At 37.6% G+C, this 576,716-nt stretch overlaps 8 protein-coding genes, 4 long non-coding RNA genes, 1 other non-coding gene and 1 pseudogene across 24 annotated transcripts in view; 1 reads left to right on the top strand and 13 right to left on the bottom strand.

Annotated features, from left to right (window-relative positions):
- TLK2 (tousled like kinase 2) overlaps window positions 1-18,373 on the bottom strand; it is a 140,532-nt gene extending 122,159 nt beyond the window's left edge. For 2 of the 11 annotated variants that reach the window (XM_071210725.1, XM_071210726.1), the window contains exons 1-3: window positions 18,302-18,373; window positions 15,144-15,229; window positions 612-786 (exon numbers count right to left, since the gene is read on the bottom strand). In XM_071210725.1, the coding sequence (XP_071066826.1) occupies window positions 612-617 (6 nt within the window). In that variant the 5' untranslated portion in view covers window positions 618-786; window positions 15,144-15,229; window positions 18,302-18,373. Of the gene's footprint in view, window positions 1-611; window positions 787-15,143; window positions 15,230-17,058; window positions 17,466-18,301 lie in introns of those variants that run through there. The other 9 variants (XM_071210728.1, XM_004478538.3, XM_004478537.5 and 6 more) reach the window with 8 other exon arrangements.
- Window positions 18,374-20,938: 2,565 nt separating this feature from the next.
- Window positions 20,939-25,792, top strand: LOC111760566 (uncharacterized). Its single transcript, XR_002794208.3, has 3 exons — window positions 20,939-21,028; window positions 24,402-24,605; window positions 24,909-25,792. It is a non-coding gene; the product is annotated as an uncharacterized lncRNA (long non-coding RNA).
- A 20,579-nt stretch (window positions 25,793-46,371) lies between these two features.
- METTL2A (methyltransferase 2A, tRNA N3-cytidine) lies at window positions 46,372-65,460 on the bottom strand. The gene is made up of 9 exons (XM_004478541.4): window positions 65,309-65,460; window positions 65,010-65,101; window positions 62,979-63,328; window positions 61,618-61,667; window positions 57,643-57,703; window positions 56,206-56,345; window positions 54,327-54,433; window positions 51,903-51,968; window positions 46,372-50,998 (listed from the first exon to the last, which is right to left on the bottom strand). Exons 1-9 carry the CDS (start codon window positions 65,416-65,418, stop codon window positions 50,844-50,846), a joined length of 1,131 nt encoding a protein of 376 aa, XP_004478598.1. The 5' UTR covers window positions 65,419-65,460; the 3' UTR covers window positions 46,372-50,843.
- A 4,929-nt stretch (window positions 65,461-70,389) lies between these two features.
- Window positions 70,390-158,854, bottom strand: EFCAB3 (EF-hand calcium binding domain 3). Of its 2 annotated transcripts, XM_012519679.4 has the most exons (14): window positions 158,807-158,854; window positions 157,372-157,476; window positions 146,522-146,575; window positions 144,965-145,069; window positions 137,148-137,201; window positions 121,431-121,521; window positions 112,539-112,615; window positions 105,064-105,207; window positions 103,938-104,009; window positions 102,765-102,885; window positions 88,042-88,235; window positions 87,548-87,732; window positions 73,350-73,472; window positions 70,390-70,812 (listed from the first exon to the last, which is right to left on the bottom strand). In XM_012519679.4, the coding sequence occupies exons 2-14, from the start codon at window positions 157,439-157,441 to the stop codon at window positions 70,492-70,494; spliced, it is 1,611 nt and encodes a 536-aa protein (XP_012375133.3). In that variant the 5' UTR covers window positions 157,442-157,476; window positions 158,807-158,854; the 3' UTR covers window positions 70,390-70,491. The 2 variants fall into 2 exon arrangements, with proteins under 2 accessions (XP_012375133.3, XP_071067019.1); XM_071210918.1 differs by lacking the exons at window positions 137,148-137,201; window positions 144,965-145,069; window positions 146,522-146,575; window positions 157,372-157,476; window positions 158,807-158,854 and adding an exon at window positions 122,418-122,458.
- On the bottom strand, window positions 133,737-136,014 carry LOC131275071 (histone RNA hairpin-binding protein pseudogene; annotated as a pseudogene).
- LOC131275139 (uncharacterized) lies at window positions 158,799-197,984 on the bottom strand. The gene is given in 27 exon segments (XM_071210911.1): window positions 158,799-158,860; window positions 159,364-159,468; window positions 160,082-160,135; window positions 160,585-160,689; window positions 161,176-161,229; window positions 162,911-163,015; window positions 163,706-163,759; window positions 171,046-171,150; window positions 173,523-173,576; window positions 174,089-174,193; window positions 179,505-179,558; window positions 181,937-182,041; window positions 183,162-183,215; window positions 183,479-183,583; window positions 186,488-186,541; window positions 192,010-192,114; window positions 192,603-192,656; window positions 193,856-193,960; window positions 194,633-194,686; window positions 196,558-196,734; window positions 196,737-196,787; window positions 196,790-196,840; window positions 196,873-197,051; window positions 197,053-197,239; window positions 197,242-197,313; window positions 197,316-197,518; window positions 197,977-197,984. Coding segments are annotated over 27 exon segments (2,421 nt in total).
- Window positions 197,985-198,384: 400 nt separating this feature from the next.
- On the bottom strand, window positions 198,385-199,644 carry LOC131274872 (uncharacterized). Its single transcript, XR_009182192.1, has 3 exons — window positions 199,558-199,644; window positions 198,993-199,046; window positions 198,385-198,483 (listed from the first exon to the last, which is right to left on the bottom strand). It is a non-coding gene; the product is annotated as an uncharacterized lncRNA (long non-coding RNA).
- A 13,951-nt stretch (window positions 199,645-213,595) lies between these two features.
- Window positions 213,596-225,966, bottom strand: LOC131274871 (uncharacterized). The gene is made up of 3 exons (XR_009182191.2): window positions 225,886-225,966; window positions 214,309-214,362; window positions 213,596-213,664 (listed from the first exon to the last, which is right to left on the bottom strand). It is a non-coding gene; the product is annotated as an uncharacterized lncRNA (long non-coding RNA).
- A 23,848-nt stretch (window positions 225,967-249,814) lies between these two features.
- On the bottom strand, window positions 249,815-271,034 carry LOC131275070 (uncharacterized). Its single transcript, XM_058284466.2, has 8 exons — window positions 270,835-271,034; window positions 269,565-269,618; window positions 269,091-269,195; window positions 255,206-255,259; window positions 254,374-254,478; window positions 252,875-252,928; window positions 250,939-251,043; window positions 249,815-250,163 (listed from the first exon to the last, which is right to left on the bottom strand). The coding sequence occupies exons 1-8, from the start codon at window positions 270,893-270,895 to the stop codon at window positions 250,075-250,077; spliced, it is 627 nt and encodes a 208-aa protein (XP_058140449.1). The 5' UTR covers window positions 270,896-271,034; the 3' UTR covers window positions 249,815-250,074.
- On the bottom strand, window positions 268,298-268,488 carry LOC111760567 (U2 spliceosomal RNA). Its single transcript, XR_002794209.1, has one exon. It is a non-coding gene; the product is annotated as a U2 spliceosomal RNA (small nuclear RNA).
- A 10,806-nt stretch (window positions 271,035-281,840) lies between the features above and the next one.
- On the bottom strand, window positions 281,841-317,889 carry LOC131275138 (uncharacterized). The gene is made up of 10 exons (XM_071210910.1): window positions 317,838-317,889; window positions 301,817-301,870; window positions 301,164-301,268; window positions 298,193-298,297; window positions 291,237-291,290; window positions 289,830-289,934; window positions 288,533-288,586; window positions 287,803-287,907; window positions 285,023-285,076; window positions 281,841-282,028 (listed from the first exon to the last, which is right to left on the bottom strand). The coding sequence occupies exons 1-10, from the start codon at window positions 317,887-317,889 to the stop codon at window positions 281,841-281,843; spliced, it is 876 nt and encodes a 291-aa protein (XP_071067011.1).
- A 2,684-nt stretch (window positions 317,890-320,573) lies between these two features.
- Window positions 320,574-359,164, bottom strand: LOC131275137 (calcium-binding mitochondrial carrier protein SCaMC-2-like). Its single transcript, XM_071210909.1, has 11 exons — window positions 359,068-359,164; window positions 356,992-357,045; window positions 355,924-356,028; window positions 355,390-355,443; window positions 353,708-353,761; window positions 351,707-351,811; window positions 346,771-346,875; window positions 345,811-345,864; window positions 330,857-330,910; window positions 327,725-327,805; window positions 320,574-320,746 (listed from the first exon to the last, which is right to left on the bottom strand). Exons 1-11 carry the CDS (start codon window positions 359,162-359,164, stop codon window positions 320,574-320,576), a joined length of 936 nt encoding a protein of 311 aa, XP_071067010.1.
- A 13,683-nt stretch (window positions 359,165-372,847) lies between these two features.
- Window positions 372,848-386,566, bottom strand: LOC131275069 (uncharacterized). Its single transcript, XR_009182510.2, has 3 exons — window positions 386,471-386,566; window positions 384,198-384,251; window positions 372,848-372,902 (listed from the first exon to the last, which is right to left on the bottom strand). It is a non-coding gene; the product is annotated as an uncharacterized lncRNA (long non-coding RNA).
- Window positions 386,567-386,995: 429 nt separating this feature from the next.
- LOC111760565 (uncharacterized) lies at window positions 386,996-574,812 on the bottom strand. Its single transcript, XM_071210908.1, has 36 exons — window positions 574,762-574,812; window positions 573,428-573,481; window positions 572,731-572,835; window positions 549,989-550,093; window positions 540,695-540,748; window positions 533,714-533,818; window positions 529,622-529,675; window positions 527,940-528,044; window positions 527,307-527,360; window positions 506,313-506,417; window positions 487,378-487,431; window positions 486,666-486,770; window positions 486,090-486,143; window positions 484,652-484,756; window positions 483,328-483,381; window positions 481,922-482,026; window positions 481,299-481,352; window positions 467,425-467,529; window positions 465,590-465,643; window positions 464,165-464,269; window positions 463,557-463,610; window positions 458,462-458,566; window positions 443,245-443,298; window positions 442,488-442,592; window positions 441,591-441,644; window positions 440,936-441,040; window positions 437,607-437,660; window positions 436,831-436,935; window positions 436,242-436,295; window positions 434,218-434,322; window positions 420,800-420,853; window positions 400,666-400,770; window positions 389,186-389,239; window positions 387,876-387,980; window positions 387,311-387,364; window positions 386,996-387,147 (listed from the first exon to the last, which is right to left on the bottom strand). Exons 1-36 carry the CDS (start codon window positions 574,784-574,786, stop codon window positions 386,996-386,998), a joined length of 2,880 nt encoding a protein of 959 aa, XP_071067009.1. The 5' UTR covers window positions 574,787-574,812.
- Window positions 574,813-576,716: the final 1,904 nt, after the last annotated feature.

The following is a 576,716-nucleotide window of genomic DNA, read 5'->3' as shown; positions in this document are numbered from 1 at the left end:
GGCAAAAGTCTAGTTTCCCAGTTCTGCCACTTATTTACTATGGCACAACCTTCAGCAAGTCACCTGCTCGGAGTCTCAGTTTCCTATCTATAGACAGCAGCCAGCCATCACCAATACCCCTTTACATTCCATCAAGGGCTAGAGTTTAAGATAGTAACTTTTAAGTTTACATAATCACTATCTCATATGCATACACCTTTGCTCTGTTTCCAGTTTCCACCTATCTGGTTAGGGGAAGACAACTGGGAAATTTTCCTCTACAGAATGGCAATCTCATCTGTTCACCTACCACTTATAAAAATTACATTATTAAGCTAACATTAAGTATAGTGGTACATTTGGTATAACTCATGTACAGACTATTAGCTAGTTTATTTATGCCTCTAAAGCACATATTTTCAATGTACAGGCTCATGAATCAAAGTTAAATTAAACTGGGAATCTAGCTAGTGTGTTAAAAGTTGCTTTCCAATTGGTGTCTTGACATATCAGCTGTGAAGGGTATCAAACTGTCACTGACAGTTGGTTTATAGATTATGAGTGATTTACCATTAAAACAAAATAAAATAAAGAGATTCAAAGTTAGTGCTATAAAAAGTAATCTCACTTACTTGCATTTCCTGAGTGGGAAAGAATTGGATGGCCCAGGGGTGTGACCAATAGAAAAATGATTGAGAACAGCTGGTACCAACAGTTTAAAGTCAGATAGGTGTGGGATTGAATCACTGAACCACTGTATGAAACTGGGCAAATCACTTAAAGCTTTATGAGCTCTGGTCTTCTCATCTGTGATAAAAGAGGAAAAACCACCCACCTTAAGGATATTGTAAAGATTTAAAATGACTAATACTATATTGGGGAGAGAGTAATACAATGCCTGAAATACAGTTGGTGCGCAATGAAGATTAGTTACTTCCTTTCTCCTATATGGAATAGTCAACCAGTCCTAACTGACAACCACATATTATAATAATATAGTTTGCCACGCAGAGAGGCCAGATTACTCAATAAATCACAATGTTTTGGACATAGCAGAAAAGTAAAGACTTTGAACCATTTGTTCAAGCCAAAAATACCATGCCAAAACTGGAAACTCAGCACCCTATTTCTCCTTTCAATCTCTATTAGATTAGAACTCCTTGAAGGCAGGGACCATCTTTCTTTTTCACTGCAGAGAATCTGTTACCTAATAGTAATTAATAAAGGTGCCCCCCCAAAAAAATGAATGTCCTTTAATCTTTTGTACCTCAATGTACAATGAAATGGAAAGACAAGGTACACTAACAAATATTCTCATTGTTCTTCTCTTGAATAATTTTTCATATATTATTAGATGATATTGCTTTTAAGTTTCAATCACCAATTGTTTATTGCTAGTATATAGAAATACAATTGATTTTTGTCTTTGTTTCCTAGCTAAACTTCAACTCTAGCAGCTTTTTAAATAGATTGCTTACAACTTTTTATAGAGCACAAGCATGTCATCAGCAATAAATATAGTCTTAACTTTCACTTTTCAATCTATAACCTTATTTCTTTTTCTTGCCTTATTATACTATCTAGGACCCCTAGAGCATGCTGACTAGAAATTGTGAGAACAGATATTCTTGACTTCCTTTGGCTCTTAGAGGGAAAACATTAGATGCCTCTTATTATAAGAGGAAGTTGCCTTCAATTCCTAATTAGTTGAGCACCTTTACCACACATTGAGTGCTGAACTTTGTGAAATGCTTTTCTGCATGTATTGCAATATCATTTAGCTTTTCTCCTTTATTAATAATGTGAATAACAATTATTCTTAATGTTAATTCAACCTTGTATTCTTAGAATAAAACCCAAATGATCCTGATGCATTATCCGTTTTATATACTGGTAGATTTGATTTGCTAATTTTTGTAAAAAATTTTTGCATGTATATTCATAAGAATTGAGATTTTTTTTTTCCTAATGTTTATGCCTGGTTTGATATCAAGGTAATGCTTGCCTCATAAATGCTTCCTGAAATTTGTAAAAAATTCGTATTATTTCTTCCTTAAATATTTGGTAGACTTCATCAATGAAGCAAGGTGAACCTAGAGTTCTTTATAGCAGGTTTCCGTAACCAGGGGTCCACAAACCCCCAAGGGGTTCATGAGCTTGAAATGAAAAGTCAAAAAAACAATATACTTGTGGGGACATGTTGGTGCAGGCGCAATATATTTATTAAATAATACACAGTATAGTGTGGACTTAGTAAGGGGTCTGTGGTTTTCACCTGACTGGCAAACGTGTCCGTATAACAAAACAAAAACCCCTGCTTTATAGGAAGGCTTTTTTCTTAACAATATATTTTTATTTTTATTTTATTAGAAAAGTTGTAGGCTTACAAAACAATCATGCATAATGTGCAGAATTCCCATACATCACCCCTCCACCTGTCTTGTTGTAGAAATTTGTTACAGATTATGAAAGAACAGCATCAAAATATTACTACTAACTATGGTTCATAGTGTAGGAAGGCTTTTAATTACAAATCCAATAATAAAAGTAAAGTTTTTTGTAGCTAGCATACAGCTGGATTTTGCTTTTTTATTTTTATTTTTGTAGATCTTGCTTTTTGATCTAGTCTGACATGTTGGGAGTACAGGCCACTTATAATTACCAATACAGCTGGGTTTAAATCTACCATATTGCTATTTTTTTCCCTATGCATCACATTTTATTTCCTTTTTCCCCTTTTATTTCCTTTGTTAGGAAAGTATTTGTGTAAGTTTTAAGTATTCCATTTACCTCCATTAATAGATAAGTAGTTATTATCTCTTTTGTTCTGTTTTTGTTTTTTAATGGTATGCATATTTAACTTATCATATTGTGTGGTCAAATAATTTGAATATTATTTGAAATGAATACCATAGATCAGATATTAGAAATTCAACAGATTAAAAGGTTTGAAAGTAAAAGCAGAATTCCATTATAGCAAATGTGGTTATTAAAAGTTCTACAAGGAAAAAAAACAACACAAAAATAAAAAAAAAAGTTCCACAAGGATGGCCCATAATAAAAATTTTGTTCTAAGCTTCTATTTCAGAAAGAAATAAAACTTCAGAGAACTAGTTAAAATAAGTTCTCTAAAACAAATAATTCTGAACAACAACAAAAAAAGTTTTATCTGGTTCTGGTCCAATGAATTTAACAATCATCTTTTAAAATTTTTTCCTTGATACCACACTAATGAAAGAAGTCATTGATGTGGGAGGAATGGGGTATATAGGAACCTCTTATATTTTTTAATGTAACATGTTGTGTAACTTATGTATCTTAAAAAAAAGATAACAATAAAAAAGAAAATAAACAAAAATTTTTCCTTGAGTGCTATTAAGAAATAGACAGCTGATCAACAGCATGTAACATCATATATAGGTTCAGTTAACCTCACTTTCCCTCACATAAAATATCCCAATCATCACTAGAAAAATCTTCTTTCAAAACCAGCCATCAAATAATATGTAATATGTAAAAAGAGAAGGCTTTATATAATATCATCAACTATTTCTAAATAAGTTAAATATTTTAACTTTGTAATTCATTACAGAGAGCTATTTTCTCTCCAAGACCTACAAACTAGGAACTGTGACTTCCAATAACATGTATATTATAAATGAATTCCATTATCTCAACACACGAACGCCCTATGGAGTTTGCTATGGTGAAAATTTTACCTGTAGTAGGTACTTAATGTGGGCCTTTGTTTAAACCTCAGAATATATTTTATTTATACACACACAGAAAATGTGAACTAAAAGAAATTAACCAAAAAGTGCCAGAAGAATTAGAGTTCAAAAGGATCATGGAGGTTATCTGGTATAGAAGTTCATTCCTCAGACCACCAATAAGTCCTAAAGATAATAAGGGGGGGGGGGGACCTCTGAAATATTTTTAACCTACACAGCCTATTTGAAATGCTGAAGTGACTTGACTTTAGCTAACATTTTATCAAGTCCTTTAGAGGTGAAAGGGTTTTAACTCCTTGTAGTAAAACTCACCTTACACTGCTCTAACTCTGATGAATAAAATTGTATTGCTTAATCAATTTAGTTGAACATGGAAAAAAAAAAAGTTTAAAACATGGCCTCCCAAGGGGAGGAAGGAAGAATAAAAGGTTGGGAATTAGATTTAGTCCAGTGTCCTACAGAATTAGTCTCCATACAGTGTCCTTAAGAATTATTTACAGAGCTTTTGCTTCAGTACCTTCTGTAAAAGAAAAATATCTTATAAAACAATATGCTATAATTTGGGGCAACTAACTTCCAGACAGTGCTTTTGTTGTTATTGTTGTTGTTATTGTTTTTAAACCCATTTTGAGTCAGAACTTTTAAAGAATATAATGAAAAATGTAAACCCTTCCTCCAGAAAAACATGCATCTATACATACATACAAATTTTTACCTACCATTTTACAAGGTTCAAAAACTATGAAGTCTGTCCATGGACTCCCTTAACATTTAACATATTTGATTACTTGATTATGAGGAAACAAATGTTCTTATTCATTCAGGGTAGAATAGAAATTGGTACCATCTCTGTTGAGAGGAATATGCCTATATATACCAAAATTACAAACATATATGTCTTTTGGACTCAGCAATTCTACTTTTTGGAATCTATTCGGTAAACATATTTGAACATGTATGAAATGATGAGGTTATTCACTCTAACACTGCTTATATTTAGCCAGCACTGGAAGCATATCAGTGTCCTTCAACAGGAATTTTAAACTATGGTTCAGGCATATCATGGAATACTAAACAGCCTTGAAAAAATAAAAAAGAACAAGGAAGCTCTGTATGTACTAATATAAAACTTTTAAGATGTTTTAATCATAAAAAGCAAACTACACAATAGTGTACATAATATGCTTGTCTTTGATTTTTTAAAAATGGGGGGGGAATATACATATGTATATGTATTTATTCAAATGCATATGCATAGTCTTACAGCAGATAGACTGCTAATAATAGCTGTTTCAAAGGAGGGTAAACAGGAAAAAGGAAAGACAAAGAGATTTCACTAAACAACTGTGAAATCTTTTGAATTTTGTACTATGTGAAAATATTACCCAATCAACATTAAATTAATTCTTTAAAAAAGAACCTTTGGGAAGTGGATGTGACTCAAGTGATTGGGCTCCCATCTACCATATGAAGGGTCCCGGGTTCAGTTTCTGGGGCCTCCTGGTGAAAGAGAGCTGGCCCACAAGGAGAGCTGACCCGTGCAGAAAGCTAGCACAACAAAAAAGAGACAGAGGAGAGACAGTGAGAGACACAACAAACCAGGAAGCTGAGGTGGCTCAAGTGATTGAGTGCCTCTCTCCCATGTCAAAAGGTCCCAGGATCGGTTCCCAGTGCCTCCTAAAGAGAAGACGAGAAGAGAAGACAAGCAGACACTGAAGAATGCAAAGCAAATGGATACAGTAGGCAGACAGTAAGAAGACATCGAGTGCAAATAGCGGGGGCAGGGAGGGATATAAATAAATAAATAAATCTTTTAAAAAAAAATGTTTAAAAGAAACTTTGACTTAGACCCTAAGCTCTTTTGCTAAGCTTCAAAACCAAGCTACCCTGTACTATCATTCTGTGACTTTATTCATCTTAATACTTTACCAGAAAGTATTTTTCCTTGGTTGTTGCCTTTTATTTAGCCAAAATCTATACAATGATCTTAGTTCTGATTTCTGAGCAACACAGAAAATATCTCGTCCTTACATACACACATCTGACTCCAAACAAATTAATTATGCTCTCTTCTTTGGGGCTTAGAATACCTCCACATCTCCATACCCATGTTCATCTGTGTCTAGCTGATTGTAAGTGCCTCAAGAGTTTACATTGCATCTGGTTGTTATTGTTTTTTTAATCCCCCATAACACACAGACACAGTACAGACATAATAAAAGTCCCCCGTAACACAAAGACACAGTACAGACACAATAAAAGTCTGTTGAAATTAACTGCCAAAAATTGTGGGTACTATTATCTCAATAATAGAACTTAAGTCCCTTTTCCTTTATAATCTAGATCACCATACAAGCAAGTCAAATTGCTTTTCAAAAGCAGCTGATGGAATATTTTGGTTCTAGCTCATTGTTAATTTAATGGAGACTGGATAAGTTGATTTAGGTTTGATGTTAGTTGCCTTTACTAAATTTGAATAGTAACACTGACTGCTAAGGTTAATTAGTATAAAGAAGATATCCTGGGAAAGGGATTTGGCTCAACTGACAGAGCATCTGCCTACCACACAGGAGATCCAGGGTTCAAACCCAGGACCTCCTGACCCATGTGGAGCTGGCCCATGCGCAGTGCTGATGCATGCAAGGAGTGTCATGCCACGCAGGGGTGTCCCCCACATAGGGGAGCCCCACGTGCAAGTTGTGCGCCCCTCAAGGAGAGCTGCCCTGCGCAAAAAGAGCGCAGCCCGCCCAGGGGCAGCGCCACACACAAGGAAAGCTGATGCAGCAAGATAACGCAACAAAAAAAGAGATACAGATTCCCAGTGCCACTGGCAAGAATGCAAGAGGACAAAAGAAGAACAAACAGCAAATGAACACAGAAAGCTGACACGGGGGGGGGGGGGGGGGGCGGGGGGCAATAAAAAAAATAAATCTTTAAAAAGAAGATATCCTGAACTAGAAAACCATCTCCTGAGATGAACTAGCCCTTCAGATTGCATTTTAATTTCACAATCAATCCTTAGTATTCCTCTAGAGCAGGGGTTCTTAACAAGGGGTCCATAAGCTTGAATTGAAATTTCAAAAAACAACCAAAACATTATTATTTTGGTGACGTGTTGGTGTGGGTGTAATATATTTATTAATTAATACAGAGTATAGTATGGATTTAGTAACGGGTCCATGGTTTTCACCTGACTGGCAAAGGGAACCGTGGAACAAAAAGGTTAAGAACCCCTGCTCAAAACCAGAACTAAATTAACACCAATTGTGACAGCAGCTTGTGTGATTAAAAAGTCACATATTTACTCTTTGTAGAACAAAATTATCAGTCATATGAGTCACAACCTTTACATCAGGTACCAGCACCTTGTTATCTTTATGTGGACAACATTACCAGTCTTTAAAGGCCTTTCACATATAGTTGAGGCAATATTGGTTAAAATAAAATGCCAGTATGGCAAATTGGATACTCACTAAATATTATTCTAAAATTAACCTATGCTTTGGTTAACATAAAAGGCTAAGAAACCACCAACTAACATAAGATGGCCTTAGTTCTGCAATTTTCTGAAGTGATAATACTATTTTCAAAAAAAAAATTGGAATTAGAATATCACTAAACGTCATGAACAGAATTTCTAAGACTTCTAAGGCTTTTGGAGAATGTGAACTAGAAGAAAAGGAAATGCCATTTCTAGCTGCCTCTTGGGCTGAGTGGAGGTCAAGCTTCAACAAAAGTCACATTTAATAACCAATCTTTCTTTATCCTCCTTCATCTAATTAAGATTCAGAAAGAGCCTTCCTTTGAGAATATTTTTAGAGAAATGCTACACCTCTGTTTTCCTCACTGCTGTCTTCAGGGTACACTTAATGAGCAGAACAAGGTACTTTACTCGCTCCTATGGAATTCTTCCACCATCATTTATTCTGTGCAACCCAAACTTCCCAAAGCCTATCTACGTAATGAAGGGATTGGTAAGAAAAGAATTTTGCCAGGATTTTGTTTTAGTCTTAGTTCCTAAGGATTTTTTATTTTTATACCACTACCCATTCTTTGATAGTATGGATTCGTCTGTAGAATTTTTGGATTTTATTTTCTCCTTTCTCAAATCTGGCTCCCTCTTTTTGTGTAGCTCATGTAAAATAAAAAATTTTAACTGGAAATACCCAGTTGAACTGACTTCTAAGCCAGACAGCTACCTAACTTCTAGATGGTACCAGAACCAAAACTAGATAATTTCTACTCCAGTATATACTATATTATATGCATTCTAAATAAAGAGGGGGGCATATTACAGAATAAATTATTATACTGAAAATTCCATTCTTAGCTCTGTATCCCAAATTACATAGGAAATCACAAATTACATTTCTAACACTTTCAAAATCAATTAACCAAAATTAATTCTTATACTGTGTTAACTTTGTGAGCAGTCCTAAATATGAGGTCCATCTGTGAAGGAAATGACACCTTTTATATCTGATGGCTAATCTAGCATAACTATGTTCTACTGCTAAACTGTAAAGATAAGATTCTAGAAAATGAATGCACTGAGAATGGGAAGAAAAACAAGGAGCCCATCAAAATTAAGAACCTTAGAAAACAGGTTCAGTTTGATTTATTATTTATTTGTTGAAAGGCTTTCGTTCACACTCCTCTCATCTGCAAAGGAGTGTTCCTTGGGTATAAAGCGAACACTCCAAAGTATGAAAAATGACTTCTCATGAAGATTGAGAGACGGCTGCTATAGGATGAGGAGTTTTTTTGGTTTTGTTTCTTTTTTTGAGTAATGAAAATGCTCTAATATTGACTGTGGTGATGAATGCACAACTCTGTGATTATACCAAAAGCCACTGAACGTTTACTTTGGATGGACTGTATGATATGACTATATCAATAAAAACTTTAAAAATCTCTCAAATTACTCTGTATTTAATGTAAACAGAGAATAAGAAATAACAGAATGACTCTACAGGTCATGGGTGATGACAACAACAATGCTAACCACATATAGGAATAAAGGAAGCAGATGAGAAGTAACAACTCCTAAAAGAAAACTAGATAGATTCTCTATCCACTGTGGCACAAGAGGACATGAACACACTACAGAAGTGTTAAATCATTTTATATCAACGACTATAAAAAGGTAAAATAAGTAATTACTGCACCATAATCAAGAAGTCAAGAATCCAGAGGTAAGCCCAGTAATTAAATTAAAAAAAAAAAACTCTAATTCTCTAATATCTCTATTTGAGAGCTGATTTAATTCTGAAGAAAACACTCTGAAACTGAGCTGCAATTTAGGAGGTTTGGGGCAATTGGAAGTGGGAAACAAAGCCCAGAGATGGCTCAATGAAGGGAATCTGGGGAGCCCACCACCCTTTCAGCAGGGCCTCCAAGGGCTACTCTCTCAGGATAGAGCAACCCAGAAACAAACCATCCCTTGTGAGAACTGTATACTTTATGCAGATTAGACACATTTAAAAAGAAAATGAGGGAAGTGGACATGACTCAACTGAGAGAGTGTCCATCTACTATATGGAAGGTCCAGGGTTCAATCCCCAGGGGCTCCTGACCTATGTGGTGAGCTGGCCCATGTGCAGTGCTGCCACACTCAAGGAGTGCCGTGCCATGTAGGGGCATCCCCGCATAGGGGTGCCCCACATGCAAGGAGTGTGCCCCGCAAGGAGAGCCACCCCACGTGAAAAAAGCGCAGTCTGCCCAGGAGTGGCGCCACACACACAGAGAGCTGACACAGCAAGATGACACAACAAAATAGAGACGCAGTTTCCCAGTGCTGCCAGATAATGCAAACAGATGGAGAAGAACACACAGCGAATGGACACAGAGAGCAGACAACGGGGGGGAGGGGGAAGGGGAGAGAATTAAATAAAATAAATCTTTTTTAAAAAAAGAAAATGAAAGAGAGAGAGGGAGGGAGGTACAGTTCAGTGGTTGAGCACCTGCTCGCATGTATGCAGTTCTAGGTTCAAACCCCAGTAAAATAAAAAAAAAAGAAGAAACTACCCAGAAATCAGTCCAGGGAAATAAAAAGCAAGTAACACAGAAGACAGGGTAAGAGGCAGAGAAGATGTAGTCAGAAGGTCTAACCTATGTTAAAATAGAGTGCTAGAAAGAAAATTATCAGGCAAAGAATGAGGCAAAGGCAAATATTTGATGAGATAAAGGCTGAGAATATTCCAGAATTGATAAAGAAAAAGCAATCTACAGATTCAAAAAGTCCCATGAATCCCAAGCAGGATAAATAAAGGCAATGCACACCTCTCCCATTCCCACACTGGTATGTTAAATAAAACCGGTAGCACTGTAGAAAAAGATGAACACAGGGAATGGAGGGGTGACCCTGCCAGCCAAAACATTCCCTTCTTTCCAATCCCCATCTCCTCTTCTAGCCTCTGCCCTTTCCTGGTGGAGGGAGGAAGCAGGGAGCTCTTGCTTGCATCTGTATATAATGTGAGTAGCAAGTAGCCCCTTCCCCTCCTGGTCCCCACCCCTCCTCAATGTAGTGGCCTTGGAGATCCCATTTGTTAATAAAGACAATTCAACCAGCAAAAAAAAAAAAAAAAAAAAAGGAAAAGAAAAAGATGAACAGAGTAGAAGAGGCTGGTTATTATAAATGAGGAAGGCTTGGATTAAGGCAGCAGCAATGAGGCAGACAAATGCTTGAGAAATTTCAGAGAATGAAGTGACATGCGTTAATACTTGACTGCATGTACGGTGAAGGGAAACAAATAATATAAAGTAATGAAAAGGAGAAGACAACATAACAAGCATAATAACAAATTTGTCAACATATTCCTTAAAATTCATTGATATAACTATTATTCAGCACTTATTCTTACTGAATACTGCCTAATCATATAGTAAATGTAAAAAAACTAAACTTTTCTTAAAAATGTGAAAAGCATCCATTTGTACATGAAACAGCGCTAGATATATTCATAACTGAAACCTTCCAACTGATGCAATTAACTACATAACAGGAGAGAAAAGTCAAATTTGATCATTTAAAACAATTATTTCTGACAGAAATTTATAAAAGGTAGAGAAACAGAACATTTTTTAGATGAAATTAAATGTCTACTATGTAGCACTACTATAACATATATGATCTTCCAAGTTGATCATCTTTGCTTCAGGTTCAATAAAGTAAAGATTCTTACCCAAAGAGACAGTCCCACTTTTTGTGTCTTATCATTTTGCTCCTGTTAGTTCAGTGCCATATACTGCATAGTCCTTTTTACTCAATACAATTGAAACCAATGACTGGACCATTAATCAAAAAGAGGTTAGAGTGGGGACTCTAAAAAAATTTTCCCATAAACATTTTTAACTTAGAAAGCACAGAAATGTGTCATTTTCTTTTTTTGCTAGTATTTTGATGTTGGAGTTAAGGCCTTTTGAGTTAGAGTTATAACTGCTGAGTATAGTTCCATGCTGTCTTACAAAACCACACCCATAATGCATCATCTACAATTTCCAGTTTCGGTTACTTTAAAAGTGAAACAAGGACTTAAAAGATACTATTTGCCAAGGATCTAAAATGAAGAATTTGTCCAGATTTTAAAAAGCATAAATTTTTGCAGATGTCTTCTTCTAACTGACTCACCTTATATTTAATCTTTCTAAGGCATTAAACTTAATATTCATAGAAACAATATCTTTCATTTTGAAATTAGATCTTATAGGTTTATGCAATTTTATATTAAATTGTGTAATTACAATAACAAGTACAAGTTGTCATAAACTGATCCTTGGTAAGTCTCTATTCCAACTGGTAGAAAAAGTACAGCAGGCATCAGCTGAATGCCTTATAAAAAAAGAAGGGAGAATGCCTATTAATCTAGTGAGTTGATTAAATAAAAGTGTCTCTGCTATAAAGGATCTACATTCCCTTCTTATTGCTTTCATCATATTAAAGCACATCAAACAGTACATGACACATAAGTAGCACTACATAAATATTTACTACTATATTATTAGTAGTATTCAACTGTACAATTCTTAGTTTCCAGAATCAGAGACTACCTGTACTTAAATTGTCAAAAGGGAGCAGAGTAGGAAATATAAACTGAAAACACATGAATACAAGGTATAGTCAGTTTCACATTACTGGAAGTGGATTATCCAGTCCTTAAAGAAGAGATCTTAAAAAAGGAGGATAGCTCTCACATATCAAGTCAACAAGAATCGAAGAAGCAGGCTCACAAACGAATTTAACCATATCACCTCAATTGCTAAGAGAATGATTACAGGTCCTCCTCTAGCCAGGCTAGAGGAGAAGAGGCTGTTATAGGTACTCAGGGCAGATAAAGCTACCTTCCTTTATCATTAACTCACAAGTGACAGAATACACCCATCTAGTAAACAAAATCCACACAGTGCATCCCAAAGCCCAAAACAGATGATTTCTGGATTACCTGTCATTATGAATTAAATGTGCTGATAGAAGGAAAAACTGAACAGGTATAAACGCAAAATGGAAGAAAATTAGAAATCCGCAAATAAAAAACCTAAATATAAGTAATGAACAACTTAAGTAAGTAATAAACATGGCTTGGCCATTTTGTTTTAGCCTAGGTTTTGTGATATATACAATTTGTAATGTAAAAAACTTGAAGCAACATGACAAAGATCTACAATAACCAGGAAGTTCAAGGACTACAGCTACTTGTCCACTAGGAAAGAATTCACAGTAGTACTTACTTACTTCCTTCTAAGGACATCAAAAAGTGCTAAAAAAAATGGTATGAATAGTTAGGAGAAACTCAACAGACTGCCCACGAGGCTGCACCAGTCCCACTAGATGGCACTATCACAGGAAAGTCACTGCTCTCCTGTTTGGAGTAGCAAAGGCTGAAACCTCTCTTTGTAAAACTGAAATATGTCATCAACAAACTGACATCCTAACTGGGAAATTATAATTCATAATAAGGAATTCAAGGTTAAGCGACATTTTTTCCCAAAAGCATCCTTTCCCCCAAGTACCATGGCTCTCTCTCCACACCCATTTCAAATCAATGGTCTGAGATGTACAAGGTCTCACAGGTAAAAGTCATACAAAATGGAGATTTTCTTCTCCTCTTCCTAATTCTGCAAGCTACAGAATAATGTACTCATTTTTTTTTCAAGTTTCTTTGATATGGATTAAAAATACTCTCCTGGGAGCAGATATGGCTCAAGCTGTTGAGTGCCTGCCTCCCACATGGGAATTGAGTTCCCATTGCCTCCTAAAAACAAAAACAACGGGCAAACAAAAAAAAAAAAAACAACTCAAGGGAGCTGATGTGGCTCAGTGGTTGAGCTACAGCCTCCCACATACAAGGTTCTGGTACCTCAAAAAAAAAAAAAAAAAACTCTCCTGCCAGTCCTTGAGTAATATATTTACTATAATCAATACACTCACCATGACAGGAAACATCAAAATAATAAACAATTAATGGCATAAATAAAACTGGTTACAAATCTATATAATTCTTTTTATTAAAACTGAAACCAATGCCCAGACCATCAATCAAATAAGTAGGTTAGAATGGAGAATCTAAAAAATTTTCATTGAAACTTAGAACACATAAATGACCTTCTTTCTTTCTCTGAACAGATATTAAAGATAGAACGTTCTACTAAATAGGTTACTGCATTAAAGTTTTCTGACACACATGATTTTAAGTAGGGCCTGGGCAGCAAAGTTCAGAATGTCAACTCCATCACTGATACCCCATTCAAAAGTACATTAGAATATAGCCATCAAGAACCTGAAAACAGGACAAAACACCTTAACAACAAAGCCGAATGAGTTTAAACTACATACAATTTGAATATAAACTGACATTTACTCAGCAGGTGACCATTTGGATAGATTTAAATATGAGCCATACGCTGAATTACCAAGTTAAAAAACACATCACGAGTCATTACTAAATTAGCAATTGAACCAGCAATCAATTTAATACTCAAATACACTGCTCATTTCTAGTTGAAGCTGCTTCACCTAGATCAGAAAATTTACATCAGCATATGTAGCTTAATATGTAACACTTAGGTGTATAACCATTCCAAAGTACTACAAAAGTCAGTATTTAAAGAGACCAAAAAATCAAAACTACAAAATAATTACTCTGTTCTCAAAGTACCCTGTAACAGTTCCCATACAGCTTTCATCACAGAATCATCCCTCTCACTCCACACTGGGTATGGAGACACTCTGCTGTTTATCACACCGAGCACCCTGCACAATGCCTAGCATGCAGGAGGCACTAATTACTTGCTGAATGAACAAAAACTTTCAACTTATCCCAGCTCACTAAAACTACGAGACCTACTAAAGAGGTTGCTTTTCCTAACCAAACCTTGACAAACACCTTCTCCTTTAAGAAGCAACTAACCAAAGTTTAAGACTAACATAAAGGTTTTGTTTTCACGAAATAATTCTCACGGTAATGCAAAGGCAAGTTATGTTAATGAAAAGCCCAAAGGCAATGATTCCTATTGCTGACTATGAAAAATAAGATTTCTTGAAAAGCAGAGAAAGAAATATATCACATGACCAAAAACTCACACATCTCTTGTGGTGATGAATGTACAACTCTGTGATTATACCGAAAGTCATTTACTGAATGTATACTTTAGATGGATTGTGTGGTATGTGACTATATCTATAATAAAATTGTTTAAAAAAAAAAATTCAATCATCTCAAGCCCAATTAATACACAATCTTGGACTGATAAAGCTTGTAAATAAAACATCATCAAAGTATATTTTACATCTGTAATAAAGGCATTATGTATTAAATATTCCACAAGCAGAGGTGTAGAAAACCAAATAGAGATACATAGGAAAGTGTACACGAACGTAAAACCTGCTCCTTAGTAGGGTTTGGTCGCATTTCATGTTTCACACAACAAAACACACAGATAAAATGAATGAGAAAGTAAAAGAGGAGAAAAAGAGAAAGCAGTCTGGGGGTACCACCAGAAAGAACCCACTGAACTACCTATTTAGAGAGCTAACAGACTTAACAGGCATATTCTATCATATGACTATCCCAAAAGTCCAGTGTAATGAAGGTAGGCAATGCTGAATTAACAGTTTTTCTGAGTGAGAAGTTTTGAGAAAATATGGCATAGAATCAAGATATACATGTTAGTATCCTTGCAACAAGACTCATGGGAAATTTTTCCTATATTTAGAGGGTGAAAGAAGCATATACTCCCACAAAGAACATCTTCAAATGCACTGTTAAATTATTATTGGAATGACTTGTTGGATTTAAAAGTTCACTGGAACCATGAATCAAATCTTCTGCCCTGGAAACTGAATATCAATATGGTACACGCAAACAACTCTCAATCATTTTTTAAAATGTGTTTAAGTCAACTCCGAACAGTGTTCAATATCATGATTTTACTCACCTTACTAACACCAACCCCTGTAAACCTGGCCTCTAACAATTCCTGCCGTCGTGGGTCCAGGCTATGCAATTCTTCCATCATTTCTACTAAAAAAGAAAAAAGGAGGCTATGAGACCATGGAAACTAAAAATCAAAAACCAATTTTTAGATATGACAAAACAAGGTAATTATTTTGCTGAATGATCACAAGAGTAAAGCTCCTATAAATACAAGAGATAAACTACAATATGCTCCACTAAATATACCAAATAGTACATTTAAAGTTTGAATGAGACTCAGAAGTCCTCTTCCAGAAGGGATACTTATTCTTCCCTGGTTCTGATTTTATCTTAATTGGAAAGAAAAACTCAAATGCTTCATGTGATCTCTGTAAAAGTTGAGCAAAGGGGGAAAACAAAATTAGGACTACCTTGAAAAAAGAAATTCCTCCTATAACCTCTAATTCTAGCTAAGTACTTTCAGATTTTTCTTTCCCAAAAACACAAGAATTAGTTTTCAAACTAAAAATATGAACCTTTAATAATAAACTAAAAAGAATACAGCATGAATCAAAAGCTACATATAACTTCAAATAATATAGAGCTCCCTTCTCTAAAGCGCTCACAGTGGCTCATGAAAAAAAAAAGGTATTTTAAATTTAAACAGAGTACCCATGGTAAAAGCACCAACTTGCTCAGGAAATTAATATAGCTCCATAACCATCTCTTCACAAAATCTTTTTCTGACCACTCCCTGGAGCAAGAGGTTTCTCTAGGCTCCACACATCTGCTTTTAGCACTCCTTCCCAAGCAGGGAGGAGCAGGAGGACACCATTTTTAAACTCCTTTCATAACCAATTAATGCATAGGTTACTTTCAACAAATATGTCCATCCTGTGCAAGAGATCAACTCTTGCAAGACGCAATGGAAACCTCTTTAATATTAAAAGTGGAACAGGAGTATATACCTCTACATAGAACTCTTTCGAACATATTAAATAGTAACTGGAATGACTAGCATGATTTAAAAGTTCACTGAAAACATTAATCAAGCATTTTCTTCTGCCATCTAACAACTCCACAATTTCCAGTAACAACCCCTTCAAATCCTCCAGTTTCACTTCCTTTCCTGGACTGAGAGCCTGGGGCAAAGGGGAATGAAAAGGTGACAAATTAAAGTTTTACCCACATATACGAAAGCAGGCTAGCTAGGGAAGGAATTCTGACATTCTCGGAATGCATTTTTAAAGGAAACCAGAAAAAAGAAGAAAAAGAGATTGAGAAGTGAATTCCCCTAAGTAAACGTCCTTCCTCGCGTCTCACCCTGCCCTAATCGAGGACGGAATGGCAGAAGCTGCAGCCTCTCTCAAACCCTAGGGTCTCTAGAACATTTCCCAAACCTCCATCCACAGACCAGGCCCGGAAAATGACACCCCGGCGGTTATTCCATTTAATGTCAACTCATGTTAAGGAAATATCCTCTTCGTCTCATTCCAGCGGGGCCTCAGACTGGGATCCTCCCTGTAGCCCACAGCAGGGAAACAAAACCGGTGGGGCCTGGTCCCGGCGCCCTGGTCTCCCGCCGGCTCCAAACTTTCCCCAACTCCAGGCCCACCTGTCACGGAGGGAGGGCGGGACAGCTCTCGGGGGGCGCCCGGAAGGCTGCCGGGCCTCCAGCTACCGGGGCGCCCCCGTCTCCCCGCCGGCCGCCGGCCCCACTCTCAGGCCGGGACCGCCTGGGCCTCTCCCATCATCTGCCAGGCCCCTCGGCGCCGCGCAGCCCCCGGGGCGTCCCTCCCGCCTCAGCACTGAGGAGCCGTGGCCCGGAGCCGGTCCCTGGGTGGGCCCCGGCCGCAGTCTCCTCAGGCCGAGGGGTCTCCGGGACGGTTGATGCCCCAGGCCCGCCGCCCTCGCCCGCCCGGGGCTCAGCCTCTCACCTGCCGCTGCCGCCGCCGCTCCACGCTCCTCCCGGGAGGGGCCCCGACCCAACCCAGCTGCGGGCCACTCCGCTCTCCCCCTGGGCAGGCCCGGGGCGGAGCCGGGGCCTCTCCTGAGCGCCGCAACCCCCCGCCCGGGCAGCCGCCGCCGACTCCGGGCTCCACGAGAGGGCGGGCGGGGGAGGGGGAGCGCGCAGGCCGCAGATCCCCGGGCTCGCGTACAGAGCCAGGCGCCGGACGCGGGCCCGGGCCCTGGCGGCCACGGGGGGCGCGGGACCGGCCTCCTGGCGCCGGACAAAGGCCAAGGGAGGCGCAGGAGAGCCCAGGCCGGGCCAGGAGGTGGGGACCCGCTCGGCTGGGGGCCACTCGGGTGCGGCGCGGAGGGCGGGGGGGGGGGGGTCGGTACCGCTGGTGCCCGGGACCCGCCTCCGGCCCCTTAATCCGGATCGGTTCGGTCCGGATTAGTAGTGATCGGTGTAAACACACTAGTGAAACCGCGTGTTTCCTCGCGAGATTTGCACGGCTGGGAGGCAGGGGGGGTCCTGGGGGGTTGGGGGAAGAGCCGACGAGGGGGAGAGGAGGGAGGGGAGGAGGGGAGTAGGAAGGTGGGGGGGTCCCTGCTGCCCCGGCGCCCCGCCTCCTCCAATCAGCGGCCGTACTGACAGGCAGGGGTTAAGCAGGGGACCCCGCGCCTGGCGGAGGCGGCCGCCGCCTCACTGAGCTACTAAGGGCGGGCGGGCTGTGATGCCGGCCGGGCCCGACGCAAGGAGACGTCGGGCCGCCCCGGGGCGCCCCGAGATGGGGCCAGGCCTGTCTGGCCGCCCGAACTCTCCGGCCCGAGTCCCCGAGGCTCCTCAGCCGTCTTTGTGTAACCGGCCCCCGTCCCACGGGATTGGCTTCTGCCGAGGCGGTAGGGCCGGCGCCCGGGGCCGTGGACCGGCGTTGGAGCAGCCTCGGAGCCCGGGCCGGGCCTCTCCCGGATCCTCCTCGCCAATCCCAGCGCCCGCCTAATCTCCACGAGTTTGAGTGAGAAATGGGGCTACTCTGCCTAAGCGGTGGATTTTAGAGGAAGAAAGCCGGTGAGCTGGCGGACCCCTCCCGAAGTTCCCGGAGACGCCCAGTTAATGAGTTCGCTGAGCCCACCCTTGTTTGCGAGCTCCCTTGCCCTGCCGCTCTCCGAAGCTAGCATCCCAAACCGTCCCCTGCCGCCGGAAAGAGCGGACAGCACTTCCCCTCCTCATACCTGTTTGCCTGGGCGTCTCCAGGGACAATAGCTTCCCTGGGATCAAAGCTGAGCCCCCACCTCCACCAGGATGCTGCCCTCCGGAAGGGGAGGGGGGCACTATCCCAAAGGGACTCCTGGGCACCCAGAGAGAGGTTCCATTTCAACCTCTGGTTAAAAACACGGCCCTCTTGGGTACTTAGGAGGGTGTGAGGGGAAGTGCTAGAATGGAAAAAACATAACTGCCCCTCACAGAATTTCTGCTGAGGAATGAGAACTATGAAAAGGTGAGTTCCTGTGCGCAATAATCCCTGCAGCAAGGAAGGCTTCCTATGTAGCAAGGGGCTCCCATCCTGTCGAGAGCCAAAAAAACACAAAAACAAACATCACATTCTCTACCGACTCCCATGAGCCAGAAAAGTGACTTGGTTGCATTCACCCACCTTTTTATTTTCCTCTGATACTTCCTTGATAAGTTGTGTGAAGATGACTTAAGGGTTACAAGTGAATCACAAAGGAAAAATTCAACAGCCTTGAACTTTTCCAGGGGTAGGCAAGTACTTCAAATGGAGTTTCTGCCCTTATTTCAGAACTTCCTTATATTGAGGGAACACAGGAACACAGACCCGCTGAAAGGGCAAAAAATGGCTGTTTACCTTTCCTTAGCTTTCTAGGCTTCCAAACCCTCAGAGCAAATTCAAGCACTAGAAAAACTCCATTAAACAAAGAGTCATCTTCCTCTGGGTCTCAAGCTACTTGGGATGTATGCATACGTATTTCCAAAGATAACTGTTTGAAGGGGAGAGACCAAGTGGGGAGCAGAAAGTCGGAAAAGGGGACAAAATGGAGGGCTATCAAAAGGGAGCAGCCTCTACTGGATGATAGATAGGGCAAGAGAACCAAACAGCTGATAGTGGGCACAGTGACTGGCCTTCCACTCCACCACAGAGTCTTAAAAGGAAATGAGGCAAGTTCTTTCATTATAGTGAATGCTTGAGAGTAACTCTAGATACTGGGGCAAGTCCATGTGGCTCAAGCAATTGGGCTCCTACCTACCACATGGAAAATCTCTGGCTCAGTTCCCTGTGTCTCCTAAAGAAGACAGTGAGCTGGTGCAACAAAATGACACATCAAGAGACACAAGAAGAAAAAAATATGAGAGACACAACAAAGCGGGGTGCAGAGGGGGCTCAAGCAATTAGGTGCTTTCCTCCCAGATGGGACGTCCCAGGTTCCATTCCTGGAGCCTCCTAAAGACAAGGAAGACAGACACAGCAAGTGCAAAACAATGAGAGGGTGGGGAGAAATAAGTAAAATAAATCTTTTTAAAAAATAAAAAAATAAAATGATATTGGGATGTCTTAAATGAGGAAAAGAGTGTAAGAGAAATGGAGAGAGAATCAGAGCTGACTTCAGACCCCAGCTCTTCTACAAGTTGTGTGAACCCGTTATCTATATTTTCCCAACTTCATTCACCTTATCTGTGAAGGACGGCTTTGGACAAAAGGATTTCCAAAGTCCTCTCCAGATCTAAGAGTTCTATTTTTTAAAGTAATCATTGGAACACAAGGGAATTTGAGGCTTTTAGTTTCATTTTTCCAGAGGGGTTTATTCTCTGCGTGTCAAAGAATTTATACTATCATTCACAACTCACCCTAGATTTACCACCCATCCCAATAGGAACTGCGTGTAGGAATTTAATGAATTTGCTTACCACAGAGACTGAGTGCTACTATTTATAAGCGTCATCTAAATGAAAATATCAAATATAAATGGTAGGCAAAAGGATATGAACAATCACTCTCGGAGGAAAACATATTTTCAAAAGAAATTATGTTGCCATCAGATGGTTTTTCTTATAATATGACTTAACTTTGGGTACCTGAATGAACTTAAAGCTGCTCACATGGCAGCTTTGTGAGACTCAACTTTTCATGGAATGGCAAATGGTGACATACCCCTATACAAAGGCCCAATCTCCATCAGCTATGGATGACTCGAATCGGATGGGATTTTCAATTAGAGAACTAGATTTTCACATTAATCATCTGATCCAGCCTTCAGGGGAGGACCAACAAGTCCTTCAGATTCACATCCACAGCCACAGAGAGGACCACAGAGCTGGACATGCCTCTGATTAGTACTGCTATTCCCCAAGGTGTTAATAGGCTTTAAAGGAAATGGAGGTTACATTGGTCAAACAACTTTGGGGAATTCTGGATTAAAGTTAAGTGGAATCTTCTATTGAAGTTCTTAGAACTTATAATATGCTAATGTGCAGATGTCAACCTCCAAGAGGAGAAATTGGGTATTGGGTACTTTCCTAATATTCAAGTTTGGAACCTTGGGTTTTTGTTTTGTTTTCTGTGTTCTTTGCTTCTTTGTCTTCTTTGTCTGTTAGTTGATTTGTTGGTTCAGGGTGCCCCACGGGAAAGGTGTTCTGAGGAAGACAGTGGGGAAAACTAGAGTAATTTAACCCCGTTTCACAAAGGGTTGTCCTCAATCCGAGTTCACCCATTCCACACTTAAGATAGTGTAGAATTTTCTTGACTATTCCACAGTATCCACCATCGTTGTCAAAAAGTTTATAGCATTTGATTCTGAAGAGGTTGAGTGCTCAGAAATCTTAATTTGCCTGATTGCATTGTCATTTTTCTAGTCCTGAAGTGTGGTGGCTAAGAAGACAGACTTCCTAATCAACTGTCCTTCGTAGAAATCTTAACCTCACCTCTTACCGGCTGTGTAGCTGTAAGCATATTTCACTTCTTAAGCATCATTTCTTTATCCATAAAATGGGGTTAACATCTCACTGAACTGTTGGGCTATTAAATGATATAACATGTGTGCCTGACATAGTAATCCTTGAATAAATGGTCCCCAAACAACTTCGCATTCTGCACAAGGATTTATACATCTGTCATTGGATTGACTTGACAGCCCAGTTTAACTTCAGAAACCAGGCTGCCAGGGTACTGAGTCGTCTTAGTGGTACTATTTTCTTCATAACAAAAAAAGAATTTGGTGTCTTTTTAAGGAAAGCATCATGTTTGTTTGTGTGTTTGTTTTTAAGAAAGTGGAGAAAAACATAAAAGTTGCCTAACCTGTTTATTTTCTTTTCCCCCATCCCTGAGAACTTGGGGTTTTCAATATATCCTAAATAAGTGATTTGTGGAAGTGACATTTCTACCATAAATTATTCTAGGCAGGAAGTGTAGGACATGTAGTTTATTTGTAGACAAATAGAACTTGGTTCCAATTTTGTCTCTTCACTTGTCACATCTCTCAACTGAAAACTAGCTAACAATACCTAATTCCAAGAGTGGTCTTATCTTTTAAGTGAAATTACAATGGGAAATGTCTTGTAACCATGCCTGACATATAGCAGGCATTTATTCATTGTTATTTCCTCTCATCTCCATATTCCTAAAAAAATGAAAAGCATCTAGTTGCCGTGAACGTGCACTACAATTTTTTAAAAAATCAGCCTTCATAAGATTCTCTGCCAATCATTCTCCTATTCCTAGCTCTGGTTTTCATATCCTCCTACTGCCCAGCTTGCTTCAAAAGCTCTTCTTAAGCAAGTCTCCTTGACACAGTTTGTTTTATTTATCAAGTCATGCATTCTTCCCCACTGATGTTGGAATAATCCTATCTCTAATTTCCTCTTTGAATTCCCTCCCCAAATGTTACTTCTTCCTTTTAACAATTGTCTTTTCCCTGCATTGTGTGTTCCTTCTTCTCAACAGCTGAAATGTAAATTAGACAAATGTAGGTGCAAAAGAGAATAAGTTCCATTTAAATGTACAAAAATAAGTAAATAGCAACAACAACAACAACAAAAATGTAACAGATCCCCTCCCCATAGCTGTTGAATCCTCCATATTCATTTTTCTCAGGAAGAAAACTTCAAAGATAGGAAACAACAAACACTCTATTTGTGGAAACGGACAAAGTATATTCTTCAAATCTCAGTTTTTCCACTAACTTCACATGAGACTTAAGAATTGGTTTTCAGAAACACTGATACAGGTCATGGGGGCAAAGAGGACTGAACCCCAAAGAGAAGAGCAGTGGTTCTGCTGGTTAGAGGGAGGAGGCTTTGGGATGTTCAGCCCACAACGGTAAGTCAGAGAAGATGGATGTGATTTCAGAGAGGAGTATTAATCATGAGATGTAGATGGGAGCAATTCTAACGTTGTCCTGAAGAAATAATGAGGGCTGTAGGTTTGATAATTTTGAATATTACTGAGCAAGGAATTTGAAAGGAAAAACATAAGATAGAGGAGAGGGGAGTGGATGTGGCTCAAGCAGTTGAGTGCCTGTTTCCCACATGGGAGGCCCCAGGTTCAGTTTCAGTGCCTCCTTAAAAAAAAACAAAAACAGACAACGAGCACAGACAATGAGGAAAAACAATCACCAAACAGACGAGGGAGCTATATGGGGGGGGGGGGATTTAAAAAAAGGGGAAGAGAGAGGGAGGCAACTAACTTACGGATATTATATGCTCATCCCTGGGCGAGGGCCCTGCTCACCGCAGAGTAGTGGGCAGTGAGGGATGTATTCCCATTTCATGAGTGAAGAAACTGAGCATCAGAGAAGTTAAAATTTTATGCAAAGTCACACAACTAGTCCAGTCCAGAGCTGGGGTTGAAATCTGTCGATCTGACCCATTAGAATTCCACAAAGCCAGCTGCCCCTTATTTTGCCACATAGCTGTGGGGAGTTCCATTAAGATCAAATGGGTCAGTGGGGGTGGGGGGGTATCTGAGGAGACACTTTTAAGATGATCAGGAAATCAGAATTTAGACTATGTTATTCACAGGGGGAGGTCTAGTCATGTTGGCAGAATTTGTTTGCCTAATTTTATTAAAAGGGTCCTTTGGGTGGTTGAGATATGGATGCTATAGTCTAGACCAGATGTTCTAGTTTGCTAGGCTGCCAAAATGCTGATACTATAAAATGGGTTGGCTTTTAACAATGGGAATTAATTTACAAGCTTACAGTTTTGAGGCTGAGAAAAATGTCTAAATCAAGGCATCATCAAGGCAATGCTTTTTCCCCAAAGACTGGCTGCCGGCAATCCTGGACTCCTCTGTCACTTGGCAAGCACATGACAGCGTCGGCTGGTCTCTCCCTTCTCTTCCAGATTTCTCTTCCAGGTTTCATGAGCTTTAGTTTTTTTTTTTTTTTTTTTTAAAGATTTATTTACTTATTTAATTTCCCCCCCTCCCCTGGTTGTCTGTTCTTGGTGTCTATTTGCTGCGTCTTGTTTCTTTGTCCGCTTCTGTTGTCGTCAGCGGCACGGGAAGTGTGGGCGGCGCCATTCCTGGGCAGGCTGCTCTTTCTTTCACGCTGGGCGGCTTTCCTCACGGGCGCACTCCTTGCGCGAGGGGCTCCCCCACGCGGGGGACACCCTTGCGTGGCACGGCACTCCTTGCGCGCATCAGCACTGCGCATGGCCAGCTCCACACGGGTCAAGGAGGCCCGGGCTTTGAACAGCGGACCTCCCATGTGGTAGACGGACGCCCTAACCACTGGGCCAAAGTCCGTTTCCCTATGAGCTTTAGTTTTGAAAACTAAGCAAGATACATGTTTCATTGACTGCTATGGGCTCGCTTTGACTTAAAATCTCTTCTTGCTTTCGTGGTTTTCTCTCTCCGCCTGAATTTCATCCTCTTACAGAGGACTCCAGGAAGAGAATTAAGACCCATATCTTTAGCTAAGATCCTATTTACAATAGGTCCACACCCACAATAGATTAGCTATAAGAACATACTTTTCTGGAATACATACAGCTCCAAACCATCACACCAGGAGTCAGCAAACGACAGTTTTTATATATAGCCAACAAGCTAAGAATGATTTTTATGTTTTTAAATGGCTGAAAGAAAAATTAAAAAAATAATACAAGTTGATAAATTACATAAAACTCAAATCTCAGGGTCCATAATTAAAGTTTTATTGTAACACAGACATACCCATTTGTTTCCATATTGTCAATTTGAGCCTTTGGGCCATAAGAACAGAGTTGAGTAGTTGCAACCATATGATCTAGAGCTGCAATGAACTGTAGATCATATGGCCCACAGAACCTAAATATTTACTCTTTGGCCTTTTGTAGAAAAGCTTCTCAACCCCTGCTCTAGACCAGAGAGCTTCTCAAATTTTAATGAGCATACGCCTCACCTGAGGATCTTGCCAGAACGCAGGTTCTGATTCCACAGGTCTGGAGAAGAGCCTGAGATTATACATTTCCAACAAATTCCCAGGCGATTCTGATGCTGCTGGTCTGAGAACCACACTTGGAGTAATAAGGCTCTGAAAGGTATGTCCCTTGCATTAGTAGTACTTTTCATGAATGCTTTCTAAATAAACAAATCCTTAAAAATGGAAAAACCTAGAGTATAATCCATGATAACCTCAAACAGATACTCCATGTTTCTTTCCATGGTCTTGGCAGCATGTGACAGCCTAAATGAATGTGGAAATGGGTTTGCCAGGAACCTTGCTGGGGTGGAAGGGATTGCAGCCCCAACATTCTTAATAGGTAGTACTTCCTTTTATTTGTCCTAAACTCTAAACTACTTAGTCCAACTACTGAAGGGTCTTCTTTGTTCTGTTTTTTCAGAATTTGGGGAAAAAGTCGGAATTCACCTTATGCAAATCATTCCTGATTTTTCCAACTTCAGTCCTCTCTCAGCCCTTCCTGCAGTGACCAGTGCATCTCAGGGTGATGAACCCATGGAGAAGCAGCCTGAGTTCAAATCCCAGCACTTCTATGTACAAGTTCTGAGACCTTAGGTCACAACTTCTTGTGCCTCAATTTCCTTACCTGTGCAATGGAGATAATGTATGCAAAGCACCTAATATACTGCTGGTACTTCCACTCAGATATGTGAAAGCATCTCACAACTTAACATATCCTACACCTGCTCATCCCCAATCTGACTCATTTTAGCACACTCAATTCCATTTTCTCATGATTTAGACCAAAAATGTTGGAATTGTCCTCTCTTCCACTCTCACCCCCGCTCCTCCATTCCAGCCTCACTGACCTGCTCCCACCTCAGGACCGTTGTGCACTTGCTATCCTTATCTAGAACTCTCTCCACCAAATGCTTAACCACATGTTAGTTACATAGCATAGAGTATGTCCTGTGTTCTGTGTACATGTGATAATGATATGGAGCTGATAAGTAGTTGACTCTACGTGACCAGGGGACAACAATGAGTTCAAGGAAGTTGGGAGGGCAGCTTAAAAACAAAGAACAGAGGCCAAAACCAAGTCTTTGCTCTTATGGCATTTACATTCTAGTGGGAGAAAAGGACAATAAGTAAAATTACATGTCAGGAATGATGAATGCCATGGAGAACTAAAAAGTCATGTAAATAGATGGAGTCCTACACCAGGTGATGGTAGGGATGTAACTTTATATAGGAAGGTCAGGGACAGCATCTCTGATAATGTGACATTTGAGCAGTTCCCTAAATAAAATGATGGTGCAAACTCTGTCACTGTCTGAGGAAAGAAACTTCTAGGTGGAGGGGACAGTGAGGGAAAGGCCCTGGGACAGAACTGCCATGGTTCCCAGCAGGCAGACTTGGTTTTTGTCGGTCAAAGCTTCAACCATGTTTCTGGGCTTTGGGTTTGGGAGGGCAGAAGTCCAAAATCAAGGCTTCAGCAAGGGCAAGCTTTCTCCCCGAAGTCTGTGGCAATCTGTTGCTGCCTGGTCACAGTCCTTGGGCTCCCTCAGCTTGCATTTCTGCCACCTGTCATGTGAAGCACTCTCTCCTGACTTCTTCTTGTGGCTTTCTCTGACTTCTGACCTTTTTTTTTTTAAAGCCTCCTGTAATATGGATTAAGGACCACCCTGATTCCATTTGGCCATACCTAACTAGGATTTTAGAAGATCCTAGTCACAAATTAGTCCATACTTTAATTGATAATACATCTTCTAAGGGTCCTATTTACAATGGTTTCACACTCAAAGGAAGGCAGATTAAGATTAAGAACATGTCTTTTGTTGGGGTATATGATTCCCCACAGTGGGGAAGGGTGTGTGGCCAGCAAGCCTTTGGTGTTCATTTTGTGCAAAGGTGGGTATCAGACCTGGCACCAGCTTGGCATTTGTGTGGTAGTCTCACCTGCCCTCAGTCAGGCACATTTGACTCTGACAGTGAGAGTTGGTCCCATAACCTTCTGACCCTACATCTTCTCTTTTCCTCTCGTAGTTCTCCCCATAGGGCCAGAAGCCCTCTAGGGTGTCAGCCCCACTAATGCATCTCCTCCCCTGGAAAAAGTGTGAAAAGTGTGCCTGTTACCTTAACAGATTCCTATGAGGTGCCCAGTTGGATACTGGGGAGTTAGCAACTTACAAATGGGAAAACAGAGTGGTTGATAAGGGGCAAAGAGCAAGGGTGATCCAGGATCCAGGCCAAGCTCTACCCTGATGAGCTCTGTGAACTTGTGCTGGTCACTCCATCTTCCAAGCCTCAAGATCCTCACCTGTAAAATGGGGATATGATATCCATCTTCCAGGGTAGATAGGAGAGTTTGCATTTGGTTACATAAAGGATCAAGCACAATGCTTGGCAGAATAGTCAGTACCAGGAGCTTCCTGGGATAATGACTTCTTCCCTTCCTCATTTGATTTTTTATTTATTTTTTTTAAAGATTTATTTATTTATTTAATTCCCCCACCCTCCCTCGGTTGTCTGTTCTCTGTGTCTATTTGCTGCGTCTTGTTTCTTTGTCCGCTTCTGTGTCATCAGTGGCACGGGAAGTGTGGGCGGCGCCATTCCTGGGCAGGCTGCACTTTCTTTCGCGCTGGGCGGCTCTCCTTACGGGTGTACTCCTTGCGCGTGGGGCTCCCCTACGCGGGGGATACTCCTGTGTGGCAGGGCACTCCTTGCGCGCATCAGCACTGCGCATGGCCAGCTCCACACGGGTCAAGGAAGCCCGGGGTTTGAACTGCGGACCTCCCATGTGGTAGATGGATGCCCTAACCACTGGGCCAAGTCCGTTTCCCCCTCATTTGATTTTTTAAAACCCACCTTCCTAATTGTGTTGGCTGATACGTATTTATCATATGTATATATATTTTATATATATTTATATATAATATATATCTATAATTGACTTTTCTTAGAGTTTTCAAGAAGTTCCCAAACTAGAGTTGAGTTTTAAGTTCTGACCTGAGCATCCAGCACTGAGCTGACAGAGCTGGTCAGCAGAGAGGGGACTCAGGGAGGAACTAGCTTCTCCCCATCCCCACCCCATGAGGTCCTTCTGCAAAGGACCAGATAGTCACTGTTTCAGGCTTTGTGAGCCATATCCTCTCTGTTGCTACTACTCATCTCTGTTGGCGTAGCAGAAAGCATCTGTAGACCATATGTAATTAATAAGCACAGCATGCCCCAATAAAACCTTATTTACAGTTTTATAAATAAAACAGGCCGCTGGTTGCCAACCTCATGTGAGTCTCAAACTTCATTGTGCTTCAGAATCACCTGGTAACCCAAAGTTTTTGATTCAATAGGTCTGGTGTGGGGCCTGAGAATTTGAATTTCTAATAAATTCCCAGGTGGGGCTGCTGCTGCTGGCCTAGGGACTAACTTTAGGAACTAGTGAGCCTTTCCCACTCCCCTTCTTTCTCTGAGAACCTAAAACACTATATTCCTACAACAAATAGAGCATTTATTATGTTGCACAACAGCTAGTAGTTAGTGTGTGGGTCTGTTGGGATCCTTTCTTAATCACTTTCCTATCCTAGTCCCTGACAGTGGCAGCTGATCATCATTCAGTGACAGAACCCAAATGAGAATTTTGAGTCCTGTCCCCCTCGGCAGCCAACGGTTCTGTCTGGAACTTGTGCAACCTGGGCCCAGCCCTGCCATGGGTAAAAGAGACTTTGCCTCCCTGCTTGTCCAGAAATAGACCAGAAGTGGTTGTCACCTGCTGAGATGAGACATTCCCTGCTTCTGTTAGACCTTGAACCTGGACTGTTTCCCAAAGAAATAAAATGAGTGAGGTTTGGGGGATTGGGGTTGTTTAATTTGTTTTGTTTTGTTTTTTGTTTTTTTTTTTTTGCTTCTAAGAGGACTATTTTACTTTGTGATATGGGGAGATCGCTGTTTCCTGGGGAAAACCCACAGTTTCCAAGTTATAGAGACTAAGGGGGCATTTAAAATGCTTTTTCTTTTATCAGGCAGAATCAAGTGTAGTCCTGATACATAAGAGTAAGATTTGAGTCCTTTCCTCATTGTGAGTGGCATGGGCAACAACAGCTCCTTTGGAGTCCATCTCCCTCTTCTGGAACTTTTCGTCCACCTGAATTTTATCACAAGGACATCCTATGATAGAACCAACTGGGTATGTGATCCACACATCCTTCCCCACTTCTCTTTGTTGGTGGGAACAGAGGAGGCACCAGGAGTTTGGGGATGGGCCGGCTGCAAAGTGTGGGTATGACGACGGACTTGCTCTTACAGATTTCCCAGCCTGTCTAAAGGAGGCTTAAACAAGGACTTCCATCCATGATGTTTCAAGACCAGTCCTACCCTTCTGTGCTCACACTCTCCTTTCCAAATTAGTAGACTAAACTGGAAAGACTCCTTCCTCTCCCCATCTTGATGTGCTTAATGAAAGCTGTCAAAGGTCCCGACAACATTTGCTGCTCATCTGGGTTTTAGTGCCCAAGGGAATGAATGACCCAGCAACCTGGAGTTCAGGGAAGTCAGCGCAGCAAAAGAGCAGAACGGAACCCACAGTCTCAGCTTAGGACTCTTTGTGATATTCCCAGCCCCTGCCACCTCGTTACCCTTGCCTGACAATCAGCTTTGCATCAATAAACTTTATGTGCCAGGCTTTGCCAGATGAATGAGAGGAAAGCAGCTACAGCCGGATCTCTGACCTTGGAACATAAACAGTCTTCAGATTAGAGGTGACAGTTAAGAAAGGAAAGGCCCAGCAATTCTCTGATGCTTTTTGACCCCCTTAGTTAGTTCGAGAATTTAAAAGCTAGAGGGGATATCTTCAGTTTGAAAATGAAGACGCGACAAGACAGGAATTCATTCACATTACCACTCATCCATTCACTCAGACTGTCAACCATTCATTCAAACAACCATTGTCAACCAACCGACTGACTTGCTGGCCCTTTTACGTGGGCTCAGTACTGTGCTTTTGGGTAAGGTGGCTGCAACACGTCGGCGCCGTACTCTATTGGGGAGACAGTGTCTAGCTGAGTAGTCAGCAGCACGAGCTTTGGTTCAAACAAGCCTGAGTTTGAACCCCGATTCTGCTGTGTGACCTTTGGCATGTTGTTTAACCTCTAGCCCTCAGTTTCCTCTTGGGGTTAATGATTCCGACCTCCGCAGGCTGTCACCCAGCCTGAAACCACCTGTGTACAGCATTCAGCACCGGGCCTGGCACTCAGCAAGCAGAAATGGGCGCTGCCGGGTGCCTCTCAACGCCGAGGAGCCGCCGCCCGCCCTCCTGCCTGTCCCCTCCCCCCCGCCGGGCGCTCGCCGGTCTCCGGGGATCTGACGGCGACTCACTCAGTCCCTGCCATCAGGAATATTAAAATCTGTTGTTGACAGTGCTCTTAGTTTCTTCGTCTATAAAATGGGACAGCGGCGCTAACCAACCCCCTCCGCCACCCTTGAGGACCCGGTGAAAAGGCTTTAGGAGAGACGCCTGCAGCCCGCCGTGCCTCGGGGAAGGGGAGGCCCGTGCACTCTCCCGTTACAGCAGCAGCCTGTGGCTGTCGTCAGAAGCCGCTGCCGGCCCTGGGGGCCGTCTTTGATAACATTTAAACCTTCCCGAACCCACTTGGTGCTATATTTGCTCACACAGAGGTTTATTCAGTGTTAATCACATTAATGTGCTGCTTCATTTCACGCTGCGTGAAGGCAATCTCAGCGAGGACCCAGAGAGAAAGGCCTTTCCTCAGAAAGGGACCTCACTACTGTCACCCAAAAGCGCGACCACCTCCTGCCTCCCCAGGGGCGCCGCCTTGAGCGGCCTGGGCCTGCCTTTCCAACACCTCAGGCTACCTTAGCTTTAAGGCTCCAGTAGAAAGCCTTTGGGCCGGCGGGTCTCCCTTTCACTGGTTATCGTAAGCTCGCATTTCGTGCCGGCTCCCCCTCTGGTCATAAAGGGCCCCTAGGGCCGGGGTGTTAGAGCCCGGAGGGTCCTTAGAGGCGCTCGGGTTCAGTCCCCTCGGGCCGCCGCGGCTCGGCCGTGGGAGCGCCCAAAGCCCTCGTGCCGGCGCCTTCCCCAGACCGATGCAGAAGGCGCCTGCGATCCTACCCCAGCTTTTCCTTGGCCCTGACTGAGAAATAAATTCCACCAGCCTTTTCTGGGTCCTGACCTCCCGCCTGCCCTCTTCGCTCCCCGTCTACTCCGCGAAGTAAATGGAAGCCCCGCCGCGGGAACGCCCGTCACTGCTGCGCGGCTGACAGGCGGCGGCGCGGCGCCCGCGCAGGGCCGCGGCCGCGCTCCCTCCCGCCCTCCAGAGCCTGCTCAGGGACTTTGCACCTGCGCCTCTCACCTCTTACGTCATCAGTTTCTCCTTTTCCACGGGAACGTGCCTGTCGACATACACACGTGCTCTCATTTAAAAATAAATTCTAACTTGTACTACCTCCTCCCACCCCCCATGACCCCTTATTTACCTCCAGCTTCTAAACCGTTTCTTTCCTGGAAACCCTTGCTCTTTCCACTGCCTCTTCACCTCACATTTATTCTTTTTCTAATTTAAACACTGTCCCCCACCCTTTTTTCCTCCATCCCACCCCCTCCCCCGCCCCTTTCTGGCCTCCGCTGCTTTATGAGAAAACAGTCCTCAGTGCAGTTGTTAGCCCTTGAAAATCATCTCTTCTCAGCAATCTCCTAAGAGTTTTGTCTTTGGCCTTTGGCTGTTTCCTGAAGAGCAGTTTCCTCTTGTAGTTCTAGTTTCCTTTTTCCTTTACTTTCCTGGGGTTTTATGTGTGTCAGAACATCTGTGAGTTTGGGACTCTGGATATCCCTTCTGAAACCTTCTCTCTTTCCTTTCCTTCTATGGACCCAATTCCCCATATGTTAGACTTACTTAATGTATACCTTACTCTTCTGTCATTTCCCCCTCCTGCTCTGTTCTGCAGTGTGAGTCCTAATTCCAGGTAGCTTTTTCTTCAGCTGTGACTTTTCTGTTGTTGTTTTTTTTGTTTTGTGTGTGTGTGTTTTTTTAAGCCAAATTTATTTTTTGATAATCTTTGAGACCCTAAAGGCTATAGCTCATCTCATCATACTTTTTAAAAGTTTCTTTCTTTTGTTTTTTTATCATACTTTTAAAAAAGATGTATTTATTTATTTCTTGCCCCTTCCCACCCCCCACCCCCAGTTGTCTGCTTTCTGTGTCCATTTGCTGTGTGTTCTTCTGTGTCCGCTTCTATTCTTGTCAGTGGCACCCAGAACCCGTGTCTCTTTTTGTTGCATCATCTTGCTGCGTCAGATCTCCGTGTGTGCGGCGCCATTCCTGGGCAGGCTGCACTTTTTTTACACTGGGCCGCTCTCCTTATGGGGCACACTCCTTGCGCGTGGGGCTCCCCTACGCGGGGGACACCCCTGCATGGCAGGGCACTCCTTATGCGCATCAGCACTGCGCGTGGGCCAGCTCCACACGGGTCAAGGAGGCCCTGGGTTTGGACCTTGGACCTCCCATGTGGTAGGCGGACGCCCTATCTGTTGGGCCAAATCTGCTTCCCCTTATCATACTTTTTTAAACCACAGTGCTACACCACTTTAAATTTTATTTTAAACAACATACATTTCATAAAAACCTGATACTTGTTTTCATTTAGATTCGGTTAAAGCTCATGATATTTATGTAACTATTATGTAATAGTCATTAAAATGTCTATATGGCATGAACATTTTATTTGTGTAGCATTTTTTGTTTTATTTAAATTTCTTTTTGTTAGCATATAAATCACATAACATTTCCTATTTTAACCACTTTCAAATATACAATTCAGTAGTATTAATTGCATTTACAGTATTGTGCTGCCATCACCACTATCCATTACCAAATATTCCATCACTCCAAATAGAAACTGAACCCATTAAGCATTAACTCCCCATTTGCCCTCCTGCTGTTCCTGGTAACCTGTATTCTACTTTCTGTACCTATAAGCTTGCATATTCTAGTTATTTAATGTAAGTGAAATCATACAATATCAGTCTTTTTCTGACTAATTTCATTCAACATGATGTCTACAACATGATGTCATCCATGTCACATGTATCAGAACTTCTTCCCTTTTTATGGCTGAATAATATCCCCTTTGTATGTTTATGCCACATTTTGTTTATCCATTCATCTGTTTGGACACTTAGGTTACTTCTGTCTTTTGGCTATTGTGAATAATTCTGTGATGAACATTGGTGTACAGATATTCGTTTGAATCCCTGCTTTCAATTCTTTTGGATATTTACCTAGGGATTGTCAGGCAATATGGTAATTCTAGATTTAACTTGCTGAGGAATCACCAAACTATTTTCCACAGTGGCTGCAACAGTTTATGTTCCAACCACAGTGTAAGAGAGATCCTATTTCTTCACATCCTCTCCAACACTTATTTTCTGCTTTTAAAATAATGGCCATTCTAGTGGGTATGAAGTGGTATCTCATTATGGTTTTGATTTTCATTTCTGTGATGACTAGTGATGTTGAGCATCTTTTCATGTGCTATTATCCATTTGTATATCTTCTTTGGAGAAATGTCTTTTCAAGTCCTTTGCCCATTTCTTAACTGGGTTGTTTGACTTTTTGTTGTTGAGTTGAAGGATTTCTTTATATATTCTGGATATTAAACCCTTATCAGATATATGGTTTTCAAATATTTTCTCTCATCCTGTAGTTTGTCTTTTCACTTTCTTGATAATGTCATCAGATGCACAAAAGTTTTTAATTTTGATGAAGTACAATTATTTTTTGTTGTTGATCATGCTTTTGGTGTAAAGTCTAAGAATCCATTCTTTGATACAAGATCCTGAAAATATTTCCCTGTGTTTTCTTCTAAGAGTTTTAGCTCTTCTAATTAGGTCTTTGGTCATTTTACACCATTTTTTTTGTGTGTGTATGGCAAGAGGTAGGGGTCCAAATTCATTCTTTTGCATGTGGATATCCAGTTTTCCCAGCACATTTTGTTGAAGGGGCTATCCCTTATCCACTGAGTGGACTTGACACCTTGTCAAAGATCAATAGGTGGTAGGTGTAAGGGTGTATTTCTGAAATTTCAGTTCTATTCTATTGGTCTATATATGTGTCCTGGTGCCAGTATCATGCTATTTTGATTACTGTGGCTTTGTATTAAGATTTGAAATTGGGCAATGTGGGTCCTCCAACTTTTTAATTTTTCCCCATGATTTTGGTTATTTAGTGGCTGTTGCCCTTCCATGTGAATTTGATGATCAGGTTTTCTATTTCTGCAAAGAAGGCTTTTGAATGTTTGGTTGGGATTGCAATGAAACTGTAAATAAATTTTTAAAAAGACACTGTAAATCATTTTGGGTAGACTTGATATCTCAATGATATAAAATCTTCCAATCCATGAACATGAGGTATCTTTCCATTTCTTTAGATTTTCTTTAAATTTTTTTCCTGGCAGTGGTTGTAGTTTTCCATGAACAAGTCCTTTACATCCTTGGTTACATTTATTCCTAGCTATTTGATTCTTTTAGTTGCTTTTGTAAATTGAATTATTTTCTTAATTTCATTTTTGGATTGTTCATTGCTGAAATAAAAAAAACATCACTGATTTTTGCATTTTGATTTTGTATGCTGTCTCTTAACTGAAATCATTTATTAACTCTAGCAACTTTGTTGTGAATTTTTCAGGATTTTCCTTCAGTTCTTTGTGGCTCTTTAAGTGTATTTAAGATCGTTTTTCTAAAGTATTTGCATGTTATGTTCATACTCTGGGCTTCCTTCTTGATGGTTTCTGACATAATATTTTGTTCCTTTGAACAAATCATAGTTTCCTATTTCTTTGTGTGCCTTTTAATTTTCTTGTTGCTCACTAGCCATTTTAATATATTAACTCTGGAATTTAGTTACAAAAGTGTCTGTTCTTTAAGTTGCTACCCAGTGAATTCCCTGTTTACACAGCTTTTCCAAATGTCCCATCTCCCTTGGGAAATTCAATCTCTCCTGGTTCTGGGAGTTTTGTTGCTTATCTTAAAACTCGGAATTCTTTGCCCAGACATTTTGGACTTACTTGTTTTCATAGAATACTTCAGCTGTCCTGCAAGCTGCTTCTACTTCCAGAGAATATTCTGGGACCAGTAAGGTACAGGCAAGAATTTCGGATCAGTCCTACTGGCTGCCACCAGATGGACTGCTGTACACATATATGCATGCCTATATGTATATAAGGATTAGTCGGTTCCCTTGGGAACTAGGACTAGGGACACACACAGGAAATGCAGGCTGACACTGCACTGAGCCAGGGAGAGGGGGAGAAAGGGTCAGCAAAAGTACCACAAGTACCACTGCACATGGGCCAGCTCCACACGGGTCAAGGAGGCCCCGGGTTTGAACCACGGACCTCCCATGTGGTAGGCAGACGCCCTATCCGTTGGGCCAAGTCCGCTTCCCTGCTTGTCTTCTTTTTAGGAGGCACTGGGAACTGAACCCTGGACTTCCCATGTGAAAGGGAGGCACCCAATAGCTTGAGCCACCTCCGCTCCCTGCTGGTTGTATCTCTCATTGTATCTCCTCGTTGTGCCATTTCATAGTGTCAGCTCACACACCAGCCCATTGTGTTAGCTCACTGTCTTGTTTCGGAGCCACCAGGAACCAAACCTGGGAACTCCCATGTGGTAGGCAGGTGCCCAACTGCTTGAGTCACATCCGCTTCCCCATTTATTCTTTTTTTCCCACCATTTATTCTTGATTTCATCCTTTTCATCTCCAGCCCCCTCCACCAGAGAAACCTCTCTTTTCTGCCTTCAAAATATATATTGGTGTGGAATGGGTGTAGCTCAGTGGTTGAGCTCCTGCTTTGCACATACGAGGTCCTGGATTCAAAAACAACTCTCTCTCTATATATATAGATAGATATAGATATAGATAGATAGATAGATAGATAGATAGATAGATAGATAGATAGATAGATATGAACCACCTATCTTTTTCCATCTTCACTGCCACCACTGAAGTCCAGTCCACCATCATTACTTAACTGTATTCTGCAGTAGCCTCCAAACTGCTCTTGACTCTTGCCTAAATCTTACAATACATTTTCTTCATTTAAAGAAGGTTTATTGTATGAGGGAGTGGGGTATATGGGAACCTCATATTTTTTAACATAATGTCTTGTGCAATCTTTTTTATTTTTTAAAGACAATAAAAAAGGTTTATTAAGGGCATATTATATAAAATGGGAAATAGAGCAGTGCACCAAATAGACATTAGTTCCTACTCCCAATGAGCTTACATTTGTTTTCTTTTCCATGCAGTTTTTAAAAATTGAAGTATATTATTCATACATGAACATACATAAATGGTAAGTATATAGTAAAAGTTGTGAACTTACAAAATAAACATGCGTAACATCATACAGGGGTTCCATACTTCACCCCACCATCAACACCTTGCATTATGAAACATTTGTTACAAACTATGCAAAAACATCATCAAAATATTACTACTAACTATAGTCCATATCTTATATTTGGTGTATTTTTCCCACAACTCACCCTATTTTAAAAAATGTACTTTTATTACAGAGGTTGTGAAATTACAAAACAATCATGCATGTGTGTAGAATTCCCATACAACACCCCTTCACCAACACACCACACCATAGTGGGGTATTTGTTACAGATATGAGATAATATCAGACTATTACCACCAACAATGGCCCATAGCATACATTCGGCACACTTTCCATACCCCTCCTCATTATCAATACAGTATATCTTTGGCATTGAAGAAAGAATATTACAGTATGGCTGTGAACCACCGTCCATAGGTAGGCCACACCAACTGTATTTTTTACTATGCTTCTCCACATTCCCACTACCCTGCAATAGTGACATACATTCACTCTAGCTTACAGAAGGACACTCTTGCATCTGTACCATCAACCACAATTCTCATCCACCTCTGGCTTCGCTGTGTTATTCAGTCCTAGATTATTCTCTAGCTTTCTTTCATTTGACATTTACGTCCCTAGACTACTCTTTTCAGCCACAATCCCATTTATAAACTAGATGTGTTAGTTCTACTCACTATCATGTGTTACCAACACACAGCAAATGGACACAGAGAGCAGACAACGGGGTGGGGGAGAAAGAAATAAAATAAATCTTAAAAAAAAAAAAAAAAATATATATATATATATATATATATAAAATGTGTTACCATCAACTCTATCCATTTCCACACTTCTACAATTAAGTTTATTAAAACTTCTACATACATTAAGCATCAATAGTCCTTCTTAGCCCTCCTCTTATCTCCTAATAACCTATTCTGTAGGTTTTAACTCCATGCATTTATTCTTTGTATTTAGTTCATATTAATGAGACCATGCAAGTTTTGTCCTTTTGTGTCTGGCTTATTTCATTAGTATAATGTCTTCAAGAGTCATTCATGTTATCATGTGTGCCCCAATTTCACTTCTTCTTATAGCAGCATAGTATTCCATCGTATGTATATACAGCAGTATAATCTTTTAAAACTGTAAATCACATTGGTTCTGGTCTGATTTGCTTAAAAACTCTTGCTTATTCTAATGAGGAAATGTCACAGTTACAAGTGTTCATTGTAGTGAGAAAACATCCCAATTCCTCAGCACTGTCTATAAGGCCCTGGTGGTCTATCCCTGCCCCTTTCTCCAACCAATCTTTCTAGTCACTACTACACTGGCCTCCCTTTAGATCCCTGAAAGCCAAGATTTTTCCTCTTCAGAGCTCTTGTTTGTATTCGCTTTCACCTCTCCCTGCAGTACTTTACCCTGGATCTCAAAAGCTGCCTTCTCCACAGTGTTCAGGGCAGCTCCTGAACTCACACTTTACATATCCAGTCACCCAAAGACCAGTTACTCTCCCAGGTCCAAGTCAAGGGAAGGGACTCTGATTGGCTTAGCTTGTGTCCAGCCTTGTCCAATCATCTGGAAAAGAGGGTAGGTCATGTGACAGAAATATGGCTGCCGGGAACACCCATTCCTTTAGGAATTGAAGAGTCAAGAGGGGAAGCAGGTCCTAGAGGAGGGCTGCATGTGGACCCCAACCTGCAGTCTCTACATTTCTTTTGGGTCTTCAGTGCACTCAGTTTCTTTGCAGCATTTAACCTATTGGAAAGGGTCCCTTTTATTTTTCCAATAAAGGGATTCTTTTAAAACAGAAAAATCAATGTATAGTTACTTATAGAAGAGTAAAAAATATGGACAATAAAGGGAAACCCCCCCCCACAATTCCACCATGACAACCACTGGTAGTCCTTTCAGGACTTTTTGAGACTCTTTCCTTGACTGTGATACCATCTCCACTGGTCCCTATATTCCCTCTGTACTGTCTCCGCCCTTACCTTGAAAGGCTCCTCTCCTGCCATTGCTTCCTTTGAGGTTAGTTCTGGATTCTTTCTCCCCTTTTTTTTTTTTTTTAAGATTTATTAATTTATTTTTTTCTCTCCCCTTCCCCCCACCCTGGTTGTCTGTTCTCTGTGTCTATTTGCTGCATCTTCTTTGTCCGTTTCTGTTGTTGTCAGCGGCGTGGGAATCTGTGTTTTTTTTCGTCATCTTGACGTGTCAGCTCTCCGTGTGGGCGGCACCATTCCTGGGCAGGCTGCACTTTTTCGCGCTGGGCGGCTCTCCTTACGGGGCTCACTCCTTACAGGTAGGGCTCCCCTATATAGGGGACACCCCTGCGTGGCAGGCACTCCTTGCGCGCATCAGCGCTGCGCATGGGCCAGCTCCACACGGGTCAAGGAGGCCTGGGGTTTGAACCGAGGACCTCCCATGTGGTAGACCGATGCCCTAACCACTGGGCCAAGTCCGCGGCCCTCTTTCTCCCCTTTTCAACTCTCATTTAGATCTCGTCCATTACAAAGTCTTCCCGGAGCACTTTCATGCTGGTGAGTCCCTTACTGGAATCTTCTGCTAATTTCTTGGTTTCAAATGTGTATCTCTGGCTGCTGGATGTCTCCCCATGGATGACCTGTGGGTGGCTGGAACTGCGAAGCTCATGAGTTTCCCCCACACCCTCAAATCTCTTCCTCCTCTTGACTGAAGCCCTAATTCTAGCATCAACATCTCCCCCATTGTTAAAGCCAGAAACCTTGAGTTTGATCTCAGTTTCTTTCATGCCATCTCCCTCAGGCCCATCGCCAGTCCTGTCCATTGTAGCTGTTAGATGTGTCACACTCTTCCTACCCTTCTGTTCCCACTTCCTCAACTTTAGTTTATCCTGTTTTGTTAGAACTTGTGGAATCTGCTCCTCACTGACCTCCCTGTTCTGGTTCCCCATTCTTCATCACCTGTAATTATCTCTGCATTGCTATCGGTGGTAACTTTCTTAAAGGTCCGTGTAATTATTCTCTTTTTCTCTATTTTCACATTCTACAGTGGCTCTCTGCTGCCTGCAGGATAATGCCCTAATTCCTCCTCAGCATGGCATCTGAGGCCTCCACGAACTGTCTGGGAGGATCAGACTGATGCCAACATCAGGACCACATTAGGATTTCTGTGGGCCCTAGGCACTTTTGGTTTTGTGGGCCCTTTCCTTTATATAAAAAATAAAAATTTTACAACTGCATGATATAAAGATGAATATAATCCAGGCTGTATTCACTATCATATATTTGTTATTATTATTGAATTAAAATTGAAATATTTTCATAGACTTCTCTTTACCATGATCCTGAGGTGCTATACCTTCGATGCCTACTGGATAAGGTGACCCTGACTAAGGGCAAAAAAATGGCAATTCATTGAAAGCCAGAAGTTCTTACCTCCTCTTCACTGCTCTTTGAGACACTGAAGAAGAAATAAAGGATGGTGCTTTCTGCTGTAAATCTTATTTTAAAAAATCACTCAATAACTCATGCTTATTCTCTCTCAGCAAATGTCGGTGAGGGACTTACCATCAGTGTAACTGCAAAATACACAACATAAGGAAGTGCATCTTAATCAAATGAGTCTTGCAAATACAGAATAGTCCACAGAGGTTGGCGTTTGCTCCTGTCCTCTGCAAGGATTTAGGATTATATTATAGGGGCCAGTGGGGCTGCTGGATTATATATATTAATATATTCTATTGTTTATGCCCAATTTACAGTTAAGGAGACTGAAAATCAGAAAAAGCAACTTGGCCCTGATGAAATAGAGAACAATGGTGATTCTGAGAATTCTGTGCTCTTATGGGTTGTTTTGGGCAGATTGAGTTTGAGGTGCCTGAGGGCTGTCCAGGGGAGAGATACCTAGAATGTATTTGGATAAACTAGTTCGAGGCTCAGGTGAGAGCCTTGTTCATGACATATTTGGGTGGTATTCAAAGGTTTAAAGTGGATCAGTTCCTTCGCTCTTTTGCCGAGTCTCTGCACCATAGGGCCCAGCAGGCATTTCTAGAATTGTTCCTGTACCTTTAAACCATTCTGATCCAGCCTCCTCCCTCAGGCCGCTGGAAGCTCCCTTGCTGGCTCCCAGTTCCTGCTTTCTTCCAATTAAAACTTGCTTTTTTTTTTTTAAAGATTTATTTTTGTTTATTTCTCTCCCCCCACCCATTGTCTGCTCGCTGTGTCCATTCGCTGTGTGTTTTGTGTCCGCTTGGGTTCTTGTCAGCAGCACCGGAAATCTGTGTCTCTTTTTGTTGTGTCGTCTTGCTGTGTCAGCTCTCCGTGTGTGCGGCCCCACACCTGGGCAGGCTGTGCTTTCTTCGCGCAGGGTGGCTCTCCTTACAGGGCACATACTCCCCCTATGCGGGGGACACCCCTGAGTGGCAGAGCACTCCTTGCGCATCAGCACTGCACGTGGACCAGCTCACACACGGGTCAGGAGGCCCTGATTTTGAACCCTGAACCTCCCATGTGGTAGGCGCTCTATCCGCTGAGCCAAATCTGCTTCCCTATAACTGACTTTTGACTAACTTTTATGGAGAACCTTCTATCCTCAGGCCAACGCCACTGGGCTTGGGCTACCTTTTCAGCCCAACTATTACTCACTGAATTAGGTGACAAAACTTGGCTTTCCTCATTTTGAGACATGATGTTCTCTACAGACCCAGCTCCTGGTTGACATCTTCACTCACTCATCCATTAAATATTTGTTGAGCACCTGCTATGTGCCAAGCACCTTTCTAGGTACGGGGGATACCACTGTGAGCAGGGTAGACACAGTCCCTGACTCCAAGAAGCTTATATGCTAGAGGCAGGAGACAGATAATAAACATATAAAACATGAGAATAGTGATATGTATCATGAAGAAGATAGAGCCACCATACTGTGGTTTGACTGAGGGTGTGGAGAGGGCTGGGTGGGGGAGTAATGTGGGTCAGGGAGGTCTCTCAAGGGGTGACATTTGAGCTGACCCTGGATGAGGAGAAAGCACCAGCCATGTGGAGATGGGGTGCAGGACTTTCAAGCAGGATCAGCAAGTCCTGAGGGAGAACTGGGCTTTGGCCTGTCTGAGGGCTGGAAGGGAAGCAAGGAGAGTCAGGGTGAAGGTGGCTGGGACCCCTGCACTAGATGAGAAGGCCCAACCAGAGGATTCCACCCAGGGTGGCCATTGGGCAGCTGATGCTGTGGGAAAGCCGAAAACGAAAGTCTACAGAAGACAGTTCTTGCCTAAGAAAGGAGTAGTGGCAGGACCAGCTACATAATTTATGGGGCCCTAGTGCAAAATGAAAATGTGGAGCCCTGTGATGGGTAAGTTCATGTGTTAATTTGGCTAGGTTGTGCTGTCATTATTTGGTCAAGTAAGCCTGGCCTGACTGTTACTGTGAGCATATTTGGTGGATTTAAATCATTGGTTGATTGCATCTATGGCTGATTACATTTACACTCAACAAAGGAGATTGCCCGTCAGCAATGAGATGCCTCATCCAATCAGCTGGAGGCCTTCAAGGGAGAACTGATGATTTCAGCAGCCAGAAGGATTTTCTATCTCTTTTTCAGCCAGCTGGCCTCTCCTGGGGAATTTCTAAGAACTTTCATTGGGGTTCTCAGCTTGTGGCCTGGACTGCCCTATGGAATTTGGATTTGACAATCCCCATAGTCATGTGAGCCAATTCCTATAATAAATCTCACACTATTTACATACATAGGTATAGCCTCTCAGTTCTTTTTATGTGGAGAAACTTCATTAAGAATTTCAAGATGGCGAGAACAGAGCACTAAGCCAGGCCAGTCTCTCTGAGCCCAGGGCCCCTGGTATCTGTGGCCCTGTGATCCTGTGACGGTGCGCCTGTGACCCTGGCTCACGGTGAAGACCCTGAGGAGAGGAGGTGTCAGGATCCAGGCCTTCCCTTCACCCACAGGCTTGGCCTGCTCCACAGTACCTGCTGTGGCTTTAAATTTTCTCTTTTGATGAAAAACATTGCCATTTTTATTCTGTTGCAAAACAAATGCAATTTATGTAGCTGATTTCACGGACTTTTGATAATTCCATTACATTCTGATAGTTGCAGTGTTTTGTTGTGTTTTTTTTTTTTTTGCCTTGGGAGGTTTGGGGTGGGGATGGGGTGTGGGCAGCACTTTCTCCTCCTCCACTCTGGGGTAACTTCTAGCAGGTATAACATTTTCCCAGGCAGGCACTGTTGGTTGGAGCCAAGAATGTTTAAACTTAAATATCATTTCAGATATTTGTATCAACTACCCTCCCTTAAATCCTAGCCTAATTCTCTTACCAGTAACACTCATCATATGACTTTGATAAACCATTTACCCTCCCTGAACAGCAGATGTCCTCATCTATAAAATGGGTAAAATTGTACTACATGGTGGGGGGCGGGGGAGCTGTGAGGATTAAACATATGAAAGGTTTTGAAAGAGTTATCAGGTCTAACAAAGCCAGTGGGTGTTACCGCAGACGGGCTTGATGCTTGGTGCTGCTTCCTTGGTGTAGATGGAGGTCTTGGGAAGGCCACAGCGTGCTAGAAACCTCTCATGGTGACTTCCAACTCCCTGGACTCTAATGCAATTTTTTTTTTTTTTAAGATTTATTTCTTCTCACCCCCCTTGATGTCTTTCACTTGTTGTGTGTTTGTCTTCCTTTTTTTTTTTTTTTTTAAGATATATTTCTCTCCCTTCTACCCCTCCCCCCAGTTGTCTGTTTCCGTTTGCTGTGTGTTCTTCTTTGTCTGCTGTTGTTGTCAGCCGCATGGGAATGTGTCTCTTTTTGTTGCGTCATCTTGCTGCGTCAGCTCTCCATGTGTGCGGCACCATTCTTAGGCAGGCTGCATTTTCTTTCGCGCCAGGTGGCTCTCCTTACGGGGTGCACTCCTTGTGCGTGGGGCTCCCCTATGCAGGGGACACCCCTGCGTGGCATGGCACTCCTTGCACGCATCAGCACTGCGCATGGGCCAGCTCCACACGGGTCAAGGAGGCCCGGGGTTTCAACTGCGGACCTCCCATGTGGTAGACAGGTGCCCTATCCATTGGGCCAAGTCCGCTTCCCTTCCTTGTTTCTTTAGGAGGCACCAGGAGCTGAACCCGGGACCTCCGGTGTGGGAGGGAGGTGCCTAATTGCTTGAGCCACCTCCACTCCCTCTGATGCAATTCTTAATAATCAACTTCTGAACTTAATTCAGTTTCTCAAGCAGCTTTCCTTCCTGGGGAGATCCCCTCAGCTTCTAAGTTATGTTTCAGATCAGAGATCAATAATCCTGGTCTATAAACCCATCTCTTGTGAGTGGACAGGCTTCACAGTCTCCTGATGACCTAGAATCCAGACCCTCGACTGAGGGTCACCAGAAACAGGTAATTATTCTTACTCGTTTATAGTTACATAGTGCACTTGGGTAATAGTTGTATTATTAAAAATGTGCTAAAGGTAGATACATTCACTGCAAGAGTGAGGAAATGGCACCATAAGTTTATACTGGTGCATGGAATCTACAATGAGCTCATGCCTCATTCCTTTGCACTGGATGTTCCTTCCACCTAGAAGCTCATCCCGCAAACCTCCTCCCATCCCATGTGGAATGTCACCTTCTCCAGGAGGACTTCTCTGACCACCCCATCTCAGAGGACACCTTTCCACTGTTCCCCACCCCCACCCAAACCTCTCTAGCTTTCTTACCCTGCTCAGTTCTTCCTGGAATATTCCCACCCAATACATCATTTATTTATTGCTGGAATCTCCCCATCCAAATGTGAACTTCAAGGAATCTGTGACAATACTTTGTTCACTGCTGTGTCTCCAGGTCTAATGCTCAGAATCCTTGGCAGGCAATGGTATCCAGCTAGAACTTGACTATTGTTTAGTTTTCATTGTATTTATTTAAAAAATTATCTTCTTTGACAAGTGATACTCATTTATGGTAGTAATATAAAGTTTCCTTTAAAAATAAGATTAAAAGTTAAAGCAGTAATACTAAGTAATAGTGTTACTCAGATGCCAATATTTGGAAAGGTGCAATGAACAACTGAAATCTGGGTGCAGCCCTCTGGTGGGTGCTTTTTGGGGAGTTTGCCTGGTTTGTAACAATCTTGTTTTCTCTGATAACTGCCCATCTCCTAATTTACAGTCAAACCTAAGGCACTGGCATCTACTTGCCTCCACAGGTGGACTAAGGGGCAGAGAGAGCTGGTCCCAGAAGCTAGCACCCAGCGTGGATGGTAGGTGAGCTCTTCATGGTTTGCCCAAGACTCTCCTCTGTCTCTGCCCCTTTCTAAGGCACCCCTACATTTCTGCCCTGGGGGAGGGGGCTGTCCATGAGACATCCTGTGTCCTAAGTTTTTTTTTTAAGATTTTTCTCCCCCACCTCCGTTGTTTTTGCTCTTGCTGTCTGCTTTCTGTGTGCATTTGCTGTGTGTTTTCTGTCTGCTTGTCTTCTCTTTTAGGCGGCACCAGGAACTGATCTTGGGACCTTCTGGAGTGGGAGAGAGGTGCTCAACCTCATCCACCACTTCAGCTCCCTGGTCTGTTCCATCTCTTATTGTTTCTCCTGTGTCATTTTGTTGCATCATCTTGCTGCACCAGCTCTCTCCATGGGCCAGCTTGCCTTCACCAGGAGGACCTGGGAATCAAACCCTTGAATTCTTGTATGATAGATGGGAGTCCAATCGCTTGAGCCATATCTGCTTCCTGATCTAAGTTTTGCTTTATGGTGCGAGCTAGCTGGAGCTGCTGATACTTGCAACCATAGCCCTGAACTTAAATGCAAGTTGTATATCAGGATGTGTAGGGTGGGGGCAGAGCAGGGAGAGGCCAGTTAGTCACTCTCCACATTTATGGCCCACTTACCACGGTCAGGGACTTTGCTATTCGGCCAAGTGTGGGGAATACAAAATTCCCCCCAAAACTCACAATTTAATGAGCTCAAATGACTGTCATTAAATCCCTCAATAAGTGGTGTGCCTGTTAGGGGGTGGTGGGAAGCAAGGCTGAAAGGAGTTTGGGGGGCCTGGTGACAGCAGGATACTTCAGGGCTTTCTCCATTTTTGCCTATCCCCTTGGAGATATTTCTCTAATGTACTTTTGCTGATAAATGTTTAAAATATGGTCCCTTCTAAGGATATTTACATTTTGATGGGGAAATTCAATTTCAGAGAAAGGAAGGTAGGGAATGAATGAATGAATGAGCAAAGATGCCATGCTTGAGCCTTTGGCCAAGGCTACTGGGTCCTGTATCCCAGTGTTCCCCATTGAGCATGGAATCAGATTGTGGCTATTTGTTCCCAAACTTGGTCATGCAGTGCATTCTACAAACTACAGCCAAGAAACAATGTCCAACCTTGAATCCAGCGATTGAAAGACAGCGAGGCAGCAGTAATGCATCATTTCAGTATTTTGTTCCTTGGAAAATTCACCATCGGCATTTCTTTTACCTCTCCACTAAGGTACCCAAATCATAATTTGCAGACCAAATTAGGATGCATATAAAAATCTGCAACGCATCGATGCAGCCGGGCTCTCAAAATAGCAGCTGCAGCCACAAACCAAACAACAAGCCTTTGTGAACAGAGTGAAAGAAACTGTTTGTCCCATGTTCATCTTTTATGTCACATAAAGAAGTCCCCGTTATTACTAAAATAAAGTCTTTAAGCAAGGAGAGGAATAAAGTATATGAAAGATGTTCTAGTACATTCAATTTTTCTTTTCCTACTAAGTTTGCAAGGCACTAATTTTTCAGTCAGATCTAACAGAGTGTGAACTTACATAAAGGGATACAGCAGATCCTTTGCAAAGCATAGATTTGACAGCATCGGGAAAGGCTGGGCTCGAGGAACCATGCAAAACTGCAAGGTGCATCTCTTTTGTGCCCGTGGTGTGAGAAACGCATCTCGCTGGTGATCATGTTACCCCCTAATCTGGGCACTGCCATCAGGAACATGGCTTCACTCCAATAGCTGCAGTGCACTTGTCTCAAATTAAACTGTCCCTCATTTTTCAAACACAGAATTTATCTCCTCAGCCAACTTAACACGATTTAGGAAGATGTCAGTTTAAAAACACTTCTATATTAGACTTGCATCTAAACCACACAACTTCCTGAACAATTTCACACCTGGAGCTTAAGGCGGCATCTTTTGTGCATTAAGAATATCAAGAGATACTGTATGTAGTCAGACTAATAGTCCAACTGTTATGTATTTTTCAGAGTGAAACCAAAGTCATGATTTACTATACTCTGAATATGTTTGTCTTCTGCCCCACCATTAGTGATTCCAAGGCTGAAAAATTAAGTACAGTCCCTGATAGAGTTCAACTTGGCCTGACAGAAGTTCAAAAGCAGAGGATGATTGCTAAGCAGATGACAAGTATAAAAGAGGCTTGTCTTTTATACTTAAGCCAGGTGATAGGAAGATGGAGTAAAAACTTGTTGCTTTGAAATTCTTCAGGGCTGCTGTCTCAGGACTGCCGATGTACCAGACACGTGTTGGCTTTCTATAGGTATTTATTTGGGGTAAGGGCTTACAGTTCTGAGGCCATGAAATGTCCAAATCAAGGGATGGAGATCCCTTCTCACCAAAGTCAGTTCTATTTTTTAAATTTAAAAACATTTTTTGAAGTGTATCACTCATACATAAACATAAACAATAAGTGTATAGTAATAGCTTTGAACTTACAAAACAAACGTACGTAACATCGTACAGGGCTCTCATACCTCACCGAACCACCAATACCTTCATTGTTATGAAACATTTTTAACTAATGATGAAAGAGCATCCTTAAAATCTTACTAACCAAAGTATCTTACATTTTGTGTATTTTCCCCCCAAGCCATCCTATTATTTTTTATATCATTTACACATGAATATACATAAACAGTAAGTGTATAGTAAAAGCTGTGAACTTACAAACATGCATAACATCATACTGTGGTCCCATACATCAACTCACCACTATGACCAAAGTCAGCTACTATTGATCCTGGTGTCCTGCCACGTGGCAATCAGGCATATGGCAGGGCTCGTCTGCTCCGGCTTGAGCTGCTCCGTGGGACCAGCCCCGTGGGACCAGCCCCGTGGGAGGCTCTTTTCATGCCTCTGTGCTCTGCTGGTTCCAGACTCCTGGACCTATGTCAGCCTCTCGGGGCTTCTGTGCTTCCCTGCTCTTCTCTCACATGGCAGGATCAATACAGTAGCTTCCTTTCTCTGTGTCTCTTTATGTAAGGCCCAGCAAGAAGGCAGAAACACAACTTCTTGTGCCTCACTGAGGCAGTCCAACTAAAAGCAATCTCATCAAGCAACCTAAAATGAATCTAATGCAATTAAAGGGTACCACACCCACAGGAATAGATTAAGGACATCATCTTCTGGGATACAAAAAAGAACTTCAAACTGTCACAGATGCCAAAGGAAGGTCTTTAGTGGACCATTTAAATTAGTATTATGTACTCTATTTCTAAAGAAAAATATAACACTATTCCAGTGATTCATCTTCTCCAGCTTTAAAATAAATGAATATAATGTAAAAGAAGGAAGCTCCCTTCTTCCTTTCCCTCTCATCCTTCTACCTAAAAGCCACAGGGCAGAACCAAGTAAAGGAGGTAATGTCAGTCTGGGGCAGGGAGCACCAGTGGCCCCATGCCAAGTATTGGAGTTGGGGCAGGTTGAAGAGGGTGTTGACAAAGGTGGTTAGGAATGGGGTGTCAAAGAGTCCAAGAGAAGTGAGGAGGACATCCATGTGTGGGTAGCATCAAAAGATTGCTGGGGGAAGCGGACTTGGCCCAGTGGTTAGGGCGTCTGTCTACCACATGGGAGGTCCGTAGTTCAAACCCAGGCCTCCTTGACCCGTGTGGAGCTGGCCCATGTGCAGTGCTGATGAGTGCAAGGAGTACCCTGCCATGCAGGGCTGTCCCTGCGCAAGGGAGCCCCAAGTGCAAGGAGTGTGCCCTGTAAAGAGAGCTGCCCAGTGTGAAAGTTCAGCCTGCCCAGGAATGGCGTCGCATACACGGAGAGCTGACACAACAAGAATGAGGCAACAAAAAGAAACACAGATTCCCGTGCCGCTGATTAACAACAGAAGCAGACAAAGAAGAACATGCAGCAAAATGGACACAGAGAGCAGACAACCGGAGGGGGGGGGGGAGGAAGGGGAGAGAAATAAATTAAAGAAATAAAAAAGGGAGATTGCTGGTGAGGTGATTGATCCAACAGATAAATATACTGAGAATCATGGGAACCAGGCACCTCACCGTTGGAAGAGGGAGTTACAAATATGGAAAGGGAGAAAACTAGAATAAATCCTGTGATATTTGACTGAAATTAAAGGTATTGTTCTGAGCTCCTGGCTTTCTCTCTGTAGGTGTATAGGTATGTGGATGTATCTCTTTATACATATGTATATTCCCTAGCTGTCTGCTGAGACGACCTGGGGTAGCAACACCCAACAGCACTTAGTGCCCAGTTCTTGATTTCTAAATACCATTTCCCACCAAAAGGAACCTTGGAGAAATGGGCTGATTTGACTGTGCATTTTCAATCTGGAACATCTTGTGCTTAAACGAAGAGCTGAAAGAATAATGGGGACATGTCAAAAGATCACAGAAATCAGTTTGAAGGGGCTCCCAGTGGTGAAATCTGGGGCAATAGGAGCATCACAATGATAGTAATGGATTATAACCATTGGATAAAATAGAAATGAGTCCACATAAAGATAAGTAAATAGAAAAGAGAGAAAGCTTTTTCTTATGCTAGAAAAATTAGTAAGTAGAAGGAATGATGGAATTAGAAAACCACTACTTGGCAGCCACCATAACTCAGTCAAGAAACAGCAATAGATGTTGCAACAGGAGGTACGTTTGATTAAGGAATGTGGTATTTATATAGTCACAAAGATTGCCTCAAAATACTAATTACTTTACAGTAGAGAAACCTGGCAGATACCACTGCAACTAAGTGATCAAGGTTAACAATACCAGTAATGGGGAAATTCAGCCAGGTACTACCTGATATGATGCAATGGGAAGAACACAGCAAAACTTCAGATATTCCCACCAAAAATGTATAACCTGAATGAAATCATGAGGAAACATCAATTTGAGTGAGTCTGCAAGTGTCAAGGTCATGAAAGCAAGGCTTCAGATTGAAGGAGACAACTACTGAACATAGAACAATTTTTTTTTCTTTCCCAGTAGTGAACTGAGAACATAATGGGGACAAGTGGGGGAAATGGAATGGTGTTATATGTTAATTTCTAATTTTCATGGACCTCTTTGGGTGATAAAGAATGTCCTTGGTTACAGAAATTATACATTAAAGTATGCAGAGGTATTAGGTCATCATCTTGCAACTTACTCTTAAATGGTTCAGAAAAAAAATAATTCTTTGACAACTGCATTATTCTTGTACTGTGCTTTTTTTGTACTGTTTATTTTAAAATTTTTTTTAAAAAAAGGTGAGAGTCAGGCATTATTTTGAGGCTATTTTTCTTTTTTCAATATGGAAAATATCCTCAGTTATGGAAATTTTAGGTTATTAAAGAGAAAAATTGCTTGTGTCTTGCTGCATTTTCACAACTATAGGTGAAATAGTAATAAAATGAATATTTGAGTTGAAAATCCAAAATGCAGGAATGCAGAATTAAGAATTTCTTACTTGCAAAAATTAAGAATACCTTACAGGGAAGAAGATGTGGTTCAAGTGATAGGGCTTCCGCCTATCATATGGGAGGACCTGGGATTGATCCCTGGGGCCTCCTGGTGAAAAAGAAGCGCTGCGATGAGTCAGTCCCATGCCTCAAGCCAGTGCCTACATGCTAAGTCAGTGCCTGCTCAAATGAGTCATGCAGCAAGATGATGACGCAACAAAAAGAGAGACAAAGGGGAGAGTCAAGGTGAAGTGCGGCGGAAACCAAGAACTGAGGTGGCGCACCTAACAGTGAACCTCTCTCCATATCAGAGGTCCCTAGGACTGCATCCCAGTGAATCCTAGAGGAGAAAAATGAGAAATCAAAAAGAGAAACAGATACAGAAGACCACACAGTGAATGGATACAGACAGCAAAAACAGCAGGGCAAGGGGAGGGGAGGGGAAAATAAAAAAAAAAACAAAAAAAAAACCCACCTTACAAAAAGGTATGTACTATCAAGAAGAAAACAAGTATAAGTGTTAACGGAAAAAAAAAAAGCAGACAATAAAAAGTACCAAACAAGGACAATCACATAAGAAATGGTATACCTAAAATTAAGAAGTTCTCTCAATTCTTTTTGTGTCAAATATTTAAGAGCACAATAAAAAAAGGAGATGATTTTGCTAAAAATAAAGATCCTTTTAATTTTTTAGACACAGGTTACTTAGAGGGGAAATGCTTAAATGTCCATGGCATTAAGGTCAAGTGGAGACCATAACCAAATCCTTCCCAAGGATACCATGTTTTGATACTCTTTATAGGAATATTTTTGAGTCAGGACAATATCCAAAGACACATGATTCTTCGGTGTGCTTCCCTCACCACTTAGATATTTATCCATTTTGTACTAACAATTGCAATCAACTACCTCAAGTACTTCCAAATAATTTAATGCAATGTTCAGTCAAGTAACACTCTATCATATCTAGTACTTTCACATAGAAATAAATTCTTATGTTTTTAAAATTCAAGATTTTTTTTTTGAGGTACCAGGGCCAGAGATTGAACCTGGGACCTTGTATGTTGGAAGCTGGTGCTCAACCACTAAGCAACATCAGCTCCCTGATTTTCTTTTATGATCATACCCCCTCACCCCCATGGCTCCCTTGTCTGTTTGCTTGTTTGCTTGTTTCTTCTTTAGGAGGCACTGGGAACCAGACCTGGGACCTCCCATGCAGGAGGTGGGCACCAACTGTTGGAGCATATTGGCTCCCTGATTTTTTAAAAAAAGCCAGAAACACAATGAGCTGTCATCATGTCAGGAACTGGTGCCCCCTTAGTTGGTACTGGACAAAAGAGGCTTCCGGTATTTGCACTGAATCCAAACTCGGTACATAGTCAGCTGTTTCCCCCGGTTCACTTGCAATCGATGATCCACCAGGTTCTGAATTTTTTCCAGTCCCGCAGTAGTGAAAAGTGTGTCCAACTCCTCTGGTTTGGAAAAGAGAAGAAATTTCTATATTTTTCCCTGAAGAAAAAGCATTGTCTACCACTTCCCACATTAAATGAGGCTCTCATGAGATTGCTGTCATTATTTATGTATTTTAAGTATTAGCAGAACTGTTTTGTTATAAATGTAGTGTCTGATAACAGCAAGTTCATGTTTAGATAGGAGAAGCCAAATCATTCGGAAAGAGAAACCTGGCACTCCTAGGAAGACATTCTCTAAGTGTCAGCTGATGAGGAAATTTTTAAGAAGGTGAAAAGCTGATGATCGGCTACAAGGAAAGGGTTTTTAAACTTCTGGTTTATCTTTTAGGCCTCCGTGGACACTTTAAAGTTATATATAAAAATCTGCATATGTGTATATCAATCAACTTTTTAAGGGGAGAAGTGCCAGAGCTTTAACCAAAGGCTCCAAGAGCTTTGTGACCTAACGAAGGTGAAGAAGTGAGGGGCCTGGGAGTGGAATATTCATAAGGTACTGGTAGGGAGGCAGCCCATGGGAGGGCACCCATTTCAGGGCAGAGGTAAAAGAGAAAGCAGTCTGATTACCCCTGGAACACAGTGAGAAGTGAGTTCACCTTCAGGCACAACCAAACTTAGAAGGTGAAACAGGCTGGACTGAAGAGGTGTCTTGCAAAACGTTTTGGGCAAGGTGGGAGACAGGGCAGAGGAGAGAGTGGGAGAGCAAAGGCAGAGGACTAAAGGCACATACAAGCCAACGGAGAACAGTTCGGTTGGCCTGAGGGTAGGGGGTGAGGGTGCAGAACTGTACGAAAAAGGCTGCAGAAGGGGGGGGGGGCTAGAAGACTCTATTTCTGAGTGTACACTGAGGACCATTCAATCTGGTATTTTGGGGACCTTAAGCATAAATAAAGATCAGTTTTCATACCTTGTGTGAAGAAATAAACTCTGGTGCCATCACCCCTCACATAGAAATTTTCTGACAGACACTGACCTGCAGAGTGACATGGTAAAGTCCAGAAAAATCATGAATTTCATTGCTAATTACATGTGAATTAAAATATCAAATTCTTACGCAGAGAACACAAGCATTTCTTGGTTATATGTGGTACTCTGGCAGAATGTGCAATTTTCCTCCTACAAAGGAATGGTACTTTGGAGAATAGCAGCTTAAAGGGAATAATAAAACTTAAAAAAAAAAAAAGTCAAGCAATACAGCTAATTTTGAGGAAAAGTTTGAGGAAATAACCACCATTACCACTTTGACCGTCCTTTGACATGGCTCTCCATGCGTTTACAGACACATTTCTAAGTATAACACATGCACCATTTTTATCATGGATACCCTTTCTTTTGCTGCTAATCTTCCAACCTTATCTCAATTTAACAACCTGCTGTGCAATCCTGTTTTTATGAATGCCAATATAATTATATGTATATACCCTCACACACAGTTTGTGTGTGTATGCGTACCATATATATATTTTTTCTTTTCAACAACTGTTAAACAAATAGGGGATCAAGTTTAAAATACTCATCTGCATATTGCCTTTCTCACTTGGTAATATAGAATACAAGCCCAGTGGTGGGATCTACCTCAGGTGACAGGTACAACATTCCCTGACCCAGAACCTTTGTTTCCAGTTTTTGCTTGTACATTTTAGGTACTGATTGTTTTTATCTCTACAGACAATTCCCAAAAGGACTGTTGGGTTAAACAGATAGTGCCAGGGTGCTTATAAAAGGCGATAACTCTACCAGTAATGGAGAAGCAAACCTCTTTCTTTGAATTGGCTAGCAAGAGATGTTCTATCTCATTGTTATTTTGTTAATTTATTTCATTCACTATTAGTGAAGATGAGCAATATTTTGTATATTGGCTGTTTGGATATGTTCCTCTGTGAATCAACTCTAAATATTCTTTGCCTATTGTTTCAGTTGGGTTGTTGATATTTTCCTTATCAATTTGCTGACAGCCTCTTGAACAGGACAGATACTCTATTTATTTTTTTTTAAAAAGATTTATTTATTTAATCCCCCACCCCCAGTTGTCTGTTCTCTGTGTCTATTTGCTGCGTCTTGTTTCTTTGCCCACTTCTGTTGTTGTCAGCGGCACGGGAAGTGTGGGCGGCCCCATTCCTGGGCAGGCTGCACTTTCTTTTGCGCTGGGCGGCTCTCCTTACGGGCGCACTCCTTGTGCGTGGGGCTCCCCTACATGGGGGTCACCCCTGCATGGCAGGGTACTCCTTGTGCACATCAGCACTGCACATGGGCCAGCTCCACACGGGTCAAGGAGGCCCGGGGTTTGAACCGCGGACCTCCCATGTGGTAGACGGACGCCCTAACCACTGGGCCAAGTCCGTTTCCCTCTTTATTTTTTTAATAATTTTTATTCTCTTCCCTTTTTCCTCCACTGGACTGCAAGTCATTCAAATTTGTTTTTTAAAGGTTTATTTATTTATTTACTTATTTACCTATCTCCCCTTCCCCCTCATCCCCCGCCCCGGCTGTCTGCTCTCTGTGTCTACCTGCTGCATCCTCTTCCTTGTCCCCTTCTGCCGCCGTCAGCGGCACAGGAATCTGTGCTTCTTTTTGTTGCGTCATCCTGCTGGGCCAGCCCCCCAAGGAGCCACTCCTAGGCAGGCTGCGCCTTCTTTCGAGCTGGCTGGCTCTCCCCATGGGGCGCACTCCTTGCGCGCAGGGCTCCCCCACGCGGGGGTAGGGGACACCCCCGTGTGGCACGGCACTCCTTGGGCGCATGAGCACCACGCATGGGCAAGCTCCACATGGGTCAAGGTGGCCCAGGGTCCGAATCGCGGACCTCCCACGAGGCAGACGTAGGCCCCAACCACTGGGCCAAGTCCGCTTTCCAATACTAACTCTTTATCTGTTAAATGCACTGAAAATATTTTTTCTCAATTTATCAGGTCTTTTAAACTTTTTTGTTTTTTTAATTAGAGAAGTTGTGGGTGTACAGAAAAATTATGCATCAAATACACAGGGTTCTCAAATACCACTCTATTAACACCTTGCATTCATCATTGGTGTGCACAGTTTTACAATTGTATTATAGATTTAATCCATGATTTAAATTAGGGTTCGCTGTTTGTATTATATAGTTCCATGGATTCTTTTTAAAAATATTTTTATTCTAGGTACATTTTAATGTTATTTTTTGCCCTATCACATTTCAAATTATTTATGTAATGAAATATCTTTTACCAGCCTTCTTGTCACATATTAAACTGCTATAATTATAGAGATCTAAGTCCAGAGTGTTTATTCTGTTCCAGTGATTCGTATGGTCTATTCTCATGGCAAAACCATTGTTTTGATTATAGTGGTGAAATACCTTTTTTAAACCGAAGCTGAGCCATGTCATAGCGGCCATAGTCTCGCAGAAGCATCAACCCTCCGGGCCTCAAAAGCTTGCTCAGTCTGTCAATAGCCTTCTGCATCCTGCGGGGTGGGGAGTGAGCAGCAGGGAGAGAACATCAAGTCTCCTTTAGCATATCCTGAAGAGTAAGTGGACTTTCCCACCCTGACATACCAAGCTCCCTGAAGTCTTAGCATCTCTCCCCTTACGTAGGTTAGAGCCTGATTGCACATCCCAACCTCTGCTGTGCTTTTGCTTCCTGCTCACAACTACGGGCTTCCACCCACTCCTTTCAGTATGAAGAGGCCCAGGGGACAAATTGTCTCTGCCGCAGAGCTCCACCACAGGGGTAACAGTGTGCGTATTCTCTTCCTGGCTCTGTGGGAAGCCATCCTGGCTTTTACCCATGAGGTTCTCTGAGCGGAAATGTGACCACCCACTGCAGGTATTGCTAGTTGACTCATCTGCCTGCTTCATCAGGTGTGACATCTTTGAATGCAGAGATTGCATCTCTTATCTTTTTTTTTTTAAGATTTATTTATTTTTATTTCTCTCCCCCCGCCAGTTGTCTGTTCTCTGTGTCTATTTACTGTGTGTTCTTCTTTGTCTGCTTTTGTTGTTGTCAGTGGCACGAGAATCTGTGTTTCTTTTTGTTGCGTCATCTTGCTGCATCAGCTCTCTGTGTGTTCGGCGTCATTCATGGGCAGGCTGTACTTTCTTTTGTGCTGGGTGGCTCTCCTTACGGGGCGCACTCCTTACATGTGGGGCTCCCCTACAAGGGGACACCCGTGTGGCATGGCACTCCTTGTGCGCATCAGCACTGCACATGGGCCAGCTCCACACGGGTCAAGGAGGCCCGGGGTTTGAACCGCGGACCTCCCATGTGGTAGACGGACACCCTAACCACTGGGCCAAGTCCGCTTCCCATGCATCTCTCACCTTTTTATTCGTAGCACATACAATGCCTGTGAGACGAAGACTTCAAGAATTTAAAATTTACGTGACACCTGGTTACCATACCTGCTTACTGACTGCCTTCACCATCATTTGACTGGCTCTCACGTTCCCTGAGTAAACATTTGAAGCCTCCACCCATTAGGTGACCCCATGGTTTTGGGGATGTGGTTTACCCAGACCACTTGTCCTTGCCAAGCCCCCGGCCTTGGTCCTGACTCAGCGGTGTCTGCAAATTGACCGTGACTTATTTGGTGTTAGTTGATGGTACCTGAACCTCTTTGCCCTCATCTCTCTGACCAGATTTGATTCCTTCAAACAGTATTTTCATCATAATTAGTAGCTGCCTGATGTGTATGAGGTTTTAACCATATCTTTTAGGGTAGAGCAACTGGCTTTCTTTCAGTCTAATCCTGACTTTATGGAATTTTCCTGTACTGCAGTTTCCAAAGAACATAAACATAAGAGAACAGGGTTACCTTAGCTAATCTTCAATGTAAACTTTGAGCTTTGTTAATAAACTTGCTTTCTTTCAAGCATTTAAAAGGCCAATAATGGGTGTCATCTAACAACTGTGGCAACCATTGTTCTGAAACAGGTTATGAGATTATCAACAGTGAGAATTTCTTCATGCACCCCTCCATTCTTTGAGAATGTTAAACAATACAGTGAAAAGAAGAACCAACCATTGTAGTTAACAAGCAGAAGTCTGGAGGCCCAAACAGATGCTGGACTTAAAGACAAATTTAGGAAAATGGTTGAGACACTTATGGTGTGGATGGAGCAGTTTCCTGACTACAGACACAAATAACACCTTTTAATTTAGCATTTGGCTTTGATATCAAAGTTGCTGACCAAACTTTGTTTTGTTACACTAGTGATAAAAGGGCCAAGAACTTACTTGTCTGGAACAATTGATGAAAGAACAAATATGAGAATGATGATATCAAGACTGTCTCTTGGTATTGGGTAACTCTCATCTTCATCACACAGGTCGTGAACAAAGGCAAAACACCGAGAAGGATCGTACTCTGAATGTGTCTGTGGTTAACAGTTGGAAAAGATACAAATAAGTTAGAAAAAGTTACCATGGCCTCAAAAAAAGTTTGTCTTGTTTGAAATATAACTACTGCTACTACTCACTGAGGGATATAGTTCTAATCCTTATAAAATGTGTTTTGGGGAGATCCAAAGGGGACAACCAGAAATAATTGGAAGGAAGATCCTGTGGGCTCTAATTAGGCACTGGTGGCTTTTAAAATGGAACATTTCTGATTTCCCTATTTGTATTCTCTATTCTGATGCACTCCTTTACTGGCAAGTCAGACCTGAGAACTGGAAAGTGATCAGGAAGACAAGTGACCAAGAGAAGAGAAAAATATCACCAGGAAAGCGACAAAGCATATATAAAAAGCATGATTCAAAACAACTCCCACTGCAGAGTATTACATAAACCATAGAGTTATGCAAGAAAATCTAATTCCCCAGATGTGGAAATTTTAACCTGTATTTTGTTATTAAATTCAGTAAAGATAAGCCTTAACATTCTTCTGGTCTAGATAACTAAATCCAGAAAGAGAGAGAGCTATCAATTCCTGAGCTCCCATGCTAGAAGCATTATACGCATGATTTTAATAGACATGTTTCAGGATAGTTGTTCTTTCCAAGTCCCTCTTCTCTGAGAATTTGACTTTATCATTGGCCACAGATGATTCAAACAAGGGAAATGGATTTGTCAACTGAGGCAACCAGACATTCTTTCCAGGCCCTTTGGAATCGGGCCATGCCATTCTAGTGAGGCCCTTCAAACACCTGAACTGGGTGGACCTGTAAGGGGCTGGGAGGGCCCAGCATATCTGGGCCACGTACAATGCCAGGAAAAACCTAAAGAAAGCTGGTTTGCAAAGAGAAAAAAATAATAAAGCAAATGGGCACTGGGCAGCAAGAGATAAGATACCAGGAACTTGAGGCGGCAGCTGAGATGTTAGGAGGGGGAGGCAACATCATCCCTGCCAGCCAGCCTGCCGTGCTATCTGACCAAATTTCAGGGCTGAGTTTCAGTCTGTCCCCATGCCTGGGTACATGTTCAGCCTGAGAGTTGGATTCCTTTTTAGTAGGTGAGTTTGTCTACATGTTACTTTTAACTCAAAGAACCCTAAATGAAACAAATAGCTGCTAAGAGGTACATGCAGGACTCCTGCCTGGCCCTTTCCTTTTTTCCAGTAAATCTTTTATTTTTTAGACCACAGTCTAATAACAAAATAGCTAGAGACCTGAATCCTAAGGATCCCTTTTCCTTTAATTGGTGAAAATTACTGATAGCAGCCATGGCACTTACCTGGACCAGCTCTACAGCTGTGGAAGAAAAATCACAACAGTAAACAAAGAGTCCTGGGTCACTGAAATGGGCAGAACACAACAGAACAATACGTTTACAAACTGGACCAGGTCTATTTCCTTTCCTGTGTAACAAGAGTTAAACATCAAGTAGCAGAGGACCAGTCATCCAGAGAAATACCTATCTGTCACAACATATTTCATTTTGGTTAGATTCTTTTTTGAATAATAACCTCTTTTAGGCCCTGTGGATACGGCTAATATAGTCTCATTAAACAATCAGTGAGTTTCAAAACAATCTCCCCTTCTCTTTTTCCATCTACAGAAACCCACTTTTCATTCAAATCTAGCCTTGCGTGATGGCACCATGAGAAATCTTGTTTGTCTCTTGGAGCTACCTTGGCACTTTCTCCACACCAGCAACATGTGTGTTCCCATCTGCCTGCCCCCACCACACTGTGAATGCCACAACAGCAGAGACCACAGCTTTTATTTACTCACTCACCAAACATTTAGTGAGGGTCCACTATGCATTAGACATTTTCCTAGATGCTGGGGAGACAAAGATGAATAAGACAAAATCCCTGTACTTATGGTTCTCATTATTCCCAATGTCTTGTACAAGTCTTGGCACATAGTAGGAACATAATAAATGTTAAATTAAACCTAATATTAATAATGACCAAGTGTTTTCAACTATGAAATACACTGTATATTTAATATGAAGGGACTGCATAAATCATGTTCAAAACAGAAAGCAATCTTGCATAAATCACGTTCAAAATAGAAAGCAATCTGTAAGCTCAGATTTTGGGGGGTGGGGGTTGGGAATGGGGAAGTAGGTCAGGGAGATAAGGACATATAAACTATCAGATTAACAGTAGTTATCCTTTTTTTAAAAAAAACACTTCTTTTACTAATTCATAAATTATTACTTCTAACCTCCATTGAGGTTATCTTTGGCTGATGGGATAACTGGTAGTGTTTGTTTCTTCTTTGTGTTTTTTTTCTATCTTTTCTAGGTTTTCTACTCTGGGCATATATTATCTTTTCTTTTTTAAAAATATTTATTTATTTATTTTATCCCCTCTCCTTTGCCCCTCCCCCTACCCTGCTGTTTTTGCTGTCTGTATCCATTCCCTGAGTGATCTTCTGTATCTATTTCTCTTTTTGGTTTCCTCTTCTCATTTTTTCTCAGCTAGGATTCACCGGGATTTGATCCTGGGGACCTCTGATGTGGAAAGGTTCCCTGTTAGCTGCATCACCTCAGTTCCTGGTTTCTGCTGCGCTTCACCTTGACTCTTCCCTTCATCTCTCCTTTGTTGTGTCATCATCTTGCTGTGTGACTCACCTACATGGGCACTGGCTTGCTGCACAGGCACACGTTCTCTTCTTCTTTGTCACCTGGAGGCCCCAGGGACTGAACCTGGGTCCTCCCATATGATAGGCAGAAGCCTTATCATTTGAGCCACATCTGGTTCCCTGTCTTTCTGTATTACTTTTGAAATCAGAAAACTATGGTAACGAGTCATGAGGAAAAAAACACATGCAAAGAACTATATAAATTGAGGTCCTTAACTGGGTTTGTGGATAAAATTATATTTAAAAATAAGTAGTTTCCTCTATTTTATTTTATACATTTAAAAAACATTAGGCCAAGAAAATCTGTAGGAAGGTTAGTGGTTGCCTAGGGCTTGGTGGGGGAGGTAGGAAATGGAGAGTGACTGCTAATGACTATGGTATACATTTTTAGAGTAATAAAAATGTTCTAAAATTGACTGTAGTGATGGCTGCACAACTCTGTGAATACACTAAAACCAATGAACTATAAACTTTAAATCATATCTTAACAAAGCTGCTATATATAAAAATTTAAAAAACCCACACCAGCCTTACAAGGGATCCAAAGGTTTAACCAGAAATGGCACAAAATGATGTTAAGAACCTCTGCCATGAATGAAGTGTGCATTAAGGCAACACAAGAAACACTAGAGGGATACAAAGTCTGCATAGCTATATTATATTAATTAGGGAAGTTTTGGGGACATTTCTGACTTAAAATTTGAGGAAGGAAAGATATATTCTAGTAGAAATGAAGGAGGACATTTCAGGAAAGCAAAGAGTTAGGGAAAGACATGAGCATGTCACCATCCAGTGTGAGGGAGAAAGTAAAGGACATTCTTCAAATTTAACTGAAGGATGAATGAAGGCATTATGTTGAAAGGAGTAATTCATGGCTCAAAGAAACACGAAACAACTATTTAAAAATTAGGGCAGAAGCAGGTATAGCTCTGTGACTGAGCATCGGCTTCACATGTATGAGGTCCTGGGTTCAATCCCTGGTACCTCCTAAAACAAAGCAGAACAAACAAACAAAAAAAACAGGGCATACATTGTGGAAAAGTTTACCAATTCCTCAGAAAGTTAAATATAGAATTATCATATGACCCAGCAATCCCAATTCTAGATATATATCCAAAAGAACTGAAAGCAGAGTGTTGAACAGATATATGCACACCAATGTTCACAATAACATTATTCACAATGGCCAAAAGATGGAAGCATCCAAGTGTCCATCAACAGGTGAGTAAATAAACAAAATGTGGCATATATATATAATGGAGTATGATTTAGCTCTCAAAAGGAATGAAGTTCTGATGCATTGCTGCAACATGGATGAACCTTGAAGACAATGCTGAATGAAATAGGCCAGACAGAAAAGGACGATTAGTACATGATTACATTTATTTGAAATAATTAGAATATGGAAATTCATAAAGTCAGAAACTAGAATATAGGTTACCAGGGGCCAGGCGGGAATGGGGAATGCAGAGTTAATCCTTAATTGGTATGGAGTTTCTCTTTGGGGTGATGGAAAAGTTTCGGTAATGGATGATAATGATGTGGGCATAACATTGTGGATGTGATTCACCACTGAACTGTATAACTGAAAGTAGATAAAATGGGAAACTTTAGGTTTATGCTACCAGAATTAAAAACAAAAAATGAATATGGGTTATAGTTAGTAGTAATATAAGAAAGGTGTTGGTGGTGGAGTGATGTATGGGAGCCCTGCACGATGATATGTGTGTTTGTTTTGTAAGTTCACACTTACTGGTTACGTATGTTCATGTATGAATGATACATGTCAATAAAATTATATATATATATATATAAAGCTTTAGAACTGTACAATAGTGAGTCCTAATATAAACTATGATCTAGAGTTAACCACATATTTATAATATTATTGTTTCATCAATTGTAACAAAGTTACCACACTAATGCAAAATGTTAATAATAGGGAAAAGTATGTGTGTGAGGGGCATAGTATAAGGAATTCTGTATTTCCTGTATGATTTTTCTGCAAACTCACTTCTAAAAAAAAAAAAAAGAAAATCTCTGAAAAACAAAACCCAAACCAAACCAACATAGGTCATAAACTCGTATAGGGTTTTGAAAGCCATACTGAACACTGAACAATTTAAATCTGATTCATAAGTAGAGAGCTTGTCAATTCTGAGTAAGTGAATTACATGAACAAGTAGTTTCTAGTAAGACTTGGAACACAGGCAGTGGCAACTAGGCAGTGGCGAAGATGGTGCTGCCAATTTACACTCATCATTGATGACACTGATGATTAATGGCAATAACTCTCTAATATGGGATAATGACAGCCTAGCTACCAACTGTTCTGCAGAGATCACGTGTGGAGAGACTGAACATGTACCTTAGAGAAAGGCACTATAAGTACTCTAAGAAATTTTAAATCTTACTGATTTCCCTGATGACAAAAGTAACATACTTCAAATTAAATTAAAACCCCTTAATGGTTAATATAGAAATCTAAATCCCCTGTAAACCATGCTTCCCAATAACCACTGCTAATAGTTTGAATATAGTGAGAGTTTTGAGAAAAAAACAAACCCCCACTTTTTACCTCTTGTCATATAGTTCAACTTTACAACATACTTACTTGTTAGTTTGTAAAATTGGAAAGACTGTGTTTCCTACACCACAACCAACCTATTGACAGAAAAGAACTATTATTCACAGAACTTTCCAAAGCTTTAATTTTTCTGAAACTGGCTAACCAATAATAAAATAACTGTTTAATTGTTTTAGGGAAGGTGTAGTGACCAGTGCTGGATAATACCCAGTATATTCCCTGCTCTTACAAGGGATTGAAGCGATGGTCATAAAAGACAAAAGTATGGGCTACCATTTGCAAAAGGGAGTTGGTCTAGAAAAAGGCATGGTTCACTTTTTTTTTGTTATTCAAATAATATACTCATTTAATGTGTTATGGATTATCAACCTAACAGTTAAATGTGTTTAATTAATGGGAAACTTTTGTTGTAAAGGACTTCTCTGCTGCCACTAAAATCGTCAGTGAAAAGTGGGCACCACAGATTCTACTAACAGGTAATTTTCCCAAGAGATGGTATGGTAATTATGGGGAAATATCAGAAAGAAAGACAAATCAAGGGCGTGGTTCACTTTACTTTTTGAATTCTACCAAATGGCCCTGTAGATGAAACATTTTCTTACTAAGCTCCACTATATTAGAGGGAAAACATTTCTAAAAGGGCTGAAAATATTCTTGAAAAGGGGCCCACAGTAACCCATTCTAAATATGATACTGTGTGATAATAATAACAACAGTGACCATTTACTAAGGGCTTACCTTGTGCCTGTTCTTAGTCATTTTACATACATTATCTCAATTAATTAATTCTCTTAATCAGCAGTCCCACTGCTCAAAGGGGGGGGTAAGGGACTTGTCTTGAGGTCAGGTCATACAGTAGAGCGTAGAGCCACCATTCGTGAATTTATATTACAGTATCCATCTAGCTACTTTTCCAATTCTGGGCTCACCTTTACAATACCACCCATTCTCAGAAAACAAGAATTCACCCAGTCCTTATAAACAGACACCATCCATCTCTATTCATATAACTATATTAGAAAAATAACAGAAGTTGTCTTATAACCTGGGACTCTTCCAGGAGGACAGCACTGCTATCTTGAGCTCATTTGCCTGTATGAGTGGCAATGTAGCCAATACAGCGTGTCACTACAACTTTTGCATGCAAAATGGGCATATCCAGGTAGTAGTAGTAGGTGGTCCACCTTTGTCTGCCATGACCATCAGACAGCTGTCCTATACTTAGGGTAGTTCATTAACTGAAAAAATGCAGGTGATTCTAGGCCAACCCAAGGGTCAAGTCTAGTCAGCTTCATCAGACAGAGGACTTTTTTATGCAGTTAGCCTCTCTATGAGCCACTCCATATGACAGATTTACTAAATCAAATACAGCAACAAAGGAAGGTTACCTCAAGTATTCGATAGGTGGCTGAGGATCCAGGAAACTCATGAGCACAAATATCAAGTTGACTAAGTTTCTGAGTTATAGTCTCCCCAGGAGGCATCAGAGTTTTATGTCCAAGGCTGTTTGAAGAATGCTTGTGCTGTTCTATTAAGCCAAGGCCATCCTCGCTGCTTCTGCATTCAGGTATTTTATTCTTCCTATTTTCCGAGAGCAAATCCTTCAGGTGATTTTGGTTTTGGCTGGGTGCTAGCTCTGGGAATTCAGTAAAAAGCCAATGTCTATCCTTGAAAAACCCATTTTCATGGATTTTGTAGAAGTCATTCCAGTATTTGTGGGCATTGATCTCATAGTCAACTGTGAATATTTTAAAAAGAATTTTATAAGCCATCTCTCAAATATTTTATTTGTATCTAATGTCAATTATTCTGTTTCACCAAAAGCATCCTGAAGTAGAGCCATGGAATGGCAGGGCTGGAGGCACTTGGGGTAATCTAGTCCTACCATCCATCATTATACTTGAATCACTTTTATAAAATCCTTCTCAGGGAGTCTAACTTCTGCTTGAATCATAAACTTAGAGACCTTACTACCTACCAGTATTCTTCCCACATCTTTGGATAACTATTGGAAAATTCTAACATTAAGCAAAAATTGTCTTATTCTTACAGTCAAAAGGTTCAACTCTTTTGTATTTGAGGACAGTTATTCTCCCTCTGTCTTTCTTTCCTTTTTTTAATAAGCTAAAATGTAAAGGTTCTTGAGTTGTTCCCAGTGTAAACATAGCTGGTACCATCTGGGAAGTTCTTCTTTAAACATGTTCTTCTGTCCATAGTGAAGAGACCAAAATTAGATTCGTTACTACTAACATGGGTTTTGATGAATCAGAAGACAGGAGACTAAAGAAATGTGTTGACTAAAGAAAGCTGTTGTTTAAGGTGATAAAGGCAAAAGATTTCTGTTTTCTGCTCTTTGTTAATCCAGGAACCTGAGTAGTATAGTAGGAAGAATAAAAACCTAAAAAAAAAAAATAATTTTTTTTTCTTATTGAGGTACTGGGGCTGGGGATTGAATCTGGGACCTCTCAAATGGGAAGCAGAAGCCCAACTGCTTGAGGCACATCTGCTCCCCAGAAATTGGGTTTTAGATTTAACTGCTACTGTTAACTAACTTGCTTATCTCTGGGCAAGGCACTTAACACTCTAAGGTCCAGGTTTCTTTAGCTGTAAAAACAGGATATTGGAATATATGATTTTTAAAATCCCTGCCAAATCTAACTTGCTTTGATCTAGTCTCTGTCTCCCAAAGTATGTAGAGAATGTTTTGTAACTGGAATCTTCTATTTGTTGTATACAACTCTTTCTGTGGGTATTACTCTCCAATTTCTAGTCTTACCTTCAACTGCCCCTTAGGACACAGGACTAAGCAGTCTTAGTTTTAGTGTCCAGGGATATTTTGCAGTAGAATTATCCACTTCTCCAGGAGGAGCTGCCTCTTATCTAGCTTGACTTATCCACCTTTCCATGGCTGTGAGGTCCTAAATCCTCATAACCATCACACAAGGAAAAAAACTTAATTCACCAGTCATTAAGCCCCTCTCCCCAGATGTAGAGAATCTGACCACTTCCATCTACCTAGCTTCAGAGGAAACATTTCAAAGTGTGATCATGGAGAAAGCACATTTTCTAGGATGATCATGTAACTACAAGGGTGACAAGGGATAACCACATCATTATGGATCTAGTCAATTTAATTACAATTTAACCACTAGGAAATAAAATCAAGTCACAAAAGACAAAACAAATAAAAACAAGAAAAAAGGCACCCCAAACTTAAAATATCTTCTATTCCCCAGCAAGATTTTGCTAAGGTGTAGCCTTTTCCTTCCTTGTCCCTTCCCTCCCCGTTCCGTTCTACTCCGGAGCTCCAGATTAGGCTAGAAATAAAGGCTCATGGAGGCCTTGGTTCTCTGGCCTTTCCGGGAAGACGCGTTTAGCAGTACACTGTCTTGTCGATGACAGAGACCACCTGGGCGCACCTTGTTTCTCCCGAGGCACCCGCTGGGCACTGTTCTCGAGAACCTTCCTCTCCGCCGCCGCGGCTTGCTCTTCCGACCACTCCACATTGTCCCTGGGCAAATCAAACAGGGAGTTTAGGGGTCTCCCGTCCCAGATGAGGGCAGGACGAGCCGCTGGCCCGGGAGCGCTTCTCCCCTGGGAGAAGAGCGCCTCGGGTAGGGGAGTGGACCTCGTGGCCTGTGGTGACTGCTCTGGGGCTTTTCGGAGCTCTGCAAGGCAGAGAGCGAGCCGCCGACTGGGCAGAGGGGCAGGCGGTTACCAGGCATTGTGGTGGAAGACGCGCGCTGGATCGCTCAGGAACCGGTTTCCAAACTGCTGCCTTTTGGCGCTGGAGTCAGGAAGCACATCCTCAGGATAGGAAGCTGCCATGATACCGGAGCCGGAAATACCCACCTTTCCGTTACGCGAGACCTTCCTGAGGAACCACGCCTTCTTCCGGAAGGCAAGGAGTCTGGGCGGGAAAAGAGGGGGCGGAGGGAGGCGGGGCGGAGGGAGGCGGGGCGGAGGGAGGCGGGGCGGGAGGGCTGCGTAGTCCGGTGATCGGGTCGCCCCGGAGCACTCCCGAGCAAGATACTGAGTAGGGAGGGGTTCTCTGGGGAAAGGGCCTGAGCAGCGAAATTTCGCCCCGAAGTCTTTAGCCCCGAGCTGTGGCTGGCGGAAGTGCAGGCCGGGAAGAAAGTGGGAGACGTTCCACCGAGTTCAATGCTGGGATCTTATAACAGGTTCCCCAGTTTCTTTCACGTTGTAAGGAAAATCTTGAAATCACTTGAATTAAAGTGTACCTTTTCCCACGGTGGAGCTGATGGCCAGAATTAAAGGCAGCAGGTTAAGGAAACAGGAAAATTTTTCAGGTTCTATAGTCAGCTCTTCATGATGTAGTTTCCCTTTTTTTTTTTTTGGTATGAAATGATTTCCCTGAACATAAGGCTTACCAGTAAAATCCAATGGAATATCCAAGGAAAGGTTTAAAATAATTTTTATAACCATTTATCTTTTAGAATTATCCATTCTATATTAGCACAATCAAGATTGTAATACATAGTTTGTATTTACTTTTTAGGTTACTGTATTGATACATTTTTGATTTTCCTAATTACTGCAAATTGATTCTCAAAAGATTTGAGAAGTATGTCTTCAACATCAGATAGGGTTAGTTAAGAAGACTTCCAAGAGAAGACTGATGGCTACTCCTTGGAAGAGAAAGAAGAAAGGGATTTTTAGTTAATTGGTGCAGTACTTGGCATAGCACATTGGTAAACAATGGTCCTTTATTCACACTGCACGTTCTTTCTCTAGGCAAAACTTAGGGAGCGCTGGGAGATTCTATACTTTTCTCACCAAAGAAATGGGTACAGGCACTAAACCCTTTTTAACCATGGAGAAAAATATGCGAGTGAATTAAAAAGATAAGATAGTAAAGAACTTGTACTTTATTTGAAGATAAAATACTTTTACCATACTCAAGATCTTTTGAAACATCTTGAACAAAAACTTTGCCAAAAAGCAAGTACAAGGATTTTTATATTTTCTCAAGGCTGTTTAGATTTGGGTTGATTCATGTTTGTTTTGGCATTGGCTTCTCTCATCTAGCAGCTTTGCCTCTCTGTACTCCAAAAGCTGTTAGTGCTCCCAATCAACTGTCTCAGTATTTTCTTGCAGATAGCTCACTTTTTGTCTTTATTTGAAAAGTTCCAATAATTAGAGCTATTGAAAAGCTCAAAATGTGCCCTTTTGGCGAAATGAGGTAAAGTATCCCAAACTGTATTCTATATAATTATCTTTGGTTGGCCTATACAACTCATTTTTCTTAATCTTTTGCAGTACCAACAATAATTTTTTTGGAAGAAGTTTGGAAGATGTGGCTGTGAGGTCTCTGGGCAAACATGTATCAGACATTTTTTTCATTGAGTTGTAGCCTCAGGAAGCTCTGTTTCTGAGGAGCTAAGAATCCCCCTGCTGGTGAGGGATGAGAATTTATCTAGCTCACTGGGTGGCATTGGTTCAAAGGAACCAAAGGTTAAGCACTCAAATTCCGGATTAGTGTCTTGGGTGTTAGCTGAGAACAGGGATAACCAATTGCTTCGTGCTTTTTCATTTGGTTCTATTCAGTGGACATGTTGGGCTCTGTAGGTTTCTGTTCTGGAACTGAAGGGCCAGGGAAAAGATCCTGGAGTCCTAATTTGCGCTCCTTAAGGTTTTACAAAACCTGGGCAGCCTTTGTCGTAGTTCTAGAAAATTGTACAAACTGGTTTAATAGCTTTACTTTTTTTAAAAAAAATTTATTTCTCTCCCCTTCTCCCCCCCCACCCCCCGTCCAAATTGTTTGCTATCTGTGTCTATTCGTTGTGTGTTCTTCTGTGTCTGCTTCTATTCTTGTCAGCGGCACCCAGAATCTGTGTCTCGTTTTTTGTTATGTCATCTTGCTGCATCAGCTCTCTTTGTTTGTGGTGCCATTCCTGGGCAGGCTGCGCTTTTTTCACACTGGCCAGCTCTCCTTATGGGGCACACTCTTTGTGTGCGGGGCCCCCCCTACGTGGGGGACATCCCTGGATGGCATGGCACTCCTGCACATATCAGCACTGTGTATGGGCCAGCTCATCACAGGGGTCAGGAGGCCTTGGGTTTGAACCTTGGACCACCCATATGGTAGGCAGACACCCTATCCTTTGGGCCAAATCCGCTTCCCTAATAGCTTTACTTTTAAAACTTTATTTTTCTTACTAATATCTATATCTATATATATATATACACACACATATGTTTATTGTATAACATTTAGAAAATGAAAATAAGACAAAAGAAAAAAAGACCCCATGCCTACTGATCATTTAACCCATTAAAATTTTAGTTTATATCCTTCCAGCATTTTTTCTAATTTATTTATATAAATAACTTCTAAATTAAAGAGTTTTAGAACAAACTGCTTTGTACTTTTTTTTACAGCTTCTTTGAGATATATTTACATTTCATCTAATTGTACTTAAACCATTGGATTTAACAATTGTAATTCATCCATTTTAAGCCTACAGTTCTGTGAACTTTTATAAAACTTTATACGTGTACAACCACCACCATAATCAAGTTTTAGAAAAACCCCATCAAGTTCACTCATAGCCTGTTTTTCAACTTAATAATAAAGTGAAATTATTCCCTTGTTTTAAATATTCCTTTACAACATCATTTTAGTGCTTTTGGTATTGTTTTTTATACATGTACCATGATTTGTTGGACATTTAGGCTACTTTAGGTTTCTTACTATTAAAAATTCAACATGATAAGTATCCTATAACTAAATCTTTTTTTTTTTTTTGCATTCACGAATATTTCTTTAGGATTATTTTCTAAAAATGGAATTGCTGGATGAATAATTAGCTTCATTACTAAGCTCTGTGAGGTCGGGACATTTAATCTTTTTTGGTCATTGTTCTATTTCCAGGACCTTGAACAGTGTCTGGCATTATGTATTATGTAACTCAATAAATAATTGGTGAATGAATGGATGAGTACCTGTTGTTATACTGTTCTCCAGCAGAATGATATTGTCATCAACAATATTGATGAGGTATTGTCATCAACAGTCTGTGACAATTTAATAGAAAGACTGTATGTCTGCATTTTAGGTTTTCCAGGTCAGACCTGAAGCATGGCTAGATAGGGAATCAATAGACAGAAAAACTGCCACCATTCCTTAAGTATCCCCAAGATGGCTGCTGGAAGTCCCTCACAAGAAATCCCGTTTGGAATGAGATTTCCTCTGGAAGCCAGGAGAATCCCCAGATATTTTCCAGGGGCCTTTATTATTGGGCCCTCCCAGGAGATTGATGGGTGAGGTAATCAATCAAAACAGCAAACAGCTGGAACTCCTCCCCTGCCATTAGCAATAATTAATGGTTTAAAAGGCAAGTGGGAAAAAGAACTGGCCCTGTCACTGTGCCTGTTTGTACCCTATTCTGGCTGTCTTCACCCCTGCCTGGATCATAGATTCATAATCTATAATGGGGAATTGTATTCTGTAAATCAGCCATCTCTATTACTTTTCAGCCTTTTCCTTTCTACTTGGGATCCATGATCTGTTATTTTCTCCCCTTTCTCTTCCCTCCCTATGTTAATAAATTACTGGTCTAATCAATGTGGCTTGCTCTTGAAATTCATTTCTTGCAGCTTAGTCAAGAACTTAGACAAAATCTGGTAGCATACCTACCTAAAAATATTCATCCTGTTATACCATTGATCCGAGGAAATTTTCCAATTCTAATATTTTGGCATCCAAATTACATCTCCTTTGTCGCCTGTTATACCCACAAGCCATAGGGAAAAATTATCTCTTGTAAAACCATAAATCTTGGTCACTTAACTATAAAGGTTAGTTCTTTTACCCAACATCATAATTTTATGAAGAACAGCAAATCTAGTTAAGACTCTTGAATATTCAAGGTAACCTTCACAAAATCACTTCAAGGCTATTTCAGTGAACGGTTTTGGGGGGTCTTTACTATCTTCACTGACTTTTCCTGGCTCTGTAATTTTACATGATAAGTCACTATCCCCATCAAAAGTGAACAGCTTTTCCTTTTTTTCTGGGGTGTATTTTTCCAGAATAATGACTAAAAAGCATTTGTTCTTTATGTTGACTGTGGTGAACTTTAACCACACACCTACAAATCTATCTCTTGGATAACTATTACAAATAGCTGATCTCATCCATTACATTTTTAGATAAGATTTAGGCACAGGAAGTAAAACATGTTTACCATCCTGACATTAGATCAAAGGTTAATAGAGATCTGGTCCTGGTAGATCTAGATTTCTTGAGTCCGAAAGTGGTCTGTCTCTCTGTGGTCAACCATTGAGAACCACAGTAAAATTTCCTTAAAACTTCAAGGGTTGAACTAGGAAGGAGAAACATGTAATGGGTGAGATTAGCTATTTGTAAGAGTTATGAAGAGATGGGTTTGCAGGTGTGTGGCTAAGGAACGTTGGGAGCACCCACTTTTAATCAAGGTTCCCTGGGGGCTGGTGATATTGTTCCCTGAAACTGAAAGGTCATTGTCAACTACTGCCTCTGGCCTCTTTCATGAACAATCAAAACCCTAATGCCACATGCAGCCACCATAAACTCAGATTCTTACTGCTGGGAGGGTTCTTAGGAGCTCAGAAGGGCAGCCCTGTGTTTAGGTAACTGCCTGCTTTGGCTTTTCTGCTTTCTGCTGAGACCCCTGGCAGTTTTGAGTCAAGTGGGGGCAGCAGAGCACAGCTGGTTGCTAAGGAATTAGAGTCTATTTACTAGAAAAGAATTAGGAAACGGAAACCATTTTATGACTTAACATTTTTACTGCTCAGAATCCTGAAGATGTCAACATTTCAAAAGCAAGAAAGCATAATTTTGATTACTATGAAAAAGTAGTTTACGATGAGCTGTTTAGAAAATGTAGAATTTCATTGTCAAGATCTTTTGGAACCTTTCCGTTTTCTTTTTCTTCCTGTGTCTGTATCATATTCACTGATGTCTGAAGAGGAAGAGAATCTTGTGTTGTGGAAAGAATTTCTGTTCATGCAGGCATCATATAGCCTTAAGTCCTTAGGGGAAAGTAATTCTTGGCAAACATTCCAGGACCATGTATATGTAGAAAAGGTGTCATAAAAGGACACATTTTTAGTGTCTATTCCAATCAAATCCCCTCGGATCTTCCGCCAGAGGTTTAGCATTTCTTTCCTGTGCTCAAGGGCAATTCCTAAATTATAACAATCTGTAGCTCTCTTCACCTGCAGTGAGATAAAAAAGACAGTGAGAGAGAGAGTGAGCAGTTTACTGTAGTCATCTTAAAATGTCATAGATTTGGGGGCCACAATTATAAATATCCCAAGAGTTATATTCTCAGGCTATTTGAAAATCACTGACTTTATACATTTGGAAGTACCTCCTGAGAAAATGTGATCTAGGAGTATATGGACAAATGACAATGTACTGTTTGGGAATAATGAGATAAGAAAATTTACAAGAATATTAAAAAATACAATTGACAAAATAGGAAGGAAGTATGGGATGGAGACAGGCTCTGGATATAATAGGAGTGCCAAGGATGGCACCCAATCCAATTTAGGACAGGGAGGGAGAACTGTCTGGGAGAAGATGCTTAGCTGAATAGGTCCTCAATGATTTGATGAAATTGAAGGTGTGGGTGCTAATGGGAAGGTATTTCAGGTAGAGGGGACAGCATAAACAAAAGCACAAAAACAATAAACATCCTGAAATTGTTGGGGGGTGGTGGTATTGCACTTTGGTATTGCTGGAACATCAGGTTTAAAGTGAGAAGGAAGGAGTCATGATGGAAGAGAGGAAGGCAACTCACTGTCTGCCATAATCAGGTCCTCAGATGTAATCTTGTAAGTTGCTGATCTCAGTGAGAAATGCTTCAGTTGTGTGGAGCAGAAAATATAGTTGAAAAACACTGCCATTGTTGAGAGGGAAGCATTCATTTTTAGGTAGACCAGTCTTATGTTTGAGTCTTCATATTAGATCACTAGCAACTGTGAAGAATAGTTGGGGAGCAGCTACAGAGGAAGGAATTCCAGGCTGGAGGCTGTTGTCCAGGTGAGACCTAATGAGGGCCTCAACTAAAGTGGTTGGAAATAGAGATGGAGTGGAGGGGACAGATCTAAATAATCTTTAGGAGAATGAGAGTTGCTAGATTTGGTGATTGATGGATGTGAGGAGTGAGGAAAAACAATAAGTTAAGGATGGCTCTTGGCCTTCTAGATTCAGTGACTAGGTAGATGGTGGTATACAACCAAGGTACAGAATCCACAAGGAAGAGCCAGTTTGATGCAGAAGATGATGAGTCTGGTTCTGGATATATTGAATTTGCTATGCTATGAGATAACCAGGTAGCAATGTTCTTTAGGTGGTTAGTGAGGTAAGACAAGTTCAGGAAAGAAGTCTAGACTAGGAGACAGTTTTATGAGTAAACATTATATAGGTAGTAGGTGAAATAAAGAGAGTAGATTGAGAGTCCAGAGAATACTCTTTCCCTCACTGTTCCTTCCCCTAATGCAGTGATTCCCAATGTTATACTGCAAATGGTTTATAGAGTCACCAAATTATTGATGCTCTCAAGCTTAACCCTTCAGGTAGCTGGTACCAGGGCTGGAGGCCTCTTGCCATAAGCTGCTTTCATTACTCCAGTGGAATATGTGCCATGATAAGATGGAAATTGAGAGCCCACTCCCCTGTGTTCTTGTGGCTTGCAGCATTTAACATCTGTATTTCCCTTTATCCCAATGTATTACTATAGCCCACTTCCTTCTTACTCATTGAGGGTAGCAACTGTGTCTTTTCTCTGTGGTATCTTTGAATCCCAGAATTTTATTAACATTGGATGAATGTTTACTGAATGGATGAGTGTATGTAACGAGAAGAGCAGTAGGATGAGGTTAAAAACTAGGAAATATCAATTCTTAAGGGATGAATATTCAGGAAACATTAGAATAAGTAAAGGACACAGAGCCACAAGGAGAAGTGAAGATGCAGTTATTATAGAGTCCAGAAAGTAGAAGCCTGATCACTCAGGTCAAAATAGAGCCTGATCAGTCAGGTCAAAGGAGAAGGATGATGGAATAAAATAAATACACCCTAGCTTGTCTCTGTAGGGGTGCAAGAGCTGCTAAGAAGTCAGAGCACGAGAGGAGACAGGCAGAATAGAGCTGTAAAAGTGGGTATTCTGGAGCCAAGCTGCCCGTGTTTATATTCCTGGCTCTAACACTTACTAGCTGTGTACCTCAGGGCAAGGAACTTAGCCTTTCCATACTCATCTGTAAAATGACAAGGAATGATAACAGTGCCTACCTCAAAGGGTTGTTCTGATGATTAACTGAATTAATACCTGTAGAGCACTTATCACAGTGCCTGCCACCTGTGCAGCACACTTAAGCTATTATTCTTTTAGCTGCTGTAATACAGATGCTTTCACTCATTATGATTGCCTGAATACATTAACTCACTGTGATTGTTGGTTTACTACCTTAACTTGTTGCTATTTCCAGCATGAAACAAATGCCCCAAAAGTGATGTGGGTATGGCCACATAGGAGTTTGGCAAAATGAATTGTAACAGTTAACATTTGAATCCATTTGATTTTAGAACAAAAAAATGTTGTCCTTGCAATGGGTAAAAATGAGAACAATCTTGTCCCACTTTAATGACACAGCAGAAAAAAATTCTCTTAGTTTTAGGATGTCGTATTGAAATGGAAAGTAGTTTTTGTCGGTGCTTTCTGGGAAGGCATTCAGCAATGATTACTCACGTGGTGTTTAAGAGCAGCTGCCTCAGTCACTGTCCAATTCTGCTTCTTCTTGAGCATATGGTCAATGGCAAAGATGTCATTTGGATAGCCTGAGACAGGGTCGATAGGCTTTATATTTGCTGCCTTTATGCATATTTAAAAAAGAAGGTGAGTGATAAGTTTTGTTTGAATCATACAGTAAATACCTAATAAACAGAAGTATGTTTTATTATGAAAAATATTGTCTATTATTTATAATGTTATTACTAAGCCATTTATCAGTTGTTCTGGAGCACCTAGCATAATGCCGTGTGTTAGTAAGTAAATTCTCTTTAATAATGAGGAAGACTACCCATAAAAGATGTATAGGCCAGAAGGTGATTCATCTGTGGAATGGATATGGAGGGTATAAAGGAGCCAACTCTATCCTGACAAACTTCCCATGCCATCACAAGCTACTTATAATATGCTCTCCACAGGTTACAACCTATAGTACTTCTTTTTAAATTTTTTTATTTCTTTATCTATAGCACTTCTAAACTCACGAGGAACTAGCCATGTTATCCCTGTTCTTGGCCTGCTGAACAATGCTGTTGGAAATCACATAATGTGCTGATTGCTTTATTTGAAAACGTATTTCACCCGATCTCATCTAAGCCCTCAGTGGTGCTGACATTATTTGTCTTCGTTCCCTGCTAACTCTATTATAGCCCTCACAGTGGCTGCTGGAAAACCAGAACTTCAAACTCCCTCAGCTGATCATCTTGTTTTTTCATGGCTATCTAATAGGAATGCATTTAATTCTTCTTTCCACCTTAAGATTTCTCCATCTTTCAATCCAGGTTTTCCTCCTCCTCCTTTTTTTTTTTTAAGGAGGTACCAGGAATTGAACCTGGGACTTCATATATGGGAAGCAGGTGCTCAGCCAGTTGAGCTACATGCATCTCCCCTCCATATATGTGAGAATTTTTCCAGATTTCCAAGGCTATATTCTTTTTTTTTTTAAGATTTATTTTTCTCCCCTTCTCCCCCCTCCCCACCCCGCCTAGTTATCTGTTCTCTGTGTCCATCTGCTGTGTGTTCTTCTGTGTCTGCTTCTATTCTTGTCAGCAGCACCGGGAACCCGTGTCTCTTTTTGTTGCGTCATCTTGCTGCATCAGCTCTCCGTGTGTGCGGTGCCACTCCTGGGCAGGCTGAACTTTCTTTCGTGCTGGGCAGCTGTCCTTATGGGGTGCACTCCTTGAACATGGGGCTCCCCTATGTGGGGGACACCCCTGCATGGCATGGCACTCCTTGCGTGCATCAGCACTGCGCATGGGCCAGCTCTGCACAGGTCAAGGAAGCCCTGGGTTTGAACCACGGACCTCCCATGTGGTAGGTAGACGCTCTATCCGTTGAGCCAAGCCTGCTTCCCAAGGCTATATTCTTTATTTATTCCTCCCCTGGACCTTATGCCTTCAATTTCTCCCTTTCTCCAGGGCCTCTTTCAAGGGTGTGTTACCTGTGCAGGACCCTGAAGTGAGATGTTTGATTTAATGTTCTGCTTTTGCCATCTTGAAATTCTTTATTTTTGAACAAGGTGCCTTGCATTTTCACTGTGCACTGGGCCCTGCAAACTGTGTGGCCAATCCTGCCCCTTTCCTATATTTCCAATTTCTTTTTTCCTTGAGAAGTGGTTTTCACCTTTGGTCATATGTTGGAACAAATACTGAGGCTTGGTTCTATCAATGGAGATTTGATTTAATTGCATAGGTTTATAGCCTGGTGATGGGGATTTTCAAAAGCTCCTCCAGGTGATTCTTTTGTGTAGCCAAAATTGAGAACAACTGTTCTAAGGGGTCCTTCCTTCTGGCTACAAATGTGCTCAAGTCTCCCATGCCCTGAACCAACTTTTTCTAGACTCTGATTCTTTAACAATCTTTGGTGTAGTGCTACTCCTCACTTCCTTAACAGTTAAATTTCCTTGAAAGAGGAATTGATTTGCCTTTTTTTTCTTCCTGAGTTTTGTTTTATCATTTTACAGATGCATGATAAAATCTTCCACTGTGATTATGGATTTGCCTATTCAAATATCCTTACATTTAAAAAAATATATAATATCTGAAGAAGTCTAAAGCCAATCCTTATAATTCTCTTAATTATCATCTTATCTGTCAATTTGCTGGATAGTTATATCCAGGTACAGGTACTGGATAGATATATCTTCTTGGTGATTTAAAAAAAAATACATCTTTTATTTATTTTAAAAAGATACATAGATCACCCAAAATGTTACATTAAAAAATATAGGAGGTTCCCATTTGCCCCATTCCCCACACCCCCCAGTTTTCCCACATCAACAACTTCTGTCATTAGTGTGGTACATTCATTGCAATTGATGTACACATTTTGGAGCACTGCTACATAGCATGGATTACGCTTTATATCGTAGTTTACACTGTCTCCCAGTCCATTCAGTGGGTTATGGCAGGATATATAATGTCCTGACCTGTCCCTGCAATATCATTCAGGACAACTCCAAGTCCCAAAAATACCCCCATATCACACCTCCTTTTCCCTTTCCCAGCCTTCAGCAACTCCTGTGGCCACTGTCTCCACACCAATGTTATACTTTCATCTATTGCTAGAGTCACAATAATTCTATAGTAGAATACCTGTAAGTCCATTCTAATCCATATTTTATTCCTCCATCCTGAGGACCCTAGGGTGGTGATGCCCACTATACCTCTCAATTGAGAGGGGGCTTCGATCACACATGGCTGGTAGATGGGACTCTCGTGCCTGCAGCTGTAGACTCTCTTGGTTCCTTGGTATGGTGGTTGCCCATCCTCACCTTCCTGTCAGCTGACCTGGTAAGTCCAACAAACTGGAAAGTAGGTGCTGCAACACCACTGAGGCTCAGGGCCCAGCTGGCACATGAACAGCCCAGAGATTCAAGTCTCCTGGGCATACACCAACCATAGCCCCAACCACAGGTTCAATAAAAGGGACAGAAGAGGCATGTGAGAGAAGTCACATCTGAGCCCAACTTCATCACACCCAGGAGCACCAATTCCAAAGTGGGTCCCACTGGCAAAGCTTCTTGGTGATTTTAAAAAATCATTAAAGGGAAGTGATTGTGGCTTAAACGATTGGGCTCCTGTCTACCATATTGGGGGTCCTGGGTTTGGTTCCTGGGGCCTCCTGGTGAAGGCAAGTTGGCCTGTGTGGCAAGCTAGGCCGCACAGAGAGCTAATGCAACAAGATGATGCAAAAACAACAACAACAAAATCATTTAAAAAAGCCTCTTTATCCTTAGTTATGTTCTACTTAAAATGTTCTCTTTCCCTGATATTAATATGTTGATAAATCAGCTTATTTTGATTTGTATTTTCCTGGTATATCTCCCTGTTCCTTTACTTTCAAGATTTCTGTGTCATGGTTTAGATATGTCTCCTTCAAATGACATATCTGAAATTAAAACAAAAATCAATCTCAGAATCCTTTTTTTGTCTTACTTGAAATAAGATCCATTGTCTTTTTTTTGGTATTATTTTTAATCTTTTATTGTGATTATTGATATTTGGATTTTTCTACCTGTCTTGTTTGCCCTTTGTATTTTTTTCTTTTTTCTCTCTTTTTTTCCCCTCCTTCCACTGGTTTGGTAGTTATTCATTTTAGTTTTTAGTGATTATCTTCACTATTTTAACACTCATAATTAATGTGACAAATTATAGATTTAACCAATATCATAAGCCTCAGCCCAAACAATAAAAAGAAATTTGGAAAGCTTTAATTATCTTTCCCCTGTACCTTTCCTACCTCTTGCCATTGTCCATGTTATTGTAATGTAGTGTTTTATTTTTTCTTCTTTTTTTTTTTTGTGTGTGGTGTAGTGTTTTAGTTCCTCTTGTCTAATACTCCCTGAACCAGTAACTATGATATTTTTTGTTTGGTATTTTTGCATAGCTAAAACATGAATATAATTCAAAGTTCAACAACTATGAGGACTATAAACTGTAATCTCCCTGCCACTTATTTTCCCATCCTCCTAGTTTCCCTTTCTAAAGGTATCCAATGTTATTATTTTCTTGGGTTTCTTTCCAGAGATATTTTACAAGAAAAAAAAAACATACAAAGACATTAATTTTTTCCTCCTGTTTACAATAATGGTACTATATATAATGATTTGTATTTGATTTTCTGTTTGGAGATCTTTCCACGTCATCACTCAAAGAGTTTCTTCAGTCATTAAAATGGGTACAGAATATTTCGTTGTATGGATGAAGCATAACTTAATGAACTAGTCCCCTATTAGTGGTTTTTAGTTTTTCCCCCCAATCATTTGCTGGTATAAATAGTCCTTTAATGAATTGTCCTGTATGGGTTACATTTGGAATGTATGCAAGGATATCTGTATAACCTAGATGGTACTTTAGGGGTGGACTTGTTAGGTCACAGAGTGTGAGGTCTGTCATTTTGGTAGATACTGCCAAATTTGCTCTATAGAGATTGAACCAATTTATACTTCTACCTGTGTAGAAGTGTACCCATGTGTTTTTAAGCTTTTTGATATTGGTCAATCTAATATGGAAAGAGTAATATCTGAGGGGAGCTTTGATTTGTATCTCTCTTTTTTTAAAGATTTATTTATTTATTTCTCCTCCCCCGCCCCCCCCCCCAGCGGCACCAGAATCAGTTTCTTTTTGTTGCGTCATTTTGTTGTGTCAGCTCTCAGTGTGTGTGGCACCATTTCTGGGCAGGCTGCACTTTCTTTCGTGCTGGGCGGCTCTCCTTACAGGGTGAGCTCCTTGCGCGTAGGGCTCCCCTACGCGGGGGACACCCCTGCGTGGCAGGGCACTCCTTGTGCGCATCAGCACTGCGCATGGGCCAGCTGCACACAGGTCAAGGAGGCCTGGGGATTGAACCTCGGACCTCCCACGTGGTAGACGGATGCCCTAACCACTGGGCCAAGTCCGCCGCCGATTTGTATCTCTAATGAAGAGTGAGATTGAATATCTTTTCATATGTTTCTGAGAACTGTCCATATCATTTGCCGATTTTTCTATAGGTTGTTAGTCTTCTTCTAATCAATTTGAAACTCTGATGTATTTTGGAAATTAGACCTTGGTGTTATATTCAAATCTGATACTGATTTTGGCCAGGTAGAAATTTTTATTTTTAAGTAATTGAGTTAATATCTTTCTAATTTTAAAAATGGTTTCTGGCTTTTGTGAAATAGTTAGGTAGGCCTTCCCAGAGTTTCTTTCATTATTTTAAGGGTTTCGTTTCTTTTCTTTTCCTCTTACTTCTTTCTCTTTCCCCTTTCTTCCTTTCATGTTTATATCTTTGAGCCATTCAGAATTTGTGTCAGGTATGAGTTATGGATCTCATTTTCCCCCCCAGTACTCTATTTTCGGAACAACCTGTCTTTCCCCCATTGAGTTAAAATGATACATTTTTCATAAATTAAAATTTTATATGTATTTTTATCTATTTTTGGACTTTCTATTTTGTTCCTTTGATCTGTTTATTAATTTGCCAATACTACAGTTTTAATTATTCAGGCTTTTTAGTATGCTTTAACATTTAGTAATGCCGGGAACTGGTTGTGGCTCAACTGATAAAGCAGCTGCCTACCATATAGGAGGTCCAGGGTTTGATACCCAGGGCCTCCTGACCCATGTGATGAGCTGGCCTATGTGCAGTGCTGCTGTGCACAGGCAGTGCTGTGCCACGCAGGGGTGTCCCCTGCATAGCAAGGAGTGTGCCCTGCAAGAAGAGCCGCCCGGCGTGAAAAAAGTGCAGTCCACCCAGGAGTGATGCCGCACACATGGAGAGCTGACACAGCAAGATGATGCAACAACAACAAAAAAGCGACACAGTTTCCCAGTGCTACATGACAAGAATGAAAGTGGACACAGAAGAGTGCACAGTGAATGGACACAGAGAGCAAACAATGGGGGGGAGGGGGAGAGAAATAAATAAAATAAATCTTAAAAAAAAATTTAGTAATGCTAGTCCCTGTCCTCATTACATTTTTCTTCAAGATTATTTTGTCTGTTATTGCTTATTTATTTTTTCTATATGAACCAGATTGTTTCATTATAAAAATACTTTAGGAAATTTTAAAAAATCACATTGAATTTATAGATCAAGCAAGAAAGAACATCTTTATGATGTCAGACATTTTTGAGAATATGGTCTGCCTTGTTCACATTTTTTTCTGGGTCCCACCAACACATCTTGATATTTCCTTTATATATAGATATTTTATACTTTTAAGTAAAGATATAATAGATGTGATATCTTCTACCTGGTTGTTTGTGTCATTATTAATATTTTTACAGTCAATTCTTACTGATCAAATCCACATGCTTTCTATTTTCTTTGTTCACTATGCATTAATTCATTAAAAAAAATATCTTTTGAGTACCTCTTCTGTTCCAGGGACTATTTTAAGTATCTGGGATGAATCACTGAAAAATACAGAGCCCCTGCCCTCATAGTGTTTATATTCCAATGGAGAAATAGACAATAAGCAAATAGATCGCAGTGACTAGTGACACATACTATGCAGAAAAGTGAAGCAGGGAAAGGGGAGAGGAAGTGATGGAGGTAACGAGAAGGCCTTTCTGAGGAGATATCATGAGCAGAGGACTGAAGTGAGGAAGAAAACCATGCAGATATCTGGGGTAAGAACATTTTAGGCAGAGGGAAGAGCAAATGCAAAGGTCCTGGGGTGAGAAGTACTAAGTCTATTCAAGAACAGTAAGGCCAGTGTGCTTAACTCTTCTGCTCACATTTTCCTTTTGAGTTTAGTTTCCTCCTTTCTAAAATATATTATTTATTAGTTATTTTAGCAGCACTTTCTATGAAAGTGTTTTTATTGTGCCTTTATACCTTCACTCTTTTTTTAAAAAGATTTTGTTATTTATTTATTCCCCCCTCACTTGTTGTTTGCATTCGCTGTCTGCTCTCTGTTAATTTTCTTTAAAAAAAATTCTTTTTATGAGGCACTGGGAACTGAATCCAGGACCTCCAATGTGGGAGGGAAGCACCCAATCACTTGAGCCACCTCTGCTCCCTTGCTTGTTGTGTCTCTCATTGTGTTTCCTTGCTGTGTTTCTTTGTTGTGTCATCTCACTGCATCAACTCGCTGTACCAGCCTGTCATGTCAGCTCGCTGTCTTGCTTGTCTCCTTTAGGAGGCACCAGAAACTGAACCAGGGATCTTCCATGTGGTAGGCGGGCACCCAACTGCTTCAGTCACATTCACTTCCCACTCTTTTTTCTTTTAAACAAATCAATTTTATTGGTACATATTAATAAAGCATACAATTCATCCGAAGTATATGATTAATGGTATTTGGTATAATCACACAGTGTCTTCACTCTTGAATGATAGTTTAGCTGGGGATTTTATTCTAAGTTGGGAAGTATTTTTTCTCCACAATTTGGAAATATTTCATTGTCATCTGGCCTGTGTTCTTGTGGACATGACGTCTGTTGTTTGCTTTTTGTTCTTTCATCTCTTTTTTTCACCTCTCTGATTGCATTTAACTTGTTTTGGGTTCTTTAGTTTCAATCAGGTTGCATTTATTTGTATATATACCTTGCTCCAGAGTGTTTTCTTCAATCTAAGAATATCAACTTAGGAAAATTCTCAGTTGTTATCTATTTGCATATTGCCTCACCTCTACTCTCTCTATTCTTTCCTTCCAGAACACTTTTTATATTTTTTGAAACAGTTTATTCTATCATTACATTTAATAACCTTTCCTTTGTTTTTTTTCTCCATGTATTACATTCTAGGTAAGTTCCTAAGCTCTATTTTCCAGTTCGTTATCTTCCCAGCTATGTACAATTTGTTTTTTAACCAAAAATTTTTTAAAAACTTCAATCTATATTTTTCATCTCCAGAAAGTCATTTGCTTCTTTTCAAATCAGCCTTTTCCCCATTTTACATCCTTTCTTCTTATTATGGTTACTATTCCTTTAAAAAAAAATTTTTTTTTGACGTACCAGGGCCAGAGATTAAACCCAGAACCTTGTATGTGGGAAGTCACTGCTCAACCACTGAGCTACACTGGCTCCCCTGAGTTGGTGGTTTCATTTGTCTGCTTTTGTTTTTGTTTTTTTAGGAGGCACTGGGGAGCAAACCAGGGACCTCCCAGGTGGGAAGCAGGTGCTCAGTTACTTGAGTCACATCCACTCCCCTGCTATTCCTTTTTAAAAACATCTTTAATCATTTAAAAAATATTTATTTTATGATCTCTTTTTGTTCTATTACAGCACATTATTGTGGTGATACTCCTCCTGTGTTTTGTTTACTGACTTTTCTTCAGAGTAGATTATTTCCTTGGATGGCTTGTAGTTTTTGTGAACTCTTTTCAAAAGAAATTTTTTAAAATTTTTTATCTGAGTTGTGTGAGCCCTAAAATTTGGATATGTTTGTGTCTGGCAGACCTCCCAAGGTAGCTCTGGTTTGAAATCAGTTTTTAGGGTGATTTCACTACTTGGAGATTTTATCCAACATGGAAATTATAAATTCAGATTCCTTATTCATGCATTCCACAACCTTGCATTTTAAATTTGCCACATGGGAAGTGGATGTGGCTCAAGCAGTTGGACACCTGCCTACCATATGGGAAGTCCTGGGTTTGGTTTCCAGTGCTTCCTAAAGAAGACGAGCAAGACAGCAGGCTGGCCCAGCAAGCTGACACAACCAGATGACACAATGAGGAGACAAAATGAGAGATACAACAAGGATGTGGCTCAAGCAATTGGGTACCTCCCTCTCACATGGGAGGTCCTAGGTTCAGTTCCTGGTGACTCCTAAAATAAGACGAGCAGACACAGAGAGCACACAATGAACAGACACAGAGAGCAGACAGCAAGCATAAACAACGATGGTGGGGAGAAATAAATAAAAAAAATAAGTTTAAAACAAAAAAGAAACTATAAAAAATAAATTTGTAACAGGTTACTTTCTTTTCCATTCAGAACTTTGGGCAGGTCAAACTTGGGTCTGTTGACTTAGTTTTTTATTCCTCCTTTTACTAAGAGGCAGTTCTTCCAGATTCCTTTTTTTTTTTCAGATTTCAATTCCAATTCCTCACCTCCAGAGGTCCTTATCCCCTGATCCTGAATGGTCAAAAAATCGAAGCCTTAGGGTCATTTTATGAGCTTATTCTGGCTTGATGTTCTCCCTTGCTTTCTGAAACATGGGGGATTTCCTTGTCTTTTGAATATGTGTATTGAAAATTTGTCATTGTTTAATTTCATCCAGTGTTTTTATGTGGTCATAGGGAGTCTGTGTGTGGGCGGGACATGGGAAATGGAGAGTGGGTAGATGAGTCGGGTAGGGGTCATGTTAGCTTAGTCACTTTCATTCTGAGATTTGGAAGTTCCATTTCTTGGTTTCTAATTAACATTTATAAATATGTAGACTATTGGATTAGATATTCTAGGAGATTAGATATAATATGCCATGTAGTATATTAAATCTATATTACATATTTGTATATAGATAGTATAATTATTAATATATATGTAATTTAATAAATGTAGCATGTTATACATATTTATAGTGTATTAGATTAGGATATTGTATACACTTATAAATGTACATGTAATAAATGCAGTAGATATAATAGATATACATGTGTATACATATGTAATATTTAAGAATAAATATAAATGTGCAGTATATTAGATATAGTATATTAGTAAATATGTAACATACATGGTAATTTATTAATATTATTAGTGATAATTTAAAATAATTTATTGAAGTGAAATTCACATAACATAAAATAAACCATTTCCATATGAACAACTCAGTGACACTTAGTACATTCACAATATGGGGTTGTAATTTAAAATAGGATGGTCATAGAAAGCCTCCTCAAGTGATATTTGAGTTAAGACCCAAGAGAGATGTGGAAGGGAGTCAGATATCTGGAGGATAGATTCAAGGCAGCTGGAATAGAAAAGCCAAAGGCCATGAAAAGACAGCATGTCTGGTGTGTAAGAGGAATATTAAGGAAGCCATGTAGATGGAGTGGAGTGTACTGGAGAGCGAGCAGTAGAAGATGAGTTTGTTAGGCAACGAGGGTCTGCAATCAGTGATGTTCTAAAAAGCTTTCCATAATGATGGAAATGTTCTCTATTTCTTTGCTATCCACTATGGTAATTAGCTACATATGGCTATTGAGCATTTGAAATGTGGCTGGTGTGACTGAAGAATGAATTTATAATTTTATTTAATTTTAGTTACTTTAAATTTAAATAGTGCCTTGTGGTTACCATCATTGGGAGGCTCAGGTTTAAATTGCGTAGGGCCTTGTAAATTATTGTACAGTTTAGATTTTATTCTGAGTGGTATGAAAAGCCACTGGAAAGATTTAACTGTCACTTTGTTTTGTTGATAATATACTGATGAAGACAAGGGTGGAAGCAGGGGGCCATTTAGGAATCTATTGACGATATCCCTGGTGAGGTGATTAGAGACAATCTAGCTTAAATAGTGGGTTCTCAATAAATAATTTGTATTATAGTTTTCATCCTTCCAAAAAGTATTTATTGAGTCTACTATGTGCCAAGCTCTGTTTAAGGTGAGATCATAGTGTATCTTAGTGAAAGTTCTTGCCTACATGAACCTTATATTCTAATTGGGGAGATTGACAATAAACTGATAAACAGGTGGGTGGCTGAATGTTGGAAAAGAAGTTTAAAGGAAGATAAATGTCCTTATTTCCAGCTTGTCAGTAATATTTGCCTGTGGGTGGAACTTCATTTGGAGAGATTAAGACAAAGTCTGAGTTTGAGTTCATTTGTGACAGTGACACCCTTTGGAACTTTAACTAGACCTGGAGAGGTCTTCCAGGGTTTTCACAGTGATATTAACAACATATGCGTCTCTGAAATCCTACAGGGAAAGTTGGTATCCATCAAATCTTTTTTTTTTTTTACCCCTCATCCCTGATGACTCTCTTGTCTGTCTGCTCATTGTCTGCTCATCTTTAGGAGGCCCTGGGAACCGAATCTGGGACCTCCCATGTGGGAGGTGGGTGCTCAATTGCTTGAGTCACATCTGCTCCCTCCAGTCAGATCTTTTTAAAAAATTTTTTAAATTTTATTTATTTATTTATCTTAAAAAAAAAAGTTATTAATAAATATGAGGTCCCCATATAGCCCCCACCCCCCTCACCCCACTCCTCCCACATCAACAACCTCTTTCATTATTGTGGCACATTCATTGCACTTGGTGAATACATTTTGGAGCACTGCTGCACCACATGGATAATGGTTTACATTGTAGTTTACACTCTCATCCAGTCCACCCAGTAGGCCATGGCAGGACCTACAATGTCCAGCAACTGTCCCTGCAGTACCACCTAGGACAGCTCCAAGTCCTGAAAATGACCCCACATCATATCTCTTCTTACCTCTCCCTACCCTCAGCAGCTACCATGGCCACTTTCTCCACATTAATGCTATATTTTCTTCCATTACTAATCACAATAGTTCCAGAACAGAATATCAGTAAGTCCACTCTAATCCATACTCTATTCGTCCATCCTGTGGACCCTGGGATGGTTATGTCTACTCCACCTCTATATCGAGAGGCAGCTTAGATTCCGCATGGATGATGGATGCAATTCTCCTGCTTGCAGTTGTAGGCACTCTTGGCTTCCTGTGTGGTGGCTGACCTTTTTCACCTCCCTGTTAGCTGGTTAGAGTAAGTTCATTAAACCAGAGGGTAGGAGTTGCAGGTCTGTTGAGGCTCAGGGCCTGCCTATCACATGGACAGTCCAGAGATTCAGGTCCCCTGAGTATACACCAAACCCTAGTGACAACCACAGGTCCAGTAAAAGTAACAGGAGAGGCTTGTGAACAAAGATCACATCTGAATTCAACTCTGTCACACTCAGGAACACAACCTCCAAAGTAGGGCCAACTGACATGGTACTGAACTCCACCTGTCATGACCATAGAACTTGTGGGTCTCTGTAGCCCTCAGAAGAACCAATACCTGGGCTTGTATCTACTTTGGCTCTCTCTGGGACCCTGCTGAGGCATGTGTAAGAGTGACCCCTCTGATGACTTCCCGACTCTTTTTTGGAGACTCATAGCCATATAAACTCATTTGTCCTTTCCATTTCCCCCTTTTGTTCAAGGTCAAAAAGCACTTTTGACACCTGACATTACATGTAGGCTGAGATATTCTGCTGGTCTGAGTTGACCCTTTTATTCAAGGTCATTTTCTAGTTACATCATCAGCTGGTACTTGGTAGTACCAGGGAGGTTCATCCCCAGAAGTCATGTCCCACACTGGGAGGAACATAATGCTGAGTTTGGCTTTGAGACTGGCCATATTTGAGCAACATGGAGGCTCTCAGGAGGTAATTCTTAGGCACCCTGCAGCTCTAGGCCTAGTTCCTATTTCAGGTGCACAGGCTCACAAGCATAGTCATCAGTATCAAGGGCTCATTGTTGGACCATCCTTCTTTATTGGTCTTAGCCATTGCACTTGGGGATTGTTGCTGTTCCATTGGGGAATGTGATAGAACCCCCCTTGGCTAGGAACTCAGCACTCCCTCAGTTGTTGTTTTTAACTGTAACCACTATGAAAATATCCAAACATTTTTATGTACCCTGTATATATGCCCTGGAGACCTCCCTTCCAATCACGTGCCCCCTATCAATAACATCCCACACCAGTATTCCTCCCCTGCCATAGTTGCACCTCTCTGTGATCCAAAACTTCTTCGAAAATGATACCTAATATATACCCAGGTCCCATTAATAGTAAAATGGAATATAGTGATGGGTTTAAAGGTTAGATATAGAATACATACTAATTTAGAAAAATTAAAGTAAAAATAAATTGGGTTATCAAAAATTAAAAAAAAAAGCTTTGTTTTTGATGTTTTTGCCTTTTATCACTGCTATAAGTGTTGCCCTGTATGTACAGTGGCAAGGCAATTTCTTCCATTTCTTCCTCAGCGTCTACATCCTTTCTTTTCTTTTCTTTTTCTCTAATTATTAAGTTTGTCTTCACAAAAGTTTTAGATCACAGTAATTCATATATATATAACATACGGTACTCCCACATATCCAACATCGAACACTTAGGCTAGGAGGTTTGTGACAATCCTGAGTAAAGCTAAAGATTCCTGAAAGAATATCCAGAATCTTGGGCATGCTTGCCTAAGGTCTTAAAAATCATAATGACAAAGGTCTCTTGAGAAGGGCACAAGTAGATTAAAGGCAACTGATCTTGAAGGAGAGCAGGCAGTGCAGCAGGGACCATAAAATGGGGATCTGGTCCAAGGGGAGGATGGCTGCTTCGTCATAGTGCTGCTCCACTGGGTTATGGACCTGGGTCTCTCATCCCGTGGTGGCTGGCCCACCCATGATGCAAAGCTTGAAGGAGTACAAAATGCAGCATATGGTTCCCGAGTAAATGGGAGAGCAACAGAAGCAAGGATCTGGGGGCCTTTTTATTGCTATTATTCTTATATTTTTCACCTCCAACCCCAAGCTTATAACTTATTTTTCAATAAGTCAAACTATTTGTTAAAAATGAATGGAGGGAAGCAGACTTGGCCCAGTGGATAGGGCATCCGTCTACCACATGGGAGGTCTGTGGTTCAAACCCCAGGCCTCCTTCACCCATGTGGAGTTGGCCCACGTGCAGTGCCCATGCGCGCAAGGAGTGCCGTGCCATGCAGGGGTGTCCCCCATGTAGGGGAGCCCCACGTGCAAGGAGTGTGCCCTGTAAGGAGAGCCGCCCAGTGCAAAAGAAATGCCCAGGAATGGCGCCGCACACACAGAGAGCTGATGCAGCAAGATGACGCAACAAAAAGAAACACAGATTCCCATGCCACTGACAACAACAGAAGCGGACAAAGAAGAACATGCAGCAAATGGACACAGAGAATAGACAACTGGGGTGGAGGGGAGGGGAGAGAAATAAAGAAAATAAATCTTTAAAAAAAAATGAATGGAAAAATAACAACAACAACAACAACAATAAAAACCCACCAAAAGCAAAACAACAACAAAATGAATGGAATATTTATGCTTTGAGCTTAAAATATAGACAAATAGCTCTGGAATCAAGTTTGAAATATAATGACTGAAAATATTAATATGTCATTAAAAGCAACTTATTAATTTTGTCAAATCTGAGTACTTAAACTAATTATTGTGACATAATCTAAATCTTACCTGTGTTTTCCAGTCTCTTTTATGGAAAAAATAGTTCTCAAAGAAATTCAGAGGTTCCTTTCTCCTTAGCATCTCTAATTTCTGCATATCTTTGAATGGCTTCCCCATCACTACTCCATCCACATCAGGAAACAATGGAAAGATGGGTATTTTTGAATATGGGCTATCTGAAGGGGGACTGCATCCTAAAAAGGTAAAAACAAAAGTGATGTCACAAACAGTATAAGAAGAAATTCATATGTAAGACATTATATTATGGCTATTTTGTTCTGTTTCTCTTCCCCTTAGTGGCCAGGCCTCTCATCCTCCACCTTCCCTTTCCACTCCCCACCCATCCACAGACTCTGGGCTTTATCCAGGTGTCTGAGGATTTAGGCTAGATGTACATGTGCTTTCAAATGATGTAAGGCACTTGGTCCCTAGGATTTATTTCTGCCTGACCATACACAAATAAATCCTTTTAAAACAGTGAGAAGGGGACAAGAGACTCTTACTCTTGAGTTCTTCAAGAAATTTAAATAAATCCTTTTCTTTCATTATTGCAACCCGAGAAGCATTAGCAAAGGCAGCTGTGCTTGAGCTTGGAGGTGTGCATATGTCTGGTTTGAGTCTCTGTTTTCCATAACCCATGTCATAGGGACTCCACAATATTCCTTTAGCGGTTTCCTGGAATTTTCTTCGGAAATAGCTAAAAAAAACCCAGAAATAGATAAAAAATGCTATAGTCTTTCTGAAAATTCCTTGAGTGTTAGACAAAAAAAAAAGTCAAGTTGCAATTTACTAATATGTGTACTGAATTAATTTATTCTAAATTTAATTTGTATATTGTATATTCATTCAATAATATACATTGTGTGCCTATTTCTGTGACATTTATAGAATATCTAATGAAACTTTCTGTAAGTCATTTGACTACTTTAAATCTGTAGTCTCTGGACTTTGGTTTCCCTCCTCTTCCCAAGACCTTCCAGTCTTGTCTTGAAAGAGTCTATGATCCTGAACAAACCATAAAGGGTACCAGCTTGAATACAAACACTAATCATGGCTATCATCTACTATGATATTATTTTGTGTTGGGTTTAAAATGCAACCCTTAAAAAATTAATAGAAATTCTTATTGCAGAGAATTTGGAAAACAGAAAATATTACCAGTAATCTTACCATCCAGAGTAAATTTTTTTTTTCTTTTAGAGGTACCGGGGATTGAACCTAGGACCTTGTACACGGGAAGCAGGTGCTCAACCACTGAGCTACATCGGCTCCCCATTGAGAGTTTGCTTTTTCACTTGTTTGTTTGGTTTTTAGGAAGTGCCAGGGACTGAAACTGAGACCTCATATGTGGGAAGCAGGTGCTCAACCACTTTAGCTACATCTACTCCCCCAGAGTAAATAATTTTTGATTGCATTTCTTTTCTAAGATTTATTTTATTTTATTTATTTCTCCCCACTGACCCCCCCCCCCTTGTTTTGCATTTTCTGTGTCTGTTTGTTGTGTGCTGGTTTTCTTTTTTTTTCAGGAGGCATCAGGAACTGAACTGGGACTTCACAGGTGGGAGGGAAGCACTCAATTGCTTGAGCCACCTCTACTCCCCACTTTGTTGTGTCTCTCATTATGTTTTCCTCCATGTGTCTCTTGTTGCATCAGCTCACCACTCTAACCTGCCACGCCAGCTTGCCGTCTTGCTTCCTTTTTGCTCCTGGAATGGTGGACTTCTCTTTGCAGCTGTGGTAGGGATCTGTTTGCTCACGGCTGCTGAAGTGGTAGGATTTGTTTCCCACTATTTTGGTAGTGGGGCTTCAGTACCAATGTAGAAGACCTTTCCTCTCAGTATTTTGAGCAGAGGGCCATCATTTCTTGCTGTCTCAGAGGACAAGGTGCAGGATCTTGTTTCCCATGATTACCACAGGCAAGTTTCTATTACAGCAATAAGAGGATTTACCTCTCTCTGGGATTGGTGATATGCAACCTTTCTGGGATTGGTGATATGCAACCTTTCTTTTCCCTTCAGGAAGAGAGAAGGAACCCATGCTAAATGCTGGTGCTAAAGCAGTGGTTAGGTAGGAGATGTGCTTATACTGTTCTGATTGGAGTCTGATTTATGATCAGATACTTCCTCCCTAACCACGAGCCCAACTATGCATAATTTTTTCCATTCTTCTCTGGAAAGAGTAAGATGCTAGTTTCTCTTTTTAATAAAAAAAAAAAAAAAGATTTATCCTATTTATAAACCACCTCCCCTTATTGCTTGAGGTTGTTGTCTGCTCTATGTGTCCATTTGCTGTCTGCTATCTGTGTCTGCTCATCTTCTCTTTAGGAGGCACCAGGAACTGAATCTAGGATCTCCCATGTGGAAGAGAGATGCTTAATTACCTGAGCCACCTCAGCTCCCTGGTTTGTTGTGTCTCTCATCGTCTTTCCTCTTTGTGTCTCTTTTGTTGTGTCATCTCGTTGTGTCAATTCACTCTGCCTGCCTGCTGTGCCAGCTCGCCTTCTCCAGGAGGCACTGGGAACTGAACCTGGGACCTCCCATGTGGTAGGGGGAAGCATGATTGCTTGAGCCACATCCGCTTCCCGCTAGTTTCTCTTAATTTAATTCCTACCAGATCCTTTCCCTCAAAGTATTCTCTAGATACTCTATGTTCTCCAAGTGTGGCCCGCAGAGCAGCAGCAACAGCATCACTGTACACATTAGAAATACAAAATCTTCGGCTTCACCACAGACCTACTGAATCAGAAATCCTGGGGCCTAGAAATGTTTTTTAACAAGCATGCCAGATAATTGTGATGCACACTCAAGTTTGAGAACTGCTTCTCTGTAGTCTCCTATCTCTTAAATTCTCATCTTTTCTTGGTGATTATATATTATATTTCTAGCTAATGGTTTCATGTATGTTTAATACTGGAGCCAATGTCTCAATTTTGTTTGTATATGCTCCAAGTAATTATATAATTTTCCTAGATTTGCATATACTTGTTTTCCAGAACTTCTGGGCATATCTAAATATAGAAAAGATACTTTTTCTTCTTTTTAGGAGGTACAGGGATTGAACCCAGGACCTTGTACTTGGGAAGGAGGTGCCCAATCATTTGAATTGCATCTGGTCCCCAGAAGAGATACTTTTTACTAGAAGATATTAAGAAGTTTAATAAATGAAAATATAATATAACATATAAAAAAATCTAGCCTGCATAGAGGTAGCATGATATCTTGGGAAAGCCTAGTCTTCCATTCATGATCAGTGATTCTCTGTCTTGGGAGTGGGCTTTTTCTTTATTCAGGTTCCACTTCCCTGGCATTCCAGGGAATTCACTAATACCATTCTAGCTGTGTGACTCTGAGCATATTATTCAGATTATCTGTGCCTTATTCACCTTATCTGGAAATGGGGATAATAATAGCATCCACTTAGTGCTGTGAGGATTAAACAAAACACTATATGGAAAGACTTTAGGACAGTGTCTGGAACACAGTAAGCAGTCAAAAAATGTAAGTTTTTGTTTTTTCAGTCCCATGTCATAGCCATGTTCTTGAATAGATCTCTTCTGGAACCCTCCATCCCTCTGCTTTCTTCTGAAATGGTTTCTTAGTGGACAATACACTGCTTTTGGCTTAGATTTTTTCTTTACCACCATCCTGGGGAGAAAGTCCCTTTACTTTTGGATCTTCTGTTTTCTGGATCCTATGTCTTCCTATTTATTATGTGTGTTCCCTCTTCTTGGTATGGCATATCCTCCAGTAGCTCTGAAGAAAGAATGCATGAAATGTAATTTTTTTAATGTGTCATGCTAGCATGAAAATGTGTATTCTATCTTCATAATTGAGCATTTGCCTGGGAAGGTTAGGAGTCAATTTTCCTCAGTCCATTAGTTTCCTGCTTTCAATTCTGCAGTTGTGAAGTTTTTTATAACTCTTTTGTACCCAAACAATTTTTTTTTCTTAATGGAAAATTTTAGGGTCTTTTTTTCCCCCCTAGGATACTGAAATGTCATAATGATGTGCTATGGTGTGGGTACTTAATTATTTATTGTGCTGGACATTCAGCAGATGCTTTAAACCTATGACTCAACTCTGTGAATTCTGGGAAGTTTCTAGTATTTTTCTTTGATAATTGCTTCCTGTTATTTGTTTATCCTGTTCACTGTCTAGAATGCTGATTATGTGGATTTTGGACAGATTTTCTTGTCTTTTCTAATTTCTGTCTTTTTAATTTTTGGAGAGATTTCTTCAATTTAAAATTTCATTTCTGCTATCATATTTTTAATTTCTAAGAGTCTTACTTTTTTTTTGTCATTCTTCTGAATGTTTCTTTTATATAGCTTCCTATTCTCATTTCATGAATGCAAATTCTGATCTCTGGGAGAATGTTATAGTATTTTTCTGTATTATGCACTATATTCTGACTCCTGAATCTCTTCCCTTTCCTTTCTGTTTCAGTTTCCTAGGCTGCTTAAGCAAACACCATGAAATGGTTCATCCTAAACAATGGGTATTTATTTGCTCATAGTTCTGAGGCTGGAAAAATGTCCAAATCAAAGCATCATCAAGGCAATGCTTTCCTCTGAAGACTGGCTGCCAGTAATCTTGGCTCCTCTGTCATCTCCTGGTCTCCCCTTTCTCTTCCAGGGCTCATTGATTTCAGCTCCTTGCATCCATGGCTTTCTCTCTCATATCTGAATTCATTCTGTTTGTAAAGGACTCTAGTAATGGGATTAAGACCATCTTGACTGATATGCATCTCACCTTAACTGAAATAGTCCCATGAAAAGGTCTTACTTACAATGGTTCACACTCATAGGAATGGATTAAATTTAAGAACATGTTTTTCTGGGGTACCTATGGCTTCAAACCTCCCCTCCCCTTCCCCCTCCTCTCTCCTCCCTTCTCTTCCCTTCCCCCCTTCTTTTTTTTCCCCTTTCTTTTTCTTTTTGTTTTAATCTTTCTTTAGTGACATAGGTTTTCTGTAAATGTCTCTTGATGGCTGGATGTCCATGCACACTTAAAAGTGAGGGTAAGAATCCTTAAGGCTAATTGGAAGCTCTTTGGTGTGGTGGATCTTATTTGAGTGACAACTTTACTCTCAGATAATTGGTCAGAACCTTTTGGTTTCATTGAGGAACATTTTAACTGCAAGTACCTGTGGGTTTCTTTTTCTCTTGGGAGAGTCAATTTCCTTGAAGAGGAATCCTCTAATATTTTACAGAGGTATTATAAGTCTAGGTGTCTATACATTGGGAACTGGGAGGAAAAGGGGCTGGGTGGGGGTCTCATCATTCAGTTAGTAGACTTTCATGTAATCTTCTATTTTCAGTGTAATACTCTCATCCTCAGTTGTGTCTGATATCCCTGAGCCCAGAGAACCATTCTGTTTCTTCAGAGGCAGTCATCTGGATTTAAGGGGTTGGGGAGGGGAATCTAAGAGTCAAATAGCTTTCATGCTAATGTTTACTAGTCTTTCTTCTTTGTGGTCTCCCATCCCCCTGCCTTTAGAGGTTCCTGATGCCTTAGCTCCTGAACATTTCAAATATTCTACAGAGAGAACTGGTTTGCTTCTTGACTTTTTCCACTCCAAGTTCTCAAGTGTAGGCTTTCTCTAATTTTATTAGTCAGTAAACAGTTATCCATTTGCTTCCCAGCTTTCAGAACGATATTGATATCTCTTGTCAGCTGTTCTGCTTTTGTGGGAATATCCCTCTAAATATTTTTACTATTATTTCAAAGTAATTTCAGAAGAAAGGAGAGGTAGAAACATGTATTTATTCTAATATGTTTAACTAGATTGCTTTTTTAAAAAAGTAGAGCTGAATTTCAAATTATTTATTATTAGTAGGACTTGATAGAACGATTATTTCTATATAATTTCTTTTTAAATTTTATTTATTTCCACCCCCCCCCACTGCCACCTGTGCTCACTCTCTGCTCTCTGTGTCCATTTGTTGTGCGTTCTTCTGTGTCTGCTTGTCTTCTCATTAGGAGGTACTGGGAACTGACTGATCCTGGGACCTCTGACATGGGAGAAAGGCACCCGATTGCTTGAGCCACCTCAGCTCCGTGGTTTGTTGTATCTCTTACTGTCTTTCCTTTGTGTCTCTTTTTTGTTGCATCATCTTGTTGTGTCAGTTGGTGGTGTGGGCCAGCTCTCTGGCCAGCTTCACCTTCACCAGGAGGCCCTGGAAACTGAACCTGGGACCCCACATATGGTAGACAGGAGCCCAGTTGCTTGAGCCATAACTGCTTCCCATTTGCTTGAGCCACATCTGCTTCCCTATATATACTTTCTTAGTAGAACTGATTTCCAGATTGTTCTTATTATTTGGCTCTGTTTGAAAGAATTTCAGAAGTTAAGAGTTTGAGGTTGTTGGAATGTGCAAATCAAGGCACATCAAAGTGATGCTTTCTTCCCACAGACTGGCTGCTGGCAATCCTTGGCTCCTCTACCACATGGCAAGGCACATGGCATCATCTGATGGTACCTCCCTTCTCTTCCAGGTCCTATTGATTTCAGCTTCTTGCTCCTGTGGCACTGTCTTACCTCTCTCTCTGACTGCTTTTTCTGTTGTTGTTTCTTCTTTTCTTTTTTGTTTTTTGCCTGCTACTTTTTTAACCTTCTAAATCTGACTTTCCCCCATCTTTCCTTCTTTCTTTCCATCTTTCCATAAATAACCAAAGGTCATTTATGATTTCTTTACTGCCAGATCTAATGCTCTCCTCTCAGTCCTCATTTTACTTGGCTTCTCTGTAGCATTTAAGCCTGGTGGGAAATCTGCCTTCTTTTGAATTTCTCTGTGGCCTTGGCTTCTCTGATCCCACACTAACCTGGCTCTTTCCTAGAGTATTAATGTTTCCTTTGCTGACTCTTCTTTTGCCTTCCATTCCATAAATATGGGAATTCCTTATGGGTCCATCCTCAGTCCTCTTTTCTCTCTCTTCCTTTTTCAGATCTTACTCAGTTTTATGACTTAAGTAGTTTCTTCTATAGTAATGGTTTCTAAGTTTATATCTTCACCTGTCTTTTTTTTTTTCTATTGTTTTTAGTTCTTCATTTCAGACTTATCAGGGAACATTTCCACTTAGCTGCCTTAGTATCATTTCAAATACATCTTGACTAAAAACTTCCTTTGCCCCAACAGTTCTCCCAACTCCATTCTACCATCATTTTTCTGTTAGTCCCTAATCATCCAATCTCAAATGCTGCAGTTTGAGCATTTCAGTGTGTTTTTTAAGTCTTTTTTTCACAACATTCTCTTGTTGGACTACTGAATCAGATACTTCGTAGCTGTATGATGTTCAATAAGTATTAAGTGTTGAGTATATTCCATGTTTGTACTAGGTATTGGGAAAACAATGACAAAAAGCCTGACATGGTTTTTGTCTTTCTGGAACTCATAATCTTATGAAAAAGGCTGTCAATTAAACATATAATTTCAATAGGGCAATATGAATATATTCTATGACAGGGAAAGAGAAGCATTTAGGAGGGTAACCTGACCCAGATTTGGGGGTCATAGAAAGCCTCACAGGGAAATGACTTCTAACCGGGACCTAAAGGGTGAGCAGGAGTCAGCTAAGCATAGAGAAGTATAGTGCGTTAATTTGTGTCTCCCCAAAAGGAAGTTCTAACCTTCGGTACCTGCTAAAGTGACCTTATTTGGAAAATGGGTCTTTGTAGATGTAATTAAGGATCTTGTGATGAGATCTCCAGGATTTAGTGTCCCCCCTAATTCCAAGAACTGGTATACTTATAAAAAGAGGAGAGGGAGATTTGAGACACACAGGGAAGAAGGATATGTGAAGATGGAGGCAGAGATTGGAGTTTTGCTGCTACAAGCCAAGAAACATATGGGGCTGTAAAAAGTTGGAAGAGGAAAGGAAAGTTTTTTTTTTTTTTGAGGGAACGTGGCCCTTCCAGCACCTTGATTTCAAACTTCTGGCCTTCAAAACTGAGAGAGAATAACTTTCCATTGTTTTAGGATACCTAGTTTAGCAGCCTAGGGAATGGATATAAATAGACTGAATGTTCCAGACAAAAGCCTGGATTTAAGGGGGCATGGAATATTTTAGGACCTGGAGCAATTTAAAGTGTGATAGGGGAAGTTGCAAGAGATGAGACTAGAGAGCTAAGCAAAGATAGATCCTGAAGGACTTTGAAAATGTCATGCTAGGTCTGAACTTTTTTGGAGGCAATATAAGAAGTCATCATAGGGTTTTTAGTGGGTAAATTGTGTGATTAACTTTGTGCTGGGCATTGTAGGGACTCAATAAATATTTTCCAACTGAATTTAGATAATTCTGGCTGCAGTGTAGAAAATGGGCAGAGAAGGCAAGAATGGAGGTAGAGAGACAAGATAGGAGAATTTTATCAGTTTGAGGTAATTTTTTGAATCACAAAAAGAAAAAGATTATCTTTAAACTATTCCTCTGGGTGTGATACCCTTTGCATTAAATTCAGCTAAGATGTCTTTGATTAGATTACCTGTTAAGATTAGGGCATTTGATTTGACTATGTCAGAGGGTATGATTTAGGTGATTCAGGTTGAGTTCCTGTCCCCTAGCTGGGTCTGATTTAAATGGACACACATACACACATACACACACACACACAAAAAAAAAAAAGGAAAAAAAAAGACACACAGAAGAGCAAGCTTTGTAATTTTTTGATCTTGCCATGTGACAGAAAGGAGAAAGTGCAAATACCTAAAGCCCTGGGAAAAATGAACCATTTTGCCCAAAAGTTTACAGTTGACCTAGGGAAGAGAGCTGAGACTAATATAAAAGGTCTGGGAGGAAACAAGCTCTATGCTAGGAGAGAGAGAGGACTTCACTTAAGCCAGAAGCCTCAAGAGGAAGAGGAAGTCCAGAGGGGAAGGCAGAAACAGCTCAAGATCTGCGACCACCTTGCTTTTACAGGTGGCAACTGACTTTGGTGAGAAAGCAGCCTTGAGTTGGACTTTTTTACGATCTTGTAACTATAAGCTTTTACCCCAAATAAATACCCTTTAAAAAAGCCATCGGATTTCTGGTACTTTGCATCAGCAGCCCTTCGGCAAACAAATACAAGGATATTGCAGTAATCCAGGTGTGGGAAGATAGTGACCTAGTCAATGTGAGGATATAGAAAAGTATGTGGATTTGAGGCATGTTTAGGAAGTAAAATAGATAGGAGTTAGTGATTAGTTAGACATGAGGCATGGGAGAACGGCAGTCCAGGACGGTGCTGGACCTTTGGCTCTGGCAATTGGGTAAACGTAGTGAGATGATAGAGCCATTCACTGAGATTTGGAAGTAGAAGTGGGGAGATGACATGAATTAAGATTTGATATTTAGGGTTTGAGGTGACTGTGGGACTTCCAAATGGAGATGTCCATCTAGATACTACAAGCAGGGCAGACAAGATCAGGAATTCAGCACCCTGTTAGTGGACCTTATTTTGAAAGTTATCTCCCTGGTATAACAGAGTTAGACTCATTTCTAGTTTCCCTACACATGGCTTTTCTGCCCCTTTCATTTGAACTTATAATTAGCACTATACTTGTTAAATATATGTCCCAGATACTTAAATCTTTGGTCTGTTCATGTGCTGGTTGAGCCCAGAATCTCAGCAGAGTTGCAACACCTACTCTCTAGTTCATTGGACTCACCCAGGACAACTAACAAGGAGATGATGATGGACAATGCCCATTCCAAGGAACAGAGAGTGCCTGCAACTGCAAGCAAGATAGTTCCATCCTTCTTCCCCATGGGATCTAAGCCCCTCTGTCACTTAGAAACAGAATGGGCATCACCATCCCCAAATTTTCAAGATTAGGGAATGAACAACGGATTAAAGCAGACTTATTATTATTCTATTATAGACTTATTATTATTCTAGCAGTGGAAGAACTTTTATCATTTATATAAAAGCAGTGACCACTAGAGGTTCTGAGAGGAGGGAGAGGGCAGAATAGGTGTAACATGGGGGTATTTTTTGGGACATTGCCACTGTACTTTTTGTCATAATTTATAAAATTGTGCAGGGCAGAGTGTAAACTATAATGTAAGCTATAGTCCATGATTAGTAGCAGTGCTTCAATATGTGTTCATCAATTGTAACAAATGTACCATACTAAATGAAAGATGTTGCTAATGTGGGAAAGTGTGGGAGAGGGAGGGGATGGGGCATATGGAAATCCTTTACATATTTTATGTAACATTTATGTAATCTAAAGTATCTTTGGGAAACGGACTTGGCCCAGTGGTTAGGGTGTCCGTCTACCACATGGGAGGTCTGCGGTTCAAACCCCGGGCCTCCTTGACCTGTGTGGAGCTGGCCCATGTGCAGTGCTGATGCGCGCAAGGAGTGCCGTGCCACGCAGGGGTGTCCCTGCGTAGGGGAGCCCCACGCGCAAGGAGTGCGCCCCATAAGGAGAGCCGCCCAGAGTGAAAGAAAGTGCAGCCTGCCCAGGAATGGTGCTGCCCACACTTCTCGTGCCGCTGACGACAGCAGAAGCGGACAAAGAAACAAGACACAGCAAAACAGACACAGAGAACAGACAACCGGGGGAGGGGGGGATTTAAATAAATAAATAAATCTTAAAAAAAAAAAAGTATCTTTAAAAATAAAAAAATTTCACAAAAAAGAAAAACTAAAAAACAAATGGAGATGTCCAGTAGGCAGATGGAAACTCTAGAGAGAAATCTAGGCTGGAAATTCAGAATGATTTTCTCTCTACCTCATTCTCCTTGCCCATAAATGTAGATATTGGAGCCTCCCTTACAGGGTTGATTTGGGGATTAAACAAGATCCTTATGCTAATATTTACTGAGTATCTAGTATGTGCCAGGCATTTTTCTAGACATTGGGGATATGGCAGTGAATGAGACAGATCCAACAACAAAAAAATCCCCACTTTCATGGAATTTACATTCTAGAATGAGAAAACCAAAAAGAAAATAAATAAATTACATAGTATATTAGAAGGTGATAAATAGTATGAAGAAAAATACAGCAGAGAAGAGGAGACAGGAAGTGCTAGGAGGGTTGCAATTTTAAATAGGGTGGTTGGAGCAGGCCTTCTTGAAAAGATGGCATTTGAACAAAAACCTGAAGGTGGGGAGAGAGTAAGTCAAGTGAATATCTGGGGTTAGAGCATTCCAGATAGAAGGAATAGCATTCCAGGTAGAGGGAACAGCAAATGCAAGTGCAAGAAAGAAATTTTCTTCTGGAAGAAAATAAGGCTTACCCGATTATGGAGAAGAAAAGAATTTATTCTCAATCTTGCAAAAAGGGGTGCACAAACAGAAAACATGGCTGAACAAAGAAAGATGACACAATTTATACCCCTAAGCCTAGCACGCAAGCCCTTCCTCTATTTCTCCATAGATAGGACATGTCAGAGGTTACAGCCTATTTGAGAAGTCTAAATTTCCTGCACAATTTTTCCAGTTTTTGATTAACCATTTCTCCTATTACATTCCAACCATTTCAGCTTTTACCAAATAAGGAATGGAATTTAGTGCTGAATTGGTAGTGACTTAGTTCTTTCTTGTGCATCCTTTTTACTGGCTATAGGACTGGCTTAGGCTGGTTTTCTTTGTTTCTGCTTAACCTGGGAGTGGGAGATAGAGTGCCAGGTTATATTAATATTTTCTTCCTCTATGTGAAAACTAAACTAATCTCCATTTCTTACACAAGGGCCTTTAGGTAGGACATGTCTAGTATATTTGACGAACAGCAAGTAACATGCCTATAGCAGAGTAACAGGAGATGAAGTCAAAGAGGTCAAAAGGGAATTCGGATCATGAAGGGGACCCAGTAAGTCCTTGTAAGACTTTGCCTTTACTCTGAGGCAAATAGGAGGGTTTTGAGGGTTTTGAGCAGAGGTGTGACATGATCTGACTTAATATTTTAAAAGGATCATTTGGTTCCTAGAAGTCAAGTAGTCAGCTAGGCATAGAGAGTATTGCCAGTGGACCGTGGGGCAGGGAGGGGAAGTAAAATTGAAGCAGGCTAGTTTAGGGAATGAAAAGACAAATCTGGGACCTGGCAGAAAAACATGGCCCAGCATGAAAGAATGTGCAGCCTGCCCAGGAATGGTGCCGCACACACGGAGCGCTGACACAACAAGATGACGCAACAAAAAGAAACACAGATTCCCGGTGCCCCTGATAAGGATAGAAGCGGTCACAGAAGAATACACAGCGAAATGGACACAGAGAGCAGACAACTGGGGGGTGGGGGAGTGGGGGAGGGGAAGGGGAGAGAAATAAATAAAAAAATAAATCTTAAAAAAAAAAGCAAGCACAGAAGTTAAATCGACCCTCTTTTCCCTTTTCTGTGTGGAACAGCCTGCAAGTATAACTGGGAAGCTGTAATCTGTTATTTTCTCCCATTTCTATTCTCTTCTCTCATTTGCTTAATAAACTACTGGCCTAACTAAACTGGCATGTTTTTAAATTCATTTATGTAACATAGCCAAGAACCTAGAGAAAATCCAGCAACAAAACGTGGAAGCAGGGAAACCATTTAGGGTAAGATAATTCAGGCAAAAGCAAATATATGTTAAGTGTTTGATATGGAAGTCACACAGTCCCCTAGTCACCGTCTCCCAGCCCTTGCCTACCCTTCCCCCAACCCCCTCCTTTTCTTTTGTATGCAGATGTTTTAATATCTTTCAATTCTGCAGCCTGAGTGTGCGGTGGGGTAGGGTAGGTGTGTGTGTGGGTGAATGTTAGATCTAATGGAGTGGCCTGATCTTACCTTAAGCCTGGAAACTGGTGACCAGCTGCCCTGGCTACTTATCAGAGCAGGAACTCTCGGTGGCAGGGCCCCCTCCCCCTGGTTATATAAATACCCTGCCCTTGGACAGTACAGATTTACCTCTCCTTTCCCACTCATAACTGCCATCCACCAACCCTGACCCAAGCAGTTGGCCTTCCTGGGAGACCAGCCATAATGGGATCTCTTCCCCAGCTCTTTTGGACCCTTTGCGCTGTGTAAGTAACAAAGCAATCATTTGCTAAAAGTCTTTGTTGTGCCTCAACCCATGATCCCACAATAAACCTTACAGCAACTTGCTCCACAGTGTTTGCTCAGAGCTTTGCACTTAATGGATTCCCAATAAATGGTGTGACTAATGATATTAATATCTATCAAATTCTACCATATCCACTTTCTCAGGAAGTTAAATGAATGATCTCTGCCACTTATTTGACAGTTATGTAATATATTTTTGTTAGAGGTTCCCCCTCACTAGGTTTGCAATAATAAGCTGTAACTCACTTCCGCCTGATATACACTGAGGAAAGACAAGCTCCCTCCCTCATAGTCTAGTGTCTGAAAGTATGGTTCTTCCTCAAAGGTTGAACAAAGAAACCACCTGGAAATGGAAGTAAAGGGAGAAAAAGACCTTTGCTACCTGCATATGAAAGGGAGATGGAAACCTCCACTACCTGCATATGAAAGGGAGATAAAAACTTTTACTCCTCGTAGATCAAAGGAACACCTTCTCCTCCAGCATTCCAAGAAGACCTAATTCCCTAACCCACTACCCTCTAGCCATACAAGGGAAAAATTTCACCTCTAGGGCTTCCTATTGGCCCCTGCACCTCAGACTCTCAACCCCCTCCCACTGACTATCATTTCCCTGCCTAGGAATGTACTATATAAATTCAAATCTCCCCTTTCCAGAAGTGGGCTGAAGTCTATTCTTCAGACCCCCTCCATTGGGAGAGCTTCCCAATAAACTTTCTGCCTGTAATCAGTCTCTGTGTCCCAGTGAGCGCTCTTTTTCTCCAAAAATTTTGTATTATTTCACTTCTGTATATTTATTTAGTTATCTACATTTTCATGGCTTTTCTCCCCATTTAGATTTTAAGCTCCTTAAATGCAAATACCATGTCTTAAACCCTTTTTATCTCCTTAGGAACAAGTTTCTATGATAAATCGCAACTACAACCATAATAACAATAAAAACAACAGTGGCTAACATTTCCTGAGTATTTCCTGGATGTAAAAGGCAATACAGAGCAGTGGATTAGAGCATGGGTTCTAGAATCAGATTGTGCTAAAATCTAGGCACCACAATACTTTAGACAAGTTACTTAACTGACCTTTGCTTCTTTAATTACTTAACTGATCTTTGCTTTCATCTGTAAAATGGTGATAATAATAGTACATACCTATTATGGAGGTGAGGAGTAAATTAGATAATATATAAACTTCATGCTTATTCTAGTTCCTTCTACATAGTAATAACAGCTAACATTTAGTGAGCTCTTAAGATTTGCTAAGCAATTCACATGCATTACTGCAGATAATCCCCATAATTGCCCTATAAGGTTGGAATTCTTCTCCTTTTAATAGATGAGGAAACTGAGGCTAAGAGGTTAAGCAATGTGTCAAATTTGTGGACTGTCAGCAGGTGTTTAATAAATGTCCTTGAATTAGAATGAAGAGTAGAATTGTATCTACTTTCTATTCTACATCTGACAGAGATATAGGATAATATAAAGAGACTGCCTACTGAGGAGCAGAAGGATCTTTTTATATTGTTGGTGGCATTCTGTATTTTTAAGTCTCCCTGAGTAAAGTATCATAAAACTTTTAAAGAGTATGAGCTAAAAAGATTGATAATGGCAACATTTGCTTAACTTATATCATACCATGATAAAAATAGGTGTTTTTTTTGGTATGTTTGAGGAAATGTATCTTTTGTGTTATTTGCTGGAATAAAAAATTTGGGTGTTAGAATGCTTCCTTATCTTCTATTCTCAAGTCTAATTCTGGCTCTGCTCCAGTCCAAAGATTATCTTGGGAGCTCTAGATTTGTTTTACCTCATTCCAGAGTCAGAAGACTTATTGAGAACCCCATGCTGGTATTTCCAGCATGAATGGGTTTCAAATTCTATTCCAAAGTGGATTTCTAAGTCCACCTAAAATCCTCCCTGGAAAAGTCCTGTTCTCCTGGGATTCTCTGGCCTGGGGTAGGAGAGGCAGAACTTCTTTAGCTGTCTTGGGCCAATGGGGCTTTGAGATGATCTTGGAATTTCAGAGCTGGGTAGCACTGTGGGGATGGAGGAATAAGGTCTCAAGTTGGTGGCACGCGAACATGTGCACAGACACCTTCTCTATTTTGGACCAGATCCTGTTGAATAGGATATTAGTGAGAGATGACTGTCTTGTTAATATTCTCATAAGTCCTTCTCAGAAGGTTGTTTTTGTCCTTTTCCTTGCCACTTACCTTACTATTTCCATTATAGCCTTTCTGTGTAAGGCTGAAGTCTCTACAAGCTTTGATAGGATTTCAAACAACAGGATTCCAGGGCTGCCAACTACATCTACACTGGTCTCCTTTTCTGGAGCTAAGGAGGAGATAGAAGATTCAAAATGCCTTCTGAACAAATTATCAGGAAAAAAAAAGAAAATAAAGAGACTTTACTCAGTAATTACAATATTAACAACAAATTAGGGACTAGAAAATTATAGTAAAACATTCAAAATCTGCTCCACTTAGTAGAAAGTTCATTTTGATTTACTGAACAAACAATATAATCATGGATTGTAAATAATAATTTTAGTTCAATAACTTCTAAGGAAATATAGTAATACTTTCAACAGGAACATGAATTATGTATTAAGGACTATTATTCTGCTCTTCTGGGTAAAGGACTTGTTGGTAAACATTATCTCTGGTTTACAGGCAAACCCCCATTACTATAGTGATATTTGCAAGCAGTAACTTTTATTTATCCTAAGCTTATAACTTTATACAGTATTTGGAATTTTGTATGTATTTATTGTAGAACACATGAATAATGGCTGGATTTTTCAAGATAGTTTATTAAACTCATAAACAATTAATAATAATATTTCAGGTATTATTTATAACCTTGTGTGAGAACATGTTCTCTTTAACCTCTAGCAGACTCTTCGGCTCTGGCTTAGAGTAGTTGCTTCATCAGGTTGAGGAAGGCATTTTTCAGGACTAATGAATTATCTATACCTCAAATTTGCATGAGATAGCATCTTTATTCCTAAAAATATATTTTCTTTTGTGAAAGGAATTCCTTCTCAAACTAAACACATGTATTTGGCAATTCAAACACTATAAAAGGAGACAAAATTTTTCTAGGCCAGTCACTCTCTGAACATACTCATTAGAGACCAAAAACAATCTCTTGCAGGAGGCTGCTCCAGTGTCTACTTGATTGTAAGTAAAAATTCAAAAGCTGCCTGAATTGCTTTGCTTAGCAAATATTTTTTTTTTTTTGGAGAAGCAGTAAAAAAAATAAATTACAGCCCAGATTGTGACTTCCTGATTTGTCTCCTGCTTAAAGGTCTAAATGAATAATGTTTTCTGTGCAGTGAATAGCAACTAACCGACTACCATCTATTCAGTAACATGTCTACTCACCCACAGCCTTGAGGAAACGGTTCTTATCTGTTAGTACCTTTATAAAGTCTGAGAAGTTCACCTTCCCATCTCCTGCAACAGAAAACTAAGGCTCAGAACAAGGATAAGATGTATTTTAATTATCAGAATAATAAGTTAAATATAAAAATGAAAATCCTTAGACCATTTAACAAAAACCAGAGGATTTTATTTTTGCGAGGAAATACCCCAGCCTTCCTACTCCATACCAATCCCTATTATTCCTATTATAAACTCCCCAAGTTATACTCCATTTCTTCTAAAATGAAAGGATAGTGAGTTCTAGTAGGTAGAAATGTGTGTTTGTATGTCTGAGAGACAGAGAGAGAGGGAGAGTATAGGAAAATTGGGCCAGGTTAGTGGAAACAAACTCTTAGTTAACTGGTGACATTGAATCACATGTGGAACTGGTGCTGAATAAATGAGGCACCGGTAGTTGGGCTGAAAGAGGCAAGAGGAGATAATGTGCTAAATATATATTCCATACACCTTGGGCTACTAATCACTCGGTCTAAACAGTTAATAAAAACTTCATCTATATGATTAAAATATATGAACAAAAACACTGATATTTAAAATTCAATAAAGGCAGGCCCTAATGATGGAAGGAAGATTTGTACCATTATGATTCATATAGAAACAAAGGGCTTGTATTTTCTTGGTAACATGGTTTTTTTTTTGAAATTATCAATGCCTTTGTATCTGTTATTTCAAGGCATCCTCCAAAATGTACAACATGACAAGTAACCTGAATTTGACATTGAAATGTGACTGTTACTATTAGTTTCACCCAGGATTTTTCAAATAGTCCATTTTTCAGCATTAATTTGATTTCAGAATTTGTACACATAACTCACTGATAACCTTAAAGGGAAACACATCTATATACTTTTGGCAAATAAAAAAGGTTTATTTCTCATGTATTTGCAATCACTAACAGCAAAACACACACACACATTCGCAAAAAAACTTATGAGATGGAGGGGTGGGGAGTGGGTTATATGGGAACCTCTTATGTTTTTTAATGTAATGTTTTTTGTGATCTATTAATTTTAATTTAAAAAAGGGTAAAAAAACTTATGAGAAAAAGAGAAGTCAAAGTACTCACGATCTATATCAGCACATTTTAATTCATTATAGACATCATGCTTGGTTAGATTCATTCCCAACTTGGCTAAAGTGCACATCATTCCATGTAAATCAATACAGCCAGTTTTATCCTTGTTAAAGAAATTGTAGGCATCCTGGAAGGCTGGGAAATGGAATTGTTAGTTATTAGGTCAGTTATTCAAGAAGAAATTCATATGCTAATAGAACTAGGGCAGACAATACAGTTGATTGGAAACTGTGTTCTGAAAACGTGTTGAGGAAAAAATGAGTACTTAAAAGACATATAAAGGAGAGTGTCCTTCCATAGGATTTGAATTAGAATGAAGTAATTGGTGAAAAGTAAATGTAGTAGAGAGAATGGTCCCCAAAAGATGTCTACACCCTAATCCCTGGGACCTGTGAATATATTATGTTACATGGCAAAAGGGGATTTGCAGATGTAATTAAGATGGATTATCCTGGATACTCTGAGTGGATCAGTTTAATCACATGAGCCCTAAAACACCGAGGATTTTCTCTGGCTGGAAATAAGAGAGATGTGGCGAAAGAGGATGTCAGAAAGATTCGAAGCATGAAAAAGACTTGACCCACTATTGCTGGTTTGAAGATGCAGGGGGCAGTATGTCCTGAAATGCAGGTGGCCTTAAGCATAGGGCTGAGAAAGCCTCCTGGCTTAGAACCAGCATGCTATTTACAGTCTTACAGCTCCAAGAAGTGAATTCTGTCAATAATCTGAATGAGTTTAGAAAAAGATTTCCCTCCAGAGCCCCCAGATAAGAGCCAGGCCGGCTGACACCTTGATTTTGGCCTTGTAATAACTGGAGAAAAGGAACCAGCCAAGCCCAACCAGACTTCTGACCTACAGAACTGTGATATCATAAATTTGTGTTTTTAAGCATCTAAGTTTGTGGTAATTAGAAAATAAATCAGACCCAAACTATATGTGTGTATTGACATCCCAGTACAACAAAAAACACCCAGCATCCAGATCATGACACCTAATGCCATTCTCCAATAAAAGAACCAGGGCTTCTTGGATAAATGGCTGATTCTAGGACTGGGGCACAGAATATACAAGATGAGCCTAGAGTATCTTTACTACAAAAAAGCAAATCAGTGCTCAACAAACAAAAGAATGTGGTGGTAGCACAATATTGTAATCGAAAATTTTTTCAAACAAATACTCAAGGCATTAAGTGGAGCCAAAATTAGACGTATGTATTTTCTAAAATTAGCAAATGAGGAAAAAACTCAGAACAAAGCATGTCCCAAGTGACACCTGTATGAAACAATTCATATTATGTTCAAGTGTCAGCATTTCTCGGTATTATAAGAGAGTGATTAATCCTATAGAGATAATGATGCCTACCCTATAATTGTGCAAAAAGTTGTTTCACATCTTTCTCTCTTGATAAAACGTAGGCTTCTCTAAGATTGGATACAGGTTCTCTTGCTTCTATTTTCTTAGTATCTCTAGCATGTTAGTATTATTCATTCATGCAACGTAATCAGTAAATATGTATTGTATGCCTTCTGTGTGCTAGATGCTGCTCTAGGTGCTTAGGATACATCAGTGCACTAAACAAAGATCCCTGCTGTTAGGTAAAGTAATAAAAATGTGGACAATGTGTTAGAAGGTGGGAAGCACTAAAGAGAAGAAAAAACGCAGAGAAGGGGGATTGGGATTTCCATGAGTAGGGGGTTAGCTGCTGAATTAAGTAAGTGAGAGCTGAGCAAATTCTTGAAGGAGGCAAGGAGTGGATACCTGGGAGAAGAGAGGTCCAAACAGGGGAAGAACGAGAGCAAAGGACCTAAGGGCCTGGCAAGTTGGTGGAAAAGCAAGAATGCAGGTGTGGCTGGATCTGAGTGAGCAAGGGCAGAGGAATAGGAGACAAGGTCAGAGAAGTGACATGATGGGGTTGGGGTGTCATCTTTTTAAATTTTATTTTATTTTATTTTAGATTAGAGAAACAGAAAAGTTGCAAAGAATACAGAGAGTTCATGTAAATTTCTTACCAAATTTCCCTTAACGTTAACATCTCATACTACTATGGTAATTAGTCACAATTAAGAAACCAACATTGGTGTAGTACTATCAACTAAACTCCAGGCTAGGCTTTATTCTGATTTCAGTAGTTTTCCCCTCATGCCCTTTTTCTCTTTAGAATCCCATATACATTTATCCATTGTGTCTTCTTAACCTCTTCTGGTCTATAACTTTCCTTGTTTTTGATGACCTTGACAGTTTTGGGGACTATCAAGTATTTTGGAGAAGTCCCTCAATTTGTTTTTTTCTGATATTTTCCTCATAATTAGCCTGAGGTTATGGGTTTTTTTTTTCTTCTTTTTTTCTGAGGTACCCGGGAACCTTGTATGTGGGAAGCTGATGCTCAACCACTGAGCCACATTGGCTTCCCTGAGTTGGTTTTTCCATTTGTTGTTTTTTTTTTTTTCAGGAGGCACCAGGAACCAAACCCAGATCCTCTCATGTGGAAGGTGGGAGCTCAACCTCCTGAACTACATCTGCTCCCTGGGTTATGGGTTTTTTAAAAAAAGATTTATTTTTTTATTTATTTCTCTCTCCCCCCCACCCACCCCAGTTGTCTGCTCTCTGTGTCCATTCGCTGTGCGTTCTTCTGTGACAGCTTCTATCCTTATCAGCAGCACCAGGAATCTGTGTCTCCCCTTGTTGCATCATCTTGTTGTGTCAGCTCTCCATGTGTGCAGCACCATTCTTGCGCAGGCTGCACTTTCTTTTGCGCTGGGCGGCTCTCCTTACAGGGCGCCCTCCTTGCACGTGGGGCTCCCTTACGCGGGGGACACCCCTGCATGGCAGGGCACTCCTTGTGCTCATCAGCACTGCGCATGGGCCAGCTCCACACGGGTCAAGGTGGCCCGGGGTTTGAACCATGGACCTCCCATGTGGTAGGCGGACGCCCTAACCATTGGGCCAAGTCCGCTTCCCAAGTTATAGGTTTTTGAAAGGAAGACTACAGAAGTGAAGTGCTGCTCTCATCATCAAATCAAGGTACATGCTACCCGCATGACTTATCACTGATGGTGTTACTCCTGATTATCTGGCTGAGAGAGTGTTTGTCAGGTTTCTCCACTACAAAGGTTCTTTTCCTTTCCCATACTCTACTCCTTGGAAGCAGGTCACCAAGCATAGTCTGCACTCGAGGGGCAGAGGGTGGGGTGTTTAAGCTCCATCTCCTGGAGGAGAGAATATCTACATACATTAATTGGAATTCTTCTCTAAGAGAGATTTGTTTCTTCTTCATTTTATAAAGTTAGTTATTTATAGCAGTGTGGACTTATGAAAATTTAATTTATACTTTGGGTTGTATTTATTTATTTATTTTTGCTCAAATTGTTTGAGCTTTGGGTGTTGTGAGCTCTTTCAGGCTGGCTTCTGGATTCCTTTACATGCTTCCATTCTTAAAAAAAATCTAATGTCATAGCTTATATAAAACATGAAATTTCTCATTTAGACCACGGTTCAGTGATATTAATTACATTCAGAATATTGTGCTACCATCACCTGCTTTTGTTTGTTGAGCACTGATTTACTTTCTCACAGTACAAGATCTAGGCTCACCTTGCATATTTTCTGCCTCGACCCTAGAATCAGCCATTTATCCAAGAAGCCCTGGTTCTTTTATTGGAGAAAAGCATTAGATGTCAAGATCTGAGTACTGGGCGTTTTTGTTTCTACTGGGATGTCAATGCTTCTAAGCCCTTTCATCAGACAGAGCTAGGAAACATCTGTATGTGTATACTTACTCATGTATATACACATATGTGTAATTATTTCTGTATCTATGCATCTGTATCTATATTAAACTAAACATGAGTTCATATTGGTGTCTCTGACTCTAATCCACTACCACATTGTTCACTCTAGCCTCCCCCCAATTGCCTAATTGTAACTGCCTTCTCAAACAGTGAGAAAGCTGGCTCCCACCACCTACCATCCATTTACTTGTTTGTTCTACTCTAGTGTACACGTACAGCAGTTTCAGAATTGTTAATCCATACCTCTGTGAGAGACAACTTTAAAACCATCAGGGGTTCTTAACCTTTTTTGTTCCATGGACCCTTTTCCAGTCAGGTGAAATGAATACTACTGTAATTTATTTACTGCATACATTCATAAGTGAAGGAAGTGCTAGATTTCAGTTAGAGGTCAGAGAAAATAAAGATAATAAGTTGATTTTTTTCAATTCAAACTCACAGACCCTCCGAAATCTTTCTGTGGACCTCTTGGGGGTCTGTAGATCCCTGGTTAAGAACCCCTGAACTAAGGTATGTTATTTATGTGCAGTTCCTTTTGTCTTTAGGCTTCCAGTTTCAAAAGTTTTTTAGTTACTTAGGTCCGTTCCCTCCCACTTTGTTTCCATACATGACTTTGCTTTAGGAAGATCATTCTGGCAATAATAGAATATTGTGAAGATTTCCACAGATGTAGGGAAGCTATTATCAGTTAGTATGCTACTGCAGTTGAGAGATCCTAGGGCCTCAGACCAAGGCTGTAGCAGAAGAGATAGTAAAAGTGGTTGATTTCTAGATATACTTAGAAAGGGTTGGGCCAAAAAGATTTCCTGGTGGATTTGGAGGTGAGTGAGAGAGAGGAGTTAAGGATGACTTATTGTTGTTCAGAACAATAAGGAGGACGAAATATTATCATCAATGGCAGAACAGGTTTTAAGGGTAGGAAGAACACATCAGGAGCTCCGTTTTGGACATTTTGAGTTTGCAATGCCTATTAGACATCCAGTTAGAGATGTTGAAAAGGCAGTTTGATATATGAGCCTGGTGTTGAGGAGAAACATATACATTTGGGAATTTTTGATATATAGATGATATAGCACCGTATATGAGATCACCGTATTTGTGAATGGGATAAAGAAGAGAAGAGAAGAGGACCAGGACTGAGCTCTGGGGCATTCTAGCATTAAGAAGAATCTGGGAAGCGGATATGGCTCAACTGATAGAGCGTCTGCCTACCATATAGGAGGTCCAGGGTTCAAACCCAGGGCCTCCTGACCCATGTGGTGAGCTGGCCCATGCACAGTGCTGATGTGTGCAAGGAGTGCCCTGCCACACAAGGGCATCCCCCACGTAGGGGAGCCCCATGTGCAAGGAGGGCACCCTGCAAGGAGAGCCACCCTGTATGAAAAAAGCACAGCCTGCCCAGGAGTGGCACCGCACACACGGAGAGCTGACACAGCAAGATGATGCAACAAAAAGAGACACAGGGGAAATGGATGTGGTTCAACCAATTGGGCTCTTGTCTACCATATCAGAGGTCCAGGGTTCGATGCCCAGGGACTTCTGGTGAGGGCAAGCTGGCCTATGCAGAGTGCTGTCCCACGGGGGAATGCCTCCCCTGCGCAGGAGTGACACCCTGCATGGGAATGCCACCCAGCATGGGAAAGCTGCCCTGCACAGGACTGCCAGCTGATGTGGAGAGCTGGTGCAGCAAAATGATGCAACAAGAGACACAGGGGAGAGAAAATAAGAAGACATAGCAGAATAGGGAGTTGGGGTGGCACAAGAGAGTAATCACCTCTCTCCCACTCCGGAAGGTCCCAGGATTGGTTCCCAGAGTTGCTTAATGAAAATACAAGCAGACACAGAAGAACACACAGCAAATGGACACAGAGCAGACAATGGGAGGGGGGAAGGGGAGAGAAATAAATATTAAAAAAAAGAAAAATAGGAATCAGGGGAAGCAGATGTGGCTCAAGAGGTTGAGCACCTGCTTCCCACATACAAGGTCCTAGGTTTGATCCCTGGTACCTCCAAAAACAAAAACAAAACAACAACAAATAAACAAAAAAACCAACTCAGAGGAACTGATATGGCTCACGTGGTTGAGTGCCTGCTTCCCACATACGAAGTCCTGGGTTCATTCCCCAGTACCTCAAATAAAAAAAAAATCAGGAGAAGAGGAGAAACTAGCAAAGAAGCCTAAGGAGTGACCAGCGAGGTAGGAAAAAACAGTGTGAATATTCAGGAGTGGGAGAAGAGGTTTTCAAGATGAGTATAGATCTCTTTTTTGAAACATTTTCCTGCAAAAGGAAGCAAAGAAATGTTGTAGTAGCAGGAAGAGCAAATGGAATCAGGATACTTTTTTTTAACAGAGAAAAATAACAGTGCTTATATGATAACAGGAGTAATATAATGAAGAGTGAAAAAACTGATGTTGGAGAGAGAAGGGATACTAGCTTGGATAATTTCTTTGAATATGTGAGAGGGGATGGGTTCTTATTCACAACAGAGGGAGTATAAAGTTCATTTATGGCACCAGGAGGAAGGCAGAGCATGTAGGTACAGATTTTGGTTGAGGAAGTCTGTGGAAATTTTTCTTATTGCTTCAGTTTTCTCTGAGGGAAGTAGAAAGCAAGGGCAATTCAGAGTAATGATGGGGAGGAGATGCTGGGGATTTTGAAGTGTTCGATAAATATTTGTATAATAAATTAACATCTCATAGGAAAATTGTGAGGGTTAAGCACCAAAGTATATTAAGGCACTTTAAAAACCTAAAAGTTAGAAATCCTAAATGTTTATAAAACCATAAACTATTCTTGTTAAGGCATTTAGCTCAGTTTTACACTTATAAATGCAAATCTGATCTTGACATTCCTTTGTGTTTTCCAAACCAGTTTTCCCAGCAATAAAGGTGATTATTTTGATTCCTGCCCCTTGGGTTGATTTCTCTATTGGTTCCAAATTTGCAGAGGTTTGGCATTAGCCTCCCTAGAACCCAAATACAGTCATGCTTAACTTCTTTTATTTTTTCTCAGGTGTTATTCTTTCCCTTTCCTTTGTAGATTCTGCTGTTTCCTCCCGGCTCCTTTGGCCTGGTTTACTCCTACTCTTCATTCAGCCTTCTCTGGGACTCCTCCTCCCCTCACAAAACCAAGTTAGGAGACTTCTATGCTGTACTTCCCCCATCATAACATGTGTCATATTGTAATTTAAATGATTCATTCACAAATTCATGGTCTATCTGTCTTCCTCGTTAGACTTCTTCTCAGGGCAGGGACTATGTCTGATTTGTTCTGTTTCAATATTTGCTGTTCAGATGAATAAACTATAGCCAGTTTAGCTAATTTTACCATTATAATTTTTTTCATTGGAGAAATCCTGGGATTTCAGATGTGTTTCTACTGTTCCTTTACTTGATTTCTATTTGATCTTGCATTTGTTTTTTTACACACTTACAATTTGTTCTTTGAATAAGAATACTTGGCCAGGACTGTCTAAACTCTAGGGTGATGTCCATTTGAAAAAAGCCCTTTCCCTTTCCACAAATTGGACATTGAATTAAAAAAAATTTTTTTTCCCTCTCAAATAATAGGATAGACAGACACCTTTTGAAATCCCAGATCCCTGTCAGAGAAGAAAATGATCAGATATATCAAGGGGCTTTTGTTATATATGAATTTTGAGAACGATTCTCCTTACCTTTCATTTGTGACATGGTCAACTTCTTTTCTTTGCATTGTAATTGGATTTGGAGAATTCCTGGTAAATCTTTATCTCTGGGGAGAGATATGAAAAGATTCAGTACATATGTGAGAATGTAAATATTAGTCCCATTCATCAGTTTTTGCTGACTGGAATGTCTTTAAGTATTATAACATTCCCATAGTCATACCATCGAAGGAACCTGTCACTGACTTGCCAGTAGCTACAGGGTGGACAGGGCGCCAATCACCCTTACTACATTTTAAAAAAATCTAATTTCACCCATTTTACAAAAGAGGAAACTGAGGCTCGGAGGGATTAAATAACTTGTCTTAAATCAAACATGATAAGTGGTAAACTTTGCATTCAAACCCAGGTTTGTCTGATTTCCAAGCTCAAGGCTATAAGCCTTACACTATTCTTTTTTAAAACTATTTTATTATTTATTTATTTATTGTTATTTTTTAGAAGGTACCGGGGATTGAACCCACGATCTTGTATATGAGAAGCAGGCACTCAACCACGTGAGCTACATTCGCTCCCCTATTTTATTTTAATTAAAAAAATTTAAAGCAAACTTTATTTAAACTTCAAAAAATAAAATAACAGACAAAAGGCAGCTTAACAATTTATGGAAGTATTACTCTAACAAATTCTGTCCAGGCACATTTATCTCATTTAATCCTAAAAACAAACTAAATTTGTTACAAAAATATTATAATATTAACTGTTTTTTTTTAAAGTTTTATTATTTATTTATTTCTCTCCCCTTCCCCCTTGCCCCACATTGTCTGCTCTCTGTGTCCATTTGCTGTGTGTTCTGTGTCTGCTTGTATTCTTGTCAGTGGCACCAGGAATCTGTGTCTTTTTTTGTTGCATCATCTTGCTGCGTCAGCTCTGTGTGTGTGGCACTGCTCCTGGGCAGGCTGCACTTTTTTCACGCTGGGCGGCTCTCCTTATGGGGCACACTCCTTGCACATGGGACTCCTCTGCACGGGGGACACCCCTGCTTGGCATCGCACTCCTTGCGCGCATCAGCACTGCCCATGTGCCAGCTCATCACACGGGTCAGGAAGCCCTGAGTCTGAACCCCGGACCTCCCATGTGGTAGGCGGATGCTCTATCTGTTGATCCAAATCTGCTTCCTAATATTAACTGTTAGCTACAGTCTGTAAGTTACATTAGTTGTATTTTTCCCATGTATCACCATATTTGTAATATCTTGTACTAGAAAAACATTCTTGTATTTATATTAACCATAATCCTCATGTACTACCAAAATCACTGTTATACAGTCCCTAGATTATCCTCTAGCTATCTTTCAATTAAAATTAACCTCCCTAGACTACCCCTTTCAGCCACAATCACATTCATAAATCAGCTGTGTTTGTACTACCATTAACTCCATCACCACATAATTACAATTGACCTTATTAAACATTCTACATACATTCAGTATTAGCTCCCTCTTCTCAACCTATACTCTATAGTTTTCAACCTATACTCTATAGTTTAACTCCATAAATAATCTTACTAGTTCATATCAGTGAGACCATACACTATTCATCTTTTTAAAAAAAGATTTTATTTATTTCTTCTTACCCCACTGTTGTTTTTCACTTGCTTTGTCTGTTCATCTTCCTTGTTTCTTTTTTCCCTTACCCTGCCCCCTCCCCACCCCTCCCCTCCAATAGCATTGGAGACAGTGGGCATCCTTGTCTTGTTCCTGATCTCAGTGGAAAAGCTTTCAGTCTTTCATCATTGACTACAATGTTAACTGTAGTTTTTCCATATATGTACTTTATTATATTGAAAAAGTTTCCTTCTGTTCCTATCTTTTGGAGTTTTGTTTTTTTTCAATCAAGAAAGCAAGTTGTATTTTGTCAAATACCTTTTCTGCATCAATTGATATGATTATGTGAATTTTATCCTCCAATTTATTAATGTGGTGTATTACACTGATTTTCTAGTGTTGAACCACTCTTGCAGATCATGGTATATAAATTTTTAATGTGCTTTTGCATTAGGGTAGCAAGAACTTTGTTGAGAATTTTTGCATTTATATTCTTTAGAGAAGCTGGTCTGTAATTTTCTTTTTTTATAATATCTTTATTTAACTTTAGTATTAGGGTGATGCTGGTGTCATAGAATGAGTTTGGTAGCATTCTTTCCTGTTACAGTTTTTTGGAAGAGATTGAGCAAGATTGTATTAGATCTTCTTTAAATGATTGGTAGAATTCACTGTGAAGCCATCTGGTCCTGGGCTTTTCATTTTTGGGAAGTTTTTCAATTTCTTTGCTTGTGATTGGTTTGTTGAGGTCTTCTCTTTCTTCTAGGGTTGGTGTGGGTTGTTTTGTGTTTCTAGGAATTTGTCCTTTTATGAATCTTGTCTAGTTTGTTGGTGTGAAGTTGTTCATAATATCCTCTTTTTTATATCTGTGGGGTCTATGGTAATGTCTCCCTTCTAATTTCTGATTTCATTTATTTGCATCTTCCCTCTTTTTTTCTTTGTTTTTCTAGCTAAAGATTTGCCTATTTTGTTGATATTCTAAGGAACCAACTTTTAGTTCTGTTGATCCTCTCTTTTTTTAATTCTCCATATCATTTATTTCTGCTCAAATCTTTATTATTTTTCCTTCTGCTTGCGTTGGGATTGGTTTGCTGCTCTTTTTCTAGTTCTTCGAGGTGTGCAGTTAGATCTTTGATTTTTAGCTCTTTCTTCTTTTTTTAATGTAGGCATTTAGGCTATGAATTTCCCTCTCAGCACTGCCGTCATTGCATCTTTTACTTTTTTTTTTTAGGAGGTACTGGGGATTGAACTTGGGACCTTGTACATGGGAAGCAGGCACTCAACCACTGAGCTTCATTTGCTCCCCTGCATCCCATAAGTTTCCCCCCAAACCCCCTGATGACTTCCTCTTCTTTTTGCTCATTGTCTGCTCATTGTTTTTGCTCACTGCTTGTTGTGTTTGTTTCTTCTTTTTTAAAAAAAAATTATTTATTTTTAAATTAAAGTTTTTAAAAAAAATTTTAAAAGCTACTTAGATTACATAAACATTACATAAAAAATGTAGGGGATTCCCATGTGCCCCACCCCACACCTCCCACATTTTTCCACATTAACAACATTCTTCATTAGTGTGGTACATACATTGCAACTGATGAACACATTTTGGAGCTTTGCCAATAAGCATGGATTAAAGTTTGCATTGTAGTTTATACTTTCTCCCACCCAATTCTGTAGTTTATGGCAAGATTTATAATGGCCTGTATCTATTGTTGCAACGTCATTTAAGACATTTCCCAAGTCCTAAAAATGCCCCTGTATTGCACTTGTTTTTTCCTCTCCCTGCCCTCAGAACCTCCAGTGGCCACTACCTCCACATCAATGATATAATTTCTTCCATTGCTAGAATCACAATAAGTCTATATGCATGTCTCAGCAGAATCTCATTGACTGCCAAAGTAGATACTACCCCAAATAGTGGGGCTCCTGAGGGCTCTGGAGACATCCAGACACTATAGTAGGACAGATAGCTCAGGAGTTTAGTGCCTGGCCAGTGGGCCCTACTCTGGAATGTATGCTCCCCAGGGTGACAGAGGTGAACTCAGTTGTGGTGTCCCTACACATGGCTCTTCTGTTCTTCTATTTGAACCTATAATTAGTAGTAGAATTGGTAGTTGTATGTCCAAGAGACTTAAACCTTCGGGTTGCCCATGTGCCAGCTGGGCCCTGAATCTCAACAGAGTTGCAACACCTACTTTCCAGTTCATTGGTCTCACCCAGGACAACTAACAAGTAGGTGATGATGGACAACTACTATACCAGGGAACTGAGAGAATCTATAACTGCAAGCAAGAGAGTCCCATCCATTGGCCCTAAAGGATCACAGCCTCCTCTCAATTAGAGGTGGAGTGGACATTACCATCCCAGAATCCTCAGGATTGGGGAATGAACTATGGACCAAAGTAGACTTACTGGTTTTCTACTATAGACTTACTGTTTGTTTCTTGTTTAGGAGGCACCAGGAACTGAACCTGGGACCTCCCATGAGGGAAGCAGGTGCCCAACTGCTTAAGTCACATATGCTCCCTGCTCATTTTTTTTTTTTTTTTGGCTTGCTGTCTGCTCATTGTTTTGCTCATTGTCTTGCTAGCTGTTTTTCCTCATTGTCTGCTCATTTTTTTCTCATTGTCTGCTCATTGCTTTTGCTCATTGTCTGCTTGTCTTCTTAGGAGGCACTGGGAACCAAACCCATGTGGGAGGTGGGTGCCCAACTGCCTGAGCCACCTCCTTTCCTCTAATCCATAAGTTTTGATATGTTGTGTTTTTATTTTCATTCACCTTGAGATATTTACTGATTTCTCTTGCACTTTCTTCTTTGACCCACTGATTATTTAAAGGTTTATTGTTTAATCTCCTGTATTTGTGAATTTTCCCTTTTCCCACTTATTATTAATTTCCAACTTCATTCCATTAGGATTAGAGAAAATGCTTTGTATAATTTAATCTTTTTAAATTTATTGAGATCTGAGTTATGACCCAACATATGGTCTATCCTGGAGAAAGATCCATGAGTACTTGAGAAGAATGTATATCTTGTTGTTTTGTGGTGTAATGCTCTCTAAATGTCTGTTAGGCCTATTTAACTTACCATTTTATTCAAGCTCTCTTTTTCCTTATTTATACTCTATCCAGATGTGCTATCCTTTGCTGAGAGTGGTGTGTTGAAGTCTCCAACAATTATTGTAGAGATGTCTATTTCTCCTTTCATTTTTGCCGGTGTGTGCCTCATGTATTTTGGGGCACCTAAGTTAGGTGCATAAATATTTGATTTTTACTACTTCTTGGTGAATTGTCGCTTTTATTAATATATAGTGACCTTCTTCATCTTATAACAGTTTTGCACTTAAAATCTATTTTGTCTGATATTAGTACTGCTACTCCAGATATTTTCTGATTAGTATTTGCATGGAATATCTTTTCCAACCTTTCATTTTCTGTGTGATTGTGTCCTTGTGTTTAAGGTGAGTCTCTTGTAGACAAAAAAATAGATGGCTCATATATTTTTTTAATCCATTCTGTCAGTCTGTGTCTTTTTTTTTTTAAGATTATTTCTCTTCCCTTCTCCCCCCCGCCGCCCCCCCCCAGTTGTCTGCTTTCTGTGTCCATTCGTTGTGTGATCTTCTGTGTCCGCTTGTATTCTTGTCAGCGGCAACGGAATCTGTGTCTTGTTTGGTTGCGTCATCCTGCTGCATCAGCTCTCTGTATGTGTGGCGCCATTCCTGGGCAGGCTGCAGTTTTTTCGCGCTGGGCGGCTCTCCTTACGGGGTGCACTCCTTGTGCATGGGGCTCCCCTGCACGAGGGACACCTCTGCGTGGCATGGCACTCCTTGTGCGCATCAGCACTGCGCATGGGCCAGCTCATCACATGGGTCAGGAAGCCCTGGGTTTGAACCTTGGACCTCCCATGTGGTAGTCAGATGCCCTATCCATTGGGCCAAATTCACTTCCCAGTCTGTGTCTTTTGATTGGAGAATTCAATCCATTGACATTCAGTGCTACTACTAAAAGGTATTACTTACTTTGTCCATGTTATCCCTTTGCTTTCTGTTGTCATATTTTACTCTTGTCTATCTTTAAACCCTTTCAGTTACTCTTACTTATAATTTTCATTTCTATACTCTTCTCCAGGCCTCTCACCCTTGTCTTTTCCTTTCAGCCTGTAACACAAACTTTAGTATCTCTTGTAGAACCAATCTCTTTGTGACACTCTTTTAGTTTTTGTTCATCGGTAAAGACTTTAAACTTACCTTCATTTCTGAAGAATAGTTTTGCTAGAATAAGAATTCTTGGCTGGAAGTTTTTCTTCTTCCCCTTACACTATTCTTATTAGAAATATAAAGTTGTTTCATATTTTTAATTACTATAAATAAAGTTTATGGTGAATATTCTTATAGAGAAACCTTTGTATCCATGATTATTTTAAATTTAAAAACATATATTTCCAAATTGTATTTCTGCTAGAGGGGTGTGTGTGTGTGAGGGGGGAGGGCAGAGGAGGTGGGGTAATGAAAAGAGAGGAGAGAAAGAGAATGGTGGAGAATGCACTACTGGAAAGTTTGGTGTTTGGAACACTGGGTGATCTTTCATTTCCTCAGAAAAATAAATTCTGGAAAAGAGGGAAAATACTAATACTTTGTGGATACTTTGTATAGATCTGTAGTAATTTATTAGTTCAGGGACATAAAAATATCTCATAGAAAACTGGGCTTATAATATAGTAATTTGAAAGTACACTTATACAAATAATGGTCATAATTTCATAAACTTATTTTACTTAAAATACCTTCAATTTTGATGCTAGCAAAACTAAAAGTTTTAAGGAATACGACATCTTTCAGTTTTTGTTTTTTTTAAAAAAGCAGTTTAAGAACTGAAACTAAAAGAAATACTAAACATTGTAGTGAAACAAAAAATTATTATGGTTTATGAATTTACTAAACGCTATAGAATGTGTAGGTTCAAATTCTTTTTCAAAGAGGGACTTGGGAAAAAAGGAGGTTCTAAGTTCTCAAAATGCATTGTTCTCTCCTTTTTAACATGGAAATTTTATCTAGTTATTCTTACTTTCTCAGCTTTTACTAACATTGATTTCTTTTTCTAGTGTTTCCTTGTCATCAGCTACTTGAACTTCTGAAAATTCATGTTTGCCCTGACTCAGCTAGGTTATTATATATTTGATGCTTTCTTAAATATAAAGTTTCTCTTGTGTGATGTAAAGGATGGAGTAGATGGAGAAAAATGAAATTTTCAAGAAGCAAGAGGAAAGTGAAGGCCAGGCAGTCTAGTTTTTATTGGCTACATTAAAAGAAGGACAATCCTGGCAGAAGTTAAAACCTTTTCCTGTATTAAACGTTAGAAAAAGCCTTTTTTACAATATTTCAAAGAATCAAAGAATCTGGGACAGAATGAACCCCGTCCAGCCTCTCATTTAATGTAGGAATTGCAAGAATTCTTTATCTAGCAAAACTATCCTTCGGAAATGAAGGTGAGTTTAAAGTCTTATCTAGTGTGTGCTTGACTACTTCCAGTGACAAGGAACTCACTCCTTCAAAAACACATTTTCACATTGAGAATCATTTCTTTTTTTTTTAAAGATTTATTTTTATTTATTTAATTCCCCTCCCCTCCCCTGGTTGTCTGTTTTCTGTGTCTTTTTGCTGCGTCTTGTTTCTTTGTCCGCTTCTGTTGTCGTCAACCGCACGGGAAGTGTGGGCGGCGCCATTCCTCGGCAGGCTGCTCCCTCCTTCGCGCTGGGCGGCTCTCCTTATGGGTGCACTCCTTGTGTGTGGGGCTCCCCTACGCGGGGGACACCCCTGTGTAGCACGGCACTCCTTGCGCGCATCAGCACTGCGCATGGGCCAGCTCCACACGGGTCAAGGAGGCCCGGGGCTTGAACCGCGGACCTCCCATGTGGTAGACGGATGCCCTAACCACTGGGCCAAAGTCCGTTTCCTGAGAATCATTTCTTTATGTATAATAAACTGTAGTATTTGGAACTAAAACAAAATAAAACCAAACAACCCAACAACACAGTATGAAATGCAGAGAAAGGGAACGATGGGATCAATGGAATTAGTTGCTAGAAGGTTATCTTACCCACTTCCCTCTGAAAAAGTCAGTAATATATTCCTTTAGCGCTGGCATAGTAAAGGACACTAGGAAAAATGCTCTCCAAGCGGTAAAGAAAATGGGTAATTGTGGGAGAGAAGAGAGACTTTTCTTCTTATGATGGGATAAAATATAGATTGGGGTCTTGCCTTCAGTCATTAGTAGGTTTTGGGATTGTTATCTGACTGAGAAAATCAATGGTTAATGTCACAGGCAAAGTTTCCTACTGATTTTTCTTTTCTTTTTTTTTGGGGGGGAAGTAGGGCCTCAACCACTTGAACTATAGCTGCTCTCCTCCCTACTGAATTTTCATTTTTTTTAATTTTTAAAATTTATTTCTCTTCCCTCCCCTCAGTTGTCTGCTTTCTGTGTCCATTCGCTGTGTGTTCTTCTGTGACTGCTTCTATCCTTATCAGTGGCACTGGGAATCTGTGTTTCTTTTCGTTGCGTCATCTTGTTGTGTCAGCTCTCCATGTGTGTGGTGCCATTCTTGGGCAGGCTGCACTTTCTTTCGCGCTGGGTGGCTCTCCTTATGGGGCGCACTCCTTGCGCGTGGGGCTCCCCTATGCGGGGGACAACCCTGTGTGGCACGGCACTCCTTGCGCGTGTCAGCACTGCGCATCAGTACTGCACGTGGGCCAGCTCCACACAGGTCAAGGATGCCCGGGGTTTGAACTGCGGACCTCCCATGTGGTAGGCAGACACCCTAACCATTGGGCCAAGTCCGCTTCCTTCCCTATTGAATTTTAATCCAGGGTGAGTCATAGCCAATCTATCCTATTTCATCCTACTAGCCATATTTGAGTTATAGACTCTTTCACTATACTCTGACTGGCTTAGGGTTTTAGGTCATCTTTATGATCTTCTAAATTTATTCTCTTTTAAACTAGCACTCAAAATACCTCACTGTATAACTAACAACTTTTGAGCTGATGAGGGTATTCTGTACCCTAATACATAAGTAACCTCTTATTTGGGAGAATAGGAAGGAAGAACCCTTTAATTTCTCCAATCAGAAAAGATATATAGCTTTTTCTTTTTATAAAAATCTTGATTTGAATTCAGATGTGTTTTATCACTAAACTTACCAGAGAATAGATATTTGAAGAACATTCTAATTTGTTTCATCATAGCCTTTATGGGTATCAACATGTTCATCAGCTTAATATTTTATTAATGTAATACATTTATCACTTAAGTCATCTATTACTTACCTTTTGCCGTGGGAGATGGGTACTTTTGTTAGAGGATTCAGCTTAAGTTTTGATTTAACATCAGTAACTGCCATGTGGCCAGTGACTCTGTCTGGAATTCAGAAGATACAGTTAAGGATCAGTTCACAGATTCATTTATGTTCTTTTGCAACTTTCTCAACCCCAGGCTTTCTGGAATTTGAAGTCCAGGGTCTCCAAGAATGGTAATATATGGAAATTGAAGTTACAGGTATGCACAAATTTGGAAGTCCATGTGGAAGGGCCCCTTTATTGACCCCAAATTGCTAAGCAAAATTTGTTGAAATTGCTCCCTCTTCAAATAGTCTTGTCACTCTGATCCTACATAAAAATAAATCATGTCTAATGACATGGATAAAGCATTCTGGAAATATGTGAAAATAGTTATTTAAAGACAAAATTTATTTATGAAATCAATAGAACATTCTATGTCAAAACTGACAGAATAAAATTTCCAAAACATATTTCCAAAATATTTACCTACTTGTTTATATCTTGGGTACCTGCCAGGGAGGCCCATCTCTGCCTTGTTAGTTTTTATGAAGCCATTGCTCTTCCTTAAACATAGGAATGGGGGTGGCATATAATTGTTTTCTACAACTGGATGCTCTTGAATGGGTTTTTAACCACCATGACCTCTCTATATCTCTCTTTCCACTTCTGCATAGAGTTTGAGAAACTGGACTTCGGGACCAGAAGCTGGGTCTGTAGGACTTCTTCCTTTGTTTATGTTGGTTTTATCTCCAATTATTTTTCCAAAATGTAGAGAGTATTAGGTGGTTCACTGACAAGAAAACTGGGTTCCTGACTAGGAATGGTATACAGTCAAATCCCATTAAACTATGAAGAGAAATGGCTGTGAATGTTTGGTTAGAATTTGATCAAGTTTCCCAGGTCTTAACCTCAGACCATGGAAAGCAGTTGTTTCTAAACAACTCAATTACATTTGCTCAAAATCTGGAAACCTACCACAGAGCTGGGAAGTCCAGAGAGGCTCAACAATTTAGGCACTTGAAAGGTGCAGTTGAATCATCCTCAGAATAATTACTTAAAAAAACAAAAAACGACTTCAATCTCTCATAGAGATGATTTAAAAAAAAAAAAAAAGGACTCAGCACAGAATCCAACAAAATCCTGATATTTACCTACTTTAAGCTGTGTTAGTTACTACTTCTAGGCTTCACTTGGATCAAGAATCCAATAAAGGGTTTGTTCCATCATACAACTGTGACCTCATTCAGTACTCAGGCTCAGGCCCAGGGACAGAATGACCCACAAGCTCCTTCCAGCCTTAGAACAACTGTTTTCAGTGTGGTTCATTCAGAACCCTTGGGGTAGGTGTGGGTGTGAATAACAGAATCAAAACATTTTGACACTGTGGAGATTTCAGAGACGGGAAGTCTTTCTCTTTATTAATTCCGTATTAATATGTTTTCATGTTAAATGTTAGTGAATTGAAAGTTGTTCAAGTAAAACATTTTACCCAGCTTTCTTGCTGAAGGGTTATTAAGAACCATTTTGTTTAAGTCTAGGGAGAGGGACAAAAAATCAAGCTCTCCTAAGCTTGTAGACTTTAGTATTGTTGGCAAATGTTATGAAAAAGAGAAATTAAAGGATATGATTGTTCTAATCAGAAACCATAATATTCAAGGTCTCTATGTCACATGGCATTGTCAATCTTCTAGCACAGGAGCTAGGAACATCTTTAATCTTGTTTGTGGCTAAGCACAGATTCTGCTGGCAGAATCCCAAGGCTTGGCTAATTATCTTGTCAGGCCCCCAAAATTGCTTCAGGTTTCACTTTGTGGCAGCAATTCTAGGGGTTGCCTATTCCTGCTCTGGGGGTTATGATTATAATTTGACTTTACCCTTGTCTTCTCAAATTTGGTACAATGCCACTAATTATGACCAGGGACACAAAGGGAAAGAAAGAGGTTTAATTTACAAATTAATTCAAGAAGTATTTACTAAAGACCAACTATGTTAGGGGCTACCAATATTTAAAAAGGGGCTGATGAGAAGTAGAATTTTAATATGTAGCATGTAACTCTGAGGGAAGGATAGTTCAGAGTGGAAAAAGAACAAAGGAAGCAATTACGGGAGATTAGGAGACAAGGGGACAGTTCAACTACATTAGAGGATTGGTTTGCATGAGATGTGGTATGAGGGCAACAAAGATTAGGTAATTTATACAACAATAAGTGAAAACATGGATACATTTGATTTATCAGTTTATGACTTCTTGTGAAAAATCAAAAAATCAGAAAACATAGTCTGCATTCCTGCTTAGCAATAATTCAGCCATAACAGAACAACTGTTGCTCCCTGCTTTCCTCATAATAATAAACTTTATTTTCAAAGAAGTTTTAGAATTACAGAAAGATTACACCAAAAGTATAGGGAATTCCAATATAACCATCCCACTGACACACATAGTTTTTCCTATTATTATCATCTTACATTAATGTGGTACATCTGTTACAATTGATGAATAAATATTGAAGCATTGCTATCAACCAAAGATTATAGTTTATATTATGGTTTACACTTAGTGATCTAAAATTTTGAAGACTTTTACAAATGTATAATGTCATGTGTCCATCATTACAGCATCAGACAGAACAATTTCACTGTCCTAAATACACTGTGTTCTATCTATTCATCCCTCCCTCTTCCTTTTAAACCCCTGGCAACCACTATCTTTATATCAATGTTACAGATTCTTCCATTAATGCTAGCTAATAACTACAATAACAATAAATCTATTTTCACCTGTGGTTACACTCCCCCCTTATGTTTACTGATTTCTCAGTGTAGAGGGATTTGCGATGATGTCCATGCTAATACCCCTTTCCTTGATTGCCACAGACCCTGCCATTTTTTCTAGTCTCTTATTCCAAGCCAATGTCAGAAATTTATCTTCCTCTGTAGACATGTTTACACCTAGACCATTAGAGCTAGTGAAAGGAGTCTATACATTATTAGCATTGGAGAGCCCCTGAAGATTTTTGAGTAGGTGAATTGTAGGAATACAGCTGTGTTTTATGTGGGAATTAATTAACCATATCAATCTAAGAATCACCTAGACCATTCTGACTTTATAGAGAACAAATAGGAAGTAAAAGCAGATGGGACAGATATCTGGTATCTGGCTTCCTCCTATATAGTAATGTTTGGAAGAGGAGCAAAAGGAGCATTATGGCAAAAGATTGTGTCTCAATATGGTTTATAACTGTGATATATAACTTTGAAAATCTAATATTCTAGGGCATTTGTCTAGTTCATTTTTGAACAGCTGAGGATATATGAGCTTGGAAAGAGAATTTCACAAGTTCTTTCAGTTACAATATTGATGGACACTGGATTTTTCAGAAAGAAAAAAATTGTAGCTACCTTCCTGTGAGAGATCCTGCCCCTGTAAGTACCAGAAGCTGAATATTACTTCTATTTCCCCAATATTGGCTCTTCTCACATGAGGTATACAATGAATGACATAAGCAGAGACACTGTATTTCTATCTCCACTTAGGATTTCCTCAACCTCCACCACCTGGTGTGGCAGCATCAAGGAACTGTTATTATTTCCCATCTCAATTCTCGTAATCTGACATGCAAAATCTTCTGGGATTGGGGCGGCGGACTTAGCCCAGTGGGTAGGGCGTCATCTACCACATGGGAGGTCTGCGGGTCAACCCCTGGGCCTCCTTGACCTGTGTGGAGCTGGCCCATGCTTAGTGCTGATACGCGCAAGGAGTGCCGTGCCACGCAGGGGTGTCCCCCACATAGGGGAGCCCCACGCGCAAGGAGTGCGCCCCGTAAGGAGAGCCATCCAGCGTGAAAGAAAGTGCAGCCTGCCCAGGAATGGTGCCTCACACACGGAGAGCTGACACAACAAGATGACGCAACAAAAAGAAACACAGATTCCCGTGCAGCTAACAACAACAGAAGTGGACAAAGAAGACACAGCAAATAGACACAGAGAACAGACAACGGGGGTGGAGGGGGGGAAGGGGAGAGAAATAAATAAATAACTAAATCTTTGGGGAAAAAAAATCTTCTGGGATAGCCCAATCCCAAGAAGCCACAATTCCTCTCTTGCTCCCTCTTAATTAGTCTAGATTAATGATAGTAGAAATATTTACAGAAATTAAAAGACTCTACTTCACGCAATTTAAATATTTATATTAAATGGTATTTATCAATACTCAAGCAAATAAACTAACTGTATTTGTAAAATTGGGTATATATCAACATGGATGTTCTTTGGAGCAGCAACAGTGAAAATGCACAGCAATGAACCCTTATCCTCTTAACATCCTGATAAATTATGGAGTGCAAGGATGGGAGGGGGATTATAAGAATCAAATATAAAGAAATATGTGACAATTACTCACTCATTCTCATTGATTTACTCTTGATAGTCAATCCAAAATGTCAGAAAAATTTCCTAGCATCAACTTTATAGCAAGCTATTATATTTAGTCCTTTAGCCCACGTTCTGCAAATCAGCTCTTAGCTAAATACTCCATAATAGTTGAATCTATATGGGTTTCAATTAGTTTTTTCACTACCTCAGCAAATATAACATTCATCCAATCACCTATTTAAGATTTATCTATGCATCTCAGGAAATGGCAATTCCATACTTCCAGCCTTCTAGCCTTTATGGTCCATCCTGTTACGCTAAAAACCTTGACATATGCTGTAATCATCTTTTCTTGTATTACTATATCTATTCCAATTAATTCACTCCATAAATATTTTTTGTGCCTATTATATGAGAGATGCATTCTAGGTCCTGGGATATATAGGGGAATACATCAGGAAATCCTGTTGATTGCATCTTCAGTATAGGTATATAAGCCAACCACTCTCACCACTGCCACTTCTACGTCCTGCTCTGAATTACTGCAAAGACCTAACTGATTTTCCTACTTCTGTTCTTGCATATTCCCCTTCATCTCTCCTCCCAGCTCTTCCTTCAGTCTCTCCTACACCCAGAGCCAGAGTGATCCATTAGAAACTGGTGTCATGTCTCTGCTTAAATCATTCAGTGGTTTCTTAGGTCACTTAGGGTAAAAAACCAATCTTTACAATGGCCCTCAAGGCTTACATGATCTGCCACTCTCCGTACCTGCACCACCCCCTCTCCACAACGAAGGATGCCTCATTGCATACACCTGGAATTGTGAATTGTCTATTGTGAATAATACTCCTCTGAACATTCATATGCAAGTATCTGTTTGAGTCTCTGTTTTCATTCCTTTTGGGTATATACCTAGAAATGGAATTGTTGGGTCATATGGTGGTTCTATGTCTAATTTTTTGAGGAACTCCTACACTCTTTTCCACAGAAGTTGCACCATTTTACATTCCCACTAGCAATGTATGAGGGTTCCAATTTTTCCACATATTCACCAACACTTATTATTGTTTATTTTTTTAATTATCACCATCCTAGTGGGAGTGGAGTGGTATCACATTGTGGGTTTTTTCTTTGTTTGTTTGATTGTTTTTTGTTTTTAAGTTTCCAGGGCCGGGAATTGAACCTGGGACCTTGTATGTGGAAAGCTGGCATTCAACCACTGAACCACATTGTTTTCCCTGAGGTAGTTTTGTCATTTGTTTGCTTGATTTTGTTGTTGTTGTTGTTCTTTGTTTTTAAAAGGCACTGGGAACAGAACTCAGGGCCTCCCACGTGGGAAGCAGGTGCATAACCACTTGAGCCACATCCACTCCCCTCATGGTGGTTTTGAGTTGCGTTTCCTTAATGGCTAATGATGCTGAACATCTTTTATAAGCTTATTGGCCATTCACATATCTTCTTTGGAGAAATGTCTATTCAAATCCCTTTCCCATTTGAAAAATTGTGTTATTTGTCTTTTTAATGTTGAGTTGTAGGAGTTCTTTATACATTCTGGATATTAGAACCTAATCAGATTTACAAATATTTTTTTCCCATTCTGTGGGTTTTCTTTTCATTTTCTTGATAGTCTTTTTATCTTAAGATTTATTTTTATTTATTTCTTTCTCTCCCCCCCCCCCACTCCCTCATTGTTTGTACTTGCGCCTGCTCTCTGTTCATCTTTCTTTTTAGGAGGCACTGGGAACCAAACCCGGGACCTCCCATGTGGGAGGGAAGCACCCAATCACTTGAGCCACCTCCACTCCCTGAAACAAATGGAGAGATAACTTTATCAACAAGTAGATATAGACAAAACAATTAGAGAAAATAACTATGGGATTAAAAAAATAAGTCTAAGTATTAAACCCCATCTGGATAATGTCTTCATATTAGGCTTCACACTCATGTTTAATATCATTTACAGTTTCCATCAACTTTTGCAAAGTCATCTTTCCTTTTGACAAGAATAAGAGTCAAAATTGTATAAAATTTTGAAGTTTAGAAAGTAGGCTAGGGGGTATAATTTTATCTTAGTTCCCCCAGATGAATGGGAAACAGAAGAAAATATCAAAGTTATCTGTGATATCAACTTTAATTTATATTGTTCCTTTTGAAGCCTTAATGTATCAAACTAACTTCAAAGGCAAAAATTGAAAAGCCTCATAGAGTCAGTATTGAAAGCAGACAAATCATTGTCATCTTTCAGGGTGTAAAGAAGTGAAGTGACTTTGAAAATCTCTTGACTCAAGAGAGGATGATAATCTGCCACCCATCCTATTTTTATTAGTGTGTGGGTTGTGAACTATTGACTAGTAATACATGTACCATTTTTTTTGGTTTTTGTTTTTTACATGCACCTTTTAATGGTAGAGGTATTTCTGTCTAGGAAATTCTCCTGTGGGTACATTATAGGTCATAATAAATATGAACTATACAACCTCCTCTCCCCAGCCCACCCCATGTCCAGATCAACAACCAAATTCCTCAACAATACTAATTCAACTCTTCCCTTTGTCCCCCGACTCCCCATCTCAAAATGTAGGGTAGTTTCATTTCTTAAACACGAGGAGATTAATTCTCAGGCAATAAGCACTGGATATAATGACTCAACTTCCCATGTTTGGTTTGGTTTGCCCAGATAAAGATAATAATGTATTTTAATATCAAGAAAGATCAGTATCTGGTAGTACCTTTAGGCTGCGAAGGCTATACAGGATAATATGTTATGCAGAAAGCAGGACCCATAAAGTGGATACATCTTTTTTGTGGGGAGCGGTTAATACCAATGCAAAACACCTAATTTCTGGAATAAAGAAAAACTTATGAAACATCTTTTAGTTTCCTTCTTCTGACCTTCCTTCACCTGCCTCCCCTCCCCCTTTCTCTCTCTTTCTCAGTCTTTTCTTCTTTCCTGTTGGTTGGCTCTCTTTCTGTCTAGACATTAGTTTGCTAGGGGTGCCGTGCCCTATGTTTGTATTCTTGGATACTATGTGTGTCAGCACATTGGTTGGAAATGTTTAGAAGATTTCTGTTCCTGACAAGAGGCAGACTTTAATTTCACATAATAGTTTTCTTTCCCTCTAAATGTATTTCAGAGTTTTTTCCTCTATGTCTCTAATAAGTGTGGTTTTAGAAATTCTGACATAGACCCCACAACCCAAGCACCTCTGAAGGCCATATTCACCATTAAATAAAAGAAATATTGGCAGGTCTTGAAGTTGTTCAGATATGAATGTCATTTTCATGTTATTCAGGATTGTGCTTAGGTAACAGAAATACATCTTTATTCATTAGAAAAATAGAAATGGTGGAATGGGAATTGAGGAAAAAAAGCTATTAAATGTGAAAAATACCATTTATACCTGTCTAGTCACCTGAAATTTGAGTGTGAACACTTAAATTACAATAGTAGTTTTAGTTTCCCAGCTGCTAAAACAATTACCATACAATGGGTTGGCCTAAACAACAGGGATTTATTGGCTCATGGTTTTGAGGCTGGAAGTCTATAATGGAAGCTTCAGCAAGGTGATGCGTTCTCCCTGAAGACTGTGGCATTTGGGGGCTGGCTGCCTGTGATTCTTGGTCCTTGGCTTTTCTGTCACATGGCAATGCACAGGGCATCATTTTGTCCTTTCTCTTCTGGGTTTCCTTGACTTCCAACTTCTGGCTGTTCCCATGGCTTCTGTGTCCAATTTCCTTTGCTTTAACGACTCCAGTCATATTGGATTAAGATCTGCCTTCATTTAGTTTGGGCATACCATAACTAATAACGTCTTCAAGGGTGTTGCCCTGAACATGCCTTTTCTGAGGGACATGATTCAATCTACCTAGTCAACGCACTGGACCTCAAAAAGACATGTTCTTACCACATGCAAAATACATTCATTCCATCACAACATCCCAAAAGTCTTAAAGCAGTTTTAGAACAATGCCAAGAACAAAGTCTCATCAAAATCAGTTATGGGTGTGGTTCATACTGGGGCAAAATTCCTCTGACTCCTCTAGAAGGGAGAAATTGGTGGGAAAACAGGGGCCAAGGTCCCAAACAAGTCTGAAACCGAGCAGAGCAACCTCCATTAAATCTCATGGTCTGAAAACCATCTGTGGCTTGATGGAGCCATAGTCCCACCCCTTCCAAGCATTTGTTCAGAAGCCACATTCTCCCCAAACACAGGGGTGTAGGCCTCATCCTCTCCAACTCTCATAATGGTGGCTAGACTAGGGTACAGGCCCTACTATCTCTGAGCTTTGGGGTGGCAGCACTCTCCCTGAACCACGGGGTGCATGCTCCTCCCCCACCCACCCCCATGCTGGGGCAGAACTGCCCCTTCCACACATGGGTGAGCCTGCTCTCTTGGCCCTAGATCTCTTTGGTCCTTTGGCTTCTTCCACGGTTCTACATTTAAAGTCATTCTTCCTGCAATTCTTCCCTTCCCTGTCCCTTTCAGTCCAGGCTGGCAGAGGCACTGCTTGTACAAATTTTGCAAAAAACTTGTCAGCTTTGCATTCAGTCCAAGTAGGTCCAAACTATCAGACAAGAGAACTTTCCACAGATCCTTTCCAGATAACTGTATTTTCAATCCTGACTTCCACTGAAATGGATGACTGGAATCATGTACAGCCACATTCTTTTCAGCAAAGGGTTTTTCAGTTAAACCCTCACATGGGGCCCTGTTCTCTGGGGACTCACTTCCTGAAAGCCCAGGGAGGTCCCTGATAGAGCACTTCTAGGACTAATCTCAGAGCACACTACCTGGATAGGCTCAGAATTTTCTAAACCATCACTTTCTGGTTTCTTTGTGCTTAAGAGTTCAGTTTTCAGCTTATCCCATTCTTCATGCATTTTACTATACGCGTCAAAAAGTCAGGTTGCATCTTCCACGTTTAGCTTGGAAATATCTTAAGCTAAATATCCAAGTTCATTGATTATATGTCCTACTTTCATTCTGACATCAGAACATATTTTTTGCCAAGTTCTCTGCCACATTATAACAAAGATTGTCTTTCTTCCAGTTTCCATTCACTATGTCCTTCTAAGGCCTCATTGGAGTTAACTTTGATGTCCATCTTTCTACCAATATTCTGTTGATGACAAATTATGCCTTCTCTAAGACCATACAAACTTTCTCTACAGCTTCCACTCTTTTTTGAGTCCTCTTCAAAGCAATCTAGGCTTTTTTTATCAAGCACTTCACAATTCTTCCAGCCTTTCCTCATTACCCAATTCCAAAGCTGTTTCCACATCTTTAGGTATCTGTAATAGCAACATTCCACTTTCTGGTACCAGTAATTTATTTTCCTGGCTGCTAAAGCAAATACCATACAATGGGTTAGCTTAAACAAACGGAATTTATAACTGCAAGGTTTTGAGGCTAGAAGTCTAACATTGAGGCATCAGCAAAGTGATACCTTGTCCTTGAAGACTGGAATTCTGGAGCTGGCTGCTCGTGGCCCTCGGTCTGTCACATGGCAATGCACGTAGCAGCATCTTCTCCTTTCTCTTCCATTTTCAAGTTCCTTTGCTTAGATTTTCATCCATATTGTATTAAACCCCATCCTCATTCAGTTTGCGTACACCTTAACTAGTAGCATCTTCAAAGGTCCTATATATATATAAAGGTCCTATTTACAAATGGGTTAACATTAACAGGACCAAGTGCTGGGACCTGAACATGCTTTTTTGGGGGGGACATGATTCAATCCCCAACATACAAGTTTAAATGTCAATAGGTATTCAGAAATAAAATCTGTTCCCTTAATATCTGTCTTTATTTTTAAGATTTATTTATTTCTGCTTGCCCCCCCCCCAGATGTCTGCTCTCTGTGTCCATTCTCTGTGTTCTTCTGTGACCACTTCTATCCTTATTAGAGGCACCGGGAATCTGTGTTTCTTTTTGTTGTGTCATCTTGTTGTGTCAGCTCTGTGTGTGCAGTGCCATTCTACGCTTTCTTTTGCGCCGGGCAGCTCTCCTTATGGGGCACACTCCTTGAGCATGGGGCTCCTCTATGCGGGGGAAACCCCTGTGTGGCAGTGCGCTCCTTGTGCGCATCAGCACTGCACATGGGCCAGCTCCACACAGGTCAAGGAAGTCCTGGGGTTTGAACTGCAGACCTCCCATGTGGTAGGCAGACACCCTATCCATTGGGCCAAGTCCGCTTCCCAGTATCTATGTCTTTAAAGAAACTTTTTACATGGAAGTTGTGTATCTTTTTATTAATATGTGGAATAGATACTAGTGTTTGAAATTTCTAAAATTGTGAAACATACTTTTAAGTGTCTGAATTTTCTTTAATGCACTGTAGATTTCACAGAATAAAATATATTTTGGTGGCATCAAGTGGAATGGGGACGAGGTAGTGAATAAAGCAAGTGGGTGAACAGGGAAACCATGTGAACTGCGTATGCTTGGTAATGTTAGGAAAAGAAAGATATATGAGTGAAAGGTAATACTTTATTATAAAATGGATAATGGAAATATGGAGAAGATAATAAATAAAAGGGGAAAAAGAATAAATAGAAGAGGAGAAAGAAGAGTGATGGAAAAGTGAAGAGGACTGTATAAAGTTGTGCTTTCTTTTATCCCTAAATGGTATTTAACTATTGATTCTAAACTGGGTGACTCATGTTTCCTGCTACAGAACTGTTATTTTCTGAGTGGCTCAGATAGGAGGGTTATCTCAAGAATAACCTTGAGGGAAACGGACTTTGGCCCAGTGGTTAGGGCGTCCGTCTACCATATGGGAGGTCCGCGGTACAAACCCCGGGCCTCCTTGACCCGTGTGGAGCTGGCCATGCGCAGTGCTGATGCGCGCAAGGAGTGCCGTGCCACGCAAGGGTGTCCCCCGCGTGGGGGAGCCCCCACGCACAAGGAGTGCGCCCGTGAGGAAAGCCGCCCAGCGTGAAAAGAAAGTGCAGCCTGCCCAGGAATGGCGCCACCCACACTTCCTGTGCCGCTGACGACAACAGAAGCGGACAAAGAAACAAAAGCAGACAAAGAAACAAGATGCAGCAAATAGACACCAAGAACAGACAACCAGGGGAGGGGGGGAAATTAAATAAATAAATAAATCTTAAAAAAAAAAAAAAAAAGAATAACCTTGATATAGCCGCTAGGGTCGGTGAATCTTAAATTATCTAAAAGCAGATTAGAACCTCTATAAGCCAATGAACAAACATTTGAGAAATATTATGTACTCAAAAAACTAAGCCTCAGTGAGAGCAGAAATCTTGTTTTTTTTAAGATTTATTTTATTTCTCTGCCCTTCCTCCCCCCATTGTCTGCTGTGTCCATTCGCTGTGTGTTCCTCTGCATCAGCTTGCATTATCCCGCAGCACTGGAAAATTGTGTCTCTTTTTTGTTGCGTCATCTTGCTGCATCAGCTCTCCGTGTGTGTGGCACCACTTCTGGGTGGGCTGCGCTTTTTTCACACGGGTGGCTCTCCTTATGGGGTGCACTCCTTGTGCGTGGGGCACCTCTATGTGGCACGGCACTCCTTGTGTGTGGCAGCACTGCATGTGGGCCAGCTTACCACATGAGTCAGGGGGCCCTGGGGATTGGACCCTGGACCCTCCAGATTGGACCCTGGACCCTCCATATGGTAGATGGATGCTCTATCAGTTGAGTCACGTCCTCTTCCCTTGCTTGGCTCTTGTTCATGGATTAACTTTTTAAAAAAATTTTCTTTTAGGTAGTACCGGAGATTGAACCCAGGACCTTGTACATGGGAAGGAGGCACTCAACCACTTGAGCTACATCTGCTCCCCTGAACTTTCTAGAGCAGTGCCTAAGTGCTTAATAAATACTTTCAGATGAACACTGAGCTTTTTATACATCACGGAGAATTGCTTCCAGTAAGTATCTTTAAGTTCAGTGGCATGATTTTAAATTCTGGGGTTAAAAACTACCTAGCAAATAATTCTGAAAGTTTTGAGGCAGCAGGAATAAAAGCAGCAATAGATGGGAAAGAATGGGCCTATTCAAAGAAGTTTTTTTCTCCTTTTATAAATAATAAAATGCAACAGAACTTGGAAATGTGTGTGGGTATGCAGAATTTAAACTTATCTTCTTTTATTAAGATTCATTTTGTGGATATTTGCATAAAGTCAAAAACACTCTTTTTTTCCTAAGATTCCTTTTTTATTTTTGCAATACCATCCACACAGAAGTTTACAACAGAATATTTGAACAGAACATCTGTACACATTATCATTTATAGCAATTTTACATGGAACTGCTTGTAAAAATGGGTTCCTTCTAAATTCTTTCTGTTCCCTGAACTCTGAGTATTATAGGTAGAAGAGCTGACCTAGCCCTACTTACAAGTACCCAATCAAGACTGTACAGCTGACATAAAATTCATTAATGTTAACACTCAACTGAACATCTGACTATTCAGTGCCCTTTTTGAGGAAAAACCAACCTGGATGTCTTAAAAAATGGCCAGGAATTAAGTTTATACAAAAATATTAAGTCATCCAATTCTGAAAGTATATTTGTAAAGAAAAGCTGGCTTTCTATTGGTCCATGAATCCAAACCTACCATCATGACAAATGGCAAATTAAAAGTTAAAATATTGGAGGGAAACCAGTTTAAGTTACTTGTCACATGGCCCTGGTGGAAACCAAGGCTTAAGCAATTATGTTTGTTGCAAGATTGCTACCAATTTGTCTTGGATTTAGTCCTGTTTATAATTTAAAACACGCACAAACACTAAATATAAAATTAATGTTGCTTAAGAAAATAAGGCAAGAATAACAATTTCATTATGAGACAGTGAACTAGTAACAGAGAAGCAGGTGGCTCGAAGTCATCATCACTTGTGGCCAGTGCAAGCAGCTGCTCTAAGCAGCTCCAGTGGACACGGATTAGCTCATGGCAAGAAGGCCTTCAAGGCAAGTGGACCTGGCCCAGTGGATAGGGCGACCGTCTACCACATGGGATGTCCGTGGTTCAAACCCCGGGCCTCCTTGACCCGTGTGGAACAGGCCCATGCGCAGTGCTGATGCGTGCAAGGAGTGCCCTGCCATGCAGGGGTGCCCCCTGCGTAGGGGAGACCCACGCGCAAGGAGTGCACCGGGTAAGGAGAGCCGCCCAGCGCGAAAAAGAGTGCAGCCTGCCCAGGAATGGTGCGGCACACACGGAGAGCTGACGCAGCAAGATGACGCAATAAAAAGAGACACAGATTCCCATGCTGCTGACAACAACAGAAACGGACAAAAAGAAGAACACACAACAAATGAAAACAGAGAACAGACAACTGGGGCATGGGGAAGGGGAGAGAAATAAATGCAAAATAAACCTTAAAAAAAAAAAAAGGAAGTCCTTCAAGTGATCCATTAGACAAGCTTCCAAATCAAACTTGTTCTTCACCTGGTAGTACACGTCTTACTTTGCTGGGTGAGCCAGAGTACACATCAAAGTTATCCTGAGAGCCTGTCTGGGATTCTGAGTTGCTTTCTGCAGACTCGTCTCCATTTCACAAAGATCTGTGGGATGTATTTCTTGCAAGTCACATTCTTTTTCAGCTGGAGGATCCCAAAAATGTAGTGCGACCTTCCAGAGCTGACCGCTGGCTATACTTCTTAAATTTGTTGGGGGTCCTGGGATGAATGCCAGGTTGTCGGAGGTGTCTTGGGACTTCTCTAATGTACCGGTCGCAGGCAGTATGTGCTTCCCATAGTTGATCTGCTTCTGCCTTCTCATCAGCACACTCTCGTCCGTCTCCAGGACTGCCAGCACCGCAGATGTCGACTCTTTCCAAGCAGAACTTCCCAATGACGATTCTTTCTCTTCCGAAGTCATTTATGACAAGTTTTCTTTTATATCTTGCCATTTCTTTTTAAACTCTCGTCCTCATTTCATCTTCCTCAACTGCACTTGCGCAGTCTGAACACCTGGACCAGAGCTTCGGGCCTCCAGCAGTGATAAAGCTTTCCCGCCTGTGGTCTGTCCTCAGCGGCGCGTTTCCATCCCGACTAGCCGGCGTCGTCGGGTCTCGGTCTTCGGGCTTCCGGCGTTTCCCGTCGGCTCTTGTGCTTAACCCCTCGGGGCCACCCTGCCCGGGAGCGCGGGCTGGCGTCGCCATACCTGGGGGTGCTTCGCGGCCGGCAGGCCAAGGAGTGCTGCGGCGGGAGAGCGCGGGCAGGGCGGCGGGCGGCGCGGAGCCGGCACAGCGAGTGGGAGCGGGGTGGGAGCGGGGTGGGAGCGGGGGAGGAGCGGGGGAGGAGCCCGGGAGGAGCCGCGCTTGCAGCGCGGCCACTGACAGCCTTTCTGCGACCGTGGGATCCCAGCCCCGGAGCTCCCGCGCGCGCCGCCGTCGGGCGAGACCATCGCGCCCAGGCGGCGGGGGACGCCGGCTTGCCGCGCGCACCTCGGAGGCTGCCTGCGCGGGCTGAGTTCCCGGGCCCGCGGGGAATCCCGGGGCTACAGCCTCGAGCGCCGCGGTGCGGGCAGGCGGGCCGCCGCGTCCCGGCCCCTGGGGAGGGGCCCGAGGGAAAGGTCGCCTCTTCCCCGGCCTGGAGGCGGCCGGGCTGCCGCTGGCCCCTGGGATGGATTGGCCGCGCCTTCGCTGACGGGGGGAGGGGGGTCTTAAAATTATTCTTAAATCCTTTTTGAAACACACTTGGGTTTGCAGAAACACTTGCTGGGAAACGCAGCTGCAGAGAACAAATCAAAATTATTTAAGGGTGAAATACAGATTGAGAGAGAGAGAGTGTGTGTGTGTGTGTGTGGGAGGAGAGCAGAAGACAAGTTTTACTTTGCTTGTATTAATCAATTTGACAGCGTAGTTTTTAGACCTTTCATTCATTCTTTTCTATAAAGGCACAGAATTTGGAATTTTTGGCAATGGAATACTTATTTTAGATATAATTAAAGATGCAAACAGAAAGTACTGAGAGTACCTATTAAACTTCAGAGGCATCCAGAAAGGAATTTTAGGTCACTAGACATAGGTAAGAGTTTAAATATTAGTAAGGAAATGGAAAAATATATTGGAAGTGCGATTTTAAAACTAAATGCAAAATAAACAAAAACACCTAAATGCATACGCACAAAACTTAAAGCACAAAAGTTGTAAATGCATAAGGAAAAAATTGGGGGTGATAAAATTATGGATTATTATTGGGGAATAGAGTTAAGGATTATTAAAAATATTCCTTTTCCATTCTTTCATTTTTTTTGCATAAATTTTCTACAATGAACATGCATACTTTTTAAACCAAGAGGATATACATGAAAATAAATGCATAGCATTAAATTATCAATCATATTTTATCACAAATTTTTACTTACTTTTAAACTTCTTCAGGCCTTCCATTATTGAATGCACATTAATTTTCCCATTCCCTGTAAAACAAATTTGATTAAGTATGGAGACAGTCACATAAAAACTCATAAAAAACAATAAAAGTTGTAAAATTAAAAAATAACAAAGCAGGCTGGAACTTCTGTTAATTAGGAGAACTAGAGACAATGGTTTGCTTTGGAATTTGGATTTTTTTTCCCTCAGGTGAGTATGATGGAAGAAAGGATGATGCTTTCACTGGGACAAATATCTCTACTTTAATGCAATTCCTCTTTTCTGTATTTCAAGCTATTAAATTTAATAGGTTACGAATATCAACTCTAGTTATATCTTTTCCAGACTTAACTTATTGACATTGCAAATTAAAAAAACATATGAAAAGAAATATATTGACAAATGTTCAGAATTCAAATGGGGAGAGAGACCTTGGTCTGGGCTAAATGTTCCCTTAGCACCCTCTGCATATGTTTATAAATGTTAAGTCAAAATTATTTTATGTGCCTATCCCCTATAGACTATAATTCTTTGAAGACAAGGGTTTGGCTCATTTATTTTTGTGTCCCTAGCTTTGGCCCAGAGCCTCACACATAGGATCCCTTCCTTTAAAAAATTTATAGTCTGTTGGAAAATAGTATTAGTATAAGTTTGACCTGAGGAAGGGGTCAGAGGGGGACCAGTCTGAGTATTAGAGGAAACTGATGAGAATGTAGAGAGGAACAGGACAAAAAAAAAAAAGGAAGAGAGTGGTTGGTACCTGAGAAGTTAGTGTTAAGGTATTAGAAATCCAGAGGTTTAAATACTGTGTCCACGTCAGAATAGCATCTCAAGAGAAATGACTGTAGCGGAAGTTAAAAGAAGAGCAGTTTTGGGACAAGTGGGACAGAATGCTTCTTCCATGATGCCACGAGGTAGGAGAAGGGACACAAAGGGAACCTGGGTGGCACCCTCAAGAATTCTGATAAAGAAGTAATTTTTTACTGCCATAAAACATACACTTTTAAAGAAAGGTTTATTTATTTCCCCCCCTGCATCATGTTTGTGCTTGCTGTCTGCTCTCTGTGTTCATTCGTTGTGTACACCAGGAACCCAACCCAGGACCTCCCATGTGTGTGTGTGTGTGTCGGGGGGAGGTGCCCATTGGTTTGAGCCACCTCCACTTCCCAAAACATACACTTTTGTTTTGAGAATAACAGCATATATCTGTCAGTCCCTCTATGTAGAACCCTAATACACTTTTCTCTAATATTTCTTTTCTGGCAACAAACTGGAAGGTGGGAGTTTAATGAAAAGAATACAAAAACTCCCCTGCAGATTTTAAGAATAAGGATATATAATCTTTATTTTAAGTGGTTTCAGTAAAATCTGCTATCCAGTTAGCCTTGAGTTAGGAAGTGATGGGATTAGGCAGTGTCCAGTGGAGTAACAGTATGTAAAATTACAGCAGCATAGAAGGAAAAACTGCAAAGGAGAGATAGAGAATTCAAAGCAGAAAATCTGAACTGTTAGTGAATAGTATACATTCCCCCCTAACCTACCAAAGGATCTCTATAGAGATAAGAGAGATGCTGGCTTTCCCCCATACATGATATCATCCCAGTATGCTAAAGGGTTTAGGGACCTACTCCAGTGAAGTGGAGAATTTTCTAGACAAGGGGATAGCACAAGCAATTGCTCCAGGGCAAGACATCTGCAGAACTTTCATAAAGTTCTATGTGGCTGATGCTCAGAGTGTGAGCAGAGAAATGGCAAGGAGACTAAAGAGGTACAATGGTAATGTCATGAAAGGCCTTGTAAGCAAAAGGAAAATCACTGAAAGCAGGGAAGTGACTTGATCAGATTTAGGTTTTCGGAAACATCGTGAGTGCTAGAATGGATTGGAAGAAAGCACCACTGCAGCAGGGAGATTAGCTGAGCGGCTACTGCAATCATCCGGGTGAGAGATGACACTGATCAGTATTAGCTACAGGAAGTAAGGGAGAAAGTGGTGGACAGAGTAGAACTCTAAAAGAATAAGAACTAAGTGGGCTTGGTGATTGAATATGGGGTGAGGGGGTAGGAGAGGAAAAATCAAAGATGATACTTCATATTCTGGCTTGAGCAACTGGGTATATGGTGGTCTATTCAGAGAAAAAAAGAAACACAGGAGTTTTACATTTATAACCACTGAAAGAACAGGGAAGCAGCTGCACCTGAAATTTAGGAGATTTTGCTAAGTGTGTTTTTTTGTCCCAACCTGTATCTTGGCCATGTTAGCCTGGACTTCCAACTGTGACATTAAGTGAGAAACATGTGCCATGTGGTAGAAAAACATGCATGTATTTATAACCATATATATGTATGTAAACACATTTGTATGAGCTTAGAGAAAAGCGGAGAGCTATAAATATAGATAGATTAGTATTGGTTACCTCAGGGAGATGAAATTAGAATAGAATGGTAGAGGTAAATTATCAAATTTTGGTTTTTTTTTTTTTAAGATTTATTTATTTATTTATTTATTTATTTATTTCTCTCCCCTTCCACCCCCCACCCCGGTTGTCTGTTCTCTGTGTTTCTTTGCTGCAGTCTTCTTTTTTGTCTGCTTCTGTTGTTGTCAGCGGCACAGGAATCTGTGTTTCTTTTTGTTGCATCATCTTGTTGTGTCAGTTCTCTGTGTGGGTGGCGCCATTCCTGGGCAGGCTGCACTTTCTTTCATGCTGGGCGGCTCTCCTTACAGGGCGCACTCCTTGCGCGTGGGGCTCCCCTACGCGGGGGACACCCCTTCGTGGCACGGCACTCCTTGCACGCATCAGCACTGCGCATGGGTCAGCTCCACACGGGTCAAGGAGGCCCGGGGTTTGAACCGCGGACCTCCCATGTGGTAGACGGATGCCCTAACCTCTGGGCCAAGTCCACCGCCTAAATTTTGTTCTTTATACATTGTTTTTTTGTTATATCTAGATTGTTTTACCTTTGTAATAAAAAAATTTAGTATATTAATAAGTGAAAATTAAAATAAATATAAATAAAAAGAAACATTGGAGGAGTTTTGTGGGGAGGGAAGATACTCCAGAGGTATATAAAACTGGTTTCAGTGTCTTCAAGGAGTTGGAAGCATGTCTAAAACAATCAAAGTATAAGGGCAAATATTCTGAGTCTTGAGTGAGTGATACCAACAAAGTCCAGTAAGAATGGAGATAAGAAAGAGTAAACTCTGATCAGGGAATGGATAGTGGTGGTAGAGACTGAGGAATGCAACAAGGAGCATGCAGCATTTGAGGGGATTTTATGGTTGGACTATTAGAATTTGGATAGACAGAATGGAGGGAGGGTAACATTCTAGGCAGAGGAGACTGTATTAATCAAAGGACAAAAGTAGGAAGGAACAAGATATTTTGAAAGAACGTGGGTAGTTCAGTTGGTTTGGAGCATAACATGTTGGAAATAGTGGAGGAGGAGACAAATACATGAGTTCTATGTTGCAGTGGGTTTTGTTTGGACATTTTCTTTTGAATATCGGAAGGAGCCACAAAAGCTGTATACTACTGCTATGTGACGACTGATCTGAAGCCAGCTTGCAACACAGAATAGAGAAGGAGAGAGTGGAAGCCTAGCTAATGGCTACCGCAATAGTCTGAGTTAAAGAATGTCCATTAGGCTGACAATTAAGGAACAGAAACAGATAAGAAAGTATGAAGAAAGAATGAACAAACTTGGTTTTTGAATGGAAGTGATAGGATAAGTAAGGTATAGAGAAGAGGGCAGGGTCAAAGATGATTGAAGGTTTGAGTCAGAGTGTTGAGAAAAGTATTATTAACAGAAGAAGAAAAGGAAGAAGATCTGCACTGGAGGTGGGTGGGGAGGGAATGATATAGGAGTTTGGTTTGAGATCTTAAGTTTCAGATGCTGAATGCAGAAGATGCTTTTGGAATACATTTTAAAGTGGCATTAAAGGAAATTTAAGAAGAAGCAAATACATGGAGATATATATCATGCTCATGAATGGGATAACAACACTGTAAAGATATATGTTATCTTTAAATAAAACCATAAATCCAAGGTAATTCCAGTGAAATTTATTGTAAGCTTTTAAAAATAACACAGATTATGAAGCTAATGGAAGAAAAATTTTCATGGATAGCTGAGAAATTTTGAAAAAGAGAAGAGGGCAGATTTGCCCTACCAGATGTGAAGAGATATTACAAAATCTTAGTAATTAAAAAGTTGGTACTGGCTCAGAAACAGTATAAAGCAACATTATAGACAGGCCTCCCCCCCCAGTAGATTATGTATATATAGGAACTTGGGACGTATCACAAATAACTGGGGTGTTGGGAAAATTGTTCATTACATGAAGAAAAAGTAATTTGGATCCCCACCTGATGCCATCTACAGAGGTGACCTCCAGGTGAATTAAATACCAATGTGTGGGCGGCGGACTTGGCCCAGTGGTTAGGGCGTCCGTCTACCACATGGGAGGTCCGTGGTTCAAACCCCAGACACCTCCTTGACCTGTGTGGAGCTGGCCCATGCGCAGTGCTGATGCGCACAAGGAGTGCTGTGCCACGCAGGGGTGTCCCCTGCGTAGGGGAGCCCCACCTGCAAGGAGTGCGCCCCGTAAGGAGAGCCGCCCAGTGCTCAAGAAAGTGCAACCTGCCCAGGAATGGCGCCGCCCACACGGAGAGCTGACACAACAAGATGACGCAACAAAAAGAAACACAGATTCCCGTGCTGCTGACAACAACAGAAACAGACAAAGAAGAAGATGCAGCAAATAGACACAGAGAACAGACAACCAGGGTGGGGGAGGGGAGGGGAGAGAGATAAATAAATCTTAAAAAAGAAAAGTACCTATGTGTAAAAGGTAAAACTATATATCTAATAGAAATTGTGGCAGTTTGATATTATTTATGAATCCCAAAAAAGATATTGATTACGTTTGTAAACTGGTCTGTTCCTCTGGATGTGATATCTTTTGATTGCATTAAATTCAAAGGTTTTAAGTTGACTTGATAAAACCAATTTAGGGCTTTTGATTTGACCATGTCAGTAGGGCATGACTCTGGTTGAATCCTGCCCCCTTTGTGGGCTGATATAAATGGAAACTCACTCAAGAAGACACACAGAAGACGACACATGGAAGAGGAGAGAACTTGGTCATTTCAGTCCTGCCATGTCACAGAAAGGAGAAGGCTCAAACAGCTAAAGCCCTGGGAAGAGAGTTGAGCTATTTGCTTGATAGTTTGCAGCCAAAGAGAACAGAGCAGCTGAGCAGCTGTGAAGGTCCGAGACACCAGACAGAGATCACCCGCCATCTTGCTTCAACACTGGCAGCTTACTTTGGTGAGGAAGCAGCCTTGAGTTGGACTCTATAGGGCCTTGTAACTTTAAGCTTTTACCCCAAATAAATACCCTTTATAAAAGCCAACAGATTTCTGATACTTTGCATCAGCACCCCTTTGGCTGACTAATAACAGAAATAGTAGTAGAAGAAAATGGCAAAGATGAAGCAGTAGCAGCACCAGGAGGAGGAGGACAAAAAGGAGAAATAGCTTTATCTTAGGGTGTTGAAAGATTTCTGAGACAAGATACAAAAAGCAGAAAGGGGGAAAATGACAAATTTGACTACATCTAAATTAAAGAGTTCTATTAAATGAAGAACTCATAGCTTGAGAAACTATATTTGCAATATCTCAAAACAACAAGAAATTAATATCTGGAATATTTCCTACGAAGTTTTCCTACAAAGCAGCTTGAAAAAGACAGGGTGCCTAACAGAAAAAAGGGAAGGGCTATGAATAAGAAATTTCCAGGGGCAAATACTGAATGGCTAGTAAATATATGAGAGATGCCTTACATTATAAGTAACCAAAGGAATGCAAACAACGTAAACAACAAAATAAATAAATATATGTTAAAATGAAATATTATTTTGTACCTATAAGAATTGCAAAAAATCAGAAAGTGAGATAACAGTAAGAATGTGGGGAAATGGGAACATTAATGTACTGCTGCTGGGATTAAATGAGTACAGCCATTCTGAGAACAATTTTGCAATTCTTAAACAATTAAGTATATATATACTTTATGATCCAACAATGCCACTTTTTGGTATATATATCCCAGAGAAAATATTGCTGAGTTCCATAAGGAGACATGTACATATAGGTTTGCAGCATTGTTTGTGATAAGTTGCTGACAACTTTGGTATACATCGCTGGGGCTGTGGATAGGTAAATTGTGGTTGTTGTATTGCAGAGAAGATATGGAGCAATGAGAATTAGATTGATTTATAGAAACATGGGTAAATCTCAAAAACACTTGTTGATTCACACCCACTAGGATGGCTAGAATAAAAAAATTAAGATAATAACAAGTATTGGAGAGGATGTAGAGAAATTGGACCTCTCATACATTGTTTGTGGAAATGTAAAATGTTGCAGTCACTTTGGAAAGACAGTCTAAAGTTCCTTAAATGATTAAACAGTTGCCATATGACCCAGCAATTCCACTTTTAAACTTGGGAAGCACTTTTTTTTTTTTTTTTTAAGGAGGTACTGGGGATTGAACCTGGGACCTTGTGCATGGGAAGCAGGCACTCAACCACTGAGCTACACCTTCTCCCCTATGGTTTGTGGATTTTATACTTAGGTCTTTGATCCATTTTGAGTTAAGTTTTGTATGAACTTTTTGCTATGGATATCCAGTTCTCCTAGCACAATAGACTGTTCTGTCCCAGCTGGGTGGGTTTGACAGCCTTATAAAAAATCACTTGACCTCTCTTCAAGTAAGAGTTGGATTTAGAACTTTAAATAGAGCTCTAAAAATGTAGAAACTATAATTTTATATTCCCTAACCTATGTAGCTTACAAAGGGACATATTTTCTTGCCAGAATATGAATATCTCTCAAGCATAAATTAGTTCCTCTTATTATAGAAAGTCTCTTATTTTACTGACCCATTTCAGGAAAGAGGTTTTACTGCCTTTAAGCAGAAGTCTTATTTCTATCCCTTTTATTTGAATGAGAGATTTGAAATTTGAATTATGTAAATATTTCAATGCATCTGCTATTATTTTGTGGAGTTTATTAAACTACCTAAAAAACTGTATAGTCTATTTATTGTATGAATGTACATATAGTCTGATACTTAAAATTTCAAAAGGATTCCATCAAACCTGGCTCAGTCTTGTTTAGACTATTGAATATCATTTTAGCTTTGTGCACTGGGCTCTACCTCTGTATAGGAAAATTTTCTATATTCATTAATTAGTATTGAATCTATATTAATTTGGTTATGTTTCTTGCACTAAGGATTTTTAAAACTCTGCTGTCAGTGTAGATTTTAGTTTTACTTTTACAGTATGGAGCATTTAACACATAGATAGATGCTCTAGGTTTGTTTTCTTTTCTTTTTTTCTACATGATGATGAAAACTTACATTTTGTTCTCTGGTCTGTTCTAAGTTTGCCAAAACAAAAAAAGTATAGTACCTATTGATAAATTGTAGTGACTGTTATTTGTTTCCAAGGTGATTCAATATCCTACAATTAAAGCTGGATTGCTATTCAGGAAAAAAATCGCTTGACCATAGATGTGAGGGTCTGTTTCTGAACCATCAGTTCAGTTCCATTGGTCTATTTGTCTATCTTTATGCCAGTACCAAACTATTTTACCACTGTAGCTAAGTAATATGATTTAAAGTCCAGAAGTGAGAGTCCTCCAATTTTGCTCTTCCTCTTTAAGTTATTTCTGGCTATTTGGGGTCACTTACCCTTCCAAATAAATTTGCTAATTGTGTTTTCCATTTCTTTAAAACAACTCACCATTAAACATCAGTTGAGGCATCAGCTCCTTTATTTCTCTTTCTGTGAGCTCAATGCCCTTGCTTGCCAGAAAGTTGTCTAAGTCCTGGAGATCAATCACCTCTCCTTAGAAAAGATGAGTTGTACAAATATTAGAATTACCAAGTGATAACAAAGCATTAAAAATACTATTTGTGCTTATATATACTATCACCATGTATACCCAGAATTAATGGTTCAGGGAATCAGAAAATGTTTATAAAGAAAAGAGTATACTAAGGAGTTAGGAATTGCCTGGTGGGTTATTGCAAAATCTATAGTGAATCAAGCTGTATGTAGGACTTGATTTTTATTTTCTTTTTTCTTGTTTCCCAACTTAAAAATTTAGTCTTCTACAGACAACTTTTAAAACATTTACTTTTATTTATTTTTAAGATATTTGCTTGTATTTTGCTTCTGTTGACACTATGCATTCCAAGCATTTTATATATCTCAACACAAAGGAGAAGTACTTTTTCTCCGTTGTAAAAATAATATAACAAGATTAATGTAAAGGGGGGAAAATATAATTCTATCATCCAATCACATGCAAAAAATCAAACATTTCTATCCTGATCTTTGACAATAAGATCATACTTTTAGAATGTGACAATCTAATGTACATACAATTCTATATTCTACTTTTCCAATCTAATATCATTGCTTCATAAACATCTTCCCAATTGCCATACAATCTCCCCAGTTAGCATTTCAACACACAATCTTCCATTAAACTTACATAACATGGTTTATATAGTAATCCCCATACTGTTAAATATTTAGGCTGTTTCAAAATTTTCACTATTAAGAGAATAAAAGTCTTTAGAGACTTTTTTCTTTTATTCTGTCAAATTATTTCCACAGGATAAATTTCTAAGAGTGGGATTAGTGGGAGAAAAGGGTATAAATAGTTCTGTTTTTCTTGATATATATTATTCTTCTGGAGAAAATTTCAGAGAATATTATGGGCATTGATCCATTAACAAAGATTAGTTATCGTTTACCCAAGTTCAGCATCATCCATAAAAAATGTAACATATGTTACATGAAAGAATTTTAAATATTTATGAAAGGGAGATATTTTGGGAAACGGACTTTGGCCCAGTGGTTAGGGCGTGGGTCTACCACATGGGAGGTCCACGGTTCAAGCCCCGGGCCTCCTTGACCCATGTGGAGCTGGCCCATGCGCAGTGCTGATGTGCGCAAGGAGTGCCCTGCCACGCAGGGGTGTCCCCCGCGTAGGGGAGTCCCACGCGCAAGGAGTGCACCCATAATGAGAGCCGCCCAGCGCGAAGGAGGGAGCAGCCTGCTGAGGAATGGTGCCGCCCACACTTCCCGTGCCGCTGACGAGAAGCGGACAAAGAAACAAGACGCAGTAAAAAGACACAGAAAACAGACAACCGGGGGAGGGAGGGGAATTAAATAAATAAAAATAAATCTTTAAAAAAAAAAAAAGAAAGGGAGATATTTTTCTTTACCATTAATTATAAAGTATTAGATGTTATTTATAACAGCTTTTCATCATCCCTTGCAACTCACCCTTCATGTAACTGATAGCATCCATCAAATCATTCAAATCTACTGTTCTATCACCTGTGAGGCAAGGAAGTATAATTTAGAGTCAGATAAGGTGATATTACTGGGCTCAAAAAAGCTATGCTGTGTAACTTCTGAAATTATGAATTACCATAAGAATTCAGTACTTTTTCTAATTTTTCTTAGATTTTTAGACTTTTATTCAGAGATGTGTTATCTTAGAAATAAACATAAAAAAGCTTTTAAATTATATAACAAATCATTGTTTTAAAATTTAAAAAAAATTTTTTAAAAGAAACTGAGATTACATAAATGTTATGTTACTAATGTAGGGACTTCCCATATGCCCCATTCTCTACCCTTCCCATGCTTTCCCACATTAACAACATTCTTCATTATAGTGGTACATTTGTTATAATTGATGAACACATATTGGAGCATTGCCACTAAGTGTGGATTAATATTTTAAACTCTCTCCCACACATTTTTGTAAGTTATGACAAGATATATAATGACTTGTATCCATCCCTGCAACATCATTCAGGACAATTCCAATGTCCCCAAAATGCCACCATATTAAACCTATTTTTTAAAAAAGATACTTAGGTTACATAGCTGTTATATAAAAATTATAGGGGATTCCCATATGCCCTGCTCCCACACATCCCACATTTTCCCACATTAACAACATCCTTCATTAGTGTGGTACATTCACTGCAATTGATGAACACATTTTAGAGCATTACCACTATGCATGGATTAAGGTTTACATTGTAGTTTACACTCTCTCCCTCCCAATTCTGTAAGTTATGGCAAGATATATAATGGCCTGTATCTGTTATTGTAATGTCAGTTATGACAATTTCCAAGTCCTGAAAATGCTCCTGTGTTACACCTGTTTTTCCCTTTCCCTGTGCTCAGAAATTCAGTCGCCACTGCCTCCTTATCAATGATATAATTGCTTCCATTGCTAGAATCACAATAAGTCTATAGTAGAATACCAGTAAATCTACTTTAGTCCATAGTTCATTCCCCAATCCTGAGGATTCTGGGATGGTGATGTCCACTCCACCTCTAATTGAGAGGGGGCTGTGATCCTTTAGGGCCAATGGGTAGGACTCTCTTGCCTGCAGTTGTAGATTTTCTCGGTTCCTTGGTATGGTAGTTGTCCATCGTCACCTTGTGAGTTGTCCTGGGTGAGACCAATGAACTGGAGGTTGCAACTCTGTTGAGATTCGGGGTCCAGTTGGCACATGGACAGCCCAAAGGTTTAAGTCTCTTGGACATAACACCTACCAACTCTACTACTAATTATAGGTTCAAATAGAAGAACAGAACAGCCATGTGTCGGGAAACCACAACTGAGTCTACCTCTGTCACCCTGGGGAGTGTACATTCCAAAGTAGAGTCCACTGGCAAGGCACCAAAATCCTGAACTATCCGCCCTGACTATAGTGTCTGGATGTCTCTAGAGCACTCAGGAGCCCCACTATCTGGGGTAGTATCTACTCTGGCAGTCAATGAGATCCTACTGAGATGTACATAAGAGTAACCTCTGGAATGACCTCCTGACTCACTTTGAAGTTTCTTAGCCATGTAAACTCATTTCCCCCTTTTGGTCAAGGTCTTTTTCCAGTTGCATTGCTAAGTTGGTGCTTGGTAGTAGTCCCTTGGTGCCAGGGAGGCTCATCCACAGTGGTCATGTCCCATGCTGGGGGGAAGGTAATATGTTTACATGCTGAGTTCACCTTATAGAGAGGCCACATTTGAGCAACAAACAAGGAGGTTCCCAGGAGGCAACTCTTAGGCACCCTATAATACTAAGCTAAGTTTCCATTTCAAGAATGAAAGTTCATAAGCATAGTCATCAATATCAAGGGCCCATCAATGGACCATCCTCCTTCACTAGTTTTTGCGTCTATACTCAGGAGATTCTTGGTGTTCCATGAGAGAATGTGGCAGAGCTCCCCAGGATGGGAACTCGACATTCCTTCAGTTATTGTGTGAATCTTCACCCACTGTGACAATGCCCCATGAACATCTGCGCACATTTATATACCTTGCATGTATGCCCAGGTGAGTTTTTTCCCATGTATCCACCATCACTGACACCCCACACCAATGATCCTCCCCTGCCACAGTTGTAACCCTTCTGTGATCCAAAACTTCTTAAAAAATGAAGTCAATAAAATAACCACACACAACCAATAAGAAAATGAAATAATGATAGTTTTAGAAATAAGAAATAAAATACAAAATTTTTTAAAAAAATTTCAGATAATAGAAAATGATGAAAAAATAAAATTTTTTTGACATTTTGCCTTTCATCACTGTAAGATATCTTTTTTTAAAAAAATTTATTTATTTCTCTCTCCTTTCCCCCAACCCCGGTTGTCTGTTCTCTATGTCTATTTGCTGCCTCTTCTTCTTTGTCCACTTTTGTTGTTGTCAGCAGCACGGGACTCTGTGTTTCTTTTTGTTGCATCATCGTGTTGTGTCAGCTCTCCGTGTGGGTGGTGCCATTCCTGGGCAGGCTGCACTTTCTTGAGCACTGGGCAGCTCTCCTTACGGGGCACACTCCTTGCGCGTGGGGCTCCTCTACTTGGGGACACCCCTGCGTGGCAGGGCACTCCTTGCACACATCAGCACTGAGCATGGGTCAGCTCCACATGGGTCAAGGAGGCCTGGGGTTTGAACTGTGGACCTCCCATGTGGTAGACAGATGCCCTAACTGCTGGGCCAAGTCCACTTCCCAAGATCTCTTGTCTTATATGTAGAGTGACATTTTCTTCCGTTTATTCCCCCAGTGTCTTTTTTCATTTTGTCTTCAAAGAGGTTTTAGGTTACAGAAAAGTCACATACTGAATACAGGGGACTCCCATATATCCAACATCCTCCCTTTTCCCCCCCTTTCCCTATTAATAACATTTTATATGTGGATGGTATATTTGTTACAACTGATATACAAATATTGAAACATAGCTACTAACCATGGTCAATGGTTTGGATTATGGTTTACATTTTGGACCATACATTTTAATAAATTTTGATGTAATTTAACATGGCTTATATTCATCATAGCAAGATCATGTAGAACATTTCCATTGCCCCCTAAATGCCCCCTATTTCATCTATTCTATTCCTTCCTCCCCCTCCCCTTGGGACCCATGGCAAACACCAAGCTTCACTTCTTGAAGGACAAGATTTATAGTTACTTGCAACAGCACTCAGTGCTTGACACACCAGTCTGTCCTCCCATATTAGGCACCACCTATGTTCTTGAGAGACTCTTGCTCTTCTATTTGAGAACATAGTGGGCCTCGCAGGATGGGAGTCTACTACCTTGCCGCTTATTATGTGGTTCTCCAGTCACCGATAGAACACACTACAGCAAGATGAACATTCGTACACTCCCTAGAAGTCTGCCCCAGGTGCGCCCTGTCCTGAATGCCCCCTACATCCAACACCCTAAACAAGCAACCCTCACTTGCCGTATTGCCAACAGAACATTCCCAACATTGTAGTTTCTGCCATGTACTTGTCAATCCCCGGTGTTCACCTGCTTCCTTACCCAAACCTCCCCCTAGATCCAACTCACCCCCTAGATTCAACTCACCCTCCCCACCCCACCCCACCCCCCTGACAAACCAATATCACCCAACCCAACAGTATATACCACTGTCATACCCCTCCACTGTACAACTACACACTGCCACTTTATGATAGATTTTGCCTGTATGGGTATTGGCTCACAACCTTCTTCTCCCTTTCTACTTCCTGCAAACCTATCTTCCTTCTTAGCTCTGTGAGTCTGCTCAATTTGCTTAATTCATATCAGTGAGGTCATGTAATATTTGTCCTTCAATACCTGGCTTGCTTCACTCAACATAAGGTCCTCAAGATTCATCCATGTTATCCCGTGTATTAATACTGTATTCCTTCTTACAGCTGAGTAATATTCCACTGTATATACATGCCACAGTTTGTTTATCCATTCATCTGTCGAAGGGCATTTGGGTTGATTCCAACTTTTGGCAATAGTGAATAATGCCGCTATGAACATTGGTGTGCATATATCTGTTTGTGTCCTTGCTTTCAGTTCTTTTGGGTATATACCCAGCAGTGAAATTGCTGGATAATATGGTAGTTCTATAGTTTCCTGAGGAATCGCCAAACTCTCCTCCACATGACTGCACCAGTCTACATTCCTACCAGCAGTGGATTCTCATTTCTCCACATCCTCTCCAGCACTTGTAATCTTCTGTTTTTTCAATAGCCACCAGTCTTATGGGAGTAAGATGGTATCTCATTGTAGTTTTTATTTGCATTTCCCTAATAGGTAGTGATGTTGAGCATTTTTCATGTGCTTTTTAGCCATTTGTATTTCTTCTTTGGAGAAGTGTCTATTCAAATCACTTGCCCATTTTTTAAACAGGTTGACAAATCATTCTTGTATCTTCCTTTTTTTTTTGCCTTAGAGACCACCACAGTAAGATTAAGGAACTGGTTTCAGTTAAATGTAGGAAGAGTCAATAAATGAATCTGATTGTAGGTAATTTTATTTAGTCAGTTAATTACCAAATATTTATGGAGTATCTTCTATGTGCCAGGCACTGTGCTCAGTCTTGAGGATACAAAAGTAAACAAGCTGACAGACTTTTTGCCCTGAAGGAGTGTACAATCTAGGGGAGGGAGACAGGTAGTGACTATGTAAACAAACATAAAGGATAATTTAGAATTCTGATCAAATGCTATAAAAAATAAAATAGGGGAATATAATAAAAAGGGATAGAGGGTGGGGTTGCTTTAGTCAGGGAAGTCAGGGAAGGCTTCTCTGAGTAGGTCTATTTGAGTTGAGGCTGACTGATGAGATGGGGATAACCATGTGAAGAACTGGGGGAAGAACATTCCAAGCAGAAGAGTCCTATGTGTGGTAGCCTTAGTGTCAAAATGAATTGACATGATTGAGAGACAGAAGACCTGCATGTAATGGATCAAATCATGCAGGATCTTGTAAACCATGATAAAGTTCAGATTTTATTCTGGTTGCAATGAAATGTCATTGGAGGACTTAAAGAATGAGAGGGATGTGATCTGATTTCACCTTACAAAGATCACTCTGGCTGGTATGTTCAGGGTGGGGAAAATGGAGGAATGGAATCTAGATTGAAGGCTTTTTCAGTAGTCCAGGCACGTGATGATGGTGGCTTGTGCTATGGTTGTAGCAGTGAAGATGGTGACAAGTAGATTGGTCCAGGACATATTTTTTAAGTAAAGCCTAGGTTTAAATGTGAGATGTGAGAGAAAGTAGAAATCAAGGATGGAGTCTAGTTGTGGTTGCTTTTCTTCCTCTTCGTCTTCCTCTTCCCCTTTCCCTTCCTTTTCTTTATCTTCTTCCTCTTCCTCTTTCTCCTTCTCCTCCTCCTCCTTTTATTCTCAGTTTTTCTTCCCTAATCAACAGAGTGGGCAAAATGCCAATATGAGATGGGGAGAGCTTGAGACTATTTAAGAGAATTAATAAGGCCATTAAATTGGTGATGCCTTTTAGATATCCTGGTGGAAATATGAAATAACTAGCTTGATATGCCATTCCCAATTTAGGGAGATTGAACAAGACATATAAATTTACTTCATCAGCACACACAAAAAGATTTTTGCACAATGAGATTGGATGTAATCTCCTAGAAAAAAGTTGTAGATAAAAAAGACATATATAAAAATAAATCTTTAAAAAAAAAAGAAAAAATGCACTGACAGGAATACAAGTGGACACAGAAGAACACACAACAAATGGACACAGAGAGCGGACAACTGGGGGGACCGGGGAAGGGGACAGAAATAAAAAATAAATCTTTAAAAAAAAGGAAAAAGAAAAAAGACAGCCAAGGGTTGAGCCTTAGCAACACTTCATTATTTAGAGATATTGCAGGGGAGAAAGAGTCAGAAGAGGAAATGAAGAAGAATCTGTCAGTGAGGAAAAAAGAAAACCGGGTGGGTATGGGACTTCAAAAGTGTGGAAGAAAAAAATGTTTCAACAAAGGGAGGTGGTCATTTTAAACAAATGCTGCTGAGACATCAAGTAAAACAAGAACAGATACTGACCATGAGCCTTGGCAAGAAGTCACTGATGATATTATTATTATTTTTACAAAACAATCATGTACATGTGTGGAATTCTCACACAACACCCCTCCACCAACACATTTCATTGTTGTGGAACATTTCCTACAGATTATGAGATAATATAACCAGACTATTAGCACTAACTACGGTCTATAGCACACATTTGGTATATTTTCCCTCATACTCCCCTATTATTAGCACAGTACATCTTTGGCATTGATGCAAGAATATTACAGTATTTCTGTTAACTATAGTCCATAGGTTACACTAATTGTATTTTTCCCATGCTTCTCCACATTCTTACCAGCTTGCAGTAGTGATGTACATTTGTTCTAGTTCACAGAAGAACGTTCTTGCATCTGTATCACAATTTTCATCCACCTCTGGGTTTACTATGTTATTCAGTCCCTAGTTTATTCTCTAGCTTTCTTTGAATTGACATTTACATCCCTAGACTACTCTTTTCAGTCACAATCCCATTTATACACCAGCTTCATTAGTTCTATTCACTATTATGTGTTACCATCAACTCTATTTCCACACATTTATAGTCTAGTTAATTAAAACTTCCTTATACATTAAGCATCAGTACACCTTCTTAGCTCACCTCCTATCTCCTAATAAACTGTACTCTAGGTTTTAACTCCATACATTTATTCTTCATATTTATTTCATATTAATGAGGATGATCTTATTAAGAGCAGGTTCAGTACCTGATTTAGAGAGCTGAAGAGAGAATGGAAGGTGAGGAAGGGGAGACAATAAACAATGACAACTTTTGAGAGGTTATGCAGCAAAGAGGAATTAACAGATAAAGTGGTAGCTGGCAGGAGACATGTGATAGAAAATCATATCTGCATATCAATGGAAATATAAAGAGATACAATAGAGAGGGAGAAATTGATGATAGAGGAGAGAAAGGTTTTATTGCAGGAGTTAAGGCTTTGAGAAGGCAAAAGGAAATGGGATTCAGAGCACAAGTGGAAGTGCTAGCTAAAGATAAGAGCAGAAATTCCTTTCCCTTTGCGATAGGAAGGAAGACAGGGCATATGCACATAGATACAGGTAGGTCCATAGGCATGGAGGAAGGAAAATGAAGTCATTCTTGTCTAGTTGTCTCTATTTTCTCCATGAAGTCTGAAATGAGGTCATTATTGAAAGGTGGGGTGAGGAGGTATTGGAAATTTGAAGAGAGAAGGTATGAAATTGTCTTGGAGAGTGAGAAAGTGAATTTACATGGAAAATGTAGTAGGGATTTCTCTGGCAGTATTAAGGGCTGATTTGAAATTTGTGGCCATTGTGGGGAAGTGAGTCCTATTATCACAGTTGTGTAATTTTCTCCAGCAACATTAAGCCCTCTGGGGCAGGCATCGAGTAGGGAGATGACTGGGCTTTTGCCAAGCAAGTCTGATAGGCATTCAAACTTATTGAGAGTCAATAAGGTTATATGTTGTTGAAGTACTGAATCTAATTAAAATAATGAAAGAAATGAGGATATGGGGGTGGGGGTTGAATAGCGAAAGAATGATAGAGTCAAAGGAATGAAGGGCTCCATGTGGGGGCAGAATAGCTAGAGTTATTTCTATACTCTGTTCTGCTACAGCACATTTCAATACCACCAGTTCCTCATATTCAGCTGGAAAATGGCACATTTTTCCTAAGCAAGAGAAGTAGAATCACAAACTTCAGCAAGAAAAGGGAAAAACCCTTGCTTGGTTATAGTAGGAGCCCCCTTTTAAAAGCTTTATTTAATAAAATTATAAGTAAGTGCCTGAGATGGGGGCGGAGGAACCAGTTTCACTGGCTCAGGGCTTTATTTCCATCCGTATTGTCTCAGAGTAGCAACTCAGCTTTATAATTGTTTTTTTGGGGGTGGGGAAGGAGGTTCATTTTTTAAATGAACGTCAAAATGATAACTTATTAGATCTTTGACTAAAACTTTTGAAATGGGTTAACAGTAAGTTCTACTACTAAGTAGTAAGCACTAATAATTTACATTTTAATTTTTTGATAAATTATATTTTAATGTAACTAGTTTCTTTGTAATCCTATGTATTTTATTTTCTGCATTTTAAAACACTATTTTCAGGGAAGCAGACCTGGCCCAGTGGTTAGGGCGTCCGCCTACCACATGGGAGGTCCGCGGTTCAAACCCCGGGCCTCCTTGACCTGTGTGGAGCTGGGCCATGCGCAGTGCTGATGCGCGCAAGGAGTGCCCTGCCACGCAGAGGTGTCCCCGCGTAGGGGGGTCCCATGTGCAAGGAGTGCATCCCGCACAGAGAGCCACCCAGTGCGAAAGAAAGTGCAGCCTGCTCAGGAATGGCGCTGCACACATGGAGAGCTGACACAACAAGATGATGCAACAAAAAGAAACACAGATTCCCATGCTGCTGACAACAACAGAAGCGGACAAAGAAGAACACACAGCAAATAGACACAGAGAACAGACAACTGGGGGGGGAGGGGAAATAAATAAATAAAATAAATCTTAAAAAAAACCCACTATTTTCAGAAGTGATGCATAAGATTCAATAGACTATCAAAGGGATCATGGTATAGTAAAGTCAAAAGCCCCTCATTTATATGGTTGACACTCAAGTTGCTAGGAATAAGGACAGGATTAGTGAAGGAGGAAGACAGTGATCCCAGTCCTATTTCTTATAAAATGCTCTAAGTTGCTTCTTTCCTTATTTATAAAGATCATAATTAGTAAAAAAAATTCTATTCTGTTAGGACATATTTTTATAAAAAAGGCAAAATTGATTCATAGATCATAGTTTCCTTTTCTTTTTCCTTCTTTTCTTCAAAATCTTCTCCTCTTTCCTTCTCCTCACCACCATCACCACCATCAACAGCAGAACCATCATCATCTCTGCTAACGTTTACTGGGTATTCTAGATACTGTATGAAGCATTTTACCTTAATAAAATTAATAGTATCTATATTAATTTTAAAGCAAGAAGTGACCATAGAGAATCATTTAGTTCAACTCACCATTTTATAGATGAAGAAACTAAGATTCAGTACAGTTAAATTATTTGTTAGCAAGTTAGTGGCCCAAGTTAGTGGGACTAGGTGTCAGCAGAAAGAAATACTATGCATTACAGTAGGCTGGAACCACCAGGGAAAAAGGCAGATTTCCCTCCCCCCCCATAGATACTGTTTTCAAGAGGATATATAGCAAAGGCAACTCTCACCTGAAATGTATCAGTGAGTCCTTTCCCCCATACTCTCCCCAGAACTGAACTAGATGTTGTCAATCTTGTTAATTTTTGCCAGTATGAGTGAAAAAATAGTTCTGTATCTTGTTTTATTTTATATTTTATGATGATTGGTGAAGTCAATAACATCTTTTCATATGTTATTGGACTTTTACATTTCTTTTCCTATGAATTACCTGTATATTGTATATTTGACTATTTTGTACTCTCATTATGTTTCTTACTACTGTACACGGTTGTTTTTTTTATAAACTCTCAGTCTTGTAGCCATTCTGTCTTAGTCCACATTTAACTTAACTTTCTTAATTTTCCTCTTCCATTCATTTTTCTTTAGCTCCTTAAGTGTTTGGTATTTTCCAGGTATGGCTGAGTTCTGGAAGTGGCATCCCTGACACATCTTTTATTTTATTTATTTTTCTTTATTATTTATTTATTTAATGTTACATTAAAAAAATGAGTTCCCCATATACCCCCCAACCCCCTCACCCCACTCCTCCCATAACCTCACCCCACTCCTCCCACTCTCCATCATCATGGAACATTCTTTGCCCTTGGTGAATACATGTCTGAGAACTGCTGCACCACACGGTCAATGGTTCACATTATAGTTTACATTCTCCCCCAGTCCACTCAGGGGGCCATGGGAGGACATACAATGTAACTGTCCCTGCAGTACCACCCAGGACAACTCCAAGTCCTGAAAATGCCCCCACATCACATCTCTTCTTCCCACTCCCCGCCCTCAACAGCTACCACGGCCACTTTCTCCATCGCAAGGCTACATTTACTTCCATTACTAATCACGTTAGTTTCAGAATAGAGTATCAGTAAGTCCACTCTAATCCATACTCTATTCCTCCATTCTTTGGACCCTGGGACGGTTATGTCCGCTCCACCTCTGTATCGAAAGGGTGCTTAGATTCCACTTGGATGATGAATGCAATTCTCCTGTTTGTAGTTGTAGGCACTCTTGGCTCCCTGTGTGGTGGTTGACTTTCTTCACCTCCCTGTTAGCTGGCTGGGGTAAATCCAATAAACCAGAGGGTAGGAATTGCAAGTCTGTTGAGACTCAGGACTTGACTATCACATGAACAGTCCAGAGATTCAGGTCCCCTGAGTATACACTAAACCCCATCGCCAACCATAGGTCCGGTAAAAATGACAGGAGAGGCTTGTGAACAAAGATCACACCTGAGTCCAACTCCATCACACTCAGGAACACAAACTCCAAAGTAGGGCCAACTGACATGGCACTGAAGTCCATCTGTCATGACCATAGAACCTGTGGGTCTCTGTAGCCCTCAGAAGAACCAATACCTGGGGTTGTATCTACTTTAGCCCTGACATATCTTTTAAAAAGTAATTTTGGAGGTGGTATTTCTTCATGAGTCAGGATTAAGTCTTTCTTTTACATTTATTTCATCATGATACTAAAAAAGTCTACTTTCAGCAGTTCTGGTAGGAGAGGTCAATGTTTTTCTGAAGGGTACAGTGATGTCTAATACTTACCATCAGGTGATAGTTGGGCTATTATTTCCTCAAGTTCCTCATCCTTAACCATAATCCCCATGTTTTCCATAAGGGCCTCTACTTTGTTTATTCTGACCCTTGGCCCTGAGGAAAGAAGGGCATAGAATAAGAACATGAATATTGATGCCTAAGAGTGAACAATGCTAATTATGGTCACGCACCTTAGACCCCAATTGGAGGGTAAAGTACAAGGGCACAAAGAAGTCATTAACTACTATTAATATGTAGAAACATTAATAGTTATATATTGATATTCTTAGATTTAGATATGTCTGTTAAAAATAGGAAACAATTGAGAAAGATAACCACTGAATTCTTAACAGTATTTACCTTTATCAGAAGGGATTAGATGGGGGAGTATAGCAGTTTGATATAGTTCTGAATTCCAAAAATAGATATTGGATTATGTTGTAAACTGATCTGTGCCTGGGCATGATTAAAATTATGATTAGGGCTTTGATTGATTGGGTCAGTATGGTGTTGAGTCCCCACCCAGATAAAAGACATGGCAAAGGACAGAGTTGGAGTTTTGCTGTTGGAGTTTTTGAGTTGGAGCCCAAGAAGTGAACACAAAGGAGAATACAGAGGAATGGAAACAGCTCCTTAGACACGGCAGAAGCCCTGGAGAGAGAGACAGAACTATTCACCTGACCTTATGGAGAGAAGCAAAGCCTAGAGAGCCTCCTAGTCTACAGCTGACCTTGTGGAGAAAACAGAGGAGCTGATCCCAGAGAGCAATGAACCCCAGGAAGAGAGGAACCCAGGAAGCCTGAATCCTGGCAGACATTGGCAGCCATCTTGCTCCAACACGTGGCAAAAGACTTTGGTGAGGGAAGTAACTTACACTTTATAGCCTGGTAATTATAAGCTCCTACCCCAAATAAAAACCCTTTATAAAAGCCAACAGATTTCTGGTACTTTGCATCAGCATCCCTTTGGCTGACTAATACAGGTAGTCATTTTCTCCTCTTTATATCAATTTAAGTGGTATAATTGGATATTTTTTGAAATAGTATTTCAGTGTTTTCTTTATATTTTTCTAAAATTTAAAAAGAATTATTTACATGTAGTATGGATTGTGGAAATAGAGTATAATATTTCCCTTAATACTGATCCAGGCACTCTGCTTCACCTTTCCATGAGTTGTCAATAAAGAGGAGTAGGCAATTCTGATGACTCATGGTTGAAACATAACCAATCTATACAATTCTAGCAAGAAAACAATGTTTGAGCCTTCCTACGGTAATATGATACTCTAACTTACATTTTCAAAGGTCAGTGCACCCAAATAATGTCAAGTTTTGAGGCATAACACTGGCTCAGTAAATTGGAAGCAAAGTTGGAACATTAAAATAAAATACTAAACATAAAGGTTTTTATTTTTACTTGCTCTTTCACCATGTTTCTCACTCACCATTGAGGCCCTTCACAAATTTTAGCAATCTATTCTTATATACCTTTCCATCACCTGTAAGACAAGACACAATTCAGAATATAGGTTAAATGATGGGAAGATTCACAAAAGGAGCAAAACATCCCACACTTTTAGGAAAAACAAAAAACCTTAAATTTATTGTAAGTTTATTTTATTTTAAACTTAAGAATGAAACCAAAGATGAAAATGAAGAAAACATTCACTGCTATAAATCTACCCATTAGTTGAATTACAAAACCTTTATTTCCTTGTTTCTCTTTTTCTTTCCTTCTTTTATCCTTATGTTTCCCTCTAATCATGATTTAGATTAGGCAGTGCTACCTGGGTGACAGGATAATTTTGTTTTGATGGTGAGAAACTAGTGAAAGAAGTTGTCAACTCCCAGTATTAAAATGTAAATAACAAGAATAGGATTGCTTCTTGTGTAAGAATTGTGTTTTCTAAATGGGTTTTATAGGACATACACATGTGTAATTTTAGAAGTTCTCTTACACAAGCCCAAACATCAAGCTTCAGAGGATGTGCTAATTACTCACTGTTCCTAGGCAGAGTTTTTAGCAGCTCCTTCTGCTCCTCATCAGCCATGATTAGCCCCATTTTCCTGAGCACATTTTTCAAATTACTGACATCAACCTTCTCTCCTTTAGGAACATGGGAAATGTTAAAATATAAGAATTTTAGGAATGGACTAATGATTCCAAATTATGAAAAATATTACCTATGTGGCATCATCCTTAATTAGAATGACACATTTATAGTGAACTTTATTAAACTACATAGATTCAAAGGACATGTGGGTCTGTGGTTTAAGTCAGACTCAGAATAAATATTTTTAATTCTGATTTTTAACTGAAGCAAAAGAAAAGCTCATGTAATTCCAGATACAAGTCAAATACCATCATTTTATGTGAATGATGGGGTCTTTTAAAGAGTGACCATATTTCCTGGGTATACTACAAAAGCTTCACCCAGGGATTGAACAATGTTGATTTATATTTTGGTTGTTTAAACAGTGGTGAAGTGAAAAAATATTACTGGTTAAAACTCCACAAAATACAAGTCTACCAGAAAAATCCCAAAGCAAACAGTAAGATTATGAAATGAACACTTAACCGCTAAATTTATAGGGGAGTCAACTTAACATGCCAGTAACAGCCTGAAGAGAAAAATACTGTTTAAAAAAAGTCTTATTTTTTTTCTATAAAGCATTAAGGGCCTTTAATGAATGCCTTTTCATCATAACTTCTTACTCACCTGTAAAAGTTTTCACATCATCCATCACTACATTTAAATCAACCTTTTCATTCTCTGAAAGAAAAGACAATTCAGGCATGGAAACCAAATCTTAGACTTAGAAAAATAAACTGAATTTTAAGTTGAAAGATAAAGTTGTATAAACCTTAGCCTTGGGCTCATCTCTTAGCAATTTCTTACTAATGAATTATTCCAGCTTTGCCTCTTTAAACTTTTTGTTCAGCTAAATTGGTCTTATTATGTCATTAGTGAAACTTTTTTTCTTATAGTAAAAGGTATGCATGTGAAGAAAGACATGAAGCAAATATGGCAAAATGGGAACATTTGTTAACTCTAGCAGTGGGTACTCAAGTATTTGTTGTATAGTACTATGCTTTTCTGTATGCTTGAAATATTTCATAATAAGATTTTAAAGAAAGACTAAAAACTAGGTTTCCTTTCAGAAGCCCTCGTACAGATGTCTTAAGATTCCATTTAGTTTCAGAGATATCTCAAGTACTTACCATCAACTGGCAGATGGTTCAGTAGGTCCTCATATTCCTTTTTTGCAAGCTCAATATCCATGTTCTTCAGAAGGGTTTGCAAGTTACTGACATTAACTTTTTTCCCTTAAGAATAAAGAGGTGGGTAATAGGAAATACACATAATTCTAAGAAGTGGAAAATGCTACCTTTGCACATATACCCACCCTAGCTGGAGAGTGAAACGTATTGGCCATTTACTTAAATGTACCTAGATCGTCAGTATAGGAGCCAGGAAGAGAAAATACCTCTTCACATTATCCTGTAACTTTTAGATGAAGTCATCATGGACAAAAAAGAAGAATTAGACAAGTCTAAGGAATTGTGATAAAGATAACCAACATTTAAATGAAGGCAGAATTTCAAACTTGCTATAGTGACTTATTACTAAGAATCACTTCCTTAAATGTAGTAATACCCAAAGAAGAATGGTAGGTTATGAGGCATAAATTCAGAATCAATAAACTGTGGAGCAGTGGAATATTAACATCCCAATCAGTGAGAAAGAACAAGGATTTTAAAAAGCAAATGCAAAATACGATCAATTTTAGTTGCTGTTCTCATGATTCTTACCTTTGAGAGACTTCACACTATCTAGTAATCTATTCTTATACACCTTTCCATCTCCTGAAAGATATGGTAAAATCCAAGTCAAAAGAAAAAGAATAAAAACTCTGTAATTTCACAAATAAAGTCGTTTTATACGATTCACCTAGAAATTTATTCTATTTCACCTGCATATAATGAAGGATAATAACTGGTCTCAATGTGGTCAGTCTATCTCCTAGTTCATGGCAGTAGTTGATGGATAAGCATAAATACATATGTGCTTCTTTCTTTTATTTTTGTTCTTCTCTTCTTTTAGTATACTTTGACACCTCTGCCTTTCCCTCTTTTCTCTGTATATGATCTAGGCCCATGAGGTACAAGCTATATATGTTTAGCCCTAATGGATCTTGTAAGGGGATGATGTTAAAAATAGTTACCCCAACTAATAAGATAAAACAGTATTTACTTAATATATATTTTTTTCCTCTAAATAAACATTTTCCATAAATGGAGGTGAAATTCAACAGGGGCAGAAAAGAGGAGACATCCACCAGCCCACTCTATCCCCTTGGGTCCTGTCTGCACCCAGAGGCCTCCATCCTGTGTCAGTAGTGTCTTCAGTGTTGACAGAACCTTCAGCACCTGGCCTGTGCTTGCAGTGTTCCCCGTTGCACTCAATTTGCATATTCTTGCATCTCTACCCTGCTTTCTCAGAGCCAAATTCCTAACAAGGGTGTAGTTCTCATAATTCTGTCTTTGAGAATGATCTGGGGGAAAGTCAGACACAGTGAGTGGCCTAGTCTTAGACGTATGTGGGAAGAAGTCAGATGGAGACTGGGCATTTGCTGCCCAGGGTTTTACTTCTGCTATGAAGGCACTAGATTCCTTTGCATTGTGCAGGCTCACTCTTGCCTAGGGAACATTTGGGGACTGGAACTATGCAGGGAAAGGATGTCTACCTGGGGATCCCTGGGACAGGGCAGGGGGCACAGATGAAACACAGGCTGACTTCTAGGGTCTTTGTGGGTGGCCTATGCAGGTGCCCAGGTGGTGGAACTTTTAGGGGGTTGATTTGTTGGGGTACTGACCAATCAAATGGACATTGACAGTGTCAGTGCAGGGTTCTGGAGCCCTGCTCTCAGGTATTTATCTTTTAGTTGCTGGACTATGGGGAGATGGGAGAACTCTCAGGGCAAGATCACTGAAGAATTTAGCTGTGTAGCTGTTAAAATATTTAGTAGGGGGAAACAGATGTGGCTCAACTGATAGAGTGTCCACCTACCATATGGGAGATCCAGAGTTCAAACTCAGGGCCTCTTGACCCATGTACTGAGCTGGCCCATGTGTGGTGCTGCTGCGTGCAAGGAGTGTTGTGTCACGCAGGGGTGTACCCTGCGTAGGGGAGCCCCACGTGCAAGGAGTGCACCCTGCATTGAGCTGCCAGGAGCAAGAAAAGCGCAGCCCACCCAGGAGTGGCACCACACACACGGGGACCTGATGCAGCAAGATGATGCAACCAAAAAGAGACACAGATTGCTGGTGCCGCTGAGAATACAAATGGGCACAGAAGAACACACAACAATGGGGGGGAAGGGTTTCTCACGTATAAGGGAGACATTTCTCACTTCCAAATTAAAATACAACTGACAAGAACATGGTTTCTTAGGCTGATGTTTTCTCAGGGCACCAGACAGGTCTCACCTAGAAACCTACAATACCATATTTCCCTGAAAACAATAATGGCATGTTAAGTACTCACCACAGATTGGCAGAGTTTTTGACAACATTGACTGTTCTTTTTCAGTGAGCTCAATTCCCATGTTTCCCAACACATTTTTAAAGTCACTTGCATCAACCTTTTCTCCTTTGAATAGATGGAATTGTTTCAGGTGACAATATTAAGAGATATTTAATTATTCCGAATTATGAAAAATATAATTCACTATAGCACTATTTCCAACTGCAGGATGAAGTATATACACACAAGCAGACTTCAATTATGTAGAGTTATTGCTAAATTCAGTATCTGAAAGGATTCGTTAATCCAAATAATAAGATAACACTTCTGTTCTGCACATGGGTTAAGATAGCACAGAGTACAAGGAGGCGCTTTAATTGCCCAGTGACTTATGATGGTATCTACATAGCTGTAGGCTCTACATCATTCCACCTGCATGTAATATCCCTGTTATTACTTCATTACCTAAATTATGAGACTGATTGTTCATAGTGACCATATTTCGTGATGCAAAAACTTCACATTGAGATTCATTGTGTTCACTTGTATTCTGGTTCTTTAAACTCTAGTGAAATGAACAGATTGCTGGCCAAAATATTGGATAAGTTAATACTTCTTTTTTAGAGTATCTACACTTTTCATAACACTCCAATAATCTAGACTATTATCCATAAGACATAATTATCAATCAATAAATAAAAGACTAGAATGAACATATCAATGATGATCAGAGAGGAAATTACCTCTTTAAAAAGATAATTCTCTACAAAGCATCAAGATTTCAATTTTTAATGTCTCATACAAATGCTTACTCACCTGTAAAAGATTTTGCTGCATCCATCAACACATGCAAAGCAACCCTCTCATCTTCTATAAGAAAATTCAGAGTTCAGACTCAAAGATGAAGGTATTGAAACTTAAAAAATTATATAAAATCTTAAATTATATATAAATTCTTAAATTAAGGTATGGTGTATGGAATTCTAATAATTTTTCATGCTGTATTCTAGAATTTTACTATCTTTTCAATCCACAAGAACATATATGATAGAGGAAGAAAAGATCTAAGCAAAGTCAATTATGTCCAGCCTTTCATTTGACCAATATGGCAGTGTAAAATGCTGCAGTGTGCTATTCTTCCACGGAATCTTTGAAAAACTAGCAAAAACTAGCAAAAAAAAAAAAAATATATAGCAGAGCTATATTCCTCAAAACTCCAGAACTGTTAAAGTGTTGCAATAACTGGGCAAGGGCTGAATCAAGAAAATGCAACTTTAAAAATAGTAAGAGAGGGAAGCGGCTGTGGCTCAATCAATTGGGCTCCCGTCTACCATATGGAAGGCCCTAGGTTCATGTCCCAGGGCCTCCTTGTGAAGGCAAGGTGGTCCACGCCCACAGAGAGCTGATGGCCCATGCTCGCAGAGAGATGGCACAGCAAGATGATGCAACAAAGGGAGACAAGCAGACATAGAAAAATGCACAGCAAATGGACACAGAGAGCAGACAGCAAGCAAGTGCAAGGGGGAGAGGGGAGTAAATAAATAAATAATAAAAAAACTTAAAAGAAATAGTAAGAGAAACTCAAGGTGCCCTTGTTGGCCTCTCTCCCACCCCTCTCTGGTGTGGTGTGGAGCTAATCTATGCTCCCTTTGTGGGTCCCTCGCCCTGTTCTGGAGGGAGCAGAGTTAAACCCTATGTGCATACTAGAGTGGCTATATGCTAGTGCCATTCTACCAGATTGAACCAGGAAACTCCACTTGGATTCACCCTCTCAAAACTTGCCCTGCAGGCAGAAACAGCATCAGACAGGTAAACCAGTATAAGAAACAATTAAATCAGAGTGACCTGAGACAAAGGATTACATGCTTTAAATCATACATTGGAATACCTGGGAATGGGAAGTCTACTTCATTGGGAATAAAGAAAGCATTCAAATTCATGTAAACAGGGGAATTCTTAAGGCACAAACAAGCATAAGCCCAGGATAAGACACAGGCTCAGGAAAGATAGGGAGGACCCTGCACTTTACACTTGCCTTGAGTTGTACTTCTTGATAGAAGGGCTAAACTTTGAGGGACAGCACCAGCCAATGGAGAAGCAATTTGCAAAGACTGTGAAAAGTATATTCTGCATTGGTTTTTCAGTTTTTGTTAGCTCCTGGCACTCAAGGAAATGTCTGTCATATTGCTAGCTGGATACAGACTTGAGGAACAGAAAAGTCAGGGACTAAATCCCAAGTTAACACTTTAAAATATCAAAATGTACAATTTACAGCCAAAGATTACAAGACAAACAATGAGACAGGAAATGAAGGCCCATCCAAAGGAACAACATAAATATTCAGAAACCCTCAACAAAGCAGACCAGATTTTGGATGTACCAGACAAAGGCTTTGAAAAGTTGATCCTTAGTATGTTCAAGGAGAAAAAGGAAAACACAGAAGAATAACTAAAGGATATCAGGAAAACAATGAATGAACAATATGAGAATCTCAATAAGAAGAAAGATAAAAAAGGAACCAAACAGAAATACTGGAGTTGAGGACCACAAAAACTGAAAGGAAAAATTCTCAGAGGGTTTCAACAGTCAGTTGGAGTTGTCAGAAGAAAGAATCAGTGAACTAAGAAATAAGACAATTGAAATGATCCAGGCTGAAGAACAGAAAGAAAAAAAAAAGTGAAAATAACCTAATAGACCTGTAGAATACCATCCAGTATACCAGTATACATATTATAGAAGTCCCAGAAGGAGAAGAAATAAAGAGGCAGAAGGAATATTTAAAGAAATAATAGGATAAAACTTCCCAAATTTAATGAAAAACATGAATATGAACATTCAAGTAGCCCAGTGAATCCCAAACAGGATAAACTCAAAGAAAACCACACCCAAACACATAGTAGTCAAACTACCAAATACCAAGGACAAGGAGAGAGCTCTGAAAGGTGTAAGTGAAAAGCAGTATGTTATGTGCAAGGGAGTCTCAATAAGATTAAATGCCAATTTATTAACAGAAATTATGGATACAAGAAGGCAGTGGATGAAATATTTAAAGTGCTAAAAGAAAATATTTGCCTACCAAAAGTTTTGTATCTGGTGAGACTGTTTCAAAAATGAGGGAAAGATTAAGATATGACCAGATAAACAAAAACTGAGGGAGTTCTTTACTACTCGACTTGCCCTACAAGCAATTCTAAAGGGAATTCTTCAGACTGAAAGGAAGACACACCAGACAGTGAATTGAAGTGGTATAAATAAATAAAGACTCCTGGTAACCATATTGGTAATTACAAATGCCAATATTATTGTATTGTATATTTGGTATATAGCTCCACTTTTCACTTCTAGATTCTAAATTACAAATGCATAAAAAGTAATGGTAAATCTATGGTTTTAGACATACAATACATGAAGATATAATTTGTAAGAAGTACAACAAAAGGTAGAGTACTAGAGGGATAAAGGAATAGTATATGAGTATGTCATTGAAGTTGAATTTGTATAAAATCAAACATAATTGTTACAGATTTAGGAGATTAAGTTTTAGGTCCATGGTAACAAAGTATATGAAAATATATGCAGAAAGAAATTAGAAGGAACTCAAAATGGTTCAAATAAAAAACCCCAATAAATATGAAAATAGGCATTATTGGAAGAAATGAGAGACAAAAAAGGTATAAGACTTACACAGACCAATCAAAATGACATAGAAATGCCCACATTATTAGTAGTTACTTTAAATATAAATTGATCAAACTCTCCAGTTAAAAGGCAGAGATCGGCAGAATGGATAAAAAGGTTCACCATAAATTCAAAGATACAAGTATATCGAAATTGTAAGGGTGGAAAAAAAATACCATGCAAATAGAGAGCAAAAGAGAGCTGGAGTAGCTATATTAGTATCAGATAAAATAAACTTTAAGTCAAAAACTGTTACAAGGGACAAAGAAATTCTTTATATACTGTAATAGGGGTCAATTCAACTAGAAGACATAAAAATAATAAATATATATGTACCTAATAGCAGAGCCCCAAAATATATGAAGCAAAAATTGACACATATAAAGGGGAAAAACAGATGGTTCTACATTAACAGTAGGCGACTTTAATACACCACTTTCAATAATGCATAGAACATCTGGACAGAAGATCAGGAAGGAAATAGAAGGCTTAAATGATACTATAAACCAACTAGATCAACCAGATATACATAAAACCCTCCACCCTTCACCCAGCAGAATACACACGGGCCATTCTCCAGGATAGACCATAAATTAGGTCACAAAACAAGTCTCAAATTAAAAAATATTGAAATCATACAATTTATTTTCCCTGACCACTTGGAATGAAGCTAGAAATCAGTAATGGAGGGAGAGTTGGAAAATTAATAAATAAGTGGAAATTAAACAATTCATTCTTAAACAACCAATGGGTCAAAGAAGAAATATCTTGGGGAGAATGAAAATAAAACTACTACATATCAAAATTTATGGTATGCAGAAAAACCACTGCTGAAGGGGAAACTGATAGCTCTAAATGCTTACATTAAAAAAGAAGAAAGATCTCAAATCAGAACCCTAATCTCACAATTGGACAATCTATAAAATGAAAAGCAAATTAAACCCAAAGCAAGGAGAAAGGAAATAACAAAGATTAGCGAGGAGATAAATGGAATAGAAAATTAAAAAACAAAACAAAATGCACGATAATTAATGAAACCAAAAGTTGGTTCTTTGAAATGACCAATGAAATCAACAAAGCTAGTGAGACTGACAAGGAACAAAAGAGGATGTAAATAACAAAAATCAGAAATGAAAGTGGGATATTACTACTGATCCCACAGAAATAAAAAGGATTGTAAGAGGATACTACGAACAACTGTACACCAACAAGTTAGATAACCTAATGAAATGAACAAATTCCTAGAAACACACAAACTACCTACCCTGGCTCAAGAAAAAAATACAAATTAACAGATCAATATAAAGTAAAGAGATTGAATTGGTAATAAAAAAAAAATCTCCCAACAACAACAAAAAAAGGTCAGTACCAGATAGCTCCACTGGCGAATTTTATCAAACATCCCAAGAAAAATTAACACCAATCCTGTTCACACTCTTCCAAAATACTGAAGAGGAGGGATCGCTCCCTAACTCATTCTATGAGGCCAACATCATCCTAATACTAAAGCCAGTAGAGAAACTACAAGAAAAGAAAATTACATATCAACATTCCTTATGAATATAGATGCAAAAATCATAAAAAAATACTAGCAAACCAAATTCAACAGTATATTCAAAGCATTGTACACCATGACCAAGTTGGATTTATCCCAGATATGGAAGGGTGGCTCAATGTAAGAAAATAAATTAACATAATACACCACAGTAATAGAACAAAGGAAAACATGATCATCTAATTTGATGCAGAAAAGGTATTTGACAAAATCCAGCACCCTTCTTGATAAAAACACTTAGAAAACTAGGAATAGAAGGAAAACCCACAGCTAACATCCTACTCAATGTTGAAAAGACTGAACGCTTTCCCTTGAAGATCAGGAACAAGACAAGTATACATACCCACAGTCACCACTGTTATTCAACATTGTACTGGAAGTTTTTGTTAGAGCAATTAGGCAATAAAAAGCAATAAAAGGCATCCAATCTGGAAAGGAAGAAATAAAACTTTCCCTTTTGCAGTCTCATGATCCTACATATGGAAAATCCTGAAAAATCTACAACGAAGCTACCAGAGTTAATAAATGAATTCAGCAAAGTGGAGGGCTTTAAGATCAATGTGCAAAATCAGTAGTGTTTCTATACATTAGTAATGAATAAGCTGAATGGGAAATGAAGAAGAAACTGCATTTACAATAGACTCTAAATACCAAATATCTAGGAGTAAATCTAACCAAGGATGCAAAGGCCTTCTCAGAAAATGAAAAACATTCTTAAAAGAAATAAAAGAATAAGTAAGTAGAAGGACATATTGTATTCATGTATTGGAAGACTAAATATTGTTAAGATGTTCAGTTATATCCAAAGTAATTTATAAATTCAATGCAATCCCAATCAAAATTTCAACTGCCTTCTTTGCAGAAAGGAAAAACCAATAATCACATTTATATGGAAGGGTATGGGGTCCTGAACAGCAAAGATCACCTAAAAAAAGAAGAACAAAGTTGGAAGATTCATACTTCCTGATTTAAAACTTATTACAAAGCTACGTAATCAAAACAGCATGGTACTGGCATACGACCAGTGGAATTGGATTGACAATTCAGAAATAAACCCTCACATTTATGGCCAACTGATTTTCCACAAGAGTGGCAAGTCCACTGAACCGGGAAAGAATGGTCTCTTCAACAAATGGTGCTGGGAAAATTGGATATCATATGCAAAAGAATGAAGATGTGCTCTTACCTTACCCATATACAAAACTTGAACTCACAATGAATCAATGCATGCATAATAAATAAAAAACCTGCATATAGGAACCAAAACTATAAAGGTCCTAGAGGAAAATATAGAGAAACATCTTCAGAATTGTGTATTAAGCAATAGTTTCTTAGACTTTAAACCAAAGGCATGAACTGAGTAAAAAGGAAATATACATAAATGGGACTTCATCAAAATTTAAAAAATGTTTGTTGCATGAAAGTGTTTCATCTTGAAAGTAAAAAGGCAACCTATAGAATGGGAGAAAATATTTGGAAACCACACGTATCCAATGAGGCTTAAAATCCAGAATATGTAAAGAAATATTACAACTCAACAACAAAATATAAACAACCCAATTAAAAAATGGGGAAAAGACTTGAATAGACATTTTGTCAGTGAAGATATACAAATGACCAAGAAGCACATGAAAAAATGCTCAATATCATCAGCCATTAGGGAAATACAAATTGAAACCAAAATGAGATTGTCTACATTTAAAGAAATGGAAAACAACATTGGCAAATGTGGCAAGGATGTAAAGAAATAGGAACACTTGTTCATTGTTGGTGGGAATGTAAATTGGTACAGCTGCTGTGAAAAACTGTTTGGCTATTCCTCAGAAATAAAGTATAGAATTACCTTATGACCCAGCTTCTAGACATTTACTTAAAAGAATTCCAAGTAGGGACTCAGTTATTTTCACACTAATATTCAAAGCAGCATTATTCACAATTGCCAAAAGATGAAAGCAACCCAAGTGACCATCAACAGATGAATGGATAAACCAAATGAGTTATATACACATAATGAAATATTACTTGTCATAAAAAAGGAATGACGTTCTGGTACATAATGCAACATGGATGATTCTTGAAGATACCACATTGAGTGAAATAAGCCAGTCACAAAAGGACAAATATGGTATGATCTCTCTGATATGCAATAATCAGAATAAGCAAAATAAATAGAAACTAGAATACAGATTATCAGGGGCCAGGTTTGGGGTATAGGATTGGGAATTAGTGCTTAATTGTAGAGAGTTTCTGTTTGGGGTGACAGAAAAGTTTTGGTAATTGTTGGTGATGGTGGCACACATAGTGAATATAATTAACTCCACTGAATTATATATCTGAATGTGGTAAAAGGAGAAATTCTAGGTTTCTATGTTACTAGAATAAAAAAATTAAAAAAAAATAGTACTGTACAACACAGTGAACCCTAATGTAAACTATGGACTACGGTTAATAATACAATTATAATAATATTCTGTCAGTTTTAATAAAGGTGATCACCTAATGAAAGTGTTAATTGGGTGAGATATATGGGAACTCTATTATCTCCATAATTTTTCTGTTAACTTACAACTTCTCTAACTAAAAGATATGTTAAGAACATCAATTATGTCCTAAACTCTGCCTCTTTTTTTTTTTTTTTTTTGGTCTTCATTCTGCTCCCTCTGCTGTTTTTCCTTTTTGGCTATTATACAAGCTACAAATCTTTGGGCCACACTTTTAATAATCCCTCTCTTACCTACTACATCAAATTTCTCTCCTTCCATATAGCACCAGTACAGGTCCCTAGATAAGGCAATTTTCAGCTGAAACTTAGCCTTTAAATTGTATCTCTTTCCCCAATTTTTCTTTCTCTAACATGCCTTTCTTCATTGCTTTCAGAGGAGACCAATATTGTCTACAGGGTAAAGGTGCCTGAATTGCTTACCAGTAACTGATAGTTGGGTCTGCAGGTCATGAATTTCTTTCATTTCCAGTTTGAACCCAGTGTTTTGTAGAACGTCTTCCAGGTCACTGACTTTAACGTTCCCTCCTTGACGAAAAAAAGAAAAAGGTAGATAATGATGTCACAAAATGAAAAATGGAGGCTATCAATCCCTACCTAGCAATGAAACTACTAAGAAGCTATTTATAGCAAGTCAACGTGGGAGTCAGGAATAGAACATGCTCTCATAACTAACCTTCTGGGAGAAGTTTATATTGGAGGGAAAAAGGAAAGAAAGAATTTGGTAACTCTGAAAAATTAGGCAAAGACAATAATTAAATCACACTATTCTGGTAAAAAACTAAGATTTGAAACTTGCTACAGTAAAAATAAACTCTTATGCAATTGTACATAAAGGAGAAAACTATCAGTGTAGCAAGATTAATGATCAAATCAGTATTAAATAGGATTTACAAAGAGTCAATGTATACATTTCAGACGAGTTAAGTAATTAAATGTAAAAACTGAAATAAAATAATAATAATAAGGAAAATATATATGATTCTTTATATGCTGTCTAGATGGTAAAGGCTTTTCTAAATACAGAAAGATAAGAAATCACAGAAGAATTGATGATATAATAAATATATTAAAATGAAAACATCTATATATTAAAATACAACCTAAAGGACAGAAAGTAGATTGGTGGTTATCTAGGTCTTGGGGGTTGGGGGAATATTGGAAGTGACAGCTTTATGGGTATGGAGTTTCCTTTTGGGGTGATGAAAATGTTCTAAAATCGATTGTGGTGATGGGTGCACAACTCTGAATATTATAAAAGCCAATGAAATGTACACTTTAAATGGGTGAGTTCTATGGTATGTAAATTATATCTCAATAAAGTTGTTAAAAATGGAACATAGTAAATAGTTAAAATAACCCACTGGGAAAATATTTACTATAGATAGGACAATGTGTTAATATCTTTAATATAAAAAGAAATCATTCAAATGAATAGGAAAAATGTTGAAATGATAATATGATAATGGGCAGAAGAACTGAACAAATAATTCAAAGTTTGAAAGATAATAAAATTTCAATTTCACTGATAACAAAAAAATCAAAACAATAATAAGATTCCATTTTTCACCTATCAAATTAGCAAGGACCAGAAAGTGTGAAAATCTATTGTGACCAGGGCATAATGGTAGGAAGCACTCTCATTCACTATGTATGGAAGTGTAAATTAATATAAGCTTTTCTGAGTGTTAAATTAGGGTATGCATCAAAGCCTTTAACATTACTCTTTGACCAGGTAATTCCACTTGGAGGGATCTATCTGAAGAAAATGACTTTGAAGTTGGATCAAGATTTATGTCTAAATATCACAGTTATATAAGATCAATACATTGAAGACTATCTGAATATTCAATTAGAGAAGAATGATTAATTAAATTATAATGCAACTATATGATGGAATCATTACACCTGATGTTTACAAAGAATTTTTAAATGAGATGGATTAGCAAGGCATACAGGGGTAACTGCTGGGGGTAGGGAGTGGGAGGAAGAGATGAGATGTGGGGGCATTTTCGGGACTTGGAGTTGTCTTGGGTGGTGCTGCAGGGACAGTTACCGGACATTGTATGTCCTCCCATGGCCCACTGGGTGGACTGTGGGAGAGTGTGGGCTATGGTGTGGACCATTGACCATGAGGAGCAGTGGTGCTCAGAGATGTATTCACCAAATGCAATGAATGTCTCATGATGATGGAGGAGATTGTTGTTATGGGGGGAGGAGTGGAGTGAGGGGGGTGGGGGATATATGGGGACCTCATGTGTTTTGAATGTAATATTAAAAAAATAAAGACAAAAAAAAAGGGGAAAAAATAAAAATAAATATTAAACACATAAAAAAAAACAACAGGTATTTGAAAGCCTGTATTGAGATACTGAGGATTACAACAGCTGATGTAGTATGGATTATTTAAAAGGAAACTGTTTTGATGGGCACTAATAAACCAATTGATAAAACTCATAGTTAAAAACTTTACACAATTTCTTTAAAAAAAGTCAAAGAAAATATTTATTCCAATTACCCTCAATATTCATCTCATTTCACCTTGAAAAAGTTTTACATTTTTAATTTTCCATTAATAAAAATACCTTTATTTAAAATTTTAAAAAATTAGAATTAAATGTAGGATACATAAAATATACCATAAATTTAATTAAGAATCACATATACATAGAAAAAGGAACAGAGAGAACTATAATAAAAAAGATAATATTGCTTGGGATTACGGGTAATTCGTTATTTTATTTGTACTACTTAAAAAATTCCAGATTAATCTCAAAAGTCCAGCAAATAGTAGACACTTAAACATTTGCTGAATAGATGTGCATTTTCTGAATATATAATCAGTAAAAAACGGTTAAAACAACCTCAAATTATTATAGTATCCTTATCCTTTTTCTCACCTCTGAACGATTTCACACCATCCAGTAATTTTTTCTTAAAAACCTTTTTATCAGCTGTAGGATAAAACACAATTATGTTTTCAGAGGTTCATAAAAACAAAGTACAGGGGAGTGGGTGTAGCTCCGTGGTTTGAGCACCTGCTTCCCATATATGAGGTCCTAGGTTCTATGCCTGGTACCTCCTTACAAACAAACAAACAAACAAACAAACAAACAAACAAACACAAAACCAAAACAGAAACTTACTCAAATAGACAATTTAGAAATTTATAACAGTTCACCGTCAAAGAAAAATAAGAACAGGACTTTTAAAATTACTAGGACTGGACCTTTAAAAAATTTAATTGACATAAAATGTTTTAAATATTAAATTTTTTCATGAAAAACTCAAAAAGCAAACTTCTCTGAAGTCTTCTTTAAGAGGGCAGGGATCTGGGGAAATAGACATGGTTGCTGCTCTCCCAGAGTTTAGTAAAGTACCATGCATACCGCAGATCTTCAGTAAATGTTTGTTGAATGAATATATTTTTAGATTTCAGTGAAGTAGAACCCAGTTAAATGCTTACCAGAAACTGGCAGAGTTTTCAGCAGCTTTTGTTGTTCCTTACTTGTGATCTCTATTCCTATGTTTTTCAAAACGTTGTTCATGTCCCGAACATGAATCTTCTCTCCTTTACAAAGAGAGAAGTGGTCTCAGGTAAGACTATAAGAATTATGTAATATTTTTGTATTATGATAACATATAATCTCTCTCTCTTGCTCTCTCTCTCTCTCTCTCTATATTCATATGTTTATAGGAAGCACCCTACAGAGGGATGAGCGAGACATAATGGAAGTGTGTTTAGATATTCAGAGTTGAGGAGAAAAGTCAAAATTTTTCTTTTAATCTAAGTAAAACAGAATCTCTCATAATGTTGTGAATAAGACAATATTGTGCATTAAAATAGGAGTTGTATTATTTCTCAGTAATTTAGATGCTACTGATGGCAAATATAAATAATTCAACCACAAGGATAATAATTGTATTCTTCTTTCTCCTCCTCCTCCTTCCTTCCTTCTTCTCCCTCTTCTCCTCTGCTGAGCCTGCCCTGCCCCTTCCTCTTTCTCTTTCCTTCTTCTGCCTGAATTATGGACAGGTGTTTTTGTTTTTTGTTTTTCTTTGTTGTTATTGTTGTGTTGTTCTGGCAGAGATGCAGGCCATTCCTAAAAGCTCGGAAGTGACTTTCTCACTCTTTTTTTAAAAATCATTTTTTAACTTTTTATTTTGAAATGTTAATACTTTCAATCTTACAGGACAGTTACAAAAATAATACAAACCTCATACAGAGAACTCCAACATAACCCTATTGCCACATACCCAGATCTACCAATTTTAACATTTTGCCACATTTGCCATATCATTCTATCTATCTGTTCGTCTACCTATCAATCCATTTATCTAACCATCTATTTATTTGCCTGATAGGACAGGTTTTTATAATGACAATAAAAGCTGACTCCCTGTGAATTTATATAATTACATTCTAAGCTTTTAGAGAACAAGGATCATGTCTTTCTCTCAAAATTTAGCCTAATGTCTGGCACATAGCTAATATCAAATAGATGCTTGTTTATAAGTTAGTTATTTATATATCAGTGAAGCAGAACACATTTTGGATCAAAACTTCAGAGAATTCATTCACTTGATGATTACTGAGTGCTTACCATATGAACAAACAAAATTTTAGAGGGATTAAAAACAGACAGTAAAACTGTCCAATATATAAAAAATACAAAAACATTAATAACCATGATTATGACTTTTTTGCAAATATTATTAATGTTGCAACAGTCACTGAAATTGACCATGCTTTTGAACAAAAATAAAAATCTCAATAAATTCCCCAAAGAAAAAAGTATACTACTTGTATTCTATAATCACAACTTAATAAAATTTGAAATTGACTACAGAAAGTTAAGAAATTCTTTCCACTTGAAAAATTACAAATAAAACACTCTAAATAACTGCTGGTTTGAAGAGGATGTTGAAACAGATTATAAACCAATTAGAACAGATGCTCATTTTCTGCATATATAATCAGAACTTATATAATTTAATGGATACAACTTCTATTGTCACTGTAACAATAGAGTGGGACATCCTGAAATCCTCCTGTTACAAATACCTACAACAGATGTAAAAATAAAAATAGGGGAGCAGATGTGGCTCAAGTGGCTGAATGCCTGCTTCCCATATGGGAGTACCAGATTTGGTTCTGCTGCTTCCTAAAAAACAAATGAACAACAACAACAAACACCAAACAAAAAGCACACAAATGAAAACACCAACTAAAGGGAACTGATCTGGCTCAGTGGCTGAACACCAGCTTCCCACATAGGAGGTCCTGGGCTTCAATCCCCAGCCCTGGTACTTCAGAAAAAATTGTAACTATATGGCTGAGTTTGCAAAGAAGAGAATTTTTTGTTTTGTTCTGTTTCAAGAGGTGGAGAAAGATTTAAGAGCCAGATTGATATATACTCAATTTGGTGTGGAGACAACCCTGGTGAGTTATCTAACCAGATTGTGTAACAGCTTTGGCTTAATACAAAGGAAGAACATGTTATAGGGAGAATGATTTGAAACATTGGGTATTTAAAATCCATTAAAGAGAAAAGAAAGCATAGAAACCCTAAGAATGAGTAATTATGAAAAAGAACAGGCTAATTTGGAAAAATCGTTTAAATACTATCCAGAAATAAAAATACAGTTATTGAAATTAAAATTTTTGTCTACAGCCATAAAGCTGAACTAGAGCAGAAGGGAACAGTGGTAACTATTCCCACTTTAACTGATCATCATGAACCTCAGGTAGGTCCTTAGTGCTAATGGGCAATCACACTGTATTTTGCTAGTCCATTAACTTTCCCATCTTGATGATACTTCATATCTTCTATTTTCAAACCACCACTTCATCCTCTTCCATTTGTTCACTACGTTTATCTCTTTAATTAAAAAAAAAAGCCTTCTCTTAACACCCGCTTTTAGCAATGTATTCACCCCTCTCATTCTACTTCTTTGCTTTCTTTGCAGGAAAACTCCAATAGACACACTGCTTCTAAATCCCATCTTCCCATTCTCTCTTAAACTCACCTCTAGTTGGGCTTTTTTCCACCATCACTATCTGAAACTTCTCTCTCTCTCTCTCTTTTAAAAGATTTATTTATTTATTTATTTCTCTCTCCCCCCGCCCCCCACCCCAGTTGTCTGTTCTCTGTGTCTATTTGCTGCGTCTTCTTTGTCCGCTTCTGTTGTTGTCAGCAGCACAGGAATCTGTGTTTCTTTTTGTTGCGTCATCTTGTTGTGTCAGCTCTCTGTGTGGGTGGCGCCATTCTTAGGCAGGCTGCACTTACTTTCACGCTGGGCGGCTCTCCTTACGGGGCGCACTCCTTGCGTGTGGGACTCTCCTACGTGGGGGACACCCCTGCATGGCAGGGCACTCCTTGCGCGCATCAGCACTGCACATGGGCCACCTCCACACGGGTCAAGGAGGCCCGGGGTTTGAACCGCGGACCTCCCATGTGGTAGACGGATGCCCTAACCGCTGGGCCAAGTCCACTTCCCGCCCTGAAACTTCTCTTTTGATATAACCAAATGGCCCCTATGTTGCCATATCCAATAGTCAATTGTCATTTTTATTTAATCTTACTCAGCCTATCAGCAGCATTTGACTGTTGATTTGTCCTCCTGTCTGATACTAATAGGAGATGCTATATATGACCTGCTCCTATCCCTTTGACCCTTAAGATTTCAGTGTATACTAGTCCAACTTTTAATTGCTAATATCTCTGTCTGAGATATTTCTTGACTTACAGAGTTCACTCTGCTTATGCTTAGCTGGCTGAAAATACCAGGTAATACCTCCTCCCCCTGCCTTGAGCAGTTCTCAAATAATGACTGATAGGATTTGGTATAAAAATAATCCGGCCTGTGTTCTTTATCATTTTCCAGATATTCCCCAATAGGATTAAGTTCCAGTTGCCTTCAGTGGTAACCTGCTTGATAAAAATACATTTTATTGGCTGCCTTCATCCATGTCTTGTTTCTCCACTCCCCTATCTGTGTTTCCTGGGTTTACCTTTCAAGTAAACTACCTGCATATGTAATCCTTGTCTCAGGGTTTGCATCTGGGGGAATCCAACCTAAAATAACCTTTATTTGACTTCCAGGACATACCATATTCTCTTGGTTTTTCACCTCCATCATTGGCCATTCTTTCTTGGTCTTCTTTGTTGAGTCTCCCTTAACACCTCTTAATGTTGAAGTGTTCCAGGATTCATTCCTTAGTCGAATCCTCTCCTCCATCTATGCTCGCTCCTTTGGTGAATTCAACCAGTGGTTTTAAATACCATCTATTTGCCAAGACTTTAAATTTATATTTTTAGCCAACATGTATTTCTTGAATGAGACTGTCTAGTAATTTTGTATTTTACATCTCCATTTGGGAGTCTATTAGATAACTCACTATTTTCAAATCCGAACTCTTAATCTTTTTCTTCAACCCAAACTTGTACTAGCAACCTTCTCCATCTCAGTTAATGGCAAGTCTATTCTTTCATTTGTTCAGGATAACAGTCTTAGAATAATTCTTGACTTCTTTCTTTATTCTAATACTTCATATCTAGTTCACCAGGAATCTTGTTGACTCTATTTAAAATATATACCCAGAATCCAACTGCTTTCCATCATCTCCATTTCTTACTACCTAGTATGAGTCACCATCATATCTAAAAAGGATTACTCCAAAGTAATAGTTTCCCTGTTTCTACCCTTGGTTCACCTCTCTACTTCCCAGTCTATTCTCAACGCAGAATTTTAAAAAGCCATTCAAAACATAAGTCAGATGACATCATGTTTCTCTTCTATACCCTGCGAAGTCTTTTCATTTTTCTCAGGAAAAAAACACCCAAGTTCTTGCAGAACTTTCGTGACCCGATTAATCTTGCCCCCATTACCTTTCGCTCCTCATTTCCCATTACTTTCTTCTTACTCAGTATTATGGGTCAAATTATGCCCATTAAATGATATATTGAAGTTTTAGCCCCCAGTACCTCAGAACGTGAACTTATTTGAAAACAGGGACATTGCAGGTGGAATTAGGTAAGATGATCTCATACTGCAGTAGGGTGGGTGCCTAATCCAATATAACTGGTGTCTTTATAAGAAGAGGAGAACAGACAGACAAGATACAGAGAGAAGATGGCCATGAGAAGATGGAGGCAGAGACTGGAGTTATGCTGCCACAAGCCAAGGAATGTCTGGAGCCACCAGAAGCCACGAGAAGGGCAAGGAACAGACTCTTTCTTAGAGACTTCATAGAGAGCACGATCTTTCTAATACCTCGATTTCAGATGTTTAGCCCCCAGAACTGAGAGAAGATAAATTTCTGCTGTTTTAAGCTACCCACTTTGTAGTACTTCGTTATAGCAGCTTTCTTGATATTGTTTTAATACTCCAGGGATGCTCTCACTTTTGGGTCTTTGTACTTTTCTTCTCTGTCTGCAACACTCTTTTTCCAGAAACTCAACATGGCTCAAACCCTCACCTCCTTCAAGTATTTGCCCAAATGTCTCCTCAATGAGGCCTGACTAGTGATTTAAAATTGTAACTGCCCCTTTCCCCAATACCATGCTCTCCTAACTCCTTTTACTTTATTCAACTTTTCTTTTTTTCATAGCATTTATCACCTTCTAACATTCTATATAATTTTATTTATTATGTTATTATTTACTTATTACTTCCCTTGCTACAATGTAAGCTCCATGGGGACAGGGATCTTTGTTCTGTTCACTGATAGATTCTAAGTGCCTAGAACAATGTCTAGCATGTAGTAAATACTGAATAAATAATTGTTAAATGAATGAATGGAGGAAAAACTATTGTGTTAAAAATATAGGTTCGTTTGAGACCACATAATATAGCCCTCATTATAACATCTTACTCACCTGTAACATTTTTTACTTCATCCATCAACACATTCAAATCAATCTTCCCATGATCTTTAGACAAAAAAATGCATCACAAAGATTTTTAGAAAAATGATATAAAATCTTTAAATTGTGAAATAGAAACCTGAGATTCAATTGCTTAAAAGCATTTCTTTAGAAGTTTATTTTCTTTTCACAAAAGAGATTCATCAATTTAATTAATATTGCTTTTCCTGTCTACTCTACACCATCAAAATCTGCACAGCATAGTGCAAAAGCAAGATTTAAAAGCATCTTCAGGACAATCCTATTATTTATTAGGTTGGTCTTTCTGAAAATTTTTTGAGAATTTAAAATTTTTGTTTAAATACAGTGTTTCCATTTTGTTAGTGCCAATTTTACCTGTGGGCTTATCATCACTTTGGTGTAATGATCATCTAAATGGACAGTGGGTTGGTATGTATTTCTGGCAGTTCTTAGATTGCCAAATGATAACCATGCTGATATATTAGTTAAGTCTCAGTTACGATGGCAAAACTTTTGTTTTGCAGTGACCATTCTCAATTGAAAGATGTTTTCATAAGCCAAGGACTTAGTTTCTTTAGTCAATATTTCTTAAAGTCTGAAGCCACTGAAAGTCCTTGGATATATTTTAAAGAGTTTGTAAAATTCCACTTTGGAGAAACACTAGATTAAGATTTTATGAGAGTAGATAAAAGCTGCTATTTTTCTACCTAATAGGTGAAATTTGGTTTGGAACCTTAAAACTGTCTAGGGATATACTCATCCTCCACTGATAACTTGGTCAATGGTACCAGACCATCACTGTACAAATACAGTCACTCTTGTATTATTTGTAATACTCACTGGACTCCCAAGTTTCCCCCTGAGAGATACCAAGAATCTCTTTGTACTCCCACCATTACCTAGTTCTTAGTTTAATGGCTTGCACAAGATTGATGATCCATAAATGTTTACCAATAATAAAATTCTAGCAAAATACAAGCATAATATAGAGAATGAAGTAGCCTTAAAATCATAGATGCATAATTTATCCTTGCTTGTTCTTTTTTGTACCTTTTTGCTTATGACAACCTTTTACATTTTTACTTTTATAATAGTTTATTATTTTTATTAATAGGATTACTGTTACATTATAACTTTTAAGCATGATAAGGAAACCCTTTATTGCATAAAACTCTATGCCTATAAAGGACAGATGCCATCATGACCTTCATTTTTGTTGTCTCCACTTTGCTCCACTGAGTCCCATTGGGCCCCTGATCAAAATTTCCATTCTCCAAATGCAATGGATGTGACATGATGATGGGAGAGAGTGGTGCTGTGGGGGTAGTGGTGGGGTGGGGGTGGTGGGGTTGAATGGGACCTCATATTTTTTGAATGTAATATTTTAAAAAAATGAATAAAAAAATTAAAAAAAATTCCATTCTATCTGCAGATGATTCCACAGATGTACAAAGTAGTCCACAAGGATTAGATAGATAGCCTCACTTTAAATCACTGTGCCAGTATCGTTTCTCATGTTCTAAGATACTAGGAAATCAGGGCAACCAAAAGTATATACATCTATTGAATTGGTAGATTAAAAGAGCTAGGAAAGGGATTTAAAAAACAGAAAATAGTCATTTTTGGAAAAACTGTTTACCTATTATTAGGGCAATTAGAGTTTATGGAATTAAAGAATGAAAAGTATTTCTGATTTAGAAAAACACGTATTCATTGACTAAGATTCATCTTATATTTTTACTAACTCTTCAAGAGGCAGGCCCACTCCCCCACCAAAATTTCCTGAAGAATGTTTCTAAGTTCTACTAGCATGAGGCCAGTCTAGTATATACCAGGTTTAATTAATTCCATTTGTAACATTATTATACACTTTAAATTTGTAAATTCTGCTGGTCCATGGCAGTATAGTATGATGGTTAAGAGACAGTTCCTGGAGCCAAGAACCTGGAGCCAGTTTCTTTTCCTGGCTGCACCATTTACTAGCTCTCTGACTTTGGGCGATTACTTGACTTTTCTTATTTTCCTTTTATGTAAAATGGAGATAAAAATAGAACCTATTTTATGAGGTTTTTTTTTTTAAGATTAAATAAGTTGATTTGTTTAAAGTGCTTAGAACAGTACCTTGCATATGTAAGGGCTACATAAGTGTTTGCCATTGATATTTAATACTAGATTAGCAGGAGGGACTCAAAGATTACCATCCCAAGTATTCTCGCTAAATGGAGAGTGACATTTTCCATTTATATTGGGCAGCATTCTTGGTGGTTCTTCCCAGGAAGTATTAAATGGGCTCAGTTTGGCAGCTACAGTGAAGGCCTTACTCTTTCCTTTTTTTCTTTTTTGTATACAGCCTATCTTCAGTTATTCCAGACTTTATATTAGCCTAAAGCTCAAAGTTTTCCTATAGTATTCAAAACTCTTACCATCAATTGGTAGGTAGTCCTTCAGTTCCTGGATTTCATTCTCCTTGAGATCAATTCCCATGCTTTTCAAGAAGTTTCTCACCTTATCTGAAGATACCTTCATTCCTTAGAAAAGAAGGGGATGGATATGAGAAATATTTGTAATGAAGTAAAGATTGGATCATTCTAGCTCATGTCTAGGAATCAATACTATATATTAATACTGTAATACTTGAATCAATACTATTCAAGTAAACATGATTTTGGTGTCTGTTGGGAATTTGTAAACCCTGATCTTTGGGATTCTGTATGGCTTTTAGGAGAACTTTCAAGAGAAAAAAGTGAGGAGTTTTAAGTCATGGCAAAGACAAAAAGCAACCTTTATACATAGTGTGTCTAGACAGTAGGATTTGAAACTTGCTAAATTAATGGAAAAGTATAAATCAGTGTTTTCCAAATGCCAGTCCATGGATTTATTCCATCATGTCCAATGGGAAACTTTTGAATAACATATTTTTAGGCACTTTGATGGTTTAACAATGTGTCACTTTGGCCAGGTCACGGTGACCAGTTGTTTGGGCAAGCAAGCACTGGACTAATTGTTCTGCAAGGACTTTTTATGGACTTAAGTCATCATGGGTTGATTGCATCTATGGCTGACTACATCTGTAATCAACTAAAGAGATTGCCATCAGCAATGAGAGACATCTCATCTAATCAATTGAAGACCTTAAAAGCATTCAAAAAGAGAATTCCCATCTCTACTTCAGACAGACAGCTTATTCTTGAGAATTCATTGAGGACCTTCATTGGTGTTCTGGCTTGTAGCCTGCCCTACAGAATTTGGACTTGTGTATCCCCACAATCACGGGAGACAATTTTATAAAATCTCATAATCTTTATTGGTATCTCCTGTTCTGTTTCCCTAGAGAATCTTGACTAAATACAGGTACTATTTCTGGAAATTCAAGATCAGTATGATTAGAAAGGGGCTTAGTGATCAGAACTCTAAAAAATTTTTTTCTGATAATTGTGATACACAAGTTTATTTGGGAACCACCATAGTAAACTATCTTGGTGACTGTGGTGTGCCTAAAACATATGAAGAATATATACTGAATTAATAAACAGGTGGGATAGCAGGATTAATAATTTAAAAACTATAAAGTAGGAAAAGTTTTTGAAAACAAAAGCAGTGCTTGAGGACCTCAGTTGTATCTGTCTTTTTATCATGCTTCTCACTTACCTTTGAGGGAACTCACTTCTTTCATCAATCTGTTCTGATACACCTTTCCTTTGGCTGTAAAGTAGGGCAAATTTCAAGTCTCAGGGGACAATGCATATATATATATATATATATAAATAATATAAAACATTCATAATTTTAGAAACAGACTTTTAACTGTTGTATCCTAGAAATTATTATTTCACTTTCAAGAATAAAACTCAGGAATGGAAACTGCTCTCAGTTTGTTAGGGGATAAGGAATGTAAAGAAGTATAAGTCACAAAATTTATATGTTCAACCCTCTTTGAAGGATAATTTGATATTTTTAAGGCTCACCATTAATTGGTAGATTGTTCAGTAATTTCATGCCTTCATCTTCTGTGAGTTCTATTCCTATATTTTCCAGAAGTTTTCCCAGGATACTAGTATCAACCTTCTCACCTTTAAAAAGTAGATATTAGTAGTGATTGAAAATTTGAAGAATGGTGATCCCATATGAAAAACATTACCTATGCCTATATAGCATCATTCTCAATCCAAAGATGTAAATAAAACTCCATCGGTCAAACAGAATCAATCTTAGATTCAATAAAAAATTTGTTCATTTAATTTAAATATAAGGAAAGTTTTAAAAGTAATCAGTCAGTTCAAAATAGCACATAGCAGATGGGGGTGGTGGTGGCTTGTAATTGTCTACTACTTATAACTAGTGCGCTTAGCTGAATGCATAATTGTGAGTAGAATGCCCTTGTCACTAAAATTTGGAGTTGTTCATATAAAATAACCATAATGTGTGAGTACCTGCAAAAGCTTTACCTTAAGATTTACTATACTGAGTTATATTATCTGTTTCTTCCATTATAATGTAAACTCCAGGGGGGCATCCCAATACCTAGTCCAGTGCCAGACACATGATAAGTGTTCAATAAACTTGAGTTTATTGTATTAATAGTTGATTAATCATTAATGAAGTAAATCTGACAAGAATGCTAGCTATTGCTAAGACATAATCCTAGGGTTTCTAGCTAAAACAACAATGATCAAAGTTAGGCTGCTAGTCATTAGATGCAAATATGTATGGATGAGGGAAATACTGCTGTTAAGTTATAATTTTGGACAAACATTAGGAACTTCATTTTGCAGAGTCTCCTTAATCACATGTCATGAAATTATACAGGACCTTTCCTAACCATGCCTGGCTCTCTAACATACCTCAGGGATTTGGTGAGCTTGCTTTCTTTTCTCTTGGCAGCTACTAACACCTAGCATACCTCTTTGGTTTCCCTAATGGTGGCTAGGAAGTTAGATATAATCTTTCAAGCTTGCCTGTTTTTTTGTGTTCCAGGAAAATTAGAGATATTTTACTCTTAGGGACTTAATGTAAAGTGCTAGAGGGAAAGAGATTGGGGATCACCAAACTATCATAAGCACGGGTAAGATACAAAGCTAATGAGTTGGTTTGGTAATGGACCCTGGTTTTAGTTCCTGGTTATGAGGATGGACATCACCACTTTCCTCGCTCCCTGCAGCCTTCTTCCTTGTAGGATGGCTATGTGAAATTTTCATTCACGATGACTCCTCTCTAGCTTGAAGATGCAGTTTAGGCAGACTATTTGAATGTCCTAATCATTTCTAATTCCGGTACAAAAAACTCTTGTTTTTAGTCCTCTGGAACCTCAGTGTGGTGCCTCCATTGAGGGGAACATCTGGGCAGTTAGCCCATCTTCTGCACAAGTGCCTGGGAGGAAATGTGCGTAAGGGTTGCTGTTTTCCCCAAGCTGTTTCAGACTTGTGAAGCCTTAGAAAACTGGAGCTTCTACTATTCCCCTGTAACCAGCCAAGGAAATGACTCCTCAGACAACAGAAAAACATTCCAGTTTGCTAACTTCATCAGGCTTTTGATAGACATGAACCTCCTGCCTCAAGGACATAATCCTAACTATATCTTTTATCTCTATCATTCCCATACTCTGAAACATAAGACCTTCAAAATTTTCTATCTTCACTAGTTTATTCTGGTTCATCACTCTGATTTTTTTCTTTCCATTGCTTGCTTCCTTTTAAACTCTTCTTATAGTGCCCTCTAGGACTCTCGTTTCATTAAATATGAATTCCCCCATAACTTCAGTCCCTTTATAGACTCTTCTTTTAACTTCTTTCCTAACTAAACTTTTACTCTTTTGAGTAGAATTTTCTTCTTAATTCCCATTTATACCTAGATTACATCTGCTTGTCTAAGAAAATGAGATCCAGATTCAGATTCATATATTCAACTGCTTAGTGTTTGATTTCCCTTAGCTGCTCTTAGGAACCCCAAACTCAACTTGACCAAAGTGGAAACTATAACTTTCCTTCTAAATCTATTTTTTTACTGAGTCCCTTGTTTTGGTGCATGTCACCATAACCCACTCACCTACCCAACTAAGAAGTAACAAGTCATCCTTCACTCCTTCCTTTCTTTCAATCCCACACCCTGATCAGTAATCAAATCCTAAAGATTTCTATATTTTGAACATCTCTTATATATGCCTATCCTCTCAATTCTCATAGATAATTATTTAGTTCTGCTTTTTATTTTTTTATTGTCTTTGGCCTAACTGGTCTCTCTGACTACTCTTGTGTGTGCGTGCGCGCGCGCGCGCACACACACACACACACACACCACACCCTCCCTACTGCTGAAAGAGTAATCTTTCTGATTTTCAAATCTAATCAGAAAAACATTCCAGTTCACCAACTTGATCAGGTTATTCTCCTGTCTCACTCTACACAGAATAAAATTTGTAATCATAGTCCTAGAAAATCCCCTATCAAAACATTTAACTTAATCACACCTCCAAAATCCCTTTTGCCATGAAGCTAATACTCACAGGTTCCAGGCATTTGGATGCATGTATTTTTGGTGTTATTATTTCCCTTCCTTGCTCCTTAAGTTTATTTTTTGCCAAACTCCCAATTGCACTTTACATTCTAACTACGCCAAATTAGCTGTAGTTCCTTAAAGCTCCATACTGTGTCTCATCTTCGTGATTTTTTTCCTCCCCCAGGGATATCTATCCTACCCTGTCTGTCTAGCAAACACTGACTCACCTACCTTTCAAAGATCAGCTCATGTGTTGTCCCCTCTATTAAAGCCTTTTCCAATCTCTTTACTTAGAAGGTATTGACCATTCTGCCTCTTCTTTACTTTGTATAGGCTTCCACCATAGCACCTCTAATATTTTATTGCATTTATATGTTTGTCTCCTGTCCCTAATTCATAAGCCCCTGGAATGCTGACTTTTATAGATCCATATTTGGGCCATAGTTGATGTTCAACAATCAGCGAATAAAAATCTAACCCACCTGTAAAAGGATTTCCTTCATCCATTACTATACTCATGTCAACATTCCCCTCATCTGTTAAGGCAAGACAGAATTTTATGACTAAAGACAATAAGAGAGAAATAGAAGAAAGATAAGAGTCAATGCATTGAAGAAAAACACAAATTTTTATGATTTGTTCTTGAATTTGTTCCATGTTCACTCCAAATGGAAAATATGGAAAAACAAAGCTCTGATTATAAAAAAGGATATTAAATCACCCTTCTAATATCTATTTTTTAAAAAAATTCTGTTAACATATTAAACTTCACATAGTAAAGAGCTGGGCTTTAAAAACTAGCTCTCTCTATATTGCCCACTGTCTTACTTTCAGATCTGGGGGAACTCTGTTTTATTGATTAAAAGGCTGGCAAAATAACTTAAAAGGGGTGAATTCTTCAATAGGAAAGGTCTGACTTGGAATATTAACAATGCCTATTTTTGTACTCAATTCAAAAGTAATACTTAGCTAAGGCTGTGTCCCACTATCCACAATGAATATTTTTTTCAAAAAGAACTTTAGTTGACCTAATTACTCTTGCAATTTTTTTAAATTAAAAAAATCTTTATTTTGTATTTTTCTTTTAAATGGAAGTATTTAGAGGGGACAGCCTGAGAGACAGTTGGTGCCTCACAGGAAAATGTCTTATCCATTCCCGTGTATTCCATTTAGTCCCACAGAAGACTTATAAATAGCCTGAAACATGCTTCTAATGCCACTTTCTATGGGTTCATTGATCTGAAAAGTAGTACTTGAAGTGGTTGACACTTCTTCAACCAAAATCATTATTCTGGCATTCTAGTCAAGTTTCAAGATATCTGGGAAGAGGGATTACAAAGAGCATGTACATCTTTTTTGTAAATAGATCAAAAGTACTGGGGGGAGTGGATGTGGCTCAAGCAGTTGAGAGCCTGCTTCCCACATGGGAAGGTCCTGGATTTGGTTCCCCATGCCTCCTAAAAACGAACAAACAAAAAAACAAACAACAAGCAAGCAAACAAACGAAAAACCAACGCAGGGAAGCTGATGTGGCTCAGTGGTTAAGCACCAGTTTCCCATATATGAGGTCCCAGTACCTCAAAAAAAAAACAACAAAACTTTCTTCTGATGAGAGCAAATGCTTAACAAAGTGGCACTGTGCTGGGATGATTGCATATTGGTTGCTGTTATTACTAGTAATAAAAGTTACTATTAAACACTCTATGTTAAGAATTTACACTAACTATGAAAGGTAGTTATTCTTTTCATTTTAATAGAAGGCAACTAAGAGTTAGAGAGGTTAATTTGACCATGCTTGCACAGCCAAGAACTTTTAGAGCTGAGATTAGAATCCAGGTCTGGCTGATTCTAAATTCCAAATTCTTTCTGCATTGCTATATTGGAACCAGTGAGATGAATCGCAGGCTTTTGTGATTTTTCCTAAGAGGCCCATTATCTTAGAAAACTTTCCTAGTGGAGGTCTGTTGGTCCCACTTTTTTTTTTTTTTTTTTTTTTTTTTTTAATTTTTTTATTTTTTATTGACTTTGTAATAATATTACATTAAAAATATATATGTGAGGTCCCATTCAACCCCACCCCCCCACCCCCCCTCTCCCCCCCCCCCCCCCAACAACACTCGTTCCCATCATCATGACACATCCATTGGATTTGGTAAGTACATCTTTGGGCACCTCTGCACCTCATATACATTGGTTCACATCATGGCCCATACTCTCCTCTATTCCATCATGTAGGCCCTGTGAGGATTTACAATGTCCGGTGATTACCTCTGAAGCACCATCCAGGGCAGCTCCATGTCCCTAAGACGCCTCCACCTCTCATCTCTTCCTGCCTTTCCCCATACCCTTTGTCCATTATGTCCACTTTTCCCAATCCAATGCCACCTCTTCTATGTGGACACTGGATTGGTTGTGTCCATTGCACCTTTATGTCAAGAGGAGGCTCAGATTCCACCTGGATGCTGGATGCGATCCTCCCATTTTCAGTTGTAATCACTCTAGGCTCCATGGTGTGGTGGTTGTCCTTCTTCACCTCCATCTTAGCTGAGTGTGGTAAGTCCAATAAATCAGATTGTAGGTGCTGGAGTCTGTTGAGGCTCAGGATCTGGCTATCACATTGTCAGTCCAGAGATTCAAATCCCCTAAATATATCTTAAACCTGTTGGTCCCACTTTTATGAAGTCATACTAACATGTTAGGTGTGATTGATATAAAGGTAAATTACCTTGGGAACTATTGATAAATTTGTTGTTTCTGGTAGTTCAGAATTTACTCTAGGTTAGCAAGTAGAACTCCAAGCCCACAACCCTGATTTTTTAAATCAAAAATTCCTAGAAAAAAGGTATTTTTGCCAAAATTTGCCATTCTATGTTGGTGTGGTCCCTAGTGACTGGACTGTAATTAGTAATTACTGGGCTCAGTCAGTGAGCCAAACGAAGGGAGAGTAAATTTATTTTTTCTTACAAAGTGCAGTCTTTAAAGCCTAGTTTTGATTGTCATCTCACATTTGCTATTTAAAATATGGACTTATACACATATATATATTAATGTTATCTTTGTCAATTCCAACCGTATGGTTTCTTTATTCTCATTTTCTCGTCTTTCACTTTTTTTCTATTTCTTATAATACTGTTTTCCTCCTTATTCTTTTTGCTTATTTTCTAACTTTTCTTAGCAAATATTCCTTCATTTTATTTATTTGCTTCTAATATTCTCACAGGTGCTTTGGGCCATTGCTAAGTTTTGTCAAATCTGTCCACTGATAACTTGCTAGTTAAAGAAGACAATTCATTAGTGTATTCATTTCCAAATGTCTTCATACATTTTTCTATCTGAATGTTCTATAGGCATCTCAGACTTCTAAATCTGAAACCACTATCTTGACACTGTAACCAAAACCTTTTCCTGAATTCTTTAGTTGGTTTATGATATGATTGATGACTTGTTCACCACCAAGAGGTCTCTCTCTTCTTAAAATTTTTCTTCTTTTTCATTATTCATTTTGCGGTGGCTTGGAGTTAAGTACCAAGGAAAAACATGTTATTAATCTTAACCCATTCCTGTGGGTGTGAACCCATTGCTAATAGGACCTGTTCATGAGGTTACTGCAGCTAAAGTGTGGCCGAACCTGGATGGGTCTTAATCATAATTCTGGAGGCCTTATATAGAAGGCCAGAGAGAGAGAAGCCATGGGAAACAGCCAGCAACTGGAAGTCAATGAAACCCAGAAGAGAAAGGAAGACACTATCATGTGCATTGCCATGTAACAGTAAAGCCAAAGAACCCAAAGATTGTTGGCCAGCCAGAAGATATTACCCTGGGATGAAGCAAGTTTCCTAGCTTCTGAAACCATGAACCAATAAATTTCTGTAGTTAAAAAATTATAAGACATTTCTTTTAGCAGCTGAGAAACTAATATATACATGCAATCAGCTGCCAACACCTGTTAATTTTAATTTTAAAATCTTCCCTAAATCAGTGTCCTATCCATCTTCAAGTTCATTTCCATTGTCTAGGACTTCATCATCTCTTCCAAAACAAAAATATTCTTGATAGAACACTGTCTACAAAATGAAGGCTAAAATAAAACGGAGATATAGGCAATTCAACTATAATAGTGGGAGACTTCAATACTCCATTCTCAATAATGGAGAGAACTAAACAGAAAATCAGCAAGGATAAAGAAGAATATTTTCAAGTTGGTTGGCCATCTGTAGAACTTGAAGTATCAAACAACATCAGAATACATATTCTTTTCAAGTTCTCATGGATTTTATCCAGGACAGATCATATGCTAGGCCATAAAACAAGTCTACTTCCATTTAAAAGTACTGAAATCATACAAAGTATGTTCTATGAACACAATGGTATTAAATTCAAAGTCAAGAGAAGAAGGAAATTTGGGAAGTCCATAAATATTTGTAAATTAGCATATTCGGTTGTTAACACAATGGATCAAGGAAGAAACCACACAGGAAATTAGGAAGTACTTAGAACTGAATGGAAATGAAAACACATATATCAAAATTTATGTGATGCAGCTAAAGTAGTGCTTAGAGGAAAATTTATAGCTGTAAACTCCTATACCAAAAAAGAAGAAAGTTCAAGTCAATAATCTAAGCTTTTACTAATCTAAGCTTAAGAATGTAGAAAAAGTAGAGCAAACTAAATCCAAAGAATGCTGAAGGAAGGAAATAACAGAGATTAGAGATAAAATTAATAATAGAAAACAGAAAAACAATAGAGCAAATTGATGTTAGTTCTTAAGTGGATTAAGAACACTGACAGATCTTTATCTAGATTGACCAAGTAAAAAGGTCACCAAAATCAGGAGTGACTGAGGGGTATCACCACCGATGACAAAAGATTTATAAGGGAACACTATGAACAACTTTATGACAAAAATTAGACAACTTAGATGAAATGGACAAATTCCTAGAAAGGCACAAATTACCAAAAGTGACTCAAGAGGATGACGGCTAAACTCCATAGTTTGGTTGTATTTAAGGTAATTCCAGTCTTGGTAATCTAGCTTTCCAGCCTTGTTTCCTGCCACTTTATAACAAAAAGAGTCCATTCTAGCATTCCATGCTCTCCTAACATTCTAGGGTTTTAAAAATATACTCTTTTAAAAAAAAATATTCCTCCCCCCTTGTTTTTTGTGCTCACTGTCTGCTCTCTCTGTCTATTCACTGTGTGTTCTTCTGTATCTGCTTGTCTTGTCTTCTCGTCCTTCTGTTTAGGTGGCACTGGGAACCGATCCTAGGACCTTCTGGAGTGGGAGAGAGGTACTCAATCACTTGTGCCACCTCAGCTCCCTGGTCTGCCACATCTCTTATGGTCTTTCCTCTGTGTCTCTTTTTGTTGCATCATCTTGCTGCACCAGGTCTCTATGTGGGCCAGCACTCCTGTGTGGGCCAGATCATCACACAGGCCAGCTTTGCTGTGCAGGCCAGCTTGCCTTCACCAGGAGGCCCCAGGAATTGAACCCTGGACCTCCCATATGGTAGACAGGAGCCTAATCACTTGAGCCACATCAGATTCCCCATTCCATGGTTCTGAATGCATTTATGTTTTATATGCATTATTTTTCTCATCTGGAAAATAATGTCTTTTTTACTGAAGAATTTCTACATATTTCTGACAAGTCTTTCCCTGCTCCCTTTCTTGGCAAACTTAGTTCTTTCATCCTTTAGAATCTTACTGAATACATTTTATATGTTATAGCATTACCATATAGTATTATGATGAGCTGTCAGCATGTAAGCCTTCCTTACTAAGACTGAACTCTTAGAGGACAGAAAACCTGCCATCTTCATTTTTATATTCCTAATGTATACTAGGCACTTAATAGAGTCTACTTAATGAACTGATAATTCTTGAGGACTGGGCCTTGCTCTTTCTATTTTTTAATGTTTTTACATAACTCTAAATGTACTTTCAGAAATTCTTATAAGTGAATCTAGAGTTTAATTCAAGAAATATCAGTATCTCCAGGGCTCACCATCAACAGGCAGGTTGGATATCAGGTCTTGGTACTCCTCTTCCTCAAGTTCAAAGCCCATACTTTTCATGAAGGGTTTTAGCTTATCAATTCTAAGCTTCACTCCTTAGGAAAAAGGGGATAGGGATGAGAAAAGCAAACAATATTGACAAAGTGAAAAATGCTGGGTATGTCTGCACATTAATTAGAGGGTGAACAATCAAAGGGACAATAAAGTCATTTAAATAAGAACTATCACAGGAAGTCTGAACAGAACCTTCTCTCTCACTTTTTTTTTTTGGTCTAAGGGATCTGACTATAGCTTTCATGAGACATTAATCAGGAAGAAACTAAAGAATTAAGCAAGTCTGGGTGAATTCTGGCAAGAAACTGCCTTTATTCTATTAAAAAAATAGGAATTGAAATGCAGTGATAGAATAAGAAAAATAATTTCTTCAAAGGTACTTATGTATACAGAAGGATGATGAGATACAGATACTAAATAAATAAACAGGTTAGACTGACAAATTTGTTATCACTTGTAAAATAAGGGTGGTTTTAAAAAAAGTAAATGCAAAACATAGCGTCTCAATTTTACCTGATTCTTAACTCACCTTTGAGAGACTTTATGCTATCCAGTAACTTACGCTTATATACATGTCCAGCAGCTGTAAGATAAGATACAATACAGGGAAGTGATTAGGAGACCAGCTGAAATAATTTTAAAGAATCAGCAATTTAAGAAAGAGCAATTCTTATATTTTCCTCAAAAATAGATTTTTTTCTATGTATATCTCAAGTAAACAGACCAAGCATTGGAGAAAGCTCTTAAGACGGTAAATCTATCCCTCCTTTTTTGAAAATGGAATACAATCATTGCATCATAGTATTTAAGTTTCAGGATATCAAGGGGGAGAATGAACATGGTCCAAAGGCTTGCATCTTCTTCTGGAGAAAGGGTTATTGTGTTTTCAGTTGGACAACGTGATAGTTATACCATGTTAGGTTTTGTTTTTGTCTCTACTTGGAAATTAAGTATGGTTTAAGAAGATGTATATAGGTGCCAAGTTGATAGGGGTGGAAGGTGGTGGTTAATTTTATGTGTCAAGTTGGTTTGGTTATGGTGTCCAGTTGTTTGGTTAAATATTGGCCTACATGTTTTTGTGGAGGTATTTTGTAGATGTGATTAGTATCTACAATCAGTTGATTTTAGGTCAAGGAAATTATCTTCAATAATGTGGATGAGCCTCACCTAATATTTAAGAGCCAAGAACTAAGGATTCTAAGAAGAAGTAATGTGGCTTCATGACTTCAACTACTCTTACTGGAATTTCCAGCCTGCTGGTTTCCCTTACGAAATTTGGACCTAAGACTTAAACATCACTCTTACCTCAATTTCTGGCTTGCCAGCCTGCTCTACAGAATTCGGACTTGCTAGCCCATTGCATGAGCCAATTCCTCCTTATAAATCTCTTTATATGTATATACACAAATATTCTGTTGGTTTTCTTTCTCTGGAGAACCTTGACTAATCAGTTGGTAATCCTGAGCTTTTTTTTTTTTTAACGCTTTTCTTTGTAATTCTTGCGATCTCCCACAGTCATATGGCAGGTTCATTTGAAATAATAGCCACTCTATGAAGTTTCAGAGTCTCTAGGCATAGTTAGTTTCCTTTGCACTTTCATAACAGTAAACATTTATTATCATTATAGCACTGGCTACAGTACATAGTGTTTTTTTTTAAAATGTACTCTTGTTCTTGACACTGAGTTCTTTCAGGACCTGGACTTTAAGGTCTTGTACCTAATGGCAATCAATAAACTTTAATTGAATGGATGAATATCTCATTAGTAAATTAAAAGCTCACCATCAAGTGGCAAACTTTTCATGCACACAGAGTTTTCCTTCAGTTGGAGTCTTAACCCTATGTTTTCCAGAACATTTTCTAGGTCTTCATAGTCAATTTGATTTCCTTAAAAAAGAAAATAATGTTAAAAGGAAAATTTCAAACTTTAAATAATAAAAAGAATCAACTATGCCTGTGTAGTATCATCCTCAGATATTCAGATATGGGATACAAAGCAACAAAAACATTGTGCATTATCTAATTATGCAGAATTAGAAGGGGATTCAGAAACAGAACTTCTTTCTGGTAAAAGGGAGTTCTTTAATGTTGGAAACAAGGAACAAACACAGCACAGAGAAAGTTGGGGGTTCCATAACAGTGCACTATATTTGCTGGTATAAATAATTTTGCCAGCATATAATACTTGTGCTGCCATTTTATTTTTACCTGAATTATGAGCCTGTCCACAATCATGTGTAATTTACCTTGCCATTTTGCTATTAAAACCACAGAATAAGAAATTATGTTATTGAAAAGTTCCAGAGACTATACAGTTTGCTATTTAGACATTATACTGTAGCCTTTAAAATAAGATGTAGGTAACAACAGATTATAATAATGAATAACATTTGGTTCATATAGCATATCTTTTTAGTCATGTATAGGTTACCAATAAAAAAGTATAATGGCAGGATTACTATCATGGACAGGATAATAGGAAATACTTAAAAAATATATTTTTGTTAAACATTAGAAGCCCATTTTTATTGTGTTTTCTTGTCATTTACTCTCACTCACCCAGAAGTTCATCTACTTCATCCAGAAGTAAACTCAGTTTAACTCTTCTGTCATCTATAAGACAAGGCACAATTCAGATGTAGTTCCAATTACATAATATTCTTTTTTAAAAAAGATTTATTTAAATTTTTTTTTTGTTTTTATGATGACAAATAATTTTCAAGTTTCTTTCCTTTGTTTTTGTCTGTTTTAAATAGAAAGCTAAGCCAAAATAGGTACAGCCAAAACATTTCATCTCCCATCTACATTCCTTCCAGATCCTGGGATTCGCTGACCACTGAGCAGGCAAGTGCGGGATGGGAGGGGAAGGCTTTCTAGATAGCTTAGAGGCTTGGGGTGGGGGAATCAAGGATGAGGACAGGCTCTCATACCTGTCTCCAATCACATTTACCTAGGACCAGGGGTAAGGGTCACCTGGGGGTGACTGTTATGGAGCCCTGGAACCCTGGACTGAAGGTAAAGAGGGAGAAACAGTTCCCCTTGGGGAGGGAGGAAGAAGCCACCTACTCCTCCTGCCATCATAGTTGAGGTGAAAGCTTTTTAGCCTTATCCTTGATCCCTGGACCCTGAGCCCTGCTCACCTGCCCTGCACACCTAGGTACCCTTCTGAGACTGGTCATCGCAGCTAGGGGGAAGGGTCCCACATTTCAGGCCTTGCAGGCTCACACTTCAGTTTGTTGGAAGCACACCATGGAGGGTGAGAATCAAAGAGCCTTGACAGCAGGTCTCCAACTTCCAACCAGCAGAATCAGGGTGGGTGGTGGGTGGGATGGGAGGTAGTGGGTAGGTAATTTCTGGTCCCACTACAAAACTTAATTTGTGATTAGAATAGAGTACCATCTCAAATATCTTCTACAAAAGAAAAGGTGGGGGGGGGAGGGCGGGAAGCGCAGCAACTTCATTTGCGTTGTTTTTTTGTAGGTTTATTTTTTAATTTTAAATTTTATTTTGTAAAATAAATTCAGTGTTCACATTTCCATAAAGAATTAACCCAAGTTTCAGGAAACCCTGTGGGGGAGGGGCAGGGGTAGGTAAATGATTCTTTTCCCTGCCCACATCTAGTTTGATTACTCCCACTGATGCTTTGAGGTGCCAAGAAGAGCAGCAGCCTTGTGGAGTGTACTCCTGGCCCACGTTCACGGAGTAAGCTTTCAAAAAAGCAAAGGGGAAGACTAGCTTATGTGCTGGGGAGTGTGGAGGAAGGAAATCCCAGCTCTTCAGTTCCAGGCAGGAGAATCGCCCAGCTTTCTAGTTCATGTGTGAGTCTTTCCTCTAAAACCTGTACTGAGTCTTTGCATGCACAGAAGCACAATTTTTTGACTTGTATGCAAAAAAGGTACAAAAACAACTAGAGTATATAAATTTGGTAATATAAGGCTATCTATTCAAGCCCACCGTGGACACCTGTAGCCTATTTAAATACTATGGTGAAAAGGCTTCTTAATATACTTTTTTTTAATCTCCCCACCCCCTTTTGTGACTTGCTTGCTGTCTGCTCTCTGTGTCCATTCACTGTACGTTCTTCTGTGTGTCTGTATATTTATTTTTATTTATTCCACCCCCCCCCTTGCAGCTTGCTTCTTGTCTGCTCTCTGTGTCCTTTTGCTGTGTGCTCTTCTGTGTTTTTACATGTCTCCCTTTTTTTTTGTGCATCACCTTGCTGAGTCAGCTTTCCGGGGCGCTGCGGGCAGGGTGGCACTCCACAGTGTGCAGGCTAGCCTGCCCTCACAAGGAGGCCCCTGTTGCCAACCCAGAGCCTCCCACAGCTAGACAGGAGCCCAACTGATTGAGCCACAGCCATTTCCCTTAACATACTTTTTAAAAACATCTGAATTAATCCACAAATCTTAAGTGTGTAAGAAAAAATCAAATCGATTCCCTTGGAGGGTACTTTGCCCAGTGAAGGGGGGTGCGGGGCAAGGTGCAGAGCGCCGGGTGGGTGAATGCTTCAGCCACGGGGAGGCTTCCCTGGAAGCCTTGCTGCCGTCCCAGAGTCGCGTACAGGAGGGCCTCTGCGGCCTCGGTGTCCACGTCGCGGGAGGCGAGGAGGATGAGGTGAGGAGGTCGTTTGGTCTGGCAGCTCCCACATTTGCTCCGGTTGCTGTCTCTCTAGTTGAGTCCACGCAGGAGGTTGTGCTCAGGTACTCCCACTCCCCCCGGAGGGAGGGTCCTGTGCTCTCACAGCCTCCTGCTCTGGGCATGGCGCATCTCGACCGGCGCCCGTGGGTGCCAGCACCCACACCCGGGAGAACTGCTGGTGCAGGCGCTCGGGCCTTTGCCTTTGCCGTCGACGAGGTCAAGCTTCATTCCTTCCTCCTTCCCACTATCGATCAGTTCGTTCATTTTTTCCTTTCTCCAGACTGCAGCTCAGCTTTGCTCTTCCCTGGAGTTCCTTCGCACAGGGTAGAAATCCCTGAGTGCGATTCTGCTGCGTTTTCCCGTGAGCTTTTCTCCCCCAGGGGTCTGTGCCCTGGACGCGCTTTTTCAGAGTTTGGTTGGTGACAGCTGCTTTGGTAGAATCACCAGACGAGGTGGGAGTTTTGGGAGTTTCTGCTGCTTCAGGCTTTTGGTTCGGAGAAGGTGCCAGGGGCGCTCTCTGGGCGTCTTGATCCTCTGTTCCTCGGACACCACGGCGCTCGGGGTTGCGTTCCCGGCGTTTCTTTTCTCTTCTCGCCTCCGGTGATTCCGGCGTTGAGTTTCCCTCGGCCTCTGACTTCTTCCCGAGCCCGCAGCGCCGCCCCCCGCGCCCGCGCCGCGCCCCTGTCCCCGCCGCCTGCGAGCAGCGCGGGCAGCCCGCGCCGCGCCCCTGTCCCCGCCGCCTGCGAGCAGCGCGGGCAGCCCGCGCCGGGCCAGCCCCGGGCCGGCGGGTGCGAGGGTCGCAGGCCTCTGGCAATATTTTATTTTGAGACGTTCAACTGGGCAGCCCTCTAGGTAATTTAGGGTGGGGCCATGTTCTGATTCCAACAGTAGCTTTACATAGTCCTGCTTAGCTCAGGTGCTACACAGAGGTGTGAAAGATAATTAGAGACTGAGCCAGAATTTAAAAAAATAAGTTTTTAAAAAAGAGAAAAGCTTACGACTTCAAGCACGACCACATTGTATGAGATAAGTTTAGGCAAACCGGCACTTCTGGGATGCTTATCAAACTATTACCAATCTACAGCATCAGATCAAGGCACAGTCACATAGAGAGCTTTGACCAGGTTCTGTTGCTAAAGATCATGCAAGAAGCTACTCATCCCAAATACATATATAATATATATATTTCTCCATATGATGAAGGTTAGCTATTTCAGCAAAATTAAGTTAGGAGGGGTTGTTTATTTAAATAGATCCAGACCTACTTGATCATAATCTTGAGGGATGGGTGATTTCTACACAACCTAAATTTTAAGACCTCCAATTTAATATATGTAATTGTTGTCAGAATTATCAATTTCCACCCCTTTCTTTTTTCTTCCTCCTTCCTGTTTGTTGCTCTTGAATTCTTTCATAATTTTCTTTTCCCCTCTCTCAAACAGGCGTTTTTCTTCTTACTTATCTACTTAATCCCAGCACTGTGATCTCACTGGCACTTTCTGGTATAGGAACTGTTAGCAGCACTCTAGAAGGTTATTCTTTTGTATTGGGGCTCTATACAGTTGTAGATTTTTTTTTGTGCATGAAATTAACAAGTGTATTTGAGATATTCCCACAGAGAAACAAAATATTTCCTTGCAGGGCACTGCTGTATTTAAAATGCTCACCATCAGCTGGCAGGGTCTCACACAATTCCTCAATTTCTTCCTCTTCAAGAGGGAGTCCCATGTTTTCAGCAACATCAAATATTTTATCGAGATTAACCTTTCCTCCTTAAGAAAGAAGGGGAAAAGAATTTAAAACATTGTATTTATGTCAAAGGGAGAAAAATGTTAGTTCATGTCAGTCAACTCAAATAGAAGTAAAAAGCAGTGGCACAATAAAGCACTGAAGTGATCAAAAGAATCATTTGGGGGTCAGGAATACAAAAATTCTCCCTTATCCCTGTTCCAGGAAACACTGTTACAATATTTTCTAGGATGAGTTTATCCAGAAGAGAGAAGAGTGGGCAAGTCTGATGAATTATGATAAAGACAACCGGCACACAAAGTTCTTACTATTAAGCAAGATTTGAAATTTGCTACAGTGACAAAATAGTGTAGACCTGTGTCCCCAAATGTGATTGTAAGCAAGGAAGAATGCTGGTCCACAATTATACAAATAAAACACAACAAAAATAAACACAGTAAACACAATTAGCAATCTAATGTTGAGAAATGGGAGAAATTTTAGAAGAGTAAATGCAAAAGCTTGAAGATCTGATTTTATCTTTCTCACTCACCTCTGTAAGTCTTCAGCCCCTCCATCAATCTATTCTTATACACCCTTTTATTATCTGTAAGATAAGGAAAATTCAGTTCACAAAGAAGTGAAAATTCAGAGACAGTGATGTTTATTTCATTTGTACAGTTTTCCTATTTATAATCAAATGAAGGAAGCAAAGAAATGAATACAATTCTCAAGGTTAACTATTGTCAGGCATCTAATCAGTAGAACTCTAACTTGTTGAGATATAAACAGATTTTTTTTTCTACTTTTTTCTCAGTTGTAACTTAGTTTCTACATCTCTTCTGTTTATCACCTTTTACTATCTTTAGCTTTAATATGTGCCAGATCCAGCCTTTGAAACTGTTTATTCAAATCAGCAGGACCCCAAAGATTTAATCCCAAGATTAAAATGGTAAAGTCAGATTAAAAAAAAAAAAACCTCAGAATTGCCTATTTCTACACTTTTTTCCTCTTAAATTTTAATGGAACTTTAAATAGTTATAATTCTTGAATTTTATGCATATAAACTCAAAAGCCCAAGATCTTCTGAAATTTGCTGCAATGTCTTTAATGCTTACCATCATATGGCAGCAAATCCAGTAGCTTCTGATTTTCTTCATTTGTAAGTTCTATACCTAAACTTTCCAGATAAGATTTTGTATCATTGGCATTAATCTTGTCACCTTTAAAAAGACAGGAGAAGATATGTGAACATTTTCATATATAACTGTTCTAAATTAAGAAAATTATAATGAAACAGCAATATCTTGACTTGTAAAAGATGTAGTTGCAAAAGACAAGGGCACGATGAGATTTATCCAACTGCAGGGGATCCTAATAAAGAGCCAAAAATAAAATATTTTCCTTTAACCCTGGTCAAAAGAATGCTTTTTGCAATGCTCTAAAAACAATGGGAATCTCTTATGTTTTTTTAGTGTAACATTTTGTGTGATTTATTTATCTTTAAAAGAAAAGACAATTAAAAAAATGCAACCATAAAAAATAAAAATAAAAAACAATGGGGACAAGTCAACCAACCTGTAATAAAATAGACTTCTTTTATAAAAAATGGTATTTCTAAAAAGGTAGGTTTTTAAAAAAAATCTGTATTCTCAAAAATAAACATATCATCAATGCATTGCTGAAATAAGGACTGTGTGTCATTTATGGGATCCTGGGATATACAATTAAAATATTATATATACTTATTTCTATGTTGTTATATCAAAAGATCTTGATTTTGTCTTTTTATCATTATCTCTTACTCACCAGAAAAAGTATTTGTTGCATTCATCAAGGAACTCAGCGGAATCTTTCCAGTATCTGAAATAAAAAGCATAAATGAGATATAGACAAAATTTTTACTGATGTTGGAAATGGAATTTTTTTCCCATTAAATTTTCTAAGTTGTCATTGCTGATATTGAGGAAATTTATTGATTTTTGAATATTTTTCTTGTATCCAGCTATCTTATAGAATTCTAATGAGGTTGTTCTAACATGCTAAATTAGATTTTAAATTCTTTTTCTAAATGGTTCTTTTGACCTAAAAGATATTTCTCTGGTACCAGATTAATATTCTCAAGTAAGGAATCACTGACTTTGCCTTTGAACCCTACCTTAGCATTCATCTCATGTTTGCTAAATGAAATCATGATCATCTCTATTTATACATTACTTGTCAAACAATTCCAAACCCTTTTTACCTTCTCACTTGTTTTTGTCAGTCTCTGACCTTTTTCCAGCATCTATTTCAATAAGTTATTTTATTTTTTTCAGTTTTTAAAAAAATTTATTTTTATTATTGTCTTTTTAAAAAAAGATAAATATATCACACAAAACATGATGTTAAAAAACATAAGAGTTTCCCATATACCCCACTCACCCACACCCCCACTCCTGCTCCTCCCACTTCAACATCCCCTTTCATCAGTAAGGCACATTCACTGCATTTGGTGAATACACCTTGGCGCACCGCCACGCTGCATGGACCATAGTTTACATTGTAGTTCACACTCTACCCCAGTCCATCCAGTGCGTTATGGCAGGATATATAATGTCCTGCATCGGTCCCTGCAATATCATTCAGGGCAACTCCAAGTCCCGAAAATGCCCCATATCACACCTCTTTCTCCCTTTCCCTGCCCTCAGCAACTCCTGCACTCACTGTCTCCACATCAATGATACAATAACTTCCATTGCAAGAGTCACAACAGTTCTATAGTAGAATACCAGCAAGTCCACTCCAATCTAGCCTATGGACCCTGGGATGGCAATGTCCACTCCACCTTTAAATTGAGAGGGGGCTTAGATTCCACATGGCTGATGAATGTGATTCTCCTGCTTGCACTTGCAGACAGTCTCAGTTCCCTGGTGTGGTGGTTGACCATTCTCACCTCCCCATCAGCTGAACTGCGTAAGTCCAACAAACCCAAGAGTAGGTGTTGTAACTCTGCTGAGGCTCAGGGCCTCATGGACACATGGGACAGTCCAGAGATTCAAGTCTTCTGAGCATACATAAACCCCAGTGCAAACCACAGGTTCAGTAAAAGTGACAGAAGAGGCATGTGTAGAGAGGTCACATCTGAGTCCATCTCCATCACACTCAGGAGCACAAATTCCAAAGTAAGGCCCACTGGCAAGGCGCTGAACTCTAGAGCCATCTGTCATGACTGTAGAACCTGTGTGTTTCCGTAGTCCTTAAGAGCACCAGTACCTGGGATTGTATCTACTTTGGCTGTCTCTGGGGTCCTGCTGAGATGTGTGTAAGCATGACCCCTTTGATGACCTCCTGACTCATTTTGAAGTCTCTTAGCCATAAAAACTCATTTTTCTTTACTATTTCCCCCTTTTATTTAAGGTCTTTTCCTAGTCTTCAGCGGGTGATTGGGAATAATCCCTCGGTGCCAGGGAGGCTCATCCCTGGGAGTCAAGTCCTACACTGGGGGGAAGGTAATACATTTACATGCTGAGTTTGGCTTAGAGAATGGCCACATTTGAGCAACATAGAGGTTCTCAGTAGGTAACTCTTAGGTACCCTGCAGCTCTAGGCCTAGTTGAAAATTCAAGCACACAGGCTCATAAGCATCGTTATCAGCATGAAGGGCCCATCATTGGACCATCCTTTTTCACTGGTCTTTGTCCTTCCACTTGGGGGATTGTTGCTCTTCCATTGGGGAATGTGACAGAGCTTCCCAGGATGAACTTAGTACTCCCTTAGTGTCATGTATAACTCTTTCCACTATTTCCACTATGACCCAGTGAACATCTGAACATATCTATATACCCTATATGCCTGCCTGGAGAACTCCCTCCCACCAATGCATCTCCCATCAATGACACCCCAAACCAGTGCTCCTTCCCTGCCATAGTTGAACCCCTCTGTGATCTAAAACTTCTTCAAAAATGAAGCCTAATATATTGTTAAATTCAATTAGTAGGAAAATGAAATAGTATTGACAGGTTTAAAGATTAGAAATAGAATACATAATAATTTAGAAAAACTAAAATAAAGTAAAAAATAAATTGGGGTATTGAAAAATGAAAACTATCATAAAACTTTGTTTTTTATGTTTTGCCTTTCATCACAGTAATAGGTGTTGGCCTGCATGTACAGTGGCAAGGCAATCTCCCCCATTCCTTCCTCAGTGTCTACATCCTTTTTTTTTTTTTAATTTTGTCTCCTAAAAAGTTTTAGATCACAGTAATGTCACATATACAAAACAGGGAACTCTCATGTACCCAACATCAAACCTTTTCCCACTTCCTCAGCAATGATCTTTTTACATGTGGATGATATATTTGCTATAGCTGATGTACAGATATTGAAACATAGCTACCAACCATGGTTCCATTATGGCTTACATTATGGTTTATATTTTAGACTGTACACTGTTCTGAATTTTTGGTTACATTATGGTTTACATTTTAGACTATACACTTACAAATTTTTGGTGAAATTTAACATGGCTTATATCGATCGTTACACAATCTTGTGGAACACTTCCATTGCCCCAAAGTTACCCCTATTTCCATGTATTCTATTCCTCTCTCCTCCTCCCCTCAGGGCCCACAGTGACAACCAAGCTTCACTGCTTGAAGGACAAGATTCATTGATACTTGCAACAATGCTGATGGCTTGACATTCTAGTCTGTCCTCCCCCATTGGGCTCCCCCACTGGAGCCACCCATGCTCTTGAAGGACACCCTCCCCTCTCTGGTGTTTGTTTTTGCTAGCAGCTCAGACTGTGTTCTACCAGTGCTCTTATTGGCCCTCTGCCAAGATTAAGATTAATTATCAGAAGTTATAATTTTCATCCTTGAAGATTGTAACTCTACATGTATTTCTTTCTAAATGAACTGAACAGGAATATGCTCTGAGATTCTATAAGAAGACTTCAAATATTCTCCTGAAAGGCAATGGTAAGAGGTAAAAATAAATACCATCAATTTTCAAATGCCTTCGCAGATCTTCCATTTCTTCTTCTTCAAGATCAAAGTTCAAATTTTCCAGAAGTGTTTCAAGTTTATTTTCATAAACCTTCCCTCCTTAAGAAAGACATGAAATAAGAAAAGTGTGAAATTATGCCTAAAGATTAAAAATTATAGCTCTGTCTATGTACCAAACTCCAGTGGGAGAGTCAAAATGTAGATATTTAAGCAAAGCATAAAATCAAGGTGGTAGGGGATATTGTTGGTGATGTGAGGGGAAAAGAATCTCCATTACACATGTTCCAAGGCACCTGTTAAAATTTGTAGTAGAAATCTAAAGTAAAGAAAATGAATAATGCTTATTATTCATTATTCATTTTTTACTCAAAATGGAGAAAAAGGTCAGAAACAACAGCCATAATTCTGGCTAGCAAGCAGAGTTTGCAACCTGTTATTTAAACAATATATGAACTTAGTGGTATCTGAACATGAGCTACAAATCATAAAGGTGGATAAAAATTTTAATGTAGCAGAGTGGTTAAGAATGTGGCTACAGGGAAGCAGACTTGGCCCAGTGGATAGGGTGTCTGTCTACCACGTGAGAGGTTCAGGGTTCAAACCCCCGGCCTCCTTGACCCGTGTGGAGCTGGCCATGTGCAGTGCTGATGCGTGCAAGGAGTGCCCTGCCACGCCGGGGGTGTCCCCCGCGTAGGGGAGCCCCACGCGCAGGGAGTGCGCCCCGTAAGGAGAGCCACCCAGCATGAAAGAAAGTGTAGCCTGCCCAGGAATGGCGCCACACACAAGGAGAGCTGACACAACAAGATGACACAACAAAAAGAGACAGATTCCTGTGCCGCTGACAACAGAAGCGGACAAAGAAACAAGACGCAGCAAAGAGACACAGAGAACAGACAACTGGGGTGGGGAGAGGGGTGAGAAATAAATAAATAAATAAATATTAAAAAAAAAAAAAAAGAATGTGGCTTCAAATCCTGGCTGTTTTCAAGTTCAAACTGTGTGATATTGGTCATGTTAATCAACATCTCTCATTTGTAAAATAGTGATAATAAAAGTACCTGCTTCATAGGATTTTTTGTGAGAATTAAATGTTATATGTAAAGTGCTTATAACAGTGCCTGGTACTACACTTAATACTGACAATGTTTTACCCAAGCCCTGTGTTTCTGGAAAACAGTGATGTTTAAGAAATACACCCTACCCTTTGTGTTCCCGAAAATGACTTACACATATGACTTAGAGAAGACTCACGCATGCCTCCTTGTTTACTTATGACATAGCCAGACACAGACCCTCCAAATTCCCATTCTTTGCCTCATAAATGATTAGCTGAACTGCTTGTCCCTACTGATCATTCGGAACAAAATGCTTGTTAACCTAACTGTAGTTAAGCTTCTCTTCTTTCTCTAGACCCCAGCACTTAAACTGCGCCTCCCAGAAAATGGGCTTCAAACTAAAATATTCTCAGATCCACTATCTTATCACGTCAAACTTCCATCCCACTTCTCTACACCCGGTTTTTTCTCTCTATAAAAGAAAACCTTTTTGCCTAACTCTTGAGATGCTTGCTGATCTTATGGCCAGAGCATTCTCCCTAATGCAATTGTCCTCTTTCTCTAATGTAATAGCCCCTTTCTCTCTTTGTAATAATGCTTTTGAATATTCTTTCCTCACAGAGTTCAGATGCGTTTTTTAAAAAAAATTTGGCAGTAGAAATTAACTATTGTTATCCCTAAGTAATTAAATGGACTTTCAAAAGCAAATGAAAAGCTTAAAGATTTCAGTTTTACTTTCTATTTTGTTATGCTTGTCACTCACCTCGGAAAGTCTTTAAACTGTCTAGCAACCGATTTTTATACACTTTTCCATCATCTGTAAGAGAAGACATAATTTATGTCATAGAGAAAGTGATGCAGCAATTCACAAGAGTACCAAGACTATTCTTCATAAAGACAAAATTTGTCCTATAGATTTACTCAGTTTCTCATTCACACATCCTTCTCTTCTGTGGCTTTAAGAATAAAATGAAGGGTAGAGAAAGTTCTAAATTTATTCATTTTACTATGCTGAAACTTTCTCTCCCTCCAACTTGGTCCTTTTTTCCTGTTATTACTTGACTTCTTTTTACCCTTTCTTTCTCCTTATGCATTAGGGCTGTCAGACATTCCAAGGTTAACATCCTAAATTAAAATTTTTATCAATTTTAGTATCTTTATTAATTTATAAAGTTTGTATACTCAAGCCCCACCCCCTACAATAGGTTCCATGAAGGCAAAGACTTTTATCTTTAATTCTGTCACTTAAGAAGCATATATGTCAAAAAAATGTTTGATTCCCATCTCCCCCACCTATACATGCACTCAAACTAAGCTCCCTTAAAGGTCCAAATAGTGTCAGAAATGCTCACAAGTAATTGGCAGAGTTTTCAGCAATTCCCAGCATTCCTTAGGTGTGAGTACTAGCCCCATGTTTTCCAAAACATCTCTTACTTCATTAGCATTAACCTTGTTTCCTTTGAAAAGATGAAGATGAGGACTGATGAAAATTTAAGAATGAGGAATGAGTCTAAATTATCAATAATGTCATCTAAATTTAATTGCAGGATTAAGAGAAGGATTAGTCAAAATGTTGAGTCAAGATTCTAAAAGGATGTTAGAAATAGAACTCATGCTCAGAATTCTAGAGAGAAAAATACTTTTTGAATGCTCTAATAACAATGGGATAAATAAACACTCTGAAATGCAGGTTGTATATAGTCCTAGAAGGACTATTGTGTAAATGATCATAAAATTTTCAGAAGATAGTATCCATATATACATATATTTTTGCTGCAAAATGCTTCATTATTTACACTTGGTTCAAGGCCATATTACTTTTTATTTGCCTGTGTGATGGATTATCCATAAGGAGATTTATGCCAATATTCTTCTCACTGGTTTTTCTGGTAATACAGATTTTTGACTGTTTAATGGAAAAGTGATAGGCATTACTGAAAAAACAACCCAGATAATATAGGGTATTTTACCAAGACATAATCATTTAGTGTTTTTGATCAAACAGTATATAATCCAAAACTAATCTGAATCACTGTATAAAAGATACCATCAAAATATTGAAAGGACTAACAAGCCAAAGTCACTGTATTTAAGAGCATAAGAGAAAAAGCATTAGAATATTGCTATTTATAATTATTTTTCCCTGTAGCCTTTTACTTACCTGTAAATGGCTTTAGAAATTTCATAAGTGTATTTATCTTAACTTTCCTGCCATCTGTAAGAAAGGTACAAATGAGAACAGCCTTAATGGCCCACACTCAGAAAATATTATAGCGACCTTAAATTGTGGGACAAAACACTGAAATTTGGAAGTTTACCCTGATTTGTTTTATAAATGTATCCATTTTTCTCCCCTCATGGACATGGAATTGAAGAATGAAGTCCTAGATATGATAAATATATAGCACGGAAGAATAAATTACAGCATAATATATCAAATTCCTTGAACTTTTCCACTTGACCAGCTCCAATTGAATAGTCAAAGTATCTTTATATTTGACCAACTTACTATTGTAGGATTTAAAAGTAATGTATACTGTAATATCAATGTCTTCACTAACCTAAAATATTGTAGCTGGCTATTTCTACATACAACCTTTACTTAGTACTTTCTCTATGCTTCCAACTCCATAGCCACCAACAGGTCCAATCTTTGTTGATTCCTTCATTTTATTTGTATATTTACTGGTTGAAAATCCTCATATCCGGGGCCACATTACATAGACCCCTAAGGGTACCATCCACATCATTCTCCATGTTGCCCTGCTTACCTCTCTCTTATGCAAGGCAGTATTATTTGGTGCAAAGGGCAAACCTTTGAATTTATGTAGAGAGGTGAGCTTCAATTTCCACATTAGAGAAAGGAGAATAACAAATGTTATTTGTTAATTTTAAATGTTATATTTGTGTTAAATTATAATGTTAAATTTTAAATGTTAAATGTTATAATGGTTAATTTTGTGTGTCAACTTGATTAGGTTATGGTGTCCATTTAGTTTGATCAAGCAAATACAGAGCTGATTTTTTAGTTCATGTTAATTAAATTTTTTTGCAGATGGATTTGCATCTGCAATCATTGATTACATCCATGGCTGATTGCATCTACAGTCAACAAAGGAGATTGCCATCAGCAATGTGGGGAGTGTCCTCATCCAATCATTTGAATGTCTTAAAAGCCAGAACTGAAGATTTCAGAGATGGGAAAGAAAAATTTCTATTTCAAGTTCAGCCAACCAGCTTCTCCTGGGGAACTTGAATTCCACTTCAGAATCACATTTATCAGAGTTTTTCAGCTTAAGGCCTGTGCTATGGAATTGGACTTGCTAGTCTTTAGAATCATAGTTATTGAAGTTTCCAGTTTGTGGCCTGCCCTATGGATTTGGTTCTATTCCTCTGGAGAATCCTGACTAATATAACAACCTACTTTGCAGTGTTGTTTTGAGAACTATTGATAACATGTGTCAAGTGACAATTATTGTTCTTGGCATATAGCATTTAATACTTAATAATTGTTATCTCTAGAGGTGATTAGCTTATATGGCCAGGCGTGTGGCAGCATGAGAATAGGAGAAAGAAAGATTTGCTAGTTGCCTAGGTTAGCTATTTAATTAGTAGACAATTTTGAGTTCATGTTAATTAAACTTTCTTAATATTATTCTGTGCCAATAGTCTTGCAAAATGTATGTTTAAATGGGTAAGACAGATCTGATTTATATTAATAAGCATTTCCAGTGATAAGATATAATAAATAAAGTAAGACTATTCATAAAATTCTGAATCTGTGCGCTTTGGGTCAGAAAGAAGAGGGTAGGTGTGATATATTTTTACAGTGTAGTGAGAATATTAGAGAATTGACTTTTAAATCAATATGTATCATTAACAATCTTAGACTCACACAATACATTGTAATATCCGGGAAAGTGACTATGTGGTACAGGAGAGAAGGATATGTTCTCTATTTATTTTTCATAGTGTTTTGTTTTGAAAACAAACCTGAATTTTTATATAATCAGAACAACATGCTTTAAAATATTAACTCCAGAGTATAGTCTCCTAGCTGAGAGCTGGGGATGACAATTAGAAAGCATTTTTTTTAGTTGGCTAACTAGCATCTATTCCTGCTTTGCTTAAGTAACAGCACTTCCCTTTTTGGGGAGGTATAACCTCTCACCCTCTGTGAGCAATCTTTGGGGAATGAATATCAAACTGCCTGCCTTACCCTGGCCATTTGGGCGTGTGGCTCACCAGGCTTGACTGCCTCTCTTGTGATTCTGAATCTTGATGAGTGTGATGTAAGGATGATTCATTCCAGCATTATTGTCTTGATGAAACTGTTAATTAGTTTTTGTTACCTGGACCTTTGATGTTGCCTTTGTTTTGTCCTTTCCAATCCTAGTTTTCCAGCAGTTTCTTTGGCACTGTGAACCATTCCATGGCCCTGCAAAGATCTTCCTTTGTGCTTAAGTTGGCCAGAGTTAGTTTCTTTTGCCTGCATCCAAAGAACCGTGACTGATACAGACACTAGTCCTGCTGACCAGGATGAACCTTTGATATTCTCTTTTTGTTAGGCCTTTGGTAGGCCAAGTGAGAAAAACACTATTTTTCTTAATGTCTGAGCTAATTACAGGTTAAGGTATCATGGAAATATGTATGCTAATACATGTGGACTATCTTTACTATAACAGCCAGTCTCACCAATCTATAGAGTATAGGAACCACGAAATGAGAGACAGTTTTTTATTTGCCTGCAGTGGTTATTATTATTTTTTAGATTTATTTTTATTTATTTATTTGTTTCTCCCCACCCCCTTGCTGTCTTTCACTTGCTGTGTCTATTCTCGTCTTCCTTGTTTCTTTTAGGAGGCACCAGGAGCAGAACCTGGGACCTCTGATATGGGAGGGAGGTACCTAATCGCAAAAAAAACTCCCTGTTTTTTTGTTGCCTCTCATCATGTTTTTCCTCCCCGCATCTCTTGTTGTGTGATCTTGTTGCATCATCTTGTTGCATCAACTTGCCATGTCTTCCTGTCAGGTCAGCTCTCTGTCTTCTTTAGGAGGCACTGGGAAACTCTGCTCCCTGCTTTGTATCTCTCATTATGCTTTTTTTTCTTCTCCTTACGTCTCTTCTTGTGTCAGCTTGCTGCACCTGCCCATTGTGTCAGCTTGCTGTCTTTAGGAGGCACTGGGATCTGAACCACCAACCACCAACCTCTCATGTGGTCACCTGAACCACATCTGCTTCCCTGCAGTGGCTTATTCTTAGTGCTGACAATTTAGCTCCCTCCCCATCAGGTATGAAATGGAGAAGATTCTGATTTAAAGTATAACTCCAGGGAAGCAGATGTGGCTCAAGTGATTGAGCTCCTGCCTACCACACGGGAGGTCCCGGGTTCAGGTCCTGTTGCCTCCTGGGGAGGACAGGCAGATGCCCACACCTGCCACAACGAGAGCGAGAGGCTTGCACCCTGCAGCAACAAGCAGACGCCTATACATGCAGATGTCACAAAGCAAGCAGATGCCTTAGTCCCCAGGGAGTGGATGTGGCTCAGGCTCTTCAGCATTTGCCTCCCATGTGAGAGGTCCCAGGTTTGGTTCCCGGTATCTCCTGGAGAAAGGTGAGCAGACATACAAGGGAACCATCTGGGGGAGGGGTGGAATATAAATTAAAATAAATAAAAAGGAAAAAAAGAAATCTTAAAAAAAAGTATAACTCCAAGGACTCTCTCCTTGGGTCAGACTCAGTAAAGCCTGAATGTGATCCAGTTCCTAAGGAAGCAGTTCAACTCTTTCTCTATTGCTTGTGATAGGAAGCAGCTTTAAATAGTTTCAACCAGAGAAAGAATTTTTCTCAGCCCTTTATAAAGCAATCTCTATTATCTTTTAATTTAATTTTATTACTTTACTGTACTAACTTTCATTTATTTTCTTTTTTTTAAAAAGATTTATTTATTTATTTATTTTTATTTAATTCCCCTCCCCCCGTTGTCTGTTTTCTGTGTCTTTTTGCTGCGTCTTGTTTCTCTGTCCGCTTCTGTTGTCGTCAGCGGCACGGGAAGTGTGGGCGGCGCCATTCCTGGGCAGGCTGCTCCCTCCTTCGCACTGGGCGGCTCTCCTTATGGGTGCACTCCTTGCGCGTGGGGCTCCCCTACGCAGGGGACACCCCTGTGTGGCACGGCACTCCTTGCGCGCCTCAGCACTGCGCATGGGCCAGCTCCACACGGGTCAAGGAGGCCCCGGGCTTGAACCGCGGACCTCCCATGTGGTAGACGGACGCCCTAACCACTGGGCCAAAGTCCGTTTCCCTATTTTCTTTTAAAATTCATTTTCTCCGCTTCAAAATTTATTTTACAGCTTTAAAATGTATCAATTTAAGGGAGACATCCTCATGGATGGTCAAAAGGCTAGCGTTTTCTTCCTTCAATTCACCCTTCCTCTATTAGCTCCTTAGAGCTAAGAAAACCTAATCCAAAGATATATTTTCCTTCTTGCTGTTGGTGTTCAGTCCTTCTCCATAACAGTAGAATATATCAGCCATGCTGGCCTGGATTCCCAATAACCTTCACTTTTGCCCTTCTGGCCTCAATTAGGGCACTGTGGTAAATGAAGAAACATCTATTCCTTTCCTTTATTCCCACTAACTCAGTCTGTCTTCAGTTTCTTTTAACCCTAACACTCTTCATCTACCTACCTACCTACCTACCTACTTATCTAATGTAGTTATTATATAGTGGAGCTTCTTGTTATATTTAATTTATAAGCTGACTTTAGGATCTAATCTTAAAGTCAAACTCCATTATCTCATTTAATCTGTACGACTATAAACAAGTCTATTATTTATTTTGGCTATTGAGCCTTAACATCAAAATAGAATGGAGTAAACCCTGTAGGCAAACAGGAATACTTGAAATCTCTGCCTGCCCCTGTTTTCTATTAGGGTTTTGTTAGAATCTGCATATTGTCTTTCCTCTATGTTCCTTCCTTTAGGCTGGTAAAACTTAATGGTGATTTAAGTGATTCCCTGACCCCTGACTCTGATTTTTAAATTTCTTCTTTAATTTACTTTTTCTTTGAAATGTTCCTTCATTTCATTTCTCTGCCTGGTTTAAAGGTCTATTAATTTCCCCAATGGCATACTTTTTTTTTTGTTTAAGATTCATTTATTTATTTATCCCCTTCCTCCCCCCCATTGTCTGCTCTCTGTGTCCATTTGCTGTTTGTTCTTTTCTGTGTTTGCTTGTGTTCTCATTAGGCGGCTCCAGGAACTAATCCTGGGACCTTCCAGAGTGGGAGAGAGTGATGATTCTCTTACACCACCTCAGTTCTCTGTTCTGCTATGTCTTCTTATTGTCTCTCCTCTGTGTCTTTTGTTGCATCATCTTGCTGCACCAGCTCTCTGCACTGGCCAGCACTCCTGCACAGGGTGACATTCCTGCACAGAGCAGCACTCCCGTGCGGGGCAGCACTCCCACATGAGCTGGCACTCTGCGTGGGCCAGCTTACTGCATGGGTCAGCTTACCATCACCAGAAGGCCCTGGGCATCAAACCCTGGACCTCCTATATGGTAAATGGGAGCCCATTTGTTTGAGCCACATCCGTTTCCCCTTAATGGCATCTTGAAGAGTTTAGCCCTGTAGGTGGGAGTCACTGGTTAAGAGAATACTGATTTAAACATTAAAAATCTGAAATAATAGATTTTTACATATGAATACATTTGCAAGTTTTAGTAGAGGAGCTCAGAGTTGCCTGAACACACAATAACATGCTTACCATCAGTTGGCAGGTGGTTCTGCAGGTCCTCAATTTCCTCATCCTCCAGCTCATAACCAGTGTTTTCGAGGATTGTATCCATTTTAGAGATACTACACTTCCCACCTTAGGAGAGAAGGAAGTGATAAAAATAGGAAGTGGTATCTAAGACTGAAAAATATTGGTTGTATATATGTACCAATTACTGAGTTGGAAAAAAATCCACTGACTAAAAATAATAGCAAACTAAAATGTTCAGGGTTATATAGAGTTATATAGAGACTTATTGTGAAAGCCATGAATATATGTTCTGCCAATCTTGTTTCATGGCATCCTTTCTATCATTTCTAGGAAAGGTATATTTAGAAGAAACATAATTATATATTACATAAATTATATAATTTTATTGATATATTAAAACACAAATGTAAATTATATATAATTTTATTTACAGATATTATATATTGTTTTACTGTATATTATAAATTACATATATATATTTTTAGATGAACCTGATGCATTATGTTAGACAATAACTAGAGTTCTGAATAGTAAATAGAATTTGAAACATTTTTGTTGTCAGAACTATAAATGATCACATCAGAAAGCTATAGTTGCATCTTAAGTAGTATTATGTAGGCTAATGGGATAAAAAGATCAATAATCTGTTATATAATGATAAGATCTTTTAAAAGTTAAGATAAAGCCCACATATATTTGTTTTACTTGCTTTCTTATTTGGAGTCTCACTTACAAGGAAAAGATTTTATACAGTCAAGCAATATATTTTTCTCCACCTTTCCATCACCTGCAAAATAAAGCACATTTGGATCAAAGAAAAAGTTACATGGAAATTCAAATGAGTATAGGAAGAGCATAATTTCATAAATGTATACTTCTAAAAATTTGCCTTTTTGATTTGTAGTCCTAGATTTTCCATTCCTACATATGTCTTCATGTTTTTGTCTTAACCTGGTGGTCTATCCATTCTTCTACACTGAAAGAGATATCCCTTTCTTACCACTCTGAGTTCTCCCTTTCCATCTCTCTACTGCTTGTTAAGTCAGCCTCCTTTTCCTCTTTGCCTTGCTGAAACTTTATTTACCACAGGGTAATGATACTCCTAACAGCAGGGCTCAGGTTTGACGATAATCTTATCCTCTCAAACTATAAACCCAAGTGTCAAAGGCATAATTTCTTTAAAATTATAGGTTGATCTTTTTCCTTCTAAATTTTTATGAAATCGGATGGGTTCATTTTTATGATGTAATCACATTCAAGTCCATACTAGCATAGAGATATATTACATAGTAGTGTAGAAAATACCTACTGGTAATTGGCAACAATTTCAGCAGCTCCCAGAGTTCCCTACTTGTGAGCTCTATCCCCATGCTTCCCAGAACTTTTTGTAGGTCCTTGGCTTCAACTTTTTCTCCTTGAAAAAATGGGAATAGTGGCAGGTGAGAATTGCCTACTGACTCCAGATGATGAAAAATATATAAACTTGTACAGAATTATCTAGTTTTCAAATGAAGAGCCCAGGAAATGTACATATTTCTTTAATGCTAAATATAGTACCTAGTTAGTGCTCTTAATGACTACAGAGAGTTAACCTAGATAGGAGGTCCAATGATGTAAATTTTGACAGGGAGCTAACTAATTTAAATCATATTATGATCAGATAAAACCTTTGATACTCTTTGGCTTTGTCTGAATTATGGTATTGATCTCATTAACCACATTATTTGGATCCCTGTCAAAGTTTTATCTTAACATTTAATTGGATGCTGCACATGCTAAATAACTATTTTGCATGAATGTACAGATGTGTTGCCTATTTAAAGTGAAATGAATCTTAAAATAAAACAGATTTAAGAGAATAAGAACTTATACAGATAAAGCAACATTTCTGCTAAAACAAATAATTCAGTATAATCGTTATATCGTTAGATTGAAATGATCATTTAAAAAGTAGAGGTTAATAAGTCAATGATAGAATAAGAAAACATAGTCTTAAATATGTGAGTGTGAAGTTTTTGCATTTTAATTATACTCCTTCTCATAAAACATCTTGCTCACCTGTGAATTTCTTTACTTCTTCTAGCAGTTTATGAAAATCAGTCATCCCAGAAGCTGAAAAATAAGCCACAGTTCAGACAGACACCATTGTGCATTGATTTGGAAAGGTTGCTAAGTAGAACAAAGGAATTACTTTCTCTTTATTATTTGTTGTTGAATTATATCTTAATGACATATACAGATGAGCATGAAACAGAAAAGGACTCCTTAATAATGTTAACTATTAATTTTATTATTCACTTTATTTCTTTTCTTAACTTTTTAAATTGCAGTTTATCATTTGTACAAGAACTTAAATAAACAATAAGTGTATAGTAAAATTGTGAACTTACAAAACAGACATGCATATCATCATACAGGGCTCCCATATATCACCTCACCACTAATGTTGTGAAACAATTGTTAAAAATTATGAAAGAGCATTGACAAAATATTACTACTACCTATAGTCAATATCTTACATTTAGTGGGTTTTTTCCCCAACCCACCTGTTTATTAATAACCTGTATTAGTATTAATGCTTGTTACAGTTCATGAGAGAACAATCTTATATTTATTCTGTTAACCACAGTCCATCTTCTACCACAGGAGTCACTGCGTTATACAGTCCCATGCTTTGTACAATCCATTCAGAGTATACACTCAGTGGCTCTTATTTTCTTCACAGAGTTGTGCTGTAATGAAAACTTTCTAAAACTGACTCTCTCATTTCTTTTAAGATCTCTGTCTCTATACATCATAGTTCATCTCCCTCTCAGACTTGTTCTCTTTACACTATCTTAACAATACCAGTTCCTGGAACAAGATTAAAAAACTTTAGTTTGTAAGCTTATGCTTAACTATTACCCCATTTAACACTTTACCATATTGATATACTCCTGTTAGCCTAATCTATTGTATTTTTTGTAGCAGATATGCTCATTATATTCTCAAATATTGTGAATGCCTTTAAATGAAAAGAACATGTTTATTTATTCTGTAGCCCATTCAGACATTTTAACCTAGCAACTAGCATCAGGCTTTTGCAAATAGCAGGATTAAGCACTTTTAAAATTAAATGGTGGGGGAGTTCCAGGAAGATGGTGTTGGAGTAGTTCAGGCAGGTGTATCTCTCTTACAAAACAGGGAAGAAAGGACAGAAGTTGTTTGAGGGAACTGCTTTGGGAATCTGCAGACAAGGAGAGTGCTGCATGCATTGTCTAGGAGGGACTGGGGACAGAGAGAGGAAAACCATGAGTTACTAGCCCCTGAGGCTGGGAATGCCATCCATCCCCCACCCTTGAGGAGAACATCCTTGGTAAAACCTGTGGCTTGAGTGCCCAACAGAGAGGGGAAAGGACATATTCCTTCCTGGGAAGAGGGAGGATGCAGTGGAGGGCTGAGTGTGGGTTCTCAGCGAGTTTAAACAGCATAGCCTGGCTTTGAATCACAGGCTCAGAAAATCCAGTGGAAATCAGTGGAAAAATCAGTGGAAACTGAATGAGCCATCTCCTTGGAAAGTTTTGCTGAAGAGCTCCATCTGTTGACAGCCAGGAAAGTGAAGGAAGACAGGCTTGTCTGTCGTTCCTTTTCCAGGTCTTGCTGGTCTGATCTGTGCCCCATTAGTGGGTCCTTGGCCCTGTTTTGATAACTTAAAAAGGGCAATCTTAAAGTTTTAGGAAAAAGTGAACCAAAAAAAAAAAATGAAAGAACTGTGAAACAAAACCACTAGGGTAGAGAGAGAAATTGACCAACATAGCAAAATCACCAATGTAATCATATTCTTAGATATCAGCAAAAAATTACAAACCATACTAAAGAACAGGAAGATATGGCCCAGCCAGAGGAACAAACCAAGAATCCTGATGAGACACAGAATTTAAGACAACTAATCAATGATGTTCACACAAATATCCCAAATCAATTCAAGTAGTTGAAAGAAAATATGAACTAATGAGACAAAGGATACATAGACACTGTGTGAGCATAAAGAACAATTTGAAAGCACGCAAAGAAAAGCAGCAGAACCTATGGGAATGAAATACACAATGGATGAGATTAAAAATACATTTGGATTGCCTGAGGACAGACTAAATGAATTGGAGGACAGAACATCTGAACTTGGAAAGACAGAAGAATTGAAGGAGAAAGGAATGAAAAAAATTTGAATAGGGTCTCAGGGAATTGAATGACAGCATGAAATGTACAAATGAATGAATTAAAGATGTCCCAGAGGGAGAAGAGAATGGAAAAGGGGCAGAAAGAATATTTGAGAAAATAATGACCTAAAACTCCCCAAACCTTATGGAAGACATGACTATCAATATTCAAGAAGGACAATGCACCCCAAACAGAATAAATTCAAGTAGACCTACTTAGAGATACCTACTATTCAGAATGTCAAATGCTAGAGGTAAAGAGAGGCTTCTGAAAGCAGAAAGAGCAAAGCAATATATCACTTACAAGGGAACTCAATAAGAGTAAGTGCTACACTCTCAACAGAAACCATGGAGGTGAGAAGGCAGTGGTATGATATATTTAAGGTACTGAAGGAGAAAAACTGTCAGCCAAGAATTCTTTATCTAGTAAAACTGTCCTTCAAAAGTGAGGGTGAGGGAAGCTGACTTGGTCCAGTGGACAGGGTGTCCGTCTACCACATGGGAGGTCCAGGGTTCAAACTCCAGGCCTCCTTGACCCATGTGGAGCTGGCCCACATGCAGTGCTGATGTGTGCAAGGAGTGCCCTGCCATGCAGGGGTGTCCCCCACGTAGGGGAGTCCCACGCGCAAGGAGTGCGCCCCATAAGGAGAGCTGCCCAGCGCGAAAGAAAGTTTAGCCTGCCCAAGAATGGCGCCGCACACATGGAGAGCTGACACAACAAGATGATGCCACAAAAAGATTCCCATGCTGCTGACAACAACAGAAGTGGACAAAGAAGAACATGCAGCAAATGGACACAGAGAACAGACAACTGGGTGGGGGGGGAGGGTAGAGAAATAAAAAAAAAGCGAGGGTGAGTTTAATGCTTACAGACAAATAAGAACTGAGAGTTTGTCACCAAGAGACTGGATTCAAACACATGCTAAAGGGTGTACTGCAGCCTGAAAGGAAAATACAAAGGTGAGAGGCTTGGAGAGGAGTGTAGAAATAAAGATTGTTAGAAAGGGCACCTAAAAGTGTTAAAAGACAGACAATAGTAAGATATGACAATGGAAAGCCAAGGGATAAAACAGACAAAGTAAGTAAGAGCAACTAGAAAAAATACAGTAGTAACATTGTATGATAATGGATTGAACTCCCCAATCAAGAAACACAGACTGACAGAATGGGTAAAAAAATATATGAGCTATCTATTTGTCTACTAGAGACTGATCTTAGATGCAAGACACAATCAGGCTGAAAATGTCAGTTTGGAAAAGATACTCCATACAAATAATAATTAAAATGACCTGCAGTTGTGATACTAATATTGGACAAAATATATTTTAAATACAAAACTGTTACATATTAATGAAAAGGACAATTTACCAAGAAGAAATAACAATCATAAATATTTATGCACCTAACTTAGGTGCCCCAAAATACATGAGGCACAGACTGGCAAAACTGAAGGGAGAAATAGACATCCCAATAATAATAGTTGGAGACTTTAATATACCACTCTCAGCATTGGATAGAATATCTGGACAGAGGATAAATAAAGAAACAGAGAGCTTGAATAATATGGTGAATGAACTAAACTTAAGAAATATTTTTAGAAATTTTCCTTGAAAACAACAGGATATATATTCTCCTCAAGCACTCATGGATCTTTCTCCAAAACAGATCATATGTTGGGTCATAACTCAGATCTCAATAAATTGAAATTATAAAAAGCATTTTCTCTGATTATAATGGAATGAAGCTGGAAATGAGTAATAGGGAGAAAAAGGGAAAGTTCACAAATATATGGAGATTAAAGATACAATCTTAAACAATCAGTAGGCCAAAGAATAAATTGCAAGGGAGTTCGTTAAATATCTTGAGAGGAATGAAAGCAAAAACACAACATATCAAAACTTATAGGATACAGCAAAGGCAGTGATGAGAAGAAAATTTATAGCCCTCAATACTTACATTAAGAAAGAGCCAAAATAAAAAACTAAACTGAACACTTGGAGGAGCTAGAAAATGAACAGCAAACCAATCCCAAAGCAAGCAGAAGGAAAGAGTAAGCAGAGTAGAGCAGAAATAAGTGAAATGGAGAAAAAAAATAGAGAGAATCAGAAACTAAATCAGAAAAAAAATAGAGAGAACAGAACTAAAAGTTGGTTCTTCAAGAGCAACAAAATAGAAAACCCTTAGCTAGACTTACAAAGAAAAAAAGAGAGATGATGGAAATAAATAAAATCAGAGATGAGAAAGGGAATATTACCACTGACCCAGCAGAAATATAAGATCATAAGAGATTTCTATGAACAACTGTATGCCAATAATCTAGGCAATGATGATGAAATGGACAAATTCCTAGAAATAAATGAACAATCCACACAGACCCTAGGGAAATAAAAGACCTCAACAAACCGATCACAAGCAAAGAAATTGAAACATTCAACAAAAACCTCCCCAAAATGAATAACCCAGGACCAGATAGCTTCATTGGTGAATTCTACCAATCACTTAAAGCAGATCTAATACCAATCTTGCTCAAACTCTTCCAAAATTTCAACAGGAAGGGAACTCTACCAAACTCATGCTATGAAGCCAATATCACCCTAATACCGAAGCCAAATAAAGATATTATAAAAAAAGAAAATACAGACCAATTTCTCTTATGAATATAGATGCAAAAATCCTCAACAAAATACTTGCAAATTGAATCCAACAGCACATTAAAAGAATTAAACACCATGGTCAAGTGGGTTTTATACAGGGTATGTAAGGGTGGTTCAACACCAGAAAATCAATCAGTGTAATACACTACATTGAGAAATTGAAAAAAATCACATAATCATCTTAATTGATGCAGAAAAAGTATTTGACAAAAATAAATTTTTTTCTTGAAAAAAGCATTCCAAAAGATAGGAATAGAAGGAAACTTTCTCAATATGATAAATTATTGATGTGAAAAACTAACAGCTAACATTGTACTCAATGGTGAAAGACTGAAAGTTTCCCCACTGAAATTGGAACAAGACAAGGATGCCCACTGTCTCCAATTTTGTTCAATATTATGCTGGAAGTTCTCGCTAGAGCAATTAGGCAAGAAAAAGAAATAAAAAACACCCAAATAGGAAAGGAAGAAGTAAAACTTTTGCTATTCACTGATGATATGATCCTATACCTAGAAAATCCTGAGAAATTTACAAGAAAGATACTAGAATTTGGTGACTTCAGCAAAATGGCAGGCTACAAGATTAATATGCAACAATAATAGCATTTCTATAGACTACTAATGAACAAATGGAGGAGGAAGTCAGAAAAAATTCCATTTACAATAACAACTAAAAGAATCAAATATTTATGAATAAACTTAACCAAGAATATAAAGGACCTCTACTCAGAAAACTACAGAACATTGCTAAAAGAAACTTAAGAAGACCTTAATAAATGGAAGGACATTCCGTGTCCATGGACTGGAAGACAAAATATCCTTAAGATGTCAATTTTATCTAAACTTATTTACAGATTCAATGCAATCCCAATAAACATTTCAATAGCCTTTTTTTACAGAATTGGAAAAGCCAATTATTATATTTATCTGGAAGGGTAAGGGCCTTTGAATAGCCAAAAATACCTTTAAAAAGATGAACAAAGTTGGAGAACTCTCACTTTCAGATTTTGAAGCATATTACTGAGCTACAGTGGAAAAACAGCATGATACTGGCATAAAGACACACAGATTAACCAATGGAGTTGAATTGCATTCAGAAATGGGCTTTCACAGCTATGCTAAAGTGATTTTTAACAAGGCTGTCAAACCTACCCTGCTGGGTCAGAACAGTCTCTTCAACAAATGGTGCTGCGAGAATTGTATATCCATAGCTATAAGAAAGAAAGATGACCCCTATATCACACCTTACACAAAAATTAACTCAAAGTGCATCAAGGGCTTAAATATAAAAACTAGAACCATAAAACTCCTAGAAGAAAATGTAAGGAAACATCTTCAAGATCTTGTGGTAGGTGGTAGTTTTTTTTTTCTTTAATTTTTTAATTTTTAGGAACGGGGCTTGGGGAATTAACTGGGAACCTCTTACGCAGGAAGCCTCCACTCAACCACTGAGCCATGTCGACTTTACTGAGTTAGTGTTATCATTAGTTTTGCTTGTTGTTTGTTTGTTTCTTCAGGAGGCACCAGGAACTGAACCCAGGACCTCCCATGTGGGAGGCAGGCACTCAACCGCTTGAGCCACATCCACTCCCTTCTGGTGGTGGTTTCTTTTTTGATTGATTGATTTATTTTTATTTATTTCTCTCCCCTTCCCTCCCCCCCAGTTGTATGCTCTCCGTGTCCATTTGCTGTGCTCTTCTGTGACCACTTCCATCCTTACAAGCGGCACTGGGAATTTGTGTTTCTTTTTGTTGCATCATCTTGTTGTGTCAGCTCTCCGTGTGTATGGCACCATTCTTGGGCAGGCTGCACTTTCTTTCGCGCTGGGCGGCTCTCCTTACAGAGTGCACTCCTTGCGCGTGGGGCTCCCCTACTCAGGGGACACCCCTGCGTGGCAGGGCACTCCTTGCATGCATCAGCACTGTGCATGGGCCAGCTCCACACAGGCCAAGGAGGCCCTGGGTTTGAACCTTGGACCTCCCATGTGGTAGGCAGATGCCCTATCCATTGGGCCAAGTCCGCTTCCCTGGTGGTGGTTCCTTAAACCTTACACCCAAAGCACTAGCAATGAAAAAAAAAAAATAAATGGGACCTCCTCAAAATTGAATATTTTTGTGCTTTAAATGATTGTTAAAAAGGTGAAAAGACAGTTAACTCAATGGAAGAAAATTTTCAGAAACCACATATCTGATTTCCATGTTATATAAAGAGATTTCACAACTCAGCAATAAAAAGACAAACAACCCAATTAAAAAATGGGCAAAAGACTTGAATAGACATTTTTTTCCAAAGAGGAAATACAAATAGCCAAAAAGTACATGAAAACATGTTCAACATCACTAGCTAGTAGGGAAATGCAGAACAAAACTTCAATGAGATACCATTTCATACCATACAGAATGGCCATTTTTAAACAAAAGCAATCCTAGAAGTGCTGGAGAGCATGTGGAGAGATAGGAGCACTCCTTCACTGTTGGTGGGAATGTAAAATGGTGCAGGTTCTGTGGAAGATAGTTTGGAGGTTCCTCAGGAAGTTAAATGTAGAACTGCCATATGATTGGCAATCCCACGACTAGGAAAGTATTTAGAAGAGCCGAAAGCAAGGACACAAACAGATATTTGCACACCGATGTTCATAGTGCCTTTATTCACAATTGCCAAAAGATGGAAGCATACCAAGTGTCCATCAACTGATGAATGGATAAACAAAATTGGTATTTGCATACAATGGAATATTATTCAGCCATATGAAGGAATGAAGTTTTCATACAAAATACAACATGGATGAAACTTGAAGACATCATGTTAAGTGAAATTAGCCAGACAGAAAAGGACAAATATTGTATGATTTCATTGATATGAAATAATTAGAATAAGCAAACTCATAGTCAGAATCTAGAAAATAGGTTATGAGGGGACAGGATGGGCATAGAGAATAGAAAGTTCAGGCTTAAAATGTATAATGGAAATGTTTTGATAATTGATGGTGGTGATGGTAGCACAACATTGTGGATGTAACCAACAGCACTAAAATATATATCTGAATATGGTTAAAAGTGGAAATTTTAGGTTGTATATATGGTAACAGAATAAAAATTTTTAAAAATCCATGGAACTGCACTACACAAATAGGCAACCCTAAGGTAAACCATGGATTATAGTTAATAGTATAATTATAAATCTGTGCTTTCATCAATTGTAATAAATGTTACACAGCAATTCATGTTGTTAATAATAGAGTGGTATATTGGAATTCTATATTTTATGTATGATTGTTCTGTGAACCCACAACTTCTCTGATAAAGGAAAATAACATCTGAACACACATTATTGTAGGAAGAGGGAAAATACAGTTAAAATGTTCTTAGTTTCTTATATCATCCAAGAGGAGGGTAAAGGTATTGATTAATTTAGGCTTTTGACAAATTAAGTTGTAAGCAAATTGTAATTACTAAGGCAAACAGTTAAAAACCAGAAGCAGTGTATATTATGGCTTAATTAATAGAGAGGAAAAATGGAAGGATAAAAAGTTGACACAAAAGAAGTTAAGAAAGCAGAGAAAAAAGAAACATCAAGCAGGTAGGACAAATAGAATGTACAAAATAATAGATTTATTCCCAAGTATATTGGCAATTACATTAAATGTAAAGGGACTGAGGGTTCCAGTTCAAGATAGATACTTGACCTAGATTTAAAAAAAATCTAACTTCATTCTATTTAGAAAGTATATATAAAATCATAGGAATAGAAAGCTTGAAAGTAAAAGAATAGAAAAGGATATGCTAAACAAACATTAGCCAAAAGAAAGCTGGTATAATGATTTCAATTAAGAAAAATTGACTTTAAGGCAAAACACATTATTAGATATAAACAAGTTACTTGACAAAAATTAGATTCACCAGAAAGATAAAAAATGAAAAAAAATTAAGGACTTATGTAACCTTATATAACCTCAAAATATATAAAGCAAACTATGACTCAATTATTAGGAGAATTAGACAAAACTACAAGAGTTTTTAACACACCCCTCTTGAAAATTGAAGGAATAAGCAGACAAAAATAACCAGTAAGGGTTATTTGAACAAGACAAATAGCAAACTTGACTTAATGGATATAAAAAGAACACCAAACTCAACAACTGCAGAAAACACATATTTTTAAAGTACAGAGAATATTAAAAAACCAAAAACTTTCTGACCATACACTAAATTACAAGCAAGTCTCAATAAATTTTAAAATACGTCATGTTTTCTGAAGATGCTACAAATAAAGCAAGAAATTAGTTAAAATAAATAATTGAAAATATAAATTAAAATAGATTTTTAGGAAAACCTTCTATGTTTTGAAATTAATAAATACCTTTCAAAATAAAAAAGGAATCATAATGGAGATTATAAAATATTTCGAATTGAATGATAATAGAATATATCATATTGTGGGATATAAAAAGCAGAATTTAGAAGCATATTTTAAAATGTGTGTATTAGAAAAGAATATTAAGTCCAAAAATTAGTGAGCAAAATCTTCATCTCAATAAGCAGGACAAGAACAGAAAAAAGATAGAGGCAGGAAATAATAAAAATAAGAAAAGAAAAAAAATAAACTTTCAATTGAAAGCATCTGTTAAGCCAAATTAGTTCGTTGAAAAAACTAATAAAATTCATAACCAGCTGGTAAGATTGATAAAAAAGGAGAGAAGGCATAAATAACCAGTATCAAATGAAAAAGAGAATATCACAATTGATCTTTAAGACATTAATTCAATAATAAATCATGAAAAATTTTATACCAATACTTTTGAAAATTTGTATAAAAGAAAAATTCTGGGACAATATAATTTTCTAAAATTGGCATCAGAAAAAAGAGAAAACCTGAATAATCCTGTAGCTATTAAAGAACTTAAATTTGTAGTAAAATATTTTCTCTCAAAGAAGTTTAAGCCTAGATAGCTTCACTAATGAATTACACTAAATATTCAAGAAAGATATAATTCCAATTTTTAACAAACTCTTCCAGAGAATTGAGAGAACACTCTTCAATCTGCTTTTTGAGGCTAGCATAACCTTAATAACAAAGTCCAACAAGGAACATACAGGAAAGGAAAATTACAGGCTAATCATACTCATGAATGCAAATGCAAAAGATCTAGACAAAATATTAGCAAATCAAATCCAGCAATTAATAAACCTCAAATTAGGTTTATTTTAGAACATAAGGTGGATTTAACATTGGAAAATCAATACAACCCCTGCATTAACAGATTAAAGGAGAAAAAATAACATGATCATCTCAATGTATGTAATAAAATAATTTTTAAAAATTTGATTTCCATTCATAATAAAAGTTCTTAGCAAACTACTTGCAGAAACTTCTTCAGACTCATAAAGGGTATGTATAAAGACATATGGCAATACAATAATAGTGAAATATTATAAGTTGTTCCTTTGAAAATGAATAGATCAAGGATTTCCATTATCCCACTATTTCTATTTGATGTTCTAGTCAGTGTAGTAAAGAAGAAAAAAGAAATACAAGGCATAAGAATTTAAAGGGAAGAAACAAAGCATTTACTATTTGAGGTGATATGATTACTTAAGGAGAAAATCCAAAAGAAACTACAAATTAATTTTGAGAATTAATATGAGAGGTTAACAAGATAGCTATATATGTACCTGCAAGAAATAGAAAATGAATCAGGAGGCAAGGTCATCTAGTAAGCATGTGTGAAAGGTACAGGGAAGTAAGTAAGCTAGGGGCCTCCAGGAGAGGTGGAAGTTTGGACTAAGCATTGAAGGAAACTAAAAGGGAGGTGTCTAAAAGATTTCTGGAAAGGTAGCCCAGTAGCAAAAAGCTTCCCGCTGAAAATAAGGAGCATGAATTTGGAGGGCACTTCTCTGAAAGTTTACATGGCTTTCTTCAGCAAGGCTCAGCAACAGAAGAGGAGATTTAAATGGCTGGTTTGAGCAAAGTTTCTACAGAGCAGAGAAGTAAAGACAGAGAAGTAAAGTTAGAAGAGAGTTAAGATATTGGGAAAAAATGGAGAGATAAGGGATTAGTATTTGTGATGAATATAAGGGGCATATTTTTGGGAATGAGAATAAGAGAACTGTGGGGCAGATGTAGCTCAAGTGGTTGAGCACCTGCTTCACACATATGAGGTCTTGGGTTCCATCCCTGGTATCTCCTGAAAACAAAACAGACATATAAGAAAACCAACTCTCATTGGGGAGCAGATGTAGCTCAGTGGTTGAGCACCTGCTTCTGAGGTTCTGGGTTCAATCTCTGTTACCTCCTTAAAAATATATATCTATATATATCTATATATACCTATATATCTCTCTATATATTGGTGCTTAAAGTCTCTAATGTAGAGAAGGGATGAGAACAGGAAGGAATGATATTAATACAAGCCAGTAACAAAACATAGGGGGAAGGAAACAGGGAGTTTGTGAATCACAGAGGTACTGAAGGACAGGTGACATGAGCTTTAAAAGATATTTAAAAGATGTCGTCAATCTGAAATTAGCAACCTCTTCTCTGTGGATAATAAACTGCTCCCTTCAATGACTTTCAAGAAAAGATAATACCTATTAATTCACCCTAGCATATATATTTTGTATCCTGAGATTAACGAAAATGTAATAAATCAAAATATGCACTTATTTTAGCACTGTTTTTCCCTAAGATTTAAAAAGTAATGTTAGATCTAGCTCCAGTAATTCTCATACATAAGCCTATATAAGTCTGAATTTCCCTAAAGAATCTAAAAATATCTGTGATGCTCACCATCAACTGGTAGGTTTTGTGACAAATCTTTACGTTTCTTATCTGGAAATTTGATTTCCATGTTTTTCAGAATATTTCCCAAGCTACTAACATCAATCTTCCCACCTAAGGAAACAATCAGAAACACAAGGAAAATTTATATGGCCTCTGTGAATGAGAAAATCTTAATTAATCCCCATGTACCATGATTATCAGCAAAAAATATCAATGAACCAGCATGTTCCAAAGTGCAAAAAAAAAGAGGACAAAATTGAATTAGAATTGTAACCTCTTCCTTTAAGCTTGGTCTTGAAGACAATCCTGCAAAGCACAAACACATTCTCCAGTGAATTACAGTGGTGGAGACAACAAATTGAAAACTTCTCTCTTGTAGGTAGGGCCTAAATGCTTACTTTAATTCTTTCAGTTACTGAATGACTGTCAATTCTTTACTTCACTTTTTCTATGTAGACCAAAGTTAAAATCTACTTTCAACTAAATTTGGCAAAATTCAAACTTACTGGAGCAAAATGGAAGACTATGTGGAAAACATAGTTATATTTAAAAACAACAAAATAAATATAGAATCAATAAATATGAGAGGCGGTAAGATTCTCAAAAGAATAACTAGATAATACAAATGTGAGGCAGGAGAATCTTATTTATCTGCCTTCTCATCATGCTTTTTACTCACCTTTGAAAGACTTCACACCATCTAGTAATCTACTTTGATATATATTTTCATCATCTGTAAGAAAAGTACAAAGTCATATAACGGATAAAATGATAGAAAAATTTAGAGACAGTACAAAGGTATCATTTCCCAAAGATAGTTTTAAATTATTTGCCTTAGAAATAACTTCGATTTTGTTCTCCAAGAGAACTATGCAACGGAATGTTGTATCTAATTGAATGCAAGGCCAATAATTAGTGGCAAATAACTATAATGAAACATGAACATGTTTCACTTTTCTCCTCCGACCTCCCCTACTCTCCTATTTCTCTGACTCTCACATTTTTTCTTATGTCTCTCAGATTAACTTTTAGTTTTGAGGGTGGAACCAAACATAATAATAGAAACTTTATATCCAATGGAACGATTCAAGAAAATAGAGTTGCTGACTCCCAAAGAAAGAACCTAATTATATTTCCCCAAGGAAGAACAAGGTCATGTGAAAATTTCTTACAGTTGTTCCTTTTTAAAAATTAGGGTATCTAATAGATATAATTTTTCAAAATTGTTTTAAATACACAGGGCAAACTTTCCTCAAAAGCTCTGCTAGTATTTGAAATGCTTACCATCAACATGCAGAGTTTTTGCAAGTTCCAAGCATTCTTTGGATGTGAATTCTACCCCAGTGTTGTCCAGAACATTTTTCAGATCTTTGATATTAACTTTTTCTCCTTTGAGACACAGAAATAACAAGTATAGTTGACAGTATTAAGGACTATCTAAGTATTAAAAATATGAAGGAAAATTGTCCATGTTTGTACATTACTATCCCCAACTGGTAGATATAAAACAAAGGCAAAGTAAGTCTTGCCCAGTGGAGGAAAGAATTAGAATTTGTTCTCCTGGCTTTGGAAAAGGGGTACTTTGATAATGCTTGGGATAAAACAGCATATTCTCAGTGAATTGGGGATTTAGGTAATTGACTAATAAATTAGAATATTGTAAAAGTTGACCTAATAGCACTCTCTCTTCCCCCCAAATTATTAGATTATTGGACCATTATCATAACCTTTACTATGAATATTATCATGGTGATCTAGATCAGGGGTTGGCAAACTTTTTCTGTAAGGGGCCAGGTAGTAAAAAGTTTAATGTATGAAAACTGTACATTCTTCGATGCAGCTACTCAATTCTGCTGTTGCAGTGCTAGAGCATGCATTAACAATACATAGGGAAACGGACTTGGCCCAGTGGTTAGGGCGTCAGTCTACCATATGGGAGGTCCGTGGTTCAAACCACGGGCCTCCTTGACCCGTGTGGAGCTGGCCCATGTGCAGTGATGATGCGCGCAAGGAGTGCCGCGCCACGCAGGGGTGTACCCCGTGCAGGGGAGCCCCACGCACAAGGAGTGCGCCCCGTAAGGAGAGCCGCCCAGCAGGAAAGAAAGCGCAGCCTGTCCAGGAATGGCGCCGCCCACACTTCCCGTGCCGCTGACAACAGAAGCAGACAAAGAAACAAGACGCAGCAAATAGACGCAAAGAACAGACAACGGGGGGGGGGGGGGCGGAATTAAATAAATAAATCTTAAAAAAAACCAAAACATAAATGAACATGGCTGTGTTCCAATTAAACTGTATTTATAAAAACAGGCAGTGGGCTGGATTTGGCCTATGGGCAGTAATTTACTGATCTCTGACACAGACTTTGACTTTTCCAGTGAGGAAGGTCTAAAGTATATCACTATTGGCAAATACTATAGAAAACATAGGATATGCTACTAAGAAATGAAAAAAAAATTAATCCAGGTAATCCAAAATCTGACTTTGGCCACTTTAGACACAAACACTTGTAACAATGCTCTTGTAACCATCATCTGGGTGAAGAAATACAACACTGACCCCACTCAAGAGGTCTTATTCATGCTCCATCCCAATCTTTATCCACTCCATTCTCCTAGAGGTAACTACTATCCTGACTTTTTGGACATCACTTCTTACTTTTCTTTATACATTTACTACCCAAATCAGTATGCTTAATCACTACAATTTAGTTTTGGACTTTTTCAAAACTTATATTCATGAAATTGTATACTATGTGTTATTTTCAGTGGTATACTGGGAGGGTGGTGGTTGTGGGAGTGGTCCACCCTGGATGCAGGCAATAGGGGGCATATTATTTTTAGAGAATTTAAAACACAGCAATAAAACCAACTAAAAGTAGTTTTGCCTTTTTTTATTACCACATGCTGGCAATTCCAAATAATGTCAGTGATAACTGCATTGCCACTCTTGGTATGCCACTTAGGTATCTTGCTTTTTTTAAAAAAACGGAAGTAAAATTCACATTACATAAAATTAACCATTTAAAAATTTGCAATTCAGTGGCATTTAGTACATTCAAAATGTTGTGAAACTATCCCTTCTATCTAGTTCCATAGTATTTTCAACTCAAAAGGAAACTCCATACCCATTAAGCAGTCACTCCCCAACGTTCCCATCCACACCCCCTGGCAACCACTAGTCTTTTCCTATTTGGATGCCTTTTCTTTTTTTTTCTTGCCTAATTGCTCTAGCTAGAACTTCCAGTACAATGTTGAATAACTGTGGAAACAGTGACACCCTTGTCTAGTTCCTGATCTTAGGAGAAAAGCTTTCAGTCTTTCACTATTGAGTCTAATGTTAGCTATGGGTTTGTCATAAATTCTCCTTACCATGTTGATGAAATTTCCTTCTATTTCTGTTTTTCTAAGTTTTTGTCTTTTAATCATCAAAGGATGTTGGATTTTGTCAAATGTATTATTATTATTATTTTTTTAAAGATTTATTTATTTCTCTCTCCCTCCCCGCACCCAACCCCCCCGCCCCCCGCCCTGGTTGTCTGTTCTCTGTGTCTATTTGCTGCATCTTCTTCATCTGCTTCTGTTGTTGTCAGCTCCACGGGAATCGGTGTTTCTTTTTTTTGTTGCGTCATCTTGTTGTGTCAGCTCTCCGTGTGGGCGACACCATTCTTAGGCAGGCTGCACTTTCTTTTGCGCTGGGCGGCTTTCCTTATGGGGTGCACTCCTTGCGTGTGGGGACACTTCTGCGTGGCACGGCACTCCTTGCGCACGTCAGCACTGCGCATGGGTCAGCTCCGCATGGGTCAAGGAGGCCTGGGGTTTGAACTGTGGACCTCCCATGTGGTAGACGGACACACTAACCACTGGGCCAAGTCTGCTTCCCTCAAATGTATTTTTAGTATCAGTTGAGATGATGATGTATTTTTCCTTCAATATATTAATCTGTTTTGTTATAGTAATTGATTTTAATATGTTGAGCCATCCTTTTATTTTTGGGATAAATATACCTTGGTCTTGATATGTAATCCTCTTAATATGCTGTTGAATTTGGTTTGGTAGTATTTTATTGAGGATTTTTGCATCCATATTCATAAGGGATAAAGTCTATACTTTTCTTTTGTATGTCTGTGAAGGTTAGGCTAACATGTCAACTCAGCTAGGTAATTGTGCCTAGTTGTTTGGTCAAGCAAGCACTGGGCTAACTGTAATACAAGGGCATTTATGGACTTTAGTCACCATTGACTTTACTGCAGTGGTAAATGATAGATAGCTGATTACGGTTACACCATCAGGGAGATTGCCATAAGCAATGAGTGTAGCTTTATCCAATCAGTTGAATGCCTTAAAAGGGGAAGTGATTCCAGCATTGAGAGAATTTCCCAGCTCGTCTTTGGATAGCCAATGTCTCCCAGAACTCATCAAGAACTTTCACTGGACTTTCATCAGAGCCCCTGGTTGCAGCCTGCCTGCGGAACCTGGACTTGTGCATCCCCACGGTCACGTGAGAGACTCATAAAACTGCATAGTATTGACAGATATCTCTTGTTGATTCTGTTTTCCTAGAGAGCCCTGATTAATACAATGTCTTTATTTGGTTTTGGTGTCAGGGTCTTGCTGACTTCATACAATGAGTTCAGGAGTGTTCCCTCCTCAATCTACTTTTTTGAAGTTTGAGAAGAGTAGGAGTTAATTTTTCTTTAAATGTTGGGTGGAATTCAACAGTAAAGCCATCTGGCCCTGGGCTTTGCCTTGCTGGAGGCTTTTTCTTAGATTTGTTTTTAAAAATTATTTTAGGAGCCATGCCAATCTTCTCTGTATCGTTTCAATTTTAGTATATGTGTTGTCAAAGCCAGCGCTGTTGGGAAGTTTTTGCTTACTGACCCTGTCGTTTTACTTGTTAAATGTCTGTTGTGATTTTCTGTTTCTTTATGAGTTGGTTTGGGGGTAGTTTGTGTGTTTATAATAATTTGTCCATCTCTTCTAATTTGATAGCTGATGTAAATAGAATGAAACAGAATATATATGTGTATATGTATATATTGATATTTATCTACCTATCTATATCATATATGTGTGTGTATATATACACACACACACACACATATGAGATTTATTTTAAGGAATTGGCTCATGTGATTGTGGGGACTGGCAAGTCTGAATTATGTAGGGCAAGCTGGAAATTCCATCAAGTCATTCTGAAGTCTTGAGGCAGGATTGCTTCCTCTTTATGGAATCCTCAGTTCTTTGCTTTTAAAGCCTCCCACTGATGGGATGAGGTCCACCCACTCTATTGAGGTTTATCTCCTTTACTTAAATTCAACTGCTTCTATAGATGCTAATCACGTCTATGAAATATCTCTACAGCAACATATCTAAGGCAGTGTTTGACCAAACAACTGTAATCATAGCCTAGCCAAGTTGACACATAAAATTAATCACTGTAATGTACATAGTTTTTTCTTATAATTTTTAAAAAATTTCTGTAAGGTTGATGTGGGCTATGGGTGGGAGGCTGTTCATCTCTTCGTAGATAACCTAAGCTGTATGTGTCCTGCCCTGTGGGTGTGGGACAGTGAGAGGCTACAGCCCTGCCCTTGGTGACCATGGCAATGACTCCAGTCCCGGAGAAACAGTTTAGCAATGCAAACTCTATAAACTTTAAATATTCAGGGAAAATGCAAACCAAATTTGCTAAAAGCTTATCTAGAATGTATGAAGTCCATGCTAAAAGCTTACCTAGGATGTGGAAGATATATGCTAATTCAAGCCTCTTGAACACTGAAACAAAGAACCATTTGGCCCTTCCTCTGTATAAAAGGAACTCAAAAATCTTGTTCGGGGCTCGGATTTTGGAATGAGAAGCTCCAAGCCCGGCCAGTCATAAATAAATCATTTTTCCTTCCCAAAAATTATTCCTGAGTCCTGGCCTTTCTATATGCAAATAATTGAACCTCTTAACTTCTACAACAAGGTCTGTAGTATGTTCCTCTTTCATTTTTTAAAAAAAGTCTAGCTTAAGATGTGACAATTTTTTGGATCTTTTTAAAAAACAAAATTTGGTTTCATTGATTGTCTCTATTGCTTGTTTTTTTCATTTAGTCAAGTCTTATTTCAATGCCTGGAAACATTTAGACTAATCAAAATGGTATGATGGTAATTTCTTAAAATACCTCACATAAAACTTTTGAAAAGGTTGATATTATAACCTAACCTCTAAACAACACTTTACTATCAGATTTTCAAAAGCAATGGCTATTTAAAAAACACAAAGCAATAATAAAATAACAAAGAACTTTCATATACTTATGAAGACATAATTAGCAGCAAGCTATTCAAACAAAAACACAAATCTGTTTTTACACTTTGCATGTTTGTTTAACTCTGCTTCATATTTGACACATCTTTTGTTCAAGTATTTTATAACTAACATTAAATTACATTTTCTAAATATTTTTATAAAGAAATGAAAAATGCCAAACGCTTTGTCATATACCATAAAGTAAAGTACAATCAACTGAATGTATCCATGTTCCCTCTAATACAATGTGACTTTTAGATGTTTTTTAATATGCTTTATTCTAATTCATTTATGCAGATTAGGGAAAACTGATTTACAATGAGTTATTTTCACCTTTAAAATTACCTTCTATATATTGTTCCTCCTTTCCTGCAAATCTGGTACTAAAGTAAACAATGATGCAATGTACTATTTCAGGGGCCCAAAGCAACCTGTAACCTTAATTTCCCAAATATCAACTTCAAATTTCTGCCAATATAAACAAAAAGTCTCAAATGGCCAAAAAGCCCAAAAAATCTTAGTTAGCAGAAAGGAAAACACATGAGATCAAGATTATTTAACTAGAACTTTATTTATGATATTATGCTTTCCCTCCATGCTATAGGCACTCTTTTTTAAAATACTTTTTTTAATTTTAAATTTTAAAAGATACCCAGATTACATAAATGTTACATAAAAAATGTAGGGGGTTCCCATATGCCCCACTCACTACCCCTCCCACACTTTTCCCACATTAACAACATCCTTCATTAATGTGGTACATTTGTTTCAATTGACGCACATATATTGGAGCATTGCCACCAAGTGTGGATTATAGTTTACAATATAGTTTAAACTCTCTCCCACACAATTTTGTAAGTTATGACAAGATATATAATGGCCTGTATCTGTCATTGCAATTCATTCAGGACAATTCCAGTGTCCTGAAAATGACCCCATATTACACCTATTTCCCCCCTCTCCCACACCTCAGAATATCTGGTGGCCACTGCCTCCACATTAATGATAAAAGTTCTTCCACTGCTAGAATAACAATAAGTCTATAGTAGAATAACAGTAAGTCCACTCTAGTCCATTGTTCATTCCCCAATCCTGAGGATTCTGGGATGGCGATGCCCACTCTGCCTCTAACTGAGAGGGGGCTTAGATCCTGTATTAGTCAGGGTTCTCTAGGGAAACAGAATCAACAAGGGATATCTGTCAATAGTAAGAGATTTATCAGAGTCTCTCGCGCAGCCGTGGTAATGCACAAGTCCAGGTTTTGCAGGCAGGCTGCAACCAGGAAGTCCGATGAAAGTCCAATGAAGGTTCTTGACTAGTTCTGGGAGATGTTGGCTGTCCAAAGACAAGCTGGGAAATTCTCTCTCAATGCTGGAATAACTTCCCCTTTTAAGGCATTCAACTGATTGGGTTAAGTGTCACTCATTGGCAAGCTCCCTGATTGATGTAATTATAACCAGCTATCTATGATTTACCACTGCAGTAAAGTCAATGGCGACTAAAGTCCATAAATGCCCTGTATTACAGTTAGCCCAGTGCTTGCTTGACCAAACAACAGGGCATAATTACCTGGCTGAGTTGACACAATAGCTTAACCATCACAGATCCCATGGGACTGATGGATGGACTATCTTGCTTGCAGTTGCAGACTCTCTCTGTTCCTTGGGATGGTTGTTCACCATTATTTCCTTGTTAGTTGTCCTGGGTGAGTCCAATGAACTGAACAGCAGGTGTTACAACTCAATTGAGATTCAGGGCCCGACTGGCACATGGAAAGCCCAAAGATTTAAGTCTCTTGGAACTATACCTGTCAACTCTAGTACTAACTATAGGTTCAAATAGAAGGTGCAGAAGAGCAATGTGTAGGGAAATCACAACTGGGTCCAACTCTGTCTCACTGGGGAGCATGAGTTCCAAAGTAGGTCCCGTGGCAAGGTGCCAAACTCCTGAGCTGTCAGTCCTGCCTGTAGTGACTGGATATCTCGAGAGTCCTCAGGAGCCCTGCTGTTTGAGGCAATACTTACTGTGGCAGTCAATGAGATCCTTTGGCACTCTTTGGACTTGCATTAAACACACACAACTACAGAGTTCAGATTTTCTTAGGAACATAATGAAAAATAATTTTCTAGCTCATTCATAGTTTAATTGGCTCTTAAATATTTTCAGGGGAGGGGAATCCCAATCATTTTGTGTTTAAGTAACAGGTATATATAAATACATTGCTATGTGCTGAATTAAACCTTGAAGAAACCCAGAGAAGTTTTTTTTCCCACTTAAAAATGCACTGCAGTTATGCACGACAATCGCTGTTCATATAGTGAAAGGATGGAATGGTAAAGACAGATTCAATCTCCTGTAAGTGTACTGTTGTAAGCTATTCTAAATGGAAAAAAGCAAAAAACAAAAACAAAAAAACTTGACACTGACAATCAGTTAAAGAAAAATGTTGAACAAGAATATCTCCTCTTTAAAAGGAGGAAAATGTTATCTAACACAAAAATGAGAACTGCAGATTTGAAAAACACTCACTTTTCTTGGTCTTCAAATACAAACAAAAAAATGGAAGGAGGGAGTAAAGACCATTTATAATTGAGACAAGGCTATACAAAAATAGAATACAGACACTGATTTCACATGACTGAAATTTCACAAATCTTCATGTCTATAAAATACAATAATGCAAAAATTAATGCACAACTATAAAAAATAAAAAGTGTAGATTTTTCCTCTTAGGTTTATAATAAACTACCAAACTTCTGTTTAATGTGTGTACTTCTACAAGCCTTCTCCTTCTAGCAGCAAATACTATACAAATACACTCATACTGGTATTTTACCATAAGAATCATGTTTTATCTTAAACTAGTGATGTGCCTTTTATTTATTTTATTTCTATTATAAGCTTAAGACTTTTCTAGTGGTATATTTTAGAAAGCTTTGAAAGAGTTTTAAACCAAAATTCTACATAAAAAGGAATCTTGATTTTTAAATGAATCTCTTTAGTACTGTGGCATGATGGGTTTAATTTAACAGTTGAAGCATAATATAGTAATTACATTGTATTGTTTAAACTAATTCACAGCTTTAGGAAAAAGATTGATTTTTAAAAATATAGCCAACATGAGACTGTAAGAGCAGTGAAATACTAGAAAATAGCAGATGAATAAATAAGATGATTTTTCAGCAGTGGCCATTTATTATTTTGCTTTTAGGAACCTGAAAGAAATTGTCTTCTTTGAGCTTCAAATGTTCTGGTAATTCTAGTTGTCTTTTAGCTTCTTCAATATCACCTTGAATTGCTGAAATAAGTGACTCTACAGAATTAAAGTTCTTTTCTGGTCTGAGGTAGCCAGTGATGGCGACACTGGGAATTTCCCCATAGAAGTAGTTTTGAAGGTATGTATGAATTTCCGTGGGCATGTTAGTATTCTTGCAGTATGGGTTCATCCTATGCTGACCTCCATCTCATGGACATCTTCACCTGCAACACTGGCCCAGCCATAATAAATGTCAGTGGATATTTCTGCTGGAAGATTATCTACTACTTGTTCAGAAAGTTAGCTCATGACACTGCCCGCTTGCGGCGCGGGCCTGGTGTTGTCCGTGCGTTTGGCGGGTTGTGGCCGAGGCGGTGCCCAAACCCTTTTGGACCAGCCTGGGGACACGGGTGAGAGCTCGGCCCGTCACCTGGTAGCTCAAGGTGCCGGGGGGCTCTGATAACAGGCCGGGGTGGGTTGCTCATGCGGCTGACCCAACAGAAGCTACCCGGCGACTAGGAGGTAGCATGTCAGCCCTCTGGAACCTCAGTGGCAGCGGGGGCGGGGGGGGCGGGGCGGGGAAGTAAGCCTCTATTGTTTTTCAATACTCTATTTATCTCCACTCTAATTTTTTTATTATTTCCTTCCTTCTGCAAGTTTGTTCAGTTTGCTGTTCTTTTTTCTAATTTCTTAGAGACTAATGTTAGGTGTTTGATTTGGGATCTTTCTTTTTTTAAATGTGTTTATAAATTTCTCCGAGCACTGCCTTTGATGCATCGCATAGGTTTGGGTATGTTGTGCTTTTGGTTTAATAGGTTTGGTTTAATCTGAGTATTTTCTAATTTCATTCGTAATTTCTGCTTTCGCCCATTTGGTTGTTAAAATGTGCTGTTTAATTTCCTTATATTTATGAAATTTTCAGTTTTCCATCTGTTACTGACTTCCTACTTCATTTATTGTGGCATTGTGGCTGGAGAAGATATTTAGTATTATTTCAGATTTTTTTTTTAAGATTTATTTTATTTCCCCCCCCCCCCACTTGTCTGCTCTCTTGTGTCCATTTGCTGTGTGTTCTTCTGTGTCTGCTTGCATTCTCAGCGGCACCATGAATCTGTGTCTCTTTTTGCTGCATCATCTTGCTGCATCAGCTGTGTGTGCAGTGCCACTCCTGCGCAGGCTGCGCTTTTTGTGTGAGGCGGCTCTCCTTGTGGGGTGCACTCCTTGCACGTGGGGCATCCCTGTGTGGCACAGCACTCCTTGCACATGGCAGCACTTCACGTGGGCCAGCTCACCACACGGGCCATGAGGTCCTGGGTTTGAACCCTGGACCTCCTATATGGTAGGCAGATGCTCTATCAGTTGAGCCACATCCACTTCCCTTATTTCAATATTTTAAAATTTATTGAGATTTATTTGTGACCTAACATATGGTCTATCATGGAGCAGTATCCATTTGCACTTGAGAAGAATGTATGTTCTGCTGTTGTTGGGTGGAGTGTTCTCTATGTTTCTTTTTAAATTGATTTTATATTTTCTGTCTATGCCCTGCTGTTTTTGCCGTCTGTGTCCATTCACTGTATGATTGTCTGTATCTATTTCTCTTTTTGTCTTCTCGTCTTTTTCCTCTATGATTCACCGGGATTTGATCCTGGGGACCTCAGATGTAGAGAGAAGTTCTCTGTCAATTGCGCCACCTCAGTTCCTGGTCTCTGCTGTGCTTCACCTTGACTCTCCCCTTGTCTCTCTTTTGTTGCATCACCATCTTGCTGCGTGGCTCACTGTATGGGCACTGGCTCACTGCATGGGCACTTGGCTCCCCATGTGGCACTTGGTCCCCATACGGGCACTGGGTCACCATGCAGGCAGTCATGCGGGCACTTGGCTCACCATGTGGGCACTTGACTCACTGTGTGGGCACTGGCTCCCCACACAGGCACTGGCTCACCATGCAGGTACTCACATGGGCACTCGGCTTGCCATGTGGGCACTTGGCTTGCCATGTGGGCACCTGCATGTGCACTTGGCTCACCATGTGGGCACTCTACTCGCCACACAGGCACCCACATGGTCACTCGGCTTGCTGCGTGGGCACCCACATAGGCACTCGGCTCACCGTGTGGGCACTTGGCTCGCCATGTGGGCACTCGTGGGTCACTCAACTCACTGTGTGGGCACTGGCTTGCCACGAAGGCACTGGCTCGCCATGTGGGTACTCACAAAGGCACTAGGCTTGCCACATGGACACTTAGCTTGCCATGTAGGCACTTATGTGGGCACTTGGCTCACCACACGGGCACCTACATTGGCACTTGGCTTGCCACACAGGCACTGACTTGCCACGCAGGCACGCTTTCTCTTCTTTTACACCAGGAGGCTCCATGGATCAAACCTGGGTCCTCCCATATGGTAGGTGGAGGCCTTATCATTTGAGCCACATCCGCTTCCCTCTCTATGTTTCTTAGGTCCAGTTGGTTTATAGTATTTTTCAAGTCTTCTTTTTCCTTAATGATCTGTCTAGATGTCCCGTCCACTACTGACAGTGTGGTATTGAAGTCTCAATTATTATTGTGGAACTGTCTGTTTCTCCCTTCAATTCTGTCAGTTTTTGCTTTGTATATGTTGGGGCACTGTTGTTAGGTGTGTATATGTTTATAATTGTCACTTTTTCTGAATATATTGAAACTTTTATCAATATATCATGTACTTCTTTGTGTCTTGTAACAATTTTTGACTTAAAGTCTATTTTGTCTGATATTAGTATTACTATTCCAGCTCTCTTTTGGTTACTGTTAGCCTGGAATATCTTTTTTCGTCCTTTCACTTTCATCCTATTTGTGTCTTTATATCTAAAATGAGTTTCTTGTAGAAAACATATAGTAGGGTCATGCTTTTTTAAAATTATTTATTTATTTATTGTTTCAATATAGATCACTGGAATCAGTCTATCTTTATTTTTTTTGGTATTAATATATTTATTTATTTATTTATTTATTTCAATTAAAAGGTTTTTATTTTTATTTATTTATTTTTTAATTATTTATTATTTTTTAAATTACATTATGAAAAATATGAGGTCCCATTCAACCCCACCGCCCCCACCCCCTCTCCCCCCACAGCAACACTCTCTCCCATCATCATGACACATCCATTGCACCTGGTAAGTTCATCTCTGAGCATCACTGCTCCCCATAGTCAATGGTCCACATCATAGCCCAGACTCTCTCACGTTCCATCCAGTGGGCCCTGGGGGGATCTATAATGTCCCGTAATTGTCCGTGAAGCACTATCCAGGACAACTCCACGTCCCAAAAACGCCTCCACATCTCATCTCTTCCTCCCGTTCCCCACACCCAGCAGCCCCCATGGCTACCGTTCCCACACCCATTCCACATTTTCTCTGTGGACATTGGATTGGTTGTGTCCATTGCACATCTATGTCAAGTGAGGGCTTAGATTCCACATGGGTACTGGATGCACTCCTCCCGCTTCCAGTTGTAGACACTCTAGGCTCCATGTTGTGGTGGTTGACCTTCTTCAACTCCATGTTAGCTGAGTGGAGTAAGTCCAATGAATCAAAGTGTAGGAGCTGAAGTCTGTTGAGGCTCTGGGCCTGGGTGTCATATTATCAGTCCAGAGATTCAAATCCCCTACATATATCTTAAACCCAGCACCAACTACAATTCCAATAAAGTAGCATGCAAGTCTTGTGAAAAGAGATCCCCTCTGAGTCCAATTCCATCACGCAGAAACACCAGCTCCAAAGAAGGGCTATCTGTCATGGCAGTGAACCCCTTCTGCCATGACCATAGAACCCGTGGGTCTCTTTATCCCTCAAAAGAACCAATACCTGGGGTTGTATCTACCTTATCTGTCTCTTAGACTCTGTTCAGTTGTACATAGGGGTATCCTTCTGACAACCTCCAAACTCTTTTTTAGAGACTCACAGCCTTATAATCTCATTTCTCCTTTCCATTTCCCCCTTACATTAGGTCAAACAGCTTCCCGAAGTCATGTTATTATATGTAGACAGGTATATTGTGCTTGGGTATAAGGTCTAAGAAACCATTGCATGTTCTTTAAGATACTTCCCTACATTTTCTTCAATTTGTTCATTTCATCTAAGTTGTCTAATTTGTAGGCATATAGCTATTAATAGTATTATCTTATGATCGCTTTTGTTTCCATGGGGTCAGTGGTAATGTTCCTCCTCTCATTTCTGATTTTATTTGCATCTTTTTTCTTTGTCAGTCTAGCTAAGCATTTGTCAATTTTATTGATCTTCTCAAAGAACCAACTTTTAGTTTTGTTGATTCTTTCTTGTAGTTTATTCCCAATTTCATATATTGCTATTCTAACCTTTGTTATTTCTTTACTTCTGCTTGTTTTGGGATCAATTGCTCTTTTTTCCCCTAGTTCCTCCAGGTGTGCAGTTAGGTCATTGATAGTAGCACTTCCTGTTGTTTAATATAGGCATTTAGCACTATAAATTTCCCTTTCAGTACTTTCTTCATTGCATTCCATAAGTTTTGATATGTTGTATTCTCAATTTCATTAATCTCGATATATTTATTAATTTTTCTTGCAATTTCTTCTTTTACCCAATGATTATTTAAAAGTGTATTGTTGACCAATGACTGGGAGGCTCCAATTGATGCAATAGGGAATGGCAGGCTGCACTCCTCCTCCAGAAACTGCAGGAAAGTAGGTAGGCTTGCCTGGAAGAAGGGAAGCTGAAGGACTGTAGGGGCACTCAGAGAGGGAAGTTAGAGCGGGGGAGGGCCCAGTAGGCTGGGGGCAGAGGGAAGCTGTGGCAGATAGAGCAGGCAAGCTGGCACACAGTCTGCTCAGAAGGAGATGGAAGCCAGGGCATTGGTTTGGCTGGCAGACCAGTTGTCAGCTGGCTCTGAAAGTGAGGAAAGCCACAGGGGCAACTAGGTGTGCATACTGGTTCCCAGCAGGCTCTTGAAGTGGGGTAACTGTGGGGTAATCTGGTGTGGGGACTAGCACCTGGTCAATTTAGGGGGAGAGGAGAGCACTGGTGCAAAAGAGTGTGTGCTGGTCCTCTTAAAGGAAGGGGAACCACAGGGTAACAAGGAGTGCTGGTGCCAGCTTGGGGTGAGAGATGAGTGGGAAGGAGATATGAGATAAGGTGGGTGGACCAGATTTCAACTGGTTTGGGAAGAGGAGAGATGCGGGCTGGTGCCATAGAGACTCTAGGGAGCGGGAAGAATTGATCAGGTAGGCTGACATGCACCCACCCACCTGGGGAGAGAGAGAACTGGGACAGTGAGAGGCTAGGCTTACAGGTGCCAACTGACTCTGTTGAGAAGGGAGCCAGGAGAGTCAGTTGGTAAAAGCTGTCTAGCACCCAATGTGCCCAGAGGAAAGGGAGTCAGGGAGAGTGATCCAGCAGGTTGTCAGGCACCTAGCTGGCTTCCTGTGGGAGGGGAGGTGTGGGACAAGCAGACTTGCAAGAGGGAACTTAGACTGAGTTTTTTTTTTTTTCAGGTTTTTTCCCTCTCTACATCCCAGGACCTTACTTGTGGAGGGCAGGCCCTGCAGGTGATTGACTAATGAGCACGGGCAGCTTAAGATGGTTGCTGGTGGCCTGAGAGGGATGCCTGCTTTTTTTTTCCCCCCTGCTCATTTTCTTTATTTCTTTTCTTTCATTTTTTCTTCTTCCTTTTCTTTTCTTTCTTTTGACCTCTTGTATGGCCTTCATTTCTTTCTTCTCTTCTCATCTTTCTGGTTTTCTATTTTTTTCTTGTTTCTTTTTTCACCTTTAAAATTTAAAAAATTTTAAATATAGCAGGATAACATTCTTCTTGAGTGCACATGGATCATTTTCCAGGATAGACCACATACTAGGTCACAGAACAAGTCTCAATGAATTCTGAATTCAGAAAGATTGAAATTATAGAAAGAAATTTCTCTGACCACAATGGAATAAAGCTGGGAATTAATAAGGGGCAGAGAACCAGAATAGGCACAAATACAGTAAGTTAAACAACACATTCCTAAACAACCAGTGGGTCAAGGATGAACTTGCAAGAGAAATCACATGAGCACCTTACATTGAAAAAAGAAGAAATAGAAGAACTCAACAGACCAATCACAAATAGTTGGATTAAATTAGTCATCAAAAACCTCCCAACCAAGAAAAGCACAAGATCAGATGGCTTCATGGGTGAATTCTACCAATCATTCTAGAAAGAACTAACACTAATCCTATTTAAATTCTTCCAAAAAATAGAAGTGGAGGGATCACTGCCTAACTCATTATGCCAACATCACTCTAATACCAAAGTCACATAAAGACACCACAAAATAAGAAAACTGTAGACCAATCTCTCCAATGAACTTAGATGCAAAAATCCTCAATAAAATACTTGCTAATCATATCCAAGAATACATCAAATGAATTATGCACCATGATCAAGTGGGTCTTATCCCAGGTATGCAAGGATGGTTCAACATAAGAAAATAAATCAATGTAATACAACCACATTAACAGGTCAAAGGAAAAAATCACATGATCATCTCTACTGATACAGAAAAAGCATTTGACAAGATACAGCATCCTTTCTTGACAAAAACACTTCAAAAGATAGCAATAGAAGGAAACTTTCTCAATGTGATAAATGGTATATATGAAAAACCCACGGCTAACATCATACTCAATGGTGAAAGGATAAAGGCTTTCCCTGTAAGATCTGGAACAAGACAAAGATGCCTACTGTCTCTGCTTTTATTTCTCATTGTACTAGAAGTACTTGCTCAAGTATTTAGTCAAGAAAAAGAAATAAAAGGAATCCACATTGGAAAGGAAGGAAGCAAAACTTTCACTATTTGCAGATGACATGATTTTATATGTAGAAAGCCCCCAAAAATCTACAACAAAGCTTCTAGAGATGGAAAATGAGTACACTACAGTGGCAGGATATAAGATCAACATGCCAAAATCATTAGCATTTCTGTATAATAATAATGAGGAGGCCATCAAGAAAAAATTCAATTTTCAATAGCAACTAAAAGACCCAAATATCTAGGAGTAAATATCTAGGAATAAACCTAACCAAGAATATAAAGGACTTGTACACAGAAAACCACAAAACATTATTAAAAGAAATAAAAGAAGACCTAAATAAATGGAAAAATATTCCATCTTCATGGATTGGAAGACTAAATATCAAGATTTCCATCCTACCCAAATTGACTTAGAGATTCAACACAATCCCAATAAAAGTTGCAACAGCATTTTTTACTGAACTGGAAAAAACAATTATCAAGTTTATTTAGAAGGGTAAGGGGTCCTGAATAGTCAAGAACATCTTGAAAAGGAAAAACAAAATTGGAAGAATCACTTTACCTGATTTTAAAGCATATGATAAAGATACAGTATTCAAAACCACATGGTATTAGCAGAAGGATAGACGTACTGACCAATGGAATCAAATTGAGAGTTCTGATATAGACCCACACATATATGGCTGATATTCAATAAGGCCACCAACCCCACTCAACTGGGACAGACTAGTCTCTTCAACAAATGGTACTGGGAGAACTCTATATCCATATTCAGAAGAAAGACAGAGGATCATCATTTTATGCCCTATATAAAAATTAACTCAAGATGGATCAAAAATCTAAATATTAATATAAGAGCCAAGACCATAGAACTCCTAGAAGATAATGTAGGGAAGAATCTATGAGATCTTGTAATATGAAATGGTTTCATAAATATTACCCCAAAGCACAAGCAATGAAAGAAAAAATAGACAAATGGAACCTCCCCAATTTTAAAAACGTTTGTGCTTCAAAGGAGTTTGTCAAGAAAGTGAAAAGGCAGCCTACTCAATGGGTGGAAATATTTGGGAACCACTTATCTCATAAGGGTCTAATATTCAGCATATATAAAGAAGTCTTACATCTCAAAAAAAAAAAGATAATCCATTTTAAAAAGTGGGCAAGAGATTTGAATAGACATTTTGCCAAAGAGTAAAACAAATGCTTAAAAAGCACATGAAAAGATGCTCAACATCCCTAGCTAGGAGGGAAATGCAAATCAAAACTACAATGACAAGGAATGGAGGTGGCTCAAGTGCTTAGGTGCCTCCCTCACATATTGGAGGTCACAGGTTTGGTTCTTGGTGCCTCCTAAAGAAACAGGGTACCAGGATATAAAAAGGGAGTAGAGGGTGGTGAGCTTCTGCTCAATCTGGGCAGAATTTATGATAACGTGGATGGGGGCTGTTTGGGGGGATGTGAGAGGAGGGGTGCACCTGGGGCATTCTTCTATGGAATATGAATGTGTCCATCTTGTGGGGTGTACCTGGGACATGCTTCTGTTGAATATGAAAGTGTTCATCTTGTCATATGGTGTTACTTCAGTGGGTGTAGACCCATGCAAAGAAACAAGAAAATATTAAACTCTCATCCTGGGGAGTCCTACTTCATTCTCAAATAGAGGAGCAAGAATCTCTTCTGTACATAGGCAGTATTTAATAAAGGAAAATCGACCAATATACCAAGCTCTTGATGTTAATGCTTATACTTATGTTAATGCTTATAACCTGGTAACCTGTTTTCCAGACTCTACCTTTGTGAGTCTATTCAATATTCTTAGTACTTATCAGTGAGATCATGCATTGTTTGTCCTTTAGTGACTGGCTTACTTCACTCAACATAAGGTCTTAGAGATTCATCCATGTTTTCGTATGTGTCAATACTCATTCCTTCATTCAACTTTCAACTTAGCCTAATAATCACTATTGCCTAAGTGTTACCTCCTGAAAACTTCCTTGTTACTCAAATGTGGTCTCTCTCTAAGCCAAACTCAGCAACAAATACACTATCTGACCTGCCCCCATTCCCACATGGGACATGACTCCTGGAGATGAGTCTCCCTGGCACAAGGGACTGATACCAAGCACCAACCAGTGATGGATTTGGAAGAAGACCTTGAGCAAAAGGGGGAAACGTTAAATGCAAAACAGTTTTTATGGCTAAGAGATTTCAAAGTGAGTTGGGAGGTCATTCCAGAGGTTAATTACACTTATGGATGTCTCAGGCAGAGCTCACTAACTGCCAGAGTAAACAAAGCCTCAAATAGGGGTGCTCCTGAGGGCTCTAGAGATATCGACACTATAGGCAAGGCAGACAAAACCCCCTTTAAATCTTCACCCCGTTGGGAGTTAGTTAGGCTCATTTATAATTTCCCTTCACATGATTCTTCTACTCTTTTATTTGAATCTATAATTAGCACTATACCCATTAAATGTATGTCCCAGAGACTTAAATCTTTGGTCTCTTCATATGCTGGTTGAGCCCTGAACCTCAGCAGAATTGCAACTAACACCTACTCTCCAGTTCATCAGAATCACCCAGGATAGTGAACAAAGTGATGATGATTACAACTCCCATCCCCCAAAAAACAGAATATCTACAACTGCAAGCAAAACAGTGCCTTCCATCTGCTCCATAAGATCTAAGCCCCTTCTCAATATAAAGCAGAGTAGGCATCACCATCCCAAAGTCATTAAGGTTGAGGAATGAACAAAATGGGCGGGGGGTGGAATGCAACAATGGACCAAAGTAAAATTATTATTACTGTGGTGATGGATTTAAAGATAGTACTTGCCAGAGATTATGAGGGGTGGAGAGGGAATGATAGGTGGAACACAGGACATTTTCAGGGCATTGGGATTGTTCTATATGATATTTCAATGATGGATATAGGCCACTGTACATTTTGTCAAAACCTGTAAAATTTAGGAAGTGGATGTGGGTCAGGTGACATCCCGCCTATCACATGGGAGGTTGCTGGTTTGGATCCCGGTGCCTCTTAAAGAAGATGGCAAGCTGGTGTGATGGGCAGATGTGGCAAGCTGACACAAGAAGAGACACTAGAAAAAAAGAACATAATGGGAGACACAACAAAAACAGGGAGCAGAGGTTCCTGGTACCTCCTAAAGAAGACAGGGAGCTGATGCAACAAGTGTGCACAGTGAGCTGATGCAACAAGATGACACATAAAGAGATGTGGGGAGGAAAAACAGAATGAGCCACTCAACAAAGCAGGGAGTAGAGGTGGCTCAAGCAATTAAACACCTCCCTCTCACATCAGAGGTCCCGGGTTTGGCTCCTGGTGCCTCCCAAAGAAACAAGGAAGATGAACAGACCAGCAAGTAAAAAACAACAAGGGGGAAGAGAGATAAATAAAATAAATATTTACCAAAAAACCCCAATCCTATAAAATGTATGGTGTCAAATGTAAACCATAAGGTAAACTAAAGACCTTGGTTAGTAGTAATTCTTCAATATTTAGTGATCAATTGTAACAAAACACTACATTATTGGAAGATGCTATTGATAGGGGAAAGTGTGGGAAGGGGAGGGGGTGTGGTATATGGGAATCCCTTACACTTTTGATGTAACTTTTTTGTAATCCACAACCTCTTTAAAATAAAGTTTATTATATGAAAAAAAGAGTATATTGTTTCTTTTCCATATATTTGTAAATTTTCCCTTTTTTCACCTGTTATTGATATTCAGCTTCATTCCATTATGGTTAGAGAAAGTGCTCTAAATAATTCAATCTTTTTAAATTTATTGAGACTTGTTTTGTGGCCCAATATTTGGTCTATCCTAGGGAATGATCCATGAACATTTGAGAAGAATGAGGCCGTGTTCTCTCTTTTTTTTTAAGATTTATTATTTATTTATTTCTCTCCCCTTCCACCCCACCCCCTCCGAGTTGTCTGCTCTCTGTATCCATTTGCTGTGTGTTCTTCTGTGACCACTTCTATCCTTATCAGAAGCACTGGGAATCTGTGTCTCTTTTTGTGTGTCATCTTGTTGTGTCAGCTCTCTGTGTACGCGGTGCCATTCTTGGGCAGGCTGTACTTTCTTTCGCACCGGGTGGCTCTCCTTACGGGGTGGACTCCTTGCGCATGGGGCTTTCCTACACAGGGGATACCCCTGTGTGGCAGGGCACTCCTTGCACGCATCAGCACTGCACATGGGCCAGTTCCACACGGGTCAAGGAGGCCTGGGGTTGGAACCGCGGACCTCCCATGTGGTAGGTGGATGCCCTATCCATTGGGCCAAGTCTGCTTCCTGCAGTTTCTCTATATGTCTGTTAGGTCTAGTTCATTTACCATGTTTTCAAGTTCTATATTTCCTTATTGATCCTCTGTTCTATCTGTTGATGAGATTGCTGAATCGATGTCTTCTCCAACTATTGTTATAGAAGTGTCTGTTTCTACCTTAGTTTACCAGTGTTTGACTCATGCATTTTGGGGTGTGCTGGTTAGGTGCAAAAATACTTACGACTGCTATTTCTTCCTGGTGAATTTCTCGTTTTAATAATATATAGTTTGCTTCCTTTGTCTCTTATAAGTGTTGTGAATTTAAACTCTGTTTAATCCAATATTAGTATAGCTATCACAGATCTTTGTGGTTACTTTTTTTACTAACTGGATTTATTTCCTATGAATCATACCATTATTGCATTTTGAAATTCACACAGAATCACTGATCAATATTTAGGATGTTTACATTCCAATTCAGCATAATTCTCTGTAGACTTAAGGTACAGGTGGTTAAGACTGAGCATTTATTGATTTACTTTTCTGATGTCTTTGGCACAATTCTTGGTTTCTTAAATATAAAAACACAGGTTTAAACTGGCTATTCAGTACTGCAGAAGCACAACTGTTCTTCTCTTAGTGTAAGTACAAGTTTATGTTCAGCATTATTTATAAGACAGGAACCAAAGCACAGACTTTAATAAGCTATTTTCATAAATTAGCAGGAAAATGACAAGCAGTGGATTTTAAAGAACAGAGGCAAGATGACTAGTTAGAACAACCCTCCCTGGATGAGTAGACAAGTGTTGTACCGAGAAAGAACTTCACCTGAATCACCAATATCATGTCTCAGGATTTACTCTGCAAGAATACAGGGCAGGAATATCTCTTTTCTAGTCAATGTGGCTTGTTAGACCCATGGAATCTAAATTAAGATACAACTTAGCTGATAGTTTGCCACTGTTATTTGGGCCCTGATGGGTACAAAAGACTGGCAGCTTTGGGTATGACTGACGTTGGAAGAGTGAAGCCTTCCAGGTGAGTAAAAGGTGATCTCTATAATATTTTAGAGATCTTTCAGCAGCTAGAATCTGGAAATTGTACATGAATGGCTAGGCCACCTTGGAATATCTTTTTCTACTGGATACACATACGTGAAATGATCAAAACAACATGATTTCTTATTCTGCTGCTCCTAAAAGAGGAGTTCTGATAGTTATTATTCAAGTACAAGCAGAGCTCTTTATTTCACACTGACAGTTCAGTTCTGATCTGTCTGGAAAATTGTATGAAAAAATAAACACACACACATATATCTCACTCTATACTGAACACTGGGTTAACAGTTACATTTTTGGCTACTTTTTGCATGGGATTTCTTTTTCCATCCTTTCATTTTCAACCTATTTGTATTCTTGGGTCTACGGCGAGTCTTTTATAGACAGCATATAGATGGATCATACTTTTTTTTTGTTTATCCATTCTGCCAATCTGTGTCTCTTGATGGGGAATTTAATCCATTAACATTCAGTGTTTTTACTGTTAAGACAATATATACTTCAACTATTTTATCCTTGGTTTTTGCATGTCATATTTTATTTTTGTCTCTTTTTTTTTACTCTCTTAGTTATCCTTACTGATAATTTTCATTTCTATACTTTTCTCTAAGCCTCTCTCTTGTCTTTTTCTTTAATCCTGCAGAACTCCCTAGTTTCTGCAGAGAAATTCACTGTAATCTTATTGATGATCATTTGTACATGCAAGATGCTTCCAACAAGTTGACTGTAATGTATCTCTGTGTGGATCTCTTTGTGCTTATACTGCTTGGAGTTTGTTGCGCTTCTTGGATATGTAGATTCATATCTTTAATTAAATTTGAGGTTTGGTATTATTTCCTCAAATATTCTTTCTTCCCCTTTGTCTCTCTCCTCTCTTTCTGGGACTCCCACTATGTATATGCTATTATGTTTTGTGGTGTTCCACAGACCTCTTTTGCTCCTTTAAATTTTTTTCTTTTCTCTTTCTCCTCCTCAGATTGAATAACTCAATGTTACCTATCTTCAAATTCACTGATTCCTTTATCTGACTGCTCAAAACTGCTATTGAACCCCTTTAGAAATTTTTTCGTTTAAGGTATTACTTCTCAGCTCTAGAATTTCTATGTGGTTCCATTTGAAAAATTTCTATCTCCTTTTTCATATTGTCTGTCTGATGAGCCATTATTCTCCTTTATTTATTTGTGCATGGTTTCCTTTAGTTCTCTAAGCATATTTAAAACCCTTGATTTACAATCTTTGTTTAGTAAGTCCAAAGCCTGGACTTCCTCCTGGACAATTTCTATTAATATCTTTTTTTCCTTGAATTGGCCACACTTTCTTGTTTCTTTGCATGGCTCATATTTTTTTGTTGAAAACTGGTCATTTTGAATATTATAAAGTGATACCTCTGGAAATAAAAATCTCCCTCCTCTCTAGGGAATATTGTTGTTACTTGTTGTGATCTGTTGTTATTTGTTTAGTGTCTTTTCTAAACTATTTTTGTAAAGTTTGTACTTTTTTTTAATGTGGCCACTGAAGTATTTATTCTGTTAGCTTAGAGTCAGTTGGTGTTTTGAGAGTTTTCCTAAATGCTTGTTCCCAACAAAAGAAAAAAAGAAAAAAATAAGAAAAAAGAAAAAAGTAAAAAAGAACCTCTCCTAGTATTTGCAGATCAGCAAGCAACCCAATAAAAAAATAAAGGAGAAATAACATTTTATTGAAGAGAAAACACAAATAGCCAGTACATATAGGAAAACATGGTCATTAGTAATGAGGGAAATGTATATTTAAACCTCAATGAGATATCATTTTCTATCCACTAGACTTGTAAACAAACTTGAGAACAACATATATAAGCATAGGTATAGATCAACAGAAGAAGTCCTTATAGTTTAGTGGTGGGGCAGTCAATAGTACAACTGCTTTGGTAAAAATTGGCACTACTTTAAAAAGTTGAATACTCACATACCCTATAACTGAGGAAATTCTATTCTTAACTATACCTTAACCTTCAAGTTTAGTAGTGGAACTCTTGCAAATGTGAACTAGAGGTTGCAGTATAATATTACTAAAAAGCTGCAACAATCTAAATGTACATGTACAGAAGACTGGGTGAATAAATTATGGTTTATTTGCACAATAGAATATTATATAGCTGTAGAAATGAATAAACTACAACATGGAGAAACCTTAAATTAAATAATTAACTTAAAAAAGTGAGTTATAGACTACACATGTATAGTATTTTTATAGTGCTATCAAAACCAAGCAAAATGAAACATTATTTTATCACACTTTTGATAAAACTATTTTTTTAGAGAATAAGTAATATAAAATTCAGGATAGAGTTATCTCAAAGAGTGGGGAGGTAGAGTGATGGGCTATAGGAGGAACCATGGGTTGATGCAATGATATTGGAAATATTCTAGTTATTTTGTTGATTTGTGGATTTATGGGTATTAGTACTAGGTAAATGAATTCATGTATTAATTGAAAAGACAAGATGGAAAAATATCTTTCAAGAATTACAATTTACAATAACTTTCAACTTGCCTATAACTGCTTTTATATCATCCATCATCTTTTTCAGAGGAATCTTTCCTTTAGCTGTAATACAAAGCATAGAAAACTTGGACAATGGCACAGAAAAATTATGAACAATGAAAGTCTATGCATTTTATGAAATTATTTGTGTTCACCTTAAATTTATATATCCTGGATTTGAGTGCTTGTTTCCTTATTAATAAGAGGGACCATGGTATTGGCTGTGGCCCCTGACCACAAGATCTGACCAATGTCAAATATACTATGTTTCCAGTTCTGAGACCCTTAGATACTTTTTTAGAAGTATGGAAAAAATACCATTCATGAAGGTCAAGTGTGGTATATGTTGTGTGTGTGTGTGTGTGTGTGTGTGAAATTTTACCTGGCACAGAAACTGATTGTGTCGCTTTATATTTTTCCAATGTTTTTAACTTCTGTTTCTATCTCAAAATGATGGTAATATGGTTGTTAGATGATTGAAGAAATATTCATGACATTCTATTCTCTATTATGGATATTTTTCTTTGAATCATTTTTGGCTCTCTTTGGTATTCATTCTTTCATTTACCTGCCCTGTTCCCTTGTTTTTCCCTACCATTCTCTAGTTTGAGAGCTATCGTAAATGTCATCTCAACATTATTCATAGTTCAATAGAATAACTTCAGATGAATAAAGATGACAAAAGATAGGATTTCTTTTGTAAGACCAAGTTCTTCTCCATACTTGTTAAAGATGCTTTAAATTTCCCAACTTAATCTAGTTTTAGAAATTCTTACACATTAGCCAAAAAAATCTAAGGTGTTCCCAAAAGAGTACAAAGTTTATTTACAATGCTCACCATCAGTGGGCTGATTTTTTATCACACTTCTACGTTCCTTATTTTTGAGCTTGATCCCCATGATCTCCAGAACTGTATTGAGGTTACTGACATCAACCTTTCCTCCTTCAGAAAGAGACAGATGTGAGAAAAGACACATAGTGAAAAATACTCTTTATGCTGATGAGTTAAATAAACACTCTCAATGGTCCTGGCTGCTGGTGAGTGTTAACTGGACTTACTTTTACTGGAAAGTGGTTTGGCAATAATTATCAAAATCCTTTAAAATGTCCATACCTCTTGGCCCACTAATTCCACTTCTGTGGATGTAGAAAAAGCTTATGTCTCCCTGAAAAAAGGTTTTCATTATAGTTTTAATAATAATAAGCTAAAAAGATAAAAACAGAAAAATACACCAAATTTAAATATATAATAACAGGAGTTAAGTAAACCAATGTATTTTCACTAGACAGAAGATTACATAGCCCTTAAAAAAAGATTATTACCATGGGAAAAATTCCTTTTTATATGGTGGAGTTATATTATATAGTCATTTAACATACATGAATTAAAATAATATGTCCATTAAAAAAAAGAGACATAAAACGAACAGCATAAATAATGCATATAATTCTCCCTGCCATTCCACGAACAGCAACATGTAACTAGAATAAACTTAACATAGGCAATATCAATTTATTCCTCAGTCAGATGGACTCATTTCACCTATACCTGTGATAATGTGGGTATATTAACTCAGTGTGATCCTAGTGTTAGGTATATTTTTGTATAGCATGACTCTTAGGCCAGTCAACTATTTCATCTAATTGCTTAACTTTAGAAATAACAATCTATTCCATCACTGGAGGGAAAAACCATTGGACTTATCTAGACTAGTCTTTTTAATGGCATCTTCACATGGGATTTCCAGAGCAATAAAAAAAGTTAACTATAAAGGCCTTCAAATTGTTAACATTGATTGTGATTGGATAGTAGGAGTATGATTGATTATATTTTCCTTAATTTAGGTTTTATATAATGGGTATGTGACATCTTTTATAATGAAAAAAATAAAATGAACAATTCACAGAGAAGCATTATGATGGTTATTTTTAGCATCATGAAGGCCAAAACTCGAATTAGACCTGTGTAAGAGTACACAGAAAGACAACCATGGAGACATATAAGACTGGTTTGTTTGAAATAACATTTAACCATACTGTTTGAATTCCCAGATTAGTTTTATCTTCTACTGAACAAGATTTATTTATTTATTTCTCCCCCTCCCTCATCTGCTCTCGGTGTCCATTTGCTATGTGTTCTTTTGTGTCTGCTCGTATTCTTATTAGGTGGCTCTGGGAACTGATCCTGGGACTCTCTGGAGTAGCAGAGAGGTGATCACTCTCTTGCGCCATCTCAGCTCCCTGGTTTTGCTAAATCTTATTGTCTCTCTTCTGTGTCTCTTTCTGTTGCGTCATCTTGTTGCGTCAGCTCTCCTCATTGGCCAGTACTCCTGTGCAGTGCGGCACTACTGTGTGGGGCAGCACCCTGTGTGGGGGGGCACTCTACATGGGCCAGCTCGCCATGTGGGCCAGCCTGCCTTCACCAGGAGGCCTTGGGTATTGAACCCTGGACCTCCTACATGGCAGACAGGAGCTCAATTGCTTGAGACATATCTGCTTCCTCTGAATGACTTCTATCACTACTGCACGACTAAGTTTTTTTTTCCTATTTTCTAAAGATCATAGGAAAACCAGAGAGATTTGAGGAATAAATTCCAAGATACAAGATGAGAGAATATCTGATCAAATGCAGATACACCTAAGGAAAAAAAATGTCTATAAGATGAATATATAAAAGGGTGACAGAGGAGTCATTATTTAATAACTAGAAAAACATAAATGCAAAGATTAAGAATCTCAGTCTTACATACTTTCTCATCACATGTATTACCCACCTCCAAAAGACTTCAAACCTGCTAGCAATCTATTCTGAAAAACTTTCTTATCACCTGTAAGAAAAACAATTCAGGACAAAGAATGACTCACAAAGGGAATATAAGGTTCAGAATTTCTTTTGCATAACTGTAGAAATCTATTCTTCTTAGGAATTTATCTTTCTTCACATTCAAACCATGATAAAGTTAAGCAACAACAACAAAAGCTCTCATTATGGTCTAAAAAGGAAATCTGGTGTAAAGGTTAAGGTTAATGGTCAAATTCTTGCTCCACTACTTACTAGCTTTGCTTAGGTAAATTATTTACCTTTTCTGTGTCTCAGTTTCCTCTGCTATAAAATGGGGATAATGTGTCATTATTGTGTGTGGTTAGGACAGTATCTGCCACATCATTAGGGTTCAACAAATGCTAGCTGTTATTATTAGATCTACTTACTCTGACAAACAAGGCAACAGTTGATTTGTATGCTACAGAGCTCAAACTCATATACTCATCTTTTCCTTGTCATTTTGGACTCCTAACACACTCTATTTCTATCTCATTTCCATTTTTTTCCCTTTTCTTCTTCTTCCTTTTAAAGTTTGGCATGTCAGTGACCTAATGGGTAATAGTAGGGATTTGTTTAGCCTTTGATGGCAAAGCTCATGATTGAAAGGTCTGCTAACTTCCATCTGATATAAGAATATGGAAAAAAGGAATATCCTTGCAGCTTGTAAAAAAGTTACATAAAGGGGGAGTGGATTTAGCTTAAGTGGTTGAGTGCCTGCTTCACATATATGATGTCCTGGGTTTGATCCCTGGTACCTCCTAAAAACAAAAACAAACAAGCAAACAAATGAAAAAATCTAACTTGGGGGAGCCGGTGTAGCTCAGAGGTTGAGTGCTGGCTTCCCACATTTGAGGTCTTGGGTTCAAATCCCATCCCTGGTACCTCAAAAAATTTTTTACTTGAGTTACCTGTAGGAAGAGATAGGCCTTTGTTAAGAAGGTGCTTTTATAAGCTCACTTTGGGTAGATGATGAGACTTTGTGTTTAAAGGAAGAAAGAAACAATATTCATAATAGAGAGGAGAGAGAAATTTGACATCCTTCCAGAAACTGAGGAAGTCAGAGAGTTTAGCACTGTGAAGGGGCAAGCATCAGGAAAAGGGAATTTCCAATGGCAGTGTATGGAAAAGGGACTCTGGGAGAGAACAGGAATTTCTCATGAGCACTTTTGCAATGTTTACTGTGAGAGATGTACATTCTTCACTTTCTTCTCTCTTGGGAAATCATCAGTAACATTTTTACTCCTCAAAATGATTTTGTGGAAGAGGATTCTTTTGGATGGTTTAATTTTTCACCTGAGTTGGCATAGAGTAATAGAGAGACTATTTATATGGAAACAAGAACTGCAGGATGGGTGAAGGTAACACCTGAACATGGGTTACTTTAAAATATAAATTTCAAAATTGGAACCAAACTCCCTGGAGCTCACAGTAATAACATAGGCAACTCACCATCAACTGGTAATAATTTTAGCAGTTCCAGGCATTCCTTATCATTGACTTCTATCCCCATGTCTCCAAGAACGTTTTTCAGATCACTGACATCAATCTTTTCTCCTTTGGAAAGACAGAGTGTTTATAGATGAGAATTTCTGAAATTCATAGCTCAATATTTTGAAGAAGTTCTTTTCACACTATTAACCTATATGAGCAATGAAATATTATCAACCTATATGAGCTATGATGTTATGTATTATTTTTATACTTGGAATATGTTTTTATACTCATATTCCCAATTTATGGTTAAAGAGCAAAAGCAAAATGGGACATGTTCAAATACAATGGTTCAATATCAAATCCAGAAAATCTTGTTCCTATGATATTAATATAAGGAAGGCTCTCTGAATATTGGATATAATGTGTGAAATGAAATCTAGTTACCAAGCTGGATAATGAATTGCCAGTAGGAATCATTCTGGCAGGAGGTATTATACTAAATTATGTGATTGATTGTTCACAGAAACCAAATTGTTTTGAGCTTTCCACAACTTTACCTTATTTATTAACATGCTTACCTAGAAATTAACTATTTACATGTAGGCAAAGAGACATATAAGTGAAAAAATATCTCTACAATATACAGGACTTGTTATCAAAAGACTAAATACTGTGGCTTATTTTTAGAACATAGTAATCCAAGATCAAATGATTTCATCAGGAAGAAATATTTTACAATAACTGGATGAAATGGCAAACAATATCTGTGGTAGACCAATGGGGAATGAGAATTTAAAATTTAACTGATTGTGTAAAATGTTAAGGTTTCAGTGTTATAGAAACTTACCTGTAAAATCTTCCATTCTTAGTATGACATTTTTCAGATCAACTTTCCCATCACCTGCAAAACATGAAGCAGTTACAGACCAGTGAGCCTTCTGCTTTCCCCACCTATGATATCTGCTCCCAACTAGAATATTGATATCATCTTGAATTTTAGTTCCAGATAGTTACTACATTTTTATATAATAAATGTTTACTTAGATATAAAAACAAGCTCTTTTAAGTTCTTTCATCCACATTGCTTCTTGCATCTTTTACTGCCCTCTTTATCCATGTTCTTTTTCATTAGAATATATCTTCTAGTAATTTACTTAAAGAAGGTCTGTGGCTAGTAAACTTTTGTGTTCTTGTATGTCACTGTCTATTTTACTCTTATACTTCAAAGTTAGTTGATTGGATGTTCAAGGTAATTTTCCTCTAGCACTTTGAAGGTATCATTGTTCCATTTTTTCTTGAATCAAATATTGCTAAAATGAATCCAACTCTTTTATTCTTTTGTGGGTAGTGTGTTATTTCTCCTGTTAACTATAATTTTCTCTTTGTCCTTGAGGTCATTAAATTTTGCAGTAATGTGCTTAGGCAAAGGTTGAAAAGAAATTTATCCTGCTTAGCACTCAGTGGGTTCTTTTAATCTAGGACTGTAGGAAAGAATAAACAAAAAATGAAATGATAATATGTGGATAATTCTAAAGGAACATTGATTGTATAAAACAAAAACAATAAGTTGGGAAGAAGTTAAATTCTTTAAAAATTCTAGGAACTTTGCATTGTCTTGGATGGGGGTAAAAGTCTAGGATAGCAGTGGATTATGACAAATGATGGATCCATGTCATAATTCCCAGGATCTCTAAAATTTCCAAATTAACAGAGAAAAATAATAAAAATAATTTAAAAGGCAAGAATGGAAAGAAGCACACTATCAAACAGGTGGTACAAATAGAGGCAGTGAGTAAGAATAAACACAAAATACATCAATAATTCCATAATTATTACAAATCATGCAATAATGTGAAGGATAAATTCAGATAGCTAATATGTTGTTTAGGATTTTTGCATCTTTGTTTATGAGAGAGATTGGCTTGTGCTTTTCTTTTTTTCGGGGGGGGGAGAGGTGTCTTCATCAAGCTTGGTTTTAAGGTTATGCCAGTCACATAATCGAACTGGGAAATGTTGTTTTTCTGTTCTTTGAACAGTTGAGTAAAATGGGCATTATTTCTTACTTAAATGTTAGGCAATATTCATCAAAGAACTAACCGAGGTCTGTAAAGCTTAAGAATTAAAAATAGCTGAAATATCAGGATTCATAAAGGTTGAAAGCAAAAGGACCAGGCAAATACTAATCAAAACTAAAGAATTAGGGAAGCAGATATGGCTCAAGTGATTGGGCTTCTGTCTACCATATGGGAGGACCTGGGTTTGATCCCTGGGGCCTCCTGGTAGAAAAAAAAAGCATGCCTGCAGTGAGCCAGTGCCTGCGTGGCAAACCAGTGCCCATGCAGCAAGCCAAGTGACCGTGCAGCGAGCCAGTGCCTGTGCAAGTGAGTCACACCACAAGATGGTGATGCAACAAAAGAGAGATGAAGGGGAGAGTCAAGGTGAGGTGCAACAGAAACCAGGAACTGAGGTGGCACAACTGACAGGGAACCTCTCTCCACATCAGAGGTCCCCAGGATCAAATCCTGGTGAATCCTAGAAGAGAAAAACGAGAGGAGAAGACAAAAAAAAGAGAAAGAGATACAGAAGATCACACAATGAATGGACACAGACAGCAAAAAACAGCAGGGTGGGGAGGAGGGGAAGGGGAAAAAGTAAAGTATTATAGTTATATCAACATCAAACAAAATAGGCTTTAGAAAAAAGCATTTCTTGAGATAATGAAAAGAAGTTTAATTCACCAGGAATATGTAACAATTGTAAATTTGTATGCAACTAATAACATAGCCTCAAAATATATAAAGAAAAATTGCAAAATTACAATGAGAAAGAGTCAAATTAAAGATCATAGTGAGAGGTTAATACACCTTTCTTAGTAGTTAGGATAACAGCCTCAGAAAAATCATTAAAACCAGAAAATTTGAAAATTTTTTTAACAAACTTGATTTTTTCAAGAATATAGGGAATATTAAAAAAAAACCCACGACCATATATTGGGTTCTAAAGCCAAATCTCAATAAATTTAAAAGGATTAGCATTTACAATTCAAAAAAATTAAGAAAACAGTTCTACTTACAACAGCATCAAAAAGAATGTGATCTAAGAATAAGTTTAACAAAAGATATACAAAACTTGCTCTGAAAACTACAAAACACTATTGAAAAAATTTAAATAAGATGAAAAAGAGAAAAACATTCTATCATTATGGTTCAAATACATAATATTATTAAGTTGATTGATTTACAAATTCAATAAAATTTGCAGTGGTTGAAAACTGATCCTAAAATTGATATGGAAATGCAAAGGAACCAGAATAGCCAAAAGCATCTTGAAAAGAACAGAGCTGAACTCATATTTTCCAATTTCAAAACTTATCATAAAGCTACAATAATCAAAACAGTGGGATACTAGCATAAAGATAAACACATAGATGAATGGAATAGAATTAAGAGTCGAGAATAAATCCTTTTTAAAAAAATCAATTTTATTGATGCATATTCATAAAACACACAATCCTTCCACCGTGTACAATCAGTGGTATCTCATATAATCACATAGTTGTGGATTTATCACTTCAGCCATTATTAGAGCATTTTCATTACTCCACTAATAATAATAATAAAAACAAAAAACAAACAAAAAATTCTACCCCTAATAATCACTTCTCAATCTCTCTCTTCTTTTGCTGCCATACATAGCTGCTATTCTGTTTCCATCTCTCTAATTTATTTGTATTTATATTTTGTATAGATGGAGTAAAAAAAATATGTAAAACATTTTTTCTAGTTTTTTTTAACTTAGTATACTTCCTTTTTAAAACCTTAGTGAAAGATTAATATATTACTATACCCTACTTCCATTGTTTGCTTTGGTTGTATTTTTGCCTGATATTAACATCAGGTAACATTAATGTATAATTGTTCAATTTCAAAGGAAAACAGTTTTGTATTGCAATATTACCCTAACTCATATATCTCAGGAGGTTTTGCTAAGCTATTGTCCCTTGTTACATTTTTTAGCTTTCCTTCTAGTAATATACATGATCTTAAGACTTTCCCTTTCAATAACTGTCATACCCATATAATAACGCTGCTAGTTACAAACACTGTGATGTGCTTTCACCATTTCTATTCATTTCTAAAGATTTATGAACAACTATTTTACCAGTTCTGCATATGTTAAACCTCAGCTTTCCATTCTCTAACCTCATTCTATTTTCTGGTGACCTATATTCTAGTTATTAACTCTATGAGTTTACAAAATATATTTAGTTCATAATAGCACAGCCATACATTATTTGTCCTTCTGTGTCTGACTTCCTTCACTCAACATAATGTCTTCTAGGTTCATCCATGTTGTCATATGCTTCATGACTTCATTTCTTCTTACAGTTGTATAATATTCCATCACGTGTGTACACCACAATTTGTTTATCCATTCATCAGTTGATAGACACCTCGGTTGTTTCCATCTTTTGGCAGTAGTGAATAACATCACAATGAACATTGGTGTGCAGATGTCTGTTCATGTCACTGCTCTCAGTTCTTCTGGGTATATACCCAGTAATGGTATTGCAGGATCACATGGCAAGTCTATATTCAACATCTTTAGGAACTGCCAGACAGCTCTCTACAGTGACTATATCATTCTGCATTCCCACCAACAGTGAATAAGCATTCCTATCTCTCCATATCTTCTCCAACACTTGTAGTTTTCCATCTTTTTAAAAGTGGCCATTCTGGAAGCGGACTTGGTTCAATGGATAGAGTGTCTGTCTAACACATGCAAGGTCCATAGTTCAAACTCAGGACCTCCTTGACCCATGTGGAGCTGGCCCACATGCAGTGCTGATGCGTGCAAGGAGTGCCATGCCACGCAGGGGTGTCCCCCACGTAAGGGAGCTCCACGCACAAGGAGTGCGCCCCATAAGGAGAGCCACCCAGCACGAAAGAAAGTCTAGCCTGCCCAGGAGTGGCAGCCACACACAGCAGGATGACACAAAAAAGAGAGACACAGATTCCCAGTGCCGCTGACAAGAATAGAAATGGACACAGAAGAACACACAGTGAATAGACAGAGCACAAACCTGGGGGGTGGGAGTGGAGGGGAAGGGAGAGACATAAATAATAACAATAAATCTTTAAAAAAATAAATAAAGTGGCCATTCTAATAGGTGTGAAATGATATCTCATTGTAGCTTTGATTTATATTTCCCTAATTGCTAGTGATGTTCATCAGTTTTCATGTGTTTTTTTCACTCTTTGTATTTCTTCATTGGACAAACGTCTAGGCAAATCTTATGCCCATTTTTTAACTGGGCCATCTAAGTGGAACACCTTCACTGACCTACCTTAGGGGTTATGTCAACTCTTCAACCCTACCATAACATTGTCCACAGGTGCTTTGATTGTCTCTTCCTGCTACAAGACATCACACTGGTCCATTATATTGATGATATGCTGATTGGACTTAGTGAGCAAGAAGTAGCAACTACTTTACAAACTACTCTAAACTTTTTGGTAGGCATTTGGATAAGAGGATGGGAGATAAATCCAACAAAGATACAGAGACCTTCCACCTCGGTGAAGGGGCATGTCAAGATATCTTTTCTAAAGTGAAGGGTAAGCTGTTGCATCTGGCCCCTCCTACAACCAAAAAAAGAGACATGAAGCTTAGTTGGCCTCTTCAGATTTTGGAGACAAGATACTCCTCATCCAGGTGTGTTACTCTGCCTATTTACCAAGTGACCAGAAAAGCTGCTAGTTTTGAGAGGACTGGAACAAGAGGAGGCTCTGTGACAGGTCAAGGCTGCTGTACAAGCTGCACCTGGGCTATATGATCCAGCAGATCCAGTGGTGCTGGAAGAGTCAGTGGCAAATAGAGATGCCATCTGCAGCCTTTGGCAGGCCCCTATAGGAGAATCACAACACAGACCCTTAGGATTTTGGTGCAAATCCCTGCCATCCTCTGCAAATAATTACTCTTCTTTTGAGAAACAGCTTTTGGCCTGCTACTGGGCCTTAGTAGAGACTGAATGCTTAACCATGGGCCACCAAGTTATTATGAGACCTAGGTTGCCTATCATGAGCTGGGTATTGTCTGACTCCCCAAACCATAAAGTTGGGCATGCACAGCAGCACTCCATAGTAAAGTGGAAGTGGTATATATGAGTTAGGGCTCAAATGGGTCCTGAAGGCACAATTAAGTTACACGAGGAAGTGGTCCAAATGCCCATGGTCACCACTCCTGCCATATTACCTTCTCTTTCCCAGCCCACAGCTATGATCTCTTGAGGAGTTTCTTACAGTCAGTTGACTGAGGAAGAGAAAACACGGGCTTAGTTTACAGATGGTTCGGCATGATATGCAGGTACCACCTAAAGTGGACAGCTACAGCACTGTAGCCCCTTTCTGGGATGTCCCTCAAGGACAGTGGTGAGGAGAAATCCTCCCAGTGGGCAGAGCTTAGAGCAGTGAACCTGGTTGTTCATTTTGCTTGGAAGGAGAAATGGTTGGAGGTGTGTTTGTACACTGATTCATGGGCTGTTGCCAATGATTTGGCAGGATGGTCAGGGACTTGGAAGGAACATGATTGGACAATTGGTGACAAAGAGGTCTGGGGAAAGAGTATGTGGATAGACCTTTTTGAGTGGGCAAAAAACATGAAAATATTTGTGTCCCATGTAAATGCTTACCAGAGGATGACTTCAGCAGAGGAAGGTTTTAATAATCAAGTGGATAAGATGACCTGTTCTGTGGATAGCATTCAGCCTCTTTCCCCATCCATTCCTGTCATTGCCCAATGGGCTCATGAACAAAGTGACTATGGTCATAGGGATGGAGGTTATGCATGGGCTCAACGACATGGACTTCCCCTCACCATTGCTGACTTGGCTACAGCCACTGCTGAATGCCCAATCTGCCAACAGCAGAGACTCACTCTCAGACCCCAATATGGCATCTTTCCCTAAGATGATTAGTCTGCTACCTGGTGGCAGGTCGATTACATTGGACTATTTCCATCATGAAAGGGGCAGTGGTTTGTTCTAATTGGAATAGACACACACACTGGATATGAGTTTGCCTTCCCTGCACCCAATGCTTCTTCCAAAACTATCATCTGTGGACTTACTGAATGTTTTATCCACCACTGTGTTATTCCACACAGCATTGCTTCTATCAAGGAATTCACTTCTTTGCAAATGATGTGTGGGAATGGGCACATGCTCATGGAATTCACTGGTCCTACCATGTTTCCCATCGTCCTGAGGCAGGCAAATTGATAGAATGGCCTTTTGAAGACTCAATTATAGTGCCAAATAGTTGGCAATACCTTGCAGGGCTGGGGCAATGTTCTCCAAGAGGCTGAGTACACTGTAAATCAGCATCCACACTATGGTGCTGTTTCTTCCATAGACAGGATTCATGGGTCCAGAAATCAAAGGGTGGAAATGGGAGTGGCACCACTCAATATTACCTGCAGTGATTCACTAGGAAATTTTTTGCTTCTTGTCTCTGCAACCTTAAGCTTTGCTGGTCTACAGGTCTTAGCTCCAAAACGAGGACTGCTTCCCCCAGGAAACAAAACAACGATTACATTGAACTGGAAGTTAAGACTGCCACCTGGCCATTTCGGGCTCCTCGTGCTTCTGAATCAACATGCAAAGAAGGGGATTACTGTACTGGTTGGAGTGACTGATCCTGACTATCAAGGGGAAATAGAACTGCACCTACATATGGAGGTAAAGAAGAGTTTGCTTGGAATACAGGAGATCCCCTAGGGCAGGGGTTCTTAGCCTTTTTTTGTTCCATGGACCTCTTTGCCAGTTAGGTGAAAATCAGACCCCTTACTAAGTTTACACTACACTGCGTATCATTTAATAAATATTTCACACCTGCACCAGTATGTCCCCACAAGAATAATGTTTTTTTGAATATCAATTCAAGCTCATGGACAGCTTGTTAAGAACCCCTGCCCTAGGGCATCTCTCACTACTCATGCCCCGTGAATAAAATCAGTGGAAAACTGCAACAACCCAATCCAGACAGAGCTAATAATAGCCCAGAATATTCAGGAATGAAGGTTTGGGTCACCCTACCAGGCAAAGAACCATGGTAGGCTGAGGTATTTGCTAAGGGTAAAGGGAACATGAAATGGATAATGGAAGAAGGTAGTGACAAATACAAACTTTGACCACATGACCAGTTACAGAAATGAGGACCATAATGGTTATGAATATTTCTTCATTGTTTTGTTATGAATATGTTTGTGTGTGTATATATATTATGTATATTCTTGTTTTCTTCCTTTCCCTTTCCCCTTATATGACATAAGTTGTATAGTTTCATGTCATAGTATTTAAGGATGTCAAGTTTAAGAGTGAATATTATCCAGGGATTTGTACCGTATTCTTGAGGGATATGGTGTGCTTCTAGTTGTGTGCAGGACGGTTGAGCTTTGCTCGGCAGAAAAAAAAGTCTGTTATTGTTTTTATTTAGAGATTAACTATGTTCTAAGGTGATGTGTATAGCTGCCAAGCTGACAAGAGGTAGACTGTGGTGGTTAGGCTAATGTGTCAACTTGGCCAAGTAATGGTGCCCATTTGTTTGGTTAAGCAAGCACTGGGCTAATCGTAATATAAGGGCATTTCATGGACTGTAATCATCAGTGAGTTGATTGCATAGATGGCTGATTACATCTACAAATCAACTGAGGAGATTGCCATCAGCAATGAGTGACATCTCATCTAATCAGTTCAAAGCCTTAAAAGAAGTGATTTCAGCATTCAGAGAGAGAATTCCCATCTCTACTTCAGATAGCCGGCATCTCCTGGGGAACTCAATGAGGACCTTCATCAGATTCCCTGGCTTGCAGCTGTCATACAGAATTTGGACTTGTGCATCCTCATGGTCACATAAGACAATTTTATAAATTCCCATACTATTTAAAGCTATCTCCTGTCAGTTCTCTTTCCTTAAAGAACCTTGACTAATATACCCATTAATAGTAAAATGGATAAATAACTTGTACAGTAATATCATAAAATACTATATGGCAGTGGAAAGAATGAACTGCAGATACGTATTACTTGTGGATGAATCTTAAGTATATATTTGTGTGAAAGAAATCAGTCAAAAAAAAGTTGCATGCTGTGTGATTCCATTCATATAAAGTTCAAAAATGGTCAAACTATAATATTTTGAGATGAATATATATGAGGTAAGTATAAAGAAAAGCAGTAGAGTGACCATCTTAAGGATCATGATAGTGAATAAATTTAGTGGGCAGTGTTAGCAAAGATATGCATTGTGGGTTCTGGGTGCTGGTGGTGGATATGCAACTGTTTGTTTTATAATAATTAGTTAAGTTCTACATTCATGTTTTACACACTCTTCTTTATGTATTATGTTTCATAATGAAAAGGAAAAAGTTACTCCAAATCTCATCTTCCATAGGTACAACCACCGATCATTCCACAGATGATAATATCTGAAGTTGTGAGGCAGGATAGGCAGATATAGAGAATTACTTTAATACAAATTATATAATATCATAAATATAAATGTCATTTAAAAATAATAGTCCTGAATTTCCAATAAATATTTCTTTACTACAAGATGTATTTCTAAAAAGATTTTTTTTTTTACTTTCAGAGAGTATTAAAAACATTAAGAGGTGGTGTATTAGTCAGCCAAAGGGGTGCTGATGCAAAATACCAGAAATTGGTTTTTATAAAGGGTATTTATTGGGGTAGGAGATTGTAGATACCAGGCCATAAAACATAAGTTACTTCCCTCATCAAAGTCTATTTTCATGTGTAGGAGAAAGATGGCTGCCAGACGTCTGCAAGGGTTCAGGCTTCCTAGGTTCCTCTGGATTCAGCTCTTCTGGTTTCTCCACAAGGTCAGGTGTAGACTCTCAAAGTCTGTCGGCTTTGCCTCTTTCCACAAGGTCAGCTGTAGACTATCAGGTGAACAGCTCTGTCTCTCTCCCCAGGGCTCCAGCTTAAGACCAGCATTAAGCTCCAACATCAAAACTCCAACATTAAGAACCCTCGACTCCGTCCTTTGTCGTGCTCTAATGACATGGCCCAATCAAAACCCTAATCACAACTCAATCACGCCCAGGTACAGACCAGATTACAAACATAATCCAATATCTATTTTTGGAATTCATAACCATATCAAATCACTACAGGTGGAGTCATATATATATATACATATATATTTTAAAAGATTTATTGTATTATATTATATTATATTATATTATATTATATTATTTATTTATTTCCCCCCTTGTGGCTTGCTTGCTGTCTGCTCTCTTTGTCCATTTGCTGTGCATTCTTCTTTGTCTGCTTGTATCCTTTGTTGCCTCATCTTGCTGCACCAGCTCTCTGCAGGTGCAGGCCATCAGCTCTCCATGGGCGTGGGCCAGCTTGCCTTCACAAGGAGGCCCTGGGATGCAAACCCATATGGTAGATGGGAGCCCAGTCGATTGAACCACAGCTGCTTTCTACTTTATCTTTCAAATTTAGAAACTATCAAGTGACACTCTTCTATGAAAATAAGAACATAATATTCTCACACTTCTTTGCATTCCTTTCCCCCCACTTTCATATTTTTGCTAGTTTTACCATTATTTTTATATTTCCATTTATGCATATATTCTATTTTATATCCATAACCCCCACAATTGTCTAAACTTTGTTCTATATTTAAATGGATTCAAAGATCACCAACATCCATTTTACCAGTGTTTCTTTCTTCTGAATTTTCAGTCATCTTTAAAGTAACTGTATTTCTTCATAGTTTTTTCCAAGAGATGTTGGGAAAAAAATTCACTAATTTTTTTCCATACTTACGAAAGTTTGAATTTTGTCTTTATACTTGAATGACATCTTAGCTGTGAATAATATTCTTTGTCATGCTTTCTTCTGCAATTTATATATGCGCCTCCTCTTTTTCCTACAATTGAATGCTGCTTTGACAAACTAACACTACCCTCTCCATTATCTGGATGTCTGATAAATTATTGTTTTTCCTTGAAGTTCAATAGATAAATCAGGAAACATTTCAGAGTAGAACATTCTGGATCAAAATTTTCTGGGACCTAGGGTAGTGTTTTTGATCTATATCCATTCCTTCCTTCATTTTAGAGAAATTTTCTTATTTCTTAAAATATAGTTGACTTTTAATTTTTTACTTACTATATTCTATTCTGTATTCTAGCAATAATTGCTATTCTTATGTTGGATCACTTTTATGAATCATCCATACCTATTAGTTTTTCATTGTACTAATTGCATTTATTTATTTATTTGTTTGTTTATTTATCTCTCTCCCTTTCCCACCCTCCCACCCCCAGTTGTCTGCTCTCTATGTCCATTCGCTGTGTGTTCTTCTGTGACTGCTTCTATCCTTATCAGAAGCACCAGGAATCTGTGTTTTTTTTTGTTGCATCATCTTGCTGTGTCAGCTCTCCATGTGTGCGGGGCCATTCTTGGGCAGGCTGCACTTTCTTTTGCGCTGGGCAGCTCTCCTTACGGGGTCCACTCCTTGTGCGTGGGGCTCCCCTACGCGGGGGACACCCCTGTATGGCACGGCACTCCTTGCACGCATCAGCACTGCACATGGGCCAGCTCCATGTAGGTCAAGGAGGCCTGGGGTTTGAACTGTGGACCTCCCATGTGGTAGGCGGACGCCCTATCCATTGGGCCAAGTCCACTTCCCTGTACTAATCTTTTTGTCTTTTTTCCTTTGCATTTACTGTGATTAAGTCTTCTCTTTATGCCAGTAGCATGATTTTCAGCCATATCTGCTTTTAACTTGGATGTTTATAATTTAATAATTCGATGGTGGTTTTTTGATACTTTGTTTCTTTAGATATGCAATTTTTCTTTTAATATCAGTATGTTATGCTACCAGCTCATTTACTTATTTAATTTATTTCTCTCCCCTTCCCTGCCCCTCCATCCAGTTGTCTGCTCTCTGTGTTCATTTACTGTGTGTTCTTCTGTGTCCACTTGTATTCTTGTCAGTGGCACCTGGGATCTGTGTCTAATTTTGTTGTATCATCTTGATGCGTCTGCTTTCTGTGTTTGCGGCGCCATTCTTCGGCAGGCTGCACTTTTTTCGTGCTGGGCCACTCTCCTTATGGGGCACACTCCTTGTGCTTGGGGCTCCCTTACACGGGGAACACCCCTGCCTGGCACAGCACTCCTTGCATGCAACAGCACTGCGTGTGGGCCAGCTCATCACATGGGTCAGGAGGTCCTGGGTTTGGAGGTGGATGCCCTATCCGTTGGGTCAAATCCACTTCCCTACCATCTCTCTTTTTTAAAAATCTTTATATATTTTTTGTCTTTATTTATTTTTTAATGTTACATTAAAAAAAATATGAGGTCCCCATATACCCCCTACCCCTTCACCCCACTCCTCCCCCCATAACGACAACCTCCTCCACCATCATGAGACATTTCATTGTACTTGGTGAATACATCTCTGAGCACCACTGCACCTCATGGTCAATGGTCCACATCATAGCCCACACTCTCCCACAGTCCACCCAGTGGGCCATGGGAGGACATGCAAGGTCTGGGAACTGTCCCTGCAGACCACCTGGGAAACTCCAACCCCAAAAATGTCCCCACATCACATCTCTTTCTCCCATTCCCTACCCCCAGCAGCCACCATGACCACTCTCTCCACACCAATGCCACATTTTCTTCGATTACTAATCACAATAGTTCATGAATAGAATATCAGTGAGTCCATTCTAATCCATACTCTATTCCTCCATCCTGTGGACCTTAGAATGGTTGTGTCCACTCTACATCTATATCAAGAGGGGGCTTAGATTCCACATGGATGCTGGATGCAATTCTTCTGCTTTCAGTTGTAGGCATTCTTGGCTCTCTGGTGTGGTGGTTGACCTTCTTCACCTCCATGTTAGCTGAGTGGGGTAAGTCCAATAAACTACAGTGTAGGAGTTGCAGGTCTGTTGAGGCTCAGGGCCTGGCTATCACATGTCTACCATCTCTTTTTGAACTCTAGTTTTATTGAATCCATTAAAGTTCTTCTGTAATATGAAATAATTATGAAGAACTTTGTTCCTTGGTTATATTTTATAATAGATGGAGTTATTTGTCTTTTGTGTGCTATCTTCCTTTCATCTATCTTCTTTCCTTCCCCTTTTCCTCCTTCTACTTTATTTTCCTGTGATAATACTACAGTTGTTGCCATGTCTCTTCATCTCACATATGCTTCAGTAGCTCTATCCAAAGCTTCATTTTATTCTCAGGAATTAGTGTAACTTTTTATGACCCTTTCTACTGTATCTGAGATGAGTTTGCTTTCCTCAGTGAGATACATTTGGAGAAAAATTTTCTACCCGTTTTTATTGTAACATAAGGGTGTGGTGAAATGTTGTGTGCTCTCTGTTATAATACTATGGCCTTGCCCTCAGACTTCAGGTTTGATTAAATGTCCCAACAAGGGTTCATTGCACTTATACCTCCAATTAAGTGGAATTAACCCAGGTAAGGATACTAACTAAATCGCAGATATACTCATGGGATCATATGCATGGGCTTCATATCTGACCTCCTGTTCAGCCTGTAGATCTGAAATTTTTACTTCCATTAGTGGGTAGTTTCTATTGTTCATATACCTTGTTTTATCAATTTCTCACTGCAATTGTTTCTTTTCCCTCCTAATAAGATGAGAGAATGAAATAAAGTTATTTACTCAATTGGCTTTACCCTAGATCTGGGCATTTTAGTGAGAATTTTCTAAATTTTGCAGCTCACCAATTTAGTTTCTGAGGGAAAGAAAGATTTAGAGGAGTGTGGCTCTACTGTACTTTCTCTACTCTAAGAATGTTATTTCCTTGTCCATTCCCTTTTAACATTTATGGCATTAGGCTGTTCCCCTTAAAAATTTTTTTTTCCTGTACTGTTTCTGGAGGTACAACAATACCAGGTTGCTGCATGGAGTGGACAGAGCCAGCCCTTTTTCCATCTCCCTACTCCAAAAACCCATTTAGTATATTGTCCTCTGATAGAAGATGTATCAGATATTAAACTGATAAGAACAGATACTATACTTGATCTTAGCCAAAAGCCTGAGAAGTGATAGGTTGTTTCCCTTTTGTTATTTGATTGATACTGAATTTCTTTGGCTGGATTTTTACTTTTTAGTTTTTGCTATTGTTAATTTTGTTAGGTTTTGGAGGAAGGGAATTTTTTCCTCTTGAAAATGTTTGATTTTATTAATATACTTAAAATCTTAAGCTCATTGTTATACCCAAGGTCTTACTGTAATAGTGTTATCATGGCTCACTATTTGTAGTTATATCCCTTAATGAGTTTCTCTTTATCTCCAGAACAGTCGAGGCACACATACTGGAAATACCATTAATTGATTTTAATCATTCCTCATCATAGGTAATTCTCTGTTTCTCTCATTTATTGTTTTCTGTTGTTCATTCTAATTTCCTCTTCTCCATTCTTTGACCTGTGAATGGTCTGTTTGCACTTTCACCAATTTTCATTAGCCACAGTGGAAGACATTGCTGGTCTTGGATTAATGAAGAGACAGGATAAGCTTTCACTGGAGACCTGAATTCTGCTATAAGTTTTTCAAAAGTATTATCAATATCAAGCATTGTCATTGGTTTATGGGTGCATTCAAACTAAGCTGCCTTACAGTACATACATTTTTGTCTACAATGCTCACCATCAACCAGCAGGTTTTGTGAAAAATCTTCAAGTTCTTTATGTGAGAGTGCAATCCCCATATTTTCCAGAAATGTGTCCAGGTTACTCTTATCAATCTTTCCTCCTTAGGAGAGACAAAATATTATGAAAAAAATAAGACACCAAGATGTGAAAAAAGTCCTTACTAATCTATGTGTTTTATAGTCATCACTTTAATCATGATAACCTAAAATCAAAGAAGACCTATTCAAGGGTACAAGGAGGGTTATCATTAAAACCAGATGTTCAATCTCATCCTGACTATATCTTTTATTCATATTTACTCAGCCCAAATTCTAAAGGGGGCTGGGTAATCGTCCAGGGAATTGTGGCATAATTTATCTAAAATACCCATAAATATTGGGAAAATACACATAGGAGATGTTCAATTTAATAAAAGGAATTAATAGAATATTTCACATTTATCTGCTTTCTCATCATACTTCTCACTCACTTTTAAGAGTCTTCACATGATCCAGCAACCTTTTTTGATACACCTTTCCTTCAGCTGTAAGAAAAGGCATAATTCAGTTGGAGAAAAACACTATGGAGACTTCTCTGAACAAGAAAATTTCTACGATTCTTCTCCTAATCTCATAATTTAAAAAAAGATTTTAAATGATTTGCTCTAAAAGTCATCTAATTTGTTCTCAAATTATAATAAATGTTTGTTTGGAGAAAGACTTTAATAAGGCAAATATGTTTATTCTTGTACAAAAGGCAATGATTTTTATTTTAAAACTTATGAAACATATACTCCATTTGATTTATTTCTCTCTCTAACTTCTTTCCTCTCTCCTATACCCTTTATTCTTTCATGTTAACAATTTCCCACATTCCCTCAGGTATTTTCATGGAATCAAAGACAATACACATTTCTTGGTCTTATTGGCAGGTGATGAGTGAAATAGCTATTGATTCCCATAACATAAATTAAATGACCTAGATTGTTGTTTGTGAAAATCAAGTAATCCTAAAAGTTTCAAAAATGATGGATAGGAAACCTTTTAACAATTTGGATTCATTTTAGAAGAAAATCTCACAGTCAACCATTCTAAAGCCCCTTGAAGGATACATATATATATTTTTAAGTATATTTTTAATTTTAAAAAAAGATACTTGGATTATATAAATGTTACATAAAAATTATAAGGGATTTCCATATGCCCCGCACCTCCCACATTTTCTTACATTAATAACTTTCTTCATTAGTGTGGTACATTCATTGCAATTGATGAACACGGTTTGGAACATTGTCACTAAGCATGAATTAGAGTTTACATTGTAGTTTACACTCTCTCCCACACAATTCTGTAGGTTATGGCAAGATATATAATGATTTGTATCTGTTGTTGCAATGTCATTCAGGACAGTTTCAAGTCCCGAAAATGCCCCCATATTACACCTGTTTTCTTCTCCCTGACCTCAGCACCTCCAGTGGCCACTGCCTCCACATTAATGATACAATTTCTTCCATTGCTAGAATCACAATAAGTCTACAGTAGAATACCAGTAAGTTTACTCTAGTCCATATTTTATTCCCCAATTCTGAGGCTTCTGGAATGGTGATGCCCATTCCATCTTGGGGAAGGGTTGGGGGAGGGAGCAGGTGGACACTGGGGATTGGTGGGTATATGCTTGAAACTACAATATTGAAAATACTCTTTTGACAATAGGGCAAGGGAGGATTACTGGTTTAAGACATACATATTTAAAATCCTTACCGTCAGTTGGAAGAGTTTTTGCTAAATTGATATATTCCTTATCTGTGACCTCTATTCCCATGTCTCGCAGAACATTTTCTAGGTCACTGACATCTACCTGCTTTCCTAGAAAAAAAGAAATGGTGACAAATAAGAATTTGAGAAGAACACAAAATGAGTGAATTTTTACTATCAAATTCCATTACCTGGCAGTACTTTCACTTATGTACCATTAAAATAATTTTATGGGTACTTAAATATCATGTATTGTACAACACACAAAAATTTAAAATTCCTTTGATTAATTATATAAGCAAGTAAAAGTAAAATACATAAGAATTTTGTTCCTCTCTTCACAAAATAGAAATTTAAATATCTTTTCTGACAGTGTTTAAACATTGTTAAGAGTAGTATGGGAGCAGCGGCAGTCCCCCGGGTGCAACGGCAAGCACCAGGAAGGAATGAGGGTCCAACAGTGAGCCCCTGATACTAATGACTATGCTTCTGAGCCTATACACCTGAAATAAGAACAAGGCCTAGAGCAGCACTGTGCCTAAGAGTTCCCTCCTGACAGCCTCTGTGTTACTCAAATGTGGCCAGTCTTGAAGCCAACTCAGCAAGTAAATGCACTGCCTTCCCCCCAGCATGGGACATGATACCTGGGGATGAGCCTCCCTGGCACCGAGGGATCACTACCAAGTACCAGCTGATGACGTAACTAGAAAATGACCTTGAATTAAAGGTTCAACACGGACCAGCAGAATATCCCTGTCTACATATAATAACAGGAGTTAAAAATGCTGTTTGACCTAAATTAAGGGGGAAATGGAAAGGACAAATGAGTTTATATGGCTATGAGTCTCTAAAGAAGAGTCTGGATGTTGTCAGAAGGATTGCTCTTATGCATACCTGAGCAGAGTCTCAGAGACAGATAAAGTAGATACAACCCCAGGTACTGGTTCTTTAGAGGGCTAAAGAGACCAACAGGTTTTATGGTCATGGCAGATGGAGTTCACTGCCATGTGAGTTGGCCCCTCTTTGGAGTTGGTGTTTCTGCATGATGGAGCTGGACTCAGATGTGATCTCTTTTCACAAGCCTTTCCTGTTACTTTATTGGAATTGTAGTTGGTGCTGGAGTTTAAGATATATCTAGGGGATCTGAATCTCTGGACTGACAATATGATAGCCAGGCCCTGACCCTCAACAGACTTCAGCTCCTATACTCTGATTTATTGGACTTACCCCACTCAGCTAACATGGAGTTGAAGAATGTCAACCACCACACCATGGAGCCTAGAGTGTCTACAACTGAAAGCAGGAGAATTGCATCCAGTATCCATGTGGAATCTAAGCCCCCTCTTGACATAGATGTGGAATGGACACAACCAATCCAAGGTCCACAGGAAGGAGGAATACAGTAAGGATTAGAGTGGACTTACTGATATTCTATCCATGAACTATTGTGGTTAGTAATCAAGGAAATGTGGCATTGGTGTGAAAAAAGTGGCCATGGTGGCTGCTGGGTGTGGGGAATGCGAGGAAGAAATGAGATGTGGGGGCATTTTCTGGACTTGGTGTTGTCCTGGGTGGTGCTGCAGGGACAATTACTGGACATTGTAGATCCTCCCATGGCCCACTGGATGGAACGTGGGAGAGTATGGGCTATGATGTGGACCATTGACCATGAGGTGCAGTGATGCCCAGAGATGTACTCACCAAATGCAATGGATGTGTCATGATGATGGGGGAGAGTGTTGCTGTTGGGGGAGTGGTGGGGTGGGGGTGAATGGGGACCTCATATTTTTTGAATGTAATATTTAAAAAAAAATGAATTAAAAAAATAAAATAAAAAAAAGAGTAGGATGATGTGAGATACATAAATTTCATGTACAAAGGCTTTATATGAATTAATACAATGTGCATAAAAATGGACATAGCTAATGCTTGTTAGAAAGCCTGCTTCATGGGAGCAGACTTGGCCCAGTGGTTAGGGCATCTGTCTACCACATGGGAGGTCCGCGGTTCAAACCCCGGGCCTCCTTGACCTGTGTGGAGCTGGCCCATGCACAGTGCTGATGCGTGCAAGGAGTGCCCTGCCATCAGGGGTGTCCCCTGCGTAGGGGAGCCCCATGCGCAAGGAGTGCGCCCCGTAAGGAGAACCGCCCAGCGCGAAAGAAAGTGCAGCCTGCCTAAGAATGGTGCCGCCCACATGGAGAGCTGACACAACAAGATGACTCAATAAAAAGAAACACAGATTCCCGTGCCACTGACAACAACAGAGGCGGACACAGAAGAAGATACAGCAAATAGACATGGGGAACAGACAACTGGGGCAGGGGGTGAGTGGGGGGGGAAGGGGAGAGAAATAAATAAATAAATCTTAAACAAACAAACACAAAAGAAAGCCTGCTTCAAATATGAGTCCTCAGCCTTCCATAATAATTTTTGTTTTGCATTACTTTGTGGTATTTTCCGATTACTGCATATACTTTTATACTTTGCAACCTTGGAATTAAGAAAGGGAAAATAATTTTTGCTTGATAAAGTTACTTCAAGAAGATTTTTGGCTTAAATCAGTAGAAAATGAACCTCTGAGAGTTCACTGTCTACCTAGTCCAGAGTCCTAAACTTTCAGTCAATAAATCTGATATACTCTAAATGTTAGTGTACACGTCTAGTATGGATTTATTTTTTCATCTGTTCTGTATGGGATTCATTTGGCTTCCTTAACTTGTGGATTGTCACCATTTATTCATTCTGGAAAGTTCTCTTCAAATATTGTCTCTGCCTTATTCTTTCTCTTTTCCTCCTACATTCTCATTTAATTTAGATAGATGTTTGATTTTCTTATCTCCTCTATGTCCCTTAACCTCTCTTTAATATTTTCCATTTCTTTGTCTTTCTGTACAATAGACTTTGTAATTTTTTAAGTTCATTAGTTCTTTCTTCAGCTATATATAAAACTGTTAAATCCTTCAAATAAGTTTTAGATTTCTACTATGATTTTCATTTCTAGAAGGTCTAGTTAGTTCTTTATCAAATCTATTTGCTCTTTTCTCATATATTTCCAAGTCTATCTTTTAATTCTTAAACTGAATTAAGCATGTTTATTTAATAATTTTTGTCTGAGAATTAAAAAATCTAAAATCTTTGCTGATTTTATTCTGCTGTATATTGTTTATGATGGCTTTTACTTGGGATGACTTGTTTCCTATATATTTAATAATTTTAGACTAGGAGCTGCTCACTTTATGTGCAGAAATTCTTTGTTTTGAGGAGGAGATGAGTTCCTCCAGAGAGTATCTGAATTTGCTTCTACCAGTTGCCTGTGGGCAGAAACCACTCAAGATCACTTTAAACAAAATTCTTAGTACAAGATTGTGTGAATTTGGCATGTAAACTTGGTCATCCTGTGTACAAATTGTGGCAGGCAATTTTCCTTGAAAGTGAGTGGTTTATTTATAAATGATTATTTTTACTTATAATTCACTAGTATGCTATATATGTGGTCTTCGGGGTCTTAGCTTTAGGGACGGTTTCTTACCCACCTTGGAGCTTTGCTTCCTCTGCTGAGTTCTAGCAGGCTGTGAAAACTTTGTTCAGATTCATTTGTTCAAAAAAATGCTTAGGGTGGAATGTGGTTTCAGGGCTTTTCTTATCTTTTTGGGTTCCAAGCTTCATTAGTCTTGGATTTGAGTATTCCTTCTTGTTTACAAGTTCACGGAAGAATTTAAGAATGTTTTCAAAATTGGTTTTCATCTGCACTTTTAGTTGTTTTCAGTCTTTCACTTGCTAGAAATTGAAGTCCTCTAAGAAGGATGTGAGATAAGTGTAGATAAGTGTATATGGGTGGCTACATAATTGTCCATGTTCTACTGACCTTTCACTCTTCCCTCTTGCTCTGCCCTTTTCCATCTATCCTGGATAAGCAATAGGTATTTCACATGGCTACTCCTTTGTAATTCCAGAGATAAAGGAGCACACTCTGACTTTGTCATCAACCTCAGAGCTTTGGAAAGACAGATGGATGATGTATTTTTATGACAAGAAAATGCCTTTTCTATTTCATGGTAGTTATCATTGGATCTTCTTTTCTGCTCTATTAATGAATTGGGTTGTAGTGATGCTTCTCTCATTTCTACAGAACCAGGTCATGTGGCAGCCTTAATGGGGAGGGGAGTGGGCAGTGACACAGGAGAGGAACCTGAATGCAGCTTTAGTTGTGATGACATGGGATTCAGCTGTGCACATGTCAGGAGGGACAGCAGGTTCCTTTTGTTCTCCATTGTCCATTGTGAGAATTGATACACCTAATGAGAATTTTAAAAAGTACTTACACTCCTAAGAAAAAATTAATTGTTCCATGGCCATGTGTGGTAGATTTAATTATGTACTCTCTCAAATGACATGTTCTTAATCTTAATCTGCATTCCTGTGGGTATGAAACAATTTGTAAAAAGAACTTTTTGAAAATGTTATTTTTAGTTAAGACATGACTGACTGACTGATGGTGGGTCTTAATCCATATTACTGAAGGCCTTATAAAGAGAAGAAACCAGAAACCAGAAGTCAGAGAAAGGTACAGGAGAAGCAAGAAGCTGGAAGTCAGGGGAAAATAGAAGAGCAGATATAAAGAGAGAGATTGCTATCTCTCAGGAGGCAGAGATGTCAACTCAATGTTTGTGGCAAGCCAGCACAAGAATGCTACAGACTCTGGGGAGAGATCATAGTCTTCCTGATGCCTTGATTTTGCACTTCTAGTCTTCTAGACTGTGAACCAATAAATTCTTGTTGTCAAGCCAACCTACTGAATGGTATTTGTCATAGCAGCCTAGCAAACTAAGACAGCATGGTACCAAGTAACTACCCGAACTAGTTTTAAACTAGTTTAATTGGTGATTGACAACTTGCCTCAAAGGACATACTTCTGCAAGCCAATCAGTGACAATTCCTTGGTTTGAAAATCAGCCACATGGGCCAGACACATTTTACTAAATACTCTTCTGAATCCATACCAACCACTCAATAAATGTCTCATCTGAGAAACCTGTTTCTGCAGATGTCAACCAACTCATGCCTCTGAGTTCACCATTCTCTGACCTCCAAACTTCCTCAAACCCTTTTAAGATCAGCAGAATGCTCTCCTTGTAGAGACTGTGCCTAATTAGCTCTGTGCTTTTTTTTTTTTTGTTTAGATAATAAGTGGTTTGTGTTACCCTTTATGAATTCTGAAGGTTCCACTCATATCATTTTGAAGACACACACTTGGCAGCATTCCAGGGGACCCTTGGCTCCATAGGTGTACTCACGGGCCTCATATTCAATTTCTATTTGTTCTTCACATTTGCTTCTAATTGAGTCAGTCTCAAAAACAATTTTTGCTCTGACTGGTTTCAATGAGTTCTTATTGGTCAAAATTCTTTTTCATCCTAGGGCTTATCTTTGTAATTGGTGTTAGGTCTTTGTATAAGGTAATTAGACTTTTTGATTTGTAAATGCTATTTGGTCAATATTTTTGTCATTAACTTGCTTATTCTTCAGCTACTTGCTTTGCTTTCACTTTTGCTTGTCTGTTTGAATGTTGTTTCACTACTTTCGTTTTGTCCTGGATTATCTTATTTCTGCATAAGTGAGGATTTCATAGAGGACGGATGGATGCATAGATCCAATTCAAATCAGTATAAGGACTAATGGTTATAGGTTTTTTAGACTGGCAACCAATTCTTGCAAAAGCAATTAGTCAAACTTACAATCCTTCATGAAAACACTTCCTATCTTTCCATTTGTGAAAAAAAAGTCACTTTTAAAATTCTATATTCCACATTTAGTGATCATAAGGTTGTTGATAGGGCAGCATATCCTAACCTCTGCTTGGCTAAGGAACCCAAAACACCATTTATAAGCATATATTTTTGACTAATGTTAGCAACTCTTTCTTGTTCATTATGAGCTTCTAGTTCATCTAAGTCAACTCTTATATTTACCTTAGTAAATGCCAAAATTTTTGACTTGGAAAAATAATGCTTACTTTGGGATACTTCAACATGTAAAAATTAAAAAAAAAAGGCATTTCAGAAGATCTCTAAAAATTAGGAAAAAAACCCCACAATGAAATAGATTAACTGGTATGCATACTGGCTTCAAAACAAAATGTTATCTTCAAGATAGTCTCTCTCAAAGGTTCTCAAAGCTTCTGAAACCTACCCTCCCTTTATTTTTCTCTCTCTCTCAGCTTTATCCATAGTACTCATTCTACTTCTACTAGTATTCTCTAGTACTCATTCTACTTCTGCTCCTTCCCTGACCTTCTAAAAACAAGGAATTCTTTCCTCAGAAAAGGATCAATGAATTGCATAATATCCCTTTAAAAGGTTAGACTAGGAATCAGTTCTACAAAAGCTGAGTTTAAACCCTGGTCTAGAGCTGAGTAAATTATAATTAAGGATTTTCCTGAACTCAGGATATTAGACAGAAGTTTATTGTAAAATTCAGGTTTTTGTTGGATACTTATTGTCCTGGTCTACCAGATCTATATACCAACTAGTTTATTTAATTAATAGCTTGTTAGATGGGGAAAATAATTAAAAACAGCAGAGTAAGAAAGATGAGAAGATTTAAATAACCCAGCTATGCATAACTTAAAACTTGACCTTGAGAGGGTATTGCGTAGAGGATAGGCCCAACAGCTTAAGGAAAGGGAGTCTTGTTCTTTATTTGAACAAATGGGCTCAAACCTGAATTAGGGACATAGAAAAAAAGAAATTGGAGTGGAAAATTGCCCATTTAGAAAATATGTAATATGTGGCTGCACCTTTTTGAAAGCCTTAGAAACAAAACAAACTAGAAATGAAAAACAAACATATGACCTTTCAGACAAAACAATTGGCCTTCCAAATAGAAACAAGACCAAAAGGCCCCCTGTTCACAAAGAACTGAGAGGCTGTGGATGAGGATGGCTGTACCAAGTAGAAAGGACCATTTAAAGAATCACTGCTTAACCCTATTTGCTAAGACAGAGGATACAGTGATCTAATATCTATTTCAAATTGTTCCAAAGGAAACACTGGCATCCAAAAATTCTCTGTCCTTCCACTGTATAGCCAAAGGAAACAATACTTTTTTTGTTGTTATAGGACATTTGTCATTGATCCCACTACCATAAAACATCAAATCCCTTAGAGTAAAATTTAAAGTTGTTTGAAAAACAAGAAGGAAGGAAAATTAACCAGTAGTAAATACACATACACACATACAGAGAGAGAGAGAGAGAGAGAAGTTTCTCTTAAAATAATAATGTCTGTGCCAGAATATGAAAGAAGCAAACAAACTTGAGGATGCACAGCAAGTTGCAAAACACTTGAGGGAAAATAAACTTTATTTACTAAACTACCAAAGTAGTGGGGGTTTCTAATAATAATAATAAGTCCTTTTCTAAATCCCAACCTATACCTGTTACTCTGGGACAATTATCCAGAAATCATCTTTTCTTCCCTGAGACACAATCCCTACACATTTAATAGATAAAAATCTACTTCTGATCTACATAATAATAAAGCTCAACTATTTATAATTCAAGAAATAACCAAAGAATTAGCCATGGTGCGAGAATCCCTGAGGGTGAAAGATTCTACTGATACAAGCAAAACAACTGAATTGAATCAGAGTCCACAAGAATCCATATTGATTCTTTCCAGGTTATCATAAACCTTTCTTTGTATCTGTGTATAAAATGTTAGACCATGCTTAAGAGGTCTTAACACAACACATCAATGACATACATAAAAGACCCATTGTCTTTTATAACCTAGCCTTTAATTCCATAGCCTTGACTCTGTCCTTGCTTCAGGGCAACTGCAGATTCTAAAATTAGTCAAAGCATCTTAAGTTTAATTAGAAACATTTTTAAATCTGATGGTACCACAAGCAGTTACAATCTCTACTGATAACTGAAAATACCCAGTATTTTGGAATAGTTGGTTAACTAATTATGAAATATTGCTTGTCTTGTCATATTATCTATTAATTCAACATTCTCAATCCAACAACTCTATTATTTTTACCTATGAAAGAGAATTCTATTTCTGTAATTGTATTTCAGTAGTTCAAGTAGTATCCATGCTCAGAATAGATTTTTTTAGATAATTCAGTACCAAATGTGACTTAATATTTTTTGTTGATAGATCTTATCTTAAAAATTAAAAAGGAACCATACTAGGCTAAATCTGTAATTACTAGTCTAGTTTTTCTTGAAGATCCAATTCCTTAACAGATACCATATTGGTTCAAGTATCGAAACTTTGGTACTCTCTAGGGAAGTCGAATTGGTAAAATTAAATGACAAACATACTTTTATAGTAATTATTGCATGATTGTTGGAAAGAAATCTTTTTCTGGAAGAAAATAAGGCTCACCCGATTGTGGAGAAGAAAATAATTTATTCTCAATTTTGCAAGAAGGGGCGCACAACCAGAAAATGTGGCTAGCGCTCCGAACAAAGAAAAATGACACAATTTATACCCCTAAGCCTAGCATGCAAGCCCTTTCTCTGTTTCTCCATAGATTGGATACTTCAGAAGTTACAGCCTATCTGAGAAGATCTAACTTTTCCGCCCAAAAGTTTGTGATTAACCGCTTCCCCCATCACATTCCAATCATTTTAGTTTTTACCTGCTCCCCTTTGCCAAATAAGGAATGGAATTTAGTGCTGAATTGGTATTGACTTAGCTCTTTCTTGGGTATCTTTTTTACTGCCTATAGGACTGGCTTAAACTGGTTTCCTTTGTTCCTGTTTAATCCGGGAGTGGGAGACTGAGGCAGTAGGCTGCCAATTTACATTAATCAATATTTTCTTCCTTTCTGTGCAAACTAAACTAATCTTCGTTTCTTACAATGATGCCTTCATGTTACTCAAAGAAATTGCTATCATAAAAGTAGAAGTCCACAGAAAAATAGATAATATAAAAGCTGGAGAAAATGCTTTAGCAGATCATCTTACTAAATAGACTTTGTACAGAAAAGAGTTAACATGACTGATGGAAGCTGCTATCTTAGAAGATCCTGCTTAGAAGGTTGGCACTTGGATTTCAGAATATTCCCTCACTTACTATCTGATAAGTTTGGTTCACTGTGCCTAGACTATTTGTATAAACTGTGATTTATGGTGAACACTAGTGTTCCTTCTGAGAGTCTAGAATTTTGATAATTGAAAAAAATACTTGGGAGTGGGTGTAGCTCAGTGGTTAAACTCCTGCTTCACATTTACAAGGTCCTGGGTTCATTTCCTGCTACCTCCTTAAAACAAACAAACAACTTGAGTACTGAGTTTTTAATGAACTTCTCTGGGCATATATGTGTGACTGACTTTTTTTTTTTGCTGTTAGAGGCATGGTATTTTATGTGTAGCCCCTCAAGAGAGGGAGAACATAAGAAGCTTGCACATGGATTCCTCCAGACTCTGCCTGTCTTTTCCCCTTACTGATCCTGCTATCTTTGCTGTATCACTGCAATAAATCTTAGCTGTTTTTTTTTTTTTGAACTCATAATATATAAATATGTAATTTGTGACAAGAACTACATAAAGTTTGGGGTAGGGAGGTACACAAGAACATAGTCTGTGTATACTATTAAAGTTAAGTTGATTTCAAACCAAACAAAATCGTTATACATTTAGGATGTTACATTTAAGTTCATGATAACCACAAAGAAAATACTGGAGAATACGTAAACTTAAAGACAGAGAGCAGAGTACAGGTTACAAGGGACAAGAGGCATTCATAGGGGAATTCACACATATTGGGTGTAGGGTTTGTTTAGGGTTATGGGAAAGTTCTGGTAATGGTTGTTGGTGAGGGTAATAACATTTTGAATGTGATTAATCCCACTGAGGTATCTGTGGAAGTGATTGAGATAGAAATATATGTATATATGTTTCCATAATTAAAGAAAGTACCACTAAAGAGACAATGACAATTAAATGTAGTACATGACATCCTGGACAGGATCTAATAAAGGAGAAGAAAGAGCTCAAAAGGACATTATTGGGACATATGAAAAAATTGGAATATGTATACTCTAAGTTTTATACAAATGTTAACATTTTCTTTAATTTGATAACTGCACTTAAGGTGGTTACACAAGTACATTAGGAAATGTACATGGAAGTTTTATGTGTTCGAGGAACATGATGTACGCAGTCCACTCCCAAATGCTCCAAATATAAATAATGATAGATTGGCGATAGATAATAGATTTAAAAACAAAAAAAAACACATGGCTAGTAAGTGGATAAATTCAGGATTTGAACATATTCTCCCTCTAGAAACTATGGAAGATAAAGAACTTGGATTTTATCCAGCAGGCAAAGGGGAATCACTAAAGGGTTTCAAGCTGGGGAGTGACATAAGATAAAAGGCTTAAAAATGCTCTTCCTCGCTACTGTGCTGCATCTTCCCATCCAGCTAAACTTGACTCAAGTACCTGGCCACAGAAAAGTGAGGGCATCTGAGACAGAGAGGAATTTTGAGGAGTCCTGACTGGGTCCAAAGTTTCACTTGGGCATCAACACTGCCCCATAATCTTTCTTAGGCTTCACCTAAGCCTATACCCAAAGAGACTAGCTGGTCAGAGGAAGGTAGGATTTGGGTAGAAAGGCCAAAACGGGGGGAAGGGAGATTGACCTAAAGATCTGGGGCAGGAAGATCATCCATCGGTCCATTATTGGCCTGTGGGTTTTGGGATCCAGACCCCTGCAGATGAGTCTTCTGGTGTTGCCTGAGATAGTCAGATCTCATGAGTTGTCGGCCGCACTGATCACATTTATGTGGTTGATATCTGGTGTGTATCCCCATATGTCATCCAAGCTCATTGAAACGGGAGAAAGTCCAGGTACATCCTTCCCACTTGCATTCATAGGGCCTCTCCCCACGGCGGGCTGGCACCGGGCCACCTCCTGCCACTGGCTCAGCTCTACGCCTCCTGCTCCATCTCCGCCTCGGATCAGCTGCACATTGGAACTGTCCAGACCCTCTTCAGATCAGAGCTGAGGCTGGCCGCCGAGGCGTCGCAGCTCGGGTCTCCCGGCACCACCACCACACCACAATCACTGCCTCGGCTTCTAGTTCCTGCCGCTCCAGGGGGCGGAATCTTACTGTTAATGTAACTATATGCTGGGTTCTGTGAGTCCTTCTAGCAAAGGGTCCCTGAAATAGACTTTTCACTTTGTAAGGAAGTGAAGAGATCAGAAAAGCAATTATAGAAAGAGGTTCAAGGATTCCATTATAGAAGCACAAACTGTGACCCCAATTCTAAAAATAAACACTTGGAATGATCAGATTGCAAGAAAGATCCTTGAGGATAATACCTGGCAAAGCCGGGGTGGCTGTTTGGTTACAACAGATAAAACTTCAAATGGATACTTGTCAAAGTACTATGTAAAACAAACTTTTACTGTAGCCCAAATTTGCCACATTAGTAAACACTGATGAAGACCTTTTTCTAAGATATTAGAGGACATGGCCAATTCATGCCTCATCTGAAACCAAAACAATTTTGGAAAATCTGTAACCATGAGACCAAGATTGGAATCACCCTTAAGGGGACCTTTGTGCATCTCTAAATGGATTCTATACAGTTGCTTCTCTCTGGGTTATGAATATCTACTATTAATATTATGTTTATTTTTTGGATTTACCAAAACATTCCTTTGTCAAGAAGCCACAGCATTCATGCTGGCTAAAGAAATTTTAGATATCAGGTTCCCTGCCTAAGGCATTCCAACATATCTATTCAATGATAGAATACATTTTACTGGGATAATTATTCATGGTTATCCAAGATACTTACTTATACAATTATGTATGATTAATTATGTGTAATTACACAGAATATAATTATATATACTAATAATCAATTATACAATTATGCTTCTTATTAAAAAATTTCACTATCTTTGAACCTCCAAACCTCTGAAAAAATGTAAGGATATTATCAGACTTGAAAAGTTCCTCTATTAGAGACCTTAAATTGAGGTTCTCCATAGAACCCTAAGAAGTAGGTGGTCCATTGAAGTGGCCTGCCAACCTAGGATCCTCAGAACAAGTGGGAAACTGCATGAAGTAGAGAATTTCCATGTAAGGCCATCAAAACAAGAACACACAGATTGTCAGTGTTTTGTTTATACTTCACATAGTTTTTCTAAAAAATAAAATAATTTCTATTTCAAATTTTCAAAAATTTAAACTGTACACCTATCAAGCAACTACTCTCCTTTCTCCCTCCTCCCTCTCTTGGTAAGCTCTACTTTCTGACACTATGAATTAGCTTTTTCTAGATATTTCATGTAAGTGAAATCATACAGTTTTTGTCTCTATGTATCTTGCTTATTTCACTCAATGTAATGTTTCACCATGTCTCAGAACTTCATTCTTTCTTTTGGCTGAATAATATTCCATTGTATATATGTATATATATATATCACATTTTGTTTATACATTCATCTTTTGATGGACAGTTGCCTTGTTTCCATCTTTTTGGCAATTGTGAATAATGCTGCTTTGAATATTGGTATACAGTTATCTGTTTGAGTCCCTCTTTTCAATTTCTTGGATATATATGTAGGAGTGGAATTTCTGGGTCATATGGTTATTCTATATTTAACTTTTTGAGGAACTGTCATACTGATTTCCACATTTTACATTCCCACCTTCACATATTTTTATTCTTGCTCTTTTTCGTTGTATCATTCCTTTTTATTGGTTTAAGATCATATACATCTGATGCTATCCTTTCATTATCTCCCTTATTACTAATAATAAGTTAAGTTTAAGCTTTACTATGAACAATCACTTAACTTAGGACAAACCTAACTCTATAACTCAGCTTTTTATTAGCAAACTAATTTAAAGAATTATTAGCTATGTTCTGTGTGAGTAATAATTCCAAGTATATGACTTTCTAACAGCCTCAATGGACCTTATCTCCTTATAGAGTCTAACGGGATAGAAACCTTTCTGGGGAAATTAATAAGTGGTAGAACAGATTCCTAAGTGTACTGAATGTATTCATAGGTATTATTTAATTCAAGATTGTCAAAAAAGTTTGCTCTCATTTCTGCTGACTTAGTATATAATATAGTTCATGCCTCATTAGGTACAATAAACCAGTTAAAATTACCTAAATAAATGGCAAAATAGCCTTGGAGATTCTTTTGTCCAACTAGGCAGGAATTTGCTCATTGCTAATATTTCACGTTGTACTTGGAGTAATACTACAGGTGAAATTTATATTTATGCTCAAAGAAAGGAAAACTGGTTATCTAAGATAGACTTAAGAAATTATTGGGACTAGTTTTCCTTCAGGCTTGGGAAATATTGGGCCATGATTCCAGAGGGCCTTCCAGGCCTATCTTACAATACTTTCAGTTAGTTTTGTTTATCTCACAGGTGTTTGAGGTCTGAATTTTCAGAGTTTCTATGCAGCCATTATACCAATGGAAAATTCAATAAGTGATTCAAAGACAAAAATAGAATGAAATTTTCCTGCTTGACATTCAGACTCCAGCTCATCTTTAAGGAGAATCACAACTGTGGAGAAGTTGTGGACAAATCTTGATGGTCTCTCCTGTGACTTGGGTTGAGGGAAGACCAAAAGGTAAAACTAGGACTAAAAACATTCCCACACTATTAAGAAAAGATTCTTATTATGGCTATAGAACACTATCAAGTAAATCCAAATATGAGAAAAAAAAAAACAAAGCAAACCCAAAACAAACCATTTGCTTGTGTACCAGCATATTTATTGCTAGAGGAACCATAAAGAAATGAGGATACAAGTTATAATATATGGAGACAGTACCTGACTTAGAAATGTTATATTCTCTCTTATTCATAATAAAAAGCATTGTCCTCATAATGTAGGAGAAAAATAATATATATGATAAAATGAGACCTAGAAAGTCATAATGTTGTTGAGGATCTAGTCAAATAATTATGTCTGCAGATGTTACCTTAGTTGTTACCTAAAAATTGAAATTTCCTATGTCTTGTGCAAAGATCTGTTTATTGCTAAAGCATAGGTAATCCAAAGTAGTTAGGCCAAATGTTTAATTAATGAAAGGTTAAAAAGGTAAAATTAACAAGGGGATGAAGGGATAGTAGGAAATATCATTAAAACAAAAAACATAGTGTCAAGAGGTAAGTGATTTTCCACTTACCTAAAACAGTATCTAATTCTTCCATCAGTCTATTTAATTGGACCTTCCTGTTAGCTATAAAAGAAAGCAAAATTTAGTCACTGATAATGCCAGATACAGAGAAATATAAACTATTTAAATTATGAAGTAGAGCCCAACTGAAAATTGTCTTTTAAAATTAAAAAAATTTAAAAAAATATTTATTTATTTATTTATCCTCTCCCCCACCACCCACCCTGTTGTTTGCTCTTGCTGTTTGCTCTCAGTGTCTATTTGTCTTCTTCTAGGAGGCACCGGCAACTGGAGTCAGAGTAGTGACATAAAATGGCTAAAAGTCTGGACTCTGACATTGATCTGCCTGGGTTAAATCCTGGACTTTCTTACTTGATAGTTGTATAACTTAGATAGGTTATTTAACCTCTCTGACTCTCAAATTTCTCATCTGTGAAATGGGGATAAGAGTTGCTTTCATTCATTTGATTGGTTCATTCATACATTTGACAAATATTTAGTGAATGTCTACTATATGTTGAGTACTCTTCTAGATTCTGGGAATATAGCAGTGAAAAAGGGATAAAAATTCTGGCTCTATGAAGTTTGCATTACTTAATTTTGTTCATGGCTTTATCTCTAAGGCTGAAATAGACACTGGCATATAATTTGGTGTCCAATAGATATCTGTTTCATGAATGAATACATTAACTAAATGAGACGATTCATGAAAAAATTATTAGCACCATGCCAAGCATACTGTAAGATTCAATGAATATAAACTATTATTAAACTATGCAATCACTGAAGGGTTTTAAGTTGAGGTCAGATTTTCACCCTAGCTAAATCATCCTGGCTAGTTTGTGAAGAATAATTTTAAGGGAAAAATAGGGTTGATAGACCAGACAAGAGACTGAAGCAGACTGCAAAGGAATGATGAAGATCTGAATTAAGGGTAAAGAGCAAAGATAGACAGATATAGATATGGAATATTTTTAAGAGCAAAAAAGCAGCTGGTTTTACATGGAATGGGGAACATGAGAGATCAAAGATAATTTCTGGATAATTTAATGGATATTTGCAGGTGGATGATGATGACACAGAAATTTTAAAAAATCAAGAATTAGAGTCAATTTAATAGGGAAAATAGTTTACTTTTTATACGTTGAGTTTGGATTGCCAGTGGAAAATCTAAGGCAAGATGTTTCAACAGATATTTGTTGGTATAGAAGATTTTTTAACTGACTTCCATTTAACCAATCTGCTGTTCTGAAATTCTTTCATTCCTTCTGTAAAATATTTAGACTGGGATACCAAATTTTCACAGTTATAAGCTACACTTTTAATAAGCTAGGGCATTTATGTTCTTATCAGTTGAGTTGCTGTGCTTATCCCCAGAGTTGTTTGTATATAGTTGTACTTGTTATTAAATTTAAACTTAATCATTATATAGATCAAAAGATAGAAAAGAGAGTTTTTCCCACAAAAATAAATTTGAATCATTCTAAAAGTTTTGGTAAAGGCAAATTGCTGAAAAAGTTTTGTTGAATTTGGTGTGGATGAGACAACTATAAAAAGATTGGAGAAACTAAAGTATAGACTGATTATGACTGATATTTCTGCTTAAGTTTTATGGTCCACTTAAAAGAAACTGAAATTGGTAGACTAGATGAAAAATGAGTCTGCTTATGCAAGAAAATCTCCAAAGAACAGGCCTATATTAAATGAAATGGATTGGCCCCAATTATTCCATTCATATAAAATGTTTAAGGCATGTATGTATATATACCATTTTTATTATTTCTTACTTTAAGTGGATTTTTAAATTATATGACCAGCTACTTATCTTGATCATGTTAGATAAAATTCCTTTACTGTATTAGATTGAAAATCATGGGATAAGTCTAGTTTGAGATAAAAGATTTAAAATCTTAAACATACAGGGTAGGTGAAATTATCCAGGGAGAATGTGGAAGTTAAAAAAAAAAACCAGTAGGCTGAGAATAGAACTGTAACATAATTATCATTTAAGGCAGTGTTTTTCTAAATTTTTGATCATTAGCCACACTAATGAACTCTTTGTGCACATGCACACATACACACAATTATATACAAAACTGATCATAAAGTTTCATGAAACAATATCTAGCCTTACTGTGTGACATAAGCTTTGATATTTTATATTCATTTCTATGCTATTCCATTCTATTTCTAGTTCATAAAAAGTTAGTTGGTCCCATTAACTTAACCCACTGATTTAAAGAGAGTAAGGGAAGCTCTCAAAAAGATGGGCTTCAGGAAAGACAGAGAAGAATAAAATTCTGGAGAGCAAGAATTTATGGAAAGTAAATTCAGAGAGAGGCAATAAAAGAAAAAATCAGGATTATTAATGCTATCAGAGAGTCCACATTGGATTTGTCTATTATGATGCCACTGGTCAGCTAAGTGACAGCATATTTTAGTAGCATGGTGAATATGGAGCCAGATACTTTGGGAGAAGTAAATGTGAGGTGATCTCCTTTCATTGTAAATCTTCCTCTTAGATTTTGAATTCTACTTCCTGATTATTCTCTAGTTTAACAAATTCTTGGCTTCATTTTATGCAATGCTTAGTATACATTGGAGAAGAAATTGGATTTTAGATTAATGGAAATAAAGAGAAATAATTTATTCTTACTCTAAGACTGAGCTCTTATCTAAGCTTTTAAAAAATATTTAGCATTTTGACAATCTGGTTTGAAAAATTCTCATTATCAAGTCTGTAAGAATAAATACCTCTTAAAAAGGACAGGGGTGATTACAGTGCTCACCGTCATATGGAAGTCTTTTGGTCAGATCCATGAATTCTTTTTCTGTGATTTCAATCCCCATGTTTTCTAAAAGAGTGTCCAGCTTATTGACATCAACCTTCCCTTCTAAGTAAGGGACAGAAAAGTGGTACGAGAAAAATGGAATGATTATAAAGCTGGATGACATATTCATGCTGGAATATTCTTTTTCTTTACAGAGCATGTGTTTCTATTACATTAAAAAGTCATTCATTTCTTAGTATTATTGTTAGGAATTTCAAGACAAATGCCAAAACTTCAATCTTGTCCAGAGAAAGGCAATAGAGAATTAGAATTGAAACCTGTTCCCTCAAATCTTATGTTGGAAATAACCCTAAAATATTCTTAAAAGGGGCTGACAATCAAGAACTAGAGAGACTGACGTAATAATCTGTAAATAAGGGGTTATTGTCTGTACTTTTAAAATTTTTTGTCTCTGCTTTTGACTGAAATCTTAATCTGACAGCCTTCACATTTCACCGTTTGCTTTGCATTTTAGATTTATTTTGTTTCTTTGGAGTTAAATTAGGAAAAATCCAAGACAGACTAAAACTCTCTGGCAAATCACAGTAGAGGAAACTACTTGGCAAAATGTAAGGCTACTGAAGGAAGCATAAATAAGAACTCAATTATATAGGAAAAGAAAGAGGATTCATATTTTAACAGTACAAATAAGAGTCTTAGAAGCCTTTTCAATTTACTTCTTACTCACGTTTGAGAGACATTATGCTCTTCATCAACCTTCTCTGATGCACTTTTCCATCAGCTATACATATGGGATATTTTGGAAAAAGAGTCAGAAAGATAGTACACATCATTTAATTTCAGAAAGAAGGAATTTAAAAATCTTTTCCTTAGGAACATATCCATTGCAGATAGATATTAGACACACAAAAATGTTCATTCTGTGGTACAACAATAAAATGCAAACCATAACAATGAACAACAAGATGCCTTTTTTCTATATTGGGAATGTAGGGGAAATAGCCTTTTCAAATGCTGCTTGTAAGAATTCAAATTACTATAAATTTCCTGGAAAGAAATTTGGGAAAATAGGCAAAACAGCTTCCATTTTGCAACTCTACTTAGAGGAATTTAAGCTGAAGGAATTTAATGATGTTTGCAAACATTTATCCAGGTTGACAAATTAAAAAGGGCATATAATCATAAAGAACTGGAAATATACATCTCAAGTTTTTGACAGTAGTTATCACTTGGAGGTGCTTATCTGCATTATAAAGGTTTTCTATGATGAATACACCCATCAACATTGTGAAGAGGTAATAGTTACAACTATACACATAAATATGTTCTATCTTATCTATGTGTATCTACATCTATCTGTATATACCTATCACTATATATCTATATCTGTATCTAAATCTTTATATCTATCTATACCTATATCTATATCTATATCTATATCTATATCTATACCTATATCTATATCTATCTCTATTTAACTAATCTTAAAAGCATTATAAGGAAAGGTACCAAAATATTAACAGTGATTACCTTTTATTTATGGAATTATAAACATTTTTTATTTTCTTAAATTTCTTGTTTCATTTCACCTATTAATGAAGTTAAGAAATACAGCATTTTCTCAATACACAAAATTTTACACTTGTTGTAAACTATATAATCTACCTGTTGGTAAACTATATAGTCTATCTGCAGAAACACGCAGCTACATTATTTGGATTCTTTGTATTATCTCTTGACTTCTGCTTCTCTCCCTTCATCCCTCTCTTCTTTCCTGTCCCTGTTATTATTTTTAAAATCTATGTTTAGAAATCTAGTTAAAACAGCAAGATAAGGGGTAATGAACTTTGCTCTTGGAAAGCAACATTAGCTGAAGGATTTGATGATTTTTAAAGAAAAATCTAAATGATGATTTTTTTTGGTAGTAGCATTAGATTTTTAACAGTTTTCATGCACTTTTAGCTTATTTGGAGTTTTTCATAGTTATACAAAGCTAGGTCTCTTATGGTATTCATAAGACTTACCATTAATTGGCAGAGTCTTCTGCAAATTCAAGCATTCATTTTGCATGAGTTCAATCCCCATGTTTCCTAAAACACTTTCAAGTTTGCTGGAATCAACTTTCTCTCCTTTGAAGGAAAAAAGGAATGTTGACATATGGCAATTTTAGGACATTATAATGAAAAAACTGGCCCATCCATGCCATCTTCACTTTAATTTTCTCAAATGTTCCCAGAGTGTTTAGGGATGATTGAGAGAGAATTTATTCTTTGATTCTTCATTGAAAGGGAGAATCGTCTCCTAAGCCTAATGGCAATACACCACAGCATTAAAAAATTCAGATTATATAATCGGCATGTAATTTCTTTTTTTAGTGCTTAATCATGTGATTATTTTTTAAAGCAGCCCCATAAAACTTAATTCTTTATAAGTTTTCACCTTCCTCTTTGCTGTGCTTTTCTATTTTGACTATTTAAACCAGCAGTTATTAACTCAAAGCTTATAGGAGCCTGGAGGTATAGGATGTAAGTGGAACTGGCTATGGTGAAGTAGAGCACACATACCTGTCCAAAGAGGACAAAAAGCAGCTCTTGTTGTGAGGGAATGTAAAGCCAGTGTTATCACACCTTATAAAACTTGATAACAGTTTGGATTCAACTCATGGGTGGCCAGTTTGTGACCTCTGATTTAAACACCGGTTAAAATCAGTGTATTAGTCAGCCAAAGAGGTGCTGATGCAAAATAGCAGAAATTGGTTGGTTTTTATAAAGGGTATTTATTTGGGGTAGGAGCTTACAGATACCAGGCCATAAAGCATAAGTTACTTCCCTCACCAAAGTCTATTTGGATCAAGATGGCTGCCACCGTCTGTGAGGGTTCAGGCTTCTTGGGTTCCTATGTTCCCGGGGCTTGCTTTTCTCTGGGTTCAAGGTTCCCTCCTTCCTGGTGGCTGGCTTCTCTTTCCTCTGGGAGCTTACTTCCTGGGTCTCCAGCTTAAGTCTTCAGCATCAAACTCTAACATCAAAACTCCAACATCAGAAACCCCTCAACTCTGTTCTTTGCCATGACTTTTATCTGTGAGTCCCCACGCCCTAATCATAACTCAGTCATGCCCAGGTACAGATCAGATTACAAGCATAATCCAGTATTTCTTTTTGGAATTCATCAATTATATCAAACTGCTACAATCAGCACATTATTATCAGAAACTACAAAATCTAGAATTCATTACTTAAACATAGCCAATTATTTTTATGGCTGAAGCCAGATAATTCAAACTCTAAGGGAGAAGAAAAGTTGGATGTAAATATTTCATTAAAGATATGTAAAATACCAGAAGTATTAAGTTTATAATGCAATACTGGGAAAACACAATGAAAAATATAACACTGGGTTAAAATTCAAGTACAAGTATTTTAGTATTATCTCACCTGTAAAAGGTTTCACTTCATTCATTACCTTTTTCAGCTCAACCTTACCATTAACTGTAAGACAAGGAATAAATTAGACAAAAACATGATAAAAAGACAAGAAAACACACAAAGCAGAAGAATTTGGCAGTATTTCTTTATTCCAGAAAATTTTGCCTTTTTGTTATCCTCTTCCTCTGAAGATGGAAGAGGATAGATTAAAGTCCAAATGATAATAAATACAATTATTTACTGAATACAATTAATATTCCAGCAGCTCTGATGTATTATGATTTAGGGAAGAAAAGTGGATAGTCCTATCATTTAGTCTCTGAAACGAAAAGTACTAGAAAATCTAGCTGTGACCTAGGAATCATGAAAGAATAAACATGATATCTTATGAATTCAACAAATTTTTTTTTGAAAAGTACTAGAAAATCTAGCTGTGACTTAGGAATCATGGAAGAATAAACATGATATCTTATGAATTCAACAAATTTTTCTTTTTGAATACACAAAGTACCAGTAGAATGGCTACAAATGTTTATCAATTGTTAAAAATGTTGCTAATTCTGTAGTGAGAAGAATTTATGAACTTCTAATCTGTGTCTCTTAAAGCATTCCTGGTCATTAATAATTTTTGCCTCAACACTAAGAACAGGTCAGGATAGTGTGGAAAATTTGTATTGGTTCAGTTGGACTACTATAGGGAACTAAGCCCATCATGGAAAAATGAAGGGATCCTTGAAGGGGATTACAATTTTTTTTTGCCTGGGTTTTATGGGAGTTTATATAAGTGGGTGAGGATTCAGCTACATCCTTTCTTCTTTTTCTTTACCTAACTGGTTTGTGACTGGGAAAATTCTGACCCAAGATTAAAGGGCTTTCTGCATAGGGCATTTAATTGGGGATTCTGGCCAAGAACTGGGCCTTTAGGGAGATCCTATCCATTAAAATATCCCAAATTTATCTTGGCTGAGGAAGACTCTATTAGTAGGATTAACATGTTCTCATTGACAAGGGAAAATTTTAAAATATAGGTTGATCATTTTCCTTTATTATATTATTCCAATTCTTTTATATTTAGTTTAATCAGCATTTTAGAAGGGCTTCTGTGAACATGGAGACCTGAATGTGGCTAATATCCCTTTTACTACCACCTCCAAGCTGTTGCCAGCCTATACAGGTTGCTAGGGATATGTCAAGCCTTGAGCTCTGATTGTGTCCTGGAGGAAAGAACAGGCAAGGAACTCACCCCCATGGACTTGGAAAGCACCAAGGAAGTGTCAGTGCATGGGAACGGAACTAGAAAGCAGAAGATCTTGATACTTGGAACCCAGAAGACCCTGATGAAAGTCAGCAAAGGCCAGTATGAGTGTGTTACAGGTTCCTCTGATCCCTGAAAGGCCAGGAAGGATAAGACAGGTGGGCAGAAACATTCACGCTTGTGAGGTGTGAAAGTACAGGGATGCCAGGACAGAAGCTTCCTTCCTCTCTGTGTTCAAAAATAGTCTGTTTGGGAATGTGTAATGTAAGTGCTAAATAAAGACTCTTTTAATAGAAGGGAGATGTAAGAGAAACTCTAGGAAATATTAAATTATCTTAGCAAAACTTGGGAGTTGGTTGATTGTGGGAGTTAAGAATATATAGTTTGGGAAGTAAAGACATTCCAAAGATCTCATGTTGGGGAGTGGGGAAACTGGGGTAAGGAGTAAGAGTGTTTTCTAAAATTTCTGTGGTAAAATAAAACATATGATGGGGGAGGGTATCCTGATGGTGAATAAAGCAGTATTCTGTTCCTAGAAATAGTTCATTCATATGTAAGTATGATAGGGAAAGAAGGAAAATGGAATATAAGCATTCATGAAATGAGTTTAACCTCTAGAACTGCAAAATTAACTGGGAGGAAAACAAATATAATGAACAAAAACTTGAAAAAACCAGTAATACGCATAAGAAAAAAGAAACAATATTGTAAAATAATAAACATAAAATAAGATAAAAAATAAAATTAAGTTTATCCAGTATTACACTAACTAAACTGGAAGTTCCCATTAAAAGGGAAAAGTGTGAAGGGTATTTAAAATTCCAGCTGTAAGCTGTTTTCAGGAAATACACCTCACTCAAATGATAAAGAAGATTGAAAACAAAGAGGTAAATAAAGACATACAAGGCAAATGCAATAGTACAGGCACAGTAATGGCAATAGTAATATCAAACAAAGTGGAATTTAGAGTGAAAGCACCAATCAATGTAGACAAAGAGGGACAACAAAAGGTACCGTTCATGAGGAATAACAGTATAACAGTCATAACCTGTAAATATGAAACAGCTAAACACATAAAACAAAGACTATTAGTAATGCAATTACAGGGAAGCAGACTTGGCCCAATGGATAGGGTGTCTGCCTACCACATGGGAGGTCTGCGGTTCAAACCCCGGGCCTCCTTGACCTGTGTGGAGCTGGCCCACGCGCAGTGCTGATGTGCGCAAGGAATGCCCTGCCACGCAGGGGTGTCTCCCGTGTAGGGGAGCCCCACGCACAAGGAGTGTGCTCCGTAAGGAGAGCCGCCCAGCGCAAAAGAAAGTGCAGCCTGCCCAAGAATGGCGCTGCACACACAGAGAGCTGACACAACCAGATGACACAACAAAAAGAAACACAGATTCCTGTTGCCGCTGATAAGGATAGAAGCAGTCACAGAAGAACATACAGCGAATGGACACAGAGAGAAGACAACTGGGGGGGAAGGGGAGAGAAAAATAATCTTTAAAAAAAAAGCAATATATAGTAAGAGACCTCATCCCATTTCGGACGGGAAGCTCTAATAGTGAAAAGTGATTATGGTGATGGTGGCACTTCTTTGTGAATATATTAAAACCATTTAATTGTATATTTAACTGAATTGTATGAAAAGTGAATTATATCTGAATGAAGCTATTATAAAAATCCAACTATATCATTAATTACATTAAATATGCTAAATACTCCAATTAAAAGGTAAAGATTATCAGACAATAAAAAAACAAAGTCTAACATATGTTGTTTACAAGATGCATCCTTTAAATATATGGACATAGACTGAAAATAATGGAAAAAAAAAGTCACGCAAACGGCACAAAAAAAACTAGTAAAGCTGGTAATATGAGAAAAGTATTCTTCAAGGCAAGAAATACTATTGGAGGTAAAGAGGGACATTGCATAATGATAAAAGGATCAATTCAAAAGTAAGATATAAAAATCTGAATTTGTATGCACCTAAAATAGCTTGAATATGCATAAAGCAAAAGTATATGTATACATTACAGCCATTATCTTTACAAAAAGTTTCTGATTTCAAACTTTTTTTTTTGAATGGGTGAAGGTAAAAGTCACATTCTTATCAGATAATTGTGACATTCCAATTATTATCCACCACAGACATGTCTCTTTTTTTTTCACTCTCCCACTAATTTGCTTTTTTTTCATTAAATTCCTCCAGCCCCTTTTCCTAAACCTACAACCTTGCCAACTTAATTTTCCTCTCCTTGTCTATTCTCCTGTCTATTGGTGGCCCTGGTAACTCATTTGTCAATTCTTAGTAACAGTGGAATAAACTTCTTATGTGAGATTATTAAAAATACTTACAAATCAGGGCAAGACCTAGGTGCTATTAATAAGGACTTGAAAATTTTATACATGCCCTGGATAACTCCTCACAACCATGTGTCCCCCATCAATAACACCCCACACCAGTGTTCCTGCCCTGCCATAGTTGAAACCCTCTGTGGTCCAATACTTCTTAAAAAACGAAGCCTGTTACATTGCCAAATTCAATTAATAGGAAAATGAAATAGTAATGATAGGTTTGAAGATTAGAAATAGAATACATACTAATTTAGAAAGACTAAAATAAAGTAAAAATAAATTGGGGTATTAAAAAATGAAAAATATCATAAAACTTTTTTATATTTTGTGTTTCATCACTGTAATAGGTGTTGCCCTGTATGTACAGTGGCAAGACAATTTCTTTCATTTCTTCCTCATTGTCTACATATATATTTTTTTAATTTTTAATTTTCTCTTCAAAAATGTTTTAGATCCCAATGAAGTCACATATACAATATAGGGGACTCCCATATATCCAACATCAAACCCTTTTCTCCCTTCCCAGCAATAATCAGATATTCATTGGGTATTTTCATAGTAGTTACAGTTACAGACAACAACTGAAGGAGTGCTGAGTTCCTAGCCAGGGAAGCTCTGTCACATTCCCCAATGGAACAGCAACAATCCCCAAGTTCAAGGGCAAAGACCAGTGAAGAAGGATGGTCCAAGGATAAGCCCTTGATACTGATGACTATGTGACTTGATACTTATGAGCCTGTGTGTCTGAAATTTCAACTAGGCCTAGAGTTGCCGGGTGCCTAAGAGTTACCTCCTGAGAGCCTCCATGTTGCTGAAATGTGGCCACTGTCTAAGCAAACAGCATGTAAATGCATTACCTTCCCCCCAGCATGGGACATGACTCCCACAGATGAGCCTTTCTGGTGCCGAGAGATTACTACCAATCACTAACTGGTGATGCAACTAGAAAAAGACCTTGAATAAAAGGGGGAAATGGTAAAGACAAATGAGTTTATATGGCTAAGAATCTTCAAAAAATAGTCAGGAGTTAATCAGAGGGGTTGCACTTACGTATGCCTCAGCAGGATCCCAGAAATGGCCAAAGCAGATACAAGCCCAGGTACTGGTGTTCCTGAGGGCTACAGAGACACACAGGTTCTACGGTCATGGCAGATGGCTCTGGAGTTCAGTGCCTTGTTAGTGGGCCTTACTTTGTAATTTATGTTCTTGAGTGTGATGGAGTTGGACTCAGATGTGACCTATCTGCACATGCCTCTTCTGTCACTTTTACTGAACCTGTGGTTAGTGCTGGGGTTGGTGTATACTCAGGAGACTTGAATCTTTGGACTGGCCATGTGCCAGCTGGGCCCTGAACCTCAGCAGAGTTGCAACTCCTACTGTCCGATTTGTTGGACTTACCCAGGTCAGCTAACAGGGAGGTTAAGATGGTCAACCACCACTCCAGGGAACCAAGAGTGCCTACAACTGCAAGCAGGAGAATCACATCCATCAACCATGTGGAATTTAAGCCCCCTCTCGATTTAGAGGTGGAGTGGACATCACCATCCCAGGGTCCACAGGATGGAGGAATGAAATATGGATTAGAGTGGACTGGACTTACTGGTATTTTACTATAGAATTATTGTGACTAGTAATAGAAGAAACTATGGCATTGATGTGGAGAAAGTGGCCATGGCAATTGCTGAGGGCAGGGAGAGGGAAGAAGAGATGTAATGTGGGAGCATTTTCAGGACTTGGAGTTGTCCTAAATGATATTGCAGGGACAGATGCTGAACATTATATATCCTGCCATAACCCACGGAATGGCCTTGGAGAGAGTGTAAACTACAATGCAAACTATAATCCATGTAGTGCAGCAGTGCTCCAAATGTATTCACCAAATGCAATGAATGTGTCACAATGATGAAAGAAGTTATTGATGTGAGAGGAGTGGGGAGAGGAGGTGGGGGATATATGGGAACCTCATATTTTTTAATGTAACATTTTTTGTGATCTATGTATCTTAGAAAAAAACAATAAAAAATTAAAAAAAATAAGGAGTTAAGATGACATTTGGCCAAGAGCTCCAGGAATTCTGTTTATAATAAATCCCTTCTTACCCCTAATCCCCAAAAGAAATACAGTCCCAGGAAATGACTGGCAATTTTTTTTCTTTTTTGGAGAAGTGGGAACTTTTGCTCCCAACCCAAACTTCATATAGTATACATTTAAATATAATCCAGTAGGGATTAAAAAGATTCAGGCTGAAGTGGATTATGGGTATAGTCCATTTCATTACTCCCAAACCCAAAAACTGGGTCAACTTTTACAAATGTTGTTTGAAAAAAGGTTGATACAATGCACACATGCCAGCATCAAGGGAAATGGAAAAGGAGAGAACATCTTTCCCTCATACAGTTAGAGATTTAGAGAGGAGCTGGTTTAAGTTGTCCACAATTGGGAGGCATATTAGTTAGGGTTCTCCAGAGAAACAAAACTAACACAGTATCTATCTAATCTATCTATCTATCTATCTATCTATCTATCTATCTATCTATCTATCTATCTATCTATCTATCCATCCATCCTCTACCTATCTACCTCTATCGACTCTATCCAGAGAGTGGGAGGGAGGGAGAAGGGTTATTTTAAGGAATTGGCTCACACAGTTATGGGGGCTGGCAAGTTTGAAATTTGTAGGGCAGGCCAGCAGGCTGGAAATTCTGGCAAGAGTTGATGTTGCAGTCCTGAGGCCAAAATCTGTAGGGGATACTGACAGGCTAAAAATTTAGACAGGAATTGATGTGGTAGTCTTATGCAGAATTTCTTCTCTTGAAAACCTGATTGTTGCTATTAAGGTCTTTAACTGATTAGATGAGGCCCACCCACATTACTTAAGGCAATGTCCTTTACTTAAAATCAACTGATCATAGATGCTACTCAACATCTACAAAATACCTTCATAGCAACATTTAGGTAGGGTTTTATCAAACAGTGGACACTGTAGTATAGTCAATTTGACACATAATTTTAACCATTTGAGTGACCTTTTTACAAATATTGATGCCACCCATTATCAAATGTGGCCAAAGAGATGGAATAGAATTTGAACAATACCTATCAATTCTTCCCATACTATAAGGAGAATAAGGAAAGTGGGAGTATAAAGTAGAAAGAGAGATCTTGAAATCCTTTCTAAATTTGTGCATGAAAACAGGAAGAGACAGGATGTGTTCTTCCTTTAGAGCTGAGTGTTTCCTCTAAGTTTTAAAAAATGCCTTCTTGATGCCAAATAGCATTTTTAATAATTCTTACAAGTTAGAATTCATGATTATGTTTTTCTGCACAGCTCAGTGATATCTAAAATACTTACCATCAACTGGCAGATTTTGTACTAGATCTTCAAGCTCCTTTTCAGTGAGATTCATGCCCATGTTTCCCAAAACTTTATCCATTTTACTGGCATCAATCTTCCCTCCTTATGAAAAGAAAGATATATATATATAAGCAAAAGTTAATGTGCCCACAATATGGGGGAACCCTCAATTCCTGATGACTATGGTTATCATTTTCATCGAAAGACTAAAGCCCAATGAAATCTTTACAAGAGTACAAAGAAAGTCAATAATGGAGTTAGAATTAGAGCTTGTTGTTTTAACCTTAATCTTGATAGGCATACGCAGTGTAAAAATTTGAAGGTGATTGAATAAATTAAAAGACAATTACAGCAATGGTGATACTAAATTCAATGGAATAAAAAAAATTTTGTTTTGTTTTCATTGTGTTTATTTTTATAGTTAACTCTAGTTATGTTAAGAGCTGCTGATTTTCCATTCAGATTTCCTTTAAAAGCATTTTATTTAAGTTAAAAAGTGAGCCAATTTAAATAAAAATATTAACAGTACAGTACAGATGTTGTGTGGATATGGCAGATATCATGAAGGTTGTAATGAGGAAGGATGGGAATGCTTCCTGGACCTGATCTCCCTTCATGGCCTATGTCTTGCCCATATCTTATCTTAGGTCCCTCTCCTTTCTTGGAGCCTTTCTAGCTAATTTTAATTTCCTGAATATCAGCTTAATAGTCTCTGATGCTGAATAAATTCACTGAAAATTTACTAATTTTCTCTTTACTTCTTGCTCTGCAGCCCTCCAATCATTTCTTCCTGTCAAAGTTTGAAAAATCCCAACAGAGCATGGGAATTCTTTCTAAGATGTAACAATAAGACATGCTCCCCTAAAATACAGGCTGATCTATTTATGAATCAAAACTGTGTAGAATGGAGCTGCCCTGGATGGTGCTTCAGAGGCAATCACCGGACATTGTAAATCCTCACTGGGCCCACTGGATGGAATGGAGGAGAGTATGGGCCATGATGTGGACCATTGACTATGAGGTGCAGAGGTGCCCAAAGATGTACTTACCAAATCCAATGGATGTGTCATGATGATGGAAATGAGTGTTTTGGGGGGGAGAGGGGGGGGTGGGGGGAGTGGGGTTGAATGGGACCTCACATATATATTTTTGATGTAATATTATTACAAAGTCAATAAAAAACAAAACAAAACAAAAAAAAACTGTGTAGAAATTTAAGCATTAGGTGGCAGAATTCACAATTTAATTGCAAGGAAATAGTATAAATATCAAACATAAGGATCTCGGATTCATCTGTACTTTATTAAGCTTCTCACTCACCTTTAAGAAACTTTATGCCACCCATTAACCTTTTCTGATAGACCTTTTCATCTGTAAGAAAAAGCTCTGTTCATAGCAAAGAGAAGGAGGTGGGGCAAATACAAAATCATCAATTTTAGATACTTTATGAATTGCCTTAAATTTTTTCTGATTTATTGAGAAATAAAATTACACAGAGTGGGAAAAGTTTTAACTTTTGTAATACAGGTAATTAATATTGGAATTCTACCATGCCGAAACATATCTTTTTCTTTTCTTTTGTGTTATTTCCATTTTCCTCTACTAGATCATTCCCTTTTCTTTTTCTCATTTATACTAAGTCAAATTTTAGATTTCTGAGTAGAATCAAAGTAATAAAAGACATAACTGAATCCTGATGATAGGATTCATGGTGACACAACTGTTGATTCTCAGGCTAAAAATTTTTTTTTTTTTGTTTAGCTCCTTTACCTGTGATATTTTATTTATTTATTTTTATTGACTTTGTAATAATATTACATTAAAAAAATATATATATGTGAGGTCCCATTCAACCCCACCCCCCCACCCCCCCTCTCCCCCCCCCAACAACACTCGTTCCCATCATCATGACACATCCATTGGATTTGGTAAGTACATCTTTGGGCACCTCTGCACCTCATAGACAATGGTCCACATCATGGCCCATACTCTCCTCCATTCCATCCAGTGGGCCCTGTGAGGATTTACAATGTCCGGTGATTACCTCTGAGGCACCATCCAGGGCAGCTCCATGTCCCAAAGACGCCTCCACCTCTCATCTCTTCCTGCCTTTCCCCATACCCATCGTCCACCATGTCCACTTTTCCCAATCCAATGCCACCTCTTCTATGTGGACATTGGATTGGTTGTGTCCATTGCACCTCTATGTCAAGAGGAGGCTCAGATTCCACATGGATGCTGGATGCAATCCTCCCATTTTCAGTTGTAATCACTCTAGGCTCAATGGTGTGGTGATTGTCCTTCTTCAACTCCATCTTAGCTGAGTGTGGTAAGTCCAATAAATCAGATTGTAGGTGCTGGAGTCTGTTGAGGCTCAGGACCTGGCTATCACATTGTCAGTCCAGAGATTCAAATCCCCTAAATATATCTTAAACCCCAACATTAACTGCACCTCCAGCACATTAGCATGAAAGTCTTATGAAGGGAGATCCCATCTGAGTCCAGATTCATCACACATAAACACCATTTCCAAAGAGGGGCCATCTGCCCTGGTAGTTAACCCCATCGGCCATGACCATCAGGCTAAAAATTTAACAGCACAAATAATCTTTTAAGATAAAATAGGATCATTAAAAATATGTAACATAGGTCATAAGGTTATTTTTGGCAAGCCATCAGAGATAATTTTAGAAGCTTTCATAATTAAAGAATAATCCTTCCCAGAAGGCTACATTTATTTTATTTTATTTTTTGTGGTATCAGGGTTGGGGATTGAACCAGTGCTCAACCACTGAGCCACATCAGCCTCCCTGAGTTAGTTTTTCGGTTTGTTTTGCTTGTTGTTTTTGTTTTTGTTATTTCAGCAGGAACCAGGAACTAACTGGGACCTCTCATGTGGGAGGTGGGTGCTCAATGGCTTGAGCCACATCCACTCCTGGAAGACTACATTTTTATTTGAAATACTCACTATCAACTGGCAGATTATTCATCAATTCTGAGAGTTCTTTATCTGTGAGCTCTATGCCCATGTTTTCTAGAACAGTTTCCACGTCACTGACATCAACCTCTCCTCCTTCAAAAAGAAATATGGTAACACATCAGACTTGAAAGAAATACCTAATTATTCTAAGCAATAATAAAAATCTCCTATTATTGTTTCATTATTAGCCCCAACCACTCAATGTACAATAATGTCACATGAGTCTTGCCTGACTATAATTATGGCAGAAAATGAAAGTGTTTATTTCATGAACTCTAGTAATAAAATAGAAAAAAATAGCACAGTACATGGTAATGGATTTTTAAAATTCTCTAGTGAAGGAGATTATCCGCAGGTAATAAAAGTTTAGTCCCTCTTTATTGCATTAACATATATTTTAGCATAGGTTTTTAGCAAATATATTTGATTAATATGGAAGAAGTGAAATTATAGGGCAAAACATGGCACTATGTTCTTTTTCCTAAAACATTGATAAACAAAAATCAAATCTAAGAAATTGAACTATAATTATTTCATTATAAAATAGCAGAATTTAAAAAGGAATTAAAAAGTAACAGGAAAAATGTAAAATTTTAGTTTAAAGAATTAAAGTCATATATATTTGGTTGCTTCCTGCTCACCTGGAACAGCTTTTACTTTATCCATCAGGTTTTTCAGATCAACTTTTTCATAGGCTGTAAAACAAAGTATAATCAGAGGGAAACAATAACAGTCTCAAAAAAGAAGATATATGTGGGACAGGAGGTCCTCTTTATCTAAGATTTATTGCTTCTAAAAGATGACCACTGAAAATAAATCCACTTAAAATGAGGACCAAGATTTCCTAGTAAATAATATAGAAAAACAATTTGATAAGATTTGATTGAATAATAAAACTGTAAATTATGAAAATAAGTTTATATTTAAGAAAATCATAATAATAGTTATTTCATAATTCTTATAACAAACAATGAATCAAGTGCTGACTTTCAAAAGTGTGTTGGGGTGTGAATTTCTGACAAAATTATTTATCACACACTAAAACAACCTTTAGAACTTTGAAATAAGATATATAAAAAGTCACTTTTGCAAAAATGTTTGACTTTTCTCCAGGGTTCTGCTAAATTCTTTGAAATCCAAATCATTTTATTTTGAATGGCCTATCTTTTTTTTTTTAAATCATATTCTTTCCTATGTATTTTTTTCAGAAAATTTATTTTATTTCTCTCCCTTCCCCCCACCCCCCACCCTGTCGTCTGCTCTCTTGTATCCATTCACTGTGTGTTCTTCTGTGTCTGTTTGCATTCTTGGTGGCACCAGGAATCTGTGTCTCTTTTTTGTTGTATCATCTTGCTGCTTATCAGCTCTCCATGTATGTGGCTCTACTCCTAGGTGGGCTGTACTTTTTTGTGCATGGGGCTCCTCTATGTGGGGGACACCCTTGTGTGGCATGGCACTCCTTGCACGCGACAGCACTGTGTATGGGCCAGCTCACCACATGGGCTAGGAGGCCCTGGGTTCGAACCCTGAACTTCCTATATGGTAGGTGGATGCTCTATCAGTTGAGCCACATCTGCTTCCCTGAACGGCCTATCTTTTCATCATTTGGGTAGACTTTTTCTTTTTCAATTATTAAGTGGTCTTACTCTGTCAGGTCCACGTTTGTTAGAGGCTTTTTGTGTGTGATTTGAGCTGTTTTTCAGCTGTTTACTTAACTTACTTTGTGAAATCTTGTATCTTTCTCAGTCTTTGTAAAGATTGTTATCCTCTATTGTCACATATTGATGCAGTGGGACTAGGGTTATGTAGGGAGGAATATTGGATTAGGACATAAGCAATCAGTTTAGTGATCCCCCTGTATCTAAATGGTGGACAAAAACTCAGCTAAAGTCCAACAATTTCATCATGTTATTTGAATCCATCTTAAATAAAAAACAAGAGAGAGTTTTAAAATATTATAATTTAAAATCTACTTTCTATAATACATTTTAAAATACAAGCATATAAAGAAGAAATAAATCATCCTTCTTTTTACCTTTCCTTACCTTTATTACTACTAATAATTTGTTGTACATACTTCTAGACTTTCAAGTTGATCAAAGTATTCTATATAGCTTAAAAAAAATACTAGTGAGGACTGTGGGAAGATGGTGATGGACTAACAGGCAAAGCTGAATGCTCTCAATAAAACAATGAAGAAAGAGCCAAAGCTGTCTGAGGGACCTGCTTTTGGGGTCAGCAGACCAGGATAGTGGTATAAAACTACTAGGAGGTCAAGGGACAGAGAAGCGAAGAAATGACAAATGTGAGTTACCAAGCCCCTGTGGCAGCTGGGAAGGGCTCCCCTTCCCCATCCCTAGGATATTAAGCTGGGTTATAACTCCTGGCTCACAGCAGCTGACTTAGCCAGGAACAGACATCTTCCTCCCTGTCAGCTCTTTCAAGGGAAAAGGGAGGGGAGGTCAGGTGCTTTTCTTCAGTGAATTTGGCCAGCAGAGCCTGCTTTGAATCTTTGATTTGGAGAGTCAACACGGGAACACAGGACAGCCAAGATGAAAACATCTCTGTGGAAAAGTGTGTTTACTAGTGCTATCTGCTGGTCAGCCTTGAAATTGAATGCGCAAAAACTGTTCACACTTTCTGTATCGGGCCCCTGGGAGAAAATTTGCACCCTACTAGTGAGTCCCTGGCCTGATTTTGAAAACTTAAGCTGGGCAATTTTAAAGACTGAGAATAAGTTGAATGAAATAACAAAGAACTGTGGGAAAAAAAAAACAGAGAGAGAAATTAGCCATCAGAGTAAATTCACCAACCTATTCAGATGCCTAGACATCAACAAAAAATTACAAGTCATACTAGGAAAAAGGAAGAGATGGCCCAGCCAAAAGGACAAACCAAATATCCTGAAGAGATACAGGATTTAAGACAATCATGGGAGGTGGGGCAAGATGGTGTCTGAGTGAGTGCACCTCATAATCTCTCCTGCAAAGAAGTGACTGAGTAGGGCTGGAGTCCTGCTGGACTGGGCTATTTCAGGTGCTTGCAGGCAGGTGGTGTCTGGATGTTGATTTAGTGGGACGGTGACAGAGGAGAGTTTTGCAAGAGCTGGAATTTTGGGTCTCTTTCATGGAGACTGGGGCTGTGGGCAGGACCCTTCTCCCTGGGGCTGGCAGCCTGGCGGCTGCAATTCCTGAAGGCTTTGCTGTCCTGGGGAGTTCCCAAGCCTTGAGCGGGCTGTTTTGGGAGCTTGCAGGGCGGGACGTGTCTGGAAGTCGATTTGGTGAGACAGTGATGGAGGAGATTCTTGCGAGAAGTGGAATTTTGGGTTTCTGACATGGAGGTCAGAGGTTCTGGGTGGAGCCCCTTGCCACAAGGCTGGTGACCAGGCTGCAGGGATCCCTGGGATCTTTGTTGTGTGGGGAGTTCCCAAGCCTTGAGTGGGCTGTTTTGGGGGCTTGCAGGGTGGGAGGTGTCTGGAAGTCAATTTGGTGAGACAGTGACAGAGGAGATTCTTGCGAGAGGAGGAATCTTGGGTTTCTGACACCGAGGTCAGAGGTTCTGGGTGGAGCTCTTCCCCCTAGGGCTGCCATCCGGGCTGCAGCCATCCCTGGGATCTTTGTTGTGTGGGGTGTTCCCAAGCCCTGAGCGGGCTGTTTCAGGGCTTGCAGGGCAGGAAGTGTCTGGATGTCGATTTGGTGAGACAGTGACAGAAGAGATTCTTGCAAGAGGAGTAACTTTCGGTTTCTGACACGGAGGTCAGAAGTTGTAGGTGGAACCCCTCCCCCTAGGGCTGGCAGCCTGTCCACGGCAGTCCCTGAAATCGTTGTTGTGCAGCAGTGCTCCCAAACACTGAGTGGGCTGTTTCGGGGGCTTGTAGGGCAGGAGGTGTCTGGATGTCGATTTCGTGAGACAGTGACAGAAGAGATTCTTGTGAGATGTGGAATTTTGGGTTTCTGACACGGAGGTCAGAGGTTGTAGGTGGGACCCCTCCCCCTAGGGCTGGCACCCAGCTGCTGGGATCCCTGAAGGCTGTGTTGTGCTGCGGTGCTCCCAGGACCCCTGTTTACCGGATGTGTGGTTCCCAGGTCTGTGTCCCCTAAACCCTGGTGACCCACACTCCAGAGACTCACACACCTTAAGTCTGTAATATCACAGACTTCCTATCCCTGAATCCACCACGCCTGAGGTCCATCTGAGGTCTTTGATTACCCTAGCCCTCGGCATTTGTGTTGTTTTTGTTTTGTTTTGTTTTTTTGTTTTTGTTTTTGTCTTGGTTGCTAATATTGCATTGTCTCCTGGTCTTTTCTCCTGTTTCATCCCCCAAAGGCCCATTTTCATTTATTTAGTCTTTTTTCTCTTTTTCTTTTTCTTGCTTGTTTCCTCCCCTTGTCTTTGACCACCCCCTTTTTCTCTTCTCTCTTTTTTTCATTTTTTCTCTTTTTCTTCTTATTTTATTTTATTTTCTTTATATATAGGTGCTGCAGGGATCGCTTCACACTTGCTGTGTTTCCTCATCCTCCATTTCCTTTTTTTTGTGTGTATTGATTTTGGCCACCTACACCCTTTCCCCCACATCTTTCTATCCCCCATCATCTACTGTTTCTCTTACATTCCACCTCCCTTTCTTTGGCCCCCAAATTGTCTGACTTTTAAATTCTAATACCTTTGTTCTGTTTTCTATCTTTTATCCACTCTTGATATTATTGCCTTTATTTTCTCTTTCCCTCTCTCATGAAAACACTGGCTTTTTAATTCATACTATATTCCTCCCCATATTCAGTTCACTGTCTCATAGTACTCTACTTACTGCTATAACTCTACCCAACTTACATGAGTCTAATATCTATTCTTCCAGAACTCACATTGTTGCTCTGTTACCATTTATTACCAATACTACTTTATACATTTTCTTTTCTTACTCATTTTGCTGTCCCTGGCCCTAATATCTTCCTTCGAAGTGAACTTAGCCAGCAACAAGAAAATAGAGTAAGAAGAACAAAGTGAAAAAGAGAAGACATAACACTTATACACAAACAACTAATTAATCCCCAAGACTAGACAAGGAAGCTAAGGAACTGATTAAACCCATCAAGATAAAATGATGACCAGGCAGCAACAAAAAACTACAAACCAAACCAACAATCAGGAAAACATGGCTGAATCCAATGAACAAACTAAAAACCAGGAAGGGGAGCAGAACATCAGACAAGTAATTAAAGATCTCGAAACGTATATTAGAGACCAACTTAATGAAGTAAAGGAAGAGATTAACAATATGAAGAAAATACTTGGAGAGGAAATTGCAGACATACGCAAAAAGATAACAGATATGATGGTGATGAACACCACAGTTCAAGAAATAAAAAAATACACTCTCAGCAAATAGCAGCAGATTAGAAGAGGCAGAGGACAGAATTAGCAACGTGGAAGACAGTACAACTGAAATCAAACAGATAGTGAAACTGATCAATAAAAAGACAGAAAAAATCCAGCTAGGACTTAGGGACTTGAATGACAATGCAAAACGCACAAACATACATATTATAGGCATCCCAGAAGAAGAAGAGAATGGAAAGGGGACAGAAGGGGTTTTGGAGGAAATAATGGCTGAAAACTTCCCAAATCTACTGAGAGAGATGGATGTACATGTCCAGGAAGCACAATGCACTCCAAACACCATAAATCCCAACAGGCCCACCCCAAGACATATACTTGTCAAATTATCCAATGCTCAAGACAAAGAGAAAATTCTAAAAGCAGCAAGAGAAAAGAGAACCATCATGTACAAGGGAGGCTCCATTAGATTAAGTGCTGATTTCTCATCTGAAACCATGGAGGCAAGAAGACAGTGGTATGATATAGTTAAGGTACTAAAAGAAAAAAATTTCCAACCAAGAATACTCTACCCAGCTAAACTAGCATTCAAAAATGATGGAGAGTTCAAAATATTCACAGATAAACAGAAACTGAAAGAGTATGCCAACAAGAAACCTCCCCTTCAAGAAATTCTAAAGGGAGTTCTACAGGAAGAAAGGAAAAAACAGGACAGGCAGAGTTGGAGGAGAGTGTAAGAGCAACAAAAAAGACAAAAAACGAAGGAAAAAAACAAACAAAATATAACAAACACAAGTCCAAACAAAATATGGCTAAAATAAATAATTCCTTGAAAGTAATAACACAGAATGTCAATGGATTAAACTCACCTGTCAAAAGATTCAGACTGGGAGACTGGATAAGGAAATATGAGCCATCTATATGCTGTCTATAAGAAACACATCTTGGACCCAGGGATTCATGCAGGTTGAAAGTGAATGGCTGGAAAACAATCTTACAAGCAAACAATAACCAAAAAAAGGCAGGAGTAGCTATATTAATATCAGACAAAATAGACTTTAAATGTGAAACAATTTTGAGAGACAAAGAAGATACTACATATTAGTGAGAGGGATAATCTTTCAAGAAGAATGAACAATCATAAATATTTATGCTCCTAACAAGAGCACCTCCAAATACATGAGGCAAACACTGGAAAAACTAAGTGAAAGAATAGATGCCTCTACAATTATAGTGGGAGACTTTAATACACCACTATCAACTTTGGACAGAACATCTCAAAAGAGAACCAATAAAGAAACAAAAACTTTGAACAGTATATTAGAGAAGCTGGATCTAATAGACATATACAGATCATTACACCCAAATACAGCAGGATATACATTTTTCTCAAGTGCACATGGATCATTCCTCAAGATAGACCATATGTTAGGCCACAAAGAAAGGCTCAATGAATTCAGAAAGATCGAAATCATACAAAATAATATCTCTGACCACAGTGGAGTGAAGTTAGAAACCTGCAAGGGCCAGAGGGCCAGATTTCACACCAAGATATGGAAGTTAAACAGCACACTCTTAGAAAAACAGTGGGTCAAAGAGGAAATCTCAAAAGAAATTAATAACTACCATGAAACTAATGAAAATGATAACACAACATACCAAAACTTATGGGATGCAGCAAAGGCAGTTCTGAGAGGGAAATCTATAGCCATAAATTCATACATCAAAAAAGAAGAAAGAGCAAAAATTGAACTAACTGCACATCTGGAGGAATTAGTAAAAAAACAACAAAGTAATCCAACAGGAAGAAGAAGGAAGGAAATAACAAAGATAAGAGCAGAGCTAAATGAAATAGAAAATAAGAAAGCACTTGAAAAGATAAACAAAACCAAGAGCTGGTTCTTTGAGAAGATCAATAAAATTGATAAACCCTTAGCTAGACTAACAAAGGAAAAAAGAGAGAAGATGCAAATACACAAAATAAGAAATGAGAAAGGAGATATCACCACTGACCCCACAGAAATAAAGAGTATCATAAGAGGATACTTTGAAAAACTATATTCCAACAAAAATGACAATTCAGAGGAAATGGACAAATTCCTAGAAACACATAAAGCAGCCTATATTGACGAAAGAAGAAATTGATGATCTCAACAAACCAATCAAAAGTAAAGAGATAGAATCAGTCATTAAAAACCTCCCAACTAAAAAGAGCCCAGGGTCAGACAGCTTCACAGGTGAATTCTACAAAACATTCCAGAAAGAACTAACACCAATCCTGTTGAAACTCTTCCAAAAAATCACAACAGAAGGAACATTGCCTAACTCATTCTATGATGCCAACATTAACCTAGTACCAAAGTCAAACAAAGACGCCACAAGAAAGGAAAATTACAGACCAATTTCTCTAATGAACCTAGACGCAAAAATCTTCAACAAAATACTTGCTAACTATTCAACAACACATTAAACGAATTACACACCATGACCAAGTGGGATTCATTCTGATTATGCAAGGAGGGTTCGACATAAGAAAATCAATCAATGTAATACACCATATAAACAGATTGAAGGGAAAAAATCACATGATTCTATAGATGCAGAAAAAGCATTTGACAAAATACAGCACCCTTTCTTGATAAAAACACTCCAAAAGATCGGAATACAAGGAAATTTTTTGAACATGATAAAGCACATATATGAAAAACCTACAGCCAACATCGTTTACAATGGAGAAATCCTAAAATCCTTCCCTCTAAAGACAGGAACAAGACAAGGATGCCCACTGTCTCCCCTTCTATTTAACATTGTCTTAGAAGTACTTGCTCGAGCACTGAGGCAAGAACCAGATATAAAAGGCATTCAAATTGGAAAGGAAGAAGTCAAAATTTCATTATTTGCAGATGACATGATCCTATACATAGAAAACCCTGAGAGGTCTACAACAAAGCTTCTAGAACTCATAAGTGAGTTTAGGAAAGTCGCAGGTTATAAGATCAATGCGCAAAAATCAGTAGCATTTCTGTACACCAACAATGAGCAAGCTCAGGAGGAAATCAAGGAACAAATACCATTAACAATAGTAAATAAAAAAATCAAATACCTATGAATAATTTTAACTAAAGATGCAAAAAACTTATACACAGAGAACTATACAAGACTGTTCAAGGAAATCAAAGAAGACATAAATAAATGGAAGAATATTCCCTGTTCATGGACAGGAAGACTAAATATTATTAAGATGTCTATCCTACCAAAACTGATCTACACATTCAATGCAATCCCAATAAAAATCAACACAGCATTTTTTAAGGAACTAGAAAAACTAGCTATGAAATTTATTTGGAAAGGAAAGAGGCCCTGAATAGCCAAAGACATATTGAAAAAGAAAAACGAAATTGGAGGAATCACACTACCTGACTTCAAAACATACTACAAAGCTACAGTAGTGAAAACAGCATGGTATTGGCACAAGGAGAGACACACAGACCAATGGAACCGAACTGAGAGTTCTGATATAGATCCTCATATATATAGTCATATAATATTTGATAAAGCCACCAAACCCTCTCAACTGGGAGAGAATGGCCTATTCAACAAATGGTGCCTGGAGAACTGGATATCCATATGTAAAAGAATTAAAGAGGATTACCATCTCACACCTTATACAAAAATCAACTCAAGATGGATCAAAGACCTAAGTATAAGAGCCAAGACCATAAAGACTTTGGAAAGCAGTGTAGGGAAGCATCTACAAGATCCTGTAATAGGACATGGCTTCATGAACTTCACACCAAAAGCATGAGCAGCAAAAGAACAAATAGATAACTGGGACTTCCTCAAAATTAAAGCCTTCTTCACCTCAAAGGGGTCTGTCAAGAAAGTGAAAAGAGAGCCTATACAATGGGAGAAAATATTTGGTAACCATATATCGGATAGGAGACTTATAACATGCATATATAAAGAACTCCTATATCTTGAAAATAAAAAGATAAACAACCCATTTAAAAAATGGGAAAAAGATTTAAACAGACACTTCTCCAAAGAAGAAATAAGAATGGCTAAAAAGCACATGAAAAAATGCTCAAAATCTCTAGCTATCAGGGTAATGCAAATCAAAACTTCAATGAGATACCATCTTACTCCCATAAGATTGGCAACTATGAAAAAACAGAAGACTACAAATGCTGGAGAGGATGTGGAGGAATGGGAACACTCATCCACTGCTGGTGGGAATGCAGAAGGATCCAACCATTCTGGAGGACAGTTTGGCATTTTCTCAAAAAAAACTAGCCATAGATTTGCCATATGACCCAGCAATTCCACTGCTGGGTATATACCCAGTAGAACTGAAAACAAGGACACAAACCGATATATGCACATCAATGTTCACAGCAGCATTGTTCACTATTGCCAAAAGTTGGAGTCAACCCAAATGCCCATCAACAGATGAATGGATCAATAAAATGTGGTATATACACACAATGGAATACTACTAGGCTTTAAGAACAAATACACTACAAACACACGTGATAACATGGATAAATCTTGAGAACCTATGTTGAGTGAAGCAACCCAGGCATTGAAGGACAAAGACTACATGACCTCAATGACATGAAATAAGTAAACCAAGCTGCCTCAGAGAGCTAGAGACTAGATGATAGGCTTACAGGAAATTGGGGGGTAGAGGAAAGATGTAAGCTGACACCTACATGGGTGAAATCTATAATAAGCTGGAGGTAAGTATTTGTACAAAGAAGGGATAAAATGGGGGCATGGGGTTACCTTTGGGTGGGGTTTGCAGGCTTGAGGGGGACTAGGGATGGGAGGATGGGTAATATTGTCCAAGAAATTGGGGGGAGGGTGGGGCAACATACGAACTTATGAGATTGCCAGGTATTTGGCTGAGGGTATAATGCTGAGAAAACTTTTCCAAAAATATAATAAGGAAGGTTACCTGTTTAAGATGCTTAAAGGGATAATCTGATGCAGGACAGGCTCCTGGGAATATGTGAATGCTCATTTTGCCATAGTGGGTTATATCATTGAATAGAGACCCATATAATGAGAGTGAAGTTATACCCATATCCTGGGGAGGACTGATGCTCTCAAATAGAGGGAATTGTATCTCTCAAGAGAAATGGTGGCTCCCAGTGCATTAGGGCAGTTGAACATGTCAAGCCCTCAGCACTGATGCGGGTATCCATGAACAGGCAGTGAGGATTGATTGTCACTGTGGGCCCTGGGAGGGGGGGGAGGGAGGTATTTAATAGATGGAACCAATGTAACTGTGTGGGCAATGAAAGTGTTCCACAGGAGTACGCAGGGATGGATGTGGGACATGTGAAGTTGCACCAAAAATATATGGGGGCTGATAGGCTGGAATGTAAGTCATGATGTAAAATATAGGATAGCTAAAGATTTAGAAAATTGTGTAGTCTAGAATGTGAACCACAATGTGAAGCCTCTGCAGGGCTTCGTGGGGTCGCAGGAGGCGAGGATGACGCGGCCCGGCCAGAGGAGACAGACCACGGAGACTGGCTGATGGCGCAGATCCGATTTATTGAGGAAGTGTTTGACAATATAAGCCCGAGGGAACGGGGGTGGGGCTAGTGCGGGGTGAGAGCTGATTGGTGAGCATGGGGTTTTTGCCTATCTATGGTATGGGAGCTGAGGCGCTGCAGGCCGGCGCGGGGAGGGCTGTTGCTGGCCCCGACTCCCTATTGGTCCGGGCGGGCTGAATGCCCTTATAAGGTCAGGCGGTCGGCTCGGCAAGCAGGGGGGGGCATGAGATGACGTGCGGTGGGAGGGCCGAAGGGCGGGCCGAGGGCGGTGACACCCGTACCAGGCCGAGGGCGGAGCGCCCGTACCAGCCACCCTTACCCTAGCGAAAGCGGTACCTACTTCGCGCCAGAGCTGGCCAGAGAGGCAAGCCAGACTGTTGCCTGACGCTGTGCCTCAACAATGTAAATACAAATGTTACCTTGTTTGAAAGCTATTGTCTCAATATCTGTACATCAGTTTCAGTAAATATGGTATGAACATGTAAAAAGATTATTGCTGTGGAAGGGAAAAGGTTTTATGTTGGATATGTGGGAGTACTGTATATTATATATATGAATTACTGTGATCTAAAACTTTTGCAAAGATAAGCTTAATAATTAAAAAAAAATAAAAGAAAAAGATAGGACATAGACACTGAGGAAAAGATGGAAGTAGTTGCCTTGCCAATTTGCATACAGGGCAACACTTATTGCAGTGATGGAAGGCAAAACATCAAAAACAAAGCTTTTGCATTTAAAAATTTTTTGATACCCTAATTTATTTTTACCTTAATTTTTCCAAGTTAATATGTATTCTATATCTAACCTTTAAACTCATCACTATATTCCATTTTACTATTAATGGAACCTGGCAATATATTGGGCTTCACTTTTCAAGTTTTGGATCACAGAGAGGCAGGGGAGGAATACTGGTGTGGGATGTTATTGACAGGGGACACATGGTTGGCAGGGAGTTCTACAGGGCATATATCCAGGGTACATAAAAATGTTTGGATATTCTCATAGTAGGTACAATTAAAAACAACAACTGAGGGAGTGCTGAGTTCCTAGCCAGGGGAGCTCTATCACAGTCCCTAAAGGAATAGCAACAATCCCCCAAGTGCAATGGCAAAGACCGAAAAAGAATGAAGGTCGAACAATGAGCCCTTGATACTAATGACTATGCTTGTGAACCTGTGCACCTGAAATAAGAACAAGGCCTAGAGCTACAGGGTGCCTAAGAATTTCCTCCTGAGAGCCTCTGTGTTGCTCAAATGTGGCCAGTCTCGAAGCCAAACTCAGCATGTAAATGCGTTGCCTTCCCCCCAGCGTGGGACATGACTCCCGGGGATGAGCCTTCCTGACACTGAGGGATTACTACCCAGTACCAGCTGATGATGTAACTAGAAAATGACCTTGAATAAAAGGGTCAACTCGGACCAGCAGAATATCTCAATCTACATATAATTCCAGGAGTTAAAAATGCTTTTTGACCTGAATCAAAGGGGGAAATGGAAAGGACGATGTAACTAGAAAATGACCTTGAATATAAGGGTCAACTCGGACCAGCAGAATATCTCAATCTACATATAATTCCAGGAGTTAAAAATGCTTTTTGACCTGAATCAAAGGGGGAAATGGAAAGGACAAATGAGTTTATATGGCTATGAGTCTCCAAAAAGAGCTGGGAGGTTATCAGCGGGGTTGCCCTCATGCACACCTCAGCAGAGTCCCAGAGACAGATAAAGTAGATACACCCCAGGTATTGGTTCTTCTGAGGGCTACAGAGATCCACAGGTTCTACAGTCATGGCAGATGGAGTTTAGTGCCATGTCAGTTGGCCCTACTTTGGAGTTTGTGTTTCTGTGTGATGGAGCTGGACTCAGATGTGATCTTTGTTCACAAGCCTCTCCTGTTACTTTACCAGAACTGTAGTTGGTGCTGGGGTTTAATATATACCCAGGGGACCTGAATCTCTGGACTGACCATGTGATAGCCAGGCCCTGAGCCTCAACAGACTTCAGCTCCTACACTCTGGTTTATTGGACTTACCCCACTCAGCTAACATGGAATTGAAGAAGGTCAACCACCACATCAGGGAGCCAAGAGTGCCTACAACTGAAAGCAGGAGGATTGCACCCAGCATCCATGTAGAATCAAAGCCCCCTCTTGATATAGATGTGGAGTGGACACAACCATTCCAAGGTTCACAGGATGGAGGAATAGAGTATGGATTAGAGTGGACTTACTGATATTCTATTCATGAACTATTGTGATTAGTAATCGAAGATTTTGTGGCATTGGTGTGGAGAAAGTGGCCACGGTGGCTGCTGGAGATAGGGAATGGGAGGAAGAGATGAGATGTGGGGGCACTTTCGGGACTTGGAGTTGTCCTGAGTGGTGCTTCAGGGATAGTTACTGGACATTGTATGTCCTCCCATGGCCCACTTGGTGGACTGTGGGAGAGTGTGGGCTGTGATGTGGACCATTGACCATGAGGTGCAGTGGTGCTCAGAGATGTATTCACCAAACGCAATTAATGTCTCATGATGATTGAGGAGATTGTTGTTATGGGGGGGGAGTAGGGTGAGGGGGTGGGGGGTATATGGGGACCTCATAATTTTTGAATGTAATATTAAAAAAATAAAGAAAAATACAATCAATCATTGATAATCACACAACTCTCCTAAATCACTTCAAAGAATTTAAAGAAAATATGACTAAAGAAATAAAGGATATTAAGAAGACACTGGGAGAGAATGAAGAACAATTTGAAAGCCTGCAATGAAAAGTAACAGACCTTATGGGAATGAAAGACACAATGGATGAGAATAAAAATACATTAGAATGAAATTAAAGAAATTTTAAAAATGCACAAAAAATATATTACAGCCATGTGTTAGTCACCCAAAGGGGTGCTGATACAAAATACCAGAAATTTCTTGACTTTTATAAAGGGTATTTATTTGGGGTAGTACCTTACAGTTAGCCAGGCCATAAAACATAAGTTACTTCCCTCACCAAAGTCTATCGCCATGTGTTGGAGCAATATGGCTGCTGATATTTGCCAGGGTTCAGGCTTCCTGGATTCCTCTCTTTCTGGGGCTCATTTCTCTCCAGGTTCAGCTCCTCTGTTTTCTCCACAAGGTCAGCTGTAGACTATCAGGTGACTGTTTCTGTCTGTCTCTCTCCAGGCTCGATTCTCTCTGGGTTCAGCTGCTCTGCTCCTCTGTGTGCTTACTTCCTGGGCTCCAGCTCAAAACTCCCAACTCTGTCTTTTGCCATGTCTTTTATCTGTGAGTCCTCACCCTCCAACAGGCGGGGACTCAATGCCCTACTGACATGGCCCAATCAAAGCCCTAATCATAATTTCATTAAGTAAAAGTGAAACTTCAGACAGACCAGTTTACAAACATAATCCAAGTATCCATTTTTGGAATTCATAAACTATATCAAATTGCTACAGCATGTAAAAGCAGATTTGAAATGCTTGAAGACAAATTAGTGATTTGGAAGACAGAACAACTGAACTGGAAAAGACAGGAGAACAGAAAGGAAAGAGAATGGAATAAATGGAACAGTCTCAGGGAACTGAATGACAATGTGAAACACACAAACATTTCCATTATAAGTATCCCAGAAGGAGAAGAGAATGGAAAAGGGGCAGAAAGGATATTTGAGGAAATAATGATCGAAAACTTCCCAACCCTTATGAAGGACATAAATATTAGTATCCAAGAAGGACAATGCACCCCAAACAGAATAAATCCAAATAGACCTACTCCAAGACAACTACTATAAAGGATGTCAAATATCAGAGATAAAGAGAGGATTCTGAAAGCAGCAAGAAAAAAGAAAAGCATCACATACAAGGGAAATTCAGTAAGATTAAGTGCTGACCTCTCATCAGAAACCATGGAGGAGAAACAAAAGTGGTATGATGTATTTACTGGACTGAGAGAAAAACCGCCAGCCAAGAATTCTGTGTCTGGCAAAATTGTCAAGACCAGACTTGCAAGAGATACTAAAGGAGGTGCTGCAGCCTGACAGGAAAAAACAAAGGTGAGAGATATGGAGAAGAGTTTAGGAATGAAGATTATTAGGAAGGGTAAACTAAAGGACGAGAAGACAGATGATAGAACGATATGACAACAGAGAGCTGAATGACAAATGGATAAAATAAGTAATGCCAGTACAGTAATAACACTGAATATTATTGCATTGAATTCCCCAATCAAAAAACATAGACTGAGAGAATGGATAAAAAAAATATGAGCCATCTATATGTTGTCTACAAGAGACCGACCTCAGATGTAAGGACATAACCAGGTTAAAAATGAAAGACTGCAAAAAGGTATTTCATGCAAATAGTAAGCAAAAAGGAGCTGGAGTAGACCAGATAAATGTAAAATAACAACAACACTATAGTAATATGAACAATAATTACTCAGTGCAACTGACAAATAGTTCCTGTGATCAGTATTCTGTAATTTTTTTCATACAAAATAAACACTTGCTTTTAATTGAGGAGGACTGGAGAACAGATTGTTTGGATACTTCATTTTTCTTAACCTTTCTTATTCATACTCTTTAATTAAAATAACCTCTCTGGACCAATAATGATTTAACATGACTACTGTTGGACAAGATTTTGAATTTATCTGCTTCATAAAAGTAGGAACTGGCAAATTGTTATCTGCTATAGTTCATTCCAATAAGATGTGAAGAATTCCCAAATAGGAATTTGATTATCTAGAAAGAATTATGGCCTAAATGGAAACTAAATAACTAAACCAATAATTTATTTCATTCTTAGAGATTATGATGTCCAATAGTTAGAGCTGTAAAATAAAAATTAGACTTATGTTATAATTAATTTCTATTATATTTGAATTATTTACATTGCTGCTATGTTATCTATTTTTTATAATTGATTATATTAAATCTAACCTGGCCTTGCACTCTCTTAAAATTCATAATACTTTCACTCTATTTTTCTATTTATTTTGCAATTTTACAATAAAGGACTTTTTAACAGCTTAACAAGCCATTGATTGTACATTTTGGATAGATCATATGGTATATGAAGATATCTCAATAAAACTGCTTAATAAAAAATATTAATAATTGTGCAAGAATAGCCACACAAAAAAAATAGCAGCTATGTACAGCAGGGGATACAGAGTGATTGAGAGGTAAGGAGTTTTCTTGTTTGTTTGTCTGTTTTTTGGTTATTATTATTGAAATAATGAAAATGCTTTAATAATGATTGATGTGATGAATGTACAACTATGTGATTATATCAAATACCATTGATTTTACACTTTGGATAAATAGTATGCTTTATTAATATGTATTATTAAATTGATTTGTTTAAAAAATAATAGTATACATATTGTTCTATGACTTGCTTGAGAGAAAGAGAGGGAAAGCATCCAATATCATGAATAGAAATGGCTGAGCAAATTAGGTCATACTCTGGCTTGATGTTAGTGATATATGGGTCTGTGAGAAAAAACAGCTTGCAGATCCTAATTTTTCAAAATTAGACAACAAATTTGTTCCACTTCTCACAAGCACCTCTTCCCACCCCTGGATATATTAAAAAAAGATTAAGGTTTTTAAAGGAAAAAAATTGAAGAGCCAGTTTGTTTTATACTGGGTTCTTCTGAAAGCTATCAGAGTGTCTTTTGGATAACAAAGAATTTAAACTTTAGAAATAGTCGTAAGTAATCCTTCAAGCTCAAGCTTTTGTTAAAGCTGTAGTGCTTTCCATAATGCTCACTTGGAAGATCCTTTATCAGCTCAAGTTCCTTTTCCGTGAGCTTGATCCCCATTGCGTCTAAACTATTATATAGGTTGTTTACATCAGCTGTGCCGCCTTCAGTACATGAAAAGAAGAGGAGAAAAACAGAGTGATTCGAAAAAATTAAAATCAGAGAAAGATATTTTAGCAGGTGTTACTATTATATAGATAGATAGATAGATAGATAGATAGATAGATAGATAGATGATAGATAAAAAGAGGATGACTTCAAAACCTTGTATAATTGCTTATATGGTTTCAAAAACCATAGTAGATTCATTGCATTCTCTAGAAGGTTAAAAGAAGAGTTAAGAATTAGAACCTGGTTCCTCAAGCCTTATAAATACCTGCAGAGGAAAAAGGTGGGGGCAGGGGTTAAGCAAAAACTGGAGAACACTAATCAATAATAGCCACAGAGAAGTGATTGTATTTGTTTCCTAAACTCTTAGGTTGTTTTCTCTGCTCCTGTTCAAGTTTTGGAATAAATGCCAAATTTTTCTTTCCTTATCCTTCTCCCTCCTTCCTTCCTTCCCTCCTTTCCTCCCTCCCTCCCTTCCTTTCTTCTCATTATAAATTTTTTTTTCAGAGAAAGTTTGAAAAATGCAAGGCAGTAGAGAACTTCCTACTAAGACAAAGTAAAGGCTATTAGCAGATAAAAAGATATGCTGCAAGAAGCAAAAATAAGGTCTATATTCTACTGATATACATGTAAAGCTTGAGTATATTTCACATGCCTTCTCATTGTGCTTCTTACTCACTTTTATCAAACCTCACATCCTTCAGCAACCTATTTTGAAACACCTTTCCGGCAACTGTAAGAAAAGGTACAAATCAGGTCTCTGGAAAATTGATATGAAAAGTCACCAAAACATTAAAAATTATATGATTTGGGAAAGATACATTTTAATGATTTGCTTTTAAAATTAGTATACTCTAAATTCATACTATTGACATTTAAGGGTGGAAATATTTTCCATAGTGACAACCCATCTATCTTTTGGTATTAGAGACATTTATTAGCATAATTCAACCATGTTGAAATATAAAATATATATATATAAAATACTTCTCTCTTTATATTTTACTTTTATCTTATCCCTCTCTACTTCATTATTTTGCATTGCTCATATTGTACACCTAATAACACAAAGGTGTAATATCAATCTCTTACAAAAAAGTATGTGATAAGGTAGCTGTGACTCTCAAGTTACATTCTAAGAGGTAATGCAGAATTTCTTTTCAAGTAAGAAATGTCTTTCTACTAATGTTTGACATTTTTGAAAGGAACTCGTACTTTTAAAAGATTGAGAACTGCACCCATAGACTCATAATATCAAATCCCTTGGAAGATATAATGACATTTGTGCGACTTACCATCAATGGGCAAACTTTTCAGCAGTTGCTCATACTCCTTATCTGTAAGCTCGATTCCCAGGTTTTTTAGGATGTTTTGTAAGTCACCAGAATCAATCTTTTCGCCTTCAAAAAGATTGAATACTTGTAGGTAAAATAGTAAGGAATGATTTACTTGTTTCCAATGATCTAAAAGTATACTTGTGCTATTATAGTTTTTTTCTCTAATATCAGAATGAAGAGAAAAGATAGAACATGATATTTCCCAATAAAAAGAGTCAAATGGTAATTAAAAATTAGAATTTTTTCCTTCATATTAATAAATGAGATATATATTGGGCATAGTGGGAATAACACAAGACAACACAGAAGGAAATTTGGTTGTATATTTATCCAGAGATTAGAACACAAGGTTAGTATAATAAAATATACAATAAACAAAGTATGACATATTTTTCCTTGTTTTGAAAAACCTAGATGATTACTTGTTCACAATGGACTTAATACATTGATCCTTTCAATGCTTTACCCTGCCATTTCTATGTCTACCTAGTTTTGGGTCTATAAATATTAGTGAAATAACTTCACTGAAAAAAGTATAAAAGAATCTAAGACTTGCTATCAAGATACAGTCTTTTCTTTTACTTATAAAATCCAGATAAATTTAGATTAATCTGTTGGCTATTAGATGCAAATATTTTATCAGTGAAAAGGGAAAATATATGTACTTATAAGTCACTGATAAAATATGGGGAAATATTATTAAAATTTAGTGTAAAAATAATGATTTATTGCAAATCATTTATAACAAATTCTTACTTGTAAAAGCTTTTACTTCATCCTTCAAGGCTTTCAAAGCTATTTTATTATCAACTGTAAGACAAAGAAATAATTTGAAGCTCATATATTGATGTAAAAGAACATAAGAACTCTCCTTATCCTTCTATGATTACATTTAGCAACAGTACTTATTAAGTGTTCTGAGTATTTTTGTTAAACACTCTAAATAGTCATACAATAAATATATGTATTAAGAGTATGAAGTAAAAAAAAGAATTTCTAAATATTGAAAATATACTTACTTCAAAAATGTAAATTTGACTTTCTATCCTATAAAATTCTAAATTTTGCATTATTTGATAATGAAAAGATGGGATTCAAAAGTGATAATTTCCTAGAGCCTCACTTTCTTGTTCTCAGAGTTTGGAAGACTCTTCTGTTGACCATGCCACTAGTGCCCAGAATACTATATTCCCAACTTTGTCACTTCCACTGTCTAATCTCCAATCTTGCCACCTTTCCCATAACAAAGTTTCTTTTACTCCCTCCATTCCACTGCTGAAGGTATATAAATCTCAAAGCTCAAAAGCCATGGTATCTAACATGCTCACCAGTGACCGGCAGGTTTTGTGTCAGATCTTCAAGTTCCTTATCAGTGAGCTTGATTCTCATGTTGCCTAGAATGGTTTCCAGATTTTTGACATCAACCTTTCCTTTATCAAAAAAGACATGCTTGTGAAGCAAATTTAGTGACTCTAAAAAATTTATTGAAAAAAATTTTTGAGTCATATACTCATTGGGAATCCGATAAAAGCTATGGACCTTACACCCCACAAAGTGCGTAAATGCATATTTATAAACTGTGCATTAAATTTTAGAGGGTATGTGGATGTGCTGAAACCCATCCATGGACTTCATAAGCGTTCATGAAACCTAACTTTAAAATACAATGCTTCACACTGAAAAAATTAATTCCTATGAATCATGATTATACCTTTCAACATAAAGATAAAGATTCATTAATTCAAATGTATAAGGGAAATTGACAATGGAATTAAAGTTAGGATTCTTTTTTGAGCCTAATTTTTGGGAATATACCAAATAATAAACCATTTTAAGAGGATCAGATCAATGAATGCAAGACAAAGCGTTAAATATTTCCATAGTACCCAGGATTAAAAAAAATTTCAATTCTAATAATAACAATGATAATAACTAATATTTATGGAGCACTCTTTTTGTACCAGGCAGTATACAAAGCATTTCACTTATATTGTATAATTTAATCACAGAAGGTATCAGGTTACAGTTAACTAAATTCCTTACATAAAGAGCTCATTTTTTCCTTAACATTTCTGATTGTAATTATTGCCTCCTCTCTCAGTTTGCATACTTTAAGAGAGTATGAGTTATATTTCTAGGCAACAACACTGCCAATTATCAGATTAAATAAATATGCTGAAATGCATAGACTCAATACATATGAGAGGTGCAGGATTCATAATGAAATAAGTAGAGAATGGTATAAAGGCAAAATGATGACTCATAATCATGTCTTTTATCACTTTTCACTTACATTTTAGATTTTTTACAGTAGTCAGCATAATGTTATTTCCAACATTTTAAATGAAAAATTTCAAACATTAAGAAAAAATGAAAAAGTGGTATATGAACCACCCACTTACTTTAAATAAGAGTTAATATTTTGGGAAGCAGACTTGGCCCAATTGATAGAGCATCCGCCTACCACATGGGAGGTCCATGGTTCAAAACCCGGGCCTCCTTGACCTGTGTGGAGCTGGCCCATGCACAGTGCTGATGGGTGCAATGAGTGTCCCCTGCGTAGGGGAGCCCCACGCGCAAGAAGTGTGCCCCGTAAGGAGAGCCACCCAGTGCGAAAGAAAGTGCAGCCTGCCCAAGAATGGCGCCGCACACATGGACAGCTGACACAACAAGATCATGCAACAAAAAGAAACACAGATTCCCAGTGCTGCTGCTGAGGATAGAAGCGGTCACAGAAGAACACACAGTAAATGGACACAGAAAGCAGACAACTGGGCGGGGCGGTGGGGGGGAAGGGGAGAGAAATAAATAAAAAAATAAATCTTTAAAAAAACAGTTAATATTTTGCCGTAATTTGTTTTTTTCTCTATTCATATATATGTGAGTATAATATATATACATTAAAAAAAAAATGAATCATTTGAAAGTAAGATGTGAACTCCATGATCCATTACCCCTCAATACTGCAGTATGCATATTTTAAGAATAAGGATAGGGAAGCAGACTTGGCCCATTGGATAGGGTGTCTGCCTACCACATGGGAGGTTCGCGGTTCAAACCCTGGGCCTCCTTGACCCGTGTGGAGCTGGCCCATGCACAGTGCTTATGTGCGCAAGGAGTGCCGTGCCACGCAGGGGTGCCCCCGTGTAGAGGAGCCCCATGCACAAGGAGTGCGACCATAAGGAGAGCGGCCCAGTGGGAAAGAAAGTGCAGCCTGCCCAAGAATGGCGCTGCACACACAGAGAGCTGACACAACAAGATGATGCAACAAAAAGAAACAGATTCCCAGTGCCGCTGATAAGGATAGAAGCAGTCACAGAAGAACACACAACGAATGGACACAGAGAACAGACAACTGGGGGGGGGAGGGGAGAGAATAATCTCTTAATATCATCTAACATCTAATCCACATTTACATTTTCCTAATTGTCTCAAAAATGTCTGTTACAGCTGGGTCTTGCAAAGGTTAATAGATTGCATTTAGTTCTTCTCTTTAATCTCTTTTAATTTACAATAGTCTCCCCACCTTTTTATTTTTAAAAATATTGAACATTGTTTGAAAAGATCAAGCCAGTTTTCTTGTAGAATGCTTCACATTCTGGATTTGTCTGATTTTTTTTGTTGTGTTACTTAACTTGGCCCTTTATTTTTTCTACAATTTCCAGGAAAATAGAACTACTATGGAGTAGTGGATTTTTTCAATGTTTTATAGTCAATTATAAGCATTTATTCCTCCCTCCTTCTTTCCCTCCCTCCCTTTTTTCCTTCTTTCCTTCTGTTGTCCCAGATGTGACCAGTGGAAGCCATTCAAGCTGTCTCATTTTCTTTCTTTCTTTTTTTAAAACATACTTTGTTTGTAGAGAAGTTTTAGGTTATAGAAAAGTTATTTAGAAAGTACAGGGGATTCTGATATAACCCACTATTTAAATTGTATTAGAAGTACTTGCTTGAGCATTTAGGCAAGAAAAAGAAATAAAAGGAATCAAAACTGGAAAGGAAGAAGTAAAACTTTCATTGTTTGCTGATGATACAATCTTATATGTAGAAAGTCCTGAGAAATCTACAACAAAGCTTCTAGAGCTGATAAATGAGTTTAGTAAAATGGTGGAATATAAGAATGCAAAAACTCATAGCATTTCTGTACACTAATAATGAGAAATCTAAGAAGGAAATCAAGAAAAATATTCCATTGACAATAGCAACTAAAAAAAATGAAGTATCTAGGAATAAACTTAACTAAGGATGTAAAGGACTTATATACAGGAAACTACACAACATTGCTAAAAGAAATCAAAGAAGACCTAAATAAATGGAAGAATATTCCATATTCATGGACTGGAAAAGTAAATATCATTAAGATGCCAATTATACCCAGATTGATTTTCAGATTCAACACAATCCCAATATATGTTCCAAAAGCATTTTTTCCTATTTCTTTTCGACATGCACACTTTCATCTTTAAGTGTTACCTTGCTTTCTGAAATAAGATCTCCCAGGCTTACATTGTATTTTCCCTATCTCAGACTTTGAAGCAGACTTTCTCCAAGGCGCCACAATCGGGGCACAATGAAGATGCCATTGTTTCTAAATCCTTTTGGATCCTTTCTAGGAAGGTCTAGGAAATTTATATTTTTTAAAAAACAAACAACCATGAGATCATACTGATAGTTTCAATTAAAATTTCACAATTATATATATTACCTGAACTCTTTGATTTTATATTTGTGTCTTTTCTGAAAAATCTTGGTTCCTATCAATGTTAATGCATTTGTTTTATTCTGTAATTACATACAATATACATAATATTAAATTTCAATATTACTAACGATAAAACTGAATGAAGTTTAAGATTTCTTTGAATTTCTTTTGGTCCTCAGTATATATTTTTCACTAAATTTATTTCATCAAGGTACTGCATTCAAAAGTCACTTGAAGTGGAGTGGATATATCTCAAGCATTTGAGCACCCAATTCCCACATGGGAGGTCCTGGTTTTGTTCCTGCTGTCTCCTAAAAAAGACAAACAAACAACAAGGAGACAATAGCAGACATCAAGCAAAACAATGAGCAAAAACAATGACCAGACAATGAGCAAAAGCAACGAGCAATGAGCAAAAATAACAAGCAAGACAACAAGCAAACAATGATCTGACAATGAGCAAAAATAAACGAGCAGGGAGCAGATGTGGCTCAAGCTGTTGAGGGCCCACCTCCTACATGGGAGGTCCTGGGTTCAGTACTTGGTGCCCCCTAAAGAAAAAACAAACAGATAACAAGCAGACAATGAGAACAACAAACAAACAATTAGCAGACAATGAGTGCATACAATGAGCAAAAACAATGAACAAATACACAAAGGAGCCATGAGAGGGAGAAATTAAAAATTTTTTAAAAAGTATCTTGAAATAACTATTTTCTCTATATGGTTATTTTACCAATATGATATACAATCAGAATTTGTTTATTTTTAATTTTAGGGTTTGTTTTTCTTACATATTTAATTTTATCTTTGAATATTTAAATATTTCATCATTTAAAAGTTAAGACCAAATAAGAAGTATTCAGAGAAGTCTTGCTTCCATCTCTTTCATCATGTTTCCTGAGTCCCCCTACAGGTAATATTTAATATTTTTAAATGGTAGTTTTTTCATTTAGCCTTCAGTTTGTTCTTTTGCAAAAATAAGGAAATATCTGTCTTATATGTATACTCATTTTCCCTTCTTCCTCATATAAAATGTAGCATTCTATATATTGATGACTCTTCATCTTGCTCTTGTCACTTAACAATAGATCCTGGAGATTGTGCTATGTCAGTATAAAGAACTAGCATTCTGATTGAACTTTCTGTCACCTTTAAGAAATGCCTCAATTCAAGTCACAAGTATAATAATGTGAAGGTCCATTATGATTGCAAAAGAGGACAAATTTTTAATGATTTGCCCTAAAAATTTGCCCAGTTAGCCCTCAAGTTATTAAAAATTTTAGATTAAATTGGGAAAATTATTGTTGCAAATCTACACACAAGATGGCACATTGGGCACTTTATTAATATGAAACATATTCACCTCTTTTCCTTTTTCTTTTCCCTGATTTCTCTTTTTTTTTCTTTATTTCTCTCATCTTCCCCACCCTTTGTGCCCCACCCCGCCCTGCCCCAGTTGTCTGTTCTGTCCATTTGCTGCATGTTCTTCTTTGTCCGCTTCTGTTGTTGTCAGTGGCATGGGAATCTGTGTTTTTTTTTTCTTTTTTCCATTTTTTTGTCTTTATTTTTTTAATGTTACATTCAAAAAATATGGGGTCCCCATATACCTCCCACCCCCCTCACCCCACTCCTCCCCCATAACAACAACCTTCTCAGTCACCATGAGACATTTCATTGCATTTGGTGAATACATCTCTGAGCACTGCTGCACCTCATGGTCAATGGTCCACATCATAACCCACACTCTCCCACAGTCCACCCAAGTGGGCCATGGAAGGACATACAATGTCTGGGTAACTGTCCGTGCAGTACCACCCAGGATGACTGCAAGTCCTGAAAATGCCCCCACATCACATCTCTTCCTCCCACTCCCTACCCCCAGCAGTCACCATGGCCACTTTCTCCACACCAGTGTGTTTCTTTTTGTTGCGCCATCTTGTTGTGTCAGCTCTCCGTGTGTGCAGCACCATTCCTGGGCAGGCTGCACTTTCTTTCGTGCTGGGCGGCTCTCCTTTCAGGGCACACTCCTTGTGCATGGGGCTCCCCTATGCGGGTACACCCCTGCGTGGCACGACACTCCTTGTGCGCACAGCACTGCACCGTGTGCTAGCTCCACACAGGTCAAGGAGGCCCAGGGTTTGAACCAGGGTTTGAACTGCGGACCTTCCATGTGGTAGACGGACACCATAACCACTGCGCCAAGTCCGCTTCCCTGATTTCTCCTTTTATTAATTTCTTTTAGTACACTACCATTCCAATTTTTTGTCACACTCCCCTAATGTAATCCATAAATTTCTCACTTGAATTAAGAGCAAAATTAGATATTTCTTAATTTTTGTAGCTCTTGTGTTCCATGCATTTCCCCTTCCCTCAGATCCCTACCTTCTATTTTTTAGCACCCTCCAGCTTTTGCTCCCAACAGGTGGCACTTGTAATGTTTGTATCGAACACTGCCCTTGTGCTACTGAATACTACTTTGTTCACAAGAACAGAAAATGAAGAAAGCGTGACTGGGTCAGCAAGTGACTAATGCAAGCCTAACTCCCTTGCCTTGAATTACTACAAGTCTGAAGTGTAATTTATGGAGACCTTCAGTGGAATCAATCTGAAGCTATCATGTACAGGACTTTGAGACTGAGATTTACTTTTTTCACCCTTTTGTAATACACTTCTGTAATAATTTACTTGTACATGAAGCCTAATGTCAGGGTCTACTCTTGGAATCAGACTTAAAACTGTTGGCACTGGCAGTGGTTCTAGGAAACAGATTCTAAGGTGTTATATGCCTTGCTGGACAGATAGCAATAAAGATTCCATTGATAGTAAATGGTGTGGTGGTAACCCGACAATACTATATCGTTAACATTGCTGAGATTTTCACCTGTGGGTGGAAGGGGTTACACTGGCTTAGGAGATATCCTTTAGCATTTGAGGGATATAAGGAAATAGTAATTATGACTGTGGAATTGGTTGTTTGTTACCGAGTATTATTGATATGTTGAAGGGAGAAAATGAAATGCTCAAATCAGAGGATCCATCTCAGCAGAATATTTGATTGGTCCCAGATACTTATGGCAGGGCACTGAAACCTGAACAGTGACATAAGAGTTGCTCTCATATCAACAAATTCTATCCATCTAGCCTCAGATTCTAAGTTCACTCTCGTTCAGCATCCTTAAGATCCTCTCAAAGGCATACTCTCCTTGTTCCCACAAGTACAATTACCCAGGTATTGTGGCTTCTTCCATGAATAATGTCTTTCTCCTCTTAGCAGGGCCAGCACTTCCTCAGTCAGACCATGCTGAAACTTGAATCTAGTTATAGGTCTAGTAGCAAGGAAGAGAAATGGGGAGGGCAAGTACTGTCTGTCAAAGCATCTCTCTCAGTTGGGGCTTCTGCACAGTTTTTGGAAAAGGAAGGAAGCTCCTATCCTTTAGTCAGTAGGAGTGGGCCATTTCCATGACCCTAGAAGTTCAGGGGAAGTTAGGGGTTAAATTATGTGAATTTTTAACAAAGCTTCATCTTACCTTTATTGTACTAATAGAAGATATTTATGAGAACTACTCTAGAAAATAAGGATCTTTTTCTCAAGATATAACACTAAAATTTTATTACTAACACATGGTACTACAATGTCCAACTCTAAAAAAATTTATAATAAGCAGTAAAGAAACAGAATTAACATGGCATTAGGGTTAAGGGTGAAATATAATTATTGTGCCAATAAGAATCTTAGATTTGTACTCACCTGTAATGGCTTTCACTCCTTCTATCATGTTATGCAGATCAACATTCCCATTTGCTAGGGATACATAATCAGTGGCACTAGCTTTGAAAACAAATACAGATGATATACATTGTGTAACAAAGTCCAGCTAAATTCCACTAGCATCATAATTTTAGCTGTTAGCTCTTTAAATTTCTAGATTTCAAGGCTTTATGTCATATTAATAAGAAGGTCTGTTGGAGACCAGGGACTCTGGGCCATAAAAAAATATACTTATTCCAGGATTTTGGAAGCTCTTCTTTTTCATAACTGTAGTTGAAGATTTCCTTGGTGTTGGTCAGATATTCTGGTACTGCCACAGATCCCAGACTGAGGCCCTAATCTAGCCTGGAACATTTAATGAAGGCATTATGAAGGGATAATATCTGAGATCAGTAAAAGAATTAATAAGAGTTGGTCAGAAGAAAAGCGAGGAGAAAAAATCCTTAACATGGAGGAGATAAGACAGTGATACTCAAAATGTGGCCCCTGAACCAGCTGTATCAGCATCACTTGGGAACTTGTTCAAAATGAAAATTCTCAAGCCCCACCTCTGCTGAATTAGAAATTCAGGGGATGAAACCTAGCAATCTGTGGTTTAACAAGTCTTCTCAATGATTCTGATACACATTCAAGTTTGAGAACCACTAAGAAAAATGGAAAAGACTATGGAAAGCATATTATGTATGTACAATTTAGCATAGTTGGAAGAGAAAATGCAAGATGAGGAGAAAAGGTATGAGGACAGAGAAGTAATTAAGGGTTGAGGATTTTGCAAATTATCACAAGGATATTGGAGCTTATCTTCTGAGTTGAGGGATAAAGGAAGGGTTCTAAGCAAAGGAGTGATATGGTCAGAATTTAATTTGATGGACCATTCTACCAGTTATACAGAGAATAAATTTGAAAAAGATACGAATGTAGGATAAGAGGTCAATTAGGATGCTCATGTAATCTCTAAACTGGAGATGAAAAGAGTCTGAAATTAGACACTAAAATCACATATTGAGGTTCAGGGATGAATCTGATAAATCTTTAGGATTCAAAAATTACCAAGTGTATTCTTAAAGGAATAAGGAACCAAAAAAAAAAAAAAAAGAGTTAAAAAAGGAAAAGAAGTACAAGCCAGGTTGTAGGGATAGATGCCTGGGTTAATGATACTGTAATAAGGACTGCAGAAGTAGAAGTTAATTATTAAGGAAGAAAATTCTCTTTGGAAAATTAAAAATATTTTAAATATATATTCCTATGATAAAACCTAAATACAGATGTCTAATGGGAGAGGTTTGGCCTGAAGATTTGATTTGATTTGGGAGCCTTTATTACATAAGGATATTGATATTATGAAGGAATGTAGAGAAGTATAATGAATATTGGATTGATGAAGGAACCCTGAGAATCTAAGCTTTTTTAAATAGTAGGTTATTGAAAGAAGAGACAGTGTTGAAGAAAACAAAGACGGAAAAGTCAGATAGGAATGATGAAAACCAGGAGAGTAGGTCATATGGAAGTTGAGATAAGTGAATTCAAAAAGAAAGAATTACTGTTGTCAAAGGCACCACAGATATCTCATACAATAAGACTTAACTTATGTCCTAGCATTTGAAAACTAGAAGATTACTGTTTAGCTAGCTTGAGGATAGTGGACTTAATAGAGGGGAATGGGCGGGCAGTAGATTACAGGGGACACAGGAACAAATGACAGGTAAACACATGGCTTCTGTTGATTTCTCTACACTTTTTCCTAATTTGTTTTCTCAGGAAATGATCCTGCCAAAATCCCCTCCTCCTATAATTTCTTGGTAGCCACAGGGAAAGATGATGTTGATTTTAGATTAATTATTTTAATTTTAATATTTGGGCTCCTCTCTCAGCTTTAATATATTTATTTAGTACCATATATAATTATTTTTAAAGAGTATCACATAGAGGAAAAAGATAAAAAGATACCCTAAGAATATCTCTAGTGCTCACCATCAACTTGTAGGTTTCCTAACAGGTTAGCAAGTTCCTCTTCTGTGAGTGTGACCCCCATATTTTTTAAACTATTTGGGAGGTTGCTCTTTTTAATCTTCCCCTCTTCAGAGTAAAGCAACATTTTTAAAAAGTCATGTAATAGCAGGAAAAAAAAAAAAAGAAAACACAATTTTGAGTATTATTATTAGCTTTAATAACCACATAGTGAAATAAAGCAAAAGAGACAAAAGATTAAATATATTCATGCTTTTGTATCATTACATTTTCAAAAAGCCTGAAACCCCATTAGACCTGTCCACTTATAGAAGTTATAATTAGAATGTATTTCCTCTAATCTGCTCTTGATGACAAGCCTAAGATCAAAATATTGTTAAGGACCTTAAACAAGTAGAATCGTTGACCATCAGTTTGATATTTCTACACAAAAATTAGGGTTATTTTGTTGACTGACTTCCCAAATTCATTATCTTTGCAGCAGACTAATAGTCTTCAATAACGGCCAATTTTAAAATTTGTTTTGCTAGGTTTGATTTTCCTTTTGAGAAAGAAAAGTTGAAAAAAGTCCAAGCATATACTGAACTTCCTGCCAAGAAAAAGTGCATGATAATAGCAGATAAGGGAAATAGATGTGGCTCAAGTGATTGAGCTCCTGCCTACCACATGGAAGGTCCTGGATTTGGTTCCCAGTGGAGAAGACAAGCAAGACAGTGAGTTGGCCTGATGGGCAGGCACAAGAGGCTGGTGTGGTGAGCTGATGCAACAAGATCATGCAACAAGGAGACACAAAGAGGAAACACAATGAGAGAGACAACAAAGTAGGGAGAGGAGGTGGCTCAAGTGGTTGAGTGCTACTCTCCCACATAGAAGGTCCCAAGTTCGGTTTCTGTTGCCTCCTAAAGAGAAGATGATCAGACACAGAGAGCACACAGTGAATGGATACAGAGAGCAGACAGTGAGCACAAACAACGAGGGGGGGGATAAATAAAATAAAAATTATCTTTAAAAATATCAGATAAGATGATTATTAAGCTGAAATAATCATAAGTGACAAATTACATAGGACTAAGATTTATAACTGAATGATACAAAGTCTGGGAAACTCAGAAAATATGCCTTAAAGTACGCTTTCTTACTTACCTTTGAAAGACTTTATATCCTTCAGCAGCCTATTATGATATACCTTTCCATCAGCTGTAAAAAAAGCAATAATTCATGTAATGGTGAAATTAGTATGAGATTCACAAAATAGCATAAATTGAATAATTTCAGAAATAGAACATTTAAAAATCTTTTACCCATATACATTTAAAAATTTCATTTCTACACAGTAGCAATGAGAAAACCAAAAAATGAAATTAAGAAAATAATGCCATTTAAAATAGCATCAAAAGAATAAAATACTTGGGAATAAATTTAATGCAAGAAGTGCACATCTTACACTCTGAAAATAATAAGACATTGTAGTAAGAAATGAAAGAAGCCCTAAATAAATGGGTTGGCATCCCATGTTCATGAATTGGAAGATGGCAAAACACCCCAAATTGATTTAAAATTCCATCATGTTTTTTGCAAGTATTGATGAGTAGATCTTAAAATTCATATGGAAATGCATGGACCCCAAATAGGCAAAAACATCTTGGAAAAGGAGACAAAAGTTGGAGACTCTCACTCCCTGATTTTAAAACTTACTACAAAGCTATAGTAATCAAAACAGTGGGGGACATCCATAAAGATAGTTATATAGATCAATGGAATATAACTGAAAATACAGAAATAAACCCTCACATTCATGATCAATTGATTTTCCCCCCTTCATTAGAGAAGTTTGATGAGATGCTTGATGAGGGTGGGACCAAGAAAATGGCCTTTGGGTAAACCTGTGGAAAGGGTGGGTCCTCATGAGGCCCCAGGAAGAAGAAACCATCATCTTGAGAATGTCTCAAGACTTTGAAATGTAATCAAGTATTCTCTGCAGGTTTATGGAACTGTTCTGGGCCCATGATTCATGTTTCCCTCCCAATTCCTCCTTATGGTAATGCAAATGTTTATCTTTTGTCTGTCCTTTTGTATTTTGGAAGCAGATAAATGTTTTTGTAAGTTTCAGAGGTCTACAGCCAGACTGGACTTTGTCCCAAAACAAACTGTATTTCTTTAAACTGATTGTGATATGATTTTGTACTTAGCATTTTACTGATTTAAGGTTTCTTTGAATATTGTAATGTCTTTTTGGAATTCAGAGGGTGGAGTGTAGCAGTTTGAAATTGTTTAGAATTCCAAAAATAAATATTGGATTATGTTTGTAAACTGGTCTGTTCCTCTGGGCATATTAGATTGCATTAACTGCAGAGGTTTCACTTTTACTAATTAAATTAAAATTAGGGTTTTGATTGGGCCTCATCAGTAGTACATTGAGTCCTTGCACCCTTGATGGGCAGAGACTCACAGAGAAAACAACATGGCAGAGGAGAGAGTTGAAGTTTTTTTTTTATGCTGGAGCCCCAGAATGTAAACACGCAGAGAAGAAGATACATGAGGAAAGAGAGAAGGGTCCAGTAGACATGGCAGAAGCCTGGGAAGAGAGGTGAGCCATTCACCTGATAGTTTACAGCTGGCCTTGTGGAAAGAGCAGAGTAGCTGAGCCTGGAGAGAAATGAGCCCCTGGAATAGAGACAAACCTTATGCTAATCTACAGCTGAGAAAGGAAGGAGCTGGGACCACGGAGCCTTAGGAGAAAGAGGAAGGCTGAACTCTCACAAGAGACTGGCAGCCATCTTGCTCTAATACATGGCAACAGACTTTGGTGAGGGAAGTAACACACTTTATGGCCTTGTGACTCTAAACTTCTACTTTAAATAAATGCCCTTTATAAAAGCCAACAGATTTCTGGTATTTTGCATCAGCACCCCTTTGGCTGACTAATACACATATCAAACAATACAGCTAATTCTGGTACTTATAATTACCCAAATGGTTAACTTTACCACAGTTGTTTATTTCTTTATGTTGTTTTGAACTACTCTCTGGTGTCCTTTTGTTTCAGTCTGAAGAACTCGCCAGATATAATATTCTTGGCTAGCAGTTGTTTTCCTTCAGCACTTTAAGTATTTTAACCCACTACCTTTTTGCTTTCTATGGTTTCTGATGAGAAACTGGCACTCAATCTTATTGGGATTCCATATGTAACTTGTTGCTTTACTCTTGCAACTTTCAGAACTCTCTCCTTGTCTTTGCGTTTGATGGTATATTTTTCTTCATGTTCATTCTGTTTGGTGTTCTCTGAGCTTCTTGATGTGCACATTCATGTCTTTTGCTAAGTTTGGGGATTTCTCTGTCATTATTTCTTTGGCTATTCCTTCTGTCCCTTTCTCTCTTTATTCTCCTTCTGGGACTCCCATAACATGTATACTAATGTGCATGATGGTGTCCCATAGCTATCTTAGGCTATTTTCACTTTCAGTATTGTATTTTTTTCTTTCTGCTCTTCAGCCTGACTCATTTCAAGTGTCTTGAATTCAAGATCATTGATTCTTTCTTCTGCCGCTTACATTCTGCTCTTGAAACCCTCCTGAGCATTTTTATTTGTTATTGTGGTCTTCAGCTCCAGTAGTTCTGTTTGGTTCTGTTTTATAATTTTTATCTCTTTAGACTTTTATTGTTCATTCATTGCTTCCCTGATATCCTGTAGTCCTTTCTCTGTACTTTCCTTCAACTCCTTAAGCTTTAAGATCATTTTTAAAGAAGGCGTTGTTTGGTATGTTTGGTATGTCCACATTTTCATCTTCTTTGGCAGTGTTTTCTATATTTTCATCCTCTTCCTTGGATGGGCCATCATTTCCTATTTCTTTGTCTTGTATTCTTTTTGCACCCTGTACATTTTATTATTTTAAAATGTTAGCTCTTTGATTTAGTCCCTGGGATGACTGTCTGTTTTGTAACCTGCTGGTGATAAGACAGATTTTCCTGAGCTTTGGTCCTCGTATCAGGAAGGTCTGCCTAAGGCAAAGGCACTGTGCATGGTCTTCCCTGTCTTCCTGGGCCTCTATCTTTTTCTGGACTCTTTTTTTTGCGTCATCTTGTTGTGTCAGCTCTCCGTGTGTGCAGCGCCATTCTTGGGCAGGCTGAACTTTCTTTCATGCTGGGCAGCTCTCCTTATGGGGCGCACTCCTTGCGCGTGGTGCTCCCCTTCTTGTTTGTTAGATGTTTTGGAGTTTGCCTCTGTTTCCCAGGGGAAAATCCTTCCTTCCCCAGGTATCTCAAACTGGCAGACCTTTGTCCCAGGCTGTCCCACTCTATTGGATTTTACTCTCCTTTCATTATCTCACACTGCTTTTGCCTGGAGGGCAAGTTCTGGGAGGAAGGTCACCCTGGGGAGGACTTTCCCAGCCAAAACAGGATCAGGAAGCCATGAAGGTTGTGCAGATCTGCTCCAAAGTGTCTTGTGGAGGAGGTTGGTAAACGTGTAGAAAACTTCTGGTAGCTTCCTAAAGTTGAGCTTTCCTGGCCTGCCCAATAATTGAAGCTTTCAGCTAACTTTCCCTTGCAGCCCTAAGGAAGTCCTGTGTCTTTAAATCTCTACCACCTTTGCTTCTGTGAAAGAAGGGTTGAAGCAATGGCTGCTGCAGCCTCTGTCCCAGGAAGGTTGAAACAATGGCTGTGCTCAGAGCTGGACCCAGCAATCAGAATTTGCTAATCAAAAGCCATGGTCAGTGATCAGCTGCAACCATCCCCATGTTCTTGGGGAAGTGGAATTTTTGCATCCTTTTCTGTTACTGGAATCTAGCCATGTACTGGACCTCATGGCAGCCTGCTGCAAGGGTGGGGGATGGGCATGGGTAGCCTCTGTGCTGAGAGAGCAATTTACAGTTCTTTATCATAATTTACTAGCCCTCTTCCTCCTGTTTTTTTAAATGGATACTCTACTGTGTTCTTCTGGCTCCTATAACTTCAAAATAATTGTTTCACATAGCTCCTGCCTGTTTAGTAGTTGTTTTGGGAGAAGGACTGAGTCCCAGAGCTCCCTTCTCCATCTTCCTCAGAAGTTGATCAATTAATTTTTAAAATTTTTTTAATTTTTATTTTTTATATACCAGGGCTGGGGATTGAACCAAGAACCTCATATAAGGGAAACCAGTGCTCAAACATTGGGCCATATCAGCTTTCCTGAGTTGGTTTTTCATTTGTTTTGCTTGCGTTTTTTTTTAAATTATCTTTTTTAAAAAAAGATACATAGATCACACAAAATGTTACATTAAAAAATATGAGGTTCCCATATACCCCACTCCCCACATCCCAACTCCTCTAACCTCAACAACTTCTTTCATTAGTGTGGTACATTAATTGCATTTGATGAATACATTTTGGAGCACTGCTATACAGCATGGATTATAGTTTACATTGTAGTTTACACTCTCTCCCAGGCCATTCAGTGGGTTATGGCAGGATATATAATGTCCTGCATCTGTCCCTGCAATATCAGTCAGGACAACTCTAAGACCTCAAAATGCCCCCATTTCACACCTTTTTTTTTCCCTTTTCCTGCCTTCAGGAACTCCTGTGGCCACTGTCTCTCCATATCAGTGTTTTTTCAGGAGGTACCAGGAAGCAAACCCAAAACCTCCCATGTGGGAGGATGGTGCTCAGTTGCTTGAGTCACATCTACTCCCTCAATTGATTTTTTTAAACTTTATTTTGTACCTTTAATAATTGAAAATATAAACAATAATTTAAAAAGAAAAAAGAAAACACAGTTGAATAAAAACATACATTTCTCAATTAAATGTATTGGATACATATAACATTTTTTTAATCATATGATATGTTACACAATATATTTGGTTCATAGTAATGCAATCATACAGTATTTGTCCTTTTGTGTCTGGCTTGCTTGGCTCAACATAATGTCCTCCAGGTTAATCCATGTTGTTATATGCTTTATGACTTCATTTCTTCTTACATCTGCATAATATTCCATCATCTGAATACACCACAGTTTGTTTATCCATTCATCGGTTGATGGACCCCTGAATTGTTTCCAGCTTTTGGCAATCATGAATAATGCTGCTATGAATATTGGTGTGCACATGTCTGTTCATGTCACTCTCTCAGTTCTTGTGGGTACATACCCAGTAGTGGTATTGCAGGGTTATGTTGCAAGTCTATATTCAGCTTCTTTAGGAACTGCCAAACAGTTCTCCACAGTGTCTGTACCATTCTGCATTCCCACCAACAGTGAATAAGTGTTCTTATCTCTCCACATCCTCTCCAACACTTATAGTTCTCTGCCTTATTTTTTTAAAGATTTATTTTATTTATTTCTCTCCCCTTCCTCCACATTGTCCGCTCTTTGTGTCCATTCGTTGTGTGTTCTTCTGTGTCCACTTGCATTCTTGTCATGCGGGACCGCGAAACTGTGTTACTTTTTTGTTGTGTCTTCTTGCTGCGTCAGCTCTCCATGTGTACAGTGCCACTCCTGGGTGGGTTGCACTTTTGTCATGCAGGGTGGCTCTCCTTGTGGGGCACACTCCTTGCACATGGGGCTCCCCTATGCGGGGGACACCCCTGCGTGGCGCAGCATTCCTTGCGTGCGGCAGTATAGCGTGTGGGCCAGCTCACCACATGGGTCAGGAGGCCTTGGGTATAGTACCCTGGACCCTCCATATGGTAGGCAGATGCTCTATCAGTTGAGTCACAACTGCTTCCCTATCTCTGTCTTTTTAATAGTGGCCATTCTGATAGGTGTGAAATGATACCTCATTATAGTTTTTATTTTCCCTAATCATTAATGATGTTGAACATTTTTCCATGAGTTTTTTTGCCATTTGTATTTCTTCTTTGGACAAATTTCTATTCAAGTCTTTTGTCCATTTTTTGATTGGGTCATTTGTCTTTTTATTGTTCAGTTGTAACATCTCTTTATATATGTTGGATATTAAACCCTTACGGGAAATGTGATTTCCAAATATTTTCTCCCATTGTGTTGGCTGCCTTTTCACCCTTTTAATAAAGTCCTGTGAGGTGCAAAAGTATTTAATTTTGAGGAGATCCCATTTGTCTATATTTTCTTTTGTTATGTGTGCTTTGGGTGTAAGGTTCTAGAAACCATCACCTACTATAAGGTCTTAAAGATAATTCCCTATATTTTCTTCTGGTAGTTTTATGGTCCTGGATTTTATATTCAGATCTTTGATCCATTTTGAGTTGGCTCTTGTATATGAAATGAGATAGGGGTCCTCTTTCATTCTTTTGGTTATAGAGATCTAGTTCTCCCAGCACCATTTGTTGAAGAGACTGTCTTTCCCATTAATGAGGACTTGGTAGGTTTATCAAAAACCAGGTGACCATATAGGTAACCCTTTATTTCTGGATTCTCAATTCTGTTCCACCGATCAATGGTTCTGTCTTTATGCCAGTACCATGCTGTTTCGACCACTGTAGGTCTGTAATATGTTTCAAGGTCAGGCAGTGAAATTCTCCCATGTTGCTCTTTTTTAGAATGCTTTTGGCTGTTTGGGTGTACTTTCCCTTCCAAATGAATTTGGCAATTGTATTTTCTGATAAACTAGACTGTTGGAATTTTTTTTTCTTTGACTGTTGGAATTTTGATTGGTATTGCATTGAATCTATAAATCAGTTTGGGTAAGATGGACATTTTCACGGTATTTATTCTTCCAATCCATGAACACAAAAATCTTTCCATTTGTTTAGGTCTTTTAAAATTTCTTTTAGCATTGCTTTAACATTTGCATATAGTTCCTGTTCTTCTTTGGTTAAATTAATTCCTAGGTATTTGAGTCTTTTTGTTGCTATTGAAAATGGAATTTTCCCCCTGATTTCCAACTCAGATTGTTCAGTACTAGTGTACAAAAACATAATGATTTTTCCGTGTTGATCTTGTATCCTGCCACTCTGCTGAACTCATTTATTAGCTCAAGTAGCTTTGTTATGGATACTTCAGAAATTTCTAAATACAAGATCATGCCATCTGTAAATAGTGAGTTTACTTCCTCTTTTCCTATCTGGATGCCTTCAATTTTTTGTGTGTGTCTAATTGCCCTAGCTAGAATTTCTAGTACAATATTGAGTAACATTGGTAACCGTAGGCATCCTTGTATTGTTCTGGATCTTAGAGGGAAAGCTTTCAAACTTTCTCCATTGAGTATGACATTGGCTGTGAGTGAGGAATTTTCCTTCTATTCCTATCTTTTGAAGCTTTTTATTTATCAAAAAGGATGCTGGATTTTATCAAATGCCTTTTTTGCATCAATTGAGATGATCATGTGATATTTTCCTTAAGTTTGTTTATTCCTGGCAGCCTTGCATGCCAGGAATAAATTTCACTTGGTTGTGATGTGTAAATCTTTTGAAATGCTGTTGGATTCAATTTGCAAGTATTTTGTTGAGAATTTTTGCATCTATGTTCATTAGAGAGATTGGTCTGTAATTTTTTTTTTCTTGTAATAACTTTATCTGGCTTTCGTATTAGGGTGATGTTGGCTTCATAAAATAGGTTGGGTAATTTTTCCTCTTCAATTTTTTGGAAGAGTTTAAACAGGATTGTAGTTAATTCTTTGCAAAATGCTTGGTAGCATTCACCTGTGAAGCCATTTGGTCCTGAAATTTTCTTTGTTGGGAGATTTTTGATGACAGATTCAATATCTTTAAATGTAACTGGTTTGTTAAGTTCTTGTATTTCTTGTAGTGTCAATGTATGTTGTTTGTGTATTTCTAGGAATTTGTCCATTTTATCCAGGTTGTCTAGTTTGTTAACATACAGTTTCTCATAATATTCTCTTATGATCCTTTTTATTTCTGTGTGGTCAGTCATAACTCTCCCCTTTCATTTCTGATTGTATTTATTTGCATATTCTCTTTTTTTCTTTGTTAGTCTAGCTAGGGGTTTGCCAATTTTATTGACTTCTCAAAGAACCAGCTTTTGGTTTTGTTGATTTTCTCTACTGTTTTTTTTTTTTTTTCTTTCTTTCTCAATTTCATTTATTTCTGCTCTGGTCTTCATTATTTCTTTCCTTCTGCTTGCTTTGGGATTGGTTTGCTGTTCTTTTTCTAGTTTCTCCAGTTGTTCGGTTAAACATTTGAGTTTAGTTCTTTCACCTTTTTTTAATAAAGGCATTTAGGGCTATAAATTTCTCTCTCAAAGACTGTTTTCCCTGTATCGCATAAGTTTTGATAAGTTGTGTTTTCATTTTCATTTGTCTCAATATATTTACTGATTTCACTTGCAATTTCTTCTTTGACCCACTGATTATTTAGGAGTTTTGTTCAGCCTCCACACATTTGTGAATTTACTTTTTTCCTATTATTGATTTCCAGTTTCATTTCATTATGATCTGAGAAGGTGCTTTGTATAATTTAAATCTTTTTATATTTATTGAGAGCTCTCAATAAATATTGTGCAGAAATAAGTGGTCTATTCTGGAGAAAGATCCATGGACACTTGAGAAGAATGTAAAACTAGTTGAGTTTGGATGCAGTGTTCTGTATATGTCTATTAGGTCTAACTCATTTATCACATTGTTCAGGTTCTCTGTTTCCTTGTTAATCTTCTGTCTAGTTTTTCTGTCTAGTGATGTGAGTGGGGTGTTGAAGTCTCCAACAACTATTGTAGAAATGTTTATTTCTCCCTTCAGTTTGCCAAAGTTTGTCTCATGTATTTTGGGACACCCTAGTTAGATGTACAGATATTTATGACTGTTATATCTTCCGGGTGGATTGTCCCTTTTATTAATATATAATGGCCTTCTATATCTCATAATTTTTTTTTTTAATTTTTTTATTTTTTATTGACTTTGTAATAATATTACATTAAAAATATATATGTGAGGTCCCATTCAACCCCACCCCCCCACCCCCCCTCTCCCCCCCCCCCAACAACACTCGTTCCCATCATCATGACACATCCATTGGATTTGGTAAGTACATCTTTGGGCACCTCTGCACCTCATATACATTGGTTCACATCATGGCCCATACTCTCCTCTATTCCATCAAGTGGGCCCTGTGAGGATTTACAATGTTCGGTGATTACCTCTGAAGCACCATCCAGGGCCGCTCCATGTCCCGAAGATGCCTCCACCTCTCATCTCTTCCTGCCTTTCCCCATACCCTTTGTCCATTATGTCCACTTTTCCCAATCCAATGCCACCTCTTCTATGTGGACATTGGATTGGTTGTGTCCATTGCACCTCTATGTCAAGAGGAGGCTCAGATTCCACCTGGATGCTGGATGCAATCCTCCCATTTTCAGTTGTAATCACTCTAGGCTCCATGGTGTGGTGGTTGTCCTTCTTCAACTCCATCTTAGCTGTATATCTCATAATTTTTTGCACTTAAAATCTGTTTTGTCTAATATTAGTATAGCTATCTCTGCTCTTTTTTGATTACTCTTTGCATGGAGTATCTTTTTCCAACCTTTGTTTTAGCCAGTTTGTATACCTAGGTCTAAGGTAAGTCTTGTAAGCAACATATGGATGGCTTATGGTTTTTTTTTTTTAAATCCATACTGTCAGCTTTTACCTTTTGATAGGGGAGTTAATCCATTCACATTCAATGATATTACTCCAAATGCATTCTTTTACTTCCACCATTTTATTCTTTGGTTTTCATATGTCCTATCCTATTTTTGTCTGTCTTTTTGCTCTTTCTGTTTTCCTTTCTGCTATTCTTTCTTCTAAACTCTCCTTCAAGCCTATCTCTCCTGTCTTTTTCTTTCAGGTTCTAAGGCTTCCTTTAATATTTCCTGCAAAGGTGGATTCTTTTTTGCAAACTCTCTTACTTTCTGTTTGTGAATATTTTATACTCACTTTCATTTTGAAGGAAAATTTTGCTGGATAAAGAATTCTTGGTTGGCAGTTTTTCTCTTTCAGTATCTTAATTGTATCTTACCACTGTCTTCTCTCCTCTATGGTTTCCTAAGAGAAATCTGAACTAAATCTTACTGGGCACCCCTTGTGTGATGGTTTACTTTTCCCTTGCTGCTCTGAGAATTTTCTCTTTACCTTTGACATTTGATATTTTGAGTAATATGTGTCTTGGAATAGGTCTACTCAGAATTTATTCTGATTGGGGTACGGTGTGCTTCTTGGACATTTAAGTTTATTTCTTTCATGAGAGTTGGGAAATTTTCAGCTATTATTTCCTCAAATACTGTTTCTGCCCCTTTTCCCTTCTCTTCTCCTTCTGGAAATCCCATGACACATATGTTGTTGCATTTCATGTTCTCATTCAATGCTCTGAGCCCCTGCTCAATTTTTTCCATTCTTTTCTCTCTGTGTTCTTTTCTCTCAGTTTCAGTTGTTTTTCTTCAGTATCACTTTTTCTTTCTTCTATCATTTTGAGTCTGCTCTTATATGCCTTTGATGTTTTTTTCTTCTTTATTTTCTTTTAAATGTTACATTTAAAAAATATGAGGTCCCCATATACCCTCCACTCCACCCACCCCACCCTCCCACATCAACAACCTCTTCCATCATCATGGCACATCCACTGCACCTGGTGAATACATTCTGGAGTACCACTGCACCACATGGACAGTGGTCCACATTGTAGTCCACACTCTCCCCCAGTCCACCCAGTGGGCCATGACAGGACACACAACATCCAGCATCCATCCCTGCAGTACCACCCAGGACAACTCCAAATCCTGAAAATACCCCCACACCGTATCTCTTCTTCTGTCTCCCTACCATCAGCAGCCACTGTGACCACCCTCTCCACATCACTACTACAATTTCTTCCTTTACTAATCACAATAGTTTCCCAGCAGAACACCAGTAAGTCCACTCTAATCCATACACTATTCCTTTATCCTGTGGACCCTGGGATGGTTATGTCCAGTCCCCCTCTACATCAAGAGGGAGCTTAGATCCCACATGAATGATAGATGCAATTCTGCTTTCAGTTGTAGGCACTCTTGGCTACCTGGTGTGGTGGTTGACCCTCTTCACCTCCCTGTCAGCTGGCCAGGGTAAGTCCAACAAACCAGAGGTTGGAGCTGCAAGTCTGCTGAGGCCCAGGGCCTGGCCATCACATGGACAGTCCAGAGATTCAGGTCTCCTGAGTATACACCAACCCAAATGCCAACTACAGGTCCAGTAAAAGTAACAGAAGAGACATGTGTAGAATGGTCATATCTGAGTCCAACTCCATCACACCCAGGAACACAAACTCCAAAGTAGGGCCAACTGACATGGCTCTGAACTCCAGAGCCATCTGCCATGACCATAGAACCTGTGGGTCTCTGCAGCCCTCAGGAGAACCAGCACCTGGGATTCCATCTACCTTGGCTGTCTCTGGTACCCTGCTGAGGTGTGCATAAGCATCACCCCTCTGATGACCTCCCAACTCTTTTTTCTAGACTCATAGCCATATAAACTCACTTGTCCTTTCCATTCCCCCCTTTTATCCAAAGTCAAAAAGCAGTTTTTAACACCTGATATTACATGTAGGCTGAGACATTCTGCCAGTCTGAGTTGACCCCTTTATTCAAGGTCTTTTTCTTTTCTTTTTTTTCCCAAAGATTTATTTTTTTTAATTTCTCTCTCCCCCAACCCCAGTTGTCTGCTCTTGTGTCCATTCGCTATGTGCTCTTCTGTGACTGCTTCTATCCTTATCAGCAGCACCAGGACTCTATTTCTTTTTGTTGCATCATCTTGTTGTGTCAGCTCTCTGTGTGCGTGGTGCCATTCCTGGGCAGGCACTTTGTTTTGCACTGGGCGGCTCTCCTTACACGGTGCACTTCTTGCACATGGGACTACCCTATGCGGGGGACACCCCTGTGTGGCAGGGCACTCCTTGCATGCATTAGCCCTGCACATGGGCCAGCCCCACACCGGTCAAGGAGGCCTGGGGTTTGAACCACAGACCTCCCATGTGGTAGGCAGATGCCCTATCCATTGGGCCAAGTCTGCTTCCCCAAGGTCTTTTTCTAGTTACATCATCAGCTGGTGCTTGGTAGTAATCCCTCGGTACTAGGGAGGCTCATCCCCAGGAGTCATGTCCCACGCTGAGGGGGAAGACAATGCATCTACATGCTGAGTTTGGCTTAGAGAATGGCCACATTTCAGCAACATGGAGGCTCTCAGGAGGTATCTCTTAGGCACCCCGCAGCTCTAGGTCTAGTTCATATTTAAGGCACACAGGATCATAATCAGAGCCATCAGTATCAAGGGTTCATCATTGGACCATCCATTTTGTTGGTCTTTGATATTGCACTTGGAGGATTGTTGCTGTTCCATCTAATGTATTTTTGATCTCACCTATTGTGTCTTTCATTCCCATGAGTTCTGTTACTTTTCTGTTCCGGATTTCAAATTTTTTTTGCACTTGCTCAATGTCTTTTTGATGTAATTTATCTCTTTAGTCATATTGTCTTTCAGTTCATTAATTTGATTTTGGAAATTTGTGCTCATTTCACTAATTCTCTCAAATCCTGTGTCTCTTCTGGGGCTTTGATATATTCTTTTTCTTGGGCCATGTCTTCCATTTTCTTAGTATGGCTTGTAATTTTTTGCTGATGTCTAGGCATCTGATTAGGATGTAGTTTAGTCAGATGCTCAATTTCTTTCTTTTCTGTAAGGATTTAGTGGTGGGAGGTTATGTGTTACCACTGCTCTTTGATTCTTGGTTTGACTTGGATTGTTAGGATTATCCTTGCTAGTTGTTCAAAACTGTGCTCCGGATCCAGTAATTGGTTGCAGATCCTCTTCCTAGGGCTTTGGGGAGGGAAGCTATAAAGGCCGGAAAAAACCTCTTAATTTTAATTTTCTCACATGTACTTCCTTTGTTTATCAGCAGATGGCACTCTTTGGCAGCTCTAGTTCAGTGCATGGTTGGAGCATATTTATTACAACCCAGACTGGATCAGTGTGATAGAGCTACCTGCCTGGAGGCTAAGAGCCAGCCTTGTAATTCAAATTTTCTCAGAGACAGTTCTCCAGCCTTCCCTGGCAGCTCCTTTTCCCAGGTAGGAAATATTTCCACTCCCCTCTGAGTCCTCAACAGTCAGTCCTGGTTAGTAGAGAAGGAGATTGGGAGGGTCATTTAGCCCCTTGCTGGCTCCCAAGGCAAATAATGGGGTGGCTCCACCTGGCCTGGAAGGGCTCCTGGGACAAAGAAGACCAAATTTGTGACTCACAAGCTGAGTGAGCCTTAGGCTGTGCCCCTCTCTCTTCCCTTTCCTGGGGTGGTAGGTCCCTGGAGCCCCTTCTATCTTTAGCTGCAGGCTCAGAGGCCTAAGAATTCTGAAGTATCTTTGGTGTAGGTGAGGGTGCTGGCAGCAGCAGCTGCTGATTTCAACTTATAGTTTGTTTGTCATGATTTCCCTCCTTTGCTCCTTTCTCTTCTGGGTGGTGTCCAGCCTTCACCTGGTGACCTGAACCCTAGAAGATCTTTTTCTAGGCTGTTCCAGCCTATCCTCTAGCTATTTTTCTGGAGGAAAGTCCTGTGTCTTTGTAGTCTGCCATCTTCTCAGAAGTCTCCCTCAATTGATTGACAAGAGTGTCAAAACAACTTAATGGGGAAAGTATAGTTTTTCAGCAAAATGGTGCAGGGACATCTGGATAGCCAGATGCAAAAGAATATTCATTGTTTTGGATCACTAATACCATCTACAAAATGAACTCAAGATGGATTAAATGGGGAAGTGGCTATGGCTCAATCAGTTGTGCTCCTGTCTGCCATATGGGAGGCCCTGGGTTCGCGTCCCAGGGCCTGCTTGTGAAGGCAGGCTCATCCACATGCTGCAGAGCACTGCCTGACCCACAGGTACCATGGAGAGCCAACTCAGCAAGGTGATGCAACAACAAAAAAAGGGAGACAAGCAAACAACAGAGGAGCGCATGGGAATTGGACACAGAGCAGACAGCAAGCAAGCCACAAGGGGGGAGGGGAAATAAAAATGAATAAAATACAGACACAGAAGAACACACAGCGAATGGACACAGAGAGCAGACAGACAGCATGCAAAAAGCCATGGTGGGAAGGGGGTGGTATAGAAAAAAATGGATTAAATGCCTTATGTGAGAATTAGAACTGTAGTCTCTCAGAAGAAAACATTAAGTGTAACTTTCAGGAACTTAATAAAGCAATATTTTTTGTGTTTTGTTTTTTTAGGTATGATACCCAAAGCACAAATAACAACAACAACACAAAGTTAAGCTGACCAAAAAATTAAAACTTTTGTGTATTAAAGGATACCATCAAGAAAGTGAAAAAAATCACAGAATGGGCGAAAATTTTTGCAAATCATTTATCTGATAAGGGACTTATATCTAGAATATATTTAAAAACTTCTACAACTTAATAATAAAAAGACAATACAATAAAAAATGAACATAGGATATAAATAGATGTTTTCCCAAAGAAGATATAGAAATAGACAATATGCATGTGAAAAGATGCTTCACATCATTAGCCATCAGGGAAATACAAATCAAAACCACAATTAAATATCAGTTCATACCCAACAGAGATTCATCTGCTAAAGGAAAATAGACTAAAAATGTATAAATTTGTAATCACTATATAAGAGATAGGACAGTAGTGACAAATATAATTACTTGTAGCTAGGCAGAATGAGTCTGTGCTAGATGAAGAGCAGGGGTCAATGAGACCTCTCCAAGTATACCAACTCTGACATTTCTAGAAAAAAATTTCATCTCTAAATGCTAATACAAGAAGGCACACTCGTAATGACAGTGGCAAGAAAATGCTGCACTCAGTGAAATCAGCATTATGTATCTCTCTATTCAGTTAGAATATAGTGAATGACTTATTCAAATAATACTATCAACTAATGTAAGATGTTAGTCTCATCTTTATAAGTTATCAGGGGTCTTTACCAAAGCTTTACTTCATCTTTATTTTAACTAATATAGCTTCTGGCTGTTCTAAAAAGAAAAAAAAGCAAAGTATATAAATGAAAAATACACCAGAAAATAAGTGAAATGTTAGTATTTGATTATAAGCATTTAATTCGCAAGTAGGTAGGTAACATAATTAATGTGGCAATGAGGGGATAATGGTAAAATATAATTATTGTAGACAGTAAAATCTTAGATTTATAATTTATCATTTACCTGTGGTAGCTTTTACTCCATCCATCACCTCTTTCAGATCAACATTTCCTTTAGCTACAAGAAAAGGCTCAATGAGGATAAAGTCACAAGTTTAGAAAACACACTCAAGACACATATTTTATGGGAAAAAAATCCCATATAAATACCTTACATGTTAATTTTACCTGAGATTATTTATTAAATTGCTGGTTCTCAGGGAATTGAGATGATGTCAATTAAAGGAAGGTCTCTTATACATTGGATCTGAACCAGTTAAGTGTTTTGGAAGCCATTGTACACTATAGTTGAAGATAGCATTGGTGTTTTCCAGGTGTTCTGAAAGCTTTGCCTAGTGTACCTACACACAGCTGAGATATGGACCACTAAGCTAGCCTGATGTATTCAAAGAATGCTTCATGCAGGAGGTAATGCATAAACTATATTAATGTGTACGTAGGGGTTGACCAGAGTAGAAGGAAGGGAAATACATAGAGAAGAGGTTGGAAAAGAGAAAAAGTCTAAGGGACAGCATGTTATATATGTGGAACTACAAGTAGTCAATATGGCATGAGGGGACAAAAATGAAAGAAGAGGTTATATCATGGAGGTAGATGAGGTTTGAAGGTCTTGTGAACTATAATAAGAGTCTTTGAATTCACTTTAGAGTGAATTCAGTAGACAGAGGAATTGTCAGGAGAATGGCTCTGTTGCCTTTTTATATCCCTATTATTTTGCTTTTTTACTAATCTTGATCTGCTAGAGGTCCTGACAGCAACCTCAGCAATTCTTGGTATACATAGGGAGAGATGATACCAATTTTAGATTAATTGAAATGAATATCTAATATTTATTCTTACTTTAATATTGGGATCTTGTCCAACCTTCCTAACATGTATTTTTCACCAATTAAATTTATTTTTCAAAATTATCATATATAAGGCAAAGATAAAAAGATACCCTGAGTATATCTGCAGTGCTTACCATCAACTTGTAGGTTTTCTGACAGCTTTACAAGTTCCTCTTCTGTGAGCTTGAGTCCCAAATTTTCTTGAGTATTGTCCAGGTTATTTACATGAACGTTCCCCCCTTAGGAAAGAGACAGTGTGGGAACATGAAAAAAGGTGCATTATATAAAAAAATTGCCTACATAATATTATTAGTAGTATCTTTAACAACTGTGCTGGTTTTGTACTACAGCAACATAGCTACAGTTGAAAATGCATTTTCAAGAATTCCATTCCCTATTAAGTTTTTGGAGTAGGTTAGCCAAAGAGGAATGGGCATGATATTGGGAAAGCAGAAATGAGACAGCAGCTGGCACAACTTGCTTGTGTTGTCATTACCTATCTATTAGTTCACCTTTGTTGGTATGGGGCAGCTACACTTGCAGCTTCTCTAATTCCTACCAGATCTTTCTCTTTGGTGTCTTTGAATCCTGGGTCAGCCATGGCAGCCATGTGCAGTTCCATAGCAAAGGGTGCCAGCTTCTTCTGCAGGTCACCCTTTGTTGGCACTGGAAGTGGGGAGAGCTAGATAGGGGTTCCAGTTTGTCTCTGTAGATTCCAGTTTGTTCTTACTCTCCTTTACTTAGTGTCCAGTTTTTCCACCCAACTGTTGGCCATGCTGAACTCCAGTAACTTCAGATACAGAGGCAACAACCTTCACAGACTTCTTCCCTACCTTCCATAATTTCCGGGTCAAGGTCTGGGTAATGGGCCAGAAAGCTGCTATAACCAGCCTAAAAGAAATTCTTACTTTGTAGAGGAACAAGGCTAAACCTTCCATAAACCAAACCCAAAATTTAATCCTGAGTTATAATGCAAGATCAAATTTGGATGGAGACATATATGCAGACTCTGATGAAGTTGGGGACATTGGACCTCTAAATCCTGCTAAGCTTTCTTTGTCAGTAGAAGTAATCCTTCCCCGATCAGAGGTTAGTGTCCCCTTGTCTGAATACCCTATAATGACCTCCCCTGAGGCAGCAATCCTGCAGAAAATGCTGATGCTCCTTAGGATCCAGCTTTATAACCTCTCATTTCTTCTAGACTCATAAGCAGAGGGAAATCTGGAAGGTTTTAAGGTACAAGTATGACTTGTAAGATTTTGGCAATTTACATAGACCGAATGGATCCCAAGGATGTTAGAACAGGGTGGAAAAATATAATGTTCCATAAGGCAGAATTTGATGATATAGGTATACTAAGTAGAAGAGATTGTGGGTTCATTATATTAGCTAGCGCCAGTGTCTTAAGAGTGGCTCTAACAGTTTGCTTAGTCATTTAACTGAAACCTAGTCTATACTAAATGAAGATGAAATGTCCAAATTCTTTTGCATGTTATAGATTAGCACTGACAAAGAGAAATATAATGTAATCCACAAATGTGAGTCATATATGGAATTTTTATTTTCTAGTAGCCACATTAAAAGATAGGTGACAGTTAAATTTAAGGTCAGACAGAAACATCTGACTTTGTTTCAGCCAGAAGAACATAAAAAACCACAGGATAATGAACATTTTCAGAACACTACTAAGTTTTATCTTGGTAAAAGTCCAGAACTGGTCTCAATAACTTTCTTCCTATTGCTTTCTAGAGGAGGGTTAATTTGTGAACTTTTCAACAAAAATATATAAAGTACAAACTATTGCCATATTGCTTTTATAAAGAAGACCATAACACTCATAGTTGACCTATTCTATATTTCCAATAATTTCTCTAGCTGCACATGTTTGCTGAATGATGTGAATTAAGTACAATGTTAGACAATGGTGGAGGTACAGAAGACATATAACCAAAATAAAAATTATTAATTATTTTACATTTTTTGGTACTAAGTCTTTGAAATCTAGGGTATATTTTGCCCTTATAAAATATATTTAGACTAGCCACATTCCAAGTGCTCAAGAGCTACATGTGGTTAGTGGCTAGTGTATTAGAAAGCACAGCTGTAGAGGAAGATATCTAAATGCTTAGGGAGATAAGAATGCTGGGGTAGATTTTTCATTTAAGACATACCCACCCATCTTTTATGTCCCCTGGGAGAGTCTAGGGCAGGACCATACATGTGGCTTTACAGGCCACACGGTCTCTGTGGCAACTAGTCCACTCTGCCATTGTAGTACAAAAGCAGCCATAGATAGTATATAAACAAATTAGCATGTCTGTGTTCCAAGATAACTTTACAAAAAAAGTCATGCACTAGTTTGGCCTCGTACTGAGGTTTTAAGAAATACCTTTATTATGACATCCCCAGCATCCTTGACAAGCTCTGTCATGGTTATTCTCTGTAGGCCAGGAATGATGGTGGGAAATGCTGCCATTGAACTGAGGTCAATGTTGATAATAGACTACTGAGATGGAAGGAGTCTAAGGGCAACACTTAATTGCCATAGACAAGATGGATGTTGGATTAACTCATAGAAATATTTGGCATTGACTAAATGATCATAAAGTCCTGAGAAATGAAATAGATGGACAGTCTATTTAAGTCTTGCTTTGTTTGCATAAGCAAAAAAGCTCTAGTTCTGGTCAACAAAAGTCTGACTTGAATAACCACAAAGTAGGTTCACATCCCCTCAATCAATTCCCAGACCTTGAGCTAGTTCACAAGATCCAGAATCTCTTGATTGAAGGGGAGGCCAGTCTCCTAGAGAAAGGGATCTATAGCCATTTGGCTATAGTTTTGTCTGACTTCAGAAAATTTTTCATAAAATTTGGAAGACACAAGTTAAGACAGCTTTTACACTCTGAATGCACCATTGTAGCTCATGACAGTGTTGCTAATCTCCTGGCTTACTTGTTGGAATGGGGCAGAAGCCAGGCCTACAGATGCTCTGGTTCTTGCCAAATCTCCTCCTTTAGATTCTCCTAGCACACAGACATCTCCATGGAGAAGGATGCCAACTTCTTTTGCAAGTCACTTGCATTCTTATGGTTGGGAGAAGTAAGACAGACACGGATTCCAGTTTGTCTTGATGGGTTCTAGTTTGTTTTTTCCTCCCCAATTATTTCATGTCTAGTTTTTCGTTTGGATTGCTGGCTCTACTGACTACAGTGACTTCAGGACTTCAGGCCCACCATTAGAAGAAGAGATAACAGCCTTCAGAGACTCTTTCACCAGCTCTCACAATTACATAAGGTCTAATCCTTACAATAAATTCTTTATTCCATGTCACTCATAGTGGTTCTGCTTCCCTGACTGAATCCTCACAAACACAATGACCCTACATTGTATTAAAATAAAACAAGATGGGGGAATGGGTGTGGCTCAAGTGGTTGAATGCCTCCTTCCCACATGGGAGGTCCAAGGTTTGTTCCCCAGTGCCTCTGAAAAAACAAACAAACAAACAGAACAAACAACAAGCAAACAAATGAAAAAGCCAACTCAGGGGAGCCGATGTGGCTCAGTGGTTGAGCGCCGGCTTCCCACATACAAGGTCCTGGGCTCAACCCCTGCCCCACCCCTCAAAAAAAAGACAAAAAGAAAATGGCTTTTATGTCTTTGTACAATTACCATTTTCAACAAGGCTGAAACCCCAAAGAGATTTGTTGAGGTACACAGAAAAAGTCAATAAACTGTTAAAATTAAATCTTGTTTTAGTAGCAAGACTATAAAACAAAACAATGTTAGAGGGTTTAAATAAGTGGAGCTAAAGACAACCAACTTAATACTTGTACGTAATAAGTAGGGACTCTTTTTGTCATATGAGTTTCTCTGTTAGCTATTATTATAGTTGACCAAATCCCTTGAATAATGCTAGTCCTTCACTTCAATTATGCTGAGACTTCCTAGGTTTGATTGCTTCTTTTTGGAGAGGCAGACTGTACAAAGCTGAAAATAATACAAGTATGTGGAACTTCCTACAAGATAAAATATATGCTGTAAGCAGTTAAAATGTGGACAGGCTGAAAGAATCAGAAGTAAGGACTTATACCAAAGTGAGGAGCCAGGATTCATTATTGAATGGTATAAAGTCTGGAGATATCAGATATTATGTATTTTTCATTTTATTGAAACTAAATTTTAAAATAAAATAATAGACAAAAGGCAGCTCAACAAGTTATGGAAGCATTACTCCTAAAAAGTTCTGTCCAGGCACTTTTATCTCATCTAATTCCAACAAAAAACTCATTGTTCCTCCAGGATTCAGAAAGATACACAGATGAACACAAATTAATTAAATGACATAGTCAAGATCTCCTTATTAATGAAAGAAAGAAAATGCTATGTCTTTTAATTGTATTTTTACTCACCCTTGAGAGACTTCACACCCTTTAGCAGCCTATTCTGATAAACTTTTCTAGCAGCTATAAGAAAAGTCATAATTCATGTAATGGTGAGTGCCACTCCTAGGTGGGCTGCCCTTTTTCCATGCAGGGCATCTCTCCTTACAGGGCACACTCCTTGCACGTGGGGCACCCCTGTGTGGCACAGCACTCTGCGTGTGGCAGCACTGCATATGGGCCACCTTACCACATGGGTCAGAAGGCTCTGGGGATTGAACCCTGGATCCTCCATATGGTAGACAGATGCTCTATCAGTTGAGCCACGTCTGCTTCCCTCTGCTTCCTTTCTTAATTTTTTTCCCCACTGATCTCCCATTTTTCTCTTTCCTTGTTTTTTTTTTTTTAATATTACAGATATTAACAAATTAGTGGCCTGAGAGGTAATAAGGTTTAGCTGTTAATGCCAAATTTTGTCTGAAGAGTTTCTTAACTTCTGATATAAATTCTAAGTGATGATGGCAAGATTGCCTTACAAGTTAGAACATAATTTCCTTAATCTTTGTTTTCTTTTGAAATTTTAGAAGAAAATAAACAAACAATTTTGGAGTTTTTTATACAGATCTACAGACGAAAGAAAAAAGAAAAGGGATTACTAAAAGGCCTCAGTAACAACTCTATGATGGCTCACCATCAACTGGCAGTGTTTTCAGCAGCTTCTCTTGCTCGTCATCTGTGAGTTCAATCCCCAGGCTTCCCAAGACATTTTTCAGGTCCCTAGAGTCAACTTTCTCTCCTTTGAAAAGAGGGAATGGTATATGTTAGCCCCATTTGGCAAGATGACCTGCCCATGACCCCCAGCCAGTGCCAAGTCTCCTCTGCCCCATAACAGATAGCCAACCCCCCCACCCTCTGTCCCTGAAAGACAGAACGTGCATTACAACTCATACACCTCATCCTCCCCAAGATCCCCAACATAGTAAAAGTCAGTACTTTTTCATTCTTCTCACTAATATTCCACTCCTAGGCTGTTTAAGAAAAAGTCCAAGTTAGTTGAGCGGGCTGAAGTCTCTCTTCGGAACCCCGCCATGCAGGCAGGCTGTGGTCTCACTTCAGACCTCTGATGCTCTGGTGATGTAATAAACTTTCTGTGCTTGAACTTTGATCTGCCTCTGAGCCTCACTGAACCAAGATTAACATTTTCGTGCCAAAACCCAGGAGGTCTCATCGAGGCAGATCAATTCTGTAGCAATCCGCTACCCTGCCATTGCAGCTTCACCAACCAACACCTGACACTGAGTTGACTTTCAGTGAGTCTCCAGACCTCTCTGGAGGAGTCTGTCTCTTTTTCAGTCACCTGCCTCCTTTTCGCTGAAAATCCTAGTGCTAGGTCAGTGATCCTCTCCAGTATCAGGGAACTGTCCCCGTTGCTTAACCTCCTGGCTTTGGGGATGCCCAGCTCTGGGTCTGGTCATCTGCCTGACCAGTTTGAGAATAAGAAATCTGAGGATGTTTGCATCTCTTCTCTCATACCCTCTTTTCCAAAGGGGTCTTTGAACTCACCCTCCCCCCTCACCAATATCCAATGCAATGGCAAGTGGTCTGAGATCCCCTACATTCAGGTTTTTCTTCTCTCTCCATAGAGAACTGTCCCTTCCTCTGCCAATCCTGTACTATCTATCAAATCTTCCTTCTGCACAGCTGACCCCTCTCCTGTGCATAAAAAATCCTTCCAACCTCCACCCCTTTGATCATGCCCCCCTCTCCTCACCATATGCCCTATCAGCATCCTCTGAACCTACTTCATCCTCCCCCTGTTCCCCAACACCTCCCCAAGGCTCCTCCCAACAGAGTAAAAGCCAGTACTTTTTCACTGTTCTCACTAATATCCCAGCCCTAGGCTATTTAAAAAAAAACCCAAGTCGGTCAAGCAGACTGGAGTCTCTCTTCAGATCCTGCCATTCCGGCGGGCTAAGATCTTACTTCAGACTCCTGCCATGCTGGCAATGTAATAAAATTTCTCCACCTGAACTTTGATCTGCCTCTGAGTCTCTCTGAACCAGGATCTAAAAGTATGGTAGACATGTCAACTTTAGCTACTACGGTATTATTTCAAGTTATAAAGTTAGTTCTTCTATATAGGTTAATGCTATCTCAATTTGCAGGAAGAGCCAAGTATACAGATATTATCAACTGTAGAACCACTGGGCATGTTTTAAGGTATTTATTGGCTTAATACAAAGAGAAGTTTTCCTAAAATTGGGAAAGATAACTTCCAGAAAAAATCTGATCAGTGAATTAAGATAACACAGCTTCTTATATAAACTATGTTTTAAAAATATTATATTGTTTTGATGAGAATTATTTGATGATTTCAGTGAACACATACTTTTGATAATTTCTATGCTTCAGCATGCTCTATTCTAAATCTCTCTAGATTTTGTTTACTTAAACATTAGTGAAGTGAAGCATATTATTGGCATAAATAACTGAGAATTTTGGATTTCAAATTGACATACAGTCTTGAAATACTATTGTAAAAGTCTTGATAATTTTATATCAATCTGAGGGTATTAGATGAATATATTTAATTACAAAACACCAAAATTTAGTATGATACTAGAAGTACCACTGAAACACAAAATTTATATAAAGGAATGGAATCTCAGATTTACAGCAATTTCTCACTTACCTATAAAAGCTTTCACTTTATTCATCAATGTTTCTAGAGAAATCTTCTTATGAACTGTAGGAGAAGGTCAAAGTTATACTGAGATAAAAAGACTCAAAAAATGTTCTGAAAGACAGCATGAGAGTGAATATAATAAATCCTCACTTATTATGTACTAGGCACTGTCTTAAGTGCTTTATATATACTTAAGAAATATTTACTCAACACATTTCCTATGCTGTTATTTTATACAATTCGTATTGTTTCTTGAACATTAGAAAGAAAACCTTAAATGTGAAAATAAAACCATTTCAACAATTTAATTTTTCTTACAGTTCTATTATACTTCAAACCTGTATGTGCTGATGATGGGAAGCAATTCAGAGGCAAGACCGTCTCAAGAGAATTCATTTTTTCTGTTAAAAATGTGGAAGACTCTACTGACCATAATATGGGTAGAGAATATAAAAGTCATATATGCAAAGTGCAATGCTTTAATGTGGATTTTGGTAACTGGCTTCTTATATGCTTTGCTCACATTTATAGCTTCTGGACCTCTGTCACCATTACTGAGGTCACTACTATTAAGGCACCTTTCCCTACAACCTTTTTTGCCAATGGCTCTTACCCTTAAACTGTCTCGGGGCAATCGTGATATCTGTAAACTTGCTTACTGCCAACAGGGAGATTTAGAATCAGATCTTTAAGTTCCTTATCCTTGAGACTGATTTCCATATTATCCAGTAGAGTGTCCAGGTTGTTGACACTGACCTACCCATCTACAGAAAGAGATGGCCCATGAAGAAAATTACCTAACTCCAAAGGAGGGGTTGTTACTTTTTGTAGACACATACCCTGTTGTGAATTTTAAGAACTGTATGTAAGTGCTCTCAAAAATTGCATACAATTTCAGGGGAATTGTGTGTTCTCTAAAGCTAATTCACAGACCGCTCTCGGGGTCTACTAGGGTTAAGAATGCTTGTTCTAAAATGTGAAAAAACATCAATCTTAGTGAAGAAACACAACCATGAAGTAGATTTATGGCTTCTTTTGTTGAGAAGTTTAGAAAACTCTTGAGTGGAGGATTTTCTTACTAGATATAAAATAGATCATCCACTAAAGTAAAGATTGCTTTCTAGTGGGAACATAAATTTATAGTCAGCATATATAAGAGATGACAGCATTCACAAATTTGATATCATGAAACAGTATAAATATGAGGAACTTAGGTTCATTGGCATTCTCATTATGATTCTCACTCACCTTTTTTTATAAATAATTTTTTTTTTTAATTTTTAAAGAAGCTTTAGACTACATGAATGTTATATAAAAAATGTAAGGGATTCCCATATGCCCCCCTCCCACACTTTTCCACCTTAACAACATCCTTCATTAGTGTGGTACACTTGTTACAATTGATGAACCAGAGTTAGACTCATAGGTTCTCTACGCATGGCTCTTCTGCTCCTTTTATTTGAACTCATAATTACCACTATACTTAATAAATATATATCCCAGAGACTTAAATCTTTGGTTTATCCATGTGCCATGTGAGCCCTGAATTTCAGCAGAGGTGCAACACCTACTCTCCAGTTCATTGAACTCACCCAGGACAACTAACAAGGAAATGATGATGGACAATACCCATCCCAAGGAACAGTGACTATCTGTAACTGCAAGCAAGATAGCTCCATCTCACTCACCTTTAAGAGACTTCACACCTTCTATCAACCTGTTTTGATAGATCTTATCATCATCTGTAAGAAAAGGCAGAATTCAAGTCAGAGAAATGTGGATAATCACTAGAATACTCTTAGGAAAACTGACTTTTTGGGATTTATATGACAAATTTCTGTTATAATACAATTTGAAAGAAAGGTAGGGAAATTTAGCACATCAGACACTCTACAACATGCATTTTAAAATTTCTCTTCAATCCCTCCTTTATTCAATTCTAAATTTTCAATCCCTTTCCTCTTTCCACAAATCCCAGACTAACCATTTTTTCCTTTGATGACATGATTCATCCTAATTGGGATGCTGTTTCCTAATCTATAAATAAAACTGCATAGATAGGGATTCATCTCAGTATAAATGGATATTTTAATTTTTATTTTTTTGAGATGGGATTTCTATTTTCTGAAGTTTAGCAAATGGAGATTATTTGAGAATGTCTCAAAAAGAGACACAGAAATCTAAAAGTTCTTTTTGGCTACATCAATATTTGAAATGCTTACCAGCAAAGGGTAGATTTCTCACCAGTTCCAAGCATTGCTTCTCTGTAAGCTCTACCCCCATTTTTTCCAGAGTAATTTTCACATCATTGATATCAACTACCTTTCCTTTTGAAAAGATTAAAATAATTACATATATGGAATTTAAGTACAATCAAATGATTGCAGATAGTGAAACTAATTTGTGATGTCTCAACAGCATGAATATGGACTGGAGAAAGAAATAGCTACTGAGATGTGATCAACAGGTACAGAGATTAAGACATTCACAGGAACAATTTCTAAAGATTGGTAAGAGAAGACACTCTCCATGGTGGCCATACGAATATGCCTATAGCATCTCCAACTATGGGAACATAATTGACCAAGGCTCTAGTTGCTGCTTTGAAACTCATTTTTGCATTTGTACAAAGGCCACACCTCCCACAGGCCAGTGACTGAGTATAGCAGAGATATTAAGAGATACCTGCTCCTGGATGATGTGGGATTCCTCTGATGGCCAATTTTGGCTTCAGGTTGCCCTCTATGGCAATCTAGGATGCTTTCACATACCCTTCTCTTCTTCACTTGGTGTCAGATTTGCATTGTTGTCCGATAGCATCCTATCCTTCCTGGCTCTCTCCCTATTTTCTCTTACACAAACATTTCTCCTAATAAAGTCCTTGCATGTTTAATCCTTCCTTGGCATCTGCTTCTTGGAAGGCTTGGATTAAAACACTTATAACAATTGTGACAAGAAGTGAGCATTATGTGTTTCTCTTGTTAATTAGCAAACTGCAAATGGCTTATCCTAATAATTCTATCAACATGTAGAACCTGTCATCCCTCATTTAAGTGATTGCCAGGATATTTCCCAAAGATTCATGTCACCTTTTATTATAGATTTTGATTGCCTTAAAATAAGAGAAACAAAGTGTATAATGGAAAACACAACAGAAAATGCTCTGACTTCTGGGCTATTAGTTATAAAAATGTTTAATAAGGAGGTGAAATGATAGAGTTAAGGCATGAAGTAAAATATAATTATTGTAAACAATTAGGATCATATGTTTACATTAACATCTCACTTACCTGTAACAGCTTTCACTTCATCTATCATCTTATTCAGATCAACTTTTTCATTTCCTATGAAGGAGTCAATCGACACATATAATCAATGTCAAGAGCTCAGACAAACATATATAAAAAATACATACTGAGTGAAAAATCCAGATTAATTCTATTCATATAATAATTTTGCCCAGTCTTATCTAAATTTCTGGATTTCAAGGATTTAAACTGGTATTTGTATTTGCAAAAACTATATATCTTGCATCCTAGACTTTGCACAAGGGAAAATGTAGTCTTTCCATTTTTTTTGGACCTAAGGACACTGGTCAGCTGTATTGTAACTCTTACTTCAGTTACTGCCATAGTACTCATATAGGGGCCACTAATGCAACCCAAGCCTTTATGCATTTGTACTGGTCACTAAATAGACTCTTTCACCTGCATATTCACATCCTTCACTTTTATCAAACATTCTTTCATTATTTCATTTTGATAATTTTCTCTGCCTTTCACTCTGTATCTGGAAACTTTGGTATCTGGAAATTTTCTTAATCTAATACTAGATTACCTTTATTAAAATTATTTTCTTTTTACTGCCTCATTCCCTTTGTTTTTTTTTAAAGATTTATTTATTTATTTAATTCCCCTCCCCTCCCCCGGTTGTCTGTTCTCTGTGTCTATTTGCTGCGTCTTGTTTCTTTGTCTGCTTCTGTTGTCTTGAGCCACACGGGAAGTGTGGGCGGCGCCATTCCTGGGCAGGCTGCACTTTCTTTCGCGCTGGGTGGCTCTCCTTAGGGGTGCACTCCTTGCGCGTGGGGCTCCCCTAAACGGGGGACACCCCTGCGTGGCGCGGCACTCCTTGCGCGCATCAGCACTGCGCATGGGCCAGCTCCACACGGGTCAAGGAGGCCCGGGGTTTGAACTGCGGACCTCCCATATGGTAGACAGACTCCCTAACCACTGGGCCAAGTCCGTTTCCCTCCCTTTGTTTTTTAAATTTTATTTTATTGTCTTTTTTTAAAGATACATAGATCACATGAAACCCTTTGTTTTTATTCTATTTTCCAGAAGATTTACTCAACTTATTTTTCCAAGTTTTCCACTGAATGCCTTCTATTGGCCTCCTGATTTCTGAGATTATAAATGTCTACTTTTTTACTTTTTCTTAATTGATGAGTGCCTAAAACATAAACATACACCTTAATCAATTGATCAAAAATTTTAACTAAAACTCTGTCAAATTTCGAAACCAATGATATGAAATTTCCTAAAAAAATTGGAACATTCTCTCTTCACTGAAATGTTCAAATAGCACTGGAGTTGTATGTAGATTTTTCTAATACTTACATTCTCAAGCCTTAACAATAACTTAAATTTTTTTGAAAGAGATAAAAGATGACCCACAAGGAGCAGAAATTCTTAAGCTATATTGGTTTTGGAAGACCATTTCTACAGGGAAGGGGTTGGGATACTTTCACTGGGCTAAACTTAATTTGGGGGCAAACTGGGAACCAATGAAAACTGGCTGGTTTCTAATTTTTTTTCCCCATGTCATCTGACGATTGTCTTTGATTTAGAAATTTGAGTGAGGTGGTACTCAAGGGAAGACAGAAACTGTGGACCTTAAGGCAAGGTGGGATATTTTTTCCCTTGCATAAAAAGGTAAATCCCTGAGCTCTGTTCTATTTAGACTCCTGTCTACCTAATAAGGTATTTAGAAATATTTTTCTGTTGACAAGTGTTTGGATTTCAGACCTTCCTTGGATGTCGCATGAGTAGTCAGAAGCCATACTGAAGATTGCTGCCAGCTGCCTTCAGCTAGGGCATTTTGGGAAGATACTTATTTAAGCTGCCACTGATGATGCATATCGTTGCAAAAATTGGTTTATGTCCCAAGAAATGGAGACCCAAGAAGGACCAGAGACCTCCCTTACATGTCTGTTGGGCATCTTGAGTCTGAGAAACGTATGACGACTTCCAAGTAGAGGTACTGGCCCCTCCAGGTTACTCATACTCAGGCAGATCAGGGCTATATGCATTTGAAATTTAAGGATGCATAGGATAAGTGTTTGCTGCAGTTATAGGAAAGGGGCTCACCTCCTCCTTTATGGAAACAGTCTGAATATTTTGCTGTTACTTCTTCCATTTGAAATGAGTTTACTATGGACACCTTAAAGTTGAAGGTTGAAGCCATTTCCTCCGAAGTACTCCAATACTCCAATATGGGTACATGGCCCTGGTAAACACATCTTTCAACACTCTCAGATATTCTTTAAAGTTTGTGCAGGACTGAGCACATCTCGGTTTTGCTGATATGAGATTCTTAGGGAATGCAATAGTTCAGTCAGCTGGGTCATTCCTGCATTATTTTGCAGTGCCTCAGTTTACTCTGTTTAATCCACCAATTTTTGTAAGATAATAAAGTTTATGTCCCCTATACATCCTTTCCTCTTTCCCACAACATCCCAAACATTGTCAATTCTACATTTTCAGGCTTTCTAGCATTTACTTTTTTTCTCTATAATTCTTTTGTGCTTTTTATAATGGTTGTTTCTGAAATGGAAAACTAAAAAATGCCATTTACAGTATTATAATTGTGGATATTAGAAAGGTTGAATACACCCTTAGAAATAGACATATAATTCCACATCACTAATTCTGTGCTACTTGAAGGAGAATGTTCCAATCACTAAGATTCATTCATTCATTTAACAAAATATTTATTGAATGCCAACTATATGTCAGGCACTGTTCTAAATACTTGGAATACATTAATGAACAAAATAGACAAATATTCCAGTCATCTGGAGTTTACTTTCTAGAGTAATCTAGGGAGAAACAAAATAACAATGCATATAAATAAATTATATAGGTGTTGAAAATAGTATGGAAAAACAAAAGTTGGATAAGGTAAAGAGGATCAGATGAGCAGTGGGTACTACAACTTTGCAATTTTAAATAGAGTGGTTGAGGGAAGCAGCTGTGGCTCAATTGATTGGGCTCCCATCTACCATATGGGAGGCCCTGGGTTCGTGTCCAGGGCCTCCTTGTGAAGGCAAGCTGGTCCACGCCCCACAGAGAGCTGACGCTCTGCACCTGCAGAGAATTGGTGCAGCAAGATGATGCAACAAAGGGAGACATGCAGACAGAACATGCAGTGAATGGACACAGAGAGCAGACAGCAAGCAAGTCACAAGAGGAGGGGAATAAATAAAAATAAAAATATGTATATAATAAAAAAATAGAGTGGTTGAAGGTAAGGCTTGTAAAGTAACATTTGAGCAAAGACTTGAAAGAGGTTAAAGGAATTAACTATGCATATTTAAGGAACAACCAAGGCAAAGGCCTAGGGGAGCATGGTGGTCATGTTCACAGAATAATAATAAGACCATTATGGTTGGAATTAAATGTTTGAGACAGTAGTAGGAGATAAAGTCAGAAAATTAAGATGATGGGGGATAGTGGATATTAGATCATGTGGTACCTTGAAGATCATTATCAGAAGAGGGTGAAAGCTGTGGAAAACAGAGAGCTGGTTGAAGGTAGAAGGGGTAGGATTTTTTAGTGAATTGAATATGGGATGTCACAGAGAAAGGCAATCAAGGATCACTCTTCTACTTTTTACATGAGCAACTAGAAATCTCCTGTGAGTTGAGATGGGGAATGCTGTGGATGGAACAATTAAATGTGAATTTATAGTAACTAAGGGAGACGTGAGTTTAAAAAAAAACAGAGAAGAAACAAAATTAACAAAGGCATAATGATGTTTACTAAGAAAGCACAAAATATCTATTAATTTGGGCAAACAGGGCATTATTATTAAGCTTACAGAAAGAAGTTTATAGAGTGGCAGTGGGGAGGAGGAGGTTTCCAGATTTCACTGGGAAAAGGAATGAATGGGAAATGATGTGATTTCCTGACCTTCTGCCCTATCTAATTTTTCTTTTCCATTGCCAGTTCTCTTAGCAATACCTTGCATTAATGGGGAAAATATGTTGATTTTAGATTGATAAAAATGAGACATATTTTGCTCTGACTTTAAGACTGTGTTCTCTAATCTCTAAAAAATGGTTAATACATGCTTATTTGAACAAACAAAACAGAAGAGAAAAAATATGAGAAATCTCAACTCAGTATATTTCATACTCCACCATTTAGGTAACTATTTTAACAGTTTAATGTGTATCCTTCCCACACATTTGTGAGCATTAATGCAAACATACAAACATGTATATATATACAAATCAAAATTATATTAATATTGTGGCAGTTTGAGATTTATGAATTCCAAAAAAAGATATTATGGTTGTAAACTGCTCTGTTCCTCTGGGCATGATAACCTTTGATTGTATTAAGGATTGTATTAGGTTTACTTGATTATGTTAAGATTAGGGTTTTGATTCCACCAAATCATTAGGGGATGCAGGGTTGAGTCCCTGCCCCCTTGGTGGGCCTTATAAATGGACACTCACTCAAGGAGAACACACAAGAGGAAACATAGGAATAGATAAAGCTCCGTAGACATGGCAGAGGAGAGAACTTGATCCTGGGGCCCCAGGGAGAGATGAGTCATTTGCCTGACAGTTTGCAGCTAAGGAGACCAGAGCCTTGAGCAGCTAAAAAGTTCCGGGAAAAAATGAGGTCTCCAGCCTACACCAGAGATCAGAAGAAGCTGTGCCCGCAGAGCTTTAAGAGAGAGAGGAAATCTGAAGCCTTGCAGACATCCTCTGCCATCTTCCTTCAACATGTGGCAACAGACTTTGGTGAGATAAGTATCCTTGAGTTGGACCCGTTAGGGCCTTATAACTGTGTTTATCCCAAATAAATACCCTTAATAAAGCCAGCAGATTTCTGGTACTTTGCATCTGCACCTCTTTGCCTGACTAATACAAATATATAGTTCATTCTGATTTTTTTGCACTTAATATTTCATGGACATCCCCTCAGTTACTAAATATAATTCATTTTTAATAATTACATATTATTAGTAGGCTAGCACATGCTATAACTAAACAACTTCTCTATTGTCAAAACATTCAGATATTCTCTTTTCTGTCTCCCCCTCACAAATGCATTAATATATATCTTAGTAGATATATTCTTATATTCTGATGAATTTATTATTGTAGGATGGATTCTCCCCCAAAGAACTACCAGTGTAAAAGATATATGCATGTAAATTTTTAATAAATACTTCCTGATTATTTTCCAAAACTTTTGCAGCATTTATATTTCCAGCAGCAAAGTAAGAGAATGTTAATTTCTCCACATCATTACTTACACTAAATATCTTCTGTATTTTCATTTGCTGGATAAAAAATGGCTCCATTGTTTGAGTTGCACTTCCTCTATTTGCTTATTTTGTTTACTTTTCACTGGGTTGTTTGGCTTTTGTTTCCTAACCTGAAGACATTCTGAGTAGATTTATGGATATTCTTTTTTTTCCTCTCAGTATGGCATTTGTCTTTTGAATGTATTTGTGATGTGCATGATGATTTTGTAAATTGGGTTGATGTAGTTAAACTGGAATTACATTTCCCAGAATTTCCTTCCCTGAGTGTTCCAGTTTAGTGCTGGCTGCAGAAAAAATTGCATTATATTTGGAAGGCAGAAATAAAACAATGGCTATTACATTCTGATGGTTGGTGGAAGGCACTAGCTTCCTCTGCATTATTTCATGCACATTTTTGCTGATATGTTGATCTTGTGAAGTAGGGCGGCAATGGAGCCTGTGGATTCTCTGCTCCCTCTGGATCTCCTCCTTCAGGGTCTGAGTCCTGGACCAGGCATGTGTGCAGTTCCATGGCAAAGGATGGCCAGCGACAGCTTCTTCCATAGGTCACTTACATTTTGAGGTGTTGAGAGACAGGTGCATGTTCTAGTTTGTCTTTGTGGATTCAAATAGTTCATAAATTGAATTCTGGTTGTCCTTGCAGGTTCCGGTGTATCCTTACTCTCCCTCACCTCATGTTCAGTTTTTCTTCCTGACTGCTGGCCCTGCTGACCCACACAAACTTCAGGCTTACCATCAGATGAAGGGCAACAGCCTTCATAAATTCCTTCAGCTTCAATAATTGTAATAGATAATAATTATCTATTAAACTAAAGGGATAAAGTTTAAATCCCATAATGAATCCTGTATTTCATATCACGCTGCTTCTTTAATCAAACCCTAACTAAATTGCATCTTTTTCCATATCACATATTAAATTTTTTATTTAGGCAAGTAAGTCTTTCTCTTTTCCTGTTTCTGGGTAATGTGTCTTGTTTAAGAAAGTCTCCCTCAATCCAATATTATAAATAATTCCCCCAATTTTTCCTAATGTACTGTAGTATAGCTGGCTTGCATTTTCTCCCCCAGCCTTCCAGTTCACTCTACCCCTCCAGTTGCAGCAACATTCCATTCTTAAATATTTAAAAGGCAAGCCTCAGGAAATGACTGTTTGCTAAGTCTTGACTGATCAGTAGGTCTTGTACCATAAATGCTTGACCTCTTCTCCTGGAATTCTTTAAGAATATCTTTTCCGTTGATTATGTTCATATCATTAGTTTTCCCACATTAATTACTTTAAAAATGTAACTTCTGCCCTACTGAAAAATCCTGTAAAGGCTATTTGCCAGAACACTGCATGCTCTAGAAGCAATTTCCCAGAACACTTCGTTCTTTGTAAGTCCCGAAGCCCCTCACGTGCACATAGACATGCATTATGAAAGACCCCTCTCATTTTGTGGTGAGAATAGACGATCAAGCTATTGTCTCTATTCTCGCCACTGAGGGCGAGTCGTTCTTTGGTCTGATATATCCCTCTCAGGCAGGAAGCTTTCATTTTATCCAACTCCTCACTATACTCGGAACATCTACAATAATTAATTAATTAATATTCAGAAATGAAATTCATATGGTATGTATTTTCCCATCTATTTAAGATAGGGGAAGGAAAAAAAAATTTCCTTCTAGACAGATAACCAGTACTACTTCAAATTAATGCATTTAAAAATATATAAAAAATTATTTAGTATATTAGTACCTGTTTTTTAAAACTATTTTGCTAAGTCTAATTTATGTATTAGTTGTCAATGTAGTTTACTTTGGTTGCTAATTTTTTTTTATTAGAGAAATTGTAGGTATATAGAAAAATCATGCAGAAGATACAGAGTTCCCCCTTATACACAGTTTACCCTATTAACATTTTGCATTAGCATGATACCATTGTTATAATTGATCAAAAATTATTATAATTATACTATTAAATATAGCTCACAGTTTACATTAGAGTTCACTGTTCATGTTGTATAGTCTTATGTTTTCTATAAAATTTTTATTCTAATAACATATATACAGCCTAAAATTCCCCTTTTAACCACATTCAAACATATAATACTGTAGTGTTAATTAAATTCACAGTATTGTATTACCATCATCATCATCAATTACCAAAGCTCTTTCATCACCCCAAACAGAAACACTATACTAATTAAGTATTAACTCCCCATTCCCTACCTCTACTCTGGCTTCTTGTAACCTGTTTTTTTTTGTGTGTGTGGGAAATGTTTTTTATTGTCTTTTTTTAAAAAGATACATAGATGACACAAAATGTTACTCAGCAGTGCCCCAAAATGTTCACTGAGTGCGATGAGTGTACTGCAATGATGAGGGAGGTTGTTGGTGTGGGAGGAGTGAGATGGAGGGGTGGGAGGTATACAGGAACCTCTTATATTTTTTAGTGTAACATTTTTTTTTGTGATGTATATATCTTCAAAAAAATACAATTTACAAAAATGATGTGGGGGGTGGGGAGTGGGTTATATGGGAACCTCTTATGTTTCCTGTTTTTTATGTTTTTTAATGTAACATTCCTTGTGATCTATTAACTTTAATTAAAAAATATATATGAGGTTCCCATATACTCCATTCCCCACCCCCCACTTCTCCCACATCAACAACCTCTTTCATCAGTGTGACACATCCATTGCATTTGATGAATACTTTTTGGAGCACTGCCACACTACATGGATTATAGTTTACATTGTAGTTTACCTGTTTTTTACATTATGAATTTGCATATTCTAATTATTTCATATCAGTGATATTATACAATGTTTGTTCTTTTGTGTCTACATATAGACTCATGTAAAAATACAAATAGGGAAAATTCAACTTCTTCCTCTCTCTGATTTGGATGTCTTTTATTTCTTCTTCTTGCTAATTTCTCTTGCTCATACTTCCAGAACAATATTGAATAACTGTGGTGACAGTGGGTATCCTTGTCTCGTTCCTAATCTTAGAGGGAAAGGTTATTGTCTTTCACCATTGAGTGTGATGTTAGCTATGGGTTTTTCATATATGTTCTTTATCATGTTGAAGAAGTTTCCTTTTGTTGGGAATTGAATCATGTCTCCCACAAAATGCATATTTAGGTCCCAACCTCTGTATACTTTTTGTAAAAAGGACCTTTGAAGATGTTATTAGCTGTGTTCAAACTGAATAAGGGTGGGGTGTAATACAATATAGTTGAACTCCTTATACTCATAGGAAGTTGGACACAAAAGTGATGCCATGGGGAACAGCCAGAAATTGGAAGTTAACTGAAACCAAAAGTGAAAAGAGAAGATGATACCAAGTGCAGTGCCATGTAATGGAAAAGTGAAGGAACCCCAGAGATTGCTAGCCAGCTTCAAAATGTCACACACTTTGGGGAGAGAGCATCACTTCACTGATGCCTTAATTTTGGACTTCTCCTACCCTCAATACAGTGAGGCAATAAATTCCCATTATTTAATCAACACTTTGCATGGCATTTGCTCTAGCAGTCAGGAAACTAAAACACTTTCTCTTCCTGGTTTTCTAAGTGTTTTGTTAAGAAGGGGTGATGATTGTCAAATGCATTTTCTGCATTAGTTAAGATGATCAAGTGTGTTGTTTTCCTTTGTTCTATTAATGTTGTGTATTACATTAGTTGATTTTCTTATGTTGAGCCATCCTTGCATACCTGTGATAAATTCCACTTGATCATGGTGTATGATTCTTTAATGTGCTGTTGGATCAGTTTACTATCCAATATTTTTGAATCTATATTCATAAGGAATATAGGTATGTAATTATCATTTCTTATGATATCATTATCTGACTTTGGTGTTAAGGTGATGCTGGTCTCATAGAATGAATTAGGAAGGGTCCCCTCCTCTTCAATTTTTTGGCAGAGTTTGAGCAGGATTGGTGTTAATTCTTCTGGAAAGGTTTGGTAAAATTTACCAGTGAAGCCATCTGGGCCTGAGTTTTTCTTTTTGAGTGGTTTCTGTTTACTGATTCAATCTCTTTACTTGTGATTGTTCTGTTGATATCTTCTATTTCTTCTTGGGTCAGCGTGGGTAGTTGATGCATTTCTAGAACCTGATCCATTTCATCTAGTTTATCTAATTTGTTGGTATATAGTTGTTTGTAGTATTCTCTTATAATCCTTTTATTTCTATGAGGTCAGTAGTAATGCCTCCCCTTTTATTTCTGATTTTAGTCATTTATGTCCTTTTCTTTTTTTGTTGGTTAGTCCAGCTAAATGCTTGTCAATTTTATTGATCTTTTCAAAGAATCAACTTTGGTTTCATTTTTTTTTTAAATCCCCTATTACATTTATCTCCATTCTAATCTTTGTTATTTCCTCCATTTGTGAGGTTTGGTTTCTGATTTGAGATCATTCTTCTTTTTTACGTAAGAATTTAGAAGCTATAAATTTCCCTCTTACCATTGCCTTTGCTGTAATCCACACTTCCGGTATGTTAAGTTTTTGTTTTCATTTGCCTCAAGGTATTTCTTAATTTCCCTTGTAATTTCTTTTTTGATGTATTGGTTGTTTAAGAGTGCATTGTATAATATTCACATATTTGTTATTTTCCAGTCCTTCCTCTCTTATTGATTTCTCAGTTCATTTGATTGAAGCCAGTGAGGTCATATTGTATGATTTCAATATTTTTTAATTTATTGCGAACTGTTTTGTGACCTACTGTATGGTCTTTCCTGGAGAATGACCCATGTGCACTGGAGAAGAATGTGTATTCTGCTGCTGTTGGGTGAAGTTGTTCTATTTGTGTCTGTTAAATCTAGTTCATTTACAGTATTGTTCAAGTCTTCTATTTCCTTATAGATATTCTGCCTAGATGTTCCATCCAATTGAAAGTATTGTTGAAGTATCCTCCTATTAATGTAGAACCATCTATTTCTCCCTTCAGATTTGTCACTATTTGCTTCACACATTTTGGGTTCTGCTATTAGGTGCAAGTATACTTATAATTGTTATGTCTTCTTTTTAACTTTAGCACTTTAAATATTTCATTCCACAGCCTTCTTGCCTACATGGTTACTGGTAAGAAATCTGCACTTGATTTTTTACTGGGATTCCTTTGAACATAACACATTGCTTTTCTCTTACAGCTTTCAAACTCTCTTCTTGTTTTTGGCATTCAACAGTTTGACTACAATGTGTCTGGGCATTGTTTTGTTTGAGTTTATCATGTTTAGGATATGTTGAGGTTCTTGAATGCACATATTCATATCTTTTTTTAAATTTGGGAAGTGTTCTGCCATTATTTCCTTTAATATCCCTTCTGTCCCTTTCTCTCTTTCTTCTCCTACTAGGACCCCAAATATGAGTACATTGAATACTTGATGGTTTCCCACAGGTCTCACAGGATCTGTTTACTTTCTTTATTTTTTCTTTCTGCTCCTTGGCCTGAATCATTTCAATTGTCTTATCTTTGAGTTCACTGATTCTTCTGCTAGTTTTAATCTGCTATTGAAACCCTCTAGGGAATTTTTCAGCAGAGTTATTATGGTCTCTGTTTTCCTTTATCTCCTTGAGCATACTGAGGATCAGTTTTTAGAGTCTTTTTCCAGTATATCCAAAGGCTCATCTTCATTGATGATTTCTGGAATTTTATCTTGTTTCTTTGGATGGGGCATCATTTCCAGTCTTTGTTTGACTTGTAGTCTTTTACATACTGTATATTTTAATATTTTATGTAATTACCTCTGGGATTTAGTGCCTGAGCTGTCTGTTCTTTAAGTATGTATACAGCTCATAATATACTTTAGACTTCTTTGAGTGCCAGGAGCTAACAAATACAAACAAATCAATGAAAAAACACCTTTCACAGTCCTTGTAAATTGCCTCTGCCTTGGCTGGTGATCTTCTTCAGAGCTTAAGCCTCCTATCAAGAATATAAGCCTGAGGGAAGCAGACTTGGCCCAATGGATACAGTGTCCGCCTACCACATAGGAGGTCCACGGTTCAAACTCTGGGCCTCCTTGACCCGTGTGGAGCTGACCCATGCGCAGTGCTGATGCGTGCAAGGAGTGCCATGCCACACAGGGGTGTCCCCTGAGTAGGGGAGCCCCATGCGCCCCCATGTGCAAGAAGTGTGCCCCGTAAGGAGAGCCGCCCAGCGTGAAAGAAAGTGCAGCCTGCCCAAGAATGGCACTGCACACACGGAGAGCTGGCACAACAAGATGACACAACAAAAAGAAACACAGATCCCCAGTGCTGCTGATAAGGATAGAAGCAGTCACAGAAGAACATACAGCGAATGGACACAGGGAGCAGACAAGTGGGCGGGGAGGGGTAAATAAAAAATAAATCTCAAAAAAAAAAAAGAATATAAGCCTGAAGTGAATGTGATATTCAGGGTTCTTTCTATCTTTTCTGAGCCTGCGTTTAGTCTAGGGATTGTACTTGTCTTAGGAATTCCCCAGTGATAGGAATTTGAATGCCCTCTCTACTACCTATTGAGTAGACTTTCTCCTCCTTTCAGGTGCTCTATTGTTTGAATTAAAGCTGGTAATCCTTTGCCCCTGGATGTTTTGACTTCATTGTTGTTATTTTTTAAATAATTTTAAAGATTTATTTATTTTTATTTCTCCTCCTCCCCCTCCACCCTAGTTGTCTGTTCTCTGTGTCCATTTGCTGTGTGTTCTTCTGTGTCCGCTGTGTGTTCTGTGTTGTATTGTTGTCAGCGGCACCAGGAATCTGTGTCATCTTGCTGCATCAGCTCTCCGCATGTGCAGCGCCTCTCTTGGGCAGGCTGAACTTTCTTTCACACTGGGCGGCTCTCCTTACGGGGCGCACTCCTTGCGTGTGGGGCTCCCCAATGAGGGGACACCCCTGTGTGGCACGGCACTCCTTGTGCACATCAACACTGCACAAGGGCCAGCTCCACATGGGTCAAGGAGGCCCTGGGTTTGAACCATGGACCTCCCATGTGGTAGGCGGACGCCCTATCTGTTGGGCCAAGTCTGCTTCCCTTAATTGTTTCTTATACTGCTTTAAAGTCAGCAAGCTGCTTCTGTCTGCAAGGTAAGTCCTGGAGAGGTGAGCCAGAGATGAGTTTCCAGGTTAGTCTTTCATGTTGCCACCAGATAGTGTCACCAACATAGAGGCACTGAATAATGCACACAGGGTTTACTCGGCTCTCTTTGGAATAGGGCAGGGCCCATAATGGGAGCACATGTTCATTTCACACTGTGCCTGCCAGGGATTGGTTGGGATGATGGCCAGTAAAGGCATTATAAACTTATCCTATTTTTCAGTTTTACTTTTTTCTTTTTTCTAGGAGGTTCCAGGGTTTGAACCCAGGACCTGGTACATGGGAAGCAGGCACTCAACTACTGAGCTATACTCACTCCCCTTCTACTATTTTTTTTAAAGATTTTTTCCCCTCCCCTGTCCCCACCCTGCTATTTTTGCTGTCTGTGTCCATTCATTGTGTGATCCTCTGAATCTATTTCTCTTTCTGTCTTCTCATCTTTCTCCTCTAGGATTCAGAGGGATTCGATCCTGGGACTGACATGGAGAGAGGTTCCCTGTCAATTGCACCACATCAGTTCCTGGTCTCTGCTGCACTTTACTTTGACTCTCCCCTTCGTCTCTCTTTTGTTGAGTCATCATCTTGCTGCGTGCCTCACTTGCATGGGCACAGACTCACCCCGTGGGCACTGGCTCACCACGTGGGCACTCATGGGCACTTGGCTCACCATGCGGGCACACTTTCTCTTCTTTTTCACCAGGAGGTACCAGGGATCGAACCTGGCTCCTCCCATAGGTTAGGAGGAGGCCTTATCACTTGAGCCATATCCGCTTCCCTCTTCTACCATTTTTTAAAGCTGCATTTTCTTGATTAGCCACTAGGTACTGCTACCCTTTATTTTCTGGAGTTCTGAGGAAGATGGATCTGCCAGTTTTTGTTAGTTGTTCAAAGATTCTGAGGGGGAGTGACAACCTACATCATCTTACTCCACTATCTTGGTTGACCCAACACTAGTATTGTTTTTATTATACAAATTTTATACTAAGTACTAATATCTGGTAAGGCAAAACTCCATTCTAGTTTTCTTTTTCATAATTAATTCCATTTGTTCTTTAAAATCATTTACCAGTTCTTTTATTAAAACCCAAGTAGGATTCTTAAAAATTTTATATGAGATTATATATACACATGTATATATATTATACTTTTAGAATAATTGATATTTTTATTATAGCAAGGCTTTCCATCTAGGACGAAGGAATTAAAGCAGGTGATCTCTTATCTACTAACTCTCTTTACCAGGGGATGACTTTGGGGTAAAGAAAAGAAAGCAGGTGATCCAATCTAATATCCTTGACAACTGGGCTTCCAGCTAAGTAGACTATTAGTCAGGGTTCTCTAGGGAAACAGAATCAACACCAGATATCTGTCAATAGTATGTGATTCTGTAAGAGTCTCTCACACAGCCACGGGGATGCATCAGCCCATGCTCCACAGGAAGACTACAGCCAGGGGCTGCAATGAAAGTCCAATGAAGGTTCTTGATGAGTTCTGAGAGATGTTGGTTATCCAAAGGTGAGCTGGGAAATTCTCTCTCAATACTGGAATCACTTCTCCTTTTAAGGCATTCAACTGATGGGGTTAAGCGTCACTCGCTGCTGATAGCAATCTCCCTGAATTGATGATATTATAACCAGCTATCTATGATTTACCACTGCAGTAAAGTCGAGGGAGACTAAAGTCCCCTGTATTACACTAAAGTGCCCTGTATTACAGTTAGCCCAGTGCTTGCTTGACCAAACAACTGGGCACAATTACCTGGCTAAGTTGACACAATAGCTTAACCATCACATAGACTAATAATATTTGCTAGGATAAAGAGACTTTATCTGAAATGTCCTAGTAGCATGCCTCAAGGATTATCTACAGTAAATAGAACCAATGATCTGTGAGGCAAGGCTCCCTGAAGAATGTGACATATGCTACACAACAATGAGGAGATATTTCATAATTTAAATGTCTCTGCTGTGTAAGGTGATCCTGTGAATTTCACATAAGACTTCCTCTATTCTGGGTCAGAAGGGCATGTCTGACATGCAAAGGAAGAACTTGTGGAGCTGTCCTTGACATCTTGGACCCCTATTTGTATTTGACATTATTTAGTAAAGCTTGATATTGGGTAAGATCTCTGATTCATGAAAATCTGATTTAACAATCTGATTCTGTATGTTAGTTGACCACACAAGACATGCATTCATATTTTATTTTGTGTTTTTAATAAGACTTCATCGTTCTATTTATAGGTCCTGTTTCTTGTTAAAATATTCCTAGATATTTTAGTTTTTACTGTTATTATAAAAGGGATATATCACTATAGAAATGGTTGTTGCTAGTTCAGAGAGAGCAATTTGAATAGTTATCTTGCATTTAGCCACCTGAATCAAGATGGCTTATCTAAGACTTATTAATTCTAATAGATTTATTTTAATTTATTTGTTTTGTGGGTTCCCTATATATCAATTATATCATATGAAACTAAAGAAAATATTGTCTCTTTTTCAATATTATTTCATTACCTTTTCTCATTGAAGAAGCTATGATATCTAAATTAGTGTTGAATGACAGTATTAATAGTAGGTATCTGTGCTTTGTTTCTAAGTTTAGGATTCCCTAAGATTTTAAACATTTATCTTGTCACTAACTAAAAATAGTTTTAGAAGTTTTCAGCTATAAGAATAGGAAAATCCTTTCCCTTTGGGGACTAACAATAGTAACTACTATGTGTACCATCAATAGGTAGATTTTCTCTCAATGTTCCAAGTTCTTTTTCTGTGAGTTTGATACTTATTTTTCCTAGAAGAGGGTCCAGGTTGCTGATGTCAACCTTTCCTCCTTTGGAAAGAAAGAAAAGGAACACGAGAATAACTGAACAAACTAAACCATGAAGAACACATATATGTCTTCATATGTCTTTAATAGTACGTGTAACTATCACAATAAAAACAAAGCAGAGAAATATAAGCTGCATATTGTTATTCGCATTTTTGATAAGAAGACTATAATATCCATTTGACTTTCCCAATATTCAGAGAAACTCTGTGGGAGCAATGGAAATGGTATACATTTTCTTAAATCTTTATTGGTGAAAAGGCTATATAGCAAAGAAGTTCTTAAGAAAAGTATTAGACTTTTTGGCAACTGGATCTGGTGCCCACTCATCTATTACTTCTGATATTCTTAATGTACAATATAAAGTACAATTATTTTATTGCCCAGACTGTCAGATTGCCCATGTCTGTTGCTGAACATCTTTCCTAAATCTGGTGAAGTGAAGCTAATCCTCCAGTTCAATTTTGCTGTCATATCTAGATACCAATTATTTCTTTTGTGAGAAAAATTAGGAAAATTCCAATACTATGGTGTTTCCTATGAAGAGAAAAGTATATATACCATTTCCATGTAAAGTACAGATATATTGAAAGAAGCAAAAATAAATAATAAAAATATAAAAAGATACAAAATCTTATCATGCCATGCCTGAAGATTTCAGACTAATGTATTAACATATTATGATTCTTACTCACTTTTGAGAGATTTTGCACCCTTCAGTACCCTGTTCTGATGTACCTTTCCATCACCTATTTAAAAAAGAAGTCTCAGTTTATGACAGGGAAATTGGTAAGGGAATTCATAAAAATAGAATTCATTTCTTTTTTTATATATTGCATTTCTTATATTAAAAAAGCAAAATACTTGGGAAGGTGATTTGGCTCAACTGATAGAGCATCCACCTACCATATGGGAGGTCCAGGGTTCAAACCCAGGGCCTCTGACCCATGTAGTGAGCTTGCCCATGTGCAGTGCTGATGTGCGCAAGGAGTGCCATGCCACGCAGGGGTGTCCCCCATGTAGGGGAGCCCCACGCGCAAGGAACATGCCCCGCAAGGAGAGCTACCCTGCATGAAAAAAGTGCGGCCTGCCCAAGAGTGGTGCTGCACACATGGAGAGCTGATGCAGCAGGATGATGCTACAAAAAGAGACACAGATTCCCAGTGCCACTGACATGAATGCAAGCAGACACAGAAGAATGTGCAGTGAATGGACACAGAGAGCAGACAGGGGCTGGGAAGGGGAGAGAAACAAACAAAGAGTAAAGAGTAAATGGTGATTTAAAAAAAAAAGCAAAATTCTTCAATTACTTGTCCTAGAACATTAACATTTTGTTCTATATTATCTTCAACTAGTCATAGAGATAGGGAATTATGTAATCTTTAAAATTCAACATTACTTACATTTTTTTTCCGACAAGTTCATTTTTGGTAGAACTCTATATGGTGCAGTATACAAGATTAGATTGTAAAAAAATCACATCTTATGTATTTCGCATCTGTTTATACATGAATGTTGATGTCCTTTGTCCTGTGTCCATTTTTTTATTGGGTTGTCTTCTTATTTTTAAAAAAGTTTTTAATTGTGCATTTGTCCTTCCTGTTGTAATTTTTTCCCCTAGCTTGCTATCTGCTTTTTTTCATTCAGAAATCTTAAATCTTTGTGAGGTCGAGCTTATCATCTAAATATTTTATTTTATTTTTTTTGCAAGAAAAATATACTTTATTATGACAGTTCATGCACACAGTGCTGTAGGTAAGGCATGCTACTAGGAATCTGCATATAATCAAAGACCAGTCTATGCAAACAAGTGGGAATGAAGGTCAGTTTCTTAATGATTGCAGATTTTGTCAAAGGTTAAGGGAGGATGAGAAGAATTTCTGTCCACTTATCTCAAATGCAAAATTATACTTCATCAGAGATCTATGCCTCTAACCAAGAGAGCCCAAATGCAAATAAGAGGAACTTAATCGTAACTGTACTAAGAAGTTACTTCTAATATCGAAGACAGGAAGATTTCACTAATTAAATTGAAGCAAATTTTCTTTCTAAACAAAGACCTAGAAAATGAGCACTCAAAATGCCATTCATTCATTTAAATTATTAGCCAATCTTAGTGCCATTTAGTCTGCCAGAAGCAAATACTAGAATATCTAGAAGTAGTTTGAGTAAAGAAACATTTATATTTTAATACTTCATAATGTCATAAATTTGGGGATAAAACAATACCCTGAGTCAAATTTGATCCCTGTCTACCAAGGGGACCAAGTACAGTCTCAATTTCAATAGCTGAATTTTTAAGGGAAAATCTGAACAAATAATGCAAATGAGAGAGATCTAGTCTTTCATGGTACTATTAGGCCCTACAGACTTGTCAAAATCAATGCAAAACTGAGTGGGGAAAAGCTTAAATGTGCTGCAAAGTAGTATTTTTAGACAGGCTGCTTTATTCCCCCCCTTCTTTAAAAATAGATGCAGATTAAATGCTTCCTGCATGAGTGCACATTGACATTCTGTTCAACTGTTTTTTAAATGCAACACAGTGGGGTTTAAACAGTACACTTTGACTTTAACAAAGAGTAATATCTTATACATAGTCAAATTTAGCTTAGAGAGGAAAAGAAACACTTACCACTATGAAAATTACTTAACAAATAATCCTCTCTTATAAAAAGTGATTTTTTAAGTAACACAGGACCAAAAACATCCAACTGTTTCTTTATTTATATTACTATGCTTAAGTTACAAGAAAATAAAGACAACCAGCAGTTCTGCCCCATTTCAGAAAAACCTTCCAATCAACACTAATTATGTGGTGATAAATAATTAGGAAGGGTGACATCTCTGGGTCAAGACTGACAAGGAAGAATGGACTCTGGTGCTATGGTTCATCTCCAACAAGAATATGGCACAATGGCCAGCACAAGCCATACTAACACTGAACCTTTAGCGCTGGTTACAAACTCAGATCTCTTCTCTGAAGCTAGCAAATCAGGTGAAATACTGGGTTTTTAAAAAAAGTTTAAAAATGAAGCTGAAGTAAGTTTAAAAAACATGCTCTTGACATATTTTCCTCTCAAAATGTACATGAAACACAGTTTTTCACTCTAATAGCCCAGATTTTCTCCTCACATAGCACACAATATAGCTGCAGATAAGACTATTTTGCCTCAAGATGTAAACATAAGGAAAAAAAAAAGGTATCTGCATAATATCTTTCTACAACAGCTGTTGGATGGGAAATAGAAAATTAAAAAAAAAAAAAGGAAGAAAAGGTTCCATCTTAAGATTCTCACAACCTCTTGTCCCACAGTTCACGAATCCGACACTGATGCTAAGGTGACAGAGTATGTAAGTAGATTTTTGTTTTCAGTGAAGGAGACCTGGGAAAAGATGGCATTTATCTCTTTTTCTTCAAGAGTACCATCAGATGGTACATGCTCCTCAAAGCCCTCACTCTCTCGAACTAGGGCTCGTTCCAGGATCACACGCCCTTCCTTATAGCGCTGGCTGTCTTCAGTGGCAAACTCATAGATCCATCCCAGTTTGCTATTGCAGTTTTTGCAGCTTACATCTCGAACCATGTGGCGGCCAGTGAGCATGACCCGGTCTTGAACTTCACTGTACTGCAGGTTAACTACCCCGAGTGGCTGGGAGGCCAGCAGCCCTCAATGGCTCCTCACGCCTTGGCTGGGACCAAGCCTAAATATTTTATTATTTGAGTTTTGGGGGGTAAAGAATTCTCCAAATGCTTCAGAAAAAAATGTGTGTGTGTATGTGTATGTGTGTGTGTGTAGATAGAGAAAGAAGGAAAGAGTGAAAAAAAAAGGGTGAATAAATGACAAAGCAGAAGGGTCAAATTATAAACAAATGGTAACTCTGGGTAAAAGGGATGTGGGCTTCTTTGTATTATTCTTAAAACCTTTTTATAAATTTGAAATAATAAGACAATAAAAGTTAAAAAGAATAGGGACAAAAAATCCAGCCACCTGAAAATGTTAAAATTATTCTTAAACAACAGTTAGGTAAAAGAGAAAAAATCAAAATGGAATTTGTAAGCTATTTAATAACATTTATAATGAAAACTATCTGAACCTATGACAATAAAAAATGAAAATAAAATGAGTCAATTTATGGCTAAAAAAAATGGAGGCATAAGACATTCCAGGGTTCCATTTCCCCATAGAACCTTTGAACAAGTAGCTAAAATCAGCACAGTCAACTTCCTTCATAATCTGGAAAATAGTTAAAAGGTTGCAGTAACTGGATGAGTGCCAAAAAAACACACTAAAAAACAGTAGGAGAAGTTTGAGGCACCCTTGCTGGTCCCACCACTAACCCTTCCCCAGCACAGTGTGGAGATGGCCTGCAGTCCAACTGTGAATACCCGGGTGCCTGTATGCTTCTGTCAATCTATTGGGTGGCTGCCTGAAAGATTGATCCAGGAAACTCATCTCTGGCTTACCCTCCCAGAATCTGTCCTGTAGGCAGAAGCAGCTTGCAGACAGTGTAGAGATAATCAAATGAAAGTGGCCTGGGCAAACTGGCTATGACATTTAAAAAAAAAGAAAAGAAAAGGGAAAACTGGAGCTGGGGGAAAGTCTAATTCAGAGGAAGTAGAAGGGACATATTTATATTCCTGTAAACAGGAGAATTCCCAAGGTCACAAGCTTAAGCTCTGGCTCAGAAAAAGACAGAGAGGACCCCATACTTTTGCTTTGGGAGACTCTTGATAGGAGGGCTAAACTCTGAGAGAAGGCACCAGTCAACATTGAGCCAAATTGTAAAGACCAGACTTTGGACATACCAGACAGACTAAAAAAAATCTTCCATATGCTTAAAGAGTTAAAGGAAAACACAAAAAAAGAACTAAAGGATATAAGAAAAAGGATGAATAAATAATGAGTCTCAATGAAGAGACAGGAATTTTAACAAGAAACCAAACAGAAAACTGGAGTTGAATATCACAATAACTGAAATAAAAAATTCCCCAGAAGGTTTCAACAGCAGATTAGAGCTGGCAGAAGAGTCAGTGAACTCAATGATAAAACAAGCGAAATGTTTCAGGCAGAGCACAGAAAAAAATGCAAAAAAGTGAACGGAGCCTAAGAGATCTATGGGACACTATCATGTGTATGAATATAAGTATTATTGGAGTCCCAAAGGAGAAGAAAGAGAGAAAGGGGCAGAAAGAATATTAAAGGAAACAATGAGCAGAAAATATTGCAAACTGAAGAAAAGTTATGTGTATACACATTCAAGAAGACCAATGAATCCCAAAGATGATAAAATTAAAGAGAACCATGCCCAGACACAGAGTAGTCAAACTATCAAGTGCCAAGAACAAGAACATAGTTTTTGAAAGCTGCAAAATAAAAGCAACATGTCATGTACAAGGGGGCCCTAAAGATTAAGTACCTATTTCCCTATTTCTCATCAGAAACTATGGTGTCAAGAGGCAACAGTACTAAATTTTAAAGTACTGAATGAAAACAGTTGCCAACCAAGAATTTTGTATTGGCAAGACTGTCTTTCAAGAATTAGGGAAAGATTAAGACATTTCCAGACAGACAAAAGTTAGGGGAGTTTGTCACCACCACACCTCTTCTACAAGCAATGCTAACGGACGTTTTTTATACTGAAAGGAAGAGACAGAGGACCAAATCAGCATAAAGAATAAAGACTTCTCATAAAGTTAACATTATGGGAAATTATAGATGCTAGTATTCTTGTATTATATATTTTTTGGTATTTAAGTAATCTTTTTACTTCTTACCAGTTCTGAAATGCCAATGAATAAAAGTTAATGATAAATCTATGGTTTTGGGTATACAATGCATAAAGATATAACTTGTAACAAGTACAACAAAAAGATGGGGAGACAGAGGAGTAAAGGAACAGTGTTTGCATATACTATTGAAGTTAAGTTGGTATTAAATCACATGTGATTTTTATTGATTTAGGATGTTAAATTTAAGCCCCATAGTAACCATAATGAAAATATATGAAAAACATATATATAAGAAGGAAATGAGAAGAGACTCAAAATGATGCACTTCAAAAAATCAAATGAGAGAGGACTGTTGGAAGATGGTAGAGTAGGGAGCTCCAGGACTTAGTCCTTCCACCAGAAAAACTATTAAACAGGCACAAACTGTCTGAAATAACTATTTTGAAACTCCAGAGGCCAGGGAACCATTCCAGGACAGCATCTAGGAAAGAATGGGAGGAAGAGGCTAATAGCTCTAAATGTTTACATTAAAAAAGAAGAAATACTTCAAATCAGAAAACTAACCTCAAAACTGGAAGAACTAGAAAAAGAAAAGCAAACTAAACCCAAAGTGAGCAGCAGGAAGGAAATAAAGATTAGAGCAGAGATAAATGAAATAGAAAATATTAAAACAATAGAGAATCAACAGAACCAAAACTTGGTTCTTTGAAAAGACAATAAAACAGACAAAACTTTGGCTAGACAGACAAAGAAAATAAAGAGGATAAAAAAAAATCAGAAATGAAAAGGGGGACAATGCTACCGATGCTGCTGAAGTAAAAAAGAACTATAAGAGGATAATATGATCAACTATAAACCAATAAATCAGATAGCCTTGATGAAAAGGACAAATTCTTAGAAAAACACAAACTACCTACATTTTTGAAAAAAGATTTAAAAAAAAATTTCTCTATCCTCCCCCCCTGCCCTCCCCTGTTGTCTCCTCTCTTGTGTCCATTCACCGTGTGTTCTTCTGTGTCTGCTTGCATTCTTGGCGGCAGCGGGAATCTTTGTCTCTTTTTGTGGTGTCATCTTGCTGCGTCAGCTCTCCGTGTGTGCGGTGCCACTCCTGGGCAGGCTGTGCTTTTCATGCAGGGTGGCTCTCCTTGTAGGGCACACTCCTTGCGCTTGGGGCACCCTATGAGGGGGGCATCCCTGTGTGGCATGGCACTCATTGCGCGTGACAGCACTGTATGTGGGCCAGCTCACCACACGGACCAGAAGGCCCTGGGTTTGAACCCTGGACCTCCTAAATGGTAGGTGGATGCTCTATCAGTTGAGGCACACTGGCTTCCCAAACTACCTACACTGACTCAAGAAGAAGCAGTAGATTTAAACAAACCAGTTGCTACTAAAGAGATTGAATCAGTCATCAAAAACATCTCAATAAAGAAACGCCCAGGATGAGATGGCTATCAGGAATTCTATCAAACATTCCAAGACTTAACTCCATTTCTGCCCAATCTCTTCCAAAAAACTGAAGAGGAAGGAACACTCCTTAATTCATTCTATGAGGCAATATCACCCTTATACCAAAGTCAGATAGATACTGCAAGAAAAGAAAACTACACACCAATTTCTCTTATGAATATAGATGCAAAAATCCTCAAAAAATATTAGTAAACTGAATCCAGCAGCATATTAGAACTATTCAGCATGATCAAGTGGGGTTAATCCCTGGTATAAAAGGTTAGTTCAACATAAGAAAATCAATTAATGTAATAAACCACATTAACATAATGAAGGGAGAAAAGACAGTCATCTCAATGCAGAAAAGGCATTTTTTTAAAAAAGATTTATTTGTTTATTTATTTCTCTCCCCACCCCCAACCCCGGTTGTCTGTTCTCTGTGTCTGTTAGCTGTGTCTTGTTTCTTTGTCCACTTCTGTTGCTGTCAGCAGCACGGGAATCTGTGTCTCTTTTTGTTGCATCATCTTGTTGTGTCAGCTCTCTGTGCAGGTGGCACCATTCTTAGGCAGGCTGCACTTTCATGCTGGGCTGCTCTCCTTAGGGGACGCACTCCTTGCGCATGGGCCTCCCCTATGCGGGGGACACCCCTGCGTGACACGGCACTCCTTGCGCACATCCGCGCTGCGCATGGGCCAGCTCCACATGGGTCAAGGAGGCCCAGGGTTTGAACCGTGGATCTCCCATGTGGTAGACGGATGCCCTAACCACTGGGCCAAGTCCGTTTCCCAGAAAAGGCATTTTTATCTTTCTTTTTTATCTAATTTTTATTCTAATAATATATATTGACCTAAAACTTCCAGGTAACCATATTCACATGTATAATTCAGTTAATTAGACTCACAATGTTGTGTTATCATCACCTCCATCCATTTCCTAAACTTTACAATCAAATAGAAATTCTGTACAAATTAAGCATTAACTCTCCAAACCCTACCCCCAACCCAGCCCTTGGTAACCTATATTCTGGATTCTACATCCATGAGTTTGCTTTTTCTAATAATTTCATATCAGTGAGATCACACAATATTTGTCCTTTTGGTCTGGCATATTTCACTCAACATAAAGTCTTCAAAGATCATCCATGTTGTTGCATGAACCAGAACTTCATTCCTTTTTAATGTTGAATAATATTCCATTTTATGTATATATCACATTTTGTTTATTCATTCATTGGTCAATGGACACTTGGTTTGCTTCAATCTTTTGCAACTGTGAATAATTCTGCTATGAACATTGGTGTGCAAATATATTTTGAAGTCCCTGATTATAGTTCTTTGGGGGTATATGCTTAGTAGAGGGATTGCTGGGGTATATGGTAATTCTATACTTAAGTTTCTGAGGAACTGCCAAATAGTCCTCCACAATGGCTGTACCATTCTACATTCCCACCAACAGAGAATAAGCATTCCTGTCTCTCCACATATTCTCCAACACTTTTAGTTTCCTGTCTTTTAACATAGTGGCCCTTCTAATAAGTGTGAAATATCTCATTGCAGCTTTGATTTGCATTTTCTTAATCACTAGTGATGTTGAAAATTTTTTCATGTATTTTTTTTTGCCATTTGTATTTCTTCTTTGGACAAATTTCTGTTCAAATCTTTTGCCCATTTTTTATTTGGGTCATTTGTCTTTTTATTGTTGAGTTGTAGAGTTTCTTTATATTTCCTGGATGTTAAACACTTATCAGATATGTTATTTTCAAATATTTTTTCCTACTGAATCAGCTGCCTTTTCACCCTTTCATCCTTTGAGGTGCAAAAGTGTTGAATTTTGAAGAGGTCCCATTTATCTATTTTTTCTTTTGTTGCTCATGGTTTGGGTATAAGGTCCAAGAAATCTTAAAAAAAAAAGAAGAAAACTAGTTTTTGACAAGCCTACCAAGTCCACTTTACTGGGACAAAACAGTCTTTTCAACAAATGATGTTGGGAGAACTGGATATCCATAACCAAATATAAAAGTCAGAATCATGAAACTACTAGAAAATTATGTAGGGCAACATCTTCCAGATCTGTCAAAAACTAGTTGGCCATTGAGGTGAGGGTCTATTTCTGGATTTTTAATTCTATTACATTGATCAGTGTGTCTATCTTTATGCCATTGCCATGCTGTTTTGAGCATTGTAGCTTTGTAATATGTTTCAAAGTCAGGTGGTAAGTTTTCCCACATTGCTCTTCTTTTTTAGGATGTTTTAGCTATTTGGGTACACTTTCCCTTCCAAACATATTTGATAATTGCCTTTTCTATTTCTGTAAAGTAGGCTGCTGGAATTTTGATTAGTATTGCATTGAATCTATAAATCAGTTTGGCTAGGATTGACATCTTCATGATTTAGTCTTCCAATTCATGAACATGAATGTCTTTCCATCTCTTTTTTTCTTTGATTTTTTTTAGTACTTTTGTAGTTTTCTTTTTTTTTTTAAGATTTATTTTTTATTTATTTCTCTCCCTCACCCCCGCCCCCCTGTTGTTGGCTCTCTGTGTCCATTTGCTGTGTGTTCTTCTGTGTCCACTTGCATTCTTGTCAGCGGTACTGGGAATCTGTGTCTCTTTTTTGTTGCGTCATCTTGCTGCATCACCTTTCCGTGTGTGTGGTGCCACTCCTGGGCAGGCTGTGCTTTTTTCACGTGGGGCAGCTCTTCATAAGGGGCACACTCCTTGTGCGTGGAGCTCCCTTACACAGGGGACACCCCTGAGTGGTACAGCACTCCTTGAGTGTATCAGCACTGCGCATGGGCCAGCTCACCACCACACAGGTCAGGAGGCCCTGGGTTTGAACCCTGGACTTCCTACATGGTAGATGGATGCTCTATCTGTTGAGCCAAATCAGCTTCCCTGCAGTTTTCTTGATACAGGTCCTTTACCTCTTTGGTTAAATTGATTCCTAGGTATTTCAGTCTTTTTGTTGCTATTGAAATGGAATCTCCCCCCTGATTTCCTCCTAAGATTATTCATTGCTAGGGTATAGAAACATTACTAATTTGTGTGTGTTGATCTTGTATCCTGCCACTTAGCTGAACTCGTTTATTAGTTCAAGTAGCTTTGTCATAATAATTCAGAAATTTCTAAATATAGGATCATGTCATTTGTGAATAGTGAGAGTTTTACTTCCTCTTTTCCTATTTGTATGCTTTTTTTCTTGTCTAATTGCTCTAGCTAGAACATCTAGCACAATGTTGAATAACAATGGTGACAGTGGGCATCCTTGTCTTGTTCCCAATCTTAGAGGGAAAGCTTTTAGCCTTTCCCTATTGAGTATGATGTTTACAGTGCATTTTTCATATATGTCTTTTGTCATATCAAGGAACTTCCCTTCTATTCCTATCTTTTGACATGTTTTTTCTCCAAGAAAGGATGCTGGATTTTGTTGAATGCCTTTTCTACATTGATTGAGAGGATCATGTGTTTTTTTCTGAAATTTATTAATGTGGTGCATTATGTTAACTGATTTTCTTGTGTTGAACAATTCTTGCATACCAGGAATAAATCCCACTTGGCTGTAGAGTATAATTCTTTTGATATGCTGTTGGATTCAATTTGCAAGTATTTTGTTGAGTATTTTTGAATCTATGTTCATTAGAGAGATTGGTCTGTAATTTTATTTTCTTGTAGTATCTTTACCTGGCTTAGGTATTACGGTGATGGTGGCTTCATAAAATGCATTGGGTAATTTTCCCTCGTCTTCAGTATTTTGAAAGAGTTTAAACAGGGTGGTGTTAATTCTTTTCAAAATGCTTGGTAAAATTCATCTGTGAAGCCATTATTTCTCTCCCCTCCCCCCCCGCCCCCATTGTCTGCTGTCTGTGTCTATTTGCTGCATCTTCTTTGTCCGCTTCTGTTGTTGTCAGTGGCACAGGAATCTGTGTCTAAGCCCCCTCTTGATAAAGAGGTGGAGTGTACATCATCAAACCAGGGTCCACAGGACGGAGGAATAAAATATGGATTAGAGTAAACTTACTGATATTCTACTATACAACTATTGTGACTAGTAATGAAGGAAACTGTATCATTGATCTGGAGAAAGTGGCCATGGTAGTTGCTGAGGGCAGGGAGAGGAAAGAAGAGATGTGACATATCTAAATTATATAGTAATGTCATTCATGTAAATAGATTCTGTCTTTAACTCTATAAAGTCATGTCATATTAATGGACAAAAGATAACATAGATACAACAATGTATGGACTGTCAACACACAAGCAAATGAGGGTTACATGGTTTCCTACTGAAATAAGATTTTATAGATGATCCAAATAATTGTCATTAGATGGGATAGTGTTTCTGATCATCTTTAAATAATAAAATCAACTATATCCCTATGAAAGTTTTACTTTGCCACTTGTAGATTTAATCTAGAATTTGTTTCCCCCCCAAATGGGAATGGTAATATATTAACAATGTCAAATCCAAAGAACAAAGAATTTGCTACCAAGACATAGAACAGAAATTTTATTACTAAAATGTAGATAATCCAAAGCCTACCTCTAAGAAATTAGATTAAAAAAAGCTATGAAACTTATAAAAGGTTAAAATGACAGAGTAATAAAGGGAATCAAAGATATTTAAAATATAATTTTGAGTAAAATTCATACTGTAAGTTAGGGGTTCTTAACAAGGGGTCTGTGAACTTGAAGTGACATTAAAAAAAATTATTTGTGGGGATGTGTTAGTACAGGTGTGATATATTTATTAAATAATGCACAGTATAGTGTGGTCTTAATAAGGGGACTGTGGTTTTGTGGTTTTCACCTGACTGGCAAAGGGGTCTTTGGAACAAAAAAAGGTTAAGATTTGCATTAACTTCTCACCTGTAAGAAATTTCACTCCATCCATCAATTTATCAAGCTCAATCTTCCCATTAGCTATAAGAAAAGGTAAAAATTAGAATCATAAAATGACATAGAGCCAGAAAAAATACAGTATGATGCCCCTATATTATGAAAGTCCACTCTTTCCTATTGTGCCCTATGTCAACCTTCAACCTACAAATGCTTGATTTCAGGGATTCTATATTAGTAAGAAGTGCCCTCTTCCTAGTATCAGGAGTTCACAATGATCCATTGGTCAAATCCAGCTGCCACTTATTTTTGTATGGACACATGGTCCATAAATAAAGTTTTACTGGAACATAGCCACACTCATTCACTTACAAATTGTAGCTACTTTTGTGCTACAATGACAAAATGAGTAATTATGGCAGAGCCCACATGACCTGCAAGGCCTAAAATATTATCTGACCTTTTACAGAAATATTGTGAAAACCTGACCTAGATGATGGATTCTACCCACAGATACCTGCTCTTTCCAGTTGTTGAGATTCAGCCTACTTTATAAACATGAGAGTAAACATTGTGCTGGCCAATCTCTAAGACTGCCCCCCACCCCAATTATGGTATAGACATGAAGTCTACCTATCTTGGTGAAATAAAAAGGAAAATGTTAACGCTTTTACTAATCTTTCATATATTCCCCACATACTTTTAAAAAATTTACTTATTTATTAGAGAAGTTGTAGGTTTACAGAATGATCAACCAGCAAATATAGAGTCCCCATATACCCACCCCATATTTAACACTTTCTAATAGTCTGGTACCTTTGTTACAATTTATGAGAAAATATTATTATAATTGTACTATTAACTATAGTCCATAGTTTATATTAGGGTTCACTGTTTGTGCTGTATAGTCCACTGGTTGTTTTTTCTAAAATTTTTATTCTAGCAACATATATATAGACTCTTTTTTAAGGAAGTACCAGGGATTGAACACAGGACCTTGTAAATGGGAAGCAGTTGCTCAACCACTTAAGCCACATCTGCTCCCCTATATATACTTTTTAAAAAGTCTTTTCAATTTCTATGACTATCATCTTGGAATGGCAGGTGGCATATGACTAGTATATATCTGAAGTAATGGTTACACACTTCATTTCACTTCATCATTGGCAAATTTTTATTTCCTTTCTTATTTATTTTTAACATTTATTTAGTCATCAAATATTGCTAGAGAGAATGCAAAATAATATAGCTACTTTGGAAGACAGTCCTTTATCAGATAGGTGTTTTGCAAATATTTTCTCCCATTCTGTGGCTTTTCATTCTCTTAGCTGTTTTTTATTTAAAGTTAGCAAGAAGTTTAGACAAATTGATGTTTGCTGTCTTGCTCAACTCCTGAATCAGTTGTACCTTCTTTGCATTGCTTTGAATTTTGTTTCACCTATTTTAAGGGACTTGGCAATTTATTCTGCCTTTAATTACTCTGTATGGTGAGTCAACAGTAATCCTTTTGCTTATTTTTCATTACCAAGCTTGAATATAGCTTCTCTACTTCTAGGCATACTCCTTTCTTAAGTCCAACAAGCATTTTGCTGTTGTTTTGCAAGAAAACATGGAAATACTATTTAACCAGTGGAAGTAAATGTGGACAAGTCAGGGATGAATTAAAGAAATACATAGGAGGCCTTTAAGAGGATACTGGGGATAAGGGAGAGAGTGGCATGGAAGATGATAACTGTAGTTTTAAGTTTGCAAAAATGGGTGGGTGGGTGACCACCAAGTTAGAAAATATGTGAGTAAGAGACAGTTTGGGATGAAAGAATGACTTTAGATTTGGAAATGTTGAGATCGAGTTTCTGAAGGATCAGTAAAGTAGATAGGTCTAAATGGCATGTGGATATACAAATTTGAAGTGCAGAGTAAAGACTGGAATAGAGAGAGAGATTTGGAAGTCTGTCAGTAATAGGTGAAAATACCACAGGGTCTGGCTGAGGAATACTATTTGTTGAGGTCATGATGTTTACTACTTTCCATTCTTTCTACTTTTATTGTGTTCATTGACCTTTTTTTTTTTTCAGACAGTGGTCCTATTTTGACTCTAAGATACACCTTATATCCTTTGGGAAGAGGTTGATGACTTTAGATTTTTAAAAATGAAGTGATAGGATTTCTTTTCATGTTTTCTCAAAATATCTTCTTTATAAGAAGTAATTTTAAGACTAATAATTTTAGAAATTCTTACATTCCAGTTTAAACAAGACTTGTAAAGAAAAAATAAAAGACACAGTGGTATTTATAACGCTCACCAGTAACTGGTAGGTTTTCTGTCAGACTTTTAAGTTCTGATTCTGTGAGTTTGATTCCCATATTTTCCAGAATGGTGTCCAGGCTATTGACATTGACCTTTCCTCCTTTGAAAGAACCAAGTCAGGAACATGAGAAAAGTGAATGATTTCACAACAAAAAACAATCCTTTCATGACTGAATTTAATGAACATGTACTAATACTAAAGTGAAAACTGAAAAATTCAATGTGGTTCATATTTTGTGTTATTATTATTTCCTTTTATGAGTTATCTGGGACCTCAAACATGGCAAGCCGGAGCTCAACCACTGAGCTAATCCACTCCCCTTTGTATTATTATTTTGATTCACAATATGAATACCAAACTCCATTTTAACTTGCCTAAGAGATCAGATACCATTAACAGAATTAGAATTAGAATCTGTACCCTTAGATCTTGTTGATGAGTCAAGCTTACAATAAAAGTACTTAATGGAGTTAAATAACTCAACTGCATGAGTTCATATTTCTGGACAATAAGAAAGGCCTATTTTGTTTCCTGAGCTTTCATATTAATTATTCCTACTACTGTAGACCAATTGAAAAGTATAGATCCTTCTGATACTTTTTCTGAAATATCAAGATCTGAAATGATTCTTTCGGAGAAAAATTTGGACAATTCCAAAAATGTTGGGCCTTCTGAAAAAATATGAACAGGACACTAGTTGGTAAAATATGGTTGTACTGAAGAAAATTATAAAGAACAGTCTATCAATGGGAAGCAGAGTCCAAATCTAAAGATATAAAAATTATAAACTGTGAGGTTTTGAGACTGTTCTGCCTCCTTGTCACCTTTACTTACCTTTGAAAGACTTCACTCCTTCCAACAATTTATTTTGAAATACCATCTCAACATCTATAATAAAAAGCATAATTCATGCAGGAAGGAAATGGAATATCAAACATTATTACGTATATCTTGAGCACATGGAGTTTTAAAAAAACGTATTTTGCCTTAGCCATCTGTCTCTCCTATATCGTCCTCAAATAAAAGTCAAGTTCAAGAAGGGAGAACTTTCTCTGTGGATAAATCTACATGCTCTCTGGTACTTGGTGTTACTGTTAGTAGTTCTCTTTCATGGTAGAATACAATTAGCATTTTGTAAATTTCTGTAATACTGAAACAATACTCTTTTCCTTTTTTCTTTCTAATTAGCTTCTCATCCCTTTTACCTAACTCTGTATTTTTATATTCATCATAACACAAAGACTTTTGCTTAGTCCTTGACAGCAGGATTTAGAGCTAAATTTATTCTTTCTAGTAGCTTCCAGAGGCAATTAAATCAGAAAGTTATAAAATCTCCCCTACAGCCCACTAAATCAGATTTCCTAGAAATCCTGAGTGATATTTATAATATATGGCTCACCATCAGTTGGCAGGGTTTTCCTCAGATTTAAGGACTCCTCTTCTGTGAGCTCAATCCCCATGCTTCCTACAGTGTTTTGGATACCATTGACATCAGTTTTTTTCCCTTTGAAAAGATAGGAATGTTGATTATTAGGAAAACAAAATATTTATACACACCTGTAAGGTATTGAAGTGGCTAGATAGGAAATCAATAGATGGATCTGGAACCTGGCAAGAAGTCCACACAGTACCCCCCAAGATGGCTGCTGGAAGACCCTCACAAGATTCTGCTATTCAGAATGAGATTTCCTCCGGAAGCCAGGAGACACCTGGGATATTCCCCAAGGGCTTTATCATTGGGCCCTCCTGGGGGACTGATGGGTAGGGTAATCAATCAAAACAGCAAACAGCTGGAATTCCTCCCATGCCATTAGCAAAGGGGCAGAATAATTAATGGTTTAAAAAGCAAGCACGAAGACTTCTCTCTCTTGCTTCCTTGCCTTTGCCCTGTCCCTGCCTTTTCCTGCCCTCTGTTCTCTGCTCTCACCGGTTTTCCCCGGCCATGATGGCCACACAAATAAAATCTGGGCATTTATAATCCACAGTGGGAAATTATAGTCTGTAAATCAGCCGCTTTATAACTTTTCAGTCCCTTTCTCTCTACCTGGGACCCACGAATCTGTTATTTTCTCCCATTTCTCTTCTCACCAGTCCTTAATAAATTACTGGCCTAATTAACCTGACGTGCTCTTGAAATTCATTTCTGCAGCACAGTCAAGAACCTAAACAAAATCGGTTACAGTATCACACACAAATTGAAGGAAATCGAAGATTAAAATAATGCCCATGTATATAAAATCAATAATGAGATGATGTTTCTTATTAGTAAAAAGAAACTTTTCTAATTTTTTGAGCCATGATAGAATAGCAGGAAAAATTTGGCCACTGTGAATTAGAAAAAAGTAGATACAAAATATTCAACGGAAAGTTTCATAAATATTATTCTTTTGATGTAATTATATGATTTGCTCTTCAGAGTGACAATAATACTTTGAGCCTCCTTAATTTTGTCTTGCTCTGGTCTTCAAGGTTTTAGGTATTTATGCAATGTGATGAAACACTGGTAAAAGACTTCCAGGGGCAAGGTAACTGGTTCCAAGGAGAAACACATAAAGATTTATTGTTAAAATCTTATAATTTGAGAGCAAATGATAGGGCATTAGAAGCAATTATTTCTTCAGAAATAATTAGAAAGCCCAAATACTGGAAAATACCATTTTAAAACATAAAACAAAATGAGGATTTCCATTTTATGCTAATTTCACCAACCTGTAAAAGCTTTCATTCCATCCACCAGCTTTTTCATATCAACCTTTGCATCAACTGTAAGAAAATATAAGTATAAAATATGGATGTAATACTAAGACTCAGAAACTGAATTATGCAAAAGGAATTAAACTTTATAACCTGTAGGATTTAATCTATTTCAACCATTTCATAAACATGAACTAAAAAAAAATTTAAGTATGATATGACTTTTTCAATAACATACTTTGACTTCTTTTAAAAATAATCAAAACCTAACAACAGTGACAGGATAAAATTCAAAGTAGATTGCTATATAGCTTCTAAGGGCTCTCTGAAATTGACAAATCTCTAGGACAGAATTTACAAGAAGTACAGAGCACACATTAATGCCTTAAAAGAGATTTTGGAAACACTTCATATATAATTAGTCCACATTCAGTATTTCACTGAAAAGGAGAAAAACTTCTTTTGTTTATTTGCATTACATGTATAAATAATAAATCATTTTGAGGACATCTTTGCCATAGTGGTGGGATAGACATCACGTGGAGTAAAAAATATTACATGTTTATCATATAACATTTATATTTTACTTTATTTTAAAATCTCAAATAATATTAATAAAATCAAATAATATTTTTGGCTCAAAAATAAAAATTTTATGAAGTGATTCTCTTTTAAAAGGCAATGTTACCAGATTCTCTTGAATCTTGAGTTATTTTTTAAAAAGATATTAATATTTAAACATCTTGCAGATTCAAAATTAACTCACAAACCTTCCTATTTTCCAGAACTTAAATTTTTAAAAAAATCTTTTAAGCCAACAAAATAGCTAAGAAGTGTTTTTGTGATAGATTTATAAAATTGTGCCTGTTTTTCCTTAATAACATATACAACATTTAAAAATAAAATTTCATTTTAGGTAAATGGAAATAAAATTTAAAACACCCATATTTGATACAACCATGATAGAAACTATAGATAACAATAACAAGTCTTGAGAGGGGAAATTCCATTATATTATACATCAAAGGAACCCCCATCAAGTGAATCAACACACCTATCTGTACCTGTGCATATATTCTACCTTTTCTGCTATTATTATGGATGGAATATGTATGCTCCTCATTAAGGCCAATACCTTGGTTGTCCACAAGGTTCCATTCCTTCTCTTCTACTCAAAGACATCGCTCTACCAATACTCTTTTTTTTCTCTCTCTCTAATTAACCTTGCTCTTCAACCTATATAATTCCCATGAGATAAAAACTGCTATTTCTCCCATCTTAAAAATATATCCCTCAATACTGTTTTCTTCCTCAGTTCTCCCCATCGCTTTTTTGCAAAACATTTTGAAAGAGTCTCTGTAGTAATTCTTTCTAATTCCTCTCCTATCATTCTCACTTTTTAAAAAATACAACACAGATAAACTGTGAAAAATTTATAGCATAGTGAATTATTATAAGATGAACACATTTATAAACATGACCCTGATCAGGATATACAACTTTGACATACATCTCAATCACAACACCTGTTACTCCCAAAAGTAACCACTAATCTAACTTATATTTGCTAATCATGTCCTTGCTCCTTGAGTTTCTTGATTAGTCACCAAGTGTACATCCTTGAACACTATAATTAATTTTCCTTGTTTTTAAAAAAGGTTGTTTTTTTTTTTTTGGGAAACGGACTTTGGCCCAGTGGTTAGGGCGTCCGTCTACCACATGGGAGGTCCGCGGTTCAAACCCCGGGCCTCCTTGACCCGTGTGGAGCTGGCCATGCGCAGTGCTGATGCGCGCAAGGAGTGCCCTGCCACGCAAGGGTGTCCCCTGCGTGGGGGAGCCCCATGCGCAAGGAGTGCGCCGGTGAGGAGAGCCGCCCAGCGTGAAAAGAAAGAGCAGCCTGCCCAGGAATGGCGCCGCCCACACTTCCCGTGCCGCTGATGACAACAGAAGCGGACAAAGAAACAAGACGCAGCAAATAGACACCGAGAACAGACAACCAGGGGAGGGGGGGGGGGGGGGGAATTAAATAAATAAATAAATCTTTAAAAAAAAAAAAGGTTTTTTTAAGTCTCTTAATTTACAGGTTTTCTCCTCTACCCAATTTCTCTTTTATGTAATTCATTTGTTGAAGAAATGAGGTCATTTTTCTTGTACAGTTTCCCATAGTCTTGATTTTGCTCATGACATCCTTGTGGACTAATTTAACATATTCCTGTGTACTCCATATTTCCTATAACTTGGTGGATGGATTTACAGATTTGATCAGATTCAGGTTAGGTTTTGCGTTTTTTTTTTTTCCGGTGAACTACTGTGCAGGTGTTTTATTCTTTCAGTAGGTAGCAGAAAAAGTCCAGTTGTCTCTATTTCATGATGGTAGCAGCCATTAATTGTTTTTCTTCTATTAGAGAAGTTGTACATTTACAAAAAAGTCATGCCACAAATAGAGAGTACCTATATACTCTCCTCAAACATGCAATTTTACCTATTATTAACACTTTACATTAGTGTGGTAACTGTTACACTTGATGAAACAATATTATAATTATACTATTAACTAAAGCCCATGGTTTATATTAGGGTTTATTGTTTGTGTTGTACAGTTCTATGGTTTAAATTTTTTAAAAATTTAGTAACATATATACAACCTAACATTTCCCCTTTTAACCACATTCAAATATATGATTCAGTGGTGTCAGCTACATTCACTATGTTATGCTACCATCATCACCATCCATTGCCAACATTTTCCATGACCCCAAACAGAAACTCTGTAACAATTAAGCATTAACTCCCCCTACCCTACCCCAAACTGGCCCCTGGTAATGTTTATTCTAGTTTCTGACTCTACACCCACACACATTTGCTTATTCCATTCATTTGTCCTTTTGTGTCTGGCTTATTTCACTCAACCTGATGTCTTCAAGGTTCATCCATGTGCTGCTTCTGTCAGAACTTCATTCTCTTTTATGGTTGAATAATATTACATTGTATGTATAGACCACATTTCATTTATCTATTTATCGGTTGATGGAAACTTGGATTACTTTCACCCTTTGGCTATTGTGAATAATGCTGCTATCAACATTGGTGTACTGATATCTGTTCCAGTCCTTGCTTTCAATTATTTTGTAACTTAGAAGTGGAATTGATGAATAATATGGTGATTCTGTGTTTAACTTTCTGAGGAACTGCCAAGCTTTTTTCAAGAACCAACTTGGTTTTTTTTCTTCTCTTAACCTTATTTATTTACTTACTTTTAAAATTAGTGTGGTTGTAGTTTATAGAACAAGCATGCATGAAATACAGGATTTCCATACAACACCCTATTATTAACACCTGGCACTGGTAATGGTACACTTGTTACAATTGATGAGAGCGAATTTTATAATTTTACCAGTAACTACAGTCCATGATTTTTTAACTTAGGGTATACTGTTTTTTTTGTTTGTTTGTTTGTTTGTTTTTAATTTTTTTTTTATTTTGGGTATACTGTTTTTGTTGTACAGTTCCATGTATTCTTTTTTAAAAAAGTTTTATTCTAGTACCATGTATACAACCTAAAATTTCCACAGAAATAACCACATTCAAATATATAATCCAGTGCTCTTAATTATGTTCACAATGTTATGCTACCATTACCACCATCCATTGCCAAAACTTTTCCATGATCCCAAATAGAAACTCTGTATATTTTAAGCCTTAACTACCTATTCCCTACCCCACCTCGTCCCCTTGCAACCTGTGATCTAGATTCTGACTCTACTAGTGTGCTTATTATAATTATTTCATATCACTTCATCTTATTTTTTAAAAAATTAGATAAGTTGTAGGTTTACAGAAAAATATAAGCAATATAGAATTCCCATATACCTCACCCCCATTATTAATACTTTGCATTAGTGTGGTATCTTTGTTACAATTGATGAAAAACTATCATAATTGTTTTAACTATAGGCCACAATTTTTTCCAGTGCAAAAGAGACACCCATCACAGGCACTGATTTTTAAACCACATACTTAAGTCACAGGAAGAGCAGAGTTTGTAGATAGCTTGGGGATATTTTTTTTAAAAGTCTAGGAGCAACAACTTTCATTTTGGAAGAAAATCCATTGGACACAATGAATACCTGTCCACAACAGTATTCCATGTTTAGTCCCGACTTCTTTGTTATTGTAGCATAAAATTTAACAGCCAAAATTTCTGTACCAGCTTCATAAAGCAGGTAGCCCACAAACTCGGGAGTTATGAGATTCAATCTCACTAACACAGGAAAGTGCTCTTCCCCTACTCTGTCCCTCACATCATCAGTGATAATGGAAAAGAAGTGTGAGCCTCTCACTTCCTTGAGGGTTTCTTCCTGAATGTAGCTCTCACATATCTCTATCATTTGGTTCTGCTGTGTTTCTAACAGAAGGATGTGTTAATTGTTGTTGTCTCAGAGCACTTTCTCAGAATCTCTTCACTTGAATTTGGCACTCCAGCAGTGCTTGAAAGTTATCAGGAGAAAAGAGATCTTCAGCCTCACGTGCATCCAAATATTTTGTTTTCCCATAAGAATCGAAATTCCAAACAAAAATTTTAGGCATTCTTTGTTTTCCTCTTCTTCAAGGGTTAAAAGTAAAATGTCTTTATACTGTTCTGAGCATTGCTTTTGTTTCTTTACATTCCTGTTCTTGTTTGGAAGTTTCATCAATTTTTATCTGTTTCAGTGTCTTGATTTCATCCTCAATTCTTTTATTCATTTTCTGTGTGTACTATGTGGATTGTTCAAATGACTGGTAAGATCAAATATTGTTGGTATATTGTTACTGCAAATAACTGTCCTATAAGGACTCTCCCAATGACTTCATGAGTATCTGCTTCAATTAATTTTGAGAAATAAAATAACCCATTCTTTAGTTTTCTGATATCTCTTCAAAACGTATAGTTCTATAAATCATAGAGGTCTCAAAGTTTTTGGCACATAACTGATATTTTTTATTTAGCTGGGCCGGGATTTTATCCTCTAAGTCTGCTCTCCTACAATTCTCCACCCACTTCTGGCATCTGGCCAGTCCTGCAGAAACCTGAAGAATATCAGGTCAGACTGTGTGCTCTTCTGCATGCAGCTGGGGAGCGCAGGCTCTGCCTTGCTGCCTGCCAGCCAGCAGGCCCAGTCTTCCCCTCCCTGGCTCCTCAGGGCAGGGCACCAGCCCATTGTAGGGGAGGGTGTGTGTAGCAGTGGGCTTTTGCCCATTAAAAAAAAAAATTTTTTATTTATTTTTAAAAGCTTCATAGCAAAATATTACATTAAAAAATATAGGAGGTTCCAGTACACACCATTCCCCACACCCCCAACTTTTCCCAAATCAGCAACTTCTTTCATTAGTGTGGTTCATTCACTGCATTTGATAAATACATTTTGGAGCACTGCTACACAGCATGGATTGGAGTTTACATTGTAGTTTATACTCTCTCCCAGTCTATTCAGTGGATTATGGCAGGATATATAATGCCCTGCATCTGTCCCTGCAATATTATTTAGGATAACTCCAAGTCCTGAAAATGCCCCCACATCACACCCCCTTTTCCCTCTCCCTGCCTTCATCAACTTCAGGGGCCACTGTCTCCACATCAACGAAATAATTTCTTACATTGCTATAATTCTATAGTAGAATACCAGTAAGTCCACTCTAGTGTGTATTTTATTCCCCCATCCTGAGGACCTTAGGATGGTGATGCTCACAGAAACTCTCAATTAAGAGGGGGATTTGCCCATTTTTAAATTGGCTTGTTTGTCATTTTCTTGTTGAGTTGTAGGATTTCTTTATATATTCTGGGTATTAAACCTTTATCAAATATATGTTTTCCAAATATTTTCTCTAATTGAGTAGGTTGTCTTTTCACTTTTTTGATAAGGCTCTTTGATGCACAAAAGTTTTAAAATTTGATGAGGTTCCATTTATCTTTTTCTTTTGTTGCTTGTGCTTTGTTGCTTGCCTAACATATTTTTTTAAAATTTATTTTTATTTATTTCTAAGCCCCCCAGGTGTCTTCTCTCTGTGTCCATTTGCTGTGTGTTCTTCTGTGACCGCTTCTATCCTTATCAGCAGCACCAGGAATCTGTGTTTCTTTTTGTTGCATCATCTTGTCGCGTCAGCTCTCCGTGCCTGTGGCACCATTCTTGGGCAGCCTGCACTTTCTTTCGTGCTGGGAAGCTCTTCTTATGGGGCGCAATCCTTGTGCGTGGGGCTCCCCTACATGGGGGACACCCCTGCGTGGCAGGGCACTCCTTGAATGCATCAGCACTGCATGTGGGCCAGCTCCATACCAGTCAAGGAGGCCTGGGGTTTGAACCGTGGACCTCCCATGTGGTAGGCGGACACCCTATCCATTGGGCCAAGTCCGCTTCCCTAACACAATATCTTGAAGATCTCTACATTTTTTAAAGAATTTCAACTATAATGGTAACTATAATCCACACTTAGTGGCAAGGCTCCAATACATGTTCATCAATGGTAACAAATGTACTACACTAATGAAGGATGTTGTTAATGTGGGAAAGTGTGGAAGGGGTAGGGAGCGGGGCATATAGGAATTCCTTACATTTTTAATGTAGCATATATGTAATCTAAGTATTTTTAAAAATTAAAAATAAAAGGAACCAACTTTTGGTTACAGTGATTTTTAAAAATTTTCTATTTCATTTATCTCCATTTCAATCTTTGTTATTTCTGTTCTGCTGACTTTGTGTTTACTTTGCTCTTCTTTTTCAAGATCCTTCAGTTGCAGTTGTGGGGTTAGGTTCTGATTTGTGATCTTTTCTTCTTTTTAAATTTAGAGCTATAAATTTCCCTCTCAGGACTGCCTTTGCTGCATCCTCTAAGTTTTGGTATGTTGTATTTTCATTTTCATTTCCCTTAAGATATTTCCAAATTTCCCTTGTGATTTCATCTTTGACCCTTTGGTTGTTTAAGAATGTGTTGTTTAATTTCCACATATTTGTAAATTTTCCAATCTTCCCTTTGGTGTTGATTTCTAATTTCATAACATTGTGGTTGGAGAAGAGATATTGTATCATTTCAAAAATGTTAAATTTATTGAGACTTGTTTTGTGACCTAACATATGGTCTATCCTGGAGAATGACTTATATGCACTATAGAAAAATATGTATGCTGCTGCTGGATGAAGTGTTCTATAGATGTCTGTTAGATCTAGTTGGTTTAGAGTATCACTGAAGTCTATTTCCTTATAGATCTTCCATCTAGATGTTCTGTCCATTACTGAAAGTGGTATATTGAAGTCTCCTATTATTAATGTAGAACCATCTATTTGCCCCTTCAAACCTGTCAATATTTGCTTCATATATTTTGTGGCTCTGCCACTAGATGCAAACATATTTACAATTGTTATGTTTTGTTATTTAATTAACCCATTAGTATATACTGTCCTTCTTTGTCCCTTATAACAGTTTTTGACTTAAAGTCAATTTTACCTGGTATTAGTATTGCCATCCCAGTTCATTTTTGGTTATTACTTGCATGGACTATTTTCTTTCCAAACTTTCACTTTCAACCTATTTTGTCTTTGATTGTAAACAGCATATAATTGGGTCATGCTTTTTTTAAAACCCATATTGCCAATCTCAGTGTTTTGACTGGAGAGTATTTATATTCAAGCAACTACTCATAATGTAGGGCTTTAGTCTGACATTTTGGTATTTGGTATTTGTAAGTCTTATACATTTTATGTTCCTCAATTCTTCCATTAATGCCTACTTTCATATTTATTTATTTTTTGTTCTGCACCATTTTGAGCCTCTTATCTTTCCTTCTGTATATATTTTCCATATATTTTCTTTGTGGTTACCCATGGGGCTTAACTTTAACATCCTAAATCTATAACAATCATGTTTCATTTAATACCAACTTAACTTCAATAACACACTTACTTTTCCTATCCCTCTGTCTCCCCACCTTTTTTGTTGTTTTCCTACAAATTGTACCTTATATTAGTCAGCCAGAAGGGATGCTGATGTAAAATACCAGAAATTTGTTGGCTTCCATAAAAAGTATTTATTTGAGGTAGAAGCTTAGTTACCAGGCCATAAAACATAAGTTACTTCCCTCACCAAAGTCTGTTGCCATGTGTTGAAGCAAGATGACTGCCAACATCTGCAAGGGTTCAAACTCCCTCTTCCTCTGAAGGCTCTGTGGTGCCAGCTTCTTCCAATATCAGCTGAAGGCTGGGATAAGTCTCGTCCCTCTCCCAGGGCTTGCTTCTCTCCAGATTCAGCTGCTCAGAGATTTGGTCTTTGTAGCTACAAACTATCAGGTGAACAGCTCATCTCTTTCTGGGGCCTCTGCCATATCTAATGGACCCTTCTCTGTTTCCTCATGTATCTGCTTCTCTGTGTTCTTCTCCTGTGTGTTTACTTCCTGGGGCTCTAACTCAAAACTCTAACCTCCCTTCTCTGTGATGAAGTTTCTCTGTGAGTCCCTCCCCACCCCCCCTTTGGTGGGTAGGGACTCAATGTCCTACTGACATGGCCCAATCAAAGCCTCAATCATTATTTAATCACATAAAAGTGAAACCTCCAAATTCAATATAATCTAATATGCTCAGAGGAAAAGACCAGCTCACAAACATAATCCAGTATCTATTTTTGGAATTCATAAATAATGCCAAACTGCTACATAACTTTATACATTATATATTAAAGATTGTAGATTTATCATTACTCTTTAATGCTTTGCCCATATAATTACCCATATGTTACCTTTAACAGAGTTCTTTATTCCTTTATGCTGCTTGGTTCTACTCTTAAGTGTCCTTTCCTTTAAGTCTGAATAACTCTCTTTAGCATTGCCTGTAGGGTAGGTCTAGTGGTGACAAATTCCTTCAGCTTTTGTTTTTTGCATCATGTCTTATTCTCCTCATTTTTGAAATACAGTCTCATGGAATATAAAGTTTTAGGTTGACAATTGTTTTCTTTCAGCACTTTAAATATTTTGTCCCACTGTCTTGCCTCCATGGATACTGGTGAGAAATCTGCACTAATTTTATTGGGACTCCCTTATATATTATACATTGCTTTTCTCTTGTAGCTTTCAGAACTCTTTCCTTGTCCTTGTCATTCAACAGTTCGACTACTATGCATCTGGGTGTGATTCTCTTTGAGTTTATCTTTTTTTTGTGTTTCATTGGGCTTCTTGTATGTGTATATTTATGTCTTTTATTAAATTTTTGAAGATTTCTGCCATTATTTTTTTGTGTATTCCTTCTGCCCTTTTCTCTTTCTTTTCCTTCTGAGACTCATGAGGCACCTTTGGTTTGCTTGGTGGTATCTAATGGGTCTCTTAGGTTCTGTTCACTTTTTTCCATTCTGTTCCTCAGCCTCAATCATTTCAACTGTCATATTTTCAAGTTCACTAACTCTTTATTCTGCCAGCTCCAATCTGCTGTTGAAACCCTCTAGGAAATTTTTTCATTTCAGTTATTGTCTTCTTAAAGCCAGCATTTGTTTGTTTCCTTTTTAAAATTTCCTTTTTAAAATAAAGAACTCTGGTAAAGTCTCTTTTGAGACTCTCATGTGATTCATTCATTGTTTTCCTGATATCCTTTAGTTCTTTCTCCATGTTTTCCTTTATCTCTTTGAGCATATTGAATAAATTTTTTAAAGTCTTTTCCTGGTATGTCCAAAAACTGACATTCTTCATTGATGATTTCTGAATTTTTATCGTGTTCCTTTGGATGGGCCATTATTTCCTGTTCCTTTGTCTTATAATCTTTTGTTGCCCATTGTACATTTTAATGTGTTAATTCTGGGATTTAATCCTCGAGCTGTTTCTTAAGTTTGTATCTAGCTAGCAATATTACAGAGATGTCCTTGAGTGCCAGGAGCTGTCAAAAACAAACAGAGCAGTGCAAAAAATACTTTTCACATTCTTTGCAAATTGGCTTCTTATTGTACAGAGTTTAGCCCTCATATCAAGATCACCCTGAGGCAAACATGCAGGATGTTCTCTCTTTCCTGAGACTGCGTTTTGTCCTGGGCTTGTGCTTGCAGCCTTAGGAATTTGCCACTTACAGAAATCTGAATGTCCGCTTTACTCCCTCAAATAGCCTTTTCCCCTCTCCTAGGTGCTCTATTGTGTGTCTTAAAGCCAGTAACCCCCTGTCCACTGCTGATTTGAATGAATTGCTTCTCTCCAGATTCAGCTGCTCAGAGGTTTGGTCTCTGTAGTTGCAAACTATCAGGTGAACAGCTCGTCTCTTCCTGGGGCCTCTGCCATATCTAATGGCATTGTTTCTTACAATGAATTGTTTCTTACTATGCTCCCTCTGGAATAGTGTCAGGGATCCACAATGGGAGCACAGGCAGGCTCCATTCCACAACTATAATGGGATAGGGGAGGGGCCAGCAAGCATGGCATGAGCTTCTTTTACTGCTTTTAAAGCTGCATTTTCTTGATTCGGCCCTTTCCCAGTTACTGCAGCTTTTTTTAAAGATTTATTTTATTTCTCCCTCCCCCGCGCCCACCCCAGTTGTCTGTTCTCTGTGACTACTTGCTCCGTGTTCTTCTTTGTCTGCTTCTGTTGTTGTCAACGGCATGGGAATCTGTGTTTCTTTTTGTTGCGTCATCTTGTTGTGTCAGCTCTCTGTGTTCAGTACCATTCTTAGGCAGGCTGCACTTTCTTTTGCTCTGGGCGGCTGTCCTTAAGGGGAGCACCCTGTGTGGCAGGATACTCCTTGCGCGCATCAGCACTGTGTGTGGGCCACCCCACATGGGTTGAGGAGGCCCAGGGTTTGATCCGCAGACCTCCCATGTGATAGACAGATGCCCTAACCACGGGCCAAGTCCGCTTCCCTACTGTAGCTTTTTAACTGTTTTCCAGAGTTTTGTGGAAGCTGGCTCTGACTATTTTTGCTAGTTGTTCAAAGTTTCTTTGGGGGAACAGAAAGGTAGAGTGTCTTACACTGTTATCTTGGTCACCCAGAACAGCAATTAATTCTTAAAACATAGCTGGATTAATTTTTAGGTATTACATAATGTTAATATTTTCATTCAATAATTCTCCCTACATTTTATTTTATTTAAAAAAATGCTTCTTCATCTCTTACTTGTTTACATCTTGATGCTTTGTATGGGAAAGGGAGAATAAGTGCTTGGTTGTTACCTCTCCTATTGTTCCCCCTATCTATTGTTTACTTTCTTTTCTATTTTGAATAACTAAGGAAAATCCAGACATTACATACTTACTAACTGCCCCCTAATTTGTTTTCTTTTTCCTTGCTCTTTTCTGATATTATAATTCTCCTTGGTATATTCTCAGCAATTTTTAGAATAAAGGATTTGTTGCTGTGATGTTAGTGAATATTTTACAGTAAGTGATATAATTATTTTAAATTTGGTTTATTCTCTAAGATTTTCTAAATGTCCTCTTGTTGCTAAATAACTTTCATAAATTCTTAACTAAAAAACCTTAAATATAAGTACCTTAAACACTCACCATCAACAGGTAGATTCTTTTTCGTATCTTTAAGTTCCATTTCTGAAATTGTCATCCCCATTTCCCCCAGTACTGTGTCCAATTTACTGATATCGACCTTTCCTCCTTAGGGAAAAAAGTTTATTAACAAAATTTAATGAACCAAACTGTAGTAATAAATTTTTTTCATTATGAGGATCAAGGTCCATTGAGGTCAAATCTGTATAAAAAGGGCCAATAATAGCAAAAAAATAGAACCATTTCTGCTGAACTTGTTTTGGGGAACCAGCCCTTACAGGAAAAATTTTAAGGGTATGCATATCTGCTCAGGGAATTACAGAAATAAAACCCATAATATAATGCTTCTGACTAGTAAATACCTTAATTTTAAAAAACTTATCTTTCAAATTAATTTATCTAGCTCCTGATCAGATATCTGATATCTGCTTATCCTTATTTTGGTATTCATTGTTAAGACAAATTTTATTTTCTACCATGCCAATGATTGGAAAATTCTACTAGAAAATGAGATTTCTATCCAGTGAGATTACAAGGATTACTTGCTAAAATGTAGGAAGATCTGTAGATGAGGCATAAATATGATACCAACCAAATGAAAGATAAGAGAATTGACAGTTCAGTGACTAAAAGATATTATAAATGGAAAACATGTTGACATCAGACTCAAATGTCTTTCATTTTGCTTTTCTCTCACCCTTAAGAGATTTCAAACCATCCATCAAACTATTCTGATAGAATTCTCCATCAACCATAAAAAAAGTCACAATTTTGGTAAAAATTATATGAGTTAAAGTTTTACTATAGTAGTATAAAAGTCATACTTTTGGAAAGACAGACTTTATGACTTCTAGGTTATTGTAAACTAAATAAAAAATATGGATTGGAAAAAGTTCCCAATGTGGTCCATCTTCCCAATCTTTGGCACCCAAGGCAATGAACTGTTAGTTCTCTACCATTTGAATCATAAATACCTTTATTCTGTTTTCATTTCTCTAATTTCTCTCTTTACTTCCTTTTAGTAAATTCTTATCCTTTTCACTTTCTCTTATCTCACAGAATTAAACCTTTGATTAGAATCAGGAATACAAATGGCTTTTGAGTTTTAAGGAAATCATTTTGATTGAATAGGCTGTTGATTCCTGAGTTAAAAGTAATAGATATTGAGGTAAATTGAAGATTTAAAATGTGAAAGACCAAATTCAAAATTTTTAGTAAAAAATATGGGAGAATATCTTTATGTCCTCAGTAAAGACACACAAAAAATACAAATCTTAAGGGAAATTTACATACATTTAAATAATATTTGTTTCTCTTAAAGAAAATGCAGTCAAGCTGGTAAAATACAATTAAACACATATAACCAACAAAAGATTAGTATCTAGAACAGGGGTCAGCAAAGTATAGCCAGTGAGTCACTGACCTGCTGCCTGCTTTTGTAAATAAACTTTCATTATAACAAAGTTATGCCTATTTTGTTTATATATTAACTATGGCTGCTTCTGTTCTGTAAGAGAAGAGTTGAGTAGTTGCAGCAAAGGTGATAAACTCTAAAGTATTTACCATGTGGCCTTTTATAGAAAAAGTTTGTCTACCTCTTGATCTAGAATATAAAGGCTTTTTACAAATAAGTAAGAAAAGTATAAGCAATCCAATAGGAAATAGGGCAAAAGACATAATAGGTACTTCACAAAAAAGGAAACACAAATGGTCAGTAAACACATGAAATGATTAGTAATCCAACATTAGTACCATTTCATACTTGCTAGGTGGGCAAACATTTCATTATACTATGTGTTGGCTAGGAAGTGAAGAAATGGGAATTATTGCAGCAGTCATTAGTACTGTTTGTCAAATGTCCTAGGTTCTATCCTCTTTCAGGATTATGGCAGGATTGTAATGCCTAGCCCCACTGTGGTTGGGTGTGACCCTATGAGAAACTGCAACTAGCAAGTTGGGGAGGAAATTTCTGGAGTGCCAATATGAGAACCTATAGAATAATATTTGAGATTGTGGATGTCTAGGTTCCTGAGTAACTATGATGAGAAGAAAATCCCTGCTGACCCACAATGAAGATACATTATGAGCAAGAAATAAACTATCACTTTATGCCACAGAGATTTTATCATAAAGTAAACTATCCTACTCTAGGATATACATTCCTGGTGAGAATGTACATTGGTTCAAACACTAGAAAAACAATTACATTTCCTAGTAAAACAAAAAATGTACATAATCTACAGGCCAACAATCCCACTCTTGGGTATCCCGTGTAAATACCCTAGAGCAGGGATTGGCAGGAGGACCCTGCACTGTGCATTTGCCTTGGGAAGACTTTCCTAATAGGAGGGCTGAAACTCAAGAGAATCTCTGTGATATCACCTACTGATCACAAACTCAAGAAACAGACATCTCAGGGAATAAATTCCAGCATTAACATTTAAAATATTTTTGAATATACAGTGTGCAACGAAAGAGTACAAGACAAACAAGGAAATAGGAAATGATGGCCCATCCAAAGGAAGAGGGTACAAATCTAGAAAACACAAATGAAGAAGACCACACTATGGACATACCAGAAAAAGACTTTTAAAAAATGATCTTAAAAATGCTCAAGGAAAAGGAGAAATGAAATTGGAAGAATCATGCTACCTGATTCTTTTTTTTTTTTTCTTTGCTGTTTAAAAAGATTTTAATATGCAAGATTTCACATATATACAGAAGGAGAGGGAATAGTATAGGGGATCCTGGTGTCCTTATTAGCTTCAACTGTTATCAACACATGACCAATCTACTTTCACTATACTTCCATCTATTTCCCCTCCTCCGATATTATTTTTTTTAATTTTTTTAATTAAAAAAAATTTTTTTATTGATTTTGTAAAAATATTACATTAAAAAAAAATATGAGGTACCATTCAACCCCACCACCCCCACCCCACCACTCCCCCCCCTGCAACATTCACTCCCATCATCATGACACATCCATTGCATTTGGTAAGTACATCTCTGGGCATCTCTGCACCTCATGGTCAATGGTCCACATCATGGCCCATACTCTCCCCCATTCCATCCAGTGGGCCCTGGGTGGATTTACAATGTCCGGTGATTGCCCCTGAAGCACCGTCCAGGGCAACTCCAAGTCCCAAAGGCACCTCCACATCTCATCTCTTCCTGCCATTCCCCATACCCATCAGGCACCATGTCCACTTTTCCCACTCCAATGCCACCTTTTCTCTGTGGACTTTGGATTGGTTGTGTCCATTGCACCTCTATGTCAAGAGGAGGCTCAGATTCCACATGGATACTGGATGCAATCCTCCTGCTTTCAGTTGTAGGCTCTCTAGGCTCCATGGTGTGGTGGTTGTCCTTCTTCAACTCCATCTTAGCTGAGTGAGGTGAGTCCAATAAATCAGATTGTAGGAGCTGGAGTCTGTTGAGGCTCAGGGCCTGGCTATCATATTGTCAGTCCAGAGATTCAAATCCCCTAATTATATCTTAAACCCCAACACCAACTACAATTCCAGTAAAGTAGCATGAAAGTCTTATGAAAAGAGATCCCATCTGAGTCCAGTTTCATCACGCAGAAATACCAGCTCCAAGAAGGGGCATCTGACATGGCAGTGAACCCCTTCTGCCATGACCATAGAACCCGTGGGTCTCTTTAGCCCTCCAAGGAATCAATACCTGGGGATTGTATCTACTTTATCTGATTCTAAAGCGCACCACAAACCTACAGTGGTCAAAACTGCATGGTATTGGCACAAGTATAGTCATACTGACTAACAGAACCAAACTGAAAGTTCTAATATAGATCCTCATCTATATGGTCAATTGATATTTGACAGGGCCACCAAGCCACCACAACTGGGACAGAATAGCCTCTTCAACAAACGGTGCTTGAAGAACTGGATATCCATATCCAAAGGAATAAAGAGGATCACCATCTCATACATTATACAAAAATTAACTCAGGATGGATCAAAGACCTAAATGTAAGAACCAAGACCTTAAAACTCCTAGAAGATAATCTAGGGCAGCATCTATGAGATCTTGTAGTAGGAAATGGTTTCATAAACTTTACACTTAAAGTGTGAGCAACAAAAGAAAAAACAGATGAATGGGAACCTCCTCAAAACTAAACACTTTTACACCTCAAAGTAATTTGTAAAGAAAGTGAAAAGGCACCCTACTCAATGGGAGAAAATATTTGGGAACCACTTATCTGAAAGGGTCTAATATCCAGCATATATAAAGAAATCCTACATGTAGAAAATAAAAAGACAAACAACCCATTTAAAAAATGGGCAAGAGATTTGAATAGACACTTTTCTGAAGAGGAAATACAAAAGGCTAAAAAGCACATTAAAAGATGCTCAGCATCACTAGCTATTAGGGAAATGCAAATCAAAACTATAATGAGATATCATCTTAACACTTATTAGACTGGAGGCTATTAAAAAACACAACTACACATGTTGGAGAAGATGTGAAGGAAAAGGAACTCCCAACCACTGCTGGTGGGAGTATAGAATGGCACAGCCATTGTGGAGGACAGTTTGGTGGTTCTACAGGAAGCTAATTTAGAATTTGCCATATGATCCAGCAATCCCACTGCTGGGTATATACCTAGGGACATTAAGAAATATATGCACACCAATGTACATAGTAGCTGTATTCACTATAGCCAAAAGTTGGAAGCACCCCAAGTGTCCATCAATAGATGAATGGATAAGCAAAATGTGGTATATATATACAATGGAATATTACTCAGCTGAAAGAAGGAATGAAATATCGACACAACGTGACAACATAGATGAATCTTGAAGACCTTATATTGAGTGAAGTAAGCCAGTTACTAAAGGACAAATATTGCATGACCTCACTGATATGACCTATGCATATTGAGCAGACTCACAGAACTAGAATCTGGAAGATAGGTAGGAGTCAGAAAGGGAATAGAGTGGCAAGCCAATGCTCAGTATGGGCAAAACCCATGATACGGTGGAAGGGAGTGGTTTGGTAGTGGATGGAAATGACAGTGGTGCAAGGATGTTAGTGGGGTTGACAGTGCTGAAATGTGAGGGAGAGTGGGGGGGTGGGGGGACTATCCATGGAACTGGGGGGAGGGCTGGAGGAACAGATGAAATCTGGGGATTTGTAGGTCTGTGGTTGAAACTAAAATGGTGGAAATGTTCTTTTGGCAAGTATGGCAGAAGAGGGTCACTGGTTCAGGGCTTTGGTGGTGGGGAGATAGGTGGGAAAGGGTGCACCTGGGGTATGCTTCTGTAGAATATGGATGTGTTCATATTGTCATAGGGTGTCATCTCAGTGGGTGGAGACCCACACAATAAACAAGAAAAGATTAAACTTCCATCCTGGGGAGTCCAGCTACATTCTCAAACAGAGGGGCAAGAATCTCTCAAGTACACAGGCAGTGCCTAACAAAAAGAAAACAGCCAGTATGTCAAGCCCTAAATATTAATGCAAGTAACTATGAATCTTATTCTTGAAAAATTGAAGCTTAGTCGTTGCCATAGGTTCTGAGGGGAGGGTGATGGAAGAATGGGTGAACATATGGCATTTTTGGGATACCGGAATTGTTCTGACTGATCATGCATTGATGGATACAGGAAACTATATATTTTGTCAGAACTTATAGAAGTGTATGGTACATTACGTAAGCCATAATGTAAACCATTGATCATGGTTAGTGGCAATGCTTCAACATTTGTTCATCAATTTTAACAAATGTACCATACTCATGTAGAATATTGTTGGTAGTGTAGGATGTGGGGTGTAGGGAGTGGGGTATGTGGGAATACCCTATATTTTCAATGTGACTTTTCTATAACCTAAAGCTTCTTGGAAAATAAAGTGGGAAAAAAATAAGACACTGAGGGAAAACACAGAAGAAATTGTGAATATACATAAAAGTTAACAGATCTTATGGTGAGGAAAGGCACAATGCAAAAAATTATTTTATTATTGTTTTTTGTTTTGTTTTTAGGGAGGTTTTAGACTGCAGAAGTGTTGCAACTGTAGCAAGGGTTGCATTGGGGGTATCGGTGGGGGATGATGTGTAGGGAGGGTTGCATCTGGTTCATGCCTCTATGGAATATGAATGTGTTCATGTAGTCATAGGGTGTTGTCTGGAGGCCACACAATTACTGATGGAATACTGAATTCCCATCCTGGGGAATGATGCTCCATTCTGTAACAGAGTGGCAAGAATCTCTAGAGTACATGGACAGTGCCTAGCAAAGAAGTACAGACCAATATGCCAGGCCCTTGATATTGGTGCTTATACTTATGAACCTTGTTCTTGTGAAATTGAAACTTAGCCTAGTAATACATATGGCCTAAGAGTTACTTCCTGAAAACCTCATTGTTGCTCAAATGCAGCCTCTTTCTAAGCCAAACTGAGCATAAAAAATCATTACTGTCTCTCCGACATGGTACACAACTCCCAGGGATAAGCCTCCCTGGCACCAAGGGGGGTTATTACCAAGTGCTAGCTAGCGATGTATTTGGAAAAGACCTTGACCAAAAGGGGGAAATATTAAAGACAAAGTGAGTTTTTATGGCTAAGAGATTTCAAAACAAGTTGGGTGATAATTCCTGAGATTATGCTTGTGCACAACTCAGGAGGATCTCACTCACTGCCACAGTAAACAGTGCCTCAAGCAAGGTGTTCCTGAGGGCTCTAGAGAAATATAGACACTATAGGCAGGGTAGATAACCCCAGGAAATCGGCACCCTATTAGTTGGCCTTACCTTGGAATATATGAAAACTTATCCCCCCAATGTATCAGAGTTAGGCCCATATATATGTAATTTTCCTATGCATGGTTCTTCTGCCCCTTTTATTTTAACTGGCAATTAGCAATATACCCATTAAGTATATGTCCTGGAGACATAAATCTTCTGGTTGTTCATACGCTGGTTAAGCCCTGAATCTCAGCAGAGTTACAGCCAATACCTACTCTCCAGTTCAGTGGATAACTAACAAAAGGGTGATAATAGACAATGCCAAGCCCAAAAAACAGAGAGTATTTACAACAGCAAGCAAGACAGTTCCATCCATCTGCCCCATGGGATCTTTCAGTCAGAAGTAGAGTGGGGGGAAGTGGACATGGCTCAATGATATAGTGTCTGTCTACCATATGGAGTGTCCAGGGTTTGATCCCCAGGGCCTCCTGACCTGTGTGGTAAGCTGGCCCATGCACAGTGCTGTGACACCCAAGGAGTGCTGTGCCACACACAGGGCATTCCCACATAGGGGTGCCCCATGCACAAGGAGGGCACCCCACAAGGAGAGCCACCCAATGTGAAAAAAGCACAGCCCATACAGGAGTGGCACTGAACACATGGAGAGCTGATGCAGCAAGATGATGCAAAAAAAAAGAGACATAGTTTCCCAGTGATGTTGGATAATGCAAGCAGACACAGAAGAACACATAGTGAATGGACACAGAGCAGACAATGGGGGGGAAGGGGAGAGGAAAAAAAAAATAGAGTGGGCATCACCATCCAAAATCCTCAAGACTGAGGAACAAACATAAGATGTGAAGGCAATTATGGACTACAGTAGACATTATTATTCTAGTAATGGAAGAACCTGTAACATTGATATAAAGATAGTGGTCACCAGAGGTTCTGTGGGGAGGGAGAGGGAAAAATAGGTGTAACATGGGGCATTTTGGGGACATTGAAACTATTCTGCATGATACTGCAGTGGCAAATACATAAAACATATGGGTGTCAAAACCCATAAAATTGTGCAGCACAAAGTGTCAACCATAATGTAAACTATACACCATGGTTAGTAGCAATATTTCAGTATGTGTTCATCAGTTGTAAGAAATGTACCACACTATTGAAAGATGTTGTTAATGGGGGAAAGTGTGTGTGTATGGTGTGGAGTATATGGGAAACCCATAAAAATGCTCAAGGAGGTGAAGGAAAATATACTGAAAGAACTAAAGGATTTCAGGAATAATATGAGAATCTCAAAGAAGACAGAATTTTAAAAGGGAACCAAACAGACCTACTGGAGTTGAAGACCATAATAACTGAAATGAAAATGCCCAGGAAGGTTTCAACAGCAGATTGGAGCTGGAAGAAGAAAGATTCAGCTAACTCAAAGTCAAGACAATTGAAATGAATCAGGTAGAGGAACAGAAAGAAAAGAATATTATAAAAAGTAAAAATAGGCTAAGACAACTCTGGAACACCATCAAGTGCACCAACAAATGCATTATGAGAGTCCCAGAAAGAGAAGAAAGAGAAAATGAGGTAGAAGGAATATTCAAAGAAATAATGACAGAAAACTTCCCAAACTTAGCAAAAGATGTTAATTGCACATCCAAGAAGCCCAGAGAGTACCAAATAGGAAAACTTGAAGGATAAACTGCCACATATTGGTGAAACTATCCGTACAAAGGAGAAGGAGAGAGTGATGAAAGCTGTTAAGAGAAAAGCAACATGTTAGTGTTCAGGGGAGTCCCAATGAGATTAAATGTCAATTTCTCATCAGAAACTACAGATGCAAGAGGCAGTTGGTTGAAATAATTTAAGTTCTGAAAGAAAATAACTGCCAACCAAGAATTTTATATCCAGTGAGATTTTCTTTTAAAAATAAGGGAGAGATTAAGACATTTCAGACAAATAGAAGCTAAGGTAGTTCATCACCACTAGACCTGTTCTATAATCAATGCTAAAGAGAATTATTCATATTGAAAGGAAAGGACACCAGACAGTGGTTCAAAACATCAGAAAGGAATGAAAAACTCCAGTAAAAGTTACAATTTGCATAATTATACATGCCAGTATAATTGTATTGCAATTTTTGAGGTATGTAACTCCACTTCTTACTTTCTACAGGTGCTAAAATGAAAATGCATAAGGAGTAATGATAAATCCATGGTTTTGAATGTACAACGTACAGAGATATAATTTGTAATAAATACAAAAATGTGGGGGGACAGATAGGTATAGGAACAGTGTATGTGTATGCTAGTGAAGTAATGTTGTTATCAAATCATATATAATTTTATATATTTAGGATGTTAAATTTTAACCCACCACAACCACAAGGAAAATATGTGAAAAATATGTCCCAATAGAAATGAGAAGGGACAGAGTATAGTACAATTTAAATATGAAAGCAGGCATTAATGGAATAATTTAGGGACAAAAAAGGTATAAGACTTACAAAGACTATATAGAAAAATGGCAGAAAAAGTCATGCATTATAAGTAGAGGCTTTATATGTAAATGGATTAAATTCTGTCAAAAGGCAGAGATTGGCAGAATGGATAAAAAGGTATGACCAAACTATATGCTACCTATAAGAAATTCACCTTAAATTCAGACATAGGTAGGTTGACAGTGAAAGTATGGAAAGAAATGTACCATGTAAGTAGTAACTAAAAGAGAGATGGAGTAGCTATACAAATTCACATAAAATAGACTTTAAGTCAAAAACAGTTATGAAGGACAAGACAGTTACTATATAATAATAAAGGGGATTATTTCAAAAAGAAGACATAATGATTAAAAATATATATACACCTAACAGCAGAGCCCCCCAAAATATGTAGCAAATAATTCTAACAGATTTGAAGGGAGACATTGATGGTTCTACATTCCTATTAGGAGATCTAAATATACCACTTTCAATAATGGATACAACATCTACAATGAAGATCAATAATGAAATACAAACGTTATTTTACTCTAAACCAAGGTTTCTTAACAACAGGTCCATGAGCTTGAATTAAAATAAAAAATAAACACTATTCTTGTGGGGATGTTTTAGTGCAGGTGTGATATATTTATTAAATAATACACAGTACAGTGTGGACTTAGTAAGGGGGTCATGGTTTTCATATGATTGGCAAAGGAGCCTGCAGAACAAAAAAGGTTAAGAACCCCTGCTCTAAACCAACAGACATTTATAAAACATTTCACCCAACAATAGAATACACATTCTTCTCAAGAGCACATGGATCATTGTCTGGGATAAAACATACTTAAGTCACAAAACAATTTTCTCCAGCCATAATGGAATGAAGCAAGAATCAATAACAGAGGGAGAAATGGAAATCCTAAGAAGAGCTGAAGTTTGAACCTGTTCAAGTTGGAAAGAGGCCAGTAGCTGCCATTTTGACTCTGCCCCCAGCATGAGGGGCAGCCACACTGACTGAAAATCACAGTCATGGTAGAGACTGATTTCTTTCACCCAGCTCAGCCTGCAGCCCTAGCCTAGGCTTCAGCCCCACCTCTAGCAGAGAGGAAGCTGGTGGGCCCTGCACCAGCCTATCAAGGTAACTGCAGGTACATTTGGCTGGCACAGACTGAATAATCAGAAGTCTACAAGGGCAACTGCAGTCATTTTGGACCTGCATTGCATAGATTGCTGCCCATACCAGCAACTTTATTCCCACCCTAGCGAGGGGAGAAAAGGGTGACAAGCTTCATCAGTCTCTCTGGGTAAGAGACTGCATGACTTGGATTATTCCACACAGCTGTGGCTCTGTCCCTACCCCTGGCAAAGGAGAAAGTTGAGAAAAGCTTCATTGGTCCCTGAGGCAATGGGGGCAGCCTGAGCCTCCATAGCTTATAACGTCAACTACAGACTTGGATCCTACTACATGACCAGTAAGGGAGAAAGGGCAGGAAGCCTTAAACTAAAGAGAAAAACTGCACCCAGAAATACTCTAGTAAGCCAGATGCTAAGACACCAACAAAAAATTACAACCCACACCAAGAAACAGGAAGATATGGCCCAGTTAAAGGAACAAGATAAGCCTCCAGATGACATAAAGGAGTTGGGACAACTAATCATAGATGTTCAAACAAATCTCCTTAATAAATTCAATGAGAGGCTAAAGAGATTACAGATATTGAGAAGACATTGAATGAACAAAAGAAGAATCTGAAAGCATACATAGAAAAACAGCAGATCTTATAGGAATGAAAGTGCAATAAATGAAATAAAAATACACTGGAATAAAATCATATAATAGCAGATTTGAGGAGGCAGAAGAAAGGATGTTGAGCTTGAAGAAATGGCCTCTGGAAGTGAGCATACAAAAGAAAAGATTAGGAAAAGAATGGAAAAAAATTCAACAAGATCTTAGGGAGCTAAACAACAGGAAGAAACATGCAAATATACATGTCATGGGTGTCACAGAAGGAGAAGAGAAAAGGGGGCAGAAGGAATATTTGAAGAAATAATGGTAGAAAATTTCCCAACCCTATTGAAAGATATAGATATCCATGTCCAAGAAGCACAACATGCTCCCATCAAAAAAATCCAAATAGCCCAACTCCAAAATACATACTCATCAGAATGTCAAATGCCAAAGACAAAGAGAGAATTCTGAAAGCAGTAAGAGAAAAGCAATGCATAACATATAAGGGATACCCAGTAAGATTAAGTGTTGATTTCTCACCAGAAACCATGGAGGCAATAAGACAGTGGTATGATATATTTAAGATACTGCAAGAGAAAAACTTCCAGTCAAGAATCATATATCTGGCAAGACTGACTTTCGAAAGTGAGGGTGAATTTAGAATATTCACAGATAAACAGAAACTGAGAGAGTTTGTAACCAAGAGACTGGCTTTATAGGAAATACTCAAAGGTATGCTACAGTCTGAAAAGACAGGAGAGGGAGGCCTGGAAGAGAGTCTAGAAATGAAGATTATATTAATAAAAGTAACTAAAAGTGCCAATAAGTGGTGAAAATAAAATAATGCAGATAAAACCCAAATATTCAGGAATAAACCTAACCAAATTGAAAAGCACTTGTATTCAGAAAACTACAACTCATTGTTAAAAGAAATTAAGAAGAGGCCTAAATAACTGGAAGAACATTCCATTCTCATGGATTGGAAGACTAAATATCCTTAAGATGTCAATTCTACTCATATTGATATACAGATTCAATGCAATTCTGATAAAAATTTTATAAGCATTTTAAAAATAAATGGAAAACATGATTATTAAATTTATTTGGAAGAGTAAGGGGTCCTGAATAGCCAGAAACATCTTAAAAAGGAAAAGCAAAGTTGGAAGACTGTTTCTGGACTTTAAATCATATTGCCTAGCTACAGTGATAAAAACACCATGGTACTAGCATAAAAACAAACATATAGACCAATGGAACTGAACTGATGGTTCAGAAACAGACCCTCACATATATGGTCAAGTTATTTTTGACTAGTCTTTCAAACCCACCCAGCTCATACAGAACAGTCTATTCAACAAATAGTGGTGAGAGAACTGCATATTCATGGCCAAAAGAAGGAAAGAAGACCCCTATCTCACACCTTATACGAAAGTTAACTCAAAATGAATCAAAACCCTAAATATGAAAGCAAGAACTAATAAAGCTTTTAGAGGAAAATGTAGGAAAATATCTTCAAGCCCTGGTGGTAGGTGGTGCATTCTGAAAGGAGATAATAGGAGGATTGAGGTGGACTATTAATGTTTAATGTATGTAGAAGTTTCAATTTGCTTTACTATAAAAGTGTGGAAATGTACAGAGTTGATAGTAACACATTATAGTGAATAACAGCTTGTTTATAAATGGCTATGTTGCTGAAAATGCTGGTCTAGGAATGTAAATGCCAACTGACAGAAGGTTACAGAATAATCTAGGGACTGAATAAAACAGAAAACCCAGAGGTGGATGAGAATTGTTGTTGATGGTACAGATGTAATAGTGTCCTTTGTGAACTAGAGCAGATGTACATCACTATTGCAGGGTGGTGGGAATGTGGAGAACCATGGGAAAAATACAATTGGAGTGACCTATGGACTGTGGTTAACAGTAATAATGTAATATTCTTGCATCTATGCCAAAGATGTACTGTGTTGATAATGGGGGAGTATGGAAAATGTGTGCCAAATGCACACTATGGACCTGGTAATAATTGGATGATATTATCTTACAATCTGTCACAAATGTTCCACCATGGTATGGTGTGTTGATAGAAGGGTGTTGTTTGGAAATTCTGCACTTGCGCATGATTGTTTTGTAAGTTTACAACTTCTGTCATAAAAATATATTTAAAAATAATAATAGGTTGGGTTGGGGGAAAAATACACCAAATGTAAGATAAGAACTATAATTAATAGTAAGATTTTGACAATATTCTCTCATAATTTGTAACAAGTGTCTCACAACAATGCAAGGTTTGGTAGAGGGTTGATGAATGGGACCCTGCATGATGTTATGCATGTTTACTTTGTAAGTTCCCAACTTTTACTTTATACTTATTGTTTATGTATGTTCATGTATAAATGATAAAAAATAATAATAATACAGTGGGTTGGGGGAAAATACTCTGGTTAGTAGTAATATTTTGAGACTCCTTAATCATTAGTTAAAAATATTTAACAACAATGCAAGGTATTGGTGGTAGGGTGAGGTATGAGAGTCCTGTTTGATGTTGTATATGTTTGTTTTGTAATTTCACAACTATAACTATACACCTATTATTTAGTAGGCTAATGTATAGTGATATACTTCAATAAATTAAATAAAAAATACATTAGAGGCACATAAGAGCAGATTTGTAATGCTTGAAGACAGAATTAGTGATTTTGAAGACAGAATATCTGGAAAAGATAGGAGAACAGAAAGAGAAGAGAATGGGAAAAAATGGAACAAGGTCTCCAGGAAATGAATGACAATGCAAAACACAAAAACACATGCATTATCAGCGTCCCAGAAGGAGAAAAGAATGGAAAAGGGGCAGAAGGAATATATGAGGAAATAATGACTGAAAACCTCCCTACCTTTATGAAAGACATAAATATTTATGTCTAAAAAGGACAACACACCCTAAACAGCATAAACATGAACAGACCTACCTGGAGACACTTACTATTCAGAATGACAAATATCAGAGATAAAGAGAAGATTTTGAAAGCAGCAAAAGAAAAGAAAAGCAACACATACAAGGGAAACTTGATAAGATTAAGTGCTGACCTCTCATCAGAAACTACAGAGGAGAGAAGAAAGTGGTATATGATGTATTTAAGGTATTGAAAGAGAAAACTGCTAGCCAAGAATTCTATATCTGGCAAAGCTGTCCTTCAAAAATGAAGGGGAGTTAAAATCTTCACAGACAAACAAAAACTGATGGAATATATGTTACCAAAACACCAGAATTACAAGGGATACTATAGGGAGTGCTGCAGCCTGAAAGGAAAAGCACAAGGGTGAGAGACTTGGCGAAGAATGTAGAAATGAAGAATATTAGAAAGGATAAAAAGATAAACTATAGTATGATATGACAACAGAAAGCCAAAGGTAAAAATGGATGAAGTAAGTAATGCCTTTACAGTCAGAACACCGAACATTAATGGCTTGAACTCCCCAATCAAAAGACACAGACGATAGAATGGATTTAACATATGAGCCATCTCTATGTTGTCTACAATAGACTCACCTCAGATGTAAGGACATAGCCATGATAAAAGTGAAGGGTTGGAAAAAAGATATCACATGCAAATAGTAACAAAAAAAGAGCTGGAGTAGCAATACTAATATTGGACAAAATAGATTTTAAATGCAAAACTGTTATAAGGGATGAAGAAAGTAATTATTATTAATAAAAGGGGCAATTCACCAAGAAGAAATAACTACACTAAATATTTATGTACCTAACCTGAGTGCCCCAAGATACATGAGGCATACACTGGCAAAGCTGAAGGGAGAAATAGATGTCTCTACAATAATAGTTGGAGACTTCAACACACCACTCTAATTGTTGGATAGAACATCTGAACAGAGGATTAATAAAGAAACAGAGAACTTGAATAATATGATAAATGAACTAGACATAACAGAAATTTATAGAGCATTGTACCCCAAAAGAGCATGATATACATCCTTTTCAAATACTTGTGGATCCTTCTCCAAGATAGACCGTATGTTGGGTCACAAGTCACAATAAATTTAAAACGATTGAAATTATACAAAACACTTTCTCTGATTATAATGGAATGAAGCTGGAAATCAATAATGGACAGAAAAAGGGAAAAGTCATAAATATATGGAGATTAAACAAAACAATCTTAAACAACCAGTGGGTCAAAGAAATTGGAAGAGAACTCAGCAAATATCTTGAGATGAACGAAAATGAAAACACAACATATCTGTGGGGAGCCCTGCAAAGCAACACTCCCTGAGGCCTTCTAAGCAGGCTCCAAGGTTCACAGAAAGAATGTAGATAAAGAAGAAAGCTCCCCTGGAGAGACTGGAGATAAAGAAGAAGGCGCCCCTGGGCAAGGTCATGTGTTGAAAAAACTATGCTGATTATAGATAATGAAGTGGAAGAAAACTGTGTTATCAGAGGGCTAATAAGATCAAAGGATAACTTGTATGGTCGTAATGACCTAGAAAGAAGAGCTTCCTGCGAGAACTGATGTATGTACTGTTTGTACTAAGGGTATAAAATAAACTGCCTAATTAAGCTGGGTGCCTGTGGTAGCTGTTGCACTCCTGCAGGACTCACAGCCCACCTGATCCGTGCTATTTTGTGTCTTTCATTTCTCTATCCCCTTACCTCTCACTCCTCCGGACTGTGCAGACCCTGTTCGACTGTGACTACACTGCGTGGGTGGCAACAATATCAAAACCTATGGGACATGGCAAAGGCAGTGCTGAGAGGGAAATTTATAGCTCTCAATGCTTACATTAAAAAAGAAGAAAGAGATAAAATTGATGATCTAACTGCACACCTAGAAGAGCTAGAAAAAGAACAGCAAACTAATCTCAAACCCAGTCAAAGGAAAAAAATAGTAAAGATCAAAGCAGAAATACATGAAATTGAGAACAAAAAAACAAATAGAGAGAATCAACAAAACCAAAAGTTGGTTCTTTGAGAAAATGAACAAAATTGTCAAAGCCTTTGCTAGACTGACAAAGAAAAAAGAGAGAAGACACAAATAAATAAAATAAGAAATGAGAGGGGGGACATTACCACTGACCCTGTAGAAATAAGAGTGATCATAAGAGGATACTAAGAAGAACTGTATGCCAAAAAACTAGAAAATGTAGATGAGATGGACAAATTCCTGGAAATACATGAACCATCTACACTGACACTAGAAGAAATAAAAGACCCCAACAAACCAATCACAAGTGAAGAGATTGAAACAGTCAACAAAACCTCTCAAGATGAAAAGCCTGTGACCAGAGGGCATAACGATGAATTCTACCAATCATTCAAAGATGAACTAATACCAATCGTGCCCAAGTTCTTTCAAAAACTTGAACAGGAAAGAATGCTACCAAACTCATTCTATGAAGCCAACATTACCCTAATACAAAAATGAGATATAGATCCAATGAAAAAAGAACATTATCAGCCAATATCTCTAAAGAATATCAATGCAAAAATCCTCAACAAAATACTTGTAAACAGAATCCAAAAGTAAATTCAGATCAGGAACAAGACAAGTATGCCCGCTGTCATTATTATTATTCAATATTGGGCTAGAAGTTCTAGCTAGAGAAATTAGGCTAGACAAAGAAATAAAAGGCACCCAAATAGGAAAGGAAGAAGCAAAACTTCAGTATTCACTGACGACATGATTCTATTTCTAGAAAATCATGAAAAATCCACAGGAAAGCAACTAGAATTAATAGACGGGTTCAGCAAGGTGGCGGCATACAAGGTTAATACACAAAAATCAATAGTGTTTCTATACACTACTGACATGTAATCTGAGGAGGAAATCAGAAAAAAAAATGCATTTGTAATAATAACTAAAACAATCAAATATTTAGGAATAAACTTAACCCAGGATATAAAAAACCCGTATTCAGAAAAATATAAAATATTGCTAAAAGAAACTGAAGAAGACTTAAACAAATGGAAGGACATTCTGTGTTCATGGATTGGAAGACTAAATATTGTTAAGATGTCAATTCTACCTAAACTGATTTACAGATTTAATGCAATCTCAATAAAAATCCCAACAGCCTTTATTGTAGTAATTGAAAAGCCAATAATCAAATTTATTTGGAAGGGTAAGGGGCCCTGAATAGCAAAAAATAACTAAAAAAAAGGAGAAAGAAGTTGGAGTACTCTCACTTCCTAACTTTAAAGCATATTACTTAGCTACAGTGGTAAAACATCATGGTACTGGCATAAGGACAGGCAGATTGACCAATGTAACTGAACTGATAACTCACAAATTGACCCTCACATCTAGAGTCAAGCGATTTTTGACAAGGCTGTTAAGCCCACCCAGCTGGGCCAGAACAGTCTATTCAGCAAATGGTGCTGGGAAAACAAGATAGCCATATTCAATAGAAAGAAAGAAGACCCCTATCTCACACTTTATACAATTATTAACTCAAAATGGATCAAGGACTTAAATATAAAAACAACAACCATAAAACTCCTAGAAGAAAATGTAGGAAAACATCTTCAAGACCTTGTGGTAGGTAGTAGTTTCTTAAACCTTACACACAAAGCACGAGTAACAAAAGGACTTTTGTAGCTCAAAGGACTTTTTCAAAAGTGTGAAAAGGAAGCTGACTCAATGGGAGAAAATATTTGGCAATCACATATCTGATAAGGATTTAATATCCATGATATATAAGGAGATCACACAACTCAACAATAAAAAGACAAAGTATCTGATTAAAAAATGGGCAAAAGACTTGACAACTGTCCAAAGAAGGAATACAAATGGCGAAGTAACACATGAAAAAATGTTCAACACTACTAGAGAAAAGGGAGATGAAAATCAAAACTACAATGAGATACTATTTCACATCTATTAGACTGACCACTATTAAAAAGTCAGAAAACTGTAACTGTTGGAGAGGATGTGGAGAGATAGGAACACTTATTCACTGTTGGTGGGAATGTAGAATGGCACAGCCACTGTGGAGGACTGTTTGGCAGTTCCTAAGGAAGTTGAATATAGATTTGCCATGGGACTCAGTGATACCATTTGTACCATTTTTAAGGCTTTGTTTCCTGATTTGTTACTTGCTCAGTTACTGCAAGCCTTTAATTATTCAGAAGTTTTGAGGAACATGGCTTTGCCACTTTTTTTTTGCTAGTTATTTAAAGTATCTGTGGGGGCACATCACTCTTGATTGACCAAAAGCATCCAAACACACTTTTTAAGGAAGTTATTTGAAACTATATTCTCATAAAATGGGTAAGAAAACCAAAAAGAGGAAGATGGTATGAAGAAGAAATGGTTTAAATAACCTAGAAACACATGGAAAAGAAATCTCAGGATGGTAGTTATATATCATGACCGAAAATCATCAGCTTAATTAGAAGGAGAAGGCTCCGAGATGAATGACATCAGATATAAGAATGAAAATGCATCCCAAATAATAGAAAAAATAATTAAAAGTTACTACCTCTTAATCAGAAGCAGAATGGGCATCACCATCCCCAAATCCTCAAAATTGAGGAACAAACAAACATAAGGGGGGAATGCAATTATGGTCCAAAGTAGACTTAAAATTATTCTAGTAATGGAAGAACTTGTAACATTGATATAAAGATAGTGGTCATCAGCCGCTCTGAGGGGAGGGAGAGGGAAGAATAGTGTAACATGAAGCATTTTTGGGACATGGAAATTGTTCTGCATGATATTGCAACGGTGGAATATATGCCATTATACATTTTGTCAAAACCTATAAAATTGTGCAGTGCAAAGTGTTAACCATAATATAAACTATAGACCATGGTTTGTAGCAATGCTCCAATACTTGTTCATCAATTGTAACAAATGTCATTAATGGGGGAAAGTGTGAGAAAGGAAGGGGTGAGGTATATGAGAATCCCCTATATTTTTGATATAAATTTTCTATAATCTAAAAGTTCTTTAGAAATAAAGTTAAAAAATTTTTTAAAAATAAAAAATGATTAAAAGTTGGCTATATTAGTGACATGGGTAAAGAAAGCATATGGCTTTCCTCTCAACAACAACAAAAATTCTTGGAAAAAGTATATAAGAAAAGAATGATCCAAGTATTAAGGTAAATGAAGGTTGACTAATACATTAAGAAACACAGGTACACTTATTATTCAGACTTTTAAAGAGCTATCCTTTAGAAATATTTTAATAAAATCCATGAGGAGAGTAGATTTGGTGAGGCACTATGATAAAGGATTTATTTTAAGTCCTTTTGTACTATTTAAAAATGTATAAGCATTATTATTAGTTTACAAATGGGGGAAGTTAAATGGTACAGTTAGGATTTCTTCTTAAGGGATATATGAATCATTTGCTCTTAACGTTTTCTAAGCTACTAAAAGATTTATTAGAGTTTTATAAAAAATAATATGGTCTACACTTCCTTGAAGGCTATACTGGTATTTGAAACACTTATCATCAACAAGCAGACTTTTCACTAACTCTGTGTGTTCCTTCTCTGTAAGTTCTATCCCCACTTCCTAGAATACTTTGTTTTTCTCCAATACTTGCTTTACTTCCTTCGAAATAGATAAAAAATAAACAGATGAGGAATTTAAGAATTATTTAATGACTAGAAGATATTTTAAAATAATTACCTGTGACTACTTAATATCACCCCCAATTGTTGGTTGAACAAAAAATGCAAAATGAGGTCCATCTAATTAATCATAGTTAACAGAATTCAAAGAAACAGATTTTGTCCCCTTAATCCTAGTAAATTAGGTGATAGTATTATGATATAGCCAAATCAATGTAACACACAGAAAACTATGAAGAATGTAATACCCCTTTATCTTAAACTTTTTAGAAACTGGATCTAAATAATTCTATAATTACTCATTGACTTTGTTATTATCTAAATTGTGAAATTACCTGTATCTGTACCAAAACTTTATTTCAACATTTAGGTACTAATTTATAATCTGAAAATTTTTTAGCACAGGGGGGTGAAATTATACTACTGGAAAATATTGCAGAGAATAAAGTCTTATTTCTAACAAAGTACAGTTAAATTTTATTCTTAAAACTTACAAAATTAGTTATAAACAATTGAGAGGAGAATTTAAAAATCAATAAAATAACCTTGAGGAAATATCATTAAAATATTTAATGTAAAGAATTAGGGCACTGAATATGCAGCAACTTATTTCTCACCTGTCACAACTTTCACTCTATCCATCAACTTATCGAGCTCAACCATCCCAGTACCTATTGGAAAAGATATGATTATTTATAGTCAACATCACATATAAAGAAAAAAATATACAAACTACCCAAGTAACACAAAACAGATCCTAGCCCAAGTCCATTGTCTCCATTATTTTTTAACTAGTACTTTACTTTTAATTACTAGATTTTAGTGATTCATGGTATATTAGTAAAGGGCTCTCTGTCCCCTAGTTCAGGGAAAATATGCTCTTTACTATTTCTTGGTATGTCACCCTGTACTATAAATACAATAGTTGAGACGATTGATTCTGGCCAAGTGGATTGATTCTTGGACCGAAGATTGAGTCTCACTTTTGCCACATTCAGTAAGTTCAGATAAGGGTCTGAGGAAATGAGAAGTAAACCTCTTTTATCCTAGTGCCTTCTTAATATTCTTCCCTGTAATTCTTTAAATCATCATGACTGTCTAGGAATGATATTTTTATACACATGATTGCTTATACTTTAGGTAACTATCAATGATTTTTACCACTCCCACTATAGGAATTTCTCATATTTTTAAAATACTTAACATTATTTGATCTTTATTAATTCACTCATTCCTTTTGAGAGATGAATAGGGTACTTTCTACCCTCAAGAAGCTCATAGTTTAGATTTGAAGCCTGTTATAAAGCCCTGAGAAAGCTGTAAACTGACTTACGTGCACTTAAAGCAGTCCAAGGAGTCAGGCAAGACTTCCTGGGAGTAATATATTCTCAGCAAGAGTAGAAGTTACTTAGGTGAAATACATGGAACAATTCAGGGGTAGGAGAAAGGCACTCTATGTAATGCAAAAGCCTGGTTTAGAAAAAGCATTTATATATAGTAATTCCAAACATCTAAATATAGGTATTGCATTTGGGTGTGGAATATAACAAATATACAATTGAATGATATAGATTCTGACCTCGAGGAGTAGCACTGGGGAGATAAACATATTAACTGGTAATTATAAAATAGAAAATTTTGGCTGGTTCCAAATGTGGGTCTCAAAGACAGATAGATAGAAGGGAAATTAGGATGCGTTACTTCAAAGATGCATCCAATTTTTATCTACAGGTTTGAAAAGTTGCTGAGAACCTTTTTGAACAAGAACCTTGATATTCTGTCCTCTACATTTTGGATTACGTATATCAAACACTATTGACTGCCTAGCATGCCTTTATAATAGAATTCAGGTTGCAAGAAAAGAGAGCCCTGATGAGGGAAAAATGAATATTTTGCAAGCCAGACACAACAATGGGACATGATAATCTGAGGGAAGTAGTGGCTTTTGAGACCAATGAGTTGGCTGCTAACGGAATCCATCCCCTATGTCTCTTGGAATAAGGAGGTTGTAAGTGAGCCAAATGTGCTTTATTATTAAATGCAGCAAGATTTTGAGAACCAAGCAAACTTACTATTGACCCCTAAGCTGAGGGCATACAAAAAGAACATTCTGTTTTCACTTCATTAAATTGGTGATGAGAAACTCTGTCTTAGTTATTCAACACCCATGCTTTGATTTTTCCAATATAGTTTTTATCATATTTGAATGTTACAGAAATGGTACTGGGAGTTATACACCAGGTACTCTGTGAGGTACTGCAAATGGATATGATTCTGGCACATTCTCTAACCAATGAAACTCAGAGTCCAGCAATAAAAACAGACATATAAATAGAAAATTTAACACACTGTGATAAGACTAATGATAAAGATAGGAATAGGGTGTTACAGAAACAGAAGTAGGTAGAGAAACCTAACGTGGTCTAAGTTTTAAAGGGAAAATTTCCTAAAGAAGAGATATATGAAATAAGTTCAAAATTAAACTTAACAAATTGAGCATGTACTCAGCTTCCCTTCCTCCTGAAATGTCATTAAAATAATAGCAATGGCATAAAAAAGTATAACATATATAAGGACGAAAAACTGAAGAGAAGACCAGAATACTTAGAATATTTCAACAAATTTGGAAATGGGAAGCCATAAAAACTAAAAAAAGGAAGCTGCTATCTAAGTTTCTCAAAAGGAAATAAAATGAAAATTGATCCAATTCACTCCATAGATGCCTGGAAAGACTTAGGCCTGGGAGTAATTCACTAGACAGGTACAATATATAGGGCTATAAATGTTGTCAAAAGAGTTGTAAGTTTGGCTGAAAATCTATAATTAGAACCAGAAAGACCAAATTGAACAGACAGAACAATTGACACCAGAGGAAATTAAGGATAATTTGTGGAATAAAAGAAATCCTAATTAGCACTTTCTGAAATTCTTGAGAAATTATTGCATTATAAAACAAAAAGAGGTTGTTAAGAAGGAATCAAGAAATAAAAAGTTATTGGAATTTAAAAATGTAATTGTCAAACCTTTTTGTATTAAAAAGTCAATAGAAGTACTGACTACTAAAATGAGACAACTATAAAATACAGTTATAGTTGAGAAGACAAAGAAGAAAATTTAGCTAGTCATTCAACAAATACTTACTAAGTACCTGCTAGATGCTATAGCACTATTACAGGGAATCAGCAATGAATAAAACAGCAAGCTCCCTTGTGCTCAGGGGCTTAGATTTTGGGAGTGTGAAGGAGAAGCACACAAACAGTAAGCAAATAGAGATATAATGTGTGAAGTGGTAGTAGTGCTATGAAGAGTAATAAATAAGAGTAATGCTTCAGAGTTTAACTAGCAATGGTGATTATTTTCAATGAAATGGTCAGGGAAGGTCTTTTTGATAAATATAATTTGAGCACACACCTCAAATGAGTAAATAAGCCTTTTGCAAATATGGGGAAATTGCCAGGCAGAGGGAATAGCTAGTGCAAAGACTTTGAGGGAGAAATGTAGGTATATCAAGAAGCCCAATATTACCAAAGTGACACTAGTGAAGTGGAAAATTTGAGATGATATCAGAGAGGTAGGAAAGACTAGATCGTGTGGGGTCTTTGTAGGCAGGGTCATGCTAAGTATTTTGTCTTTTATTCTGAGAGATATGAATAAACATTGGGAGATCCTGAAGAGAACAATGACAGGATCATTCTAGTTGCTGTGTGAAGAATAGATTCTAGGGGGAAAGGATGGAAGTAAAGAGATCAGTTCGGAGGCTAGGAAAGACCACTGTGGTAATAACAGAGGTGGTAAGTGGTTGGACTCTGGATATATGATATATATGATAAATGTAGATTACATATGATTAGCTGATGGATTAGACAGGAATGTGAGAGAAGTAAAGCCATTAATCTCCCTTAACATAGAGCAAAGAGCCAAAGAAATGTTAAATATGAGAGAAAATTACTTATTATGGAAGATTAATCCCATGATGCTTAATATCCATCTAATAGATGTCTTATGAAGAGAGTGGAGAGAAAATCAAGGGTAGGAAATAAATGATTGGAAAAGAATTCCTTGAGCCAAAAACATAGGTTGAACATTTCTACTGAAGAAAGATCAAAACAATAAATTACAATAAAAATACATCCGAACACATCGTATAAATTCGGAACTCCAAAGACAAAATAAAACTCCATACTCTTCCAGAGGGCAAAATATAGGTTATCTAAAAAGGAACAAAGTTATGTACAAATGCACAAGAATCAGATTGATATGACTTTTCAATAAGGCAATGTTTTTAATGTTTTAGGAAAAATGGCTATGACCCTAGAATTTTCTGAACAGTTAGAGCAGCATTCAATTGTGAGAGTTAAATAATCATCCTTTCAGACATGTAATACTTCAGAAAACATGTTACCCATACATCTTTCCTGAAAGAAATTCTCAGCACAAAACCAAAAGTTAATCCACAGAGAAAAGAATTTTAAGACATGTACACTGAAAACTATAAAATGAAAGAAATTAAGGAAGCTCTAAATAAATGAAAAAAAATCCCATTTACATGGATTAGAAGACTTAATACTATTATTAGGTTGTAAATACTTCCCAAATTGATTTAAAGATGAAGCATACTCCTCATGAAAATTCCAGCTAGCCCCCCTGCCCCCCCCCACCGCCTTTTTTTTTTCAGTAACTTGCAAGCTAGTCCTAAAATTCGTAGAGAAATTCAAGGGACCCAGAAGCACCAAAACACTTGTGGAAAGGAATAAGCAAGTTGGAACCAAATTGGAGGACTCACATTCCTGATTTTAAAACTTACTATATAACTATATTAATCAAGACTGTGTGATAGTAACAGAAAGATAGGCATATAGATCAATGGAATAGAATCAAGAGTTTAGATTTTCAACAAGGGTGCCAAGACAATTCAATGCAGGGGAAAAAGCTTTTCAACAAATGGTGCTGGAACAAATGGATATCCACATACAAAAGACAAGTTGAATTCCTACCTTATACCATATACAAAAAATGAACATGAATGGAACTAAGAGCTAAACATAAGACATAAAATCATAGAACTTTTATAAGAAAGCATAGAGGTAATCATGACAATGGATTCTAAGAAATGACATTAAAAGTACAAGACAAAAGAAAAAATAAATTGGACTTTTGTACTTCAAAGGACACCATCAAGAAAGTTAAAAGACAACCTACATAATGAGTGAAAATATTTGCAAATCGTATATGTGATATGGGTTTAGTATCCAGGACATATAAAGAACTCATAACTCAACAATACAAAGACAAATAACCCCATTAAAAATGCTCAAAGGATTTGAACAGACATTTCTCTAAAGAAAACATAAAAATAGCCAATAAGCATGTGAAAAGATACTCAACATCCTTAGTCATTAGAGAAATGCAAATCAAAACCACAAAGTGATACCACTTTATGCCCATTAGGATGGTAATAAAAATACACACAGAAACAAGTATTGGTGAGGATGTGAAGTAATTGGGGCCCTTGCACATTGCTGGTGGGAACGTAAAATGGTTCTGGCATTTTGGAAAGCAATCTGACAGTTTCTCAAATGATTGAATGTAGTTACCATATGACCTAGTAATTCTACTCTAAGGAATACACCCAAGAAAAATGAAAAACAATAGAAAACATATGTCTATACAAAAACTTGTACACAACTATACATAACAGCATTGCTTATAATAGCCAACAAATGGAAACAAACCAAATGTCCATCAACTGATGAATGGATAAATAAAACATGTAATATAGCCATACAATGGAATATTATTTAGACATAAAAAGGAATGAAGTATTGATACATGCTACAACATGGATTTTCCTTGAAAACCTTATGTTATGTGAAAAAGACCAGACACAAAGGCCACATATCATATGACTACATTTATATGAAATGTCAGAATAGGTAAATTTGTAGACAGAAAGTAGATTAGAGGTTGCCAGAGGTTGGGCAGGGAAGTGGAAATGGGGAGTTATGACTAATGGGTATGAGGTATTTTTGGGGTGAGGCAAATGTTCTGGAATTAGTGGTGGGACTGTATAATCTTGTGAATATACTAAAGTCACTGACTTTCACACTTTTAAATATGAATTTTATGATATGTGAATTATATCTCAATTAAAAATTTAAGGGCCACAATAGTAAGAATAAATGTAGATTGTACTTAAATAATAAATTAATTTGCTTAAAATATGGAAGTATTAAAGCTAATACTTTCTTAAGCTATATGAAACTGAGCACAGCTTTTTTTTTCTAAAAAGTATTAGAATGCATATTAATGCTATCTTTTTAAACAAATCAATTTTATTGATACATATTTATAAAGCATTCAGCTTATCCAAAGTACAATCAATGGTATTTGGTGTAATCATATAGTTGTGTGATCAATGCTATCTTATTACTGGGAAGTCTGGCATGATGACTACAATCTATAAAGCAGAGTATAAAAAAGAATGGAAAGAAGAACTTTTCTCTGTTTGGCAAAATGGATAATTGCTTTACTGATCAAATAAAATTAAATTTAAGTCTAATATTGTTTATGAATTCCATGTGCCCAGACTGTGGTTTTGAAATATCTTCCTCACAAAACAAAACAAAACAAAACAAAAAAACAGGTATTTTTGGGAAAATAGCTAATTAGAGTTTGGTATCAACTCATCCTAGAACAACCTGTCACACCATATAGCAAGAAAACAACAAGGAAGCTATCAAGGATTGCTAGTAGTATGTCAAAAAGATTCTGAAGCCAACTTGAAGAAGATAGCACTGGTGAACGATTTACAATTTGAATTTCAATAAAGGTAAAAGTTGCAATAGATTGAAAACTATAATCTATTTAAAGTCATTACTTTACAATGATAGCTTTACTAACAAAATTGGTCACATTTGGAGTGTGAAATGGAAATGATAAATGATTTTACTAGTCATCTTGATTTGCTTGAGATTCCATTTTATTCAGGGAGTTATAAAGAAGAAACGGAGGTTACCTGAAGCAAGTTGACATACCAATAATCCTTTGTGGTGGTGATAAAACCCCTTGCCCTAGCCTAAGAGAAAGAACTGTAACATAGAGCTTGAGCTAACACCAGCAAGGCCTGATGTACCAGATAGCCACAACCTTAGATCAACATCCTGCTTGCTGATTAATGAACTGGGCCTCAAGTACACCCTGTTCATACAACCCCATAGCCTTGTACAGCATGGAATGGATGTACCCAGAATAAATCATGTCCCCTTATCCCTCCCCATACCCCCCCAATGAATATGCCACAATGATGAAAGAGGTTTGATATGGGGGGAGTGGGTGGGGTGAGGTGTAGGGTATGTGGGAGCCTCTTATATTTTTTACCATAACATATTTTGTGATCTATGTACCTCAAAAAACAGACATTTTAATAATAATAATAATTAATAATAATAATAAAAGATCTAAAAGGAAATCAGGAAAATGAGAATGCCAATAAAGAGATGGCAGTTATAAATGGTGCCAAATGAAAATTCTGGAGCTGAAAAGTACAATAATTGAAACAAAATCACTAGAGAGTTTCAACAACAGATTGATCAGGCAGAAGAAAAAAATCAGTAAACTTGAAAATAGCACAATTAAAATTATCCAGTCTGAGAAGCAGAAAGAAAAAAGAATGAAGAAAAGTGAAAGAAGCCTAAGGGACTTGTGGAATACCATCAAGCATACAAATACACATATTATGGAAGTCCAAGGAATTGACAGAGAGAAAGGCAGGAAGCACATTTGAAGAAATAATGGCTGAAATCCTCCAAATCTGATGAAAAGCATGAATCTATATGTCAAAGAGGCTCAATGAACTCCCAAATGGATAAATTCAAAGAGATCCATATCAAGACAAATTATATACTGTTGAATCCCACGAGTGAAAAGAGAATAAGGAAATAAGCAAGTAAAAAGTAACTTGTCAAGTACCAGGTATTCTCAATAAGATTAACAGCAAATTTCCCATCAGAAACTATGGAGGCCAGAAGGCAGTGGGGTACATATTTAAAGTGCCACAAGAAAAAAGTACCAATGATGAATTTATTCCTGACAAAACTGTCCTTCAAAAATAAGGGATAAATTAAGATATTCTGAGATAAACAAGAGCTGAAGGAGTTTGCTACTACCAGACCTGCCCTACAAGAAATGTTAAAGGGAGTTCTTCAGGCTGAAAGGAAAGGACACTAGACAGCATTTCAAAGTCATAAAAAGATATAAAGATCCATAATATAAGTACCTATAAGGGTAAAAAACAAATTTAAGCACTATTATAATTTTGGTTTGTAACTTCACTTTTAATTTCCAACATGATTTTAAATACAAAATAATGATAATAATTATAAAACTATATTATTTGGCACACAATGTGTAAAGGCATAATTTGTGACAAGAACAACATAAAAAGGTGGAATGGAGGGGTATAGGAGCATTTAACATATACAACTAAAGTTAAGCTGGTGTCAATGAAACTAGATTTTTATAGATTTAGGATGTTAATTGTAGTTCCCATGGTAATCATTAAAAAAACAAAAAAATTCACAAAAGTAAATGAGAAGGGATTGAAAATGGTTTGCAACAAAATAGCAACTACATACAAAGGAGACAATAATGGAGGAAATGAGAGGCATAAAAAGTTATAAGACATATAAAAATATAAAGTAAAATGGTAGATGTAAGTCCTACCTTATTGGTAACTATTTTCATGTAAATGTATTAAACTCCCCAATCAAAAGGCTGAGATTGAGAGAATTCATAAAAAGCATGACCCAAAAAATATGTTGTCTACAAGACTCTAATCTTAAATCCAAATACATAAATGGATTGAATGTGAATGGATGGAAAAAAATAAAAAATATCCTAGGTAAATAGTAACCAATAGAGAGCTGGGGTGTCTGTAGTAATTTCTGGCAAGCAGACTTGATGTCAAAACTGTTACAAGAAGCAAAAGACACTTTATATTGATAGTCAATTCTTCAAAAGTATAATTAATATAAACACATATGCAGTTAATAACAGAGCCCCCAAATTTCTGAAGTAAATTTTGACAAATTGAAGGGAGAAATGGACAGTTCTTCAATAACAGTTGGAGACTTCAATACATCATTTTAAATAATGGGTAGATCATCCAGACAAAAGATCAGAAAGGAAGTAGAGGTCTTGAATAACACTGTAAACCAAGTAATATAATTGACATATGTAGACTACTACACTCAATAAGAGAATATATATTCTTCCCAAGTACATATGTACTATTCTACATGATAGATTATACATTAAGTCACAAAAGTCTTAACAAATTAAAAAAATATTTATATCACACAACTGGGTCTTCCCTGATCAGTATGGAATTAAAATAGAAATCAATTACACATGGAAACTGGAAAATTAACAAACAAGTGGAAATTAAACAACACATTCTTAAACCAGTGGGTGAAAGAAGAAACCACAAGGAAGATTAGAAAACACTAAGTGAAAAATTAAAATGAAAACACAACATATCTGATCCTGTGGGAATCAGTGAAAGCAGAGTTCAGAGGGAAATTTATAGCCATGCCTAAATTATAAAAGAAGAAAGTCCTCAAGTAAAAAAATCTATCTTTATACCCACAGGAACTAGAAAAAGAAGAGCAAAATGCATCAAAGTTAGCAAAAAGAAAGAAAATAATAAAGATTAGATCAGAGATAAATGAAATAGAGAATAGAAAAACAATGTAAAGAACAGGGGCAATAATCAGTGAAGAAGGAATGGTCCATTGATTGGCCCTTGATATTGGCAACTGTGCTTATGAGCCTTTTGCTCTTGAAATTGCAGCTTAGCCTAGTGTTGTAGGGTGCCTTAGAGTTACCTCCTGAGAGCCTGCATGTCACTCAAATGTGGCCACTCTCTAACCAAACTTCACACATAAATGCATTACCTTCCCCCCATTGCAGGACATGGCTCCCAGGGATGAGCCTCCCTGGCATCAAAGGATTACTACCAAACACTGACTAGTGATGAATCTAAAAAAATATCTTGATCAAAAGGGGGAAATATTAAATATGAATGAGTTTTATGGCTAAGAGACTTCAAAGTGAATTGGGAGATTATTCCAGAAGTTATGCATATGTATGTCTCAGCAGGACCTCATAGACAGCCAAAGTGAATATGATCATAAATAATGGGGCTCCCAAGGGCTACAGAGAGACCTGGGTCCTATGGTCATGGCAGATAGCTCCAGAGTTTGGTGCTTTGCCAGTGGGTCCTACTTTGGAGTTTGTGCTCCCGAGTGTGACATAATTGGACTCAGATGTGACTTCTCTACACATGCCTCTTCTGTTCCTTTTATTGAACCTATAGTTGGTGCTGGAGTTGTAGGTGTATGTCCGAGAGACTTGAATCTCTGGGCTGTCCATGTGCCAGCTGGGCCCTGAGCCTCAGCGGAGTTGCAACTACCTTCTCTCCAGATCATTGGACTCACCTAGGTCAACTAACAAGGAGGTGAGGATGGACAACTACCACACCAAGGAACCAAGAGAATCTATAACTGCAAGCAAGAGAGTTCCATCCATCAGCCATATGGGACTGAAGCCCTCTCTCAATTAGAGGGAGAGTGGGCATCACCATGCCAGAATCCTCAGGATTGGGAAATAAAATATGGACTAGAGTGGACTTACTGGTATTCTACTATAGACTTATTGTGATTCTAGCAATGAAAGAAATTATATCTTTGATGTTGAGACAGTGGCCACTGGAGTTGCTGAAGACAGGGAGAGGGGAAAAGAGGTTAAATATGGGGGCATTTTTGGGACTTGGAACTGTCCTGAATGACATTGCAAAGACAGATACAGGGCATTATATATCCTACCATAACCTACAGAATGGAGTGGGAGAGAGTGTAAATTACAATGTAAACTCTAATCCATGCTGTGCAGCAGTACTCCAAAATGTGTTCACCAATTGCAATGAATGTACCACAGTTTTGAAAGACGTTGTTAATGTGGGAAAAGTGGGAGGTGTGGGGAGTGGGGCATATGGGAATCCCCTATATTTTTTATGTAACATTTTATGGAATCTAAGTATCTTTTCAAAATAAATAAAAATTATATTTAAAAAAGAAAAACAATGGAAAGGGTCAATGAAACTAAACATTGGTTCTTTGAAAAGATAAAAAAAATCGACAAATCTTTAAGTAGACACACAAAGAAAATAACAGATAAGATGCAAATAACTAAAATCAGAAATGAAAATGGGACTGAAGTCTCCTGAATATGGACCATCTCTAGCGCCAATCATAGTTTCAGTAAAAGTGCCAGTTGGGCCCTGAGCCTCAGCAGAGTGGTGACTCCTACTGTCTGGTTCATTGGTTTTACCCAGGTCAGCTAACAGGGAGGTGAAGATGATCAACCACCACATCAGGGAATCAAGAGTGCCTACAACTGTAAACAGAGGAACTGCATCCATCGTCCATGTGGAATCTAAGCCCCCTCTTGATCTAGAGGTGGAGGGGACATCACCACCCCAGGGCCCACAGAATGGAGGAATAAAATATGGACTAGAGTGGACTTACTGATATTCTACTACAAAACTATTATGACGAGTAATAGAAGAAATTTTAGCATCAAGGTGGAGAAAGTGGCTACAGTAGTTGCTGAGGGCAGGGAAAGGGTAGAAGAGATGTGATGTGGGGGCATTTTTGGGATTTTGAGTTGCCTTAATGATATTGCAGGGTCAGATGCTGGACTTTATATATCCTGCCATAACCCACTGAATGTACTGGGACAGAGTGCGAACTACAGTGTAAACTATTATCTGTGTAGTGCAGCAGTGCCCCAAAATGTGTTCACTGAGTGCGATGAGGGTGCTGCAATGATGAGGGAGGTTGTTGGTGCGGGAGGAGTGAGGGGTATACAGGAACTTCATATTTTTTAGTGTAACATTTTTTTGTGATATATATATCTTAAAAAAAATACAATTTACAAAATGATGTGGATGGGGAGTTGGGAGTGGGTTACATGGGAACCTCTTATGTTTTTTGTTTTTTTATGTTTTTTAATGTAACATTCCTTGTGATCTATTAATTTTTAAAAATAAAAAAAAAGAAATGAAAATGGGGACATGATTACTAAACTTACAGAAATAAAAAGGATTTTGAAAGAATACTATGAACAATGAATTGTACACCAGCAAATTAGATAACCTATAAGAAATGGACAAATTTCTAGAAAGACACAAATTACTGAAACTGACTAAAGAGAAAATAGAAAATCTTGGTGGACCTAAAGCAAGTAAAAAGATTCGATCAGTAGGCATAAACCCTCCAACATAGAAAAGTCCTGGATCATATGGCTTTATTGGTGAATTCTAACAAACAAAGAAGAATTAACACCAGTACTTCACAAACCATTCCAAAAAATACAAGATGAGAGAACACTTCCTAACTTATTCTGTGAGGCCAGAGTTAACCTCTTACCAAAGTTACATAAAGACATCATAAGACAAAAGAAACAAACTACAGAGGTGATGTCTTGAAAGGAGATGGGGAAGGAATGAGTTTTAGTAGAAAATCAAGAGTTCAGAAATTAAACAAGTTAAGTCAGAGATTGTGTGAGCTGTCCAAGTAGGGGTTGTAAGTAGGTAATGGAAAAACCAAATAAAGATCCAAAAAGAGTTTGACATTAGGGATTTATATATATTAGTAGGTCATTATCATACAAATAGAATGTAGCGCTACAGAAGTAGATACTATCACTTATGGACTCTCATTACCAGCCTTAAAGAAGTTCAAATTTTGAGAAGAGCCAGGAAAGTAGAAAAAGAAGAAAAGACAGTGAGAGAGTAAAAAACCCTAAGTAGATATCAGATTTACACATATGTGAAACATTCTGTCCATTATGTGTAGAATGGATTTAAAAGTAAAATAATTATAGGCAGAGAGACTGCGCTTGCAGTCTAAGCCAGAGATTAAAAGAACTAGAAATGTGCGCAGACACACAGAGATATAGAAGTAGAATTGAATTAAAAACATTTAGGTGTGTTCACCAAGTGCGAAGAGTGTGCCACAATGACGGGGGAGGTTGTTGGTGTGGGAGGAGTGGGGTGGGAAGGTGGGGGGTATACAGGAACCTCTTATGTTTTTTAATGTAACATTTTTAAAGATGTATATGTCTTCAAAAAATACAATTTACTAAAATGATGGGGGTGGGGGTGGGAAGTGGGTTATATGGGAACTTCTTATGTTTTTTAATGTAATGTTCTTTGTGATCTATTAACTTTAATTGAAAAAAAAAAGATACAGGAGCCAATCAGAAGGGACTTCCCTGGTCAAAGTTGAAACATTGTAAAACACTGAATACATTTTAAAAAGCATGAAAACAAACAAACAAACAAAAACATTTAGTGGTCTAAAGAGGCGGGATAAATTAATTAGGTGTGGGATTTTGGAGTGGGGTGACAAGGGAGACAAAAGTAAGACTCAATTTAAGAAGATGTAGAATATGTAATCCTAAGGAAGTTAAACTTGGACAGCTGTTTGAGGTGATTGAATACAGATGTCTTACAAGATTTAAGATATAATTATCTTCCAGAGAAGACTGGAAGATTAAATATGTATATCTTCAGCAAATAGTCAATGGTTAAAAAGCGAGCTTTATAAAAGCACTAAGGGAGAGCATATGAAACAAAAACAGCAAATGCCTTTAGATAAGAATAGTTCAAGAAAGAAGTTTTAGTGAATAAATGGTCACTTTTAAACTTAATCAATAGAATTTTTATTCTACCTGCTGATATTCCCTCGGTGGACAAGTGTGTTGACCTCTCTGTAAAACTAGGCATCAACAGGGAAATAGACTGATAATTTAGGATTTAAAAAAATTCAACAGGATATCCTTTTTACTTTAGGTTCTACTGTAAACCAGCCAATACTTCCTTTAGCTTCATGTAATCCATATTTTGAAATTTTCATATATCAGTTCACAAGTAAGAAATCTGCAGAACAGCACAGAAATAAATACTGCTCACCATTAACTGGTAGGTTATCTGCTACACTTTTAAGCTCCTTTTCTGTGAGCTTGATCCCCATGTTTTCTAGGGCAGTATTCATTTTACTTCTTTTAACTTTCCCTCCTTAAGAAAGAGATACAAAAAGTGATAACTGATTAAATATTAAATATATATTACAATTAAATTAATGCTCCATATTATATTAAAATGTTTTAAAACAATGAAAAAGTTGAAGTGAAAATATAATCCTTTTCTCTGAAATACTTTCATTCCTTTTAAACATGAATTCCAAACTTCAGTTTAACATTGTATTAGAGAACTTAAAACTTTTGTATAAACAATTTATTAAGGTGTTTTACAACTGAGATTAAAGCCAACAAATTGAATGCCTAGTAGAGAGAGAGTTTTGGAAAATCCTCAGTTGCCAGAAAACTAGAACTGGTTCCCATTGGAGCTTTGAAATTTTCTTACATCTGGTTTATCCAGGCAATGAAAATAGTTTATGAGTATAGGATACTTTTATGAATATTTTAAACTAGAAGCTTTTTGTACTAGTTAAGAATATATACTTATCGTTTACTTTCTAGCTAGTACAAAAAGCCTCATTAGAGGCTTTAGAGTTAAAGCCTCTCAAGTTTAGAGGCTTAAACTAAAAAATGTTAAGAAGTTGAAGCATGGTTGAGTTTGGAAGTATATATATAGAAACTCATTCTAAAAACTATAAAACAGGAGACCTACGGATTTGGAATATATATGATATTCCTGTGGGACAGATTTGGAAATAGAACTACAGAGAGACTGGCAAATCAAGCTTCTAGCAATCAGTGCCCCATTTTTAAGGTAACACTCAATTAAGCTGATAAAAACACATAGCAATTTGTTATAAAATGGGCAGCAACATGGACAACTCCCAAATAAACTTTTAAAGGGCCCAGGAATTCCAGAGGGCATTCTATCTTAGGCAGAAGACTCCGTTTAGTAAGTACCAAGTGGCAGAGTTTCTACCTCTTTTCCTAGTTCTCCCCTTTCCCTTCTCTTTTTCTGTACTAAGGACTGAGGAAAGATGGGAAAAACCCACAGCCACAAGCTTGTGAACTTGGTTATGTTTTTTCTAAAGAAAACTGATGTTCTATTTAGAGGACATATGAAACTGTATTAATGTATTTAATTCTATTAGAAATCAATGCCAAATCCTGATAATAAGCAAAATTTATATTTTATTCTTTGCTTTTAGTCAATTCTCTGAAATACTAGATAAAAAATACTGTCTAAAAAGTTTTTCCTAATTTGAGGAAAATGAAAGGCATAGTAAGATATACATACATACACAGAATCAAAGAGGGATTGTACATAAAATGTGTATACATATAAATATATATATAATGTATGCATTTGTGGTATCTATCTGACTTCCAAATTATACTTTGAGTGTTAATTTTTGATAAATATAAGTGAGTATGGGACATCCTACAAACATGAAAGAAATCAGGACATTATATAGTAAAATACATGAAAGATGCTAAATTTAAACTATAATTCATAGTAAGGGTGACTTGGTTAAAATTCTAATGATATAAATTTAAATCTTGGGAAGCGGATGTGGCTCAACTTTTAGAGCATCCACCTATCATATAGGAAGTCCAGGGTTCAAACCCAGGGACTCCTGGCCCATGTGGTAAGCTAGCTCACGCTCAGTGCTGCTGTGCACAAGGAGTGCCATGCCATGCAGGGGTGCCCCCCATGTAGGGGTACCCCATGTGCAAGGAGTGCATCCCACAAGGAAAACCACCCTGTGCGAAAAAAGCACAGCCCGCCCAAGAGTAGTGCCACACACATGGAGAGCTGATGCAGCAAGATGACGCAACAAAGAGAGACACAGATTTCTGGTGCCACCTGACAAGAATGCAAGCAGACATAGAACACACAGTGAATGGACACAGAGAGTGGACAACAGGGTGCAGGTGGGGAAAAAGGGGAGAGAAATAAAATAAAAAACTAAAAAAAAACTTTAAATCTTAAATCTCAAATTGCTTTTTCCTCACCTTTGAGGGACTTCACACCATCAAACAATCTATTTTTATAGATCTTCCCAGCAGCTACAATGCAAAGAACAATTTAATCAGACAAAATATGAAAGAGATGTTCATAAAGATAGTACATATATTTCATAACTTCAGAAATAATTATTATTTATTGAATATCTGTATTCTTATCTCTAGTAAAAAAATGGAGCACAGGAAGAAAAATGATTTTGGTGTAATAAATTATGCAATTTTTAACACCTGAGGCAATTGTTATTGGTCACCATTATACTGATGATCCTTTCTTGACATTTTCTGTTCAGTCATTCAAAAAAACTTTCACCCCTCACTTTCTCTCATTTTATTTCTTATGAGAGTTGTGTCATTGGCTAGAGGGGATGACATCAAAACATTTGCTAGCCCTGATGACCTGACATAGAGTTCAAAAGTATGACGGTGCATTTATATAACTTAAAACTTACATTTTCTAATTATTTGTATTTTTTATGGTATTTTTTAAAACGCTAAACAGAGAGAGTTAAAAAAGTGCCCCCACAGTAGCATAAAACTAATCTCTCTAGCAGGGAACATCAGCATCTCTATGGCTCACCATCAGCTGGCAGTGTTTTCAGCAGCGTCATTTGTTCTTTATCTGTTAGATCAATCCCCGTATTGTTCAGAATATCCTGTAAATAACGCACATCAACCTTTGGTCCTTTGAAAAAATGAGAAACCTGTCATTCAAGAAGTATGTTGAATAAGTAATCATTTCATGTAATAAACAGTGATGTCTAAAAAAGTTTCTTACTAATTTGAGGAAAATCAAAGGCATAGTAAGATACACATACACATAAACACACAGAATCAAAGAGGGATCATATATCAAATATATATATTATAAAATCCTGAGAAGTATGATTCTCTAATCTGAGGCTAAATCTAAGTAGAGCCAAATAAATTTTACTCCAGTAACTAATAACTGTCTGGCTAATTAGGGTATCGGAATCAACTCATTTAACATCTTATAAGAGAGTACTGTGTATTTTAAATTTTTTTTCCGAATTATGTGATTTACTCTTCAAAGTGACAATTAAAAAGACTTATCTTTTTGTTAATGATCTATTCTGATTTTGGAATTCATAAAGAATGTTCAAGTGATATTTTTAGTCAAAAACTCTGGAGAACTTAAAAGTTGTTAGTAAGCTATAGAAATTTCATTACTTTATATAAAAGAAATCTAAGATATTTGAAGCAAGTGTTTTATTAGAAATGTTTTGTAAAAGGCAAAAATTTACAAATCAGGAATAGAATACTAGGAAAATACTGTTTTTAAAATGTACAGCTGTAAATCATGAGATTTTAATTTTATAATATCTTCTAACTCACCTACAAAAGCTTCTATGCCTTCCCCCAATTTTTTCATTGCAACTTTCCCTTCTGCTGGAAGAATAAAGGCAAACAATAAGAAAAAAACAGACTATGAGACTTAGAAAAAATGTGAAACAGAGGAATGGATTCCAGCAACTTTTATTTACCACAGAATGTTCCCTACTTTTATCCTCTTCATGAAAATGAGAGTAGCTAAATACGAAAAATAAAATTTCAACAATATAACTGTGATTTTATTATACTAAAAGACATCAAACCTACAACAGTCTAGGGATAACATTCAAAAGTCACTTCTTTTCAATAGTCTACTTATGAAGCTTTAGACTTTGAAGAATTTTCTATTTTATATCAGGCACTAATGCAGGAGTTACATCAGTAATGTTTCATTTGAATTTTAGCAATATGCTTTTTATGAATGAGTACTCACTTGGCATTTTATTTTTATAAACCAGACATTTATTTATTCCTTTTTGGGTTACATGAACAATTTTAATTACTTTGAAGATAATTCCTTGACACCAGAATTTCTTTTTTGTTATCATACTGCATAGACTCTAATAGATTTTATATAATTATGTTACTTTCAATTTAATATATTGTTTTGAATTTTTACTGAGAATTGTAGATTCAAATGTAGCTTTAAGGGATAATGTAGTGAGATGCCCTATACATTTTGCCAAGTTTTCCCCAATGGCAAGATCTTATAAAATTATGGTATAGTATCACAAACAAGATACTCACATTGATAAAAACCCATGAATATTATTAAAATTTCCTTAGGTTTACTTGTACTCATGTATATGTCTGTGTGTCTATTAAATTCTATATAATTTTATGACCAATGTAAGTTTGAGTATCTACAGGTAGTCAAGATGATGAAGAGGGCCAACACAGGATGCTTCTGTCCTTTTATAATTACACCCATCTCCCTCCTGCCTCCACTCCACCCTCTCTCCCTATCCTTAACTGCTGTTCTTCATTTCTAAAGTTTTGTCATTTCAAAAGTGTTATGTAAATAGAATTCTATAGTATTGTAACCCTTTGAAACTGGCTTTTAGAAAAAAATGGTATCCTTTCAAGGACAAAAGATTTTTATTTGATGAAGTTTCATTTGTTTTTTCATTTCTTCTTCTTTATTTTGCTTGTGCTTTACTTTTTCAGTTTCTTTTTCTATTAGAGGAGTTTTAGGCTTACAGAAAAAATGCAGAAAGTACAGAATTCCATCTATCCCCCCTCACACATATGGTTTCCCTATAATTAACATTTTGCTTTAGTGTACCATTAGAGTCATTAAAATCAAACTACTGGGACTGCTGTAAATATTTTAAAGTACTGGAGGTGGGTTTTTACCTGTTTATAAGACGGTTTTGAAAAGGTTTAAATTATTTCACGAGCAATCTTTTAAATTTCATTTAACATAAACCTGAAAATCCAATAGCAGGACAAAAGTTTTAAACAAGGGTGCCATTTAACTTAAAATGTGCCTATCTTGGCTTTCACATATATAAATTTTATTCTTTGAACTGTAGCAATAAAACCCTCTGCTCCTAAAAAGTCTTAAGTCGGCATTCTATATATTCAGCATTGGTTTTTTTTTTTCCCTGTAAACTTTGTAGGTAATTTAAAAAATGAAAAAAATAGGCATACATACTTATACACAATTATAGTAAAGGGTATAAATCAACATGAACTCTTAAATACTGCTGATGAATTGGTGAATGGCAGTTAGGCATTATCTTTGTAAAGGTGATTACATCCTATCCTATGCCTATCCTATGATCCATCAATTCTAGAAGTGTGTGTGTGAATATATATATATTCTAGTGGGAATCTTTGATATGCATACCAGGAGGCAGGAGGCAGGAGGTATGTATACAATTGCTATTTGGCAGGATTATTTGTAATAGTGAAAAACTGAAAGCAGTTTAAATGGCCATTGATGATAAAAGGTATAAATAAACTGGATTACTTCCAGAGTGGAATCTTTTACAGGCATGAAAATACATTATCATGGCTGCTTGCAACAACATAGATACATTTTAGAAACATATTACTGAGGAATTAAGATAAAAAACATTTGTAATACATTGTAAAATAATATTCTTATAAAACTCACAACACAAGCAAATCTATTAAAAATATTGCTTCGGAACACATATACACATGATAAAATTTTTTTTAAAGCAAGGGGATTACAAACTCAAAATTCATGGTAGTTGTTTACTTGCAAGTGGTGCCAAAGGGATTAGATGGTGGAGAACACATGTGGCAGTATAAGTTATTGGTCATATTCTAGTAATAAGGTTGCATAGAGAAATTAGGTTTTATTCTTTATAAAACATGAATATTCTATAAAACATAATTTTGTATTTCCAAATATTATATTTTAAAACATAATAAAGGAATAGTAACTATCAAATAGTATAGTGTTGAAAACAAATGGATACCTTTATAAAAATATATTCTAGATTAATATATATCTTACACATTTGTACAGTACTCAATGGCAACAATGAACCAAACTGGTAAATAATGAAATGAGCAGGTTTTAGACATGTACTTCTTAGCTCAAGTTATTTTCCTGGTTTAACATTGTTTTGTTCACTTGGGATGGAACTACTTTGTGATTCAATTCTCATCTGAGTATGTCTTCAGTTCAGCAATTCAAGCCCAAAAGTAATAGCACTTGGATCATGGAGCTTATCCCATGGGGGAAATCTTGCAGCTTTAGGAGCGGAATATGACTTGCACATTTGTCTAACTCTTTTATCGCCCTTGACTTTATGATAGTTTACAGGGGTCCTGTTATAGCTCCATAGAAAAGAAGATATGTACCAGACTTGCTATTTTTCCTGTCCTGTTCTGTCTTCTTGGCTATCGGTAATTGACTGGATGAAGGAGGATTAATAGTAGGGGAAATGAAAATTTTAACAGATATTTGGCAGCATTTAAATCATTCCCTACTTTAACTATTATTTCCTTCTCATTGTCATTTTGTATTTTTTTCTCTAACTCTATTCCATTGTATTTGCACTGTGTTCTGTCCTCAAATTTAAATTCTTCCCCTAATTTTGCCAGATCTGGTAGTGAGTCTGAACAAACTCTCTTCCCCTGCTTAGGATTCAAGTGAAATAAAGTATGTCCTAAACTGGTGAAAACTGTAAAACATAACAATTAATCTTTAATGGCTTTCTGGATTCTTTTATACTTTTTTCTAAATGTCTACCTATGCCAAATAAACATCTAAGGGTGGGTTGATTCATTGATACTTGTGCAAAATCCCATATCTTCCCGGGGAGTTTAAAAAGATCTTAAATAGAGCTCACCATTAATGGGCAGGTTTGATTTCAGATTCTTCATTTCTTTTTCTGTGAGATTCAATCCCATGTTTCTCAAAACGGAGTCCAGTTTACTGACATCAATAGTCCCCACTTGGGAAAATGAGAAGAATGTGAGCAAAATCTGATGGAAGCAAAGTTCTTAATTTCTGGGTATTATGGTTATCATTTTCAGCAGGAAGATCAAGGCCCCAGAGTACAAATTTTGACTCTATAATGGATTAAAAACAGAACCTCTTTCCTTAGTTGAATCTTGGTGACAGGCTTATACAGCACACATGTAACAAGAGGTTATGCCACTGTTTAACAGTTCATAGCAAGGGGGAAAGGAAGAGAATACTTTTCATCAATCAAATGGTTCATATTTGTTTAACTTTCCAGATTAGTTGAACAACTCCCAACTAAATTCCCTGAACAATTTTCCCATAGTATCACTGTCCAGAATACTTTATTTTCTTTTCTGCCAAATCGGAGAAAATCTTTTAAAATCCAATGTAATTTGTTAACAGCCAACTTTTATTGGAAACCAGGAATGGCATCAGTATTTCAGCATTTTGGCAAGATTCACAATTTAATATCTAGGAAATAGTATATGTATATGTCTCTCAGGTTCATTTGGCTTTTCATTATGCTTTTCACTTACCTTTAAGAGATTTCAAAGCATCCATTAATCTATTCATGTAGACTTTTCTATTAGCTACAAGAAACAAATAAATTAGATCATGCACAAGTGATGTTGAGTTTAGCAAGGCAGCAAACAGTATAATTTAAGGTAAAAGGGATTTGCACTTTGTCCTAGAAAATTTCCAATTTACCTTAACAGTTTTAAAAAGGAGGTCGCCACTCTAATCTACTGTAGGCATCTAAAAAATGTTATGCTGGCAATCTACAAAGCTTTAGCACTCTCCTATTTTAATATTCATTTCTACATAATTTACTTTTTCTGCACTTTTACATAATTTCCAGTTTGCCTTTAGAATTCCCTCTGTCTGGAATAAATGGGTTACAAAAGCTAATTCTTAATCATGATGGCAGTATTTGTGACTAACGAAGAAGTTGAATTACAAACTAAAAAATATTTAGTAGATTTCCTTTTAAGGTAAAACTGAATCATTCATTTTACTTTTAAAAAACCGCTTTTTAAAAAAACTGTTTATAATCATAAAACTTCATAAGTTTATATAAATGTACAAATTGGATTATATCATACATAGGTGTGCTTTTATAGTCTAGCCTTCTTTTCTTATGCCTTTTTTTCTCTTGAATCCCTTCCTACCCTTTTTCTCTCTTTCTTATCAGCCCCTACAGCTATAGATAGACGTTTCCATATAACTCATGTTAACAAATTAGAATGTATCTTTACATTATTTTATATACACACATATACATATGCATATATGTATTTGATAATTCATTTCAAATGATTTTTCAAACTATTTCTTTCTATGCTATCAAATTAGAATATGTACACAAGTTGTCACAAACAAAACAAGTGAGTTTATAATTCTTGCAATCCCATATTGATATCTTAAATGCTTACCATTAACTGGCAAATTTTTTTCCAACTCCACATGATCTTTGTCTGTGAATGTTACTCCTATTTTTTCCAGAACATTTTCCACATCACTGACATCAATCTCTTCCCCTTCAACACAATCAAATTGGTGGTAGATAGGTATATGATATATTGAGAAAAGACTCATATCTCCAAAAACATGAAAAAATTATTGATGTCTATTCAGCTTCGGCTATCATAATTGTAGGAGAGAAACATTCTGAGAATTGTCCAACATTATCAATGATTGTCATAGAATTTTTCCCTCACTCTTAGTAAAATGATAGACATATGATGTATTTTACATGATACAAATTAGGGTATTATAAATATGTGATCCAAATATTTTTTCAGGATACTATTCTTCTAATGTCTAAATGATAAGAGAATCATTGCCTTTGTAAAAGTTTGGTCTATCATTTGCTTTGCTAATTTTAATTTTGACTTTCAAAATCAGAAATAGTTACTATTGTTGGGAAAGAATTCCATAAATGAAAGAATTTGCTATCACCATTGCCCTGAAATTTTAGTGCTATAATGCAAAACTCTAAGGTACGATTTTAGGCAATTACATCAACTACTTCATTAATACAAAAGAAAAGTGACAGATAGCAAGGGAATGAAGGAATGATGGGACTGTATAAAAATAATTCATTATAAAGAATTAAGGCAATAGTAACTTAAAATTTAAATTACTTAAAGGCAAGAGTAATTAAGCAATTTTTAGTAACTTCTAATTAACCTGTAATAGTTTCCACTGCCTCCATCAACGTATTGAGGTCAACCTTCCCATTAGCTGTAAGAAAATTCATAATTAGGATATGAGCAATATTGTAAAAAGACAAAGCAGCTCAATTAAAAACTAGATTCCATGCACAATTTTATTGAATCAACCAAAAATTTATATGTAATGATGACAAAAACTTTTTTTATGGTAGAGGATTAGGCCAAGAAAACTACTTTCTCTAAGTCTTAGGCTTGTAGGAATGTTAGAATGGCTAAAGTATTGATTTGGTTCTTGGCAGCCCTTACTTCTAGTACAAACACAAAGTTCTTCTCAGGACTTATGTTGAAAGAGAGATACCATTTTTCACTTTGTCCTTTACTAATACTTTTCTTTAGTTATTTCATCCAGCAACTTGGAAAGTCTGGTGTATTAGTTCCACAGCTGCTAAAACAAATACCACACAATGGGTTGGGGGTGGCTTAAACAATGGAAGGTTTGAGGCTAGAAGAAATCCAAAATCAAAGCATCAGCATGGTGATGCTTTCTCCCTAGAGACTGTGGTGTTCTGGTGCTGGCTGTCAGTCATCCTTGGTCCTTGGCTCTTTGTCACATGGCAATATCTTCTCCTTTATCCTCCAGGTTGGATTGACTTCTGGCTTCTTTCATGGGTTTCATGCTGTGGCTTTCTCTTTAGTAATAGGATTAAGATCTAAACTGGGGGGGGGGGGGCAGGGCAAGAAGGTGGTTGAATGAGTGCAACTGATAATCTCTCCTGCAAAGAAGCGGCTGGGCAGCATTAGAAATTCTTTGGGACCAGGCTGTTTTGAGATTTTGCAGAGCAGGAGGTATCTGGACATCGATTTTGTGGGAAGGTAACAGAGAAAATCTGTGTATAAGATAAAATTGAGGCTCTATTACACAGAGTTGGGGGCTGCGCACCAGATGCTCCCTCCTGGGGTGGGTGGAGCCGCGGCACTGGCACCGCGGCGGCGATTCCTGGAGGCTCTGCGGTACTGGGGAATTCATAAGCCCTGAGTGGGCTATTGGGGGGCTAACAGGGCAGGAGGCCTTCGCAGACCGATTGTGAGGCGGGGACTTTTTGATTGCGGACACAAATAATAGCGCTTCCGGCTAGAGCCCCGCCACCAAGGCCGGCTGCCGATCGGCAGCGGCCTTAAATCTCTCACAATAAAGAGATGTCATCAGGAGGCTGTTTCAGGGGCTGGCAGGGTGGGAGATGTCTGGAAGCCAATTAGGGGAATATTTTGTGAGACGTGGGAATTTCGGTTTCGGACACTGATATCGGCACTTCTGGCTGGAGCCCCACCCCCTGGGCCTGGCTACTGATCTGCAGCGTCATTAAATTGGCTGCAGTGTAGAGGTGCCCCCAGGTGGCTGTTTCGGGGGCTTACAGGGCGGGAGGTGTCCTGAAGTCGAATTGGTGATACAGCCCCAGAAGAGACCCTAGTGAGACGGTGAATTGCAGGTTTCTGACACATAGGTCAGAGTTTGCGGATGTGACCTCCCCCATAGGGCTGGCACCCAGGTGTGGGGATCCCTGAAGGCTGTGTTGCACTGCGGTGCTCCCAGGCTCCCTGTTAACCAGATTTGAGGTTGCCACGTCTGTGTCCCCTAAACCCTGGTGGCCCACACCCCAGAGACTCACACCTCTTGAGTCTGCAATATCACAGACTTTCCATCCCTGAATCCACCATGCCCTGAGGTTCGTCTGAGGTCCTTGAATGTCCTAGCCCTCAACGTTTGTGTTTTTCTTTTTTGTTTTTTTTGTTTTGTTTTATTTTTTATTTTTTATTGTCCTGATTGCTAACACTGCATTATCTCCTAGTCTTTTCTCCCATTGTATCCCCCAAGGTCTTTTTTTTTTCTTTCAGTTATTTAGGGGGTTTTTTTGTTGTTGCTGTTGTGGTTGTTCTATATCTTTTTTTCTTTTCCTTACTTGTTCCCCTCCCTTTACCCACCCCCCTTTTTTCTTTCTTTCTTCTCTCTTTTTTTTTTTCTCTCTTGTCCCTCATTTTCTTCTTATTTTATTTTAATTATACAATAGGTGCTACAGGGAACACCTCTCATTTGCTGGGTTTCCTCATCCTCTGTTGCCTCATTTCTGTGTGAATTGATTTTGGCTACCTACACTATCCCCTTTCCCCCACATCTTGATATCCTCCATCATCTACTGTCTCTCCTATATTCCACCTCCCTTTCTTTGATCCCCAAATTGTCTAACTCTTAATTTCTAATACCTTTGTTTTGTTTTCTGTCTTATTATCCACTCTTGAAACTATTGCCTTTCTTTTCTCTTTCCCTCTCTCACAAAAACACTAGCTTTTTAATTCATACCATATTCCTCCCATATTCAGTTGACTACCTCTTTATAGGTAGTCTACCCACTGCTATAACTCTACACAACTTACATGAATCTAATATCCATCCTCCCAGATCTCATATTGTGGCTCTGTTATCATTTATTACCAATACTACTTTACACATTTTCCTTTCTTACACAATTGCCTTTCCCTGGTCCTAATACTTTCCTTCAGAGTGAACTCAGCCAGTAATAAGAAATTAGAATAAGAAGAACAAAGTGACAAAGAGAAGATATACCATTTATGCAAAAACAACAGCTAATTAATCCCCAAGACTAGACAAAGAAGCTAAGGAACTGATTAAACCTGTCAAGATAAAATGATGACCAGACAGCAACAAAAATCTACAAAATAAACCAGTAATCAGGAAAACATGGCTGAATCCAATGAACAAACTAAAAACCAGGAAGGGGAGCAGAACTTCGCACAAGTAATTAAAGATCTCAGAACATATATCACAGACAAATTTAATGAAGTAAAGGAAGAGGTTAACAATATGAAGATAATACTTGGAGGGGAAATTGCAGACATACGCAAAAAGATAACAGATATGATGGGAATGAACACCACAGTTCAATAAATCAAAAATACACTCGCAGCAAATAACAGCAGATTAGAAGAGGCAGAGGAGAGAATTAGTGATGTGGAAGACAGTACATCAGAAATCAAACAGATAGTAGAAGAGATCGATAAAAAGATAGAAAAAATCCAGCTAGGACTCAGGGACCTGAATGAAAATACAAAATGCACAAACATACATATTATAGGCATCCCAGGAGGAGAAGAGAAGGGAAAGGGGTCAGAAGGAGTGTTGCAGGAAATAATGCCTGAAAACTTCCCAAATCTACTGAAAGAGACAGATGTACATATCCAAGAAGCACAACACACCCCAAACATCATCATAAACCTCAACAGGCCCACCCCAAGACATATACTTGTCAAATTATCCAACACTCAAGACAAAGAGAAAATTCTAAAAGCAGCAAGAGAAAAGAAAACCATCACATACAAGGGAAGCTCCATAAGATTAAGTGCTGATTTCTCATCTGAAACCATGGAGGCAAGAAGGCAGTGGTATGATATAGTCAACGTACCAAAAGAAAAAAATTTCCAACCAAGAATACTCTATCCAGCTAAATTAGCATTCAAAAATGATGGAGAGTTCAAAGTATTCACAGATAAACAGAAATTGAAAGAGTATGCCAACAAGAAACCTCCCCTTCAAGAAATTCTAAAGGGAGTTCTGCAGGAAGAAAGGAAAAAACAGGACAGGCAGAGTTGGAGGAGAGTGTAAGAGTAACAAAAAAGACAAAAAGAGAAGAAAAAAACAAACAAAATATGACAAACACAAGTCCAATCAAAATATGGCTAACATAAATAATTTCTTAAAGTAATAACACTGAATGTCAACGGATTAAACTCACCTATCAAAAGATTCAGACTGGGGAAACGGACTTTGGCCCAGTGGTTAGGGCGTCCGTCTACCATATGGGAGGTCCGCGGTTCAAACCCCGGGCCTCCTTGACCCGTGTGGAGCTGGCCATGCACAGTGCTGATGCGCGCAAGGAGTGCCGTGCCACGCAAGGGTGTCCCCCGCGTGGGGGAGCCCCACGCGCAAGGAGTGCGCCAGTGAGGAAAGCCGCCCAGCGTGAAAATAAAGAGCAGCCTGCCCAGGAATGGCGCCGCCCACACTTCCCGTGCCGCTGACGACAACAGAAGCGGACAAAGAAACAAGACGCAGCAAATAGACACCAAGAACAGACAACCAGGGGAGGAGGGGAAATTAAATAAATAAATAAATCTTTAAAAAAAAAAAAAAAAAAGATTCAGACTGGGACATTGGATAAGGAAATATGACCCATCTATATGCTGTCTACAAGAGACACATCTTAGACCCAGAGACTCATGGAGGCTGAAAGTGAATGGTTGGAAAACAATCTTACAAGCAAACAATAACCAAAAAAAGGCAGGAGTAGCTATATTAATATCAGACAAAATAGACTTTAAATGCAAAACAATTGTGAGAGACAAAGAAGGATATTACATATTAGTGAAAGGGACAATCTGTCAAGAAGAACGAACAATCATAAATATTTATGCTCCTAACAAGGGCGCCTCTAAATACATGAGGCAAATGCTGGAAAAACTAAGTGAAAGAATAGATGCATCTACAATTATAGTGGGGGATTTTAATACACCACTATCAACTCTAGACAGAACATCTCAAAAGAGAATCACTAAAGAAACAAAATATTTGAACAGTATATTAGAGGAGCTGGATCTAATAGACATATACAGATCATTACACCCAAACACAGTAGGATATACATTTTTCTCAAGTGCACATGGATCATTCTCCAAGATAGACCATATGCTGGGCCACAAAGAAAGGCTTAATGAATTCAGAAAGATCGAAATCATACAAAATAATATCTCTGACCACAGTGGAGTGAGGCTGGAAATCTGCAAGGGCCAGAGGCCCAGATTTCACACCAAGATATGGAAATTAAACAGCACACTCTTAGAAAAACAGTGGGTCAAAGAGGAAATCTCAAAAGAAATCAATGACTACCTTGAAACAAATGATAATGATAACACAACATACCAAAACTAACGGATGCAGCAAAAGCAGTGCTGAGAGGGAAATTTATAGCCATAAATTCATACATCAAAAAAGAAGAAAGAGCAAAAATTGAAGAACTAACTGCACATTTGGAAGAATTAGGAAAAAAACAACAAAGTAATCCAACACAAAGAAGAAGAAGGAAATGACAAAGATAAGAGCAGAACTAAGTGAAATAGAAAATAAGAAATCACTGGAAAAGATAAACAAAACCAAGAGTTGGTTTTTTGAGAAGATCAATACAATTGACAAACCATTAGCGAGACTAACAAAGAAAAAAAGAGAGAAGATGCAAATACACAAAATAAGAAATTAGAAAGGAGATATCACCACTGACCCCACAGAAATAAAGAGTATCATAAGAGGATACTTTGAAAAACTATATTCCAAAAAAAATGACAATTCAGAGGAAATGGACAAATTCCTAGAAACACATAAGCAGCCTATATTGACGAAGACAAAATTGATGATCTGAACAAACCAATCACAAGTAAAGAGATAGAATCAGTCACTAAAAACCTCCCAACTAAGAAGAGCCCAGGGCCAGATGGCTTCACAGGTGAATTCTACAAAACATTCCGGAAAGAACACCAATCCTGCTGAAACTCTTCCAAAAAATCGAAACAGAAGGAACATTGCCTAACTCCTTCCATGATGCCTACATTACCCTAGTACCAAAGCCAAAAAAAGACACCACAAGAAAGGAAAATTACAGACCAATTTCTCTAATGAACCTAGGCACAAAAATACTTAACAAAATACTTGCTAATAGTATTCAACAACACATTAAATGAATTATACACCACGACCAAGTGGGATTCATTCCAGGTATGCGAGGATGGTTCAACATAAGAAAATCAATCAATGTAATTCACCATATAAACAGATTGAAGGAAAAAAATCACATGATTATATCTATAGATGCAGAAAAAGCATTTGACAAAATACAGCACCCTTTCTTGATAAAAACACTCCAAAAGATCGGAATACAAGGAAATTTTTTGAACATGATAAAGAGTATGTATGAAAAACCTACAGCCAACATCATTTACAATGGAGAAATCCTAAAATCCTTCCCTCTAAAGACAGGAACAAGACAAGGATGCCCACTGTCTCCCCTTATATTTAACATTGTCTTAGAAGTACTTGCTCGAGCACTGAGGCAAGAACCAGATATGAAAGGCATTCAAATTGGAAAGGAAGAAGTCAAAATTTCATTATTTGCAGATGACATGATCCTATACATAGAAAACCCTGAGAGGTCTACAATAAAACTTCTAGAACTCATAAATGAGTTTAGTAACGTCGCAGGTTATAAGATCAATGCGCAAAAATCAGTAGCATTTCTGTACACCAATAATGAGCAAGCTCAGGAGGAAATCAAGAAACAAATACCATTCACAATAGTAAATAAAAAAATCAAATATTTAGGAATAAATTTAACTAAAGATGTAAAAAACTTATATACCGAGAACTATACAAGACTGTTCAAGGAAATCAAAGAAGACCTAAATAAATGGAAGAATATTCCCTGTTCATGGATAGGAAGACTAAATATTATTAAGATGTCTATCCTACCAAAACTGATCTACACATTCAATGCAATCCCAATAAAAATCAACACAGCCTTCTTTAAGGAACTAGAAAAACTAACTATGAAATTTATTTGGAAAGGAAAGAGGCCCCGAATAGCCAAAGACATATTGAAAAAGAAAAACGAAATAGGAGGAATCACACTTCCTGACTTCAAAACATACTACAAAGCTACAGTAGTGAAAACAGCATGGTATTGGCATAAGGAGAGACACACAGACCAATGGAATCGAATTGAAAGTTCTGATATAGAACCTCATATATATAGCCATATAATATTCGATAAAGCCACCAAACCCTCTCAACTGGAAGAGAATGGCCTATTCAACAAATGGTGCCTGGAGAACTGGATATCCATATGTAGAAGAATGAAAGAGGGTTACCATCTCACACCTTATACAAAGATCAACTCAAGATGGATCAAAGACCTAAATATAAGAGCCAAGACCATTAAGACCTTGGAAAGCAGTGTAGGGAAGCATATACAAGACCTTGTAATAGGAAATGGCTTCATGAACATCACACCAAAAGCACGAGCAGCAAAAGAACAAATAGATAAATGGGGCTTCCTCAAAATTAAAGCCTTCTGCACCTCAAAGGAGTTGTCAAGAAAGTAAAAAGGGAACCTACACAATGGGAGAAAATATTTGGCAACCATATATCTAATAAAAGACTTATAACTTGCATATATAAAGAACTCCTATATCTTGAAAATAAAAAGATAAACAACCCATTTAAAAAATGGGAAAAAGATTTAAACAGATACTTCTCCAAAGAAGAAATACAAATGGCTAAAAAGCACATGAAGAAATGCTCCAAATCTTTAGCTATCAGGGAAATGCAAATCAAAACTACAAAGAGATACCATCTTACTCCATAAGATTGGCAGCTATGAAAAAAACAGAAGAATACAAATGCTGGAGAGGATGTGAAGAAATGGGAACCCTCATCCACTGCTGTGGGAATGCAGAAGGATCCAACCATTCTGGAGGACAGTTTGGCGGTTTCTCAAAAAACTAACCATAGATTTGCCATATGACCCAGCAATACCACTGCTCGGTATATACCCAGCAGAACTGAAAACAAGGACACAAACCGATATATGCACACCAATGTTCATAGCAGCATTGTTCACTATCGCCAAAAGTTGGAATCAACCCAAATGCCCATCAACAGATGAGTGGATCAATAAAATGTGGTATATACATACAATGGAATACTACTTGGCTTTAAGAACAAATACACTACAAACACACGTGATAACATGGATGAATCTTGAAAACCTTATGTCGAGTGAAGCAACCCATGCATTGAAGGACAAATACTACATGACCTCAATGATATGAAATAAGCAAGCTGCCTCAGAGAGCTAGAGACTGGAAGATAGGCTTACAGGAAATCAGGGGGTAGAGGAAGGATGTAAGCTGACATCTACATGGGTGAAATCTATGATAACCTGGCAGTAAGCATGTGCACAAGGAAGAGATAAAATGGGGGCATAGGGTTACCTTTGGGTGGGGCTTTGCGGGTTTGAAGGGGGCTAGGGATGGGAGGATGGGTAATATTGCCCAAGAAATTGGGGGGAGCGAGGGGCAACACACGAACATAGGAGATTGTCAGGTGTTGGTTGAAAGTAAAATGCTGAGAAAACCTTTTCAAAATATATTTAGGAAAGTTACCTGTTTAAGATACTCAAAGGGGATAATCTGATGCAGGACAGACTCCTAGGGAATATCTGAATGCTCATTTTGCCAGAGTGGGTTATACCATTGGGTAGAGACCCATATAATGAGAGTGAAGGTAGACTCACATTCTGGGGAGGACTAATGCCATCAAATAGAGGGAACTGTATCTTTCAAGAGAAAGGGTGGCTCCCAAGGCATTAGGGCAGTTGAGGAAGTCAAGCCCTCAACACTGTTGCAAGTATCTCTGAACATGGCTCCTCAAGAAATGAAGATTGACTGTCACTGTGGGGCCCAAGGGGAGGGGGAAATAGATATTGAATAGATGGAACCAAAGTAAATGTGAGGTCAAAAGAAGTGTTTCACAAGAGTACACAAGGATGGATATAAAACATGTAATATTATACCAAAAACATATAGGGAACGACAGACTAATAATGTAAACCATAATGTAAAACATAGGATAACTAAAAAATTTAGAAAACTGTATAGCCTAAAGTATAAACCACAATGTAAACACAAATGTTACCTTGTTTGAAAGCTATTGTCTCAATATCTGTACATCAGTTTCAGTAAATATGATATGAATAAGTTAAAAGATTATCACTGTGGAAGGGAAAAGGTTTTATAATGGATATGTGGGAGTACTGTATATTGTATAGATGAATTACTGTGATCTAAGGCTCTTGTGAAGAGAAGCTCAATAATTAGGAAAAAAGAAAAGAAAATGATAGGATGTAGAATTTTTCCAAATCAATATGTATTCTATATCTAACCTTTAAACTCACTGCTATATTCCATTTTACTAGTAAGGGAACCTGACATTATATTGGGCTTCACTTTTCAGGAAGTTTTGGATCACAGAGTGGTTCAACAATGGCAGTGGAGGAATACTGGCATGGGATGTTATTGACAGGCGATATATGGTTGACAGGGAGTTATACAGGGCATGTGTCCGGGGTGCATGGAAATGTTTGGATATACTCATAGTGGAAACAATTAAAAACAACAGCTGGGGGGGTACGGGGTTCCTGGCCGGGAGGGGGGGCTCTGTCGTGGTCCCTAGGGGAGCAGCGGCAGTCCACCAGGTGTAACTGTAAGGATCAGGAAGGAATGAGGGTCCAACAGTGAGCCCCTGATACTAATGACTATGCTTGTAAGCCTATACACCTGAAGTAAGAACAAGGCCTAGAGCAGCACTGTGCCTAAGAGTTCCCTCCTGACAGCCTCCATGTTACTCAAATGTGGCCAGTCTCGAAGCCAAACTCAGCATGTAAATGCACTGCCTTCCCCCCAGCGTGGGACATGACACCCGGGGATGAGCCTCCCTCGCACCGAGGGATCACTACCAAGTACCAGCTGATCACGTAACTAGAAAATGACCTCGAATTAAAGGTTCAACGTGGACCAGCACAATATCTCTGTCTTCATATAATAACAGAAGTTAAAAATGCTGTTTGACCTAAAGTAAGGGGAAAATGGAAAGGACAAATGAGTTCATATGGCTATGAGTCTCTAAAAAAGAGCCTGGAGGTTGTCAGAAGGATTGCCCTTATGCACACCTGAGCAGAGTCTCAGAGACAGATAAAGTAGATACAACCCCAGGTATTGGTCCTTTTGAGGGATAAAGAGACCCACAGGTTCTATGGTCATGGCAGATGGGGTTCACTGCCATGTCAGTTGGCCCTTCTTTGGAGCTGGTGTTTCTGTGTGATGGAGCTGGACTCCAATGGGATCTCTTTTCACAAGCCTTTCATGCTACTTTACTGGAATTGTAGTTGGTGCTGGGGTTTAAGATATATCTAGGGGATTTGAATCTCTGAACTGACAATATGATAGCCAGGCCCTGAGCCTCAACAGACTTCAGCTCCTACACTCTGATTTATTGGACTTACCCCACTCAGCTAACATGGAGTTGAAGAATGTCAACCACCACACCATGGAGCCTAGAGTGCCTACAACTGAAAGCAGAAGGATTGCATCCAGTATCCATGTGGAATCTAAGCCCCCTCTTGACATAGATGTGGAATGGACACAACCAAGCCAAGGTCCACAGGAAGGAGGAATATAGTAAGGATTAGAGTGGACTTAATGATATTCTATTCATGAACTATTGTGGTTAATAATCGAGAAAATGTGGCATTGGTGTGGAAAAAGTGGCCATGGTGGCTGCTGGGTGCAGGGAATGGGAGGAAGAGATGAGTTGTGGAGGCATTTTCGGGACTTGGAGTTGTCTTGGGTGGTGCTCCAGGTTCAATTGCCGGACATTGTATGTCCTCCCATGGCCCACTGGATGGAACATGGGAGAGTGTAGGCTATGGTGTGGACCACAGGCCATGGGGTGCAGCGATGCCCAGAGATGTACTCACCAGATGCAATGGATGTGTCATGATGATGGCGGAGAGTATTACTGTGGGGGGAGTGGTGGGGTGGAGGCGGTGGGGGTGAATGGGGACCTCATATTTTTTTAATGTAATATTTTTTAAAAAATGAATAAATTGAGTAGAATTTGAAAAAAAAAAAAGATCTAAACTGATTCAGTTGGCCACACATTAAAAATAACCTCATCAAAAGGTCCTAACCTCTCTGCCTAGAGGAGCCCACATCAAATCTCAGTGCATATTGCCATCCTTCTCTCCCATTTCCCAGTAAGCGCTAGTCTTTTTCCCCATTTCCCAATAAATTTTTTTCACTGGCTTAACAGCAACACAAAAAAAGCCCTATTTATAATGGGTCTACACCACAAGAATTTGGATGAAGACCAAGAATACATCCAAATTGAGGAGCACAATTCAATACATCATAGCTGGTAGTATGTATAGGTGTTCTCAATCTTTTGTTACCAACATATCCATAAAGTTTGTAAAAACATTTTTACATTTACATCTTTCTTTTTGAGACAAAGAAGGTGGAGAGTTATGGAAACATGGGAACTCTTCCAATACCAGGAAAGACTGATGAAATCCCTCTGGGTCAGCGAGATATTTTCTTGGGCAAGTGCAGAACAAATCTTTGGAATTTCATGTTAAAAACACAGGAAAAACATTTTTCTTTTCTTTATTATCTCTCTCTTAAACTTTCATGGTGTTTATTGTTCTTTTTAAGTCAATTTAATATTATTCTCTCTTGATTATGAAACACTCTTGGGTGAATGAAGATCCTCACAGGCCTTATGCCTCACCTTGCTTGGGGTCCACCTGAAGCAGGGTTCCATAAAGTTCTTGTTGCCAGATCAGTCCAGTTATCTCCCATTTCTGTGCACATATTGCTTCAACTCATGGCAAATGAGCTACTCCCAAGAGTATTGTACCCTTCATGTGTGACATGCTAGATACCTGGTTGGGGTGGGCAAGAAGCTTGGTCCTGCCAAATGTGTGAGGGTGTTGTCAGTCTAGAGTCAGATGGTGGTCACCAGGCCATGCCACAAGACTTTTTCTGGTGCATGTGTTCAATGCTAAGCCTCCCTGCACATATACCCAGGTGCCCACTAGGGGTGGAGGGCAGCAGTGGTTGCTAGGAAGAGGTAGTAAAGGAGAGGTCTCCTATGCTAAGGATGTAGAGTGATTAACAGAGAACCAGTCCTGGGGAGATAAAAAGAGACAGGAACCAGCCTCAGCAAAGGCTCTAAGCCCTCAGGGCATCTATTTTCCAACAAACGCACAAATTAAAAGATAAAATTATGAAGAATTTCAAGACAGCAACAACAGAGCATTAAATCTCAAGCATGGTACTCTCTGACCTCAGGCCCTGACAACTGTACTGGTTGTGCCCATGAAGCTGATCATGACTCCCAAATTCATATTCATAAACAAGGTAGAAAGAAGGCTCACAAGAGGAAGGCTAACTGCACAATTGTAACCCTGGTTTCTTAAGTGTTCATAAAATTGATGGATGACTCTTTTTAGTAAAATGAGAAGATGATGGGTCTCATTAAGTAGACAGCAGTCAAAGCATCCAGTGACTAGGACTTGAAGGATGTGAGGCTGGAATGGGAAATGACAGACAAGTTGAGTGTGCAAGGGGAAGAAAGAAACCTAAGACCAAATTTGCAGTCTGTATAGGAGCCAGTTTCTCCACTCTGGAATGAAGACTTGCCTAGGTGGCAACTGGTTACAAGATTCTTTAAGAATTAAGGATTTTTAATAGGTAACAAAACAAAACCATAGCCTACAATGCTTTGTTTGGCTTGTTACATAAGAATATAGTTAACAGATAAAGATGACTGGGAAATATCCTAGTTGATTTGATTTGATTTAGTTTCATTTGATTGAATTTTAGCCATTTGAGGCTTTCTAGGGATGTTTGTGGTTTTGAAATCAGAGGGTGAGTATATATTTTAGGCAATTGTTAATTTTTTTTCCATTTACAATCAGAGGCAGCTATTAAATTTTTTCTCAGATATTTTGGTCGGTTTTCCCCTTATTCATTCCCTAACCATTGAAGGCTGTTAAGTAAGTGAAAGGGACTAGACTAGATAATGGGTGTACAATAATCAAAAGAGGTAGGGTTCCTGCTTAAATGCAGCTCTCACTTATTAAGCGGACTATGATATAAGAGCTTCTATTTGTAATATAATATGGTGTAAGTGCAATGGTACAGAAATCTTTAGTACATAATGAAACTATGTAAAGAAAGAGGGCAGGGATAATAGGATAGGTCTGGAGAAGGTCAAACCTGAGTTGATACTGAGTCTTTTCAGAATATAAATATTCAAGTTCTACAAGTGTGAATATGTTTTGTGTCAAGGTGTGGTATGAGATGGGGGAGGATAGGCAATAGGATGCTATAAAATAAGTGTTACATGACAAAGAGAATTCTTTTTATTTTTGTGCAAGAAACTTCTAAAATTAATACTCTGCTAAATATCAGGCACCATGCTAGGCATTGAGAAATATTCCAGCAGATGATAAAATTAGCACAGACTGTGCATTCAAGGAGTTCAGTCTCTGACAGGGAGACTGATATATAAACAGACATTTCTCATTAAGGAAATGGAGAGGGAAATGTTTCTACTCAGGGAGTTAGGTGACACTCCTGCTACAACCCTGGAATTCTGTTCATACCCAACTGGGGCTTTGAACATTTCAGTGCAGCTGCAAAATGAAAGGACAGGAAGGGAGTAGTAAGAGATAAGGTAAGAAATCAATGACCAAAATCTGGAGAACCTTCTATAAACATGCTTGTGTGAGAGAACTTGGGTGTTTTTTTCTTAGATTTTTTTTTTTTTTTTTGGTGGTAGAAAATGGTATGCCACAAAAGGAATTTAAGTAGGAAAGTAGTGTAGTAATATTTACATTTTAGAGAGAGCTCTCTGATAACTTTAGAAAAGATGGAGTAAAAGTGATATAACCTGTAGTTAGTGATGAGTTGATTTGGAAATTAATGGGCTCTAGGCAGATAGGGAGAGTGAGGAGTAAAGGATAATACAAAACATTCTAGTTTGTGTGAAGGGAAAATGACGGTGCCACCTACAGAAAGAGAAGCCAATTTATGGCTGGAAAGTATGAAACCTGTTTTAAATATGGTGGAAATAAGAATGTATAACAGGAGATTTGGATATATTAATCTTTTATTGAAAGGAAAACTGGAAGCTGAAGATTTGGAAGTCTTCAGCATATGAAAATACTTTCCTGGTAAAATGTGTAACAAAAAATGAGTAACAGGGAAGTGGACTTGGCCCAGTGGTTAGGGCGTCTGTCTACCACACGGGAGGTCCGCGGTTCAAACCCCGGCCTCCTTGATCTGTGTGCAGCTGGCCCACTCGCAGTGCTGATGCGTGCAAGGAGTGCCGTGCCACTCAGGGGTGTCCCCGCATAGGGGAGCCCCACGCGCAAGGAATGCGCCCCATAAGGAGAGCCGCCCAGCGTGAAAGAAAGTGCAGCCTGCCCAGGAGTGGCACTGCACACATGGAGTGCTAACACAACAAGGTGATGCAACAAAAAGAAACACAGATTCCCGTGCCACTGACAACAACAGAAGTGGACAAAGAAGAACATGCAGCAGATAGACACAGAGAATAGACAACTGGGGCAGGGGAGGGGGAGGGGAGAGAAATAAAATAAATAAAATAAAATAAAATAAAATGCCAAAAAAAAAAAAAGATTAACGGTCACTTCAGAATAGAACCAACTGAAGAATAACTCTTTAGTTAAGACATTACCAATATGGAGCTTCCTTCACTCTTTTATTCCAATTCCCAATATTTGTGTACTGTTCCATGTATAATTCCTAATTTGATAGTGGTCTTGATTATTTTCTAAGCAATGTGAAGAACACAAAGGGAAAGATATTGATGGCTATAGGTTTCTGACACAGAGACATGCTCTATTCTTGCAACTTAACTGTTGTTATTTCTGAAAATTGAGAGTTAGGCTCCATGGCAGAAACAGCTGGCTGTTTACCAATTCTTCTGTTTTCATAATGTTGATCTATACTTGGAAGTGGATACTCAGGCAGAGAAAAATATTTAAGTTTCTCCCTGTCCTTGCATGTAGGTGTAGACATGTGACTAGTTATCAAATAAGGAATGGTTGTGCATATGGTGTGTTGACACATCTCCCTGCTTCTTAATGTCTTTTTCATCCTGTCAGCTGGATACAAGCAATATAAGGCCCTAGAAGGGGCTTCAAGTTGGTAGGAATGTGGGTCTTTATATCACTGAATGGAGAAAAGTCAATGCCCACCAACCAAAATATTCTCACTTTGCACTTCTATGGGAGAGCAAAATTAACTTCTATTGTATTTAACCATTATATAATTCGAGATTTACTTTTTAAATAGGAGTTTAACTTACAAAATAATACATGTTCTGTTTTTAAATTAGGATGGGCTTCTTCCCTCACCTATTCAAAACGATGCTTCTTTCTTCCAACATATAAGCTAGTTAATAGTATTTTCTTACACAAATCAACTAATGTAAATTCCTAAGACCTGTTGTCATCTACAATGCTCACCATTAAGCAGCAGACTTTCTGTCAGATCTTCATGTTCCTTTTTTGTGAGTTCGACCCCCAGGTTTCCTAGAACAGTGTGTAGGTTACCAACTTTAACCATTCCTCCTTAGGAAAGAAACAGCAAAGGGTCATGAGAAAAAAATTAAATATTTCAGGCATAAAATTTTATATTGCATCTATTATAGTATAATAAAAATAAAGATAAATATACAATTTATTTGTATTAATGAATAGGCATATAAGGTTGTCTCAGCATATCACCTTAAATGATGTCAAGAAAAACTTAATTTAAAATGTTCTGAAAGAATTAATGATGGTGAAATAGGAGGCTGCAGAGCGCACTTACCCTCTAGAAATGGCAAGAAGACAGGCAGGCTTGCCAGGTGCCAGGGAAGCAGTTGGGGATGTAAGGGGAGTGGGGCAGCACAGGAAGCCCTGTTAAGTGCTGGGGTAGTAGTGGGGATGCAGGGGGAGGGGAGTGGCACAGTGGCCCATGAGGGAGGCCTTTCAGGGTACTGGGGAAATGGTGTGCATGGCTTGTAAGGGAGGGAACCCTGGGTGTGAGTGGGTGCAGGTGGGTACAGGGGAAAATGAGATGGTAGTACTTAGATTCAGGAAGCCTGGGTACCATGGTACAACATCCAGGAAGGAGTAGGATGGGGAGACTGAAAGAGGCTGCTACAGAGAAACTGGTTCTTTGTAACTGGTCTTCACATCCTTCACGGGCCCCTGGCTTGGTTTTGATCAGTTAAACATGAACTATTCTAAAGATTTAGAATAAGCTGAACCAAGTGTCAAAGAACAGCCTTAACACAAAGCCAAACAACAATAAAACCCTGGCAAATGAGAGAACCAAACACCAGAGTAAACTCATCAAGTTACTCAGATGCCTACACATCAGAAAGTAATTGCAAAGCATACTAAGCAACAGGAAGATATAGTCCAGTCAAATGAACAAGTTAAAAGGTTGGAGGAAATGCAGAATTTGGAGCAACTAATCAAATTGTCCAAACAAATCTCCTAAATCAATTCAAGGAGATGAAGAAAGAGATAAAGGATACTAAGAAGTTACTGGGTGGGCATGCAGAAGTAATTGAAAACATACATAGAAAAATAACAAAACTTATTGTAATGAAAGGCATGACAGAGGAGATTAAAGCTATACTAGAATTACACAAAAATGGATTTGAACAGGCAGAAGAAGGAACTAGTGAATTAGAAGATAGGACATCCAAAATTGCACAGATGGAAGAACATAGAAAAAAAAAAAAAAAGAAAAGAAAAAATTGAGCAGGGTTTTAGGGAATTGAATGACGGTGTGAAGCACATAAACATATATATCATAGGTGTCCCAGAGGGAGAAGAGAAAAAAAAGGGGCATAATGAGTGTTTGAGGAATTAATGGCTGAAAATTTTCCAACTCTTATGATGGGCATGGATGTACATATCCAAGAAACATAGCATACTCCAAACAGAATAAATCCTAATAGAACTACTCCAAGACACATACTTAACAGATTGTCAAATGCAAAAGATAAAGAAAGAATCCTGAAAGAAGCACGAGAAAAGTGATCCATCACATACAGGGAAATTCAATAAGAGTAAGTGCTGAAACCATAGAGGCAAGAAGGCAGAGGCATGACATATTTAAGGTACTGAAAGAGAAGAACTGCCAGCCAAGAGTTCTGTCCAGCAAAACTTTACTTCAGAAATGATGGAGAGATTATAATATTCACAGATAAACTGAGAGAATTCATCAAAAGTCCTGCCATACAGTAAATACTAAATGGAGTTCTTCAGGTTGAAAGAAAAATACAGGAGAGAGAGGTGTGGAGGAGAGTGTAGAAATAAAGACTATTAATGAGGGTAATTAAAAGGGTAAAAAGAGAAACAAAAGTAAGATATGACATATAAAAGCCTAAGGATAAAATGCTTGAAGTTAGTACAGCCTTTACAGTAATAATACTGTAAAGGATTAAACTCCCAGTAAAGAGACACATACAGGCAGAATGGATTTAAAAATATGACTCCTCTATATGTTGTCTAGAAGAGACTCACCATAGACTCAAGGGCACAAACAGGTTGAAAGTGAAAGGCTGTGAAATGATATATCATGCAAACAGTAAACAAAGAAGAACTGGGGTAACTTTACTAATCAGATACAATAGGCTTTAAATGCAAAGTTGTTATAAGAGACCAGGAAGATCACTATGTATTAAGAAAGGTGGCAATTTACCAAGAAGAAAGAATAGTCATAAATATTTATGAACCTAACCAGGCAAAATATAAATGGCAAATACTGGCAAAACTGAGGGGAGAAATAGAGACCTCTACAATAATAATGGGAAGTACAATACAGCACTTTCAGAAATAGAACATCTAGACAGAGGATCAATTAGGTAACAGAGATCTTGAATAATATGATAAATGAAATAGATCTAACATATACAGACCATTGTACCACAGAACAGCAGGATATATATTCTTCTAGAGTGCTCATGGATCATTCTCCAGGATAGACTGTATGCTAGACCATTAGGATTGTGATTAATAATACAAATATAAGAATGCTCTTTCAGGATTGATAACAAAAGTATGTCCCTAGTACCAGGTGTTAATAATAGGGTGGTATATGAAGAAAAATGAACCTAAGCAAAATATCGACTATAGTTAACAGTAACATTTTAACATTATTGCATCAATTGTAACAAAGGCACCACACCAATGTTAAGTGTCAAAAATGGGGGCAAGGTTTGTGAATGTTGCTACATAAATTATGTTCTACCTGTCAATTAACATAACCCTGGTAAGAAGGTAAACGTGGGACATGGTTAGGTGTCTCTACAGATAGGGCCTTTGTACATCTTGCCCATTATATAGCTACATACATTTATGGGATATAAATGTGCCTATGTTGCAAAAGATATGATTTCTGGATAGAGGTATGCACAGTAGCTAATAACATATTAAACTTCCCTCCTGGGGAAGGCTTGTTACTTTCTCAAATAAGATGGCCAAAAGCTCTGAAATATATATCTGGCCTAATAAAAGAAAACAGGCTAATAAGCTAAGCCCTCAATTTTAATGCTTGCTCTTACGAACCTTATTCCTGTAATAGTGAAACTAAGCCTAATTACAATTAATGCCTAAGAGTTACCTCCTGAAAACTTCCTTGTTATTCAAGTGTGGCCTCTCTCTAAGCCAAACTCATCAAATAAATACAATACGTTTCCCCCCGAGTTTGGGACATGACTCCTAGGGATGAGCCTCCCTGGCACCAAGGGATTATTGCCATGCATGAATCAGCAATGCATTTGGAGAAAGACCTTGAACAAAAGGGGAAAATATTAAATAAAATAGTTTTTATGACTAAGGTATTTCAAAGTGAGTTCGGAGGTCATTTTGTAGGTTATATTTATGCAGGTCTTAAACAGAATTCACAAACTGCCACAATAAACAAAGCCTCAAACGAAAGTGCTCTTGAGCACCCTAGCAGTGTCTGGACAACATAGGCAAGCTTATTTCAGTCACATGAAATCAATACCACCTTGGGAGGCTCTATCTGGGAATATAGGAAAAGCTGTTTTCCCAATACAACATAGTTATACTCATTTATAAATCCCCTAATCATAATTCTTCTATTTCTTTTACTTGAACCTATAATTTTCAACTTACCTGTTAAGTATATTTCTCAGAGACTCAAAGCCTTTGGATTGTTCCCTATGCCAGTTGATCTATGAAACCCAGCAGATAAGTGGCCAACTTCTACTCTCCAGTCCCTTAGGCTTTCCCTGGACAACTAACAAAACAATGATAATGGACCAGCCCCATCCGAAAAGCAAGGAGTATCTTCAGCTTCAAGCAAAACAATTCCATTCTTCTACCCCATTTGTGTCCCTTTTCAGTCTTAAGCAGCCAAAGTAGACATTAGTCCAAATCCCTCAAGATTGAAGAGTGAATAAAAATAAGGGGGGGGGGGGAGGTATAACAACTAACTAAAAAAGATGTATTGTTATTGTAATTATTATCTTGTGCTAACTGATTGACTTGAAACATTGATATAAAAATAAATTTTTAATAAAAAAAGAAGGATCAATGATGAATAATTTGGCTGTTCCTCAGAAAGCTAAGTATGGAACTACCATATGACCCGGCAATTCTTTTGGTAGGCAGATACCCAAAAGAATTGAAAGCAGGAACTTGAACAGATATTTGCACACTGATGTTCACAGCAGCATTATTCACAATTGTCAAAAGATGGAAGCAACCTAAGAGTCCAAGAACCAATGAATGGATAAATAAAATTAATAAATTATTCATAAAATGGAATATTACTCAGTTGTAAAAAGGAATGAAGTTCTAATACATATGACAACATGAATGAACCTTGGAGATATCATGTTGAAAAATAAGCCAGACACAAAAGGACAAATATCATATGCTCTCACTGATTTGAAACAATTAGAATAAGCAAAATCATAGAGTCAGAATCTAGAATATAGCTTATCAGGGCATGGAGTGGAGATAAATAATGGAAAGTAAAGGCTTAACATGTACAAGGTTCTTATTTGGAAAGATGGAAAGGCTTTGGTAATGGATGATGGTTATGGTAGCACAACACTGTGAACATGATTAACAGCACTGAAATGCATGTGAATATGATTAAAAGGGGATATATAGCTTGTATATACAGTAGCAGAATATATTTTTTAAAAAATCCATGGAACTATACTAAACAATAGGGAACCCTAAGTTAAACCATGGACTCTAATTAATAGTACAATTATAAAAATGTGCTATGAACTGTAACAAATATTCTATACCTATGCAAGGTATTGGTGGTTGGGTGGTATATGGGAATCCTATATTTTATATATGATTATTCTGTTAACCTCCAACTTCTCTGATAAAGAAAAAAATTATCTAAGAAGAAAGATACAATATGGATATTATGTCAAAGTTCTGTGAAATAAATATAATAAAATGAGAAATCTAAAACTTGGAATGTAGACACAATTCAAAATCTAGTTTTCTAAAAGCGTGTATAGATGATTTTTTAAAATCAGAGCTGTTGCTAATTAGGTTTGTTACATACCTTTGCTGGACTTCACACCATTCAATAGTCTATTCTGATACACTTTACCAGCAGCTATAAGAAAACACATAATTTATATCTGAAGGAAAAGAATGTTTGCCATTCTTACTGATATTGGGCAACTGGGTATCCATTAATGAACGTTTATGCTTTCCCTGAGAAATCTGTGCTATTTTCCCATTAAATAAAACCATTTCAGTATCATATTAGTAAAAAAAAAACTATGCAGTGTTTGACGTCTGAGAGAACTGGAGAGACTTCAATATGCAGAAATAATCACTACTCCTTTCAGTCCCTTTTCCTGAGGATTTCTCCATTTCCTTCCTTTTACTAACCTCTCTTTCTCTCACCTCAGTATCATTCCTTTTCCTTCATATCATTAGGCATCTCAGTACCGAGTATAGGTAACATTATTATATCAGCTCTGATTGCAAAATTTCTGGTTGAAGAGGTTGGTGACTCCCAGGTTAAATCCATATTACAGTGAATTAATTTTTTCCTAATCATTTTTAGTACTAATTAGCAGAAATAATTAAAGAGACAATATTTTAGAATTGCTTACAACAATCCTCAAACCAACCTCTCTAGAAAGCATTAATGTGACTCACCATCAATTGGTAGTGTTTGTAGTAGTTCCACATATTCCTTTTCTGTGAGATCAATCCCCATGTTCCCCAGGACATTCAGCAGATTGTCAGCATCAACTTTTTTTCCTTTGAAAAGAATGGAACAAGAATAGTTGACAAGCTTTTGAACCATCTAATGATTCCTAATAATGAGTAATTAATTCATCTGTTTTATCTTCTTTAACATGAAGTAGCAAATGAGACATACGTAAAAATTATGGGAAACCACAAAGAGATCTTGGTTCCTTAATTTCATAAAAAGAAGACTCTCTTAATGATGGATTTTTACCCATTCAATGCCACTGAATAGAAATTTTCTTTTCTAGATTGTTCAGTATGACAGTTTTTTTGTGTGTGTGTGTATCCCAGAAAAGATCATGTTCTTAAACTAATGTATTCCTGTGGGTGTGGGGCCCTTTGATTGCATTAAGGGATCTCTTGGTTAGATCACTTGATTAGATTGTTCTAGGGCTTTTGATTGGACTGTCAGTGAGACATGGTCCAGGTGGGCCTCTACTCTATTGCTGGGGATTATATAAGTAAAGACCTGAAAGCAGAAACACACAAAGACAGCTGTCATTTTTACCCTCCTACATGAAAGAGGAATCCAGGATCAGCTACAACTGATCTCTCACAGAGGGTCAAAGAGAGGATAGAAGCTGAAATCAGCAGAGGACTCTGAGAGGCTAGTCCTATGGAGCAGCTCAAAGCTGAAGAGACAAGAAATGCAATGTGCTTGATCACCCACAGCCAAGCTTGAGGAGAAAGTGGCTTGAAGGAGAAGGCAGAGATCCAGACAGAGTCACTATTTTGCCTTGCAACATGGCAGGACTCCAGGATCTGCCAGCAGTCAACCTTTGGTGAAACAGCATCTCTGATGATGCCTTGATTTGAATATTTTCACAATCTTGGAACTGTAAGTTTTCACCCTAACAAATTCCCATAATAAAAGCCAACCCATTTCTGGTAATTTTCCATTGGCAGCCTCAGCAAACCAAAACACTGAGAAAATTCAAATAATGGATTGTTTGTTTCTGGCAGGATAAACTAAATATTTGGGTAAGGATGTTCTAAATAATGTTAATTTTCTTTCCACAATGGTATTAATACTGTGATATGAATTATTAAGGTTTTACATTGGCATTTGCTATGCCTATCAAGAAATTGGGGGTATTTTAATATTGGTGAAGTCAATCAAACTATTGATTTTTAAAAATATTTTCCCCCAATTTTTACCAAAATACAGAATTTTTATTGTGTTATTAAAAGGTAAGTTAAGTTCTAATGTAGGACATTAAGTGCAAGAACTTGATGATGAAAAAGTAATAAAAAAGGATATATGCTAATTTGGGTAAATTGTGAAAACATTAAAAAATTAATGCAGTTTTATAGTAACTTGTCACATACCAGTAAAAGCTTTCGATTCATCCATCAACTTTTTCATTTCAACCTTTCCGTTAACTATTAAGAGAAATATATAAATCAAATACAGATAGGACACTGACTTATTAAAATAGAAAAATTAAAAAGAAAGCAATATTATATACTTTATAAATTCATGCTATATTCATCCATTCTGAGCCAGAAACTGTAGATTATCATTACTAGAGCTTCCATTCATTGTGCTATAGGAAATTAAATCTGATAGTCAAGGCTAAGATACAAAAATAAGTCATTTTTCCCCATAGGACAATTATTGCCTCCTATACCTTGGACACTCTCTGTTTACATCAGCACAAAGAACAGGATTTACATTTCATATGTAATCACATTAATATTTCTACTTATGTTTTTAAACTTCTCCTTATCTAATAAATCAACACTTAGAATTCCCAATTTTTCTCTAACAACTTCTTACTCCTGTTTTACATAAGTAAGTTAATAATTACAACAATGATTAGCCTGTGATATTTTATAAAGTAGAAGCTCAATATATATTTTGTAAAATCAATTTTAAAATACATTAAATGAAAGAAAGCATGTTAAAGATACTATTAGCTCAGAAATTGGGGATATTCTAGAATCTCAGATGAAATTTTCTTTATTGGATGAAAAAGAACTAAGAAATGTTCTTTCTGCATACATTTTCAGAAAATTATCTTGATTTCTGCTTAATTGTACATGACAAATATTTTAATTGAATGTTCATCTTATTTAGAAACTGTGATAGTTGGAGGCCATACCATAATTTAAAACTATTCCCAATAATTTAAGTTTTAACTGAGCACCTATAGTAACCTATAAAAGTGGCTAAAAGGAAGCATCAGTTGTCCACTTTGATACTAAATACAAGCTGAGAGAAATTTTGTTCCTGCTTTTCTCCTAGATCTTAAAAAGCAATGTAGGTCATTATTAATTTTTAAAAAGGCATAATGGAGATACAATTAACATAACATACAATTCATCCATTTTTAACTGTACGATTACATTTCTTTAGTCTATACAGAGAGGAGTGCTAGCCTCATAAAAATCATATTTTAGAATATTTTCATCATCCAGAAAGAAATTCTATATCATTAGCAGGCAGTTCTCAGGGTCCTCTCCTACTCCCCAAACACCTGCAGACCCACAATTATGAATCTACTCCCTATCTCTATAGATTTGCCTATTCTGGAAATTATACACAAATGGAAATATATGACATGTAGTCATTTGTAAGTGGCTTCTTTCTCTTAGAATGTTTTATTGATTCACTTCAGCCCTTTTTCAGAATTTATTTCTAGCTCATCAAAGGGGAATTAAAGTCTGAGAATACAGCACTTGGATCATGAGCCTAGGAATGTGTGACTCTATGCAGCACCATAAATCGGGAAGCATTCCATACAGCATAGCCTGAAAATATGTAGGCTCTAGATTCTGAGAAAGTGAGTGAGCATTATCATATGGATATGATCCCACCTTTGGCACAGTTCTTTTCTCTTCTGATTTCCTATTGTTTTTCCCAATTCATCTCATTTCAGGCAATTTTGCATGCCACTCTGCCCCCAGTTGTCTTTGCCCTCACTTTTTAAACTCCCAAAGTGGTTCTGTCCACCTTTTCAGCATTCTTTTGGTTCTAAAATTAAAGGAGCTGTTGACAAATATTAATTAAAATGATAAGGCAGAATAATACTTTATTTTCTTTCTGAGGTCACTTCTAAGTTTGTATAAATATCTTCTTAATGCCAAATTAACTTTTTCAGAAGTGATTATACAGAAGGTCACATTCTCAGTTTGAGAAGCTCAAAGATGCAAATGCTCACCGTCAACAGGCAGGTTCTTTATCAAATCGTTATTTTCTGTTTCTGTGAGTTTCATTCCCATTTTTTCCAAAACAGTGTCCAGTCTAGTGACATCAATAATCCCTCCTTAGGAAAAAGGGAGAAAATAAGCAAAATTGAATAACCATAACATGTGACAAAAGCTATGAATTATGGTATATTATGGACAACATTTTCACCATGGTTAGGTCCAGGGAGGTATGTTCAGGTGTGTGAAGAATGTCAGTCATGACGTTGAAATTAGAGTTTTTTCCTGAGATTGTTTTTAGAATCAGTTCATATAATTAGCCTTGAAATATTGTTGGATAACTGCTTTATCATTTAAAGACATGGATAAAATGAAAGTCATAAATGCTGCCAATAGAAAGATTTTATTGTTTCCTGAACTAACAGATCGCTGTTTCACTGCAAAAATGTATTGGATAATTTAGAATCATTCTCACCTTTTTGTTAAATTATGAATCACTGAGACTTGTGTATCTTACCCAATTTCAGGAATAAACATGATAAATATAAAAAAATATTTTCTAAATCCCTCCTTATCTCCATTCTCCTCACTATCCCCAAGGGAATTACTGTCTTAAATATGGTCTTTATAATTCCTATGCCTGTTTTCAAGCACATGTGAAACGGTTTTGCAAAATTTTAAGATTTACATAAATAGTACATTATGTGTTTCCTTTTATTACTTACAGTTTTCATTCAATAATTTTTTATAATTGTATGTGTTGAAACATGCGGCTCTGCTTCATTCATTAAACTATTATTTTATTATAATGTTATGCCACCATGCATTCAATCATTCTTATGTAGATGAACATTTAGGTTACTTCCAATATTTATCCTGACAATGTTGCAATGTACCTTCTTGTATATGTCTGTTTGTGGACAAGAGTGACAGTTGTGTAGGCACACTCAGGAGTGGAATTAACAGGTAAATATGCATACCTTCAATTTTTTGAGATATTGTCTAATTGCTTCTGAAAGTGTTGAATTAATTGTCCTTCCAACCAACAGTGCAGGAGAATGCCCATTTCTCCACACTCTTGCCAACACTTGGCATTGTTCTACTTTTACAATTTCTGTGAATCTGATTTGTGTGGAGTGTTATTTTACTGCTGTTTTAATTTAGATTTCCATGATTACTAGTGAGGTGAAGTATCTTTCATAAGTTGATATGCCTGTCAGAGATCTCTTTTTTTGGTCCATTGTCAGTTCTTATAATTGGTCTCCTTAATGCTGATTGTTAGATTGTCCTTTCTGATTTGTGGGAGTGCTTCCTGTATTGTTTCTTTTTAGTTTTATGCATTGGAAATATCTCTGATTTTGTGGCTTCCTTTTTCCCACTTATGCTTAGTGTATATTTCATCTTGTAGAATTTTTTATTTTTTGAGTAGTCCAATTTTATGCATCTTTTCTTTTTATGGTTTCACTACTTATTCAACAAATATTTAGTAAGAATCAATTATTTTTCAAACATTGGGAATACAGCAATGAACAGAAAAAATGTCTTATCCTTGTCAAACTACACACAGATAAATCTATGCATAAAGTGTAAAAAAGAAAAATAAATCAGGTTAAGGGGGTAGTATGATTTGGGCTGAGTGGAGAGTTGCATTTTAGGAAGTATATTCACCAATGAGGAGGTGATATTTAAACATACACCTGAATTATAAAAAGAAAAATCCTTATACATATCTGGGGAAGAGAGTTCCAGAAAAAGGAGACCACAAGAGAAAAGGCCCTGAATCAGAATGTGCTTGGCATATTCTTGGAAGTAGAAGGTCAATGTGGCTGGAATATAAGTGAAGAATGTAGGAAATGGAATCAGAAATGAAACTGTTGGTCAGATTGCGTAGTGCCGTGTAGGCCAGGGTAGGGGAAAGTGGGAGATAGGAAGGACCTGGTATGATCTTTTGTGTCATATTTAAGAAATTCTTCCTTCCCTAACATCATAGAGTTTTTCTCAGGCAGTGTGCAAAATCTGGCCTGCTGTTTTTGTTTTTTTTTAAGATTTATTATTTATTTATTCCCCCCCGCCCCCCAGTGGCTAGTTTGCTATTTCCTGTCTGCTCTCTGTGTCCATTTGCCATGCGTTCTTCTGTGTCTCCTTGTCTCCCTTTGTTGCATCATCTTGCTGCACCAGCTCTCCAGGGGCGCAGACTGTCTGCTCTCTGCAGGCGCGGGCCAGCTTGTCTTCACAAGGTGGCCCTGAGACATGAACCCAGGGCCTCCCATATGGTAGATGGGAGCCCAATTGTTTGAGCCACAGCTGCTTCCTCCTGCTGTCTGTTTTTAAAATAAAGTTTTATTGGAATACACCCACAGTGATTCAGTAGCCTAGGGCTGGTTTCACAATACAATGGCAGAGTTAAGTAGTTGCAACAGAGACAACATGACCATCAAAGATTAATGTATTTGTAACCTGGCCTTTTATTGAAAAGTGTGCTAACGTTTATTCTATATTTTCTTCAAGAAATGTTATCATTCTTTCACTTTTATGCCTTTACTATTTTTTTTAATTTATTTTTTTGTGTACTGTGTAATAAGGTGATCAATTTTTTTTTCTATTTAAATAAACCCGTGTCAGCACCTTTACTAAATAGTTCATCCTCTTTTCAATGCTTCTTTTTTTTTTTTTTTTTTGAGGTACTCGGGGCCAGGGATTGAACCAGGACCTCACACGTGGGAAGCTGATGCTATACCACCAAGCCACAAGAGCTTCATTGAGTTGGTTTTTGTGTTTTTTTCATGTTTTCCTTGTCTGTTTTTTATTTTTTCAGGAGGCACTGGGAACCAAACCTGGGACCTCCCATGTGGAAGGTGGGCACTTGACTGCTTGAGACACATCTGCTCCCTCTCAATACCTTTTTTAAAATAAGATTTATTTATTTATTTATCCCCCCTTGTTGTTTTGTGCTTGCCATGTGTCCATTTGCTGTGTGTTCTTCTGTGTCTGCTTCTCTTCAGGTGGCACTGGGAATTGATTCTAGGTTTTTCCAGAGTGGGGGAGAGGCGTCCAATCTCTTTTACCACCTCAGCTCCCTGGTCTGCTGCATCTCTTATTGTCTCTTCTCTGTGTCTCTTTTTGTTGCATCATCTTCGTGAGCCACCTCTCCTTGTGGTCCAGCACTCCTCTGTGAGCTAGCACTCCTGCATGGGCCGTGCACTGTGTGGGTCAGCACTCCATGTGCACCAGCACTCCATGTGGGCCAGCACTCTGTGTGGGCCAGCTTTCCACTCGGGTCAGCTTGCCTTCACCAGGAGGCCCAGGGAATCAAACCCTGGACCTCCTATATAGGAGCCCAATTGCTTGAGCCACATCTGCCTCCCTCAGGGCTTTTTAATGTCACATATTACATGTTTCTAATATCCATATATATGTAAGCCTGCATCTAGGGGTCTCCATTTTGTTCCACAGACTGTCCATGTGCCAACAAAATACTGTCCTAATTACCATATCTTTATAAAATCTATAGTCTGTCACTTTTTTCTTATTCAAAATTATTTTAGTTATCCTATACTGAATGCACTTAGATATAAATTTTTGAGATCAGTTTGTTACTTACCAAGTTAAAACAAAACTTCTGAATGTTTTTATTTTCATTGTTTATATTCATGTTAGAAAAAAATGACGTTTACAACATGTCTTTTCTCTATCCATGAAGATGGTACATATCTCATTAACCTAAGTATTCTTAGGTATATTCTACTCTTCTTTTCATAAAGATGATGTATATCTTGTGTTAGGTGTGTTTCTAAGACTCTTTGTTAAAAAACATATGCTTAATATTTTTTTAAAATTCAATTTTTGTGACTTTTTAAAAATTGTTTTACCAATTTTAAAGACATAATTTTATAATAATAGCTCAGAATTGAAAGATTTTTACTTAATGAAAATTTCATGTTTTTTCTTGTTCTTATTTTAACAAACAAACATTCTCCTTTCCTCATCCTCTCATGCCCTGGTAACCTCTGAATTGCTTCTATCTTTACGAATATGCTATAGTCATCCGTTGTAAGGGATATCATACAGTATTTGTGTTTATGTGCCTTGCTTATTTCGCTGAGTATAATGTTTTCAATGTTAGTTCATGTTGCAATGTCTCAACTTCATTTTTTCTTATGGCCAAATAATATTTCATTGGGTGTATTTACCACCGTTGCTTATCCATTCATTTTTTGATGGACATTTGAGTTGTTTCTGCTTTTGGGCTATTGTGAATAATGCTGCTATAAACATATACAAGTATCTATCTGAGACCCAGTTTCACTTTCTTTGGGTATGTACTCTGAAGTGCAATTTCTGGTTCATATGGTAATTTTATATATAATGTTTTGAGGAACCACCATATTGCTTTTCACAGCAGCTGCATCATTCAACATTCCCACCAGCAATGCAATAGAGTTTCAATTTTTCTGAATCCTCCCCAACACTTATATATTCCATTCTTTTTTAAAAAAGCCATTATTGTGGATGTGAAGTGTTATCTCATTGTGGTTTTCATTTGCATTTCTCTAATGGCTAATGATGTTGAGCATCTTTTCATATGCTTACTGGCTATTTGTATATATTCTTTGGAGAAATGTCTATTCAAGTCTTTTTAAATTGGTTTGCTTGTCCTTTTGTTGTTGAGTTTTAAAAGTTCTTTATATTTTCTGGGCATCAAGCCCTTATCTGTTATAAGGTCTGCAAAATTTTTCTTTCATTCTGTAGGTTGTTTTTTCTCTTTCTTGATGATTTCCTTTAATACATAAGTTTTTTATTTGATTAAATCAAATTTATCTATTTTTTTTTCTTTTCTTTTTTTTTTGCCCAGGCTTTTGGTGTCATATCTAAGATTCCATTGCTGAATCCCAGGTCATGAAGATTTGACCTTATATTATCGCCTAAGAATTTTACATTACTCTTATAGCCTTGACCCATTTTGAGTTGATTTTGTATATGGTTTGAAGTAGGGTGCCACAATGATGAAAGAGGTAGTTGATGTGAGAGGAGTGGGGTGGGGTTTGGGCGGATATATGGAAACTTCTTATATTTTTTAATGCAACATTTTTTGTGATCTATGTACTTTAAAAAAAAAAAGACAAAAAGTTAAAAATTTTTAAAAAATGAGGTTGAAAAAAAAAGCCTATAAATTGGCATAAGGTATCTTATTGGGGGATGAAAATATTATTGGTTTATACTGATGATTGTTCTGCTCAGTAAAGTTACTAAACTCACTGAATGTAATTTTTTCTTTAAATGTTTAATAGAATTCACCAGTGAATTCTGGTCCTGGAAGGTTTTTGATTACTGAGTCAATCTCTGTACTTGTTTTAAGTTTGTTGAAGTTTTTTTGTTTCTTCTTGAGTAATTTAGGTAATTTAGTTATTTCTAGGAGTTTTTATATTTCTTACAGATTACCTAATTTGTTGATGAACAAATCCTCATAGTATTCTCTTGGAATCATTTTTATTTCTATAAGGTAATTAGTGATATCACAATTTTCTTTTCTGATTTTAGTTATTTGCACATCTTTCTCTTTTTTTTCTTTCTCAGTCTAGCTAAAGGTTTGTTAATTTTATCTTTTTTCAAAGACCCAGGTTTTTGTTTCATTTATTCACTCAATTGTCTTTCTATTCTCTATTTTAACTAACTCCACTCTAATCTTTTCTCTCTCTTTTTTTAACACATCAATTTTGTTGGTACATATTAATAAAGTATGAATACATCCAAAGAGTACAATCAATGGTATTCACATACTTGTGCATTCATCACTTCAATTATTCTTGCAGCATTTTCATTATTCCAATAATAATATTAAACAAGAAATAAACAAAATTCATCACCTCTCAGTCTCTCTATGCTTCCCCTGCTATACATGTTTGCAATTCTTTTTCCTGAGTGTGATGGAGTGGGACTCAGATGTGACTTCTCTATGCATGCCTCTTCTGTCACTTTTACTGAATCTGTGGTAGGTGCTGGGGGTTGGTGTATACTCAGGAGACCTGAATCTCTGGACTGCTCATGTGCCAGCTGGGCCCTGAGCCTCAGCAGAGTTGCAACTCCTACTTTCCAGGTCATTGGACTTACCCAGGTCAGCCAACAGGGAGGTGAAGATGGTCAACCTCCACACCAGGGAACCGAGACTGCTTATGACTGCAAGCAGGAGAATCACACTCATCAACTATGTGGGACCTAAGACCCCTCTTGATTTAGAGGTGGAGTGGACATCACCATCCCACAGTCCACAGGATGGAGGAATAAAATATGGATTAGAGTGGACTTATTGGTATTCTACTATAGAACTATTGTGACTCTAGCAATGTAAGAAATTTTGTCATTGATATGGAGACAGTGGCCACGGTAATTGCTGAGGGCAGGGAGAGGGAAGAAGAGATGCGATGTGGGGGCATTTTCAGGACTTGGAGTTGTGCTAAATGATGTTGCAGGGACAGATGCAGGACATTGTTTATCCTGCCATAATCCACTGAATGGACTGGGGGAGAGTGTAAACTACAATGTAAATATAATCCATGCATGCAGCAGTGCTCCAAAATGTATTCACCAAATGCAATGAATGTGCCACAATGATGAAAGAGGTTGTTGATGTGAGAGGAGTGGGGTGGGGTTTGGGCGGATATATGGGAACTTCTTATATTTTTTAATGCAACATTTTTTGTGATCTATGTACCTTAAAAAAAAAAGACAAAAATTTTTAAAAAATGAGGTTGAAAAAAAAAAGCCTATAAATTGGCATAAGGTATCTTATTGGGGGATGAAATATTATTGGTTTATACTGATGATTGTCCTGCTCAGTAAAGTTACTAAACTCACTGAATTGTGCACTTGAACTGGGTGTATATTATATGTAAAATATACCTAAATAAAGCCATTTAATAATTAAAGCTAAAACTGTGGGAAACAAAGGCATGTTGTTTCCATGGAAGCAAGTTACTTTCTGACCACTGGGTCATGCTGTCCCTAGATATATACGTGCAGGTGGCTAATCTCTCTGGGAAACATAACATTCAAGCAGAACCCAGACTTGATACTTCAAGCAACCTGGGCAACAGATTAATGAGTGTATTTGTTTCAATTAGTTGCTGGTTCTCACAATTGCCTGGGGTATATAAAGAAGCCCCTGAGATTAATAAACTTGTCTGATGAGCTTGAGGCTTCAATGCTCGCAGATCCCTTGAACCCAATCTTTCTCTATCTTTCATTCCTGATACCCTCGGGTCTGTCTTCTCCTACAAGTGGTGCCTAAACGTGGGGCCCGAGGCAATAACTTTAGCAGAGATTCTTCCACGAGAGTATTGGGAACGTGGAAACAGAAAAGCCTTCTTTAAGGTAAGAGCGTCAATCAGTAGTAACCCAGGTTTGGCATTGCCGTGTGTAAATATATTTTAATATTGTTTCCGCTAGCATCAGGGTATGGATAATCAGCCAGGACGCTTGGAAGAATATTCACAAGTTTTAAAAATGCTTTTACATACAGTTGGCGTCACAATAAAAACAGCAGATTTACTCGAATTTTTTGCCTTAGTTCAGAAACATTGTTACTGGTTTCAGCCTCAGGGGCATAATGTTTTAAATTTGAAACAGTGGAAATGTGTAATGAAAGCTTTACGAAGAGTATATCAAAGAGGGGAATCCATTCCTTTATCTGTGTGGGCTTTGTGCCAGCAAATTGCTGCTGACTTAAATCCTTTACAGTCTAAAGAAGGAGAGAAAGATGAAATTACTATATTTTCTAAGCCCATAAGTAAATTTAAAATGAAAGAAAGTAAATTGGAACAAAAACAGGAGGTTGAGGCGAATGGGGAACCATCATGTTTTTTCCCCTCATCCTGATATTAACCCTTTCATCAATAAAAGCTCAGTGAAGTGTCTTAATGAAATATCTTCTGTGTAGCCAGTACAACTCTCTGCACCTACTGAATTGCCTTCTGTTACTAAGCCTAAATTAGAAATGTTTTCAGATGTTGCCGATGCTTTGCCTTATGTTAAACAATTATTATCTGCTTTCCCAGTAACATTACCTGTGATACCACCAGATACAAAGAATCTGCAAGGGGGTGTCAAGTTTCATCCTGAGCCAAAAACTTTTAAACTATTGAAAGATTCAAAATGGGCAAAGATACTAAATAATGTCCTTGTTAGTGAAATCAGGCTTGTAAGAAAACTCTCTGTTAAAGTGTTAACTAAGATAAGGAAACTGTTCTGGCAGCAACTCTGCAAGCCCCCTGCTGTCTACATGACAATGTAGCTGTGGGCTAGTGGGGGTTAATAGAGTTAAGCCACTGAAAAAAGAGAAAAACATGGCAACATTGGTGTTCTGTATTATTTCCATGCTAATTCTAATTGGGCTTATTTAACCAAGATATTAAAATTAGTACAAAATTTTTATCAAGGTTTAAAAAGGAATTTTCAGTTTTAAATCAATAGTTTACTCCTGAACTTCAAGTCTCAGTATAGTCTTACAGAGTAATAATCCAAAAATGTGTGTTAACAGTCTGTCTCAAGTTATCTTAACTGACTGTTGATAACTAATAAAAATGTTTCCAAGCACACGCTTGCATGTTACAGGCAACATGGATTCCAGAAGAAATCTTAATAAGAACTTAAAAGCAGCTACACCAAGAAAGTAAGAATTATGAGTTACTTGTAAACTGTATGTTTCTGTTACTGTGTTGTGATTGTTCTGTGTTTGTCTGTTCGTTCAATGTCAGTATATATTTTGATACCTCCGGATGGTAATATAAATTAATAAAAATTTATAAAAGAGCTCTATTCAAATGGCCAAAAATTAAATAAGTGCTTGTATTAATACATAAGTTTAATGTTAATAAGATCTCTACAATGATAAAAATTGTGAGTCTTGATTAACAAAATTACTATAAGTCTTTTTATAAAAAGTTGTTCTTGCCTAGATTAAAATGAATAGCTTATTTTTTTTCACAGGATAATATGAAGGATGTAAAATTTAAATGAATATTAAAAAGGTTGAAAGTTTGTGAGAATGCTAACTGAAATTTAATACGTTTTTGCAAAAAGGTGTGTTTTGTCCTAAAGTAGGATGGCTAATTTTCATAAACTCTTGGAACTTAAATGCATGTGGCAAGTTATTGAAAGCATTGTGGTAACTTTAAGTTAAGAAATGTGTTCTGTAAAAGTAAAATTTGTCTTAAAATAATATAAATATAGTCTATATGGTTATAAATAATTATAAAAAGTCTTATGAAGCATTGTTTAAATTAAAGTGTTTAAGTGGCTAATTCCAAAAGGTCATTATTAAACAAACCTTAATTAATAATAATAATAATAAAAGGTAATTTTATAACAGAAAAGCTTGGCTGCAGCCAGCCTCCCTTGACAACTTGCTTTTAGGAAACTTTTCTGATATTGCATGCTACTAAGTATTTAAAGTAAAGAAAAGTTCATTATTTTAACAAGCTTGTTTAGTGTTGACGGTATTATGTTATAAGAAGTTTGCTTGATTACTTCATATGTGGGCTATATGAAATGTGTTTTTATTATTAAGGAAACAGGAGATGATATTGTCCTAAGATAAAATAATTGGTTATTAAGAAAGAGTAAAATATGGAACAAAACCTGAGTGAATACTAAAAGTGCAGAAGGTTTGTGGAAAAAGAATTTTTATGGTTAAAGTTGAATAAGATTTGATGGGTCTATCTATAAAATTTTAAAAGCTTTAATATCAAGTAGTATACTAACACAAAGTTAAAATTTTGTTCTTTCTCAAAGCCTCTCAAATCATTAATCTGTTTTGGTAAAAGTTTTTATCCTCAATAATCAGTATACAAAGAAAGTCTGTTTTATCAAAATAGCTTCTTGTGCTTTAACCTTATCATTTCCTCAGTGTTCCAAGGAGGAAAAGTTTTCTCTCTTTTAAAGGAACATAATGTTCAAAATTGCTTTCTCAAAATCAAATCCTGAAAAGTGGCCTTTTATTCCAAACTAATTATAAGAGATTTGTTTTTTACCTTGAAAGAAAAATTAAAGTAATAATTAAGTTCATTTAATGTTATGTTGAATAAAAGGTGTTTTAAAGTGTTATAAAATTAACAAGTTTTTTCTTTCCTTTAACCCTCTGTTAATTAAAGTTGTATGAGTAAAAGTTTTCTATAAATGCTTAAGAGTGTATAAAGTTACCAATATTTCAGCATAATATTGAAGAAAAGTACAATGTGGTTAATTATGGTTTTAATTATTATAAAAGAGTGTGTGTCACAGAAACAACTTCTTATCATAGATTAAAATAACAACACTGTAGTATGCAGCAATCCCAAACACTGCTAGTATGTTGCATAAAGTTAATGTCCAGCTGTATTGCTATCACTTTGTTTTAAAACTTGCTTCCATGGAAACATGCCTTTGTTTCCCACAAAAACATTTTTTTCTTCTTTCCAATCCTCCTAAGTTTATTTTTTTAAAATCTCATTTCACATTGCTTTGCACAATAACCTTCAGTACAATATTGAACAGAAATGGAGGTGGTGTGTATTCTTATCTTGTTCTTGAATTGTGAGAGATAGTTCAAGTTTCCTTCTATTCCTAGTTTATTAAGAGATTATTATGCAGAGATTGAATGATAAATGCTCTTTCTACATTTTATAGGAATGATTATATGGATTTTCTCTTTAGGAGGGCATTTTATTAATAGGTTTTCTACTATGAAACTAAATATATTTTTCTGGGAGAAACCCAGTTTATCATGCTTATTGTTAATTATTATTAATGTATTATTATATCATGTTTTCTAGTATTTTGTTTGGGAGTTTTACATCTATGCTCTCAATTAATATTGCTGTGTAATTTCCCTTTCTCATAATTTCTCCTCCTGGTTTGGATATCGAGGTTATATTAACCTCATAAATTTGCTGGGGAGCTTTTATTTTATGTTGGAGAGTTTGAATCGTACATATTATGTGAATCTTCAATGTTTGGTAGAATTCACCTGTTAAATCATCTGTGCTTAGTGTTTGTCTATTTTACCTTAAAAATCGAAGTATAATATCCATAAATAAAAGTGAAAAAATCATAATTGAATAGCTTAATGAAGTATTCTTAAGTTTGTTTTGAAACTGTAGATAATCAATTATGGGAGAATTGACAACAATAATGAATTATCTTCCAATATACTTATTTCCTCTACTTATTTAGGCTTTCTTTGACTTCTCTTATGTTTCGTTATTTTTAGCATATAGTACCCATATTTTGCTAAATTTATCCCTAAGAATGTTTCATATTTTGGGGGCTGCTATTTTAAATGGTACTTAAAAATTTTTTAATATCCAACTGTTCACGGTATAAAAAAATACCATTGATTTTCATATATTTACCTTTAAGTCTACTCATTTATTAGTTCTAGTAGGGTTTTTTGGTAGCTTCTTTGGGATTTTCTATATAGAAAATCATGTTATCTGAGAATAAAGAGATTGTTAGCCCTTCTTTTCCAATCTATATGCCTTTTATTTCTTTTTCTTTCCTTATTTTACTGGCTACAAACTCCAGTATGAAGTTGAATAAGAGTGGTGAGAGCAATTACCTTATTCCTGGTCTTAAAGGTAAAGCATTCAGCATTTCATCATAATTATGATATTGCTGTAGGGATTTTTATTTTTATTTTTTTAATTTTTAAAAGATTTCATGAAACTCTATTTTTTTTGTTTTTTTTCCCCCCTTATTTGTTTTTTAAATGTTACATTAAACAAATATGAGGTCTCCATATACACCCCACCCTGTTCACCCCACTCCTCCCACATCAACAACCTCTTTCATCATCATGGCACATTCATTGCATTTGGTAAATACATTTTGGAGCACTGCTGCACCACATGGATAGTGGTTTACATTGTAGTTTACACTCTCCCCCAGTCCACTCAGTGGGCCATGGCAGGACATACAATGTCCAGCATCTGTCCCTGCAGTACCACCCAGGACAACTCCAAGTCCTGAAAATGTCCCCACATCATATCTCTTCTTCCCTCTCCCTATCATCAGCAGCTACTGTGGCCACTTTCTCCACATCAATGCTACAATTTCTTCCATACTAATCAAAATAGTTCCATAATAGAATACCAGTAAGTCCACTCTAATCCATATTCTATTCCTCCATCCTGTGGACTCTGGGATGGTGATGTCTACTCTACCTCTATATCAAGAGGGGGCTTAGATCCCACATGGATGATGGATGCAATTCTCCTGCTTGCAGTTGTAGGCACTCTTGGCTCCCTGGTGTGGTGGTTGACCTTCTTCACCTCCCTGTTAGCTGGCTAGGGTAAGTCCAATAAACCAGAGGGTAGGAGTTGCAAGTAGGGCTTTTTTAGATGTCACTCTAACCCTCATGTTCCCTAACCTTTTTTTCTTATTTCTATTTTTCTCTCTCTATGCTGCAATCTCAGTAATTTTTCAAAGCTCTATTCTACACAACTACTTTTCCTATCAGCAATGTATATTCTGCTTTTTAATGATCCATTGGGTTTTAATTTTCCTGAATTATTCACATATATCAATTTTATTTTGGCCGTTTTCGAATCTACCTTTTCCTTTTAAATGATTACAATCTTCACATGCATTTAATCACCTCAAGCATATATTTTAATAGTTTATATACAACATTTGTATCAGAGAAAATCTTAGGGGTCAGATTTTTTGTTTATTGATATTCACTATTGATATTCACTAGTGATGTAGTGATGAATTTTTCATATCTTTTGTAATTGTTTCTTTCAAGGTCATTTTAGGAAGGTTTTATAGAACAAGCTTGCTGAATATGTTATGTGGGTAAGTTCCATGAACTAGGTTTACTACAAACCTTATACTAACTCTTTGTTAATTTTATGGCTTGTTGGTTTCTGGGTCATGCAAGAAATGGAAATACAAACTAGAACCCATGTGAACATAGGCCCATAGTCATTTTCAAAGAAGACTTTTCCCCCCATGGACTCCAGGATTATACAGATATACTTCCTTTTCATCTACCTGTGCTAATGAGGTGTTACAATTTCACTGAGAGAAGCCATTCAAGGGTCCTGATTTTATGTGAGTTTTCACTTAAAAAGGTTTACAATCAGTGGGGCAGTTTGAGATCATTTTATGAATCCCAAAAAGAGAAAGATTATGTTTTTAAACCTACCCATTGGGTGTGATACCCTTTGATTGCATTAAATTCAGTTGAGGGTTCTTTGATTAGATTACCTGATAAGACTGACTTAGGGCTTTTGATTGGACTACGTCAGGTTGAGTCTCTGCCTCCTTGCTGTGTTTCATATAAATGGAAACACAGAGAGAGACAGAGAGAGAGGAAAAGGAAACTACCATGTTTGATCCTGCCATGTAAGAGAGGACTAGAGCATGAAGACCGAAGAAGCCAGGCCCAGGGAGCAACTCAAGAGAAGTGGACCTGCTATATGCTTGATAGCTTATAGTTGAACTTGGGAAGAAAGAAAAACAACCAAGATGAAGAAGGCCCAGAAAGAGACAAGCCCTATGTCTGGCTGCCCTGAACTAAGTTCAAACCTCTGCAGAGATCAGCGGCCATCTTGCTACAACACATGGCAGCTGACTTTGGTGAGAAAGCACCTCCAGTGGTGCTTTAATTTGGTATTTTACAACCTCAGAACTGTAAGCTTTTACCCAAAATAATTCTACTTCATAAAAGTCAACCCATTTCTGGTACTTTGGCAAACTAAAACAATTGCTACAAGAAATTATTTGGAAAAAGAGCACTACAATGGTTTAGTATATATACTTACACACATAAACATATAAGGTGGTAGAGTCAGAGAATACAAAATGCATATATTCTAGACTTATCTGCCTTTTCGTTACATTTTTCACTCACCTCTACTTGATTTAACACCATCCATCAACCTATTCTGATACACCTTCCCATCAGCTATAAGAAAGACACAAATCAGGTCATACCAATAAGAAGATAAGACAATAATATGAAAGCCTTAGAGAGACATCATAATTTTCCCAGAAAAGTTTAACTTAGTTTCAAATAATAAAGGAACAAAAATAACAACAACAACAACAAAACATAGAGATATTTTTAATGTGACTTCCTGACACCTAAGGAAATGTTTGCTGGCACTGTGTCATGCTGAACCATTCAACTCTTAATTATCTTTAATTTCTTTAATTCTCTTTAATGTCTCCTTGTTTTGCTTCTAGTACATTCCCACCCATTTTACGTTCTTATATTTCCCTGCTTAGTCTTGAGGACGGAGGCTTCTCATTGAATTCAAAAGCCAGAATAGGTTATTTGTCCTCCTTGCAGATTAAGCAAATGATTCTATAAATGAAATGACACAGTTGTTATTTTTCTTATGGTAGAACTACATAATTCATTCAAAAACCCTATGTTTTGTAAGATATCAGATGAAGAAAGTTATGGAAGATCTCAAAATATAAAGGATCTCTAAGTATATTTAAGGCTATATTGAAATTTTAAATGATCACCATCATCTGGAAGATATTTCTTTAGCTCCATGCATTCTTTATCTGTGAGCTCTATCCCAATTTCCCCCAGAATATTTTCCATGTCACTGATATCAATTTCTCCTCCTTCAAAAGAAAAAAATGTAGATAGATAAGAATTTTGATATGACCTAAAAAATTCAACATTAGAAAAAACCAAATTCATGTGTCTGTTTAGAGTAGTTTCAAAAAAGAACTTTGTATCCTCAATTATTGTGAAGCAGAATTGTTTCTTAATCCTAAAAATGAAATATCCATACTTATGGGGTAAGGCTACACACAAAAAAAGATATAAATGGTTCTTGGAAAATTAAGTTAAGATGTCCAAGTTGAAATATCATAGATAGTAAGTCCAAATTCAATATTTCTATTAGTATCTTAATTATAAGTGCTTTATCTTTAGTTTTAGTTCACTAGTTAATTTTTTAATCCAGTATAATGTCCATTTGCTTTTAAGAACATTTCATTCTATTATAGAAGTTGAATTCATTAGTTCTAGTTTGTAATATCTATGCTAAACTTATTAAGATGTGTTCAGTATAGATAGTAGTTTGTAAGTAGTTTTTAAGTATTATGTACGTTAGACAGAAAGTAATGGAAGGACTAGGCAATACATGAGGTACCTGTTCACTAAATATTCCTGATAAACTAAATAGATAAAAGGCTCTAAACATTCATAATATACTAAATATGACTGAGATACATGAAGCACTAAAAGAGATACTAAATTTTCAGGATACAGTAAATATTCATGAGACTCATTATTCAAGTGACTGTAATTTGGCCACCCACTGATGACATCCATTCTTGCTCCATGTGTCCTCTGCCCACAAAACACAAAATCTTTGGATTTTCAGCAATCTGACTGGCAAGCTATTAGCCAGGTATCCTTTCAAAGTTTGTATCACTGGCTAGACCACCTTCCATCTGTAGACCCCATTGCTCAAAGTTCAACTCTGGTCCTTCTAACCACATCAGTAAGGAAGGCTGATGCAGCAGAGAGAGGCACAGAAAACATGAACATTTTGTTTCAGAATCATGTAATGTAGTCCTTCTATGTGCTTTCATCTGATAAATAATTTAGGCTTTGTGGGCCAAACACAACTATTCAGCTCTGCAGTTGTAATGTTAAAGCAGCCATAAACAATACATTTATGAATGGGTTTGTTTGTGTTCCAAATAAAAATTTGAAAAAAACTGGTAGCATATTTGGTCCAAGACACATATTTTTGCCAATCCTTTCAGTAATTAAAATATTTCTTCAATAAAATGAAAAAAAAAAACCCAACAGAACAGAATAAAAGCAGTGAAATGATAGATGAAACAGAGAATTAAAATCTAATTTAGTGTAAATTTAGGATCTTAGATTCAGAATAATCTTCACTAACCTGTAACAGCTACCACTGCATCCATCAACGTATTAAGTGCAATCTTCCCATTAGCTATAAGAAAAGCCCAAATAAGGTAAAGTAATACTCACATACAAAACAAAAAGATATTAAATTGGGAAATAAAGAGACCATTACCTCACTACTTTATCTTTCTCAACTATGAGAATATAAACCCTAGATATCAAGATTGACTCTATACTAACTAAGAGGGTCTTTGTCTCTAGGAAAAATGGAATCTGGCTAAAGGAAAATTGTTTTTTCCTTTTTCTTTTTCTTTTTAAGTACCAGGTCTGGGAATTGAACCCTGGACTTCATTTGTGGGAAGCCAGAACACAACCACTGAGCCACATCAGCTCCCCTGAGTTGGTTTTTGGTTTGTTTACTCGTTGTTTTGTTTTTGTTTTTGTTTTTAGGAGGCACCAGGGACCAAATTTGGGACCTTCCATGTGGGAAGCAGGTGCTTGACCACTTGAGCCATATCTGCTCCCAAATTATTTTCAATTTAATATTTTTTTCAAGAATTTTTATTGAGATATTTGTAGTTTCACATATAGTTTTATAAGATACTATAGAGAGATGCTTTGTATACTTTACCCAGTATTACCCCCTAGTAAAATATAACTATATTACAATATCACAAATAGGATATTGACATTGATATAATCTACTAATATTATTCAGAGTTCTCCAATTTTACTTTTACTTGTTTGTGTGTCTATGTGTTTGTAAAGTTTTATACAATCTTGTCACCCCACTAGGGTCATGTATCCACTACCACAGTCAAAATTCTGAACAGTTCCATCAGTACAAAGATTTCCTGTTGTACAGTGATATATCACTATGGTTTAAATGTGCATTTCCTAATGGATAATGATGTTGAACACCTTTACATGTTCTTTTTGACATTTGTATACACCTGTTGGTGAAATATCCCTTATGTCTTTTGCCCATTTTCTAATTGGATTGTTTGTTTGCTTTTTGTATTGTTGAGTTTTGAGAGCCCTTTATGTATTTTAGATACTAGTCTTCTCTTAAGTGATAGCTGAAAGAGAATTAATTGGGATTTATACATATTACCTTTGAGTCTGTAGCTTGTCTTTTCATCTTCTTCATATGGGTTTTTACTAAAAACTTTGGATTTTGAAAAATGAAGCAGGATTTTGCATTTTAAAAAAACTAAACAAGATTTGTTTTGCTTTAGTACTAGGTTCTAATGTAAGCTACTTAATATTTCCTTTAAGCTGTATATAATCGTTATTTCAAAAATTTCCATATATAAGTTCACAAGGAAGAGTTCTTGAGAAATAACTACAGGGCTCACCATTAACTGGCAGGTTATCTGCTAAACTTTTAAGTTCCTTTTCTGTGAGCTTGATTCCCATGATTTCTAGAGCAGTATTCATTTTACTTCTTGGGACTTTCCCTCCTTAAGAAAAAGATATAAAGGGATAAAATGTTTAAATATGATAAATATATATTAAATATTATAAATATAGTAATGTCATATTATTAATATATATTAAATTGTTTTGCAGTTATGAAAACATAAGAACAATGGAAATTATTATTCATTTTCTGTAATATTATTATGGCTTTAAACATAAATACCAAACTTTTGTTTAATATTGTATTAGAAAGAATACTAAACTTTGAGTTGGTGATACTGTGCCCAAGAAATAGTTTATGAAGGGGTTTTATAACTGAAATAAAAAATAACTAATCCTCAGTTGCCAGGAAAATAGAACTAGTTTCCAATGGAAACTTGAAATTACCTTACAATTGTTTTATGAAAATAGTTAATGAATATAGATTTGTGAATATTTTAAAGTAGAAACCTATTTGCATTAATAAAGAATAATATATATTTCTAAAAATTACCTAGGATGATAACAGAGGGAAATTTAGTTGAATGTGAGTTGTATCTGGGAGTGAATGGAGAGGAAACTTTAATGTACAAAACTAAAACAGGAGTCCCTAGAGGCTTAAAATGATTTTTAAAATAATTCTTGTGGGATAGATGAGGAAAACAAAACTAGACGGACACATGAAGCTTCTGGCTACAAATGCCCATTTTTAAAGTAAAATTAAGAAATAAAAACACAAAGAAAGTTGTTATAAAATGGTTGACACTGTGGACAACTTCCCCATTAAATTCCTAAAGTAATCATCTAAAGGACCTAGGAATGTTAGGAGGCATACTTCCAGGGGAAGGAGATTCTACTCAGTAGGTAGCAAATGGCAGAGCCTCTAACTCTTCTAGTTCTCTCCATTCCCTTCTCTTTTTCTGGAAGAAGTACTGGGGAAAACAGGGAGAAAGAAAAAATAAATCACCTTGGTCACAAGCTAGCACTTCTGTCTACATTTTTCCTGGCAGGATTTGAGTGAAAATGTCTTTTATTTAGAGGAACCATATGAAACTTAAAAATGGATTTAACTGTTTGAAATCCTTACCCAAAGTTTCTGATAACAAGGAATTTTTCTTTCTTTCTTTGTTTAGTCAATTTTAGAATACTTAACTATTATTCTCTTCCTTTTTATGGTTATCTACCTAGATTTCAAATTACTCTTGGGGGCTAAGTTTTGAAAAATATAAACTTGTGATACCTCCTCCAAAGATTAAAAAACAGGAACATTACATAGTAAACTACATTTATAATGAAAGAAAGTAAACTTAAAAATCAATTCATAGGAAGGGAAAGTTGATTAAAACTCTAATAATATAAATTTACACCTTAAATCTCAAATTTTTTATTCCTCACCTTTGAAAGACTTCACACCATCCAACAATTTATTTTTATAGATCTTCCCAATATCTACAATGCAAATCATACTTTATTTCAGAAAAAAAATATGATACAGGAATTCATAAAGATACTATATATATACTCCACTATTTCAGAAATAATTCTTATTAACTGAACAGCTATGTCCTTATCTCATCCTGCAGTAAAGAAAAATGGGGGAAGGGTAATGAGAAATATTTTAGTGTGACAAATTATGCAATTTTTAACACTTAAGACAATTGTTAATGGGCTCCACTATGCTGATGATTGCTTTTTTCATCTTTGACCTCTTCTGTGTAGTCATTCTAAAAATGTCACCCCATCACTTTAAACATTTTCTTTCTTATGATAATTTTGTCTTTGTCTAAAGAAAACCACATTAAAACCCTTATGGCTAACTTATGGCTAAAAAGAATAAAAGGGTATCTATACAACTTAAAACTTACATTTTTAATGTAAATTTTTGGAAAAAATGCTAAACAGAGAAGTTGAAAACATAATCATATAAAACTAAGCTCTCTAGAAAGTAACATCAGCATCTATAAGGCTCACCATCAACTGGCAGCTTCTGTAGCAGCTTCATTTGTTCATTATCTGTTAGCTCAATCCCCATGTTGTTCAGAATAGCCTTTAGATTTTGCACATCAACTTTTGGTCCTGTGAAAGTTATATTAAAAAATTGTATAGAATAATAATTTGAAAAAACAATTAAAAATGTCTTAAAAATTTTTTTTCCTAACTTGAGGAAGTTCAAAGTTATTATAAGATACATATATTTATACAGAATCAGAACAATCATATATCAAAGTTATTTAAAAATCCTGAAAAATTTCTAATTTGAGGGGAGTCAAAGTGGAAAAGAATATATTTCACTTGACTAACTGCATAGTCAATTAAGAGTCCAGAATCAATTTATAAGATTTTATACATATCTTAATTATTTTTTCTGAAGTAAAGTTATTTCCTCTTCATTCTGACAATAAAAAGTCTTATTTTTTTGTTAGCTGATCTATTCTGATTCCTGAGGTGATAAATAGTATTGAAATGAATGATATTCTTAGGAAATACACTCCAGAAAACTTACGGGTTTTTACTAACTTTTAAACATTTCATTACTATATATAACAGCAGATTATAGGATATTTGAAGCAAGTGTTTTAGTAGAAAAGGTAAAAGGCCAAAATTTACAAATTAGGAATAGAATACTAGGAAAATACTATTTTAAAAAATGCTACTACATGGAACCTGGGAGTCTTCCACACACCTTCAAAAGCTTTTAATCCATCTAAGAGCTTTCTCATTGCAACTTTCCCTTTTTCTGTAAGAAGAAATGCAGGAAGAAAACTATGAGACTTAGGAATAATCAGAAACAGAGGAAAAGATTCCATCGTTAATTTACAACAGAATGTTCCCTAATTTTACCACCTTCATGTGAATAATCAGAGTAAAGAAGCTAAATATGAAAAAAAGTGACAGTTTTAACAATGTAACTGTGATTTAATTCTCCTACAAGAAATAAAATCTACAATAACTAAGGGATAAGAAGTTACCTCTTTTCAAGGTCTGCTTTTTTCTCACACAAAATGTTACATTATAAAATGTAAGAGGTTCACATATACCCCACTCCCGACACCCCCCCCCTTTTCCCACATCAACTTCTTTCATTAGTCTGGTACATTCATTGCATTTGATGAATACATTTTGGAGCACTGCTACACAGCATGGATTATAGTTTACATTGTAGTTTACACTCTCTCCCAGTCCATTGAGTGGGTTATGGCAGGATATATAATGTTCTGCATCTGTCCCTGCAATATTTTTCAGGACTACTCCAAGTCCCGAAAATGCCCCTACTTTTAAAATTTTAGCTTTTTAGTTTTTAGGTTTACTTTTTAGCTAATATGAGATCAGGCCACTAGAACAGGATTTATATTTGGTGTATATATCAGTAATGGTTCAATTTGGATTTTAATTATGATCTTATGAATGAGTTCTCACTTAGTATGTTCCTATTACTTTAATCAACCCATACAGATTTCTTTATTCTTTTTTTGGTTTCATGGTAAATTGTTAATCATTTTGAATAATTCCTTCACATCAAGAATTTTTTTTTGAGGTTTAAGATACTGTATAAACTCAAATAGATTTTTATTTAATAAAATTATTTTCAATTTTTTATCTATTTTGAAATTTTTATTGAGATGATTGTGGATTCACATGTCATTGTAAGAATTCATATTGACAGATGCCTTACACATTTTGCCTAGTTTGCCCAAAGGTAAGATCTTACAAAGTTATGGTATAGTATCACAAAAGTATATTGACATTGAGTCAATCCACCAATGCTATTTACACTTCTTCAGTTTTACTTCATTTGTGTGTCTCTGTGTATATTGAGTTATATACAATTTTATCACCTGTGTAGGTTATATATTTTATATTGTTAAGTCTAAGGGTTCTTTGTGTATCATAAATACTAGTTCTTTTGGAGTATGTGGTTTGCAAATGTTTTTTCCAGTCTGTGGTTTTTTATTTTTACCTCAATGGGCTTTTCACTGAACAAAAGTTTTAAATTTTGAGAAATCCAATTTATCAGTTTTTCCTTTTGTGGATTATACTTTCAGTGTAACATGTTTTTAGGTTAATTTATTTGTGACTAGGTAACATAATTGAAATTAAATAATTCAAATGGTTCTCATAAGTATATGGTGATATATATTTTTCACTTACACTCCTATCTCCAATCAAATAGCTTCCTTTCCCATAGGTAAACACCATAGACATTTTCTTGTGCATATTTTAAGATATGTTCTATGGATATGTATATTATAAATATAAATTTTACTGGCTCTTTTGAACAATATATGCATATATATATATACACTTCATTAAATATATACCATAATTATAAAATAAATTTTAAAATACATTAAAATGGATATATGAAAAAACAAAGAGAATAAAAAGAAAAAAGAAAAAATATAACAAAATAAAATGGATATAAATATTTTCCCCATATATTAAGATACATTATGTTGTCAAATGCACATTATTTGTTCAAAATATTCACTGTTCCTCTCAATTAAGGACATCCTCATGGGAAGATTATACTTTTGCTCCTCATGATATACTATTACTTGCTTTGGCCAATGAAACATTTGTGTCTTTTCTTCTCTTCTGATCATAAACTTTAAGAACCACCACATGGTTTCACCATCTCTCTTTTCTCTCTGTCACAAAATCAGCATGTCCCAGACAAGGATGGTTCCTTCAGCCAGAATTAAAGTGGAGAGAACCTTAGCAGAAGGTCAGCCAGTTACACTATTTAATTCTGTCAAAATAACCAAAAAAACTTTTGTTGTCAACAAGACAGTGAGGTATGGGGATTGTATGTTACTGAAGATTCTTTAACATCAAAACAAGAATAAGAACACCACCACTTTAAGTATGTGGTATTAGTCCTGATGTTGGATAATGGACGATGAGAAAGATTTTACTCAAGTCAGGAAAGAAGCTAATCCATGTCTTGAAATGCTGTGGTGAACCTGTTACATGCAATAACTTGCAAGTCAGGTAATGTATTGACTGTGACTGTACTGTAAACAAAGAAGCTAGGAAATAGATTGTCACTAGATTGTCTTGGTTGAATTGGATACATTGGACAAGTTACTAGAGAAAATAATGAGCTCATAAAACAATTGGCTTGCTGGAAAGCAGAGATAAAGATTGCAGAGAGAATCCTGAAGTAGTGGGTCTTGCATGGTTGAAAGATGCAACGTTTTCCTAATACATAACAATAACAAAATAGCATTTAGAATTTCTTTGAGTGTGAATGGCCCCCTTAAACTAAGGCTTCTGACAAAGACCGAATAAAGAGTGTGATCATTTTGCTTTTTGTTAAAGCCTCTGATTTGATCAATCTAGTGCACAGTAAATACTTCAAATTTGATGAAATAATTCAGGAAAAAGTATCTAAAGTGGTGCCTCACCCCAAGGAAACCTAAGAAGCTCAAGGAAAACCTGGAATTAAATACAGTGAAAGGCATGACTCAAAAACAATTGTGTTACACATGAAGCTAACTGGGACCAAACAGATACAAAGCCAATGAAATTTTAGTACAAAACCTGAACTAAAAGATATTGTTTATGCCTTAAAATGATTTGAGACCACCAACTTTCTAAAAGCAGGAAGCAGGCTAAGAAATGCGTTCTGTGCCCAAAAGGGATATTCCTCAGTGTCTTCTTCAGATGTGGCAAGGAGAATGATGAAAAAGTTAGGATCTCCCCATTCCAAAGTTGACATCCATAAATAATAATGGCCTTGGACGCAATTTACAGGATGTAGAATTGGAAACCTTCAAATCTACAACCATTCTCTGTGCCTAGAAGTTATAGCAGCCAATGCATAGTTTTGCTATCTCTCTTTCCCTTTAAAGTGAAAATAGGATGTTCCAGATGAGAGCTTCCACTGCGATCCTATCCGAGAGTAGGAAACTGGAGCAGGGCAGAAACTAATAGGTACACAGGAAATAAATCTGTTACTGTGACCTTCTGATAATTTTGAGTTGTTTAAAATTGCATCATGACCAACTTATGCTAAAGTAAGTGAGATGTAATATTAAGTGTAGGTTATTTTATAGGCTTGGATTCTAGTCCATTCAGCTATTTGACTATCTTTGCAGTTATTTCATACTGTATAAAATATCATAGATTAGTTTTAGGTTTGTGTCTGGTACAGGAAGTTCCTAACCATTGTTCTTCAAAAATGACTTGGCTACTTCTGGGAAGATGGTGTTGGAGTTGGGTGGCAGGGCTCAACTCTCTTACTAAAATATAGGGAAGGGCAAAAAGCTTCCTGAGAAGCTGCTTTGGGGGTCTGAAGACCAGGAGAGTGCTGTGCACTATCCAGGATGCAGAGGAACAGAGAGAGGAAGAGGCTGAAGTGGAAACCATGAGTTACTAGCTCCCATGGCTGGGAATGGCACCCATCCCCCAGCCTCAAGGAGAAAAGCCTGGATGAAACCCATGGTACACTGCGGCTAAATGAGAGAGGTATGGGTGTCTTCTTCCCTAGAAGGAGGGTGGGTGTGGCAGAGGGCAGGGAGTGCTTTCTCTTGGTGAGTTTGGCCAGTGGAGAACATTTTGAATCTCAGCTCTGGCCAGACCAGAATCACCAGTGAGTGGGGGTTGAAAAAGACACCTCTGTGGGAAAGTTTGCTGAAGAGCACCATCAGCTGGCAGGCCAGGAAACTGCAAGAGGTAAAAATGCTTTGTGGAGTCTCTTATGTCCCAGGCTCCCTTGATCTGGTCTGTAACCCATTAGCGGATCCCTGACCCTGTTTTGATAACTTAAGCTGGGAAAACTTAAAGATTTAGAATAAATTGAACCCCAAATAAAAGAAGAGCCATGAAACAAAATCACTAGGTGAAAGAGAAATTGACTGTTAGAGTAAATTCACCAACATGATCAAATGTCTAGATATCAGAAAAAATTATAAGCCATACTAAGAAACAGGAAGATATGACCCAGGCAAGGAATCAAATAGAAAATCCTGACAAGACAAAGGATTTGAAACAACTAATAAGTGATGCTCACACCACTCTCCTAAGAGACAAAGGTTTAAGAAGACTCTGGGTGAGCATAAAGAACAAATTGAAAGTCTGCAAAGAAAAGTAACAGAGCCTATGGAAGTGAAAGACAGTGGATGAGATTTAAAAAAACTTTAGAGGAATATAAAAGCAGGTTTGAATTGGTTGAGTACAGAATAAGTGAGTGGGGAACAGAGCATCTGAAATTGAAAGGACAGGAGAACAGAAAGAGGAAAGAATGGGGAAAAAAACAAAAACAGAACAGGGTTGCAGGGAATTGAATGACATGAAATGCACAAACATACACATTATAGGTGTCCCAGAAGGAGAAGAAAACAGAAAAGGAGCAGAAAGAATATCTGAGGAAATAATGATCAAAAGCTTCCAAACCCTTATGAAAGACAGAGATATCAATATCTAAGAAGGAAAACATACCCCAAATAGAATAAATCTGAATAGACATACTAAGAGATCCCTACTATTAAGAATGTCAAATACCAGAGATAAAGACAGGATTCTGAAAGAAGCAAGAGAAAAGCAATCCATCACATACCAGGGAAGATCTTAAGACTAAGGGCTGATCTTGCATCAGAAACCATGGAGACAAGAAGGTAGTGGTATGATATATTTAAAGTTCTGAAAGAGAAAAACTGTCAACCAAGAATTTTTTTTCCAGCAAAACTGTCCTTCAAAAATGAGGATGTGTTTAAAGTCTCCACAGACAAAAACTGAGAGAGTTCATTATAAGATCAGATTTACAAGAGATTCTAAAGGGAGCTCTGCAGCCTGAAAGGAAAAGACAAGGGTGAGAGACTTGGAGAAGAATGTAGAAATAAAGATTATTAGTGAGGATAACTTAAAGGGTATAAAGACAGGAAAAAGTAAGATATGACAACAGAAAGCCAAAGGATAAAATGGACCAAGTAATGCCTTTACAATAATAAAAATGAATATTAATGGATTCGACTCTCCAAACAAATGACATAGACTGACAGAATGGATAAAAAAATATGAGCCATCTATATGCTGTCTACAAGAGACTCACCTTAGATGCAAGGACATAATCAGGCTGAAAGTGAGAACTGGAAAAAGATATTCCCAAATACAGTAATGAAACAAGATCTGAAGTAGCGATACCAATAGTGGACAAAATAGATTTTAAATACAAAACTTAATAAGAGACAAAGAAGGTCATTATATATTAATTAAAGGGGCAATTTACCAAGAAGAAATGACAATCATAAATATTTATGCACCTAACTAGAAACACAATGGCAAAACTGAAGGAAGAAATAAATGTCTCTACAAAAATAGTTGGAGACTTCAATACACCACACTCAGCATTGCATAAACCATCTGGACAGAGGGTAAATAAGGAAAGAGAGCTTGAATAAAATGATGAACAAACTAGACCTAACATTTATAAAGCATTACACCCCAAAACAGCAGGATATGCATTCTTCTCAAGTGTTCATGGATTTTTCTCCAGGATAGATCATATGTTAGGCCACAAGACAGGCCTAAATAAATTTAAAAAGACTGAAATTTTACAAAGCACTTCCTCTTGTCACAATAGAATGAAGCTGGAAATCAATAGCAGGTGGAAAAGGAAAATTTCACAAATATATGGAGATTAAAAATACATTTATTTGTAAATAATCAGTGGGTCAAAGAAGAAATTGCAAGAGAAATCAGGAATATCTTAAGATGAATGAAAATAGAACACAACATATCAAAACTTATGGGAAATAGTGAAGACAGTGCCGAGAAAGAAATTTATAGCCCTCAATGCTTACACTAAAAAAGAAGGAAGAGTTAAACCCAAAGACCTAACTGCCCACCTGGAGGAACTAGGAAGAGAACAGCAAACTAACCCCAAAGCAAAAGAAGGAACGATACAAAAAATATTAGAGCGGAAATAAGTAAAATTGAGAACAACTACCACCACAACAAAAAACCCACAATAGAATCCAAAAAAGCAAAAACCTTGTTCTTTGAGATCAATAAAATTGACAAACCCATAGCTAGACTGACCCTGCAGAAATAGAATATATAAGAGGTACTATGAACAACTGTACACCAATAAACTAGACAATGTAGATGAAATGGTCAAATTCCTAGAAACATGTGAACAACCTACAATGACCCTAGAAGAAATAGAAGACCTCAATGTACCAATCACAAGTAAAGTGAATGAAACAGTCACCAGAATCCTCCCCAAAATGAAAAGCCCAGGACTACATTGCTTCACAGGTGAATTCTACCAATCATTCAAAGAAGATCTGATATCAGTCTTGCTCAAACTCTTCCCAAAAATTAAACAGGAGGGAACAGTACCAAATTCATTCTATGAAGCCAGAATCACCCTAATACCAAAGCCAGATAAAGATTCTATGAAAAAAGAAAATTACAGACCAATTTCTCTAATGAATATAGACGCAAAAATCCTCATCAAAATACTTGCTATATGAATCCAAAAGCACATGATAAGAATTATATACCATGATCAAGGGTGGTTCAATGCAAGAAAATCAGTTAGTGTGGTACACAACATTAATAAATTTAAGAGGAAAAATCACATGATCATCTCAATTGATGAGGAAAAGGCATTTGACAAAATATATCATCCTTTCTTGATAAAAACACTCCAAAAGAGGAATAGAAGTGAGCTTTCACAATATTATAATAGAGTGCTTATATAAAAAATCCACAGCTAGCATTGTACTCAATGGTGAAAGACTGAAAGCTTTTCTCTGTGATCAGGAACAAGACAAGGGTGCCCAGTGTCACTACTGTTATTCAACATTGTGCTCACAACTATGTGATCATACCAAATTCCACTGTTTTTATACTTTGTATGAATTGTAAGTTTTATTAATATGTATAAATAAAATTAATTTGTTAAAAAAGAAAAAAAATATTGTGCTGGAAGTTCTAGCCAGAGTAGTTAGGCAAGAAACATAAATAAAAGGCTCTCAAATAGGAAAGGAAGAAGTAAACTTTGCTATTTGCTGATGATATGATCTTATATCTAGAAAATTCCAAGAAATCCACAACAAACTACTAGAAGAGACAAAAATTAACTCAAAATAGGTGAAGGACCTAAATATTAAAACTAGAACCATAAAACTTCTAGAAGAAAATGTAGGGAAAATATTCAAGACCTTGTGGTAGGTGGTGGTTTCTTAAACCTTATACCCAAAGCACAAACAGTGAAAGAAAAAATAGGCAAATGGGACCTCCTCAAAATTAAACAATTTTGTTCTTCAAATGACTTTTTTAAGAAGGTGAAATGGTAGCCTACTCATTGGGAGAAAATTTTTGGAAAACACATTTCCAATAAGGGTTTGATCTCCATGTTATATAGAGAGATCATACAACTCAAGGATGAAAAGATAAGCAGGATGAAAAGACAAGCAACCCAATTAAAAAATGGGCAAAAGACTTGAACAGAAATCTTTCCAAAGAAGAAATACAAATGGCTAAAAAGCACATGAAAAGACATGCAACATCACTAGCTATTAGGGAAATACAGATCAAAACCACAATGAGATATCATGTTGAATGAAATCAGCCAGACACAAAATGACAAATATTGTACTGTCTCACTAATATGAACTAAATACGATGAGTTAATAGAGTACAGGTTATTAAGAGATAAAACGTATGATGAGACGGGGGACTTGATGCTAAATGTATGGACTATGTTTAGTAAGAGGGATTGTAAATATGGGGAAATGGTTAGAATTGATGGTAACACATTACAGTCAGTATAATTAACACAGCTAATTTATAAATGTGATTGTGGCTGAAAAAGGTACTCTAGAGAGGTAAATGTCAATTGAAAGAAAGCTAGAGGATAATCTAGGGACTGTACAACATTGTGATTTTGGGGGTGGAAGATGATTCTGGTTAATAGTACAAATACAAGAATGTTTCTCCACTACAGGTGTTAAGAATATAGAGATACATGGGGAAAATACAACTAATGTAATGTATAGACTATAAAACAGTAATGTAATAATTTTTACAGCAATGGCAAAGAAGGTATTATATCAATGCTAAGGGTTAATAATGGGTAGTATTGCGGGATGGGATGTTTTCCTTTTGTATTAATGAAAATATTCTGAAATGGACTGAGCTAATGACAGCACAACTGGATGGACTAAACAAGACAGAGGACCACATAACACAGTGAACCCTGAGGTGAATGATGAACTGTGGTTAACAATACAAATATGAGAAAGCTCTCTGATGAACTGTAGCAAATATACTAATACATGGTGTTAAAAATAGGGATCTGAACTTTGTTCATATTTGGCATGCTGAACTGCTTTTTTCTTGTGAATTTAAAACCAAGTTGTGTATTTTTCATTATTTTGAGTCTCACTGTAAGAAATGTTCTGATTATATCAATGGTTGAATAGGAAAAACTACTATTTAACCTAAAAAATTACTTGGCTATACTTTCTTTGCTCTTTTATTATAACTTTACAAATTTCTTATCAAGTACCACAGGACTTACCTTGGACTACTGGGTTTACATTGAATTGACATCTTTATGATACAGTATGTACTAAGCCATAAATACAGCTTTTTTCCCCCATCTACTCAGGTACACTTTAATGTCTTATTATAAAGTTTTTAAAAATTATGATGAAATTCACAAAATACAAAATTAGTCATTTAACATGTACAATCCATGGCACTCAGTACACTCACAATGTTATGCAAACACCATCAATAACATTTTTATCACCCCTCAAGAAAACCCCATACACATTAAGAAGTTTCCTCTTATCTGGCCCTCCTTCCAGGCCCTGACATCCATCAATCTACTTTCTGTCTCTGTGGGTTTGACTAGTCTGGATATTTCATATAAATGGAATCCTACAATATCTGACCTTTTATGTCTAGATTTTTTCACTTAGCATATTGTTTCTGGGATTCGTATATATTGTAGTGTGTATCAGTGCCCTGCTTTGAATCGTTTGTGGACCCCAGAAAATTATGTACTTAAGGTAACCCATTTCTGTGCATATAAACCTATTTATGTGGGACTTTTTGGTTAGATTCAGTTAAGGAAACTTTTGATTAAATGGCTTCAGTTAAGGGCCTTTGATTAAGATTGTGGGACCCAGTGTGGGTCCTATTTCTCTTAGTAGAGTCTTACATAAATGGAACACAGAGAGAAAGAGCGCTGCCATTTTTTCCTTGCCATAGGAGAGAGAATTCCAGGATCACCTCCAGAAGCAGAAAGACAGAGACCCTGAGAAGCTGTGAGAGAGCTGGAAGAAGGCTGGAATCAGTGAAGCAGCCTGAAGCTGAAGAGATGTAGCTTGGGGAGAGATGTGCCATATGCCTGATAGCCCACCGCTGAGCTCGGGGAGAAAGTGAGCCTGGAGGAGAAGGTAGAGTCTGGCTGCCATTTCGCTGTGTGCATGGAAGGAGTCCTACCAGCAGTGGACTTTTGATGAGACAGCACTTCTGATGATGCCTTGATTTGGACATTTTCACAGCCTTGGAACTGTTAAGATTTTACCCTAACAAATTCCCATTATAAAAACCAACCCATTTCTGGTATTTTTGCATTGGCAGCCTTTAGCAAAATAAACAATTGGTATTCCATTCCTTTCTGTGACTGTGTAATATTCCTTTGTATACATATATTACATTTTATTTATTCATTCATCCATAGTGCATTTGAGTTTTTTCCAGCTTTGGGCTATTGTGAAATGTGTTGCTTTGAGCATATGTTTACAAGTATTTGTTTGAACACTGTACTGGTTTTTTCAGTTCTTCTGGTTACATACCTAGGAGTGGAATTGCTGTGTCATAAGGTAAATATATGTTTAACTTTGCAGCTAAATACCAAGCTGTTTACCATGTGGCTGCACCATTTTACATAAATTTTTATATACTTCTAAATATAAGTCTTTCACTTCTTTTCAAAGCTTTATATTTAGGTAACATAGTTTTGATGTTTTAAAACAATTTCATTTTATCACTTTTACTGGCATGAAGCAATAGAAATTTAAAATTTTGTATCTAGCAATTCAAGAGTTGCTAAACTCTCCTATTAATTATGGTAAGTTCTCTGTAGAAGTTTGGGGCCATTTAAGGATAATAATTTTATTTCTTCTTTCCAACTCTCATTGGTTTCCTTTCTTTTTTACTGAATGTCCTCAATGCAATAAGAAACTTAATGAAAAACTATAGCAGTAGTTGTGATTATTAACACATCTTCATATAAACTTCAAGAGACTCTCTAGGGAAAATAGTAAAACATAAGAGTATTAGGAAAGGGAATTGTGTATTAAATCAGTATAAAATTTCATTTCTTTTCTATACACTGGCAATTGAACAAATAATTTTTAAAAACACGCAATTTACAATTGTCATAAAATAAAAGACATCTAGGAATAATGCTAACAAATTTGGAGAAGTCCTGTGTGCTGAAGGTGATAAAGTATAAGGAAAGAAAAATAACAAACATCTAAAAAACCTCCTAAATATTCATTGCAAGATACATAGGATAAACATATCAGTTCTTTCCAAATGTTTTATGGAATCAATGTAATTTCAATGAAATTCAAACTGTGTATTTTGTAAATGTTGGCAATTGATTTAAAAATTCATATGGAAGGAGAAATGGTCAAGAATAAGCAAGTCACTATTGAAGTACAGTAATAATGGGATGGTACTTTGCCTAATAGATATCAAAATTATATAAAGCCATAATAATTAATATAGGGAAGTATTAACAGATATAGATAAATTGATCAGTGGGCTATGATAGAGTGATCATGCATTGATGGACTCTTGCAGAGGAAGGCATTTTAAAACTGTATACAAAAAATACAAGCCATGAAGAAAAATATTTATAAAATATACATGATAATTAATTATTTCTATTCATCAGAATATACCATAAAAGAAAAGCCACAAATTGAAAGTATATATCTACAAAACATAGGACATAAAAGAGATTATCCAGAATATATAAAAAACTGATACAAGTAAATAAGAAAATTTGACAATGCTTCTCTTCTTTGGGTTAAAATTATGAATAGTCATACATTTTAGAAAAAAATCAACATTTCCAGTACAATATTTGAAATGCTTTTCTAATTTGCACAATCTAATCAGTATCTAATATCAAAACAACATAACATTTTACAAGTCATTCTATTAACTAGAAGTGGGAAAACATGCTTACATACTTATGTATAATTATAGTGCAGGATATAGATCAAAAGGAACTCTTGATTACTGATGATGAAATTGTGAATTGCAATTTGGCATCATCCTTTGTAAAGGTGACTATTGGCCTAACCTATGAGCTATTAGTTCTAAGAGTATATATTCTTAGGTATATATACTCTAGAGAAAATTTTTGACATGTGCACCAGGAAGCTTATACTTGATTGTTTTTGGTAGGACTGCTCATAACAATAAAAAACTGAAAATAATGACCACTGATGGTAAAATGTATAAATAAGTTGTGGTATACTCACATAGTGGAATATTTTACAGCCATGAAAATATATTACTGTGGCTGTATGCATCAACATAGATGAATCTTAGAAACATCATACTGAGGTAATAATAAGTTCAGGATTACTTATAACATACTGTAAGATAATGTTTTTATAAAGCCCAAAAAAGAAGCAAATCTGTTACAGGTATTGGTTAGGAATACATATATCATTGATAAAACTCATTAATTTTAAAAAGCAAGAGAATTATTAATTCAAAATTCATGGTAGTAGTTGCCTTGCAAGGGATGACAGAAGGTAAGATAGGGGAAAAGTCTATAAGTAAGTATAAGTTATTGGCAATATTCTGTACTTTAACTACAGGGAGGAATCTTTTAAAAATTAATTATAACTTTAGCCATAAAAACTCATTTGTATTTAATATTTCCTCCTTTTGATCAAGGTCTTTTTCCAGATGCATTGCTTGTTGGTGCTTGGTAATAATCCCTCAGTGCCAGGGAGGCTAACCCACAGGAGCCATGCCCCATGCTGGGGAGAAGGTAGTGCCTCTATATGCCAAGTTTGGTTTAGAGAGAGTCTACATTTGAACAACAAAGAGGCTTTCAGGAGGTAACTCTTAGGCAGTATATAAAACAAGGCTAAGTTGGGATTTATTCCAGAAGTTACACTAATGTACACCTCAGCAGGATCTCATTGACTGCCACAGTAAACAGAGCCTCAAACAGCTCTTGTTCCTGAGGGCTCTAGAGATATCCAGACACTATAAGCAGGACAAACAAGCTGAGAAATTCAGCACCCTGTCAGTGGGCCTTACTCTGGAATTGATGCTACCCAGTGTAATAGACTTAGTCTCATTTATAGTTTCCCTATACATGGCTCTTCTGCCCCTTTTATTTGAATCTATAATTAGCACTATACTTGTTAAATATATGTCCCAGAGACTTAAATCTTTGGTCCATTCATGTACCAGTTGAGTCCTGAATCTCAGCAGAGTTGCAACACCTTCTCTCCAGTTGATTGGACTCACCTAAGACAGCTAACATGGAGATGATAATGGACAACATCCATCCAAGGAACAGAGTGTGGCCCTAGGCCTCTCAATTAAAAACAGAGTGCGTATCACCATCCCAAAATCCTCAAGATTGGGGAAAGAACAATGGACTAAAGTAGACTTATTATTCTATTATAGATTTATTGTTATCCTGGTAACAGAAGAACTTTTATCATTGATATAAAGGCAGTAGCCAGCAGAGGTTCTGAGGAGAAGTGGGAAGAATAGGTATAATATGGGAGCATTTTCAGGACATTGGAATTGTCCCGCATGACATCTCAATGACAGATACAGGCCATTATATATTTTGTCATAAGCTACAAAATTCTGTAGGATAGAGTATAAAGTATACGTATAATCCATGATTAGTAGAAATGCTTCAATATGTGTTCATTGATTTTAGCAAATGTACCACACTAATGAAGGATGTGGTTAGTGAAAGAAAGTGTGGGAGGGAGAGGGGTGTGGCATATGGGAATCCCTCCCCCCTTTTTAAAAATTAATTTATTGAAGTATATCACTCATAAACATAAATAAACAATAAGTACAAAATAATAGTTGTGAACTTACAAAACAAACATATATAGCATTGTACAGGACTCTCATAACTCACCCTACCACCTATAACTTGCATTGTTGTTAAACCTTTTTAACTAATGATTAAAGAGCACTGTCAAAATATTACTACTAACCAAAGTCTTTTTCCCCCAACCAACCCTATTATTATTTTTATATCATTTATATATGAACATATATAAACAATTAAGTGTATAGAAAAGTTGTGAACTTACAAAGCAAACATGCATAACATGATACAGGGGTCCCATACATCAACCTCCACCAACACCTTGCATTGTCATGAGAAATTTGTTACAAATTATCAAAGAATATTGTCAAAATCTTACTACTAATTATAGTCCTTATCTCATATTTGGTGTGTTTTTCCCCCAATCCACCCTATTATTATTTTTTAAATATTATTTTTCATGACAGAAGTTGTAAACTTACAAAACAATCAGGCACATATGCAAAATTCTCAAATGCCCCTCCATCAACACACCACAGTGTGGTAGAACATTTGCTACAGATAAGATAATATCAACTGATTGTTACCATGTTCATAGTGTACATTTGGCTCACATTTTCCATACTGCCATACTATCAACACAGTACATCTTTTACATAGATGCAAGAATATTATATTATTACTACTAACCACAGTCCATAGGTCACTCCAGCTGTATTTTTCCCATGTTTCTCCACATTCCCAACACCCCGCAGTGGTGATGTACATCTCCTTTAACTCACAAAGAACATTCTTGCATCTGTATCATCAACCACAATTCTCATCCACCTCTTGGTTTACTGTGCTATTCAGTTCTTAGATTATTCTCTAGCATTCTGTCAATTGGCATTTACATACCTAGACTACCATTTTCAGTCACATCCCCATTTATAAACCAGTTGTTACTCACTGTGTGTTACCATCCACTGTATACATTTCCACACTTTTACAGTAAAGCTAATTAAAACTTCTACTTATATTAAACATCAGTAGTCCATCTCAGTCCTCCTCTTATCTCCCTTAAGAATGCACCACCTACCATCAGGTCTTGAAGATATTTTCCTACAATTTCTTCTAGAAGTTTTATGATCCTTGCTTTTAGTTTTAGGTTTTTGATGCATTTTGAGTCAATTTTTGGATAAAGTGTGAGATATGAGTCCTCTTTTCTTCTTTCGGCTATGGATATCCAATTCTTTCAGCACCATTTGTTGAATGGACTGCTCTACCTGAGCTGTGTGGGTTTGACAGGTTAGTCAAAAATCACTTGACCATACATGTCAGGGTCTGTTTCTGAACCATCAATTTGGTTTCATTGTTCTATATGTCTTTCTTTAGGGCAGTACCATGCTGTTTTTACCACTATAGCTAGGTAATATGATTTAAAGTCTGAAGGTGAGGGTTCACTTTTCCTTTTTATGAGGCTTCTGGATATTCAGGATCCCTTACCCTTCCAGATAAATTTGATGATCGTGTTTTCAATTTTTTTTTAATGCTAGTGGAATTTTAATCAGAATTGCATTGAATCTGCATGTCAATTTGAGTAGAATTGATGTCTTAATGATATTTAGTCTTCTGATGCATGAGCATGGAATGTTGTTCCAGTTATTTATGCCTTTTTTGTTTTCCTTTAAAATTGAGTTGCAGTTTTCTGAATACAAGTGCTTTACATCGTTGGTTAAATTTATTCCTGATTATTTGAGTTTTATCTGTCATATTTTATTTTTACCACTCTTTTGACAATTTTAGTTACTTTTATTGATATAATCTTCATTTCTAGACTCTCTAACAGGACCCTCTCTCCAGTCTTTTCTTTTCAGGCTCTAGCACACCTTTTAGTATTTCCTGAAAATCTGGTCTCTTACTTAGTTTCTCTCAGCTTCTGTTTACCTGTGAATATTCTAATCTCGTCCTTATTTTTGAAAGACAGTCTTGCTGGATATAAGATTCTTGGCTGGAAAGATTTCTCTTGTAGTATCTTAAATATATCAGATCACTGTCTTCTTGCCTCCATGGTTTCTGGTGAGAAATCAGCACTTAATCTTATTGGATATCCCTTATATGTTATCCATTGCTTTTCTCTTGCTGTTCTCAGAATTCTCTCTTTGTTTTTGGCATTTGACATTCTGATGAGTATGTGTCTTGGCATTGGTCTTTTCGGATTTTTCAGATGGGAGTACGTTGTGCTTCTTAGACAGGGATATCTACGTTCTTCAATAGGGTTGGGAAATTTTCTACCATTATTTCTTCAAATATTCCTTCTGTTCCTTTTCCCTTCTCTTCTCCTTCTGGGACACCCATGACACATATGTTTGCATGCCTTTTGCTGTCATTTAGTTCCCTGAGACATTGTTCAATTTTTTTTCATTCTTTTATCTGTTGTTTTCTATGTTCATTTTCAGAGGCCATGTCTTCAAGCTCACCAATCCTTTCTTCTGTCTCCTCAAATCTGCTATTACAGGATTCCAGTTTTTTTAAAAATTTCATTTCTTGCACCTTTCATTCCCATAAGATCTGCTATTTTTCTATGTATGCTTTCAAATTCTTCTTTGTGCTCATCCAGTGTCTACTTAATATCCTTAATCTCTTTAGCCATTTTATTGAATGTATTAAGGAGATTTGTTTGAACATCTATAATTAGTTGTCTCAACTCCTATGTCATCTGGAGGCTTATTTTGTTCCTTTAACTGGGCCATAGCTTCCTGTTTCTTGATGTGGATTGTAATTTTTGGTAGGTGTCTTGCCATCTGGCTTACTAGAGTATTTATTCTGGGTGCAGTTTTTCTCTTTAGTTTAGGACTTCCTGCCCTTTCTCCCTTGCTGGTTGTGCAGTAGGAGCCAAGCATGCAGTTGGTGCTGTAAGCTATAGAGGCTCAAGCTGCCCTCATTGTGCCAGGAACCAATGAAGCTTCTCCCAACTTTCTCCTTCACCAGGGGTAGGGACAGAGTGAAGCTGTGTGTAATAATCCAAGTTGTGCAGGTCTAGACTGTAGTCGCCCAGAGAGACTGATGAAGCTTCACACCCCTTTCTCCCCTGCCTGGGGCAGGGATGGAGCTACAGGTATAGGCAGCAGTCTATGAAGTGCAGGTCCAATATGACCTCAGTTATCCCAGTAGTCTTCTGATTTTCAGTCTGTGCCAGAGAAAGTTACCGGCAGTTACCTGAATAGGCTGGTGCAGGGCCTGCCAGCCTCCTTCCTGCCAAAGGTGGGGCTGAAGCCTAGGCTAGGGCTGCTGGCTGATCTGAATGAAAGAAACCAGTTCCTACTGTCACTGTGATTTTCAGTCCGGGCTTCCCCTCAGGCTGGGAGTGGAGTCAAAATGGCGGCCACCAAGTCTTTCTGACTTGGGCTGATTCACAGCCCAGCTGTTCCCAGAGTTATATCTTAGCCAGCTGAGTCTACCAATTAGTAGCTGAAGTTGACAGTCAACTGTATCCTCCTCCTCTGTTTTTGGGAAATGAGCTTCCAACTCCAGCCTCAGAATAGCTCCTGGGGTGGCTCATGCCACCAGAGTAGGATAATCATGGGCCTCCGCAGCTTGGCTGTAATTTCCTGCAGAGGCTGGCGCAGGTCCCCTCAGCTTCATCCCTGCTGAAGGTGGCACCAGGGCCTAGGCTAGAGCTGCAATCTGACCTGGATGGAAAGAAGCTTGTTCCTACCAGCACTGTGATTTTCAGTCCACCCCGCTTCCCCTTGTGCCAGATGTAGATTTAAGATGGCAGCTACCAGCCTCTTTCTGACTTGTGTCAGTGTCAGCTCTGCACATGCAGCCTCCTCGGAGCCCGAGCCCGCGCCCGCCCGCAAGCCCCCGCCACCCCGCAGACAAGTCCCTGCTTGGGCCCAGTGGGGCGCATGCCATGGGAGGAGCCGGGCGCTGGCTGGAGACTAGCTGGGGTCTGTCTGAGCTGTTCTCAGGATCATATTTTACTTTAGACTGCTGAATCTACTCATCAGTAGCTGAAATTGGTGCCCAACCATCTCTTCCTCCCAAGTTTTTGGGAAGTAGAGCTTTCAATTCCAGCTGTGGAACAGCTCCCAAGGCACCTTGTGCCTCCAGTGGATGATGGGCACCAGCCTCCGTGGCATGGAGTCTATTTACGAGTCTTCTCTGCAGATGGTCAGTCTCCTCCTTCCATCCTTCAAGGATGTTGCAGGATGCTCTTTTGGCCTCCTGGAGTCCCCAAGCAGGTGCTTCAGCTAGCTCCAGATAGCTCTGGGTGTTTACTAACTGCCCTGTAGTGGGAGCTGATTCTAGGCTTACTCTGCTGCCATCTTGCTGGTTCCTTGCCCATCCCCCTTTTATTGAGGTACTGGGGCTGGGGATTGAACCCAGGACCTCATATGTGGGAAGCTGGCACTCAACCACCGAGGCACATTGGCTCCCCTGAGTTGGCTTTTTTGTTTGTTTGCTTTTTTGTTTTTTTTTCAGGAGGGACCTCTCATGTGGGAAGCAGGTGCTCAGCCTCTTAAGCCACCTCTGCTCCCCACCCAATATTTTTTATGCAATATTTATGTAATCTACAGCTTCTTTAAAAATAAAAATAGAAAATTAAAAAAAATTTTAAATTAAATATAACTATAGCATAGATAATTTTTATAAAACATAATTTTTCTTCCAAATATTATATTTTAAAATATAATAGTTATCACCAAAAGAGTACAAACTATTAAAATTTAATGGGTCCCTTTACAAAAATATATTCTGGAAATAATAAATATCCTAGACAAGGGTGTAATAATCAATGACAATGAAACAAAATGGCATATAAGTAAAATTAGCAAGTTTTAGATAAGTACTTCTTAGCCATAGAATTTTCCCAGGTATAGTAGTCACAGTTTTGTTCCTTTGGGATGGAATTTGTGATTCAATGCATTTCTGAGTATGCCTCCTGCTCAGTAAGAGGCAGTTCAAGTGCAAAACAACAGCCCTTGGATTATGGAGCTTGTTCCCAAAGGGGAATCTTGAAATTTCAGAAAGGTAATATGACTTCCATTTTGATCTGAATCTTTCATTGCCCTTGAAATTATAATTGCCAAGCTCAGTTATGGCTCATGGCAAAGGGGATGTGGGCCAGAACTGTCATTCCTTCCTGTCATTGTTCTGTCTTTTTGGCTAATGGTAAAGGACTGGATGAAGTAAGATTATAGTAGGGGAAATGATCTTTTTAACTGATAGTTGGTGGCATTCTTTCCTTCACATTGCCATTTGTATTTTTTTCTCTAAATTTATTCAATCGCATTTTCTTTTACAGGTCTGGTAGTGGTCCTGAACAAACTTTAATCCCTGTTCAGGATTCAAGTGAAATAAATTATATCCTAAATAGTAAAAATTATAAAAGGCAACAATTAGTCTTTAATTGCTTTCTGGATTCTTTTAAACATTTTTCTAAATGCCTACCTATGCCAAATAAACATCTGAGTGCACTGATTAATTGATGCTTGTGCAAAATCCCAGGTCTTCCTAGGCAGTTTAACAAGATCTTAAATAGAGCTTACCATTAATGGGCAGGTTTGACTTCAGATCATTCATTTCTTTTTCTGTGAGATTAAACCCCATGTTTCCCAAAACAGAGTCCAGTTTATTGACATCAATAGTCCCTCCTGCAAAAACAAGAGCAAATCTGAGAGATCCAAAACTCTTAATTTCTGGGTATTATGGTTATCATTTTCAGCAGAAGATCAAGACCCCAAAGTACAAATTATGACTCTATAATGTTGTTAAAAACAGAACCTCTTTCCTTAGATGGATCTTGGAGGCAAGCTTATTCAACAGGCATGTAATAAGATGTTATGTCACTATTTAATAATTCACAGCAAAGGGAAAAGGAATTGAATACTTCTCATCAAGCAGATGGTTCATATTCATTTACTTTTCCAGATTAATTGAACAACTCCTAACTAAATTCCCTGAATAGTTTTCCCATAGTTTCACTGTTCAGAATACTTTATTTTCTTTTCTGCCAAATCAGAGACAATTCTTTAAAAATCCAATGTGAAGATACTTTGCTAACAGCCAATTTTTGTAGGAAATTAGGAATGGCATTAATATTTAAGTATTTTTCAAGATTCACAATTTAATATCTAGAAAAGAGTACAGTATATATATGCCCCCCAGTTTCAAGTGACTTTTCATTGTGCTTTTCACTTACCTTTAAGAGACTTCAAAACATCCATTAGAATCGAATTGAAAGCTCTGATATAGAACCTCACATATACAGCCACATAATATTCGATAAAGCCACCAAACCCTCTCAACTGGGAGAGAGTGGCCTATTCAACAAATGGTGTCTGGAGAACTGGATAGCCATATGTAGAAGAATGAAAGAGGATTACCATCTCACACCTTATACAAAGATCAACTCAAGATGGATCAAAGACCTAAATATAAGAGCCAAGACCATAAAAACCTTAGAAAGCAGTGTAGGGAAACATCTACAGGACCTTGTAATAGGAAATGGATTTATGAATATCTCACCAAAAGCACGAGCAGCAAAAGAACTAATAGATAAATGGGACTTCCTCAAAATTAAAGCCTTCTGCACCTCAAAGGAGTTTGTCAAGAAAGTAAAAAGGGAGCCCACACAGTGGGAGAAAATATTTGGCAATCATATATCTGATAAGAAACTTATAACTTGCATATATAAAGAACTTCTATATCTTGAAAATAAAAAGATAAACAACCCATTTAAAAAATGGGAAAAAGACTTAAACAGACACTTCTCCGAAGAAGAAATACAAATGGCAAAAAAGCACATGAAAAAATGTTCCAAATCTCTAGCTATCAGGGAAATGCAAATCAAAACTACAATGAGATACCATCTTACACCCATAAGATTGGCAGCTATGAAAAAAACAGAAGAATACAAGTGCTGGAGAGGATGTGAAGGAAGGGGAACACTCATCCACTGTTGGTGGGAATGCAGAAGGATCCAACCATTCTGGAGAACAGTATGGAGGTTTCTCAAAAAACTAGCCATAGATTTGCCATATGACCCAGCAATACCACTGCTGGGTATATACCCAGCAGAACTGAAAACAAGGACACAAACCGATATATGTACACCAATGTTCATAGCAGCATTGTTCACTATTGCCAAAAGTTGGAATCAACCCAAATGCCCATCAACAGATGAGTGGATCAATAAAATGTGGTATATACACACAATGGACTACTACTCGGCTGTAAGAACAAACACACTACAAACACATGTGATAACATGGATGAATCTTGAGAACCTTATGTTGAGTGAAGCAACCCAGACATTGAAGGACAAATACTACATGACCTCAATGATATGAAATAAACAAGCTGCCCTAGATAGCAAGAGACTGAACGATAGGCTTACAGGAAATCGGAGGGTGGAGGAAGGATATGAGCCGATGTCTGCAGGGGTGGAATTTAAGACGAGATGGTGGTAAGTATGAACACAAAGAAGAGATAAAAGGGGGGCAAGGGGTTGCCTTTTGTTGGGGCTTTGTGGGTTTGAGGGTGGCTGGGGAGGGACGGATGGGTAACATTGCCCAAAAGTGGGGGGAGGGAGGGGTAGCATACGAACACAGGAGAGGGTCAGGTGTTGGTGGAGAGTAAAATGCCGAGAAAATCATATCAAAATATAATAAAGAGGGTTACCTGTTTAGAATACTCGGAGGGGAGGGTCTGATGCAGGACGGGCTCCTGGGGAATGTCTAAATGCTCATTCTGCCAGAGTGGGTGACACCATGGGGCAGAAACCCAAGTAGTGAGAGTGGGGGTGGACCCACATCCTGGGGAGGACTAATGCCATCAAATAGAGGGAACTGTATCCCTCGAGAGAAAGGGTGGCTCCCAGGGCATTGGGGCAGTTGAGCAAGTTAGGCCCTGAACACTATTCCATCTATATCTGGAAGTGGCTCCTCAGGAAACGGAGGTTGGCTGTCACTGTGGGCACCAAGGTGGAAGGGAAAATGGACGTTAAATGTGTGGAACCAAGGTAAATGGGGGGTAAGAGAGGAGTTTCGTGAGAGTACACGAGGATGGATATAAAACATGTAATATTACACCATAACATATAGGAGATGACAGACTGATAATGTAAACCATAATGTAAAACATAGGATAACTAAGAATGTAAAGAACTGTGTATCCTAAAGTATGCACCATAATGTAAGCACAGATGTCACCTTGTTAGAAAGCTAATGTCTTAGACTCTGTACATCACGTTAAGTAAATATGATGTGAATAGGGTGTAAGAGTATCGCTGTGGAAGGAAAAAGGTTTTCTGGTGGATGTGTGGGAGTGCTGTATATTATATATCTGCATTGCTGTGGTCTAGGACTCCTGTGAAGAGAAGCTGAATAATTAGGGGAAAAAAAAAAAAAAAGAAAAAGATAGGATGTAGAATTTTTTCAAGTCAACATTCTTTATCTAAGTTCTTTATCTAACTTTATCCAAGTTCTTTATCTAACCTTTAAACCCATTGCTATATGCCATTCCCTAGTAAGGGACCATGACATTATATTGGGCTTCAAATTTCAGGGAGTTCTGGATCACAGAGTGTTTCAACAATGGCAATGGAGGGATACTGGTATGGGATACCAATGACAGGTGATATATGGCTGACAGGGAGCTGTACAGAACATATGTCCTGGGTGCATGGTAATGTTTGGATATACTCATAGTGGCAACAATTAAAAACCACAGCAGGGGGGGTACTGGGTTCCTGGCCAGTGGTGCTCTGTCGTGGTCCCTAGGGGAGCAGCGACAGTCTCCCAGGTACAGTGGCGGGGACCGGGAGGGAGTGAGAGTTCAACAGTGAGCCCCTGATGCTAATGACTATGCTTGTGAGCTGATAAGCCTAAAATAAGAACAAGGCCTAGAGCAACATTGTGCCTGGGAATTTCCTCCTGTCAGCCTTCATGTTACTCAAATGTGGCCAGTCTCGAAGCCAAACTCAGCATGTAAATGCAATGCCTTCCCCCCAGCGTGGGACATGACACCCGGGGATGAGCCTCCCTGGCACCGAGGGACCACTATCAACTACCAACTGATGATGCAAATGGAAAATGACCTTAAACGGAAGGTTCAATGCGGATCAGCAGAATATCCCTGTCTACATAAAATAACATGACTTTAAAATGCTGTTTGACCTAAAGTAAGGGGGAAATGGAAAGGAGAAATGAGTTTATATGGCTACGAGTTTCTAAAAAAGAGTCTGGAGGCTGGCAGAAGGATTCCCCTCATGCACAACTGAGCAGAGTCAGAGAGACAGATAAAGCAGATGCAACCCCCAGATATTGGTTCCTTTGAGGGCTAAAGAGACCCATGGGAGTTATGGTCATGGCCGATGGGGTTAACTACCAGGTCAGATGGCCCCTCTTTGGAAATGGTGTTTATGTGTGATGGATCTGTACTCAGATGGGATCTTCCTTCATAAGACTTTCATGCGAATGTGCTGGAGGTGCAGTTAATGTTGGGGCTTAAGATATATTTAGGGGATTTGAATCTCTGGACTGACAATGTGATAGCCAGGTCCTGAGCCTCAACAGACTCCAGCACCTACAATCTGATTTATTGGACTTACCACACTCAGCTAAGATGGAGTTGAAGAAGGACAACCACCACACCATGGAGCCTAGAGTGATTACAACTGAAAATGGGAGGATTGCATCCAGCATCCATGTGGAATCTGAGCCTCCTCTTGACATAGAGGTGCAATGGACACAACCAATCCAATGTCCACATAGAAGAGGTGGCATTGGATCGGGAAAAGTGGACATGGTGGCTGATGGGTATGGGGAAAGGCAGGAAGAGATGAGAGGTGGAGGCGTCTTTGGAACATGGAGCTGCCCTGGATGGTGCTTCAGAGGCAATCACCGGACATTGTAAATCCTCACAGGGCCCACTGGATGGAATGGAGGAGAGTATGGGCCATGATGTGGACCATTGACTATGAGGTGCAGAGGTGCCCAAAGATGTACTTACCAAATCCAATGGATGTGTCATGATGATGGGAGGGAGTGTTGCTGGGGGGGGGGAGAGGTGGGGGGGGTTGAATGGGACCTCACATATATATTTTTAATGTAATATTATTACAAAGTCAATAAAAAATATATATATAATAAAAAAAAAAAAAAAAACAAACATCCATTAATGTATTCATGTAGACTTTCCCATTAGCTACAAGAGACATATAAATCAGGTCACATGTTAGTGATGTGGAAATTTACCATGGCAGCAAAAGCCATAATTTAAGTAAAACAGAATTTGTAATTTGTCCTAGAAAATTTCCAATTTACTTTGAAATTTAGAAAAATATATGCAAAAATAACAAAATATTTAAAAAATTTTTTAATTGAAATAGAATTTTTTAGACATTGTGTCATCACTGTAAGATCTGTTGTTTTGTATGTACAGTGTCTTAATTTTTTTTCATTTTACCTTCAAAGAAGCTTTAGGTTACAGAAGTCACATAGAGAACATAGGGGATTCCCATGTATCCAACACCCTCCCCCTTTACCCCTCTTTTGTCCCCAAATCCTCAAGATTGGGGAATGAACAATGGACTAAAGTAGACTTTATATTATTCTATTATAGGCTTATTATTATTCTGGCAATGGAAGAACTTTTATCATTGATATAAAGGCAGTACCCACCAGAGATTCTGAGGGGAGGGAGAGGGAAGAATAGGTGTAATATGGGAGCATTTTGGGGACATTGGAATTGTCCTGCATGACATTGCAGTGACAGATACAGGCCATTATATATTTTGTCATAAGCTACAAATTGTGTGGGATAGAATGTAAACTATGTTGTAAACTCTAGTCCATAGTTAGTAGCAGCACTTCAATATTTGTTCTTCAATTTTAACAATTATACCACACTAATGAAGGATGCTGTTAATGTGGGAAGATGTGGGAGGGAGAGGGAGTGGGGCATATGGGATTCCCCTATATTTTTTATGTAACATTCATGTAATCTAAGTAATCTAAAGCTTCTTTAAAAATTAAAAATAATTAATAAAAACTAAAAAAATATGTAGCCACTTGATTCCATTGATGTCACCTAAGAATGTCATGGCTGACAATCTATAGTGCTTTAATGCACTCCTATTTTTATATTTCTTTCCATTTGTCCAATTTTCTTTTCATACTCTCCACATAATTCCCAGTTTAACCTTTAGAATTCCCCTCAAAGGAATGAAGGGGTACAAAAAGTATTTCTTAACCTTTATTGTGGATTTGTGAATAAAGTTGCTGGTGATATTCCCCACAAAAATATTTAATAGGAGAATTCCTTTTAAGGTAAAGCTTGACTGTTTATTTGCTTTTTTTTCCTCTAAAATGATAAATTTATACACATTTTCATAAATGTATTTTAAGTTAGATTATATCATCCATAGGTGTTATTTTTAGGTCTTATCTTTTCCTTTTTATTTTTGTTTGGATTCCTTCTTCTTCTTCTTTTCCATCTCTTTTCAATCCCTAACTTCCCAGATAATACAAGTTAGCAAATTAGTATGTACCTTTACTTTGGAAATGATATAGCAGGCCACTGTTACTTTTTTTATTACTACTCTTTTTTTTTTTTTCAAGGTACCAGAGATTGAATCCAGGACCTTATACATGGGAAGCAGGTGCTGAACCACTGAGCCATATCCACTACAGAATTAGGTTACTTCTACACCACTATTACTTTTAAACCAGATATATTGAGATATAGTTCACATACTATACAATTCACCCATTTAAAGTGGACAATTGAATGTTTATGTACAATCTAATTTTAGAGCATTTTCATCATCACAAAAAAATCTCATATCCATTAGCCTTAAGTCCTACATCCAAGCTACTCCCCTGGATATAATCACTAATCTATGCTTTGTCTATAGATTTACTGATCTGAATATTTCATATAAATAGAATTATACAATATGTGGCCTTTTGTGACTGACTTCTTTCAGTTAACATAAAGTTGTCTTTGATCCACTGAATCTCAGCCCTAATTCAATGTACACTGTATTTCAGTGTTTGCATCTAGCTCATAAAGGGGGAAATCTAAGAATAAAGCCCTTGGATCATTCAGTCTGACTAGGAACCAGGGAATTTATGCAGCACCATACATTGGGGAGCACTCCGTACAGTATAGCCTGAAAGTCTGATGGCCTCTGACTCTGAAAAAGCAAATGAACATCATCAAATGACTATGTATTGTGTCCCTCATATTAATAATTTTTACTTTGGCACTGCTCTTTTCTCTTCTGTTTTCTTATTTCCCCCCATTCACCTCCTTCCAGACTGTTTTGCTACTCTGTCCCCAATTGCTTGTCTTTTCCTCACTTTTTATATTCCAAAAATGGTCTCTCCATCTTTTCACATTCCTCTCTGTCTAAAATTAAAGGAAATGCTGACATACATTAATAAAAATGACAAGAAAGAATATTACCTTATTTTCTTTCTGAGATCACTTCTGAGCTTTTATAAATGTTTTCTTAATGCCAAATAAACTTTTCGAGGGGTGGTTATATAGAAGCTTACAATCCCAGTTTGTCCTGAGAAACTCAAAGATTTAAATGCTCACCATCAACAGGCAGGTTCTCTACCAAATCGTTAGTTTCCATTCCTGAGAGTTTCATTCCCATATTTTCCAAAACAGTGTCCAGTTTAGTGACATCAACAATCCCTCCTCAAGAAAAGCAAAATTAAATAACCATAAAATGTGACAAAGTTATAAATTACTGTGTACTATGAATATCCAATTCATTGTGAACAATAAGGTCCAATGAGGTATATTCAGTTGTACAAAGATGGTCAGTTATGAAGTTGGAATTAGGATGTCCTCCCTTAAGTCAGTTTTTGGAGACTGGTTTATATAATTAGCTTTTAAGTTTATTGAATAACTGCTAGACTTTTTACAGTAATAGAGAAACCAACTCTATTACTGCAACCAATAGGAAGGTTTTATTTTTGTTTCCTGAACTAACAGGTTGTTATCTTTCTTCTGAGAAAATTTATTGAATAATTTCTAATCATTCATTTAAGGTTTTAGGTAAATTATGAAATATAACAGGAATACAACCTTTTAATAATATCACTGACACCTGCATCCCACCCAGCTTAGGGCATAATAAATATTTTAGATGTAAAAAATATCCTCTAAACCCTTCCCTATCCCCTTCTTTCTGCCACCTTCCCCCAGGGGTAAACACTGTATTAATTATCCCATGTATGTTTTACATGCATATGTGAATATGTGTTTTATTCTCCCACTTGCATTTTTCATTCAATAATTTTTAAGATTTGTCCTTGTTGAAACATAGAACTCTACTTCATTCATTTTAACTACTGTTTATTATTCTACTATAATGTTATGCCACCAAGTATTCATTCATTCTTCTGTATATGGATATATAGGTTGCATCCAATATTTTGCCCTTACAGTGTTACAGTGTTCCTTCTTGTATACTTCTCGTTGTGGACAAGAGTGACAGTCTTGTGTGTATATTCAGGAGTAGAATTGCTGGGTGGAATATGCACATCTTCAAGTACCTAATATTTTGCTTAATTGCTTCTGAAAGTGTTGAATCAATTTATTACTCCTAGAAGCAATGCAGGAGAGTGCCCATTTCTCCATAACCTTGTCAACACTTGATATTGTTCCACTTTTACAATTTTTGTGAATCTGATATGCGTGGAGTGCTATTTTACTATTATTTTTAACTTAGATTTCCAAGATTATTAGTGCGGTGAAGTCCCTTTAGTATACTGATTATCTGCCAGAGATCTCTCTTTTGGTCCACTGTCCATTCTTACATTTGTTCAATTCAGTGGTGGTGGTTGGGCTGTTCTTGCTGGTTTGTGAGAGTGCTTCATGCATTCTAGAAACTATTTTTTGGTTAGTATTTTGAATTACAAATATTTTCTCTGACTTTGTGGCTTGCTACTTTTCACTTATGCTTAGTTCATGTTTCATCATGGAGACACTCTTGTTTTTTAATTAGTCCAATTTATGAGGCTTTTCTTTTATGGTTTCATTTGTTAATTCAACAAATATTTAGTAAGTATCAATTATTTCACAAGGTTAGTGTATATAGCAAAGAACAGAATGACTTATGGCATTTAACATTCAAAAAGAGACAGTCAAAATACACATAAATAAATATTAATACATGTGTAAAGTAAAGTGTAAGGAAGCACAATAAATAAGGTTAAGAAGTGTGACTCTGGGTTGGATGGAGGGATATATTTTTTGGTAGTATGTTCACCTATGAAGGGGTGATATTTAAACAGATACCAGAATGATATAAATAGAGTTCAAGGAAGAGTAGACAATAGGATAAAGACCCTGAAGTAGGAATGTGCTTTACTTCATGTTTCAGGAAGTAAAGGCGGCAATGTGGCTGGAAAAGAGGAGAAGTGTTTGTAGAAAATGAGGTCAGAAATGAAGATGTGGGTCAGATCATGTAGGGCCCTGTAGGTCAGAAGGTAAAAAATAAAACAAAACAAAAACAAAATACAAAAAACCCTGTTTTGTCCCTTTTGATTCATGTTTAATAAATTCATCCCTCCCTAAGATAATAAAGAGTTTCTCAGGCATTAGTAGTCTATGGCCGGTGGGCCAATTTGGCCTGCTGCATGTTTTTTAAGTAAAGTTTTGTTGGAACACGGCTACGTTTTTCAGTTATATATTGTATAAGGCTGTTTTCACACACTATAATGGTGGAGTTGAGTAGTTATAACAGAGACCACATGGCCACCCAAAGCTAAAATATTTACTATCTGGCTCTTAACATAAAAGTTTGCTTACTCCTAAATATATTTTCTTCAAGAAGTGTTTTTAAAGTTCTTTCTTGTTTAGATCTTTACTTTTTCTAGAATTTATTAATTTTTGGATAGTGGAATAAGGGAATTAATTTTTTTCTCTATAGATGAACACTGTGCTAGTATATTTACATTTCATCCTTTCTCCACTGCTTTAAATGTCACATCTTTCAGGTTACTGAATTCCCATTTATACATGAGTCTTTATCTGGTCTCTCCATTATGTTCTCCTGGACTCTCCATGTGCCAATAAATACTTCCTTAACTACTATATCCCTTTTTAATTACTTTATCTGCTCATTTGGTTCTTAGTCAAAATTGTCTTACCTGTCCTAGACCCCGTGCATTTCTATATACATTTTTGGGATTAATTTGTCAAATATCAAAAGAAAAAAAACCTGGGAATTTCTTTGGGTTCTCTTTCAATTTATATATTAATTTGGAAAAAATGATTTCTTTAAACCCCAAGTTTCCCTATCCATGAAATTAGTATATATCTTCATTTATTTAAGTGGTCTTGTATATCTTATATTCCTTTCTTCATAAAGGTCTTGTGCACCTTCTGTTAGATAAATTCAAAAGATCCTTGTAGCAGTTTGATATGGTTATGAATTCCAAAAACAGATATTGGATTATGTTTGTAATCTGATCTGTACCTGGGCATGATTGAATTATGATTAGGGCAAGGGGTGGGGACTCACAGATAAAAGGCATGGCAGAGAACAGAGTTGAGGGTTTTTGATGTTGGAGTTTTGATGTTGGATTTTGATGCTGAAGTCTTAAGCTGGAGCCCCAGGAAATAAGCTCACAGAGGAAAGAGAAGCCAGCCCCAAGAAGAAAGGAACCTTGAACCCAGAGAACAGCAAGCCCCAGGAAATTAGGAACCCAGGAAGCCTGAACCCTTGCAGACGTCAGCAGCCATCTTGCTCCAAATAGATTTTGGTGAGGGAAATAGATTATGCTTTACGGCCTGGTATCTGTAAACTCCTACCTCTTTAAAGACCCTTTATAAAAACCAACCAATTTCTGGTATTTTGCATCAGCACTCCTTTGGCTGACTAATACAATCCTTTTTAATGTTTGTGTATATGGTATATTTTGAAAATTGCATTCTTTATTACTGGTGGATAAGAGCATGGCTGAGTTTTATATTTTTACTGTTTAATCTAATGACTTGCTCAATAATCTTATATTTTTATCACCTTTTTCATTTGCTTTCTTAAAATAAGCATGCTTATTTCTTAAAATAAGTCTTGCTTCCTAGACTACTCTCTTTGATTATCCTGGCAACCCTGGTAGTGCCCCTAACAGATACTCCAGCCCTTAGTAATACCTTATCTTGCCCAGATCTTGTCTTATTACTTCTACTTAATCCACGAGTTTAAATCGGACAAAACCAGGAAATTCTGGCTGCCCCTACCTACACATGAGCAAAGCAACAAAAATTCTGACCTGAAGTTACCTATACCTAATTATAATATTAAAATCTCTACCCCTCATCATGTAAAGGCCACAATTTTTGATCATGTGATGTATGAGCAGACATGATCTTCTATTGCACATGTACCACTTAATCCTACCCCCAGAACTATATCATCCACCTCATCCCACGTGACCTCATTCTACCTCCTTAAACCAACCATTCCCAAATCATATAAAAATCCTATACCCTTTCAGCTCAGGGAGACAGATTTGAGTTTTTATTTTCTGATTCCTTGTGTAGCTGCTTCACAATAAACTCTTCCCTCAAAATTCTGGTGTCATAGTATTTATTTCCATGAATGCATGTGCCTGTTAACATGAACATTTATTCAAGAAAAACTACCAATTTCAGTAAGCTATCAGGGTTTGTAGCATTTTAACTTCATCTATCCTTATCCCATTTCTCTGTAGTGCCAAAGTCACCTGGAAAATCATCAGTCTTGCAAACAAGTTACCACGATAACCAGCAGCCTCAAATTCAACAGAGGATGCAGACAGGGTTTGGATCTCCTCAAAAATCCCCATTCCCTGGGGGCATTGCCACTATTTGACCTGTCTTGAGCACTTGGGAAAGCCCCATTTACAAGGCAGTGTTATTATTTGACCTTACTTGGAGATCACTCTGTTGGAAAAATCTTGATCCCAGAGTGTTATTGAAAACAATCTACTGTGTTTGTTTAACACTGCAACTGCCCAAGGCTATAATACCAGTTGAGGTAAACAAGAACCTGGTGTAAATTTAAAAAGGAATATATTGGAAATGAAATGTCCTTATTGCAAAGTTCTAACATATTCCTGGAGATCTAGAAGACTAAAATCATGTGCAGGCCTATGTACAAATCCAGGGAAGACCTGAGAAGGCTGCAGCCACTCACCTCTGGCTGACCTTGGGGCCCTGTGTAAGAAGGAAGTGAAGTCTAAGGCAGATGATAAACTGACAGAGTCACAGATGTGATCAACCAGACACTTTTGCAAAAAGTGGAAGACATACTGGCACAAGGAATTTAAGAATATTTCTGACCAGTCATTACCAAACCACCAAGATTACAGAGCAGATATTTCAGTGGTCACACACTACTGGTGTATCAATTGTACTGCATCAATAGTTGCATACTAGGTACCAGGGGATGTGTTAATTTATTTCAACAATGAAACCACATATGGAATAGCAGCTGCAATTGGAGTCGCCACCTGGTTAAGTGTTAATAATCCATTGTCATTCTCTAATATCCACATATTTTCTTTACAAGCTGAACAGGTGAGTTGAGTGGGGTATTACCACTCTTGCATTCTTTAAGCACTTGATTGTGGCAATAATCTCCGCAGTAACTCCAGGAATTCAGTATTGTTTTTGGTTCACTATTTTCCTGAGTAGAAGCAATTTTAGTGGCTATAATTTGATCTTTCCTATCATCATAGCCCTCATTCCACATGTGAGTCTAGCAGTTGCTGAGAATGTCTATTCCAACTATTCACTCCAGCGTTGGGAATATAACATGAGGATAGGTTTGGGGACCCACTGGATGCACTGTGAAATGGGCCAAAGCTAAAACTCCATTGATTACCAGATCTTCATTAGCCCCTACCTTAACTGGTGGACCACAGTGACATTGGGTCTCCTGGAATTAATGTCAATTCAGAGCCAGTATCCAGTAATCCCCAAAATGTCTGCTTATTTCCTTTTCTCTAATGCACAGTCACCCTGATAAAAGGTCATAGGTCCTTATGGGGAAGGCTGGGAGAGAGATTAACAGTACAAATTTTTGAAAATGTAGTGAGGTCCTTACTCAAGGGGAGTGGGCATCCCCTTCATTCAAGGGGTTCTGGATCTGCAAACTGGCTCAAGATGGAAATTGATTGAGGATTCGTGACCTCTGGTTTGGTGATTTGAGTTAGATATTTATTCACTTGACCCAGAACTCTTCCGCTTATACAGTTCAAGTAAGATTTTACTAGATTGTTCATTTTTTAATCTTCTAGTGACACCACGTTCAACTAGCTAAAGCTGTAAATTTCTGCACATCAGACTATTCTGATTACTGCTATTACTCTGTGGTCCATTATGGTAACCACTCCCACCTTGTCTTTGGCAATTAAGTGACACCACTTGGCCCTTGCCAGTCCAGGACCTAATTATCTCTATTGCATTTAAGTAATCCAGTTAGTAACAACAATAATTCCTAATCTAAACAACTGTAATTCCTGATCTAAAGAGAAGAGTAATCATAGAGATCTTCAAGGATATTGAGGCTCCCCTCACAAATTTATTTCCTATATTTGGGGTGAAATGTGTGTACCCAATCCTTATATGATAAATCCTTTCTAACATTCCAATATCTTTAATCCTTTGAATACTGTCTTCTACAGTGTAACAAAGCAGTTCTGGCATTTCATCCTCATTTAGTTTAGGTCACTTTTGGGTCCATTTTTCAGCCAACCAAAATGTTAGAGCCCTTTCTATCCCCTCGAGCTATAACATTGAATCCAGAATCTCTGCTTAGTGCACCCATATCAATAAATTCTACACGAACCACCCTTAATATCCATTTTCACACACATTCCCTAGATTTCTTTTTGTATAAATTGGAAAAATCATGTAGTTTTTTTTGCAGTGTAGTGTACCTCTTCATGTCTCACACTTTGTACCTCACCTTTTGGTAGGTCTCTTGGAACTTCTAGAAACAAAAGGGAGTGGTGGGGAAGCAGCTGTGACTCAATCAGATGAGCTCCCTTCTACTATATGGGAGGCCTTCGGTTTGCATGCCAGGGCCTCCTTGTGAAGGCAGGCTCGCCCACACGCTGTAGAGTGCTGCCCAGCCTGCAGATGCCTCAGAGCGCTGCCCGGCCCACAGACACCATGGAGAGACAACTCAGCAAGGTGATGCAACAAAAAAAAAGAAGGGAGACAAGCAAGAACACAGAAGAGCCCGCAGCGAATGGACACAGCAAGCAGACAGCAAGCAAGACACAAGAGGGGAGGGGAAATAAATAAAAATACAAACACAGAAGAACATTCAACAAATGGGCACAGAGAGCAGACAGCACACAATAAGAGCTGCAAGGAGGGGGGGATAAAAAAAAAAAAGAAGTGGTGTTGGTGGAGGTGAGTTCTGAGGAGAATTAGCAGTGCCTTGCAAGGCAACTACCTCAGGGGAGGCCATTATAAGTTCCTCAGGCAAAGCAGGGTTAGCCTCATATGATAAGGAATGACTGCTTCTACTGGCAAAGAAGACTCAGCTGAATTTAGGGGTTCAATGTCCCCAACCACATCATGATTTGTCCATTTGCCTACATCCCAATTTTCATGATCTTTTCACTTCACAATCAATGTCCTCATTTCAATAGCATATACCATGAGGTTGGGAATTCAATTTGTATTGTAATTCAGACACTTGCAGGATAAGACCCAGAAATTTCAGCTCTGCAGTTACAGGATATAAGAGTTTGTTTCAAGGCAGACATAGAAACTTTCAGGCCATTTATGAGGAATTTGGTCTGGGAATTGGAAGCCATGAGATCATCATTTTCTTTCTCCATTTTCTCTAGCACAATTATATATAATCAGCCAATCTCATAATAGTTAGTTTGACAAAAATGTTCTAATGCATCAAATTCATGGTCACTAAGAAACGTGCCTCTTACAAGTATTTGATTAAGAGCATCCTGTGGTGATAATTTGTTTATCTCTATTGTCACATCATACCATGAACTATCAATGCCCTCTTTACCACTGGAAATAGAGTCGGTAGTTCCTTTAAGTCTAATCAGAGTAAAGAACCAATTCCAGAAACCTCAGAACCAATCCAGAAAACTCATTCTTGAGATTCTGTTTCTCTAGAACCACTCTTAGTACCAATGTATTAAGAGTACCACTAAGTACCACTGTTATCAGTCAGGGTTCTGACTGATATATACCCCCACACACAAATATATACATATATATGTATATAAATATTTATATACATGCATATGTATGTGTTTGTTTGTATATATCAACTTTTGGCAGGTGAAAAATTGCAAAGTGGAGAAGATGAAAGATGTCATCTGTTCATAGTAGTTATTCCTGGGCTCCCCATACCTCCATGTAGGACCTACCCTCCCCACCAGTCACCCCTGCCATCCCTTCATGAGCAAGCTGGTCACAAGGAAAGGAAACAAGCTGTACTAACATGGCTTGTGCATAAATTTAAACTTACTCCATATCCAAGTAAGCCTAGTTCCCTGGAAAGCTGATTGAGAGGTATAAACTCTACAGGCTTTGGATATTCAGGGAAGATGCAAACTAAATGTGTTAATTCAAACTTACCTGGAATGTGGGAGGTATGTGTTAATTCAAGCTTACTTGGAATGTGAGGGGTATGTGCTAATTCAAGCTTACCTGGAATGTGCGGGATATATGTTAATTTAAGCTTACCTGGAGGATATAACCTATCTGATACTCAGATAAAACACTTGAAGAAACTAACAAAAAAGTCCTTTGGCATATCAGCATTGTTTGACTCCCCACTCCTATATCCTCTATAAAAGGGACCCAAAAATCCTATTTGGGGCTTGGTTTTTATTAGGTCAGGAGTCCACCGAGTCCAGCTGGTAGTAATAAATCTTCCTTCTCAGCATCTCACATCCTGGCCTTCAATACCGTGTACACCTGACTTCTCTCTGCTACAACAGTACCACTATGTCATTCACCTGGCCCCCAGAGACTACCTCTGCTTCCACCTGCCCACTGAATGGACTGTTTCCTACAGGCACCACTTCCAAGGATCCCCATTTTCAGTGAACATTGGCATGACCTATTGGTTCAAAGGGTTCCTCTGTCACAACCAGCAAATCAACCTGACTGGGAACTGGAACCATGGTTTCTTCTCACTGATGGCTGTGGGGGCCATCAATGTAGGCTCTGTCCTCATCTACTTTGACTAAGACCTACACACAAACAGCCCACAGCCCATAGTAGAACAAGACATCCTACAAAAGGGTATCCCTATGTGCAAGGGTGAGTGCCTGGGCAAGTTCAACCTGGGCTCCACCATCATGCTTATCTTCAAGGTCCCCAAGGACTTCAGTTTAAAGCTGAACACAGGACTGAAAATCTACTTTGGGAAGGATGCCAAGGAATCTTTTCTGAAAGGAAACAAATGTAAGGCTATTTTAGATGGGAAACACCCTGAGGCTGCCTGGGCAGGGAGCTATCTCAGGGTTCTGTGGGGTCTTACCAGGAAGGATCTGAGCAACTTCAGCCCTATGTCCCAAAAATGCAGACAGAGCTTCTTGACCCCTCTCAGCAGCAGACCAGAGCCTTCTGCCATGCCCTTTACTAAATCATACCCCTTCCCAATCTACAAAGAAAGAGAAAAGTTCAGGCTGGGATGGTATCAATATAGAGAGATAGAGATGGATATATTAAAAGATTTATTTTAAAGAATTGATTCACTTGATTGCGAGGCCTGTTAAGTCTGAAATCTTTACAGCAGGCTGGAAACTCAGTCAGAGTTGACTTTACAGTCTTGAATTAGAATTTATTCTTCTCTGGGAAACCTGAGTTTTACTCTTAAGACTTTCAACCAATTGGGTGAGGCCCACTTATATTATCAGAGTAATCTCCTTTACTTGACATTAAATAATTATAGATGCTAATCACATCCACAAAATACCATCACAGCAATATCTAGGCCAGTGTTTGACCAAACAATTAGATGTCATAGCTTTTTCAAGTTGATACATAAAATTAACCATCACAGTTCACCCCTAGTCAATTTCGCACCCATAGCCATCTCCTTAAACCACACTTAATCCCCAAATAAAGACAATATCATACTTCTAAATGATATGATACAACTATTCTCTGTACAACCAAAAACACAATAACCTTTTCCCTAGAAAGAGATATAAAACCTTTAGGTGATGTTGACTCTTCTTGATATCCTGAAACTTAATTATTTTTTTTACTATACGTAAAGTTAATACAACTTTACTGATAAGGGAAAAAGAGAGAAAAGAAAACAAATACATTTGTGTTTGACCAAACAACTGGACATCCTTAGCCTAGAAAATAAAATTAACCTTCACATATAGCTTCATTTTATAGCTCAATATATGTTCAATTTTGTTCTTGTATATCGTACAGTTTCTATGTAAGTATATCAGTTTAGGATTGCTATTCATGTTGTTCAAATCTTTATTACATTTACTGAGTTTTTGACTCCTTATTCTATCAATTCCTGAGAAAAGCATGTTAAAATCACCAATTAAGTTTATGTTTATCAATTCTCCCTGCACTTCAGTCATTATGTTAGTAGATGCATAGAAATTTAAAACCATTAATATTGTATCCAGGATTTTTTTTAAAAATTTGACTTAAGCTTAATAATTTCCTTATTCAGACTTTCTTCTCTGAATTTCTTTATTGGGGTGTATGTTTTCTTCTTCGTGATTTATGTCCTTTTAAAATTTCCTAGAATGAGTATCTGTTGATAGCAAATTCACTCAGTTTTGTCTTACAATTTTTATTTTCTTTTCATTCCTGAAATATGATTTCAATGGGCATAAGCAAACTATGTTGACAGATATTTTTATCAGCATCTTGAAGATATTATTCCAATATATTTTAGTCTTTATTATTGCTACTATATTGCTATTACTACTATCAAGTCCAGTAATTTTTATTCTTTTGCAGATATTAAGAATACATTCAGGTTGTTGTTTTCTTCTCTGTTTGCCAAATGTATTATTAGTATTAATATATCTTTATTACAGAAGTTGTGGACTTAAAAAACAATCATGCATATGTAGAATTCCCATACAACACCCGTTCACCAACACACCACACCATTGTGGAACATTTGTTACAGATTATGAGATAATATCATCAAATTATTACCACTAACTGTTGTCTATAGTGTATATTTGGTATATTTTCCCCCATAACTCCCTATCATTAACACAGTATATCTTTGGCATTGATGGAAGAATATTACAGTATTGCTGTTAGCTATAGTCCATAATTACATTAATTGTATTTTTCCCATGGTTCTCCACATTCCCACCACCCTACAATAGTGATGTACATCTGTTCTAGTTCACAGAAGGACATGCTTGCAATTTTACTATTAATCACAATTCTTACCCACCTCTGGGTTCACTGCATTATTCAGTCCCTAGATTATTCTCTAGCTTTATTTCGATTGACATTTCTATCCCTACACTAAGCTTTTTAGCCACAATCCCATTTATAAACCAGCTGCTACTCACTATAAGGTGTTACTATCAACTCTATCCATTTCCACTCATTTACAGTCAAGTTAATTAAAGCTTCTACATACATTAAGCATCCATATTCCTTCACAGCCCTTTTATCTCCTAATAACGTCTACTATAGGTTTTAACTCCATGTGCTTATTCTTCATATTTACTTCAAATTAGTGAGATCATGCAATATTTGTCCTTTGGTGTCTGGCTTATTTCACTTGGCATAATGTCTTCAAGATTCATCCATGTTATCAGATGTGTCCCAATTTCATTTCTTCTTATTGCAGCATAGTATTCCATAAACCACACTTTGTTTATTTACTCGTTGACGAATACTTGGTTTGCTTCCATTCTTTGGCAATTGTGAACAATGGCCCTATGAACATTGGTGTACAGATGGCTGTTTGTGTTACAGTTTTCAGTTCTTCCAGATATATTCCTAGTAGAAGAATTGCTGGATCATATGGCAGTTCTATATTAGCTTCCTGAGGAACCATCAAACTCTCTTCCACAGAAGCGGTACCATTTTACAATCCCACCAACAGTGAAGGGTATTCCTATTTTTCACATCCTCTGTTTTCTGCTTTTTATTAATGGCCATTCTATGCAGTGTGAGATGATATCTCATTATCATTTTGATTTGCATTTCCCTAATAGCAAGTGATATGGAACATTTTTTCATGTGCTTTTTGGCCATTTGTATTTCATTCTGGTTGGTTGTTTTTTTTTTAAGATTTTTAAAAAGATTTTAGTTTTTAATTTTTTATTTCTCTCCCTTCCCCCTCCCCCAGTTGTCTGCTCTCTGTGTCCATTTACTGTGTGTTCTTCTGTGTCCGCTTGTATTCTTGTTGATGGCACCAGGAATCTGTGTCTCTTTTTTGTTGTATCATCTTGCTGTGTCAGCTCTCCATGTGTGTGGCGCCACTCCTGGGCAGGCTGGCTTTCCTCATGGGGTGTACTCCTTGCACATGGGGCTCCCCTATGTGGGGGACACCTCTGCATGGCACGGCACTCCTTGCGTGCATCAGCACTGTGCATGGGCCAGCTCCCCACATGGGTCAGGAGGCCCTGGGTTTGAACCCTTGAACTCCCATGTGGTAGGCAGACGCTCTTATCAGTTGAGCCAAATCCGCTTCCCTGGTTGTTTTTAAGATCTCTTTGTTTTGATGTTCTGTAATTTCCCTATGATATGTCAAAGCATGGATTTCTTACTAATTATCCTTTTTAAAATTCATTAAGTTCTGGTATTTTAGGATGCATGTCTTTCAACAATCATGAAAAATTATCAGCTATGTCTTCAAACTGGTATTTTCCTTCATTCTCTTGGTTAGCTCTTTGTTCTTGTTAGAGGTTTGCAATAATTAACAAGCTGTAGCTCAGTTTCCTTTGATATGCATTGGGAAAAAGATAAACCTCTTCCCCTGTGTCTGAGGGCATGGCACTTTCCCACAGGTTAAACAAAGGAACCCCATAGAGCCAGGAGTAAAGGGAGATAGAGATCTTCACCATCTGCATATCAGAGGGAGATAGAGATCTTTACTACCTCTACCTGCATATCAGAGGGAGATGGAAACCTTCACTATTTACATATCAAAGGAAGATAAAGAAACCCATTAATCCCTACAGATTAAAAGAAAAATCTGCTCCAGCAGCATTCTAAGAAACCATAAACTCCCTAACCTGCTTTTCTCTAGTCATAATCAGGGAAAATTTTCACAGGTAGGGTTTCCTATTAGCCCCTCCAACTCACTCAGACCCTCAACCCACTCCCACTAACTATCATTTCCTTGCTTAGGAAAGTTCTGTATAAATTTAAATCCCCCCCTTCCAGGAGTGGGCTGAAGTCTCTCTTCAGACCCCCACCATGCTGGTGGGGGTGCTGAAGTCTGTTCTTCAAACCCCCTCCGCCAGGAGAGCTTCTCAACAAATTCTTTCTCTACCTGTGGTCAGTCTCCGTGTCCCAGTGAATGCTGTTTTTCTCCAATAGTTTTACTATAGGATAAAATTTCAGATCTTTTACTCTAACCTACATGTCTCCTAACCACTCCTTTTAATTTTTCTTCTTTGTCTCTTTTGCTGCAATTGTGGGAATTTTTTCAGAGCTATATTCCAGTTATTTAATTTTTCTCTTCAGCTATATCTAATCTTCTATTTAAGAAATCCATTACATTTAAAATTTTCCTGGCTAGACATTTTTATTTCTAGAAATTCTATTTGGGCCCTTTTCAAATCCACTTTTCCTGTGGTAGTTTCTTTTCCTTTTAAAACTATTTCCACCCTTCTTTTACACATTTAATCTTTTAAAGCATACTTGTATTAATGTCTATATACATTATTTATATCATATGACATGTTTAGGGGTCAGTTATTTATCGGATGTAGTAACATTTATTAATGATGGGTTTTTTTCACATATTTTCCTTAAAAAATTTTTTTTTTTTAATTTTGAGCACATTTTAAGAAAAGTTTTACAGGAGAAATTTTGTGGACCATGATATAAGGGTATGTTCCTAGGGTTATGACAATCTTGGTAACAACTCTTTGTTAATCTTTTGGCATGTGACCACCTGAATCATGCAAGAAATGTAAATATAAACTAGACCCTATGTGAACAAAGGCCCATAGTCATGAATTCACAAAGATTCCCTCTGGGGACTCAGAATCCAGGACTATAGAGATAAACAAACTTCCTTTTCATCTACCTGTGCTAGTGAGATTTTTTTTTAGCTTATCATTTCACTAAGGAGAAGTCATTCATAGGTCCTATTTTCATATGGGTTTTCACTTAAATCTCAGTAATGATAAAGGAGATTATTTGGTAAAATATATATGGAGATGATCTTTAGAAAATACCTTAATATGGATTAACCCCCACACATATAAGGTAGCAGGATTCTAAATTTAGAGACTGCAAAACACATAGATTTTAAATTCATCTGCTGTTTCATTCTATTTCTCACTCACCTTTAAGGGTTTTCACACCATCCATCAACCTGTTCTGAAATACCTTTCCATCAACTGTAAGAAAGACACAAATCAAGCCAAATCAATAGGAGATTAAATAAGGCAACAACACCAAAGTCTTAATTTTGGAAAGAGCGACATCATAATTTTCTACAAAAGATCTAACTTACTTTCAAATACAACAAAAAACAACAACAACAAATGAAGTGGAAAAAGTTCTGAATGTGGCTTCCTAGGATCTAAGGGAATTATTGTTGACATTCTACTATTTTGAAACACATACCTCTTAATTCTCCTTGCTACCTCTTTAATTTCTCCATTTTTCCCTTCTAGTACATTGCCACCCATTTTACTTTCTCTATCTTTCTGTTTACTCTTGAGGATGTCTTCTTAATTGAATCAAAAAAGAGAAAAGGTTATTCTCTGTCCTGACAGCAGATTAGTAACTGAAGGACATAAAAAATGTATAAATGAAATAGCACTGCTGGGATTATTTCTTAAGGTAGATCTGCATGAGTTCTTCTAAAACCCTCTTTACTTTTTAGATATTAAATGGAGATAGTTATGGAAGTTCTCAAAAATAAATACAATTTTAATTTCCTTAAAGGCTATTTTGCTATACGAACTGCTTACCATCAACTGGAAGATTTTTCTGTAGCTCCAAACATTCCTTATCTGTGAGCTCTATCCCAATTTTTCCCAGAATGTTTTCCAAATCACTGACATCAACTTCTCCTCCTTTAAAATAAATAAATATAGGCAGATGAGAATTGTGAATATGACCCAAAGTCTCTAAAATTTGAAAAAACGAAAGCATGTATCTGTTCAGCAGCAGTTGTAACAACCATATGAACAATAGTAATATGAGACCTTGTATCACCGTCATCATGAAAACAGAATTGTTCCCTTAACCCTAAAAATGTTATAACTATAATTATGGGGTAAGACAACACAACACAGGATTAAGTGGTCTTGGCATTTCCAAATTATTTAAGATATCATAGATTCTTGATCTAAATCCAATATTTGTTTCTCTCTTAATTATGAGTGTTATATCTTTAGTTTTACTTCACTACTTAATGTTAGTCCTGTATAATATGCATTTGCTTTTAAGAACATTTAATTCTATTACAGAGTATAAGAAAATACATTACTTCCAGTTTGTAGTTTGTAATACATAGGCTAAACATTTTAGGATGTATTCAATATAGATGAGTAGCCTGTAAGTAGAGGATATATATTTTAGATAGAAAGTGATGGAAGGGCCAAGCAATATCTAATAGTCATGAAGCACTAAATATACATGAGGCACCTATTCACTAAATATTCCTAATGAACTAAATATTTATGATACATTAAATATGCTTGAGGCACATGAGGCACTAAATTTTCAGGATACAATAAATATTTATGAGTCTTATTTAAGTGACTAATTTGGTCACCCATTGGTGACATCCTCCTGGCTCCAAAAACATAAAACAAATCTTATTGGCAAAGTTACAACCATTCTCCAGGTGTCCTTGTCCCTGTATTTCTTTTAAAAAGTAAGTCTGTGTCGCTGGCCAGACTACCTTCCATCTGTGGACTACCTTTCTTGAATATCAAATCTCCTTATAACCACATCATCAGCAAGGAAGGCTGATGCAGCAAAGAGCAGCACAGGACATTAACATTTTGTATCCCATATTTAGGTAGTGTGGTCCTTCCACACACTTGCATCCTCCCTAAATTTGTTAACTTATCCCATTTTCCCCCCTTTGTTTCTTACTTTGCATTTTAAATGATTCAATAAACTCTGTGATTTGAAGATTTTAACTTGGTCTGTAAACATTTTTGTTTGTGACCTCTTGGCTAGCTTGCCTGGTAGTGTTTTGGGAGCTATCATTGCAGCAAGGAAATTTCCCTTCATGGTACCCAGGATATGGTTTATTTAAATTCATGCATAGCAAAGTATGGTTTTAGAATATAACACAGGGATTAAAGAATTTCCTATCAAGATAATGCACTGAAGTATTTTAAGAGTAGATAATCTAATTTTAGAATACTCATACAATTTGTCATTCAAACAAGGACTATTCAGGGTAAAGGAGGATGGTAAAAATAATTTTAATTACAACAGTGGTAAACCATACAGTCTAGAGAAAACTAGGAGATAAGTTCACCCCATCTCAATATAGTTCTCAATATATTGAGAAATATTTCCTCAATAAAATGGTAGATTAGAAAGGCAGTGAGATGATAGGTTGAATAGAGCATTAAAATACAATTTAGTGTAAGAATTAGAGATCTTAGATTCAGAGTAATTCTTCACTAACCTGTAACAGCTGTCACCGCATCCATCAATGTACAAAGAGCAACTTTCCCATTAGCTGCAAGAAAACCCCAAATAAGGTAACAATACCAAAGACTCACATATAAAACAACCAATAAAAGAGGGTAAATTAGCAAATAAGAGACTAATTAAAGTTCATTAGCTTCATTATTTTATCTGACTCAGCTATAAAAATATAAACTTGGGATATTAAATATTAACTCCTATAGCAGTTTGATATCATTTATGAATTCCGAAAATAGATATTGGATTACATTTGTAAACTGGTCTGTTCCTCTGGGTATATTAGATTGTATTAGGTTCAGAGGCTTCATTTTTTCTTGATTAAATTATGATTAAGGCTTTGATTGGGCCATGTCAGTAGGTGGTAGGTGGGAACTCACAGAGAAAACCACATGGAAGAGGAGAGTTGGAGTTTTGATGCTGGAGCCCCAGGAAGTAAACACACAGAGAAGCAGATATGTGAGGAAAGAGAGAAGGCTCTATTAGACACAGCAGAGGGCCTGGAAAAACAGACGAGCTGTTTGCCTGTTAGTTTACAGCTGGCCTTGTGGAGATAGCCGAGCAGCTGAGTCCCAGGGAAAGAGACAAGCCTTATACCAGCCTACAGCTGAGATAGGAAGAAGCTGGGCCATGGAGCCTTAATAGGAAAAGGAAGGCAGTCATCTTGCTCCAACATGTGGCAACAGGCTTTGTTGAGGGAAGTAACTTACGCTTTATGGCCTGGTAACTGTAAACTTCTACCCCAAATAAATACCCTTTTTTGAAACCCAACAGATTTCTGGTACTTTGCATCAGCACCCCTTTGGCTGACTAATACAATTCCATATTAGCTAAAGGGGTCTTTGCAACTTGGAAAAACGGAATCTCGAATGTACTTTTTGAATTTGTAAGATGCCTTTCTACCTTTTAAGTATGGCACAAAATCCCAATGATACTGATTTGGCAGTCTAGCAAATTCTCCGCTCTGGTCCAGCCACATTTGTCAGAGAGAAGTTTATAGTTAAAAAAAAAAGACCATCTTTCTTATCTTACCACCTTTTCCTAATATACTGTTCTCCAGCACTCCTTTGCCCATCCCAACTACTATCCTGGAATTTCTGTAACATATTGGTGATCTATTTCTTTGATTCCAACTACATCTGTTTATAAAAATAGATATGGGGAAGCAGATGTGGCTCAAGTGATAAGACCTCCACCTACCATATGGGAGGACCTGGGTTCGATCCCTGGGGCCTCCTGGTGAAAAAGAAGAAGAAAAAGCTTGCCTACAAGGCAAGACAGTGTCTGTGTGATGAGCCAAGTGCCTGCACCAGTGCCTGCGTGGTGAGCCAGTGCTCATGTGGCAAGCCAGTGCCCCCGTGCAGAACCAGTGCCTATGCAAGTAAGTCACACAGCAAGATGATGATGCAACAAAAGAGAGACAAAGGAGACAGTCAAGGTGAAGAGCAGCAGAGATCAGGAACCGAGGTGGTGCAAGTGACAAGGAAATTCTCTCCATATCAGAGGTCCCCAGGATAGAATCCCAGTGAATCCTAGAGAGAAAGACGAGAAGACAAAAAGAGAAATAGATACAGAAGATCACACAGTGAATGGACACAGACAGCAAAATAATGCAGCAGGGTGGGGATGGGGGAGGGGAAATAAATAAAAATTCTAAAAAAAAAAAATAGATATGGATTTCTCTCTAACCTTAAAAGAAGCAAAGGGTAGGTATTCCAGATTGTCCCAATAACAGGGAGGACATGTGGTAACACAATAACTTGGTACAAAGGGAGCTCAACAATGAAAAGTTAACATGTTAGTCAAAACTCTACAGTGATGAGCTGAATGTACAGACTTTCTACTCTGAATACTAGGGCTTCATGAAAACTCTGTATAACACTATTAATTATAAAAGAAGGTAATGTGTCACTCAAAAAGTCAATAAATTGAGGAAGAATATTATGTCTTATTGGACATGAGGGTGAAATTAGGATACTTCACGGAGGTATTTTAAGATTGTAAGGGGTAGAGAGAAGGCCAAGATAGAACCTTTATATTGAGTTTGAACAAAGAGGCCCCTCTGTCATTGAAATTAGCCAGGATTCTGCTACAAAGTGAATATACTTTCTGCCAATGCCTTTTGGAAAATAGAAAATGGCATGTGGGATGACTAGGAAACAATCCTTCTGATTGGATAACATCTATAAAAATGACTTGAAGTCTTCTGGTTGTATACTGCTCAAATGGAGTAGTAGAGTCCCAACATACATTTGAGATTTATCTTAATGGATTTCAGCTACTTCCTATTATAGTATCTTTTCTCATTTGTTTTTCATTCATTTTGTTTGGTCTCTGATCATTACACCATTCCACACAAATATTTATTGCATATCTTGCTTGCAAGGGAGGCAAAACAAAGAATATAAAATGATGTAGGCATGGTTATTGCCCATGAAAAGATGGCAGTTTGCAAACAATGAAGTTATGTAAAGACGTTTATTTTTCACACAATATAGCAGGCATGATGATATATATATGTATAAGATAAACTTCAATCTATGAAGAAGAGTAACTAAAATATCATCAGTGAGACAGGGAAACTTTTGGAAAAGGTAAACTTTGAGATTTGTCTTAAGACAATTATGGATTGGCATGGTTAATTATGCCTTAGTATATTTGCTCTAGGAATTGAGGAGAATTGGATAATTAATTTAGATGCTATAGCATAAGCATTAAATAACAAAGAAGATCTATATTTTTATTGGTTAAAAAGAATTTTTGAAGCACTCACTAAATTTCAGTCACTATATGAGGCACTAGAAGGCTTAAAAATGCACTTAATACCAAGTTTAATATAATCCTTGTCTTTGAGTAACTTGGTCCCTGGAGTGAGAAGAACTAATAAACATTTTGTAATAAAGTGGCTGGGCTGAGACAGAGTTGAGAGTAAAATCAGGAGATCCTCCTGCTAAAATTTGTTCATTTATTGCCACTGCTTTGCAATGGGTGTGGGAGCATCCTGGATGAAAACCTTGAGCTCTGTCTATATTTAATACTATGCTTTAGATATTTCAGTGTTGCTGGAGGGAAAAGTTGAGGCAGAGAATGGTGAAAGTTGAAGCTGAAAGTCAGGCAGGGGCCAGATCATGGAGGGCCTTCAATGTCATGCTAGGAGGCTTGGGCATTCTGGAGTTGGGTAAGGCACTGAAAATCTGGAAAGTTAAAGATAATACTTGCATTTTAAATAGCTCTTTCTTTAAACTCTCTAAAATATGGATTTGATTAGAAATAGTCTAAAAATGAGACAACATCGAGGCCTCTGCATGACCCAAGCCATGGATGACAATCACCTGCAACATGGTTAATAAAAGCAGATAGAAAAAATGTAAGGGTGGACTTATGAAATGGTTAGCAGTCCTCATTGATATGTCTTGATATCATGTGATATGGCACTAACAGGGAAAGTGGAGGGAATAATTATGTCAACTTTTTGTTTTACTAGGAACATGATGGTGCCACCAGCTGAGAGAGAAATGTGGAATTAGTAAACAGTTTACATAGGTATTTGTAAATCTAATAAATTGAGATATAAAGATATGAGACTAGCAAAACAGAAATGACAAACATGAATCCGATTTTACTAATCCATATTGGGGAGGAGTCTGGACTGGAGATAAAGATCTAGAAGTCTTCAGCATAGAGATGATAGTTGAAAGTGTGAGTGTAGATAATATTGTCCACAGACAATTGTAAAAATGAAATGATTAATGGGTTTAGAAAATAACTATTTGAGGGATATCTTTTCATGGAAAAAAACAAACATTTTTTCTTCCTTCTTTTTTATTCTCCAAATCTATAATTTCTTTTCTGCTCCCTGCAAATTCATTCTTTGGTCATAAATGTAGTTATAGTGGTTCTGTAGGTGATGTTTAGAATCCAAAGGAGAAGACATTAATGATTTTGGACTTAAGGAAAAGAAGGAGATAATGTGTTTTCCCATTATGACTGCTTTCTTCTTTTAGTTTTGCAAAATGCTTTTTTGACAAGTGCATTAATTTTTCAAAGGCACAGTTGTAGTTACAATGCTCACCACTAAGTGGCAGATTTTCTATTAGACCTTCATGTTCCTTTTGTGTGAGTTTTATCCCCAGGTATCCCAGGACACTGTCCAGGTTACTGGTATTAACCTCTCCTCCTTAGGAAACACACAAGAATGGAACAAGAGAAAAATAATGAGTATAAAATATTAAAAATACATTCTTACCTGTGAATTATAATTTGAATATATGTGCTTTACTATAACTATAATAAGGACAAAATAGAAAATGGACTTATATGATTATTTTTCTTTATGAGCTCCCATTCAATATGTCTAAGAGTATTAAATAACCAAAAAAATATCAGTTAGAATTTGTTCCCTTAAACTTTACTTGGGTATAAGCCTACATTGTAAATAGTTCATGAATGGATGGGCTACAAAATTTGATTATAACCATACAACCATAGGAAATAGGAAGGATCTTTGCTGCCAGGGAACTCATTTATTAGTATGTCATAATAAAGAGGTGAGACTCACATAACATTAACCATTTTAAAGTGAACAATCCAGTGGTTTTAGTACAGTCACAATGTTGGATAACCATCTAGTTGGTTCTAGTTCTAAAACACTTTTATCACCCAAAAGAAAACCCCATACTCATTGTATTAGTTTCCTAGGGCTGTTGTAACAAAGTACCATAAATTGGGTAGCTTAAGCAAGAGATGTATATTCTCTCACAGTGTGGGGGTCTAGACCTCTGAAATCAAAGTGTCAGCAGAGTCATGACCTCTCTGATCCCGCATGACCTTATCTTAATTCATTATATCTGCAAAGACCCAGTTCCAAATAAAGTCACATTTGTAGGTACTAAAGATTAGGGTTTTTTCTTTTTTTAAATATATTTTTTACTTTTAAAGAGATACTTAGATTACATAAAGTGTTACACACAAAAATAAAAGGGATTCCCATATGCCCACTCCCCACACCTCCCACCCTTCCCCACATTAACAAGTTCTTTCATTAGTGTGGTACATTAACTGCAATTGATGAACACATTTGAAGCAGTGCCACTAAGCATAGATTATAGTTTACATTGTAGTACACACTCTCTCCTACTCAATTCTGTAGGTTATGGCAGGATATATATGGCCTGTATCTGTCATTGTAATGCCTTTCAGGACAACTCCAAATCCCAATGCCCCCATATTATACCTTTTTTCCCTCTCCCTGCCTTCAGCACCTCCAACGGCCACTGTTTCCACATCAATGATATAATTTCTTCCATTGCTAGAATCACAATAAGTCTAAAGTAGAATACTAGTAAGTTCACTTTAGTCCACATTTTATTCCCCAATCTTGAGGATTCTGGGATGGTGAGGCCCACCCCACCACAAATTGAGAGGCGACCTTGATCCCATATGGCTGATGGATGGGACTCTCTTGCTTGCAATTGTAGTCTCTCTTGGTTCCTTAGTAGAGTGGTTGTCTATCTTCACCTCCTTGTTAGTTATGCTGGGTTAGTCCAATGAACTGGAAAGTAGGTGTTGCAACTCTGCTGAGGCTCAGGGCCTAGCTGGCATATGGACAGCCCAAAGATTCAAGTCTTTTGGACGTACACCTACCAACTCCAGCACCAACTATAGGTTCAAATAGAAGGGACAGAAGAGGCATGTGTAGAGAAGTCACAACTGAGTCCAAATCTGTCACACTCAGGAGCACAAACTCTAAAGTAGGGCCCACTTTGGCAAGGCACCAAACTCCAGGGCTATCTTCCATGACCATAGGACCTGGGTGTCTCCAGAGCCCTCAGGAGCCCCATTATTTGGGGGTAGTATCTACTTTGGCAGTCTATGAGATCATGCTGAGAAGTGCGTAAGTGTAACCTCTGGGATGACCTCCTGACTCACTTTGAAGTCTCTTACCCATATAAACTCATTTGTCTTTACCTTTCCCCCCTTTTATTCAATCTCTTTTTTCACTTGCATTGCTTGTTTGTATTTGGTAGTACTCTCTCAGTGCCAGGAATGCTCATCCCTGGAAGTCATGCCCCAAGCTGGGGGTAAGGTAACACATTTATATGCTGAGTTTGACTTAGAGAGAGGCTACACTGGAGCAACATGGAGGCTTTCAGGCACCCATGAAAGTGATCTTAGGCTCTAAAGTACTAGGCTAAGTTCAATTTCAAAAGCAAAGGCTCATAAGCATAATTGTCAATATCAAAGGCCCATCAATGGACCATCCTTCTTCACTAGTTATTGTCCTGCACTTGGGGGATTGTTGCTTTCCATTAGAGAATGTGGCAGAGCTCCCCCGATGGGAATTCAATATTCTTTCAGTTATTGTGTGAATCTCCACCTTCTGTGACAATGTCGCATGAATATTTGAACACATCTATGTACCTTATATATATGCCCAGGTGAACTTCCTCCCATGTATCCCCCATCATTGACACCCGACACCAATGATCCTCCCCTGCCACAGTTGTAACCCTTCTGTGGTCCAAAACTTCTTAAAAAAATGAAGCCAAGAATATCACCAAATACAATTAATAGGAAAACTAAGTAATAATCATGGGCTTAAACATAAAAAATAAAAAGCAAAATAATTTAGAAAAACTAAAACTGAAATAAAAATACTGGGATATTAAAAAATAATGAAAAGTATTTAACATATCTTTTTGGGCAACATAATTCAACCCACAATACCTCTTAAGTATTTACCCACCATTCCATTCTACCCCTAGGCCACAGCTACCACTGATCTGCTTTCTACTGTATGGATTTAGCTATTCTGGATATTTCATATAAATGGAATCATGCAATGTGTGATCTTTTGTGTGTGGCTTCTTTCACTTAACATAATGTTTTCAAGGCTCATCTACATTACAGCATGTATTAGTACTTCATTCCTTTTTATGGTGGAATAGTATTCCATGGCATATATATATCAAAATTTATTTTTCCATTCATGTATTGATGGACAGAAGTTCCTGACTTTTGTCTATTGTGAATAGTGCTGTTATGAACCTATATATGCAAGCATTTATTTGAGTTCCTGTTTTCTTTCTTTTTTTTATATGTACCTAGGAGGGGAATTGCTGGATCACATGGTAATTCTATGTTTAACTTTTTGAGGAACCAGCAAAGAACAGCTGCACCATTTTTCATTCTCAGCAGTAAAGTACAATGGTTCCAATTTCCCCACACCCTTGCCAATCCTTGTTCTTTTCTGTTTTCTCTTATAATTCTGCTTATTTTTGTAAGGGCAGTAGTTTTGCCCAACTTTCATACCTAATTTAAGTAATTTGATTCTTCTCTTGTTTTTCTTTCTTTTTTTTTTTTTATTGACTTTGTAATAATATTACATCAAAAATATATATGTGAGGTCCCATTCAACCCCGCTCCCCCACCCCCCCCTCTCCCCCCCCCAACAACACTCGTTCCCATCATCATGACACATCCATTGGATTTGGTAAGTACATCTTTGGGCACCTCTGCACCTCATAGTCAATGGTCCACATCATGGCCCATACTCTCCTCCATTCCATCCAGTGGGCCCTGTGAGGATTTACAATGTCCGGTGATTGCCTCTGAAGCACCATCCAGGGCAGCTCCATGTCCCAAAGCCACCTCCACCTCTCATCTCTTCCTGCCTTTCCCCATACCCATCGTCCACCACTTTTCTCAATCCAATACCACCTCTTCTATGTGGACATTGGATTGGTTGTGTCCATTGCACCTCTATGTCAAGAGGAGGCTCAGATTCCACATGGATGCTGGATGCAATCCTCCCATTTTCAGTTGTAATCACTCTAGGCTCCATGGTGTGGTGATTGTCCTTCTTCAACTCCATCTTAGCTGAGTGTGGTAAGTCCAATAAATCAGATTGTAGGTGCTGGAGTCTGTTGAGGCTCAGGACCTGGCTATCACATTGTCAGTCCAGAGATTCAAATCCCCTAAATATATCTTAAACCCCAACATTAACTGCACCTCCAGCACATTAGCATGAAAGTCTTATGAAGGGAGATCCCTCCCATCTGAGTCCAGATTCATCACACATAAACACCATTTCCAAAGAGGGGCCATCTGCCCTGGTAGTTAACCCCATCGGCCATGGCCATAACTCTCATGGGTCTCTTTAGCCTTCAAAGGAACCAATATCTGGGGGTTGTATCTGCTTTATCTGTCTCTCTGACTCTGCTCAGTTGTGCATGAGGGCAATCCTTCTGCCAGCCTCCAGACTCTTTTTTAGAAACTCGTAGCCATATAAACTCATTTCTCCTTTCCATTTCCCCCTTACTTTGGGAAAAAGTCATGTTATTTTATGTAGACATGGATATTCTGCTGATCCGCATTGAACCTTCCGTATAAGGTCCTTTTCCAGTTGCATCATCAGTTGGTATTTGATAGTGGTCCCTCGTTGCCAGGGAGGCTCGTCCCCGGGTGTCATGTCCCACGCTGGAGGGAAGGCATTGCATTTACATGCTGAGTTTGGCTTCGAGACTGGCCACATTTGAGTAACATGAAGGCTGACAGGAGGAAATTCCCAGGCACAATGTTGCTCTAGGCCTTGTTCTTATTTTAGGTTTATCAGCTCACAAGCATAGTCATTAGCATCAGGGGCTCACTGTTGAACCCTCACTCCCTCCAGGTCCCCGCCGCTGTACCTGGGAGACTGTCGCTGCTCCCCTAGGGACCGCGGCAGAGCACCACTGGCCAGGAACCCAGTACCCCCCCTGCTGTGGTTTTTAATTGTTGCCACTATGAGTATATCCAATCATTACCATGCCCCCTGGACATATGTTCTGTACAGCTCCCTGTCAGCCATATATCACCTGTCATTGGTATCCCATACCAGTATCCCTCCATTGCCATTGTTGAAACACTCTGTGGTCCAGAACTCCCCGAAATTTGAAGCCCAATATAATGTCATGGTCCCTTACTAGGGAATGGTATATAGCGATGGGTTTAAAGGATGGATAAAGAACTTGGATAAAGTTAGATAAAGAACTTAGATAAAGAATGTTGACTTGAAAAAATTCCACATCCTATCCTTTCCCCCCCCCCCCCCAATTATTCAGCATTTCTTCACAGGAGTCCTAGACCACAGCAATGCATATATATAATATTTCTCTTGTTTTTCTTAATCTAGCTAGAGGTTTGTCACTTCTGTTGCTCTTTCTAAAAACCAGCTTTGGGTTTCTTTGGTGCTCTCCATATTTCTCTTTTCTAACATTATTTTCTTCCTTCTGCCATCTTTGGGTTTATTTTGCTTTTCCTTTTCTGGTTTCTTAAGGTGTAACATTCTGTTATTGATTTGAGATCTTTCTTATTTTTCAGTGTAGGTATTTACAGCTATAAATGTCCCTCTGAACACTGCTTTTGCTGTACCCTAGTTTATTTTTTGTTTTCATTCATTTCAAAGTATTTTCTAATTTCCCTTGTGATTTATTTTTTGACACTTTGGTTGATAAGACTGTGTTTTAAATTTCCATATATTTGTGTTTCCAGTTTTTGTTTTGTTACTAATTTCTAACTTCATTCCATTTTTGTTGGAGAAGGTATTTTGTATTATTTCAACTTTTAAGTTTTTTGAGATTTGTTTTGTAGTTTAATATATATATTCTGTCCTGGAGAATAAATAGTCCACGTGCACTTGAGAGGAATGTGCCTAACAGTTACTTTCTGAAAGACATCTGCCCGGATTCCTCTCCCCACTCCCAAGCTCCTTTAAGGTTTCCAATTTTTTCCATAGTACGTATCACAGCTTAAACATACTACAAATTTTAATTATTCATTATTTTTATTTTTAATTGTCTTTCGCCCCTAACCTCTACCAAAATGATAATGTGAAAGTAGGGCTTCTTGTGTGTTTTATTCGCTGATACATTCTAAGTGCCAAGAAAAATTCTTGACATATATTGAACTCTTAATAAATATTTGCTGAATGAATGAATGTCTATATTCTTATCAGTAGTAAACAGGAATAATTTAAAGCTGTGAATCACTAAGAATGATGTCAACTTATCTGGACACTGAGATTAGCTATTTTGAAGGAGAAAATTCTGTATAACAGGAATATTAATATTTTGTTTGCTAAGTGTCAGATATTTTCTGAGAGATTTATATGCCTTACTTATTTAATCCTCACAACAATCCTAAGAACTGGATATTCATATTATCCTCATTCAGAGATGAAAAAGCCGAGATACTAGGATATTAAATTACTTAACCAAGCTCACATGGTTAGTAAGTAGCAGAGGCAGGATGCATACTTATATACACTGGCTTCAAAGACCACAGGTCATTAACAATCAAAAGCTGCCTCATTAACTAAAAACTACGTGCCAAAATCAGAGACCAGAGTATGAAAAAGGTAGAGTTCTACCATGAGACAATGAGAAAATAGGACTGACAATTCAAGTTTCCAACATTAATATCCACCATTCACAAATACATGCAATTGAAGTACTGCCATTCTTCCAAAGGGTTTAGGAGTGTCTGGAGGCAGAATTCCACCTGCAGGAGACTCATTTCTCCAAATACCAAGTGCCAGAGTTTATTATTCTTCCCTTTTCATCCTGCTCTCTTCTCTCTCTTGTTCCACAAGTTGGAAGCAGGAGAGAGAAGCAAAAAGATTAACAACAAGCCTCTTTCCTTGCATTTTAAAAATAGCCTGTCTTCAATAAACAGAAAATATGAAAGCAAAAATATTAAAAACCTTAATAAAAGATTGAAATTCTATTGAGCAGCAATCATCATCTTCCTACATAAGCTGCCTTTAACAAGTCCCTGAAAATCTGGTAATCCTTTTCTTTAAATTTATTGTGTATGATTAGATTATTCGGGTTATAAATATGGATTCCCTGGAAAGATTTATTGAGAACTTATACTATAAAATATTATTATGATGAAAGTAAACTAAATTAGGAATTTATACATAGGAAGGTAGACAGGGCTTATAACCTAAATGATAAATATGATTCTTGAAGATTTCAGACTTTTCTGCTTCCTTATTAGAATTTTAACTTACCCTTGATAGATTTCATGCCATCCAATATTCTATCCTGAAGCACATTTCCAGCAGCTATAAGAAAAGGCATAATTCATGTCAGGAGGAAAATGGGAACATTCTCTTAGTTATTTTATAACCTTAGTAAAACAACTATTTATAATTGGGTAAGAAATGTGTTCTATTTCACTTTATGAAAAACAGAGTTAAAGAAAGGAAAAGTGTCTCAATGTTACAAATCTAAGTCTTTTTTTGGCAATTGAGGTGACTGGCAGCTGAGGGAGACATTATGTTGAAACAATCACTTGTCTTTTGTTTCCTTTCTTCTGGCTACTTTTTCTTTCTTTTACTAGGCTCTCACTCCCCACAGTTTCCTTCATTTTCTTTCTTAGGATTAGGCTAATCAGTTGCCTGAATGGATAACATTAAAATATTTGCATAGGTTTTGCTGGCAAGGCTTATGGCTGGAGGGAATGTAAATCAAATCACAGACTAAATCTAAATGACATTGACCTTATTTTCTAATGATTTTTAGCACTTTTTAAAAGAATATATATGGGTACTTTTTTTTTTTCCACACAAGGTTGCAAACCCAAGCTTCCTAGAAAGCTTCAGTTGCATTTGTATAGCTCATCATCAACTGGCAGAGTTTCCTGCAGCTTTATGAGTTCTTCATCTGTGATCTCAATCCCCATGTTTCCAAGAACTTTCTCCAGGTCATTGGCATGAACCTTTTTTCCTTTGAAAATGTAAGAATATTAATGTCTGGGAATTTTTAGAACTATATAATCCATCCACGAAGTGGTTAAAATTCATACTTGCCCATAGGCATTTTTCCCTATTTCAGAAACTGAAGAGCAAAATGAAACATATTTAACTGCACGTAATTATGAGGGAATCACAAAATAGAACTTAGTACTTTAATATTTATAAAAGGAAGGCTTTCTTTTTGCTGGGCACAAGTCTGCCCATAAGAGAATATGTTTTCATAATTAGCCAGTGAATTAAGATAACAGAGATGGCAAATTTATGTATTCTGCCATAATTTACGGTATCTATTACGTTTCTGGTTTGAATAATATTATTTTTTCTTTCATAAGGACAGCAATGATTTGATCTGATCAAAGAATTATTGTTGCATTTACTGTACAAATTTTTTTTATGGTCCTTAAATAATTAAGTAAATCTTGTTACTTTTTCTTATCCAAATTTTGACACAACAGTATTGATTTGCTTAATCCTAAATGACATAAATCAAATCATGGCAAGTGTTTTACTATAAAAAGGTCAAAAGTCAAAATGTGCATGTTTAAATAGAGAAAATTCCAACTAGAATGTAAATATAATATATTCAAGGAACTTGATGGATGCAATCTACTCTCAGATGTTTAGAAATTAGATAGATGAATAGACAGATAAATGGATAGACAGACAGATGCACTGATAAATATATATATATATAGGGAAGCAGACTTGGCCCAATGGGAAGTCCACAGTTCAAACACCAGGCCTCCTTGACCCGTGTGGAGCTCGTCCATGCACAGTGCTGATGTGCGCAAGGAGTGTTGTACCATGCCGGGGTATCCTCCATGTAGGGGAGCCCCACTCGCAAGGAGTGCGCCCTATAAGGAAAGCCACCCAGCATGAAAGAGTGCAGTCTGCCCAAGAATGGCGCAGCACACACGGAGAGCTGACGCAGCAAGATGACACAACAAAAAGAAACACAGATTCCTGTTGCCGTTGATAAGGATAGAAGCAGTCAGAGAAGAACACACAGTGAATAGATACAAAGAGCAGATGACTGGAGGGGGAAAGGAAGGGGAGAGAAATAAAAATAAAAATAAATCTTTATAAAAAATATATATATATATAACATACATGGATCTTTCACCTCCACCTGATATTTAGGCTCAGCACAAGCAGCATATGAAAGCTAGTAGAAAGTTGTAAATAACTGTGCTAAATGTTGAAGGAGTGCTCACAAAAAGTCTATCAGAAAAAAATAAGGGTATTTTTCTTTTCTTTACCTTTCTTTTATTTCATTTCTTGTTTTCTTTTTGTTTTGTTTTTCATATTTTAGCATTGTGTTTTGTGTTTTTTGGCTCCAAGTATATAAGGAATCTCTGTGAAACCACTGGCTGACTACAAGCTAAAGGAAGAGAGAATTCACAGCCCACCCACAATGAAGGATACTGCCTTTAAAAAGTAGTTTAGAAAATCACTGAGAAACCACAACTCACAGCAAGCAACAACAAATCCTGACAAGGCGGAAGAATCTGATTTTCAATTACCACATTATCATATTAAAATATGCAGTTTTCAACAAAAAATTGTGAGACATGTAAAGAAGCAAGAGAGTATAACCCATTCATAGGAAAATAAGAAAGTAACAGAAACTGTCCCTGAGAACACAGATATTGGACTTATTAGACAAAGACTTTAAATCAATTGTTTTAAAATACTCAAAAGAGCTAAAGGAAACTGTGGAGAAACTGTGGTGGTTTGAAGCAGTAGAAAACATGTTCATGAATTTAATCCAGAAAAACATGTTCTTAAATTTAATCCATTCCTCTGAATACAAACCCATTGCAAGTAGCATCTTTAGATGAGGCTATTTAAGTTAAGATGTGACCCACCTCATTCAGGAAGGGCCTTACTGGAATACTGCATAAATGGAACGAAGATATATAGAGAAAGCCATGGAAGCAGTAAGTTGAAAGCAACAAAACCTGGAAAAGAAGGGAGAGACCCACAGGTGCCACCATGTGCCTTGCCATGTGGCAGAGGAAACAAGGATTGCTGGAAGCCGGCCTTTGCAAACAGAGCATCACTTTAGTTGACAATTTGATTTGGGTATTTTCACAGTCTCAAAACTGTAAGCTTACAAGCTAATAAACCCTCATTGTTTAAGCCAAACCATTTCATGGATATTTGCACTAAGTAGCTTAGGAAACTAAAGCAGATACCACTGTGAAAGAACTAAAGGAAGCCAGGAGAATGACATCTAAATAATTGACCATGAGGTGCAGCGGTGCTCAGAGATGTATTCACAAAATGCAATGAATGTCTCATGATGATGGAGGAGATTGTTGCTATGGGGGGAGGAGTGGGGTGAGGGGGATGGGGGGTATATGGGGACCTCATATTTTTTTAATGTAATATTTTAAAAATAAAGACAAAAGAAGTATATCAATCAAGTGATAGAAATTAAAAGACATCAAATAGAAATTAGGATCTGAAAAGTACAGTAACTGAAATGAAAAATTCACTAGAGGGTTTCAAAAGTAGATGTGAGCCCACATAAGAAATTATCAGGAAACTTGAAGATAGGTAAATTGAAATTACCCAATATGAGGAGTAGAAAGAAAAACAATGAAGAAAAAATGACTTAAGATACTTCTGTCACCTAAGATACTTCTTTTTTTTTTTTAAAGATTTATTTGTTTATTTATTTCTCTCCCCTTCCACCCCTCACCCCAGTTGTCTGTTCTCTGTGTCTACTGCTGCGTCTTCTTTGTTGGCTTCTGTTGTCAGCAGCACAGGAATCTGTGTTTCTTTTTGTTGAAAATTTGTTGCATCATCTTGTGTCATCTCTCCATGTGGGTGGTGCCATTCTTGGGCAGGCTGCACTTTCTTTCACGCTGGGTGGCTCTCCTTACAAGGCACACTCCTTGTGCATGGGGCTCCCCTACATGGGGGACACCCCTGCATGGCAGGGCACTCCTTGTGTGCATCAGCACTGCGCATGGGCCAGCTGCACACAGGTCAAGGAGGCCCAGGGTTTGAACCGTGGACCTCCCATGTGGTAGACGGACGCCCTAACCACTGGGCCAAGCCTGCCGCCCCTAAGATACTTCTTAGTCACCATCCATTATAACAAAATATGCACAAATGAGGATCTTTGAAGGATAGGATAGAAAAGAAAGAGACAGAAAGAACATCTGATGAAATAATGGTTGAAAATGTTCAAAGTTTTATTATACATTAAATTATACATCCAAGAAACTTAACAAACTCCAAGTAGGATAAACTCATATAGAGTCACACCTAGACAAACATAATCCAACTCTCAAAGACAAAACAAAGAGAATCTTGGAATCAGCAAGACAGAAGCAACTCAATATGTACAGGAGACCCTCAATAAAATTAATACTCAATTTATAACCAGGAACCATGGAGTCCAGAATACAGTGGGATGATGTACTTAAAGTGCTAAAATATTTTTTTAAACCCTGTGAATCAGGAATTATGTATCTGGCAAAATTATCCTTCACAATGAAGTAAAATTTAAGACAAACCCAGGAAAACAAAAACTGAGAGAGTGTGTCACTAGAAAACATGACCTATTAGAAATGTCATAAATCAACATGGTGATAGAAGGCATCCTCAGGAAAAGCCTCCATTCATAAACAACAAATAAAATAACAAATTCCACTTGTTTGGAACTCTGGAGGATGATAGAGATTGAAGGATTCCACAAATGCTGAATTGAAACAAAAAGAAAAAAAGCAACAACAACAAAAAAAACAGGTAGCAGATTTACATCCTGGACCCAGCAGCCAGCAGTCAAAACCCTCCCCCACTTGGTCACAAGCAGCTCAGGAGTCACACAGGGCAGTACAGCCCAGATCTCTCCTGCAGTGGATGCAGACCATAGACCCACTCACAGCAGTGAGTTAGAACTCCATGCATATCCAGGCACAGAAACCCAAGTCAACAGAGACTCAGGGCTGAACACAAGTAGCTGAGGAGTGCCACATAAAAAACAGCACCCAGGAATAAAGAGAGATGATGGCAGACTGTTAGCAAAAAGTGTACACACTCATTCCAGTCTCTGATTGTTGGATTACTTAAATGAAAACACAGACCTTTGCAGATTGGCTCCATCTGGCTACTTGGGGCAGGATACACTAACAGGGAAGTACCAGAGGCAGAAAATTCTCATGGCAGAAACAACTGATGAGATTATTATGGAGGAGCTTATTTCTCCCTTCAGTTTTGCCAGTGTTTACCTCATGTAATTTGGAACGCTGTAGTTAGGTGCATAAATATATATGAATGTGATTTCTTCTTGGTGGATTGACCTCTTTTATAAATATATAGTGTCTTTCTTTGTCTCCTGTAATAGCTTTTTACTTAAAGATTATTTTGTCCAATATTAGTATAGCTACTACAGTTCTCTTTTAATTACTATTTGCATGGGTTATCTTATTCCATCCTTTCACTTTCAACCTATTTGTGTCTTTGGGTCTAAGGTGAGTCTCTTGTAAACAACTAATAGTTGAATCATGTTTTTTAATCCATTCTGCTAATCTTTGACTTTTGATTGGTGAGTTTAATCCATTAACATTAGTATTATTACTGTAAAGGGAGTACTACAGTCATTTTGTCCTTTGGTTTTTATGTGTCAAATTTTTTCTTCTCTCATCTCTTATTATTGCAACCTCCTTTTCCGTGTAGTCAAACTTTTGTGATGTATCTGACTGATCCCTTTCTCATTTCTGTTTCTATATTTAAAAAAATACGTCCTTTGTAGTTACCCTGGGGTTTTTATTACACAACCTACATCTATAACCTACTAATTTGAAAATATATAAATTTAACTTCAATAGCATACATATTCTCTGTTCCTGTAACTCTCTATTTCCCCTCTTTATGTTGTTTTTGTCCCAAACAACTTCTTTAAATTTTACATGTCCATTATCAGAAAATATGTCTTTTTCCTTTCAGTTGCATTCTCTCTTATAGGAATTAAGGAGTAGAGTTTTGTCATTGAGGATACAGTATTATTGGGTTTTACATTTACCCATTTAGTTACCTTTACTAAAGATCTTTACTTCTAAACACTACTCCAAGCCACTCTCTCCTGTCTTTTCCTTTCAATCTGAAAAAATTCCTTTAGCAAGTGTGTTAGGACAAATCTTTGGGTGATACACTCTCAGTTTATGTGTGAATATTTTAATTTCTTCCTCAGTTTTAAAGGACAGTTTTGCCAGATAAAGAATTTTTGCCTGGCAGTTTTTTTCTTTCAGTACTCTAAGTATATCATAGTACTGCCTTCTCACCTCTATGGTTTCTGATGAGAAATCAGCACTTAGTCTTATTGAGAATCCCTTGTGTGTGGCGAATTGCTTATTTCTTGCTGTTTTAAGAATTCTGTCTTTTGGCATTTGACATTGTGATTAGTATGGGTTTCAGAGTAGGTCTATTAGGGTTTATTCTTTTTGCAGCACATTACCCTTTGTGGACATGTTCATTTATGTCTTTCATAAGAGTTGGGAAGTTTTCTGCTATTATTTCTTCAAATATTCTTTCTGCCCTTTCTCACTTCTCTTCTTGTTCTGGAGCACCCATGATATATATGCTTATATTCTTCATGCTATTACTCAAGTCTCTGAGACATTACTCAATTTTTTTCTATTCTTTTCTCTATCCATTCTTTTGACTGTATGATTTCAATTTTCCTGTCTTCTAGTTCACTATTTTTTTCTTATGCCTGATCAAATTTGCTATTGTGTGTCTCTAGTGTATTTTTTAAAAAGATTTATGTATGTATGTATGTATGTATTTATTTATTTATTTCTCTCCCCTTCCCTCCCTCCCATCCCAGTTGTCTGTTCTCTGTGTTTATTTGCTGCGTGTTCTTCTTTGTCTGCTTCTGTTGTTGTCAGCGGCACTGGGAATCTGTGTTTCTTTTTGTTGCATCATCTTGTTATGTCAGTTCTCTGTGTGTGTGGTGCCATTCCGGGGCAGGCTGCACTTTCTTTCACGCTGGGCGGCTCTCCTTATGGGGTGCACTACTTGAACGTGGGGCTCCCCTCCGCGGGGACACCCCTGCATGGCATGGAACTCCTTGCGCACATCAGCACTGCGCGTGGGCCAGCTCCACACGGGTCAAGGAGGCCTGGGGTTTGAACCGTGGACCTCCCATGTAGTAGATGGATGCCCTAACCACTGGGCCAAGTCTGCTTCCCTCTAGTGTATTTTTAAACTCCATTTTTTGTGTATTTCATCCATATACTTTCTATTATGTTTCTTTTTAAACTTTCAAATTCTTCTTTTTGCTCACACATTGTCTTCTTAATATCCTTAAACAATTTATTTATATCCATATTTTCCTTCATCTCCTTGAGTTGATTTCGGAGATCTGTTGGAACTTCTTTGATTAGTTCTATGTCTCCTTTGAAGTTTTAATTTGTTCCCTGACTGAGCCACATCTTCCTGTTTCTTAATATGGCTTGTTATTTTTGTTCCTATCTGGGCGTCTGATTTTTTTGATGTACTAACTCTGATGGTCAGTTTCTCCTTTTTGCCTAGGGTTTTATTGTAGATTGGCTATACATTAAGGCTTTTCTTTGATACTTGGTCCATCTTATACTGAACCTTTAAAGTAGCCTGTATTTAACTGTTCAGATTTTCTCTGCTCTTCTGCATCTGATTTTTGCCCTGGATATGTGGTAAAAATGTCAAGATTGCCCCTTTATGTGCACTAGTTTTATCTCCAGGAGAAAGCCTTCTTTCCTGTTCCTTCTCTGGGAATTCTGACCTGTTCTATTTGTTTTTGTCCCAAATTTTCTCCCAAGATCCTGTGATTTGTTTAAATTCTTTTTCTCACTCACTTCCCCCCTTTCCATTATATTTTTCAATTCTGACCTTACAGTTCAGTCTCCCCCCACCCACTTTTTTTTGGTTATAATTTTATAGCTGATACACAATACACTTAAAAAGACATTACCATAGAAATATATTAAATAAGGGAATTATCTCACAAATAGATTATCTTACAGATGTCATAGATTATGTTTTACCAAGAAGAAAAAAACAACCTAAAATTTCTCACCATTGTTGTTACTTAAAAATTCCATGATTTTTGTGAAATTATAAGTAATAACTTATAGCATTATGTAAACACCCCTATACCATGAAAATTTTACAAATAAAGGTCCCAAATCATTCAATAAATATTTACTGAGTATCTACCAACAATTAGAAAAGTGTTCAGGAAAAATATACATATAAGTTTTTCAGTTTTTCATAGAATTTTTTGCTCAATCTAGGCAAAATAGGTTTTTAAAAAATCTATTGAGGCAGAATATTACAAAAATTATTTCTAGATTGAAACCAAGTAGGTCAGGAAAGCATGAAAAATGCTGCTGGGCTACCAGCAATTCTCAGAAACAAAGAGAAGTGATCTATTAGGAGTAAGACAGCTATTTAAACTGGATATATCCTTCCTTGGGTCATATTTCAGCTAAGTTTTGCCCTCTCCAATGAACTCACATCTCCATGTTGACAGAGACATTAAGAGAAAAGCTTTGACCTAAAGGGTAAATTCAAGGTATTTCTGTTCCCAGCCTCATATGATCACACCACCAATAAGCAGCAATTTAAAAATTTTAACTCCTATTTAAAAGGAAAAAGACTTAACCATTCCACAATGTCCATTTTATTTCACATATCCCTTTCTAATATAACAATATTTTTGCTTGTCTTAGTTGACCTTAAATTATTTTTATTTTAAAATAAAGAGCAGAAATCAATGGCAAGTCCTAAATTATATATATATATTTAGTTTATAAAAACTTTTCCTCGTAATTCTGTACATTTTAGCAATGTGAAATAAAACGGCCCCAAAATATCTTCAGATAAACCTCTTGAGCTAAAAAACAAAACAAAATAAAAACAAACACACACAGTTTTCTTTTTATAATAATTGATGGTCCTACATCTAGATTCACTTTTCCTAATGATTACAGCTTTGCAAGCAAAGAAAATAAGACAATGAAGACCACTTGAATATTCTTTCTGGTAGTTTGAAAAACACCAAAAATTGGAGAATAAATGAACAAAAAGCTACGTTCATGGTCGTTTTCCCTTCTGAGGTAGCTAATAGATTCTTCTCATTCCTCTCTGGCCCTTTCTACTTCTCAAATGACCCTGAAATGATGGTGGACGTCAGTGGAGTGGGAAGAAAAATGTTATTTTAATAATTTCCCACTTTGGGCTATGTTCTCTTTTCTTTGCAAATGTTTTCAATTTTTCCATTTTAAAATTTGTCCCATTTTATGTATCCTCATCCCTTCCCCCATAGAGTTGTCTTTCTCTGATTCTGCCCAGGTCTAACCTGGCCACAATCCAGGGTAAAATAAAATTGCTAAAAGTGTCACAAAATCATTTTTTACTTTCAGTTCGACTCATATTTAATACTTTCTGTCTTAATACCAAATAAGAGTTTTCAGAGACTCTGTCATAGAAGCTCATATCTCTGTATGTCCTAAGCAGTTCAAATATATCAAATATATCATAAATACTCACCATCAACTGGTAGCTTGTGTGTCAGATCACTAATTTCCATTTCTGTAAGGTTCATCCCCATGTTTTGAAAAAGACTGCCCACTTTACTGACATCAATAATCCCTCCTTGGGAAAAAGAAGAATATGAGAAAAACTAATTGATTATAAACTGTGATTGCTGACATTAATTACTATGGCATTTCAGGAGGAAAATCAAGGCACAATAAGGTCAGTTCAAAATCATCAAGGGGGTCAGCAATGGTGCTAAAATTAGCATTGAAATATTCCAGATTATTGTGGAGTTGTTCAGTCATTTACAATAAGTGGTAAAATAAATCAAATACGGCTGCTGAAATATGCTTTACTTTTGTTTCCCTGAACTCCCAGGTTAGACACCTCAATTCCTGACTAAACTCTGTGATCCAATTCTGTTTCAAATTATTTGGAGGGCTATGTTATCCAGACTAATCTTCCTGCTGAAAAATACTGAAATCTTGGATAACATATAAAAAAACATCTTGAAAGTAGAGGAAACTGATAAGAAAGTAAGAAATTGTCAGTACAAAATCAAATTGAAAGCAAATACCAGGGAGGGAAGTAGAGAACTGTTACTATTTTCATTCTAATGGCATCTGCTGAATCTGAATTTAAACTTTAATGTTGATGGTCTAATGGGGTCTTGGTGAGCAAAATAAAGACCTGGACCAATCCAAGAATAGATACCTTTTGCATAAAGCTGCTATCCTAAAATGGTAAACCCTCAGGGTAAGAGTAAATGAGAAGTAAACTCAACTCACTCCACATCCCACCTCCTAAGCCCCAAGGGAACTACAAGTGGTAATGGTGGGTAGTTGCCCTGGACCAGAGTAAATTGCTAAACACCCTGAGGTAAAAATAAATGAGAGTAAACCAACCTCATCCCCTCCCTTCCTCCCCCAAGGGGTCTACAAGTGGTGCTGGTGGGTAGTTACCCTGAACCAGAGAAAGTACAGGGGTAAATCATCCCTGCGAAGTTGACTCTAAGCAGACCCTTGCAAAATTTTACAGTCCAAGTTCACATCACTGGGATGGATCACAAAATCTCAGGGATCCTGTACTTGTCCAAATGCCTGGCAAAAGCAAAGGCAAGTATTACTTAAGAATGTGCTTCCATCCTAGGTCTTTCAAATAATTTTCCAGAAAAACAGGACCTCACAGGAAAAAGAGACAAATACAGAATTCAACAAGATAGCTAAGAGAGAATAAGCAGAAACAACAGGCATCAACAACAGGCCCACAAAAACTTCAGCTTTAGGAATTATCAGGCACAAATTACAAAACTTCCATGCTTACTATACTTAAATAGAAAATCACCTAGAAATATCTGTAGGAAACTGGAAAAATTAAAAACTACCCCGTATATTTGGAAAATAAAACAAAAAGGAAGGAAGGAATGGAGGAAGATAGGAGGAACAGGAAGGAAACAAGCAGCTGTCTGGCAACATAAAGGGCACTGTGGACCACCTGGCACTTGTCTTCCCCCAGTCACCTCCCAGTGAGCAGGTGTGTCCCTTGAGGCAATCCTCGGCCTGGCTTGGGGCAGAAGTTCTGCCTTGAGCAGAGCTGTAGCTCCTCTCTGAACCTCTCAGTGGGATGTTAATGATGTCAGGGGGCACACATGCTGGGGCATGTTCGGCATTGTCTACACTCAGCAAAATACATAGTCTGTGGAGGCCTGAGTACAGCCAAGTGGGTTCATCACCACGTGGGCTAATCTTGATGCTGAGAATAATGCAGGTCTATATTGAATGTGGAAGATTTTGATGTTGAATTTAAATTTGAAAGGATATTCAGTAATTCTATACCAAAGGAAATGAGAAATAATGCTGTACTATATGTCTGTCTTTCTTCCCCTTGCTGGGATTTTACCTTGGCATGATGGTAAGCAGGTACGTGTGATAAATCCTCTGACCACTTAAGTGGTCTCCAAACTATAAGAAATCAATCTTCTTACTAGGGAATATGTTATAGAACAAATGGAAGGAGGAAGAGGTGAGGGGGGTGGGGACGGGGTGGGCAGAAAGAAAAGCAGAAGCAGATAAATCCACTACTAGAAGTCACAGAAAAAAGACATTCCCATAAAGAACTGCCAGATAAGGAGGGGAAGGGGAGATCCATGTATATGTTTGTGTGGGGGAAGCGCATGGTGAGGTGCTAGATCTACCGATATGAAACATTACAATGCTGCTGTATTTAAAGTAATTTGGGGGGCGGCGGACTTGGCCCAGTGATTAGGGTGTCCGTCTACCACACGGGAGGTCCGCGGTTCAAACCCCGGGCCTCCCTGACCCGTGTGCAGCTGGCCCATGCGTAATGCTGATGCGCGCAAGGAGTGCCTGCCACGCAGGGGTGTCCCCGCCTGGGGGAGCCCCACGTGCAAGGAGTGTGCCTTGTAAGGAGAGCCGCCCAGCACGAAAGAAAGTGCAGCCTGCCTAAGAATGGTGCCGCCCACACGGAGAGCTGACACAACAAGATGACACAACTAAAAGAAACACAGATTCCTGTGCCGCTGACAACAACAGAAGTGGACAAAGAAGACACAGCAAATAGACACAGAGAACAGAAAACCAGGGTTGGGGGGGGAGGGGAGAGAAATAAATAAATATTTTAAAAAAATAATTTGGTATCAGAGCATAAATAAGCAGACAAACGAAATAGAATGTAAATTTCAAAATTAGACAAGTGCATGTGAAAATTAAGTATATACTTAAGATGGCATCTCAAATTGGGGGAAGGTATGATGGACTTTTAAATACAGTTTGGGGACAACTGTATAGCCATTTTCAAAATGACAAAATTAGATACATGTTTCTTGAAGGAAGGTATTTATCACCTATGAAGTATTTTTATAAAAAATGAAGAAACTGAAAATTAGGCTGTTAGAGCTGACTTCAAGTTTAAGGAAGAGTGGATACAGAAGAACAAGATAAATGGGGAAACAAATAATTCAGAATATGGGCTATTCTACAGGACAACAGGCAAGTGACAATTTTCAATGTCATTGGTCTGAAAAAAAGGGGGAATAAAGAAGGGCGGCTGCTGTAAATTAAATGAAATTTAAGTGTTATAGCAGATGTAGTATGTGAACCTTGTTCTGTTTTTAATTTAAACAAATTACCTGTAAAAACTATTTTAGAGATAACTGGGTAAATTTAAAATTACAATGGATACTCAATGATACCAAGGAATTATTTTAAATTTTATCATGTATGACAAAGGTACTACAATTATATAAAAATGGCCCATATTTTCAAGAAATGCATGTTAAAAGCATATAGGGACAAAATGAAATGGGATTTGCTTTAAACTATTTCAGACAGAAAAAGGAAGCAAGTGAGGCAAAATCTTTATAATTGTTGAATCTGGGTGATAGGTATATGTAGGCTCATTATATTATTCTTTCTACTTTTGTACATGTTTGAAAATGTTTATAATAAAAAATTTAAAGACAACTATGGTATGGTAATTAACTGTGCTATTGGTACAGGTATAGTCAACAGTTCAATGGAACAGAAAAGAGAGCCAAGAAATGTATCTTCATGTTTATGGATATTTAATTAACAACAGAGGCGATACTGTGTATCGATGAAAAAAGGACAGATCTTTCAATAACTGATGCAGGACAATTGGATAGCTACATAAAAAAATGATTAGGACAACTATCTCATACCATAGTCAACAAGTATGGATTAGAGTGGACTTACTGGTGTTCTGCTGGGGAACTACTGTGATTAGTAAGGGAAGAAATTGTAGTAGTGATGTGGAGAGGGTGGCCACGGTGGCTGCTGATGGTCCGGAGAGGGAAAAAGAGATATGATGTGGGGGCATTTTCAGGATTTGGAGTTGTACTAGGTGGTGCTGCAGGGATGGATGCTGGATGTTGTGCATCCTATCGTGGCCCACTGGGTGGACTGGGGGAGAGTGTGGACTACGATGTGGACCACTGTCCATGTGCTGCAGCAATGCTCCAGAATGTATTCGCCAGGTGCAGTGGATGTGCCACAATGACGGAAGAGTTTGTTGATGTTGGAAGGGTTGGGTGGGTGGGATGGGGAATATATGGGGATCTCATATTTTTTGAATGTAACATTTAAAAGAAAATAAAGAAGAAGAAAAAACAACAACAACAAAAATCAATTACAGGTAATTTAAAGAGCTACTCATTAATGAAGAAAATTATAAAATGAAAATAAATACAAGAGAATGTCTTCATAATCCCAGAATAGAGGCTTCATTATAAAGCATTAACCATAAAAACAGTGATAAATTCGAATTTAAAATTAATTTCAAAAGTGTCAAAAGATACCATAAAAATTAAAAGATAAGCTACAAAATGGAAGATATTTGTAATACATTTAAATGATAAAGGGTTAGAATCCTGAAAATATTATTAATTTCTATATAATATGAAAAATATAGGCAACCCAATACAAAAATGGTCAAAAGATTCAAACAATCACATTGCAAAAGAGGAAATTCAAGTGGAATTTCAAGAAATGAAAAGATGCTCTACCTTCTTAATAATTAGAAAAATGCAAGTTAATGACACAATGAGGATACTAGCACAAGCACACCAAATTGGCAGAAAGTACAAAAGGCACTATTAGGTTTTGGTAAGGGTTTCAAATTATGACAACTTTTATACAACCACTTTGGAATGAACTCTTTGGCATTTTCTAGCAAAACTGAAAATACGCATATTCTAATCTCTGCAATTTCAGTCTTAAGTATGCCCCCCAAAGCCATTCTTACTACCAGTACCAGAGTATCAATATAATTATTGTTCACAGAAGCAGAGCACACAATTGTCAAAAACTGCAAGCAGCCCAAATGTCCATAAAATCTTATTGGATAAATAACTGTGTGGTATATCCATCAAATGAAATAGTGTGCAGCAATGAACATTATGAACTGTAGTTAACATAGATGAAACTTACATTGGTTTGAACAACAAAAAAAAGCAAGACAATAAAATATAACAGTATGATTCAATTTATACGAAGTTCAAAATCAGAAAACTAAAGTTTACTTTTTAGGGATGCATATTTGTGTGGTAAAACTAAAAATAAAAGCAAGGAAATATTTACCACTAATTCAAGATAGTTGTTATTGCTTCTGTTGAGAGATAATATCATTGGGGATGGGTTGTGATGGGGAGACTTCTGGGATGCTAACAAAGTTGTATTTATTAACCTAAATTTTGGATAGATGGGTGGTTTGTTATTTAAATTGTGCATAATATGTGTATACTGTTCTATGGTGATAAATATCTCAGTTTTTTAAAGAGGCTGCTTCATTATAGGTATTTGGTAATTTCAATTCATCCATTTCATTTGTTAAAACCCATTTACTTCTAGGACATATGGTAGTGTCATTTCAAAAAACTATAACTGAATGCCATAGACACTTCAGGTGAAAATGCCTATTTTAAATATATATACACAAATCAGATCACATAGAAGTAATGTGTACGTAAACTAGGTTATACACAAAAAGCATAATTTCAGGCACTGAGACTTTTTGATTTGTCATAGAACAATTCCAATTTACATTCAAATAAATACTTAAAAGAGTGGGATGGAGAAAATAACTTATTGCATCCATTTTATTCAGTTGTTGTCAGATAGCACTCTTCCATGACAAAACACTCATTTCCTACTTTTTCTTGCTCTCTAATTTCTTCTCTTCCTACGTTTAAGTAAACTCCCACCTACTTATTTTCTCATATCTCCTAGTTTAGTCTGAAGGATATACACTGTATTAAAAGTAAGTAATAAAATGGAGTGTATTGACAGATACAGGCCATTATACATTTTGTCAAAACCTATAAAATTGTGTGGGGCAGAGTGTAAACTATAAAGTAAATTATATTCCATGGTTAGTAGCAATGCTGCAATATGTGTTCATCAATTGTAACAAATGAACCACACTTATGAAAGATGCTGCTAATGTGGGAATGTGTGGGAGGGGGAGCGGATAGTTCATATGGAAATACCCTATATATATTTTTTAAAGATTTATTTATTTATTTCTCTCCCCTTCTCCCCCAACCCTGGTTGTCTGTTCTCTGTGTCTATTTGCTGCGTCTTGTTTCTTTGTCCGCTTCTGTTGTTGTCAGCGGCATGGGAATCTGTGTCTCTTTTTGTTGCGTCAGCTCTCCGTGTGTGCGGTGCCATTCCTGGGCAGGCTGCACTTTGTTTCGTGCTGGGCGGCTCTCCTTACGGGGTGCACTCCTTGTGCGTGGGGCTCCCCTATGTGGGGGACACCCCTGCGTGGCACGGCACTCCTTGCGCGCATCAGCACTGCGCGTGGACCAGCTCCACATGGGTCAAGGAGGCCCCGGGTTTGAACCGCGGACCTCCCATGTGGTAGACGGACGCCCTAACCACTGGGCCAAGTCCGTTTCCCTCCCCTATATTTTTGATGTAACATTTATGTAATCTAAAGCTTCATTAAAAATTTTAAAAGGTGCTGGCTTTTGTCACATGCCTTTTCTGTTTCAATCAAGCTGGTCATGTGATTTTTCTTCTTTGATTTATTAATGTGGTATATTATGCTGATTGATTTTCTTAAGTTGAACACCCCTATTTTACCAATAGCAAACTTTTCAGAAGGACTTGAGTCAAGATTCTGACTCTAAATCCTGTACTCCTATCAAGTATTGCTTTTTTTTTTTTTTTTTTAAAGAATACTAGTAAGTCTATTTTAGTCCATAGTTCATTTCCCAATCCTGAGGACTCTGGGATGACGATACCCAACATTAACTGAGGGGGGCTTCAATTCCATACATCTGATGGATGGGACTCTCTTGCTTGCAGTTGTAAGCACTTTCGGTTCCTTGGTATGTTGTTTGTCCATCATCTCCTTCCCAGTAGTTGTCCTGGTGAGTCCACTGAACTGGAGAGTAGGTGTTGCAACTCTGTTGAGATTCAGGGCTCCGCTGGTGCATGGACAGCCTAAAGATTTAAGTTTCTTGGATGTACACCTACCAACTCTAGTACTAATTATAGGTTCAAATAGAAGGACAGAGGAGTCATGCATAGGGAAATGACTGCTGAGTCTAACTCTATCACACTGGGGAGCATAAATACCAGATTAGGGTCCACTGGCAAGGGAAAAAATTCCTGCACTAACTGTCCTGACTATAATGTCTTGATGCTTTTTAACACAAGTTTCATATCCTATTTAACATGCACCAAGGGCACAGAAAATTCAATGACAGAGTAGGATTTAAAACCTATTCCCTTAAACTTGTCTTGGGGGTCAAGTCTGCAAAATAAATTATGAGGGTATTAAGCAATAAGACTTTGGTCAAACCTATCCAGTATAGAGTAGAACAGGGTTTTGTTGCCAGGTCCTCACCCAACTTATCACTGATACTTGTTAATGACACCACACGTAGTTTAGCAGTGCTGCTGAAATATTGTTTAGAAATATGGTTTATTATACTTGAATGTTATAAAGAATATATTTGCATTTAAAATAGGAATATAAAAGCAAACCTATATATCACCCAGGATAATGATAAAGCAAACTTTACTAAAACATCCTATAAAGTTGAAGTAACAGTGACAGGTTGATATTGGATGTAGAGGAAAAATTTCTGCAGCAACTATAATATCTAACAATTAGTGAGTGGTTACTATGTTCCAGATATTGTTTTCAGCAATTTCTCATTTGATTCTCATAATCACCTTAGGTGGTTTGTAATTTTATTATCCCCATTTTACAAATGAGGAATTTGAAAATATGAGAGATTAAGAAACTTCCCATAATCACATGGCCAGTAAATGGATGGCTTGCAAGTCCACTAGCTTTTAGCTACTTGACTAATAAAAATACATCTTTCAAAACAAGGCTCAGAGACAGAGGTAGAGTGACATCACGCAAAATGGCAGAATAAGAAGTTCTAGGGGATGGTGCCTCAGTGAAATAACCATAAAAATTGAAGGAAATGATCAGAGTCATCTATTTGGGGACTCCAAAACCTGATTGGTCACTTGCAGCAAAAAGGAAAGGAACTGATGAAAGAGAAGCTGATGATCTTTGTTAAAGAAGTATATACGAACCAGCTACCATCTCCCATTACTCAGCCTTGCTGCAGTCATGGGCTTAGTGACCCACTTTTCTAGAGTGGCTGGGTGGTGCAGAGTGGGCAGGGAGGACATTGTTCTCCAAAGCACACAACACAACTGTTGTAATTTTTAAAATGTATTTAAAAAGAAATAGTGGCTGAAAACATCCCAAGTTTGATGAAAAACATGAATATAGACATCCAAGAAGAGGCACAAAATCCAAGCAGGAAAATCTTAAAGAGATCCACACTGAGACCCATAATCATCAAATTGTTAAACCCAAAAACAAAGAAAGACTCTTGAAAGCAGCAAGACAGAAGTGACTTATCATACATAAGAGATCCTCAATATGATTAAGGTTAACTGTTCATCAGAAATTATGGAAGCCAGAAGGCAGTGGGAAGGCATGTTTAAAATGCTAAAAAGCAAAACAATAAGCCTCACAACTAGCAAAACTATATGACAAGAATGAAGGATAAATTAAGATATTTCCAGATTTTAAAAAACTGAGGGAGTTTGTTATTAGTAAATCTGCCCTACAATGCTAAAGGTAGTCCTTCAAACTGAAATCAAAGGAATTAACAGTAATTCAAACCCAGAATAAAAAACACTAGTAAAAGTAACTACATAGGAAAATGAAAGAGACAGTATTTTTTGGTTTGTAACTCCTCTTTCTTTTTCCTATGTAGTTTTAAAGTCAAATACATAAAATAATAATCATAAATCTATATTAATGGGTACACAATATATAAAATTGGAATACATGACAAAAACAATATAAAGGGAAAGCAATGGAGATATATAGGAGCAGAGTGTTTAATAGTCATGTTAAATTGGCATTAAAACTAGGTTATTTTAAGTGTAAGATGTTAATTATATTTCCCATTGTAACCACTAAGAAAATAAGAGAAAATACAGAGAAGAAAAGGTAATAAAAATAGTACATGATTAAAAAAATAAACTAAATACAAAAAAGGGCATTAATAGAAGAAGTGAGGATCAAAAACACAATAGATAATATATAGAAAACAAATAACTAAGTGGTAGAAGTAAGTCTTTTCTCATCAGTCAATACTTTAAATATAAATGGATTAAACCCTCTAATGAAAAGGCAGAGATTGGCAGAATGGTTTTTTAAAAAACCATGATACATCTATATGCTGTTTATAAGAGCCTCACTTTAGATAAAAATATACAGAGGTTGCAAGTAAAATGATGGAAAATTATTCCTTGCAAACAGAAATTGAAAGATAACTGAGGGAAATGGATGTGACTCAAGCAGTTGGGCTCCCATTTACTATATAGGAGGTCCAGGGTTCAATGCCCAGGACCTCCTGGTGAAGGCAAGCTGGCCCATACGGTGAGCTGGAATGCCAGCCTATGCAGGAGTGCCACCCCATGTGGGAATGCCACCCCGTGTGGAAGTGCACCCCAGCACAGGAGTGCTACTCGGCACAGGAGTGCCAGCTGATACAGAGAGCTAGCACAGCAAGATGACTCAACAAGAGAGAGAGGAGGGACAATAAGAGACATAGCAGAACAGGGAGCTGAAGTGGTTCAAGAGAATGATCACCTCTCTCCCACTCTGGAAGGTCCCAGGATTGGTTCCCAGAGCCACCTAATGAGAATACAGGCAGACACAGAAGAACACACAGCAAATGGACACAGAGAGCAGACAACGGGGGGTGGCGGGGGGGGGGGAGGGCAGAGAGAAATAAATAAATCTTAAAAAAAAAGATAACTGAGGTGGCTAAATTAATATCAAACAAAATAGATATTAAGCCAAAAAGAGTTTCAAGGAACAAAGGAAAGTTACAAGAGAAACTTTAGAAAAGAAAATATATCAAGCAGATATAAAAATTATAAAAATATACACATTAACAAATAGCACCAAGTATATCAAGCAAAAATGGACAGAATTGAAGGGAGAGGTACACAATTATAATATAACAATTGGAGACTACAGTATTCCATTTTCAATAATAGATAAACAACCATACAGAAGATAAATAAGGAAACAGATGATTTGAGCAACACTATAAACCAATTAGACATAATAGAAATATACAGGATACTCTTCCCAACAATAGCAGAATAAACATTGTTCCCAGGTGCACAAAGAACATTCTCTAAGATAGACCTTACATTAGTCCATGAAACAAATCTTAATAAATTTTAAAATATTGGAATAATAGAAGGTATTTTTCCTGGTCACAATGGAATGAAATTAGAAATCAATAACAAGGAAATCTGGAAAAGTAACAAAAATGTGGAAATTAAACAACACACTCAAACAATAATTTCTGGACAATAGAAATGAACAATCAGAAAAGGAAATTAAAAATAAACAATTTCATTTATAGTACCATCAAAAAGGAATAAGACAATTAGGAATAAATTAAATAAGGAGCCACAGAACTTGTACAATTACAACTACAAAACAATGATGAAAGAAATTACAGAAGATCTAGATAATAGCAAAGGTATTCTGTGATCATGTACTGGAATACTTAATATTAAGACTGCAATGCTATCCAAAGAGATTTACAGATTCAATACAATTCCTATTAAAATTCAACAGTGAAGGACTGTTCCAATTTCTCTGCACTCTCTCCAGCACTTGCAGTTTTGTGTTTATTTAATAATGTCCATTCTGTAAGGCATGAAATGATATCTCACTGTAGTTTTGATCTGCATTTCCCTAATAGCTAGTGATAATGAGCATCTTTTTCATGTGCTGTTTGGCCATTTGTATTTCTTTGGAAAAATATTCAAGTCTTTGGCCCATTTTAAAATTGGGTTATTTGTCTTTTTATTGTTGAGTTGTATGATTTCTTTATATAAAATGGAGATCAAACCATTTTTAGATACATGGTTTCCAAAGATTTTCTCATTTTATTTCTTTTCCTTGCCTAATTTCACTAGCCAGAACTTGTAGCACAATGTTGAATAACACCCGTGACAGTGGGCATCCTTATCGTTCCTGATTTCAGCAGGGAAGTTTGTAGCCTTCCAACATTGAGTACAATGTTAATTATGGTCTTTTCATAAATGCACATTACCATGTTGAGAAAGTTTCCTTTTATTCTTATCTTTTGGATCATTTCTATCAGGAAAGGATGTTGTAATTTGTCAATTACCTTTTCTGTATCAATCAAGATGATCATGTGATTTTTCTTGTTCAATTTATTAATGTGGTTTATTGAACTGATTGATTTTCTTGCGTTGAACTACCCTTGCATATCTGGGATAAATTCACTGGATCATGGTATATAATGTGCTTTTGGATTTGGTTTGCAAGTATTTTGTTAAGGATTTTTGCTTCTATAATCATTAGAGAAATTGGTCTGTAATTTCCTTTTTTCATAGTATATTTATCTGGCATTGGTATTAGGGTGATGGTGACTTCATAGAATGAGTTTGGTAGCATTCCTTCCTGTTCAAGTTTTTGGAAGAGTTTGAGCAATATTGGTATTAAAAGGCCTTTGAATCATTGTTCGAATTAACCTGTAAAGCCATCTGATCCTGGGCTTTTAATTTTGGGGAGGGTTTTGATGATTGTTCCAATCTCTTTACTTGTGATTGGCTTGTTGAGGTTTTCTGTTTCTTCTAGGGTCAGTTAGGTTGTTCATGTGTTTCTAAGAATTTTTCCTTTCATCTATGTTGTCTAATTTGTTGGGGTACAGTTGTTCATAGTATCTTCCTACGACCTCTCTTATTTCTGTGGAGTCAGTGATGACTTCCCCCCTCTCATTTCTGATTTTATTGGCATCATCTCTTTTTTTCCCCTTTGTCATCCTAGCTAAAGGTTTGTCAATTTTTTTCTTTGCAAAGAACCAGCTTTTGGTTTTGCTGATTCTCTGTTTTTTCTTCTCAATTTCATTTATTTCTGCTCCAATTTTTATTATTTCTTTCCTTCAGCTTGGTTTGAGATTAGTTTGCTATTCCTGTTGTAGTTCCTTCAGGTGTGCATTTAGTTCTTCCATTTTTGCTCTTTCTTTTTTTTAAATGTAAGCATCAAGGGCTATAAATTTCCTCCTTAACACTGCCTTTGCTGTATCTCATAGATTTTGATATGTTGCTTTCTCATTTTCACTTGTCTTGAGATAGTTACTGATTTCTCTTCAATTTCTTCTTTAACCTACTGATTGTATTTAAGAGCATGCTGTTTCATCTCCATATAATTGTGAATTTTCCATTTTTCCATCCAATATTGATTTCCAGCTTCATTGCAGTATGATCAGAAAAAGTGATTTGTATATTTTCAATCTTTTTAAAAATTTATTGAGACCTGTCTTGTGACCCAACATATGGTCTCTCTTGGAGACGTATACATGAGCACTTGAAAAGAATGCATACCCTGCTCTTTTGGGGTGTAATGCTCTATAAAGTTAGGTCTAGTTCATTTATCATGTTATACAAAGCCCACCTTTTCCTTATTTATCCTCTGTCCAGATGTTCTAACTAATGTTGAGAGAGGTGTATTGAAGTCTCCAACTATTATCTTAGAGACATCTATTTCTCCATTCAGTTTTGCCAGTATGTGTGTCATGTGTTTTGGGGCAAGTTAAATTCATAAATATTTATTATGGTTATTTCTTCTTGGTAAATTGCCCCCTTTATTAATACATAATGACATTCTTCATCCCTTATAACCGTTTTGCATTTAAAATCTATTTTGTCCAGAAGCAGACGTGGCTCAACTTATAGAGCATCTGTCTACCATATGGGAGGTCCAGAGTTTGAACACAGGGCCTCCTGGTCCGTGTGGTGAACTGGCCCACACACAGCGGCAGCGTTGCCGTGCGCAAGGAATGCCGTGTTATGCAGGGGTGTCCCCCACATAGGGGAGCTCCATGCGCAAGGAGTGCACCCTGCTTTGAGCCACCCCGCGCAAAAAAAGTGCAGCCTGCCCAGGAGTGGCACTGCACACATGGAGAGCTGACGCAGCAAGATGACACAACAAAAAGAGACATAGATTCCTGGTGCAGCTGAGAATGCAAAAGGACACAGAAGAACACACAGCGAATGGACACAGAGAGGAGACAACGGGGGGGGGGGGGTGTGTGGAGGGGGAAATAAAATAAATCTTTAAAAAATAAAAAATAAAAAAAATAAAATCTATTTTGTCCAATATTAGTATTGCTACTCCTGATGTTTATTGGTTATTATTTGTATGGAATATCTTTTTCCAACATTTCACTTTCAACCTGATTTTGTCCTTAGGTCTGAAGTGAGACTTTTGTAGACAGCATATAGATGGCTCATACATTTTATCCATTCTGCCAGTCTATGGCTTTTGATTAGGAGTTCAATTCATTAATGTTTAATTTTATTACTCTAAAGGCATTACTTACTCTGTGCACTTTATCCTTTGACTTCGCATTGTCACATCTTACTATTGTCTGTCTTTTTACCCTTTAAACTACCTGTGGCAATTTTATATTATTTTTGAATTCCAAAAAGAGATATTATGTTTTAAATGGTCTGTTCCTCTGGGCATGATGTCCTTTGACTGATTTAAATTCAAAAGCTTTACGTTTACTTAATTATGTTAAGATTAGGGCCTTCATTCAACTATATCATTACGGTGTGCGGGCTTCAGTCCTTGCCCCCTTGGTGGGCTATATAAACAGACACCCAAAAGAAGCAGATATGGGAGAACACAGGAAGCAAGCTCCATAGACATGGAAGAGGACCCTGCAGCCCTGGGAAAATGAGACATTTGCCTGATAGCTTACAACTGACCTTGGGAAGAGACCATAGCAGCTGAGTCCACAAAGAAACAAGCCTTCCAGCCACTGCTGATACTCTCATAGACATCGTCTGACATCTTGCTTCAACACATGGCAACAGACATTTGGTGAGAAAGGACAGCTGGACTCTTTAGGGCCTTGTAACTGTAAACATTTTTTTTCAGATTTTTTTCCTTTATTTTCTTTTAAATGTTACATTCAAAAAATATGAGGTCCTCATATACGTCCCACTCCCCCTACTCCACTCCTCCCACATCAACAACCTCTTTCATCATTGCGGCACATTCACTACAACTGGTGAATACATTTTGGAGCACTGCTGCACCACATGGACAGTGGTCTACATTGGAGTTCACACTCTCCCCCATTCCACCCAGTCGGTCATGGCAGGACACACAATGTCCAGCATCTGTCTCTGCAGCACCACCTAGGACAACTCCAAATCCTGAAAATGCACCCACATCATATCTCCTTTTCCCTCTCCCTACAATCAGCAGCTACCGCAGCCACTTTCTCCACATCAATATTATAATTTCTTCCCTTACTAATCACAGTAGTTCCCCAGCAGAATACCAGTAAGTCCATTCTAATCTATACTCTATTCCTCCACTCTGTGGACCCTGTGATGATTAAGTCCAGTACCCCTCTACATCAAGAGGAGGCTTAAATTCCACATGGATGATGGATGCAATTCTCCTGCTTGCAGCTGTAGGCACTCTTGGCTACCTGGTGTGGTGGTTGATCTTTTTCACCTCCCTGTTAGCTGGCCAGGGTAAGTCCAAAAAACCAGAGGGTAGGAGTTGCAAGTCTGCTGAGGCTCAGGGCCTGGCTATCACATGGACAGTCCAGAGATTCAGGTCTCCTGAGTATACACCAACCCAAACACCAACCACAGGTCTGGTAAAAGTAACAGAAGAGGCATGTGTAGAAAGGTCATATCTGAGTCCCACTCCATCACACTCAGGAACACAAATTCCAAAGTAGGGCCAACTGACATGGTCCTGAACTCCAGAGCCATCTGCCATGACCATAGAACCTGTGGGTCTCCAAAGCCCTCAGGAGAACCAATACCTGGGTTTCTATCTACTTTAGCTGTCTCTGCTACCCTGCTGAGCTTTTATCCAAATAAACACCCTTTATGAAAGCCAACAGATTTCTGGTACTTTCCATCAGCACCCCTTTTGGCTGACTAATACATTATCCTTACTAATAATCGTCATTTCTACACTCTTCTCCAAGTCTCTTGCCCTCTTCTTTTAGTTTTAGGCTGCAGAACTCCCTTTAGTATCTGGTCTTTTGGTAACATACTCTCTCAGCTTTTCTTTATCTGTGAAGACTCTAAACTCACCCTCATTTTCAAAGGAGACTTTTGCCAGATACAGAATGCTTGCCTGGCAGCTTTTCTCTTTCAAAACCTTAAATATCCTGCCTTCTCATTTTCATGGTTTCTGTTAAGAGATCAGCACTTAGTTTTATTGAGGAGCCTGTGTATGTGATGCATAGCTTTTCTCTTGCTGTTTTCAGAATCCTCTCTTTATCTCTGGCATTTGTCATTCTGAATGGTATGTGCCTCAGAGTAGTTATATTCAGATTTATTCTGTTTGGGGTGTTGTCCTCTTGCATATTATTCATGTCTTTCATAAGGGCAGGAAAGGTTTCAGTCATTGTTTTCTCAAATATACTTTCTGCCACTTTTCCATTCTCTTCTCCTTTGGAGACACATATAACATACATGTTTTGTGCTGTCATTCAATTTCCTGAGACCCTGTTAAAATTTTTCCATTGTTTTCTTGTCTTTTCTCCTGTCTTTTTCAAGTTCTGATGTTCTGTCCTCAAATTCACTTATTCTGCTATTTCTAATCTGCTGTTATATGCTTCTAATGTATTTTTAATCTCACCCATTGTGTCTTTCATTCCCATAAGCTATGCTACTTTTCTTTGCTTTAAAATTGCTCTTTATATTCACCTAGTGTCTTCTTAATATCCTCTATCTCTTTAATCATATTTTTCTTCAACTCCTTGAATTAATTTTGGAGATGCATGTGATTATCATTGATTAGTTATTTTAAATCCTGTGTCTCATCAGGATTTGTGATTTGGTCTTATGGGGCCATCTCTTCTTGTTTCTTAGTAAGGCTTGTAATTTTTTGCTGATGTCTAGGCTTCTGATTATGTTGGTTAATTTACTATGATAGCCAATTTCTCTCTCTTGCGTAGTGATTTTGTTTCATGTCTTGTCTTTGATTTTTGGTTAAACTTACTCTAAATCTTTAACATTTCCTAGCTTAAGTTATTAAAATAGGGCCAGGAACCTGCTAATGGGGCACAGTTCCAATCTAAGGGGTCTGGGATGATAAAGTCCAAAGAGTGTTTTTTCTTCTTACAGTTTCTTAGCCTGCCAGCAGATGGAGTTCTTTGGTGAGTTTTTACTTCGACATGTCTCTTTCAACCTCCACTTGCCCATGATTCTGGTCTTACTAGAGCTGTGATTCAAAGCAGGCTCAACTGGTCATATTCACTGAAGAGAAACCACTCTCTGCTCTCCACTACACCCTCCCTTTTCGCAGGGAGGAAGATATCTGTTCCTCTCTCAGTTGGCTGCAGTGAGCCAAGGGTTTTATCCAGGCTGTTTTCCCTGAGCATGGGGGGTGGGCACTCTTCCTGGCAGTGGGGCTAGTAATTCACGGTTTTCATTTTGGCTTCATCATCCCTCTGTCCCTGGACATCCTGGACAATGTGCCACATCCTCCTAGTCTACAGATACCCAAAGTAGCTACCTTGGACATCTTTCTTCTTTCCTCCATTGTTTTGTAAGAGAGTGAACCTTGTCTACCTACTCTGCCATCTTCCCAGAAGTCAAGACTCACATTCTTGATATCAAAATTTACTATAAAGCTACATTAATCAAGGCAATGTAGTACTAGCATAAGTATAAACATATATATCAATGAAATAGAATTCAAAGTCCAGAAATAGACCCATAGTTTGGCTAACTGATTTTCAACAAAAGTGCCAAGACAATTCAATGGAGAAGAATGTCCTTTCAAATGGTGCAGGGACAACATGAACCCTGAGCTTACACCATATAAATATTAACACAAAATGGACCACAGCCCTAAATGTAAGAGGTAAAACCATAAAACTCACAGAAGAAAACATAGGGATAAATCTCCGTGACCTTGGATTTAGCAATTTATTTTTAAATAGGACACAAAAAGCAAAAGCAACCAAATTAAAAATTTACTGGACTAAATAAAAATGAAAACATCTTGCCTCTAAGAAAGTGAAAAGACAACTTATATAATGGATGAAAATATTTGCGAATTAGGTATGTAATAAGGGTCTAAAATCCAAAATATATAAAGAATTCCTATACCTCAATAATAAAAAGATAACCCAATTTTAAAAATGGGCAATGGTTTTGAACAGACAATTCTCTAAAGAAGACAAATTAAAAGATGTTTGACAACATTAGTCATCAGATGAAACACAAATCAAAACCTCAATGAGATACCACTTCACACCTACTAGGATGGTTGTTACTTAAAAAAACAGACAATAACAAGTGTTGGTGGGGAGCAGATGTGGCTCAAGTATTTGAGTGCCTGCTTCCCACTTGAGAGGTCCCAGTTTGGCCCCTGGTGCCTCTTTAAAACAAAACAAAATAAAAATACAAACAAGAAGCAAACATGAAAAACCCCAGTCAGGGGAGCGAATATGGCTCAGTAGTTGAGCGCCAGCTTCCTGCATATAAGTTCCGGGATTCAGTTCCCAGTCCCAGTACCTCAAAACAAAACAAAACAAAACAAAAAAAAAACAAGTGTTGGTGAGGATGTAGAGAAATTGGAACCTTTCAGTCTCACTGGTAGGAATGTAAAATGGTGTATCTTCTATGTAAAACAGTTTGGTGGTTCCTTAAAATGTAAAAAATGGAATTTTTATCTTATGATCCAGCAATTTCACTCTTAAGTATATATCTAAAAGAATTGAAAACTGGGACTCAAACATACTTTTATGCCAATGTTTATAGCAGCATTATTTACAATAACCAAGGATGGAAACAACCCAAATGCTCAGCAATGAATAAATGGATAAACAAAATGTGTTATATTCTTATATGGAATATTATTCAATCCCAAAGATATGAAGTACTGATCCATGCTACAATGTGGATGAATTGCAGAAATACTATGGTAAGTGAAAGAAGCAAGATAAAAAGGTCACATACTATCTGATTCCATTTATATGAAATATCCAGAATAGGTAAATCATAGAGTCAGAAACAGATTAGTAGTTGCTAGAGCAGAATGGGGAGTGACTGTTTAATGGGTAGAGATTTCTTTTAGGGGGTGATGAAAATAATTTGGAACTAGATAGAGGAGTTGGTTGCACAACATGGTAAATGTGCTAAATACCAGTGAATTACATATGGTAAATTTTTTTTTTAAGATTTATTTATTTTGGGAATTTCAGACTTACTTGCTTTCATGTTTCTTACCTTGGAGAGATTTTATACCATCCAGTAACCTATTCTGAAATACCTTGCCAGCAGCTATAACAATAAAGGTACAGCACGTATCAGGTATTCCTAAAGTTAGTTATTGGGTAACTTCAAGATAATTTAGATAAATTTTAATGATGTGCCTGAAATTATGTACCAAATTTCTTCATCAAACAAAACTAGGGCAAGAGAAAGAAATTGTCTAAATATGATAAATCTATGTATTGTTTGGTAACTGAGGCAGTTATGAGGGAGCTCTACGTGGAAACATTCCCTTATCTTGTTTCCCCTTTGTCTTCTCTAACTTGTCTTTTTCTTTCCTTTTACTATACCCCTACTCTCCATGGTTCCCCCCATTTTCCTGTTTATGACTCAGACCTGCCTGTGACCTAAACGGGACATTTTCTTGGGCCCTGACCTAATCAGTGCTTATGGCTGGAAAAAATTTTGGCTCTGTAATGATGGGGAATTTATGTTTTTTAATCATTTTCAGCACTTTTAAAAAGAAAATAAAAGTAAAATTATAAAGTTTTCACACAGGCTTACAAACTAACCTCCCTAGAAAGCCTCAGTGACATATATATGGCTCACCATCAACTGGCAGGGTTTTCTTCTGCAGTTTTATACGTTCTGTATCTGTGAGCTCAAGCCCCATGTGTTCCAGAACTCTCTCCAGATCATTCACATCAACTTTTTTAACTTCCAAAAGACAGAAATGTTAATGCTTTAGGAGATTTAAACAATCAAATAGTGCCAAACAATGGTAAAAAAATTCCTTCTTGCCTAAAGTTAACATCCGTTATCTGAGGAAGCACAAGGGTAGAAAGAGACATATTCAAGTATAAGGAGTTAAGATGACACCATATATTAAACATAGTCTGTAAATTTTCATAAAGAGAAAACTGTATTGAGAACAAAGCAGACAACAAATTTGGGGTCCTAATTGGCCAGTGCAGTAAGGTCACAGAGATGGGAAATTTATATATTCTGCCTATAATTACTATAATTACCTTTTTATATGAAAATTGTAATTTTCTACACACAATAATAAAAATATTTGTATCTTATCAAAGCTTTATTTTCCTATTTACTGTGTAAATTCTAATTTGAGGTCATTAGATAATGGTGAAGAGAGCTATGTTGCTCTACTTTAAAATAAATCAATATGGGAACTGTATTTTATGCATGATTTTTCTGTAAACCTACAACTTCTCTGATAAAAAATAAAATAAAATAATAAAAAATAAAATACATCAGAATCTCAGATAATGCAAACACAAATGCTAGGTATTAAAAGCAAGTGTTTCATTATAAATATGTATAAAGCTACAATGTATGCATTTAGGTATACTGAAAGGAAGCGGACTTGGCCCAATGGATAGGGAGTCTGCCTACCACATGGAAGGTCCACGGTTCAAACCCTGGGCCTCCTTGACCCGTGTGGAGCTGGCCCCATGTGCAGTGATGATGCGCGCAAGGAATGCCCTGCCACACAGGGGTGTCCCCCACATAGGGGAGCCCCATGCGCAAGGAGTGCACTCCGTGGGGAGAGCCGCCCAGCGAGAAAGAAAGTACAGCCTGCCCAGGAATGGCACCGCACATATGGAGAGCTGACACAACAAGATAACACAACAAAAAGAAACACAGAATCCCGGTGCTGCTGATAAGGATAGAAGCGGTCACAGGAGAACACACAGAGCAGACAACTAGGGGTGGGGTGGGGGGTGAAGGGGAGAGAAATAAATAAAAATAAATCTTAAAAAAAAATATATATATATATATATATATAAAATCAATATAAATACAAAGATCTACTTTATGTAATTTATCACTCACCAGTAAAAGGTTTCAATCCTTCTGTTAACATTTTCATGTCAACCTTCTCATTAACTATAAGAATATGTAAATTAAATGTTTATATGACACTGACATGCAGATTTGTTGGCTATGAAATTTCATCCTACTTTTACCCCTTCAAAAACATAAGACACATGAAGAAAAAAGTAATAAATATGATATCATTTCTGTGAGATTCAAGTCAAGATCACATTTATAGCAATAAGTCTGTTTCAACAATACAATTTTGATTTACTGAGTTTTACTTTCAGAGTTTTGAGATTCAGGTATTCTCTTTTCAATGGATATCTCTCTTTAAGAGATCTTAAAGAACTAATTACTAAAAATAAAAATATTTATATTTGGTACACCATTCTACACTGTTTCAATCAATTGGATATTTTAATATAACTATCATCAGTTCAATATTTTCCTGCCATTTTCACTGGCCTGGGTAGACTTATTTATTTCCTTATCTTGCCCGAGTAAATTATTAATAATTTTGAAGCCAACCTCTCTCACTTTCATTAAAACCAGGTATTTTTTATGGTAGTTTCTCAATAGATGTTCATAAAAACTTGGAAATAGGACCTAATTAAACAGAATTATCTTACAAATAGGCATTTTTTTCAGCACCTCCAATATATACTACCAGGAAAATGTTTTCTCTTTTGTTAATAACAAAAATATTCTTGATTTTCACTTACTTATAAAAGATAAATATTTTAAAACATAAACTCCAAGGAAATATCATACGATAAAAAATTGAAAAGAAATTTACCAAATAATAGAACAAACACTTATTGAGTCTCTACCTACTATCAGGAAAGTTGCCCAAGCAAAAAAGCAAGCAAAACAAAAGAGTAATTATAATTTGCTAAATCTTGTATGAGAAGAATCTTTGTTACTCTGTTATACACCTATCAATGCAGAGTAGGTCAAATTTAATTCCTATATTAAAAGCAATTATAGACCAGGAAAGTATGGAAAAACTGCTAGTTCTATTGGGCAATACTTGATTTGGCTAAACTTTGCCTTCTCTAATATATCTACATATCTACCCAAAGAGGAAACCTGTGGCCTGGAAGAGTAGCTCAAGAGTTTACCAGCCTGAGCCACTTTCTGGGAGACTTAGGCCCAAACCCTAATCCCTTAGGAAGTTTCTTCTTAGTCTCAAACCCAATGTTATAGTCTCTGATGTCTATAACATGCATGAGCAATGGTTAAAATAATTTAGTTATAAATTTTAATTATTCTGTTCTTTCCCAAATATCTATTTTTACTTCATGTATATCTTTTAACCACAGACTTCCTATGCATTTTAGCTGATATTGCATAATAATAATAATGGCAATAATAATTATTATTATTTTATTTTCAAATGTCGGTCAGGAAGAATCAATAATAGGAGGTAAGTCCTATGGATGATCGTAGTCTCAATAAGGCTACAAATCTTTTCCCTAAAATTTAGCTCCACAAAAGCTGTTTTAACACCATAAATAAGCAATTCCTTTATAACTGTACATGGGTCTCTTTAGCTAAAAAAGTATTTTTCTGGTGTGAAAGTTGATGGCTTTACATCTAGATTTGTATTTTTTTATTACCCTAGAGAAAAGACAAGCTAATAAAGAGTACTTTACGTTCTTTATTGGTGGATCAAAAGTATGGAACAGAAAATGGAAGAATTCATTACCAAAAATACTTCTTAGAAAAAAATCTATTCTGCACAAGAAGAAAAGGAGATATGATAATGATGTAACCCAAAAGGCATCTGAATAATAGGAACAAATGATTTACCTGGGATTAGCAAGTTGTTAGGAACTATTCTATGTACACATTTCTTGGCTGTACTGAAATTTTAGCCAGGTTAACATTTTTTATTTTTTAATATTTATTTTGGAATTTTTTTTTCTTTGGTTTACTGTACTTCAGCTCTAATTTAGTATTTGCTAAAATTAAGAGTCTGTTTCTATTTTATCAAAGTGGAATTGAAGCCTGGAAATAGGACTGGGACCATGTAATGTGGCTCAAGATTGTAAGAATCTAGGCAATTGCATAAATACAGGGATGATTCCATATATTCTGGCCAGTATGCTTCATGGTTCCCAACCCCCATTGTAGCTGATAGACTCTGCTAGTGTCTATGGTATAGGAAATGTATCCCACAACTCTCCTCTTTTTCTTTCTTGTCTATGTAAATTGATGGAAGGAAGATAATTTTAATACTTTTCCACTTTTAGCAATGTTTTCTCTTTCCGTTAAGTCTTTCTGGTTTTAAATTTCTTCAATTTCATGTCCTTCACAATTGTCTTTTCTCTAAATCTTTAGGTCTAACAATAGACATACTAATATTCTAATATTGGTACATGAAAGAAAGTGCTGAAATGTAGATTTTTAAATACCAAGAGAAAATTAATTTACTGTCAGCATATATGCTTCTCTAAGTTCTTCTAGAAATAACATTTTGGTACAAAATAAGCACATTTAGAGGTTCCTATAAGGAAGTTCATAATCTCAGACAGTCCTGAGCAATTCAAATATATTTTCCCTGCTTACCATCAGCTGGCAGGTTTTGTTTAAGGTCACTGGTTTCCTTTTCTGTGAGGTTTATCTCCATGTTTTCCAAAAGAGTGTCCACTTTATCAACATCAACAATCCCTCCTTTAGAAAAAGAGAAAAATATGAGCAAAACCTAATTACTATATATTAACTATTTCTAGGGTATTATTATGATAATAATGTCCAAAGACTAAGGCCCAATAAGGTCTTGTTAAAGTGTACAAAGAATGTCAATATCAGAGGTAGAATTAGAATATCTTCTTTTGATCTGGTTTTTGTTAGCCAAACAATTGAACATCTGTTTAGCAATTTACAGCAAAGGAGAAAACAAATCTGAGGAGTTTGACAAATAAGTAGTGTTAACTTTTGTTTTCTTAACTCCCAGATTCTCCACTCTTACTAAAATTTCTGATTTGCTTTGATTTCTACCATTTGTTTTAATTGTTGGCAAAGTATCTGATAATTTTTCCCTGCCAAATATTGTAAGATATCTAGAATGTAGGACTAGTATCCATAATAGAAAATGCAGGATTGTCTGCTAAGATATATTCAGATCTCTAGAAGAAATATATATATACAGTGTCAGTGTTTTAAAAGGGTGGAAGGAATCACAATTTAATAATTAGAAAATTGTGTAAATACAAAACAAAAGGATTTCACAGTCACATACATTACTCTTATGCCTTTCATTTACCTTTAATGGATTTCAAATCATCCATCAGTCTCTTCTGATGTACCATTCCATTAGCTATAAAAAAGGCACAAATTGGATCACAAGAAGGGATGTGGAAATTACACTGTAATTTTAAAAGCCATAATTTTAGAAAGGCACACTTCATGATTTTCCCTAAAATATTATGATTTAATCCCAAAACAATAAAATTATAGAGTGAGAAAAGTTCTTAATATGACATATCTACCTACTCATGTTTTTTTTTTTTCTCAGTTTTTCCTTTTTTCCCTTTTAGTTCACTCCCATCCATTCAATTTATTTTCTCATACTTCCCAGCTTAGTCTTGGGAACACCTTCTCACTAGTTACAAAATAAATAATAAGCAATTCATTGTCCTTCTGTCACAATTAGTGAGGGATAGGGTAGATTATTCACAAACTAAAAATTAAATAACATAGTTGGGCTTTCTTTGTAAAGCAGAACTATCAGAAATTCATGCTAAAAGTTTTTGATATTATTTTTTTAAATCGGCCAGCAACTGTGGCTAAATTATGAAAGTTCTCACAAAAACATGCACAACTCTAAGTTCCCTTAAACACTATACTATTATTTGAAATGCTTACTATCAACTGGCAGATTGTGCATTAGCTCCACTCTTTCTTTAGGTGGGAGCTCTAGTCCCATATTTTCCAGAACATTTTTGGTATCACTAATATCAAACTCTTCTCTTTCAAAAGGTAGAAATATAAATAAATGAGAATTATAAAATAATCTAAGAATTTCAATTACAAACACACACAAACGTCTATGCCTGTCCTGCATTGACTGCAGCCACTAGATGAAAAGCAGAGGTACAATGAGACCCACACATCTCTATCACTAACCATCTTGGAAATAAAATTTATTTTCTTATCCCTAGTAAAATGGGGTAATTAAAATAATAGTGATAAGTACATATAAATGAGGTTTAACTGTCTCTTGGTAATGATATTGTTTAGTGATATTGTTATAAGTGATCAAATTTATTTTTCAAACATTCTTTTTATTATGAGATCACCTACATATTTTTATCTTTAGTGAACCTATTTTGTACCTCTGATTAGATTGTTTTTCTGCAGTCATGCATGAGGAAGTATAGCACTGGCAAAATGTCAAAGAGTAAAGAAAATGCCATCATGACATTACACTGAAAATTTATTGCTAAATATAGATAATCTAAATCCAAACTCTAGAGATAAAATATTTCCACAATACAAATGGTAAAGGAAACAATAAATACATTATAGGAATAACTCAACAAATTAAAATTAGGGTAAAAAATTAGGATCTTAGATACAGAGTATTCTCTCACTAACCTGTCACAGTTTTCACTGCATCCATCAATTGATTTAAATCAATCTTCTTTTCAGCCTCTTTTCAGGAAAATCCATAATTGAGAGGCAGATAATCAAAAGGAGTCATAGAAAATATATTATGTAAGTTTGGAAATAGAGTCTAGGCAGATATTTACAAAAAACATATAGGTAGGATAATACTCAATGGTGAAACATTCCACTCCTTTCCCCTAAGATTAAGAACAAGACAAAGCTTGTCCACTATTACCTCTTCTATTCATTATGCATTGGAAATCCTAGCCAGCACAATAAGGAGAGAAAAATAGACAAACATTACATATACTGAAAAGGAAGAAGTGAAAATGTCATCATTGGCAGAAGACATATAATGTAAGTACAAAACCCTATGGAATATATATTTTTAAAACTACTTCAATTTGTTAGTGAATTTAACAAGGTTGTAGTATACAGGATCAATATTATTTCAATTATGTTTTTATATACTATATATAATAACATACTGTATTATTATGGTATTATATTATTATAGCATACTATAGTATACTATAAGGTAGCATTTATTATCATATAACACTATATTACATAGTATTCTAACATACTATTATACTATTATAATACTATAATATTATATTATAGCACACTATATTAATATAGAATATATTACATATATATGGATATATACACATATATTACATATATAGAGATATATACATACCCATGAAAAAGGATATATAAGATATATGAGAATTTATAAAAGACTCCTAAAATAAACAATAAGGTAATCCAATAAAATGCCCAAAAAAGAATATGTATAAATGGTCAATTTCCACACAAAAATGTCCTTAACATCTTTAGTCATCAGGGAAAATAAAATTAAAATTACAATAAAATGTCATTTTACACACACTAAAATATTTGAAAATAAAATCTGATAACACTAGATGTTGGATAAGGATGTGGGAGCACCTAGAATGCTCATTTGTTACTTTTGGAAGTACAGAATGCTACAATTCCTTTGGAGACTAGTTTGTCAGTTTGTCACTCTAAGATCCAGTCATTATTCCTAGGTATTTATCCAAGGAAATGAAGATAAAAGTCCAAAAAAGATACATACACAAATGTTCAGGGCTGACATTCATGATAGCCTAAACTGGAAATAACTCAAACATCCCTAAATAGGAGTATGAACAAATTGTGCTACATTCAGATAATGGAATACTAAGCATCAATGAAAAGCAATTAAGACTAATATATGCACCCACATGGATGACTCTAAAAGACCTCATGTTGAATGAAGTCAGATACAAAAATATATACTGTATGTTTACATTCATTTGAAGTACAAGAAGAAGGAAAACAAACTCATAGTGACAGAGGTCAAAAAGTCATTGCCAGGGTTCCACTTATGGAATGGCACAAGTAAGGATCTCCATGGACCCACTCTCCAGTGAAAGTAGTGAAAATTATTTTTAATAATCCTAAAACAAAAAGCAACAATTTTAGGTCTCTGGAAATGGTCCTAAAGAACAACACACTGAAGAGAAAATTGACTTCACTAAAATAATTAAGCCAGTCACTACACAACTAAGCAAACTACAACAACTCAAGAGAGGGCGGGAAACCAGTATCCATAATTGTTACAATATGATATCTAAAATATCCAGTTTCCAAAAAAAATTATGAGACATGCAGAGAAACAGAAAAAGTCTCACGCATTCATTGAGAAAAAAAGCAAACAACAGAAACTACTTGTGATAGCAGTCAGATGCTGTATTTAGCAGATAACAACCTCAAAGTAGCATTATAAATATGTTCAAAGATCCAAAGGAAACCATATTTAAAGCAGTAAAGAAATAAGACAGTGTCATCTTACATAAAGAAATCAATAAAAATCCATAAATAGGTGTATGAATATCAATAATATCAATAAGAGACAAATTATAGAAACAAGAAAC

This window comes from Dasypus novemcinctus, chromosome 21 (genome assembly GCF_030445035.2).
Source record: "Dasypus novemcinctus isolate mDasNov1 chromosome 21, mDasNov1.1.hap2, whole genome shotgun sequence".
NCBI lineage: Eukaryota > Metazoa > Chordata > Mammalia > Cingulata > Dasypodidae > Dasypus > Dasypus novemcinctus.
The sequence above is the reverse complement of the archived record's forward strand: the minus strand, read 5'-3'. Positions and strand labels throughout refer to the sequence as shown.

Excerpts from the sequence above, each read along its gene's own strand:
- LOC131275070 (XM_058284466.2), bottom strand. The coding sequence starts at position 270,895 with ATGGGAATAGAGGTCACAGATAAGGAATATATCAATTTAGCAAAAACT. Across the intron at positions 252,929-254,373 it reads AAAATTATTACCAGTTGATG|GTGATAAGAAAGTTTTTCAG; the intron begins GTGAGTTGCCTA and ends TTTTTCTTACAG. Across the intron at positions 250,164-250,938 it reads AAAAAATCAGCCCACTGATG|CTAAAGGAAAGATTCCTCTG; the intron begins GTGAGCATTGTA and ends TTTGTATTACAG.
- LOC111760565 (XM_071210908.1), bottom strand. The coding sequence starts at position 574,786 with ATGGATGCAGTGAAAACTGTGACAG. Across the intron at positions 528,045-529,621 it reads TGCGGTGACAGCTGTTACAG|GAGGAGAAGTTGATGTCAGT; the intron begins GTTAGTGAAGAA and ends TTTATTTTAAAG. Across the intron at positions 486,144-486,665 it reads ACAGAAGCTGCCAGTTGATG|ATATTGGGAAGATCTATAAA; the intron begins GTGAGCCTTATA and ends TTTGCATTGTAG.
- LOC131275138 (XM_071210910.1), bottom strand. The coding sequence starts at position 317,889 with ATGGGGATCAAGCTCACGGAAAAGGAACTTGAGCTGATAAAGGATCTT. Across the intron at positions 301,871-317,837 it reads GCTGATAAAGGATCTTCCAA|CCTATGAAAAAGTTGATCTG; the intron begins GTGAGCATTATG and ends TTTGTTTTACAG. Across the intron at positions 287,908-288,532 it reads GAGCATAATGTCTCTCAAAC|AAGGGAAGGTTGATGTCAAT; the intron begins GTGAGTAAGAAG and ends TCCCTTACTTAG.
- METTL2A (XM_004478541.4), bottom strand. The coding sequence starts at position 65,418 with ATGGCAGCTTCCTATCCTGAGGATGTGCTTCCTGACTCCAGCGCCAAA. Across the intron at positions 51,969-54,326 it reads TCAGCTTCGGTTTAAAAAAG|GTCAGTGTCTGTCAGAAAAT; the intron begins GTATTTCACCAC and ends GTCACTCTGCAG. Across the intron at positions 50,999-51,902 it reads AGTTTATTTCTTCACACAAG|AGGAGTTGGACACACTTTTC; the intron begins GTATGAAAACTG and ends TTTCCAAACCAG.
- EFCAB3 (XM_012519679.4), bottom strand. The coding sequence starts at position 157,441 with ATGGAAAACATGGGGATTATGGTTAAGGATGAGGAACTTGAGGAAATA. Across the intron at positions 121,522-137,147 it reads AGGCCTGAAGAAGTTTAAAA|ACAGAGTCACTGGCCACATG; the intron begins GTAAGTAAAAAT and ends TCTGAATTCCAG. Across the intron at positions 88,236-102,764 it reads GCTATAATGGAAATAGTAAG|CTATTTCCGAAGAAAATTCC; the intron begins GTAAGTGGCAAG and ends GGTTTTTTTTAG.
- LOC131275137 (XM_071210909.1), bottom strand. The coding sequence starts at position 359,164 with ATGGCTTCAACCTTCAACTTTAAGGTGTCCATAGTAAACTCATTTCAA. Across the intron at positions 356,029-356,991 it reads TGAAGTGAAAGCTGTTACAG|GAAAGGTAGTTGATATCAAT; the intron begins GTAAGTGAGATG and ends TCTTTTCAAAAG. Across the intron at positions 327,806-330,856 it reads GGATATAAAGTCTTTCAAAG|CTAGTGCCACTGATTATGTA; the intron begins GTAAGTAAGAAA and ends TTGTTTTCAAAG.